Consider the following 487,718-nt stretch of genomic DNA (forward strand, 5'->3'; position numbering starts at 1 on the left):
AGAAAAGAAAGAAAGAATGTTAAATATTATTGGCCTGGATTGGTGCTTGATGAGTCTGGTCATTTGTTGGCCTTGCAGAGAATGGGTTCCAATAAATCAGAGTCCGCCTTTTTAATATCATGGGGCTACTGAAGTTCTTAATTGTTTTAACTTTCAGGCTGGGCGACTTTTTTTCCCGTGACATGAGCAGTGCTCAGAGAAATTGTGAGAGGGAAGGAGATAAGGAGGCACTGTGGAGTGAGAAGGCAAGAGTCACGGTCGCTGGAGGGTGGGAGCTGGAGGGCTGGTGTGGGATTCTCTGTAAAACATGCTCTGTGCTCGCAGGTGATTGCTTTTTGTAGCTCACTAATTCCATGCCAGTATTAGTGAGCTGTAAGATCTTAAGTTAGTACCAGGGCTTTGATGGATAGTGAAAGCTCATTGAGAATTTGCCCGTGAATTAAACCAGCACTGATCTCAGCTTCTTGGTGACCGCAGGGTGTCGCCCTCCGGCCGCCGCTGCCTGCGGCAGACGGGCCCTCTGTGTGCCAGCCCCCTCTGAACGGTAGAGCCCCTGTGTCTCCAGTGTTTGGTGCTCTGCATGTGGGTTTGCATTTTGGCAGCCTTAAAAAAATCATCGCTGCTGCTACCCACCTGCCTTTTCTAATTGCAGGGGCTTTAGTCATCTCCAAAAACTATATTACTGTCTTCTGCAGTATCCCAGGGAAGCAGCTGAAATTACCTTGTTTCAGACATCAAATATTGATAGTAGCTAAAAATATATAGAGTATATAGACAGAATATATAAGAGTATATAGACAGAGGGCAAGAAGGGAACTTTTGTTTCCTTCCCAACGTAAACAACTTGTTTCTCGGTCAGTATGAACACTATGTTGTATCTGGTTTCTACAGAAAGTCCAAGGAGGAAAAAGGCAAATATAGTAGGATCCAGCTGTCAATCTTACATAAATTTTAACAGGACCATATGAGCTCTTATAGAGGTGACACCTCAGATTGAGACTGAACCCATGGGCATCTGGCCAGACACAAAGGGTAGGAAATACCATCTGAATCCCAGAAGCATCTGGCTGCAGATAGCACAAGAGGCTTTGCATGTGTATCAAATCCATTTTCAAAAATCTCTGTGCATTTCAGGACACTATTTATTTTCAAAGATGACCGAGCAGTCAAGATCTCAGCATCCTTTTGACTTGCTGCAGGAATCCAGGATGCTGAGGACTCATGACCCCAGCAATTTGTGGTGATTGGTGTGAGGTAATACTTCCAGCCAGCCCTTGCTCCTCTGCAGAGATTGCATCCCTTGTAGCAGAGAAGGCAATGGTTCAGTTCCTGAGCCCTCAGAGTTCGCAGCTCTGAAATTGCTAATAAGCTGCGGGATAATAATGGACAATTGGCGAGGATTATAAACACTCTCCATCAGTGCCAATGCCTTAAGGGAATCATAGAATCATAGAATGGTTTAGGTTGGAAAGGACCTTGAAGATCATCGAGTTCCAACCCCCCTGCCATAGGCAGGGACACCTCCCACTAGACCAGGTTGCCCAAGGCCATGTCCAGCCCGGCCTTGAACACCTCCAGGGATGGGGCCTCAACAACCTCTCTGGGCAACCTGTTCCAGTGCCTTACCACCCTCAAAGTGAAAAACTTCTTCCTAATGTTTAATCTGAACCTGCCCTCTTCCAGTTTAAAGCCATTCCCCCTCGTCCTATCGCTACATGCCCTAGTAAAAAGTCCTTCCCCAGCTCTCCTGCAGGCCCCCTTTAGGTACTGGAAGGCCACAATAAGATCTCCCTGGAGCCTTCTCTTCTGCAGGCTGAACAGCCCCAACTCTTTCAGCCTCTCCTCATAGGAGAGGTGCTCCAGCCCTCGGATCATCCTCGTGTCCCTCCTCTGGACGTGCTCCCGCAGATCCATGTCCTTCTTATGTTGGAGACTCCAGAGCTGGATGCAGTACTCCAGGTGGGGTCTCACGAGAGTGGAGTAGAGGGGCAGAATCACCTCCTTTGACCTGCTGGCCACGCTTCTTTTGATGCAGCCGAGGATACTGTTTGGCCTTCTGGGCTGTGATCGCACACTGCTGGCTCATGTTGAGCTCCTCGTCAATCAGCACCCTCAGGTCCTTCTCCTCAGGGCTGCTCTCCAGCCATTCCCCGCTGAGCCTGTATTTGTGCTTGGGATTGCTGTGACCCAGATGTAGGACCTTGCACTTGGCCTTGTTGAACTTTATGAGGTTGGCTTGGGCCCACCTCTGCAGCCTGTCCAGGTCCCTCTGGATGGCATCCCTCCCCTCCAGCATGTCTACGTCACCAAAGAGGTTGGTATCATCAGCAAACTTGCTGAGGGTGCACTTGACCCCACTGGCAATGGAATGGAAGCAGTGTCCTCCAAACTCAGCAATGGCCAGAGAAGTGACTATGAGAAAAGAGCTTGTGCCCTACCTGCAGGAAACTGGCACCAGTTTGTTGAGGATTGCAACCCATATGTTTCTCTGGCTTGATAAAATGAGCACGCTGCATAGATAACCCATGCTGTTCTCTGCACCATCAGCCACAGGTCCAGGTTCTCCTCATCTCTGTGTTATCTTTGTGACTTGTGGATGTGAGGGTGGACAAAAGTCAGGTAAAACAGACTGACTGGTCCAGTAGCCATCCTACAGCACTGGTTTCAGTTAAGAAGTAGACACTTTACTAGAAAGGTGTGGAGCAGTGTTTAGCATGTGTCCCAAGATGTTGCCGTGAGGGGAAATCCCAGAGAGAGGGTCAAGATACCAGTGAATTGTCACTACTTCATCTCATCTGGGATTGGGATTCTCTCTGCTCTTGGGTGAAGTAAGATTCTCCTGGGATGGTCATAGTCTCAGAGATGTATGTAAAACTCACTAGAGTTATTTTGGTTGTTTTTTCCTGTGCTCGTTTCCAGTGTGCTCCTCTCAGCCTGCTGCTCAGCCAGGTGTCTTGGAAAGCTTTGGAGGCAAAGCTACAAAAATTCTAGGGGACCTAAGATTAACACTGAACCTAGAACCTAATTCCTGTTGGTCAACACAAATAAGATATAAAAGATGGTCACTTTTTACCACTTTAGTTTACTTTTCCTATAGCTTGTGTATTGATCCCATTGGAAGCAAGACAACAGGATCAGTCATGGCATTTCCATGGCATGAGGTTCAACAATATCAAGTGCAGGGTCCTGCACCTGCATCAGGGCAACACCCAGTACCAATACAGGCTGGGGGATGAAGGGATTGAGAGCAGCTCTGCTGAGAAGGACTTGGGTGTTCTGGTGGATGAAAAGCTGGACATGAGCTGACAGTGTGCACTTGCAGCCTAGAAGGCCAGCCGTATCCTGGGCTGCATCAAAAGCAGCGTGGCCAGCAGGTTGAGGGAGGTGATTCTGACCCTCTACGCTGCTCTGGTGAGACCCTACCTGGAGTACTGTGTCCAGCTCTGGAGCCCTCAGCACAGGAAAGACATGGACCTGTTGGAGTGGGTCCAGAGGAGGCCACCAAAATGATCAGAGGGCTGGAGCACCTCTCCTGTGAGGACATGCTGAGAGAGTTGGGGTTGTTCAGCCTGGAGAAGGGTAGGCTCCGTCGGGACCTTATAGCAGTCTTTCAGTACTTAAAGGGGGGCCTACAGCAAAGATGACGACAATCTTTTTAGCAGGGCCTGTTGTGATAGGACAAGGGGGGGTGGTTTTAAACTAAAAGAGGGTAGATTCAGACTAGATCTAAGGAAGAAATTTGTTACTCTGAGGGTGGTGAAACACTGGCACAGGTTGCCCAGAGAGGTGGTAGATGCCTCATCCCTGGAAGCATTCAAGGTCAGGCTGGATGAGGTTTTGAGCAACCTGATCTAGTTGAAGATGACCCTGCTTATCGCAGGAAGGTTGGATCAGTGGACCTTTAAAGGTCCCTTCCAACCATGCTATGATTCCTACCATTGCCTCATCCACAAGATGGAGCTGGAAGGGAATACTAGGACCAGAATTTGTCACTCCCTAAAGGGAGTTGGTTTGCCACAAAGCAACTGTTAGCATGGTTGAAACAGCAACAGGTCTCGGAGAAGAATTCAGAGACAAGAATCATTGACAGACCAGTAGGCTACCCATGGACCCTGTTTCCTCCTGGCTTTTTACTGAGAGTTTTGTGTTGTGGCAAAAAGCACCACACTGTAATGCGTGCAGCTAGGAGCATCCTGCAGCATCTGATATTGAGTGCCAGAGTATAATGAAGCATTGATCAACTCTTCTGTCCGGCACAACGTGCCCTTACATACTGCCATCCTGAAATTATTGATTAGCCTGGGGTCTGGTTGATCTTGTGCTGAGAGCTATTTTTATGCACAAACATCAGTTCAGAGAGTCTTCTTGCTGTTAGGAAACAAAAGCCACATCATGTCCCTAGTCACTGATTTTTTTTTTTGTACCATCTGCAACAGCCAGGAGCGTGCAAAGCTTTGCTGATCTTGTAGGGTACCTGCATGTGTTGGAAACCAGGATGGCCCCCCATCTCTTTGGAGTAGAATTTTAATTTATTTCCTAAAACCTTCTAAAACAGCAATAATTAAAATGTTCTTGTATTATGCCCCAGCTGTCTTGTACTTTCTTTGTCCCTGTATAATCCTTTGTATTGGAATGATTTACATTGTACATAGTGAAGTTGAAGTGTGGCTTTTTTGCTTCCTTAGCCTACCCTTGCATAATCTCTTTTTAGAGATTACTGTACCTTTCTATACCTGCAAACTTCTGATACATACTGGAGTCAGCTTCACTTGCCTCTGATGTAAGCACAGATCTGAAACATAATATGTATATAAACAATTTTTGTTACTTATGACTTTGGGATTTTGGAACCTGTGGCTGCTGAAGATATACTTTGTTTCTTTTTTCCTATCCCCCAAGCAATAGCTGCAGATTTTTCTGCATTGCATTAAAATGATTCCACCTTTGTTTATTCCTCACCAGGACTTCAGCATAATTCATAGAGACCATGCCCAGAAAACATTACTTGTGTTTGATATGTTGGGACAGGAATTTAGAAATTGTGTTGATACTCATAGAACATGTGATTCAACAAGGGTTCTTCAGTGAAGACAACAGGCTTTGGACTAAGCCAGAGTATGTAATTATTTACATGCTGACACGATGCTTTGATCTAGGTCACTTGGAATTACAATGACCTCCTTGTCTTACCAGTTTGCTACAGATGCCTCAAAACACATCATTCTAAGATACCAGAGGTTCAGGTGTGTCATTTGCTGTGTGAAGCTTGTAGTGCAGTTCAGTTTCTTCAAAGCTAAAAGAACATGTATAGAATTTCAGCAGGAAAAATTTATGCTTGTCTTGCATGACCTCTTGTTTATTTATAGCATTTTACATGTAATTCTATGCATACCTCTGTAGCTTAGTTTTGCACTTTTCATATCTCATCAGACACTTACACAAGTGCTGTTTTAGAAGCATAGAATGAAACATAAAGGGAAAGGAATTATCTCTTAATTTAGAGAGAGATTTATTATGCTAGTCTTTTTATATTAAATTAAATTGCATTATTACTCTCTCTTCTCTATTGATTACCTTCTCAAGTGTGTCTAACATGAGCAATTGCCATTATCTTCCAACTCACTGACATCTGAAAAAAGGGAATTCAAACAGCCTCATTTCAGGCTCTTTTGCTTCAATACATTTAAGGAATTTTTATCCATTTTATCCATTATTCCCCCACCTGCCCCACCCCTGGCTCTTAAGTTAATCTGTCTATATGTAACTATGCCTGCTTGCATTGTATATGATGATAATACTATGCAGTGTGGTTTTCTTCATTGTAGGCAGAAAATGTGCAGCTGACACATGAATTGGTCAGACTTGTGCAAGAAGAACAGACAATTTCTGGATTATTACAGCTTCCAAGAGCTTCACTACAAGCATGTTATCACTTCTTCAAGATTTCTCTACCTATGCAGTTAAACAGATCTTGATAAGGCTTGTCTGTAATTCCACATCTTAATAACTCTAAATAATATTATACCGTGCAATCTCATTATCTATGTGCCATGGTATCCAAAAGTCTTTCTATGCTTATGGAAAGTAAAACAACAGTAATGCCAAGTGTATATGCAGGTCTCGTTTTACTGTTTTTTGTCTCAAGCTTTGAACATTAATGTAGTTCTTAAAATCTGGAAAAGCATGACAAAGAATTTTGCATTCTGCTTTTTGGTGGATTGATGTGTCGCTCTTTATTAATCAAAATGAGTTTATTTACCCCAGTTTTAGTCTGGTAAGTTGGTTATACTTAAGTAAGTCCTCTAATATCATGTCCTTGCAGGTGCAATTTCCTGCAATGGGAGTATTTTGGTTGACTTGGTTGGAGGTTAGGGGATGAAGCGAAGCCCTTGGAGGCGGTCACTAATCTCTAAGCATTCATGTAACAGAGAGTAGTTATAACACATTACACAGGATACATGCATAGGTAGCCTCAGTCACTAAGGGGAGCTATTTTGTAATGGAAGTGAGTTATGAAAAGGAAAAAAATGGAGCTAACACTGATGCTGAGAGAAGAACTGGCTATGAACTAAATTTTATTTTTTCTGGAAATCTGTCTTGCATTGAGGTCCTCTTGGTGTCAGGAAGCCAGCAACCCCTTCACCCTGCAGCAAGGCAACAAGAGCTCACGGGGGCTGCATCTAGCTTGATGCAGGCCACGTCTCCCCTCTGATAATTTCACTTGACTTTGGAAAAGGCTTCTGATCTGTTTCCCTTGTGAATAGTGACATGAGTTCATGTCTGATTTTTTTCTTTGCACCTTGTCTAGACATTTATACCTGTGAACAGGGAGTGTTGAGCTGCCACCAAGAAAAAGGAGAATTCTTATCTGGAAGAATTTCATAGTCAGTTTGTGCACACAGAAAAGAAGACATGAAGACTGGAAAAGGAGAGTCAGACCTAGAGATTGTCTTGAGCTTCATGAAAATAATCAGACAGAACCTTTCCCCATTGTAGAGCACTGCTGGCATGTCATTGGTATATTGTCTGTATTCATCAACTAAAGGGTTAGCCCTAGGCAGCCAAGTAGCACAGGAGGGATATATATGTCTCAACCCTTGCATCTCTGCTAGTTCCCCTCCTTGTCACCCTGAGAATTATATGACATGTCATTTTCTGTCAGCTTCTTTTCTCCTTCGGGAGCACTGAGGCAAATAATTAATTTAGCTTGTTTTAGAAAATGTCATTTTGCTATCTCAATAAATAAGCCTGACTGCTGTATCCCTCTGATCCATTCAGGCTGCTTCACTCATAGCACTCTATGTGCCTTCTGGACTTGGATTTTTTATTATTATTTGTCTGTATGTCTTGCATTATCTTTCATTTATTTTACCTGTTTGCTTTTCTTCTCATTTATTCACAGCTGATAACTTCAGTCTTGCCAGTCATTAGTGCCTGATGTTTTAGTGTCCGTATGCCTCTAGAGCTCTTTATAGCTTTGTATCAGTCTGTATTGTCCTTCTTTTATGCCCAAGGAAAGCTCGCTTAGTGAATCATGTCCGTACCATTGAGCCCAAACCAGTCCCTGCATATAGTTGCGCACCACAGAACCTGCAAGCCGCTTGTCTCTGCCCTGAGAGTCTTGTGCAGTTCTTGTTTCCATCCAATTGATTTAGTTCTCAGTGGCTTGGAAAACTGTTTTCATGTTAGCGATATCAAGAACTTGTATGTCATGAGATCATGATCTCATGTTCAGATTGGCCCACTGACCCCTTAGCATTGCAAAAACGTGGTGTGCAAGTCTTGACATTACTCAAAAGGAAAAAGAGCTAAGTTTTCACATGAAGATCCATGAAAACTTTGTACATTTACTGCTCTCCTACAGCTTTGCTCAATGACTTGGAAGGCAGTTTAGAAGGTGTTACTAGTAAAACAGTAGCCTCCACTGATGGAAGATGACACACAGGATAAAAGGAAGAGGAGACAAAGGAGCAGGCTGAGGAAGAGGTAAACACCAGATATTGAAGCCAGAGGGAATTTTATCTATAGGCAGCTTTTAATATCATCAGCACTGCTTTTGGTAACATCATTGAAAGGGAGGGAAGATGGATGGGATTAGGAGCTAGTCTCAGGGTGAGAGAATCACTGGATGAAACAGAAGGCTTAGGTCCTGTGAACTTAAAGCATGAGGACTTTGGTAAATGCATGACTGTTGTTTGTACTGGATCTGTTCTCTGTGCCTGTGGAATCAGATCCAGTGGCTTTAGTGATGCACTCAATTTGGGTTGGATTTTGACCCTGCTAGTCCTGTGGATGAGGTTAGAGAACAGTGGAGGTTTTTCTGCAGCGAGCTGTTCAAAATGCACACTTCATCCTGCAGAACCTTTTGAGGAAGGCAGGATAACAGCCAAACTCTTGAGCTGGCAGAAACTTTGCCAAGTGTTATTCTCTTCCCCCCACCTCTGTTATGAACTGAACATGTCTGATCTGGAGTCACTCAGAGACAATAAGCATGGTATCTTATGAAAAATTTCAGGAGCCACATTTCAAAGTAGTTCTGCATCTTACTAAACCTGTAAAAGACCAAAGTGTGAGTAAGGGATTGAGAAGACAGAGTGAAGGTGACTATATTCAGGGAGGTGATGGCAGGTGAGGGTTATGTGGGAGGAAGAGAAAGAATTCATATTTAAGGATCTCCCTGACACTTCATGGCCCGATCTATGGTGGGTCTAAGTTTAGAGAACAAAGTTAAGATCTGAGGACAGGGGAAGCAGATACAGGAAGTGTAGCACATAGAGAATGTGCTACCCTGGAGGATTTAACTCAGTAGTAGGGAGTTATGGTGCAGCCAGCAGCTGACAGCTTAAAGCAAGCCAGATAGAGGGATCTGAGTGAACTACCCCCAGAGCAGTAACTCATTAGTGTCACCAGAAAGACAGAACTGTGTAAGTCTGTCTTTCAGGTGAAAGAGATGTTATCTTCCAGCAATGAAGTGTTGTGCTGATGAAGAATTTCTGTTTTAAAAGCTCTGCTACTGACTAAAATTAGCCGCTCTCCAGACTCAGCAATAATAGTCATCTTCTGAGGGCTTGACTACTATTTATACATGTAAGGCAGTCTGTGAGAGCAGGGCCAGCATCAGCCTGATTCTCCTGTTAGCCTGCAGTAAACAAGCAAGCTCTCTCTTGTCCCATTTATGTGCAGAGAATTGTAGACTCTTTTCTCTGGGGGGAGCAGGGACTGTTCTGTCCCTAGGCAGTGGAGATGCAGAAAGCTGTAAAGAGGGCAAGGGGCTGGATCTGTGGCCAACCATCCTGGCGTAACAATAAGGTGCTTGGCTGGGGAGGTACACACAAAAGAAGGTAGGATCACTCCCCTCTAGTATTGCTTCGTCAACCATAGCTGTAGTAGTTTTGATTCTATGTCTTGGAGTAAAAGGACCAGTTGTTTTTTCCAGTTCTTCCTTTCTAAACATTTATCTCCCACAAGAATCACTGTGAACAGCTTAGTTGAGAGTACCTTTCCTCACAGCTTTATTTTTTTGAGGAAAACTAGGGTGTTTTTTACTGTTAACCCAAGGTAAAACTCTAGCAAAAATTAAGGTGTTGCAGTTTTAATGTGAACTGGTGGTCTGGATACATGCCACAGTCTTTAACCTGACTGCCCTAGCTTATGGATTACAGACTATATTAGCAGTCTTGAACAAAGAACTTATCTGTGGTGTAACACAGTAGTTAAAGATTTTGACACAAGATATGAAGAAGGCAGCCACCCGTCAGAGCTCTCTGTTGTTTTCCTGTTTTCCTGTGTTGTCTCCAGAGGCCCTCCAGCTGCTGGGCTGGTAGCAGTTATAGTGGTTGCACATTCAAGGGCAAGGCAAGATCCATCTGTCGACTATATAAAGATGTGCTCGTACACAAGACAATTCTGAGCTTCTCTCAGCACTGAGCATATAACATTTTTCAACTATTTTCTGACGCTATGTTTGGGTATGTTTTGAGTGGGCTATAGAATGGGCCGAAAATTAGAAATTTCGTTTCTCATGTTGTACCTTTTATTACATCTTGCAATTTTGAAGGAAAAAATAGTGATAACAGTGAAAATTCTGTGTAGTCTATGTCACAAATCAAGCACAGACTGGTTAGAAAGAGACAATACAGAAGATTCCTGCTCATCTGTAATCTCTGAATCTGCTTTAGTCAAACAGACTGAAATATCCAGCATAGTAAACTTTCCCTTCAAGGTTCAGGTGAGCAAATAAGGACTCATTTGTGCAGAGTGAAATATACTGCCTGACTATGACTGTGACCAAGCAAAAGACCTAAATTCATGCACTTATTCCTGAGCTGTTCCTCACTAGCTAAATCCACAGTGTCATACGCTCAGAATATATGTGAGTATCTCAGCTTTCAGGGTGCCAAGAATTAAGCCAATATCTGCTTGTTCTTCTGTGTATAAGCACTTGGCACTGAATACATTGCAGTACTCTGAGCTATCCAATGTAATGGGATTTCCATAAATTTTTTTAATGTAGGCTTCAGAAGTACAATGTTTAGCTAGTACATCAAATGGATCTGACTGTTTTCCAAAGTTAAGGGCCTGAGGCTGAGCAAACAGATCATTCTTAGATGCTATAGCATCACACAGGGACAATGTAGCTCCAAGAGCAGTAGCAGAAATATACAAGCAATACTGAAATGAGGTGTGAAGGAACTGAAAAATAACATAAACCCCAATGTGCAAATTCAGACCATTTTCCTCTGATCCTACATGAGAAGTGTTTATACTAGGACTGTGCTTGATGCTTAGTGATGATGAGGCACGGTACGACAGGAGAATTGGGAGCCATGAGAAGATTGGATACACGGCCACTTGTACCTCTGTCAGGGTGTCCTCCCTCAGTTATTGCTGGTGCTGTTAGTATTGTCTCCAGCTTGCTTCATTCCACCTCTTCAGGGAGATAGGGGTGTTTTGCCCAGTGCAGATTGGTAGAATGCACAGGCCAAGTTTCTCAATAGGGGTAAAGTGATATATTTGCTCATCAAACAAAATTGATTAAAATGTTTGAAGAGGTACCCAAACTTTCTGAATAGATTCAGCAATTTGTTGTTGTGGCAGCTTTTATTGACTGGCCTTATTGCAATGTCTTGCCTAACTGGACAGTTGTAGAAATTATTCCATGGAGGTGGTGAGTTATGACTCTTTTTGGGTGAGATGAGGTTTCAAGGATGATTTTTGTTCCATTTGCAAACATTCTAGTGCAGGAACACACACACAGAAGTTTCTCTCCTGATTGTTCATTTTGGAATTACATGGCTTGCTTTGCATTAATGAGGGCTTTCTAATCTCATATAAGCAGTCTTATTTATGGACAAGCTGCGCTTCACAGATCTTCATCTTTCCTCAAAGAATATAGGCAATGAGTGGAACTGGATTAAGTGACTTGCTACAGCATCTTTTTCTGCTTGTTAATAATGGTCTATCAATCATTACTAAACAAAAGCTTATGAGATAGCTGGCTACCTTAATATGAATGTGAAGTCTGCCAGCTCTTTATTACCTGTGTTATGTACATCACAGCAATTTGTTGAGTTATTCAACTGGAGAGAATTTTATGGTAAGCATCACGATAGGGATATTAGAGCCGGGGTGTGTAGGAGCAAGATACAGTTAAGTGTTATGCCAGTATACAAGTCATTAATTTGAGGTTACTTAACACAAAAACACTGAAAATAAACTTCATTTATATGAGAGGGGTTTTTTTGGTGGTGCATTTTTTTTAAGGGAGAAAGGGGAAAGGCGTTTTATTGAAAAGTCAGAATTTGTAAGCAAATATTCAAGGAGCTGTTGGGGAGGCAAATAAAACCTGTTCTCTGATTACGCTATAAAGTGGGAGACTTTTTTGAATATAGATTTTTCATCATAAAGAACTGCTAAGTGTGACATGAATAATACCTGCTGTGACTTTTCCTGGACCTCTTCACTGACTCTATCATAGAAATCCAAGCAGTTGTGGTCAAAACATAGTAAATGAGCAAACCAAAGGTTGGAGATGATTAGGTTTTTTGTTCTGGATTATGGCTGATGTTGTCTCAAGTTGGAGTGAGCTAAGGCTCATAGCAGAAGTGGAGGGACTAGATGGAAAGCAGACTCATTTCTACTCTGTTGAAAACACAAAGAAGTTACAGGAAATAGGGATTATTCTCAAACAAGGACTGAAGTAGGAGACAAAGGAAGCTGTCAGGATGTTATCACTGGAGATGGGAGTCTGAGAGATGAGATGAAAGTAGGTGTAAAATAGCCTTTCCGGAGGTAACTGCTGAGGTAACGTATATTCTGTTTCCTTTTTTATTGACTGGTCATCCTTCCCATAGACAAGTCTCGAGGGAAGGGTAAAATGATCATAAAATCATAGAATGGTTTAGGTTGGAAAGGACCTTGAAGATCATCTAGTCCAACCTCCCTGCCATAGGCAGGGACACCTCCCACTAGACCAGGTTGCCCAAGGCCATGTCCAGCCTGGCCTTGAACACCTCCAGGGATGGGGCCTCAAACAACCTCTCTGGGCAACCTGTTCTAGTGCCTTACCATCCTCAAAGTGAAAAACTTCTTCCTAATGTTTAATCTGAACCTGCCCTCTTCCAGTTTAAAGCCATTCCCCCTCGTCCTATCGCTACATGCCCTAGTAAAAAGTCCTTCCCCAGCTCTCCTGCAGGCCCCCTTTAGGTACTGGAAGGCCACAATAAGATCTCCCTGGAGCCTTCTCTTCTGCAGGCTGAACAGCCCCAACTCTTTCAGCCTCTCCTCATAGGAGAAGTGCTCCAGCCCTCGGATCATCCTCGTGTCCCTCCTCTGGACGTGCTCCAGCAGGTCCATGTCCTTCTTATGTTGGAGACTCCAGAGCTGGATGCAGTACTCCAGGTGGGGTCTCACGAGAGTGGAGTAGAGGGGCAGAATCACCTCCTTTGACCTGCTGGCCACGCTTCTTTTGATGCAGCCGAGGATACTGTTTGGCCTTCTGGGCTGTGATCGCACACTGCTGGCTCATGTTGAGCTCCTCGTCAATCAGCACCCCCAGGTCCTTCTCCTCAGGGCTGCTCTCCAGCCATTCTCCGCCGAGCCTGTATTTGTGCTTGGGATTGCCGCAACCCAGATGTAGGACCTTGCACTTGGCCTTGTTGAACTTTATGAGGTTGGCTTGGGCCCACCTCTGCAGCCTGTCCAGGTCCCTCTGGATGGCATCCCTCCCCTCCAGCATGTCTACGTCACCAAAGAGGTTGGTATCATCAGCAAACTTGCTGAGGGTGCACTCGACCCTTGATGTCGCACTTGATCTTTACCTACAGTGGGCGGTTCTCCATTTTCCCAATCCTTGTCTTTGCATTCTGTGTCATGGGCAGTGCAGCTGCAGTCCTTACCAGTGAAGACCTTGGCAAAAAAGTCATTGAGTACCTCAGCTCTGTCTCTGTTCCGGATGACCAGTTCTTGTGTTTCCTTCTGGAGGGGGCACACATTTTCCCTAGTCTTTCTTTTCTCACTGACATACTTAAAGAAGGATTTTTTTGTTTGTCTTAATATCCCTGGCCAGATTATTTCTCTCTGGGCTTTAGCTTGTCTAACCCGATCCCTGGCTGCTCGAACGATTCCTCTTTATACCTCCCAGGCTACCCGCCCCCGTTTCCACTCCCTATAGGCCTCCTTTTTCCTTTTGGTCATGTCCAGGAGCTCCTTTTTCATCCATGCACGCCTCCTGGCTTTTCTGCCTGGTTTCTTCTTTGTAGGGATGCATTGCTCCTGAGCTTGGAGGAAGTGGTCCTTGAATATGAACCAACTTTCTCGGGGCCCTCTCCCCTCCAGGGCTTCATGCCATGGCACCATACCAAGCAGATCCTTCAAGAGGCCAAATCAGCTCTCCCAAAGTCCAGGGTGGTCAATGATGCTGAAAGTATCATCCCTAAAGAAGGTAACAAAGAGAAGTATAAGCATGGAGTTGGTCCACCCAGTTCACTGTCACTGCTGTCCTCTGTGGCTTTAGGCCATATTATGACAGGACTCAGGAATGGAGGGTTGCCTGACACGTGCAGTGCTTCCCTTCTGCTTGGGTCAGAATATCACAAATAGTCAAAAGCACTTATCTCTGTCATCCCACTGGCTGCCCACTGGGTTGATTAAATTAGTCCTTCTTGAATGGAGGGCTAAACTACCAAGGACCTGAAGACAAGGCCCATAGCTTTAGGTCTCACCTGGATTTTCTGGCAGGTCTTGATGCTCAGCACTTACCTGAGGATGGAACAGTAAGACCTATAGTTGAATTCAAAGAATGGTGCAAGCCCTGTCCCAGTGATGGAGTGTCTCATTTCTTGTCCATGCCTGTCCTGGCTTGGCTGAGGGCAGACTAACTTATTATACTACTATGTCCATCTTGGCAATGGTCTTAATACTTTGAATGTCAGTCCAAACTGAATAGTGGAGGACACTTTTATTTCATTGTGTTTTGTTAATTGACAGGGTCAACAGAAAGGACACAGACACCAAATTAAAAAGATAAGCTTATTTTACTTTAGTTAAAAGCAGCTTAAAGAATAAGCAAGATAATGCACCTAATCATCACCACATGGAGTTAACTATAGTGATTAAGAAAGATACATCACCAATTGCCCTGATACTTTACCGTCGTCTGGATCTGTGCTTCAGCTGGGGAGCCCCTCACAGCAAAGGATCCGAGAACTGCTCCTGGCAATTGGGAAGTCCTATGCAGTGTGTCCACTTGTAGGTGAGGTCTCTGTCTTTGCTGTGAGAGAGTCCTGCTTATATACAGTTTAAGAAACAAACCTGTATGGCAAAATGCACTGAAACATCTGGTGGATTGGCTTGCCTTGCTTGGACAGGTCCCGGATCTGGCAGGATCCCGGACGCATCTGAGGAGTTCCTGTTTCCTGGCTTAGGTTGTTCCCATGGTCGTACTTCATGCTGATATGATGCTGGTCGGGAGGTTCACTCAGAAGTCAACTTCTGGGTTCATTCAGAAGTCAGCTTTGGTTTGAGGCCTATGGTTTAGGCCTTTTTATGTCACATTGAGACCTGGCACCTCTTTTTTTATTTATCTCTTGAGTTTTCTAAATTTTCCTTCTGGGGGACCACTTCTAAGAATATTTAGAGTTTCTTAATCCAGGAAGTTTAAGAAATTCACACAAATATAGGTAGTCTTGGTATAAAGAGGGAAGAAGCGGAAGCCACAATCTAGTTTCCCATAAAATGGAGACAATTCTTCAAATTACAGACCCTCTGGATTTTGGGGGTATTTTTGCCATGAGTCCCAAATTGTTGACCACCTCTGCCGGGCTGTATATGTCTTGAAGATTAAACCATATCTAAAGTAATCATTTATGTTTGGTTATTACTTAATTTCGACGCTCAATTTAAACAACTAAAATTGTGATCTAAACATTAAATTAAAAGCTCGGCATGAATTGGATTGTGTATGTGTCTGCGTGATTGCTTTTATATTAAATGGTTTACATGAATGCTGTTATTTATCTTGAAAGCAGCTTGACATGCATATTAATAAGACCAGGTGTTAACTTCATGTTGTTTCTTTCCAACTAAGAAAATCTTTATATTAACTTAGTGTTCTTTACAAGTATTTCTTGTAATAATTATATGATGGCACTTTGTACATCATAATGTTCCAACATCACAAATCTCTCATTTTATTATGAGTCTCGCTCAATTGTAGATGAATCAAACAGGGACCAACAGCAGACAATGTAAGCTGAATACAATGATATTGAGGAACCTACCAAAATATCAATAAAACCAAGTAAAGCACTGAGAGCTGAATCCCAATACAGTCAGTGCTCTCTAGCCCAAAAGACAATCTTGGTGTATTCCTGGGTCTCCTTGACTACCCAGCTTCATAGCTGTTCAGTCACTAACATGACTTTCCTTATTTTCCCTCGTGCCAGAATATGGTACCAGTTCCTGTGGAGTTGAAAAATGTTGCATTCGGGCTTGTGAGCTTGCAGCATGGATAGTTTTATTTGTGACCTTTTATTTCAAAGACAGATAACACTGTCGATGATTTAGGTATGTTGTTGGAGCAGGCTAGGTAGTACATACAGCTAGTCCTAGGAATGCAGAGACACTATCAGGTTGCAGGACTGCAATTCAACTGTAACTCTTGCAGTGCTGACTTCATCCTTTGCATGCACTTCAGGTCTTTGGAGGCTTCTAAAGCTTTGTTTGCCTCAGCTGGAAAGCAGAATTCATGTGTGTTGAATGAATTCTACAGAATTATGCTCTGTACAGCTCTGGCTTAGCATGGTGAGCTTTTAGTTAGCAAAGGGAACTTGTGAGTGTGTCTCACGCCACTTATGTCTTGCCTGAGGACAGCTACTTGGATATGGAGGGACATAAGAAACAGGAGGAATTTTTCAACATCTGAGCCACACAAAGCAAAGCTAACTTCTGAGGAGCTTACGGAAAAAGGCCTGGATTTGATAAATAGACCTAGACCCTTTAAGAGTTGCTTTGGATTTGGGGTTCTAGTAGAACTCTGCTTGTGATACCTGGTTATTCACACGTCACAGTACTTGCCACAAGAACATAATTTATCTGTGAGAGTTTTATCCTTCAAGATGCTGGATTTCATGTCCCTAATCTGATCAACAACTTTGGTTCTAGTTCTGCAGGGCACTTAGGCATATGCTGAACGTAAGTTCAAGTTGAATAAGAGCCAAAATGCTTCCCATCTTGCAAGTCTATTCCCAGGCCAACTAGTGGCTCATAATGGGCATATTAATCCCTGCTTATGTAAAGTGTTTGGATTGCCCCCCTAGAATAAATATCTTAGTACTTTTACATCCAACAGAGGCTTAATTATAGGTTTTAAAGGATCAGTACAAGAAGTACGGAAATAAATATATCTTTAAAAAGAAAAAAAATCTAATGGTATTAGGCTTATTCAGTTCAATTTATTGCCTATTGCCAAAACACATTGTGTATATAGGAAGTGTATGTACTCAGGTTACAGAAATAAATTGATTTATTAGTGTTGCTAAGCTGAAATGGATGTAAACCAAAAAAGTATTTTAACAGCAAGCCAAGATATAAGCAATGGGTTATGAATTATGTTTTTAAAAACATGTTTGTTTTTCCTTTTAATTTGAAATTATGAGCTCGGTGAGCACTTAACTTTATTTCCAGTGTTAGTTACAGGTACTAATGGCTTCATTTACATTATATTAAATCCTTACATTAAACGCTCACTCAAGCAAATCTTTTCATGGGGAGTCACTAGGAGTTCTTCTTGTGTAAGGGGACAGGATGAGAATTTACAACGTATGGCAGTTGCTATTAAAATGTTAACATCTCTTAATGGGCTGGGGTGTCAGCTGCTCCCTAGAAGACAGGGTTTTTTACTGCAGAATGGGGTGAGTCTACGTAAATGTTTTGATAGAGAAGAGCTGGCTGTGAATGTGGTCAAAGAAAGAGTGGAGAGCAGAAGGGCTTTGTGGAAATAGTTGATGAGTTTTTTCAATGGGGGGGGGAAGTGCTTGTCTATTTTTGTCAATGTTTTGAAAAGTGTCATCAGCTCTCAAGGACTGTCAGCAGGTTTGTGAAGCTGGCACATTGGAGGGTGATAGAAAGAGAGCATTTGGCCTGTTCTTCTCACCTAGAAACCCTGCTCCTCTCGCCAACCCCACGACAGCTGAGATTTCACTTTTTCACAAGTCTGTGAGAAGGGAGGAACAGAACCAGACCTGTAAGGGGCCTGCTAAGGTCTGGCCCCAGGCGTGGGCACAACGTGCAATTGCCTAGGGCAGGAAGGAAGCAGAGCAGACAGCGACCACTCTGCCGGCTCTGTTGCACAGAGCTCCTGGTGGAGCACTGGCCCTTTCGGCCCCACAGTGGCAAGGGGACCCTGGCTTTCCAGAGCCTGTGGTTTGCATTAGAGCACATGCAGCATTTTCATGTAGCATCAGGATGCAGGCATTTCTCTTGCGTAGAGATCCTCTGCAAGCAGAGCAAGCAAAATTTGAGGCCTGACAGACTTACTGACATGCAAGAGCAGAGTAATCGTGCAGCTCGTGTACCACAGGCATAGGGATGCCTGAGCTATGAACGTTCAGATGTGTGGTTACCCTAGAGGGCAAGTTGAGGGCTCCCAAAAGACTGGACTTCATTCTGCAGGGCTTAGTGTGTGGCTCAGTGGCTCTGGTAGGAACGTGTAGATGTGTGGCAGCTGAGCTGGAGATCTTTCTGGGGTTGAAATCCAGACATAAACTACAGCTATTCCTGCTGGAAAGCTGGAATGCGTGATGCCCTGGACAAAAGTGTGTTTAGTATGGAAAGAACACGTTGCTAATTCAACTGGCTGTTCTTGATTTAAGCTGAAGCTCCATGTCAAGACTGGGATTTCCTCTGTGAGTCCAGGCTTTCAGGGAGGTCTGTGCATAACCAGGGAGACTCCAGCAAAATCTGAAGAACAGAATCCTTTTGCTTTGAAGTTATTAAGCTAATGAGACCCAGTAGGATGGCCCAAAGACCCAAGGGACAGAGCAGGAAGGAAGCAAGAAAGCTGATGTAAGCTGTGGCCAAGGCAAAAGGAGCATGATAAATTAGGTGAAAGTACAGTTGTGTTGCCTTGGCTGCTGCAAGCTTGAAAGATTAGCAGATCGATGTATCCCAGCTGGGGAGGATGAGAAACAAATAGACTTGTGAGTGGACTTGTGAGGTTTGGAAGCCAACTGTGTTAGGTACAAAAGCAAGAATTTATCTCTTGGATTTGTAAAGCTCTTACAGCTCTGATTGAGGACTAGATGAGAATTTGAACTTTTAGAAAGACTTGGGGAAAAAAAAAAAGGGGTTTCTGTGAATGCAGTACTGCTACTAGGAGACAGATTTTTCACTGCTGGGGCAGGAAGTCCTCAAGGACACGACTACAGAGCTGGCTGGGTCCATTACCCATGAAATGATTTTTTCCAGCCCAGCTCTGGTGGAGGTTGGGATGTTGATGGGCCCTTTGTAGGCAAGCAAATGGGATCCTAAGCATTGTTAGGCAGAGTATGTTCTCAGGCTCTGTGGAGGTGAATTGTCACTGTCCTGGGCTTGTAATGTCTAACAGAATAAAACCTTCACTACAGACATAAGTAAGTTATCTCTTCCTGGGGGAAGTTTTTGGATGGGATTGCTCATCGGTTGAGTACAAAAAGACCCCACCACTAACTTCCAGAGTTAAACCAGCTGTTCACAAGTATTTTTTATGCCTGGCTCCTGATTAAGGGAGTGAAGTGCTTGTGATACCAATAGTATGGAACTGGCCCCAGATCCATGCTGGGGCTATTGTATGTTGTATATGGTTCTCAAAAAAATCTATTAAACTAAAGCATAGCATCTCTGCCTTATTCCTTGGAAGCCCATCGTGTTCTTCATAAGGTGTTTCCTTGCTATAAATCCCAACCATTGAGATGTCTGTATCTGACACTTGGTTTTGAAAGACAGCAAAGACTGATTAGGCCTTTCTCCAGAAATTATTCATGGTTGAGAATGGGGAGAAAAAACAAATACCACGTGCTGAATGTGGGGGAAACAATATGCAGACCAAGGGATTCACTAGCTGGTGCAAGAACACACACCCAACCAAAAATGCTTTTAGATCTACTGGCAAGTATTATTGCTGCTTTTTACTGTTGCTCAACTTTTGTCACTGTATAACTCTGCTTCTAGTTGCCGGTAACTTTCCCATCCTTTCAAGATTTGGTTGAAATTCCTTCACCTTCATTCCACCTTGTCAGTGCTTGATTCTTCTGGGGTGTTATAAGTGTGTGTAGTTCTGTGAGTTAATCACATACTTCCTGTCACTGTGCTGAAGTAATCAGAAATGACGTTACCCTTTAATTGTGAAGAGGGGTGTGCCTTTTCAATGCTTCATTGGCCCTTGCATTGCTGACATTGAACCTTAAGGCTGTCAGGAATGTCTAATTCAGAATGCCTTGGGGAAAGATTCTGGTTATTTTTATAAATACCCTTCATTTCTCCTACTTTTGAAAGATTTCCTTTTACAAAATATTCCTCCTCTGTAAAAAACCACTAAGTGGGCAGCCAACAAAATTCGCTGCCATCTGCAGATTTTAAGAAGTGGCTGAAAGTGTGGTTAATACATGAGTTCTCAGGGGAGTGTCACAGTGGGTGAGGCTGGTGTGGTAATTGCTGACCATGGGTAAGAATAAGGATGATTGCTTGGAGGAGTAGTAACAAGAGATTGCTGCTTACAGCCATCCAAATTTGCTCTCCTTTGCATCTTGGTAATAAGCAATTAAGGCTTGCAAAGCAGCTTTATTTTTTTGCCCTGTTTCATTCAATGTGCCAGGGTTAGCCTTATCTCCTGCCTTGTTATGGGATCTTGAAGTTTTCAGGTAGTTGCTGCTAGATTTTTGCTGCCTTGGAGGGTTTGGAGAAGCCTGTTAAATCACAGTATGACTGCAGAAGAGCTGGAAGCAGCAGAGTGAGGCAGTCATGAGATCTAGGACAAGGAGACTAACTTTATGGTATCAGTCCTCACTGCAGGGTATAGCTAAACTTCCAGCTGTGCCCAAGGCTACTTTTGGGATGGGCAAGGCCCTGCAAAACAGACTTGTGGTCCTGATTCTAGATCAAGATGGAGATTCCTTTGTTTGTTCTGCGGCAAATCCATGTACAGTGACAGCAGTGGGGACATTTCGTAAGGTTGGGATTTATACGTAGTTATTTTGTGTTAAACCAAGTTAAATTTAACTAAAGGGAATTCTCAAGCTGGGAAGGTCAGATTAGAATTAGGCCCAGTGTTTCAAGCCTGGTGTTTACTATAGCTATGGTAAAATACCTTGGATGGTTCTTGTATGCCATGTGAATGCTTGAACCTCTGAGCTATAAAGTCACCATACACCCTACCTCTAAGAGGTATGTAAATATTTCATAAAGAGAAGAACAGCTACAATAGGAGATTACATATAATCAGGCATATAATGCCTGATTTTTGTTAGAAATGAATGTTGCAGCCTCAAGGAATAATTTCCAGTGTTGATTACAAAGTGGACCAATTTCAACAGAACTGAGTTGGTCCAGAGAGATCTTGGTGCTTAAAAAACTGTCACAATAAACAGATCTGAAACCCTGTTCAGAGCTGGGTAGAAAAAGGATATGTCTCCAGATTTTTCTTTTCTTTCTAGATTTTTCTTTCCCTAGCTGAATTAGCAGATATGATGTCTTGATGGTTTTGTGACAGTGTGCAGCTGGCAACTTCTACTTTTGCTGTTGTTTGAAATACTGCAAAGTGAAAAAAAATAATTTGGGGTTGAAATGAATACTTCAAGCCAAAACAAATGGTTACCATTTATTGAATGTTACATATACATGTTTATATATATGTAAAAATATTTTAAAAATACATGTTTTAAAATGAATTGCTTCAGGTCTACCTAAAGTATTTTTTCTCTCCTCAGCCGAACCACTGATCTAAAAAGATCAGTTATTCACACTTCTCTATTGGTGAGGGATGGTGAGGGCCTTTGTCAGATCATCAGATTTGTAATGAAATTGTAGTATACTGTAATAGCTTCTCTTTGACAATTACCCTTTAGGGCTCCTCTTTACCAGGTGTCTTAGAAACCTGACTTTTTGAATTTAAGGATCCTTTGTTATCAACTTCAACCTGGGCTATAACTTCACCACATAGCTGTTCAGCAAAAACTTGAATTTCAGAAAGTATCTTAAGGCAGCTGCCTTGCTTCCCCTTTAGGCACGTTTGGTTTCTCCTCTGACTCAAATCACAAAGAGTGGGGAAAAATGTCATAACTTCTTCTTCTTTTATAGTAACCTTTTCATCAAACACGAGTAGCTGCATGTCTTTGTACTTCAAATAGTGTTATCCTTAGGCAATGATAAGTAGAAAAATGTGTTTCTGCCTTGAAAATCTTATCACCTTGCTTTCAGATTCCTCACTTTTCTTGTATCTGTCTCTCTGTGTATCCTTTGTGACTGGGCATGTACTATAACAACATTATTTATGTAAAGTACAGGAAAGAGCTGTACATTAAGAATTCAAAGGCAGATTGTAATTCAATAGAGATCAGGTGTTTCTTTGATTGCAGCTGGTTTGAAAAATGAAAGTGAAATGCAAATAATCATCATTTCCTCCCCTCAATTATTTTGAAAGATAGAATAACATTTATGTTTTAGAGATCAACTCTTTTGCTTTTAAATCTTAAAAATATACTTAAATGGACATGGCTATTAGGAAACTTCTTTTCAAACATGTGGCTTCCAGTTAATTTGATATAAAGAGGACACAATCCTGGGTGTATTGCTGCCTCTGCGGGAAAATAACAGGTTAAGAGCTCTTGGGATACCAGAGGCCTCCCCAGTCTTTACTCAGATGCGGCTGGCTGGAGAGTCAGTCAGACTTGAAAGACCTGAATGGAAAAACTATTTATTCTGCTTCTCTAATCTGCACTCTGAAGAGAAGGAGATTTTCTTATACTACTTGGATCTGAGTAAGGGCTCTGTAGGTTCAGACATCTCAGGACACCCAGGGGTGGTGGGGCTGTGGGGATGAGTGGTGCTGTGAAGAGAACAAGGAGGATGGAGTAAGAGGACTGCTGGGCAGTAAGCTGGACTGCTGGAGGAGAGCAGGACCCCCAGTGCTGAGAGGGGAGGAGATGCAGGTGTCATAATAATTTTTTTTTTTTTTTAATCTGAGACAATGGGACATTGATGGGGCTGATTTCAATGGGGGCCATTTTTGATGTGGGATGTTTCGCATTCTAGGTGATGTTAATGGGGCTTGTGTACCTGACTGAGAGGTGATGGGACACCGCAGCTTATTTAGGTTTACCTACCTCCATTAGTGCATCAGCCCCCTCAGGACAAGCCCAGAGAAGAAAGCAAGCATTTCTCCTCTGGGACAGAGCCAGTCCCCGGGAGGTTTCCCTGGCTGTTGCTAGAATAGTGGTAGATCCATCCCGTCTCCTGCACAATCTCTGTACATGATGAGAAGCCCTCATCTCTTGCCATGTTCCATCAGCCCTATGGCTGATGTTGAGAGGCAGTTTGTTCCTTCAAAACATGGGGTAAGACTTCCCCTTGGTAAGCAGGCACTGATCAGGAATCCAAAGCAACATGCAATGCCTCAGTACCTTGTGTCTCACGATTTCAGCATCTTCTGATACATCTTTAACACGATATAGAGGAGGGTGAAAATTAGGTACATTCTGCACCTGGATTGACATCACTCCTTGCCCCAAAACTAAGGGCTTTTGCCTATGAATATCAGAGCAGTAGTGAAATAAGGAATCATTTAGCATTGAGAAACTCCTGCTGCCTGTTTCTTCATTCCTGCACCAAATGATGAGTTGTCCAACTATTGCATGACGGTACCATGAAATATTGAATCGGGGAGGCAGTCCTAATGTTCCACCAGGTACTGTAAGCAGCACAGCAAAATGATTAATGAGACCTGGCCCTAGCTCTGTCAAAGCCAGATCTGTCGGGCTGCAGTTTCTTCTTTTTTGGAATATTCTGCTCCGCAGCACATTGCTGTACAGACTCATCAGCAAATGGGTAGCAGATGGAGCAGTGACACATTTTATCTTGCAGCAGCAGGGACATTGTATGTGCTAGGAGAATTCAGAGAAGTTAGTTTCATGCAAAGTATGTGATGAAAGAAAAGCTGCTGATCATTTTTCTTTCTCTGCAAAATTGCAGATGGACAAACAGAGAGGAAAGTAGTTGTCTCAAGCAAGGCAATAACAAAGAATGAAATGTTCAAGAAGTTAAAATTAAAACTTCTGCTATGGCAAAGGCATACATCTCTGCCTCCTGTGCCCAACTGTTACACTATGGCTTAGTTTTTGTTTCAGATAGTATCCTTTCAATCAGGGCTTTACAAATTGGTAGGTAGAGCTACAGTTCTTTAAAGGCCAGATGCTGCCTGTTATCAGAGAGCAGTTAATCCATATCCTGGGCCTTGTATAAATTGATTCCTCCACCCCTCATAATATATAGCAGATGAGACATCGTAAAGGAAAATCTGAAAATGTATCTGAGCTGAGACTGAGTTTCAGGATTGTTTGGTTCCTGGGCTCTGCACACATATGCCTTTTCCTCCATAATGCACCATAATGTTTACTAGGATACTAGAAATTGCTGATTGTGGAGTTTAAGGCTGAGGCTGGATCCTGAAGCTAACTAGACTGTAAGAAAGAGTAAAGCAGACATTACAAAGCAAGGTCTGTGTTTGTCCAGACAACATCTAACTCTTGAAGATGCAGTCATGGTCCGACGTGCATGTAGGGTTTAACTTGTGGTTTCAGCTAGGACAGAGTTAACTTTCTCACTAGCAACTGGTGTAGTGCTGTGTTTCAGATTTGGAATGCGAATAGTGTTTGTAGTGCACTAATGGGTTTGGTTGTTGCTAAGCTCTCAAGGCTTTTTCTACTCCTCACACCACCCCACCAGTGAAAAGGCTGAGGGTGCACAAGCAGTTGGGAGGAGACACTGCCGGGACAGCTGACCCCAACTAACCAAAGGAATATTCCATGTTATATGATGTCTTTCTCAGCAATAAAAGCTGTGAGAAGAAGGAAGTGGAGGGGGACATTCAGAGTTATGGCATTTGTCTTCCCAAGTAACCGTTATGCATGATGGAGCCCTGCTTTCCTGGATGAATACCTGCCTGCCGATGGGAAGTGGTGAATGAATTTCTTGTTTTGCTTTGCTTGTGCACATGGGTTTTGCTTTACTGTCTTTATCTCAACCCATGAGTTTTTCTCACTTTTACTCTTTCAATTCTCTCCCCCATCCCAACTGGGGGAAGTGGGCGAGCAGCTGTGTGGTCCTAGTTGCCAGCTGGGGCTAAACCATGACACCTGCAATAGTCCTAGCAGTAAGATTTTTTTTTTCTCTATTAGCAGACTGTAGGGGGACACTTTCTGCCTGGATTATGTGGGTAGTGCTTCCCTCTCACTTTCACCCTGATATTCACGCTGCATCCAGGGATTTGGCAACTATTTTTTCCCAATGACTATGTTGATCTATGTGGAGAGAGCACATGCAGTTGGCAGCATGCTGTGTGCCTTGCTGTTTACCAGGTACAAGGCACATCCATAGATGTCAATTTGCCATGGAAGTGCTATGCAGTATTGATGGATTTGGGCCAATGCACCCAAAAAATGGCTCAGCCTGCCCAGAGTCTGATTACTCTTGAAATAGAGCTGGTTCAGATGAAGAAGATGTGACAAGGCACTGGTAGCAGCAGGGAATGGGTCACAGTAACCCAACTGTCCCTTTCAGTCCTTTATCCCAGTCCCTGCTCTGTCTTCTACAATAATTAATATCCTGTTTCAGTGCGTGACATAAGACATAATTCAACAGCCTATTCTCCTCACTTGCCCTATCCTGTGACATCCTGGATGCACAAAGGGCTGTGACTTATAACAATAGACATACTGGGAACCATGTGCTGGTCTGTGAGGTATGTCATGCTATGCAGAGGGGGAGATGCTGGCAGTCAGTCATCTGGTGTGACTGCGCTGCATCACCAGAGTCTGTTTGAAGTCTGCAGTGTGAAATATGGCGACTACCAGCAGAGGACAGAAGGTATCAGGAGTGGACACGCATGTCATCAGCTCTAAAGCTTCTCAGACAGTAAGGATGCCATGGTTGGAATGTGCTTCCCCCTCTCCAGCCCAGAGTCACAAACACTCACCAAACCAAATTCCCAGTCACAAATCTTTTGGGACAGAGGATCTTTAACGATCTACTGCTGATCTTTCTGCTGATTGTGGTCTAGTAAGAAATAGTTGGATTTTTTTTTGTAGTTGAATGCTTTGTTAAAGCATCCAGCTCTGCACACAGACAGCAAAGTAGCCAATGGGCCTACCAGACACACATGCATGAGCTTAGTGACCATGAAACCTAGTAGTTCTGCTACAGCTAGGCAGAGTTTAAATAGATGATTTGCAAAGAACTTCAGGCTAGCTCTTAACAGCAAATAACAAAACATTCCCGAAGAGGGTCTGATCTATGTGCTGGTGATGGAGTTTTGGGTGCTTTTGGAATCAGATTGGTTGTCATATAAAAAGTTGGTGTAGGGGAAGAGACAGCCCTTTTTATCCATGTGAACAAAGTTTAAATGCACTCTGAGATGCACTTGCTGCTCCAAAGCCCAGATCCTCTACTAACTTGTATTCTAGGCAGAGCTGCTGAGATTTCACAGTTGTACTAGTGCAGCAGTTCACCTGGTTACTACTTCCTTCTTCCAGCTCCACTGATGCCAGTGGCCCCTCCACATCGTCTCTATCTGTATTAGTAAATTTAACCCTGCAAGGGAACATTCATGGGACATGGTTGTCTGCAGCGGTATGAAGCATCACTCGTGCATCTTCTTCCCAACACCAATGCAAATGCAGAATACATGACGGTGGTGCACATTATAAAGATTTTCTGAGAATCCACGCAGGTCCGCTGCCTATAAATAATGTGACTCTTCTGAGTGCATACCAGCGAAATACTCATGCTGCCCCATTGTGTGTGCTTTCTTCTCTCTTCTTTTTTGAGATCTGTGTAGATATGGATACAAATCTGCACTTGTACACCAGCAAGTGATCAATATGATGTTCAGATATGGGAGAACTGGAAATGATCACCTGTCAGGGTCATTACCTTGAGGTGTATGAAGGACATTGTTTGAGAGATTTGGGTTAAGAACATGCGTTTTTGTGTGTGTGTATGTGTTCAGTCCCTTAAAGAACAAAAAAATAAGCATTTATTCACACTTAGTGCAGGTTTTGTTTTCTGAATTTCAACTGAAGAGAATAATAGAGCAAATCTGACCTGCTTTTTGGTAACATGCAACAATGGGGCTCTAATGATAAGCACATAAGTCCATATATTTCCTGCTCTCCTCTCTCTTTCCTGAAGATCAAAGACCATCTAATGACAGCCATAATGAGTCTCTCATAGAGATTGAGCTGCAGTTTTTAGTATTTTGCCAATTGAAAACAATCAGACTTTTTACTGCAGGAGATAAAGGGAGGCAGAGTGGAGAAAAAGGCATTCTGACAACAGTCAGCAATTCTGCGATGCTCAGATGATCTGCTGAAATACTGGCCTTGTCACACCTGGCTGGATTGGGCAGAGCTGTAACAAGAGGACTTGTTTTCCCTTTGAAATCTTTCGGGTTTTTTTCTTTGTGAGATGGAATAATGAAGCAATTGTTAGCACATCGAGCTTTTACACCGGAGTAAGGAAGACATGGGGGCAAAAGCTTTAAATTGCCTGTCAATTACCTGGTATATTCTGAGAAGTCATTTCTGAGGCTTGATTCTGAGGCATGCATTCAGTGTGATCAGGGAAGGTCTCACCAGCTAGTCTTTTCCAGGACTTTCTGGTTGGATGATAGATGCAAACAGCCTCACAGAGCATGACAGTGCGAGGAAAAGGGGGTGCTAGAGGCGCACATTGTTGCTCTTATTTATTTGACACCTAGTGGCTGGAGACCTGACTGATGGAGCTGCATCATGCTTTCTTGCTTACAAAGTGGTACCTGTGCTCCTAACACCCTGCCTCTAGGCTCTTCCTCACTGAATGGTATTTTGGACTCAAAATGGAGAGAGCAAGTACCCTGCTCTTCAGGGAGAGTGGCAGCTTCTGGGTGGTATGAAGAGAGATGTGTGTGCCTTTTGGGGAGGATGGTGAGGTTGAGGCTGGTATCTGTCATAAGTGACCGGAGGGATGGGAGTGGGTGTTGTTGGTAAAAGATAAGGATAATTTGACTTCAGGCAGTGATGGCCTGAAATGCACACTTTACTAAAAAAGCAGCAAATCTAAAGCAGCATGAAGTCCCCCCTGTACGATGACCAGGGATGGGGGAGAAGAGCATGGGCTGCATAAGGTTGAGGCAGCCTGAAATCAGTCTGTGAGCCATCAGTGTGGCACTTAACTGCAACTGAAGGCTCCTATGGGGTGCCTAGTGTTTTCATCACTGCTTTGCAATGGTCTTCATACCTACTTTACAGGTAGAGAATTAAAATATCAAAAAGCAAGGTGCTTTGCTTTACCCAGTCACCAGCATAGCCGGGATTACAGCCTTGACCTCCACAGTCCCATGCAATTCCCCATTGGCAGCACTGCTAATAGGTGGTCAGTTCAGTTTTAAGCACATGGGGTCCTCTTCTGTTATCCAGCTTGCAGAATGTGAGGCTCCACGCAACAAATCACAGTTGTCTGAGCAGATGGAGGGGCAGTCTCCTTGCTGCCACCAGGAAGTCTCCAGAGTTAACACAGGTAGAGGCATTGCACTCTCTCATCTCTTGTGAGTTACTGCCTGGAAAGCAAAGCAGTAGAAGCCCTCCTCTGATCATTATGTCACATGTGCAACTCCTTAATCAGGGAAAACTATAACCAGAAGACTTTCTTCCTTCCCTTTCTTAGTGTAGCCTGTCCCACCATCTGCTGGAGGAAGACAATTTGATAAGTGATTTACAAAAGTATGAAGAGATCCCTTTCTACTGTTCATGAGTAACTCTCCTCCAGTGCTGTGGTGTCTGAAATCCTCTGCAAAGCCAACTCCTAACATTGATATTAATGTCTCTGGCATGGTTGGGAGGAATGAAGGATGAGCTTTAGCTGAACATTAATCTCAGATTAGTCTGGTTTAGTAAAAAAAAAAGCCAATTACATAATTTCTGAAAACCAAAGGGAGACAGAAACCTATTCATTTAGATGTAAATCACTTTAAAGTGATGCTCTGGGTTGAAATTTAGTTGATGTTAAATTTGTCAGCTTAAAAATACAGGGGGAAGAGGAGGAGGGAGAGAGAGATTGCAGGACTGCTTTCAGAACTTTTTTATAATCCTGTATATTTAGAATGAAGTGAAATCCTACCTTGTGGTAGTCCTACAGATTTGTCTGAATGAAGAGGAGGGAATATTTGCCTTCCAGTGCTTGCTTTGAACTTCTGAGCTTATTAGAAACCTGAATCAATATTCAGTGCAATTTCATTACTAGTTGAGTGAATTCAGATTTTTCATTCAAAGTGATTATTTCCCTCCCTCTAGCTGTCAGAGAGACTCTTAAATACCCTTTTGCTCCAGACTGATCAAAACATTAGTTGAGCTTTGTGAAGTTTGGACCTGCTACTCAGCACCAGATTCATTAATCTTTTGGGCTTCTGACAGATGCTAACTAAAAGCAGCCGTATGTTAAAACTTCCCTTTAGTGATCAACACATAAAAGTATTAGGAACTGGGAGGAATAACACAGAATATATTATGTGCTGTGAATGTATAACTGAACCAGATAAAATAGCTAGAAAATAAAATATAAAACTGCAGCTTGACATGATTCATTATAATGTTTGAGGAGTATTTAACAGTTTAATTTTCTTAATGATTATAAGTGTTTGTTCTGAATATTTCTAATAGATATTCACAGAGAATATGAAATTTAGCATTTTATATCCAAGGCTGGAATTAATTTCTACAAAATTCCTCCAGCAAAAAATAGATTTCTTTAATACTCCAGGTGCAGATGCTGCCAATTCTTTAGAATTTCCACGGTTACTAAGAAAAATTGTATGTATTATGTGACAAGTCTAATAGATCATAGAGTTAGTCACTTAAACCTGCAGGAAACACATTTATTAGGACTTAATCTGTATTATTAAGCACTCATGGGAAATTCGCTATTAAAGCATAAATCACTGTCACTGATGATCTCTAAAAAGCAATGCATGCTGACTGCGATCTCTCAATCTTCACTGCACAGAGAGCAGGCAAAATATAATTTCTAGATATGCATGGGTTCAAAGTGAAGTCTTTTGCGGGTAGTCTGCATGGTCAGTCCTTGCCCCATCAGAAGTGCTCACTTTTGGGTGAGTTTCTCAGTTTGCAGGAAGGCTTGGCCATAAGGCAGCACGTGGGGCCAGGCTCACAGCCTGTTCAGTGGGGAAAATGTGCTGTGGATCCTGCCTGGGGGCTGCAGTTAATCACGTAGCAGGGTACTCTTACATGGCAGCCAACATATATCTTCCTAAACACTAATGTCCCCTGCTGCATGTGTGATGTGATGCCTAGCCACATAGGGGATGGGCACAACATAGCCCACCTAGAATGTGCCTCCATCAACAACCAAGTGCTGTTGCTCATTATCACTTGATCAGTGTGGCAGTTGGACACGTGAAAGGCAGGCTTTTGGTTGGATATTCTGGGCTGGGGGAAAATGTGCAGTTGTGAACCTTACTAAATACTAAAACACACCTCCCTGGAGCCAGGGACTCACGGTTAGCAACATGTTGGAGCTATTCAGCAGCTCTACAGCTAGGGCACAGCAGAGCCTCCTACAGACAGGAGTTTTTGTGTTTCAGACCTCATTCTGCATTAGAAAGTTGTCATTTCAGTATTTGGAAGGCACCATTCCTGGAAGGCTGGGCCCCATTTCCATGAGATTTTTGGCTATAGATAACCAGTAATTTTTAACCTAGGCGTTAATGAAGTAATGTGTGTCTTAATAAATGTGTGTGTTTGGAGGCATACTGAGCTCTGGTCCCCCTGGACTTCTGTGCGTTAAGGAAGAAGAGATTTAACTTTTGAGTATGAAGAGGGGTTTACAAGAGCAAGTAACTAGGCAGTAAGTGGCAGTGTGAGCTAAGGACAAAATGCTTTGACCAGTGTGTCCTTTTGGACAGCCTTATTGTCAGGAGGTGGCTCCTATTTGACAGCTGTCAAGGACAGCATAACAGGGAAAAGCTTTAAAATTCTGCTTGGCAGCAAGCAGAAATCTTCAAGGGGGGCAATATGGTAAATATTTTGCTGCTGGTCCATCCTGAAGGATGGAGATTAGCATGTATGTCATGGCATTCAAACAGCATCTAGAGTAATGTTTGAGTTCTGTCTGTTAGGCATTTTATGTAAGTCTTTCTTCTGATGGCGGTTTGATTTCATTCTTGTTTGTTTTAATACACTGTGAATGCAATTCTCAATTGCACTAAAGTATTTTCCCCTTCTTTGACAGCATGTCAGAGGCTACAAAGTATGTTCATATTAAGTGCTCTTAGTATTGTCAGAATGACAACCGAGTGTCTTAGGTTGAGTGAGGAGAAGGTCTTTTCTTGGTGCAACTTGGTGCTCAGAAGTCCACAGAAATAAGGTCTGCTGAAGTAAATGTCTCTTTTCAACAGTGTCTGGAAAATAACTATCTAGTGTGATCACCAGACTATGGCTGTAATTCACATTTAATTTTCCCACAAGATCTGGGGAATTGGAGGCAGAGACTGAAAAGACTGTTAGGTTATCTGCAGTCTTTCATCTAGAATCTTTTCATTGACTAATAGTAGGATTAAAATCAGTCTGTTATTCCTCCTCTATGTGCATTTCCTGCAGTCTTATTAAATCTTCTTCTAGATGGCTTTGAAAAGAAAGGATAGAAATTATAATTTTTAAAAAAAGGCTGATTCAGAGTTAGAAAGTATAAGACTATGTAATGTTAAAATAGATGCAGACCCCTGCGTCAGTCTAGTTTCAGATCCAAAGCTGTACTTCTACTCTTGCACCTTTCAGAAGAAACACTTCTTTTAGCCTGGTAGGGATGTAATATATTGACATTAGTGGCAAAAGTATAACTGAAATGAATTTTGATTCCACTCCTCATGCCACTTCTTTCTCCAATCTATATTTCACTTGAGCAACCTGATTTGGTGTCAGACAGAGTTGCATGTGGTAAGGGGTCCTGGCGTTTTATTGCGCCTGCCTAGGTGATATTACTAATGTTTCAAGGAGTGCTGTAAAGCATGAAAGCAAGATATAAATCTCTAAAGGTAGCCTAGCTGGTGTAAAACTATAAAATAAATGCGAACCTTTTGCATTTTCTGCAATGATGTTAGAAAAGAATTTGACTGATTGACTGCTAATTCTACTGATTGAAAATGGGGGACAGGTTCATATTAGCCAGACGAAATCTAACAGGCAAGCTACCCCCTTTTCTTACAGTTGTGTGAGGGAAAAATAGAAGGAAGTAACACATGCCTATTTTTTTTGAGCTGACACTGGGCTATCAGTTAGAGTTGGCCAAAAGGCAGATTTTCCATGTTGTAAAACAACTTTTTTTTTAATTATATTTTGTGTCAGATTGAATCAGACTGCTACCAAATATTTTGACACTTCTGTGAACTGGATGTCCTGGCAAGATATCATTTTGGAAATGCTGAAATATATCATTATAAATTTACTCCCCTTGACCCACACTGCTTTTGGGCAAAATGCATTTCTCTTTTTCAGCATCACAGCTGCTGACAGAAGCCATGAAACAGGCAAGAGTAGTTGGGGGTCTGATCACAGAATCACAGAATGGTCAGAGTTGGAAGAAACCTCTGGAGATCATCTAGTCCCACACCCCTGCCAGAGCAGGGTCACGTACAGTAGGTTGCCCAGGTGGGTTTGGAATGTCTTCAAAGTGGGAGACTCCACAACCTCTTTGGGCAGCCTGTGCCAGTGCTCTGCCACTGATGATGATCTGGGGCTTGTTCTGTGCAGTGTGCTCTGAGCTGTGGGCGTGCAGGCTGCTGGTGTCTGCCAGGCATGTGCCAAGCCAGTGCCAGTGGTGGCTGAGGCTGCCCGTCTCTGCCTCCCCTGCTACCCTTCCTCCCCTTGTTTACTCAGGTCTCTACTCTTGCTGGCTCTGGTCTTGCCTGTTTGTCATTCAGGACCGCTTTTTGTGGTAAGGAGTCCTGGTTTCCTGAATATAGGTCATCCTCTGCATACACACTCAGTGTCACCTTGGCTTGCCATGGCCCTTGGTTTCTGTGGCCCTGACTACACTGAGCAAGTTCCTTGTACCTCTGCACTAAATTGCATCCTAGTTTTAATCACTGGATCTTCTCTTTGGATTGTCCAAAGTCAGTCAAACATGTTTTGAAAAGTGTATTTTGACTTCATTGATAGAGAGTATTTTGGATGAAATTGGTTTGTATGGGAAGTTTCTGTCTACTACATTGTGTGCCATTTCTGGGATTAGTATTAGTATGGCTTTCAAACCTAGTCTACTTGCGGGAAACTTTCTTTCCTGTGGACCTTGTTCCTTGAAATCCCTTCTCATCTCAGTCTCAGGTTTATCTTCTGTGCTTTGTATTATTTACTCAGATGTTTCCACTGACATTTTAGACTCCTTTAAGAATTGAGGGTTGCGGTACACACAGTTCTGCTTTCATTAATGTAGGTGTTGCCCTGACCTTGCTAGGTGACCTGCAAAGTCTGATTTCCATGACATTATCATTTCCACTTGTTCTCATCTGAAATGTGCAGTCTGGCACATGTTGCAGCTGGAGCCAAAGGGAAGAAGGTCAGGAACTGTAGCTCTGTGGTTGAGACTGAAATGTCTGACCAGACAGGTCCTGCACTTCACCTGACTGGTTCAAGGCAGAGATAATAATTCCTTACTTTCCTGGACATGCTTGCACAGATTATTTAAAAACAAAACAAAACAAAAGCAAAACTGAAAGCAACAAAAAAATCCAGAAAACATCCTAATGTGATGCTTAGTTACTTTTGGCTCATGCAATGTTAATTACATTGGCTGGGTGGTTTGGAATCTAAAAATTATGATCTTCAATTTTTAATGAGAGACATCCCTGCCAATGACAAAAAGCAGGGAAACTCTTCACAGGTTGGCAGATAATGACAGGTTGACTTAAATTCTCGTAAGTTACTGAAGGATTCCGGTGCCAACCTCAAGTCATGCTCCCTATCCCCAACTGCCACCACGCACCATCAACTGCTGCATCTGCAGTGTATGCCGAAGGCACTAACTCATCACTAAAAAAAAAGATAATCAAAAGGGAGTTATAAAATATTATTTTGCATGTTATTCTGTTTTCTTTTTTCATGTTGTTATTTGTTAGCCGATGTTGCCTGACACATTAGTAATAGTCACTTCACTAATTGTGCAGTCTCTTCCCAGGAGGAGACACTGTAATCTTGACAAGGTGTTTAAAAATCGCTGCTGATGATTTAAGGCATGAAATAAAAATATTTCATTAACTATAATATGACACCTCATATTCTGGAAGTGATGACTTTGTGAGTACTGTGTATGATATGAAATGGGGAATTAATTTTTCCAAATAAAAAGGAGGATTTGTCCATTTATTCCCAAGTTGCTGAAGTTAGTAGTTATGCCACAATTGAAATTACATAAATCATCTTGATCAAAGTAGTGTTTTTCAACAAAAAACCCCTTCCAATAGTTTCAGCACTGAGTATTTCTAGGAAGTTACATAGCTGCACGGAACAGTTTTGAGTCACTAGAAGACTGATTACTTCACCTCTGTTTCCTCTTTGTTTGAACCGGTGCCAGCGGTTGGCAGTGTGCAAGGTGTAAGAGCTAGTTGGCTGGAGCTTCATGTAGATAATCCTGCAATGTAGTTGGGAGGCTGGGGAAAAGACTCGAAATGGCAAGATTTCTCTCTGCCCTGCCATGAAAGATGGACGCTTGCCATAGGACATGACAATTTGCTGTGTTGAGTTGTTGTAGCTCTTGCTAAGCAGGTGTTGCTCGATCTGTGCAGGAGTTTGCAGCCATGTCCCTGGATGTGCTCTTTGCTATCATTTGTGTTTTCATTCATTGGAGATGCTACTGCTGCATTCGCTTTTTGCTCTGTGGCCTAAGTTAGTCCAGAAACTGAAGCCAATGACAGTGTGACATTGCGTTAGTAATGTCATGTTCTAAACACTATAACACTATAGTAGGCATACTTTTGCTGGAGTCAGCCTTAAAAAAATACAACCCCCAAAACAACCAAGAAAACCAACAACCCCCCTCCCCTGGATCTCGTTTTCATTTGAACATGTATGCGCTTTGTTTCTCTTGTGAGGGGGGGTTCTTGAGACACTCAGTGTCTTTGGGCTTGTGCTGATTAGAGCACTGCCTCTTTGCATCCAGGTTCTGAGTTAACATAGGTATCTAACCTGGATTAGTACCTGCATAGGTAACTGCTCCTGGGTTGATGTAACACCAATGGCCCATGAGCGGTGTTTCTTCCCTAGAATTCTCTGGGTGGGATTTAAGGTATTGACGTGTTCTTGTGGCTTATCTACCTCACAAGTTGCTCCCGTCCCTGTGCTATGCTGTTTTAAAAGAGGATGGCCCACTAGAAGGGTTTTTTTTTGATGAACGTCACAATTCTTTGCTCTTAAGTTGGATTGAAAATGTCTCTAGCTTTAAAGTAGGTTTCAAAGCACACGTTTTCCATCAGGTCTTGCAGTTACTTTCTTTATGTATGGTGGGAATATCCTGAGGAAAAATTCTTCCTTTATGTCTGTCTACCTTCTGGAAGGATTTCCTTGTCTCTTTCCGTCAGCTTCCCAGGCGTGGGCTCCAGTCCCAACAGGGACACTGTGTAGGGGGGATGCTTTGCATGCTGCACAGTTAGAGCTACCTGCTGTTTCCTCAGCTTTAGCAATAAAAACACACACAGTACAGATATAAGCATTTAATAGTGAGACTAAATAGTAGCCAAATTTAGCAACAGATATAATCACAGATGAACTTGTTAGAAGTTCCATTATTTTATACACCTGTGTACAGGTATCATGTGATTTGTGATAAGCTTTAAAATGGAAGCACTAGTCTGTGATTAATAAACCACAAAGAAAGTGCATACATTTGTTGTTGTTATTGAAATTAAGGCATGAAATATGCATCTTTTAAAGGAGACACTTGTGTGAAATAAAACTCCGGAATCAGGACTCAGATTATAGCTATGTTTTTATAAGGAGAGAGCTGCTTCTATGGAACAATGTGTAGAGGACATTGTAAAGACGGTGGTATCCAAAATGGTAAAGAAAATGAACATAAAAGAAAATTATAGCAGTGTGAAGTGACATGAAATAGAATGAAAGTATTAGGGTATAAAACTCAATGGCGGTTAACGTTTGGGCAAAGAAGAAATTTTGTTCCTGAACTGATGTTGTCTTTCTCTCTCCTTCTTGGCTAGTCTTATCAAACCTGTTGGCTAACACCAACTAAAGTGTATTCAGCCCTGAGCCCCGAATCTGCTCCACTCTGTGAGCTCTTCTATTCCCTTCCCACTGCATTGTGGCTAACTGTGAAGGAAGCTGAACTACATCGAGGTTGAATTAGTGTTGCTGATAGATTATAGTAAGTGATTAATCAACACAGGATCTGTCTGATTTACATCAAAACTTGTGACATGTTTTCCACCTCTGGGTTTTGGGGATCACAGTTGCCTGTTTGCATGTCTGCTCGTTGGGATGCCAGTTCACAGTGACTGGTCTCCATTTGGTTTCCTTGGGACCGCTATCTGCTTTGTACACCTGGCTCATGCTAGTGAAGCTGTAGTCTGCTACACCAGAAAACAGCATGGCCTGCTGTTCTGCTGGATGTTGTGGCTCACCTTGGGAAGCAGAGGGGAGACAGTGCAGGGTTCTTGCCTTGTTGTGGCTGACACAGGCACTCTGCTCAATGGGAGCTTTTATTTCCTGGAGTTGTCAATTTGTGATATTTTGTGAGCACAAAATCCTCTTTAAAAATCCCAAACAAACAAAAAATTACCCTTAGGACTGAGGCAGAGCCAAACTGCAGAAATAAATTACCCAGAGTTAGACAAGCATAAACATTTTTTAAAATGACACAAATGTTAGAGAAGGGGAAAAAGTGCCTAGTTTTGAAGAAATGAGAATTCATCTTAAGGGTCTCTGATAATAGACTTAGGCTCAGCCAGGCATGGCCCCAGGCAACTTTAGAGATACCGTGTTTACTCCCTGCCTCCAGGCTGCCTCTCTTGCTGTTCTGAATGTGGCTGGGGACTTCTCTTCTTCCTCCCCTGCAGTATTCAGTTTCTTGCTTTGTTTGGTAACTAGGGGAGGGCTTCTTTTGTAGCTCGCTACAGTTGCTGCAAGCAGTCATTTGCTGAAGGCTAGCTACAAAGACCCTTCTCGTTTTTGGGTTGACTGAACTCTAACCAGCTGTGAGTAGTCCCTTAATGGAGAAGGTCACCCCAGGTTGGAGCAAATCGACAATCACTGGCTTGATTCTGTTCTCTTCTGCTGACCTGCCCATCAGTCAGGTGTTGTCCTTTCTGGCATGCGTTGCCCCTTGTGCAGTGAAGGGGTCATTTAATGCAAATGGTATAGACAACGTGTTGGATGTAGAAGGAGATAAGCTCTGCTTTTTCAGGCCACTGTATTCCCAAGGGTACCACTATGAATCTTAACTTCTCTTCGTAAGTTCTGTTTTTGTTTAACTTACCCTACCTGCTACTGATTGCTGTAGTTCTATCTTTAACCATGTGCTCTCTCACTTTGTCCTGCAGGTAAATTTCCCTGGCAAGCTTGGCTGAAGATGTTCAAACCCAGTACAAATTGCTATCATCACAGTCTGCTAGGACATATCTGAACCTTGGCTCAGGTCTGACCTGAAGGTAGGAACAGAAGGCTGCAGAGCTAAGGATGCTTAGGAGCAGATGGATCTAACTTCAGAGTGGCATTTCCAACCAAGATAAGTAAAATTGCTAAGAAAGGAGAACACTTAAGACTGCTGGGCAAGGCTGCCATTAGGTGATAGGATGCAAAGGCCAACAACAGCTATAGTGCTTGTGCTATCTAATGATCTGTACTCAAAATGACACAGAGAAAAGAGGAAGTTAAATTTATTCATCCAAGATAAGACAATCCAGCTGATCGACAACGGCCATGGCCCTGAGCACTGCACCTTGGATGTGGCAGAAAATGAGGTAGGCTGAAGTACTTCAATTAGTGTAAAGTGGGAAGGTATGGGTGGAAAGGGGAGAGGGGACAAGACCTGAAGACAAGGTGTGTCTTTCCAGCTAGAACACTCAAGAGAGAAAAATAGGCAATTCCCGTGTGAGAGGTATGGGTCACTGACACACGTGGCATTTTATATATGAAGATGCAATTTCACACCATTCCATGCTAGATTTGACCTAACCTTTTTTCTTTATTCTTAATACAATATTTTAAATTGGCCTTCTTGGCTTTAATTCAACTATAGCACTTTTATGGTCACATGTAGAGGACTAATATGGATAGAAATATTCCACTGAAAACAATACCTGTGCATGAGGTGATTTGCTGTGTGTGGGGTTGACTATGCATTTTGGGAATCTGGAACATACAGAGTCAAATATAGGCAGGTGTTGAAACGTGTGAGAAGCAGAGCAGTGATTTGGCCTGGCAGGTGATGCACTGGCCTGGGAGCTTTTCAGCAGTGCTGTGCTGTGACTTATGACTTCATTACCCTTTGTGTATTTTTCCCTCTCTCTGATGATTTGGTTTGTCCACGCAGGGAGTGTCAGTCCTTTGGTGCACGGAAGAGCCTTGACTTTCACTGCTATCACTGTACGATCCTACTGGTATAAATAATGCATATAGTTTTTATATAGCCTTACCTACAGCAGTCAGCAGACAGGCACTTTTTTAAAGTCCAAAGCGTGCTAAGATACTTTCCCTTAGATGGGAAGCTTTCTAGAGCAAAAAGTTGATGTGCTACTGGAGTTTGTTGTGCTTAAGTAATAACTGTGGATCCGTCTGAATAATTTCAGAACCATAATAGGACAGTTTAGCTCTGGATTCAAACCCAAGAAGTGCAGCTCAGTGTCAATTTCCATTTAGTGCTGCTTTGAATTGAACTCCAGGGTCATTACATGTGGTTCTGTCATTGAATCTCCATAAAAATGCCATGTAAAGCATTAATTTTAGTAGCAAACCTGTATCATCATTGTTTAACCTCAGTGACTTTCCACAGAGAACTGTTGAAAGGGGGCTGCCAATTTTCTTCATGATTAAAATTAAGGCTAGTAAGAGTGTGAGTCTGTATATGCACACACACCCCTATGTATATACACATATGTATATTAATCCAAGGCAGAAATCTCATGGGTCAAGAAATTCAGAGAACAAAACCCATTGCACTAATGCATCTCAGCTGGCACAATAGTCAATCTGGGTGATCAGCCCTTCTCGCCTAATACTTTCCAGGGGCATCTTTGGCTTTTTTTGCTGTAAACCCTTGTAATCACAGGGAAGGGAAAGGAAAACAATAGCAATTCCATTTTACCCTTTAGTTTTAACAAAGGGTCAAGGACCAGTTTTAGGTTGCCTGCAGCTTCAGGGGCTTCAGGACTTTGTGCTGCAAAACCTAAGCCTGTTCTTTAGAAGCTGGAGATCTAAACATACAGCAATCGAGCATTTAATTTAACTTTGTGGGGCTGCATAACTTTCAGATTCTGAGGCAAATTGGCTGCTATTAAAGGGAAACACTGATGTTTAAATATACATTCATTCCAGAAAAAGGCTGGAGGAACTTTTTAATATTTATGGTGCAATAATTGATCTCTTACCACTGTCAAAAGCTGTTAAAGACTTATCAGCTTGCTATTTCTGCACCATATGCTCTATACAAGTTCCTCACCATGTGTCTTTCCTGCACTTTAGGGGAGGAACATTTGTTAGAATATCAAAACAGAGAATCACTTCTTTAAATGATGATGTCTGTGTAGATGTGTGGGACCATAAACCCTCATTTGTATCCCGACCTCTTGAGTATGGAGAGGTCTACGGGATGTGCGGTTGGGTCTTTGTGTAGTGAAGCATGGTAATAGTATTTTGTGAGAGAAAAATTGTATTTGAATTTGTTTTAACGTTGGCCAGAATAACTTAATGCAGTGCTGCTGTGAAGGTACTGACTGTAGCCTGGGAGTAAAGCAAATGTTCTTTGCACTGGCACATTCACCTCATTCAGCTTATATTGTCATTGTTTAAGTCATAGAATCATAGAATGGTTTAGGTTGGAAAGGACCTTGAAGATCATCGAGTTCCAACCCCCCTGCCATAGGCAGGGACACCTCCCACTAGACCAGGTTGCCCAAGGCCATGTCCAGCCCGGCCTTGAACACCTCCAGGGATGGGGCCTCAACAACCTCTCTGGGCAACCTGTTCCAGTGCCTTACCACCCTCAAAGTGAAAAACTTCTTCCTAATGTTTAATCTGAACCTGCCCTCTTCCAGTTTAAAGCCATTCCCCCTCGTCCTATCGCTACATGCCCTAGTAAAAAGTCCTTCCCCAGCTCTCCTGCAGGCCCCCTTTAGGTACTGGAAGGCCACAATAAGATCTCCCCGGAGCCTTCTCTTCTGCAGGCTGAACAGCCCCAACTCTTTCAGCCTCTCCTCATAGGAGAGGTGCTCCAGCCCTCGGATCATCCTCGTGGCTCTCCTCTGGACATGCTCCAGCAGGTCCATGTCCTTCTTATGTTGGAGACTCCAGAGCTGGATGCAGTACTCCAGGTGGGGTCTCACGAGAGTGGAGTAGAGGGGCAGAATCACCTCCTTTGACCTGCTGGCCACGCTTCTTTTGATGCAGCCCAGGATACGGTTTGGCCTTCTGGGCTGCAGTCGCACATTCCTGGCTCATGTTGAGCTCCTCGTCAATCAGCACCCCCAGGTCCTTCTCCTCAGGGTTGCTCTCCAGCCATTCCCTGCTGAGCCTGTATTTGTGCTTGGGATTGCCGCGACCCAGATGTAGGACCTTGCACTTGGCCTTGTTGAACTTTATGAGGTTGGCTTGGGCCCACCTCTGCAGCCTGTCCAGATCCCTCTGGATGGCATCCCTCCCCTCCAGCGTGTCTACCTAGCCAAAGAAGTTGGTATCATCGGCAAACTTGCTGAGGGTGCACTCGACCCTACTGTCCATGTCGCTGACAAAGACGTTGAACAGTACAGGTCCCAGTACCGACCCCTGAGGAACGCCACTAGTCACTGCTCTCCACTTGGACATCGAGCCGTTGACTGCAACTCTTTGAGTGTGACCGTTCAGCCAGTTCTTTATCCACCGAGTGGTCCATTTGTCGAATCCATGTCTCTCCAATTTAGAGACTAGGATATCGTGTGGGACAGTGTCAAATACTTTGCACAATTACAGGTCGATGACATCAGTTGATCTTCCCTTATCCACTGCTGCTGTAACCCCTTCGTAGAAGGCCACCAAATTTGTCAGGCATGATCTTGCATCTTGTTCCCACTTTTTCTGTAGTCTTACCTCCCTCTTGCCTGTTATAAAGTTTAGTGTGATGGTGGGAGGTCCCTGGGGGCCCACGAGGCAGTAAGAATCAAGGTCTTCATAGACCACTGAATACACCTGAAATAATCCCTTTACTTCTTACCTGAATTGCTGCGTGCAAATTGACACCCAGAGTGAGGCGTAAATGAATGTAATGAAATATTATGTGCCAGATTAAGTCTTCAACCATTTGCTCTTCTGCAGAGCTCAGGCACTGGGGCTTTGTTTGGCCAGTTAGAGGTCTCTTCTGGTAAGGAGAATTCAAGTGGGGCCAAGTCAGTGTAAGTAGTGCCTGTGGCATCTCACCTCCACAAGGCCAGTGGGGAGGGAATTTGTACTCTGCAGGTCTTAGCCTGGGTGTATATGGAGCGTTTAGGTGTCTGCATTGCATTTTTGCATTCTAATGGAGTGCAGAAGAGTCTCAGAGAGCTTCCCTGTCACCTGAGCATGTTTCCATCACAGTCCCTCTCTGCCAGCCTCACCCTCATTTTCTACATCAGAAATGCTTAATTGAAGTAAAAAGGATTGAGAAAAGATTAAGAAAGAAGCAATAGTAGGGTGGTAAGAAGAGTTAATTAAATTTGATTTCTACAGATTTTATTGTATAGCAAATTTCTAGAGAAAGAGGGATGGAATGAGTTTCTGTAGTTCATTAAGATCCTGCTTAAAGGGCCAGCCATTCAGTAGCTAGTGAAGAGAGGAAGAAGATGATCCTTTGGTGAGTCTTGTGTCTGGTCATAAGATAATCAGGGTATTTCTAAAGACACTGAAGTATTGAAGAATTACAGGCCTCCTTCAGTGGTGGCCATGGGCCATACCCTCACCTGGGAGTTTGGGCTGTATCCTTTTCTTGAAGGAATATAATTTTGCAGTCCAAGCTTGCAAAGTCTGGAGCAGCAGAAAAATGCATGCAGATATCAGAGCACCCTCAGCCGCTGCCTCCACCACGAGAGTCCTTGCAGGATTCAGGCCAAGATGCTGTTGGCTGGGGCTCTTCATAGACTAAGGCCAGATGGACCTATTATGGATGGCTAACTGGATTCCTCCCTCAGGGAAAGCTGGGAGGTGTGAGGCACTCAGTTCCCATTGGTTTTTATCTCTGTGATTTGGGCCCCTTCCTCTTTCAACAAGCTCCTGTGAAAAATCCCTGCCATAACATCTCAGAGGGAGGTTACTGTGGCAACCTTAACTCTTGCTTTCTTGGCTGTGTGGCAGATATTGTTGTGCCTTATTATGAGACAATTTTTGAAGGCTGTGAATCTTTTACAAATCTACTCATTTGAGTAGTTCTTAGGAGAGAAGTTCTTATGGGTAGTAGTGTCTGCCCTGGCAGCTCCATCAAATGCAGAGCTCCTCTTTTAGGTGAAATTACAGCCCTCCTTCGTTTTGTTGATCTTTCATCAGGTTTTCTTCCTCTCCCTAACCTCCCAGTGACCTATTCTCTCAGAGAGCATCTAAGAGCATTTATAGACCTCCTGTAACTCAGCGGTGCCTTTGAAGAGTAGGATGTTAAACTGTGATCTTTTTTTTCCTGCTGTTTTCCCTCTTAACCTTCATCTCTGATTTTAGCCCTGTTCTCTGGATGCTAGTTTCCTCTTATGCACAGCTGGCTGTCAGAGGCAAGAGAGACTTTTGGAAGAAGCCTAGAAGTAGAAGTTATGTAGGGTAAGCTTCCTGACAACAGCGGGCTGATGGATTTTTCAAAGCCATGTTTTGCTGTGGGGACTGTTTTGAACCAAATTAAATTATCTGAGTGTGAAACAATCTAGCATGATCCTTGATGGATAGCCCAAGGCTGGGAATGATGGGGGAGGTGTAACGCCCTCCAGAAATGCTATGTGTGTGTTTTTATATTCACCTGTGATTGGATGAGGTTTGTTGATATTCAGTAAAACAAGATGAGGCAAAAGCTCTGAGGAAAGGAGAAAACAGAAAGGTCCCAATGCACCAGTGTTTGTGGACTGCTTTCTAACGAGACTGGCAAGGCAAAAAAAGTAGAGAAATCTGGGAGAAGTTACCGTGGCAGCTTTACTTCATGTTAGTTGAGGTAACACCTGACATGAAGACTGATAGGCTTAAAGCTGCAGCATCTGTGTGCCTGGCGTAGTGATGTGGTGCTGTAAGCATAGGGCTGGGAGCCAAGACACCTGGGTTCTGTATCCAGCTTCTCTACTGCAACCCTAAGGATGTTACTCACCCTGACACTGTTATTTCTCCTCATGGCTCTTGCTTCATGTGCTGAGATTGTTGACTTTCCTCTGCAGATACCGTCTCCTGTATTTGAACAGCACCTGACAAAGTGGGGCTTTGCTTCTTACTGAAAGATTTCTTAGGTTCAGTAATGATAACTGATGCTGAAGAAATGCCACCCTTGAGTCATTTTGATTTGAGGATGAGTCAAGCTCTGTAATATTCCAAGGGGTCACAGCAAAGCAGTTGGTCCCATCCCTGCTTCCAGTGGAAGGAGTTTGGGAATGCAGGATGCAGTCAGGTGACATATTCTGGATCTAATGGCCTGCTTTGGAAAAATGCATAGATCTTAAGATATCTTACAGGCACTTGGTGGGGAAGATTATTCAGGACCACAGCATGATTCTGGAAGAGAGCTAAGTCTAACTCCGAGCAGCTGGTGAATGCTTGGCTGGAAGGTGGCAGGTTCCGATCTGAGTCCCTGCCATGAGAGGACTTCAGGTTTGGTGTTGATCACTGCAAACAAGCATCTTAGATGCTGATCTGTTTTCTGCTTTTCATAGCAAAAGGAAGTAACATGGAACAACCGCTGCATAGGTACATTGTGTGCACAGTGGAAATCATAGAATGGTTTGGTTTGGATGGGACCTTAAAAATCATAGAGTTCCAACCCTCCTGCCATAGGCAGAGACACCTTCCACTAGACCAGGTTACTCAAAGCTCCATCCAGCTTCCCCTTGAACAACTCCAGGGATGGGACATCTACCACCTATCTGGGCGACCTGTTCCAGTGTCTCACCACCTTCAGAGGAAAGAATTTTTTCCTAGTATCTAATCTCAATCTACCCTCTTTCAGTTTCAAACTGTTACCCCTTGTCCTATCACAACAGACCCTGTTAAAAAGCTTGTCCCCATCTTTTCTGTAGGCCCCCTTCAAGTACTGGAAGGCTGCTATAAAATCTCCCAGACCCTTCTCTTCTCCAGGCTGAACAACCGCAACTCTCTCAGCCTGTCCTCATAGGAGAGGGGCTCCAGCCCTCTGGTCATCTTCATGGCCTCCTCTGGACTCCTTCCAACAGGTCCATGTCCTTCTTATGTTGGGGATTCCAGAGCTGGATGCAGTACTCCAGGTGGGGTCTCACGAGAGTGGAGTAGAGGGGCAGAATCACCTCCCTCAACCTGCTAGCCATGCTTCTTTTGATGCAGCCCAGGATACGGGTGGCTTTCTGGGCTGCAGTCGCACATTCCTGGCTCATGTTGAGCTTCTCGTCAATCAGCACCCCAGGTCCTTCTCCTCAGGGCTGCTCTCCAGCCATTCCCCTCCGAGCCTGTATTTGTGCTTGGGATTGCCGCGACCCAGATGTAGGACCTTGCACTTGGCCTTGTTGAACTTCATGAAGTTTGCATGGGCCCACCTCTCAAGCTTGTCAGGATGGCATCCCTCCCCTCCAGTGTGTCGATCGCACCACGCAGCTTGGTGTTGTTGGCAAACTTGCTGAGGGTGCACTCAATCCCACTGTCCATGTTGCCAACAAAAATGTTAAACAGTGCCAGTACCAGCAGTGACCCCTGAGGAACGCCACTCGTCCCTGGTCACCACTTGGACATCGAGCTGTTGACTGCAACTCTTTCCGTGCGACTGTCCAGCCAATTCCTTATCCACCGAGTGGTCCATCCATCAAAACCATGTCTCTCCAATTTAGAGACAAGGATGTCATGCTGGATAGTGTCAAATGCTTTGCACAAGTCCAGGTAGATGTTACTCGCTTGTGGTTCACGGCTGTGATTCCTTCCCACTAGTCTTTAGAAGCATGTTACTCTTTTCTCTTTCAGAGAACAGAAATTGAAGACAAGAAGGACTTGGGAAAACAGATAAGTTATCAGCACAAATAGTCCAGTGATGCTTTTATCACATGACCGTAAGGCTGAACCTATGGTATGGACTCGGTCTCAGTTGTGTATAATGTGACTTGAGATCCCAAAGACAAAGCCAATGCTCCCTTGATCTTGCATTCCTTATGCAGCTCCAGTGCCTTTTAATGTCACAGGGAGATCTGGAAATCTGTCAGAAACGCACGATTGAGCCTTATGTCACCGCAAGTCCTTTCTGCTAATAATTTAAAATGTCAGGCAGCTGCATATTTATGTAGGTAACGTATCAATGTATGTTTCAATAACATAGTAAAATATTTTTCAGCAGTGTGTAGCGAGGGGGACTAGCTCTTTGTGCCCTTTGACTAGCTTTGTTTCTTCATGAGGCTACACATTTTTTACTTTATTTGAGGATTTTTTTTTCCCCGGAAATGGAGGAAGTGTTGACAAATCTGTGAAAGCGCATTGAAATTAAGAAGTGCTACACAACAGTCAGAGATCACAAACCTAATTCATTACTAAGTAACTTGCATTTCAGTTAAACTTAATTGATTCAATGCCTCATTCATTAGGCAGAACAGGAAAAGGTTTCTCCATGGAAGACTCCATTGCAGGCACTGCAGACAAGCCCTTGGGAGGCACTAAGTAAACTCAGCTCCTGTCGAAATCACCAAGATACTTCTTTACATCCCACATGGTCATTGCTATTTGGAATTGCTGACTGAAAGCAATTATGGCTAATTCAAGAACACAACACCACAAAGCAAGGCAGAAGCTGTGCACATTCACCCCATGCATTGCTAGGGACAGAAAAAGGTTCATGACACCATCTTAAGTAAATCATTGTCCTAGACTATAAGCTTGAGAGCATGAATCATCTTTAAACTGCATTTTCTGTATTCTTTACGAGGTGCCAAGATGGATATAGTGAACAAATTTTTGTGTTGGGTTGACTAACTTCTTATCTGAATTACATTAGGCAATAGACATCTGCATAGGACAGCAATAGGAGGGGATTTGCTCTCCAAATGTATTATCTTTTCTTATTAAGTAAAGTTTGTGGCGCTTTCCTTTTTTCTTTGTGTGCCTTAGTATGACTCTGTCTCCTATATGCGTTTACTTTTGCCAGACTTTTAGGAACTTAATATCTTTTTGAACATCTCACTTTTTGCTGAATTTAAATTAAACCGGTCAACAAGCTCAGTAATTCCTGGGTGTGGGTGGGCAGAGGGCACAAACAGTGCCGGCCTCTTCTTAGGAGGTGAGACTAATAAAAAATTTCATCTTTTGTTTCCTGTTCTCAATTAATAATGTTGCTCATAAAAGAAAATCTGCTTTCTTAGAAGTATTGTTTTAGAATTTGGAACACGGTAGCAAGTGTGACTCCCCAAGGCAATTGTTTTCTTCTTATAACTTCTTAAATATATGTTCTTAGGATGATACTAAAATGAAGTAGAGAATTCGCTCTAGACAAGGTATTAGATGATGTACATAACATAATTACTATGGAAATTGCTATAACCAGTACAGCTAAGTATGAAGTATTTTCTTGCCTTTGGTGATTTAGGATTCTTTTTTTTCACTAGATTTTATGATCCTGAATTAGAAGGATTAAATTCAGTTGTAAACAAAATCAAAAAAGAAAATAACTGTGTGCAGTTCTTTTAAAAAAAGGCAATAGAAAAATGATCCTACAGTGTTCCACCTTTTTTTTCCTCAATAAGCTGCGTTACATTTGCTCCATCTTGTAATATTTTTCAAAACTACTGGTCCTGCAGCCTGAGTTTTAAAAAAGATGAAGGTTCTGTACTCCTGTGCCCAGAGCATCATACATAATCAGGAAAACCTAATGGAAGTGGAAAGAAATGGAATTTTGTTTCTATCTCATGCCTCTAGCACTGAAAAGGTCTTTTTTTTTTTTTTTTTTTTTAAATTTTTTCCTCAGAGCCATACTTTTTCTTCTGGACCAAATTCTAGCAATTTGTTTATTTGGAAAATGTGTCCAAGGTTCGGTGCTAGAAACACACAGAGACCTACCTACAGCTGTGGGATGAATCTCAAGAATGACAGGAAGCAAGCTTTTTCCTCACTCTTTTTTCCAGAGTACTATAGTATGTCTGCTTTCATCCAAAATCTCTGAAGCCCATGGGAATGTCACTGTTGTGGTGGGGTGTGAAACCGGCACTTGCATTGTATCAGAAACTCTGCACAATGAACAGATTTGGGGTTTACATCTGGTACTAAATTTCTACCAATTGAAAAATCCAGTGTATTAATTTTCATCTGTTCGACACATAGCCAAAGGCTTTCTTGGAACTGATGGTGAATTTATTAGGACTGGTAGCTGGCCTTTGTTTTTGCATCCGTATTGTCATTCCTAAAAATATTGGCTTTGACTGTTGATTGCAGAAGGGGTTGACTTTGAGGTTTGGGAATTGATAAAATCTGTTGCACAGGAGAGAATAATATTCTTATCGCTGCCTTTGGGGATAATTTGAGCTAAAAGCTGTCTGGTTTCTGTTGGAGGGCAGCAATCAGATCTATGGTATTTCTTTTTGCTCACTGCATCTTTCAGATATCCTAGTAAACCCCTTCTCTGTTTAGACATCGGGCTTCGTCTCATTAACTTGATGTGCCTCGATGCTCCATTCATCCGTTTCTCCCATAAACAGCTCTGTGTCTCGTTCTCCTGCTGCCTCCTTTTCAGAGGATGTATGCTTATCTACAAATTTCTACTCCTTCCTACCTTAAATCTCACCTGAAAATTAATTTAAGACTGCCCACAGTAAGTAAAGCAATAACAGTCTTTGTGTTAGCTCCTCAGCTTGCAGATTTAATCACGGGCTTAAATTTTTTGGACCCTTGAGTTAGGTTTGACTCTGCAAAGGTAAAACTGCTGTGCTGAGGTGCTCTCTCTTACAGTTAGGCCACATCAAGAGCTGGCATAAACAACCTGTTAATTTCCTAGGGATTTTAGATCACTTGTGTCTTTGGTCTGATGAATTTGAAATATACGGCAATTAGAATAAATTCCTTTATTTCCCAAAATTAAAGCTGAATTTTCCCATGTGCTATTCCATAAGGGCAAGATTTTACTGTGAAGATTGCAGGAATCTCTCTCTCACACACAGGTATTGAGGCAGGTCTCTTTCTCTTATAAAACTTGATAAAAAGGACCATTATTATCCTTGCAGTCTTCAATGCATTCTGCACTTTCTTAGTTGGCTCAACTTCTGCTTCTTTAATCCTTTAAAATTCTTCAAGGACAGACTGGGGAAGAATGGACAAGTATCTATTATTGCTGTGGTACTTTATTGTTCTGCATGAAATGAAGCCTTGCTACCTTCAAAGACCTATTCCCTTTCCTTTCCAGGGCAGTGGCTCAAAATATTTTAAGAGGGACATTTTTCTGTTTAACTATATATGTGCTGTGTTGGTAGCATGCAGAGCAGTGAGATTTCTCTTAAAGGTTTGTTGCATATCACATTTGGGACAGGATGTCAGCTCTGCACTGGTCCTCGGTAGCATCTGTAAAAATGCCTGCCACTAAAGTGACAATAATGGCTGACAGGATAGAGCTGGGAGGTAGCAGCAGGAGTTCAGTAGTCTTCTTTGCCTTTTTCCTTCTTTTTTTTTTTTTTTGTTTTGGGCTAGATCCCAAACAAAGGAGGTCCAAACAGGATGGAAATGTTGCTGTGTGGGAGTCAGGAATGAGAGAGAGGGAATGGGGGAGACATTAAAAGACACTGTGGGAGTGCACACACCTGGGCTGTCCCAAGCTGAGAAGCTCCAGGTGATGGTGGCAGAGCTAAGGCTACCTAGGTGGAGTATAGGCACAGGCAGAGACACGCCATCCACTCATCCTCCTGTGGCCTGTCATTGCTCTGAGGCATCAGTGGCTTTGCCCCCAGTGACAATGAATGGGGAGCTGTGAACTGGAGAGTTTGATGAGCTCCTGGGTGTCTTTTGGGCTGGGCTTGAGAAAACTGTTCAGCACCCACTCAGCAAGTACTGTCTGCTGGTTCGTCCACCTCCCACAGGGCCAGCATTAGGCTTCTCAGCGCTATCTCTACAGTGCTCCTGTTGAGACCCTGAGCAGGGCAGTGTTGCACAGGGGACTTTGGAGCACCATCGAGTCTTGCTCCCTGGCTAGAGCTGGTGGTGCATCAGGGGCTCAGGAGCTGAGCTAGCAGCTCTTCCCAAGGACCTGAAATCTAAGTCTATACAAGTCCTTTGGAAATCTTGGTACAAGACCAGCTCTACCACTATGAATGGACTGGAAGTTGAGAAATGTAGTACCAAGCCACTCATCGTGTCCTGGGTTCCTGTTGCCCACTGCTTTGACCCTTCTATGCTGTCACCGACTTCAGAGACGTTACTCAGAGAAAGAAGTCCCTTAAGTTTGCATAGGAGTATCTGTTACTCTAGAGATGAACATTTGTTCTTTTATTCACCTCAGGTTAGGTGCTAGACATAAAGGCTGGTACCCCAAGATCTATCTGTGGTCTCCACAAGACATGCTGTTGTAATGGAGCCCTTTGTGCCAAGTCAAACCTGGAAGTCTCCTCCTTTTTGATTTTTACCGATGTTAAGTAATGCCCAAGGGGGATTCAAATCACATCAAGCAAAGCTCTGGGCTGACTTCTCCCGATGGTCCATCACTGCTAACTGATAAATCTATTACATAAGCAGGAAAGCCACGTGGGACAGAGGATGTTCAGCATAAGTTGTATAGATAATCCATAAACACTGTCCTGCTGGGAGACAGAACAGAAAACGCTGCTGCTTTGGCATTGGAAGATCTGAGGATAACACACCAGATCCTGTAATTAAATGACTTTTAGTGTTCCTAAATGTTATGTTTCATCTAGACTTCCCAAGCAGAATTAATTAGAAGCTAATTAAAAGAGCCTCCTGCTTTCTTTCAAAGTATCTTTCTGGTATTGACTATAGTGAGTTTATCTTTTCACAGAGGACCATGAATCACTCCCTTGTTTCAGAAAAAAAATTGATTGCTGTTCTAATACTTATTGAACACCTATAACAGATGTTTAAATCTCTACAAGCTTGAGATAATTAAAATAATAAATCTATACTCATTTGACAAGACTGTTAGCAGGAATCGAAGATATAAGTCTAGTGGAGCTGTGAGACATTATTCTGCCAAGTGTTATGATCGTGTTCTTATGGAAATTTCAAGCCTGATTCTACAGTCCTTATTTAGTCAATGCTCCCATCAGATGTTGTTGTCAGGAATAAGGCAGTGCTCAGTTAAGGTGCCAGGATCGGGACTCAGGACTGTATAACAGCAAGAACCTCAAGAGCCCAGCCTTCCACCACAGGACTAGTGTCTCAGCAATTAGCTGTCCTTGCCTATATCTTTTAGGACAACTGGACTCAGATGTCCTTTGTCCTTTTATTAGCCAATGTTTGGCTTCAGTGAATTAATTATGTGTAGTAGTATGTGGGCACCTGCAGTTGCACTTTGTAGTGCTTGGCTGTCAAGGTGTGCCTCACAGGCTGGGAAATGTCACCTTATACCTAGCCTAGGGGCAGAGATGTGGTGAAAGGAAACTCAGCTTCCATTTCTCTTCCTTCCTTTGCAGCAACAAACCTACACCTCCTGTTTCATCAGAAGGAGCCCCTGTGGTCTCCAGCCCTCCAGAAGGGAGCTGGCACACCCCAAGCTGGGGTGCTGGCCGGAAGAATTCAGGAGTCACCAGGCCTAAGAAAAAGAGGTTGCGCTCCTAAAGCCTGATAATTGGAGCACTCCTAGGACAGGACTGTGGTATGTCCCTTACCTAAGGCTTTTGTATCATTGGCTGTTTTGTGTCCAATACCTGAATGGTTCTTGAAACAGGGACTGAAAACCATCTCTTGCTTCTTCCAGCTGAGTACCTGAAGGAGACCCCAAACCAAGGAACACTTCTAAGATGCTGAAAGTTCTTGACCATGGTGAGGATGTACCTGTGCCTCCACGATATCCAGTGGTCTGGGAATCTCTTTCTTTCAGCTTCTGAAAGGAGCTGGGTGCCAAGGTCAGCAAAAAAGTACCCATAGGTTAGCCATGGCCTTGGATAAATCATGAGGTGTAACCCTGACGTGGCCTTGCTTGCTTGGCTGGCTATTGGGGTGTTAGCACTGGAGTTGCTCATGTCATGCTTTACTCCGCAGTGCCAGAACCAGAGGGATATTGATCACTTTCATTACACTAACAAAGTTAGTGAATTACCTCTCTGGGCATGAGAATGAAAGCACAGACAAGACAGAACATTGCCCAGGCAGGAAGACAGTGTCTAGCACCTCCGTGTACATGGAGAGAAATTCCCCCAGTGGCTTCTCTACCCAGGGGTTTGAAAGTAGTTGGTTTTAATAATTTTGTGTGAAGCCCATGAAGACACCAGCGTGATATAAATTATTCTCCAATCCACCCAGCCCCTGACCAACAAGCACATCTAACAGAGCTGACGAAGGCCAGGAGAAACCAACATCCATAGGGAAGGTGAACAAATGAAGAGTGATGTTCATCCAAGAGGAACCTCTAACACTGTAACACTTTATAACAGAGCTATGGGACTAGAGGTCTTGATTCACATAGTGAGACTTTTATGACAATAACTAGACAAGAAAACAAAGTATATCTTTAAGAAAGATCAGTGTTTGCTTTCATCTCACCACAGTGGTAGCCCTGTGATTAGTTGTGACGTTCTTCTGGTTTTGGACTAATAAATATCTTAACTGTATTTCATATATAATTTCTGGCACCATGTCAGCTTCTTAAGATCACTTGAAAGGGAGATCAGTGGGAAGAATGCTACAGCAGAGCTTGGAAAATAACTTTGCAAGTCTCTCTCTTATTTTTCCTCTCCTCCAGCCTTCCCACATTGCCACAAGAATCCTGGCTGGCAAAGGAGACACAGCACTGTTAAACTCGAGGCAGTGTCAGCCATGTGCTTTATGAGTGGGTCACAGTTTGTGGTGTGAGGTGCTCACCTCAGTGCTGCAGTTGCACACATCCTTGTTTGGGCCTGCTAAGTCCCTGGCAGCATCTCTGTTGTCCTATGGCTGTTTGCTTTGCTGTGATATTTGTGCTTTCAGGTGCTCTATTTGTGCTGGAACTTTCCCCCCCCCCCCCCTTTTTCTTCCCCTGTAGCTCTGTTAGCAAAAGAAATCTACCAGCACTTCATTCATCACAGTATTTTTTTCTTCCATGGCAAATATATATAAATAAATAAATCTTTGTCAAGGGAACTCTAATGGTATGCTCCTATGTGGGTAATTATTACTTCCTTGTCAGCAAAAGGTTATAAAAATTTTTCTTTTGGGAAAATGCAGTAGAGACTTGTTTCCTGGCAGGCAAATATTGTACAGATGTTCTTCTCTGGATAATACAGCTGAAATGCTCCTTGTAGGATAACCTGACATAAATGCTTCTGTTAGGCTGATTTCTGTGTCACTGAAAGACTGTTGACTGTTTTCCTAGGAGGAAAAAAAAGCCTTTTACGGTTTCCTCCGACTGGGAAAACATTATTCAGGCACCTGGTTCTGTCAGGAAAATACAAATTAAAAATGCTATTTTTTCCCGTTAAATGCATCAGAGTTGATTCAGAAAAGCTGTTAAACACATGCTTAAATATGTCTATATTTACAGGGACAGATTCTTACCTGCTTATCTGTTGGCTAGCTGCACAGCAGGGATTGCTCAGCTAACCAGTTTCTTTAGTGCTGTGAGTACAAGTTTACAAGTCAAGTGGAAGATTTACCAGCTGAGTGGAAGGTTTTGCTGCTAGAACCATGGTTTAGCTGACACTAGCAGCACTTTCGGCTGGCTTGGCTGGATGGGCTTTTATCCTGGAAACAGTTGTCTTGCATTGAATCATCCCAGGCAAGTTATTTGAGGGAAACATCACCTTCTGGGTGCCTGTGATGGGGGAAGACAGAAAGCCAAACCTTGCCATGTCATAAACCTTCCTGTTTTCTGTCCTCAGCTGCAGCTGGATGGTGCTGCAATGCCCAGCTCTAAGCCCCCACACTTAGAAGTGTCTGGAGGAAATTGCAGATGGCAGGTGTCTGATTATTCAGTGGTGCCCTTGTGAAAACACTGTATTTTTGGGTGAGGGGCAATTACCTGTCTTTCTCTATAAACATGAACTGCTGCTGACTTAGTTGCCTTGTGTCATGCATCACAGGAGGCAGGAGGAGAGAGGCCCAGAAGAGCATGGTGGTCCAGGGCAGCGTGCCTGGGCGTTGTGGCTGCTGTCTCCAATGCTTGTTTTTGAGCCTGGTTTTGTTTAAACTTGTAGAAATATATTCAGAAGGTGTTTTTTAAATTATTTTTATTTTTATTTTTTAAATTCTTCTAACCCTTTTTTGCCACTGGTGGTGGGGAATGGAGAGACTGCTTTGGGCATTTCAGATACTTTTGACTATCAGCTATATAATGACAGTGTTTGAGATTAAAGAGTAGGCCTTAATTGCTGACATGAATCAACGTGCTGTGCATGATGTGTGTACAGGAGAAAGAGAGAGCTACTCAAGAAAATTACTGCTTTTCACCCTCTTAATTACTGCTGCTCTGAGGTCTAGGCTGAGGTCTAAGTGCTGTTTCTCAGCTGCTTTGTGTCCAAGACAGGGTAAAATGGTTCTGAGAATTAAGAGGAAATGGAAAATGATTTGTAGTTCAGACAGGTCTAATTTGGTCTCATTCCTTTCTGTCAGTCTGTCCCCTCCTTGTGAACCACCAGCGGAGTCAGGCATGCAGGTGGGTGGTGGCATCTCTGCTTTCACAATGGAGCTGAACAACAGTGGCTGCTCTGGGGAGACTGCTGCAGAGATGGACTGAGCAAATTTGACATTTTTTTTTCTTTTTAGGACAAAGATTTGGGTGTGACTTTGTGAAAACTGCTGTCAGAGGTGCTCTGCCACAGCCATGTGTCCTGGTGCTCAGCAAAAGTAGCTAAAAAGCCCCGAACAGTTAAAAACATGCTGCTTGCTCTCTTCACTGTGGTGAAAGAATAGCGTGAGGAAATTGGGCAAATGTTAAAGACAGTGGAGCTCACCTAAGGCAAAAGTAACACACCTGTTGGATGAGCAATTTCCTGGAAAAGCAGACAAAACAATGGCCTGTTTAAAGGAATTGGACCCACTGCATGGATCTCATAGTGTAACAAAAATATTTCTCTGTCCTCGTATAATTTTTTTGTTAGTTGGTTCAGAGAGGGGGAGGAAGTGCTGGAATGGTGATCTTTGAGCAAAAGCACAAGCAGGGTTGAAGCGCACAGAATTAGGCAGAGGGCATTTGACTGAGCAGAGCAGGCAGGATTCCTGAGGCTGCTGGGCACATGCAGTGAAGTTAATGTTATGCTTGAAAATGAAGTGGAAATTTTAGGGAGAGTGAGGGAGGTTGATGGAGTGATACTGCTTTCATATGAGTACAAGGAAATAAAATCCCCAGAGGCACTGGGCTGCAGAGCCCAGAGGCTGCAGGGACTAAGAGGCTGTTGAAGCAAATGCTTTGGAGGTAAAATACACTGTTGGTGCAAGATATCAGTATGGGTTTGAGAGTGACCATAGCTAAGAGAAAGCACAAGGACACCTGAAGGGCACAAGGACTGGGAAGAGGACATAGGAATTCCAGCTTGTGGACTCTTGCTCCACCCAAAAGCTTTGAATGAATATAAACTTATTCCAGACTCTTATGTCCTCCCCTTGTAAGATGTATTCTCTCTCTGCCTTTCTCATGGGGAATACCTGTCTGCAGACCAGCATGGAGTTTACCTACGAATCTCTGACAATGTAGCATCTTTACTGGATTAATCTCCCCAAATCAGCAGTGACATATGGGAGACTGCCTCATCCCCTCCAACTAATTTGAGTTGTTACAAATGAGTAAAGCTGAACTTGAAGGAGATGGAAAAGTACCTCCTAAATGTTAAGCAAATGGGGAATCCAAAGTAAGAGATTTCCCCATGGTTTAAGCCATTACTCCTTTGATGGGAAGTGTCTGTATGACACAACTAGGAGTTGTTCAGGCACTGAGGGATGTATTTAAAGTACAGCTCTGCACAGTGTAGTGTGAAAGAGGCCTGCTAGCCTTACTATTTCTCTTCCTCTATTAATGAGAGATCATGTTTGCTTACAGGTCAAGAAGAGCACTCTGACTGTCTGGCCTGATACCTGGCCACCAAACTGCAGGGTCGCGCCCTTTTTGCCTGTGTGTGACAACCTCCCTTTTCAGAGCTAGGCTCGCACTTGATATAAACTTCCTAAAGGTAATTGTAATTTATAACTTGCTTTTGGAAGATGCTGTCAGTATTTCCATATTTCTTTCCAGCAGTAGATGGCAGCAATTTTCTTAGTCCTAATCTGATATGATCTGTGTGATAATTACTGTAAATTAATGTATTTTAAGAGGTAAAGGCTTCAGTTGCCCTTTTCAGCAGTCATTATTAACTAAGATGTCATCTCTGCTGTCCTCCAGTCAGTCCAGTGCTGGGCAACAGCAGAGACCAGTGCCTGAGCCTGCTGGTCCTGTGCATGTCTTCTGAAAAGCCCAGCCAGCACCAGGGATGCTCGCTACCTCAGCCTCCATACTGGAGAAGCAATATAGGACCAGCAGCCAGCCAAGCTGGGCCCCCCTGACTCTCAGCCATCGGTGGTGCCGCCAGGCACCAGCAAGAGGTAGACCAGCCTCCAGCTCCTTTGGGGTTATACTCTGGGGATAACACAGGTGTGGGAAAATGTGGGCCCACATCCTCACCTTCAGCTAGGAGGGGAAGTATATAGCTTGGCAAATAATGAAGTACAAAAAACCCCTATGATGAATGACTAGTTAAACAAAGTCTGAAGAAAGAGAAAAGAGCAGAAATGATCCGGCTCAGAAATAATCAATCTGTGTGTATTAAGCTGACTTTTCCCCCTCATACATATTGTACATGTATTTCCAGAAGATGGTCATTAAGAGACTCATTTTTAAATGAAATGTTCATGATCAGTATAAAGGTTTGCAACAGGAGATAGAAAGAGTGAGAAATAAATTAAGCAACATTACTATGTGAATCTAAAATATAATGGCTCCTGTTATGTGCGCATAGAAATAATGATGTTGAAATTAGGGAAGCTTCATCAACTTTAAATGAATAGCAGATCTCCAGTGGACAGAGAGAAAACTGGTTTTAATGATTGTTTTAAACTAACATTTGGTGTGATAAACGTTTAATGCATTTGTTCTAAAACAGAATTAACTGCAGTGCCATGTCTTATTCATGGCACAAGCACTGCTTCTATTCAGCAGTTTCTCTATCCTTTTTCTCTCCCAAAGTCTACAGTAAGTTGGGATTTTTAAAGTCTATGATCCATTTTGGAATATCTGATAAATATACCCCCTACTACTGCTTTTGATGATGTATCTGGTTGATTTGGCTCTGCCATGGGAAATGCAAGTGCAAGGCCAAGAATTAGACAAATTGGGTAATTGTATTAAAACCATATTAAGCTCTGTTCACCCTGAAACATTGCAGGAATTATAACCTGAAGCTTTGCAGTCACCTGTGTTCCATTTCTGGTTGTGTATTAGGAATCCACCTGCTCTTTCACATTTAAAAATATGCCTGTGGTATAATACAGGCAGGTGAAGGAGACTGTCCTGCCCAAAATCAGAAGGAACATCTTTCTAATGTTCTTGATGGGCAGGGGGAGGGAGAAGGATCCTTGAATAACCTGGCCATCACAATCATTGTGGACAGATGACCTATCTAGCAAGGGAAAGAAAACCTTTTCCTTAATCATTAAAGGAAAAATGGTGTAAGATCTGAGCTTGTGGGAACTGGTAAAAATGCTCTTGCCTGCATCTTGGATAAGTGACTAGTTCTAATATTATGCCCTTAATCAAAGAAAAATAATCAAGGGCTGGCTACTGTCCTCTAATGCCTCAAGGATCTCCTCCATCACTGTTTTTGCTTTTACTCTGGCTGCTTTTATGTTTTCTGTGGTGTACTCAAAGGATGAGAGTGCTAGTGGGACTGGTGCTCGTTCACTGGTGAAGCTGTTTGTCTACTTCCAAGTGCTCCTTTTGACCTTGCCCTATTTCCCCTGCTAAAAAGGTTGTGTACACAGTGAGCGTTGTAGAGCCACCTTAATGCCTATATAGCAAACACCTTGCTTTTTCCTGAGGTAACAGGCCATTTCACAGCAAACTATTCCTAGCAAAGAAATGCAGACAAACAAACATGCCTGTCCACTTTCAGGGACTCTTGCAGACTCTCCAGCTTAGAGCAGGGAGGTGACCAGGAGGCAGCCCCTACGGCACAAGGCAAAGGAGCTTGTTTAGGAGGAGGTGGCTGGGAGGATGCAGAGCAGGAACCATCTGCCAGGTAGGAGGAGAGGGCTGAGCTCAGGCACTGGAATGTCTTGTCCTGGCACTCACACACAGCTGGTGTCAGCGGAAAGCAGCAGACATTGTGAGGACCAGGTTGTTGTGTCCAAGTAATTTATGTGCTTTGATTTTTACCTTCTAAGTGAGATTTAGACTTTTTATTTATCTGCTTCTGAAATATTCTCTCCCTGATGACATTACCAATATGTGCACTTGCATTTTCTGGAAACAGGCCGTTTAATACCTAATATATTCTCCCCAGGGCCTGGATTGGAGTGGTTTTGGTCACTGAAGTGTTTCATGCTTTAAAGTGTCTGCCACATGTGAGTGTGGGGTCTGTGCTTGTCTTCTCCATGACTGCTCAGCAGACAGGTTCCTCCCTGGAGTCCTAAGCTTTTCTGCCCCTCCCTACTGCCAGCGCTGTAGTTCTTTGGTACGTGATGGCCTAGTGCTGTTTTTTGACCATGTGCAAACATAGATGCTGTGAAGGGTTTATTTGTAGCTTCGTGGTAAAGGTTGCATGGGGATCTGTGACAGCAGGGACCAGCTCCCTTTGTGGGGGATGAAATGTAAGTGCTCTCATTATCAAACACGCACCACGCTCTCACTGGGCACAGGCTGCATCTGCTGGGAAGTTGAAAGGCAATGAGTTTGTATTAGACAAGTAAACTTACAATATGAATTCTCCCTCTCCGAGATCCCTATATTCCTCATGGTGCAGTCCTTTGAGCAAGGACTGTCATGTACTACGTGGCTGTGTAGCTTATCACAATAGGACTCTGGCTCAGCTGATGCCTCCAGATACCAGCATGAAATAAATATTAATAACATGGGAGCCTCCCTGCTTGCTATATTCCTCTTTCAGGCTTTCTTATTACTGCTCCTTTGCAGCTGGATAAATGGATGCAAAATCATCTTCTCCTTTCAAATAAGGCTAGAGCTGAAAGTGAAAGGGGGCCAAAAAGGGCAGCTGAAATAATTACAAGCATAAGGGGACTTTCATTTGAGACAATATTAGGCAAGATAAACCCCATTTAATTCTAAGAGCAGACTAATAAACAAGAGTGTGACAGAAGGATGTATAGTAATGAATGGCACAGAGAGGGTCAGCAGGGTTATTCCTCACTGTGTGTTTGCAGTGTACAAAAGGGATGCTCCGTGAAACTCAGAGGTGTCAAGCTTGAAATAGATAAATTAATTCTTTTTATACTGTGCAAAATTTAACCTGTAGATCTCAATTCCACAAGATCTTCTGTTGTTATGAGATATACTTAGATGTGTTTCAGAAACAGAAGCAGGCAACTTCCTTCAAAAATCTTATAAAACATAAAGTGAAGACCATACCAACAACAACATTTAGCTTTCAAAATTGTATGTCTTTCCCTTATGCCTGCTAAGAGGTGCTAAGCAGGGTAAAGGTTGATAAGGCATGTTTAAAGGCTCTGAAATGACCACGCAGGCTCAGAAATACTGAATTCACCATTGTTTTTTATGCTTTCTTTGAAGTCAGCTAGCTTGAGAAAGCAAGCTCCCTGTGTTTTTCTGATATAGCATGTGTTTTACTCGTTTTATCAGAGGAGATTGTGCCTATCTAATGGTAAGCATATTTGACTTTGTATTTGGGATACAGAAGATGAAATTCTGATTCCCGAGGCAAAAAAGAACCTGCCTTTCCTCTAGTTCTGCTCACTTGATGGAGTTGCCAGAATTCACCCTTTCCCCTGTTGGAACGGAAACTAACTGTTTCTGTGAAGCTGTGCTGAATGCAAACGTACTGTACTAGGTAGGGGGTTGTGGTGGGTTGACCCTGGCTGGACACCAAGTGCCCACCAAGCTGCTCTATCACTCCCCTCCTCAGCTGGACAGGGGTGAGAAAATATAATGAAAGGCTCGTGGGTTGAGATAAGGACAGAGAGATATCACTGAACAATTACTGTCATGGGCAAACCAGACTTGACTGGGGGAAATTTGTTTAATTTATTACCAATCAAGTCAGAGTAGGTTAATAAGAAGTGAAAACCAAATCTTGAAACACCTTCCCCCCACCCCTTCCTTATTCCTGGGTTTAACTTCACTCCCAATTATCTACCTCCTCCCCACAGTGGCGCAGGGGGATGGGGAATGGGGGTTGCAGTCAGTTCATCACACGTCTCTGCTGCTCCTTCCTCCTTAGTAGGAGGACTCCTCACACTCTTCCCCTGCTCCAGCATGGGGTCCCTCCCACAGGAGACCGTTCTCCACAAACTTCTCCAAAATGGGTACTTTCCACAGGCTGCAGTTCTTCATAAACTGCTCCAGCGTGGGTCCCTTCCACAGGGTGCAGTCCTTCAGGAACAGACTGCTCCAGCATGGGTCCCCCGTGGGGTTACAAGTCCTGTCAGCAAACCTGCTCCAGCGTGGGCTCCTCTCTCCATGGGGCCACAGGTCCTGCCAGAAGCCTGCTTTGGGCACATCCATGTGCTCTGGTGTGGGGTCCTCCATGGGCTGCAGGTGCATATCTGCTCCACCATGGACCTCCATGGGCTGCAGGGGGACAGCCTGCCTCACCATGCATGGTCTTCACCACGGGCTGCAGGGGAATCTCTGCTTTTGTGCCTGGAACACCTCCTCCCCCTCCTTCTTCACTGACCTGGGTGTCTGCAGAGTTGTTCCTCTCACATAGTCTTACTCCTCTCTCCTGGCTGATGTTGCACAGCAGTTTCCTCCCTCCCTCCTTAAATATGTTATCCTGAGGTGCTACCAGGTTGCTGATGGGCTCAGCCTTGGCCAGTGGCAGGTCTGTCTTGGTGCTGGCTGGCATTGGCTCTATCGGACATGGGGAAGGCTTCTGGCATCTTCTCACAAAAGCCACCCCTGCAGCCCCCTGCTACCAAAACCTTACCATGCAAACCCAATACAGGTTTTTTTATTTTGCTGTTGTGATTGCTGTTGCACTGATGTTGCATTGATGTTTATTTTTGCTTTCTAGTACTTGCTAGAAGATTCGCAGCACTGGAACAAAAGTGATGAAAATTGCATGACATTGTTTATCTTTAGATATTAGTGGAAGTAGGAGAAATGACTGCAGATTTTACTTTGTTCTAAAATTGATTACATCTCTTTTGCATGCTTCATATTATCTGGGGTATTTCAGTCACGCATATGATTTAGTTGTCCTATGGCACTGAGTCGTACCTGCGACTCTGGAGCCTGAGAGAATTGCATAGGTTTAGTGCTAACTCGGCAGGGTAAGGATGAATTCCATACAGATAGAGAAAAGTAGGTCGAGCTACTTGATGTAGGTTGCATTGAATCCTGCAAACCCAGGGATAGATTCTGATCTTGGTTACATTAGCACTGACTCTACTCAGTAGTTACCAAGGAAATAGCCAGGGCTACCAGATGTATTCATTGAGGCAGACAAAAACTGTTGCTTCCTTTTGGCCTATTAATTTGGACAATAATTTTGGATGCTTTGGATTATCACATGTTCAGCAATATGGACTACCAGACACAAGACATCCTGGACAGACAGCCACTGTGTATGTAGAGCAACTCTGTAGCTCAGATAACTGCGCTATGTGTATTCCCTATTGGGAACACACCGTTTTGGACTTCCACTGCTGGCAAATCTGGACTACAGTCTGATTCAAAGCCCTCCTATATCAATAGCACTCAGCAATGCAACTGAACTCTGAATCTGGCCATTTCTAAAGGTACCTTTGATGTTTGATAAAGTTCACGGGCAATTCCTCATTGCACTGAAAAGCAGAACTGATGGCTGTCATCTTATACGTGGAGGATCTGATTTGCCAGGAGCATAGGCAGTAGTTCAAGGGAAATGACTGTCCTTTTCTGCTCAGGACTTGTTGGATGGCATTTTGAATACTGTGTCCAGTTTTCGGCCCTCCAGTTTAAAAAAGACATTGATAAATTGCAGTGAGTTTAGCAGAGGGCCCCCAACATGTCTGGGAGCTGGAGTACTTGCCCTGTAGTGGAAGGCTGAGGGAGCCAGGCTTGTTCAACCTGAAAAGAGGTGGCTTTGGGGAGACCAAATAGCTCAGTACATATGAGGAAGCACCAAGGAGACAGAGCCAGGCTCTTCACAGCAGTGTGTGGTAGAAGGATGAGAGACAATGGGCATAACTTCAAATAAGAGTGTATATGAGGGAAGCTATTTTTTCCCCACAAAGACAGTGAAGTTGTGAAACAGGGGCCCGGGGAGGTTGTGTACTTTCTATCCTTGGAGTTTTTCAAGACCCCATGGGATCTTGAAAGCCCTGAGTAAACTGGTCTGATCTCATGGCTGACCCTCCTTTGAGCAGGGGTTGCGGTAGAGACCTCCTGAAGTCACTTCTAGCCTGAATTATCCTATGGTCCTGAGCAATTTACATTCCTGTAGGGTCTGCAAGCCCTGGGGAGTCTGTGTCACAGTGGGCCAGGCAGTGCTTGGTGGAGGGCAGCAATCTGGTCCTGTCCAGAGGATCTTTGGTGTTCGTAGCCTGATGTGAGCTGCTTACGTCTCTCATGTCTCTGGTCTTATATCTGTGGTTGTCACTAAAAAAACAGCTAGTATGTACGAAGAAAGGCTGTACCCCCTGACCATATGTTGCATAAACCTTATTCCTAAATCTTCTTTCTGGGGCGTATCTTGCACTGGGGGTCAGAACCACTAACACATCTGGTGAATTTTTCCCTGGAGTCTTTGGTACTAAATTATTTCCAGTCACGTAACACCTTTGTGGCTGAGAAAATGCAAATAATGATCCAGAGAAATTCACTGTAAGCTAGCAGTTTATTTAGCTTCATCGCGTAAATATAATTAAATCTGAGATGATGGTCACTGATCACTGCACAGCTTCACAGGAATGCCTGAGCGCTTGATAAGGTAAAAAGTTTCTCTTCTCAGATGGGGTTAGGATGGATGCAATAAAACTGGGTCCTGTCTGTCTCTGGAGATTTCTGATGCAATCACTGAAAACCATGTGTAAACCAGTAAAGAACCTGGTCCTCTAGTTCATTTTGAGTGAGGAACTTTGGCTGCATTACTAGTGGAGAGCTTACTTCTAAAGCTATTATAGAGCTAAATTTTGGTCAATGAGACTCCTTCAGTCCCATAGAGACATTTGAACAAAAAGTTATTGTATTTTTTTTTTGTAGCTTTTTTTTTTCTTTTGTAAGGGGGAAATATTCCCAGAGGTGCTTAGGAAAATAAAACAAGAACCAGATGAAGAGGAGGAAGGTGAAATGCCAAATGTCTCAACCAATCCTGCTTAGTACCAAACACAGGCATCTATTGAATACAGAAGACAACAGAAATAACTTTGGTGTTTGTTTTACAATCATCTAGTTTACACAGAGGATCAGCAGCGGAATTCGGTGGGCTGGTGTTGTTGGCCATTTTAATTTTCAAATGCAGCTGAACAATGAATTTTGATCATCAGTCTCACTAACATTCTTAGTAAATACAAATCAAGTCATTCAGAGAACTTGGGTTTGTATCTAATTATTAAAATCGCTGAATTGGAAACCACTTTTCACTCCCAGTTTTGAACCTTTTACTACGCATGAGTCATGTCACCCAGAATAACCATCCCACAGAGTATGCATCTAATCCATCTGGTAATGCAAATAGTTGAGGGACTCAAAATAACAAGAAAATTGTTTACCTTTCTAAATAGGATATGGAATGACTTTCTTGCCTCTTTACAGCAGCTCAAACATTTACACAAACTTGTTAAGCTGCTTAGAGAGAGGGTTGTTTGTCCAGGTAATGTTTTTTTTCAGTAAGTTAAGCTGCAAGGAAAGCAAATGCTTGACTTCATGGAATTTGGGGGATTCTGGAGAAATTGCCTCTGGGAGAAATTTAAATAAATAGTGGAGAGCTTCTGATTTCTTTCCTTCTCTGTCTTTATTTTGAGCAAGTTATTCCCTCTCTATGCAGAGGGATGTGTGCAACACATAAGGAAGTCATTTAATTATGTAAAGCTGCTCCAGGTAAATGTTATTTACAGATGGCTGAAAAAATTTGGATTATACTAATTTGCCAAGAATAACCTCCCTCTTTTCACTTTTGGCAGAGAGGTGTTTTTAGTTGTCAACAAGGTAAGCGGCAGATTGTATACTCCTGTCTGCGTCTTTTTACCCATTTTGACTGTTTTCTTTCTTTGTGATTTTTAAATGGTAACCCTGCAGGCACTGTGCACATAATTGAAGTAAGCAATCTGCTTGTTTATCCCTGTTTTCCATTTATTAGATATGTGCAATCTAAATTTCCTACTGAAAAACACGAGATGACCTGCTAAGGGGCCAAATCTGCTTTCCCTCTCAAGGTTGAACTGCCAGCGTTGGAGGAGATGTCTCCAGAGCAGGGGCACAGCAGTGTTTGTAGCCGTCTCAGCTTGGGCTGGACAGTGAGCAGAGAGAGAACAAGTTGCACTGGAAGGTACTGGAGGAGTAACCGGAGAGGCCCCTACCCTCAGCAGCACCTGGGTGAGCCCTCATGTCCTTCTGGATGCGCTGTAAGGCGGACAGATGTCCAAAAGACACCGTGAAGCTGCAGTGTTGTCCCTGGGCAGTGTGAAGAGGTGCTCCAGGAATTTCACCCCCTGCCTGAGCCGGGCTCACAGCTGCATTGATGTGGCTCCCAGATGCTTTTCTGTAGTCAGATTTCTTTTTTCTTATTTTGTTCACTGCTGACCTAGTGGCTCAAATCTTCACTTTTATAAGTAACCAAGGTGCAACCCCTAACCCAAATAGTTACTTTTGACCAAAGGCAGCGCAGGTAAGGCTAAAAGGTACTGCTGTTTGCTAAGGGATCTCTGTGGTCCACAGAGACAATTTTATTTGGAAATGGCCCAGCTCTGCAGTGACCACATATTTAAAATGGGCTAGTGATCAGCTGTCAGGTTCAGCCAAGAACTGAAGAGTGAACAAGAGAATGTGAAGAGTGAACTTCCTAAGAAGGAATCAAAGAGATCATCACATAACAGGCAAAAGCAAACTGTTTTCAGCCTGCCCACAAATGAGAGGAGAGGGAACAGCCTCAGCTCTAGGTGTGCAGAATGGGAGGTAAGTGGAGAATTTCATAAAGGAATGGGTCAGTGAAAATTGAGCTCTGATGTAAGTCCTGAGGCAATCATAAGTAAAATCTTTGGAGCTAGAAGAAACTAGTGCTGTTTTTTGAGGTTGTTCTGTTGCAGCAAGGACACAAAAACTGGATTAATACCCCCAAGGTATTCTGCTAGCCCTGGAGGTGACAGGAGATACTCAGTCTCTCCTCAGTTTGTGCAGGATCAGGTGCTGTTTTAAGCATCCTGGCTGTTGTAACTCAGTAGCCTGCTCTTGGTCACCGGTGTCTGGGTGAAGAGCCTGTGGGGAAGAGTCTCACCTGTACAGGAGATCTTGCCTCCTGGCAGAGCTGGTAGGCTCAAACACTTTGGTCTGAACCCACCGACAGACAAAGCTGAGCATGTGTCTATGCACTTTGCTTTTTACTGAAAGGGATAAATAAGTGGTTCTTTGAAGCTAATGGCCTCTTTTGTCTGTATATATATATATGCCATAATCCCATTGCAATCCTGTAACAACCTCCCTGATGTCAGACTGGCCTTGTACACCCTCACATTAATGAGCTATCACATACTAACACCCTGCTCAGCCCACACCCTCTTCCCTCTCACCTTCCCTCTGTTGCTCTGAATCATTTTTCTTTGGCTTGCTTGCTGCTTTCCTGCAGTGATGGGTGTGTGCCCTTTTGCTCACTGGGAGTCTGGCAGTAAATCATATGTTTGCTTTTTTTTTTTTCTTTTTACAATCTGGAGCAGCTGCTCTGATTAGTTTGAAGCAGAATAAAAGACCTGTAAATGGGGAGAATCCTGAAGATAAGTACTTTACTGTGGACTTAATGTCAAGGTAGAGTACACATAGTAGCTTTTACAGGAACCATTTAAAAACTGTTATCCACTGTATATTTTAAAGGCAGGACATAATTCAGACACCTGATTGACTGCCCTTGAACGTTGATTCTTGCTCTACAATTTTTATTTTTAATAAACCTTGATCTGAGAACTTTTGAGAACATCGTGTATTGTGTTCATCACCCTTAGTGGATTACTTCTGCTGCCTGAGTTGTGTCAGATTTGTGGTGACAATGAGGCAGAGGAAGAAATGGCAAGCTCTATCAGAGGAGTGGTGGAAAAGTCACTCCTGTAAATTTGAGGACTGCTTAAGAATTGTCTTCCCTTTTCACTGTAGAAAGCGTTATTTCTGATATTTCTCCTTGTTCTGATTACTCTAGGGAGGACGATTCAGTGATCTCAGACCCCTGCAGAGACCACCATACCGTCTTCGTCCATCTCTTAGGAATGGGGAAATGACAGCCACCTCCAGGGTACCCTCAATAAGCAGAGCGTTGCCATTCTGAACCACTGAGTCCAGGGAGTTAACACAAGGATTTAGGAAGAGAGCTGGACTTGAAATGTACTTCAGAGAGCTGTCTATCAATGGTCTGTAGCTTTCAGGTCAGACTGTTGCTCTTGAATGTATTGTTGCAGTAGTCTTTAAACTGAGTCTTCCTTACTGCATCTCTAGTAAAGTTGTGGTGCTTTCTATAACCCTTTTCCTGCCCCTATTCCCGTTTGCCCCTGGACGCACTTTCTGTGTGTTGCCCTTGGTGTTTGCAGAGTTCAGTGTTTGACCAAGTCTGTCTTCATCCCCCCAGAGAAGTGTTGTTGGGCTTGTTGCATGGGGTGGGGTGTTTGAGCAGCTCCTGCAACCTGAGAGGTTTTAATGAGCAACCTCTCTGGGGCTCACCAGAGCTCACCAGATATGCTGATCACCAGAATTCTCCCAAACAGTATGATATTCACCCAATTTTATACCTAATCTGCTTCCACTCCCCCTCTCACCATCATGAGAGGTGCTGACCAGGGTTCTTTCACCAGGATGCATTCTGTGCTCCACTTTGTAGTTGTTTTTATCATATCCCCAACACCCCACCATTTCACACAGCTACTATGACTCCTCCTCATGTTGTTCCCTACCTCAGCAAAGGGCTCCCCGTTTCCCAACCCCTGTTCTTAAGAAATTGAGTCTTGGGATGTGTCGCCCTGTCCTGGTTGCTGGCTGAGGCCAAACCACGACACCCCCTCTCAGAAGGTTTCAGACCATAGGGTTTACGCTGCAAAGGGTGTTCCTGTGGATCTTATGAAGTGCTTGAAGTCCATGCTGTGATTCTGCTACTTGAGCTAAGGCTGTGTCTGATGTTCCAAAGCTGTGGTTATTTAAATTCCAGGACAACTGATGTGTTTGCTCTGCTTAGGCAACTGGTGCTGTACATTGATTTCCAAATAGTGGCTTTTCATTTTGGAAGTACAAGAGATGCCTCTGGCCCTAAGCATTTTGATGGAAGCTGTGTACTGGAGGTTTGATGGAGGTGGGGGCTGGAGAGCATGGACAGTATGTGCCTGCGTGGAGCAGATGTACCTATGCACTTGTCTTCCACCTGTTTTCTGCCAGGTAATATTAATACTCAAAATAGAAATTAAGCAAATAGTTTGCGCATGCATGTTCTGTTTCCTTTAAGACAGCGTATAACTCTAATGTGCTTGATATTTCCAAGTACTGGCATTTTTTACATAGGTAAGAAACCTTCAAGTCTGAAATACACACAGCTTCTTACAGAAATTCAAGCCAATTTTAGAATATTACCGTGTTATCACAAGCCAAAAGCATTGGCACTCAAAGGTGTTTTTGAAGCCGTTAGCTCCAGTTTCACTGACTTGTTTTATTTTTTTGTCTTTGATAACACTCATTGCTTTTGAGGAAATGAACTCACTGACAGCTTGGAGGGCAGGACTGGCTTAGACATAGTGAAAAAGACCCAAAATGCTGTATCGAAAGCCACTGTTCAGTCTTTGAATCTGAGATGATATCATATCCCTTTATTCCCATACATGTTTCTCTTTTCAGATGTACTGGGAGAGGGGAATTCAGTGCCTTAGAATGCATGGACAACAGAGGATGACAAAGCCTGTAAACAAACGTTCTGGAAAGTGTTTATGACCAGGCATTAAAGCAGGTAAGGCTGGAAGAAGTATTTTAGCATATCTTTGCTTTATTGACTGCTGCCAATATGTTTGACTGCTCCCCACCCCCACCCACCCCCACCACCCACCCCCACCACCCACCCCCAGTCTCATTCATAGGATATGGTCACTGATGCTTAAAGAGACCTTGAAATATTGACATCAGAATTGGATCACTGATGTGATAAATTAGAGGACTACTCGAACAGGTCATGCTGGAGCAGCCTGCCAGGTGACCGGGTGGATGTGCAGGCGTGTAAATGTGGAGTAGCTTTTTCTTGCCAAATGTCTTTCCTGTATGTACACCTCAGAAAAACGAAGGAACCTCTTTTCTGCCGAATACTGTGTTGCGTAAAAGCTAGATGATCTTTATGCCTATGTTTGCCCCTCAGGTGAAGCAAGGGCTTGAGAAAGGGTCTTGGCATGCAAGCCTCCTCACTATGCCTCTGGCCTCCGAGGGCTGTGCCCAGAGGAGCCAAGCCAGACCCCTGCAGCTTCCCTCTCCAACCCTCCCCACCTGGAGCGTGGCGTGTGTTACCCCAGCTGGGAGCTGTGCCGCTGCGGCTACACACCATGGGTCATTTAACATGCTTGGCTCTTTCTACGCTCTCTGGCAGGCCCGTCAGCGACTGCAGCCTGTGAGTGTGCCGAGCCAGGGAAGACCCTTGTGCAGACATAAGTGGGAACAGCAAAATTCTCCTTATTTGTACATCAGGCTAGCCTGGTGCTTCTGCTTGAGTTGAAGCCCCCAGTTATCATTTTGGGAAGCTTAAGAATCAGACTCTAGAATTTAACCTTGAACTTTACATTTTAGTAATGGTACTGGGTCAACTTGAAAAAGAGACACTTGTTTACAGTATCATCCAGGTATGTGGCTTTAATACATGATTTATCTATCCGTGAACAAGGATATGAAACAACACTTAAAGTTGATTATTATTATTTTTACCATATTTCTCCCCTGCCCTGAAACTCTATTTCATTTTCATCTGAAACAACATTTTTCTTTTCCTTTTCCTTTTGCCAGCTGACCTGGAAAATCCATTATTCAGCTAAATCTAAGCCAGCCCAAATATGTGTAACTTCTGTCCAGAAAAGTAATTTGCGTTTTTTTACCATCAGTCCAGAGTTTCAGACAATTTGTTGTACCCTTCTCTTCATTGTTATGATTTGCTCTGTTCTGTGGCCTGAAATATGATAATCTGAGCAGAACAGAAATGCAAAATAGGACAATTTTTACAACTGGATTTAAAATTTCTATTGTTTGCTACAAACACAAAGAAGTAAACAAAGTGCTGTATTAATTTCTTCTTTTCTAGAAGCACTAGCAAAAAATGGAGAGGGGAAAAGAAATCTATAATAGAAAAACATAGAAGATCAACATCAGTATTTGTTAATTTCTAGGTTTTATTTCCTTTTACATTTTAAACTAGGTTTTTCAAACCATCCACTTACAGAAATTTGCATTTTATGAGGACAAAGCTACAAAATATGATGATATTGTTTTAGGTAACTTACCTCTTTTTTTCCTCAGCTTGTGGCATCTAAAACTAACCATGCTTGTCATCTTCTCAGTAATTTCTTATCATTGAAGTTAAAATATAATCTAAGTTTGCACCAAATGAGCTGTTCCAAGATGAGTTTGCCAAACTCGGTATTGCAGTGGGATTTCTGCAATTATGATTAGATACTGCCAAACAAAAATGATCTGTGGAATACAAGTGGATCCAACGTTCATTAGCTTCTCTAAATCCCACAAGAGGTTAGAAGAAGCAGAACTTGCATCTAATCTTTTGTCTCTGTGTCTCTGCCAATCACTTTTGCTGGTACATACTGAACAACTGAAAGGGGATGAAGGGAGGAGAAATGAGGGGCCGACGGAGGATTTTTCTATTACTAGGGGCTGATCTGTTTTAGGATGTCGTTGGTGCTCACCAGAGATCTCAGAACTGCCAGACTGATTGTTTGTGTAGCTATGTCCCATCCAAAGGACAGAAATCACCAGTATGAGAGTTTGTGTTTGTGTGTGCTAATTATTTTTACTCCTTCTCCCCTTCCCCTCCTTTTTCTAGCTTATTATTGGTTCTCCCACCAAAAAGTGAAATAAGCAGTAAAAGGCAGCATTTGTCTTAGTCTTGTCTGAGAAATTCCCAATGGGAAATGGAAGCATATTTCCACTATCTGTTAGCGGATTTTACATTCCTGCTCCCCAAACTATTCTGTACATGAAAAAAAGCTCTCCATTTGAGCAGTTTCCCTAACAAGCTTCATAGCTGTTTGCTGGATTAAAGCAAAGTTAGGATTTGTGTCTCATTTTAATTAATCCCAAATGGTGCTTCCATTTCTGCTGTTGGCCAGTCAAGGGAGACAGGTAAATAGTCAATATACTGTATCTTTTTACTCTTTTACAAAAATATAATGCATACTTCATGAAGATGTTACCTCTGCTGTAAGCCTGTTGTGTTATTCTTTGGGGAGGGGAATTCTTATTTTCCAATCCATATACTTATGCAAAGCAGTCACTCCTCTTACACTTTGTACATTCAAGATGCTTAATAATTTTATCTTCAGCTTTCAAGCATAAAAGCGAAAAAGTTACCCTATTCCAAACTTAACTACTTGTGTATGTTGTTGGTATCAAATAAGATTACTGCTTGGAAGATAGTGCATTTATCTTTCACTCGAAATAACCCAGGAGAATGTCAGATGCAAAATGATTTTTGAAATCTTGGCATTTACTGCTGCTTTATACTGTCTGTGTGCAACTTCAGTCAACAGCAGTGACATTATTGTGCGAGTCCCTCCAACTGAAGGGAACTGGCGCCCTATTAAAACTCTCTTTGCAGAGCTGAACTGGAAATATGTTACTATGCAGCTCTGTGTTTATCTCCTGACAAGCGGTGATCAGAATCATGGCTGCTACCAGCCAGGCAGGATTCTCTCCTTGTCAGTGTATTCCTTCCTGTAGCTAATCCTTCATCCGGTGTTATCTGGCCGCTGATGTCCTCCTCATTTCTTTCACAACAGGCTCTCTTTGCTTTGGCTTTTGTCCCGTGTAAACGCAGCCCTGCCAAGTCTCTCTGTGATGAGCTCCCTTCGGTGCTCTGCTGTTGCAGCATCAGCATCTCACATCCTTGTGGATCAGCGCTTCCGCCTCTCTCTGCTCCAGCAATGTGGGTGCTGCTGGCAGAGCAGCCTGTGGAGAGCAAGTGGCCCTGGGCAGTAGGACTCAGTGGGGCTGGAGATGGTGGATGCAGCACAGCAGTGGGTGATGCTCTGCAGCACCTGCAGGTTTGCAGCCCTGCAGGTCTGTCATTGTCACCTGGTCTTAGGGAGGCTGGATGCTTGCACCTAGCTGCAATGGGGTTATCTGACAGCTTTGCAACACTGCTGAAATTAATTGCTAGGAAGGGTTGACGGTGGTTTTGGAGAGATGGACTTAGCTTTCAGCCTTATTTCCTCTTGCTTATGGTGGTCATCGCAGGGTGTCTTCTGAGCAGGAGCATACACACACACACAATTTCCACATGTGGCCATATTTCCCAAAGATCAGACCTGAATCTGTGCTGCTATATACAAAAGACGAGACATAAAGTCAATAAATGGGGCTTTACACAGCTGTAAATTCTCTCATTCTGTCATCTTCCCATCCAGGCAAGAAAGATGTGAGAATCATGTAGATGCAGAAGCAGAGGTTCATGGCAAGTCTGGGATTCTCCTGATCACAGCCACGGATGATGGCCCCTTCTGGAACTGTTAGTGGTAGGTTTTGTTAGGGCAGTTTATGCCCCCCGAATTACCCTATTCATGCTGGAGGCTGCTCACTTTGTACCCCATCTCTGCCAAGCAAGCTGCTCAGCGGGGAGCTCTTTAATTTCTGCCCTTTAAAGTCAAAACAAACCTATCTTATTTGACTGAAGCAGGACAGAGTGCAAGGCACTCAAGTGGCAGATCCATCTATCCTTGGCAGGCGAGAAAAGAGCAGCTGGGAGGACAGTGTCTGCTGGTAGCAGTCAGGAGAGGATGTTTGGCCACAATCTAATTGTAAGGGATGTGGGGAGTCCACGCAGAGATTGATTAAAATTGATTAAGAAAGTGTATCTGGGGACTCTTCCAAAGCTAACTGAAGTCAGAGGAAAAGAGTCTTTTTCACGGAATTCTCCGGCATTGGATTAAAACCCCAGAGTACCCCATCATGGAATAATTTGGTTAGCAGAAAGAATGGAGAGATTTAACAAATCAGAGATTGGAAAACCAAATGGGATTTGAGGTGATGCGTTCAGTTCCTGGCTCTCCACAGATTTACTGCTTGACATTGCCCAAGTTCATCAGTCTCTTTGGACATCCCTTCCTACTATGGACAGGTATGACTGTGAATAATTTCTCTCTCTCCCATTTTTCTTAATGTCAACTGCATTATTCTCTGTTCTTTCTGTGTGCACCTACAACACACAGTGCACCTGGGATGTCTTAGCTGAGGTTCCTAGCCTGCTTTGTCACACATATTAACACAAAAAAAAAAAAGAAGAAAAGAAGGTCAGAAACAAAGGCCAATTACTTCTTTAGTGGTACATCAGAAATTAGTGTAAGGCTTGGTGCATGGCAGGCTGTTCCTACAGTTCCTCTGAAGGTTGACCTCTTCTGCTCTGTATTCAACTCCATTAATACCACATTCTTCTTTTCATTCCTACTGAGCCTTCCTAAAGACTGACAGCTGTATATCATATTATTCTCGTCTGTTTTCCACAATGGGCTTAGATGAGATCAGAATAAGGGAAACGAAATTAGTTTTTAAAAAAATCAGTCAGTGGTATATTTCCCTCTTTTTTATGAATAATGTATACATTCATATAGTGTAGTGTAGTAATTATGGAGTTTGGACTTATTATAAAATGCTGAAGAATGTCTAATGATACTGCTTTATCTAGCTATTTAAAGTTCAAATATAAATCCAAGGTATCATTAAATACAGCTTCACCTAACTGTATATTTCAAAGTCCATGGGATGTTTTGTTTCTAGGCTTTTAATCTTTTAATTCAGCTAAAAAGTGAATTTAGTAAGTGACTTGATAAATAATTTAAAAAATAGCACTTTTACACTGTAATCATGCCAGGAGAAATGAAAGAGACCTGAAGTGTCAGAGGTTATAAATTGCAACAAAGGTATTAGCATCTTGGTGAAGAAGTCTGTGTCACATGGAGAAGCAACGTCTACTGGCAACATGTTGACTCTTTCTAATTAGTTAAAAGATTTATACAGGCAGTAAAAATGGGCTAGTTTATTGATTTTTGTCACATTCCTGCACTACAATAGTTTTGCTCATTTACTGTATGTAAGGATACCTGCGTGTGCCTGAGCCCTCCCCACGGTGGGACTGGGAAAAGTCGCATTCGGCTGTTCTTGACCTCACCTTGCAGAACAAAGCGGCCGTGTGCTGTTCGTCCCCAGCACCTCCTCAAGTCGAAAGAGGTTTTAAAATATAGTTACACTCAGAGAAATGTATAAAAATGCTGCTACTTTTGTTGTCCCTGTGTGACATCTAGTTCAGATTTGCTTTGTTTGTAGGTAACAAGACAATGTTTCTAATTGTCAGTTCTGCATATGCGATAAAGACCTGAAAGCAGAGCCAAGTGTTTTCTTGGCTTTGACATCAATAATTGCTAAGATGCTGACACCAATGTGTAGCTGAGATGGGCTGTGCGTGATGGAGCAGGTTCTGGCCCTTCTCAGCTGCCCCTGCTTGGAGGGGGAAATGCTGAGGGGACACTAACTTCTGTGGAGAGGGTCTCCCGAGGCAGTGGTTTTCCTGTGACTGGCTGGACACTGCTCGCGTGTTCAGGTGACAAGCTTCTGGCCGCTGCATCATTTGGTGTTTGCAGCCTCGCAGGGGTGATGCGCAGGAGCGATGATTGCACACCTTGTGACACAGCACACGTCAGCCCGAGCAATGGCACTGTGAAGTCACGTTGCTGCCGTGAGCGTGAAGTGCACTTCCAGAAATTTGGCCCATGATTTCTCTGCCTGTATTGCAGTTGCCGAACAAAGCGGAGTCCTCCTATGAATCTGAGCAAAACGCAGCAGTAGATTATATTCTGCACGGCTATTCTGAGGTATTTAAAAGCAAATAAAAAGCAGCACAGGAAAACTAAAAATAACACTACCATGCTGTAGAAAGCATGGAGGTGCCGTGTCAGAAGCAGAGTTAGGGAAAAGAAATTTAACCCGGTTCAGTTCAAGGCCGCGAGGTGAAGTTTGTGCTAAGGATGGTGTGAAGGTGCGCAGCCGGTTTGGGAGCGGCTTCTCCCCGTGTAGCGCGAACGCTGTAACCCCTGCCCCGAGCGGCACCTCTCTCCCCTGAAATGCAGCCGATGCCGCGCTGCGCGGGCAGCCCCTGCCCAGAGCGGGGCGGCCGGAGGGCGCCGGGGCCCGGCCGGGCTCCGCGGGGCGCGTCCGGCTGCTCCCCTCTGGTGCCCCGGGCGTGGCGGGCCGACGTGCGCGGCCCCACGGGCCCCTCGCTGGTGCCGACGGTCTGGGCTGTACGGGAGATTAGCGGCGGCATTTTGCCGGTGGGGGCGGGGAGCGTAGCGCGGGGCGGCGGGGGGGAACCAGGGACCGGCGGCGGACAGTGGGAGTGGGACCGGGACCGGGACCGGGGCTGGGGGCGGGCAGCGGCACGGCGCGGCCGCCAGGGGGCGCTGCGGCGTCTCGCTGCGCGGGCGGGCGGGCGCACCTGCCGCGTGCGGGGCCGTCGGCGGCAGCGCAGGGGGTGGTGGTGGGGCAACGCCGTCCCGCTCCGCTCCGCTCCCCGCACCGCGGCTCCGCCGTAACTCGGGGGGGGGGCAGCGCCCGCTCCTCCGCGGCGGCGGGAAGCCGCGCTCCGAGCAGACGGGCGGCCCGCGCCGCCCCCTCAGCGGCACCAACGGCAGGAGCGTCCGCTGCCTCCGGGGCGGGGGTCCGCCCGCAGCCCGCCGGCCTTGGACGGGGCCGTGCCGGCATGGAGACCTAGAGCCACCGAGGAGGTAAGCCCTGTCGCGCAGCGCTTTTCGCGGCAATTTCCTTTTTTTTTTTTTTTTCGTTAAAAAAAAATCAATCTTTCGTCTAAATAAAAGAAAAGTTGGGGTGTAGCGCGTGTCCCCTCAGTGCCGCCGCCGCGCGCGCGGGACGGGGCTGAGGGGCGGCTGCTGCCGTGTCCCTCCCTCAGCCCCGTGGCGGGCGGAGAGAGCCCGGGGGCTCCGTTTGTTCCCGGCAAGGAGCCCCCTCAGTTCCGGCTCGGACCCACCGGCAGCTCCGGCTCTCCCTCCCGGGCGGGCGGGTCGCGCTCCTCCGGCGGCTGCCCGGAGCCGTCCGGGTTGGTGCGGCGGCTCCGCCGTTCCCCGGATCGGGCCCTGCGGCTGTGGAGGCGGCAAAAGTGTTTTCTCTCAAGAAGGGAGGTCTCCGTTAGTACCGGGGGTGCTCTCACTCAGCGCCGCGGACGCGTGTGGGGCTCCCCGGGAAAAGTGTTACTGCTGGGGATTTAAAATAAATACACGCGAGGACTTTTTTTTTCGGGATGTTGCAGCTTGGTGGAGCCTGTTGAAAAGGTGCTGGCTCTTTGGAGGCTTGGCCGCTCTGAGGTACTGCGGTGGTGTCCTGAACGTTGGGCCATTCAGAAATCTCCAGCTGCTTCCGAAAGTTTTGTGGTTATAAGGCTTCTCCAGTTTTGTTTGGGGTCTGATGGAAACCTGCTAAAGAGCATGAAACCTCTCTCAAGTGCTTGATGAAGTGACTGTTTCTAAAGAGTCCAGCCCTGGACTGCTGCCTCTGCTGAGATTCAAAGAATCAAAAGTTTCTGGTGGAAAATGCTGTAAGCTGCAGTTTCTCAAAGTTACGGTAAGGTCTGTGTGCTTTGGGCAACCTCTGCTTCTGTTGGGTTTACACCCAAACTTAGGCTTGTACTGTGAGGAAAAACCCATCCCGGCAGGAATTGACACTTTCTTGTGCTCCTCTGCAGTGCTTACACTCTCTTAATTTTATCCTGATTATTTTTTAAAAATGATATTTTTAGAATGTGAGTGGGAATTGTGGCTATTACAATATTACTGTTAGAATGTTCATAGTTTTGAGTTTTTTCAGAGAACTGTTGGAGGTTGGTCCAAGTTAAGGTGAGCTGCTGCCTGTGCAGGTGTGTGGAAGGGCGGTGGGGAAGGGCTGTTTCAGGGTGCCCAGGCATTGTGTGAGCAGTTGCATTCACGCCTGAAAGAGGCACTTATCCCAAATGTTTGCTGTCAGTGCTTAGAAGGGGACGTTACTTCTTAGCAGGGATAAAACTGTGCTGCTGCCTGGTGGTCTGTGATACCTGTCAGATATCTCAGTTGTAAGAGCAGGTGGCAGCCTACCCTGCTTCTGCGTAGTGCATGGGAAGGGGCTTCCCTCTGGAGGTAGGAGTGGGCCAGCTTTGAGGAGGACATGGTGGCTGAAAAGCTTTGCTCGTGCCAGAGCTGAGGCAGGAGGTAAGTCTGGGGAGGAGGCTGTCTGACAGCGAGTCGAGTTCTTGTTTTGCAATAGACAAGTGGCTGGGAGGAGATGTAGGGATGGGCTGGGATTTGGGGTTTTGGGCTCTGTAAGACAATGGGGTGTAATCCACACACAACGAACATGAGAAGTGAAGACTTATCACAGTTCACCAAGGCACAGGCAGTGCTCTTCAGGATTTGGTGAGTCTATGGCTAAGCAGGGGTTATAATTGGTGATGTGCAGGATGGTTTTCCAAGAAACTACTAAGGATGGCATTCTTCTGCGTGTGTTTCTCTGTGCATAGGAGACCTTTTGCAGTTGGAGGATGGGGGCATGCTCCGACCTCCCTGCAGAGCACTTGTGTTGCTAGGCAGCAGCTTGCACCTCCAGCGTGCTCCAGATCCGAATCTGTGAGGGGAGACCTTCCTCTACTGAACTAAAGCTTTCTAGCTGGTGACCAAGGATGTTGGAAAGTGCATATGCTATGTGCCTGGATGTGCATGCACTGCTGGCCTGCTCCTGGGTACTGGGGAGGGCTGGTCAGTTGGGAACATGTAGGGGTGTTAGCTGATGGCAAGACTTCCTTATACTTACCCCTCTGCTTGGGCTGCATAGGAGAGAGATATGAACCTTTGGTTGTTCTGTTTGTAAGGCTCAAGAGTTCTCTGCAGACCACCCATTTACTTTCACAGTACCCGGAAGCTCATAGGATGTTTGTCTTCAAATTGTTTGGTGATGGGTGTCTTGTCTTAGCAGTAAAATGGGGGGGGGGGGGGGGGGGGAAGAGGGAGGGGAGGAAGATTTGCTTGCACAAGAGGTAAGAGAAAAGACCAGGTGTGCCATATTAATGCACTTAGCCCACTTTAGTCAGTTTTGGTGGATGCCACATAATTGCTGGAGCACCTGTGCATACATGGAGTCAGCCAGCTTTGTCTGAACTGCTTCGTATCTCACAGAGCAGGAGCAATGGAAAGCCTTTTAATCTGCAGGGCTGCCAGTCTAGTGGCTGCACTTTGAAGCAGTGCAGTAGTCAAAGCTGTTGGAAACCAGTGTGGGGGGACTGGCCACTCTCCAAACAGAAGTCAGATCAAAGAAGAGCCTGAGAGGGTCAGGAGGGATTCATAGGCTGGCAGGGAGAAGGTGAGCTTAGCAGGAGGGCTGTTCTCATGGCACAGATCTCTTCTGATCGGGCAGGGACTGACGGTGTGGGAGGGGGAGAAGGTTTCCTGGTTTGATGGAGGCTGGACCTCAGAAGAACCTGGACTTCACAGCCTTAAGCCCAGAGGAGGCTGCAGAGGAGTGAGGAAGCGGAGGCAGGTAGGAGCTCACTTGCTGGGCTCAGGATCTCATGGTGTTGTGCCTTGCCACCATACAATAAGCTTGAGCCATGGAGGGTTTAAAAGCATGTGTGTCTGGAGGTGTTAGGGCAGCTGCTTGCTTCCGTTCCCCATGGAAACAATAGGCAGCTTGTGTATGAAGGCAATGTGTGAGAGGAGCCCAGCAGAGATGCAGGTAGGCTGCTGGAGAGCAAGGGGGGAGGAAACTGGGGCAACCTGTGAGGCCTGTAGCTCTTGGGATGCTCTGCCTGCTTGGAGATGACAGGAGCATCCAGGTGAGGCTCTGTGGTGGAGATAGGTCTGTAAAGGGATTTGAGTTTTTTGCATAGGCAGAACAATTTGTTCCCTGACTGTCTGCAGCTGTTTCCTGGGGAGGGAAGGGCACATGTTACAATTATCCAGTTAAAGCTACAGAGAACAGTATCTTCTGTGTAGCATTTGTCAGAGAGGCTGTTTGGTCCAAATTTTATATGTCCTGGGTTGAGATGCCCTTGTGGGATTGGAGGTGGAGGAAAAGTTCCAAGGAACATGTCTGTGCCCTGTGCAGTCAGTCATTCCTGCTGGCGGAGGTGGGAGGCTGCCAGGAATGGCTGGTGCTGGTGGCATTGACCTGTGCATCTGAGAGAAAGGGCTGAGAATTTGTACTCACAATATGAAGTACAAATAAGGCATTTATAATGTATGGACTTTTCCTGCTCTCCAAAACATTTGGGCTCTGAGTAATCTCTCACTTCAAACTGAGGCTCAAGCTGAAAATATCAAGGGATGCTAAATCGTGAACAACTATTAAACAGCCTTAAAGGGCTGTATGGGAAACCGTGTCTGCTCTCCCTTTCTAAGCCTTCCTCAAACAATGTGAGTCTGAGCTATTTATCATGAGGTCTTTAGTGCTGAAAAGGGAAGTGAATGTTTAAACTGTATCACAAAATAAGGAGACACTTTAAGAGGCCATTTGCTTTTCAGGGTGTCCAACTAAAAATAAATCTTCCTTTAAACAGCCTTGAAGAGAAGACAAAGGGAAGAGATCTTTCCCTTGCTGAAAATAACGAGAACCTTTTTGCTAGCTTTCATGGTCAGGGTTTCCTCCGGCATCTGGAGCTTGATCTAGGTAAGCCCCCCTTGGAATCAGTGGAAGACCAAGGGTTGTGTTATGTTCAGTGACAAAGCTGATGGGAGAGAGACTGAGTTAGAAACTTCTGCAGGGTTTGTTTGGCTAATCTTTTCCTTTCCAGGCAAAAGCACTACAGGAGGAGAGTTCCTTCCACCCCTCTTCACACTGTTTTATGTAGCAGTTAAAAAGGATGTCTATTTCACAGAGCAATTGTAGGGCACATAAAATACATATTTTAATTTGATTTTGGCCCGCATCAGAGCAAAACCCCATTGTTTACAATATTTCCACAAAATATCTGGAAGTAATGTTCTTTAAGCAGTTTCTCATGATTCTCAATTTCTGGGGGGTTGGTTGGTTTGCTTGCTTAATTAATAGTCCTATTTTCACCCAGAAAAAATACATATAGGCTAGCCTCTGGTTATGTAAGGGAAAAAAAATCCTCATCAAGAAGATGTTTGTCACTTTAAGGTACTATGAGATGGTGCCGAGTACAGTGAAAGCAACTTGCCTTTGCTGACAGCAGAGCAATGTGCCCTGTCTCGCTTCTCTGGAACTGTGTTTTCTAAGTGGAAAACTGTGGAAGAGTGTTTTATAAGAAGCTTAACAGCTGGTATGTCATCTTTTTCTGTTAATTCTGTCTTCTTTGAGCATTATATATTAGTTAGGGAAGCATGTGGCCATGAATGAGATCAAGGAATGAAATTCTAAGCACATCGCATGCAGAGTTGAGTTCTCTCGGCGCTTGTTTCATTAATGTGCAAGAGTGAATGTGGACCAGGTTTGCAATGAATAGTGCAAATACTGTTATTGTGTAAATATTGCAGAGGTGTGAATGTGTATAAGAGCAGATATAAAGTCAATACAGCTGACACTTGTTACAACTGCAGTCCATCTTCTATGTGGTCCTGGAAAAAGGACTTTTTTAAGACGCTGTAAAAGCAGTTTCTCTATAAAAGCAGGGAATGTTTCAGCATGCAGATGGCAGCCCAGTCTAAAATCTAGTTCTGTTTTGTGCTGAGCACCTCCGTAATGAGCCTTGAGGAACACAAGGGGAACGAGAGAAGCAATGTGGAGGGGAAGAGGAGGGATGTGCTATCTTTCAGGATTGAGACCTCTCTTTGAACTGTGTCTCTCTCCATTTTTAATAGCTTTTCTACAAAAGCTGCTTGGGGAGCAAGGTTGGTATGAGTAAGAAAAAAGCAAAGCATCTAATCTTTTGGCTTAATAATGCTCTTGCGTAGGCTGCCGTGAATTGGACAGACTTCCTTATTGATGTAAGAGCAGTGAGTTAGTTTTTAAATTGGTGTGGGTGAGAATGGACTTTGCTTATCTCTTTTAATGTGAAATGTCTTCTCCTTTTGTGGCTGAGGCTCTGTAGAGGGGGACCTGTGGTCACTGGCAAGACCATCTAAAGCACTTAGGAGGAAAATGCCTGACCTGAACAGTGGTATTTGCTCTGGGTGTCAGTGACTGAGAGCCGGAGTCAGGTGAAGCCACGGGTTTTCCAGAATTTACAGGGTTTATCAGTGACTCTGAAGCCTATGAGTTCTCATCAGCAACTTGCTTCCCCCCCCGCCCCCGGACAGCTGAAAAGCAGGGTTCAGAGTAATTTTTTTCCTGAGTGGAGCTTCTCCACAGCCAGAAGTCGTCTGCCCTTCTGGGACAGTGCCTGGTGGCCTTGTTAGTGTTGGGAAGCATATTTGGTCATCTGTGGCTGGGGCTCCTCTTTTCCCTCAGGTGGCTGTGATTACTGCTGTGGCTTATTTTGCTTTGGGAACTCTTGCTGTAACTGCATCAGCTGTAGGATTTAGGCTGATTTAAGCTGATTCTTAAAATCACTCCTCTTTCCCCAGTACTAGTGTACATGTTTAGCTTTCCAAGTGTAGGCTGTCTTCAGATTTTCTCCTCTCCCTCAGCTGGCTTTTCTGTAATCTTGTAAGTACTTCTGCAAAGTGGTAAGAGGCTAAGACCCACTCTGTAAACTGGAACTCTGTGTCTGACAGTCTTTACATTGCCTATGGTACTTCGTGTTGCCTGGAGTACTGTATTGATTAAACCACAATCTGCAGAAGTAAATATATGTAGAATATTAATAGCTCCTACTCTAGGGGAAAAAAGTCTGTAAATTAATAGATCCATTATGTTGACCTCAAACCATGAGGGCTTGAAGTACAGCTGTAATCCTCCTCCCACAACACGTATTTCACTTTGAATGTCTATAACAGGCTTGGACTACTCAAATTTAAAAGCTGTGATACTGGACAAGCATATCGATATGTCCTGGAATGTGTAGTTAGAATATTGCAAAGTTAAGGCTGGAACAATAGTTCCCTGTAGAATCCAGTGCTGAATCAGTACATTATTGATGGTGCAGCTGGGCATGAGGCTTAAAAAATAATAGCTAACTTTCCCACTCCTTTGTTGATCTTGTTTCTCCTTACAGTTGCTTTCTGCATTTCCAAGTGCAGGAGTTGCTGCAATAAGGGAGGAGTACGATTCAGGGATTTAAAATCCAATTTGAAGATATAATGAACTTGAATTCTGTGTGAGTTGCTTAGGGAATCGAGGTCAGTATGTGATGTGAGCTGATAGTACTCGATCTGCTAATCAGGGCTGAGTAGCTGTAGTTCTTTTCGTTCACGAGTCTGTTAAGATGGGCTGCTCAGGTTTTTGTCCAATTTTCTTAGTAGAGATTTAGATGGGTGCCTGTATCACATGCTCATCTCTAACCCTTCTGGTTAGCGTTTTGATTCTATATATATTGGAATCTTTATTTGGAATATTTCAGGGGATTTTTCCATTTCCTTTTTTTTTTTTTTTTTTTTTTTGCCATGAATTAGCACTATTTTAGGCAGCTATTGAATTGGAAAGTTCTTGCAGGAAAAGGTTCTTGTGTTAATGCTCTCAAGGTTTTCTCTCTACAGGGCAAACCAGCAGTTTGCTCATAGTGTTGAGTCCCTTTGCCACATTAACATGGCTAAAATCACTTCTACTCTTTGCAGCCAGAAATGTTAACGGGAGAAGTTATTGCATGGAAGCCATCCACAGTATATTTTCTTCTGTTTTGGTGCCTGCTCCTGAAGCCCATTTTTTTGTTTTGGTGTTATATTGTAAGATGTCTTTTGAAGCTTTAAGGTGCTGCTCTTTATGGTTGCCGTTTGGAAGATATTTAGCTTTTTAATGGAAGCATTACAATCTTTCCAGCAAAACCTCAGTGTTAAGGCCTAACACCTGTTTATTTCTTTTGAAATAGCTGATAAGATTTTGAGTTTTCCCCTTTCATGTTACGAAAGATCTGTGAGTTTTACAGTTTGTTCCTCTTCTTTCGCATCCAGACATGCAGCTGTTGTAGGAATCATTACAGATTGGTGTTGTGACCTTGTCAGGTGCTCTGCGTATTTAGTTGTGGTTCCCTTTGCTTTCTCAGGACAATACCATGGTCTTTCCTTGTTGTATTGCTGTCATGCAGCTGATGCACTGTTGAGCCAGTAATAATCCTAGACATTTTAGATGTCTCATTGTTGCTGGTTACTTTCAGTTTGTACAACACAAGCATTGCTAGGTTCCTTCTGTGCTTACCTCAGCTTTAAATTTCTCGTAGAATTTCAGCTGAACAAGGAGAATTAGCCAGATGTGAATTTAGTTAAGGACTTGAGCCCAGTGGAGGCTCAAATCCAGCAAGACAAATGCTGAATGCACACTGCCTTGTAGAATTAATGTTCATTGTGTATTTAGACAACTTAAGTGGCTGGTTATGATGGTAAAGACACACAGTGAATTAGGCAAAATGAAGTATTCTTTGATGCTTATTGAGCAACAGAGCGAAGAATGCTGCATGGCCCATATCAAGTAGAGCTGAAGATATGTTATTTGAGCTAGCATGCATCTCTGATCTTAAATATTTTTTTGTTTGTGTTTGAGGTATCAACAAAAAGAGACTGGTGCCCATTGTGGATTGCTTCCATCCAGCGTATTGTATAGACTGAAAATCTTTCAGTAATAAACAGCTCAAGGTTTTTTGTGTTGGCAAAAGAATAGAAGACCTGAGAGAGGGTTCATATTAAAATTCAAAGCCTTAAAAAGTGGGGTGGGGAAATGGGATGAAAGGAAACGAACAGAAGTCACCACCTAGTACACGGTGAAGACAATGAAAGAATTACTGTTGCCATTTCATCCTTTGTGTCAGGGGTGAAAACTGTAATTTATTTCCCTGAGATTTCCGAACAACAAAACCTGACAATTGGAAACCACTAAAGAGGTAGGCTGCTGTTTTTAATGAGCACCTTCTGCATCAGAGCATCTGTGGAGAAACCAGAACCTACAGAGCCTCATGGTGTGTCAGCAAATCTCAATGTGTGCACAGACGTGTGCCTGAGTGCACACACGTGCCACTTTTCTTCTCTTGTGTTCTCTTAAAAAGGAGCACTGTATAAACAAAGCTCATGGTAGAAATTGGAGCAAAACTAAATTATATTTGAAGCAGGAACTTGGGAATCTCAGTGCTGGGTTTTGTACAGAATATTAATGCTCCAGTTTCCTTCATGTTTCTAAGTGCTTTCTTCTAACCTCGTCACTTGAAATTCTTTTGAGTCTGGGAAGCTATGTGAACTGAAGTGGGTGCTGGAAGGGACAGCAAGCAGTACACAAAGAAAACAGGACACAATTTCCCAAGCCCTGTTTTCTGGGGACTCAGAAGAAAGAACTAAGTTTGTCAATACAGGTGAAGGGCATTAGGCAGCATATGGGAGTCAGAGTTTCTGTTAGAAGAACAGAATTTGTGCTGCATCGCAGCCTGGTCCCCTTGTAGTTGCTGGGTGCTTACAGCAGACTGGGAAAGCTGCCTGAAGTCTGTGGTCTGTAGCATCAAACGGTATGAGAAGGGAAGGGGTGGCCTTGTTAGCAGCGGAATGTTTGAGAATAAAGATGTCACACCTTGCTTCTCCTGCATTTCTCCCTTTGATGGTAGCAGCCCCCCTTTACTTACCTCGATCCAAATGCAGCCTGGCAGGTTGCAGCAAGGGCTGGATTAACTTGTTTAGCAATTCTTTCAGGCTTCTCACCAAGCACTTCATTCTGTGTCTCTCTTCCCTCCTCTCAGTGATCTTGGGCAAGATAGCTGTAATTGGTATTTCTCTATCCTCATTCAGCAAGCCGTCTTCTTCAGTCTTCTGGGAATGGTCCTAAACTTCGTCCCCTACTTGTGAGGTGTATCCAGTAGAGTACTGTGTTCTTGCTACAGCTGTGAACCCCTACTCACAGCTGCTTGGATTTGGCAGCATCAGAATAAGCAGCTCCTCAGGGAAAAGCTGCTCAGTGCCTGTGAGGGGAAAGTTTGTCAAATGACAAAATGAGCCCTGCTTGGAGGAAAATGCCTCGATTATAGAGAAATGATATTGAATGTTAACTCATTTATCCCATCTCATATCTCTTCAAGCTAGCACAGTTTTATTCATGTTACTCATCAGATCATGGATACTCTTCCACTCATTTATTTCCAGAAGTCCTAGTATGTCTAGCACAGGATAGTCTTGAACCTGTAGTCCATCCCGCTGCCTGTGATGTGAGCAAATAGCTCAGAGGAGGGAGTTCTGAGACTGGTCCCATTGGGAGCCGTGATGGGAGTCTTGGCAGGCTCAGTCCCAGAAATCTCCTCCTGAGCAAATTTAGAGACTTTGTCCTGGACACATACAACCTTCCCTCTTCTGGCTGCTTGATATTCTTCTGGGGGAAATATGTACCTTACTTTCTTTGTCAAATTGTATGTTTAAAAAAAATCATCTGTGACATGGCAATTTGAACAGTCTTGTTGTCTATAGCTGTCTGCTGTCTCAGGACAGTAACCAGCTTACCTGCTGGTCACACTGGTGTGACTGATCCTACCTTCTTCTGGTTGGATGTCTAGGATGGTGAAGATGACACTTCAAACTCTGATGTGTATTTCCATGCCAGCTTCAGTGGGGTTGTGTTAGATGTGAGAAGCTGAGGCTCTGGGCTAAGCTGTGAATGACTGGATAGTGGAGTAGTTCCTTGCCCTTTTCCTGCTGTATTTTCCTGATTTTTGCAGGTATGGAGACTGACTACCTTGGTGATCCCAGTGACTCAAAAAGCAAAACTCCTATCAATGCTGACAGGACCAAGAATTCTCCCCTATCTCTAGCATGAATGTTGGCTGGCAGAACTTGCTTTGAATTTTTAAAGTGTATTTAATGCAGCATAGCTCATTTGGGGTGGGGATGGGGGGACCCATGTGAAAAAAGACCTAGGAGTTACATACCTCAGCTGTAGTAACCAAAGGGAGGAAAGTGGAGAAAGTAATTTGCAAAGCTACACTTGAAAATCATTCTAGCATAACATCATCATTACAATTATCTGTCAAAAGATTTAGTTCAATTACTTTTTTTTTAAGCTCTCTTGTCAAGATGGCCTTGCTTGTTTCAGGATTTTGGTACTCCAAGGAGAGGTTAAGGAAGAATGAATACTAATTCTGCCATTAACCACTGTCAGACAGCCTTCAGTGCGTATTATTCCTTGAAAACTCCTTTAGCATTTGTACCGTGGGGAATCAATAGGCATAAAGTGCCCACGGGAACATAGAATTCAGGGGGGAAAAAAAATCCATTGCCTATCTATAGCTTGCAGTACGGTAAGGTGAGAAGGGGAAATCTTCAGTTTTAAGTGGTAATTTTAAAATAATTGAATAGCAGCATAATTGCTATCATGTAAAAGATTATACATGGTTCCTTACATTTTCTTCACACAACAATAAGCTGGTAGTATAATTACAAGGGAAGAATGTTTGATATAATAAACTCAAATTAAACTGAATAATTTTCAGTGAAATGCAGGACATTGGACTCTCTTGCTGGTTTATCATGTTGAGCAAATGTTCAGCGCCGCAAGGGTCTAGGCAGGTCCCAAAGTTGAGGGTGCCTCTGAGCGGGCTGGGCAGGTGGATGTGGTACAGCCCCTAAGGAATGATTCTGTTTCATTGGCCTTTGTTTTGACTACTAACACAGGTAGTTTTGTATATTTCTGTTTAGAAGAAACTGCTATAAAATGTTTGCTGAATCTTTTGGCGCAAATAATCTCATACTGATTTAGATGACTGCCCTCTTTATCTGAGAATAAGGGTCCTGATCTAAAGTCTGTATCTGATATAAAGGTGAATTCCTGGAGTCTAAATATATCAAGCCACTTAAAGGCCTGTGACTTCAAGCTAAGCATATATTTGAGGGCTCTAGCTTATAATTAAGCATTTCCCTCTCTTGCATTTAGAGAGAGAGAGAGAGAGGCTTTGCTGAGTTTAGATTTGTTCTACCTGTTTTTAATTACAGATAAGAGGCCTCAGTTTGCTCTGGCAACGTTTTCTTGAATGACCTCGTACTTGTAAATGAAAACAAAATTAGTTCCAGTAATTATATAAAATTAAAAATACAATTTTATACTGGATTTTTTCTTTTTTTTTCTGTGTACTTAATATAAAGTAGGTAGTAAGGTTCACAGAGAGACTAATTTTATCTTTTTAATAAGAATCCTGAGGCCCACATTCTTTGATTTCTGAATTTTGTTCACCTGTCTTTACTTCATTTTATAGGAGAAATCTCTGGAATAGAATTAATTCATTGCAGGAACTTTTACAAGGTCACCAGTGGGAAAATAAGGTTGCTAAAAAAAATAGCATGAGTATCTTTTCCTGAACAATGTGAATTTTTTTTGAGTGTGTGGCCTGTTTGTATGAGACAAAACTAATCATGACCATCAGTGTCCCCCTTAAACAACATACAAAAATCTGCCAAGTTAGACCCATGCTATTTCAAATAAACAGTTAAGGTTTGTGGGGTTTTTTTTTGAAGCAAAATAATATTTTCAAAGTGTCATTTAAAAAACCCCAACCCTTTTGTGTGATAGTCAGAGATAAATTATTCATGGACAGTTACTTTGAACCATTATGTTTTCCTACCTCTGCATAAAAATAAACCTACAAGTCACTAGATTAAGCCGTTGCCTTGTAATGGTTCTTTGAGAAATGTTTAACTGTAGCTGCTGCTTTGTTGTAGTGAAGAGTTGTGATTCAGACTTCATACTATGTTTGCATTTCAGCTGTCACAGAAAGTGAAAGATGAAGCCTCTTGTTCTCTTGGTTCTTGTGATCTGTACTGTAGTCGGCATGAATTTGAAGCTCGTGTCAAAGAGAAATTCTGGTAAGTCACAGAAAAATATTTTTACTTTTGAATCTAGACCTAGTGCTCATGCAATCAAGCATTTTAGATGGCAGCTTTTTGTTTTGCATATATACTTCTTGTTCTCTTCTGGAAAAAAAAAAAAAAGTCATAACCAATACGGTTTGCTTACCAGATGTTACAGGATGAATTTTCTCACTATAGTGTTCTGTTGATATGACTTCAAGCTATTTGAAATGGTCCTTATGTTTTCCTTTATTTAAAAAAAAAAAAAAAAAGAAAAGGTTGATCTGATTGAAAACCCACAAAGGTAATAATGACTTTGGCATTGTTTTAACATTCAATCTTTTACTCGTTCGAAGGGATTTTCTGAACTGTGGATGTGGTTTGTGGTGGCTTCTAAGTCTGGATTATTTTTTTGTGTGTTAGAAGGGCATCTTCCAAAAAGTTATGCCAGCCATATGTGTGATCCTATATAGGGTTAACTGGGAAGAGCTTTCCTGGGTAGATAATCTCTGATTAGTCTGGCAGTGGAAGAGAGTGGGAGTTGGTTTATGTTTACATCTGCTTTTGAAACCCACTAATAGTAACAGAACACTTCAAAGAAGCATTAGAGTATCTCCTTCAGACAGTTGATCTGGCTGATATTTCATTTATATTAGAGCCTGCAGTGACTTCTAGTCCATGCAGCTTTCCCCCTCAAAGGGAATGATTTCATGAGACTGTTTGCCTTTCTCAAGTAAGCTGCGAGTTTGGAAGGACTTTGGGCAGACAAGCAGGTTAGCTGCAGTGTTGCATACTGTTGTTAGTGTGCTAGAGCCTTGTGTATGTGAGCAGGTAACTGATGCAGGGTAAATGTTGTACTTTTAAACTTACATGTTACACTACTTATTTTTTCCCACTGGTTGTGTGTTATACATAAGAGTGTGAGGGCTTCCATTGATCTTACTGTCCTCAGTCAATGTCTTCAGCCAACACTTTTAGCAATGCTGGTACAAACAGAAATTACTGACTTTAGTTGGTGTGTGGCCAGTTTTAAGTTTAATTTCTGCATTTCTTGAGGACGGAGGAGAAAAGTTATTGGTCCGTCTATTATAAAGAATTAGATGTCACATCCCAGGCTAGGAAGTGTTACTCCACGAACCACCAGATGCTAGGCTGAATTCTTTCTGCTGGGCTAGAAATTATAAATGGATGTTGCTAAATCAAACTAGTCTACAGCCTTTTGTTGTGGTTATTGTGCTCTGAGCCATTTTTTTCCCTGTGAGAGCAGTCATAGATATCAGGATTTGGCTACAGTGGAGCTTGATCTAAACTCTGCTAAGGGTGATGGTGTTCCTGTTTTTCAAAACTGTCATTACTGGCCTGGATGGGAACCCCTGTGAGATCTGTAATCCGTATAATTGAGCAGCCTTGATTCACTGACACCAGGCAACACCACCTGGCTGCAAGGAAAGGCCTTTGCATTTCCTTTATCAGAAGTACGCATCTGTAGAAGTAAAATGCCTGTGGTTATAGCATCACTCAGCTGGTAGTTTACCTTTAATTATATTTTAGTGGTTTTTTTTCAGTCTGCTTCCTTTGACTCTGCAGAATGTCTTGTGTTATTGGCAGCTGTTGACAGTATCAATTCAGGTTCAGTACTGGTGGGAAAAATGCTTTAATACGGTAGACTGCCTATTGCTAAATGTAACCCAGTAGTGAATAGCTGGTTCTTTTTCTTTTGATTTCATTGAGTTGATATACATAGATATATATTGAGATGAAGGGGAAATATGCACGTAAAGTAAAATCGTAGTTTCTTTGCAAGTACATGGTTGTGTAGTTGGTTTTCACCTTCAATATTCGTTCTGTCTTTATGTGCAGATTTTTAGGTTGCTGTGTGGGGCAAGCTATTGATTTTTTTTTTTTCCCCATTTTTCCACTACATTGCATGTGAAATACATTTCCTGTTTCTGTGATTTCAGCACTTGGTGCAAAATTGATAATTTGACTCCCTTTCTGAAAGGGGTCTTTAGGTATGAAGGACTGTTATTTGATTGCTTGGGGCTTCCATAAATGTTGTATGTTGTGAAGGGACAGATGCTCCAGAGCCTTCTGAACTTCAACTGTTTATATTGTTGTTTAATTAGAAGATCAGAGATAGTGGATGGATGCAGCCAGGCAAATGCAAGAAGAAACTATGAGACCATGTTGCTTGATAGAGTGACAGGAGCTGTAGTGTGCTGGTGCTGTAGTTCAGGGTCATTCTTTTTTTTTTTTTACTGGTGTCTTGATAAAGGAGAGTAGGAAGGGGAAAGTAATTTAATGGTTATTTGTGGGTAGCTGCACTGCAGTGTAAACAGCAGGATGTCTGAAAGCAGGAAGACTGTTTTAGCTGCAGATGAAAGCTGGAGGGGAGTGGATGGGGTGCCCAGATGACACCCTGTGGACAGGATCTCTGCAGCAGTGTTCAGATGGATGTTGTAGTCTTGGGTGTTGCTGGCTATTGGTATGGGGACGTCTAAGCTGGTGAACATCCTTAAAAGGGGAAGGGAAATTGTGCAGACAGTTATGTAGAGCTGTGTGAAGCAGTGCACAGAAAGTGCTGACACTGATGATAAAGACAGATCTGGGCTACTAGGGCAATAAACCAGGAAAATCAGGGTATCGGTGTCTTTGCTGACTTATGTAGACTGGCATTTTTCCAAGCAATACGTAGGACTATTGCATGAATGGGCAGAATTGTGATTAGTGTTAAGTACAGGAGCAATTATGAAGTTGACTAGCATGTGTGTAATATCACATAATAGAATATATCTTGTTTAAGGGGTAGGGAGAATCTAAAAAGAGCTGAGTTGAAGAGGACTTGGGGTGGAACAGTGAGAAGGTGCGGTGTTGTCTTCTGGTAATACAAAGGCATCACTAAAACTGAAGCAGTCAAAAGCGGGGCAGAATGTCCAGAAGGGCATTATCAGTGAAATTGAAGTTGTCTTAAAGAGAACAGGGATTTGGCTAGGAAGGCACCTTCAGAGGCTGGTGGGAAAATATTCCTTCGAAGCCAAGGAATGGAAACCCAAGGGGAGAAAGTTGAGGATGAGAACTCCAGACAGCAAATGCAGACGGTACACAGGGGCTGGATGGCAGACAACAGAGTCATTAGAGGAGCCAGGAGTGGAGGATCTAAGATGTCAAACAGAAGGTAATGAAATGGTGCTCCAGTTGCAAGCATAGAATTGAAGTTTGCTAAAGAAACAATCCTCATGGAAGGTGAGAGAAAAAACAACAGTAAAAGCTTTGTCTCATGTCCTTTACTTGCCCTTTGTTATAGATTCAGGTGTCCATATTTTCATTTGGAGAAACAAGCAGGAATGTATGTGAGGGCTACAGAGAGGTTTTAGAGTACCTTGCAATGCTGCAAAAATGACACAGAAACTTGTAGGAAGACAAATTTATTTAGCTGCTTCTCACTTGATATGTGGTGCCAAAATAATTAAAATGGGTGAGCTAATTTAATTATGCTAGTCATATTCTTCGTTACAGGCAGCAACTTCCAGATGCTCCAGAAGAAATCTGTCATGTCTACAGAATAATGATTGCTGTTTATGGCGGGAACAGAACAGTTTGCCTTAAGCATCTGTGTGAATGTAATGTTGACTTAAGTTTCATGAGCATTTCTTAATATTAAGAAGCCTTTTTGAAAGCTGCAGGTCGTCCTTTTTGCCAGCTTTAAGAAGTAAAACTGAGCAAACAGCTGATGCTGGTACTGCAGCCTTAGCAGTACCCTAGAAAGGGTATTTTACAGGTGGAGGTTATACAAATAAACTGAGGATGTGGGAGCTGCTAGGTTCCCAGCTGGTAGGTCATTTCCTTTTAATCTGATTAAGTGACTACTTTTCCCAAGTCCTTTGTATATAGTGTTTTGAAAAATCATAGCAGGGAATATAAAACCAATTAAAAAAATAATTGCATTTTTTTAAGCAAAAGATTTTTCAGATTATAGATTCTGTTTGACTTACTAGACGTAATTCCATTAGTGAATAATTGATGCCATTTATTGTTGCTGTATTTATTTGCTGAGCTGAAATATCCTGTCTCAGCATGCTGGAGCTCCAGAGGGCATGCCAACCTTGTGTGGAGGAGCATGGGCAGACATTCCCAAGGTTTCTATGAGGCTGCTGGGGGCAGAGCTGGTAGTAGTCTTTCTGCAGGTTAACAGAGCTGAATTGGCTCAGGCCTGGAACTGGTATGTCCTCCAAGCTACAGAGCCAGTCTTGTGTCTTCTCCTCTGTAGTATGTCAGATGGATAAGCTCTGGGATTCTGGCCTTCTTTTACCTCTGCTTTGTCTTGGGACCACCCAAAATCAGTCATATACCAGAGGAGCGAGTGCGTCTCTGATCCCTCACCCATGGTGTCACCTGCCACCTGCATCCAACTTTGTCACAAATGGCTTGGGAGAGAGAAGACTTGGCATCATGCCTTGCTGTGTATGGGAATAGCCAAATTGTCTTAAATTCTCTCATTGATGTTTCAGTGGGTGGGACATAGTACTTTATTACATTAATTTGAAACATATTGGTTTGATATTTCGTGCTTTTTAAATGTCATGCAACAACTTACTCTGGTCTGCTATAGATGTTTCAGGAGACCTTCACTTTCCTCCTAGTTGTCAGTGCTCTAGCCTAGGAGTTTGCTCTGCTCCTTTCTATGAAGCTCAATTTTCCTATACTGTTGCCTGATCACTTTGGCAATGAAAACAGTAATGTACATGGAATTGGAGGTGTTTGTACTTCGGAGGTGACTCATGGATTTGTGCCTGGAGTGGGATGTTCTAGGGGAACCTAACTCTTAGAAGTCCATTGCTTCTGCTGGGATGGGCCCCTAGAGGAGCTGCAGGATGAGCACCCACAGATGCCTTTTGCTTTTTGGTTGCAATTGCGTCTGCCTGAAGAGCTGACTTCTGGCACTGATGTAAAATGCATGGCCATGAGCCCTCCCAGTTTCTGAGATATGAGTGATGCAAAAGAGGCTTTTGGCTTTTACTTCCTGCGAATAATGTGCAGACGTAGAGGAAATAGGAGCTTGGCAACACTAATCAGTGCACACCGATCTCTTACTTTTCCCAGAAGATGTTAAATTATTCACAGCTCCAGCAAACAAAAAAAGTCGAGATCACTGTTGTTCTAAGCTGTCATCAGTGCAGGAATGTACAGTCCCTCTTGCATATGGTTGTGTCTGCTCATGGGTTCACGGCTGCTCTCCATCTGTTCAGTTTGGATCAGCAGGAAGCGAGGAGCCAGGCTCCTGCGCTCAGCCAGGTCTCGGGGGGCTACCAGCGAGTAAGCTGTGAAGCACCGGTAGTCTGTGCACCTCGTTATGGGAGTCTCAGCCTTGGTTTCCTCTCCTCTAGACAGAAAGCGGCACTGCAGCTAGACAGACCTATCTGGGAGACAGCTGGCAGCATTTAGACATTCTGTTTGCTTGTGGGGAGGAAGGGAGATGCACAGAGAAGAACAAGAAAGGAAATAATCTACTAGAGGTTTGGGGTTTTTTAGTGACTTCAACATGACAGGGTTTAAATATTGAACTTATTTAAACACTCAAATTTTTAGCTATTACACTTGTTTAAAATGAGTTCATGTATAATTAAAACAATTAAAATATTGAGCTGATACTTAAATGTTAAAGCTAGACTTCTTTCCCAAAAGGGAAACAGCTGTATCTGAATAAAATAAATGACCACAATTAAATTGTTCCAACTGCAGTAAATCACAAAGGTAGGATCTTTAGGGCTAGGGGGAAATAAGCAAAGCATGAAAGAAATGTCATTTCCTCAGGTAAAAATCTATAATCTTTCACTTTTGCAATGGGCATCATGTCAGCTGTTTGGATATCTGTTCTACATCTAGCTGCAACATGTAAGAGTTTGTTAATAATGTCTGGAACTCTAGCAGACATACCGTCATGGTTGAGAAATCTTCCAGCTCTATGCCTTTAACTGGATAATACTTTTCCTCTCCCAAATGGGGCCTTTTAAAATGAAAAAACTAATGTATCAAGGTGTCTTCGCGTTGTTTTCTTTAAGATCCTAAATAGAAATTTTAAGACAGATCTTCATTTTAGTATTTCTAGTATGCTCACTTTGAGGGTGTGTGACCTAGGTTCCTGTCCTTACTCTGAAACTGACTGTCCCAAGATGCAGGGAAAGTGGTTCTGGCATGTTTTGTTCTTCATCTTGTTCATGAAAATATTTTTGGAAGGTCTGTTTACCTAATGTTCAAATATATATAAATAATAGAGCTGCAAACTTACCCAGAACACAGTCTTCAAGCTCATCATGTTCACTAGTCCTAGAGATGAATGTCTGCTCAGTTTGGGACATCTGGTGGTGATGCAGAGGCTTGGAGGTAACTTGGGGCGATATGGACCTAAAGGAGCTATAGGGAATCTGTGATGTAATGCTTTAGCTTTGGGCCAACTCCTGACTGAAACCAGTGCTGGTGTGCTTTGTTTTTTGTAACCTGAATACATGTTTAAGGCAGATTTTACAGACTGCTGTATATATTTGAAGGAACATAAACAAGGCTCCTCAGATTGAGCTAGGTATGAATGTTAATACACATTCTCATATATCTGTCCACTGAATTTAAAGAACTTTTTCTACTTTAGAACCTTGCTTATTGTTTGAAGTGCATTTCAATTTTAAATTGCTACTCCTTGTAACACATTGTATCAGAAACTTTTTACTTGTTTTCGCCATGAATGTAGCTGTGAAAGTGGCAAGCAGTAAAATTGTGAGGTAGGAGATGTTGCGATCACTATGGGAAATAGTGACAGAAAGGAGAATTAAGATGTGTTTTTGGTTATATTTTGGCATTTAAGTTTGGAGAAGGTTTCCCTTTTCAGTAGGTGCAGAGTTAATATTTCAAGTTGTTGACCTGAGAAGAAGGAAGGAATTCTTTTTAGTGCAGTGCGTGTATGTGCAAATGTTAGTGTACAGACCTGCGTGAGATTGTTGTGGTACTGTTATAACTTCCTAAAGTAGAAATGATTGCCTGTCTATGAGTTGAAAGCAAAATTGATCGGAGCTGCAGTGTCACCTCTAGAGGGTACATTTTATCACTTTATTAATCTCTAACCCTTTCAAATCCAATCGATTCTTTCCTACAAGAAGCATGATTAGTACTTATAATACATACTGATATGAAAACATACAGTGCTCTGCCTCTGAAGAGAGAGACTTAGATAAAAGTTAAGCTTCTGACCTGAGCACTTTGCTTTTCCAAGACAGGGTAAGCAGGCTGCCCATAGCTGCCAACCTCTGCCATCAGTTCCTTCTCACTTGCCCTCCCCATGTCGTTCCTTGTTGGAGACAGGAAGGGAGGCAGCCTGAGGGTATTTCTGTTAGCTTGACTTGTTTTAAACCTCCTCCACCTTTGAGATTCACAAAACTAGCTCTGTTGTTGTCTACATATGACCTATGGAAGCTCACTCCCAGTCTTTTTTTTTTTTTTTTTTTTTTATTTTGAGGAGGGTATTTTGACACTTCAATTTAAGACAGGTGCATTTGGTTTGCATCTTTGAGGGATCAGTATTCCTTTAAAAAAAAAGGTATCTACTGAGATTTCTGCATCTGTTATTCCAGATGGAAAATTAAATAATAGTTGAGTAAGTAGGAGACCGTTTGATCCAGGCAGCTGTAAGCATTGATCATGGATTTTTATAAAGAAACTGGAGGCAATAGCAGTACCTGGCACGAGCCTTTTGTATCTGGCTGTCTCATTCCTGTTGCTGCAATGAAGTGGGAAGAATGGGAACCTGCATCAGACCCTGACCGCTAACCTAACCTACCAGCCCCTCTGGAGGCATCAGGGAAAGCAGTACATATCAAGGCAAGCCCCTGAGGGATTCGGCTCCTGTTTTCAGTGGACAAGCCTGAAACAGGGCAAAAGGGAAAGCCTGAAGTTCCCAAATTCCTTTCCAATGTTTTAAGTACAATATTTTGTATGTCATTCTTGCTTGCATCTCTCACATGCTGCTATTTAAACATCCAGTAACCATGTGTACAGTTTAAATGTTTGTTAGGGCTGTGTAGTAGAGGCCTTGCAACATGATTCTATGATTACTTTTTGGACTTTCAGTATTCTAATTGTGCTTTGTTACCTTGACAAGGTCTTTTTTTAAAAGTCTTATGGGACTATTTGGTGTTTTTAGTAAACGTCAGCTACCATGATATGTAATACAAGTGCTTTTGTCGCTAATGTTTGCATCGTAGTTATTCCCATTTTACAGATGGTAGAAAATTATCCAGAGATGAAGTGATGTTCAGGTTGCCCAGCCCACTGAAGGTGATGTGGAGGAATAACACAAATAAAATGTTTCCCTCTGTTCTATTATGTTGCTGATGCCTTAGGCAAGGATGATGAAACCAGTACTATCTCCTAGAGCGGTTTTGAGGCTAAGTAAGCATGTGTGTAGAATGTACTTTTATGTCCTTGGGTACATGTGCTGGGGAAAAGTAAAAGTGTTTGTAATTTCTGTTATTTTTCAGTAGAAGATAGTACGATGTGTCTGCTAGAAATGGAGGAGGAAGTGGAGAGAGATTCTGCTGTACCAGGTTTTGTGTGCTAGTTTTAGGCTGAGCTCTTGCCTTTGAATGTTAGAAGTCTGTGTGTATTGGCTATAAGCTGTCCTCCCAGCATACAGTGAAGGACCCAGGAGGAAAAAAAAAACCACTTAAGACTGTAAATTGGCATATGGAATACCTGAGGGACCATGAGCTTTGGAGGTGCCAATCAAATCTCTTGGGTAATCAAGTTTATAGAAACCTGTGTATATACTTACTTCAGTGACCTAAAGAACGTTTGTTGATGATAAACTGCAGTGCCTCTGCAGTCAGCTGCATTTGAGCCACTCTGGGCTCCATCTGTGCTTACCTAGTAGCTGCCTTTAGATTTTTAGCAATACCAGGAACTGGAGTTCTGTCATCAGATATGTGAATAGCTTAAAACAGCTTTATCCAAGGACACCTCAGTGTATAGTCTAACCAGATGTTCATGTTTGTTTAAAGAAATGCTGGTCCTTTCATCCCAGTATACAAATACATGTAAAAATTTGAGTACAAAGTTGTTTCACGGACTTTTTTTAAAATTTATTTTTTATTATGTGAGAGTTTAATGTATATTGTCTGGTGTGTTGAAAATAGAAGTGACTTAATATTTGTGAAGAATGATGTTCATGCAGCAGATCAGATTTTTCACAAGACAACAGAAATTGTTTGTTCTTGGATTTAAGCATTATGTTTTTGTTTTGCTGATCCACTCTGTGATCCTAAGATTATTTGGATCGATCTGCAGAGCCGCTTCATGCATGCTTTTGCTGACTTACATGTTCAGCAAAACATATATGAGGGTGGGCCTGAAAGAGGAAGAGTAATGTAAGAGAGTCATTCCGGTGTCTTTGAGCTAATGGCAAAATGCAGAAATATAATCACGTATTGCAGAATAGGACTCATCAGAATTTGTTTTTCAGTGACACAGTTTCATTTTGAGCAGTAAATTCCCTGAGATGGATACATTTAATAAGCAGTGGAAAACTGCTGGAACGTGAGTCAAAGGCAGGGTTATTCCCAGGCTCAGTATCTCTGGGGCATTCAGGAGTTGCAGCTGAATGCTAGGACTTCTGAGGTCCTTGATCTGGATGTCAGATGAAGAAGCTGGAAGACTTTGAACACACAGTGGTCAGGACCCTTCTGTTTCTAGGATTCCCTGCTGGGAAGCAGTTGGCCATGTCAAATCTCTCGGGTTGCCTGCAGAAGAGATCTGCAAACTGAGAAAGTGAGAGCATTTTAGTGGAGCCAGGTCATCCCACAGGCTTCCTCAGCTCCCACGTTGATGGTGGGTCTGTGGCCATGAGCACTGCTCTCTGGCAGACCTCCCTGCTGAAGGGAGGCCACCTTCTGGACCTCCCCTTCCTGTCTAGTTGCAGGCTCCTATTGCATAGTATGTTTTGTTGAAAAAATAAACTAATTTTAAAGTAATTCTGAAAATTGTTTGTTCTGGTACTTGTGGCTTAGAAAAACAAACTTGAAACTCAAGCCAAGAAAATAATTATTGTAGATTTGAGCCCTTATATCTATTACTTATTTTTGAGGTGACCTTGAAAATCTTATCCCATTGTATAAAGCCAGAGAGGTGTGAATAATTATGTGATTTTAAACAATCAAAATTTAGCAAAGAAATGAGGGTGTGTTTTACCAATGACATTTTGGATGTAATATTTCCATTCAAAATGACATCTGTAATTTTAGGCAAATTAAGGGACTACAGAGGAAACTGTACTTAGTGGAGTGTCTCAGCTTTATTGGAGCAGATTGAAAGCTGAAGCTTTTTGGCTGACTTCTGATGTAGGTCAACATAATTCTTATTCACCGTGACTTTACATCATATTATTTACAGCATTATGATTCTTTCATCTGGATTGGATGATTAAATTTGCTCTTTACCATTCAGTGTTTATTGCAAATGGTTTTGTTCCAACTGCAAAACATGCCTCTGACTTAGTGCATGATGAAAGATGAAACCTAAATCCAACCACCTGGGATGCCTGGCTGCAACTGTTGTGGGCCTTGCACAGGGAAAGTGTAAAGCTCAACTGATGAAGAAAGGATGTTTGTTAAATCCTGTTTTAGAAATGCCTACGAATGAACTTTTCCATTTGGCATCCTTCATGAAGAGCTGTAATTGATGGCTTTCTCTGAAGGACACAGATCCCATGCGAACAGTTGGTTGTCCAGCATGCTCTAGTGTGAAGTCTCTTGCAGAACGTGTCGTCAGCTTGCTTAATCTTGTAGTGAGGAAGACCCTTGATGTGCTATAGTACTTAGTTGGTGTCTTTTGGAACAATTTCCTTTTTTTTTAAAATTTATTTATTTATTTTTATTTTCCCTGGCAGTGAAATTGTGGGTACCTTGGTCGTGAGGACTTAAATACAAATTCCACAATGTGGTTGTAGAATGGCTTGGTAATGTCAAACCAAATTGAAATGTTACATTCAGTCTCTTATTGGTGTGTAAATATGAGCATCCTCAAGGGAGGCAAGTGTTTTGCTTGCTGAGGGCTGCTGGGTAAAAGCTCTCCTCTATAATAGTTCCACTGCTGTGATTGGAGTTGGCATGTTTTTCAGGTTTGTGCAAAACAAGTGCATCCGTTTCTGCACATAGGGTTGCCCTTTCAAAATCACGATGTGTAATATACTTGTAAAAATCAGACTTCCTTTAATGGTTTTATTGCGCACATGAAAGTTGTGCATTATCAATGTAATTACTGAGATAATTTAGTACTCATTCTATGCTTTACTACAGCGCTTTCCAACAGGGAGCTGTAAAAGGTAATTTTGATCTCCTTAAACTTTGTTTAGGTTATTAAGAAATATTTTTTAATGGCAGAAGAGGGAATTCTTTTTTTGCATAATCTAATAGCCCTTTAAGGCTGTCGTCACCTTTTAAAATCACATCAGTTAGATAAGGGATGAGATGGGAGCAGTCAGTCCATCTTGCTAAGTGTTCAGTGATTCTTGATCATGCAGCATCCACAGCTGGTGATCCTCAGCCATGGAGCCGTGCAGCATTTGGTGATGGTCAGCGTCAGATTTTTCAAAATGTCTGGGAGTGAGAGGGAATAAAACCATCAAAGGTCTTGTATAAGCATGGTACTGGCTCTTCCGGTTCATCCTTTGAGGTGTTTTTAAAGGTATCTTGGGGCCCCAACCACTCTAGAGCGAGAGAGAGAGCCGAGCTACCCCCTTTGCAGGAGGCTGTTCCCTGTCTCAGCTGTGTTGGGAAGCAGCGGTGCAGCCCCTGCTCAGGATGATCCCAGCAGGGATTCCTCAAGCTTGTGTCCCACACTATGGGGTTTGGGCTCTGCTCTAAGGAATTGGTCTGGGCTGTGCTATGTTCCTCTTTTTTATTTTATTATTTGAGGAACTTTCTTTAGAGTAGGGTACACTGTAATACACCAGGAGAACTAACCAGAAGAAGCTGCTATGTAGAGTGAGAGAGGAGCTCATTAATTGCTTAAAAATTAGGCAGTCTCCATCTGAGTAATGGGTGTTGGCTGGCTGGCCTTCCTCAGTCTAAGTAGCAGCTCATTAGTAGAATACACACAGATGGTACTGTGCTGCAAGGTATTTAAAATACGCAGGCAGAGAGCTGTATTAATAAGGCAAACCTGTCCTTAGTCTCTGTGACTGAGTTTGCTACCAGCAGCAGAGGGAACAGTGTCATCTGGTAAATATTATTAGGTAAATGCATTTCCATGAATTTATTTAGTTTTCACATTTTTTTCTGCAGATAACATATTATGATAAAGTAATTTACTGTTTCTGGAAAAATTATATTGCAAGAATGGACTTATGATAACTATTTAATTTGTTCGGTACCTAATTTACCCATATAATTGCCTAGAGGGAGAGATGTATTCAAAGCCTAATTTTTATTTGGAATATATATAGTTTTTTGCTTTTTGTTCTTTCTCATGATGTTCTTCTGTATGCAGTTTGTTAACAGTTTATTCAAAATAAGACTTCTGAATGAGTTGAATTCCTTCTGCAAATGCTAGCGAATAGCAAAATAAGAAATCACCCACCAGGGAGGGTAGGAAGCGCAGAGCCTGGAGCCCCCAGCACTGCTGGGGGAAAGGAGCCACCCTGCAGCCAGTTAGCAGGGGCTGAGGGGGGGGACCGCTGGCTTCCTCGTGAACAAACCTGCCAGCGCAGCTGAGACTGCACAGCTCTGGAGAGGTACTGCCCTGGGTCTCCTCACTTCAAAGCTGTAGGGTCAGTTCAGAGGTGACGATAATCATGGCTTCATTTTCAAATGACAGACTTGCCCTCTGCCCCTCATCCCATGTGTCTCATTGAATGGAGAACTGCTGCATCCCTCCTTCAGGCAGTCTCTTTTTTTGCCTGAGTAGGGTCTGAGCCCATCTTGTAATTACTGTCGTCCATTAGCACTCTTGACTGCGGGCAGTGAGACTCTCTTTCCTCACCCCATCTGTGAATTCATAAGCATATTGGCTTTCCTGTTTAAGAGACTTTTACTGTTCAGACTGGGATGGGGAAGAAACGGGCTCCCTCAGGTAACTGTTCTCCAAACAGGCAGAGTTTCATCTCCTATGTAGTTGTGCTTTGCTTAGAGCTACTTTTCCCATCAGTGCTTGCATGTCTTTGTTGTGAACTGTGATAAACTCTTTGTAATGAAAGAATGTAACGTTGTCCTTGTTGATTCTCTGCAGATTGGGTGCATTTCAGGCCTTCCTTGGAGGTTTTAAACCGAGCTGCTAGTTACAGCTTTCTAGTGCACGTTTTTTTCACCAAGCCCTCAACAGAAACTTTGTTGTATTTTTAGCAGATATAATTTACATTGTTGCTTCACTCTGTTTTTCATTTCTGATAGACTGGATGTCTGTTATTTGAGTATATGCTGTTGTTGAAAAGAATGGTTCCGTTTCAGCTTGATTAATCTTTGTGTTGCTGTTTACGTACAAGTTACAGTGCCACATTCAGTGCCATTTTGGTAGATGTTTTTGAGTTAATGTTTGTTTTTGTGGGGTATGTTTTAAAAATACAGTTTAAGTCCTGCTTTGGGCTCAGGTTCAATCCTTGGTAGCGTGCGTGGTTTCCACAGCCTGCACTGGAGGGAGCAGAACCATCATGAAACAAGGTTTATTTTGTGGAACTCAAATATTTGAACCTGAAAATTTTGAGGAAACAGTGGAATGTACTTACTGCTCTGGGGCAATGGGATTCAATGTTTCTAAGGCCATTTAAGGATGGCTGCAAGTAGAAATGCAACTTAGTGGTGTATCGAGAGATGAGAGGATGGTATAGATGTCACGCAGAGGGAACTGGGAAGGCTTTTTGAAAGGATACATGTAAAAGACTAAACTTTAGAAGAAAACTCTTTAATGTGTTTACTTGATTATAGATTTAGGTTGATGGAGAAGTCGGGAGGGTTTGGAGTTTACAAAGACAGGAAATCACCAAGTGATATATTTTCCAAGGAAATTCCAGGAGCTTGGTGGCAGTGGGGTTCCATAAACTGTTCAAAGGTGGCAGTGTATGCAGTCCTGGAACCAAGGAGGGCTTTTAAGTGAAGGTGTTGAAGAAGGAAGAGCAGTACTTCATTTTAGCTTTCAAATTACAGGGTAATTTGATAAGGTTTACTAGTAACCCTAGGCTGTGTTTTTTTTTCTCCTAATGTAGAGCTATTGAAGTTGGTGGAATTAAACTAGGAATTCACAAACATCACTGTGTAGCAGTGGGACTTTTTCTCCCTTCTGTGTGCCAAGCTTCTGCTTATTTGGTATGATTCTGCAAAAACATCCATTGATTTCAGTTATTCAGGAGCTAATTACCTCGTAACCCCCAGGATCAAGCAGCAGAGCTGCTTATTTAGCCTATAACAACACAATTCTTATTATGGTGCCCAGTTGTGTTGGCACTTGCTGCAGGGAACCTCCCATTGACCCTGCTTGCGAGATGGCTGCAGAGCAGGTCCCCACGCACATATCCTGTCTGTAGACTGTGACTATTGTGCATGCAAATGGACAACAATTATCATTTAAGTAATGAGTACTTAATGGATGTTTGTACTCTGTAAATTTGAAGCATTTTGAAGCTGAAATTTCCCTGCTGATGTAATTTGATGTGTGCCACGAATTGCTGAGGTGAGAACACAAGCAGGAGGAAACCAAGTTATCAGTGAAAGTAGACTCTGAGAGCTCCCTCTCCTGCTTCTACCTCAGGCATTGCAATGGTTAAGTGGAGAGAGAAGTATAAATGTATCACAGTGAATCCCCAGGAAGAATCTTTACCTTTTCTAGGTAGCATCATCATGAAAATTGCACTGCAGTGGATTTTGTAGGGACCTGGCTCTTCATTAAAATAAAAGTCAAGCCTGTCAATATGGTAGGTGTAGCAGCAGAAATTCCCCTAAAATGACACCTTGGCTGTAGTTTGACTAAACAATCGGCAAATAATTTAGTGCAGCCTGAATTCAGACATGCTCTGCAGATTCCTTCAGTGCATCCACTTGAAAAGGCCCTTTAATGCTAATCCATTTGGATACCACAGTATTGTTTCCAAATACAAAATCTGAATTTTAATTGAAGTTTTGTCGCACACAAGAGAAAAGTAATACATTACTACTGTTATTTCAAAGACAAATCCTTTGGGGGGAACTCCCAATTGCAATTCCTCAAGCATCTTTAAGATTCTCAGAAGCAAATCAATATGTTGCTCAACAACGATTATCCTTGGAAGCCATCTCAATTAGAAATGATATAAAGAAGCAAAGCTGTGGTGGTCTCCAGCTGAGCTTTGCATGTGAAACTGCCTTTGCAACTGGAAGGCTAAATGAAATTGTAAAACAGAACTTCACTACATCTATCAGCAGCTATCTTTTGTCAAGTATATGTGGTGGTAAAATTACCTTCAAGGTCACAATTGTTGACTCATTCAAACTGTAAGTTCTCATGGACTGGCATTGTCTCTCTTCTGTATTTGACTGAAGCTCTTGAGTGCTTTGGCTCTGTGAAGCACCAGGAATACTTTAGTAGTGCTAAACAGAGGGCCGTAGCCTGTCGTAAAGTGCTAGTTTGAACTTACAGTGATAATAATAAGATACTAATCTCTCAGAATGTTAATTAAGATTACTTATAGACATAGGGATCACTTTGTACAGAAGAGCAGAAATGCTGCAATTCCTGGCAGGGCTATTTTTTTTTAAATTCAGAAACACAGCTATTTTACTGATACTATTTGTGATTAACTTTTAAGGTACTTATGGTGATTTGAGTGGCTAAAAACTACACCATGGATCAAGATTACTTGATAATTTTTCCACTGTGAGTTTGGTACCATTCTCCAGCACTTGCCTGACTGAACGCACAAATTAACTTCTTTCTGCAAGAAAAGACATGGGATTGCCAGACCATCTGTTTAGTGGCCATCTCAGTCCTGTCCTGTTCAGTTTGCAGCAGCAAATATATATATTTAAAGGTACTTCTTTGAGAGAAACAGTTCGTTGGAATGGAAAGACCCAGTGCTGTGTAATGAGCATTTGCACGTTAGTTGTTGGAGCATTATGGTTGGGTGCTGCTAAAATGGAAGCAACATCTCCATCTCCCGGTATAAGGCAAAAGCAGGAATACTCTTAAGTAGCTAGAAAAAATTCGTTTTGTCTTGAACAAATTCATCGTGCTCAAACACAAGTGTGTGAAGGTTGCCTCTGCCAGAAAAGCTGTTAGCCTGAATTGTTGGAGGGAATAACAGACTGAAGATCTCCATCGTCTCCCATCATCATTGTGGCTCTGAAGGACCAGTGAGGGCCACCAACAGCTCTTTGTCAGGTGTCTTCCTCAGAGCACACACTGAGACTGAGGCTGAAGAACAGTCTCCTGGAATCCAAGTTTGCTCCACCCCAGGTTTAATACCTCGTTCAAGCTGTTTTGTTTGATCTAAATGGAACAGTCATAGGAGCAGAGGGTTTTTAATAGGATGTGGGAAATTCAGGTTCATGCTTTCTGGAATTACAGAAACATAATTTTTCTGTTATTTTCTGTTATAAATTATCTTCCTGCATTTAGTCATCTAGTCTACGTTTGGGTAGAACTTTCACAGTTTGACTCCAAGTCCATGTAGTTTTTGTTGCTAGCTGGCAAAATAAAATGTCTGCCTCCTACAGACAGTAAAGGACCCCAAAATCAGGAAGGATTAATTAAGTCCCTGGGTGAGACTGTAAATTATGACTGCTTTCTGCCATAGTCTTTGATGGCACAGTCACATATTACTACTCTCAAGTGCTATTCCAAAAGCACCACTAACATGCTCCTTTGGGCTGTTAACTTTTATGTCTCTCCATACTGACAACAGTCCATCAAGCCACATTTCTAACCAGAAAAAAAGGGTCAAAAAAAAAAAGTATTGTCGTGGTTTGGCCTCAGCCAGCAACAGAGAACCACGCAGCCGCTCGCACGACTCCCACAGCCGTGGGAAAAATCAGCAAAAAAAGGGCAAAACTCGTGGGTTGAAATATTATAATTTAGCAGAACAGACAAAGGGAAAAAGAAAGAAAGACAAACAATAACACCGGTAAAGGAATACAAGAACGCGATTACAGTACCGCCGCGAAGCGCACCGACCGGACCCGCACCGCCGCGACCCGCCCCCGAGTGGCGACTGACTCCCCCGCCCCGGCTAGCTCCTTTTATAGCGGGCATGGGTCACGTGGTATGGAATACGTGCCTCCCCTGCCGGCTCCTTGGAAATTAACCCCATCCTTGCCGGAACCAGGACATTATCCACCCCTTATTCCATACCATCTATGTCATGCCCAGATCTTTCAGTTCCCATAGTCTATGAGCCATCCCTTAAAAATGTCCATTAAGCTCACGTAGTCCATGACGGTAGGCTCCAGCAGTGAGAACAGTCTCTCAGGGCACATAAGATGATGTGTAGTGCTGAACTGGTGGGTGCTGTATTTGAAGCTCGTGACTGGGGAATGCAATACAGTCCATGCCCATGGTCCACAGGTTGAAGATGTCGATCTCAAGGAAAATTGCTGGGCGCCAGATACTAAGATCAGTTCTTATTACATCATAAAATTATTCACTGGCTATTCTCACCCAAAATCAAATCCCCATAAGGTACACATCGGACCTCCCCATCCTCTCGCATCACCCACCAAGTGCACCCGGGTCCTTGTGCAAAAGCAATCCCACGGATGGGTTTGCCTTTGCCTGAGGCAGGGCTAACCCAGACTGTCTTTCCTAACATATTCTTCATATGCACTACAGGGACTTTATCCCCTTCTACTGTACGTGGAAGTTTTGATTGGGCAGGGCCAGCTCGATTGGCAGATCCCCTAGTGTTAACTAACCAGGTGGCTTTTGCTAAATGAGTATCCCAATGTTTGAAGGTCCCACCCCCCATGGCTCTCAGGGTAGTCTTTAGCAGTCCATTATATCGTTCTATCTTACCCGAGGCTGGTGCGTGATAAGGAATATGATATACCCACTCAATGCCATGCTCTTTGGCCCAGGTGTCTATGAGACTGTTTCGGAAGTGAGTCCCGTTGTCCGACTCAATTCTTTCTGGGGTGCCATGTCGCCATAGGATTTGCTTTTCAAGGCCCAGGATAGTGTTACGGGCGGTGGCATGGGGCACAGGGTATGTTTCCAGCCATCCAGTGGTTGCTTCCACCATTGTGAGCACGTGGCGCTTGCCTTGGCGAGTTTGTGGGAGTGTGATATAATCAATCTGCCAGGCCTCCCCATATTTATATTTTAGCCATCGTCCTCCGTACCAAAGAGGCTTTAACCGCTTGGCTTGCTTAATGGCAGCACACGTTTCACATTCGTGGATAACCTGTGCAATGGTGTCCATGGTCAAGTCCACCCCTCGGTCACGAGCCCATCTATATGTTGCATCTCTTCCTTGATGGCCTGAGGCATCGTGGGCCCACCGAGCTATGAATAGTTCACCCTTACGTTGCCAGTCCAGATCCACCTCAGCCACTTCAATTTTAGCAGCCTGATCTACCTGCTGGTTGTTTTGATGTTCCTCAGTGGCCCGATTCTTGGGGATGTGGGCATCTACATGACGTACTTTCACAACCAGATTCTCAATCCGGGCAGCTATATCTTGCCACAGTTCAGCAGCCCAGATGGGCTTACCTCTGCGCTGCCAGTTGTTCTGCTTCCACTGCTGTAACCACCCCCACAGAGCATTTGCCACCATCCATGAATCAGTATAGAGGTAAAGTACCGGCCATTTCTCTCGCTCAGCAATGTCCAAAGCCAGCTGGATGGCTTTTACCTCTGCAAACTGACTCGACTCACCTTGTCCTTCGGTGGCTTCTGCAACTCGTCGTGTCGGACTCCACACAGCAGCCTTCCACTTTCTATGCTTTCCCACAATTCGGCAGGACCCATCAGTGAACAGGGCATGTTTCTTCTCATTTTCTGGCAGTTCATTATACGGTGGGGCCTCTTCTGCACGCGTCACCTCTTCCTCTGGTGATATTCCGAAATCTTTGCCTTCTGGCCAGTCCATGATCACTTCCAGTATGCCTGGACGACTGGGGTTTCCCATTCGAGTTCGCTGGGTGATCAGTGCAATCCACTTACTCCACGTAGCATCAGTTGCATGATGTGTGGCAGGGACCCTTTCTTTGAACATCCAGCCCAGCACTGGCAGTCGAGGTGCTAAGAGGAGCTGTGCTTCAGTGCCAACCACCTCCGAAGCAGCTCGAACCCCCTCGTATGCTGCCAATATCTCCTTTTCTGTTGGGGTATAGCGGGCTTCGGATCCTCTGTATCCCCGACTCCAGAACCCCAGGGGTCGACCTCGAGTCTCCCCTGGTGCTTTTTGCCAGAGGCTCCAGGTAGGGCCATTCTCCCCGGCTGCAGTGTAGAGCACATTTTTAACGTCTTGTCCTGCCCTGACTGGCCCCAGCGCTACTGCATGAACTATTTCCTGCTTAATTTGTTCGAAAGCTTGTCGTTGCTCAGGACCCCACTTAAAATCATTCTTTTTCCGCGTCACTTGATATAGAGGGCTCACAATCAGACTGTAATTTGGAATATGCATCCTCCAAAAACCCACAACACCTAAGAAAGCTTGTGTTTCCTTTTTACTAGTCGGTGGGGACATAGCTGCTATTTTGTTGATCACATCCATTGGGATCTGACGGCGTCCATCTTGCCACTTTATTCCTAAAAATTGGATCTCCTGTGCAGGTCCCTTAACCTTACTTCGTTTTATGGCAAAGCCAGCTTTCAGAAGGATTTGAACTATTTTATTCCCTTTCTCAAAAACTTCTTCTGCTGTGTCGCCCCATACAATGATGTCATCAATGTACTGCAAATGTTCTGGAGCTTCACCCTGTTCCAGTGTGGTCTGGATCAGTCCATGACAAATGGTGGGGCTGTGTTTCCACCCCTGGGGCAGTCGATTCCAGGTGTACTGGATGCCCTTCCAAGTGAAAGCAAACTGTGGCCTGCACTCTGCCGCCAAAGGGATTGAGAAGAATGCATTGGCGATATCAATCGTTGCATACCACTTGGCTGCCTTCGACTCCAGTTCGTATTGAAGCTCTAGCATGTCTGGCACAGCAGCGCTCAGCGGTGGTGTGACTTCATTCAGGCCACGATAATCCACTGTTAGCCTCCACTCTCCATTAGATTTTCGCACTGGCCATATGGGACTATTAAAGGGTGAGCGAGTCTTGCTAATCACTCCTTGAGTCTCTAGTTGACGAATCAACTTATGGATGGGAATCACAGAGTCTCGGTTAGTACGATATTGCCGTCGATGCACCGTTGTGGTAGCAATCGGCACCTGTTGTTCTTTGACCCTCAACAACCCTACCACAGAGGGGTCCTCTGAGAGACCAGGCAAGGTGGATAACTGTTCAATTTCTTCCGTCTCCAAGGCAGCTATGCCAAAAGCCCACCGGTATCCTTTTGGGTCCTTAAAGTATCCTCTCCTGAGATAGTCTATGCCAAGGATGCATGGAGCCTCTGGGCCAGTCACAATGGGATGCTTTTGCCACTCATTTCCAGTTAGGCTTACTTCAGCTTCCAGTACAGTCAACTCTTGTGATCCCCCTGTTACTCCAGAAATACAAATGGGTTCTGCTCCTCTGTAATTTGATGGTATTAAGGTGCATTGTGCACCAGTGTCCACCAGAGCCTTATACTCCTGTGGCTCAGATGTGCCAGGCCATCGAATCCACACAGTCCAATAAACCCGGTTGTCCCTTTCCCCCACCTGGCTGGAGGCAGGGCCCCTCTAATCCTGATCATAGTATACGTTACTTACCTGTTGCAAAAATGATTTGGAAGTCCCTTCAAGAGGATCGGAGGTTAGATCAGGCCTTCCATTCTGTCTGGGGAACTGTCTGCTGGAAACAGGAGCTGCACTTTTTCTGGAGGGATCCCCTTTTGTGTTTGTTCTTCCTTGCAGCTCACGTACCCGTGTCCGTAGTGCTGAGGTAGGTTGTCCATCCCACCTCCTCATGTCCTCTCCGTGGTCACGCAGGTAAAACCACAGGGTGCCTCGTTGTGTGTACCCCCTGTACTCTTCCTCTTGAGTAGGGAAACGCCTGCTCCTAATAGCTGAGATGCTGGCCTGTACAGGTGGGGAGTAGGACATACTCTCTTCAAGTTGCTGGACCTTCTGGGACAGTTTCTCCACAGCTGAAACGAGGGGGGAAGATAGGCTTTCTTCATATTGACGGAGTCGTCCAGCCACCTCATCCACCGTTGGTCCCTCTTCACCTCTCCATTCCATCACTGCCAAGGAGTTGGCATATGATGATGGTGCGCTCCGTACAAACTTCCGCCATATGGGCCTTGTGCACTGGACTTCATCAGGATCTGTGGGTAACTGCGCATTATCTGGGTCAAAGTAAATCATCTCTCGTACGGCTAATTCCCTTAGGTACTGGATACCTTTTTCCATGGTGGTCCACTTGCTTGGACGACATACAACATCTTCGCTGAAAGGATACCTTTCCCTTACACCTGCCAGGAGTCGTCTCCAGAGGCTGAGGGCTTGTGTCTTTTTCCCAATTGCCTTGTCAATGCCTGCCTCCCTAGACAAGGATCCCAGCTGCTTAGCTTCCCTGCCCTCTAATTCCAAGCTACTGGCCCCGTTATCCCAGCATCGGAGCAGCCAGGTGACAATGTGCTCACCAGGAAGTCGACTGAAATCTTTTCGCATATCTCGCAGCTCACTCAGGGATAGGGATCGGGTTATTACCTCTGGTTCTGTCTCTTCCTCCTGTTCCTTTGATGGCCCTGGTTCATCATCATCCTTTACTATGCGAACTGATTTCTTGGTGTATTTCTTCTTCTGTATAGGAGCAACTGATACTGGCACAGGTTGGTTGTCCAATTCAGCTGCAGTGCCTGCCACTGGGGTTTGAGTGGCTGCATTGCCTGTCACCAGGGTTTGAGTAGCCACAGTGCCTGCCACTGGAGTTAGAGTAGCCTCATTGTCTGCCACCGGAGTTGGAGTAGGCATAGTGCCTATCACTGGAGTTGGAGTAGGCTCCTTGTCTGCCACCGGGGTTGGAGTAGGCTCCTTGTCTGCTGGTCCGGCTTTCCCCTCTTTCCCCTGAGGGTCCTGCATAGTACTGAGCAGTGTTTGGTAGATACTGGCCAGGGCCCAACACAGTGCCGTAAGTTGTGCCTCTCTGGAATAGCCACAGCATTTTCCTTTGAAATATTCTATTACTTTATCAGGGTCCTGTAGTTGTTCAAGGGTGAAGTCCCAAACCATTAGAGGTGAGAAGTTCTCTAGATATCTGCCCATGTTCTCCCACATCCCATGCCACCCCTGACTATCTGGCCTTGGGACAGATTTCTGAGTGGTGGTCTTAAACAGCTTTTTTACCCTAAAAAAGACTTGAAAAACATTCAGGAGACATAGCAATAGGAACACGCTGGTTTGAGCATCCCAAGGATATTCAAAATTCTCAAGAGGTGTTACACCTGGCCCAAAGGAGAAAAAGGAGGCAAAAGAGCTGGGGAAAGTATCTCCCCCTGTTTCTCCCATAGATTGGGTGTGATTATTGATAACTTCTGAGAGACGGGAACCAAGGTATGGACAGGACAGCAATACTACATAGAAACCCCAACAAAGCCACTTGAATAGTGATGTTGCCATATCATAAGCTGATATTGCACAGGACAGCAAAATTATAGTCCTGATCCCTCTCCCTGAGATAACAAACAGCATCACAGGGAGTACATACAGCATATAAGAATTTACATAACACAGCCATGTAAACAAACGAAGCAACATTGTAACCGGCTACTATTTAACTAATAGGAGAAATACATATAAGAAATCCGTTTTAACAAGCTCTGGTCAGATCTGTTGTTATTACAACCCTTCGAGCCCCACGTTGGGCGCCAAAAAAGGACTGTCGTGGTTTGGCCTCAGCCAGCAACAGAGAACCACGCAGCCGCTCGCACGACTCCCACAGCCGTGGGAAAAATCAGCAAAAAAAGGGCAAAACTCGTGGGTTGAAATATTATAATTTAGCAGAACAGACAAAGGGAAAAAGAAAGAAAGACAAACAATAACACCGGTAAAGGAATACAAGAACGCGATTACAGTACCGCCGCGAAGCGCACCGACCGGACCCGCACCGCCGCGACCCGCCCCCGAGTGGCGACTGACTCCCCCGCCCCGGCTAGCTCCTTTTATAGCGGGCATGGGTCACGTGGTATGGAATACGTGCCTCCCCTGCCGGCTCCTTGGAAATTAACCCCATCCTTGCCGGAACCAGGACAAGTATGTATGTTTAATGCAGCTGATTTAAAAATGTCAAAGTTGAATTCTCTGGTGGTGTGCTGTATTGGAAAACTGTGTGAGAAAAACTCTTCTGCAGGGGATCACAGAATGATGATAAAGCATTTGAGGTCTCTTTGGACTTGGTGGGGTCTCTGACCTGTTACACCTTAGGAAGCATCTACTCTGCTGTGTTATCTCAGAAAGGGTTAAAGACTTTCTGGCAGCTTCTGAATACTAGAGCAGTTATTTTCCCTGTGTAACAGTGGAAGAATGACTATGCATAATCTAATTTTAACTTAATTTAGTGTACCTCATAGATTTTCATATATAGAATAATGCCCGAAGAATTTGAAAAAGCTTTTCTCTTACTGAAGCCTGTGTTAAAACTGACATCAACAGAGAAAATATGTTGATTCAAAGAACTTTTAAAAAGGCCCCCCCTTGACTTCTGCATTTGATGATTTAAAAACACATTATCATGATTAATTTGTTGTTCTTGGTAAAATCTTAAGCTCTCTTTTTATAAGATCATGCTGATAGCAAAAATTCGTATGCTGGTATGATTTCCCTGTATGTTAGTTAATAGCTACATAATTAGAAATGTAAAAGTAATTCTCATTGTGTAAACAAATAGACTTCAAAACCTCTTAATGGATAATGCAGTTATACTATTTAATTTCTGCAGTACTGACAAAGAGAGGACTTTATTGTGAGATCTCTCTAGTAGTAATAAGAAAAAGGCCTACTTCTAACTAAACTGATTCTTGAGAGAGGCGATAAATTCCAGTTTTAAAAAGGTAATGTTGGTTCCCCTCTCCTGTGGGAAACTGAAGCAAATGAATGAACATTCCAGAAAAACTTTTTTTTTTTCCCTGTGTTTTGTACGTTTTCCAGAGGCTCCCTGCTGTGTCCGTGTTCCTCTCCAAGGACTTATTTCATTGTATCTTGTCTTCTTAATTTCTGTAATGAAGTGGGGGGTCTCCAGTGTTCCTGTCATCTTTTTCTGAACCAGAAAGCAAAACATTAGGAAGAAAAGTAGAAAAAAAACACAATGTGACTTCTGAGAAGTGCTGAAGGCCTTCGTACCCTTCAAAGAACTGTAGCTTCCCAATTCTTGTTGACTGCAGTACATTTTAAAATACCTACCCTGTAAAAAAATTTGGCCTTGAGTACCTACAACTTGCACTGCAATTGATGAGAGCTGCAGAACCTAAGCACCACTGAAAATCAAACTATCAGTCACGCTCACTGCCTTCCTTTGATGGAAGCAACAATATGCCTTGGGGAGTTTCAGGAGCTTTACTTAAAATTCCAGCATCTAAGTGAAGAGAAGTTTCTGTTCATCTCTTTGCTTCTGGTGGTGTCACCTTCTGAGAGCAGAGCTAGGGCTGTCCCATGAGAGCAGGTACTGAAGGGACACCTGGAAGCCCTTTCATGGTCCCTGAACCCACTTATGCCTCTTCTCCCCCATCCTGTGATGGGACAGGCAGCTTAGAAAGTGAGCACTGTTTATAATGCACTGAGAGCTGCTGCTGGTGGCGAGTTCAGATTTGTTTACTGATTGCTGTAGCTTATTGTGTTAATAACAAGAGGAAGTATTTTCTTTTTTCTCTGGCGAGGAAACAAATATGCTGTTTTTCTGTGCAAGATGAATTACGCAGGATGGAAGATCTTGTCCTCATTAAATTAGCAGGTTGTACCTTATAGAATCATAGAATACCAGGTAAGAAGGGATGTCAAGGTCCAACCTTTCTTGGCAAAAGCATAGTCTAGACAAGATGGCCCAGCTCCCTGTCCTGCTGAATCTTAAGTGTCCAATGTTGGGGAACCCACCACTTCCCTGGGGAGGTTATTCCAATGGGTGATTGTTCTCATTGTGAAAATTTTCCTCTTGTGTCCAATCGAATCTCCTCAGCAATAACTTGTACACCCATTACCCCTCGTCTTTTCCTTGTGACTCTTTGTAAAAAGGGAGTCTCCATCTTCTTTGTAGCCACCCTTTAAATACTGGAACATGGTGACAAGGTCTCCCATAAGCCTTCTTTTCTCAAGGCTGAACAAACCCAGTTCTCTCAGCCTTTCCCCATATGACAGGCTTCCCAGTCCTTTGATCATCTTGGTGGCCTTTCTCTGCATCCTCTCTGGCCTGTCCACATCTTTTTTATAATGCAGGGACCAAAACTGCACACTGTATTCCATGTGTGGCCTGACAAGCACTGAGTAGAGTGGGATAGTGGCTTCTTTGTCTCTGCTGGTGATGCCCTCATTTGCTCATCTGTGTTCATAAGTCTTCAAAAAATAAAATGCACCATAGTGTATAAGGCTTTATTAAACCATTCTAGCTTCTCTATGCTGGAGGATGCTAATACTTGAAGTGTTGCCTTACTGGAGTTAGTAAGTAAAAAAAAAAAGTCAGTATGATGACTTATTTAAAAGAGACAGTGGCATACGTGTGTTCAGAATTAGAGGTTTAAACTTTTAATGAGGTGATTTTCTTCTGTAGTTGGAGTACTAACTGGAAAAAAAAAAAGGGACTAAGTATGCAGTATTACATCCTGATACGTGTGGCATATGTTGAAAGGCTGAAGCTGTAACAAGTGGAATATAAGAGCTTTGTAGGACCTGTGTGCATGCTTAGAGCTGCACCTGGCTCATTCTCAGCCTGCCTCTCTGTGCTGTGAGCCCTTTCTCAGGAAATAGGGTTTTCCTGAGATTTTGCACACACTCGGTGAGTTTTGGTAGTGTAGATTAGCTTCACTGCAACTATTGAAAGGATTAACCAATGCATAGCAAAAAAAATTGGCATGTTATAAACTACATAAAAGAATGGAGCTGAGGTTCTTTGGAAGAGTGTGTTTACATGATGGATGAGGGAAGGAAGGAGGAGGAGAGGAAAGTGAAGAGTTTTGCAAAGCCACTAGCTTTGCCAGCACTCAGAAGGTGGATAGAAGAGTGCTGCTGCTTTTGTGGAGAGTGGGTTGTTCGTTCAGTGTGCTGTTCCTCACAGCCTGGGTTTGAGTCTTTGAGTCTGTGTCCTCATGGTGCCTTGCAAGAGAAGGGGAGCTTGCCTCTGGGAACAGGGGAGCTTTGGCTGAGCACAATGGTTGACCAAGGTAAACGAACAGCTCCCAGTTAGCCTGGAGCCTGGGCTGAGGACCTTCCCCCCCCCCCCCTTTTTTTTTTTTTTTTCTCTTGAAAAACTTTGTGGAGAACTGCAGAACAGGGAAAATAAGTAGAAGTTGGGAATAAAGCTTATATGGCAAAATTGTCAAGCGATGACCAAATTCCTTTGAAACGTACAGAGGCCTTGATGGCTGCAGAGCCCGCCTCTCTTCATCGAGGCACAGCAAACTGAGGCTGCAATAGTTGTCCTCCCACTGTATATGGGGCTCTGGTTTTTACTGGGGGACTCAGGCAGCTTTTGAGGCTTACAGCAGCGCATATAACACCTGGGAACTCCTGTGAAGTAGACCCCAATGGGACTTGTAAAATTTTTGTCTCTACACTGGTGAGAGATGGAGGGAAAAAGCTGGGCTTGGTGGACCAAGGGAGGGGACTTGTGCCAGAGAAATGGGCTCAATGAAGAGCAAAGAGATACTGAGGAGGTTATAAGTGAAAATTTCAAGCAGTCACGCAGAGAAAGCTCTTTTCTAAGTACAAAAAGGGGCTGGGAAAGCAACTGAATTCCTCCTGTGTTTCCAGCCTACATTCAGACCTTCCTCCCCCTCCTCTGCGGAAGCATGGATTTGGCTCAGCGTATTCAAGGGAAAACCTCAGGTTGCAGGCTTTGCAGTGTGCATGTAGGCTGCAGGGGGCATTGAGGCAGAACTTCTTCTCCAATTGAAAGACACTGTAGTGCCTGCAGAGCTTAGGATGCTCCAGAATCCCCACTTACCTTCATGAACAATGTTGTATGGCCCCCTCGAGCTGTCAGCAAACAAAAATAAGGGACAGATTAGAATTAAAAATGCATAGGGTTGTTGTAATGTAGTTAAAGAGGCTCTCTGGGTCGTACTCCTGTCAGCCTGGTGCTAGTGCCAGTTTTGTCTCGGTGAAATGTACTGAATAAGAAAAGCAAAGACCTTTCTGGAGTGCAGCTTTGTTGGGCTTTGCTCTCTGTTGTCTCCAACTTGCCTCAAAGCAGGGCTGAACTCCTGAAATTTGAGTTGGCAGCTCTGGCCTCAGGTCTTTGCCGCCTGCCCTTGAGAGAGGTCATTTTGCTGCTGGCCGGAGATGGGTGTAATGTGCTGCCGGGGGTGTCTGATCATCAACCTGTGCTGGGTACCAGGCAGAGCCCTGGCGGCGCTCTCACGGGCAGCACTGCCAAAGCTGAGGGACTGCTCTCAAGGTAAAGAGGATTTGCATCAGCAAAGCGAGGATGAATGCTGGTTCTTTGCCTCGAGCAAGCTTCCCTCATGTTTGAAGACTTTGAGCCTGATGCTGGGAGGTCATTTGACTGACTTGCACGTTTCTGCAATACCTGAGATGAGTGCTTGCTGAATTTCGTTATATAGCTGCTATTCAAGGCAGAAACCAAAACCAGAGTATAATTAATATATAAAAGCCTCTTTTCTTTGCCTTAGGCTTGTTTCTAGTTTGTTTGTTTCGGTACATCTCAATGTGTATTTCTCTTGGTTCACTGACTCCAAACCAATGCCTGGCATCAATACATAAAGCCTTGAAATTACTTTTGTCTCTTTCATGTGTGACTGCCTCAGAAATGGTGGCTCAGAACACTAGAAATGTCAGCTACAAGCAGTTCTGGGGCCTACAGATCTCCTTGTTAGAGTAGAGCTGTAATAAAGCTTTGGCAGTAGGATGAGTTTGTCCTCCTGAGTGCAGGAGACTGGTGGTGGCTGCAACTATTTTCAAATAAGGTTGTCTCCTGGACTTGATCCTTTAGCTGTCTGTCACTCTGGTTTCTGAAAAAGGGGTGTATATTCCTTGGGTTTTGGGAGTATTTGTATGGAATAAATAGAGGGTTCTTCACACAGCTTTGATTAAAAACATAGATGAGGTTGGCATTGCTTTGAGAACTGCTGAGCAATAGGCTTAACGAAAACTGCTTAAACTGAGGGAGGTCTCAAAATGTTGAGGAGTGAGAGGGATTGCTGATGAACAGAGAGTCTCTGGGGCTATCTCCCCCCCCCCCCCCCCAAGTAATCCTGTTAATAATCCTCTTGAATCATGTGGAGTATTTAGGAGTGGCAGCTGTACAAACTGTTTTGGACCATGGCTTGTTTTATGTGTCAGTGCATTTAAATTAGTGCATGGTCAAAACTTCTATGTTCCAAAATTCTGTAGCTGTCATGATATAGTTGTGTTTTTTTTTTTTTTTTTTTTTTTTTTTTCTTCCTGTCTCTGATGACCTTAAGTCTAGGATGCTGAGGGTTACCAGTAAGGATAGCAGCCTTTCCCCACCTGGTATCATCCTGGTCGAGACCACAGGTTTTCAGAGGTTTGCAAAACCCTGTTGTCTCTTGCCTGAAATAAGTAACCACTGGGCAAAGGCATTATTTATGATTTGTGAAAAGCATAAAATTGTATTCCTGTGCTTTAAGTGAGTCCTCTTACCAGGTTGGCCAAGCAGCCTGTCCCTGTTTTGCACCTCCTTAAAGTTCTGAAATTTTGTGTTTTACAGATACTGTACAGATAATGTGTTGTGATTGTATTAAGTGTGCAATGGCACAACTGCAGTCCCCACGTTTTTCCTTCAAAAGTGCTTCTTTATCGTGGAATACTCATCTAAATGTGGGGTAGCGTCTGAGAGTTTGTGGTTTTATTTTGAGATATTTCACATGAGTTCACACTTGGTTAACTTAAATACATCTGCTCAGTACTTTGAGATATAAAAGGTCAGTGAGGTTCATTCTGATTTTCTTCTTGACTTGGTTAAATACATAACTGCAGCTTAAGGGCATCAATCTTAAATAGAAACTTAGTGAAATAAGATGCTGAGAGTGGATGCAGATAGTGGTGGTTCTGCTTTATGGGAGCTTGTAGGATCCCAGCAGGGCCAGTCACAACTCAGGATTTCTGTTTAACAGGAAACTTTGCACACTTATATTTAGTTTCTATTCCAGTTCAAAACAAACCTCACCTTTACTTAAAACAAATTTTTCAAAGCTTTTAGATATGGGAAATAAGATTTTACATTAAAGGCTAATGTGTTCCTGAAGGATTTCCAAGTGTAGAATTTTCCTTTATTGCTTTTCTTTTGTGTACGTTTTTTTATGTTACATTGAAAAGAGGCCCAACATGCTACAAAATAATCTTTTAAGAAGGGAAACCATAAAACAAAATTCTAAGTTTAATGTGGAAATGAATAATTCTTTTTATGACCCAAAGATTTCCATAAATAAGGGTAACTTGCAAGTATTTGTCTCACTAGAATTAGGAAAACCGTGATGGGTTGACTCCATCAGCAACTTCAACCAAAAACCACGAAAAGAAGCTGTCTGCCTAGCCCTTGAATCGCAATCTGTGCGATGCTGCCATGTTTCAGCGGGGATCAGTGTCAATGCAAGGAAAGGCTCCCGAGTGAAAGAGGAATGTGATATTAAGAATGTCAATATTTCACTTTCTAAATTGAAATTCTTGGTAGTGTTGAGATAATCCATATGTCTTAATCAACTCCTGGTGTTTGAGTGGGAGGAAGCTAACACAGTAACTAGTTGAGGAGGAGGAGCAGTTAGTGAAAATAGCTGCTTTTCTCCCTGAGGACTTTTGGGTTCTGGAAATATTTAACAGATGAAATAGCAAGAGCAGCTGTCCTAAGGGAACTATCAGAGAGGCGTTTGACATTGCGAATCATATAGATTGCTAAATGAATGTTTTGTCTGTAGAGGGCCGGAGGTGTGATAGCGCGGGAGCGGAGTTGGGGGATTTGTCTGGCTGCTGTGATCTCAAACAGCAGTGTGGCAATGGCAGCTCCGATGGTGCAGGCTGTGCCTGCCCACCCAGTGCTCTGGAGAGGGCTTTTGGGGACAGGTATCTGCTGGGGCCCTCGCTGCATTGCCTTTTGAAATTATCCTGAGGTGTGAGTCTCCAGAGACGGGAGGGAGGGATGCTGTCTGCAGTCCAAGGTGGTTGTGCCTCTGGGGGGGCGTTTGCTGCACATCGCTGGGGTAGCAGTAGGGATAAGCGAGGTACCCCATGACTGTCTGCTCTCCGGCCTTGGCCATCCCATCAGGGCCATATCTGGGTGGAAATTCAGATGGCTCCCCAACAGATACGGGGGGCAGGAGGTGCCCCCCATGGCAGCCCATTGCCTTCTTGGGAGAGAGCACCCATGTGTCCCCAGCTCCTTGTGGCACAGGGTCACTGGTCGCTGCTCTCCTGGTGTAGCTCTGCTGCTGGAGTTTTCCCTGCCTGCCTGGGGATGGCCTGCTGCCTCAGAATTAATAATTTAACTGATTATGAAGGCACGTTGGCAGATACCGTAGTACCTGTCAAATCTAACTGCCTGTAAATTTAATTAGTGTGCAAAAACTGGCTTTGGAGTATACCAAAACTTAATTAGTCAGCATCTTAAGGTTGTTAGCGTACTCTCCAGGGTAATAATATCCAAAAAAGGGTACGTGAAGGCTGTGATAAAATAATTAAAAGTATAAGATCCTCATGGCATGTTTTCTTTAGTACTCATCTCTGCTGTGTAGAATCAAGATGCAGGAATAAGAACAGCAGCAGCTTGGAGCTGGGCTCTGATAGTGGATTTCTTCCCTCAGTAGTGGAGGAACAATTAATTAGCAAGTGCGGTGGCTCAGGTCAGCTCAGTCCTATACAGAGGATTGAGCCCATCTTTGGGAGCATCCTGTGTGTTTTGCCATGATGCTTCTACCTGCCGGTGGGGAAAACCCCATTCTTTACAGAAGTAAAGTAGTAGTAATTAAGAATTTGAGATAGAATAGAATAGACTATTTCAGGTGGAAGGGACCTACAATGATCATGTAGTCCAACTGCCTGACCAATTCAGGGCTGACCAAGTTACAGCATGTTGTTAAGAGCATCGTCCAAATGCCTCTTAAACACTGACAGGCTTGGGGCATCGACCACCTCTATAGGAAGCCTGTTCCAGTGTTTGACCACCCTCTCGGTAAAGAAGTACTTCCTAATGTCCAGTCTAACCCTCCCCTGGTGCAGCTTTGAACCATTTCCACGCGTCCTGTCATTGCATGCTAGGGAGAAGATTTGGGGACTGTGGAGTGACTGGGGGGTTTGTAACTGGGCCAATGGGGAAGTCTGTCATGAATGTATTAAGTCTTTCAAATGAGGTAATTTGAGAGAGAAATCAGAAATTCTTCAGGAGTATTATGAGCAGTCTGAGCGGTGATGACTTGTCCTAGGATTGTCTCCATCAGAATGAAGCACTTCAGATGTCAGAGTTGCTTCTGGGTTACTGCAGTGGCTTTGCAGCAAAGGCCGATGGCTTCCCACCCGGAAAGGAAAGCTGGTTTAATGTTTGTCTGCATAGTCCTGCCACATGGTGCTTACATGGAGAGAAGGATGTGTGACTTGTAGCCAGTGTTACTACTGAGAGTTTTTTTACACTGTGATGGGATGGCATAGTGTAGCAGTGACTCACTGCAGGTTGTTTGAAAGGAAGGGAATGGGATTTAGTAACAGTGTTTGTGCCCCATCTGTCACACCCCAGAGATGTACACACTTTTCTTCCTAATGTTCTGCTTCAACCCTAAGCTGCCGCAAGATATTTATCCCAATGACCTGTATATTTGTGGGAATAGCCTCTCCTATGAATGGAGCGTGGACTAAAATGAAAGCAACAAAAATTTCTTAGAGCAGCTCTGGGCCTGACTGCAGTTTGTTGCTAGATGCTTGCCCTCTGAGTGCTCCTTGTCTCTCATTATCCCCATGCATCATGGGGAAAGAAGGAAACAATGAACTTTCTGATCCCTGAAAGAGTATGTAAAAGTCAACTGTGACTAAGGAATGTCTGGAGGCTGAAATCACTTATCCACTTACATTCAAAAATGAAGACATCAATAAAACATACTTGGGCTTCTCGTTATCTTCCCCAGAGGATGGTTTATAATTCCATTCCCTCTCCCATCTACAGCAAGAGAGTGAGTTTGGTTCCTGTGCCCTGCAAACCTGATGGAGGAGGTATTTTGGGGGGACCTGAAACTCTTCCAGCTGCCAGTGCCAAACACAGGTGCTGCAGCCTCCCTAAATACTTGTGCCATGGGTCTCACCTGGCCAGCCTCCCTCCCATACAGTGCAGAACCAGTGTAGCGAATGGATGATCTTCTCTGGTACTGGGAGACGGAAAACACATTGCCCATCAGTACTGGACTGCCTCCCTGGACTGGTGTCTCCAGCATTGCCTGGACAGCCTGTTTCACAGCATGGGACTTGTGGAATTATGTCTTGGGAAGGTGCCTGGTCCATAGCAAAGAGCCTTTCCGGGGCTGGTGTTTCATGGAGCAGGACCATGTTTCACAGTGTAATGAACAGCCCAGTGCAATGTTGTAGAGTTTTCCTCTAATTCTTGTATTATCACTGAGCAGTGTACCCATGTGAGCTGACGTTTGGCATTTGGGGAGCTGGCATAGGGAAAAAATGAGGAAGGGAAGAAAGGCTGGGTGCTGTGTGTGCACGTGCATATGTGCAAACATCTTTTCTCCTGGATTTAATATGCGTCTCTTGAGTTTCGCTTTAGTTTCTAGTGAACCTGAAAGATCAAAGCAGAATTTATCTGCAAAGGCTCTGTATCACATGCACAAGGTTGACTCACAACTCACACTGGACCTGCTGAAAAGATACAAAGATCTGTTGACAATCCTCTGCAGAATTGGGAGCTTGTAATGGTACTGGACCAGAATTGTGCTCTGGGTTTTTGCTGTGCTATCTTATGTAACATCCAGCAAAAGTCCAGCTGCCTTAAAGTCTATGGAAATTTGAGATTGACTTTGGTAAAATAAGTATTTTATGTGGGTTTTCATCACAGGCCTGTGACAAAGTAAAGAATGACTGACGGGATTCAGTAAACTACCAGATTTCTGACAGACAGTCTGCGTACCGCTGAGTGGGCTTAATTTAACAAACTGAGGGATGCCATGTAATCTAACTGCTTATTATGTTAAGAGGCAGCAGATAATCTAATGATCCACGGGTGGCTATTTTGATTTTACTGCGTGAAGTTAAATACATGCTTAACTCTACCAAACCGAGCAATGTTTTCTTTCAGTGCTAGAATTGGTACAGAGCAGTAGATCTCTCTTCACTGGTTACACGCATTTAGTCTTTTGGCCTGACCACGCATGATGTAGGACGACTGGTCTTGAGCCATCACATTAGCTGTGAGGCCCTTCCTGGAGGTGGTGGAACCTGCAGTTTGTCTGGTAGCCCCCTCCCCACATGCAGAAGTGGGGGGTGGCAGTGCTGGGGTGCTGGCAGGAGCCCTCCCAGCTCTTGGCGAGCTGGTGGGGTGCTGTGGGTGCCTGTCAGGATGGGGCAGCCTCAGGCTTCCAGGGATCTTCGTTTTTGTGACCAAGAGCTCCCTGCTTTAGCAAAAGTGATGGTGAGGATGTGCCCATTTTTCTTACTGAGAATGAGCAAATGGGATTTTTATTTTTTATTAAGAACACCTGGTAATTTCCTGCCTTCATTTGCATGTATAGGTGCTCTGATCAGCTGGAGAAGTGCACGTGTCATTTGTTATTTATTTTTGTGGAATGCTTATGTATATAAAAAAGTACCTGTTCACAGCCTGTAATCAGGCTGTAATCATGGCCTGTAATCACAATCAATAAATTAAGAGTAATTAATAAATTAACATCAATGAAATATGATTTTCTATTGATTGTATGCCTGATTATTGATTTTGGTGCCTGGAAATGCCAGAGGCATCATTGGGGGTATCTTTGAAGGAGCAAGCTGAATTTTAATGCTATTTGTGTCTGGCACTTAAGAACACTGCTCTTCTGGTGTGTGCCCTGCTCCCCTTTCTGGCAGTGTTAGTGTTATTGATATAAACTGGTTCCAATCTTTTAATTGGTTTTGGTTCTATTCAATCTAACTGTAATAATTTAATTTTTTGGTTTAAAATTTCACTCATGCTTACCATATGGTGAGTATCATTTATACATAAAAGCTACTTGCTGTTTTACCTTTGGAAATCGTTAGGGCCTTCACAGTAAGAGCTTCCTAACCATCTGCTAACCTTGCAAACCTCATGTTAATGCAGACATCTGCAGTTGTGACTCCAGGGTTATTAAACAGCGAAGTCCAGTCGAATGCCCTTGTGCCTGGCTTTCCAAAAATCAGCACTGCAGAAAGTGATTACTTTAGCCATAACAAAAGCCATGAAATTTGCACATGAGTTGGACATACATGTGCCCCTCCACACACCCTCCTGTAGGTCCTGCCATGCAGACAGAACAAGTGGATTTGGCTGAGGGGACACAGCCATCCCAATTAGCTATGAGTGCAGATTGATGTCCTGTAATCCTTTAATGCTAGAGAGGCTCCAGCATTAGACCCCATGCTAATCCATTTTTAGAATGTGCATAGTGCACAAAGAAGATTATGCCATTTTAAAATGAGCTAATTGTTTGTAGTTAATCAGAGTATCCCTCAAATTACAGAAGAAAATGCCGTAGGTTGAAATTGTGGCCTCGATTAAGTCAACAGCAAAACTCTCCCTGGCTTCGGTAGTGCAAGGTTGGAGAGCTGGAGCACGCTTACCTTGTAACAGCTCTGGCTGCCTCAGCATACTTTGTATTCTGGCGTTTGGGGCATTTTGGTTTTCATTTTGCTTTTTTTCTGTCAAATTTTTGTATGCAAATGTTTGTCAGTGAGGAGGAAGAGGTGGCTCCTGGTAACCTCGGATCATGCGGTAGCTGAAAACAATGAAGCCAATTACAAAATGTAAATGTCTAATGTTTCCAGTGTTTAGAGACTTAACACTCTTCATCTGAGTGCTGTGTAAATTGCAGGTGAAGACAAACGGATAATTTGAAAGCCATACCCTTATTAAAAAAAGAAAAGGAAAAGCAAATTTCATTGTGTGGTTAATAAATGTCCTTTTAATGATTTTTTTTTAAAATAAATATTACTTACTAGAGCTGTTAAAGTTGTTTATATGTATTTTTGGCATTTTATTCAACCACAATAATGAAAATTAGACTTAATGCATTCGTGTGAATACTGGTCTGTTTTCCCTAAAGCAGAATGCTTTTAAACATGTGCAATAATTTTGCTATTGAATAACAGTGTGATGATCAGTAAAAATGTTTAATCTTGGTAAATGATTCAGGTAATATGTTGGTCTGAAACTGATCCTTATCCGTGTTAGTTCTTTTCAATAATGCAGCAAGAAAACTGTTGTAAAATGTAGTAGAGATTAATGGATTAAGTATAGCATTTAAATGCTGGGATTTCTGATAAAAGTTATCTGTTGTTAATGGCCCAGCAGCATGTAATAAATCTTGATGAACTGGTAAGAACTTGGAGGAAGAAACCGTAACCTGGGATGGCAGGTACAGCTGCTTCACTGTTGCGTTTCCCCAGGCTGTCCACAGCCCGTGGACAGGGTGGAGCATCTGACCCACAGAAAAATAACTACGTTTGTGTTATTCAGTGGTGGTGATGTAGAGCTTCTCTCCTTTTTTTTTTTTTTTTTTTTTTTTTAATTAAATATCCAGTCACATGGCTTTGTTATCCGAAATAGATTATTTTCTGTGATGAAAGTGAGAAAAGTTGTTCACTCTCTGGCGCTGGATAAGACAGTCACTGTGTACAGATGGGCAAATGACCAATTTAGGTTACCAATGTGTCTGTTCAAGTCTACAGAGAGTAAAAAGTGCATGCATTCTCTGAAAAGAGATCAGTGAAGTATCTAAAATGCTTTTTTTTTTTTTTTTTTTTTTTTTAAATTTTTGACCAAATTCCATAAATGTTTTGCTGTAAAGTATTTGGGTTTTGGTTACCTCAATGTATGGTTTTTTTAGGAAATTGGTCGTAATGTTTGTGTTTCTTGGGAGGATGTGGGTAGGAGGGTGGTGGCAGATGGGAAAGTCAGGAGAGGGTTATGATATACTTTTAAAAGGAAATGTAAATAGAAATCTAATCAAAAAATAAAAATGAGAGAAAAAATAGCATTTCTGGAAGGATCTCTTGAAGCAGGATGGCTGTGCTGTTGAGACAAGGGTTGAGGTGCAGTTTTGGCTTCCATTGTGGGTCCAGAGCCTTCCTTGCCGGAGAGGAATGAGTTTTGATTTCAGCCTGGCAGAAGCACGGATGTGAGCTATTTGTGCTTTTCTTCAGCCTGGTGTAACTCCCTCATCCTGGCTGTGGCTAAGCGGTTCGTTAAGGAGTGTAATTGACCTTGAAATGTGCTGTGAGTGCGGAGGACAAACTCTCACACTTTGGGGAACTTGTTTATTGCCAGTTACTGCTTGTTCCTAAGCCTTAATTTAAGTCCTTTCAAATTCCTCCTTTCAAAATCCTGTAAACAAATTCATGTGGAACAAGAAGAAATGGCAATTAAGGAGTTACAGTGGTGGGCGCTTGCCTGCGGGGAGGGGTACAGAGGAGGAGGGAGCCCTGTGAGCAGGGATGTCTGCAGTGCTTTGCTCCTACAGGAAGCCCCATGGCCTTGGTGCTGCTGCTGCGGGTGACTGGGTCTGCGGGGACCTCCTTTCCTTTCATGGAAAGGAGATACTAGTAGTGGAGCTGAATGGAAAGTGTACTTGCGTGTTAATTTTGCTGTAGTTATTTTACTTAAGCATCTCTCTTGCTGATTTGAACTTGAAATAGGGTGCAGCCACTCTGCCTCGCTCTTTGTGCTGCATAATAGGAGAGGAGCAGAGCATGCTTCCAAGGTGGCAGCATGCTCATAAAATTTTTGTGGGTTTGAAAATGAGATCGGTGCACAATGTTCTGTTACGTGGTGAGGCAGATGTTAAAATGATCTGCATGTGATACATTACCTATCTCTGTTCGAGCCTTTGTTGCTTCTGCCGCAGCTATTCAGGTGAATGCACTACCATTCCTTTACTCCAGCCCCATGGTAATTTCCACAGATTTTGCAGATCCAAATACCTGTGTTCCTTTAGCTCCTGCGATGAGGAAAGATAGATTTCCATAAGGCTGTGAGGTGGCTGGGCATGATAGCTGGGGATAGGATGGGTGAGTGGAGTGCCTTGTCCCCTCTGGGGCTCCTCAGGTGCTTCCTCAGCCACTGGCTGTCGCTGTGTGGAGGGGTGGACTCTGGAAGTGATCAAGCTTTCTGTTCAAGTTTAGGTCTAAATTCACTTAGCGCAAATTTTTAACTGCTAGTGTCCATTATTACTTTCTCACTGTTGCCCTCAGTGCTGTTTGAGCTGGGGCTGTACCCATCAGCTGCTCTGAAGTCTGTGCTGGCTGAAGGATGAGGGCATGGACAGGAGCACACATGAGGGAGTAGATGGATTATAAGTCATCTGGACACTGTTGCCTACTTGAGGATGACATTTTCAAGTGTTTGTGTCTTTTACATTTTGTTTTAAAAAAATCAGCTTTGTCTCCACCAGCAGACTTGTTTCTGGACTAGATCCTGCCAATTGTACTAAGAAGTCATGCCAGTTTGTGCGTATTTATTTAATTGTAGAGTCTCTTTTAAAATGGTGTAATACAATTTCAGCAGTGGAAGGTGGGCACGTTGTCTTGTTACTTCCAGAGTAAACTGCTTAATATTACCTACCACTGTGTAATGTGACTGCTGGCAGTTTAATTAAATGAACCGTTTTTCTGCCTGAGGTTCAGCTCCTCTCGTTGCAGCTACTTACCATAGAAGCAAAGATGTGGTGCTTGTTACACAGCCAGAAAATTCAGGTGTAGAGAAGCAGAGACTTGTCCATTTCCATACTGGAGGAGGGATTTCGATCACAGACTACCAAGTCTCAATTGACTTATAAGGCTTACGTGAGGAGCTCTGTAGAAGCTGCTTCTGGGTCCATCCTGTGGTGGAAACCTTGACTTAATCTTTCTGCAGAAAGTAACACTGGCATTTTGGATGTGGCTGATCCTGATCAGGCTTTGACCATGAGGCTGGAGAGGCCTGTGCTTGGTAGCCTTACTGGGTGGTAAATATTCCTGGTTCCCAGGGATCCCTGCCCGAGTGCACCTTTGTGCACAGTTGCTCATTTTTCATTAGGCAGTGATTTGATTAGATAAAAATAAAAGTTGCTTGAGCATTCAGTTTTGCAGTGATGCATAACAAATTTATGCAGATTCGAATAGGACTAATCTGCATGCAAAATATAAAAATGTGATTACTAACCCATATGCACCTGTACTGAAGTTTAATCGGGTACAAATAAGAACAGGAAGAAAGAAGCTTAACAAAACGCACAGCCTTGAATTTGAGTATGAATTAATGCAAAGAGATCCTTATAGTGTTAATGATGGATGCATCAGGTGTTTCCGGAGTAGATTAAATCTTTCAGTAATTTAAGAACACTGTTATTCTTTAATTAACTTTGACTTTATTAAAAAAAGAATCCTACTTTCTGCAGGCTTTTCTCTGTTGACATCCTTTAGCTATCCTATTCTAATAGCATTCGGTTCATGTCCAGGATCACCCTGAAAACACAGATGATGGATTCTGATCATGTGTGAATCAGTTTACAATGGATGCAGTTTCTTTCACATAAAGGAAACTTTATCAACGATAATAGTGCACTTAAAGTGCACTTTTAGGACTTAAAGTCAGGAGAGCTTTAAAGAACATGTTATTATTACTCATTTTCATAATAATTTTGGTGGTGTTCAGTGATTCGTTCATCTAACTCTGCAGCTTGTGTCCAAGTTCAGTACTAGAGCATATCACTTGGCTGTGAAGGTTTTCTTGGTCCAGGGAAGCTGGATGTCAGTGGGAGTGCATTTTACCTGATGTTTCTTGCTTCCAGGATGCTCTGAGAAGGCTGTTAATGTTCCATGGTTGAGCAGAGGAGAGAGAATTCAGGTTGTAGAAATGAATGAGTAATGAGAAGAAGAGCTGGAAGTCAGTTACCATCACTTGCTTCTCATCCTTAGGGCATGTATCTGAGGGGAGACTCCAGCCCTTGTAGTACCCATCTTCACAAAAAAAAAAAAAAAAAAGTGTCATTTTTGTGATGAATCAAGTGAATAGAAAATATTGCTGCCTGGTACCGTTACTGTACTGAAAAGCTGGCAATGCTTGAGTGAGGTTTTGTCACGCACTGAAGCGAAGTATTTTCCCTGTAAAGGGTACAGTGCTGGGAAAGTAAACCCTCCGCCTTGCGGAGGAGGCCTGGGCAGCCAGCACCATGGCCAGCTCACCTGCCTTGTGCACCGTGCGAGCAGCCTGGTCATTGGAAACGCTTCCATATAAAAGCTATCCAGAATGGGTTTCTGGAGGACCAGACTTGTTCCAGTGGGAATGATGCTGTGATGAGGACAGCTATTCTTGAAAAACCTACCAAGTAAACATTGCATGTTATGACCACCAGCAGTTGCAGCTGGGTCCTGCTAACCCCTTTGGTTTAAGAATGGTTCTTACTAAGAGATTTCTGACACATTTTGATGGAAAGCAAATGCAAGTAGTGGGAATGCTTTAAGTAAACCGAGCTGACATCAAATAATCAAAACCACTTAACACTGTGACACAAAGTGACAGCATCACAGAATTTCAAAACTAAAGTTGACGCTCTGTCCTGTGCATTAGTAGATACAAGAACGACCTGCACCATGGCGTGGGTTAATCACTGAGCATCAGGATTTCCTCTGAGTGGCTTCGACGCTGTGAGGCTGGTCCATAACCCCAGTGTTGTTTCAAACAGAGGGGTGGTTTTGTATTTAAATGAGCAAGCCCTTGAAAAGGTAAACTGTTTAAAAAGTGTCTTGTACAGAAGGCTCAAAGTGGAGTGTTGTGTGGGAGGAGTGGCTAGGGTTATTTGCTGTAATAACTGCCATGCTTGTTGAATGCTGTGTGTGCTGAGAGAGGGTTTGTGATTGGAGCCTTGCTAGGCAGAGCCTACCCTTGTTTAATAAGAATATCCCCAAATGACTGTAAGAGGACCCTTAAGTTCAGATTCCCATTGAAGGTACTCATCTGAGACCTCTCCGTTTATACACATTTCTCGGAGCAAATAGTCCATATTATTTCCTTTAAGCAGTTACACAGGATATATGCTACTCGCAACAGCTGTTGCTTGCAAGAACCTTCGTTTTGCTAACGTTACCTTTGCCAGAAAATATTCAAAACTGAAAATAAAGTATCTGTAGTGATGTGTTCTACTCAGCAGGAAGCTGCATTGGTGCCAAGGTGGAAGGAGACAGAATAACAGAATTCTGTAGCAAATAAGGTATTAATCTTTAATGTGCAAAAAGAGGGGGCGTAGGAAGAAGGGATGGCCTGATTTGGCAATGATCACAAGCACCTGTGAAGGCTTTGTGAGTCTTGGGGCTGTACTGACTTTCCAAGAAATATCTGCATGTTCAAGGCCCTTAAGAAAATAATAGTCAGTGAAGGAACCACCTAACCTGTTCATACACCAGCATGCATGGTGCTGGCTTTACCAATGCCACGGTAAATCTTGGTTGTTAACTGACTGATCAGGCAGATGGGAAAGGGTTTTATCCTGCACTACCATCCACGAGGTCTAAGAGCTAATAGAGAGCTAAAGACAAGGATAACTTGTTCCACAAGCCCTGGAAGATCTGATAATTGCTTATCAACAAATGACTAAATGACCTGAAAGCAGACAAATGAGGATGTGCAAGCATTGTAGGTGAATAGACTTCTGAGAGGTCAATGTTCTGGGAGTGTTTGTGGGGTCTCAGGTTGCTCTGACAGCACCGACCCTTTCAGAAGGCATTTGCTAGTGTCAGAATGCTATTTTAGAGAGGTTAATGAGCCCTTGAGGAGGTTGGAGGATTTCTTAATAGAAAAGGAGGAGAGGGTATACTGAAGAAAAAACAGAAGGGAAAAGGCAGTGAGGAAAACTTGTCTTTTTTGTAGTTATTCCATATTTAGGTGGACTCTGTGCTCTAGTATCTGCAAAGAGCCTATGAGTATAAATGCTCTGGGAGAAGGCTGTATTTCAATACAGAATACTCTGATATTCCAGGCTCAAATGAGCTCATGGTGTATATATAGCAAAAGATAGCTTTGGCTGTGTCACTGCCACTGATTGGATGACGTGGCATCATTCGGCATTGCCCTAGAACATGTTCAGGCCATGGAGGTGTGATGCGTGGGTATTCAGCAAATGCGTATGTAGAGCTTGACTTTACATTTGGGTATAGAAAAACTGAGTTTTCCATTTTGGTTTACCTAGGGTTTGGGATTGCAGGGTGGTGTGGGAGTACCCTGAGCAGTTAGGAAAGGGAATCCAATGAAGTGCTAGAAAGTCACCATAGAAACATCCATGTGTTGAGAGTATGATAGAATTCTTTCTGTAGATACTTCCTGAGGCTTTAAAGGCTGATACTTTTCAGAAATAGTGGAGTGCCACCAATTAATTGAAATGGGGAGATTCAGAGTATTAGACACTTGGATGCCTGGGTGTGTGGAGGGATGCGGGTGCTTTTGGATCAAGTTCTCTGCTGTAGTGGGCAAGCATGTCACATAACTCCCCTTAATTTTATCAAGATGTATTGTGAAAGCAGTTGAATCCAGGATCCCAGTATTGCTGCTCCCTCAGAACCACTGGGCTCTGATGACTGGAGACCTGTTTCTCATTCCCACCCCAAAGGTACCCGTGGTTACTTGGGGCTGTGTAAATAGCTTTTCTGCCTCCCTGGTGCTTCCCCCGGTGTACTTAGGAGTAAATTATTTTGCTACCTTCATCTTGTAAAATTGAATCTCAGTTTACCTAGTCTCCTATGTTATCCTTCTCGGCACACCTTTCAATGTGAATTTCTCTGTCATGGGTGATTGGAACGGTGCAGTTCTGTGGAGCCTTCCTCTCATCAGTTTGTCATGTCCCACAGATGCGTGAAGACTTGCAGTGGATATGTCCAGGGGCCAAGGATAGATTTCCCTTTAGCAAAAGCTTCAAGGTGGTTTGTATTTGAGTTTGTTGTAAAATGATCATGGTGTTGGACGCTGAATTGTCCTCTACAAGAGGTCAGAATAGTTATTAGTTCACATCCCCAATGCTGCGAGGGAATATTAAGTACTAATTAACCGTTAAATCTGTTTAAAATTCACATGCCAGTTTTTACTTGCACAACAAATAACCTCTTGCTCACTGGCGGTTTCTCTAGTTAAATGATACTTTGCCTCTGTCTGTCTTCATCTTGTTTCAGCAGAGTGAGGAACTAAAAGAAAGAGCCCGCGGATGTCATTCACACATGACAACTACTTTGTGTGTGCTGTTGGCACTGCTGTGTGTGGTTGGCTCACTGGGACATCTGGAAGCTCTGGTAGCTGCTTGGAGCACAGATGAGGAGCTCAAAGCTTTCGGAAGTTCTTTGCTGTGCCGCAGTCTGACAGAGCAATGGGCCTTCCTGAGGCTTCTGCTTTCGCTTATTATAATGTTGCAGGTAGAAATGAAATGGAGTAGTATGGCAGTAACCATTGATTGGCCTTTCTGTTGGATAATCTGTGGAGACAAAGAAGCTTTGTACCCAATTCATAAGCACATTTCATCAGTGCTGTTCTTTTAATCTCTGACTGTATGTATTTGTAACAGCACACTTCTGAAGTTCTGTTGACAGAAGTGGGTCATCAGGTTCCTGTTTTTTATCCAGAATTCTCGAGCATTCAGAAAAACCTTTTTGGAAACCATAGGGTAGAAAGAATGGTCCTCAGGTGAGCTGATGAACAGGTATTACTTGGACCAGTTCTAACAGAAGGTAATCCAGTTTATTCTTAAAAAAATTAAGAACAAATTCATTGGTTTTAGATGACCTGTACTGCTCTGATGTTTCAGTGTCATTGCAGAGGGATTTCTGATGTTGAATGTCAGTCACGTGTGCTGCAAAATAATGTGGTGAAGATGAGGTTGGCTGCTTGGTTTTAGGTCTGCTTTCTGGCACTGCAATATTTTAAGTTTTAAGTGTTCATTTTTCCTTTTGAAAACGGGACAAAAGTGAGGCCATGTGTATAAGAAATGTGCAAGTGTGCTGTCATAACAAATGGATGACCCAGACTAGACTGAAGGCTTATGGTGTTTGGTTTTTGGTATGTCTGCTAAAATGTTTCCTACTTCACACAGCTTTACAGAGAAATCAAGGAAGAATAAGAGCTAATGGGAGAAAGGACATATTTTCTTAACTCCTGCAATGAGTGGAAGAGTGACGATGCAGAAATGGTGGCCAATGTCAAATTAGGAAATGGAATCAATTTGTCACGAATTTCTGTCCATATCCCATAGAGGATGACCTTAATGGTGCTATGACTCAGAACTAGTCCTTAGCAGGACACTTGGCTGAGGAAACTGGAAACATCTGACTGGACAGTTGGTGAGAACTGGGCTAGAGTGGAGGCTCTGACTTCAGAGGCATTGAGATTTCATCCTTTTCTTTTTTTTTTTTTTTTTTAACCTGGTCAAGGTAGGACTTTAAGGTGTGTTAATTGCTCATCTCAGTGGCCCTATGTTTGATGGAGCTGGTCATCCTCCAGGAATTTGTTATATTATTTCACAATAAAATATTTAAGACACCATTTTCATAAAAACTTTCTCCAATAAGCTGCTTTTTGTCTTGGACAATCACTCTAAATTATCAACCGGGCTCCCCGTTCTTTTCAGAATTAATGACTTGACCCAGTTACACAATTCATTCCTCATTCATTTTTCTTAGTATCTTGGATAGTCGTTTATTTCCCATCTCATTGTATATCAGAATGACCTGTCCTATATTTTTCTAGTTATTTAGCTCCCGTTGGGTAATGAGCGTTTGTAGAGGTTTGACTTTCAGTACCGAACAGGCATGTTCTAGTCTTTTTAGTAACTTCTCACAGGAGCTGTTTGGTATTGTGCAGGGACTGGTGCTACATGATGCTGCACAGTTAGAAAAGTGAAGCAATCTTCGTCGAATGCCTTGGTTTTGAGCAATCTATGAACAACATTCTGAAATTTGCTTACAATGTTTTTTTTCTTCCCCATCCCCAAATATTGCTAAACTAATAAGTTTATAACTAAATATATTTTTTTTCTTAAAAAATGTCACATTGAGAATTTTCAGTTGGAGTGTCATGTTCTCTCATTGCTAATACTCACTGTAGATTGTGTTTTTCCTTACCGGTGCTTTTCCAAACTGGAAATAGGTGGTTTTCTCTGTGCACTGTTAAATTGAATCAGGTGAAGTGAATGGTAGCGGGCTCCCACTCTGCATGCCATCCTGGTTGTGAATTTTGAAACAGCATGCATGGTTCTAATACAAATTTTGTCTATGCTGTTATTTTAGTGCTATTTTTTAATATAACATTTACAAAAACATTGGCAATCAAAGAACTTGTTACCATTTGTGCTAATTTCAGGAGATGATCACAGGACTATATAATTAGCATTGATTAAACAAGGAGCTGAATGGAGAGAGGCTACTTATGAGATGGGAGAGCAGGACATTTTCACTGCTAGACAAGGAACACTTAACAGTATGTTAATGAATCAAGACAGCTGGAGAATTCATAAAGGGCAAATCAGATGTGATTGCTTCTGTTACAAGGCAATAGGTAGGTCACTGGGCATTATGAGATACTTAGGGTAGTATCCAGTTGTACTATGGGGAAAGTAAGAGATTTATGTAATGGAAATCCTCTTTCACAGCTCTAATAAGCTTGTTAATAACAATTCAGTGTGTCATGGCATTTAGTAAGGATTTTGGATTCCATCATGTAGAATGAGGAGAAAGATTCAAGTGGAAAAGGAAGAAAGGCTTTGCAGTGAATGTTTTTTTTTGTTTTTGTTTTTGTTTTTTTTATTTTGTACAGCAGTGTAGGCTAACAACACCCTTGGAGAGGCTTGCAGGGACTGCAATTCAAAATCCAGTGCACAGTGCGAAGAAAGGGTGGTTCCACTTGTGTTGTCTCTGTGCCACCTGCCTGTCTGCCTTTAAAATGGGGCTACATTTGCAGAGAATTTGGTGGGGGGAATTAGGCAGGGCCAGTTTGCTTTGTCAGTACAACAGGCTGTTGTTGCATGAAATGACATGTGCTGAAGGCTTTCAGAGCTCTCATGTGAAACCCATTGTGCAAACAGCTCACAAAAGCTTGTGTTCATTTCCCATTTTGCAAACAGGGCACTGTGGGCGAGAATTGATAGGTGCAGGCTGTGTTTCTCACCTTGGCATTCACCCACCTGCATGAGCAAAGCAGATTGATGCTACCACCTGGAAAAGGGGCAGAAATTTAGGGTGCTGAAATCTAGGAAAAATCATGGAGTTTTCAGAGTTGGAAGGGACCTCTAGAGATCATCTAGTCCAACTCCCCGGCTAAAGCAGGATTGCCCAGAGCACATTACTCAGGACTGCATCCAGGCGGGTCTTGAAAATCTCCAGAGAAGGGGACTCCACAGCCTCCCTGGGCAGCCTGTGCCAGTGCTCTGTCACCCTCACTGGAAAGAAGTTTTTCCGTGTATTTGAACGGAACTTCCTGTGTTCTAACTTGTGCCCATTGCCCCTCGTCCTGTCACTTGGAACCATTGAAAAGAGCCTGGCTCCATCCTCCTTCAGCCCACCCTTTAGATACTTGTACGCCATAATAAGGTCTCTAATAATAATAATAATAATAAGCCTTCTCTTCTCCAGGCTAAAGAGTCCCAGCTCTCTCAGCCTTTCCTCATACGGCAGATGCTCCAAGCCCTTAATCATCTTAGTTGCTCCAGCAGTTCCCTGTCCCTCTTGAACTGGGGAGCCCAAAACTGGACACAGTATTCCAGTTGTGGCCTCACCAGTGCCGAGCAGAGGGGGAGAATGACCTCCCTCGACCTACTGGCCACACTCTTCCCTATGCAGCCCAGGATTCCATTGGCCTTTTTGGCAACAAGGGCACATTGCTGGGTCATGGATAATTTACTGTCTACTAGGACCCCCAGATCCTTCTCCTCCAAGCTACTTCCCAGCAGGTCCGCCCCTAACTGGTGCTTTACATTCTTCCTCCCCAGGTGCAGGACCTTGCACTTGCTTTTGTTGAACCTCATTAGGTTCTTCTCTGCCCAGCTCTCCAGCCTGTCCAGGTCACGCTGGATGGCAGCACGGCCCTCTGGGGTGTCAGCCACCCCACCCAGTTTGGTATCATCGGCAAACTTGCTGAGGATACGCTCTGTCCCCTCATCCAGGTCATTAATGAATATATTGAACAAAATTGGACCAAGTATTGACCCCTGGGGGACACCGCTGATTACAGGCCTCCAACTAGACTCTGTGCCGCTGTTCACAACCCTCTGAGTTCTGTCCCGCAGCCAACTCTCAATCCACCTCGCTGTCACCTCATCTAGCCCATACTTCCTCAGCTTCCTAATGAGGATGTCATGGGAGACAGTGTCAAAAGCCTTGCTAAAGTCAAGGTAGATGACATCTACGACTCTCCCCTCATCCAGCCAACCAGTTATAACATCATAGAAAGCCATCAGATTGGTCAAGCATGATTTACCCTTGGTAAATCCATGTTGACCGCTTCCAATAACTTCCCGTTCCTCAACGTGTTTGGAGATGACATCCAGAATGAGTTGCTCCTTTACCTTCCTGGGGACAGAGGTGAGACTAACCGGTCTGTAGTTCCCTGGGTCCTCCTTCTTGCCTTTTTTGAAGATAGGAGTGATGTCAGCCTTCCTCCAGTCCTCAGGCACCTCTCCTGTTCTCCATGACCGTTCAAAGATGATGGAGAGTGGTCTAGCAATAACATTCGCCAGCTCTCTCAGCACTCATGGGTGCATCCCGTCAGGGCCCATGGACTTATGAATGTCCAGCTTGGCCAAGTGGTCTCTGACCTGGTCCTCCTCAACTGAGGGAAAATCTTCCTCTCTCCAGACCTTCCCTCTTGCCTCCAGAGTGTGGGATTCGTGAGGGACAGCTTTAGCAGTGAAGACCAAAGAAAAGAAGGCATTCAGCAACTCTGCCTTCTCTGTGTCTTCCACCACTAGGGCACCTGTCTCATTCACCAGTGGGCCTACATTTTCCCTAGTCTTCCTTTTTCTATTGATATACTGAAAGAATCTCTTCTTATTGTCCTTAACTGAATGAGTTTAGTGAATTCTGTATCCCCTTGCAGTGGAGTTTATGCTATGCAATGGTGTAGGTACCTCATTCATGCAGTAGGTTTGGATGCCTGGGGGGGTTACCATTTGGGTGAATCTACCCTGGATGTAGTGATCTTGGAACCATTTGAAGAACTTTAGTTTATCACCCAAATGAGCAGAGTACTTAGATCATGCCGTTTCTTGTCTAATCCTCTTCAGGCTTGACTGCCATGTAATTCCTTGGAAGGGCCATTCAAATTCCCTACTCTGTCTTTCTCCTCAGCCTCAAAATCCCAATGTCAGGCAACCCTCAAAGTCTGTTTTCTTTTCTGTATTTGACATCAGAAGAACTTGTCCCTGAGGCTGGGTCTTTCTAATGGATATTGCTTCCGAAACTGACCATTTGTATATTCTACACCAGTGTGAAGGTCTTAGGTCATTACTATTTGACATTGTCACAAGACACAACAGCACCTGTATGAATTTGCGCAAAACCCAACTACAGAAGTTGCTTTTATTTTGCCTCTTCACTCAAAAAAGCCCATTTTGATTCATGTACATAACCACAATTCTGTCCATTTCAATGCTGGTTCAACAGTTCAGTGGTGGTTCCAGTTTTTGATTTATTGGTCTGTCTGGGATATGATGCGACATCTGTGAAACATGCATCCTATAAGAACTGGAGAGCAGCCTGAAGCAAAACCCTGCACGTCTGAACACTTCCACAGCTTGAGAAGATGGGAGAGAATGCAAGTTTCTTTGATCTAGATTTTCTGTGGCTGATTTCTTTCTCATGACTAACCCAGCTCTTTGAATCTCAGCACCAATTTTATGTGACTGAAACCCCTTTCTAGACTTGCCTGCAGAGGGCAAGGGTGGTGTTTTTTGTTACAACCTGACTTCAGTGGTATAATACAGAATGTGTTTACTCTTAATTCCACATCATCTGCTCATTTGTAGACTGTACAATGTATTGATATGGGTGAGCACATATAAGCTTATTCCAGATTGCTTGCTCATAGTTGCGCTGCGGTTTCTGCCTTGGATTCAGTTAAAGGAGGAAGTCTTGGAGCTGTGGAGGTAGAACTTTTTTTTTGTCCATTGCCAGTTCCAAGTAAGGTCTTTTCTCTAGGAAAAGTCATGCTGGTAATAGATACTGACTGTCAGCTTCACTTTTTTTTCTTTCTTAATTTCTTCTTTATTTTTTATTCTCTCCTTCTTGAAGGAGGATGATCAGGCTAATTTGGGCCGTTCCCTAATTGCAGTAGAAGCATGGGTGGAGGTATACATTAAGGCATAAAAAAACAGGAATTGCTAGATAAACATTTAATTTCTGCCTACTTACTTCAATTTTAAGTCCCGGAGGACCAACTTTCTATTATCACTGAACCTCATTATAGTTTTATCTCTGGTCTTATAATAAAATCAAAAGCATTAAGTAACTAGAGCTGTCCTAGGCTATTTATGATTGATTCAGGTAACCACTAATTGCAGTTTGCCTCCCAAATGCTGTGGAAGTTGAGTCTTTTGCTATATGTGTGGTCAGATGTCTTCTGAGATATTGCATGAAGAAAAGTTAATAGCGACCAGGGTTATTTAATATCCTAAATAAGGATACAGAGGAGGAAGTGGAAGGCAATCTGGGAATGTCTGCTATAGCTGCTGGCATGGTTTTGTTACAAATTAACTGTATCAGAGCAAATTAGAAAGGGAAAAAAGAGTTGCAAATGTTCATGTGATTTGGAAAGTGAATTTAGATTTGCTTGTATATGTGACTATTTTCTTGTTTTTCATGGAACTCGTTCATGTGGTTCCAATTATTCACTTAAATCCCATATTATTATTTTCAGTTTCCTGAGTGCATGATTTATGTAACTAAGAATATTAAAGCCAAATGCGCAAATTGAAATTCACTGCACATTGATTAAATTGGCTGTATGCATTACTTAAGTTAAATAAATTACATATGTTAAAAAATAAACGGCAAACTATGACTATAATAGTTACAATTTGCAATTCGGATGACCTATAAACCAAGAATTATTTGCTGACAAAATGTTTGAATAATATTGAATAATGAATACATTAGAGAATTTCATGATGTGTTCATCACGATTAATGAATAAGGAAAAAATACTCATCAAATATTATGCAAGTATTTGTTCAGTGGAAAATCAAATTCACAACAGGTTATTTGGAAAGTCCAGATGAATGTAAAGGATGCAGGAACGTGTAAGGTGTGATGAGACTTGTAAGGGGCAGTTTCAGAAGCAGGGTCATTGTCCCACGTACCTTAATGGTTGTTGGATAATCTTAAGAAAGGCACGTATGAGGAACTCATGGTCACCTTTGTAGCAGCCACTGGTGGTGTTGCACCTAATATTGTTTTAAGAAGGTTGGCTTTCCACACATATGCATCTACTTTTTGTGAAGAAAGAGAAAAATATAAGACTGTGGTGATGCTATATCCGTGGAAGGTCAGAATGGGGTGGTTAAAGTGCTCACAGCTCTTTTGCTCCAGAATTTGAACACAATCCAGACTGAATCTTGCCTTAATGGTGTTCCCCTCTTCTCTACAGACATGTTCATGTTCTTCCTATGTTTATCTGTCCCAGTGTTGGCAGGGCCTGGAACTGCTTCTCTCACCAGTGGGAATGCAGCTCTTCTGGGAGGGGGAAACTTTTGGCTTGAAGCTTTTTAAAAGTAGCTGATAGCTAAGGGCTCACAAGGGCTTGGGCTCATTTTTTTCTGAAAGTCGTTCTCTGTTGAGATGTTTCAAGTTCAGGATCTGCAGTCAAAGTGAAGTATTGGAATGCCTGGGCAAATGCATAGGTCTAACTTCATAAAGCTCTTCCTTCATCGTTTGCTCTAGTCCTGTTGAAATCAAAATAGTACCCTTAAAACCTGTGGGTTGTTGAGCTCTTAGTCTGATAGAAAAATTATACAACAGACAAAACCAAACAAACAAGCACAGACTGCCCCCCCTCCAATCTAAGCTATTTTTTTCAAATACCAGCTTCCAAATGCCACCAATCCATCAATTTACAAAACCCTTTCTAGCCTTCTACTAGAGGAACCCATTGTGTTTTATAAAGCTTGCTAACAGTTCATGTGTATAGTGATAACACTAATGAAAGGTGTAGAATTTTATTTTAATGTGTAGACAAAGCAGGTCTATAGCAAAAGCTTTAACTGTAGGACATTTAAAATAGGATACATTAAGAGATGAAGTGCTTAGAAGAATTAACAAGAGACTGTACGGGGAACTTGAAAGGTCACACCAGTAATGATTGCATTAAGGGAAAAAGGGCATGTTAGTGAGGAATGGGCAAGTATGGATGTTAAATCTTGGATGGTAAATTATTTCATCTTGGCCTGGTAGAGAAATCTCCGTGCATTAAGGAAGATATGGTGTTCCTCATCACCTTCCATCAGTCCTCATTAATTTCTGGGGAAGATGCAAAAGGCAAGGTTAGTTCCAGTTGGTTGAGGGGTGGTGCTTTCCACATTTCTTTCCTACTTAATGCACATTCATCTTGAAATTTATTCATTCACAGTGGGGAGACAGACAAGTACGTTATGCCATGCTAGCTGAGTTTATGGTGGTTTTTTTTTTTTTTGTTACTTCTTACTTTCTAATAATGTCCAGACTGCTTTCTTAATATTTAAAAAATCCTTCCCTGTATGTTGTTCTTATGTTCTCCCACCTGGGTGGGGGCGGAGAGAGGCAGGATGGAGATTCTGGGTTGTTGCAGTCTTGGATTTTGGGTAGTGCTGGAGGATTGCCTATAGCAGCCTGGGCCTGCACAGCAGTGCAGGAGCAAAATATACCATGGTTGCATATCCCCCTACTCTTTTCTGCACTCCTAACATCCTATATTCTATCCCTGTCACAGCCTCTACAAAAAGCATTGTGGCAGGTCTAAAACCAGTTTGGTTGTTGTGCTTGGAAATATTACTGAGCTCTGAGCTTAAAGAAGATCAGAGATGTGCATATGGAGAGTACTAACTGAAATACGTAGTGCAGTACATTATGGGTAATATTTTTATTTTCCATTTATTTCCATTATTTCCCTCAAGTAAAACTCCTTGGGGGGGGTAGTGAGTTAAGTGCTCATTTTTAAAGTTTTCTTTAGAACTGAAGTTTTGCTGACTCTGCAAATTGGGCATTTTTAAATGCTATTGCAGTCCTCTTATAGTGAGGTGAATTGTATTCTTATCCTGTGAAGTACCACATTCCTGGCTCTATTTGTTATCTTTCACCTTCATGAAAGTGCATTTGAATAACAGAATCTGCAAATACAGGTTAGGAAGAAGAGAACAATATATGAATATGAACAGTTCTGAAAAAGCCCTTGTAAAATAAATAGGCAGTACTATTCTTACCGTAAAGAAACCAGCAGCCTGATATTATCTGATGTTGAGCACCCTGTGCATCGGTGGCAGTCAGCTCCTCTGAATTTCAAGCCATAAAATGACTTGCCAGTCAGCAGCTGGTCTGTGATGGGACTGCCAAAGGACCTTGTTCCCACTATTATATTCAAACTGTGCTACCCCGTCAGTAATGGCACGTTGTGAAGAATAAGCAGGCTCAACATTTGAATTTGAAATTAATTTTATTTGTTACATTGAATTAACTATTATAATTTATAAAATGTACTGTGTAAAACACACAAAATGAAAACAAATTACTATCTGGCAATTTAGCATCTTTTCTGTGATAAAAAAAAAATAAATGGAAGAGGCAGCTTTATCTTGAAAAATTACCCTTGAGGTAAAACCTAATCCTCCAAATCTGGCTGCCTGATAGGAAAGTGTAAATCTTTCACGTTTGTGTCCTACCCAGGGCTCTTTCTCTAATGTGGAACTGGTTTTACTCTTCTTAAGAGAAACCTATTAATTTTGATGAAACTTCTTGTATTGCGGAGTAACAAAAGATGCTTGTGCTGACAAGTACTAACTGGTTGCAAAGGTAGTCTCTGTCGGAGCCTATTGGACTCAGTGGAGAAGCCTCTCTGGTGTTTTTATTTTGCTTAGACCATATTCTGATAAGCATTTAAAATGTGGAAGTGTCTGAGTTAACAGAGGACAGCAGATGCATGCTCAGGGTGACTCTCGTTCCAGGTAGTTGTAGCACTGATAGGAATCCAGAAGGCGCTCATTAGAGAGAAAACTATTGCTGTGTTATTTCTGATCATAAACCGGGTGATGGGATCCATCGTAGCAGAAAAAGATGTAGCTTATGCTTGTGCTTGTTGTACTAATTTTATAGCAAATGTTTTGCTTTATGTAACAAAGCTTCAGGTACTGCAGGTTTTAAGATGGTCTCCAGCCAGATACTGAATTGCTCACCTCTAGGAAGGTGAGAGAGAAAAGTCTGGACTCTACAAGAGGGGGGTGAATTGGGAGTAAAACATCAAGACCAGATCTCCCTGCTGGCAAGGGTGCCAGGAACCATGCTGAGGCTGAGCCAGTAAGTCCTGCCTAGATGAGCTCTGCACCTGCTCTGTTGGGTAACCTCTTGTGTGGTAGGGTTAGGCACTGCCAGCCAGCCTCGGGACTTACTTGGCTAACTGATATGAAACCTGTTGAAACGAGCCTTTTCATTACTGACAGTGGGCTGCCTCTCATGTTTTTATATGTTCTGGAGGTGTTATAATCTTTTAAGCCCTGTATCAGATTTAAGGGTAAGGGTAAAGAATGTTTATGTCCATAGGCTTCTATAAAATACAATTTTACTTCAGCCAGTCAGCTAATCTAATTTGCTTGAGACTGCTAAGTCGTCATGTGGTTGGAAAGAGCAGGTAGTTCAAATCTCCGAAAGAACAAAACCCAACTTGACATGGAAGTTACAGAATTCATTGCACGGTCCAAACATGGCACAGTAGTAGTGAAAAATTGCTTTGTGTGCTGATGCTTTCTAAGCACATCTGCTCAGCAAGTGTCTCTCGGGGATGACAGATTTAAAAAAAAAAAAAGTGCTTTGCCTTTGGAGGATTTTCTAAGTGGGTGGAATATGTTGAGATCTACCCCCGTGAACAAAGCATAATGGTGCTGGCACCTTGACTGGGCTGTCGCATCCATTAGGTAGCGTGTAAGCAGAGCAGTACATGAGTCTCGGGAAACTTTAGCTTGAGAAAAACATTAACGTTAATGTCAGCAGGACCAAATCTGCCCGCCTATTAACTTGCCTGAACTCAGAGACACTGGTGCTGGAGCTGAATTTAGCTTGAAGTCTAGGTGCATGTAGTTGTCTGCAGGAGTGGAACGTCCCTTTCTTTGTACTCCACAACCTTGCCTCTGGCCGGGCTTGTGATGTGTGCCCAAGGGGTGCGTGTCCTGTCAGGCCAGGGCAGCTTTGCATCCCTTTCCTTCCTCCTGTGGGTATGTTTTCGGAAATTGTAATTGCTGGTTTGCATAGAGACTAATTCTGTTGTGCTTGGTTCTTCATATGATTATTTCTACATCTTCTTCCCTTTGCCAGCTCTCGTAGATTTGTGTTTGGTCATCACCAGCAAGATCTTTTGTTTCTTTAGTGTAAAAAAAATACATATAGGTATTCAAGTCATTGGAATAAATTAAAAGCAAATGGACTGCAATGCTTCTCATAAAGTACATGATTGGTTCAAAAGCATGCTGGACACTTCATTTGCCTCATCAAAATTAACTGTATTTCTTGACTTAAAGAGCTGGCTGTAATGTTTTAAGCTCCTACTCATAACAGATCCAGTTTCTGACTGCTTTGCTTGCACTGTATTCATAGCAATTATTTCTCATTTTTTAGGAAGGCTAATAAAATACCTTTGAGACCGTTTTAACCTTAGAAGAGAGATCCTCTTGTTTTCTCTTCCAGTGTGGAGAGGCACCTCCTGTGCCTCTCTTGAGTTGTGCTGGTTTTCACAGGTTTATTAGATTGGGGTGTGAAAACAAGAGCAGCTCTAGGCAAAGCAGAAGGGTGCTCAGGCAGGGGCAGCCCCGGCAGCTGCTGCTCTGCTGCCTCCTTGTTGGTGCCAGAGCCCTGGAGAGTGAGGCTGGGGTCTAAGGGATGGGGCAAGGCGCACGTGGGATGGGAGAGATGGCTTGGTCCCAGCACCAGCTGTTGTTGGCTGTCTCTCTGCTATCCCATCCCTTCTAGCAGGAACAGCAAGTCTGACTCCTCATGTGTCTCCCACCAGCTGGAGCAACCCAGGCTTGATCCATGGGCAGCAAAATTCAATTTTGCCTGCACGACTGGAGACCTTGAGCAGGGGCGATGTGGCAGCTGCTACCTGTGCAGGCTGGAGAAGGAGGTGCTCTGCAAGTGCTGCCTAATTGCTACGTCTTGTGAAGCACAACCATTTTCAAAAGGGACTTCACTAGAATCTGTGCAAGACTGCAATCCTTTGTCCCCGCTTTTGTGGGAAAGTATGCTGTTCCTCCCTTTTAATTTTTCTAGACACTTTCAGGAGACAAGTTGGGCTGAATACCAGGTGGCCAAATGGAAATGAAAGTGCAGTCAGCCATTGAAGCCTGTGAAAAACCTAATTCTCTCTTCTGGCTCCACTTAATTGTGATTGCTCTGGGTGCCTTTGCTCTGGGAAAGCGCACATTCAGGCCATGACTCAGAGAAGTCCTTGAATGGGTTTGCGGTCTGCAGGGATGGGGCGTAGCTCAGGAAGAGACAACTTTCTTTTTCCTCTTGTGTATTTATTTAAAATAATAATAATTTCCTATCCTCAGCTGCATTGTACAATGAACTCTGGTTGAAATGCCAGCTGTATTCACTTGTGTTTTCCCTCCTGTGCTGTCTCTTCAAACAAACTTTTTTCAACTGCTGATTGCACGAAGCCAACAGACATAAGCTGATGTGCTGCCGGAGCTGTTGCCTTATGCTGATGGGTATTTTGGTGCTGTAGCCTGTTGAGTGTATGTGATAATTGGCTTCCCTTTTGGTCTTTGAGGACAGAAGATGCAATTAGCGTGTCCAGCATATTTTCTTTTACACATTCTCAAAATTACAATTCTTTCAGGAACACCGAGGAGTCATTAAATTGGGACTTGGTTCTTATATTGTAAAATACCTTTGCTTTCTGAGCATCAGAAGAAATTGCTTGCCCTAGCTGCTGCTCTGTTGGTATATTTGATTTCAGTTGTGGTGTCACAAGTGCAAGTACAAAATCCTATTGAAGTACACCAAAAACATTAAAGGTACCTCTGCAAAGCTCTTGAGACTTGGAGCTTATACCAGAGGACAGGTGTCAGCCCTCAATTTGTCTTTCAGGCAAGGCTTGAGAAGCTTGTAGGTAGATGATGGGGAATATTTACATGTGAAACTTTAGGTAGGATTTCATAGTGTACTGAAAACAACTTGCGTTGCTCTTTAAAGTTTACCAACATTTGATTTCTAGCACCTTGCCACTTCTGAATAACAACACAGCCAGCCTACACTGCAATCTGGCTACCTGGATGGAAGGCTGCATCCGAGGAGAAAAGAACAAAATGTGAGGGGCATACAGTTTCAGGTTTGCATATGTCTGTGTATACAGGTCTACAGGAATATACTGAGACAGTTTTCCATACTAGAGATGACTGGAGACTTTCCTGGGATGCTGGAGAGCAGCTGGGAAGTGGTAAGATCAAAGGCTGTATGTCCTTTTCTCACATGCCCTATATCAGTTGTCTTGTCTGCTGGCTCATGCTCATATGCGGATGTACGCTTATTCCTTGCTGGGACAGAAAACCAGTGTATTTCTTTTTGTTCTGATGAGAAATGGTAGCACACTGAAACTTCAAGATTTTGTAGGCTAAGAAATATGTCTGCTGATGAGGATTTATTAGGATATTCCAATCTTGGAATAAATGACCAGAAAAGGAGAAAGGATGGAGCAGGATAAAAAGCATTATTCCTGACTTTGCTCATCTGTGAATGCTGCTGAGGAAATATGTGACCAACTGCCAACTTCTGCAAGAAAAGAGAAATGTCTTCATTTGGCTCTGTGGGATTCCTTTGCAAAAAAGTAACTTAAATGGGTAAATAATCTTTTGGCAAAATTTGCCTTGTGTAAACAATACAAATAAAAATCTGGTTGTGATTGTGAATCAGTTAACTGATTCACATTTCTATTTCACTGATTTCCTATTCCTTTAAAAAACAAAACAAAACAAACACAAATACCAAAAAAAAGGGCACAAAACCCAATCAGAAAAATCCCCAAGAGGCAAGACTTGACAACAGTGTTCTGGTTTTGAACAGACCTGGGAGGACAGCCTCAAACCTTGCTCTTCCAGACCTTGGTCTCTTCAGTAACCTGCCTTTAAAATGCCACTGTTTACCAACAGCCACTTCAGGTTTACAGCAGTTATTGTCCTAATTACAGACAGAAAGTGTTGTCTGAGAGAGAACTGTATGGAAACTGTCAAATGCTGACATTTAATGGCAACCATGGGAGCTGGAGATCTGTTGTTTTGGAGAGAGTTCTAAAAATACTCCATAAAAGTAAGTTTAAGATCTGTTACTGCTATGTTTTAAAAATCTTCCCCATCACTGAATTGCATATTTCATTAGAAACTAAATATCCTTACAATAAACTAAATAAGAGAAGTAAAAATCTGCAGTAGGAATAAATATGACATTTGCATTCATTTGGCTGTTTCTTTAGGGTTATTACTAGCAAAACAAATTTGGAGCAAACCCTGTTAGGTTTTCTATTCCTGTCTGTAGAGCCCAAGGCCTGGCATATAGCCGTTAATTTACCTATTTTGAAAGAATTTTTATCTAATAAAAAGAGAGGTGAGTAAGAGCCAGCACTTCATTGCAGACACAAAGGTACAGTTTTGACAACATTATCCCAGCCCCTGTGATACAGCTTTGACATTCAGTGGAGAGGAACAGGCGTGCAGAGCTCTGCTCACTGGGCATCACCGTGAGCCTGCTCTGCCATACCGGGGAGAGGGGTGGCTGGAGAGCTTCAGTGGGGCAGTGCCGGCTGGAAGGTTTATGTGCACAACTGCTGGCTAGGCTAATGAGGGCTAAGATCTGCCAGCAGTTAGCTAAGATGGGACTAAGTGGGCTCAGGGGACTGTGGGTTGCCTCTGAGGGATGCCGGAGTTACTGGGAGGGCTTTGCATTGCACAGGTCGCAGCAAGCAGAGCCTGTGCAAATCCTGGAGAAGTGACATGGTCGGACCCAGGAGGAGGATGATGGTGATGCTCTGTATAGGCTGCCTATTTGGACACTATCTCTGCTTGTTGCTTCTATTTTCAGTTAGTTTGGCTTGGAAACGGGATTTTAAGAAAGGCAGGCACTGAGTGTCAAACTGTGCCATGGAGTTATGTGGTGGTACGAGCATGGTAGTCTGGGATTGCCGTGATCCAAGAGGGGAGAGGATGGATCCCATTAGGTGCCAGAGCCAAGGTGCACGTTGGGGAGCAGCAAGTATTGTGTCTGAGGTGGTGGCTGGGAGAATCTTCCTCTGTCATGGAAGATGTTGACATGGTCAGGAAGCAGAAAACTCAGGGCTGGGGGGTGGATTTAATCCAATTTCCTCTACTTGGGGAGAGCAATGTTATTAAATGGAAGAGATGGGTATGGTAGGACAAATTGTGTCAGAAGAGGGACTGGGGCTGCTGTTGTGTCCTGCCTTTTGTGACTGATCTCAGCTTAGTATAGGTCAGATGCCGGGGAAGAGTCTCACCCCCACTGGGCACACTGTGGGTCATGTTTGTCAGCTGGTCCGTGGTCAGGCTACTCTGGTGGTGTAGATGCAACACGTGTTTTTCACCTGTGACAAAGAGCATGCATGTCCGTGCTGGACCATTTGTAAGAGGAGGAGGTAACTTTTGTGTATTTTTTAACCTTCCGGAGGCAGTGGAGTTGTCTAATAACCGTGCGCAAGGTGTATGCAGGTGCTTGGTGTTTGATGGCCGCACTCAAGTGTTAGCATTTTTGAATAATTTCTTCTTGTCTTAATGGACTGTTGAAAGGTCATGCAAAGGAGAGGATTGGGTTCTGCCATTTGTAACATCAGTGTTATTGTTCTGAACTGTGCTGCCCTTCCTTGCAAAGTGGTTATCGTGGTATCTTCTTCCCATATCACAGATACAAAAAATGGATCACCCCTCAGTTTAGTTGGCAGAGGATCAGAGTTGTAGCTGAAGGGCTGGAGAGGGAAAGGTGGTTTGGGGAAACCAGCTTCGTGATGAAAAGTGTGGCAGTGACTGTCTGCTGGTGCCAGTCTAGCAAATGCTCAAGATGCATAAAATAGGTTAAGGATGAGAGGCAGATAAAGGCATCTTGAAATCTCCCTTCAAAATTTGCCAGCTCTTAGCATGGTGGGATTAGCATACCAGTTCTTTCCTAATAGGAAAGGATTGGGATTATTTAGCTTTCATCAAGATTATGGCATTGTTTAGACTTTCCCCCCCCACACACACTTTTTTATGCCTTTACAAAAATCTAGCTGTGTGGGCTGGAATAGCTCTGAAATGCAGCCAACTGGCAGGCTGTAAACTAACTTAAAGCAATAATTTTATAAAGCTAAAATAATAGAAATCCTAGGAAAAGCAGCATTTTGCATGCACATCTTGAGATCTGTGGAGTGTGTGTGTGTGCGTGTGCTCATGCTTGTGGTGGGGGAGGTATTTGTCAGAGTACACCTGCCTGTCTTCTAAATTAGCTAACCGAGGGCTTGGTTTCCAGCGAGATCTATCTGTCCATCCGGCAGGCCCCACGGTTGCCAATTACTACCTCCGCGAATGCTGTCAAGCCACTGCCACGGCTGGCAGTGCTGTGCTGTTGCTGATGCCTCGGCAATCATTGTTTTTTGTGGCTTTTTCAGCCAGTATCGAGGCATGCCAGGGACGGTGCCTTGTCGTCAGAGGTTGGCCCGACCAGCTGAGTCGGCTTCTGCCTCTGTTCCGGCATTGTGCGGATGGTCAGTCTGCCGGTGAGGGCCTGGTGCTCCCTTCTTTCCTGGCTGATCCCTTCCTCTTGGTGAGACCCTTGGCATTTTCTCCTGCCATTTCAAACGTTGTTGGAAAACATCTTACCTTGTTTATGCTTGAGATGCATCTGAAGATCCTGCCACTTACATATTTTCCATAAATTTTCTTGTTCTGATGAGAGTGTGACCTTTTAAGATGCAGAACATTCTTGCCTTTATTGGAAAGCATCTTTTTCTTTCTTTTCTCCAGTGTTTCTGAAGTTTTCTATTTGTACTAATGACTTTACATCCAAACAGGTCAATACTTTGCTGATTTGTTCTGATATTTGTATTTAGTAGGAACCATCTTTCCCTAGAAAAGAGCTTTGGGGGGAGGAAATCCTACTCTTCTTCAGAGGAGTCTTGGCAGGCGTAATCACAGGATTTGTGATTCATGTCCAATACATGTGAGAAGAGCTGACATCTTAGGGCAAGTTGCAGATATTAAGGGGCTAAGTAAAATGTGTACTTGATGTTTGTGGGTTTCTGTCTGCTAGATCAAAAGTGAAGTTGTTAATTCAGTTGATCAAACCTTCAGTCCCTTTTTGCACTACAGTTACTGGGTTAAATGCTGTCTTAATCAACTCAAATCTCTCCTTTTACTTCTGCAAGGCACTGCAAAAGTTAGACCTGTAACATTAGCCTGTTTTAATAAACCTGCAGCTAATGCTGAATAAGACCGGACTGCTAAAGGACCTTTAAAAATTGAGGTAGTAATTATACACAGTCACATCATATTTAATGATGTAACCTGGCTGTAGGTTTTTATATGTGGAGGGTTTTGAGGTCTGGACTACTGGTGCTCTGAAATTGTAGCCTCTTCCTGTATTAGCATGTTGTATTTTCTGTCTAGTTTCTTCTCTTTTGATTTTCTCAGCATGTCCATGCTGAATATTTTTTGCTTGAATTTGGAAGGAGCTGCAGCACTGGGTCTGGTTCTGTGTTACCGTGCTTTGTGCTGGGGTTAGTCTCTTCATTTCCGTTTCTCTGACTTGTCTGAGCTTAGAAATCATTGGTACCATAAAGAAGTACCGAGGGAAGGGTTCTGGAGTCCATCTGCATTGCTGAAATTCACATCCCCATGGGGCTCATTTCTTAGCAATGTAAAACTTGCCTAAATAGTAACAGGAGTTTTGCCTGCATTTAAGATTGCAGGATCTGGCCCTAAACATCAGCTGCAGAGGTAGCACAAGGTCGAAGAGGAGGGAAAACCTTTTGATGTTGTGGAAATACACAGCAGCTGCTCAAATGCAGGGGCCTGTTACTTTTTGGAGGTTTCAGCTTTGGGGACAGGCCAGCTATTTTGGTAGACGAAATGGAGTGAGCGCCCCTGATGACGTGGTGATTCCAGAGTGGGTTAAGAGGGCTAAAGGAGAGGGGATGTGCAGAACAGTCTTGGAGGCTTTTCCAGAGAGAAAAGGCGTAAAGCCCCAAATCCTGCTCCTGGGATGTTTTTGCAGACTCACTGAAGCAAAAGAAAAACCTTGAAAAATTTAGGATTCAAGCAGTTACTGCGTCTCGTCCAGCAGCAGCTGCAGCATGTCGCAATTCACAGATGCAGGGCTGGGCGCTGCAAAAACCCTCTGTACAGTGAGCGCGTGGTCTTTGCCGGCGTGGCAGCGGCAGGAGCTGTTCCCTGCACATACCAGTGCAACTGCCGAGGCAATGGGCTTGTGTGCCAGAGTGGGGCCGGGCATTGGCTGAGAGTGTTAATTACACATTAGAATTTTAAAACAAATTGTTTATAGTGTGCTTTTAAAGAAGGAACAGATAATACATACTGATGCCTTTTTAATATAAAGCTTAAAGTAGTCTGTGATATGACCAGTTTTTATTTTATTTTGGTTTAATTAATTTTTTTTAAACTTTAATGCTGTCAGATGATGCATTATCCATACCTAGATGCCTACTGTTCACTGTGCAGCTTATCTCCACTATGACAGCTCTGTAACTTCAATGTCAGAGACACTGCTCTTGAGTCAGAGTAGATTTACAGATTCTATTATACTTCTATTGAACAGCTCTTAATCTGGGCAGGGGAAAACATGCTGCAACCAGCACGTTTTATCCCTTGCCTTTAGTGTTAGAACCCTTTATGGCAGGGTTGGACATTGTGTTGCAAATAGTCCAACACCAGCTCAGTCTCTAACACTAAAAACCCACATAACCCTGTAAATGCTGGAGGTAGTGGTTTCTGTTGCTCCCAGGCGTACCTCAGTCTGGCTGAAAACTAGCACTGGCATTAATTGAAGGTCTTTGTCTCTGTAACCTGGGTATAGTACACAGGCCAGTGTTGCTTTCTGCTCTTGTGCTGCATTCCTGTATTACAACCTTCATGTAAAACAAGACAGTCAAGTCTGAATATAAAAGCTGTCTTCAGCCCTTTATTGTTTTGGCAGCTTTATTTTTGACATCACAGTTTCTTTAATAATTGAAGATTATATGCGTGAAGAAATGTAACTGCTCTGTGCATGAAAAATGACATTTGTTTTGCTTGTATGATTTTGCAAACAGAGTTACTGCATTATTTAGCCTCTTTTGAGCAGCATAACACACGATGCTGCCCTTGACCTGTAAGGAATAGCAATGGCAGTGCTCTGTGTATGTAGCACCTTGTTATAATTAGCAGTGTTTCTTTCCTTTTTTAGTTGTAAGCAGGATAATATAAATTAGCAGTAGGTAGGTAGAAGCATACCAAATACTTGAGGAATGCTATGAATGTGAATAGTCCCTGGTGGGATTTTTCTTTTTTTTTTTTTCTCTCCCCCTCTATTGCTCAGCTTTCTCCCACCAGCTGCTCTGACCTTGTATCTACCTTGAGATTCACACTCCTTACTACCTTTTTTTCAATTGATTCCTGCTGTTAGTGCTTTGAATGCCATTGACTCAACACTGTGGTTACTCCTATAGCTCAGCAGTTCCACCTTGTTTCAGCTGCTGAAGTCTATCTCTCATCTTTCTCCCCTTTTTGTTCATTAAAGAGAAAGGAAGGAAGAGAGTTGGAATCCATCACTGGGAAGTATACAAGTTGATTTTTTTTTTCTGTTTGAGGAGGGGGAAGACCATGGCTCTTATGTGCTGATGTAGGTCATGAAAATGTATAATCAGCTTACACTTGTATCCACACGCTGCCAGGAAGTAATCCTGGTTAGCATCACTTTATGGGGTTTGGAGTCTTTCTGAACCTTCTAATCCCTGGTGATATTTAAATAACATGTTGTGATCACCGTTTGGCTTAATTCATGTAGAAAGGATGGATTATACAGATGTATCAGCATGGAAATATGTGTGTGCCTAGACACGCACACACACACATTGAATGTATGTATTCAACATGCAGAATAATTTTCATTTGCAGACTATGGGCTAAACCCTGGAACATGCTGGGGCAGCTCTCTAGACAGGTGCTCTGGGATGGCTGTGCGTCTGAGAAAGCAGAGGTACTACAGTGGTGATTTGCCATGCTGTTTTTAGATAGAAATTTTGTTTTAAAACTAGAAGAACTTCCATGATTGTCCCATTTCTGCAAGTAAAGCTCAGAGAGCATTTGCTACTTCAACACTCAGGATGAGACAGGTGTGTTTTCCCCCCAGTTAACTGGGTTGTTAGCCAAAGGGGGTCTGCCCTGCAGATTTATGATTTGGAAATAGCTCTGAAGAGCTGCCTGGTGAGTCCTGTGCAGAAGGCAACAGAAATTTCTCAGTATACGGCATCCAGCACCTAAACAACCTACTCCTGCCTCCTGCATGCAGACACCTTTTCTGCAAAGCATTGAACCCTGAGGAGGTCTAGAAGTCCTGCAGGCACCACTGGCCAGGGCTGTGCTTGGCCTTTTTCTAGGAGAGGAGCTATTTGTGAAGCTTCACCAGAGTCAAAGGGAGTGGTGTTGGCCAGAGTTTCTTCCTTGTTTCCCATCTCCAGTGGTGGAACTGTGAATACAAATGTTCCTTCTCCAGCTCCCCTGTGTTTTGGGCAACCATCTGTATTTCCCCCATCAGCTGTGGTGTGGATATAGGACATACCACTCTGTACCTTCAGCTAAATACTTCCTGAAGAATTTACCTAGCACATATTCCAAGCATGGGTCCAAAGCGTAGCAGTTACTGTTCTAAATTAAGCTGTAGTCCTGTCCTTGGCTTGGTCCAGTGGTCAGTCACATATCAGCAGGTGAAAACAGTGTGCACAGGAGGTGCCAGTACTGACTTTGTGGGACTGGCTGATAGTGTGTTATACACATATATTACCTGTAGCCCTGCGTTTGTCTTTAATGTAAACTCACAGAAAATGTGTGATTTCCATTGCCGGAGAGATGGAATTTGATCTAGCAAAGCACATAAATGAGTAAATTGATCCATCTCTTAATAGAACAAATGAAAGTGCTTAAACTTCAGCCCTTGCACTTGTGTATCGCTAGCTCTGATGGCAGCGTGCAGTTAGCTCTACTGGTTGCTTTTGGTAGAAATGTCAGAAACAGGAACAGTATCCACAGTAGGAAGCCAGGTTGTGATTCACGAACACCAGTTTCAGACGTACAGCATGCTTTCCAGATTAGAATCAGGTCCACACAATGGTGTCATTGTGAATTTATATTAAAGTCCTTTCCACTGGCAGGAGAAATTGCTATTGCAATAAAACTCATTTGGTTGTTAATAATAATTGAAATGCTTCAAATAAGAGAATACTAGCTGATATTTAAACTACTTATTATCAAATCAAAGTTCCTTAGATAAAATCACTTAATTAAGCTGCATTCTATTTGCTAAACATCTAGATCAGTATTCAGTAGAGGTAAATAATGCTCCCTATGATTTCTAATACCAGCTAGCATATTAATTTCTTGAAGCATTACTACAATAACGAGCATTTTTGGAAAGCTGTTTTGTGTAGCCAGAAACTGATCTGCTGTGTAGTTGAAAAAGGATTAATAATTTAAAGCAAATGTACTGTTACACACAGAAAGTCTTTGAAAGCCGCCAAATATTGTTTTGTGAATCAAGGTTTCCCTTGTCTTCTGAAGTTGTTATTTTTTTATTGCGCTGGATATTGGTAGTTGGAAGCTCAGATGGTTTCTTTGACACAGCCAAGCAAGTAATTACTGCGAATTACAGACATTTCTCCTCCCCCCCCCCCCTTTTTTTTTTGTAAGACTCTTGTGACTCTTGTCCTGCTTTGCACTGAGAACTATTTAAAGAGGTAACTCATGTCACCACGATAAGCACTCTGCAGCCTCCTTCATTTTTCATTGCTGCCTGAAGGACATTTGAGGAGGGAGATGCTGTTAACCTGCAGAATTTTTATCCTGAGGAAGTGCGATGATTCAGTGGGTCACCTTATTGAACTGTAATTCAGTCATAAATACAAAGAAATGCTGTTTAAAAGATGTTAAATCTCTGACACGCATTGATGAAAGAAAAGTTGGTGCTGATGACTAGGAGTTGATCCTAGAAATCCTTGATCCTCCAGGTAGACTAGCAGATTGTGATCTGAGAGTAAAGAATTGTTCTCTTTCTCAGCCCTGCAGTGCGATGTGCATGGTTTGATTTCTGCATCTGCCCAGAAATTCACTGTAGTATTTGGACTTGCTGAAATCTGGAATGTATTTCAGGTTATTAACTTGTATCCTGTACATATGGAGAGAGGAAAACAAGCTTTGGCCCAAGTGCAAGAGGGATTTGTTGGGATGATTGCAGTGTTCTCTGTGGTATCCCAATAATTAAAAAAAATAATAATTATATGAATCTCATTTTGAAAAGAGAGTTAGGTTTCAAGTGTTTAAATCCCATTGATTTCCTCTGGAATGTAGTCTCATAAATCACTGAAGGAGTTTTTGATATTTTACCCTGTCACCTTTTCTACGCAGAACTCGCTAATGGATTCCAGGACATATGTTGTCACTAGCTTTTAAAACTGATAATTAGGTCCAGTTCAAAAACAAACACATTTTTATTAGATTATGATCTTCTAGCAAATAATTATTTAAGAAAGCATAACAAATGCAACCATTTATTAAAAGAGCACTGTTGACAGTATGAGCACTTAGTCTGAGTACAGAATCGCTTATTTTAGTACTTGTTGAGCATCTGTCATGAGGTACCTACTCCTGGTAATGCTTTGTTGGCTTGCAATTTTAATTACTGTAAACTACTATTGAGATTGGTGAATATGGGGGGGGAAGTAATTTACATCAAATATTTCTTGTTCTACAGTATTTTGAGGCTATTTTACTCTGCAGTTGTGTACATATGTGTTTTGATAGAACTGATATAATTGGTATATTAGAGAGTTTCTACAGAAGGTGCTTCTAATTTTCAACTTTTAAAGAAGATGCTTAAATGATCAAACTGGTAAATTTCATGCTAATGAAACTTTCAGCTAGCTAATTAGCAACAAAATATAATTCATTGTTAGAATAATTGTTCAGCATCCTTCAATATCAAGTCTTGCAATTTGCAAAACAGCAAAGAAGTTTAAAGGATTAAATTACAGTTTCAGTACGCGAATTGGCAGAGTATAACACTTCCTGAAGGAGAAGCTGTGCTTTCTAATGAAAATAATTTCTGATTTATCTGGCCTCCTGTGATTTTTCTGCCATTACTCCTAGACCTGGATCAGAACAGAATCCTGTGATCCAAATGCTGAAAATTTGACAGAATTTGGACAGTGATAACTATTTCGCAGCTGGTTCACTCTGCTTATGAATGAGCTCTGCTAGGAAATCTGGCTCCCACAATTAAGTGATTTAGAGACCTAATTGCAAGGCAAAGGGGAATTGTAAGCTCCTATTTTTGTGGCAACCAAGGTAACTTTAGATCCTGAATCCAAATAGTGGAATGTATGGAAATTATGGATCCAGACTTGGACTTACAATGAGCTTTGTGCAACAAAACCCCCCAAACCAGCGGTGGAGAGAAGCTCATCCACAAGAATGGAGAATGGCTGAAATGATGGTCACTGGTATTAATGCTGTGGAAGACACTGTGCAACCACAGAAGAGAAGTTGTAGAAATGAAAGGGAGCTAGGAGCAACAGTATCACTTAATTTTATGTTGTTCTTCATGGCTGTCCTAAGTAATTATTTATTAGGTTAGTAGCCACAGGCTGCAGCTGAGATTGACTCTTGTTTCCTAGAGTTTGCAGTCTTAATAAAAAAGATGAAAGGGTGAAGGAGCATGGAAGATGTAACAAAGTGAAGTCACTTGTTTGAGGTTGTGCAGCGCATCGGTAATTGACTGTGGTTGGGAGCCAGCTTGGCTCAGCTACTGCAGCCGGCGGGATGGAGGACAGCCGCAGCAGAGCCGGGGAGAGGACAGGAGTGGGGTGCCATGCTTGAGTCTTCAGAGTTGCAGCTCAGCTATTCCGGTCATGAGAATAAGTTATTTATGGCTCTGGAGGGTGAATGGTAATTTGGATGGGGAACAAAGGTATGAGGAAGGAGGGGAAGAAGGCAGATGTGTGTTGGGGTTCTCCTGCGTCACGTGCTGAGGAGCAAACAACCTGTATGGGGCAGAGATGGGAGACCAAGGTGCATACTCAACCTCACTGGTAATTCTGTACTTGGCCACTTGTTAATTCTGTTGATTTTCTTTCACTGTACAGTTGTGTAACACTTCAGGGAGCAGAAGGCGCTGAAGGGTGTGTAGGAGCAGAACAGCTCCTGCCAGGAGCACAGATGGTTGGAGAACAAGCCACCCTCAGCAGCCATGCTGGGGTTTTTGTGTTGGGTTTTTTTGGTGTTTTTTTTTTTTTTTCTCCCCCCCCCCCCCCCTTTCAAACTACAGTTTTAAATTGGGAATAGTTTAAACAGAAATAATCTGATCCGATCACTCCCACTCCTTCCTGGGGTCTGCATGTGTGTGCGCTCTCTGGGCACGCAGTGTGATGGCAGCAAAGCCAAGCGGTGTTTTGCCAAAGGAGGGAAGCTCTGGTTTTTCCCTTTATCCAGAGAACAGGAAGCAGCTCTGGCGTTGTCCGTGTAGTTGTGGACGTTGTTCTAGCTGCTTTTTGTTGTTGTCATAATTAATAGAATCCCATGCAAGTATAAAAATGTGGAGACCAATTTAATCTTTCCAGACACTGCATAGACCCTCTCTCTTTCCCCAAATATTGTTGTCATGGCACAAGGCTTTGAACTGTCATAGGACAGCATTAAAAAAGACATAGCTCAGACTCTTTCCACCTGATGAGAACTAGTAGAGCAGATTTGTGAGGGCAAAACCTGTGTTAGTGCATGGAAAGAAATGGGAGGGAACAATGAGAACCAGTGACCGTGTGTTGCTTTGCCAGTGAAGTGAGGAACAGGTATGGATGCACATGTGTTTGGACACTTTACTGTGTCAAGTGTAGACCTACACAGAGAGTCTAGTGGAAGAGGGTTGTACATGTTCATGGAAAGCCAAATGCAATGTTGTTATTGCCTCAAGAGATAACGTTTTTTCCTGCCCTTTGACAGATGTATTTCTGCAGGTTATTTTTCCATTAGCGCTTAGGTATGGAGGCAGCAATACCCTGCAGGTTTCCTCATGGAGGTGTCGGTGCACAGCTGCTATGTACATAAAATAACTTGGAATAAGTATGATATATCGTTGAGTTAAGATGAAATGTGCTTATGTAAAATATACAGTTAAACATGTTATTTTTGTAGAGTAAACTGTATGTGCACATATGTGCATATGTATATAAAGTTGTAAAGATGTTTTTATTTTTTTGGTGGTGAATGTTTCCACATTGCATTTATGTTACTACACTGAGTAATTAGAAGGTTTAATAAGGAGCTGAGATTCCTGATTTTCTCTCTCTTTTTTTTTTTTTTTAATAGCTGTATTCCTGATTTCCAGCACTCTTTTTGCCTCGCACCTGAGGATGTTTGTGCTCTGCCCAGGAGCAGCGTGCTGAGCGAGGCTTTCGGGCTCCTCCTCTGCAGAGCAACCCTCTTGGAGAGCTTGGGAAGGGCTTTGCCTTTGGTTGTTTTCCTGCAGTGAGCTGCTTATGGGATTGTTTCCATTTGTGAGTTTGGATGCCTGTAGATGGGCAGTATCATGTCCTGAAGGGTGCAAGCAGGCTGTGACTGCTGTCCTGTCTGGTGCCAGGGAAGGCAGAGGCTGCAGGGGCCATGGGCCACCCTCTGGTTTATCTTTCCTGCACTGAATCCTCTTATGTGATCGTGGGGAACCATTAGAGCCACTGTGTGTGTCCCACATTGAGTCTGGGCCACCTGTAAGTGTGCGCACGAGCTCTGCCCTTCCCCTCAGCCCTCTGGGAAGGTAACCAGTGGATGCTGACTTGAGCAGCAGCTGCAGGTACTGGGGGCGAGGTCTGGAGTAGCCCCAGCGTGACGGTAACTCTGTTCCTCTCAGCATGACTTTGTGATTACGCAGTGACTCATGAGAATAATTATGTGTTTCTGGAGGGAGAATTGAAAGTAGAAAGTGCACTGCTCCTTCAGAGGGGGCAGAGTAGGGCCAGACAGTCCACTTATTGACTCCAGCCATGATGTGCCCATATTGGATGGGAGGATACGGACCAGGGAGGAAGGGAGGGAATTTGCCAACAAATATGCAGACAGAAGGACACTGTGGCTGGGCTTACAAATTAGTTCTGCATAGCATTCATTCCAGTGCTCTGTGACTTAATTTTAAAAAAAGAAAGCCTTGCTGACCTTGGTCGTGGGGTACGGAGTTCACATCCAGCCCCAGGGCTGGAACTGGGCACAATAGCAACATTGCTGCACTGCGCTCAGAAAATCTTGCCATTCTTACAGGCTAGAGGAACTATTTGCAAATAATTTGGGGTTGGCTTTGCAGTTGCACCCTGGAAATGTTCAAGGCCAGGTTGGATGGGGCTTTGAGCAACCTTATCTAGTGGAAGGTGTCCCTGCCTATGGCAGGGAGGTTGGAACTAGATGATCTTTAAAGGTCCCTTCCAACCCAACCCATTCTGTGATTCTCTCCTGGTGTTATGGAATTGAACGAGCACATTTTGAGGTTACAAGAGGAGGAAATTCCCAGGAAATTCCCTTCTAGGAAACTAGAGGTGATATAGGATATATCCATGCTCTTTCCTTAGTGTGGCATGGAGTCCCTTATTTCAGCTCCCAGACACTTTGTCATTCTGCCAGAAGTCCTTCCTGAGCTCTAGGAAGAGATGGAGGGGCATACTGCAGTGGGAATATCTGAACTTGCATTGGCAGAGGCAAAACATCTAAATATAAAACGTTCCCCTCTTCCTACCCAATGTTAGGAGGTTTCCATTTCAGGAAGGAAGTGTGGGTCTGTTCTGTCATACCTGGGGGTGGGAGAGCCTGGTGGCTTCATTAACGCTACACGCCTCTGCTTCACAGTTGTAGACTGTAAACAGAGCTGATCAAATGATGGTGTGGGAGAGGAATTGTTTAAAATAAATTTTAATAAATTATAAATAATGTATGACTTGCTTCTGTTTAACCAACTCTAGCTAGCCAGCCAGTATTTCCAAGCTTATGAAACACAGCGTCATGTCAGTAACACTCATGTGAGTAACTACATCGGTTGTTGAACATATCTCATCCATGTTGAATTAAACTTTAGTGTACTATAATAAGACCTAAAGTCCCAGTCAAAGATAAGGGTTTTATTGCTCTTGGCACTCAATAGAGGATGGCTCTTATCTAGCTGTATTGGGCATTCTTCAAACCCAAAATTCAATGGCCTTTCTGCTCTTTGGAAGGGAGGGAAGGGGAAGATGTTAGGTCCTACTTTTAACTGCTTTGTTGGTCAGAGGTTTGGGGAATAAAGGAAACTAGTTTAGACAGGGGCTCTATTGCTCTGTCCGAATTAGCAGTGCATATAGTATGGTTTGCTCCATGCAGATTCACAAATGGACCATAAAATAAGAAGACATTAGGAGGAGTGAGGGAACCAAAAGCCGTTTTGATGAAGCCAGCTCTGCTGGGACTCATTGTGCTCCCTCCCTTGGCTGTCCCAGAATGGTGCTGATTAAAGAACCGTGGAGTTTGGGGCCATGGCAGAAAGGGCTGGTGTGAGCATAGCTGGGATTGCATTAGATTCTGCACTGAAGTTATGACACTGATTCATTACCGAACTTAGGAATTCTGTTCACAGGTGCGTAGGTGTTGCTTTCCATTTGTTGTCAAAGAGCATAAATAGTAACGTTGTGCTGTTGGCTAAGGTCTTGGGATAGCTGGATTCAGAAAAAAAATGGTATGTCATTTAGCTGTTATGGAAAGGAGCTAAATAGTATGAACCAGAAATTTGACTTTAGTGGAGGTTAGACATCTGAAAATCTTTGTGTTTCAGCCTTATGCCTCCACATTTCCTTCCAGCAGGAAAAACAGCACTTCCCTATCCCCAGGGCTGTTGTGAGGATAAGTACATAGTACAGTGGAAGCTGTTTAGATAAGCAGGCTGATTCAGTGGGGATTTCTTTCTTGTTCTTTTATCCTAACAAAATCCGTATCCGACGGAATACAGTACAACTCACTAAAGATGGGAAAGCCAACAAATACCTTTTTCATTCTTGTAGACAACTGAACCCCTGCTTATTTTGCTTTATTTAAGAGGTATTGAGGAAGCAAAACAAAGCTCTGCTATCACCTCCCAGCAAGTGACCTAAACCATTTAAGCTGAAACATATGACTCGGAGGAAGTATTTTGCAAAAACAGATGCACAGAAAGTCAATTTCCTATTCATATTTTGTTGTGGCAATTGGTACTTTAAAGAGATGGCAGACTTAAATTAGCTGGAAAAGTGACATCTTTAATTAGGAAAGCCTCTCTGCCAGCACATTGAACAGTTGCCAGTTTCTCAGCATTTAGGGACCATTGATTGCCAACAATGGCAGTTAAACCGCTTCTGGGTAGAAACTAATTGAATTTTCGCAAGTTAAAACGAGAATCTGAAGTTAAAGCAAGACAAACTCCTTTGCTTGCTCTCATTTTACTTACCGCTGTGATTTTCTCAGCAGTCCAAGGGCTCTGCTGCATGTTGGCGAATGGTGCTGCCTGGGGCATGGCTGTACAAATCCCTCCAGCCTCAATTGTCCTGGGACTCTGCTGTTGCCATTCACGATATAGGTCCACGTCTGCCCTGTTGGCCTTCCCATACCATTTTGGTGGTCATGTTCTGGACAGACTCTCTTCCTCGGTCAGGTTGCTTTTATTTAGACTGGTGCTGTCATGATGGGAGCTGGTGGAGCCAACCTGAGGAGCTGGCCTATATCCCATTACCTGAACAGCCTGGACAAGCCAGTGTCACCTACTCCAGGCCGAAGCCTTGCCTAATGTCAGTTCTGCTCCCATCCCATCCTCCTCTGTTACTATGACATGGTGTGAGGGAGCAGTGCCATTATCATTCTTGAGCTTCACTATAAATGCTGCCCAAACCTTTGGCTGCATGGAGATCCTGAGGGGGAGCGCTGCTGCCATGGGGTTGGCTTTCTTCTTCTTTCCCTCTCCTGCCGCCCTGACTTTTTTTTTTTTTTTTTTTGCCAATGCTAAATCTGAAAACTTTAGGATTAGCTGCCTAACTTGTGCGGAAGCTACAAATGCTTTGCCTGAACTGTCTGCCTCAGGTCTACGCTTAGAAGAGGAACTCAGACATAATTATGGATTTCCCAGAGGGCAACTCAGTTTCTTATTTTGCTCTTTACCTTCATCTTGATTTATCTCCGTTTGCCCCCCCTTTCCCTTAGCGGGGGTTTTGGAGGATGGTCTCTGCTTGCTTCCTTCACAGTTTGAAATATAACACTAGCTCAAGTTAAAATATGAGGCTGGTCTCAGGGGAAGAAGCCTGCTGGAAGATGATCTTGTTTTAAACATACACGATGTGTGTTTATTAAAGCTGTTCAGCTCTGGTAGACTCTCTTAGTGCTGTAAGAAAATTATTGGGTTTTTGGTCTATCTCCCAATGTAGGATCTAGGAAAAACTTAAACTTTGTGTTTTTTTGATCAAAATGGAAGTTTTTTTTTTCAACCAACCTATTTTACCCCCAGGCATCTCAAGGACTTTGTTTTCCTGTTAAAACATTCAGGAAAATTTTGAGGAAGGGCAGCTCTTGCCTTACTGTGTAGCCTTTCCTCCCTGGCAGAAGACAAGCAGCGGAAAAAAGGAAAGGCTCCTCAGCAGCAGCTCCAGGGGAAGGCTTTATTCAGTGTACTCAAGAAAGGCAACTTTATGTGAAGCATCAGCTGAGTCTCCGGTGGGCAATGGCTTCCAGCTGCTATTTGCTTTAGAAATGTGTGCTTCTGGCCTAGAGGTGTTGGGTTCTTCATCAACCCAGCCCTGTCTTACAGCTCTTTATTAAAAAAAATAAAAGAAGCTTGTCCAGTGTGTCTCATCATGAATTATCTATCTTTGCTGTCTGCAAAAGTCATCTTATTAAAAGAAAAAAAAAAAAAAGCTGTTGGGATGGACTTGAAACAGATTTGAAGATTGAGCAGGAGAAAGAATTCAGTTAAATCTTTTGTTATAAAACATCCTTTTTTTTTTGAGCAGCTGAGGGTAAATTATTAATCTTCCCCTGTTACCCTCTGGTGTTAATCCAGAGCAGAAATATTTTGCTTATGAAATGTACATTCTGCTTTCAGGTACTTTACAAGTGTTTTATTCCTATTATGAATACAGTGAAAGGAAAAAAGATCCTTGCGCATTTTATAGGTCCACTGTCAGGGAGCCACTCTTCTTGCCTCTCTTTCTGGTGGTAGGTGGGAAATGTAGGGAGACTTCCGAAAGGGTATTATCTCTGGAGATATTAAAGAAGATTTTCTCATCACTGTGTAAAATGACAGCAAACATGTTGCCTAGATTGGAAGAAAAGGTTAAAAGTAGAGAAGGCAAAGGTGTGGTGAAGATAGGTTGTTCGCTTAAGAGAAATGTTCTGGGAATAATCCGCATGGAAAGCGAAAGGGACAAATTGCTGGGGAGTGTATGAGGGTTTTAAATGAAGGCTGTGAAAAGTCTACTTGGCTGTTACTAGGGAATAGCAGGGACAGACAAGTGCCTTGAGGAAATTGATATTTCCTGTGTTTCTGTCAGCCCAGACACCAGGATGTGGAAGGCCATAAGAAGTTAATGCCACATGTCCTGCAGTTGCACTGAGGATGGAGGAGAGGATGGACAAACAGGTGGCTGCTGACATGGGGGGTCAGACCTAGCTGACATTGAAGGGAGAGAAACAAATACTAGCAAAATGCTGTGAGGAAGAAATCCTGGGGAATGTGTGAAGTGTTTTCTCAGGGGAGTAGAGAGGTCCTGGAGCAGAAGACAGTGAGACTCAAAAAATCCCTGTGATAAACAAAGCTGTGTGAGTGTTGCAAGAGGCGGAAGCCCTGACCTGCCATGTGGGTCTGAGGAGCTTCTCAGTGAGCAGCAGGGTCTAGACTTTTGATTTAATTTGAGATTTTTCCTGTTAAAAGAGCAGCTATCTTAAGTGCTATAAAGCAGACTTCCAGTAGTCAAAGCAAGAAAAGTGGCTGAAGTTTCTTAATAAAACTGCAAAGACCGGGGAGATCAGAGTTTAGCTGAGAAAAGGGGGTGCTTTCTCCCTCCGATAAGACCAGAGGTTTGTTCAAAGGAGCTGTAAAAACCAGCAATAGTATCAAAAAGCCTGTGGTGCTGCCCGTGAAGCCTGCCCTCCTCCCACTGTGGGCATGTACGGCCATTCTCACTTCCTGATTTTTTAGTCTTCTGCTTACTTCACTTGGTGTGTGTGGCGTGATTCGGATTTCCACAAAGCAACAAAGTGATTTGGTGTAGTCAAAGGCAGAGGCCTTGGAAATAACCCAGGGTATGGAAGAAGTGGTAATAAGGGATAAATGTTTCGCTGTGCTGTGAAACTTCTGAAGTTCATTGTGTAGCCCCAGTGGGAAGGAAAAAAATCTCAAAAAACCTAAATATTGAATAAAATATGGACAGAGACTTTAATGTCAAGAAACTGAGGAGGCACTTGGGGCTTTGTGGCCAAACAACTGTTGAAGTTGGCTGGTGATGAGACAAAAAGAGAGCTCTTGCTAGTGTTTGCAGTCAAAGGTGTTTTTCCACAATGCTGTTGAAGATTTACCCACTTCTTTTACCCATTGAGTATTGCTATTTGAACATGTTAGGATTGCTACAGGCTTTTAAGAAACTTGCTCAGATTTGAGATAGGTAGTGCAAAGACGTCACTTGTATGGACAGTCCTGGGCCCGTGTAGCCCCTGCATCTGCTTCTGGAAGGAGTGTCCTGTCCAGCAGGTCTCTACTCATGTCCATCTCTGGTCATTGTAGGAGAAGCTGAGCTTTGGCGTCACATTAAGCCTCCCTGTAGCTTGTATCCAGCCTGGGAGCAATCCTTTTATCATGGGGACAAGGCTGTTTGGACTGTTTCCTCCTTTCCTGCACATCTTGTGCATGACATAGAGATGGGTAGTACTGCAAAATTACCTGCAAGGGTGCAGTTTTCCATCATCCTGGCCAATTTGATGTTTCCGTTGGGAACACAGCCTTGTGAATGACTCTGTGCCTCCTGAGATTTGCTGCTAAGTATGACACTTTGAGAGAAGGTTTGCCTCTAAGACATACAAGAACCAGATCCTGTTTCAGCATTAGGTGTAAAGGCTTTCGGTCTTACTAATCTTTTTCCTTGGAAAACTGCTGATTTGTATTGCAAATGTGTTTGTATGCTTCTTTAAACTTTGCTTATTTTTCTCCACCAAATGGTATTCTTAAAGTAAAAATGCATTTACCTCATCAAGAGAAGTTTAGCCATAGAAAGTCAAAGAACTTTCAATCAAGAATAGATTTTAATAAGGTCCCAAGATCCCCAATTAATTCTCCTTTATTATTTTTTTATATACTCATCAATTCTGGGCCACCAATTGCATTGAGTGTCCTTTAAAAATAATTAATACTGCAATCCCTTAGGTACTTTCAAGGTAAATAAGTTTTAAAGTTGAACCACAGTAATGGTAAAGAGAAACTGCTATTTTCTGTATTTGTCATATATAACTATAGGCCCATATAGCTAATCAAACATATCTAGGCAGATCTGGATTGATTTAGAGATTACAGCTGAAGCAGGGGTTGAATTGCAGCTGGATGTTGTTGAACTTGTACAAGCTCTCTTCTTGACATTTTTTTATATTACAGCTTCCTCTCGCTCTTTTCCTCTTCCCTATGAAATCTGGTATTATCTGCAGGTTTTGAAGACTTTTTTTCTAATCTGGGTTGCTTTTTTTGTTTTGTTCCTTAAATAGAGATTGAGAAAATGTGAGAGTAGTAATTGACAACAAAATTACGTTGGAGAGAAGCGAGTTTTCTTTCTTGTGTGGAGCTGGATCAGCTGGTCTTCTGGCAAAGTACGATTCAAGAGGAAAGAGTAAAAAATGCTTTATATTTAAGTTTATGGGGAAATACTGAACGTGGCCTGGTTGTTATAGTGAAGTAATCTTTAGAAACTAGTGTTTAATAGAAACACATTCTTTCTGTCAGCATTTTTAGTTTGGGTCAGGAGTGTGTTTTAAGTGAATCTTGTGTGTCCCTGCTTGCCGCGCTTGGTCTTCACTGCAGGATGGTCTCACAGTGCATGGGCTGAATTCCTTTCCAATGAGGATAAACGTGAAGATGAGCTCCCATTGCTTGCCTGATGCACACTAACTGCTGGCGGGCATTCATTTGGCATGACCAGATTAATGCTGATCTGAACGATAATCGTCGGAATGCATAAACTGTGGGAGTTCGGTCCTCAGCACCCGCTGTTTCACTCCGCAGGCCTGCCCTCTCGTGCTGCACTGCTTGGTAATGAAGACCCAGCTGCAGATGGGTAATTTTTTCCATTGAAGTCATGGACTTTGGTTTACCACTGGGAGAAGTAGAGAACCAATGTTTCACGGTCTTCTGGAAACCCCGTCACAGATGTAGAGCGCACTCTGCTGAGAAGAGTCTTTTAACCACTTGCAGCATTCTACATGTTTTGATAAGTAGGAGTCTGGCTGTTAAAAGCAGCTGTTATGAATGTTTAAGAAGGTACCTTGTGCAAAACCAATGTGTGCTGTCAATGTTTAACATTTGAATTACTTGTGGAATTAATTTGTTGTTTTTCCTGTGAAGTCCAGCTTTTTCCTTCTCTGAAACTTTGGTCTTGCTCTGGGAAAGTCTTGTTACTTCTATGTACGCTGTGACCTAGAAATGCGCATGTTAGAAATTCATCTATAGATGAGAAGACTGGTTTTCTGTGTTCTGCAGAACTAATCAAAGCTCATTTAAATAATGTGATTTGTCTTAAGTTTTCAACCGGGTCTAAACCTTTAGACTTTTCAATCTGCCTTCCAGTCATTATAGACAGATTTCTGTATGAATAATGTATAATTTTGCTTTAAAAATCAGTCTACACAAACCCACTTAATGTTCATTTTTTATTGATTTCAGCCTTGGTGGCTTGCATACATCAGAGATTTCACGACTTGAAATGTGCCTATCCCTACAAACGAGTCATTGATCAAAAAAGGTTAATTTGACTCTCTTGAATTTTTCACTGTCTTCCTTTTTTGTTTGTATCTAACTAGTAAAAACAATTTCCATTTAGAAATTTCAATTTCCAAAAGGTTAGGGATTCAGTTTCTCTGCTGAGTACGTGTGCGTATGGTGTACTCCTTTAAGGAACCAGTTCAAAAAAATTTGAACCGATCACAGTAATTTATTATTGTAAGAATGTTTAGGTTATGCTTTCCTCACAAACAGATTCATCCATTGTTAACTGCTAATATTTTATTCATGATAAAGTTCAAGTACAGCAGAGTTCAATGTTTTTTGAAATGGTGAAGAAAATATTTTTGACCTCTACATTTGCAATGAAATGCTGGTATGTCAGCCAAAAAAAGAAGGTCAAAGAAAATGTACCCCCCCTGATGAGCAAGACTGAAAAACTGGTAACAACGGATGAAGAGAAGGCTGAGGTACTCAACAACTTTTTTTGCCTCCATCTTCACTAGCAGCCTCTCTCCCCACACCTCTTGAGTGGATGGGCCGTAAGGCAGGGACGGGGGAAGCAAAGTCCCTCCCACTGTAAGAGAAGATCAGGTTCATGACCACCTGAGGAACCTGAACATACAGAAGCCTATGGGACCTGAGGAGATGCATCCTAGAGTCCTGAGAGAATTGGCTGATGTAGTTGTCAAATATTGAAATTGGCTTGCTAAGTCATGGCAGTCAGATGAAGTCCCCGGTGACTGGAAAAAAGGAAACATTGCACCCATTTTTAAAAAGGGTAGAAAGGAGGACTCTGGAAACTACTGACCTGTCAGCCTCACCTCTGTGCCTGGGTAGGTCATGGAACAGATCCTTCTAAGAAGCTATGTTAAGGCACGTGGAGGACAGGGAGGTGATTAGAGATGGCCAGCATGGCTTCACCAAGGGCAAACCTTGCCTGATCGACCTAGTGGCCTTCTATGATGGAGTGTCTACATCAGCTCACAAGGGAAGAGCTACGGATGTCGTCTGCCTGGATTTCTCTAAGGCCCCCACAGCATCCTTCTCTCTACATTGGAGAGAGATGGATTTGATGGGTGGACTGTTCAGTGGATGAGGAATTGGTTGGACAGTCACATTCAGAGAGTAGTGGTCAATGGCTCAATGTCCAGATGGAGATGGGTAACAAATGGTGTCCCTCAGGGGACCGGTACTGTTTAATACCTTCATCAATGACATAGCGGGGTTGAGTACACCCTCAGCAAGTTTGCAGATAACTCCAAGCTCAGTGGTGTGGTTTTCACACCTGAGGGATCGGATGCCATCCCGAGGGACCTGGACAGGCTTGAGAAGTGGGCCCATGTGACCCTCATGAGGTTCAACAAGGCAAACTGAAAGTCCTGCATGTCGGTTGAGGCAACCCACAATATCAATACAGGCTGGGAGATGAAGGGGTTGAAGCAGCCGTGCAGAGAAGGATGTGGGGGTACTGGTGGATGAAAAGCTGGACATGAGCTGGCAAAGTGCGGTCACAGCCCAGAAGACCAACTGTATCCTGGACTGCATCAAAAGCAGCATGGCCAGCAGGGCGAGGGAGGGGATTCTGCCCCTCTGCTCTGGTGAGACCCCACCATCCAGCTCTGGAGCCCTCAGCACATGAAAGACATGAACCTGTTGGAGTGGGTTCAGAGGAGGGCCACCAAAATGATCAGAGGGCCGGAGCACCTCTCCTGTGAAGACAGGCTGAGAGAGTTGGGGTTGTCCAGCCTGCAGAAGAGAAGGCTCTGGGGAGACAAACCTTAGGTCAGCCTTTCGGTACTTAAAGGGGGCCTACAGGAAAGATGGGGACACACTTTTTAGCAGGGGCTGTTGCAATAGGACAAGGGGTAATGGTTTTAAATTTACCCTCTTTCAGTTTAGTCTAGATCTAAGGAAGAAATTTGTTACTCTGAGGGTGGTAAAACCCTGGCCCAGGTTGCCCAGAGAGGTGGTAGATGCCCCATCCCTGGAAACTTTCAAGGTCAGGTTTGACGGGGCTTTGAGCAACCTGGTCTAGGTGAAGATGTGCCTGCTCATTGCAGGGGGGTTGGACTAGATGACCTTGAAAGGTCCCTTCCAATCCAAACTATTCTATGATTCCATGAAATTGCGAGCAATAACCTTTTTTCCCCTTTTTATCCACTTGCCTTGATCTAATTTCTTTTCCCTCTTGAATATCCTCAGTGCTTTTCTTCCCTGTCCCCAGGCTCTCTGTCATCTCACGTCTTAATTTCTTTTTTTCTTTCTCAGTTGGATGTAGAAGGAACCCAAAACCTGACTTGGAGTTAACAGTGGGGAAAGCCTTGTGTGCTCCGGGCAGCTGTGGCTGAGCCCCGTGGGCTGGGGTCTGGTGGGCTGTGAATTCCCTCCTGCAGAACTGGACGCTGCCTCTGTCCTAGTAGCCTGCGATGGTGCAGACAGGGCTGCTCCTGGGTCTTCACTAACCTGCTGCAGTCGTTCGTGGCAATTAAGGTGTAGTCTTGAATCAGTGGTTTATGATTGTATGAATTAATAATTTTAAAACAGAATAAACAGCTCAGCTTACATGAGGAAGAGATCTCTCTTTCACATTGGCAACAGCCACTTCAGACCACGTTTTCCCACTCACAGGAAGGTGACTGACAAAATCCGCAGAGGAGCTTTGCTGGAGGGATCACAGATTTGGGTGCAAGATGCTCTTCAGAGTCCTCAGTAGGAGGTGAAGGAGAATTTATATCGTTCTTTTAGGAAAGGCGATTTCAGCATGGAGTTTGAAGATCTTAACACGGAGCACACACAGCTTTACAGAGCATGTGGCAAAACTTGCTTGTGCAGTAGCAGCCCCTTCCGCAGGGTGGCAGGGACTGTCTCGGAGCAGTACAGATGCTGCTGTGAGTAGGTGCTAATGTCCCTTTGCTGCTGCCAATAGCTTTCACCCATGTTGGCATAGACACTTTTTTGATCACATCTGAATTATTTGCTGTCTCAGAGGTTTTATTGTACAAAACCTGTTGGTTTTTGTTTTTTTTTTTTCTTCTAAACCCAGCCACTGCACAGCTTTGTTTTCTGTGCTCTATTTCATACTGTTGTAATGTGAAGGGCAAAAGCCTGTAGGGAATCACATACTGCCAAGCTGCTTTTCTGCACCGCCAAACCTCTTGAGGCAAAGTGCCTTAAAAGCAAGACTGTCAATATTAAGCTGTTAGCCGAGTGACAGAAGTGCTGTGCTGACCACTTGTTAGATGCTTCCTTAGTTGTGGAATGCCAAGTGCTTTTTATCCACACCTGTAACTCCCCTGACTTAAACATGTGCATCAGGACTCTGGTTCTCACAAGGTAGCTTTAATTCATATACAGATTCTTTCATTAACATCAGGGGACTGAGCAACATCAAGGAAAGCTCAGGCAGTATGAGAGGAGCCCACTGGAGTGGGGAAAAGGTGATGTGGTATGCAAGTGCTCGAGGTAACTTTCCCATTTCAGTCTTGATCCATCTGGGGCTGTTACGATTAGTTCCCAGCACGCCTGCAAGTGACAGTTGTATGATTAAAACCTGTTTTCTGTGTGCCAGGTTTTGTTTTCCTTATAGAAGAAGTGCTGCTGCTTGCATGTGACTCCCTGGCTGCCTCACGCACGTCCCCATGTATGTGCTGATACGCGGTGAGGGGCCAAGAACCTGCTTCCCTGTGGCCGCCCAACACATGCACCCCGGGCATTTCCTTTTCTTTTACTTTCTCTCTCATTCTGCTTGACACCTGCGTGAGCTGGTGCTTAAATATTCTCCATCCAGCCTGGGGCACTTGTGCCACTGATGAAGTTGGAGATTCAAACAAAAATAGAAATCGTTCCTGTCCTTCCTGTGGCAGTTTCAGCCTTTCTTCTGTAGTTTCCTTAGCAGGTTGGCGGGTTCTTTGGAAACCACTGCCTGAGCCAGCTCAGTAGCCAGCTCTGCACTGAAGCGATGGGACAAGCGACCCCGCATCCCAGTAAATCATGTCTGCTTTGAAATGCTCTCAGCCACCACAGCCGCGGGGCACCGATCTCCTGCCCGCATCTGCGGCGAGCTGCCTGGCTGGCACACTGCCTGCTAGCGTGTCCTAGCAGTGCTGGTTTTCCCTGCTCCAGAATTTTATATCCTTCCTATGAAACTGAAATAGCTGCAAGGATGTATTTATTCAAAGCATTGACGGAAGGGGCCTTTAGCGGTCTGGCTGGCTGTGTGACATTTACCTTCTCGTGTCTGTCAGGAATTTCATTGCTAAAATGAGGCTTGCAAACTGCTCCTTTCAAGACCACTTCTTCAGCAGGGGCAGAAGCCGTTAGGGATGCCAGATAATAACCAACTGCCTTCATTTTATGTAATGAGGCAGTGTCCCAGCTCTTTGGGAAACTTCTGTGACTTGTCTGTCATCATTCTTCTTCGCATGTTCTTTGGTCTTGTGAGACTGATGAAAGAATCACTTAAGCATCTGATTACACGTACCGTTTTTTAAGACAACATTTGACTGATAAGTTGATATTTATATTTACGCCCAAAAAAGGATTTTTTCCCTGAACTGGACTTTATGAGCTGGATGTAACTGTGCACAGACTTCAAAAGACAAAGATGTCCCATCTCAGTAACTGGGTGAATTATTTGTTCTGACAAGGTCGAAAAGATGAAAATACAGGGCTGCAGTTAAAACTTATTGTCATAAGCAGGAAGACATGCATTGCTTCAGTGGACTCAGTCTATTGAGAATGCTGGGCTTTGGGCTCCCTTAATGGGCCCTCCTGCCTGTCCCCCATGTAGGCTGACCAGGGGAGGCAGGTGAGACAGAGAAGAGATGGAGCTGCAGCAATGAGGAGTTTTGTCCCAGCTGAAGATGCTGCTGTTGTGAAGCAAGAGAGATTTGGTGAGGCATGGGCAAGGCTGTGGTTTGGAAATGGTGAAATCCCACAAAGGTCGCTGCCTAACATTTGTTTAATTTGAGTGCGTTGGTGGTGAGCACAATGACAGTGAAAATAGCTGCCAGGACAGAATGACGAGGAGGATTTTTTTTTTTTTTTTTTTTTTTTTTAATTAACGTGTGGGAGATTGCTGTGCTGGTTTTGTTTTGCTTTTTTGTTCTGGTACCAGTATTAATCTGAATCTCGAGACTTCAGTGCCTTAGAGATGTGATAAACAGCTGCCAGACATTTCATTCTCTTTCTGCTTTTCTACAGTCTACCTGAATGTGCAACGTGCTACTTTTCTTTCTCGAGGTGTGGTTATAGTAGGATTTATTATGGTTTTTCCCTATGTATTGTCCCAAGCATTGGAGAGGATTCCTAAATTGAAAAAGACCTTTTAAAAATGAATGTGGCAAAAGAATTAAAAACAAGGAATAAAGCTTAACACGTAGGTTTGAGGTAATTCTTCTAAAAACTTAATTATTTTCCTTATGCACTAGCAAGTTTGTTTTACACAGAGAAGGGAAACACCGCTAACATTTTATTAGCACCTTTGTTAGTTAACCTGGCCTTTTCAATCTAACAGCAAAGAGTAGCTTGGGGGAGGGTGTTACAGCTTGTTTTCTACTCTTTTGACATCTTGTCCAAATTAATGACAAAGCCCCATGTAATGTGCAAAGTGAAAATGAGTTTTTTGCTGGTGCTTGCAAACCCTACGCTAAAACTCAAAAATGAAAATTCTCTTTTCTTGAGCCCAGTGACCTAACCTCCTCCTGTGAGCAACCCGGGGGAGGGTGGTAGAAGAAAAAAGGGAAACAGGGAAAGAGGAATGAATTTTAAGTTTTTCTGGGTTTGTGATTCATTATCCCTTAGCTCTCTGGTGTCATGGTTTAGGCTGAATCGGCCACTGGGGATGTGGCGCACCCCAGATGGGACTGACAGATGCTCCTCCCCACCTCTCTTCAAAGAGAGAGGCAGAGGAGGGAAAAAGAGACTTACGAGTTTAGAAGGAACTAAACTACTTTAATGAAATATTAATAATAAGATAAATGGAAAATAATGAAATATATACAAAACCATATCAAGCTCCCAGGATGACAATCGCGTCACTGGCTGGCACTGGGGAAGTCCCAGACTGGATTCAGTGATGGACGGGAAGTGGATTCCAGATCTGCATTCAGGATCGGGATCACAGGCAGGCGAACAGAGTCCTCCTCGGAAACCGGCCATTGAAGAAAGAGGGCCGACCCTTTGATCCCTCAGCTTTTATACTGAGCATGAGGCAGATGGGATGGAATATCCCGTTGGTCAGTTTTGGGCCACCTGTCCTGTCCGCTCCTCCCCGCAGGTGGGACCCCACTATGCTTTTCCGCTTCCGACCCTCCACCGGGGCAAGCACCAGAGTTGGCTGCCCGTGGGGGTTATAGCAATGAGTATGAGCAGAGCCTCTCTGCATAGCGTGCCTGGGCATCCGCTATAGACATGGGTCTGATCACTCTGAGCATGAAGAGTGTCTGCACAATATGCTGTTAATTTCCGTAGTTAGAAGAGGCCCAGCTAAGAAGCAAAGTGACTGAAGAAAATTGGTCCTATTTTACCTCAAACCAGGACATCTGGAATGCCACAAGACTTTTTTAAGCATCCGCTATTCGTTGCTTGGCAGAAAGAGGCTGATAGCTTGAGACACGAATTGTCATTTTATGCACAACACACTGACAGATCAGTGCAAAAACAAACCTACCAGAAATTACATTTTAAAAATGTATAAAGACACCAAATTAACTAACAGAGAGCTCGCAGACAGTATTCTTAATTCTGTGATAAAAGACAGGAAAGAGGGAGCTGCTGGCATTGTGCCTCTTGTATTTGCACTGATTTTATGTACCTGGTGCTATTGCTTTCTAGTTGTTCTCTTTTTGAAGGGAGTGGGCTTTTCCTAACCTCAGGTGTAAAGGGGGGGAACCTGTTTTTTAGCTCTTTGGAGGCAGAACAGAGAATCCAACTACGCGGGGAACTGCTTGAAAACAGAGGGGGATCTCCCTCGTTGAGCAAGGCGTCGTGTCAATAATTTGCCATCAATATGTGTCTAAATGTGAATATGAACTTACTTTTGGGCGTGCCAGCACTTTTTCTAGTCTGTGTCCACACACAGTTGAAGTATTAGTTTTTGATTGCGTAAATGGTAGCTTGGATGTCTGGACACTAAGAAACTGTTTTCAAAGTGATCCTTTCCTAACAGGGATCAGCCAAAGTATATTAGCACAGAAGGAAGAAAGGTTTCGTCAAATCCCGATAGTCAAAGCAGACGTTGCAATGTGCGGCAAGATAAGGAAGGGTTTCACTCAACCTTTTCTTTGTCCACCATTTCTGTGATAGTGTCAAAATGTTAATTTTCATTTCTGTAGTCCACCTGTGTATTTTATTTTAGCCCACTATTACAAGGAGCAATACTTTGTTCTCTATCTCTCCATGAAGTATTCTAAGCTTTTTTTCTCCTACTTACTACTGCAGTTGTTTGCTCTGTAATTCTCAAAAGTTTTTGTGCTTGCTCTGAACAACTTTTGCAATGGTCTGACTGCTTGGGAGTTGAACGCTCCCATGCAAGTACTCAATCCACCAAATCTCAAACTGGAGCTGTGCTTTGGTGGCAGTTAATTGGGAGTTATTTCTGTTTTTCTACAGTCAATAGGTACTATTACTGTTTTTCTTGGAGTAGCGCTTAAAGGCTTCAGTTAGAGATCAGGTCCCTCCTACACTAAATGACATCTAGACGTATTGAAAAAGAGGGTTCCTGTTCCATAGACTTTGAAGCTAAATTACACTTTTACAGTGAAAAAGAAGTCTTGAGAAAACTAGTACAGAACACCCATTTCAGAGGAGCCAGGGAGAAAATTACTGACCATTCCAATGACTTCTGGATAATGCATTGCCTCGAATTTGAGGGAGAAGGGCTTACCTGGCCCTGTTGTCAAGGGTGCACCAAATTGAGCATTAAGGAAGTGATGCTTTGAAGTTAAGCTGCGGGTACGCAGTAGTGGGCCATATACACTGACTTGACATTTTGACCCTGGCTGTTGCAGGTCCCGTGGTAACCCTCGGAATATATATGCATGTATATGAGAGGACTGAGCAGAGCTCTTAAATTTCAAGAAGAGAAATCACTGTATCACTGCTTTCTCTCTGACCTTGAAAGGTCTTGAATTATTAAAGAGTCTCTTAAAAGTGCAACCTAGTTTCCCAGCTCTGTAACTTTTAAATGGCATAACCATTGTGAAATTTAGTTCTGGAATAATTTAGGCAATTTTTTTCTGCATTACTTTAATTACAAAAATTGGATGTTTCTCTTGCTTCAGAATGTTTTATCATCTTAATTAAAAATAATAATTTTATGTACACTGCAGTGCTGTGAATTCAGGATAACAAAAGTTTGAACAATTCATAATACTCTTGCAAAAGTATCTTGAGTAGCTGAAGTACTGGGGGAGTTTCTGGTAGCTGAGCAACATCTGACTTAGTACGTACTTAAGTTATATCAGGATCTAGGTAGCTTTCAAAAACCACTGGGGTACGGAAGAATTGCTTATCCTGCCTGTGAGCAGAAAGCAGACATCACTGTGAGAACTGGAGGTGGACCAAGCTTTGAACTGCTTAACAAAAACACCTATATTGGGGCAGCTTGGGCTATGAATGAGATGATTTTGAAATAATGATATAAAGATGACATCCTGTCCTTTTCCTTGGGTTAGAAGTATTCATACAAGAAGTCTTTCATGTTCGTATATGGTGCGGGTGGTGATGGTATTCAGTCTTTGCCCCAGACCTGCCCTTGACACAATGAGGCAGAATCAGGATTACAGCTGTTAACAGCTTTTTATTTTTATATTTCATTTATTAACATCAAAGTGGCATGTCTCCCTGATTCCTGGGTCTGGGTTATTTTATGTTCTCTTCTGCATAAGTGAGCTTTGTATACTGCAGGAGAAACTTGCAATGGAAAATTCATCCAGCCCTCCCTCCTCCCAGACATGAACACATGCCCGTGTTTCAGCTGGTACCAGTACACGGTTCTGCTGCAGGAGCACTTGCAGGCTGTGGTTGAAGCTGAAGCCTTGGCTGTGGGACAGCTTCAGGTCTTGCGGATCACTTTGAGCTCCATCTAACAGTGAGGCCTTTGAATTCTTGGTTATCATCAATGTTTACAGCAGTGTGAGTGGAAGCAATTAGTGACTTGTGCTTTGTATGTGCTGTATGTGCTGTAATAACAGAGATGCTGTTTTCCCACTTTGCTAAATTGCCACAAGGCAAGCCAACCTCCTCCTGGCTCTGAGGGGGGAGCCTGTAGTGAAAGATGAAGTCCCCTCTGCATCCAATCCTATCCTCTTGCTGCTGGGCAGGGGTAGCTCAGGAAAGCAGGCGTGGGAACGTACAAGTGTGTGCTGAGAGGAGGAGCAGGGCAGGTTTTTCCAGTATAGATGTGGGCCAGGGGCTGTCACTGCACATTCATTGTGGTTCCACTGGAATAACAGTACGATGCAGTATTTTGATGGCTGTTGTCAGCCGTGTGCTAATATAGATGCACTTCCTGACGTATAATTTGTGTCTGTGCACAGCTGCTTCAGTAAAGGTTGGGGGAAAAGGGGAGGGGTGGAGAAGAGCAATTAATTTTGTCTCTTCAGAAAAGCAGTGTCCTGTGGGTTCTGATGTGATCACATCCATTTTTTATGGTCACGCATTTGTCACAGATCAAGCCCTGCTACCTCTACCTTTAAATGTAATTTCTTTAAAAGAGGCAGTGTCCAATTCCAGGCTCCTGCACTGTGCCAGAGCTGCGCAAAAGTCCTGCGGGAATTGGTCCTCCATTGCTCAGGTACAGAAATGCTACAGAGAAGCATGACCCATCCTTTTTGTTTACTCTGCCATAATAAAATAGAGACACCCATCAGAAGTAATTTGGTGGCCTCCAAGGGCTGAAACCTCCCATGGACAATCAAACGCACTTTTGGATGTTTATGATGTGATTTGCAATGTGTTTAAAATCTCCTTGCAAAGCAACAGACAGCTTGCAGACCCCTCTCTCTTTCTCTGAATTTGTAGACTGAAAACAGTGTGGGTTTTAATTAGGAGATAAAGTTAAAGCTGTTCAGAGACGAAAAATTAAACAGAACTGCTTGCAATATGCACATGCGTTCCTTTTTCTTAAACGTGCTCGTGAGCACACGTGCTCACAGTGAGCAGGAGCTGCAGCGCCGGCGCTCTCTGTGGGGCCGGGGCTTGGCAGAGCCGTGGAGCCTCAGCACTGAGGGCTTGGGTTAGGAGTGGCCAAGGGTGCAGGATCCTTCCACTGAAGGATCCCCCCGCATCTCTGCCCATGATGGGGACTGGAACTGGCTGTCTCTTGTTGGCGGAGATGTAGTTGGGGTAGGCAACTCCGTCCCTGCGGTCTGAGGAAAATTGCGGAGCCAAAGGCCATGGCACACGTGAGCCCTTCTGGTGGGGAAGTGCTGTTCCCTTGGGGCTGCGAAGTTTTCCCGGCACTGTGTGGGCACATGCACAGCAGCCAAAAGGTTGGAGGGTGCCCGAGCCATGGGAGATGGAAGGAAATGCACATGGCTCTGAACCCATCTCTCGTAAAACTCGCGCAGTGAGGGTAAATAGTAACAGTTGGTTTCCATTCTGTGAGAGGAATTAAGCATAATAATGTGTTAGCCTAGACTGCTACCTGCCAGAGTTAGACAGACTCAAGACTGGGATAAAAAAAGATTGTCATCTGATTTTTCCATCTGGATGAGACTGCTCAGTTTGCCTGCACACTCTGTCTCCGGGGGCCGAAGAGGAGCAACTGCTGCCGCACTCCCTGCCTCGCAGGAGGAGGTATGACCACCAATAAGGGGTCCTGTGGGAATACAGATGCCCTTCTGCAGTGAACCGAGATGTAGATCCAAACAAGCCAATGGAAAACATCCTGAAAATATGCACATTGACCAATTGATGTCTCTCGCCCAACTTGCTGCTCACAGAACTAAAGTGATTTTAGATGCTGGACAGATTTATATGAAACGCTTTTATCCTGCTTGTCACCAGTTTAAAAATATATTAGCAAAGAAATGAAGTGATGGTTGTAAAGTATCCAGCATATTAATGCTAAAATGATATGACCAGCATCCCATAAAAATAGGATTTCTATTTCATATCTAGAAATTAAACTGTATGCAATTATGATGAGACTATTCATCCTTTGTCCAGTCTAGCTGTCCCTACCTGTTCAGTCAAGCTTCCCTGAACAAATTAGTTTTATAGCAAAACCACAAATGGTAATTAGCATAGAAACAGTATTTATTCTAATTATCCTCCAGTGGCTAGACTACTGCAACAGTTAAGCCTCATTTGCATCTCTCTGCAAACAGATGTGGATATACAGAGAGCTGTCGTATCACAGATAGGAAGGCTAATGTGTAGGGTGTGTGATATGTCAGCTTGCTGGTCTGCCTGGTTAGACGTACAATGTCCTGCCAGTTTATAACGGCTTCTGGTTATTTCATTCTAAAGGGAAGGCAGCACTTTGGGGGCTTAGGCAGCAAGGGAATTGACTTACCTGAATGTCCTTCCTCTGGACGTGATTTGTTCATTTTAGATTTAAAGACTACGCCGGTCTTTTATCTATCTGCTTAAGCCTATAGTTTGCTTTCTTGTATGTTTTATTTTTAAGTGCAAGGTTTTACATCCATATTAATAAGTCATCCAAGAAGTATAGTAGTGCTGAATGACCTGCCTTTTCCCAGTGAAATAATTGTCACAGTTTGCACAAATAGAACTGTCTGGTTTGCTGCAAGTGACACAAACGTAATGGAGCATAGTCCAATGATAGAGACAGTCTTCAGAATAGGTTTTCAAGGATCTGTTATTGCTTTGCAATGCATTTTTTTGTGAAATAGGCAACTGGGCTATAGTTCAACTTACAGACTAACCTGCTGGTCATTATTTAAAATCGTCAAGTAATTTTTAATCTCCGTCTTTGTCTTCATGAGTGGATTTTTGGATGGACAGCGTGTCAGCTGCTAACTAAATTTCATATTTTAGGAAGGCCTTTAGTCATATAACTCAGGATGATAAAAATCCTATTTAATGGGGAAGACTCCTTTGCCATGGGCTTGATCAATAAATTAAATAGATTAATTAAGTTGAGCTGTCAGGACCAAGGACTGTCATGAAATCAGGCCAGCAGAGTTGGCCATTTATCAGAGGCAAAAATTTGTTGAGAAAAGGCAGTCTTTAATGGGTAATTCTGGGGTGCATGCAAATGAGCAAGTACATAAAAAGTCTAGCAAGGAGTGAGTGCCTCTCATCTGATCACACGTGGTGTAAAAGGAGATGGATATGTCTGTGCAAAGTCATTAAATTTGCTTATCAAACTCCTTCCCGTGAATTTTTGAACTTCAAGTTCTGAGGAGATGAACTGGCTTGTGATCTGGGCATATAGTCTTAGGAACTTCCATTTTTTAATCTTCACTGAGGAATTCAATTGGTTTTATGTTTTGAGATATATATACACACAGAGACATATCCATATATATGTATGAAGTGATTTAAAATGCAAACTTATTAAAAAATAGGAAAGGTTTTATTGCTTTCAGAGCACTGGGAGAAATTGAGCTCTGTGGGTGGGATCCAGTGCAGACCAAAGCATTCCTGTTGTTTCTGTGCAGGAAACTTCTAGTGCCGTTTAGGCCTGGTCCCATTATCTGCTCACAGGAGAGTCCTGTTGGTCCTGGTCTGGGGCCGTCTCACAGCTGGGTGCCGTGGGCATCTGCACAGGTGACCTGATGACTGAACCAGGGTCTCCTCCTTCTCCCCAGTGACCCAGTGTTCGAGTGGGATGGTCGGCAGAGTTTCAGTGCTCACTTACTGAGGTTCAGGAGACAGAAAGTCATAGGGGCTCCATACCTTTAATTTTGCCCTGTGTTCCTTAGGTTGCTGAAAGGAGGTGATAGTATTTTTCTGCCAGTTCTGGGTGCGCTGGCTGAGGGAGCTGCGTTAAGATTGTGCCGCCTGAGGAGCCCCACGAGGCCGGCGCGGTGCGAGCCGCAGAGCAGCACTAGCTCCTGGCTCTCAGAGGCAGAGGAGCTTCTTTGCCATGGACCTCTTTGCTACCACGTGTTTCTCTGCGGATGCAGTGGGAGTGAGATGGTGTGTGCTTCCCAATGTAGAAAGTGAAGCAGTGCATATCATTGCAGGAAAGTTGCATCTCTGTTTTGGTACTTCCAGTTTAGCTGTAAAGCCCTGACCATATGGATGTACTCCTACAGCCGCTCTGGAGGCAAGCTGAGAATAAAATGAGCTGTGTGCAAGTGCTGCAAGCCTGTGTAAATGAAACCTGCCTGACAAACCAGAAACATGCCTTTTTGGTGTATAATAAAAATAAAATTCTCTCCAGGCGTAGAACCTTACGTATATTCAATTCCTGTTGATTAAATAGCTCTTGAGCTCAAAACAGCAAGGGAGTGAGCCGGGGGTGCTGGTGCCAGGTTAGTGATCTTCCAGGAGGAATGTGGAAGAAAACTGTGCTAGAAAAATGTGCCCGACCATGCAGGAGTGGCCGGGGTCTTCGTTGTGGTTTGAGAGAAGACCCTATTTGCCACAACAAGAAGGTGCAAGGAGGAGTAAGGACGTGCTTGCCCTTCTCTGGAGGCTGTTCAGAAAGGCAGAGCTGCAGAACGAGAGTATGCCTGACTTCGACCCGCTGAAGTGCAGCTGGGATGGAAGAGGATGAAGATGAGACAGTGTGACTGGTGGTACCTTCTGGATTGCTTCCCCGCCCTGCTCAATGAGGTGATGAGAATCGCTGCCTCTTGCTGTAGTCCAGGGTTTTGTCCTGGGGACTTGGGAGCATTTTTAAATTTTCTCCAAAGTGGCAGAAGCACCTTAGTCATACTGTGAGCTGAGCTCCTCAGAGGGTAATTTGTTTGTGATGCTGGTCTGTAGGCTCTTGATGAGCATTTTAAAAATGGCCCTGGTACTTCAGCTGTAGGAAAGCCAGACTTTCTTTACTTTTTTTTTTTTCTTATACTATTATCAGCAGCTGTGAAGAGTGATGCAATCCATATGCCGTATGGAGCACCTATATATAAAAATCTGACATATGGATGTTGTGAAGTTCTCGGAAGATTCCACACACTTGAGATCACCCACGTTTTAAAAACATTCTGTTTGGGAATTAGTTATTGAGATGTTATGTTGAACTCCCCAAAGTGAAACCAGGCAAATTGTGCTGGGAATGTTTGTAGCATGGAGTCAGGTCTGAATTATTCTTTTTAGTGCAGCAAGAATTATTCTTTTTGATGGAGCACTGCAGGCGTTGGGAAGGATGCGTTTGGACTGAATGTTTTAGATCTGTCTGTCTGCGTGACTTTTACTGGCTCTGTTAACCTAGTGGATCTGAGCCGTTTCTACCTTGCAATTCTTCACTGTTGTCTGCTGCCCCTCACCTAGTTGGAGCCTCTATCTCCGTTGGCAGCGTGGGAGGGGAGGATGAGGAACAATATCATTGAACACCTGGTTTCTCAATTAAGTCCTTAGGACTCTTGCTGCTCAAAAGTGTTGTTTTGCTGCATAGAAATTAAGACAGCCTGCTGGCTGCTGTTTATGTGGACCTGAAGAAGGTAGGGCATTCAGATGGAACCAGAAGTTAGTAAAGCATACAGTTTGCAAGACGTTGCTGCCTTTGCTGTCATTGACTTGCCATGCTGCTGTAGCTTATCATGTCAAAATGTTTATCTGGAAGTTCTCTATAGCTAATTAGCATGAGTTGGCCAGACTTTTTTTTTTTTTTTTGCTTTTTTGATCGTTTTTTTATCCACTGAGCTGGGAGTCCATCATTCTACTGCTGATTTGGCTGATGCAGCAATGCTGGCTGCCATAGCCTCCCTGGGGAATTCGCCGTTGGAGCATGTGAGCGAGTGGCAAGGTGGGCATAAGGCATGGTGGGCATGTTGGCTCCACGCAGATGGAGACTGAACAAAATCAAGGATTGCGTGAGCAAATGGTAAGGAGGAAGGTACATATAAACGGAAAGACTTTTCAGTTTTGCTCGCTGTTTAAGAAGCACATAGCAAGCGCTATAAAAATACAGATGAATAATATGTAGTTGGTTGATCCTCCCCTGGCCTCAGCAAAGGCAAATGGAAATAGGTCCGTCTTATCTGCCGATTTTGGGGCTTGTTTGGAGTGAGTGTGAATGGAAACTCTGCCTGTACATGAGGATCATGAGGGCTTTGCTCCTGAGATACCATCCTTCCCCCAGCACCTGTAGAGCTCAGTGTTTCCATGCCACCCTTTTTTCAGGGAAGGCACACGAGGGATGTGCTGTGCCCTCAGATGGTTGTACCAGTGCCTCAAGTTTTCATGAAAGGCATCTCAAATTGCTGCTGTCCTCTCTGTCAATTTTGTTCTTGTGGGATGGCAGGGGATTGACAGTGATTTGAATTCTGCTTTCGGAAATGCTTAGTCTGGGGCTTCAGTGATGTGGAGTAGCAGCAAGCAGCACAGTCTAGAGCTTGGTTATTTAGGAGCTCAGGTTATAGATGTACGTAAACCCCTTCCTCCCCAAAGACCTGTCAAAGTGAAGTTAATTCCACTACCGATAAATGTTTGTTGTAATCTGTGAAGCAATAGCAGGAGAGCGCGGCTACAGCAGGTGTCTGTACATCACTTTCATCTGTAATCAACCTGTTATGATTTCTAGTTCATAGCTATGTCTTAGTTATTTGCATGTGCTGTGCTACAATGGATCCTGCTTGCTTAAAATCCTTTGCAGGGAAGAAATATTTTTCTGGATTTTATTTGAAATGAAAGATGTTCCCTAGAGTCATGTCAGCTGCAGAATCCAGACCCCAGCACAAGTGTCTGCGTTAAAACCTGGGCTTTGGGCTCCATTAAAATACTGTGACTGCACATGTCACAAACAGAGGAAGGCATCGCAGCAGCACAGGCACTTAAAAGATTGCATCCCGGCTTTGAAACTGAGGGGCTTTTGAAACTGAGGGGCTGCAACCAGGGGAAAAGAAACAATTATCTCCTCTCTTCGCCTCTTCCAGCCCCCTACTTCCAGCCCCTGTCAGCTCCTGGCTTTAAACTTTGTTTGAAATTATATGCTTGTCTCTTGGTAGTCTTCCCCTGTATTTTAATTGGGGGTGGCAGGTAAGGCATAAAGTCAAAGAACTGGAAACAACCTGTAAAACTAAAACAATGGAGCCAAAAAGACAGCCCTTCAGTTAAAGGTGGTGATGGTAACTGCCAAATTTTTGGGAGTGTTTGCAAACTCATGATTAGATCATGCAAAATTGTATAAAACTTTTAAGGCCTTTGAATATGAAAAGGGCTGGAGGAGTCTGAGAAGAGAATGGCAGGGCTCCAGTAAGAGAGATGTGTATCATGACAGTTTACTACACACTGTGTAGGCAACAAGCCATGCTGATGGGTTAATACATCTTTTTCGCATTTAAGAGGAAAAGTACATGTCGTCTTACTCTTTGGACAAGATGTTGCTTGTGGTTATATGTGTATGTATGCATGTCCTTAAAATAAATATGCAGTGTGTGTGCCATTCATCGTCCCTAAGACAAGTGTCTAGGTTTTATAGACGGCTCATTGCCATGATGTAGGAGTGCCTTTTATTTCTGCAGCAAGCACTATGGCATCTCCCCATTTTATATTAGTCTGTTTTCCCTTGATTCCTTCTGGAGGAGGAGGGTTGCAGCAGCGTGTTTCGGTTGGCTTTGCTGCTCTGTTTTGGTGTGGCAGCATCAGTGCAGGTGTATCTGCTATTAGAGAAGGCTGGATCCAAGGAGACTTTGAAATGGAAGGGATTAGGGTTTATGGTAAGGTCACAGTTCCTGGGGGAGTTCATTCCTCAGATCAGCGGAAGAGAAATGCCCTAGCGGGTAAATGTATGCTTTGCTTTTAGGCGTGTGAGTAGTCCATATTGAACCTGGATTATAAACTGAGAATGCTTTTGACAATGTCAAAATGAACTAAAGAGCAATAATAAACCCCAAAGAAGAGATTTGGACTGAAAAAACTGAAGACTCTCATCTCACACATCCTCTACTCTTGTTCTACTCTGTTTGACTATGGAGCTGAAGCATAAAGAGGAAAGTGCTCAAGGCTATTCAGATTTTCAGTGTAAAGGACTAATGTTTTGGTGAGACGAGCAGGAAGTAATGGCCAGAGACTTGCAGAAGAGCATTGGAATTTGCATTGATCTTGAATCCCTGCTTAGCGCTGCAGAAGTTCTACAATCTGAACTGTAACAAAGGGGATGTCAGAGGTGGGGAGGAGTAGAGAAGCAGAGATCCCATAGATGCAAAGTGCACTAATCTGGATGTAACAAGCAGTTTATGGGTGTTATGGATTCTTATTGTTTGGTGTGGGGTTGTGCATGCTCTTCAGTGTGTGCACTTAGGCAGAATTAACAATTTTCTCAAAGATATTCCAATGTGTTAATCCCGGTAACTGGGGTAATGCCGCGTTAGGTGGCGATTTACTTCTCCTTAGCTCTTTGGCAGCCAGAGAAAACTCTACTGCAATTCTTGTCTTCCCATCCTAATGGGGAAAGCAGATGCAGGGGAGGTTGAGTCCCAAAGTTTCTGTTGTTACAGTCCTGCATCCAGCGCTGACAGGATCATTGGAGATGGCAGAGGGGCCCTGTGGCCGCAAATGGAGCTTTTGCATTAGGAACACCCAGAAGGTGAGTGGGTGTCTGTGAATGTCTTGGTTTGAGGATCTTAAATAGTGTCATGAAGAAACCCAGGGGCAAGGAAAAGAATAGAAGGCAGCTCTCCCGGGCTGTGCCCAGCTGCCTGCATCGCTGAGAGGGTGAGCCGCTCACTTGCTCTGGTTCCCTGCTTCGGCACCAGACTTTGTATTTTCTTCCAGCCCCTGCAGGAAGTGAAGTAGGGCTCATGCAAACAGCTTTTTGGTATCTAGACCAACTGTGGGAGCAGAGAAGGTGTATTCTGTAAGGAAATGTCCTTCTGGGAGTAAATAGTACATGTTGAGGGACAGCACAAGCAATTCAGACAGCAGTCTGGATTTGGACTTTCTGAGAGGCTACATCCCTGTCTCAGTTCAGGACACTTCATTTCCAAAAGCGTTAAGAATTTCCATGCAGCTTTAGTCTGTCTCCAGATTCCCACCCACTCAATCTCTAATTAAATGAAAGAATTTCCACTTCATGATTAATCCTTGTTTTCAGGGCAAGCCGCAAAACAGTTGAAAAAGTAAGACTTATCTGTCTGCTGCTTTCCTTCCGCCTTTTTAGTTTGCAAATGAATGTAGGGTCATCTTATATCATTTGTCTTCTTAGAACTTTTGCCAGTTTTAATTCAGTAAAACACAGTAGTCATTCCTCATGCTTATCTGTAAATTGCATTGAATCTTGTTGCAGTCATATTAGGTGGTAATGATTTATATTCCTTCTAATAATTTATTTGATTATGCCAGCTATGTTCCATTTTTAAAGAATTATCAAATTAATGCTCTTGTGTAGGGAACAAAGAGAAATATTTTCCATAGTTCTTACTTTGGCTTTCTGTAGTTTGGTACAGTGCTGCATGTTTTGTTCATTAATATAGTGGTATGTAAGGATCAGGCTGACAATTTATTACAGGTATTTAATATTGTTAGACTTCAGGTTGCACAGAAGCTGGGTATCCAAGGCGGTTTAAACGTGGTGCGTGTGTGTCAGTGTTTAGATGGTTCTGCCATGTGTAGGTCCCCGGATTCTGCAAGTCTATGGCGGGAGTATCTGCTGGGCACAGAAGGGGCCGGTGGCTCTGCACTCGGCACAGGGGGTGGTGTGAATGGGAAGGACGAGCGACACTGTCAAAAATCTCAGTAGCAAACTACATTGGTTCCTCCTCTTTTTTTTTTTTTTTTTTTTATGCCGCAGCAATTTTTCCATGTCAAGAGTAAGGAACCCTCTGGCCCCCCTTATCGGCAAAAGGCTGACTTCAGAGAAGTAGGTATGCGAAGGTTTAACTTTAGGATTAGAATTACTCCCACTGATTTCTGAGGCAATTGTTCTCTCAAAACTAAACAAATATGAAATGGGTCTGCTGAGGAGGGGCAGGGAGACAAACAGCAGGACTAAAGGAAAGTGATTCTTCTATCTGGTGTGTCTCATACATTTGAAACTTTAAGTATCTCCTTTCTTGATGGACTGTCTACCCTGTCTGTTTTCTCTCCCTTTTGGAAATGTGTGCCTAACTCCTGGATAATATGCCTCCCACGCCAGCTGACAAAACACAAAGAAGTAGGAAGAAGCTTCAGCTCTAGGAGGAAAACTCTTCTCTTCCTGAAAAAATGATTTAGCTTTTCTTTTCCTTGACTTGCATATTTAGAGAGGCACAGGATGGAAAAAAGTCATTGCACAAGTACAAATAACCTCCAACCTTTTTTTTTTTTTTCCTAAAATTCCTCTTTGAAAAAGTGATTTTTCTTTCTGAATATGTTGGCATAAAATGTCAAATTTTGGCATTGTTTGAAGGCTGCTTTTTTGCCATTGAAAAATAGTATTATGCTGCTGAGACATTGGACTTTTGACCAGGATGAAATATAGTTACTTCTGAAGGAAATTGTGATTACTCCAGAAGCACAGAGTTCGTGTACTGGTTGGTACTGTGCGAGCATGAGAGGAGAGATAGTGCAACCCAAAGAGACAGAAACGATGGGTGAAAAAACAACAAGATATTTTACCCAGTGTACAAGCACCTGGAAACATGCAGAAAATCAAACAAGAAATGAATTCCTAGCAAGAAATTAAAGCATCCAAGCAATGAAGTGAATAATCAGACAGACATATGATATCCTCTCCCTTTAAACCAGGGTTTTTATTTTTTTACTCCTGAAGCAGTTGAATTTTTAGAGAAGAATTTGAGTCTTGGCCCTGTAAACTGTTCAGCTCTGCTCTTGAGTTACCCAGCCCCTCCGATCCATTGAAACTGGGGAGCCAGACCCACAGCCTGGGTCACTGCATCTGCCCCCCTCGTTGCAAAAATACACTCCGTGTCTCCTCATGTCACATCTTTGGTTTTTCTTTTCTTTACCCCTTCTTATTCACTTTGCTGTTGTTGGGTTTATTCTGCCATGGAATGTCACTGTATTTGGGAATAGGCCTCCTTAATGTCTCTATCTGTGTGCTTTTCAACATCATTTGCTTTTTGATGTTATTGAAGACAGCTGTGTGCGCACAGTAACATCTGGGGACCTGCTGAACTGTGAAACCTCCTGACATCAACGTGTAATTTACACTGACGTATTTTCACTTTTACATGATACCTGTTTGCAGTCTCGCATGTCTTTTGGCGCTTTACTGTTTTACAGATGACGAGTAGCAGAGAGCTGAAACCGAGCAATACCCTTGGTTTTCTGCAGAGCTGTGGTGTGCGAATATGGGGCTGCTCCCAAAACTTCTGGTGGCTGCTGAGGAGTGTTGGCGTTTAAACAGTCGCTCGTTATTTGCTGAGACTCTATTTTTAAATGTTATTGTTTTGTAATGGTCATTTGCACTTGTACAGCCTCCTTGTCATGAGGGTGCCTGGTAGTTTGCTTAGAGGCTGATTTCAACCCAGTCGTTTCACAGACGTGGTTATTAGGGAATGCAGCAATCTTCTGCCAGAATTTCTACTCTATTGAGCAGCCATATCACCTCCGTGAATAAAAGTGTGTGCTTACATAGGAGTTGGAGTTGGCATGTTGAAGCCATTTGGGCTTTTACAGTTGTGTTGAAACACAGCTGATCCTGCACGTGCCAGTGCTCTGGGGATCCCTAGCTCTTTTTCGGTGCAGACCCAAAAGTACCGTGTCTGGAAAGTCTTGTTCCTTCTTCGCTCCTGGGGCAGCCCTATTACATAGACACGTTAATACATGTAAGGCAACATGCATCTCGCGGCCTTCTCTGTGTGATCTGCGCAAGTGAGGAGGTGGGCATGGCTGGTCCCCTGGCTGGCCAGCTAAGGGCGCTGCTTTGGGCCCTTCCAAAGGGGACTTCTCTTTTGCCCACAGCTTCCGGCAGAACCACGGCATTCGCTCGTTGACCAAATCCTTCTTATTCCCTTGCATCTGTAGTGACCCTTTAATGAGGTTAGGCCTGCTTTTTTTTCCAGAGATGTGAAATATTTGTCCCCTGCACACACTGGCCTTTTGCTTATTCTTGCAAATGCGACGTAGAGAATTGCATCGCTGTCTGTTTCTGTTCTGTTGTTGATTAATCTGTTTTTCCACTAGGGTTCTGTTATGAGAGAAGATTAATATTACAGGGAAGATACTTGTTTGTTTCAAATATTTTGTTTCCTTTCTCTATTGGGAATACTAGTATAAACACCAGGCAATCTGAATTTAAATAGCTAAAGTATTAGTCTTGCTATTCCAATTGCTCGTCATTACACTTGAGGATATGGTTACAGCCGATTATACAAAAATACCTGAGCCATACATTTTACATTCTCAATCAGCATATTATAGATGAACTGTGAAAATTGGAGATAGCTTTTTATGATAATTGGGAGATATTTTCCTTGAAGTATGCAAGACTCGAGAGAAGTTGAATTGCTTGTCTGTAATTCTGTTATAAGCTTTACTGGTATTTATTTAACATGGAGTTTATTGCTACTGAATATTTTTCTTATGGCTTTCTGTCAAAGGCTGCATATTCAGAAGGTTGCTCTCGCTTTTGATATCCTCTGCACAGCAGCTTGTTCGTTAGGCCAATTCTGAAGCATCCCCCACAAGCCTGACTCGCGCGTGAGGCAGCAGTGCACTTGTGTGGAGAAAATGCAAATTGTTACTGCCTGAGCGGCCCCTTCAGTTACCCCGTGACATGCGAGGGAAATCAACCAGCCTGAGGCCAGAAATACAAACTGGCTTAGAGTCCTCCAGCCCTTGAACTGGTCCTGTTGGGACCACCCCAGACCCAAACTGCTAATTGCAGCAGACCCCCGGTTCTTGGCTTCTGAGGCGTGAGGTTGGGAGCTGGTCCTCGAGCTGCTCCTGCAGGGCTGGGCTGTCCTGGCCCCCATGCCAGCAGCGTGGGCAACTTGGATTAACCTGCTCCTGGCTTGGGGGTCTCAGTACCTTACAGGTGTCCTCCTATAAAGCTGTGTGGGGCAGCCCCATGGTGTTCCTTGGTTGTAGAAAACATGCAGTTTTGGCAGCTAAAATGCTTTTTAAAGGGATGAGGGAATTTCACACACTGGGACCGTGCAAGCAAAGGCCAAACTGGATGTTACATCTGACCAGGAAGCTGCTCTCCCATCACATCGCTGCTTCTGGCCCTTCAGCTGGGAAACTGGCCGAAACCACAGCTTTTTCTGCTGCCAGGACACTCACCTGTGCTGGGTGTGGGGGCTGATGCAAGCGCACAGGGCAGTGAGGTGGTTGTCTGGAGACCCAGCTCCCAAGGAGGACCTGGCCCTGGCCTCCTTCATCTGCAGAAGCTGGACTTGACCAGGAAGGCTGCTAGACACTTGCAGTCCATTGCAGGTCTTCCCGTTCAGCCCTCCCTTGCAATTATTGCAAATAAAAGTGAAGAGAAGCATGCCAATTGCCTTGTTGAGATTCAGGTTAAATTCAGTTTTTAAAAACATCAATTAAACGTTATGTTCTTCCTTTAAATGAAGCACTAATGCAGCAAGCTGGAATTTGTGAGATTTTGCTACGGAGGGTTCATCTTGTCCCTGGGCAGACCGGGTGCAGACTGGAATCCCAGGCAAGAAACAAACGGCTTTCTGCCTGGATTTATGGCAATACATGTAAAGTTACAAGTCTCGCTTTTCTTTGTTGGCACATGTGAACAAGGTTACTTTATGCTTGGCTGTGTTTGCTGGTCTTGGCTCACAGGAGTTAGTTTCTCTGTGGCTTTAGAGTACGCTCTCATTTTCATTAGCATGGGAGATCGCTGCTGCTTCTGTCCCTCCCATCGGCATTTTAGTAGAGGTTTTCTGTAGCTGGCGGGTGGGGGGCAGCATGGAGGGACGCCTTCGTAAAGGGGGCATTGTAGGTGACACTGGGGCGGTGGGGCAGAGCTCATGCCTCAGCTTACACACAAGGATACGGAGGTCGGAGTGCCCAATGGAGAGCTGGTGTAAAGCTCTTAACTCTGGTTTGATTGGAGTTATGTTCAGCACAGTGTGTCTGGATTCAGCCCATTCAGCCGTGCTATCTGTTTGTTTTAGTGTTTACAGGGTCGACCTCTGGGGCATTAACTCCAGAGGAGATTTTTGTCTGTTTACCAAAATGGAAATTGCCTAGTTCAGGAGTGGGCTGCAATCCCTTCAGAAAACTCATCTTTAATATATTTCCTGTAATCACAGCTTAAAAACAAACCCATGTTTCCAAAATGTTCTTCAATTTTTCACCCTGCTATTTCTTGCACAGACATTAATCATCCACTTCTCCATTTAAGTACAGAGCAGAGTATTGCAGCTAAGAACTGACTTCTCATGCCCGGTAAGAAAAAATAGGTGGTTTTACAGTGAGATCCTATTGCTTTGGGGAGCGGTGATAGTGCCGAAAAAATGTGCATTGACCTGTGTGACACAGGTGCCGTGTGTGTGAGGATTTTGGCAGAGTTAACCCCTGATAATTCACTTGTAGAACATGCTATCTTACACTGCAGAGGTACAGTGCCGGATTTTGGGTTGTTTAGACCTAGCCCGGCTTGGTAATCGTTAGATTATTGAGTGTGTGGCTCAGGTTGTGCAGGGCATGACACACTGGAAGTGTGGGGTGCCCATTTTTACCTGCTCTAGTTTGGTGAAGACAGTGAGGTTTTATCCCAGTGAGCCCCTAGCACTGGGTATGTTCAGTGTAACTTATGGTTATGAAAACGCACGTGTTCCCGCAGCATCGGCTTAGGGTTGAGTGACAAAGAAATGTCTAAATCGTTATTTCCCTCCCTCTGTAGGGTTTGGATGGGGAGTTCAGCAGGGCGGGAGCAGCGTGCCCAGGCAGTGCACCAGTGCCTGCTCCATCAGCCCTGTGGCTCGCTCTTAACCCGCTTCCCCAGGCCCCTTCTTCCACCACGATCTCCCTTTCTGACCTGAGCGCTGCTCAGCCCCGGGTCTCTCGGGCCCACACGGTGAGCCTGTGAGCAGCAGCAGCAAGCTGAACCTGAGCTTTGACTTTCTGTGCAGCCCTGGGCTCAGGCACAAGGGCTTGGTAAGGAAAAGCAGTTCCTGGTAGGGATGACCGGTCTGGCTCATGAGGCTGTGGCGGCAAGGTCAGAAATCCTCAGAAGGCTGGAGCAGGATTTGGGTTTTGTACCTGCACGTGTTGCCACAAGTAACCTCCGTGTGCCGTCAAGCAAGAGCAGTTCTTTTCTGTGTTTGGATTTTAAACTGCGCTGGTCAGCTCTCACAGCAGAGGGGTCAAACACAGCACACAGTCGTCTTTGGCTGCTGGAGCATTTTTGCGCTCCTGGGCAAGTTCCAGCTGGAAACTTCATATGGAAATGGTCAGGCCTGCTGAACCCTGTCCCCTTCTGTGTCTGTGCCCACTGGGCTCGTGTGCGTGGGAGAACAGCGTTCGCAGGCGGGTCATACCCAGACCAGGAGTGGGATCTGGGCTGAGCGTGGGGTCTGGGGCCTCAGCTCACAAAACACCGCTCGCAGCCCCGGAGCTGCCGTCCAGCAGCGCGGGTGGTGCCACCGGGGCACGCAGCCAGCTTGTGCAGCCTGCCTCTGCCTCCTGCGCAGCGCACCTCGACTCCCCGCGCCTCCGTGCAAGTCCCCTGCCCGTGTCCCTCGCACAACCTGAAAAGAGGCTCTCGGCAATGGAACAGCCAAGGAAACCACCCCAGTGATTTAAAAATGTGTTGCTCTGTAATTTACTGTGTAGTCTTACATTGTTCTGCAGGAACCCAACAAACCAGCGCCTGCCAGAGACCCTGCTTGTAGGTGATGCCTATTCTTCAACACAAACATTGCTAAGTAGGAATTTCAGTTTTGCAGCGGTGGGGAGGAAGGTAGAAGTGGATGCTGTGGACTTAAATTTGCAAAAATCTTTGACTGCAGTAAAGTAAAGCAGTAAAGCTGTGGACTAGGATGTTTAAAAATTTAGCGTGAAAACAACAGGCTGGCAGCCTGCAATACTGAAGACTTTTAAAAATTAAAATGCCACCATGTTTAATGGAGTCACCAAAAGTAATGATGAAAATGTAATTGCTTCTGATGAGACAAATATTCTATTAAGTAAAGAATACCATAAATCCCAATGGGTTTGGGTAACCTAGGTAATTTAAAATGAGTTATATTTCTTAGAGCTCAATATGCAAGTGAACTGGAGTTAATATTTGCAGGATAAACAGCCAGTAATTTAAGTTGATTATGAACAAACCCAAATCCTCTGGGTGGTCACGGCCATGCTCCCATTTGAGTCCCGTTTAACTCAGGTTTGACATTGAGACCTCAGTTCCAAAAAGCACTTAACTGTTAGGTGACTGGGGCTTAATTGTATATGCAGTTTGTTTTCAGTAGCTCTTCTGTGGCCTGAATGCATTCGCGCTTTGATTCCACAGGTACGCGAGTGCAGTAGGAACAGTTTGTTTTTCAGGTTTAATACAATTTAATTGCTGCAATAGTAAAGACCGTATTTTTCTACTGAATTTCAGACTGTTAAAATTGAGAAGACAAACATCTTTCAAAGCTACCAGAAGCAGCTTGTTTGTAAAATAGAAGCAACATTACCAAATGAGCAGTCAGCTGCCACAATGGGAAACAAAGTAGTGAACAATCCTCCATAATTGGTTTGGGTTTAGAGTGCACAGTTTCTTCAGACTTTTCTCATCTATATGCATGGTTTTAAAAAAAATAAAAGTAAGCATGCAACACTTATTTTGGCAGATCTTTTTGAAAATAAAGAGAAGTTTGATGTGAGGTAAAGCAGGATCAGACATGCTATGCCAATTTCAATCAACAGATGCAACTGGTATTGAATTCACTGAAGCTGTGTCTGTTCAGACCAGAAATGAACTTGGCCAGATGATTACACTCCATTTAATAGGAGATAATGAATATTGATTAATATTGTCGCAGGTGTTTCTGCAGCTTGAAGCAGTAGCCAGAGGAGCTGGAGCTACAATGGGGTATGTAGCGGGTGGTCCTGCCTTCCTGCTATATTGGTCAAGAATCACTGGTGGCTCGTGGTGCTGCTCTGTCCCGGGCCTCCCTGCAGCTCCGGGTGGTAGAAATGGGTGGATTAACGTTTGAGCTGTCTGTATAAATTTGAAGAAATACCTTATGGAAAGCCTAGAGTGCTTATAGTTTGGTAACTCTTCGGCATCCTCACAGAGATTGGCTTGCTAATGGCCTTGGGCATTAGTGAAGAGGGATCTGTACGTTTCTGCCATGGAAATGCTGAGCACGGAGTATTTCTGTACTATTGTTAGCCAAGCTATAATCAGAGCTATAGAGAGTTTAAAAATAGTATGGCCTGCTGGGAGGAAACATAAGGTAATAGTATGAATTAATACATTGTATTTATACCCACGGCATGCTTTTCTTTAGGCACGTGAGTTTTAATTATAGTATATTACACCCATGGCGCAGATTTCGGAGATACCTGCCTGGGACTGGGAACGAAGGGACAGAGTCCCACAGCTGTGGAGATGCTTGGGAAGGTGTGGGAAGGCTGGAGGTGGCTGTAGGCAGAGAAGGGGCAGCGGGTCCGTGCAAGGCCAACATCGCTCGCGCTATAACGCAGCAGCGTTTAAATTTAGAACTCTTATGTGACCCAGTGTCAAGTCAGAAATGTGTTGTTGAAAGTGTATAATCAGCTTCAAGTGCCTGCCTTGTAAATCTCAGGAGTGGAAACTGGCCTGAGGCTAGCAGCCGTCTCTGCCGCATCTTTGCTTGAGTGAACTTTAATTTGACTCTTTATCAAGAAAACCAGTGAGAGAAAGAGGGGAATAAAGAACACGGAGCGACTTGCACAAAATAGGCTTTGTATGGATAAAGGTGATTTTGCCAGAGATGTTGCTGAGACTTCTGTGCGCTCTCAGAGAAAAGCAAAGTTCTGTTACAAAGTGCAACAAAGAGGAAGGGGCAAGAGAAGCTCAGAGAAATGCTCTCTTTCTGACTTTGAAAGCTTCTTTTGACTTTACTAGGTTGAAAGTGTGCACAGTGCTTCCAAAAATGAAGTGATTTCAAATTGGACTGTTAAAATCTGGGGCCAGTGTGAAAAGCTGGCCATACTTTTTGTGTGCCTTCGTTTGCTTAAGCTGCTGACAATAAAGAAATGAGCATCTCTGTGAGCATCCGCAGTGGCGTTAATCAGTGTGCTGTTTGTGCGCAGAGGTGTTCAGTGAGGGAATCGGGGGTTTAAACGCTGTCTGAAATTTTGAGCAGCTCCTGGCTAGGGAGTTTTTCGGTGACATTATAATGTGAAGTCTACATTATGAAAAGAGATTATCGATGTTGTGAAACTCAGCAAACCTCATCATGTCTTCCTTGATTATATGTGGGTATATTGTAATCTGCCATGCTGGAGACTGGGGAAATATTTTGAGCCAGCAGTTTTTCACAAGTCTCAGACAATGTAAAATAAAGAAAATATTAGTGTCAAATGGAAGTTTAATCTCAGGCCAGTTTATAGTCCTGGGAACAACGTATTTTGGAGCAACCTGTTCTTGAGTTTTGGGGGAGATGCTTCATTTTGTGGAAGCTAAGCATAGACTGATTCAAAGGATCTGGTTCGCAGAGTCTGTGGACCGACCAGGACCCAAAAATCAATTTTTTCTTAAATGAGTCAAGTCACTTTTCAAAGCTGTGGTCTAAAAATTTAGCCTTTTCCCATCTTCATGGGTGAAATATTTGATATTTAGCAAACTACAAATTTTACATGTGTCCATATGTTGACAGCAAACATAAACATTTATATGAAGTAACACTGAATATCTGTATTCTTCACACATTGGAAGGGTGTCTGAGTCCATTCTATTTTCCCTGAAGGAATATCAAAATAATTTTATAAAAGGAAATTGGTTATAAAAATAATGCTTAGTACTGAGTATTCTAAATATATAAATCTACTAGAAAAAAAAAGTTATTTTCCTTTTTCCAGGAAAACAAGGGTGACATAATCTCACTCTGTGCATACATACAAAGCACATGGCCTAAAAATCAATCATGGGAGTAAGCAGTCAGAAATTCAAGTAGCTCAGTCTGTTCAGCTTATTAAAGAGAACATAACTTGTAATTCCCGTCCAAAGAATTGCAATCTGATCAATGCTATAATCTTCCCTTGGATTTTTTTTCTTACACAGCGTATCATCGTCTTTTCCTCAAACCCACTGAAGTGGTTTAAAAGGTAGAACGTATTGAGACTTTCTAAAAAGTAGAATTACTTTGTCTGCTTGCTTTGCCTGGTGGTTTCAGTTGAGCCATGGCATGACCAGTCGTGGTGGGCCTGCAGTGGAGAATCCTCCATACTTCAATCTGTACGCCGTACTTCAGTACTTCAAACTCAAAGAAGCTTACATGTAGCTGCATCATACCTTTGCTGCCCTCCTCATTGATTCATTCGGTGTCTGTAAGTTCAAATCTGGGCATATTCAGATTTTCACACTCTAGAACAGTAAAGCAAACTGGCACAAACCCAACCATAAACTGTGAAACCCCAAAATATCAGGAAGGAAGAAGCATGAGTTATTTTTGAAGCATCTGCTACCACCTCTTTTGTTAGGGGAAAAATAGTTGTGAGCTTCTGAGAGGTGCTCTGCTGCTGAAGCCTGTCATAAAGCTCTCTGTTCAAAAAGAAATCTTAACTAATGTAAACTGTTTGAAGAAGTGTTTACCAATAAACTTAAAAATAGCTTTAGCTGCCTTCTGATTTTAGAGGCCTCCCTTTTCCTCCAACCCTGGCTATTTACAAAATTTTCTTGTCTTGAAACTAGGTGAATGGTTACAAAAAGCTGTTTTTCGCCTTTGACATCCAGAAAATGATGTTAAATCCCCTTTAGCTTAAAGCTAATTAGAGCTAGTAATGAAGTCTTTGTTCTTGTATGCTGTTTCTCTCATAACTATGATAATTACATAAGGGTTGCGGCGTCTGTCTGGGAGATTGGCAGGCTGAGGGGCTTGAGCATAAAGCTGAGCTCTGGTTGAGCCGTGGATGAAGTTGGGTCTGTGCGGCTCCAGTGCCAGGGCCAAACTCTCCCATGGCTCCTGTCTTACACACAGGCAGGGTCCGGTGCCCGTGGGAGGACACCAGCACGGTCAGTCTATCCAAAATCATCATCTGCCTCTGTGTGTTGCCTCTGTGTAGCCTTCTTAATTTTCAGCTCAAGTGTAAACATTGGAATAAAGAGTTTGCTGATGTGGTGAAAAGAGGTGAAAAAGTCTTGCAATATATAGCGCTTCGGGGCTTTTCACTCATTTAGTTGCATGGGGCTGCCTGAAGGTAGCTGCCCCTGAGCTCTTGGTGGGGAGTGGGTGAAGGAAAAAAAAAAAGGGTGTAGTGGGGTGAAGGTGTGTAGACCATGTATGTGCAACTGTAACAGACCACCAGGCTTTGATCTTTTGAGTCTGAGTTCAATGTTTATGAAGGAAGGTAATGGATCTGAGAACCTGCTCCCACATACTTCTTTGACTCAGTCAATGGGAAATGAAATGGGAAATGAAACTGCCACTTCGAGCGAGTTATTTTAAAGCTGAAAGCTTTGAAGGTCAGCCCCACTGGAGTGACATTTTAGCCAAGGGGAGCAAAGAAGAGATCATTCCGTGAGTGAAGCAGAGATAGTTGTGACCTTAATGGAGGTGTAAAAGCAGAACCAAGACACTGTGGAAGCGAGTTCTGAAATCCAAGGAAGGGTTTTATATTAAATCAGGAAAAAAACAAGCAGTGAAGAAAGAAGTTTAAATGCGCCCCTCTTTTTCGTCAAAATGAAAAGCACAGTTTTGCAATTGGCTTCTTTTTTTCAAAAATAGTTCCTGTTTGGTAACAGTCATTAAAATAAGCCTTAACTTAAGGTACTCCTGTACGTGAACAAAATTATCTCTTATCCCTGAGGATGTTCTGTTCTCATCTAATTATTTTCTTTGTAGAGGTAATTCAGTTGTTTGTAAAGGACTAATCGGAAATCTGTAAAGTTCTGGAGAGATTGACAACATATTAAAGTTTGTTCAATGCAAGATTTTCGGAATGTTTAAAAATCTGAATTTTGTACTTGAATTTCATGCTTTCCAGTAGGGCTGCTATGCAATTTGTTGATGACCAGCAAAGCCTAGTAATGGATCCTACCATCTTGTCTGATTTTGGCTGCTTCAAGCGTGCTGAAACTTCTCTGGGGAAAGGCAGTGAGGTAATTCACCGTTAAAACAGTGCAACAAGAAGAGCAATGCTCCGACAGCCAGCATCTCCAAATTGAGATGTCTACTTTTAAAGACGTTTTAAATCAAGCATGAATTAATAGATGTGATGTAGGAACTGCAGAGCACTGCTCATGTTGAGTGCTCTGGAAATGCAAACAGCACACAGAAGGGATACCATCCCCGGGTGAAACTAGATTGCGTGTGCTTAGAAACATCTTGGTCACTTGGGCACGAGTAGGATCCCCCTTAATCCCTCCTGCTTTACTGTAGTAAAATTTATTTAGTGTATCTTGCTTTCAATTTCTTTCTTATTAAGAAGATTGAAAAGATTTCTCAACTCTTACCGTGTTTAATTTTTGCTTCCAGCTGAAATGTGAGTTGTTCAGACACATGGCTTAGCGCTTCCAAAACATAAGTGATGATTTTTTCAGGCTTTTAAAAAAATCCTGAATGATGAATGTTGGTTGTATTTCAATTCTTTTGTCCCCACCACTTGATAGTAACACCCAGGGCCACGAGGATGTGAGAAACACAGATTATGATGAAAGAATTAACCTGTTTCCCTAATAGAGACCAATGCACCAGCTATCATAACACACTTACTGTCTACAAAAGGAAGCAGAATGACTTCAGTAGACTGACCAACCCTCTTAATTCGGCTTAACCTCTATTCCTTGTTCCCTATGCCACATTTCTCTCACAAGCACTACTTGCTTTCAAGGCTCTGCCCCTGAGCCCGTTACCTCTCTGTGTAGCATAGTTACTGAATTGCGTTTTCTCTCTGTGGAAATGGGGCCTTCTAACAAAGCAAGCAAAACCAGCATTATATAATATCTGTGCTTGAAACTGTGACAAACCACCTTCAAGGTAACAGGCACGACTTGACTGGCTTTCCATGTTACCAGTAGCCCTCTTTCTTTGGCTGTGATTGCTGCTTGGAGAGGACTGTACTGATTTGTAGATCTAATTATCTTAAAACAAAGCAAAATACATTATTGGAACAAGAATACAGAATGCTGTGCTGCGGAGAAGAGAGATCAACGCTTTGTCTCTACTACCACTGGGTAGTGGCCGGTTGCAGGGGTCTGGAGAGGAGGTCAGACGTGAGAGCTGGGGGCGTCTTCACTCCAGTGGTGTGGGATGTGCTTGGAGGTGACTGAAGAAGTTCGCTGTTCGCAGGCTGGACTCTGAGAACAGCAGCGCCTTCCTACCTGTGTCCACCAAAGTCTGCTTGAACACCGTCTCCTCTGCATAGCTGAAACGCTTGTATTTGCTGCTGCTGTCTCTTGGTGTAGCTGGTCATAGAACACGCCGTTTGAAATCATGTAGTTCTTGGAAAGTACTTGCTTGTGATTTCTTCGTCATTTAAGGAAAAGGACCCCTGTCCCTTGTGATAGTCAGGGCATTTGAATGTGAAAAATGTACCTTCAGTAGTCTGCTTGTTCTGTTCTTAATAGTTCTTTAACCTTTGCTTCTTGTAGGATTAATTAGTAAAACTCACTTCATGCTCCTGACTCCAGTTAATGCAAGCTATTGCCTTTGTGTTTCACCCAGCGGCTGGGCAGGTCCTCGTGCTTCGTATGCTGCTATAAGTTGAAAGCAGCCCGTTTCAGGGCGTTTTGGACAGAGGGAGATAGCTGCACGCTGCTATGTGTTCCTTCCTTGCTGGCTGCTGAGACTAATTGCTTTCAGGGCTATACAAAAGCCTGATTTCACATATTCTGCTCCGGGTGCAACTTTACATTGTCTAATAGTAAAGCAAAGACAGCACGCGAGATTGTTATATGGTGAGAAGGAGAAAAATCAATTTTAATCGCTGGAGTAGAGGGCTAGGGGGGTAGAAGGTCATTGAAGATTAGCAATTGTGCTACAGCACTGAACCTGGCACGGAGTTCCTGGGAAAACAGAAAACCACGAGCTGTGGAACAAAACCTTTGGGTGTTTCGGTGTTGTGGCATATTGTTAAGGGAAAGATCACTCACAAAACCAGTTGGATTATGTAGAGCTTGAGTTTCAGAGGGAAGGGGAATTTGTTTTGGACAGCATTTACTAATTACCTGTAAAATAAGGAGAGAGTGGGGATTTGAGATAAAAACAGTCAGATCCTGCCATAGTGTGACTGAAGCACAGCATTTCACTCTTTACACACACACATATCCTCAGTCGTGTAAGCAGCTCTGTGAGAATCTCACTGGGAATTGTATGTTTGCAAATCTCCTGCTGGAATTGAGAATGGTCGTGTTAGCTGATGTATGTGGGGGATTTTGAAAATATATAGGAGGTGATGCCCCCTCTGTTAGAACTGCGTGCCTCCCAGATCGGTCTGTTTTGTTCAGGGCTTCCCTCTGCATTGTTCTTTGCTTCGACTGTTTTCCCCTTTGCAAGGAAATGCTCGCGATTAGCAAGCTTTCTCATATGATGTCTGCTTTAGGACATTCGCAGGAGTTTAGAGGTCCCAGTATGTGCTTTGAACAGAGCCAGAAACCCAGTTGCTCACTGTTCACACGTGTAACCTTGCACAAGAAAAGCTCGTGGGTGAAAGTCAAAGAACTTAAAGGGAAATGATATACTGGCTTAGCTTTAGAAGCATTAGACAGCTTTCTTCTTCGTTATCAAAGAGTGATAATCAACTTTCTTCTTTGTGACAGAAGTAGCTGTAAAATAGTTCTCTCTCCCACCCTGCCTTTTTTCTTCTGTGTTTCTTTAAAGTTTATTTTCCTTGTGCATACACACCTACCCCACTATGTGAGTTGATGGAGAGGCTCTTTCATGAAACAACCATTAAAAAAGCCTGTAAAGCTTTTGTTGTCACACACAAAACTGCACTTGCTTACTGATTTAATATTTAGCTGAAATTCTGTTTTTGTTTTGAAAGAGTTCATACAAATAAGATATAGGATAAGGAAACTGAGTGGCAAAAAAATATAATCCTGAGAGAATATTAATTCTTACAAAGAAACAAACTCTAGAGTAATTTTTTTACTGAGTGTGTTGCGAAATGATACCAAGGAGAAAGATACGAGGTGCAGCAGCCTCTTGTCTAGATCAAACATACATCACTTTCTTGGGATGGAGAATCAGCCTATAGATTTCTCTAAACAGAATATGTTTTCCTTAAAGATGCTGTTAGTGTCGGGTTAAGAAAACCAAATGCATTACTTCCTTGATTTCCTTACTTGATTTCTAAGAGCCGAATATGTTGAGAAATCTCTCAGATCTCTTCTGAGAGCTATTTAGGTGTCTAACTCCCATTGAATTTTCAGTTCAATGAAATCGATGGGAATTAGGCACCTGAAGAGCTTTACAAATGTGGCTTTAAATTTACTCTTTCTGCAGGGGAGGGGTCGAGTCCCTCCCTTTCAGTTTTGTTCCTCGCAGGTTCGGGTGGGAGCATAGGTGCGAACCCTGCAGCTGGCTTTGGAGCTCAGGGGTGTGTGTATGTGTTTTAGACGGTTGTTTTCATTTTACTTTTTGTTTTCAAACAAAACTGTTTTTTTGAAAGTCAGCCCATACAGTGGGGCATGCTGGATGAGTCCCTGTGCTTGACCTCCCATACAAGAGGTGGTGTATGGTGCATTTTGTGCTTAACATGGGAACCAGACCCAAATTAAGACACATCTTGGTAGCCGATTTTAATTAAAGTCCAAAAACGCTGTAAGGAAATTATTCTTTTCCAATGGAAACGAGTTCTGCTTTTGGGACTTGACTGCATCAAGCTAATTAGACTATGAGAATGAAAATGTCTCAAGCCTGTGCTTCAGCTCTCAGTACCTCCTTCATTTGTAGTGTATCAAGTGCTTACACCAGAGCTATAGGGTCACAGGCATAAAATAATCTTTATGAATTATGAATTTTTACCATTTCCTTTTTATGAGTAGTAGGGAGACCATTTGACATAATTACTATTGCAACCAAGTAAAGAGCAAGTATGTTACTCATTGATATATGACAGGAGTTAGTTTCTTCTTGGTATGGGTCAAATGGCTTATTATCATCCTGAATATTGACTCCTTTAAGAGTCTGTAACACCCCTTTTATCGCCACTAGTGCTATCTCTGATGACCAGAATGTCAAAACGGATTCATTAAAACACAAGTCCCGTGTGTAAATAGATTTTAAATAAATGAAGCAGATGCACTAGGTGGCCTTTTTTCTGCCCGGTAAGGTCACGCGAAGGAGACAATCAAAGATAAGCGTACATCATAGCCTTTAGCAAGGAAGAATGCAGCAAAACTCAGCTCTTCATTTTCCACAATCCTATCAGCTTTCAGCAAGAAGTACAAGATGATCCCTTCTGTAGTCCTCCACAGGGACACGTCTTTATTTTGCTTATGTGACCTTTTTAGTTTTCCTTTCCATTGCATCTTTCCCTTCAAGGAGAGGGTGTTTTGCAGAAGTTGTACCTGAAAAAAAATCTACCTTTAATTTTCTGTTTCTCTTGAAGAGTAAAATGTTTGGGTTGACATCCTGGCTTTCAAAGCAGTCAATAAGGTTTCATCTGTTGACCAGAAAGAGAAATGTTTCAGCCTCTGTATCTGTTTTTGTTTGAGTAGTAACCACAGGGGTTCCTTGTCCCTGATGGTTGGGGGAAATGGGAATTTAAAATCATGCTAAAAGTGGTGGCTGCTTTAAAATACTCCTGTACGTAGTCACAAGTATTTTTGCAGAAACGTAACTTGCATACACATTTTCAGTGTATTATAGTAAGTGATAGGCTGCCATCCGTACTCATTTCTTTTGTTCAGCAGTACTGTCTTGTACCACTCCCTATCCCTATCCCTTTGGTATCTCCCCTGAATTTTGACCATGCAAAGGCCGATTTTGCTGTTATTTACACCCATGTGTCCTCCTTTATCTTAGTGTAATAGCAGACAGAGGGGTCATCTGGGTCTCACACTGTAAACTAGAAATAAAAATTATTTACATCCATTGGTCTGACACGTAGGAGAATAAAACAGTGGCCTTAAAATCGATGTTAGTGGCTTCATCTTCTAGAAGAGGTTGGCAGCGTAGCACTGTTTTACATCTGTGCTCTGTTGTCGAGCTTGTCCCAAACCACCACAGGGCTGCAGTTGACAGCAATCGGTTACAGCTTAGTGGAAGAGGATTCCCCAAAGATTCATGGGTCAGTCTGCCTTTTCATTACCACCTTCGCCAGGAGAAAAGATGTTTGTGGGGTAGCTTCAGTCACATCAGTCAGTTTACTGCATTTTACAGTTTATCATCGCTCTTCCAGTAGTCTAATGTTGAGTGTTCAAAGGGTGCGTGGAGAAATCCTGCTATGGAAATGGTTTTCCTGCAGCCCTGCTTTGAGAGGTGACAGGGGACAAGTTGGGTGTCCTGAGCAGAGCCGGTGCAGTGTGTGTCTATATACCAGTCAATTTTGACTACGGATGTTTTCCCAATCCAAGTATGTTTTTTTGTTCACCACCCAAACACTTTGTATTACTGTTTTTTATTGTTGACAGTGTTTTATCTATGTCTTTATCTGATATGACTCCAGGTAGTTTTGTTTGCTCTGGCACATTAACTGGTGTGGATGTTTGTGCAGCAATTCTTCATCTGTTTTGACATGTGTATCTGTCATTTTTATCAATTTTTGCCAAGACCAGACTGGGAGAATCTTAATCGTAGTATTTGTTCTGAAGTTGTCTGTGCATGAACTCCTTCACATGAATTCTCTTTCTTGGTGGCTGAAGGTGCCTGTGTTTTCTGAAAAGGAAGGTTTCAGTTCCTTATACACTACTTGTCCAATTTATTAAAACGCTGGCATTAGTCAGACACTTGTTAATTGTTTTTATTACATTCCAGTGCAAACACCCCGACTGAGATCGTGAGCTGGGCCACGTGCTGGGCAAACAGAGAGAAGCCCTGCTGCTGCCGTCCTTGCAGGGCAAGTAGAGAAAGAGCAGCCAAGACCCGGAGACCCAGACAGGACCTTTTTTTGCTCATGGTCACATAGGGATACTGTATTGGAACTGGGACTGAAGCGCAGGTCTCTGACTTTCAGCCCACAGTATTGCTTTTGTTCTTTGCTCAACCCTCCTGTTTTCACAGATGCCCCCTCCCTCCCCAGGCATCACTTTGATTTTGGTTAGGAAAGGGTCTATTAATTTTTTTTTAACTGTTCTGGTGTTCTCCGCTGTTAGCTTTTCTGCCTCAGTGAGCCAAAACTTTCCTGCCTTTGTTTCTGTTAGAACTGGCTGAAAAATATGCGTGGATGAGCTGTTAGATGGTACAGCCCCGCCAGATTTGGTAGCAACGGGACTTTTCTTGACTTAATCTTTTTAGTCCATTCAGAGTTGGGTTTTTTTTCTTTATATTCAGCCCCTCCTGGACAACCAATGTCTCTAAATTTTCATATATGGAAGGAATTAATTAGTCTGAGGCTCTGTCTGTCCACCAAATAGAGACAAAGGATAGCGGCTTCCCAAGGTGGGATGCAGGCAAATCGTGTGGGGTATGGGATGATCACCCTTGGACAATATTCTGCTGGGTTTACTGCTGATCGACTGAGAAGGGTATTTTCTGTTTTTTGTAGGTTTATAGAGATACCCATCGGTATAATCTCTGTTAGGTCCTGGGAGTTAATGACTGTAGCCTGATTTGATGAAGCTGGACATTCACTTTACCTTTTTAATTTGCTACCAACAATTGTTGTAACCTGCAGTACTCAATCTTCAGCACTGGGAATAATCAGGCTAATGATCCTGCTGTTTGCTTTGGGCTTCTGCAGATCATTGAAAGGTTTTGTCCCACTAGCAATACTAATGCTGCTGTTCTGCCTGCAAGAAGGTGTCTGTCTACTTCCTTAGATATGCTGCTTCTTGGAAAGGAAGAGGGGTAATGATGTGAGACTTTCTCACCCTCGTACAGCCCGACTGTGCTCCCTGTTCATGCCTCCCTCACCTGCTTCTTTCATCCTTTTGTCTGGAGCTGCTTGAGATTTGTTTCATGTTCATCTTCCTCTGTTGCATTTCCTCTGAAAGGGCACTGAAAGAATAACGGGAGTGTTGGAGAAATAAAAAAGCAAAACTGGGAGCAGGGGCTGGGGGAAAAGGAGAGGTCATAGAATGGAGAGAGGAAATGTAGCAGGACACAGCACAAACAGAATCTGAAAGTTTCTTTTCGGCTTAAATCATTTAAACTCATGATGTTTGCCACAACTCGAGTCTCATTCAAGTACTTCAGTGATTTGGACAAACTATGTGAGTTTGTGTATGAGTCGTCTCTCTCTTTTGTTCTAAGTTATTATTTGGAGAGTCCTAATGAGCCGTGATTGTGCTTTAGGCTAATAGCTATCCAAGTGATTCAAAATTGTGGGGAACAATTATTTGAGTGCATTATTGCTTTATCTTCATTACTGCCAAAATCTGAAGGGTACTATTACTGTAAGCTGACTATAATAAGTTGCGTCTGATTTTCTTTTAATTAGTGAAATGTTACCTCCTGAAATACTGGTTAATGCCAATTAAAAAAGCATTGTGAGATATGTCTGTTGCAGTGCTGTTGGAATTCCTCTGTCTGAATAAAGGGAGGGAAAAAAAAAGAAATGTAAGTTTGTTCTTGATGGTTTTGTCTTCCTTACACACGTCTTCATTTAATAAGTGTCCAGAGTGATTCAAATGCCACAGCTGCTGATGAAGGTTACTCTGGGAGAGCTGTTCCTTAACCCTCAATAATTCTTCCTGTTCAAAAGGCTTAGGAATCGGAGTGCTCTGTTAAGCAAAGTTGTAGGTGATGGGGAACACTGGAGTTTCTACATCAGACCTGATGACAGCAGCCTTCCAAGCCCCAGGAAGGGATGAAGCAAGAAACCGTCACTGGGATTGGCTTCTGATGCTGAAAGAAAAAGACAAGCATTAGTTGTCTTTGAGTGTACTTGGCACGGCTGGTGGGATTTTTTTGATGTTGGACATGATGTTTGTGGTTGATGACCTCTTGGGTCAGTAAATAGGTGGGAAGCAGGGCTTCTGGAGCCAAATACAGTAACTTCAACAGCTTAAAATAAGATGTGTGACCCTAGCAGAGTAATCTTTATGCTTTGGAAACAGCAGGCCTTGTAACGCATCACAGCGGCTTATGTAATAATCAGCGAAAATAGGTGAAATGTACATAAATAAACAAACTGGCGTGCCATTGTCGTTATTTTTACATGCAATTTGAAAGGCAAATTATGTTTCTATAGTAATTTCCTCTATTCTCTGCAGCTTTCATTCCTGGCTGTCAGTAACTGGTTCATTAAGAGCTAATATTATATTCGCTAGTGTATACAAGGAATGGGCCCCTGAGCCACTGATTAAAAAGCAAGGTAGAGAAGGCCAAAGCATTTAATTGGAAGCATGAGTGCCGTTAATCCTTTTATTTTTCTCCAGTCAACAAATTGTTGTTAAAATGAAGGAGGGAGAAGGGCTGTGCTTTTTCAGAACACAAAACGTTTGCGAAGAAATCCTTCAGCTCCTACTGCCTCGGCCCCAGTGAATGGAGGATAATTCACTGGGAGAGGACAGTTGTGACAAACCAGAAGTGCTGCAAGTATTGCAGAGTGTAAATATGGGGGTTTGAAAATGAGCAAATGACAGATAGTGCACACTTGTGACCATGTGCTCGACTCAGCAATGTTTGGTAGTGACATTAATGTTTTGAGAAGCATTTAGCAACTTCTCTTGAAATGCTTTTGTGGACATCTGGCAGCCAGAAAAAATGACGAGATGTTTTTCACGTCTTGATTCAGCCCTCCCTAATGGCATTGTATTTTTGTTGTGCCTTTTAATTCAGAAAGGATTGAAGCACCTTCCCGAGTTAACGTCTGTGCAGGAGGACAGCGCAGTTACTCTGGTTACTCCAGACCCAGCCACCCAGCAGCTTTTGAGCAGTACCTTTGACACGTGCCCTCTGTGGCAAAATGCTCCTGCGAGACTGAGGCTTCCCCCATCCCGTTTCAATTGCAGCATGCTCCATCCTTGACTGTGTCGCGCGTTGTTTACTGTGCCTCTTAAACGTGGTGATCGTGGTTGAGGGTTGAGTTTTCTAATCTGCATAATTTCTGGCAGAATGGTGTCAGCCATAACTGGGTCTTTAAACATTAACTCTGCACCAATGTTAAATACTAATGTGTAGTAGTGTAAGGGATTGAACAAAAAGTTGTCTGGGGAAATGAGGAGAACCTTCTGTCAAGATTTTTAACAAGGGACCCCCCAGGAAACAGAGGGATCATTGAAAGGGCATCCTTAAAACAATGACTGTAATGAATAAGCTGCTCATGCACGGTGTGTAGGGCAAAAAATGAGCCTTGGGCATGGCAGGGAGATCCATTGAATAGTTCATCTCTGCAGACTCTTTTGATTAAAAAAAAAACAAACAGAGAGAGACAACGTATAAATATATAATAGCTATAAATCACTGGGTTATTCAATTATTTATATCCGTACAAAACCCCAGCATTTATTTTAAGAGAAGGAAAACAAAGGGATTATTTCTCCTAGTTGTTTTTTAATATAAGCAATAGAGGAACAGTGGTAAATGATCTTTGTGTTCTTTCACAGAATTTGTCATGTTTGGTTTTAAGTGTTTCACTAGGTCAGTTCATTGGCAAATTTTTTTAAACAATAGCATTGACCTTCCAGCAAATGGCACAGAATAATGGTGGGAAACAAAGTTTACTTGCCAAATTGTGTATTCCTAGTGGACAGAAACATGCTATGTAACCTTGAGGACAGGTCAGAAATTCTCCCATCTTTCTGTGGACACCTCATAGCAGTGCCACAGGTGAGGATTATTAAGTGAATAAATGCAAATAAGAGAGGAATTTGGATCCTGTTAGCATTCATGCTGAAAAATTGAGATTAATTAGATAAATGATTCAGTATGAATTATTTGCTTAGATCCATGTAATGGGACAAAATTTCCTGCTGATGTAGTTTCATTGACCTCAGGGAAGGTGAGTCACTGCAACAGAGAACTTGGCCAGTTATTTCTTTATAATATAGTATTGGCTCTGATTTAGCACCCATTTTTTTTCCCCATTAATCCCAAATTAAATGCCTGGCAATAATGATTATATGGCAATGGATGACTTGCCGAGTTCAAAAGTGTGTACAACACCAGCTGTCTTAGTGCTGAGCTGACCCCTGTGCCCTCAGACGTATGCAGCCTTCAGAAGCAGTGCTGTCTCTGCAGAGAGGAATCTGCTGCTAAACCCGAAGAATTAATTTCTCTCCACCCATAGCAACTCCAGGCTCCCCACAATGTTTAATTGTTAATCACATGGTATTCTCCAGCTGATGTTTCCTTGTTCTTGTTGCTACGAGAGAGCTCCTCTCCTTCTCGTGCTGCTGAAGCAGTTGAGTAATGTCTGCAGTGATGTCCAGGGTGTGCTGGAAATGCGTACCTGTGCCTGCGAGGGGAAGCCAGGACTTGGTACGTACACTGAGCATGCTAGCACCCATTCTGTATGTCTGTGCTTTTGCATAAGCAGGATCTTTAATGCTATTTAATGTAGCTTTCTGTTTATGAATTATGTAGCTCTACATTTCACACACTCTGGTTACAGCATCTGAATTTTAATCAGCCCTTTCTAACTGCTGCTACAGGTCTTGGTGCTGCATCAAATACCTCCAGCTCCTTCTTCTACAAGTAGCATCGGTCTTCATCTAAATCTGGGACATATGTTTTCCACTCTCCGTTTCACTCATTTCAAATAATATTTAATGATCTTTACTAAGAGAACGTGGTGCTGAGCTAAAATATTTTTGGTTTTGAAGTGGCCTCTTGTCAAGAGTTCTTTTCCTGGCTTCCTGGGGAAATAGCCTTTCCCTTTAGCATCCCTTCAGTATGTTTATATGCCTACTTAGAGCTTTATATATTTACTTTTGAGTAATCAATTCTCAACATAAACTGCATCTTTGGCGTGTTGTTAACAGGCACTCAGCGGGGTGATTCAGAAATTTTTGAAGTCAGGTGGACTCTTTCAGTTGATCTCTGTGAGCCTTTGGTAAGACTGATAGAAGTGTGAGCGCACTAAGTAACTCCCTGTCCACATTCCTCTCTGTCTGAACGCTAATTCTCTTTGAATGTGGTTGAAGCCTGGCAAGATTTCTAGGAGAATTTACTGTAATGGCCCCTGCAGCTTGGGAGAAAAAATTCAGAATTTGTAACTAAGTAGTTACTCTGGGAAACCTGCTAGTTCGACCCCTTCCATACAGCTCTTTCCCAATGTCATGAAACTGTCTCCAGTTGATACTTAGCCTGGGTTTCAAACTTTTATTCACAGCTCAGTGCAAATAGCCTAGGGAATTAACATTGGCATTTTCTTCATTTGGTATGTTACTTTGTCTGTTACATTGTTGTTGTACATAAAATGTGTAGAAAACGCTCTCTGAACAGGGACTGACTGCATTGTTGAGCCTCACGGGGTTTAGCTCTGAGAATGTTGAGGAGGAGTTTAAATTTTGAAGATAAGTGAGCAGCAATGCAATCACTAGCCAGGTATGCGCACTTATTCCTGCATGATTTAAGTCTTCAGGCACAACATCAAACAATTTATTGAAGTACAAAAATAAAGCATTGGTAGTACTTTCATGGTGCTGAGCCCATTCTTCAAGACCTGCTTGTTCCTGCCAATGATTGTTTAAGTGTGAGGAATCGTATTTTCTTTCAGATTGAAATGAGGACTTGTCACATGAGTATACAACCACAGCCTAGTGTATCCTGTGAGTTTTCTTCTCCTCTTCTGTGTTGATACAACTAAAAAAAAAAAACATTCCAATACTTATCTCTGTTGACTTCCATCGCTGATCCTGCCTCAGAGAATGCAGGCGATGCTGTTTAATTAGGATAAGGAAGGACTTCTAGACTGCCCCTATCATAGTTACTAAAATTTTCAAAGCTATTTCCACTAAAGTGCTTTGAAGCCTGGTTCTTGACACTCAAGTTAAATATGATGGAATTAATTTTGTAGATGGCCTCATCATAAAAAGCAAGATAACATCAGCTCTATGAAGAGTATTCCAGTTAGTACGTTAATTTTAATTATATGGAAAAAAGATCTGTTTTACCCTGATAAGTTAGTGCTTTTCATTGCTTTAGATTTTCTTGGATGTTCTCCAGAGCAGGTAGAAGGTTAGCTAATTTTAACATGTGAATAGGGAAGAGAGTATTATTAATACCCTCCCCCCAAACAAAACTATTTAACACTGCTTGGAAGAGAAAATTATAGGCTGCGAACAAATGATACTGTTCACACCTAGACTTTACACGGATCTTTGAATACTAAATGGTAACCACTTTTTCTAGTATTCCCATAGCAACAAGAAAATAGTAACTAACACAGACGTAAAGTGATATATCAGTGACATTCCTGCTGTCTTCTCATGTGGACAGACTTTCTCTTCCTCTCTGCTGCCGTCGAGTGTCTTCTCTCCTGTTCAAAGCCTCTCTAGCTCAGAGCTACTGCAGGATAGTCACACATCTCTGTGTGCCTCTGGTTTATGAAGGTGCTTCACCACGACATGGTGTCTGCCGCCTCACTAACCGCACAAGCCGCTGTTTCCAGACCTGAGAGGAGCTCGGTCAATGTGGTGTGTAAGTAGCTGCAGGCTGAGGATGAGTCTTCCTCTGCCACCGTGGGCATGATGCACTTTCTTTTCCTGGTGACATCTGTGCTGAACTCCCCAGTAAACTGAGAAGAGGGGAAGACAGGAAAAATCTACTCTCATACGTTCTTTAAAATTGGTGTGCGCCTTGAAGTGTATTATGTTCAGTTAAGGAATGAGTGAACGCCCCGTATGTTGCTCCTTATGGGTCCCTTCCAACTTGAGATATTCTATGATTCTACGATCTCACAGAGGTGTTGTTAGCTTTGTAATAAAGATGCATTGCCAAGACAGGTGCTGTTAGTATGCACCTTTTTGTTTTCTTGTTTGTGTTTGCAGTTAATTCGTTTGATACTATTTCAGTCTATGTTCTTGGCAATGTGGGTTATTTTTATAGTAAAGACACATTGAAAGTATTGATATTTACAATATTTTGGAAAGGTGCTAGCTGAAAAGGTAAGCTTCACTTCTGAAATTCCAATAGTTATAAATTTACTTACCTCCAATGTAGACCACAAAGATACTTAAAAATTCAGTAGGAGATACAGATATTTCGTTATGGAATTTCTGACACCGGTAAAATCAGAATGTTTTGTTTCAATTTCTGTTGTATTGTGATTTGTGACTGTATAAAAAGTGAAGTGTTTTGGCCACCTGATAAACTGAAAATGAAGTATTCTTGGCACTATTAAAATTAGAGTCCAGGGAATTTCTCTTCTCAAAGACTAAGAAAAGGCTTTCATATAGACAGATCAAAACATTAATTAAAAAAATTTAAAAATGCCATCGCTATCGGAATCAGTGCATGCATAACCCATCTGGGTTTTTTATTCAGCCAGAACCCCTGACATTGATGGTATCACGTACTCTTAAGTTCCACAGATGGCTAAGGCGGTGTGTCAATTTTGCAACTTTCTGATAGTATTGAATATATCCTTGATCTTACATTATGAAAGAGACTGAATGGTATCTTTGCTGTACCTTTTATCATATTGTCATCTTTATTTTCATGTCTCTACCTTTGCTTTTGCTTCTGTGATCTAAGAAGTCCCAACATCTTCAATCTCTACTGATACGGAAGAATCAGCATGACTTTAATCATTTTTATTGCCCATCTTTGAAACTTTTATAATTCTGCTATGTCCTTTTGGAAGTGGTGTGACCCGAATTGAATAGGACACCTCATCCTTTTTAATGTGCTCTCCTCCCCTTTGAAGTACATTTTGAACTTATATTTGTTCTTTCTTTGGTTTCAAGAAAAAGATGCATTCGGGTGGCAGACACAGTATCTGTTTTGAATGGGCAGAATTATTTTTTCTTACAAAGACTTTGGGCATGTCACTTGAAATCAAGTGGAAGGCAGTGCCAGTAGCTTGCAAGTATTGTACCAAATGTGAAAGTACAAGTTCCTTTTGAATAATGTATTATTTATCATGCATTAAGCTATTAATAGAGTGGAGTCTAAGATTGCCTAAGACGAAAGTCAGGAATTTGGTTGGAAGGGAAAATGCTGTTGTTAAGTGAAACTTTTAAAATGCATTTTCTTTGACCCACATTTTTGAGATTCTGTCGTTGTTTTGAAATTTATTTCAGTTATTTTGGGGAGTGAAGGAGGACTGTACATAATTTCTCTTCTCTTTCATATTTCTCTTTAGAGCCTAAATGTCCTTACTGGCCACAGCAGGTGCATACAAGAGGACTGGCAAAAATACTGTTCTAGCTTCTTAATGAAGAAAAGAATAAGTCAGAGTTAGAATTCTCTTGTTTCCTCTGTGGTTTTTGTTTGGAACTAGCCATAGTTTGCACTGACAAAACTTTTTCCCTCCAAAACAAGAACCTCTACCACTCGAGTTAAAAGATTGAGTCTCCTGCAGAGCGCAAACCTTGTTGACTGAACAGTCAATTCCTTGCAAGATCAGTCTTGCAAAACGTACCTGATTTTGCTGTGTTTCTAGTTACTTGTTTGCACTTCGTGTTGAAGTATGTTCTGCAGAGATCCTCAGTTGACCTTTTTTTGAATGCTGGTTGGCATTTGTGGAGGTTTAGCATATCCTTGAAGTTAAGCGGAGGTTTATCATATCACTGAAGTTAATAGAGAAATGTGAAGAAGAGTAGATATTTAGAAAGAATGAAAAAGGTACAGTCTTACTGACACCGGTGACAGTGAGTCTGCCAGCCTAGAACGACTCCGTGTTCAGCAGGGAGGCTTTGTCAAAACGAGACTGAGGAGGAGATGAGGATCCAGCCAAAGTTATGGGACTGATCTCTCAGGAGTATTACAACACCCGGTGTTTACCCTGTGATTTATCTAGTCAAGTTTGAGAGTGCTACAAAGCTGCTTTAATTTTCCCGTGTCATGATAGTGAGAAGGACAAATGATACAGTACAGAAATTTCCTATCCTCCCCGTCTCATGCATTTTTTTTGGGTGCACTTGTTTGTAAATGGAAAAAAGATAAAAATGGAATTTCTCTTTATTTCATTAGGAGCTTTTAAGTATAAAGAATTAATTGTGTATCTTTTGGTCTGCTTGTTTTTTAAATTCCCAATAGCTGGATCCAGCAGCATGACTGATGCAGTCAGTGCATAGTGTCCGACAGCTCCATCGGACATGTTAATCGAGGAACTAGTCTGCACCATTGACTAACCTAATTCTGGGAGTTTTAACTGGTCTGAAAGGACAGGAATGGAACTGTGAAAATAGTCTTGACATTTGGTCATTTCTTTTTGATGCTAATGGGGTTAACGTCCTCCTCTGCCATCATGAATTAAAAATTTTCATCAGTTGGCTTTTAGCCCACAGGCTATTAAATGGAATCATCAAATGCAAATGAAGCACCAGTAAAGTCTCTTGAAGTCTTGAAGTCTCTTTTCTTCTAGTAAAATGATGGTACAAATGTATAAATGAAAATGTAGATCACTGGAAGGTAGCAAAACCAGGAACAGGGTATAGTACGAGTGATTAAAAGCAGTAGTCATGGTAGTTAAACCAGCTGCTTTCTTTAACGGTATCAACATAGTAAGAAACAGAATGCCCCTAGAATGCTTCACTATTTAGGTATCCGATGTCAGTACTATATAGAGTTATCTGCTGTAGCAGCTGCCCTGGGTAGACTCTAGTAGACAAGACGACAGAATGAAGATTTTAAAAAACAACCAAACCAAAGCTGTAGAACCCATGCTGTTCTGGCAATTTGAGCTTGTGATTGGTTTCCTCAGAAGCCTTAACTGGTCTGTGTCACGGATAGCAGTTGAAGGAATTTACACTGGCTTTGGAAGTTGGACTTTTTAGCACCTGCACTTACAATCTAATGATTTCTGACTGAGACTTGGTTAAAACACTAACACGTGCTCATACAGAGTCATAGCATCATTTAGGTTGGAAAAGACCCTTAAGATCATTGAGTCTAACCATAAACCTAACACTGCCGAGTCCACCGCTAAACCATGTCCCTAAGTGCCATATCTGCCTATCTCTTAAATACCTCCAGGGATGGTGACTCCACCGCTTCCCTGGGCAGCCTCTTCCAAGGTTTGATAACCCTTTTGATGAAGAAATTTTTCCTACTATCAATCTAAACATCCTCCGTGCATATACAGACATCCACACACAGATTGTTCAGCTGTACAATGTTAAACGAAGATCAAGAATTTGATGATACAACCCTGGTTTGACAGACTTTGGCTAGTACCCTGGTTGTCTTCTAGTTCCAGTCCTGTTTTATGTTTCTCAGTTGGTATCTTACATGCAATGGAAAAACAAGGTAAAATAAAATACCAGCTCATACTTGACCAAGAAGTTCAAATGTTTAACTCTGCTCGAGTGCTGCTTTCCGGGTACCTCTCACATTTATTAAATAATTCAGTCCGTCTTGCACAGGAATGACTTGGGTTTTTTTTTCTTGAGGAGGGTGTGTGTGTGTTTGTGAGAGACAGTTTATTAACATGTCATGTTGTAGAAACTAATCCTATTACCACCATTCCCCGTAGAAAACAAGCTCAGGCATGTGGTGCTCACATCACTGCAGGGCTTCTTCCAGCACAAAGGCAGCTTCCATTCTCAGTGGCCTGTAGGTAATCTCTCTCCTGTACTTCTGCCCCTAGGGCACTTTTCAACATTTTGAGCTTAATGTTGCAATTTGGTAAATGCTAATTACCACAATAAAGATTGCTCTTGTATGCTGATTAGGATGTCTTTTTATCCCTAACCAAAGTAAGATTACATATCATTGTCAGAGTGGTTAAGCCCGGTGAACTCGACTGATCATTTCAACGTGTCACTTCGTACTGTACAACATTTTAGTACGCTAAAGTTGATGTAGATGACTGTAGAAACATGATGAGTAGGGCTGTATGAATCTTTCATAATGAAGCATGAAATAGGATGGAATTCTCCTGGACTCCAGTCTTGCAGACACTGATTTAATGGAACTATATCCTCTAGTAAAAGAAAATTGAAGCCAGTAATAAGCACTGAAGCTGACTCAAAATTTGTTGTCAACTGTTTTTGTATTACTAAAAAAAAAAAAAAAAGAAGTGGTGTGGACAATATATGTGTGTATATTCAAAACCAGTCATTTTTCTGAGAGAGGAACTTCCTCCTATATTTTGGCTTTTAAAGGGTTCTATTGTGCTTCCCAAGAGTTATCACACGAGGGAAAAAAAATAGCAATTGATAAACACCAAACCAAGTAGGTCCTGCGATCCTAACCTACTAATCAATCACTGGAAAATATGGGCAGATACCACGTGCCTGAAATGGTGGGATTGAAGGTGAAATCCTCTGTTTGTTCACCTCTGGAGTTTGAAGAAGATACGGAGAAAATCTGAAGATCACTCAGAGGCTTTGGAAGGGCTAAGGGAACTTCAAAACATTAAGCAGAGAGAGCAAACAAATTTAGGCGTGATCTGAGAGAGCCCTATAAAATAAGGGATAGTATAGTGTAGGTAATGAGTGCTGTTGCTTGAGTTCTGCAGGTCTGGGAATAAGAGAAGACTCTGTGGGCTGCATGTCAGCAAAGGTAATTCTGGCTGAAGGGAAGCTGGGGTTAATGGAGCAGCCTGAAAAATGTGGAGCTCTCTGTCCTCTAGAGTCTCATGCATGCTGCCGGTTACCAAGTTCAAGAAAGATGCCTTAAAACTCGGAAGACGGAGAGGGGTTACTTGGACAGTCAGGGCAGTGGGAAGCCTTACTACTGAGATGAGACAGAACAGTCATCTTGGCAGCAAAATGAAAGTTGTAAGAATTAATTGCCGTTGATAATACGCAGGGGAGTTAACATCTGGGAGTGAAAGAAATACGTGTTTGGGGGAAAAGCGCAGGGTTACTGTAAGAATAACAGGCTGTAAATTGGTTATACACAAACTAAAAGAAAAATTGTAATTACTTAGGTGGGAGGTTCTGGAGGAGTTTTCTACCAGAAGCAGAGAAAGTGGAAAGCATTTTGTAAGGCTGAGCTTAATCAGCTAATGAAAAAGATTAGCCAGTGCGTTTGTGGGTAGGAGAGGTAAAGGTCTGTTTTTAAAAAGTTGATGCATTTGGTTTTCCCCTTCCCCAGATCAAAAATGTGTTTGACAGACAATTGGAGAATTTCAGCCTTCCCTATTCTCTGTCTGGCACCTAAAAACCCCCCAACTTTTGGTTGTCTGCCCTTTCCCCCGGGTTCGGGGGGCTATTGGGCAGGGCAGGGAGGCAGAGGAGAGACTGAAGTGGAGCAAAAACCTGTGACTAGCAATAAAATTTGGCAACCAGAAATTAACAGTTGTTTTCTCAATGGTTAGTTTTTAACAAAAAAAGAATCAGATTCTAGTAAAAAGTCCAAGTTTCCCAATTTCTTGTTTTCAACCAAATTGGAGTGAAAAGTTGATCACTAAAATTCTCGCAAAAAGAAACCTGAAAACATGTTTTGTTTTAACCTTTCAAAAGAGTGGTATGAAAGTTGTGTGGGTGAAAACAATTGGTGAAAAGGAAACTGAAGTGTCCTTAATAGTATGAGTTTTCTTGAAATTTATATAAATAGTTCAAGAATTTCAAACATAAAAAGACACATTTCAGTTTAATGGTTTGGAAGTAATTCATGGGAAGTATATTCCTCTGAAACTTCTTGATTTTTATCAAGTCAGCATTTTTTTCAGTAGAAAAGTCTGTATGTCAAGCGAGTCAGCTTCTGAACTGTGTGCCAGACTGCATTATTAAGTCAAAAAATGGAAATAATAATTGCAAATGATCTGCAGAATCTGTGGGTATTGTATGCCAGAGTCAGCTTTCTCGATTAGGAAAACATGAAAATAATTGGCGAAGTTAAGAGAAACATGACAGCTGAAGGTACTCGACTTGATGGCAGATCTGGAAGGCTACCTCTTGTGTATCTTCTCAACCATGGATGGGGGGAACCAGTGGCATCGTGGTTTGTATCGCAGTCTATATCCTAGCACTCTCTTGCCCAAGCAGCCCTACCTGGCTCCCGAGCGTCCTGCCTGGCAGTGTGGCACTGACTTTCAGGGCAGCCTTCTCTGGGTTCCTGTGGGGAGGCTGGGAAGGAGCCATGAAGAAGGACCAGGGTGTATTTTCATCTCACCTTCCTTTCTGTGTCCTTCCTATCCTGGCTGAAATATGACCTCTGATATTTATGCAACAGATAAACAAATTTAAGGGAGGAAAACATTCTATTTATTTTTTCCTGCTTGTATATCAGTCCGGTTAGTAAATAGTGCTTCTCTTGTGAAGGGTTTTATTACCATCTATAAACTGCTCAGTCTGTATTTTAAAAAATGACAAAAATCTTGTTATCTTGGTTTTGCTGACCTCCCTCCTAAAACTGGTGTGACTGATGACATAATAGGTAATAGGGAGAGATGGTGTATTAATATTTAATAGGGATAGATAGGTTTATTACTGAAACATGTAAAATGCTCTCACAGCTGTCAGCTGTAATTACTGCCTCTGTCTAAAAGGTACATACACATTTGTGTATTGTAGAATTAAGTTGAGAAAGTTAAGATGATCAAAGTTAAGTGCTTAAATAGCCTGTGTTTGTCGGAGTTAACTATTATGATTGTAGGGTTTTAAAAAAACAGAGCATGTTTCAGTGCATACAGAATTTAGTTTTTAACCCTTATTAATCCATCTTGTTTCATCAGATGGATGGATCTCCCTGCAGCTTTAAGGGTTGGTGTTGATCTTGGAGATGAAGCAAGTTTTATAGGAGAAACAGCAGAGCTGTCTCCAGGTCAGCTGAGTATTGCCGTAGCAAAGCCCACAGTCAGGTGAGCCCACGTTCACCCTGGTCTGTGTCTCCGTGGATTGGTCTTCAGCTGGGCTTCTTATGCCTCTCAGCATCAAGTCCTGCTCGTGCCTTGTTTTCAGGTTCTGGACTTCAAACTCCAGCTGTGTGGGTGGTCTGACACAGCTTGCAGGTAATGCTGCTGTGTTACTTGGCAGGTTCAGAGTATTTGGATCCCCAAAGCAGAAGGGAACTCGTGAAATGTCTGAAACAGAGGAGGCCTAAACCAGATACTATTGCAATTCACAATGGAAAGAGATGGGTTTTTTCTAGTGGCTGATAAAGTTGGTTTTATTTATTTTTATTTGATGTTCAAGTGACAGATTTTATCAGCCTAGAGGTTCTCTTCAACTATTTCCATTCCAACAGGCAAATACTAAAAGCAGTGCTTCCCGAGCTTTCTGTCACTTCTGCTTTCTGTCAACATATACACAATCCAAAATTGTATCCCGTTATTAAATGAGTGAAACAGTGTGCTGGAAGCATGGTTATCCTCACCCAGACAGCAGAGATTTATGAAAAAGTATGTATCTTCACATAACAGTGTTGGTTGGTCGTTTTTCTTTCCCTTGAAATCCCACCGCAATGTTATGAAGTTAATTTAGTTGCTTTTGCTTATAATATGCACATCACGAGAAAGTGTGGTAGGGCTAAAGAAACAGCTTTTCTGTTTTTTAAAGATCAGTTCGGTCTTAAAATAGGAATTGTATTTTGGGAGAAAGAATAGGAATTGTATTTAAGGGGCTTAGAATTTTCCTTGTTTCTTATCAGTGATCAAAAGGACTTCTCAAATCAAATTCAGAGCTGGTACTGAGTTAGCTTTTCAGCGCCATCAGCTCGTGATGTCCACTGCTTGGCTGCTGTATACACTAGGGTGATGAGGACTATTGCTACTTCATCCTTTCTTAGGTTTTCTGCTTAAAGGCAGTGAAGTTTTAATATACGTAACTGTCAGCATTCATTATAACTAGCACATCCCCCGGACTGTGCGAGTATGGCAAGCGGTGCTCAAGCCAGCCCTGTGCAGCACTCAGGCACGCAGCTGTTGAGATGCTCTCACTCAAACAAGTATTGCTGTGGATTCCCAAGGGATTTTTTTTTTTTTTTTTTTTTGAGTATAAAAGGCCTTCAGAAGTGAGAATGACTTGGGCATCTGTTCCCTGGTTCCCACAGGTTTGCAGTCCCCGAGTTTCACATTTAAATGGGTCCCAAAAGAAAGCTCAGTGAAGTTGTGCCTTTTTAAAATTCCCCAATCCCCTGTCTTAGCCCTTGTCATTTGGAATGTAGCACAGACATGCTACAGTGAACTTGAATTTCTCCTAGGTTTAGTTTTTCTTAGGAAATCTTTATTTTCTTTGCCCAGTGCTGGAATATGCTTTAGTAATGTGAAAAAGCAGACCTGAGGAATGCTATCTGGAATGCTACCAGTCTGGAAGGATATGAACTTTGAAGGTGGTCAATTTAAGAGTCAGTCTTTGCTGATATTTTGTATATATAAATAAAATACTTACATATGTTGCCAATGTCTCTCTTAAGACATTGAAAACTCCCAAATACAGAGGAAAATCTGTATCTTCATATGGGTCTCATTTCATCTCAGGTGAATTCGTGTATTCCAGAATAGCTGAAAATACCATGTCTCTCCAGTGCCTGTTAAAGCATTAGAGGAGGAAAACCTCACCCTTGACGAACTCATCACCTTCCCGGGCTCCGTGGTGGATCGGCAGCCGGCGTGCCAGCGGCAGGGGTGTGCTGCGGGGCACCGGCTGCCAGCCCCACAGGCTGCGCCCTCGGCGGCTTCCCCTCCTGCAGCTCAGAGCTGTAGTATTTGTGTAATTGCTGCCTGCGTGCATTAGTGTAGTAATTATGCAATTATGACACTCGTGTGACTGTATTGTCTGCGCGGTATATGGAAATGATACAATAATTATAAAATCATGATGCAGTGTAGCAGCGTGCCTGTAAAATCTAGTGCCTTTCCTGCGCTATTGATAGGTACCCGCACTCTATAAAAGGATGGGCTCTCCCCGGAAGGCTGGTGAAGTTTGTTTGTTTTTATCTGCTACCCTTTGCTGTGAAAAATTTAACCAATTTCCACAATTCAAGCTTTAATGGTTTCCTCTAACTACTGGCCATCTGTTGTAGTGTGGAAAGATTTCCTACAGGGATGCCTGCTTTAACAAATTTTTGCCATTGCTGTCATATCAACTCAGTGTTTTCCTGTCATCTTTCTGTTGTGACAAGTGATTTCTGAATTGACAGCTGTCACAGATGTACTTAGGTAGCAATTGGGAAGATCCACTGATGGACTAAAGCTGAATTCTTTCACTAGGTCATTGCATCTGAAGAATGCAAAAGCAGAGAAAAGGTTTTCTTTGGCGTTTTAAAATGAACCGTAGAATTTAATCTTCTGTAATTTATCAACATTAATATATAGTGAGATTCCTTACCGTCAGAAGTCAGAGAATCAACCTAATGTGCGATCCTACCAGACATGGTCATGCCTAATTTCGCAGACATGGAATTTCATTTATTTCAACAGGGCATCACTTGTGCATAAAACTCAATCTTTCTACAGAAAAAGATTTCAAGATGTATTGTACATGAAAGTTAGTAATGACTTTAGTATTTGCCCATTTCCTGAATTAAGATTTTCTGATGGTTTTACTCAAAAGAAGCTGCTGATGTTTGGAGACTTCCAGAAGTGAGTCCAGAAAGGGAAAAATACAGTCTGGGCTGAAAAGGCATAAGGCTTTAACAGCGGCAGCAATCCTGTATCTAGAAGAGTCTCTCTGGTGTGGGGACTGCCTTGTTAAGGGGGGAAACAAGATGGATGGGCATGGATCTACTGAAGGAAGATTTTATTTCAGCCCCAGTGCAGTTTGGGAATTTAGCAGCTTTGGGGATTGGTGCTGGCAGGTGGGGGCATTACTAGAGGAAGTTCTGGGGAAAAAATGCGTGTGGAACCCCTGCCTGGTTTTGTGTCCTTTTCAGGACATGTCCAGCCAGTGCCGCGGACTGCACGATGGAGGCCCTGCACTAGGGAGGATTGAGTCCCGCGTCACAGCAGCGTTGCTTCCAGGACATTGGCTGTGTGGATGTAGCATCTTAGAGTGCAACCCGTCATGACGTGTCTAAGCAGTCACTATACGGGAGCGAGACTTGGGTCTGTGAAAACATGGGTGCTAGACTCAGTAGCAGGCAGGAAAACAGACAGAAGATTATGGATTATTAGGAGAGAAAAAGGAAACAAACTGGAGAAGCATCGTTGTGTCACCATATAGATCTGTGCTGTTCCAACACCTTGAATATTTCATGTGGCTTTGGTGCCTTTTCATCAGAAAGAATAGAATAGGGAAAACTTATGGAAGGGCCACGAAATGTGGTTGGGGCAGGGGTGGGCTGTCCAGGAGGAGCACAGAGACATTGCCCAGGTGGGCCGAGAGGGAATTAGAAGAACCGAAGCTTGGCTGTAGTTGGACTGGGGGGAAAGGTTTCTTCTTGCTGTTTTGTCTGTACAGCTGTCACGTCCCCCTCCCTCTTTCCCAGCTGCTGCACTGCAAGGACACTTCTGACAGTGCACCGGCTCTTCATAGGAAACCAAGCTGCCATCTCTTCTCCTTTTGTTCTTTCCCTCCCCTTACTGGTTTCTCCTCCACAGCTCCTTTCCTGCCCAACCCCCCCCCTTCTTTCAGCGCTATGTACTTCGAAGTTCTCTCTCTTCACCGTACCCCATGATTTTATTGGGCCTCTCTGGGGAACCCCACTGCAGAGCAGCGCTTCTCGCCAGCTCTGTGCTGCCCCACGGGGTGCCGGGGCTCTGTGCAAACTCACCCAGGGAACACAAAAAAGCAGTGCAGGGCCACATACCGCACGTCTGCCATCAGCCTGCCAATGACAAGAGCAGATCTTTGTTTTCAGACGACATGGGTGGGCTCAGATGTGTTCCCCAGCCACTCTCAGGCAGAATCCCGCCACGCTCTGGGGGTAGAAATCAGACCCCAAGTGGGCAATTTGGCATTTTGCAGTGGTGCATTTTTGCGGATGGTCAAATATACTTTGGAGAAGAAAATGCTTGTGGAGAGCCACATTTTACCCAAGTTTTATAATTGAGTTATTACGGAAGTGTGTAGAAAATGGGGTTTAGAATAGAAGTGCTGACACTAGAACAGCATGAACACAGCTGTTATAATATAGTAAATTTGTAAGAAATTGTATAGCTAACAAAGTAGGTCAACAGCTTCAGAGGAAAAACTGTTTCAGATGGCACGCTACTCTATCTTAGGAGATCTTGATGTTTTTTTCAACATGAGAACAGAGATGTTTTCCCTTCTGTGCTAATTCCTGTCATCTTTGAAAATATTAATGCTAGAAGGTGAGGCTGACCTCCAAATGTGGGTAAATACAAATCCGGCATGTACAGGTACAGCCCAGTGGAGCACAGACCAGAGAATGTAAGGATGACTATACCATGCTGAATCACAGGTCGCACTTGCCCAGTATCCCCCCCGTGACAGTGGCCAGTACTGGATGGACGTGAACGAGGGTGAGAAGGCAGATGGCATGTGTGGCAGTTTTTCCAGAGTAATCTCCTAGACACAAGCAACTTCTGCATTAGAGACTTCTCCAATTGGAAGCGTTGTCTTTGTAGGTAACGGTCCTTATGGGATCTCTTCTTCCATGAATATGTCCAGTCTCTCTGAACTTTTTTTAGACTTTCAGCACAGTCCCGTGGAAAGCAATCCCAGAGTTTAGGAAGGAACATCAGATTTTGGCTTTTCTAATTCCCTCCCTGCCTGCCTGGGCGATGCCTCCGTGCTCCTCCTGCACAGTCCGCCCCTGCCCCGACCGTGCTAATTTTTGCTTTCTGACTCAGTTTGGAGTTCCTGTTCAGCCATGCTGGCTTCTGCACTTTGGGATGGGCTGTGCTTGTGCTCAATGGAGGTAATCCCTGAAGATTTGCCAGCTATTGTACTTCTATTTGCCCTTCAGAGCAGTGTCTGATAAGATCCTGCCTACCAGTTCTTTGAGAGGCTCTTAATGTATTGAGCATTACATGTCATTTAGGCCTCTAAAGTGCAGGTAGTTTGGGCTTCACTCAGGTAGTTTCCTTTAATGTTGCTCCCTAAATATGCCTTTGCCTTTCTTACATCTCCATACAGTCCAGAAGCTCTAGAAAAGACTAGTCCCTCTACTACCTGTAGTTGGGAAGTCTCCAGGTCCCTAATGCCCTCTGAGGGAGCTGTCGCCCAGCTGCAGTGATTAGGAGAGCACAACATTTCCTGATACGCCAGTAGATTAATAAGAAAACTCCTCACTGATTTAAAATTTGGAGAAAATTATTCTTTCTCTGTTTCTCCCTCATTCTTGGAAGGATTTGCATTGCTGTCAGTGAGCTACACAACATTAGATTTTCATTAGCTCATAATTAGTTGAAGACTTGATCATCTTGCTCAAATCCATTTACTGCATCTCTGGTCCCTTCAGGGCCCACCTTAAATCTCTACTTTCCACTTTGCTCTCCCCTCCTGCCTGTTAACCCCTGCATACCCATCTGGTTTACAGCTCGGCATAAGTACTTAGTCTAACCCAGTGGGTTTGGATATGAACATTACCAGCCTGTAAATGACAGTGTCAAACTCCTCTCGTGACAAGGTTAATCCGAATACTAAATACAGCCGTTAGACTTCTGTAAACACTTTCTGCTTCCCTGAACAAATCCTGCAGCTCAAAGGTTGCACTTCTCAGCGTCTCCATCCGTCTCCACCTTGATTCAAATTCCGGTACCTTAATTTTGTCTTTCTTCTCCCATTTTTTTTCCTTTACTCTGCTCCTGGCAAAGAAGTTCAGAGGCTTGCTTCTCTCCCTCTTTCAACCTTCCTGTATATCTCCGTGGGCAGCCAGTTTATTGCTTTGGGGTACACTGCTGCTGTTGAGAAGGTTCAGCAGTGACGCCCACCTGACTCAGAACAATATATTTATAGATACAGTTGTTCTCTAGAACCTCCAGTTCTGAAAACACATAAATACCAGTGGTACTTTGGCTGACAGGCATATTGCTTAATGGCATAGCTTCCATGAGAAAGAAATCTTAAGTGCTGAAGTAACAACAGGACTGGGACCAATGGAAACATTTTCAAGGAAATCTACCTTCCCTTCTCAGAAGTCATCTATTTACTGAGGAGGCAAAATTGAACTGTTTTTTGATGAGTTAAAGATTCAATGTTGAAATCACTCATGACAGTGGCACTTAATTGCTCTGTGGAGCCCAGGATCTTATTTTCAGTACAAGTAACTACCCTGCCCTAAGTTTTGTTCTGGAGCTTTCAACAATATTGATAACCTTCTTCACAGGTTCATCCTAATGGTTTGTGGCTTTTTAAGCAGCTTCCTGTCTCATACTAAAATTTGCTTTTTATATGCATTTAAAAACATTACTATTTTATGACAGAGGAAACAACCATGTTTGTTGTCTTTTCTATACAGGTAGCTTGAGTTTGTCTCATGTCATTTGTGAACAATTTCCTCTCAAAACAAATTTGTCTCCATTTTTTAAAGCTTCATACTGCAGGATTTCCAACTTCTATTTCTTGTGTTGGCTGTCCCTTGACTGCTTTCCTTTCTACATAGTTATATTTTGGACAAACTGTAAGCACTGTAATTTTGTTATGAGCTGCCAAAACTCTATTCTGTGTTGATAATTTTCCTGCTATTTCTTGGATGACACTACGGTCTATCTGAGAGCTAAATATTCCAATGAAATATATCTGTTCTGTGCAGAAGCTAATGCCAATATTTTTTTTTTCCATTTAGTAATAAACATGTATATTTTGCACAGAAACGGACCCAGACGTGACCTGCGGTGCCAGTCTCGAAGTCTGAGTTCTTCCATGTTTCAGTCATTTATTTTCATGCTGACTTGCAGTTAGATGTTCACGCTATTTTTTCCCTGGGTTATATAATCCTTATCTAGGCAGCTGACACTGCAATCTGAGTTGCAGTGGTACTTAGTAAGAAGCGGAAAAATGATTGGAATGATATGTTTTAACATTTCAGAGTCACAGGATGTTCAGCTTATGCTTCATGACTGCCGAGTAGCCTGACTGATAACAAGGGCGTTACTGAAATACTGACCCTCTTTTTAATAATACAGCAACACTGTGCTATTATATGCTACTGTGTTTTACCAGTAGAGAATTGGAAAAATGATTTACTCCTAGGTCTAGTAAATAGGTCCTATCTATTATTCAGAGAAAATCAAATACCAAGAATTGAACCTCTTCCTTGCAATGAAATTAATGTTGCATTATCAGCTGTGTTTCAACTTAATGTTGTTTGCTTTGATTTCACGTTTGCAAAGAAGTTTGTTCACAGAGGATTTAATTTTATCTACATGATGTACAAGAGGTAATGAAAGACCAATATTCAACAAATACAGTAGGTGGATTCATTCTTCAACATGAGCAAGTATTTTGGCCACATATACCTTTTACAGGCAGGCAAGCAGGGGCTGATAAAGAGCTTACTACAAGTCTTACCAAAGTTGCAGGTGATTCAGCAAACTGGGGCCATTCTTACTCAGACCATCTGGGTCAGGGGCTATGAGCAAAATTAAATAGTTGCTTTTGAACTAAACGCTCATTTGCAGTGTGCAGAGTATGTACCCTTTCATGTGTGAAAGCCTTGAGCTCAGCCTTAATCATCCATCACTTTATGCTCCCCAGCTGGAAAGCAGCTTTGCAGAAAAGGACCTGAGGTCCTGGTGGACACCAAGTTGACCATGAGTCAGCAAATGGGCCCTTGCCACAAAGAAAGCCAGTGGTATCCTGGGCTGCATTAGGAGAAGCATTGCAGGTTGAGAGGTGATCCTTTCCCTCTACTCAGCACTGGTCAGGACGTACCTGGAGTACTGTGCCCAGTTCTGGGCTCCTCAGTGCAAGAGAGACATGGACATACTGTAGAGCGTCCAACAAAGTGCTGTAAAAATGTTGAAGGGACTGGAGCATCTCACATGAGGAAAGGCTGAGGGAGCTGGGACTGTTTAGCCCAGAGAAGAGGAGGCTTAGGGAGATCTTGCCAACGTATACAATACCTGAAGGCAGGGTGCAAGAGGGCGGACCCAGGCTCTTTCCAGTGGTGCCCAGTGACAGGACCAGAGGCAATGGGCACAAACTGAAACACAGGAGGTCCCCTCTGAATATCAGGAAATACTTTTTAGTGTGTGGGTGAGTGAGCGACTGAGCACTGGGACAGGCTGCTCAGAGAGGCTGTGGAGTCTCCATCCTTGGAGATATTCAGAAGCCATCTGGACATGGTCCTGGGCAACCTGCTCTAGGTGGCTGTGCTTGAGCCAGGGGGGTTGGACCAGATGACATCCAGAGATCCCTTCCAACCTCGCCCATTCTATGATTCTGTGTCCCTTGTGGGCCTCCACCCTCATGACCTGAATGCCACCCTTGGCCAACGTGGAGCATGGGCATGTGTGCAGGGCTGGGGACTGTGTCCTCTGTTTGCTTTTATTTGCTCTGAATTTTGCCATTGTTTTGTTTTTACATTTTGTAAGTGCTCTTTTGCAGTGGTGTCAGCTCGTTTGGCTGCAGTGAAGCTCCTCGATTACATGGAGTTGTCAGTTCTTGGCCTTGCAGACATTTTGGAAATTGCAAGTTATAGGTGTCCCTGCTGCTAGCTCCAGGGCTTTAAAACTCAAATTAGTTCCAGGAGTCAGAACATACCAGTCACAGCAGAAGGGCAAAGGAAGGGTAAAGAAAGGGTCAAAATGTTTTCAGCCATGAGCCCAGGAACAGGAAAACTGAGGTGCATGTACGGAGAACATAAAGATGGGGTCGGAACTGGCTCACTGCTGTAGAAGGGACAGAACTAAACAGTGGCTGAGAAAGGCTCAAAAATAATTTTGAAATTGTGACTATCGCTGAACAATTTTATGAAACTAAGAAAGCCCAGTTGCTTGAAAAACTTTACGTGTCAAGTTAAAACCTACTTTTGTTGGCGTGGCTGGAGTGTGTGTTAATGCTGCCCTGGGCGATGGGCACTCTGCTCATCTGCTGAATCACAGATACTGTGTACTGAATTGAACTGTAGAGTTTGAGTAGTACTTAATCAGTAATAATCACAATCAAGATTGAATTTTAATGCAGCTTAGGATAATTAGTCATTTATCAAATGGATTTGGTTGGGGGGCAAGCGAAAATCCTGACAGCGCGAAGCTGTATTCTTCTAAGTTTCATTCAAGACCATTTGCCAAATTATTTTAATGAGTAGCTTTTGGCCTGTAGCTCATTTGTAAGTGGGTTTTGTGCAAGTCTGTGATGGGGCATGTGTAGGTTGTGAAGGGTTTATGTTGTCAGTGGCTGATACGTTACAGTCAGAGCTGGAGTTTGAGATGTTCAGTGCTCTGAACTGATAATGTTCTGCAAAACTACTCACACTTTGTTTCACAGAAGTCGTGTCCATGCGATTTACAGCCCTGTGGTGCTGAGAGGAGACGCAACAAAATAAAGGAGACCCACGGAGCATTTTTGAATAATCACTCGGATCTACTAGTTGCTGCTAAAATGAAATTTTGCAAATAATTTTTTGTGGGACAGATGAAGTTGTGAAAATAATTACATGAAATCAAATGAGAGAGTGCCACAAAGGACACAGGTGGGAGTTGGAAAAATGTTCAAAGATGTTTGAACAGATGCCCAAAGGTCACCCATGTTACCCAGCAATAAAAATACTGGGAATTAAAGAAAAAGGGTAGTTTATCTGAACAAGGATATGCAAAAAGTAACCAAGGACAAAAATATGGTTATTTTTAAGGAATAAACATTGAGATTATTGCAGAGTGAGAGCAGCAATGTGAGATAACTGTATGCAAGTTGGACAGTAACGTCTCAGTGTGTTACTGCTCTGGAGTTTCCAGTGTCCGCTGGGGACTGAATCTATTTGCTGGGTGAGATGTTACATGCAGTGCTCTCCACACTCTTTCCGAGAGAAAGTTATGCCACATTTCAAAAGAAAAGGAATGTTTTCTAACAGGCATAAAGTGAAATTGTGGTTTCAGCACCTCAGAAACGCTGGTGATCTCCCTTCTGGTCAGCTGCTACTGAATTTTGGGGGGTTTTCTACACTGGCTGGAAATGTAGCTGAAAACCTGAAGTGAGCATTCACTGCAAACATAAGCCTATGCAATCTTCCTGGGTTGGGGAGAGAGTAGGTAGCACTTCACAGTGCTGTGAAGAAATAGGGGCAGAATGCCTCTGCATGGCCCACAAACCCCATATTACTCTTGAATCAAATACTTGGAAACAATGGTTCCATAAGGCAGGTAGAAGCAATAGCAAGAGAAAAGGAAAATGGGAATCAAGGGGGTGAAATTTGCTAACACAGCTTGAAAAGACATTTTTTCTATTATGGGGGAAATTTTTTTTAAGATTTTAAACTTTTTTTTTGTACCCTGCATAAGATTAAAAACCGGCAAGAACTTTATTTGCTAAATAAAATCTGTTTTTTTTTTCTCTATTGGAATGTTTGATTTGAGTAAACTTTCAGTGTGTTCTTCATATTTTTATTTCTTACATTTTTCTTTTAAAATATTTCATTTATACGTTTAGTGGGTTGAATAATCACGGAATCACGGAGTTTTCAGAGTTTTTCCATGTATTTGAACAGAACTTCCTATGATCTAACTTGTGCCCATTGCCCCTCATCCTGTCACTGGGAACCATTGAAAAGAGCCTGGCTCCATCCTCCTTCAACCCACCCTTTAGATACTTGTACGCCATAATAAGGTCTCCCCTCAGCCTTCTCTTCTCCAGGCTAAAGAGTCCCAGCTCTCTCAGCTTTTCCTCATAAGGGAGATGCTCCAAGCCCTTAATCATCTTAGTTGCCCTTCGCTGGACTCGCTCCAGCAGTTCCCTGTCCCTCTTGAACTGGGAAGCCCAGTATTCCGGTTGCGGCCTCACCAGTGCAGAGTAGAGGGGGAGAATGACCTCCTTAGACCTATTGGCCACACTCTTCCCTATGCAGCCCAGGATTCCATTGGCCTTTTTGGCAACAAGGGCACATTGCTGGGTCATGGATAATTTACTGTCTACTAGGACCCCCAGATCCTTCTCCTCCGAGCTACTTCCCAGCAGGTCCGCCCCTAACCTATACTGGTGCTTTACATTCTTCCTCCCCAGGTGCAGGACCTTGCACTTGGTTTTGTTGAACCTTATTAGGTTCTTCTCTGCCCAGCTCTCCAGCCTGTCCAGGTCACGCTGGATGGCAGCACGGCCCTCTGGGGTGTCAGCCACCCCACCCAGTTTGGTATCATCGGCAAACTTCCTGAGGATACACTCTGTCCCCTCATCCAGCTCATTAATGAATATATTGAACAAAATTGGACCAAGTATTGACCCCTGGGGGACACCGCTGATTACAGGCCTCCAACTAGACTCTGTGCTGCTGATCACAACCCTCTGAGTTCTGTCCCGCAGCCAACTCTCAATCCACCTCGCTGTCACCTCATCTAGCCCATACTTCCTCAGCTTCCTAATGAGGATGTTATGGGAGACAGTGTCAAAAGCCTTGCTAAAGTCAAGGTAGATGACATCTACGACTCTCCCCTCATCCAGCCAACCAGTTATAACATCATAGAAAGCTATCAGATTGGTCAAGCATGATTTACCCTTGGTAAATCCATGTTGACCGCTTCCAATAACTTCCCGTTCCTCAACGTGTTTGGAGATGACATCCAGAATGAGTTGCTCCTTTACCTTCCTGGGGACAGAGGTGAGACTAACCGGTCTATAGTTCCCTGGGTCAATTAATGTCTACTTGAAATGAAAAATTGAAATCTACTGCAGGGAAGTGGTGCTTTGTTTGCATTTTCCAGATATTTTCCATTTTTTGTAAATAAAAATGTGAAAGTGGATGTGATGCTGCAAAAATCACATTGTACATTTGTTAATCTGATGGAAAATGTTACGGTGGAGTGATTTTTGACCTGTTCTGAAGGAGAGGTGTGGAGACAGGCACAGAGGCGGTTTGGAGCGTGCATGTTTCTGAAGCATCTTTCAGAAATGGTTCCAGAGAAGACTGGAGCCTTTCCCAGGGAACCAACTCTTCAGCTGTTCAGCTAGAAAAAACACTGGACTCTTTGATTGTGCGCTTACATGGTGCTTCAAAGGACCATAGAAGACACAGCTGCAAGTTTCTAGGATTTTTTTTTTTTTATTAAATCACGCTCAGTGTAATTCAGTTTGTCTTGCTCTGTCTTTAGAGCCACATAGGCCAAAGGTGGTGATGTGGAGTAAGGCAAGATTAACTTGTCTCTCACTTAAAAGTAGAGATATCAAATGCACAGATGTTTTTAAATCACATTTCAGCATGTTATCTAATTTTTATGGTTAGTCATTACTGTAACTAACTTGATGGAAAGGAAAGAGAAAATTGGTATGGCTTCTAAAATCAATGAGCCATTAAATAGGTGACAATAATCTTCATATCAACTTAGAATATTTAATTGGCACGCAAAATACCTCTAGGGAGCGTTACCATTTCAGGCTGTTCTCTAAATACCAAGTGTTTATACCTTGCCCATGAAGTTCAAGGCAAGCCAGCTCGGATGGGGTCACTGCAGCCTTTCTCCAGCAGTACACAGATTTTGTTTCTTCTCTTTTACATTTTGCATTTGTCTGTATTTGCTTTCATGGTTTTCTGTCTTCAGTTCTGTGTGAACAGATGGGGCCGCAGAGATGGCAGTGCTGCTCTGCCAGTTTATAGCCACTGAGGTATGAGCCCTTTATTTTGTGGAGTGGGATTGATTATTTCATCCACTGCATCTTCGAGTGTGACTCCCATTCTTGTTGGACATAACACAGGTGTCGTGGTTTAACCCCAGCCAGCAACTTGGATCATGCATCTGCTCGCTTACTTTTCCAAGTTGGGATGGGGGAGAGAATCAGAAGAGTAAAAGTGAGAGAAACCTCAAGGGTTGAGATAAAGACAATTTAATAGGTAATGCAAAAGCCAGGCATGCAAGCAAAGCAAAACAAGAAATTTGTTCACCACTTCCCATCGGCAGGCAGGTGTTCAGCCAGGAAAGCAGGGCTCCATCAGCTCCATCAAGCGTAACGGTTACTTTGGAAGACAAAACACCATAATTCGAACATCCCCCCCCCCCCCCTTCTTTTTCCGCCAGCTTTATATACCGAGCATGACGTCATATGGCATGGAATATTCCTTTGGTTAGTTGGGGTCAGCTGTCCCAGCTGTGTCTCCTTCCAACTGCGTGTGCACCCCCAGTCTGTTCGCTGGTGGGGTGGTGTGCGGAGTAGAAAAGGCCTTTAGAGCTTAGCAACAACCAAAACCATTAGCGCATTACCAACACTAGTCACATCCCAAATCCAAAACATAGCACTACACCAGCTGCTAGTAAAAAAGTCAACCCCATCCCAGCTGAAACTGTGGCAGCAGATAACAGCGTCTCCACTGCTGTCTCAGAGAGTGGTCTTTGTACCTTGGCTGTGAGCAATAGCTTGGGTTTGCTTTTGTGGTTGGTTTGCTTTCATTTTTCCCAGTCGATGTTCTTTTTTTGTTCCGAGTGCCATCTGTAGTAATATCTTTTCTTTTTTAGAGTCGGTGTGTTCAGCCATGGACTGGGAACTGCTCAAAGGAGCTGCTGCTCCTTTCTCTTCCCATCTCGGGAAGGGCACTGGAAAGCAGCCATGCCCACAGGGGGTGCTCAGCATCCCTGCTGGCACTGAGCGGGGAGCAGGCAGCTCCTGCACCCTTCCTCGGGCTGAGCGTGGGTCCCTCCTCATGCTCAGCTGAATTGCCTCCCAAGAGGAGGAGAGCCCAAGCTGTGGCTCCACTGCTGTCACCTCTTCCCTCGGTCGAAGGCTTCAGAAATGCAGTTTCATAGAATCATAGAATTGTAGGGTTGGAAGGGACCTCTGGAGATCATCTAGTCCAACCCCCCTGCCAGAGCAGGGCCACCTTAGAACAGGTTGCACAGGAATGCGTCCAGGTGGGTTTTGAATGTCTCCAGAGATGGAGACTCCACCACCTCCTGGGCAGCCTGTGCCAGTGCTCTGCCACCCTCAAGGTAAAGAAGTTCCTCCTCACATTTAGGTGGAACTTCCTATACTCAAGTTTGTGCCTGTTTCTTCGTGTCTGTATCAGCTCTGAATCTTGACCAGCCGTATGGGTGCAGCCCTCATCTCTCTGCCTTTCCCATACCCAGAGCCTAAGGGGGCCCATTCTGCTGCCTGGGGCTGAGCGTCCTCTGTAGTTGCCTATGTCAGGAGATTGCCTAGCCCTCAGGAACTTTGCAGGCTCTTCACCAAATGTCTTACGATTATTTTTTGGTTTATGTTCTAGAATGTGTTTCCACGTTGTGTTTGACGTTGCAGGAAAAATGTCTAGAGAAAGAAAAATATGACAAAGTATTGGGATGGCAAATAGAGGCAGAAAAGCATGGCCTGGCTTGTCCAGGCAGAGCTGATTGAATCGAGCGTTCTTGAATCACTTTACCTGGTGGCCTGGCAAGGTAGGATTTTGCATTGTGTTTGAGAGGAAGTGCCATCTGAGATTGTTTCCTGCTCTTGATTTTTGCATTGTTGTTCCCATTTAATTAAAAATTAGTTTTATATTAATAGTGTTTTTCACATTGTTCTTATTTGTACTATTGTGAATGTATATTACGGTCCTTCTTAGTCGTCTTGTAGGAATGAGACAGGACAACGTAAACAGGACTCACAACTAAAATCACATGCAACTGAGATTGATACTTTCCCCCCAGAAAATAAGAATTTAAACATCTCAAAAATGTTTACATGGAGATAGACAAAAATACGTTATGGAAAAACCAAATCACATAAATGAAACATTATATTTCATTCTCCTCTGATGCTGAATTTTCAAAGTCTTTCCTCCTTGCCCTGAAAGCATTTTCTCATGTGTTTGTTGTGCTCTGTTGTTGAAAATCTACCCTGGGAACATGCAGCACCCCTTTATTAAGTTGCCAAATGATTTTAGCAATCTTATTTTCCACATCTGGTTTTTAAACCTCTTTGAAAAGCAGCCAGGCCTGTGAAAAGAAGTCATGAATTGCAAATGTATGCGTCTCTGAAAGTTACCTCTCATTTTTAAACCTAGCACTGCTGCTCTGGCGCGGTGCAAACAATGACTCCACTGAGTTAGTCTGGCAGCAGCCCGGCGCTGGTGGATGGCTGTGCACGGCTGTAGAGTACTGCGCTGCGGGACCAGAAGTGGCGCAGGTGGGAAAACTCACTGCGAAGGGCGTCTCTGGTTAAGTTGCCCGTCTGCTGGAGGAGCCTTATAGGCTTGTTGCTTTTAGCGTCTGTTTCTCCTCCTTCTATTCTCTCCCTGGTCTTCTCAGGGAAGCTTTTTAGCTGCTTTTTCTTCTGATGCTTCGTTTACAACTGCTAACTGTTTAAAGTAAAGTACCAGCTCAACAGTGTTCTCAAGTATGATTCCTTCATGTCTGACAAACTCCTTTTGCCATGTTGTGAGAAGGTAAGATGATGGCCAGTCAGCCCCAGTAACACAGAAGACATGTATGGTCACAAGCCCTCTCTGCCACCACAGAGCAGCAAAGGAACAAGATGTAGGACCTAAAATACCCAAACTTCAGCCGAAGTGGCATACTGACCACCTCCTACTGCCTGCCCAGAGCTGAGACAAGTGCAAGCCTCCCTCCTTGCAGAGCTGAGCATTGTGCCTGTTTGTATGTTAGGACAAAGAAATTGCTTCTCCACTCACTGTGGTCTGTTGTGTAATATAAAGCTGTGCTGTGGCTGGTAGATGATTCATTAAACTCCAACCATAAGAACCAAACCCCTTAAGGTCTGAAAGAAGCTTTGACCTATTTATTACTGTACAGAGGTTACTAGTACTGTACTACAATTAGTAGTAGCATGTACATTAGCAATTAAGAAGTCAGGGAAGTGTAGACGTGAACAATAGACCATCTGTTTGACAGAAATAACTATTAAGATCAGTATGAATTTAGATACTTCTTTACTACTTCAACTGCTGTAATGACTAATGTTCTTGTGGTGGAATTGCCTCGTTAGCTAATGAAAATTCTTTGGGAAACCCCCAGGAAGAACACTTGTGAAGTACTAGGCAAAAATTAAATATTGATTATTTTTAATGCATCAAATTAAACTTAATCATACTCTAGGAAATACATAATGTTTCCCAGAAATAATTGAAATCCCACTGCTGGTTTCTGTACAAGGTGATTTCATACGGAAATGAGTTGCAGTACAATAGAAGCTACCGCTAACTTATAATTTGTGAAATTCAAAAAGTGTTAGCATATCATTTAGATAATGAAACCTTTATAACCATCTAGATTTGTAAGTACCAACTTGAGCGAAGGAAATGCTATTTCAGTGCTATTATATTAAATTATATACATTTGCTGGGGGGGTTAGATGGCTGTATGTTTAATTTACAAGCTTTTCATTCCAAGCTTTTCATTTATTCTTAGCAATTTAGGAAACCATAGTTTTAAAAACTACTGATAGTACTGTTAAAATCAAGTGCATATTCAAAGGACTGACCAAAGTCTAAATGTAGTAGTAGTCAATCAATATGAATCATCTCCTAGACACTTTTAATAACTATTTTTTCTGAATGTTTTAATTGCACATTCCTCTTACGAACCACCATCACTCTTCTCTCTTCTCCATTTAAAATGGAACCATTTGATTTAGGAGCAGCAGCCAAATGTCGCACTGGAAGTGAAGGGAAGAGGGAGGAGAAAAGCAAACAGCAGTTGCTGGCTGTGGCAGCGCTGGCGAGAGGTGTGCCAGCCCAGCGCCCTACACGTGGTCTTTCATGGAAAGCTAAACTGTTGGTACCACCCAGCTCCACCATCTGTTGAGGGCTTTTTGCTTGTGGGTCACCACAGAGCAGCTTCGCGGTCTGTCTTACCCATCCTGTGCCAGGGTGGGTCCGGGAGGTGCTGCCCAGAGCTTGCAGAGGGGGCTCCTAGAGACAGTGGCAGTGGCGCTGTGGAGCTCACGGCCACCAAGAAGCCTTCATGGGGGGCACGCGTCTCTGGTGCTGCCATCTGCCCCATCCCAGCAGCCAGCCATCTCCCCAACCTGCCATGTGGCCTGAGGCATGGGGTCTCACATGCTTGGTAAATACAGGATTTCTAGGGACAATTGGCACCGTTTCAATCCGTTGTTTTCAGCACGATGGGGTAGTCTTACAGGCAGCTTTGGAAAGGATCTGTGAAAGACACTACATTTCCATATAATGTGTGTGGAAGTCTATGCTTGGAAAGTATTAGGAGTGCAGAACCTTAAAAAAAAAAAATTAAATTGAAAAACACTGTTCTATATTTTAAAGCCTTCATGGTATTTACACTGAGCCGGGAGTGTCTTGTTGCTACCTCCATTTAAGAGTATCCCTTAGCGTAAGTCAGGCTGCAAAAGCTTCATTCCTGGTGTTGGTACATGCAAAGGGAAGAGCTGGAGCTGGGTTTGCAGGAGACATAGTTTGGAAAACCCTCTTTCTGCTGATCACCCGGCAGTCGAGCACAGGCTATGCCAAGTCACTGCCACTAAATATAAAGCACCTCTTTTATAGTGCCTTTTCTGAGAAACACTGTCTGCCTGCAGCAGCTGAGAGCGTGGCCCCGTAGATCTGCTGCTTTGGATCCTGAGGGTTTCCTCCCCTCGTCAGAGAAATCTCTCCCCGGTGACAGTTTTAAAAGACTCTTCTGAGCTGTTCCCATCTGCTTCGTGGGATTTATTAAGATGCATTTTGGGGATGTTTGGTTTTTCCAAGCATTAGCTCTAAAGTTTTCTAGGTTCTAGCTTATTTTTTTAAGGTTTGTGCGTCCCGCTACCTGCGGAACGAGGCGCTTTAATAATGTACTTGTGCAGTTGCTTTTCGCTGCTGGAGGGTCTGCAGTTGTGACCAGCAGAGAAGGGGCTGGTCAAGCACAGCTGTAAGGAAGGGCTGTCCAGATGTGTAAGCTGGAATGAGAGCTTGCAGGAGAGGTGGTATCCCAGGAGCTCACAACTGCATCTCTGTGTTACAGCTGTTTAAAAACGCTTTACCTGAGCTCTTGGGCTGTCAGTTTAGCGCCGCTAAACTGGAGAGAAAGGCCAAACAGAGCCAGCGGGACACAGGAGGGACAGAGCCGCGGCACTGGGTGCTGCTCCGGTCCCGCTCGGTGCCAAGGGCAGCTGAGGCCAGGCAGCTCTCCCTGGGCCAAGCCACCAGCACAGACAGGGCAGGCTTGTCGGACCGGCACTAGTTCTGTAGACTGCAAACTCAGTTTAGTGTCTTAAAATGGGAAAAAAATGGTGACTTTTAAAAGCAAGTCAGGAGGACCTGCTTTAAAGCCACACAGCTCTGCTCTGGGGTGTTGCCCCCTTGTTTTGCAGTGGGGCCGTCCCAGGGGTCTAAGGCAGGTACCAGCAGTCTCCCTGCTTAGCAGCACCACAACATGAGATGTTTTGCACAGCCATTCACGTAGTATCACCTTGCTAGATTTCGTTCCTAGTCCTTGTTATGAAATCTCAGGCAAATTGTTAGTTTTTCTTATCTCGGTTTTCCCTTTTATAACTTGTTGAGTGTTTTCTCTAACTGTTGGATGCTTAAATATCCTGTTGATAGATGCCTAAAGGGAAACAAAGCAAAACGAAGGGTACAGAAGTTACAGTCTGCAGTACTGTTTGTGAAGCGCCGGGCGATTCTCGCACGCAAGTGCAAAACTTTTGCAACAGATTTTGTTTAATTGTAAGCAAGCTGTTTATGGCTGTGTGGATTTTTATGGAGTTGCTGCATTGTTTGGTTGTTGAAAATAGTTTCTGAAAGCAGGGCTGAGGCTTGTAGGGTGGTAGAAAATTTTCAACCTAGGGGAGGAAGGAGGCAAGTTTCAGCAGTGCTCCACCGCCCGACTCCTTTGGCCTTTGAAGTGACCGGTCAGTATTCAGCATCCTGGTGTCAGTGCAGACTGGTGCTAGGAAACATTAAATGTTTTTGAAATTCTTGCCCTAATTTGATGGTGTTTGTGCATGTTGATTATCATTGAATGCGAGTAGTGTTAGCGTGTGTTCCGGCAGAGCGAAGAGTTCATGATTGCCTCCAAATCAAGAAACTCTGAAGAATCAATGCAATAAATCTTCTTGCTGAAATTTTCTTGCAGTTCATGCAGAACTGGATGCCATTCTTATGGCACCTATATTTTGGAGCTGTCTTTGTTTTCCAAGGCCAGTAAGAACCCAGTTTGCAGGTATCACAGCACTTTGGAAGCTGCTTGAGCAGGAAATGGACTAAAAAAAGAAAAGGAGCTACAGATACCATACCTTCCATAAGCCTCGTAAATTGTCAATTAGAGCACAGTTATTTGTGTCATTGTCATAATGTGCTGTCAGCATTTTTTTAAATCATCCTCCCTTCTAAGGAGGGATTTCCTTCTTTATAACTGCTAAAATAATGTTGAAACTTACCACAGAAAATCCACAGCACTTAGTTTGAGACCATTTATTTTTATTTTATTTAGGGGACCATAAGGTGGTCGAAAGATTGAATCATTAAAGCAAATAGAGTGCAGAGATATTTCAAGAAAGGTTTTCCCCTTCCTGTAATTTCATGCTTCCAAGGGAAAAGGAGTGATTTGCAGGGATTTTACACTTGCCTTTTCATACTCAAAGTTAATACATTGCATTATTATACTCAAAGTTAATGCATTACACTATTCCACAATGGGTCATCAGTGCTCACTGTCTCATGGAGAGGGGAAATGTTGGGAAACAAATGTGGAGAGACAAAGTCATTTATCCAAAGATCCACAGTGGTTTTGAGAGTTCTCCTGGTCTGTAACCCAGGCGATGAACTCATGTGTTAGGTTTTATCTGACAGAGTTGCATAGACTCAGCTGTGAGCCCTGGGCTCAGTCCATCCCCTCCTCCTTCTCTTCTTCCTCCACAGCTGCCAGTGACCTCATGCTTGAAGCCAACATCTGGCTGCTGACTCTGCTAGGGCAGTAGAAGAGGGAGCTGGGGACTACTAACTATGGATGGGAAGGGAGAGCGTGGAGATGCCACACGGGCAGACCCACATATGGTTCGTGCCCTCACGGCTGTGGGGCTGGACCATCCCCTGCTATGCAGAAGTGTTTGGGAGGACTTAGCATCTTGATTTCTCTAGTTGTTTTTTGTTTGGGTTTTTTCTGGGAGGTGTGTGTGAGAGAGAATGAATTGGGGAATAGAACTGGCTCTAAAATGAGACTCCTGCAGAGCACCACTGAGTATGTCCAGCCCGTCTGGGCAGGGCATTGTTGATAACTACTCTCAAAGAACGGTATTTCACTTGCTTTTGAACCACCTCTATAGTTGGTCACAAAATTTTTTCGACCTCATGTCAAAAATCCACCTACCGAGCTTCCAGCGCTCTCGGAGCAACGGGCTCTAACAATGGAAGAGGAGGAACTTTAAAAAGGTCTTGAAAGTTTTTTATGAAATGCATTGTGGTGGATCATTTGAAGCTGTCAGTACTGATCTTTAATAGTTACACCCTTTAGAAGCTCCCAAAATCCATTCAGGTTTACAAGACGAGACATGATTTTCAAAAGTCTTTTTTTTCTTCATTTTCGTTGCTGCATTAATGGCCATGGTTCCTGGGGGGAGATGAGCGTTGCTGAGGTCAATAACATGGCTTAAATGTGAACTGTCGGGATAATCATCTGTGCTGAAATTCACCTTGACACAGAGGGAGTGTGCAAAGCCCTCACTTGCCAAGCATGCCTCTGTTAGGGTAATACAGGGCTAATAGCCTAACCTTTGTTAGGGTGATACAATGCAAACACCCTAATCCTCTTCAGGGTGATACAGTGCAAAGGGCCTGGAGGGCGGGGGAGGGATCGCTCCGCTAGGTTAGAGGTAGGTGGGGGACCGACACTTTTGGATAAACTGCAAGATAGTGTTACTGAGAGAACTGATGGTCTCTGCAAATGAGGTGTCTTAGAGCCTTATTGCAGGTTTGAGCTGGGTTTGGCAGGAGAATAAAAGAAGAAATTTGTGTAAGTTTAGGTTCGTTTACTAAAACTTTGTGGGAAAAGAAGTCATCCTTTCTAATATAAACTTTTAAGTATTTTTCCAGTATTAGCTGAAGATTGCTCATTTAGCTTGCCGGTACAAATAGGCGAGTGTGAAGTGGGTTCCCTAAACTCTAGGAAAATTACTGAAAGTCAAATAAATGCTATTTTAAAAATTCATTACAACTTTCATAAGAGACTTAAAAACCCCTTCAATAATCTTAAGCTTTTAACTTCAGCTATTTGACAGACTCGGTTGAGCACGTTTTTAAGCAGGTATTTTGCATGTTTGCCTTATTATCATCATTTGCAAATGAATAGTTGGAATCTGTTTTCTGGTATCAGTGGTTCGTGAAATTTGCAGTACCCTTAGATAGCACAGACAGCTTGTAAGAAGGTGGGATGTGGAACCCATATTGCAAGAGGAAAGCTAATTAGGTTTAATTAAAGGTAGGCACAAATCATGGACTTGAGGTCACAATCTAACAACCTCCCCAGGGCTTATGTGGCTTTTTCATTAAAATTAAGTTTCAGTAAGGCAAAACTGATTCTGCCAAGAAATCTGGTAGTCTTGTCTGTAGTTCCTCAAGCAAAATTCTCATTAGCTTCACTATCATGAGCATGCAGTCTGTAGTTCATACGCTAACAAACTGTAAATATTATTTGCTTTAAATTATTGTCCTAGATCTAGTAGTTTTGACACTAGGAATAACTGACTTGAGAAGGTGACTTAGAGAGTATTTATCATTCCCCATGATACAAAAACTAGAAGGCACTTGATGAGGACTGAGATAACAGATTTAAAATAAATAAAAGCAGTATGTTTTAGATGAGACATGAAATTAAATTGTGTAGCTCATTGCCACTGTGTGTTATGAAGACCGAATGTACAGACGGGTTAAAAATTCATTAGCTAAGTTAATGGAGGATAGGTCAGTCAAAATCTGTTAAACATGGTACTCTGAATCCAGCTCCCATTTTAGGGAGTCCCAGGCTATTTATTTCTGAAATCAAGAAGATCGCATCAATCTCTGTCCGCCCATTTCTGGTCCCTGCCAGAGCCAAGTCTCGAGCAAGGGGGACCTGCGAGTCAGCAGCACGTTGCTCCTGCGGGGTGGCTGAGAACTGCAAAGCTCAATTCACGGGTGCAAAAGTTTACCATGTAACCTCAGATCATGTCTTCACCAGACCTCTTACCCGAGCCAGCGGTGAGCAACTGGCTGGACGCCTGCGGGGGGTTTGCTCGCGGGGCCGGCAGTGTGAACACAGCTCCTCGCTTTGAAGGGATGATTGGGAGGAAGTGTTTCATTTTGGATTGATGTTGTGAAATGATATGTTCAGCTTCAGCTGAGACAGTGGGCATTTTTTAATTTCTACCTGTCCTTACTAATGTTTTTCAAAGGTTTTCACTTACAGAAAATGTTGACATTCTGGGAAAAATGATTTTTGGGCAGTGTATCGCTTAGAATGTGTATTCTGGAATAATTAGCTTATATAGGCGTAGGAACTTCAGCCTCTGTACGGACCCAAATAATCTGATCATTTATTGGCAACGAATAATTTGACAAGCTGTCACAAGGATTTCAGCTTTTTTAGATCTCTTCTATTTTGGTTGCTTCTGTCAAGAGGATTTTTTTTTTTTTAACATGAGAAAGATTCAGTTCAATGGGACAGATTTCCTTCCAGAAGATAATTTTGAATGTTTAGTTAGATGTAGTGGTTTTCCTCCAGCTGTCACTGCTTTCTTGTTCCTACACTCTTGAGAAAAGATTTTAAAATAATTAAGTATGAATGCGTCTGTATCAGCTTTTCCTAGCAAGAGCTTTTGTTCATTTAAATTTGGCAGCTCCTCGTGTTTGTACCACAGGCTCTGCCCTACGTTGTGTCCCACGGGTCACGGAGGGTTATTATTCAGTCCTCACCCTTGGAGCATGTCTTGGAGAGGCAAAGAGGGGGGCTGATAATAGACCACAAAGTCTTCAGTGCTACGTATGGGATTGTCAGATGAATAGTGCAAACCATCTCCTCGGCTCTTTTGGAGATGTAAGTATAAATCCTGACCTGGTGTCCAATTGCAAGACCGTAGGAAAGTCACCCATGGCCCTGATGAAGATCATGGATTTAGGCTGATAATTCACATGTGGAGAATCTGGTCCTTGGGGTAGCTAGTAGCTGTCGAAGCGTCGTATCGCATAACAAAATACCTCTGATGGAGGTATCCACGGGCACAGAGCTGTAAGGCAACAAGGAAGAGGATCTACAGCAGTGAAGCCAGGTGCTTAGCGTTGAGGTGATCTCCTCAGTGTTTCCTGATTTGGAAAACAGAAATCAAAGGGCAAACAATATAGAAATTTCAGTAGCAATGTTGTTAGTTGAGAAGGAGTATTTCTTTTAAATTCTCAGGAACCATTTTATCCACTTCCCTCTCTTTGGTGGGACTTTGCTACTGTTCCCCCCAGAGCTGCAGGGCCTCCCAGGGAGCGCGTGGGTGGTGGCACATCTGCTCTGGCCCCTGTCCTCGAGCAGCCCCCAGCAGAGAGTTGGTCAGCACCAGTGTGAGATGTCACTGCCAACGCTGACCCCTGAGCTGCACTGCAGCTCTGCCACACTTTGGCTTTCCTGGGGCCGTCCACGAGGCTGGACGGAGGTGTTGGACCCCGCTGCTGGGGGCTGGCGCTGCACCTGAGGGTCAGCCTGGCTCCTGGCTGGTTCCTGCACGCCTGCCCCGGGCGCTGCTCACGGGAGCTCTGCCTAACCCCTTCCACTCGAGCTGAGATGTGTGAGCTTAGAGTATTTAAATAATTGACCTCTGCACGTTTTCCTGGCAGAAGGCAGTGGGAGCACCCCTCGCCTTGCTAAATCCCACTGCAATCAAAGCTGGTAAATGCACCGGGGACTTCGCAAGCTGCTCAGAGTCATTCGTGGGTTTTGCCCGCAGCTTGCTGCAGGAATTTGGCTGCCCCTTTCCTTCCCCCCTGTCAGGAAGGAGCTGACCTTTGGGGCAAGGACTGGAAGGAGCAGGGAGGGCGCTGTGCTTGTTGGCATCGCCGTAATGTCTGGGGCGCGTGCAGGTTTTGTACCATGAAAGAACAGAGTGTTTCCCCCATTCAGCAACAGAAGAATATTTTCCTCGTGGTGCTTTTGGCACTGTTTGACTTGGCGTTTGTGAGCCAGTGGCCCGCTGGGCAGAGCGCTTTGGGAATCACACAGGCGTGGACAATTAGTCTTTTAAAAGGTCTGCTGCTTGGCCATGTGCCAGTGAAGCCAGTGTAGCCCCACTACATAATATCAATTTTTAATGATGATAACTTTGCTAAATTCAGCGCTTGATAAATCTTGGAGTTGGGTTTTCAAAGTTTAAAATCAAACATAACCCAATTACTTCAGTATTTGATTAAACTGAACTGCCGCTTTGGCAAAGTGTTTAAATAAATCAGTATTAATATACTTTTCTACGGTAAATAAAGTTACGTCTGTATACTTCAAATATCAATATTCACATGGAGCTCTTGGAAATGAAGCACTGGCAATCTGCACAGAAAATGTATTAACTTAAGGAAATAAATATTTTATTGATCTTTAGAGGCTGAGAATATGATCTTAGTGGTGGTGATTGAAAACACTATTTTTAGAATGGTGAAACAAATATTTGTAAATACGTTGTAGGAAGGCCATTATATTTTATTCTGTTAACTCTGAAGACCACCTGCTGTAAACACTCAAGGGCTGACAGACGTTGGAAGGTGATGTCAAATGGGCTTTCTGGAGGCTGCAGCGCTCATGGACACGCGCTCCACTGGCATTAGCTGCCGGTGGCACCGCCAGGAGACACCTGCCTTTGAAGTCCGTTTGCAAATGCAGAAGAGCTCTTCTCTTGGTGAGACTGCCCGGCTTTAGCGCTTGCAGCGCTCTTCCCTGCTTCTGTGCAAAGATGCCCCTTCTCCCGCGGGGCCACATCCAGAGCCCTCTTACCCCAGCGGGAACCTGCTCACTGGCTGGGACAGCTTTGAAATGCATCTTTCTAAGAGAACCCTGAGCACCAGGGCCTTAATACGCGGTTGAGCATGCTCTTGCACATTGAAATAGTTTTAAGGTGTGAGAATTAGGGGCTGCTGAGTCCCTCTTAGCCCCCTGTGCAGTACTGGAGATTTGCTCTGCCAGGAGCCCTTGCCAGCTAGAGATGGCCCAAGGCCCGTGCAGTTTGGCAGTTTGACCGTCGCTACCTGTGGACCATAAAAGGGTACAACCAGCTGAGTTCTGCGTAATGATTTCTGTACATGCTTCTCTCCAGATGCCCATTGAAGGGCCATCTTTATCCCAGGATGCCACTGGAATATTCTTTGAAAAGAGACCAAAATTGGAGAATATCAAGAGAGATACTCTTTGAGCCCACTAATTAGAGTTGACAAATAAAATTTACAACTAGGTGAAAATTTACACACACAAAAAAAGAGGATGTTTCTCTCATTACCTTTTTTTCACAGGGTGAAAAAAGCATTTCTGAGAGTGGGAGTTCGAGTGACTAATGTGTTGTTACATTCAGTTAAATCAACTCAAGAGTGAAAACTTCTTGTTGCTTTTCAGAACATTCAATATTTTAACATTAATTTATGGTGAAAGACCATGCCCAGACAGTCTCAGCTCTTTTCTTATGTAGGCTTTTATGCTTAATGCCTGGTTTTAAGGCATTTTTCCCCCTACTGGTTTATACTATTTCCTTTACTTCCTTGGGCCGTTGGGGTAGTCATGCCGGGTGAGTTTTCTTACCCAGCCTCCTATGCCATGGGCAAGCAGCCATACGGACAAGAAGCTTTTTACCCTAAAAACCTACTCACTCCTGCTATTAACATTGCAGGAGGGAGCAAAAAGACCCAGAAGACTAGAGCGTGGGACTGCTTGGTTCCCAGATGTGTCATTGAAAGGTTCTCCTGAAGAACTATGTAACGGCTTTTTGTGGTTAATTTAGGAAAGTTCAGCATCTGAAGTTTCTTTAAGACTTCCCTTATCTAGTAGCAGGGGACCTGGAGACATCTCTCATTTGGAGGCTCGTGAGATCACCTGTATTGGCTGCTTTCCTATCTTAGTTAATTCTCTGCACCTCTTCTTTTTCTTTCCCCCGTCATCACATATGCCTATCCTGAGGGTCTCTACGATAGGTTTAAATCTCATCCTGCTAGAGGAACATGGTTATGCATCAAGGTTCCCAGCTGTGTAGCATCTAGCACAGCTGGGCTGTGCTTGTGTGGCACATCTGTGTGCTCTCATAATAAAAATAGTAGTTCTGTTTTGCTGGCTGCCTGATCAGTCAGTCATCTGAAGCTCCTGTTGATCTTCTACCATGGCTCACAATCAGTTACATTGATGGAAGAATTTTTAAATGGCATACGCAGCCCTACAAGGCCAAGGTGTGGAGGGAAATGTGAAGATGTGAAGTCTCTGTCCGTCAGGGGAGAAAGTACATGGTAGAATCAATTCAGATGAAGGGATTGATGTGAGGAAGTAAGTTTCAGTATAAGACCGACCATGGTGGGTGATGGCCTGTAGGATTTTAGAATGGAAACAACATACATATATATATATATATAAAGAGGACTGTGTGGACAGTGTATTTGGCTAATTACTGCAAATACTTCAAAATACAGTCCTGGCCGTGCTGTCTGCACGGGGGAGTCTGGTGAATACAAGGAAAGATCTTTCTCTGCTGTCAGGCAGAGATTTATAGATTTCATAAGTAAACACAACAGATGTATGATTTTGTTCCCTGAAGAGCAACGCAAACGTGGTTGTGATGCGCAGCTTTCCTAATAAATGTATTATCAAGGCATTGTTCATTTTCATCTGTGGCAGAAATCAGTAGTATCTTTTCAAAAGGAGCTCGTTAGTGTTTATACCAACGAGTAGATCTCTCCGCAGCACTGAGACATACATCGGCTTTAGCAGTTGAACTTGAGATTTAGAATCTGACTTTAATGTTATATGTACAGATATAACAGTTCTTTGTGTTTCTTTTGTTGTGGGCTAAAGCAGATCAACACAGGATTTGAGCCAAAGCTCATTACAGTCAATGTAAGTTTTGTCCAGTTGATTTCTAAACAATGATTCTGTTCATGCAGCAAGGGCTGTATTCAGGAAAAAAAGTAATCAAATAACATTCTGTATTCTGCAGAAGTGGAGGGACTTGTTACTTTAGTAACATTAATCCCGTTGCTAATTAGTATTTGCTGTCTTCCCAGGCTGCGAACAAGTTATGAGAATAACCAGTACTGGGTGGTGTTTTTCTGTTTCTCTTCTATGGCATAAAAAAAAAAAAGGAAGAGGAAGGATATTGGTATTATGATCATGCTTTTTATCTACATAAGATATCGATGCCAGATAATTGCTTTGATAGTGTTAGGAATATGAAGCATTGCATATTTTTGTTTATTAATCTGGTGCTTGTATGCTCCCAGGATTAATAATGTAACATCAATACCTTCACAAGTGATCCTGCTCTGATGAAACCACATTGAAATACTGAAGCCTTGCTTCAGTGTATTCACTAAATTAAATGTAATGTGACGTCTTTGCCGATGTGATGTCCTGCATGAAGGATTCTTTGCTGTGGTTAATTTGCAAAGTTCAAATTAAAAGTTCTTTTGAATATATTCTATAGATTAATGGACGACTGTGTTTCAGATCACAAGGTATGTGACATGATTTAGAGATGAAAAAAAGTACTAATGCTTTGCTTTTCTCCAAATGGACCAAGAGTTAATGGGGAGTAACAATCAGCTGGGATATTCTGCAGGGATCTGTGCTTGTCCTACCACTCTCTAGTTTTTCAGTGAAAGTAAAATAAAAAATTCTTCTGATTAAATTTGTAGAAGGACTGGCTGTTGGCAACGTGGAAAATAATGATTGCTGCGAGGTCAGTCAACATACTAAACTGGATTCATTTCTTTTAAACTGGTTTGGAGATCAGGCGACACATGTAGGAGTAAGAACGTAGCTTGTGGCTTAACTGGATGGAGAGCCGTGTCCGGAGGGGAGCGGCCCTGAACAGGGTGTAGCGCTCACGTTGGAGAACCTATAAAACATGATCCCAAGATGTAGAGCCGTGGTTGAGAGGAATAGCATGTATATGTAAGCACTGAAATACCAAGCAGGGAGAGGCCGGTTGTTCGCTACAGACAGTACTAGCAATTACTGCAATACGTCCCATTCTGGTGGTTGAAAATAACTGGGAAGAATTATGAAAACAATTTCAAATGAATGAAGCTGCCTCATAAAGGGTTATTAAAGGAACTTGATGTATTTATCTGGCACAAGAAGAAACCCTGAAAACTAGAGGTGTCTTGATCAGGGTATGTATTCATTTATTTGAAGAGATATTATCTGATTAATTGAAAATTACTAGTAGACCTGAATCTGGTCTACTAGAAGGCACTTTGCTCTTTTACCACGTCAACAATTTTCTACCCATCCCATCACATAAGGATCATATTGAATTAGTGTTAGTTGTCACCAGTAGGGTATGAAAGACTGATCATATTAAAGACTGTCACACCGTATTAGCCAAAATGAATACTGAAAGAATATGATAAAAAAAGGATCAGTGTTTCAAATGCTGTATCTCATTAGCACGGGAAGCTTTCTCCTTGTAAAGCCAGTGTTTTCTCTCTCAGTCCTGCTCGTTGATGTGAGATGAAATGCCATGCTCCATTTACACAGAATGCCAACGCTCTGCAGAAAGCACTTTACCAGAGGAGCTCAAGTGACAGTAGGCTTTGGAGCCTGGTCAGGGTTTGGACCGCTGTTCACCTTAACTTTATAATGTGCAAGGTAGGAATGTAGTTATCATTTACAGCTCCAGACATGTCAGTTTACACCCTGACATGTTAATGTTGGGCAGCATCAATTTTTTTCATACTGTAGCAGACTGTAGTTTGCAGAAGTTCAGCAAGCGTCACATGGGGGCTGAGGCAGAGCAGGGGGGACAGCTGGGAATAACAAAACCCTTTATCTATCCTGGGGTAATATAAGCCAGAGCTGAATTGCACTCAGAAAAATGGTTATGGTTATGTAGCGTGCCTGGGCTTTCACCCCACGTTTTTAAAAGCATGACCTGCTTGTAGAAGGGGAAGCACAACTTCAAATGAAGTTGCCACCACCTGGCAGCCTGGAGATGGCAGCCCCTGCCTGGCACTTGGCAATGCGAGTCAGTGTTCCTGGGTATTTTAGACACAGAAATCTCTTGCCTCTGTGGATGAAATTAATTAGTTTTTTCCTATAAACTCGAATTAGATTTTGTGGTAATGACATGGCATTATGCTGTATTAGCTGCATAGCAAAATACCCTGTCCTGTACCTGATGCACAGTTATTGTTTTAAAGCTATCAATGTTAATGCAGTGACCTGAAATCTTGTTCATTTTTAGCTCAGAAGTTCTTTTCTCTGAGATGCTTTGCATTAATGAAACACATTTCAAAGCTGGACAAAAAGCTAAAAAGAAAAGTTTGAAATTAAGGGGGGGAGGGGGAGGGGGGGAGAAGCCCTTAAAACACAAGGCAGAAACATTTCTAGGCAAAAACCGGTTTCAGGCAAAGTAGGAGGGAATTTGCAAACTGTTTAATCTGCTGCGTGGAAGCTCCTGTGAGCTGAATGCTGAGATTGGGGCTGGGATCTTCGTTTGCCCCCACTGGGGAACCAATAGCTCCCCCACTTCCCTCAGCTGCCCCGCATGGCTCTGTGAGCCGAGCCCTGGGCTGGTCCTGCTCCTGCCCCTGCCCCTGCCCCTGCCCCTGCCCCTGCCCCTGCCCCTGCTCCTGCCCCTGCCCCTGCCCTTGCCCCTGCCCCTGCCCCTGCCCCTGCTCCTGCCCCTGCTCCTGCCCCTGCCCCTGCTCCTGCCCCTGCCCCTGCCCCTGCCCCTGCCCCTGCCCCTGCTCCTGCCCCTGCCCCTGCCCCTGCTCCTGCCCCTGCCCCTGCTCCAGCTCTGCCTCTGGTGTTAGAGGAAAATTGTTATCACAGGTTTTTTTTTTTTGTTTTGTTTTGCTTTTTCCTGGAGGTAATGGCGATTTCTTTTGGAATGCCATGGTGAGGAAAGCACCCCACCAGCTCTTGCTTCTTCCCCCATCAGCTGTGCCGTGGTACCCACAGTGAGTGTGTGGCAAGGAGTATGGAGGGATCCTTTTAACCTTATGCTCTTAACCCGCGGGCATGCAGCGCTGCGGTGAGGGGATGCACTTGTCTGAAGTGAGGATCTGGAAAGAGACTTGAAAAAAATACTGTTTCCAGGAGCTTTCTAAATTGTTTCTTAGTACACATCTTGATATAGTTCATTTGAGGTGAGGGCGTATGTCAGAGACCAGGAGCTCTTTCTGGTCTGTGGTGCGTTTGTCTTTCAATTCAGCTGGTTTCCAAGAGCTGCAGAGAGGATTCATGGTGTGCCTCATCAGAGGGGGACAGGCGGCTGCGTTGCTCACTGCCATTGGAAGTGAGTGGCTCTGAACTGTGCTAAAAAGGGATCAGACAGAAAAAGAGGTGTTAGTGCATCTTGTAAGGGGAGAACAAGTTAAGTGCAAAAAAACATAATTCCTGTAGACATCACAAGAGCTCTGTTGCCTGCTTCTTACCTTTGACTCGTCAAAATCAAACAGTGAAGGGAGTTGGATTTCTGTGCCCTATTTTGAGTAGAGTGGTGATACTGTAGGAGTCTGACAGCAACAACACCCAATTAAGATGAATAAAGGTATTCCACAACCTAATTCAGCATTTTTGTGGCTGGGCCTCTGCAGGCTCTTGAATATGCTTGAACTGCAATTTGTATTGAATGTCTGATTAAAGTTTACTTCTCGTAACGCTTTGGTCACTGATAAAATAAGTACCTAGGTAAATTCAATGTATTAGATATATCAGCCTTCCATGCAAGCATCTACCTACTGGACTGACTGCCTCCTCTGCTTAAACCATTACGGACTGAGGCCAGATCCTGTGTTTGTGCAGCCCTACCTATGTAGGTAAGGTGATGTGGAGCCAGTATGGTTTAAAAGAATCATACCTGCTACGTGCAGGCCTTGTTGGATCTTTCAAAATGTAACGTGACGTGAAAGTTGACGGCTGTTTTATGATTGTGTAACTGCTGAGGCTTGTGCGTGGATTATCACAGGGACTGCGTGTTACCCTGTAATGCATCATGCATCTGTGGCAAGCACACCAAAACAGATTCCCATCAGCTCACAAACATGCACCGTTTCATTTTTAGGATGTGCATGTCTGTGCTGAGGATCAGAAAAGAGAATAAAATGCTGGAGCTGATCTTCAGCAGCTGCAGCACACGTAAGCAGATTATGCAAAAAGGTTAATTTTTTATTATTAAATCCCACTTTAGGGAGAAGCAGCTCTTAATACTCTGGCTAAAGACTCTAGTCACACCAGATTAGCATTGTTGTACATTAATAATAAAAATAGTTGGGTCTAATTAGTGTCAGTTAAAGTTTTCTGAATGAGAGATATAACTTTGAATTAAACTGCTTGAATAGCAGCTAAGGATTCCTGAGGAACAATTTGTATTAAAAAGTTAAGACCTTCACTACTTTTCTAAAGGAAAATCAATCACCGGTGTAAGAATTGCATACCATTCACGTAGCAACATGAAAAGAAAGGAACTTCACAGACCATAAAGTGTAATAAAGGAAGATCTAAAATTGATTTTCATTTAAGTAGATTACTTATGTTTTCTTCTAGAACAGGGAAAGCACACTCTAATCTTCACTTTTCACAAGTAGACCTACTGGTTTGATCCAGATATTCATCGTTAACTGTACTGAGCCACTCTCTACAAGTACATGCTTCCCTGAAACCTGCATCTTTGCATCTGAGGGCGTTATGTCCAAAATAATTTAAAAGAAAAAGGAGACAGGGCTCCTTAGTTATTCCCATCTTGATGATTGATTTATAAGTTAATTTGGGGTAACTGATTTAATTCTTCTGTCCCAGATGATCTGTTTGTGGGAGGGATTTGGGGTAATGTGCCGTTCCCAGGCTCATAGCAGGTAAACAGTTAAGCTGTTGTAGGTTCTTCGTGGGAGCTCAGCACAGCACTGAGAGCTCCTCAGGCACCTGCGGCGGTATTTGCATTGGTTCATCATGAGGTTGAGTGGTGTCCAGTGCATGGGTGACTTCCCTGTGGTCCGAGTGGTTTGGACCCAGAGTGCATCTGTATTTTTCACTTTTTGGGAGGTTCTTGCTGAGGGCTTTGGGGTTGAAAAACTTGTGCTCTCCATCAGTGTTTCAAGTGAGATATCTTGACTTTGGGGGGGTAGGGGGTGGGGTGTAGGCTTGGTTTTCTGCCCCTGCCACTGTGCAGAATGCCTCAGCTACAAAGTCTGAGCTCATATATTTTCAGTTTGTTTTTTTTTCTGATCATTTTTAGCCTGCTTGCTTAAGGAAATGAGGATAACATGATCACCTTGAGTGTGTTTGCACACACACTCGCTGCGCTGTCTTTCCCTGTTCCCAATCCATTACGAAGCATTGCCCCAGTTTGACAAGGGAGGTGTTATAGGCAGTTTTATGAAAATAAGTACCATGTATAGGTATGAATGGCCGGTATGGAGGAGGCTGAAGGAGAAGTTTGTTTATTGGGCTTCTGGGAATCAGAAGGAGAGAGATTACGGATGCACCAGCCATATGGAAAGCTTTGATTCAAGCTTGCTCCTTCTGGAACACAAAGGAATCCAACCACAAGAAATAAATCCAGGAGAAAGCAGAATTTATTAAATGTGCGGGTCCTAGAACATTTTCCTACTGCTGCTTTTTTTGACAAAAGAAAGCTATTTTTTAATTGCGCACATTACAAATGCCATTGTGTCAGTGTCAGAGATAGAGCTGTAAATAACTGTCAGTGTCCTCAGCACAGCGGTGTATGTTCTGTAAGCCTTAAACAGTAATGTTGCCTCAACAAGCCAGTCTGTTTAAGTGAGCAATTCAAAGAGGAACATCCTTCCTGTAGCAGGCAGCTATGCAACGTCACAGACAATAAGGTTGTCAAGGTAACTTTTGAGGCAAGTTGTTGCAAAAATTGCTAGAAGAATTTGCATATGTCTGTACTTATTCATTTGTACAGAGTAAGCCTGTTGCCTTTCACATGTATCCATAGTTTTATTGTAGCTCAAAGGCCTCAACGTGTTTGTAAATTGGTCAAATTCTCCAATTTTTCCCAGAGTTCACAACTCATTCAGGAAAGATACGCTTGCAGCTCAAATTGAAGCAGAGATAAGTGCATTTGGACTTTATTCCGTATTTTTGGTCGTTATTATCATCATTTATTTCAGAGGCTACCTTGGCACCTTTTGGCATTGTCCCTTTCAGGAGCGTGTGACATTGAGGTGTTGACCCTGGGTCCTCGCTGCGGGTGCGCAGGGCTGCGGGGGATCTGCTTCCCTCAGGGATGCTGAAATGGGGCAACTCCTCGCTGTGTTTCTGTGCTTGCCCAAACAGCTGTTAGTTATCTCACAAAAAAGTCTGCTTTTACAAGATTTACAGAGCTGCTGCTGCTGGACAAGGAAGACAAACTGTGGTGGAGTCTGAGGTACTCACAAGGCAAGAAGCCCCTTTAGCTGAAGATTCTACGGCAGCACTTGCATCGTGCACACTCACCATTAGTCGAGTCTCAACCTCCCTGGTCTCACTGGCTCTGAGCACAGGGTTCGCACTCAGCGCGGGGGCTGTGGCTGGTCCTCACTGTGACATACAGCTGGGAGGGGAAATACGAGCCAAGAGGACATCATCAGAGCTGGCTGAAAGGAGATTGCAAATTCAGAATAGTGCTGGAGCCCAGACAGTGTTCTTAATAGGAACACTGGGAACCTCTTGTCTAATGTTCTAAAGTTCTCCTTGTTAAACTGGAAAGGGTCTTATTTTGACACCATTTGAGCTCTTCCTATGAGCTATGCAGAATGTGGCCCATCACAGGATCGCCCAGCCTGTGACTTTGGACAAACCTGGTAGGCTCTGCCCAGACACTGGCTCTCCTGTCCCTGAGGGGAATCTGGAGCATCTGGAGGGAAATATGGCATGGCATGGGGCGCTGGCAGTTTTGAAGGGATGATGAGGGACCAGGGGCTGATTTTAGGTTCTGTTAATGTTTTGTTGAATTGAAGCTGAACCCAGCAAGCAGTTGCATGCTCAAAGCTACGCAACTTTGTAAGTGCTTTTGCTGGCTCACTCATGCTTGGTTTTAGACTACAAAATTAGGCCTTTTCATATGCTAGCCCCTTTCTGAGGTTGTTCACGCTTCCTCTTTGACAGATCTTTCACTAGACACAAACATCTTCAGAGGCTGCTTTTATCACTGTAATGATGACGATTGCACTGCCTGTGCGAAGAGCTGGAAATGAGACCATAGCTATTTCCCTGTGCACAAGCAAACAAGATGATGTCCATAAGAATCTTCCTTGATCACTGCGACACATCTGCTGCAGGCACGTCTTAAGAACAGGCAGTTTCTCTGTGATCGTGCATTGGAAACCAGTTTGTTACCCAATCAAAACACAACAAAGGAGACTAAAACCTTTGCAGTGAGGACCCAGAACATACCAAAGAAAATTAACAACTTAAATGGCATGTGTTCATACTCTTTTAGAGATAAGAAGTAAATGGTTTTTACTGGGTTGTTGTAGTGGCAGGATATTCTGGGGATGATGATGCTTGGACCTCCTAATATTACCAATTCTCAGTTCAAGAACAGCTGCAAATGTTTATTTGATGTGAAAGAGCTAATTGTACAAATCATTACCTCCAGCCTGACATGCCTCTGCTGTTTATTCTGTGGCAGTAATTAATTCTATAATTAGAAAATGTCCTGTTAGGTAACTTCTCTGGGAACTCAGCCTGTTGTCCAATGCAGGAGGCCTTCAAGAAGCTGAAGTGACTCGGGATGACCTTGGCAATTTGACTACTTTTATCAGCAAGGGCCGGTTTGCTTCACTGGGAGATCATTACTGAGAAATTTAACCTTTATGAGTGGGACTAGAGATGAGTCTCCTGATGCTGAGATTCAGTGCTGTGGATGGATGGATTTTTCCCTGGCCCTGCCTCTGTGCAGAAGGGGAGACCTGACCTATCCTTGCGTTTGCATCTGCTTTTGATCCGCCATCGTCTTCTCATTCTATGAGAAGTTTGCGTGAAATGAGTGTACTTCATAAGGTATCAGAGTAAACATGAGAAAATCAATAAGCAATCTGTGTGATAATTAATCAGCATGCCAGGATGAATTACTGTTTCTTCCCCTCCTGATTTGGGTCACAGTCACATCTGATTTGGGAAGTTGTCAGTTTTTCAATTATAGCTTAGTCTTTGTTGTTGGTATGTTTTTTGCTTTTTTTTATTTGATGTGACCAGAGTGAAGGACTGGCAGTTAGAAAATCACACCGTACAAACTTGCTTGTCATGGGAAGGAGACAATATTGAGCTCGGCACTCAGCAGAGCCTGTTGACAAGGAGGTGTACCGTATGCTGGTCTGGTGTAGAAGAAGGGTTATTGCTTATAAATGCGACACAGGCAAGAGGTTGACCGAGCTCTGCAGCTTTGGTGTCCTTTGTGCTCATCTCCCTTTTCCTCTCTGAATGTGGAAGTTAATTATTTACTGTAGCCCTTGAGAAGACTGGCATGGTGCTGTGGGTCTGTGGGGGTGGTGCCACAGGCTGCGATGGGCAGCGGTTCCCCGCTTCCTGCCCCCCCAGCTCGGCAGCAGGGCAGTTCCTTTCTCATGTAGGGGTGGAGGCTCTCTACTCTCTTTCCACTAGTATTGCCCTGTTCATGCTCTGCTTTGGCTGGTGTGGCTCGCTTCTTGTCTGTGTAGCCCCCTAGCACTTGCGCATCTCCATGGCACAGGCTGAAGAAGCTGCCTGGGGGCCAGCAATGCCAGGTCCTTGCTGCTGGAAACCTGCTCTAGTCTGCAGACTCCTGTCTCTTCATTTTTCTTTGGGACTTAGATGTCATTCCTGGGAAACAGAGTCTCTTCAGCCCATACGTTCGTGCATATTTAACCACCACCATCCCAAAGTACACGTGTAGTTTGGCCTGCTTTCAACTAGACTTAACATGGGAGTTATTCCTCAGGGTCACCTCCAGGCGTTTTACTCCCCTCTCTGGGAGGAGGGCTGATATTGTGAGCTTTCCAGGGACTCCTGTGAAGGCAAAGCAACTACTAGCTTATTATCAAGCTTCTGGCATCAATTCCAACCCTTGCTATCCTGTTTCCTTTCTGTAGTCACACAGAAGACTAATGGTACATGATAGATTAATGAACTCATTTTGTAACTACACCAGGTCGTGAGATAGAGGCCTACTTAACTTTCTCAATGAACTTTAAGAGTCTGGATTTCCCTTTTTTCCAACAAATTGGCTTCCATCAACAGAAAAGAGCCTCTCAAAGCATCTCTGCCAGGCCTGTAATGATAACAAATAACTATGCTTTTTACTTTACAAGACAAACGTGCTGAGTGTTTAGTAAGGATCAGAAGTGAACTGGTGATGATCACCTGGAGCTTTATAAATTAGTGTGTGTAATTGAACGATGGGTTTGGGGTGGTTTTTTTTTTTTGTTTGGTTTTTTTTCTTTTTAAACACCCGGTTGTTATGGTGTCCGAAAGGATTCATAGAAAATTAAGGGACTCTGGAATTTTCATAAAGAATTACTTTATTTATGAAAGGCAGTTTTATTTTTGTCCATCCTAACTCCTAAATTTTCAACGATTTTTCAGTTTGCTTTCTCTTAAAACTGGCTTTCTTCCCTTTTCCATTTTGAAACCTTGGAGAATATGCAATTTATTTCCTATTTGTGTCACTATTAGTATATCTTCCAATACAACTTTCAGGGCACTCCAGGAGCTCATCTTTATTAAAGGTCAAATATTGAGAGGTACTGAATATCTGAAATTTATGCCAGGGGCGGTCACTAGTGAGGTGCAATTACTTGAGACCAGTTTTGGTCTGAAACAGTTTGCTTGATGTCTAAGGAGTTAATGATATTGATACAGGAACTTCAAGTGTTTTTATGGAAACATAACCCTAATAAGTAGCTGATGTTATTATTGCCTCTCCTTTAAGTCTATCTGTACTAGTTCGTGATTGCCATCCTTGTGGCATTTCAACCACCTATGCTTTAGGTGGACCAGACATGGTTTCAGAGGTATGACTAGCATGTGTGAGGAAGGGACACCTGTTTTTTCTTTAGAATCCATAGCATCAAAAAGAAAACCTTGTGCATATGATAAATATTCTGAAAGACTTCTCAACACCTTCAGTGCTTTCTGACTGTGTTAAGATAGATTTATAGCACCAAGTTTAAAATCTGCATTTTTTCTTTAGATTGGTCCAAATGCAACTTTTGAAAGAAGCCTAATGGAGGGTTTCCTCCATCAGAAGACCGCAGTTGATGGCTGTCAGAATAATTCTAATGCGGCTATAAGTATGTTCAGGAAGAAAAACCTCCAACCCATTCGTACTCTGTTTCAGAATCACAGTGCCATTACAAGGAAATGGAAGTTTGGCCCTCAGCACATTGTGGAGGCAGCGGCTTCTTACTCAATGTCTGTCTGTTGCGTCTGTCACATTTTCAGGAACTGAAAGCAGAGTCACATGCTGCCTACTCAAACCCAGCTAAACTGCTGCTCCCTTTGTAAGGAGTAATTTGGTTTTAATTAGCAGAACCTTTTGGATAAGTGTATCGATACAGTTGAATGTCTCCTCTGGTTATGTGGAGTCAGGTTGTCTCTGGTTCCTGTGTGAAACGCTTTTTTTCAAGTGCAAAAGTACAAGCTTTATTAATAAAGCAGCTTTTGCCCCACGTTTCTTATCCTACTCCAGCTAGATAGGCTTAGGTTTTTAAGCAAATTGTATTTGGCAGAGGTTGGCTGGAAGGCATCAGCTCAAATGTGATGTAACTTTTATTTTAGAATGAAGCCAAGGAATTTCTCAGTATCTCTATGTTAAGAAACAGGAGGTAAAAGACCTTAATAAGAGTAAAGTGCACAACTGTGGTATAAGGTACTACTGGTGCGCCAGCTTAAGCGATGGGAAAGAAATACTGAAAACCTTCTAGTTTTTCCAGGTAATGATGGACTAATTATCCTCCAGTTGTCAATAATTCAGGGTGAATGAAGGAGTCTATATAGGAGCTGAAAATTGGAAATAGTCCAGAATGACGGAAGTGCGCATCAGTAATGAGCCTCCCTGCCCTGAACTCCGACTGCTGTGGAGAAAAATTATTTTAGCTGTGTTCCCAACACAGTAGTAAAAATAATGGATTTTGGGTAGCTCCTTAACTTCAGAACATGTCCAACAATCAAATTACTCACTTTAAATCATGGTAGTTACTTGTGAGAATGAACCTGGAGTGCTTTGAACTCAGTAGTTCAGGCATAGTTGGTTTTGGACTGCAATGGGGATGCTCTGACTTGGGCTCTCACTTGCAGTCCTGAGAGTCTCCGGAATGGTCCTCTTCCACCTGGGCTTTTGAATCCTTCTGGGCACAAGATTTTGTGCCCACCTGAGATTTTGCTTCTGACATTTCATATCCCACCTTTTACTCATCACCACTGTATCAGCTCACTCTGCCAAAGTGAAGTGCTGGTTTTCTTCTGGGTGAGGGTTTCCAAAAACTTTTTTTTTGCAGAAAGCCACTGAACAGGGTTTTGATGATGAAAAAGCATGTAAAGGCTCTTGCAGAGCTGAGTTCCCGGTCAGACTGGTAGCAGATGAGTAATAGCTGGGAGGTGCAGACCATCCTTCATCCTCGCCAGGCAAATTTTCTGGATGAACTTATGCCGTACAGCTGAACAGTGCAATAGTTTTAGGCAGGTTGGATAAGCATTTGGGTACAAAAACTCAAATTGGAGACTCAAGTAGGAGCATTAGATCTTTTGGAGGATCAAGCAAAAAATCTTACAGGAAGCAGCGCTTATCATCCCCCCTCCCTCCCTCGTCTGTAAACATTACAGACTGCATCAAACCCTGAAACATGAGTGTTATCTCCAATAGTCTTCCTATTAACGTGAGCTATTATAACTTTTGTTACACAATTGTTTTCCTTGTGATCCTTTAATGATAATTAGGCAATTACTGTTAATCTAACATTAATGCTGAGACCCACCCAAGTGAGTCAATTCCTCCAGTTAAAGATACTGGGGGTTTTATTTGGCTGCACTGTGTAATATGAAAACTTTGTGCTCTTGATTAAAAACAGCAGTAAATGACAATATGCATGTAAAGAAAACAGGGATAGAAAATGCTAGATTTTTGTAGAGCAGTACTCTTATCATTGAATCACAGAATCATTTAGGTTGGCAAAGTCCTTTAACATCAAGTCCAATCATAAACCTAGCACTGCCAAGTCCACCACTAAACCGTGTCCCTAAGTGCCACATTTACACATCTTTTAAATACCTCCAGGGATGGTGATACAACCACTTCCCTGGGAAGCCTGTGCCAATGTTTGGGAACCCTTTCAGTGAAGAAATTTTTCCTAATAGCCAATCTAAACCTCCCCTGGTGCAACCTGAGGCTGTTTCCTCTTGTCCTATCGCTTGTTACTCAGGAAAAGAGACTGACCCCCACCTCTCTACAACCTCCTTTCAGGTAGTTGTAAAGACCAATAAGATATCCCCTCAGCCTCCTTTTCTCCAGGCTAAACACTCCCAGTTCCCTCAGATGTTCCTCATAAGCTTTGTGCTTGAGACCCCTCACCAGCTTCGTTGCCCTTCTCTGGACACACTCCAGCACCTCAGTGTCTTTCTTGTAGCGAGGGGCCCAAAACTGAACACAATATTTGAGGTGCAGCCTCACCAGTGCTGGGTACAGTGGGACAATCACTTCCCTAGTCCTGCTGGCCACACTGTTTCTGATACAGGCCAGGATGCTGTTGGCCTTCTTGGCCACCTGGGCACACTGCCGGCTCATATTCGGCCAGCTGTCAACCAACACGCCCAGGTCCTTCTCTAGGCAGCTTTCCAGCCACTCCTCTCCAATCCTGTAGCGCTGCATGGGGTTGTTGTGACCCAAGTTCAGGACCCAGCACTTGGCTGTGTTGAATCTCATACAATTTGCCTTGACCCATTGGTCCAGCCCGTCCAGATCGCTCTGTAGAGCCTTCCTACCCTCAAGCAGATCAACACTCCTGCCCAACTTGGTGTCGTCTGTAAACTTGCTGAGGGTGCACTCGATCCCCTCGTCCAGGTTGTTGATAAAGATTAAAGAAAACAGGCACCAGTACAGAGCCTTGGGGAACACCACTTGCAAATGGCCGCCAACTGCATTTAACGCCATTCATCACCACTCTGTGGGCCTGGTCTTTCAGCCAGTTTTTTACCCAGCGAAGAGTACACCCACCCAACCCACGAGCAGCCACTTTCTCCAGGAGAATGGTGTGGGAAACTGTGTCAAAGGCTTTACTAAAGTCCAGGTAAACAACATCCAGAGCCTTTCGCTCACACACTAAGCAGGTCATCTTGTCATAGAAGGAGATCAGATTAGTCAAGCAGGACCTGCCTTTCATGTACCCGTGCTGACTGGGCCTGATTGCCTGGTTGTCCTGTATGTCCTGTGAGATGGCACTCAAGATGATCTGCTCCATAACCTTCCACAGCACCGAGGTCAGACTGATAGGCCTGTAGTTCCCCGGATCATCCTTCTGGCCCTTCTTGTAGACGGGCATCACATTTGCTAACCTGCTGATCATTTGCCTCTGTGGTTTTTTTTCAGAGACTTTGTGAATGCAATTATATACTCTTTCAAACTGAATTTTGCATTAATATTTTGTTGTTAGATTTTTCTTTTCCATGGTAGGAAGGACCCATGTCCTAAGTGAGAGCAGAAAAAAAACCCTTTTTCCTTGCTTGATCAGGAAAGTTTGAAATACTGTAACTTTAGATCTTCAGTTAAGTAACAAGAGTGGAAGAGTTTTTGACCGGCGATTCAGCCATCCTCAACTGTCCCCATATCTCCAAAGTAATCTGACCAACTTCATCTCTGGATCAAACTAAGATGCAAATTTTCATCCTTCGGTTCATGAGTAATAGGGAGAAGGGAAGATTCACTGGATGATTTAGTATGGACAGAAATCAGATGACATGTAATTTTAATTAGGAGAGGTGTCTAAATTATTATTAATCTTAGGTTATCATGGCTTAAGATTTACATAGACTGTAAATTTCATAATGTAAAAATGGGGACAATCAAATTTATCCAAAAGATTCATGTAATGACAATGTATTTGTGGTGATTTTCTGCTGATAAACTTTTTCCAGCTGCGAGGTTTTTTGCTGATATTGAGCCAATGTCAATAATGTACTTGTCTTCTGCATAACCTACACAGAGTGGAGAGTGTGGGCTGACAACTCTAAATTGTCTCCAACTTGGGCAAGGTCTCGTCTTGGTGGCAATAGCAAGCTCCCCTTGCTTTCAGTGGGAGTAGAGTGGAAAATTCAGTGAGAGAGTTGATGATTGACATTTCAGTTAGTTATCTAGATACTTCTCTTTTTCACTAGGAGGCTTTGACTGTGATCTTTTTCCTAAAGAGCAGCTGGAGAATTTATTAACTATTTGTTCAATGGATGTTGAATGAGGTGAGCTGATGGCAGCTCTGTGTTCACATGCATATAACTTAATCAGGTCAAGTCACTGAGCCTGTATTTGGGATGGGTTTAACATTTGAACTGTTGCTTTAACAGGCAGTAATTTGTTTGTACTGTTTAGATTCTTCCTGTTCCCAATGGAGACTGGACTAAGATACAGAAATTAATTTTTATCCTAACGACTCTTCAAAGGAAACTGCATTCTTTTTTCTGATAAACTTAGTCTAGAAAGGTTTTAATCTCTGTTGAAGAGACGTAAGAAGTTGAGGACAGTTATTTTGTTTATTCATCCTGCTTCTCTGCTTGCTGCTTTCCCAGTTGCATAGGCTACTGGGTAGCCTCTGAGAATATCATGTCATATCTAAAGAGGAGGAGATGGTTTTAGAAAACTGTTTCTGTGTGTTCCCCAGGAGCATGAAGCTCAGTTGCTGCTTCTGATGCTGCTTTGTAGCGTTACAGTGCCTGTGAGCCAGAGTTTATGATGAGAAAGAAATATCTGAAATACAGTTACTATATACATAAACTTTTCTTTATGCGTGATAATGCTGCAGTTACAGAATTCTTTTTGCATTTTCCCTAGGAATTCTGTTACCCTAGGAGTCTGGAGCAGGTTAAATTAGTCTGTTGACAGTATACCTGCAGGAATCTCTGCCTGCAGGAAAACCATTAATTATGTTTAAACTGATTCTATGACAAGTGCTGGAGATGACCAAAGTTTCTTTTCTGTTTTCTGCTCCACCCCAGAGAAGACTCTTTTAAGATGAGGCTATTCACTACACATTTTTTCTCATTAAAAATACACCTTTGGGTTTCACTGAACTGTGTGCGATTTTCTAAGTTGAGGATATTACTTCGGGAATTTGTTACCTGAACAGTGTCTCGTCTGTTATATGTCAATTAAATCCACCTTGCTGCTTTTTTGTTTGTTTATTTATGTATTTACTTTCTAAATAGGCATTGAAAATGTTATAGTTCGAGACTTCAGGAATATTGCATTTAACAATTTAGCGGAGAATTGTGTTATGACTCCTCTGGTTGCATGTTCAGTCATGCCATTGCATGGTCATCTTTCCTCTGTCTTTTTTGCATGATCTTCACCCGTATAGTATCTGAGTTGCAATATCTTTATTCTTGCATCCGTAAGGAAGACGGCCCTTGGACATGAGAGGTTGCTTTTGCCTGGCTACCTCTGTCACTGCTGCCCAGGTCACCCCCATGAGTCAACCCTACAGCAGACTGGGCACTGCTGAGCTCCCCCACAGACCACTGCCAGGGACTACGCTCTGTGCTGCTTCACATACACCAAAGTGGCCTGGTGACCCCAGTTCTTGTGTAAATAGTTCTATTGAGAGATAAGGGTCAATTTTGCCTTTTGTACCAATAACCAAGTTCTTGTAGGACAATTTACTTTAGGCCATACATAAGTAGGTACCAGGACCGAGGACCCGCCTGTAGTAGCAGAGCAGATAACCTCATCATTCATATCCTGTGCAGCACGTCTTCCTTGTTGTGAAGGATGCAGCACAAGCTAAATTCTATATTTTGAAGTGTCAAAGTGGGTTATCTAAAACATCATTTAAAACCTAGGTGGGAATTTTTTTCCTCTACGGTTTTTTATATTTGTCAAGTTGAAACATTCCAATTTTGCCTTGAAAGTTCATTGTAGTGAAAATGCTGTTTGGTTTCTAATCGTAACAGCTAGACATTAGGTACAAGCAATATATTTTTCTTTCTTAAATAGCCCCAAATAAGTTCTATTTTAGGTTATCTAAAAGTCTGTTCTGTGTTCCCAAGGTGAAGGAGGAATTATTTTTTCTTAGGAGATGCACCTACGGGAAAAATTGCCTTTCACCTGTGCTTTTGTGCTGAGATTGTAAAAGCATCTCTTAGGAGACCTCTTTCAAGTTTCCATTTGCCCTTGGGGAGTAATGGGCTGGGGGATCACTTCTGGAAGGGGTGTTTGTAATTTGCGGTGCTTGCAGCTAACTGAAGGTTTACTGCTGTTGTGTTTCTTTAATGTGTGGCTGTCATTTGTCTTTCAGATATGCACTTCATTGTGCAAAGCCATTTGGATAGAAACAGGCTGATTTAAAATTATTCCAAGACAATGTGAATGAGAAACCGTCTAAGTTATGTATATGAAAGTTTGATAACTCTTACATGAACGTTGCATTATTTTTTTTGCCAACGAGCATTACAGAGTAAAGTAATTTAATTATATTAAACACTGGATGTTAAAAATGTAGCTAAAATATGCATGTACTAAGGATGCCGAAATGTATGATCTATTGAGAGTGGAGTGCAGCTCTCTGTATATAGCACTGGATTTTGTAGGCTCAGAATTCCCAATGGCATTTGGCTGCCTAAATCTCTTAAAAAGCCCAGCCATAAATATCTCAATTTCTTCTTCCCCCCTACCCCTGTAACCCTTAACTATGTTAATGTAATTCAAGTAAATCTTAGTGGAAACATAAAAATGGATCAAAGTTACAACACTGAGTAAGCAGTACCTTCAGAAGTTGGGGCATTTTTGGATTTGAGTTTCAATACCAGGTCACAGGTGGCTGGAGTTACAGAGAATTTGTTGCTGTCATGAGATTTGGGGGTTGAGACGGTGGCTAAGATAGGACCAGTCTTGAATCCAAAGGCTACTCCTGCTGAGTGCAGCAAGAATCAAATGAGAGGAGCATCCATAAGTACTCATTGGATTCTTTTTTATTACTCCGCACTCATTCTTTATTTTCTTCCCTGTTTGATATTCTTCTGTCAGTGTTGCTTGATCCTGGTTGCTCTTTGGAGCAGGGCTGTGCATGCTGTGGGTTCAGATCCCATCGCTTGCCACACACTGCCTGGCGTGCACTGGTCCCAGGGGGGAGGTGCACTGAAAACACTGAGAAGGAATGGAGAGCATCTGCAGACAGACTGTGGCACCTCAGAGAGCTTGTACCTCCTTGCCAGTTGGCGAAATAGGGTCTGTTTCTTGCCCAGGAAACAAATGAAGAGCCATTAGCCATCATCCATCTATTTTCACTAAGATTATAAATGTAAGTAGTTAAACTGCAGGTTGATGGTGATCGTTTGTTAATGTGGCAGTGTGAGAAACTGTCCTTTTAAATCAGGCGTTTTAATGGTTTAGGCAGTGAGAATTTTTCAAAACTGTTACATTTTTTGGTGCTATGTTCTTTTCTCTTTTTCTACCCTTATTTTTCAATTTGTGTTGGCTTTGTCTTTAAGTCAGGTGAAGGGAAGAACAAAAGGTGCCAAAGATGTTATGGGGATCCTAAGTCAGCTGTGGAAAGAGGTTCTCAACAGGAGGTTTGGCAGTCTGCTTTGTCAGGGCAAGTTGCTGCATTACGAGTCTTTTGTATTACAGCTAAGAGCTGAGAGGTGATTAAAAATGACATCATGTTGTTTGAAAATTGGTTTTCAGAGGTGACATTTTTACAAGAAAATCTTTGTTTTCTTTTTAATTTCATGATGAAATTTTAAAATGAAGCTTTTTCCCCAAAAGCTCTGTTTAGAAATCGTAGGGACCCAACAGTTTTCTTTGTTATTGTTGTGGGTTTTTTTTCCCTTTTTAATTTCAAACAGCTGCCTCCTTCCATTCCTGCCCAGCAGGAAAAAGCTGAACTGTTTAGACAGAGGGCAGTGGCAATGAACTACTTTCTCTCACAATCTGACAGCCCTGTCCTTTTCCCATTTCCTCCTTTTAGGAAAACAGGTGAAGGGTATTAAAATAATCAAGTAGGAGCTGGGTTTTCCTGCTTGTTGGTTTTGATACATTTTTCAATGATATGAGATTCTGTACAACCCGGTGCTGCAAAGCACTCTCTATGTGATAAAAGACCATGGAGGAATTTTCGTGGTAGTTGCAGTCCGGTTTAAGTATGCGTTTCCGCGATGGCAGGTGCTTCTCTTGTTTTATTGTGTCAGCACCTACGACATACCCTTGCAGTGTTGCAAATGGAGGTGTTGACATAGGTAACTGTTATAAAAACCTACGTAACTGCAGTATGTAGAGGACCAAAGAACAGTTTTCACCTCTGTGAACTGGGAACAGTATTTGGTTTTCATCTTTCCTAAAAAATTTTCAGCAGAAGATCAGTGTAAAGAATTTAAATATCTTGTTGATAGGTGGTTCTTTGCAGATTTGAACACTGCAGTGATTTCTGCCGACCAAGGATATCGAAATGGAGTGGTGCTATGCTATGATGCTAAACCACCTGTGCTTCCAGGTAGTGTGTTGGGGACTTTATCCGTTCTGCTCTTCCTGTTGGACCTATTTTTGCTGTCTTTGCACAGCACGGTGTTGTGGGTGCGTTGTGCATATGGGTAGGCATATGCCATGAGATGATTCTTTGGGGGGTGTTAGTCTATGTAATACAAAGCCTTTTTGTCACTAGACCAGTCTGGCATTGCTTGTGTCTGAGCAATCACGGGATAACTCGAGAGGTCTGACGCAATTATTGCTGAAAACAGTGAATCGGTTTAAATACTGATATTTTGGAAAGGATCTTGTACTTGGTATAGAATTTAAATCTGTGATTCTTTGAAGAATAATGTGGATTTACAGCTCTTGTGCTTGCTATGAATGCTTGACCTAGTAATGCACAGGTAAAAATAATTCAACCGCAGTCAACGTACATACTGAAGATCGAGTAAAAGCAAATGAAGATCACTGAATTTATGAGAAATAAAGTTATTGGATGAAATTCTACAGTACATACCCACTCCATATGCTGTCTTAGTAATGCTATAATTAAGCCAAAGACTCGTGTCAAACTGGCCTTTTCCATCTGCTCTGTGATCTGCTCAGGGAGCAATTGGGAAAGAATGACAGCTGACCTCAAACCCGATGCGTTTGGTTAATGTACGTTCCAATAGAGCCGATACTTAAACAGAGCTCATATACACTTTCATATATGGGTATGAATAGTTTTTCATTTAATTGGAAAAATCAAAATTGGGCTTCCTGTGAAGCAGGCTTGTTCAAAATTTTTGTTTCAGTAAATACCTCTTGGTATTAGCTGAGGCATTTGATGTCTCATAAAAATATTCTTCCATTTTATTTGCAGCTATGTAAACTGCAGTGTGGTGGCACAAGTTTAAAATAGTTCTGTTGGGGTTTTTTGATAATTTTTTTTATAGCTTTTGCCAAAACAAACCTGCTAATAATAAAGTCTCAAAAGTTCAGTATGAATAATTGACATGTGAGACACGTGAAACTCAGCCTGCATTTATAATACTAATTGATTTCATTTATTTTGCATCCCCTGTGAATTTCTCACTGCCATTCTTGCCATTATCTTAATGTTGTTGTTTCCAATAACACTCAAAAAAGTCGTTTCAAAGGCAGGGGGTCTTTCAGCACAGATGCACCAGGTGTAAAGCTTCCTTTCCTCAGAGGTGATCAAATTGGCTAAAGGAAACCCCGTGGAATGGTACAGCTTAAAAACCAGGGTCTGTCCATCTGTTTGAATCTGAGTTACCTTGTGAGAGTCTGCATAATGCTCACTCCCACGGGTGTCTGCACTCAGATAATGCGGGCATGTTTTTTTGTTGTGACAGGGAAGTGCGAAAAATGATAATGCTGGAATCAGTGCAGGATCTGGAAGGTCATAATCGTTCCTACAGAAGGATAGCAAGACCTGCTTGCCAGTGGCAAGCTGCGGTTAGACTTTTTGATTAGGAAAAAATAGTTCCATCTGCATAGTTGGACTGCTGGGAACCTCGAAACCCACCCTGTGCATTAAAGCTGGAGGCAAACATCTGATCTTTGGAGACACTTAGATCCATGTCTGGGCTTCATAGCTGGCAATGCTGCCTTGAGGTGATGGGAATCTACAGGGCTTCCCACGAGCTGCTCGCCCGCCAGTTCTTTAAAGCTAGAGCCATCCACCTTAAAAACGTGGATCTTGCTCTATAGTCAGTGAGTGGCTCCAATTTCTGCCTTCCCATCTGACTTACCAAACTCTTACTTCTTCGCAGTCAGTGAAAACTGATCAAGATAGACAAAGCTAATGTGCCTCCTCGTACGTACTTTCTGCTGGCCTGGAATAAAAAAAGTAGTAGTTGGATACTTTGATGGAAAAATCTAATTTCTGACTGTTTGATAAGCAGAGTAAAAATATAAATGTGGTTGAGAATACTTTCAGTTAACTGTACTGCCTGTCTGGCTGATGGGTTCTGCCTCTGCATCTGGTGGGCAGAGAATCCCAGTAAGTGGCCATTCTCCGAGAAACAGAGTAATCCACAGATTTTTAGCACCTGCCTTAATTCAAATTATTCTTTAAAACAGAAGTTGAATCTTTAATCTGAGCCTTCCTGAAGTGTCCTTCCCTCTACTCCCCTCCCTGCTGCTTTTTAGCATCTCTTTGGCTTTGCCATCAATGCTGTAGCCCAGCCCCGGTAGTTTTGCTGGAGAGAAGAAACGCAGCTGGCTGTAGGGCTGCTGTCCCTGGACAGCCGCGGTGAATCACGCTCTTCCCTGCCCACCGCTGCTGTTGGTGTCTCAGAGAGGAATTTTTCTGAAGTCTTCAGCAGCTCGACATTGGATGTTTCGAGTCACCGCACTCTGCGGGCTTTTACCAAGGGCTTTGTTCAAGCTGAAAGCAGTTCCAAGGTGAAATTCAGGCAATGAAATTTGAATAAAGCATGGTCACTATTTTTTTTTTTTTTTAACTTCTGGTGTAATTTATTGAACAAAACTGTGTTTGGGAAACATTTTTCACTTGTGTTGTCTCTGCTTTTCCTTCCCCCTCTTCTGAAAGGTGAATGAATAGACATTACCCGCTGCATCCCAAAGTGCCTGTGCTCTCCCCGGTGCATAGCGGGGACCTTCTATTTAGCCCAGATGGTCTGGTTCTTTCAGAGGTGACAGTCATTTTCTGTGTGTAAGGAAGTGCTACCTTAGAAATTGGGAAAATTAGAAGGCAGCAAATGAGGACCAGCAAGAAAGTCAGAATTAGGAGTGAGGAATCTTCTGACATGTGCCTTTTTTAAATACCAGACTGGGATAATCCTTTCCACTTGCCTACATGCCAGGCATCGCAGGCTTAAGGGATATGGGTGGTGTGGTGCTCCTGCAGTGATCCGGTGATGGGCAGAGCACGGTATGTGTTTGATGCTGCCTTTTGCTGTGTGCTGAGAGGGAAGAGGGACTTCACCCCAAACAGGGAGCCTTGGAGCCACGGTGTCTTGGAGCCGGTAGCACGGCATTTTCTCATAACACAATTTCCCACCTCTGCTCTTGGAAAAGCCATATTGTGCCTCACAGTGGAAACTGCCTTAGCAGTGCCATCGGTAACGTACACCTTTTGAGTAACTACGTATGAAGCAGCGTGCGTGGGAGGGAGCACGGCTGGGTGACCTGCTGAGGCTTTCTGGGGGAGGCTGCAGGTTTGAGTGGTCGCAGGCTGGTGGTGGCAGGGCAGCAGGCAGCACCTCAGCACCCTGTCTGGCTGCTTTCCTTCAGCCTTGACAGGGGAAGGGACGGGATGGGCATCTCGGCTTCGGGTGGACGTTACAGAGCTTTTAATTCACAGTCTGTTAATTACACTGCAGTGGAGCTTTACCTGTCTGGGGCGGCAGGTTTGCGCTGAAGACTGTTGTCAGGGGTATTACGCAACGGTCTGTTATTTCAATGAAGTATTAAATAAAATTGTTTCCACATCAGGAAACAGGGAGATGACCTGCCACAAAGCCTTAGTTAAACTTTCAAACATGCCTAAACCTACTGACCTTCAAGATACAGTACGAGGCTCATGTTTTCTTCTTCCTTCAGACCTCGGCCAGATGGGCTGGCCGGAGGCACCGTGTCAGCGCGTGGGGGAGGGCCTCCTAATGCTGTCACTGTCTTTTAAATATTGATCGGAGTGTGTGGAGAGACCGTGTGATGGCTGCTGTGAGAGGTTAGTGAGCAGAGTCCCTGGAGGCTTTTCTCCGCTTCGGCGAGCAGGAGCCCACGTAACCACTGGCTGCTCATGGGTCAGTGCCGCTACGCAAGACCAGCCTTGCGCGGCGCTCGACCTGTGAATCATCGAGCCCATGCAAGGAGATTGCTCTGCGTCTGGGGAGGGGGAGCCTCAGCCTTCCCACTTGCTTAGCAGCACCCGTGCTGATGAGGTGTGCGGGGACGCGGTGCAGACGGCGCCGGACCCGCTGCAGCCCAGTGCCTTGGCAGCAGTCCCAGGCTCGGCTCGTCGTAAGCGCAGCATGGGCATTTTGAGCCAGAGCTGCGGCAGGTTTAACAGCTTGCGACACAGATCCGAAACGCGCGTGTGTGCGGTCTGGTGCTCTCTGATAAGGCTCAGTATCTGTACGTTTCCCTTGAGAGCGCTCCTTCCCTCGGGACGTTGCTTGGGGGCATGCAGCCGGCTCGCTGCTGTGCGTGCCCGCAGGCTGCCGGGGCCGTGCAGCGGGACCCGGGTGGCTCTGCTAAGAGGCAGCGGGTGTTTGTAGTGGTGATGCTGCTTTGAGGTCCTGCTGAGTGCCCTCCTACTCATACCTGCACCCTGCTGCTGGAAAGAAGACAATTAAAGAGAGGTTGTCTGCACTGATGTTTCCCTTTGCCAGCACCAGTCCTCTGAAGTGCCTTTGGGGAGACTGGGTCCTCCAATGGAGGGGTTTTGCCCGCAGGGTGCCCTGCTGTGGAGGTAGGCACGTCTTCCCCCCAAACCTGTTGCAAAGGAACTTGCCCAGGGCCCTCTACCCCTTGGCTGTATGTCCTGGGAAGGAATGATCTCCCAGTCGCTGCTCTTAAGTACTTCTTGCAGGAGGTTAAAGAAAAAAAGTGGAAAAAATTGGAGTAAGAGTAAAGATCTTGCCACTTACAGTAATATTCTGGAATCTGGCTTTTATGTGTTCCTTTCCACTGGCTCCTGGCACTGCACGACTGCTGTCTCATACTTCAGCTGAGCCAAGGTGAAAAAAAGGCAGTTAAGCTTTAATCAGGGTCACGAATCACTTCAGGTATACATTTCCTTTTACAAAGTGATTTTTTTAAAAGACTCAGTTTTTTTCCTTGCCTGCTCTGCGGCAGAGGCGAGGGCAGCGCAGGTCGGAGGGGAGGCAAGCCACGGGGGGCAGCGGCAAACCTGTTGGGCATGGCCAGGAACCGCTGACAGCCGAGAGGGGCCACCACTTCATGCTCACTGACGCTGTGCTCTGCTGGGGTAGCGAGAGCAATTGGTGATGCTTATTAGGTTTCCTCCTGCTCTCAAATGCAAGCAAAGTTTTGCAAATAGCTTGCTGTGAAATGCGAGGACCTGGCTTGCAGCCCTTGAACTCCACCATGATAAATGCGGAGATAGAGCAGCCTGTTTGGAAGAAGCCACCCATTCAGTGTGGCCACAAGTAAGATTTTTGGCAACCTTTGCCCTGAACCATAAACTTGACTTGGTGGGATCTATGAACAGTTGTCTGGAGTCCCGTAAGGCGTCCCAGCTCTGTGGAAGGTTTGTGCCACAGCTGGCTCCCGCACTAGCTCCATGAAATATGCAGATGAGTGATTTTCCACTGTAGCATGAAGGATCTTTTATAGCACTTGTAGAAAAACTTCACCTTTTTCGCACTATAACTTCATGGATTCAATGCGCTGCAGGTGCCAGTGGAATCCAGTTACTGTTTTGTAAGGGACAGGCAGCGATGCTTGGCCTTTGATATGATTTGGGGATGAAAGCTTTAAAATACAAATAAAAAACATAGTGTGAAGAAATTTGCCAAATAAGTAAGTTTCTTCTTTCCTACTGAACTGACAGCCTGGAGATTTTAGGGCTCTGTCTGTTCAGAGAATACAAGCAAGTGCCACACTGTCGCCTTAATGAGCATCACTCTTAACGTGATGTGGCCATATGGCACTAAACATTCCTCGCTGGCTCACGCGTGGGTGACAGCACCGTTATCTCTGTACGGGCTGGCTCGCCGCTGAAGCTGCAGTCCAGCCCGCAGCATAGTGTCTCTCCTGGTGATGATGTTACAGACATCTGTCCATTGCAGAATGGTTTGGGGCCACGTATTTGAGTCACATCACTTCCCCATGTGGTCCTCACCTCATGTCCTTAGAAATAGCAATGCTGGAGGTCTCCAAGCAGAGCTGTTGGGGCAGGTATTGTGCAAAAGCTGGGGCTGAGGGGAAAGGAAGTTAGAAGTCAAGAAAGGCAACACCAGGTCTTGCCAGGGAGAAAATAATTTTGTTTTGACTACAGTCAGGGGACAGGCTTTTATAAACGAAAAGGAAAACTAAATTCAGAAATCACAATAGCTGTTAAGGAAATCAGATAGATAAACGGTGCAGAGGTGGTTGGCTATAGCTTCTTGGTTGTTTGTTTTTTTTTTAAAAACAGAGCAGTTTTAAGTCCTCAGCCAACCCCTCTAATCTAAATGCCTCTCTCTTCATCTGTATTTTAAAACCAGTTATAAATAGGCAGACTTGTGTAGCCAGCTGTCTCCAGAAGCAGAGCGGGGTGTTGAAAGTTCAGCTGGAATATTCTTGTTTATAGATTGAAAAGGAAAAACTGTTGTGGAAAAAGTGGGGAGTCAAGATGGGGAAAAAAAACCCAACCCCAACCATTTAAAGGATCATCGCGAGTGCATCACAGGGCGAACCCACAACTTGAGAGAGCTTGAAGGTGGTGTGTGTGGGATGCTGATGGGGAGAGGTGCCCCACAAGCAGAGCCGGGTGCACACAGCTCCTCTGAAGAGGGCTTTAGCAACGAACTCTCCCAATTTGGGGCTCCTTCAGTGCTCAGGGCTTAGCAGAGATGTCTGTGGTGTAAGTCTAAATTGTGGCTTCTGCTCTTGGACTCTGACACCTTCCAAATAATGTGGAAGGCTGATGATTTCAATCCAGGCTTAATTGTGGTTGTTATTTTTTAACCTGGAAACTGAGTAAGCCATGAGCAGGATGCTCATGCAGGGAAAGCTGTGGACTGCAGATTTGTGTTCAGATCCCTTCTCTACCATTGCCTTCATCAGGAGCTGCCTGAACAGTGTGTTTTTTAAAGAGTTACTGGATATGAAAATGTTTTTTTGCCTTGGACCTTCAATATTTCTGTTTTCTTTAGGAAACAGGGATAAGTATCACTACCTTTTCCCTACTTTTCTTATCAAGCCTGTATATTCCTGGGGATAAGCGTATTGTTATCTGTTTGATAAACATCTAGGCATGGCCCGTAATTTCTATTCAGCACCCTAAGTGGTGAATGTGCATAATAATCACAGAGGAGATGACGGAGTGCTGTGTGGCTACACCTTGGTGGCTCTTCAAGTACCAGTGTACTTGCATGCTTGAATTGCGGAATTGAGGCTTTTTGAAAACTCTTGTGCATTTTAAAAATGCTAATTAGGAAAGGATGGCCGTTTTGTCCCCTTTCTAAATGTGGTTCCAGTGTCACAGCAATATATTATTTCTTTAATTGCCAGAGTTCCCCAAGACATTCCCTTTTCAGCTTCCTTCAGGTTTCTAAGCTAAGTCTAGGAATAAGAGGTGCAGCTGCTCGGTGTGCTCCAATGACTGCCAGGCATTTGTGTGAAAGCATGGAAATGTTGCATGCATAGAAATTAACTTTGCAAATGTTTTTTTTCTAGTGTAGCAGTATAATAACCATGTTTAATAAACCAACATTGTGTCAACAAGGCTATTGGCCAGATGGCACATTTAGTCAGGTTTAAAGTGCAGGTGTACTCTATGTAAGTAATAAATGACAATAAATTAGCTCAGTAAAAGTAGTAAAAAAGTAACCTCCCACATACTCACATGGCCAAATATTAGGGGTTGGGAGGGAATCGCCATAGTTCATTGCTAAGTTGCATAAAAGTACAAAACAAGCGGATGGAAAATGTCCTATTAGCATAGTTGTTTTGCGAGTGTTAGTGTTAACAAAGCTCTTTTGACAAAGTCTGTACTAGATCATTTTTTCTGCCAAAAGAAAATCAGAGTTGAAACTGCAACTTTAGTGCCCGAGGTATTCCCTTAGCATATTAATCTTGCCTCTGAACGGTGGGCAGACTTTGTCTCCTCAAGAAGGCTATCCTAAGATAGCCTCCACCATTCCTTGGGATGTAAGACCGGAGAAAGCCTGGCCTTGGCAAAGCTGGAAGAAATGATCTTCAGATACTTTTTGTAGGAGGTCTTCTTTCATTTGCAGCTTGAAGCTTAGAGAGCACAAAGCTTGGTCTCGCCTGGCTAGGAAACTTTTGTCAAAGCTCAAAAGAGACTTGTTAAAGCTGTAGACATAATGAATGGTTGAATGATTCACCCACCTCCTTGTGAACACTGTCTTTTCCATCCCCAAATAAATACCATCTCTCTTGTACATCATTCCACTAGGGAAACTCGGGTGTGTATGGCCGGAATATTTTTAGTTGTTGTCTCCCTGCAATGAAAGTGGCAATCGTCCTGCAGGCAGAAAGGAAAGGGCAAGGTGCTTGTACGAATTCCCACTAGAATGTTTAAAACAGAGCAAATGCTCATCTGAAGGCTCTTGGGGAGGAAGGCAAACTTTAAATGTCCAAGTTTTGAAGGTTTTACTGGTGTACAGAGTGCATATGAACCTAGTTAAACTGTGGGTTGAAGCAATGCAAAACTGGCAACCTTTAGGAGACACAAGGGGGGGAAAGAAAAAGAGAAAGAGAAAGAAAAAAGAAAAAGGAAAAAAGCTTGTGGAAGCCTGTTACTTGTGGAAGGTTTGGAATTCAGAGGTGATGTGCTAAGCTTTCTTCTTTGTTATGTAGGCAGCGGTAATTAAAATTAGAGGAGGTTAACAAGAAGTGCAAAGCTGCATGCTGTCAAAGGAGGCTGAGCTGTGTACAAACTGGTTTGCTGGGAAGCAGGCTTTAAATTGGGGTTTCTTGAGCTGTGGTCCAGAACACATCAGAAGGTGACTTGGGTGTCAGCTATGAAAAGATTGAACAGAAACAGCGTGGTATAAAGTACAGAATCAAATAAAAGCAAGAGAAACATTTTAAAATTTAGGCTTATTGTGATGTGAAAATCACTATGGCAGCAGGGTGAGTAACAGCTGTTTATTGCTTCCCTCAGATCTAGCTTAGGTTATTCTTCAATTTAGGACTGTTTCAACTGCCAGCTGATGCCCTCTGTCCGCTGGTAATTCTTAGTCCCTTCGGCTTAGATCTAAACCTTAGCTGGGGTTACAGAAGTGACCGTTCCCATCCGCACTGCTCTGCTGAGTCAGCACAGTTCTCCCGTGGTGCATCTCGCTGGTGTACGATGTACTTCTGTCACATTTGCGTGGGGTAGAAAGGACTGGCTTATGGTCACAGAATCACCGAATGAGCGGGGTTGGAAGAGACCTCTGGAGGTCATCTGGTCCCGTCACGTCCCATCCCCCCCGCCAGAGCAGGTATGTTGACCTTCAAGGAATTTTATTGAACATTAGTAGGATATATAGTTCAGAGAAACAAGCAATGATAAAGTACATTTTATTAGTTATTTCCCCTAAGATCCATTCAAGGATGGAATTCCTGCAGTTTCAATTTTTTTTGGTCATGCCTTAGGTAATACCACAGTTAAACACAATACTCATGTTTATTAATTTACTTGATAATTAAAGAAAGGAAGACCAATGTACAAAAGCAACGTAGTGTACTTCAATTACAACTTTGTTCTCTCCACCGAAAGTTCTTCCCAAAGATTACGTATTTGAGAGTTGGCTTGCCTCTGGGAGCTCTTCTTGTAATGCATGAAGTCTGAAGCATACCACTTTCAAACTGAATAGAAAGTCCCATTTTAGGGCGCCCTGGGCTAGATCTATGTTAACGCGTAATTTGGTGCAGCAAGAGCAGATCTTTAGAACAAAGGATTAGGGGCAGAAGTGTCCACATCTAAATGGTATGCGGTTTGCGGGGGTTTGCTTCAACCAGATGGAGTGCTGGGGTTCTGCTGGTCCCTGGGGTTGAATGTCTCGCCACCTCCTGTCTGCTTTGGAGCTCCATTGACTTGGAGCTGTTTGTCTCCATCCGGGGAGGGAGCGCTTGTGTGTGTACCTGCAGCAGAGCCTCTGAGGTAATATCCTCCTGATGAAATGTAGCTTCCATACAGCAAAACCCAATTTGTGGATTGCATTGAGAGAGCTAAGGCAGGACAACAGTGGGATTTGATTCAAAGCTGCGTTACTGCTCTGAATTGTAACGATAATGTGGATAAGATGACCAAAATCATGTGAAGGTGGACAACAGCAGGATGTTGAAGGTAGGGGAGGAGGTCTGCCAGGGATCTGTACATCAGCTCACAAATAGGCAGGTGTAATTTTTAGTTCTGTGAAACAGACGGATTAAGTTTTATTGAGTTACTTTAAAGAATCTCTTCAAGGCACAGCCTTGCAGCAGGTGAAATTAATGTGTATGAATGTTTTTTAATAAAAATAAGCGTGTCTCTGCAAATCTATTTCTTTTTGCTTTAACAAAGCAAAAATGAAGTCCAACGGGTTAGACGTGCTTTGGCAAGTATTATCTCCCCTGTGAAATGATGTCTTGGGGAACTCCATTGCAAAAATAGTGCTGTACTGGGATTGCGGTACTTGTTGGTACTGTGTGTGGGACCTTTCCGTGTTCTTTAGTATCTCGGCATACACCAGCTTAGTTTGAGACGTAAGAACCTGTTGCTTGCTTTACTGAGAGAACTGCAGTTACCTTTCCTCCTGGTTTTGCTGTACGTGGGAGAAATTTCATCTTTAGTGTTTGTGAAGTGTTACACTAACTACCTTTTGTCGTCGGTACTACATGAAGGTCAGTCTGCCCACACGTAGCACCAGGACGGCACTTTGAGGTGCTTCTAAGCAGCTCCATGGCTCGAGCAGTGAATCTGAGCAGATACCCACCAGGGTGGGAGCTGGGGAACCAGGCTGGGGGCTCGGCGTTCCCCCAGGCAAGCTTGCTTTCAGCAACTGAGAAAGAGGGAATTCGACCACTTACGGAGTTTAAAGTTTTAGCGCTTTCAGGTATCTCAGCAAATGAACTGAATGTTCCTTTTGTTCTGATGAGTTTTGTCTGGAGCTTTAATTAATTATGAGGTGAGATTCTGTTTGGCTGGGGTCCAGGCATGCTTGCTTTTTGTATAAGTACTTTAGTTTTAAAAGTCATTTGAAACTTGCTTGGAGGGCCTTGGATTTCATCTGTTTTCTTAGGAATTCTCAGAGAAGTGACTGGATTTGGTAAGCTGACGAAATGCAACCAGATAATTACCTGTGCACGGTTACTGGTGTTCCATATTTAAATGTCATAGGATCACAATATTATATTCCTGAACTGTACTGATATGATGATGTGTCTTGCGAGTGTATAAAATTGTGTTTGAATGAAAATATATGAAAAACAGCAGCTTGACAAATTTCCTACCTATTTAAGGAATTTGCAAAAACCGCGTATACATACCCTCTCCCAGCAATACTCATTCTTTGTACTTACTGTGTAAAAACTGAAGAGCTTTCATAGGAGGATAATTTTTCCAATATTATTTACTTGAACTTAAAATAGAAACATTGTTTAATAAAGAATAAAGGGGAATAGTATCCATTTCCATTTTACAAATGAAGAATAGATTGTAAACCCCAGAGTTGTGTAGGTGTTTAACTCTTATAGGGAATGGATACTTAATTATCTTTGATCGCCTGGGCCTTGGAAACTATAATTTCTTTACTACTATAAACAATTCACCCAAAACTGTGATTAAAGGCTTAAGGAATGTGTAGTTAACTCATAAAAATATGTACATAAATTTTGCTGATTCATTGCACTGTAAGGCACATCCTTATTTATTATTATAAATGAATCTCTAATGTAGCGCATGCAAAGTCTAAATGAGTGCCATTCTTTTTCATTAGGTAGCTCTTTAAAATCGATAATGTTTTCTTTAAGGGAAAGCTTTGGCTGTTACTAATTTAAATCTCATTAACTTTTGCCTTTTTTTTCCTAAGGTTCAATTGGAGCTACATTTTTCATTTAGATTTGAAGCTGCAGGCTACATGTAATTCCATTTAAAAACCCAAGGTAGGCAGGAATAATGTTGGGTTAACAGTAATTTAGAGAACCAAAAAATTCAGAATATTTTGCACGCAGCCTACACTTATCATTTCGAAGTAAATGGTCTTCCCAGCACAAAGTTTGGAGATGCATGGGCGTTTGAGAAATCCTTTCCTAATTAATGTAAAGTTTGCAAAAGCAGGTTGAAAGTCACTCTTTCCTGCACCATATTCTTTTGATTTAGGCACATGTATGTGCAGTGAAAGTTTGTGGATATTCTTGAGACTCGGGGTTGTAACCCCAGTCCCCTCTGTCCATGCCTGTGCTTGCATGTCTGTTGGTTTGGGTCTATTGGGACACTGCTGTCATTCCTCCCATCCTTCAAGTGTGTTATCTGTGCTCTGTAGAGTGCAAAGACTATTTTTGAATACATGGAAATAGCAGCAAAGAAGTGCAGCGTCCTTTAAGCCTGCTGAGTAGATTTTTCTGTTCTAACAGGAGGCTACTACGTAGCGCAGCAGTCCAATAGCAACTGGGCTACCAGTGATGCTTTTTGTTATCCCAAGTTTGTAGCTCATTAATGAGGTTGCATTGGTTTATCTTTCTTACTCAGGACACACTGATTAGTCCCAGGGAAGAAGACAAAAATCCAGTTCTCATCATTTTCATGACATACTTTGGAATATTTTGTATTAAACAATAGCAAAAAATTGCATTGTAAAGGTTTATGCAGCCCTGGGCAGTCTGGTGATTGAAAACTTAGCACAGCTTTTCAACATAGTGGTTGGCTGGAAGGGTTCTGGCACCATGTTATTCACTGCACATCAAAATGAACACATTAGAAGCAGCGGTTATTTTCAATTATGTAAAATCAGATGAGTCTTTAGAGAGATTAAAATGAGATTTGTAATCGCTTAGGAGAATTCTTAAAATTGACAACTTGACACAGCATGATTTCAGATTATGTGAAATCTGGCATGAGGATATTTATATTTCTGATTGCAAAGATTCTATTCAAAGTCATCATGATGGAAATATTTACAATGAAGACATAATAATGTCTTTAATATGCAAATCATTCTAATTGCCTTTCTTACACTGTCAACCTCACAGTGAAATATCATTTCTTTCACAAGTGACACATGAAAAAATGTGATGCATTTGTGATACTCTTATTTTTAACAGAAATACAACGGTAAGTGTCTTCATCTTTGAAGAACTTCCCTTAATCAGCAATTCCCTTAATGTAGTTTGTATGATGTCTGCATCTCTTTATTTCTGATTCATACCCCTGGTTCTAACACGCTCTCTCTCTGTTTTACGCTCCTTCCCCTTTCACAAAGAGAGTTTATGGTAGAGATGTGCTCCCAGGAGCATCGGCACCCAATGCTGTAGGGTGCAGGGGTTGTGTAGGGCGCACTGACCTCCATGGGAGTTGAATGCCATCAACACCTCTGAGGCTGGACCGTGTATCTTATGAAAACAAGGCCGATTTGTTGCCATCCCATTCTACTTTAAGCTTGATGAAAGATGATTCAAAGTGCTTTTTTTAATGCCCTGGGAATGCATGTTACACTGTGAGAGACCTCACTTCACTTCCCTGTCTGTGGCCCAAAATGCTTACCCTGAGGTCACGTGCCTCCTGTGTGGTTTTTCCCCTCCAGCTGGGAACAGTCGTTTTCCTCTTCCTTCAGATGTAGATCTGGACAGATGACAGTTCTGTCATCTGAACTGAAAAATCTGTCATCGTGAACTAAAAAAATGATAAAGTCAAAAAAACAGTAAAATACGCTAGGCTGAATTAAATAGAACATTTTTAATTGGGAATGCATCCACTCGCACCACTTTGTTGAAATTAATGCTCCTCCCATCCGCGGCTTCCCCACTGAATGCTGTTTGCTGAATTCAGCTTGTATTTAGCAGGGGCGGTGAGGGAAGAGCTGGGGGTGGGAGAGCCCCAGCCTTGAGCTGGGAGCCAGGAGCCCTCCCCACGCCTGCCAAGAGGAGTGGGGACAGCCCCGAGCAGGGATGGGAGTCCCAAGGGCACTGAGCAGTTGGAGCAGCCAGGCTTGGAAATGAGCGCCCTCTTTGTGATGGATGGAACAAGAAGGTATTCAGCTTCTTATTTCTGTCCTGTCTTCCCTAATCACCGTGAGTTTTTTCTGTTTAAGAATTTAAGTAATGATTTTCCATATTTGAAAACATGCTTTCCTAAGTGGAAAACATACTGGTTTTCTTTGGGCTGATCCCTACAGAAGCCAATGCAGGTGTAGACACCTCAATGCTTTGTTGTGTTAATCGTTTTAAAATACTACTTAAACACTTGTCCTCAAGCTGTTATGGCAGTCAGTTCCCAAGGCTGGGAAAGTAAATGATGCCTGGGGGTTAGGTCAAGTAGCTGGGAGTGAGCAAGAGCATGATAGAAAATGAGGAGTCTCCACGTTGCTAACTGGGTGTTGAGGAACTGGTCAGTACAAGTGGGGAGACACTAATTAAAAAAATTACTCCACTAATGTAATTTTTCTGGTTTATCAGTAGCTTCGCTGGCGGCTTTTATGATGTTGTCTTTTAATGTTGAGCTGTGATGGTTTAATAACAATGAGCTGATGGATGGAGGGGCTGCAGGACGGTGTCCCAGCTGGAGGATGTGGTGATGTCCGAAGAAAGGCTCCGGCTCCCCTACTGCGTCCCGGATCCCCACTCCCATCTTGGCCCGGCCTCAGCCCAGAGCTCAAACACCTCTCCATCTTCCCGTCCCCCTCTTGGGCGCTGCTTGGTGAAACACACGGCAGCTGCGTGTTTTGCAGAGTGAGTTGAGGCCGTTGAGAATGACAGGAGGCCCATGAATAAAACACAGACCTGTTTGTTTTGTGCTGTTCTGAGCAAATGATGTATTAGTAATGAAGTATTTGCAGTTAGTTGCTTTTGCTTACTAATAAATGAAATGTTCCTGCCGCCAGTTTTGTTTCTGGCTCATGAAGTTATGGGGAAGCGTAAGGAAAAGGCTGTAAACTGGGCTGGTTTGGGGTCTGTCTGCTTTATGATGGTTGTGTCAGCTTGAAGCAGTGCCGGTTTCTGTGGGGTTTCAGTCAGCCGTTGGCCCTGGTCTGAGTCTCCTGAGTCAAGACTTGGGAAAATGACTGGGAAGCAGATGAAGTCCCCGGGAACGTGCCCGTGTGGGGAGCTGCAGCCCTGGTGATGACACAGTGGCCCCTCTCCGGAACAGGGGACTGAGAGAGGACCAGGAGGGGTCACGCTGCTGGTGACAGGACCTGCTCAGGGCCACAGCTCACAGATGATCTGGAAGTGTTTTCGGATTTTGGAGGGTCTGGCAGATGGGGGGTCTGCCATCACAGCCCCCATTTCACAGTCTGTGTTTGAGAAATGAAAGTGTGCATGGTCCCACGAAGGTGGCCCTTGTTTTCACTGGAGAAGCATTACTGGGGTGTGTGGAGCTGCCGGTGGATGCAGTGCTGCAGGATGTTGCGACAGGCAGGTTTTAGAAAATGTATATGTAAATGGTAAAGGCGTACCTAAACAAATGTGCAGCGCTGCGTTATGGAGCACAGCACTGCGTTACCGCCTGCTGCTTTAGCTAGAGACACGCGTCTGTAACACAGGTAGCTCTTGTAATGGTTCATTTTTCAATCATCCTTCATTTTTCTTTTTTACATGTAATTGTAATAACTTGCAATAAGGATAACTGTACGTTTGTTTATTTTTAATAGAAACAAAATTCTTAAAAATTTACTGTTTAAAAAATCTCAGTTTGAAAGCACTTCATAATTCATCAGTTACAGACACATTTTAGTCAAATAACCCTCTAACAATTCTATTCATGATTGTCCTATAAAAGCAAATATTGTTTTGATTTGTGACTGTTCATTTTACTGAAATGAAATTCGGTGTGTTCTGCAGTCAGGAGAGTTTCCTATTTAAATTCTGCTGCATACGGGCAGCTAATGAATTAAAATGAGAGGAGGAATTACAACCTAGGTTAGAGCGTGGGTCACGACCTTTTCAAACAGAGGTCCACCTGTCATGCAAGTGGAAATGGTAATTGGCTCACTGCAGCTGAAATTATCTGTGCTAGATAACAGGGGGAATGGCATAGCAATTGTAAAATGGTAAGTATGTCTAGATATCCGAAGGTAAATGTGTAGAGACAAAGCAAATGACCAAAGCTGGTTATTTGTTGCAAGTAAATTCAGATGAACTCGACTTGTTCCTTTCTGTTCATGAGCATGTCCTGATTTAAAGTTGTGCGTTCTCTTTTCTTTTTTTTTTTCTTTTCCACATTGCAATGTGTTCATCACGTAGATTGCAAATGTCCAAGGCCCAAAACATTCATTCTGCCTCATGCGTTTATGATGGGGAACTAGTTTTGTAAAGCATTTGTTTGTCTTCTGATGGACTGCCTGGATCTTTGTAAGCTAGAAAATAAATGATTAATGAGTAGGGTGGAGAACGTGCGCACACCCAGATATGGGCATTCATGCGAAAGGCTCCCTTTAATGTATCTGCAAATTGTGACCATCAAGGGATGTGTTGGTGGTAGGACCAAATCATTGGGGTGAAGTAGGTTGGCAGAAGCCTCTGGAGGCTCTAAGAGTGGGCTCCTGCTCAAAGGCCTTGCATGATGGCACGGTTGGCTGTGCGGGCAAGGCATGCGCATTGGTCAGGCGTGAGTTGCCCATGGTAAATGGTGAATTTGGCCTACCAGAAATGTCCCTGCTGAGTTGTCCAAGTGAATAATTGCTTAAACCTTGCACAAATACTGTGTAGCTCATGCACAGGAATAACTGAGTGCTGCTTTCCTCTTGTGGTGGGGTGTGATACTGTCCCTAGGCTCTTCTGATGGTCCCCCTTGCTCTCTTCTTCTGTCAACCAGTCTTCCTCTGCCACAAGTGAGATGTAGTAAGAGCCCTTACAGCTGACCTGTGTCACTCAGGGATTGCCCTCTGCAGACAGTAGAGGAAATGAGTTTAGTCTGGTGTATTCAGCAGGGAGTCCATCTTCCTAACCTAGTCCAAGCTCAAGAGGACGGTGCCCTCAAAGCACATAATCCAACTCAAACTGTCCACGTACTTGAAAAACAGACGAAAAATAAAATAATCTTGTGCATGTACACCAGTCCCTCTGCTCCACAGGGACCGGAAAGTTAATAGAGTTTCATTCTCTTTAATTTAAAATTCTTATTATTCACAGCTCTTTCCTACAATTCCCTCCTGGGAATAACAAGCAGTGGATATAGAGTTTCCTAATTGTGTGATTACTTGAGACTGCAACTACCTGATGTGAGATCTAGTTTCCATTTACTTTACCTTCAGTAACTTTATTCAAAGGGACTAATGAAAAGACAGTCATCAATTATTGAAATGAATTCAGCTTTGTTCCCAAAGTTTGCGTGGTGCTAAAGACTTGAAAACAGAAGTGTGTGAAAGTCTCCGTGGGTTAATGTGGTTAGCTGGAGCATATTAAAACCATCTCAGAGAGTGTCCTTAAAGAGCTTATGTATAGTCAACACCACTTAAAATATTAATTGCATATACCTTCAGATATGAAGCATATTTCCAGTGTTGCTCTTTACCCGAAATCTTCTTAGGATAAAATTTTTATTTATAAATGCAATGGAATATTTTCAGTCTTTTTTACTCATTACGTAAATCAGTTATTATTCTCCCTTTTCTTGCATACTGATTCTTCTTGGTTTTCGATCTAGTTTGTTTAAAGGTAGTTGTGTGCACCAAATAAGAATGAGATGCTGTGAAATCTCTCTGCTTTTCCATTGTTCATTGACTTCCTCAGGAATCCAAAGAGCAAATAAAACCAGCAATATTCATTGTGGAAGATGTTCCCCCTTTCTGGAGCTTAGAAAGAGGAAGTATTTTTATTTACTAGATTTTGTGGGCATTATGTAAAAAAAAATATTGGTGTTCAGATGGGTTTCAGAGCTGGGTGAACAACTAATCTACAGTCTTTATTGAGTTCATACCTGTGTTTGCACTGAGTTGTTTGTTTATGGAATTTAAAATGTTAGTATTCAAAAGGAAAGTTTTGTTACTTGTTCAGTCCAAGAAGCAGATGCGATGTCACGTAACCGATCAGACCGCTCCAATCTAGAGCATCATACTTTTTGTTTAAAATAATGTTCCCTTGCTCGTGGGATAAAGAAAGAAGAGAGATGTCCGAATTTAATGGAGTTATTTCATGGCTGACTTTGAAGAAATGAGGATTCATTTATAGATCCACAAACAAGAGAAGAGGTTTAATTGTTCAGATAACTTGTTCACTGCAGATCACCCACTTGGCTTTACTTCTGTGGGAGCAAAGACGGAGGCTGGGCAGAGGCAGGAGCTTCGTAAATGAACTTTCCCACAACTGTCCCAAATCTGCCTGGCCCAGTGCGGGAGGGGAGCGGCAGCGGGAAGGGCAGGGGCCAGGCAGTGTGGGAGGGCTGAGAAGGCAGGGCAGGCTGGGGCACGGTCCCTGAATCCATGTCTTGGGACTTCACAAAATATAAGAAAGCATAAAGCCGTGAAGTATGATTTCTTTGTTGTTCACGTCCTGGCTCTACTGCTGTTGATTTTCAAGGTGCCTTTTACATTGTTTTCTAATGTGGTGACAGCCACGGAGAATCAAGGCACTACACTGAATATTTAAAGCCTAACCGCTTTGTAAGTTCCAGTTTCTGTACTGTTTACTTCAACTCTTTAAAAACCCACCAGATACTGAAGTGATTAGGAGATCAAGGTCACCAAACACTCATTTTTAGGGTAAATACGCTGCATGTTAAACAGTTGCTTCAGTGCCCTCCTCTTTCTCTGTGCTCAGCAGAGCAATCCGCTCGAAGTGAAGAGCACAGCTTTGGAAAGGCACTTCAGTTCAGGTCCATCTGTCTCCAGGAACATCTGACTTGGAAGAGAGAGCAAAGAATATGATGAGACCGGAGATTTCCTTTTTATCACAGAATGTGTTTCAGAGCTGCCTGTCTCCAGCAAAATCTAACCTGCCAGCTGTGATTTGTTCTTCGCTCCATCAGCAAACATTCCCGAAAATCCCTGTGATAAGGTGCCACCTGAAAAGCTGGCTCTGACAAGTGCTGCAGGATGAAATGCCCCTGTCCAGTAACTTCCACTGACACTACTTTTGCATTTTTGTTCTTCAAGTATAATTTCTAAGTCTTGACCTCATTAATATGCCATCGCTCCTGGAAGCTGAGAATTTGTTCAGTGTCCAAGCTGGTTTTTTTTCTCCCTAGAGAATTTTACAGATTAGTGATCTACTAGTATGTTCTTTCTTTTGCGTTTTCAGTATAAGACTAAAATGCCTCTGGCTCCATATGCATATTTAAGTCAGGACAGAGTAATCTGTTGTCATTTGCACCTCTGGCGGTATATATTTACAGTTTGTTTGACCTCAAAGGAAATTTTGAGTGCTCGGCTGGAATATTTCATATTTGAGTTGTTTTTTTTAGCTATGGCTCATAAGAAAAGCTGGGCAAAAAGAATGAAGCATATACAACTCTTAAAAACCTTTTAGCCCATCTTACAGAAATTTGAGGCTTTGATCAAAATTTGGAAAAAAATCAGCCAATGTATAAGGATAAGTAAATGCATTTTTCCTTATTTATGAGCCAGATTTGGAGAAATATTTGCATGCTGCTAAATCTAATGAAGTTTTTTTTGCGCTCATGATTATTTGATTTAGAAATTTGGGAACACTTGCACTTTTACATGTCTTGAAAGTCCCAAACATTTTCGCAGTAAGTTTGGTCCAAATCTTGCTAGAAAACATTCAGAAAATGGAGATCGGAGTAGAGAAACTACAAAGTCTGTGAGTGATCCTCTTCTTAGATGTTGTGTTTCTACAGCAAACTAGTCTTGGTTGATAGTTTCTGAATCTAGATGTTACTGATAGAAATGAATTATTTAGTTAAAGTTGTTAGTGGTAGTAGGAGAAATACTGCAAAATTCACCCAGCTTGAATAATGATAAACTTGTTTTTTCTCAAGATTGAAGGTCGTTTTCTAAGTGGTCTTAATCTCTAACAGATACATTTTTTTGATTTACTGTATCCCTCAGGGGACAACTGTTTTATTTTTTTGTAAAATGCAGTTTAAAATACGAGTATAGTCAGAGTAAAAAACTAGTGTTCACTTGACTCAAAGAAGGGCAAAACTGTCACTCATAGAGAAGACATCACTGTCACTTTACCTGAACTTCCTTCTCCTTTCCTCCCTGCTTGCTGTTTGAGGTTGGTTTCCCTGCTGCTGGAGAAGGCCACCGTCCTCTCCCGTCTGAAGTACTGCCAGCGTAGTCTTCTCCTGCCCTGTAGAACTGGGTAACTTGCTCTCCATGTCAGAGATATCAGATCAGATGTCTTTTGGTAAAGTGGATTTTCTTTAATTGTTACGAGAGTGTCATTCAACCATCTGGTTTGGTACATCAGCTAAGCTGAGGGAGCTCTACAAGCAAAGATCTTACCTTGCTTTGGAGGTGACATCCATGATTTTGAAGAGTGCCCAAAGGGGTCAATAGAGTGTTTTGTTTGAAATGTATTCTCTGAAGAATCACAGATAGGGGTCTGTCGGTTTTTAGGCGGCTCAGCTCCCTACTTGGCTTGTGGTGTGAGGAGCAGGGAAGGGCTCTGGGGGGAGAGAGGTGTCAGGGGACCATGTGGCGAGCTCAGCTGATGGACAGGCCTCATATGGTAGTGCCTGGCTGTGATGAGATGCTGGCAGGGGTCTGCAAGCACCATAGCAGAATTAGCATAGCACAGCCAGAGATGTGAAACCAATTATGTATGGTGAGCCTGATCTAACACCCTGACCCTTTGTGAAGATCACGTCCAGCCAAAGCTATCAAGCTGCTGTATTTGCTCAAATGTAGGGTGAGTTGCCTTTTCTCCAGAATCAAAATCTAAAAATACCAGGTTGCCTAAAATTCAAGGGCTGTAACTGATTTCTCCCTTTTAAGAGTCTAAAAAATTTGCATGCCTTTTTGGATTTCCTAAATAGAGGGCATCTATCGTTGCTATGTGTCTGCAAACCCCGAGCGTGATGGATATCAATTCCTGGACTCTACTGTTCTATGGCTAATAAATAAATAAAACTCCTGTATCGGAGGAATTTTGGAGGTTTGGCTGTGGTGTTTTTTTCTGACTATGTATTTACAGTCACAAGCATTGCTTGCTTTGTGGAGCAATAAATTTAATACATTAGCTAGTATATTATTTTTTAATTATTTATGTGTTGATGATTTCAATTTAAAATGAGATTTTCAGGTAACAAGGTAGGCAAACATGTTTAACAATGCCATGATATAAATTGCTGTAGGTGACAGATCTGTACAAAAATTATTACAGGCAGATTCGCAATGCAAAAAATTATTTATATGACAGCAAGCAGAAAGACAAATTACTCAGAGACTATGTACATGCTCTTCTATAATTGCTCATAAATTATTATGGTTCATGTTAAAATGCATCTAGACTCCCTAGACAACTAGATTTATTTAAAAGAAGAATAATGAGAAATTACCAGGAAATGTTGGGGAACAAGATGCAATACACACTTTGGGTGACTGCTAACATAAAAGTGCAGTAACTTATTGTCAGCCAGCTTAATCTGTAATTTGCTTAATAATTTTGAAACCTTCATTTTCGATTCACCATCTCCTCGGGTTGCGTTAGCTTGGATGGATAAGTGGGATGGGCCCAGTGGGGCGCCACCATCATTAGCTGCTGCTCTGTTTCCCTGCCGGTGCGGGACACGCCGGGACTCTCTTCTGCACCCACGTAGGGCTCTTGTGTACCTGAACACTTTCATTTTCTACCAAATAGGCTTGAATTTAGTCAGTTGGATCAGAAGTTATGCTAACTGAGTGGGGGGACTGAGAGAGAGATAGGCAACCCTCTTTTCCTTAGGAAGCTGGGCTGAAAATGGGACAGTGTTTTCCATATCCTCTCAATGCTCCAAATTTTAGAAAATATGTCAAGTAATGGTCTTTATTGAAAGCATCTACAATACATGCACAATAGATAGGATTTAATTTGAATGGGCTTTCAATAAGACACTTACTAAGGATCAGCTGGTTATTGGGTAGCAGAGAAAACATGTATATACATTTATTATATAATAAGCACCTCACTCTAATGCCATTCTTTTTCTCTTCTTACCACCCTGATTATATTACGCATTGAGAGCCAGCCCAACAAAAATGACAGCAAACTTTGTTCTGGATAATGGAGCGCTAAACTCCACCTAAGCAGCTCCAGTCATTTGTAACAACAGCTTGGAGAATACTCCAAACGAATCTAACAGTGCTCACGCTCCAGTGAGTGACAGCGCAGCAAGAGGAAAAATTCCCGCTTCCACGTGAGCGCAGGGAGCCTGACCTAGATTTTAGCCTCTACAGCTTCGTAAGAGGAAACATTCTTTACTGTGTATTTAACAAGAAAAAAAAGAGCAGGGGGAAAAAGTTGTCTCCTGTTTGATTAGTCTTTCTTCAATAATTAAGATTTAGTCAAAGCCCTCTGTGAGACTTCTCCCCTCCGCAGATGTCATCAACCCTATAATGAATGGTTGCTCTGTTCCCTGTGTGCTCTCCTCTCGGTAATTACCACCTCGTGGCATGCTGCGGGGAGCGAGCTGCTGCAGGGGCGCAGTGGTGCGGGCAGGGGCGCTGGGCGGCAGCCTGCCTGCACCTTCCCCCTCCGCTGGCTCGCTGTGTTGGGGTCAGCCTCGCCGCTGGCTGCTGAAATTCTTCCGTCCGGATACTGTTAATGGCAAAAAGGTCTCCTTTTCTTTCCTTCCTTCTTTTGAGGTGCAGGTGCTGGGCTGGGGTCAGGTCACCGTGGCTGGCGGCTCCACTGGAGCGCTGGCAATGGCCGGCAGCGTGCTGGCCCCACAGTCTCGCTCTCTGCTGGGGGCAGCTGGAGATTGGTTTTAGCCACCCTAACGACCTGGCTGTAAATTACCATTCCAATGTCTTTCATCTGTTCCACTGTGCTTATATACTCATCAGTTGTAATTTTGAAAATAAAATAATAGAGAGGTGTACGCTAGAAGGGAGAAGACATTTTCAAATGCAAGTGGAAGATGGGGCAGAGTGAATGACACTGAAGGATGCTCAGTGTTCATTTGAGCTGTGCTTTGACAAGTTGTTTGGTGTGGAGGTGGGAGAAATTTTATTGGAAGCAGAGGCATTTTCAGCTTCCAAAGCTGGATTTCCATATTGGGTCAGTACCTAACTCAGTAACTCTTCCTAATTGTGACTCTGCTCTGTGAAGGAACTGAAAAACTGGCCACTTTCTGCTTGACCCACAGGCTTTCCATGTGTGTCTGAATGACAGTTACTCTTTACTGTGGTTTAACTTTGCTGAACCAGCACAGATTCAAAAGCATTAGATGACATGACAGGATTAGACTGACAGAAGATTGACAGAATTAATTAATTCCAGTTTTGGGCACCCCTATTCATTGCAGCTTGCTTAGACTTTTGTGACTTTGCTAAAGCCCAGGAGGAAGGGTGCCTTTGAGAACGCCTGTATGGCCTGGAGAATGGGGATGAGCCATCTGGAGAGCTCAGCGTTGCCATTCACATCCTTGCTGAGAGAAGACGGCTGTAAGCTCTGCACTGCTCTTTAATTGTAAACTCGCACCAGCCTGAAAAGCAGGGCTTAAAAAAAGCACAGAAGTTTTGTGAGGAAGCTCTGTATGGAGTACATTGATACCCACTGATGTAAAAGCCTTCAAAGCCACCTAAATAAAATAATTTTCTGATGTCAGAACCAGGCTTTAATGCAAAAATTGATTGGATGGGTTTGTAGCACCGGGAGTCTTGGGTTCTTTTTCCAGCTCTGCTCTGTTCGTTTGTTTTGCAAGTAAAGTTTGTTTTAAAACAAGATGTTACGTGGAAGTTTATGTATTAAAAATGTATGAAAGTGGTTAGTGTCAACAGGTTTAAATATGGTTTGGTTGCATGGTTCATGTGGTCACAGTACAATTAAAGCTGACTTACTGCAATGGGGAAATTAAAACCTTCCATTTATCATGGTTAGTGTTGAAGCATTCAAGAGAAGCCTCAAAAAATGGTAGACATAAAGGCAGTAAAAGCCACTAAAAAAAAGTACTAGATCTGATATTCCACCACATGTAAAAAGTTTGGCTAACTATATTTGTTTAGGAAGTAAATAAAAAAATTACTTAATGAGCAAATGCTATTGAAGATGTATATGAAATGGAGGGTGTATGAGAATATCTAACACTTAGAGTTTGAGAATTCATACTGTAAATGCAGAAGAGGCAACTTGAACCTTACTTGGTTGAATTTGCGGTAGCTACATCAGGGGTAAAGATGTTCCACTTACATGTAGCTGGATATGATCAATAAGTTCTAGAAACAACACATTAAGTCTATTAATTTTCGGTAGTGTATTTGCCTATTGATGATCTGCCTTTGCAGTCTTTTTCTTTGGTTATATTCTTGGTTAACTTTCAGATTTACAGTTTTTTCAGCAATAAAAAAGATTGAATTAAAAAGTCTCTGATGTGAGGGGGAGTTAATTGTTGATGTGGATGCATGTTCTAGGATTATACTGTAACTAAGATGATTTAAAATAATGGGAGAAAAAATTGTAGGGAGAAGTAATCTTTTATTAAACTGGCTGACATATGTTAATTTTTAAAGTGAAGTATCAAGAAAACTGTTTCAAAAGTTTTTGCTGAACAAAACATCAAAAGATCCCTTTTCGTATTTGTACAATTCCTGTATTAAGCTTGATTGCATAGGTGGCATGTTGTAATTGTATCTTGTTGTATATAATGCATAACTCTACACTTCGAGTAGACTGTAGGAAAAAAAAAGCACTATGTGGAACTGCCTTGAAAAGAAAATTATGTATGTCACACCTGTTATTTATTTTTTTTACGTAACATAATTAGCAGAGGTGAATGGAAAAGTTTTAAGGGATAAGATTGGGATCAGATGCCAGTGTACTTTTTCCTCCAATAAAAAATTCAAAACTTCAAAACTGGCTTACTGGGGCAAGTATTTCACATAAAGCCACTTCGTTTATTTATTAAAGAATTAACATTTTGGGGATGAAAGTAATGATATTCAAAATAAATGGAATTGAGCTGGCCCAATGTGCTGTATTTATTGCCTGCACATTTGCATTTACTTGTAACTAAAAAAGGTGTATAAGACCCTTTAATTGCCAATAGCTGCTTTGGGTTTTTCACATTGCTATAAACCAGAGGTTCTTTTCTTTTAATTAATTGCATTGCATTTCACAAGCTGCCTTTCACTATCTTGAAAAGATATATCTGTATCTAATATTTCTTTATTATTGTTTTGCTTTCAGTTGATGGTTGCATTGACTGGTCAGTGGATCTCAAGACATACATGGCTTTGGCAGGTGAACCAGTCCGAGTGAAATGTGCCCTTTTCTACAGCTATATCAGAACTAATTATAGCATGGCCCAAAGCACAGGTCTTAGGCTTATGTGGTACAAAAACAAAGGAGATTTAGAAGAACCCATTATATTTTCTGAAGTTAGGATGAGCAAGGATGAAGATTCAATATGGTTTCACTCGGTTGAGTTGCAAGACAGTGGTTTCTACACGTGTGTTCTAAGGTGGGTATTGTGTTAAAGTCTAACTAAGAATGTATAGATTGTCTTGGTTAAAAAAAAAGTTTCAATTCAGCTCTCGGGATTGAGATATTCTTCCAGTTAATGTATACTCATTATTTTTATTCTCATAATTATATGTCACATAATTCTTTGTGTCAAAATTAGTTACCCTAGCAATTATAGTTACCTCTTCCAATAGCTATAATTAAACATGTGCTTTCACTTAATTACTTTTTTTTTTCAGTCCAAAATTTGCAAATTCTCAATTTGCTATAAGCCTTCAGAACTGGATACTTCTTAAATCATGAAGTATTTTGGTTAAGTAACGCTCTTTTTCAAATCCTCTGAGTTACTCAAGAGTTAGACACAGTTTGAATTATTCTGATGGGGTTGGGCCATGGGGAGTTGCAGTTCTGTCTGTTTTTGAAGAAATGTTTATTTTGATATACAGTTATGATTTGTCACAAATTTAAGCTGACCTCATTTGGTAAGGCACTGAAATCCATGTCTCAGAAGTATTTTGGAGCTGTTGGATGAGCCTTAAATTAAGCATGTGCTGGAGCTTGTGATTTCTGTCATGTGGATGTTGATGTCAGCTCTATGCCTAAAATGAGAAGATAAAAGAGGAGGACTCTTTAAGAATGAATGAATAAATATCCCTTAAATGATCCAGTTTTGAATTGAAAGGAATTTACAGATACTTTATGTGATTTGGTTTTAAACTATTTAGTTTCAGAGAGTGAAGCTTGCTTCATCCTTGTCTGCTATTCCATGCTGAAATTATCCACAAGTTTGATGAATTTAATATCAAATATTTGCAGCAAAGTGACAGCACTGTTCAGAGCCCGGAATTTGTTCTCTCACTATCTCTGCTAAGTCTTGCTGCCTTGTCTCAGCTGCCTCAGTCCATTCTGATCCTGAAGAACGCTACTAAAGTCAAAGATTGTGCTGTGGTGCGTGGGGGTTTGTACTGGGGACCAACGTTCAGTTTAAATATGAGATGCATCTGCCAAACTCACTATTAATTCTGTGCTGCAGCCTTTGGAGTTAATTATTCTTTTATTAGCTGCTCTGTCACAGCTTTGGTGTAATGTGAACTCTGAGATTTTGAAATGTTATGGGAAGGTAGTGATTTACACGTTTCAAGGGAGGTATACTTTTTTCAGAAGAAGTTGCTGTTGTAATAATCAAGTTACTAGTTTAATACTCTGAAAATTCTAATGTGAATCCTATGTGAACAACAAAGATTTGATCTTGGATCGAATTCTGGGACATAGGTTTTTTTCCGGCAAATTTCAACACTCTTTGCTCATTTACATGACAAAGTAGTTTTGGTAACAAATGGGGAAGTTCTTAATTCATGCATTCTCCTCATTTTCAGCTAAAAGCTGTATGACATGCTTCTTGGAAGGCATTACACAGCGATAAGATCTTCCTTGTCAGTTATGCAGTTCTCCTGCTTTGGCTAGAACTTTCTTATATAATTACAGATATTTTTGCCTTTTTCAGATTTCTGTCCCAGTGCATAATATTACCTGTAACGCTTCTTTCTTCCTTTACTGAATTAATTTTTCCTTCCAAGAATCTGGCAATGTATCCTTGCTGTTATTGTTTATGAAATCATAGGTGGCCTAAAATAGCTGAGGAAATAGCAATGGTAATTTATTTTAATTTCATTAAAATTGGGCTAGATGTAATGTTCTGAAATATGATCACACTTTTGTGGTAGACTATCCGCGCCATTAGCTGTGTAATTTCAGCTTTATTAATCCATTTTTTTGGAGGGGGATAAGCAGATGTTTGTGTTGTAGTCGTTAACCAGGATCACCTGCTTTGTGAGAATTAAGAGGTCACGAATGAGAGCAGTAATTCTAGAATATGATTTCACTTTCTAGAAATATTAACAATTTCTGTTACAAATGCCTTCTTTTGTAGACTGAGTGAATAGAGACTGGTAGAGAGAGTTCAATGCAGTGGAAATGAAGAGCTGACTGTCCATCAGTGTGCAACACTGGGTTTAGGGTTGCATGCATAGCTGAGTCTTTTGCTTTGGTAGCTGAATGAAAAAAAAATTGGGGAGAAAGATATGCGTAAAACTTTTGAAGTTTTTGTCAACTAAGAAGTTTTCATTTATGTCCTCTAACAGAAAATCAGAAGCAATTAAAATCTAAATTCATGTCTTCCTAGTCACTTACCAAAGGTGTGGGAAGCCCTGGTGCAATTCCCTGTGCTGCCCCAAGGGTGAAAATCCACATTTGCGTGTCCCAGTGGCCAATGCTGCATTCAGCCACTTCAAGTCTCTTGCCTTAGAACACTTCTGTCTGAAATTTGTACTTGTCTATGCAAAAGGTCACAAGGGAGCGAGATGCTTGGATGTGGTGCTAAGGCTAAGTGGGGACAAGGGGTCCCTGTCCCAGAAGTTGTTTATGGCTTGAAAGGAAGGACACTCTCCAGCTGGGAAGATCTTCCCTGACAGAAGGCAGTTGAACACCAAGGGTTTTTAGCAAGTCGTACATGAAGGATGTCACAGACAATAGTGAGAGCTATGCTAATTCACTCTCCCCCAACTTGTTACTTTTTTCCCAGTCAAAATAACATGGCAAATAAGAAATGGGGAAAATGGCAATTGCACATTTCACTGATTTTGCCTATTTGTCAAAAAGGTTCTTCCAATTCTACAAAAACCCCGTTTTTTCAAGAAGCTGCATTTTCTGGTTGCTCATGGGTGTTTGTAGGATCAAGGCATGAGTATCTTTGAAGGAATTGGAAGGAATTTTTCAGAAGCTGCTTGAAAAGAGTGGGTATGAGCAGGGGAAGGATAGGCTGAAATGACAGTGATTTGAAGATAGGTAAAAATTAAATGTGTCAGTGAATTCTTTCTTATACAGAAATGTCACTTCAATAATCATAATGTCTGTTTTGTAAATGAACCCGCAATGCAATGCTGAATAAAATTAAGGAATATTAGAGCAGCACTAATGAAAGAGATTGCTTCTCCAGACTGGAGAGGTCTGATATCATAATTTAAATATTGCCTCTCCTTTATTAACCAATTAGACACTGTTCCATAGACAGGTGTGAGGGTGTTTGTATAATAGGAAATTATTGTTGCATTAAAACTTACTTCCCTCTTTTCACAATACATTTTGACATTCGGACACTCAGATGCTAACCAGTGTGGTATTTTTCTGCAGTATTAAGCATGGCTGTCCTGATTCTGCAGGGACTTTTAAAAGAGCGCAAAGTTGAGCTGTGTTACCTAATCCGTGTGAAATCCATGGATCTGCTTAGTTCTCAGATGCCTTTTCTGTGCCATATCAGGGATATTGCTACAGGAAGATCCAGTGACATCCAGAAGGGATCCTGACTCATGGATAGATGTGTGTTCCATTCAGTTCCCAGATAAATGCTGGGACGTTTGTATCACAGGGCAGTAGCCCAATATGGAAATGCGGTGTTTTGGAGGTCTCTTTGCAGTACAGGTCCTGGATATGCCATTAATCTGCCAGCACCCAGCAATACTACTCTCAGGTAGAGCTGTAACATTTCTGCTACAGAGGTTTGGTGTTCTGGGATTTGCGCATCAGCACTCTGGATCGAAACATCTTCACGGAAGGATTCAGAGATAAGAGCACCAAAACCAAAGATGGAAACTCGAAATGATCTAAATGCATAGGGTGGCCCTAAAGTTCTTAGGGTGTAAGACAGTCATTTGCCAGATTGTGCTGCTTTTGCTCTCTGAACGAATACATTTGTTTTTCTGTGTTAAGTGCCTGTTTTTTAACGAGGGAACAAGTGGGCCTACTTAGATCTTCTTAACCTGATGAAAGAAGAGAAGATGAGCTAGGGAAGAAATCTCGGCAAAGTTTAGCAGCACCTTTGCCCTCAGCAAGGGATTACTCCTGCAGCCCTTTATTCTAACTACGCCCAGCTCCAAAGTAAACTGGACTAGTACTGAATAAGTGCTTTATGAGCAAGATGAGTAAGAGAAATATTAGTGCATATTTGCTGTTGGTTAACTGTTGGTGAAATAAAATAACTCAATTCCCATAAAGTGAATCAGGAGGATAGAAAGTCTGGGCCTCGTAGGGGTGCAGGGAAAGCAGGAGGTGGAGGTTTGTGGTCACCAGACTGGCTGACGGAGCTAAGCCTTGATTTTTGTACAGGATGCAGAATAACAAGGGAGTGAGGGTGTTGAATGCCTGTGAGGAAATAAGCCTACAGATCTTTAATGCTAGCATTTGATGCCAGAGAACTGCCAACAAATCAAGTTAGAAGATCTGCACATCCTTTTTCCCTTACTTTGTCCCTATCTGCACAATTCTTAATGGAGAGCAGCATTGCTATGGACATGCACAGAAGAATCAAGCCTTTGCTGAGCCATTGGTGAAATACTGAGATATTGCTTTCTGAGCAGTAATAAAATAGACTGATAGTAGATTTTAAGCCTTCAGGCTTCTGAATGTCTGTGCGCATGACCAGCAAATCAAAATCAGATTTAGACAGCCTGGAGGGGCTGTCAGTAAAACTTCATTTGTGGCATAACCTTAGCGCTCTTGCTTCACTGGGTGTTAGGAGGAGCTGAAGAACTTGTTTCAGATGCCTACAACCTGGATTGCAGTACGCACCCATCATCCCAGGAAAAGTTGGACCACTTTCTGAACACTGAAAGTCTGGCTTCCAAGCAAAAGGAAAGAGTTTTCTTCAGGTACAGAGACCAAACAGGAAAGTTGCACTAAATTGCAGTGTGAAAAAGTGTAGGGGTAGGGTCACTTTCTCTGCAGCCATCTCTCATGGTTCTTACGATATGTGTTTTAATACAGTTACTCGTTTTGTTGGTGGCAATATCTTCTCATTACAGAATGTTTCACGTTCAGGTGCTTTGGCTTTATTCAGTGCTCAACTGTTCATGACAAAGGTGATTTTGTATCTCAAATCCCTTTGCACACAGTGTTATAATTCCAGTTTAGTCATAGAATACCTCCTTCCATATACTTCACTGGCAAGTGCTTTTTTTTTCCCATAGACTTGCTCTGAAAAGATCCAAAGATGATACTTTCTAGTATGCCAGCATCTTTAATCGTCAGATGTTCAAGAAAGGCACATCTAAATAGATGATGCATTACACATCTCATAGTTACCTCTCAGACTTGCACACTGGTATATGATCAGCTTTCATGGCTGTACTGTCCCAGGCATGTCTGTAGAAGCCAGCTAAATTTCACATTTAGAGCAAGTGCATGGATTCAGCATTGCATAGTCTTCCCGGGCTCTGTATCACACTAACATTAAATGTCATGCATTAAAAGTGTGTGACATTTCCCACACTAAAAGTGACTGATTCTGTATAAACAAAATCCCTTTGATATATGGTATTCAATACTTGAATACAGTGTTAGAGTGGATACAATATAAAGTTAGTATGGTTCATGCTAAAATAAAATTTAACTTACTGAGATATAATGTTTTGGCATTATCAAAATGCAGGGGAAAGTAGAATCAGCATTCTTGTACTTTTCTATCTAAAATTGTGTAAAAACTGATGGTGCTCCTGCAAATCATTTTGATGACATTGTGTTTATTGAGAGAAATCAGTTCTATCTGTTCTTTTGACACTTACACTTGCAGAAAAACAAAGATTTGTTTCTTTTCCCTGGTGATATGTATATTTCCGCTCACTCACCCTCCTTGTCTAAGGCTTTAAAAGAGAAAATACTCATCCTCTGTGTTTTTGAAAGCCAGTGTTCACTGTTGCTGAGAAACTGCAGGAACAGTCAGGGCTTCCAGCAGAAATGCCCCTGTTGCTCCGTGGTGGGAGAGCATGCAGCGACTTCCCTGTTGTAGCAGCATGCACAAGAATGAGAGTATTGTGTATCCTTCAGTTTTCTTAATAGTAAAATCCCAGCTATAGATACCTTTAAAATGACTGCCATTACCTTCTAGTCTCAACAGATTGTTATAGCAAAAGCTCCGTCTGCTGCAGTGCATCAGTAACGTTTCAGCTCACCGTCACTGGTTGCTCACAGAAGTGCCTTCCCTGGTGGGCTTCAAATCTTGCCTGGTGGAGAGAAAGGATGCGAAGTGGAGTGACTGCTTCCTCATGCAGTCACCTTTGCATGCAGGAGACCTATTGCTGGGATGCTGTTCAGGCCTTTGTTCTCCAACATGTCAGGGAGTTTTCATTTCCCTTCTGTTCTCTATATTACAATGGAAGAAAATGTGCTTGCCTGGGTACCACTCCTGTTGAAACCCACATCAAGCCAGCTGTAACTATAACGTGCCAGTAGACAATGTTGTGTGTCCTGTGAGTAGACAGAGAAATAGAAGGTTTCATAGAATCATAGAATGGTTTAGGTTGGAAAGGACCTTGAAGATCATCGAGTTCCAAGCCCCCTGCCATAGGCAGGGACACCTCCCACTAGACCAGGTTGCCCAAGGCCACATCCAGCCTGGCCTTGAACACCTCCAGGGATGGGGCCTCAACGACCTCTCTGGGCAACCTGTTCCAGTGCCTTACCACCCTCAAAGTGAAAAACTTCTTCCTAATGTTTAATCTGAACCTGCCCTCTTCCAGTTCAAAGCCATCCCCCCTCGTCCTATCGCTACATGCCCTAGTAAAAAGTCCTTCCCCAGCTCTCCTGCAGGCCCCCTTTAGGTACTGGAAGGCCGCAATAAGATCTCCCCGGAGCCTTCTCTTCTGCAGGCTGAACAGCCCCAACTCTTTCAGCTTCTCCTCATAGGAGAGGTGCTCCAGCCCTCGGATCATTGTCGTGGCCCTCCTCTGGACGTGCTCCAGCAGGTCCATGTCCTTCTTATGTTGGAGACTCCAGAGCTGGATGCAGTACTCCAGGTGGGGTCTCACGGGAGTGGAGTAGAGGGGCAGAATCACCTCCTTTGACCTGCTGGCCACGCTTCTTTTGATGCAGCCCAGGATACAGTTGGCCTTCTGGGCTGTGATCGCACACTGCCGGCTCATGTTGAGCTCCTTGTCAATCAGCACCCCCAGGTCCTTCTCCTGAGGGCTGCTCTCCAGCCATTCCCCACCGAGGAAATCCGTCATGCCCAAAGAACAAGGTGACAGAACCGTAGGGAGTTAAACTGGTATTTGGTAAGTGATCATGGAGGATAATTTCTTCTTTTCTGGGAGACACTTAAGGGAGGACACAGCCAGGAGGACTCAGCTGCAAGGCTCAAACAGCTCTCCCTGCAAATTGGCATAAGGACACTCACTTCATGATTCTTCATTATAGCATTCCTTGTATACCCTATGAGATAATAACTGATCCACTGGTTTACATGCTCAGTTGCCCGTATACAGACTGAGGGGGGCTTGCCTTTCCTCATTGCATCTACAAATAGGACTTACATGCTTGAAGAAGGATGTGCTCCACAGGTTTTGTTCCCAGAGGCAACAAAATCAGTGAGGTTTACCAATGCTGACAAGTCTGCTGGGTATCCTGAATGCAACTTTTGTTTTACGTGCTAGATGTCTAATAAAAAACAGCACAGAGAAGTAGATACACTAATTCACCCACTGTGTGGGTTGGAAGAAATAAAGGGGAAAGTGTTCAGTGCTCTCAGAAACAGGGTATTGCAAATAGAAAATTATTGGAAGGGGATTTCTTAATACTTTCCTGGGAGCAGTTGTCCCTGTGCTTCAGATTTATGTCATTCGTAATGGGGCTTTTCAGTAAGACAGTATAATTTAACAGTAATATCCAGAGTTCTAATAGAAAATTATTAGGAAATAAATGAAAAGGGCTTAGTCATTTGCAGTAGCAAACTTTAGGGCAACTTGCTGCCTTGTAATTCTTAAGGGCAAGGAAGAAATTTTCCCTGAGAGCAAACCCAGCCAATTATAGGATTTCTTCTACTGGAACGGGATGTGCTGAAGCTGATAGAGACCAGATAGTTCATGAACTTAGGTGTGATATGCTGAGATTACTTGGCGTTCTTTTGGCTTCTGCATTTCTTCTGTATTCTGTTTTATGTTTTCATATATTCATTTCCTATAACTAACATTTTTGAAGACTTAAAAAAAAAAACAACCAAGGAACACTGTTGACCTGTGTGATTCAACTTAAATGCTAGATTTTCCCTCTGTGCCTGAGCAGTCCCTGTTGGAACGACTGACTGCTGATTTGTTTGTTTTTCAATTGCTTCTGTCATGATGCAGAAGCCAGGAGGACCAGTGCATGTGTGTGGGAAGGCAACCAGAAAAGAAATATCTCCTCCTGACCCTTAACCATGTGCAAATCAGGCTGGCTGTCACTTACTATTCTCAGAGAGACTCAAGAAACATGGTACTGGAGATTATCCCTGAAATTTCAAATCACGGCCTTGCTGTTATGGGATGTATCACTGACTATACTAGGCACATCCAGAGATTTTTGTGTCACATTTCCGTCTTAATAAGGATGTTAGCTGAAGTCCAACTTTAAATTAAACCCAGATCTTAGCTTTGGTAAGAAAGACAACTTTGAGAAGCTCTACCCACTGCCAGATCCAAACATCTTTTCTTGTCTGTCCCGGTATGCAGGAAGCCTGAAAATTCCCTATGCAGGGCTAAACTCACAGTGAGGATACAGGTCTTGCTTTTAAGTACCTCTGGTGTGAGAACTATGTTCCTGATGGTTAACTTGAAGAGACATCCCTGGATATCTGTTTTTCAAGCTGTCATTAATGTGAGCCTTTTAAAATTACCTTTCAGTGATTTTGCTCAGAAGTTGTTTCTTTTGAATAGTGATGGTATAGGCTTTCTTCATTGTAAAACATGGGCCTCTGGGACATCTAGTATGTTTTAGTCAAGCTCAAATTGTCATCTTGTTTCTAGTGAGTCTTGAGTAACATTTAAATCTTAGGAGAAAAGAAGTACAGGAAGAATAAAAATTCTTAAAGAGCGATGGGTTAGCTCAGCACAAATGCTTCTTCTTCCTGAAGGGAATGGGGCCTTGAGTGGTACCTCTGTCTGGATCTACATCACAGGTTGTTGGAGGATCCCAGGAAGCAGAGATAATGCAAGAACATTGGATTTGTAACATTGTATTGTTTTAGCACTTCATTTTCTGAGATCATACTTCAATTACGTTGTTTTCTTTTACTGGTAGGATCTTGAAAACCAGCCAGACATTAAAGGAGAGGCAACATGGGATTAGGATTTCTCCTTATCATGTGTAGGAGCGGGTATTAAAATTACAGTTATAACAGCAATGAGCAAGCAAAATACAAGACAGGAATGTTTGGAATTGTGCCAATGCCAGGTACCACACACACAAGCCACAGAATCACTGCATCTCTCAAGCCTGTGGTTCAGGGAGCAACTACAGCAATGCCAGCCATCTGTTGAACGTTCCTCTTCAGGCATTGCTTTCTCACTTGACAAACTGATAAGAAGAAAAAATCCCAAAACTTTGAAGGATCTTTGATTTGTAACCTCTGAGAGTGATTTACACCATAAGTGGGAATTTGATCTTTTCCAGACAATGACCCCAAACAAGTAGCAGTAGTAGTCACTGAGAAATAAGGTGGCACTTGAATGAAACCCTGGAAGAGAAAGTAATAATTCATTTGTTCGTAGGAAAGATGTTACATTTGTGTGATCTGAAAAAAAGCAATGATAATAACTAACTTATTTTTCTTTAAGTGTATCACTAAACCATGGCCTCATTGATCTTAGCAAAACATGCTCAGATACCAGTGAAAGTGCCTGGTAACCATTATGTGAAGTGTGAAATTTAGACAGGAATAAATTTATAAAATTCTCATGAAGAGAGAGGAAAACAATCAAATGCTCAATTAAGTCTGAAAGCTGATAACATAGCACATTCTTGTAGTAGCTGGTAGTGGATCTGGTAGTGCATTAATTGCTCTGGACCTTCAGATGTACAAAGACGGTTGGTGGTGTAGTTATTGCTGTTACTGCTTTAACTCAGAACGAGCGAAGGTGAAGATAAGGCTTGACCTGTACAGTCCCGCAAACAGTATTTCAGTGAGCCAATGAAAATGTCGTTAAAGCAGCCAGAGTGTTTAGGTACATTGGAAGAAATCCAAGTCTGAGTTGTGCTGTTCCCTGATCACTGCTTTGATAAATACACTTCCCAGCTTTTGAATCTACCACCATAGTCTTAGTTCTAAGACCAAAGCCTTGGAATGTCATAAAAACCCCCAAACTTAATGAAAAATGAACCTGGAAGAAAAAAAGTTGCAAATCCTCTTGTATAAATATGCAATTCAAATGTAGGGATTTTTTCATTCTAGTAGTTATAAAATACTCAACCACTTTGCTACCTCCTTTTCTTCATAAGAAAATCGATAAACGGGGAGGGGAAGGTTCCGTGCATACTAGAAACAAAATTGTTTTATTTGACTCTTTTAGCAAACCACCCTCACTTAGCAGAAACACAAATGCCAAAAAGTTTTTTCCAAAGTTGGGAATGTTTCCTTTAATTTGAATTCAGCCGTAGGGCTGATGAATTGTCTTGAATCCAAGACAAGATGAAAAATAATTTAGGGATTGACACTTCAATTTCAAATGTCCTTCTTATCAATTTCCTTATATCCTCCCTTTTTCCCTCTTGTCCTCGCTTCGAAATCAAGCCAAACTCACAATTTTGCTTGCTTTTGTTTTGAGATCTCTTAAACTTCCTTGCTTTTCCCCTATGGTTTTCTATTGGATTCTAAGCTGGCTTCAGTTTGTGGTTCAGAGCCAGTTGCAGGTGGCCTGGGGATTACAAGTGCCTTGCCACCAGAACAAAGGAAACTGCTTTGTGAACTCTGGCAAAGCTAAACCCTTCTTGACATTTCCAGTTGAGAGAGTAGGCCCAGTTTATAACTAGTCCCTTGAAATAGGGAATTGCAAATCTTAGTTTCATTGTGAAAACATAAGACACTTGCATTTTTTTGTTTGTACTAAGGAGTGATTCTTTCTTTTCTTCCCTCTTTCTGTTCACCATATGACCACTGCTACATCCTATAGAAATGCAATCCATTGGAAGTTGACTCCCCTGGAAAATGAATGATTTGGAAACCTTTCAGAAAAGACAAATTATTAAAAGACCCACTTTCAGACTCATGGACTTATTTCCTTTACATGTGGAAAGTGGGCTGTCTGCAGTGTGCCAAGTTCGTTTGGGTTCCAGTATTCTCTACTTATATACAACTCTTCTTACCTGGCCTTACAGGAGTGAGATCACCACCGCAAGCCCTCCAGCATCTTCCTCATCCACCTGGAAGATGGTTCCTTTTTATTCCCTTCAGCCACTGATTCTGACAGCGAAACCTGGGTTACCAGCTTTGCTACTGTTATCTGTTGTTGTTCTTGTGTGCCAGCTTTCCTCATTAAGTATGACCTTTGCTGCCCGTTTGCAGACTGCTGGAAGCATTGACCTCCCCCACCAAGCTCCATGACCATGTCTTGAAATCCTGGATCCTCCTTTTTGTAATTCATAGGCCATCTATTTAGCTTTTACAAGAAGAAAAGCAATAAATGTAGGATTCATGTTAGTCAGTCTCCACACCTTTACAAAAAATAAAAAATTTAAAAAAAAAAAATATTAAAAAATACCCTTAGCATAAACAACTTAAATGCAGCTCATCAAGGAGAGCTCTTCTGGACACAGAGGTCCTGAAAAAGATTGGGAAGGAGCAAGCGCTGGATCCCTTCAAGCACAGCAGCTCTATGGGCTTCCTGAGGGACCTCTATAGGTGAGTTCCCATCACCTCGGTGTCCTGCATGGTGGCCAGCACCACAATACTCCTGTCTGTTTACCGAGGAGGTAAAAACAATGCTGTAGTGACCATCAACTGCTTTGTGCTCCCCTTCCTGAGTTCTCTTTCAAGCTGTCACCTTTGATAGAGCCCCTTTGTGCCCCAGGCCCCACAAGGGAGGGAAGACAGTATGTTCCCACTTGACAGTGAAACCAAATGCGCAGTTTTCTGCAAATTACAGTTCAAACTACAAGGTCTTTTCTGTATAGGAAAACTAACAGGCTCATCTGCTAACTCCCGCATAGAATGAACATGGTCAATTCCATGGCAATCTTCTGGTTAAAACAAAGGGAATGTAACTTTTTTAGGAAGCTCTGTCTCATTGCATCTGAGCTGGCAGAAAAATGGTAGCCATGGGAATCTCCAAGAAAAAGCACAGACCCATCGCCTGCTCAGAGGACTGAGTGATGAAATCCATACCATCCTGGGCAACAGCTTGTCTAGCACAGGGAGGAATAGCTCATGTCTTCTACAAACTTCAGCTCCCAGACTTTTCCCTCAAAATCAAGGAAAACAGTGAGGCTGATCAAACTGCTGTTTCCTTTTGCACACAACTGAAATGTCACTGTTCTCCCGAACTGACTAGATTAAAGGAAGGCTGCTGCTTCGTTCACTGGAATTCCTGCAGAAGTTGCCCTTTTCTGAATTACCAGCTGTAGCACTAACGTGAGTGGCTGGTGAAGAAGCATTCAGCATTCATAAAGCTTTCAAGTCTATTGCTGTTGGCTTAGTGAGGGCTTTCTTCATCATGAGCCTGAATAGATTTATTGTCTCGGTTGTGGAGTGTGAACAAAAGTGATAGTACTCACCAGGCACTTAGTTTTCTCAATTCTAATTGTAACTAATGAAAAGAATACTACATTTTTAGGTTGTGGTTCCAGGAAGCGTTTTAAATAGAAGTAGCCTCCAGCGCTGTTCAAAATGCAATCTAAATAATGCAAGATTGTTAGCAGAAAATACAGTGCTATTAAATAACACCAAGTAATGGACAACTATTCAAAATCCTTATTCTTGATTAGTCTGGATCATTATTACTGAGCGCATGCGACCTTATTTGCACTCAGTAATACTCTTAGTCATTCAGGAAAGCTAAATAATCATTACTGATTAATTACTATCAATTATACTGAGTGATTGTATCTGTATTTTGTGTATTTTCAGTGCTGTATTAGGAAGCATTGAAACTTCCCAAAGATGTTCTGTTTTATTCTACAAAAAAGGTAACCCTTTTCAAAAGCAAGTAGTTTGGGAGAAAGTTGACTAATGTTCCCTCAGTCATATAAGTATTTCTGAAATCCCACCCAAAATTATGCATTTTTCAATCCAGATAACTTTTATTTCAGGGAAAATAATACATTTTGTGCAGTTTGTGTGGATAAGACATTTTTATAGCCTCTTAACTGATACCTATCATGGCAGTGTGCAAAGTGAGCCTTTCCGCTCCTAGAGGAGGGACGGCGAAAATATCCACCGATTTTATTACATAAATGTACAGGTGGCATTTTAAGGGGAGGGAGTAGGAAGGGGGAAGTCAGTGGTTCCGCTGAATATGTAAAACTAACGATAGTGAAAATGGGAGGTTGCTGAAGATTGCCTGTTGATTTGCCTTGCAAATACCCCTTCCTGCAAATACCTGCTCACGGCACACCTGTGACAAGAAGCCATTTGCACAGTGTTTTGTCAGCGCTTGTTTAGCATGAGGCTTAGTGCCGTGATGAGATAGACCTTTTTATTTTCTTCCTAACTACAGGCTCGCTTGACAGGGTGACATGTTGAAACGCTGCATAAGAAAAGGTTTGTAATGGAGCATGTTGGTTATATATATATTCTTTCTTAATTAAAAATATTGTCATAAGGCTAACTGGAGGCAGTAAGCAGCCAGTACCATTAGTGTGGGGACTGATGGATCACTTTCCAGGTGCACAGGGCAGTTTTTGTCTGCTGTGCCGCCCTCTTGCCGCAGCTCAGCCCGTTTGCCACAGCGGCGATGACAAAGCGGCAACATCTCCTGTGAGGGCCCTCCACAAGGGCCTTTGATAGGAGCCACCACCCAGCACATCAGCTTTGCTCCAGGCTCTTTCGGTTGTGGCGCAGTGAGTTAAAATGACAAAATGATGCATGATGGGAGGAAGAGCCTCATTATATTGTCGCTTGTACTTTGTAGTTTGCTTTTAAAGGACTCTGTTTGCCATCACGCCTAATGAAGGGCAGAAGCTGACAGTCTGGGTTGCAGCGATCCTGTGCAAAGTGCAAATACTTCACAGTAACACCACGACAAACACGAGTTTGGGGGTTTTTATTGTGTGTCTGATAGCTCTGTTAAAGACGAAAGTCTGAGGGAATTTAATTTAATCCTGTTTTCATGATTGTGAGGCATGGGAGCTGGGCTGATTGTGTTTATTCTACCCTGATATTAAGAAAAACTAGGTGTAGCTTGCAGTCCGCTCACCTGGATTTAACTCTGTCAGGATTCGTTGGTGACAGAGCTGGCAATGGCTTGAAGTGCTAAGGGATTACATTTTTCAAGATTTTAAGGCGAAAATGTATCTGGATAACCACCAGTCTGACTTCGTACGTACCTGCGCTGGGTGCCGGTGCCCAGGGCTGCAGGGTCCCTCCCCTCTGAGGGGGGCTGAGGGGCCGCCTCACCCGGTGCTGGACAGGGCAGGTTCCGGCCGGTTCCAGTGGCCCCAGGGCAGGGCAGGGTCGAGCCCCTCAGCCGAGCTGGCAGCACCCCAGGGAAAGCGGGTGTGAGAAAGGGCAAAACGCTGCCAGGCCGTGAGGGAAAAAGTGTGGGAGACAGCCCGGGACATGGACGGCTGGGTGGGGGCAGGGAGGAGCTGCTCCGGGCCCCCAGCAGAGACTGCCCTGCGGCCATGGGGGGCCCCCAGGGAGCTGCTTTCCCTGACAGGAACGGCCGCCATGGAGGGCCCCACTGGAGCAGGGGATCGTGTGAGGAGGAAGGGGCGGCAGAGAAGAGCCATTATGGAGGGACCACAACTCCACATACCCACCCTCTGCACTGCTCGGGGCTGGGGGAGGTAGAGGAGTGAAAAAAGGAGGTGAGGGGAATGTGTTTTAGCTTTTTTGTCTTTCTCACCATCCAAACCTATTTTAATTTGCAATTAATTAAAATATTTAGTTCAAGTCAAGTCTGTTTTGTCCCTGACGGTAATTGGTAAGTGATCTCATTGTCTTTATTGTGAGCTTTTTTATCTTATTTTCTTCTTCCCGTCCTGTTGAGGGGTAGTGAGAGGAGAGAGCGGCTGGGTGGGCGGCTGGCAGCCAGTCCGTCCTGCATGACGTGCTTTAACATCCAGCACATAATCCTTCTTCTGAAATGCATAGCACTGCATACTGGAGTGAAATCTCCTGAAAGTGGGAGAGAAAGAGGTAGAGGAGGAGTGTGTGTGACCCACAGGGGAAATGGAACAGTGTATCGTGACCAACATTTGAGATGCCAACAGGTTCCTGTGTTCGTGGCCTTCCAGGCTCAAAAGAGCTGCTGTGCTGGATAAGATCACTTGTCAAGAAAATTTCTACAGGGTTCTTCATAGTAAATCAGAAACGAGCCTTTACGTTTTATAGTAATTCCTCTGTGTTGAGAATGCACGACATGAGAGTCGCTAATTGAATGTGTTGCTGAGGTGATTGTGAAGATGAGAGCTTAACAAAGAAACTTACTGTGCTGAAACAAACGTGGTAAAAAGGAGGTAGGATAAATGAAAAATATTTTCTGTCCCTGCAGAAACTCAACATATTGCATGAAAGTGTCTATGTCCTTGACGGTAGCTCAGAATGAATCTGGGCTTTGCTACAACAGCAAGATTAGATATCTGGAAAAATCAGAAGTCACCAAGAGAAAGACAATCTCCTGTCCTGACATTGAGGATTACAAAACAGCCAGTCAAGAGCCAGATGTGGTGTGGTACAAGGTAACTCTTGCTGTCTTATTGCTATTGTGCTGAAACTATATAGAACTTCCACTGTTTTCAGTCTGAGGCACAGAGATGGCCTTTTCTGAGCCTGCAGTGGTTTGTGACTGGTCTGGAGGACGCTTTCCCAGTATCACAGAAGAAATAATAAAGTACAGACAAAACCACCCGGCGTAGTCATTGTCCAGCAGAAATCAGCATCAATGAGGATGTTCTGTGCAGGAGGTGAGATGATTTCACAAACAGTGATACCACATTCCCAACCGCTGTGCCTCTGTAGCAGTTTCTACCTTGGTGGGATGTCTCCCTACCTGATAATGTAGCAAAACCAAAGGGAGGCAACCTACAATGGAGCCAAAGGTTTATCAGCACCGCCAGCTTCAGTAGTGCTACCCAATTAATTTTTATGAAGGCTGTTGGGTAATTTCACCAAGGCTTGTTAATTTTTACCAAAGTGTGCTGGGTAATTCCACAGGGATGGTTTTACTTTTGCTGAGGTTCATTGAATAATTTTACTGAGGTCTGTTAGATACTTTTACTACTTGGCAGGTAACTCAGCTGGCTGTACCTTCTCCAAGGCCTGTCAAGGATCATACACCCCTTTCAGCAGCAGGTGTATCAGTGATGTGTTTCTGTAGCTCCCCGAGAAAACAGGAGAATGACTAAAATATGGGTTGTCAGGCAGACGGCAGGTACCAAGACCATAGCAAGGTCTGACAAATTTTACCTGTTGTCTGGACTTGGTCTAAAGTCTGATATTTGAAAAGCCCTCAGGTACAAGTTGCTGCAAGAAACAATGGAGGAGAATAAAGAGCTGAGAGTTAGAGGGAACAAGAAATAGTTGGGTAAGAGGAAGAGCTCAGTGGGGTCCGTGGAAAATAGTTTGGATTGTAGTGATAAAGGCAAAATGAGTTTACAGCTAACTTGGTTCAGGTAATGAAGACAAAACCACACAAACTAGTTAAATCCTAAATTTTGAGTGCTTGATTTGCTGACTTTACTAACGTTCTTTTAAGATAGTTATTTTGTGCGAAATAAGTAATATGTGCAGAGCTGAAGATTTTTTCCTTCTTAGCAGGTTGCATCTGAAAAGAGCAATTATAAAAGTTGTCATCTATTTCTATTTTTTACAGAAATCTCACATATTCTATCTTATAGTAACAAAACATGTACCATAACCCACTGTTAGTATAAACAAAGTTTTTCTTTCAGCCATTGAAGCTGTTTCTCTCAGCATATGCGTGGATATCTTCAGTGCTGTTCATACATAAAAGATAAAATATATGTATTCAGTTAAATCTGAAATCTGGGAGCAAAGAGGGTACCAGAGAGAAGCTGTTTCTTGCCCTGTCTACCTAGGTGTAACTGAACACCAGTTCACTGAAGATCTCATGTTTTCGCAAGAGCACACTGGAAAAATAGTCTGGCAGGAATAATCTTCAGCTGTCATGGAGCAGAAATCAGTCTAAGGATGATGCATGTACAACTCCACATCGACGATGCTTTGCGCTGACCAAGAAAGGGAACAGAGGGGTCTTTGTTCCATATACCCACATATATTTTCTGGGTTGCGCACACAGTTTGTGTGACACCAGGCTGGAGTCTGACAGCTGATTGGCAAGTCATGACTGAGGTGAAATTGAACAGAATTGATGTGGTTGGATGATAACAGTGAGACAATCAAAGTCGACAACCTTTAATCTGGCTTGATAATGAAAGGAGACATAGTGGAGTAACCTACTACATATGCCTCCTTATCCCAAATTAATAATAAGGTGCTATCAGTTCAGTTCCTAGTCAACACCTATGTTATATGGACATGAGTCAGGAAGCTCAGTAATGTGAAATGTCGATATTAATGTTATTGCTGTGAGGATTTGTTTTAAAAGTAGTATGAACTTCACTTCTGGCTAGAATTACACTGCATGAAATATTTATTTTAAAGATTTCCACAATTAATGCCATTGATATACACACAGCACTGTTACGCCTCTCAGAACTGTTTTGGCAAGAAGTGTAAGGATTTTTTTGAAATAAATGTGTGTGTCAAGGCATGATTGAATGAATAGGATTTAACAGTCAGAGCAGTTTCATGAAAAATCAACTGCCAGAGGAAAAAGTATATTACATCTAGAATGTGGAGTCTTAATCCATTTCCACCATGTACTTTCTACTACTGGGTTGAAGGAAGGGCTGTGAAAACAATCAAAATATCAGATGAAGGACAGGTAGTTGTTACCTGCCCTACAAAAAATAAAGTTGTTGAGGTGCTGCCACTTAAATTTCAAGGAAGAGAAAAAGAAGCAAACTAGTTCACAAATTAATTATTGGGGGGGAAGAACCACCCAAATATTTAAGATGTCTAAGGAGAATAAATAGACTAGGAAAATAAACTTTCAGGTTCTTCTAGCAGGTAAACATGGTGCAAAAGCAGAAAAGAGCAATTAATTGGTTAAACAAACAACAGTTGTACAATTGAGCATGCACTTTTTTAGAGAAATTATCAAACCCCTGGCAATAGAATCTAGATTTTTCCACAATATGAAGACAAGTTAGATTTTTTTTTTATTGGTTTGTTTCTTGGCCATTTTTGTTGCTGAAAATTCAAATTGTTATGATTTTCCAGCTTCTCCCTTTTTTTGCTTTTAGTTTTGTGGAGCGAACTAGTCTGTGAATAACAAGCAGAATCAAACAGGCATTTCCACCATATATTCAGAAAGCCTGCATAGTCAGTAGAATAAAAATGAATTAGCTAAAATTTGGGAAAGAAAGGGTTATAAATAATTTTTAATATGAAGTATTCTAAGTAGATACAAAAAGAAACAATTAGGAAATTAGTGGTACAGTTCCAACAGAACTGTAAAACCTTACTGTAAAACCACAATAGCACAAACAATGATTGTGCTAAATCATTAATCTCTGTAGTAGTAAAGATGTCTCCTTTCTTACTGTAAACGTCGTATACAAAAATATAAAACATATGAAAATATGACTTTGATCTCTTTGCTCTCACACTTTAAAAAAAAAAGAATATAAAACTGGTAACGTATGATAGAGTCTTTCAGTGCTGCACTGAAAGGGTGCGTATCTGAAATAGGCTTACTTTCTGTATGCTGGGAATTGTATTCCATCTAAATTAGGATTGAATAGAACTGAATCATATTCTTTGCCCTGTGTTCAGATTAAGTTACTCCAAGTAGGTGGTTGATGCTCTTTTAAATAGGACTGAAAAACTGAGTGCAAATCAGAAAGGATCTAATGGCATTTTCCGACTCAGACCTGTGTCCTGTGTGAGTCTCAAGCGATGTCAGTGTAATTTAGTAACAAAAATAAGCTCTGATTCTTCTTGGCACAGCAGATAGGATCTGGATTATAATCATTCTCTGTCACCAGTGTTAACTAAAGTTCACATGCAAGACAAGATTACACTTTCCTTACAACTGTACTTTGGAAACAGATAGATAACCTGAACACTGTGTTACCTGCAGTAGTATTGCACAGTTTCAGAATTCAAATCTGAATTTGGCCTACTAGAGATATGGATAAATGCTTCAGTGCTCCATTTTCAAGTGCAAGCCCAGAAGCTCCCTGTGCCATCTTTTTATTCCTTTATTATTATCCTTTAATTTAGAACCTGGCATTGTGGATTTGGAATATCTATGGAATCCCATGAAAAATATTATGTTTGTGTCATTGTGATCTCTTGCTGTCATGCAGTATATTTGCATGTCAGTGTATCTTCTTGTTTGGTTGTTTTCTTAAGAGAAAGCTTTGCTCTTACTTTGTTTGCTGTATTTCTGAGACTGCTGTTGCAGATGAGCAGAAAATAGGGCATAGGTCTGGGCTATTTACACAAATCTCTGAAGCTGCTGAGCCTGATGTAACTGATGTGAGATTGTTAGCTGCAGTCTGAGAGCCTATTCCATGTTGCCACCTTGAGAGAGGGAATACAGGGTCATTAAGGGTACTTGGGCCCTATGTTGCTTTGTGTTCTCTGGGTACAGAATTAACCAGAGCCTCTAGAACTGCCAGGACTACTGAGTGGTTCAGAGAACTGAGAAAAGCGTGATTTTGTTTACAGGCAAAACAGGCTTGATGTTAAAGTTACTGAGAGACGATAAATATATAGTCTGAAGGTACCATTTTAAAGAGGCGATGATTGGGTTGTGCCTATGCTTTTAGTTAAGAGCATTCCAAGATGTATTCAATCATGAGTACTGTTAGTGTGGAAGGTGACAGATCTGGCTGCAAGCATAGGGTATATTAGGAAGGGGAGCACCTCTTCTTGCACTGTATCACACACTGTACAGAAGGACTCAAATGCTGTTCCAGTAAGACCACAATTCATAGTGATGAATTTAAACCTGCCGAGTAACAGCAAGATATGCCTGGGGAAGTCAGTGAGAGTTGCAGACCATCAATACCACGCGCTCCCTCAGAGGACGCTCATGGGGGTGATGCTACAAAGTGCCCAGTGATAGGTAAAGGCTGAATCAGAGCTCATCAGGTGACAGAGAAGCCAGTGATGAAAAACAAGACCATAAGGAAACCAGGCTTCCTGAATTCTCTTGCTCACAAAACTGTTTTTTTTTTTTTGTTCCTGTTTTCTTCTGTTGGTAAATGGTTCTAGCCTGAGACTGTGTGTAAAGTTTGCCTTCAGGCTAACTCTTAACAGATGTTGCCCTTACCCCTTCAAACAGAGATGCATTTTAATGGTCCATCCTAAAGTAGAGGTCTTGGCAGTTGTTGATCATGAAAAAGAGAAGATACTTAACCATTGCTTCAGGGCACCACGTATTAAACACGGCCCATGTGATACAGTGGGAATTACTGAACCTTAAAAACATTTCTGTTTAATTTCTGTCTTCAAATTAATTCCAGTTTCAGATCTCTGTGCTTTCTGAAATTGTATTTGAATTTGAATTGCAAAATATATTGAGATGGTTGTTTACTTATGTATAATACTGAAAATCTGATCAGGCAACACTGTCTTATGTCATACAAGCTGGGTAATTTTGGCAATGGATTTTTTTCTGCAGGAATGTAAGCCAAAAATGTGGAGAAGCATCGTAATTCAGAAGGGAAATACTCTCTTAATACAAGAGGTCCAGGAAGGAGATGGAGGAAATTATACCTGTGAACTGAAGTTTGAAGGCAAGCTTATACGAAGGACAGTTGAATTGAAGGTTACTGGTAAGAATCTTTTTTCTAAGCCAATATTAAAAATAAATATTTAAAATAATAAGAAAAAGTGGTTTTCACATGTCAGTGAATCTATTTGATAGAAGTAAGTCCAAACCAAATCCCAATAGCCGAGAGTCCCAAACTAGAGGAAATCTATTTAAAGATCTTATAAAATTCCACAGAAGACTACTACTACCTTTTGCCCTGTACAAAACCCGGAAATGCTGGTAGCAAAAGCAAAAGGTAGAGCAGACCTAAGTCCTCCCCATAGCCTGGAGGCAATTCAGTCTCCATTTTTGTCTCAAATGCTAAGCAGAGGAAAGGTTGATTGAAGATGCCAAACGGGTTTTTGGTCAGGTTTGTCCTAGAATAAAACACCGCCAAAAGAGACATCTTGTGTCATTAATATTTTTTTGAGTGATTGTTCCATATGTTTAATTTTTTATTTACTTTATGATGATCAACTTCTCTAGTCTAGGGTTTGTCTTTAGTGAAGAGTGTGGCACAACCTTTTCCAAGAATGAAGTTAGGAACATTGGAATGTTAGTGGGAAAGTAACCTGTTTATCAGGAGGTCATGCATTGTATGTTTCTGAGTCCATGTAGTAATCTACTAGTCGACAGTATTTTTCTGTCTCATTTTATCAGGTACCAGAAATGAATGGGTAGAAAAGTGTTGCCTACCAATATATTCCTGATTGCTTTCCATTCCACTGTGCAGTATGACATCCGTAATTATTATTTTGCCCTCAGTGTCTGTGGAACTTTGCAAGTATCTGAAAACAGTTGAGTTTTTTTCAGCCTTTGAAAGAAAACCATATAAACAAATAGTTAGGTATTTTCCTGTCTGTGTTTCGACATACTGATTAAAATGGGATCCTTAAATCGATGATACGTAGAATTCTGCTTTCTTATATCAAACTGAATTAGTCCATATATTTCTAATATGTTCTTGAAATACAATTCTTCCCTTTATTTTGAATGAAATCCATTTTTCTTTTCTTATCATTATTCCACATTTTAAATGAGTTATTTTCCCTGTGTGCCAGATTCATATATCATATGACTCTTTGTGGTCCATTTTTGACCTTGGACAGATCTCTAAAGTATTGATTTAACCTACCTGACCCCAGACCTGTCAAATGAAGATATAATACCTGCCTTGTGGATAGTTGCTATCCTAGGTAGCATGCTGCTCTTCAACCAGAATATGAACTAAGTTTGACAAAATGAAAATGAGATGCGTCTAATTCAATTCCCCATGATGGATATTCTTTAGCTAACAGATATTCTGTGCTCTCCCTCTGATCATGACCTTGCTAGAACTCATGTGTTCTCTTCATTATTTGAACAGTGTGGTATGTTCATACTTGACAATTTAATGAATTTGTCCTAACCTAACTATAGTATGTATTAAACTTAATTGTTTTATTCCAATGTTTATGACTGGAAATATTAAAAATGTAAATATGGAACATGCAAGTGTTCGCCTTTTTGCAAACTGCTTGAGAAACAGGAAATTGTTCCCCTTGTAATTTTGTGTGAAATTCATATTACATTAAATTTCCTTTAGTTTAGAAAAGCACATATGTTAGTAAACATATGTTGTTTACTAGGTTGTTGAGGCCCCATCAATGGAGGTGTTCAAGGCCAGGCTGGACGTGGCCTTGGGCAACCTGGTCTAGTGGGAATTGTCCCTGCCTATGGCGGGGAGTTGGAACTCGATGATCTTCAAGGTCCTTTCCAACCTAAACCATTCTATGATTCTATGATTCTAAACACATTTTCCAGATTTAAGTGTTTGGGAGATATATCTGATGTATGGGTTTGATGGTTGAATCTCTAAATATCTGGAATAAGCTAGTAAGTTTATGTAGATGACAACCTGAAAATATGGATTAGAACTACAAATGTAATAGATGGAACCATGTAAGCATATTATCTTCTAGCCTGGTTCTTCACCAAGTTTCTTTCTCCTGTTTCTGTTTTGTTTCAGTTTGTGAATTTTATATGCATGTCAGTTTAGATCTTTATGGGGGACAGGTCAAAGAAAACTTGTACAACAAACAGCAGAGGATTACTTGTGTGGAATTAGAGCTATTGGCTGGCCACGTCAGGTGGAGGGTCCTGATGCAGATCAGATCACAGGCTGAGAGTAGGAGGTTGTAGAGAGGTGGGGGTCGACCTCTTCTTGCTAGTAACAAGCGAGGAAATGGCCTCAAGTTACGCCAGGGTAGGTTTAGGATGCATATTAGGAAAAAGTTCTTCACAGAAAGGGTTGTTAAACATTGGAACAGGCTGCCCAGGGAAGTGGTGGAGTTGCTATCTCTGGAGGTATTTAAAAGACAGGTAGACATAGTGCTTAGGGACATGGTTTAGTGGTGGTTTTGGCAGTGTCAGGTTGAGGGTTGAACTTGATCTTCAAGGTCCCTTCCTACCTAGACAATTCTATTATTCTATGACATACTCAGGGACTTCGTTGAAGACTATGTCTCATGGGAGGCAGAAAGAAAACTACATACTGGTGTAGTTGTTGACACACATCCTGAGAGTTTGCTTTCCCTGGGGCTAGTGCAGATCTAGGTTGGAGGCACCTCTGGAGGTCATCCCATCCAATGCCCCAGCTCAAGTGGAATTGACTACAGCAGGCTGCCCAGGGCTGTGCCCAGTCGCATTTTGATTATCTTTGAGAATACAGACTCCACAACCTCTCTGGGCAACGTTCAACCACACTCACGGTAAAAAAGATTTTTTCTCATGTTTAAACAGAATTTCTTTTATTTCAGTTTGTGTGCCCATTGCCTCTTATTCTTTCACTGGGCACCATTGAGAAGAGTTTGGATCCATCTTCTTTACACCTGTTTATACACATGGATAAGGTCCCCATGAGCCTTCTTTTCTCCAAACCAGTCCATCCCAGCTCTCTCAGCCTCTCCTTGTAAGATAGATACTCCAGTCCCTTAATGATCTTTGTGGCGCTTCACAGACTTGTTCCAGTATGCCCACGTCTTTCTTGTAGTGGGATTGGTGTTGCACTGGGCCGCATTATTCACCTGTCTGAAAACTGAGTTCTCATCGGAGTAGCGTACCAGGAGGAGCTAGGGTGGAACCAGGCTCAGACTGCTGAACCCGCTGGTCTTTATAAATCACTGTTAGCAAATACTGCTGAAGGCTTACCAGCAAAGCTGTGGTAGAATTGACTCTGCGAGCCTGCAATGTGGATGCAGAGAAAAGGATCTTGCCTACTCTTTTCTTCTTCAGGAACTTTCTAATGCTGTTTCTAATGCTGTTACTTATTAACATGCCTGAATTGGCATTTATTGGCAAATGCCCGAGTTCCTGGAACAATACAGATTTTGAACTGCAAGACCCTGTTGTCCGCTGCTAGCAGCCGTGGTAACCTGAAATTATTAGAGTAAAGAGTTACTCTGAACGTGAAACAGGCAACTCCACATCTCCCTTGAGCAAGGAGAGCTGCACTGCCGTGGAGAGAGAGGAGTTTGGGTTAGATTCCTTATAGTCTTTCAGGCATTCACTTAAGTACACAATACTTGAAATACCAATTAAGTCAATTAAGTTATTTACTTTATCTCTTGATTGTAAGACAAGGATCTTTCCTTTTTTAAAGTTCCATCAAATCTGGGTTTGAGTCCTTTTTTGGAGATTCTGGTAGTTATGAAAGTAGCAATATGAAATAACTGATATTCGTAGGTAAATGCAGTATGGGCATCTAAACAGTCAAACTTGAAATCAGAATAAATGCAGTGCTGACATAGCAGAAGTTGGAATAATGGAAAGGTTCAGGAAAATTTGAAGGTGCAGGAGCCAGAAGCACCATTTTAACTTGCTGTTGGAAAAGGTAATCAGAAGAGTTAATGATACCCAAGACTAATGCAGCAGCTCTACTGAAGATGTGATCCCACAAGGCAGCCTGATCAAAGTTATTTGCAGACAAGAGAGCAGTGGTGGACTAAGTGAAGAATGTCTGTGTATTTGGTATTAATATTAGTGTTGCTTTGGCATTTATTTCAAGTGTAGTCTGCTAGGTGAGACTTTTAATTAGGGGCAGAGCCCTGCTCTTACTAGTTAGTTATCCAGTGATTATTTAAGCAAACTTCCAGAGATGTCTTTAGAGCTATTGGAAGGTGCTGCCTTAACTTCCTGTGCCAGTGTGTTGGGGCAGTGGCCTGAGTGGCTGTGGCTGTGCAAGGGAGCTGCAAGGACAGCATGTGCCAGTCCTCGGGCATGGCTTTCTTCAGATCCAGTCTGGCCTTCTTACTTTTTCAGACCCAAATGGAAGAACTCAGTGGCTCAGTCAGAGGTAGAAGGGGAGTTCCTATTCCCTTTCTTCTTCCTGTGACATAATATTAGCTACTATGAGACAATTTGTAAGAAAAAATTCTCTGGAGTCTTAGATGGAAATTGAAAGTCATCAATGTAATGCCTGGCCACAGTAAGACAGACAAAGAGATCTGAGTTGTATTAGTAGACGAGCAGAGCACAAAGCAAACAGGTAAAATCGCATTTGTAGAAAGGGGTAGTTGGAGCACGCATGGAGTACTGTATGTGGCTGGCAATGTTATCGTATGGCTACAGTTGTTAAGGTACGGGTGAGTGTGATTAAGATGATAAAAGGCTTCAGAGACTCTAGCTCTTTGGGGTTGTAAGGAAAAGGCTTGCAGCCTAGAATATATTTGAAAAATATTTTGACACAAAGTATTTATAGGGACAAAATCCTGAGCTACAATATAGCGCTAATGAGCAGTGCCTAAATCTTGGTGTTTGGGTGCATTTAACGATAATAGATTGTCAACAAAACAGCTTTTTCATCACTAGTGCTTCATGGGTTTGTTATATTATGCAGACAGATGTGAAACAAGTCTTGTCAGCCTTTTTTGCTGAAGAAACACAGCAACAGCGTTGTCTCTTAGCAAGTAACATGTAACTCTTCAGTCTATGTAGAAAAGAAATAAGTATATGTATATGTTTTCACTTTGCTTCTTGGTAGTTTTGTTGTGGACAAACAAGTGAGATTAGCAACTATGATCCAGGGTTCTGAAGCCGAAAAATGTAACAGAAACTCAGTTTTTAATTAGATAATAGATTACAGTGCACCCACATAGAAAAAATCAACATGCTAATATAAAGTTACAGATACTCAACAATATCAGAATTTATTAGTTTTAATAAAATTACAGATATTCAGGAATATCAGAAATCATAAGCATTTTAATTAGTATTGTTAAATGCCAGTGTTTATTGAAGAACAATTATAAAAGCTAAAAAGAAAAATGCAAACATAAAAAGTCATGTTGTTTTTGAAAGGCAATTTAGGCAACAGCCTGCTTTCCCCAACCCTACCAACCAGTTCACTCTGTCTGATACACAGCAATGTTTAATAGCTTTTGGGAAGAAAAAGTGTAATTGACGAAAATACTTGCTATGTTTACCTGCTGCTCCAGCATTCTTTTTTGGTTTCGGAACACTGGTCTGTAAGGGACCAGGTTTAGAAGAAGATGTAGGCACGTGTACGTTGGAGGTCCGCGAAAGGGCAGCCCCCTGAGAAAGGGGCAAGACCTGCTCTCATGGGGTGGCTCAGGTGTTCCCCGGCAGACGGGGCTATCTTGCAGGGATGTGATTTTCCACAGAAAGCTGTGCTAGTGGGAGAGGTTGCCTTGTTCTTTCTGCTCCCTGTGAAAGGAGGTGATTTGTGAACTTGTACTGGTGAATTATTTTCCAGTTTGACAGCAGAAGGTGGCCATTTGACCAACTTCATAAACTGGTGGTGATGGATTGGAGTGACGTGCAGGAATTACTGGACCACTTTGTCTGGAAGCCCTGTCCTCCAAGTTTCCTTCAACCTCTACCCTGTCATATTCTTCACAGGCTGCTATAATGCCTGACTGTTCCTAAAAGTCATTTATGTAGCAGTATTTGTTTTGACCATCGTAAATGACAAATTATTCCACATGGCTACATGAATTGAGTGATTCTGCCTGAATTCACTCTTTGCTCATAGTTTTTCAATTAAATTCTTTCAAATCTCATTACATTGCTCACTTTTCAAATTACACCTGCTGCTCTTGCTAGATTTTGTTTGTGTGTTTGGGACCTCTTTATTCACAAGTAGTTGATGGTGATTTGCTATTGTTAAGCCAAGGGGGTGAATTGGGTTTAAAAACGCAAATGATTAGTCATACTCTCCAGCAGCTTTAGGGACATACAGAGACAAGCTACCACAGAGTTAGTGAGGGTATGAGCTAAAATTATGTCCACTGTTTGGTGGTAGTTGCTTTCCTACACATTTTTAATCCTCTGTAAACAGAGTATGCTATTGTACATTATTTGTAGTGGAATCTAGTGACACATTGGCAGCAATCAATGGGTGCTGATCAGTACAAATTTACACCTGTAGTAATCTTTAACTGCACTCTAAGCCTTGTGAGTTTACAGTAGATAAAGTATTATCAACAGAATCATACAAATGACATGTTGACTGACAATGTTTTTGGCTGTTGACGGTGTCCAGAACAACCACAGCAAAAAGTGTTAAAATAAATTAAAAGCTTATTTGAACTGAACTGAAACATGTCCTTTGGAATTCAGACTATTATAAGGGATTTACTTTTATAATGTAAAATATAAGAATTTTTATTTGCTTAAAAATCTGAAAACATTTAGTTATGATTTTATCCCAACGGCATTATGTTTTGGCACAAGCAGTTTAGTAATCTCCAATGAATTTATAAAATGCTTCAGTATTGCTTAAGCAGTTACTTATCCACAAAACAGTTTAGCTCTAAAAGGTCACTGAGCTCTGAATATCACTGAGTAGATGGGAATTGGATATACATAAAAACAGGGCCAACATAAGACACAGGTTAAAAAAGTAGGTGGCTAAGGAATAAAAGAGGATGAACTGAATGTATTCAGCAGAGGTTTTTGCAGTGAGAGGTACTATATAAGGGACATGCCTGTTGCACAAACCTCTGGTCTGTAGGGATTCCTAAGTTAATTCTGAAGGAGCTTTTTCAGCAGAGCTAGTTAACATGCTTGCATGGCTTTTGGTACCCAAAGTAACTCTGACATCTCTGCCTGGCATTGCCCTCTGCAGAGGGCAGAGCCTCCGGGTCCTGGTGGAGGCTGGATACACTCTCACCCTCCCATTATTGCTTCATAGTCTAAGCTCCAGAGCCTTTTCTTTGGGGATGGGGTGAAATAGCTATTGTTGCCACCATTTTATCATCAAATAAGGCAGTAACAAGTCAATTAGAGCATTTTGTGGAATTTCAGTTTATGTAATTTTAACATCAAAGATCACATTGTGACATTTTGTATTTCTTATTTTATTTTGTCAAATGACTTCTTTTTTGTGAGCCAAGAGATCTTAATGTTATTTGTGGGTGTATAATTTTTAATAATACATATACCTACTAATATGTATTACCAGAATCTTTCAATATTCCTGAAATTAGGTGTTTTGATAGTGCCTATTAAAATCTTTTCAGAATTGTTATTTTAAAAAAAAAATTAAAAGTAATATTTCACAGGAAATTTCTCATGAAATGCTGGAATTCTCTCCAAATGCAGACTCTAGTTCTTGGCAGCACTAGACATCTCACCTAATCCCTGGGATCTGGGAGTTTCTTGGGGTGCAGGGATATTCTCATTCCTGATTTTGACCAGTGAATCTGGTGAGAGCTGCTAGCTCGCCTCTCTCTTATTTATTTGTATTTTCAAACATAGGTCAGAGTGCCTATTGTCTTAAGTAAAGCAGAAAGCATTTCAAGGAAAGCCTAAAGCAGCTTGTGAATTTTCCTGATGAAATAGACTGAAAAGCACTCCAAGGTAAAATATGGTGATGTGTGTATGGTGGGAGTTAGCGTGTCCTTCAGGGTTTGATCCTCCTCACATGGCCAGTGCTGATGGGGATGGGAAGTGTTTGCTGTATTTGGAGCTGTTTCTCTTTTCCTGGAAATAGCTGGTCCTTCTAGCAAGCTCCTTTTTTATCTCCACATCTCCAAATGAAAAATTTCCCCTACTTGGGGTTCACCTGAATTGTATTGCATGTATGGTGTTGAAGCTGTCAGCAGCTGTTGGACCCAGGAACATGCTTTTGTTTCTTTCCCTTCTTTCCTGGCTTAGCAGCTTTAGCTCTTCTTTCCCTGCCTTGAACAACATTCACTTCACTCTCCGTGCTTGGCAGTCCTCTCCGCTCTTAACATATGGCCTAGGGTGCCTGTCCCCCATCGTATCCCATGTGAGCGCTCTAGCTAAAGCTCACTGTCTTGGCAGGAAATGTACTGTTTCCAGCCGAAGGCCCAACTTCTGCTCTCCGTTACTTCACGGGGAGCTGATGGAGTTCAGTCAGAGAACATTGGCACTTTCTACTTTAGAGCCCAATTTTGTACTTAACAACCTATTTTTATCTGTAAGCCGCAACTCCCTCCCGTACTTAGTAATACAGACGGCAAATCACTGTGCAAAATGCTTCCGGAGCAAGGGGGTGATAGATGTTTGCACCCTGTTTCCTTGACTGATGTGAGGACGTATCTCACGCCTCAGCCTCAGGAGCATATAGGGAGAAGGGGGTTCGTGCTGTGACTTCCCTGACATCTGCCTCTGTGCTGCATTGGGCTTTAAGTATTATTCTCTAATAGTGTCACAAGGTAAGATATAATGATTAACCGACCAGAACTGCTGAGTTAAAAATAAAGTATGTATTTTCAGATTTTCTTCAAATGTAGCATTAGCAGTTAGGGTAAATAATAAACTGGTAAGATTTTCACAGTGACTTATACTTCCTTTTCAATTCATGGTGTTAGTACATGCCGTCGGCCAATGGATTGTATTTATAGTGGCAGAGGCAGCAGGGCCTTCTTTCCTTCTGGAAAACACCTTTAAACGTTTTTTTTAATAGAACCTCTACCAATATTTGAGTCCAAAAGAGAATAAATTAGCAAAATCTAGAGAAATCTACTTGGGGGGGGGGGGGGGATGTTTACAAAAACAAAAGGCAAAGAGAAAAACAGCTTGCTTGTGACTACAATTTTAATAACCGTGAAAAGGAGATACTTTTTTATTTCAAAAGAGAAATATTACAGTGAGCAAGTTAAATCTGCAGAAATTCTATACTTCTGGGAGGGATACTACAGATTGTTTGGGAACAGAAAATCCTTCCTTTCCCCTTCTAATGTTGACATGTTAAAATATATAACATTTATGTCATATCTGAAGTGACATTTTCTTGCTGCTATAATTTACACATTTCCGTACCAAGACTTCATCTCTTCTCTCTGTTTGCAATATCTTGACAGAGTCAGGGAATCACTTTTTCATTAAATGCAAAGGATAGAAAAAATCCTGCCCAAATTAAGTTTCTACTGAGAGTAGAAAAGACCTTTAGTAGGAGATACTCTTAGCATTTCCTCGGCAGCTTTTTCTTATATGTGATGCATTGCATCTTGTAATATTTTGACTTTCTAAAGGAAACCTTTCTTTTTGTGACAGAAACCAAACCAGAAATGGGTTAAGTGCTGACAAATACAGTACTAAAAGACCAGGAAATGACTTTCACAGCTGGGTTCTCAAACTGTTGCTGAAATAGCTGTCTATTTAAAGCTACAGATACGAAATGCCAAAAATTAGTTTTCCTTTGATATATTTTATGTGATTTGTATTATTTTTTATCAGGGTCCTTGTTTTGTAAATATTAGGTTTCTGTTTCTTACAGTAAAGTATTTATCTTAAACGTCTAATTCGGATTCTGCCTTGTTACATGTCTGCCCAGCAGCATCCCATTAACTGCCGTAGACAGCTAAGCATGTTTCTGTGGTCAAAGCACACCTAATAGCTACTAATTTCTATAGTGACTTTAATCTTTCTAGCTACCTCAGGCAAACCCAGTATGATCCAGACAGAGAAATGTGGCCATTTGCTTTTCACCACATTTGGAAAATGGAGCAATTTCTCTGCCTCTTTCAGAGTGTTCCTTGTTCAACCATGCAAAAACCCCAACATAAATCTGCAGGAACTTCTGTGTCTGTGAAGAGTCAACAGGAAAATTCAATCCAGAGCTAAGTATCGGTACAATGCGGGTGCCCATTCACCTGGAAGAAGTGACACAGCCAGTCATGTTCTGTCTCTTAACATCTCCTTTTCACCTGACACCCAGCAAGGTCCTGATAAATTCACCCCATTCTGCTGGTTTCAAAAGCACCTCATCAAAGTCAGTAAGCTGAGGATCTGGACAATATCTGAAGGATGCATGAGACCATTCGTGATTGCTGTGTGAAGTGTGTCACTGTTGAAGTGACAACACGATATATCCACAAGGATAAAAGCTCCTTCATTTTTGGTCCCTCAAATGATCCAGATTGATGACTTTCCCGTTCACCAGAGTGACCTGTTAATACAGGGCTTATGAAAAACGAGTTTGGAAGATAAACATTAAGTATTACCTCCATATTTCCTGGAGAAAGTACAAGTTCTAAGGGCAATGAGAAATGTAGCAATATGCTGCAGTCTATGAATTATATATAGTGTGAGTACTCTTGGCGCTTTACTTACAGCTTCACAAACTGCCTTCCTAGCTCATGAACATGCAAAGTAATTAGAATGGCAAATAGCGTTAGATTTTATTGACCTGTGATGCCCTCTAGTTCTCTGTCATGTTCTTGAACATCATCTAGGTTTTTTCCTTCAACCTTAAATCAGCAGTTTGCAGTTTCTGGCATTGATTATTTGGTATTGTCTAATTTATTGATGTGGACAGCCAAGGCTTCCACGCTTGTTATCGGTTGCTCATTTATCCAATGATCTGTCATTGTGCACAGCAACTGTAGCTTGCTGAATCACTTACTATATACTGTAAATGTCAGATATGAGCTCCCACTTTAAGAATTGCCTTTTATTCTGGGAGCTGCTGAGCCACATTCTCTAAGTGTATTGTGCTTTCAGTATTGGAGGTGATTTAGTATAAATGATAGGATTGCGGGGTTTTTGCCCACAACAGTGAGGTAAAGTGCAGCCACTCAAATAAACCTGTACATTTTCATTTCCTATATAAAAGAGGCTTCCTTCATCATGAAAGTGTAGGCTGGATGCTCGTTCTTCTTTATTAATAATAGATAGGCAGATAGATGCACAGACATGGAGTAACGCTGCCCCTGAAACCATTTTGCTAATGGTAAAATAGATACACATGAATGAGCAGATTGCTTCACCCACTAAAAATGCAGCCTTCCCACCCTCCCAGAGAAACACTGTAAATGTTGACTAATGTTTTGTATCATAAGAAAAGTGTGAGAATAGGAAGCAATGACTATCTATTTCCCTTGAAATGACTGGAGAGATTTTAATAGGTGAACTGTAGTAACTTTACCTGGGAATTAGGGTTATGTTTTCTTGGCACAATATTTATGCCTTTCAGAGCTGCTTTGTGCTGCATAGCACTGGTGGCTGAGTATCTGAGAGAAAAGTTCTGCTGTGGAAGGAATAGTGCTTACTACTGAATTGTCAGCATTATTTCTTGCTGCACTTACGTGATTCTCAAAGGTGCCTTATTCAAGTGCCTGTTTGGCCTGACCCTGTTTAGCTTATGAGATCTGACAGTAGTAGTATTGCTTCAGGCTCTGATGTTACTCTTATGAAGTTCACCAGAAGACTGAAGCTAATAACTTACTGATGTTTGTTCTGTGCCTTGCAATTTTTAAGTTGAAAGGACATACAAAAATACGGTTGGTGTGTTAAGTACCCTGCCTGTCTTTAATACCGTGGAGCAGCATGGAATATATGCTTTTAATTTTTATCAGGACCAACCAAGCTATTTTTTGTCTTTAATAGTATTGATTGACCTCTTGTAAGCAGGAGAAAAATAAGCATTCAACTAAATTTGGATTTAGGTGTTTATGACTCCAGTCTATTTCAAAGGGATAGGTAGCTACTAGGTTACATTAGACTTTCATGTACTGACTTATTTACTGTATGTGTTGAGTGGTTTTTGCTATACAAGCATGTTTCAGTAAATAAAATCAATTTGCAACCAATGGGAAGGGAACAGTAAGTGATTTAACTTTTCATCTTTTTTTTTTTTGGCTTAAAATGAAAAGCTCTCAAAGGTATTGTTTATGACAAGACCTATGGGCTTTATAGTTGTACATTTGTAAAGCAGCTTTGGGTTCTTATCCTCTATTTTTTTCTGGTATAGTTCAGCTGTGGACCTAAAGGACTGTTTCTACTAGTGGCAGTGTGGTCTGTGTGGTCACTGATTTATTTTATCTTGGCTGGTGCCCGTTCTCTTGTGTGGGTACCTGTCTGCCAGGAAGTGGTCTGAGATAATGTTGTAATGGGTTGAGATGATGAAAGGCCTCTGGTTGTATCGAAGCAGACTAGATTTGAGCACCAGATGGCTTTCCATCTTTATAGAGGACTTATCACATTAGCAATCCAGTTGTGGATAGTTGAGTTGCCGATCCTAGGCCATGAGCGGTTATAGTTTCTGGCAGGGAAGGAACCAATTAGCCATAAGCTGTGTATGCCCTTACGACTTCTCTGGAATACACTAACATGTTTCTTTTTCTTCCTAAATGGGAAAGAGGTGCATCTGGAACAAGGGAGCTGTGACCCTGTCAGGGCTCTGACAGATCTGTAACCTCTAAGTGGGCATAGTAACTGTGTTTAGGCAGATGTTTTCAAGGAGAATATTGTTATCTGAATAATCTATGCACATGTGACTGTGCAGTAAAGTGATCTGATTTAGAGATGTCATTTCAATTGTGCTTCTCTTGGGATACATGATGTTGCAGAAATACAGGCAACTTAATTTGTAAACAAACTAGGAAAGAGAGGTACTCAGTAAGTTTTTTCAGCATAGTGTGGATGCCACTATGAGAGGAATGCGCCTCAGAAATACTGTGGGAAGGATTGGGTGGGCAGAGAGGAAGACCTTTGGTACTTGGTTGAATTTTCTGGTATAAAAGTCTGCTGAAAAACCTAACCAAAGCATCAGATTAATGAAGAAATGTGAGTTTTCTGAAAAAATAATCAGTTTTGTCAAAGAGGGATGTTAGCGTTTGCCCCCTTATGAAATACTTTTTTACTTCTATAGCAAAAATTGCATTCTGGGATAAACTGCAGCTTTTCTGTGGTGTTCTCCAGGGGGTGAGAATTCACTGTTTTCATAACTAAAAGATTTTTTCCATCACTTGACAAAGAAGCTGCATTAGAGCTGTGGGCAATTCTGCACTCAGAGGAAATACTGTGATCCAGTCTGAGGGTGGGAAGAAAAGAGGGTATAGAGGCCAGTCTGGAAAGGTGGTGGTGCTCAAGGGTTGGTATTGTGGTGCCTACAACTCCAGCAATGACAAAGCTAGCTTATGCAAAGAAATGTTTCATAACTGACTCATATAATGAAGTTAATTCACTTGGGATTGTTTGTTTTAATCAAACTTATCGAAGAGAAATTTCTCTTCCATGTTAGTGGCTTCCCATAAAGGACAATTCAAGTTCCTGTAGATTATTCCAACATGACTGAAGCAGGATAGTAAAGCATGGAAGTATTTCCAACCATTCCCTCAAGGCTAGTTATCAATGCGTTGACTCCAGAAAAGCAGTCACAGAAGCTGAGCATGTCTAAAATATACATGTTGTATCATCATATTTGTAGGGAAAAATGCCTCTTTGGGGGGTTTTATTTTTGATTTCTGCTTTTTCTCCACCTTCCAAACATGAATAATTCTGTTCCCCACTATCCACTGTTCTGGCATCACAACTGGAATTGTGGTTTTCATAAGCAAATTTTGAGGTTTGTTTCAGCTGGAACTCATGGCATGGGGGAGAGGTTAATGTGACCCACCATACTCTGAAGATAAGGAGTGGGAATTATACGTATTAGTTTAATGTAAAGGGTATCGACTGGAAAGAATTAAAGATGGTTTCTTTTCATTAAGTTGTGGGAGGGTCAAAGCAACGGCTTTCAGCACCTCGAAGATCTCTGGCTATCTGCCACCGTATCTATATTCCCCATCAGCCCAGACTTCATTTTAATATTTAAAATGGTACCTGTTTTCTCTTTCTAGCTCTCGGAAGGGCTTTAATTCTTTTCCTTGTTCTGCCAGTGCTCTAGCTGCTACAGCTGTTGCTGTCACATTTAATAAGGACTTTGTGGAGTTTGAATATTGCATTGCTGTACCAGCTTTTCTTTGGCATAACAGAAGAGCTTTGTTCATTAAGATGAGGTGCTCCTCACTGGCTTTGCTGCTGACACGTGGGTTTCAGCTGAAGGTGGCAGGAATAACTTGCCCTGGAGTGCACATGAAGCTCCCTGCGGTACAAGTGCTGCCTGACACTGTAATGCAGCCATCGATGGAGCTAGGAGCTTGCCGTGCCATGTGATAGACTCCATCCAGCACAGAGCCCTCACTGATTTGTCCTGGGACTATGGTATTCACAAACTTATGTCTTTCAAATAAGAATTTTAAATTGACCACGTTATACTTCCTGACCTGTAGTTGTGTCATTACGCCAACTTTGTGGTTGCATATTTCTCATTTTAAAATCTCCAGTGATACTGTGGTTCCTTTTATGCAGTAAACAGGTAACTTTGCTTTTAGGTGGGAAATAAGGCAGCGATGTGGACAGTAGCTTGACATTTTAAAATGTCAGGGGGAGGAGGAAGTGAGACTAAAACTTGCTGTCCTCATGCCTACAGTAACACAACTGCTTATTGAAATATTCTTCTCCCCAGCCTTGAGCTCTGTATGTGTCAATCCAGCTGAATATAATTGGGGCTGTTTACTTTGACAGACAGTCAAAATTCAAGAAAAACATGGAAGAAAACACTCATCCCCAAATCTGCAGTGTACTGCTCTATACCCTCCTGTGTACATTGTATCTTCTCCCATTCTCCTTCCCCCCAAACTCCTCCATCCTTTTGCACAACGAGGTTAGATATTTACATTCATTCTCAATGTTAAACTGTGCATTAAAAAGTCCTATTTTCTTCCTGAAGCTATTCATCATCTCCCAGGACCTTTGATGACACCCCCTTCCTTTGATTCTGAATCATTCTCATGTTTTCAGTATGACAGAAAGTGATTTTATTTTTTTTCCCCTAGCATTACAAAAAAGACCAACCTCTCTTGTTAGAATTTCTTTTGAAGTATCCAGGGTGAAGAGAGCTAAGCTGCGGGATAGGAAAGTATTGCTAAAACATGACATTTTAAAAAATTGATAATAAACTCTAGGTTAAAAAGAAGTTACTGTCCAATGCATTTATTTTCATCTAAACATTACAGGCTGTTCTTTTGTTTGAATTTTCTGGGCGATGAAGGAAAACAGATGAGTGCTCATTTTGGTAAAAATCCTACATTTCAAGAATATTATCAATTAGATTTGGACATCATGGCACGTTTCTATTCTTTAAATAGGATTCGTTTTGGCTTAGTGTGCTTGTACTGCTTTGATTCTGCTTTAATTCACAGACATTTGCGTTTCTCTGCTTTCACTGCTGGTAACATGCTTGGTGAATAACAGCTTGCTGGGTTCACATTATGAAAATAAGAAAAGGAAATGAAAATGCAGATCCTTATCTTCAAGCAACGATGCCTAAATTAGAGCAAATCTTTTTGTTGTTCTTATGTTTGCTAAATATAAGACGTAGTCAAATCCCAGAAGCTGACATGAGAAACATCTGCAGTATGGAAAGTGGCAATTTGAATTCTCAAATCCATGACATAGCCATGCCCACTAAACCTGAACCAAATAGAAGTTTAACCCAGAGATTATTTCCATGTTTGCATTTGAGGTTCTCCTTCATTCTAATGCATGCTTTCATGTCTAGATGAGAAATTACAACCAGGCTGTGCTATATTGTCATGGAGGGGGTCTCCAAAGGGCAGCTGGAATCAGTGACCCAGCATCAGTAGTCCAAATCGATCCAAACACTTGGTGCAGAGGTGGAAGAAGGCTAAAACAAGTACCTAAAAGCAATCCAGATCCTCAACTGGCACAAATCAGCAGTAAAATTCTAGGAGACACTGCTGCTTTGTACTGACCAAGGGCCTTTATATTTAATTATCAGTTGCTTAGTATGGAGGTGGATTTAAAAAGTTGCTCCTGTTGATTTAGATTCAGCTTGCAGCTTGTCGTGTATGCCAAGGACCTTGCCATCAGAGAGGGCATTGTAAGATAACACAAGAAACAACAAGATCAATTGTCCTCCTCTCATCTGAAGACCTAGTGTACCAATTACTATTTAAAATCATTATTTAAAGTGTTTGTCACAAACCCTTTCATAGCAGGAGCACTTTTGAAATATTAAATGCTGTTTTCCTTTTAGCCAGAGCAAGGACTGGGGGAGAGATGGAGTCACTTGAAAGCATGTGGCTGCAATTTCTTGTATGAAGCTCATTTGTCAACATAACAGATGCACTGCTGCAGTGATGGGGTTGTTGTCGTGTGTGCTGTGTATCACTCCAAGGGTTGTCCTGGAGGGAAGATGCGCATGTAATATAGAGCGGTGGAGGAACGGAGCTATGTTCTGTCTCTTTCAGAGGGCATGATGACTGTCCCAAGGGAAAGGGCAGATGCCACCATGCTGACATGGTGCCATATGCTCGCGGCACTGTGCGGTGGGCTGGCTGGCACAGCTCCTTTGCCTTGGCTGCCTGGGCACCTCTGCGCTGCTAATGCAGGCACTGGTTGCTGAATGCTCTCTGTGCTGCGGTCCATTGCATCATGTAGACACACGTACAGTGTGCTCATTGTCTGAGCAGCTACTAAAATTAAACATATAAGTGCAAGTTGTTTTTTACAGCCTCATTTTGGTTTTCTCAAGGCAGTCATTTGTATTAGAGGCTGGAGGCAGAGACCTGATCTGCCTGGGGGCTGGCTATGGTATCCTTTATACTGGTTTGTGTGAAGAACAAAGTCAATGAAATTGATAGTTACATTGGTGTAAAATTCAGGGAAAAGTGGTGCTAGGCTTTGAATATTTTCGAAGTATTTTTTCTAAATTTCACCTTGGTTTTAAGGTTCTGGACTTCAAAAGAGGAAAAGAGCATCTGAACAGATATTTTCTTGCAACAAAAATGGCAAAAGCAAAATCAACTCCGGCCTCTGATCGAGCCTGAGAAATTTCAGCCTGAAAGGGGAAGATTTGTAAGTCACTGACTTGGCCCTAAAGTGCAACCCTTGCATATGTACTTTTATCTATAGCTGTAACTGTCTTAACAAGGGCTAATGTGTGCTTACCAAAGAAAACTCAAAATAGCAAAACACAACGTGAGAAGTGTAGGAAATAGAAAAGTAACCAAGTGAGTAAATAGTACATGGTTTGCAAGAAATCCATTGCAGCATGAAACTGAAAGAACAGTATATGCCAGCCTCCTGAGATGAAGGTGATTGTGCTCTAGACAGCTAACACTGATAGCAAAACTCTAGGGTGCAAAAGCAAACATGTATATTAAGCTGGTTTTATCTAGGGTAGTCTTTTTGATCTAATAGCAATGAGATGGGTGTGCCATTCCTAGACTCATTCCCTGCATCACTGGAGGGGCAAACTATCTGAAATAAACAGTCTGGCTTCTATTAATGTTAATCAAAGTAACCTGTGTTATACTCAGTGGCCTTCTGCAAGTGCACAGTTGAGCCTTTGGTCCATTGCAGACATACACGGCGATGCTGGGGAACAGCTGTTTGGATGCATAGGCTAAAGAGTTAGAAAAGTAAGAGGGGAGGGGAGCAGGCAAAAAAGACCTTCCATTTCTGTGGAAGAGAGTGAATTTTAAGCGGGTGTTAAGTTTCCTTTGCCATGGAGAGCAAGCTTTTCAAGCCATGCTTTGTTGCCACGTGAAGAGAAACATATGCGGTTCCAGCTGTGAAAATTATCATGCGGTAAACTAGTCTCAAATGACTTTGCTGCTTCATTTCATAGTTATAATTTTGGAAGCATATCACAGCAAAGGCCTTCATCCAGGACTAAGTTCAAATCAAATTTTGAGTTTTGAAATTGAAGTTGATTGTGAAGTCCCAAGCATTTAAAAATGCCCCTGAAGAATTTAACAGATGAAAAATGTATTTTATGTTAAACAATTCATTCAAAAGGTAAACAAAGAGCAGGAGGGAGGAAACAGTTGTTTCTTAACATCAAAATAATTTATTCACTTGATTTTTGGATTGTCTTCTTACCTCTGCAGAAAAACGTGAGGACCTTAAAATAAAGGTAGAGATAGGAGTGCATTGATCCCAGGAGCAGGCATGCACATACGTCCTGCTGTATATCGTGGAAATGATGCTGCATACATGAGTTTACTCAGAGCTCCTCATTCTCTGTCTCCTCATCTTCCTGATGGTTTAGCTGTGTGTGTGGAGAAACACTTTGTGAGCTGCTTGAGCTTTCCGGTCTTGATTCTGACTCTTAAGTCCCTTGCTCAGAAATGTCAGGAGGGTACTCATGGGCCTTAATTGATTCCTGGGGGATCAGGAGCATGCAGCTATTGCCCATCCCTTAACCAATTGTCTGTTGCTGTTCAGCAAAACATAAACAAGTGTGTTATTCTCCTTGAAGTCGATGAGATTTAAGCACAATGCTTAAGGGCAGTCACATAGTATAAGATTTTGGCCGAACAGGAATGGCTTTTCAGAGAAGCGATGCATGTGGAAACCTTTTCGGGGTCCTTCTGTCTCCCATGGCTGCCTCTGTTCACCTCCAGCTTGACTATGTGAGGCTGACATATGTCAGAGCGCAGCTTTTCCAGCTGTGGCAGCACTGCAACTACCATTGTTGTTGTAAAACATCCAGTCCCTTTCTCTAATGCTTTCTAATCCCAAACACTTGAAAGTATATGGGAAACTTATGCTGAATCAATACCTTATGAATAAGGAAGCTTTTCTTTCAGAGCTGATGATAGAAATGAATGTTTGGCTCTTGTATTGAACAAAGTGTACTTGTGCAGCAATTTCATCCCTGAATGGCATTTTTAGCTACAGCTACTAGAAACATAAATGGCAAAACCCATGCTCTGTTATGAAGGCCATGTTGAAAATAAAACTTGTCTTGTACTCATGTACCAAGTAATAATGATTATAAAAAAAACTGTTCAGAAAGTGCTACTACTTGAATTAGGCATGTCTTCGTCTCGTTAAAATAAATGTGTTTATTAAGTATGCATATCTTTATCTCTTATGTAATGAGAAGAACAGAGCCATATCACAGATCTGCAGTGTCTTTTGTGCTCTACAAATTTGGTGCGACAGTCACCAGACAAAAAGTGATTTATACTGTGTCTTGTGATGGGTGGAATAATTAACAGTGGTGGCATCCATCACTTCTACAACATGCTTATCTCAGAACGTTTCCATTGATTCAAGAGAAAAGCAGGAACAAAACACAGGAACAGAACAATAAAAGTCAGTTAGATACTCCACCCTTTAACTTGGTGTGCCTAATTTGGACACCCAATGAATGAATCTCTCCAGTTTGAACGAAGTGTTACTTAATGTGGACACAGTCTGGGTTCAGTTTGTCAGAAGTTAATTCTGCAAGGGTAAGAACAAGGCCCCAAATAAGCCCCACGACTGTCTATGGAATTTGAAGGCTGTCGAGTGAGTTTCAGTTTTGCTTTCTGCTGAGACACCTTCTTCGCTGAGAGCATGTAATAGTTAAAGATTTTGGAAAAGTTTCCTGTCATTGTAAGGCATATGTGATCTTGGATTCGAAGGGAGAGATGATATCTTAAGAAAATAGTGCACAAGTAAATCATTGTTTAGGTCTGGGGTAACTTATTTCTGATTTTCAACACCTGTTCACTTGTTCAAAATTTCAAGGATTTAAAAGTGAGACCAATTGAGAATCTGACTGACCCCATGCACTTCTCTTTCATTCTTCTGGCACAGGCACGCGCTGAGGTTACTGTATTTCTTTTTCTTTTTCTTTTTCTTTTTCTTTTTCTTTTTCTTTTTCTTTTTCTTTTTCTTTTTCTTTTTCTTTTTCTTTTTCTTTTTCTTTTTCTTTTTCTTTTTCTTTTTCTTTTTCTTTTTCTTTTTCTTTTTCTTTTAATAACTTTTGCAAAGCTACTTGCCAAGTGCAGTGCCATCAAACTACATGGAAGTGACAACCCAGTACCCTCTGACAACAATTTGGAAGCAAAGGAATGTTGCATTAGATACAGAGTGTAACCCACACTCCTCCTGTGCATCTTTCCGCAGTTCTTTGATTGTTTTCTGTCATCAATAGCATTCTGTTAAAACATAAAGTTTATTTGCTAGCTTTGTTGGTTTTGGAAAAATAGGGGAGCAATAAGACACTGCATAAGTCTGGACAAGATGTGGAGATAATGGTTCTCAGAAGACAATTGTAAAAATCAAGATCACTGGGATTAATCTTTTTTTCTGTATTTAAATTAAAACACAACACTATGAGTATGGGAGATGTCTGGGAAGTACTAGGCACAAGATTTATGAGAAGCTTAAGTTCAGTATGAAATTGGCTAGTTAAAGATAATAGCAAGGTTAATAAGAGGAGGAAATAATTTTCTGAGTATAAATCACATTTGTAATTATGCAAAGTAAGGTTAAAAGGCCATTTGGATCTTTGACTCCATCACCTGAGATGGTTCCCTTAACACTGATATATCCCTCAGCATTGCATGGTGCTATGCCATTTGGTGTGAAGTGAAGGAGGCAAGCAGAGTTGGCTAGTGTGAGTACCTTAAACCAAAACAGATTGACGGATTTTGGAGATTTTACGCAAGCAGATCTCAGTTTAAGGGTGGGGCAGTTGCACATTTCCTCTCTAGGAAAGGAAGAGTGAGAAGTTTGTTAATTTGCAAGAGTGCCTGTGAGAGCTCAGAGGAGGAAGCGAGGTTATCTCTAAAGCACACCACCAGTTGTGTCCAAAGAATATGTTCAGAAAAGGAGGAGGCAATAGCACAGGTCATCGTAGAAACTATTATAGGTTGATATGAACCAGTAGTGGAGATTTCAATCTGGAAAATCACAGTATCTCTTTGCAAAGGAAGGAAGCTGGGGTTTTGTTCGCTTTTATTAAATTTGGACATTCGTTTGCACAATTTGGGGGTTATTTCCATTATGATCTGAGCAGAACAAAAATTCCTTTCAAACAAGAATCCTTCTGGCTGCTATAAGTCAGCTCACATTCATATGGAAAAGGAAAAAAAAATTTAGTTCTGTCACCTTGAAAAACAATGGCCTTAAAGAGGGACATTTTTAGTGAAATACAAAATAGCTTAACGAAATATAGAACTTTTCTAGCGGTCATTGAAATTCAAAGCACTCTGAGTTCTGGGATTACTGCAGAAAGAAATGTAGTGTAAATGTGTACATACTGTTTGTCATGGCTGCCATGCCATGTTGGTTGTGTTCTTAAAGCACATACAACTTTCTGGGAATTTGCTGACTGCTAAATAATAATGTCTTTTAGTGGGTTCCTCTAACAGCAGACACATAATCAAATGTTCAAAATAATTATGTAAGATTCTGGTTGATCTGAAGAAAGTTGTATAGCTTAACAGCTATACATACTTGCCAGCTTTGCTTTTTCACGTAGAAATTGTGACAGTTGTGTATTTTATTACATTTTTTCTTTGCTGGGAATCTGCGTTCCAAACTCCACAGAAAACTGTGAAGGATTTACACACTTGGTACTGTAAAACAGAACTTGAAAAAAACATATTGAGTTTCTATGCAAGGCCCTGTTTCAGTAACAAAACCTGCACTGCATCTACCTAAATATTCTTTAAATAACTCCAAAAAAAAAAAAAAGAAAAAAAGAAAAAAAAGAATATGATCATTCCCTGAGGATGCAAGTGGTTCTGGTTTCAGTGGACATGGTGGACATGAATCTTCGTCTGTTACTGAGGTGCTTGTGATTAGTACATTAGAACAGATGTTATCCAGACTGGTAGAGAACGAGTCTTTGTCCCCCACTAGTGGTTGACCCAGGATGATAAAAAAATATCTCAGCTGGTTGCAAGCAGCGGTAGTCAGGTGCTGTGGTTAATAGGTGTCTCTGCATGGAGATCTGAAGCTGCCAAAATGTAAACCTTCAGAGTTTCAGCTCTGCTGCTCACCCTATTCAAGTCATGGCTTTGAACAAGTTACTGAATTTGGAGTATGTCCCTTTCCCCTCCCAAGAAAGGCTTGAACATATATACTGTTGGCGCAGAGTGTGGGATAACTGGTGAATTTGTGCTTCCAATATTCTGTAGGTAGAAGGATAGAAGCAAAAATAATAGTTGTTGTTATCTACTGGGGCTGTAACTCCTAATTCTTCCTGCACTTGGCTTTTGCTAAAAGTTTGCACGTTTGGGTAAGTCCTCATGTAAACTCAGAGGGTTTTTTAACTGGGAATGTGGAGGTGATTGTAAGAAAGCCCATGCCTCAGCTAATAACTCTTATATAATTGGTAATATGCGGCAGGACAGCGTTCAACTAGCTTAGATTCACACCAGTCCTAAGAGGTAGAAGCTGGGGAAGAATAGTGGCCATAAACTGCTGTAAAGTGTCACAGTATTTGTCCTGTATCCAAACACTTCTAAGACAGATCATATCAAATTCAGGTCTCTCCTGAGATCAGAAACATGGTGATGGATTCAGAGACATTAAATCAGTCACCTGGGGTGTGGGGAGGATTGGTGCACACCTTCAGGTTTTCCCCTGTCACTTCAGATTCAGAAATGAAGGTTACCATGCTGCAAAGCACTTGATCTCGGGCTCCCCCAGTTTCTCAGCTGGTAACACAAAACCCAGGGCTGTACGCAGTGGTAAATAATGGCAAGGAGTCTATTCCTCATGGTGTCTGTGACATTAGCAGTCTATTTAGAAAGGCAGCTCTATTCAGGTAGTTCCATATTAGCTATTTTCTTCCTAGGGAATAAAAAGATGTAGACGAGAACCATATGATTCAAGCCTGCTCTGAAGTTATCCACCACAACAGGAGTAAAAATTTGCTGGAGAGTTCTACTGGCGTTAAATCTCTGTGCAGACAGTGTCTGGCATCATTTTATTAGCAGACTAGATATGCTGTTAAAAATTATATCTATTATATCCATCCCAGAGGCGTGTGTTCGGAAGAGAGTAATGGAGCTCAGCTGACAAAAGGGATTTGTCCATTTGGACATGCTGAAGGGCCTTAGGATAAGAAATAATTCTCACGTAAGCAGTTCCTGAGTTAAAATATTAATTTATAGGAAATACTTTAAAAATAGGTCTTTTGAGGAGATTTTTATATGGCTCAGGTTTCTCATTTTTAGAAGCTTTAGAGCTTACCTCACCTGGTAAGAGTTTGCAAATCCAATCCCAATGATTTGTGTGTCCACATTCACACTCTTCAAGGCATAATAACTTTCTGAGTAAGGAGTATGTTTTGCTCAGGACATAGCCATGCTATGTTTTTTGGGATTAGCTCAGGGAGCTCTTTCCTCTGGTAGTTTCACTGGACAAACCTTCGCCCTGATGGAGGCTCATTTGCCTTCCCTGAATGGCACAATGGGGATGGATAGGCACGACTGCAGAATCCTGCCCTTTTATTTACTCCCTGAAGCCCTCCCTGCGTGACTGGGTTGCGGGCAGTTCTCTGACAGACTGAGCTGTCATTTTTAAGAATACTTATAGACATAGGAAGTACAAAACCAACACAGAAACCACCCTACTTTTCTCTTCGGAGGAGACCTGCTTCCCTGACGCTGTAAGTCCCACTCCATGCACCCTCTCTGTAAGGGGCTGTTCTTCGTTCTGGCAGGGCACAGAGTTTCTAACTCCTATTTTATGTCCAATTTAGCAGCCAAATTTCAGCTTACAAGCCAGCATGTATTTCTTAGGAGTTTTCTATATATTTTCATAATTAATTTATAAGGTGTGATATCAGGTACTTTGCTAACATCTGAATTTATCACCTGTGTGGCTGCCTACCTTCACTGTTAGAATTCTGCCCATAGAGCAATCAGTTTGTCTGGTGTGGTTTTTCTTCTACTATGCTGCCTACTGCTTTTGTATCCAGTGGGTATGTACAGAGTGGTACTTTGAGCACTGGAGGAGGAGGAGGTGTGGTGGTTATTTTTCTCTTATAGTTTGCTAGAAACACTGAAGACCTGTGAAGGCTACTGTGCTTCTGTTGAGCTCATTCTTTAGTTGGTGTAGATCTTGCCACTCCTCGAAATGAGCTCAGAGATTTTATACTCTAGCTACTAAAAACCCCTGGTCAGCGTGTACAGGAGGGGAATGTATTGGTTTGCCCTTTATCTGTTTTTGTGTTTATTTCTTGTTAACTTCAAGAAGAAATCCGGTTCAAATAATAGAAGACATATTAGGAAAGTAGCTGCTAGGAGAAATTGCCCCTTTTCAAGAACTGCTTTTATATTAGTAGATTTTTAGGCATTTGGATTATCATCTTTTCAATGGAAGAGACAGTGTCAAAGCCCCATTTTTGCCTGCTTGCTTCACATTGCAGATTAAGAGTGCTTTTAAAACTGTGTTTTAAAATGCCGTTTATAAGAAAATGCAAGAAAATCGGACTGTGTAAAAATGAACTTAACCCAATTGTCAGGAGAGAGCTTGGAGACATGCATTGTAGCGGGCATCTCTCTTGATCTTGGTTTTGGGGAACATCTGACGTTAATCTTGATTGCACAAATCTGTGCGGAGTCCCCCTGCCCTGAAGGTTGCTTTTGTATTAATTTCATTTACAGGTATTGAGAATAGTTTCCTTAAAGGTAATCTGTGAAATTAAAGGTTTCTCCTTGCTTTGACACAGTTAAGAGGTCAAAGCTTGTAAGGACTCAATGAAGCACTGAACGAAGTCCAATTTTTTTTCTCTGCTCCTGATGAAAGTGGTATTGCATTTGGTGAGACATTCCCAAGTAATATCTGCTGTTTACTCACTGTTATTTGCTATTGTTCAGGCAGAGTGTGCTTACTTCCCCAACCTGCAACAAATATGAAATTTGCCTCTGGCCCTTTAGATTTTATATTAACCTATTTTTCAGTCTTTAGTGAAGAAAATTCCTTTTCTTGCTGCTCTCTCCTTAGTGCTGGAAGTGGCAGCAGTCTGGTCCTGCCACCTTGCAGCCTCCTCATCAGCACTTCTCTGATTCCTGCGAGATTTTTTTTGTTCTTCACTGTGTAGCTCAACCAGAGGCTCCCTGTCAGCCCTGCCAGCCTGTCCATAATGTGCAAGAAGTTGTTACTCTCTGCAGTGCTGTGTTTTGGGGTGTGCCTGTCTTCCAGTTGTGTGCCCAGAGGTGCTGTTTTCTGTCTGCTTGCAAGGCGTGGTATCATGGGTGCACGCAGGACTAAATCCTAAACCTGATTTTCTTGGGAATAAGACATGGAAGCCTTTCCTTCCTTTGTACACAGGCTGGTCTAGTCGAACAGCCCAGGGAGGCCAGGCCTGGAGATGTGGGTGTTGGTGGCTGGAGCAGTTCACCAGAGCTCCGGCTCGTTTATAGTGCCAGAAATCTTTCTTAGCCTTGGATGATCCTGCCTTATTGTGGCAGTAGCTTTGTCTGCCATCTGCCTAGAGCTGTCACAGAGCTTTCCTGCAGCTGGGAGGGGGATGAGGAACAGGAGAAATACGGAACTAGGAGCAGCAGCAGGTTTTGACAGTAGCTGGAGAAGGCCGGCTTGCCTGCGAATCCCAGCGAGTCTACTTCTAGTTCTGAAGTGAAAACACATGATGAAATCTCAGGCAGGGAGCACTTCACACGGGCTCAAACACAGAGAGGCAAGGCAAAGAGAAAGAGGAGGGCATGTTTTCTTCGATGTCTTTATGAGTGATCTCACCCAATATCATCCACCCATGTTTATTTCCAGGTATTTTTCACAATTCTGGATTTTGTTTTGATTTTTCTGTTTCTGCAGATGTTCTCTGCAATTGTGTGAGCAAGAAGAATAGATGCATAATTTCTTCACATCCCCAGAATTTACTTAAAGGGGAAACTTCACAGAATGATAGCATCATTTTGGTTGGAAAAGACGTTTAAGATCATCGAGTCCAACTGTAAACTTAACATACCAAGTCTACCACTAAACCACATCCCGAAGCACCAGTTCATGTGCGTGTACAGACAGAAACACAGACATAGGTGTGCAAAAACATGATGACTAAATATCACAGGCTCAGAAACGGGCATCGACAGTGGAATTATTTCCACAGATACAAACTGTCACCCAACACATGTTCTGGCACCTGCCTTACTTCACTTAGACAGAATATTTTGTTATTTTCTGTAAGGAATAGAGGCTTTTGAACCCAGGTATAACGCTGTTTAAAATGAGCTCCTGTGTGCAGTGGCACACCAGGAAAGGCTGCTGTGCTCTCATTCTGATCTACAGGTGTTTTAGACTGTAAGTGGCTCTGTGTTCCCATTTGCAGCATGGTACCTTCAGGTGCTTTTTTTCCTGTGAGCTTATTTTAATTACCTTGCATTGGCCGTTGGCTATCTCTGTAGTTACAGAACTACTGAAGTGATCTCTCATTACGCAATTTGGTGTATGCATAATTATGAAATTATAGGGTGTAATTTATTCATTTTGAGACAGGCCTATGATAAAATCCACAGCTGCTTCTTTCTCTAGGAAATCCTTTTTTTAACTTAAAAGGTTGAGTGGGAGGTTCCACAAAGCAGGTGAGGGGCTCTTTGCCTTGCAAGAGTGCACGTCACATCCATGCTGGGGCACCAGAGGCTGGAGCGGGTGGCTCCTGGGCAAAGAGCACGGATGGCACACAGAAACCGGGGCAATTCTTTCTAGCCAGTGGGTGTGATGGCCTGCAGGATGTGCACAGCCAGCGTGCAGCCTTGCCATGCACGGGCACCCTGCACTGCTGCACCCGGATCTGTCGCTGGCCTCATCCTTCCAGCGCTATTGCATCTTTGGTGTGGGCACTGCTGCCCACCCCCTCTGTCCAGCCATGAACAGGACTGGGAACAGCTCTGCTATCCTGTGCAATCAGATAATTTATCTGTCTTAAAAATAGCCCAGATGCATATTACACCAGCAGTGGTTTTGCACTTTCCTAGCAAGCGGCAGCAGGGTTGCCTTCCACACTGCCTCTTTCTGCCACACCAAGATCAGGTAGGGCAAGGAGGAGGGTACAGCAGTGGTCAGCGATCCCTGCATTTTTCTAGCAATCAGGATGGTTTATCTCAGATCTGACATATCTTTCCACACTTGGGTCTTAGTGCAGATTTAGCAAGCAGATTGCTGTAGAATTCATTACAGAAGCCAGGCTGTTACTGCATTCAGATTTTGATAGGGGAATCGAAATGTGAAACATCTTTTTGGTGAAACAAAGGAAGCTGATAAAGTATGTCCTGTGAATTGAATGTTAATGCTATTACAGGGCAAATACTTGAAGGATTGAGATGTTCTGTTGAGAGCAGATCTGATCATAGGCCTTTAAGTGAATACAGCACCTTTTAACTCCCATCTTATTTCCATTTAGAAGTAATTAAATTACTTTCGGATTCAAATGTGAATTATTTTGTGGTGATTTAGATTTTCATACAGACAAGGTATGAAAGTATCCCATTTTTTATTGTATCTACATTTTAACAGAAAATTATAATAAAATCAGAATTTTGTTTTTTATAGAAGCTTTAGGTATTACTCAAAAACTCTATAATTGGGATTGTTTTAGCTCTTAACATAAGCAACTCTGTTTTAACCCAGTCTCATACAATTAGACATAATTAAAAGACAGTTAATTAAAAAAATACGTACTTAATTGACAAGGAAATCTACCAAAATCTTTTAAATAACCCTTTTATTTTTGGTTTGTGTCTCATCAATATGGACCTGCCCATGGAAATGCATGGATATTGGTGGAAACACCAGGGTAATGGCAAAACTGAGTGCATTACAGGATCAGCCAGGGGGCTTGGTTGTTCATGCAGTTGCTTCGGGGAGACTGAAGTTCTCATCTCCAGTTGGCTATTTGCCCTTTCTACCAGACCACTGCTGCTTCTATTCTGGTGTCTCCTATTCTGATATTTATTCAGTGTTTTGGGAAAGAAAGATCAGGATTTGCTTATAGATTAGAAGTAGTTTTGGAAAAAACCAACCTGTTTCCTCCTACTTTCCTGCCAGATTGAATTGCTGTTTTCTGATTATCCCTAAATCATTGCAATTGTAAAGAATGGAAAATGGACATGAGTTATATTTGACCCAAACTCTCAGTCTCAGCATGCACACTGTGCCCACATCAGCCCTTAGGGTATCCCTTGGTGTCATAGCCTAAATAGTTTCAAGGTCTGAGAATCATTCCATTTCATGCCGTTGTCACAGGTGATTAACATCACGAGCATCTTCCCATTGCAGTGTTCATTATCCGCTCTCAGCAGTGGAAGGGGAATTGCTTCGTGCCACCTCTGCTTTGAGTCGGGTGCATCTTCGAGCGCTCTGCACGGTTGAGCTGACTGCTCCCCACACGGTCTGGAGATGTGTGGAAAGGGACACGCGCCTTCTGCTGTGGATTGCAGTACAGCCCTGGGAAGCGACACGGGAGCCTGTTGTCTAGCTTGTGTGTACGGTAGTGCAGGGCAGGTGTTTTATGTCCCCTGGAAAATGAATTAGCAAGTCCCTTACTGGTGTTGGATGACAACAGGACAAAGATTTTACTAGAGTCCAAAAATCTCTGTAACTCAACACAGCTCTCAATTATCAGAGCAAACCTTGCCCTCTCTTCAACACTTTGAGTGAATAATGAATATTTAAAAATGTGAAGCAACCAGTTAATTAGGAAGAAGACTCCTCTATGGCTGGATATTTCTTTTCTTGCAGCATATTTCTCCCTAGTCTTAGGCATTATTTTGTTGTCTTTGATACCTCTTGATTGCATCTTGTTATCATCTTGTCTTGATTGGCTTTGTGGCTCGTTACACAAAAAGGGTGCTAATCTTTGTTAATTAGTTCCTTATTAGAGTCAATTGAGATTTGTAGCACAAGAAGCGAGCTGTATTTCTGATGATAAATAATTGGCTGCCAAGGATTTCTTAGTGTGAAATCATGTCAGTGTAAGTGATGATACTTTAATATTTTATGTGGTTTTGTATGTGTTTACTACAGTACTTCTTGGTTCTTCCAGCTGCTATTCCCAAGACTTCTTTTTTTTGTCCTGTATTTGTGTTACTAGTTTGAACATAGCTTACCTTTCCAAGATATTTCTTTCCGTATTACATTCTATGATTTCATTGCTTCGTTGCTAGAGAGCTATTTTGTTCAGAAAATTGTCTTCTGTAAATGGCAGGAAGTACTTTTATTGCTTTTCACACTTGTCTTTATTCTGTCCTGGTTTTTGCTGTGTCATAGGATTGGTCTTTGGAGAGCATTAACACCCAAAATGTTTTCTGGAGAACTGGTAATAGGAAACGGGATGTAAGGTTGTAGCACTTCTTTAGTGGGGTTGCTCCTGTATTTCACCAAAAATCCAAGTCATTGCTCTGTACCTGGTCCCACTGGTGATGACCAAGGCTGCATGTTATAGGCTCACTCACATCTTGCCTCAAGTGCTGCTCCTGACTTAGGAGGGAGAACCCATGGGAACTGAGTGGAAGGAAGGAGTAACCCTCTCTGTGCTTGCTTAGCTCTGGGACATGCCCCAGAGATGAGGCCGAACCCAAACCAAGCCTTTTGCCTGACTTTCTGGTATGACACAGGGCTTTCCTGGGAGGCAAAAGAACATGTGCTTTACAGCATTAATGCATATCAAAAACCCCCAAACCTTAGGAGACTCAGCATTTTATGAGACCTGTGTTCCCACCCCATTCTGCTAGAGCTCCGATGCATAGCGCTCCTTTCTCCTGTGTAAAATAGGAATATAGACACCCTTGGGAGTATAGTGATGAACTAGACTATAAAAAAAGTTGGGTCTCAGTTTTTCAGCCAGTGCTTGTGGAGAATTGTCTCAGGCCAGAGCCGGCACCTCTGCAGCAGGGCTTCTCTGTCACGGTATGTTTGTATAGAGAAAGGCAACTATCATTGTATGCTCATACACATGTATGTGTAACCTATAACTTAGTTTTTAGTCTGGTATCTATTTTTTTTGATAATATGCAGGGCTCAGTGAGATGCCAGGTGTCCCTGCTGCTGTGTCACAGTCAGCAGGGTTTTGTGGAAGTGTGAGACTTCCCTGTGTTCATCTCCCTGATAGAGCCAGGCACAGCCTCTTGCAGAGCTCTGCCTTGCTGTAGTGCATTCATTTCAGTAGAACTCATAATTATGTAGATTACTGCTTTGTAGAAGGGTTAGGGATGTTCTTGGTATGAGTATCCTTATCTGGGAGATACTCAGATCTTGCTGAGAGCTTTGATTTCACGTGTTTCTTTTCCCAAGAAGAAGCAGAGAGAGCATAGTATGGGTAGTCTTTCATATTAAGGGTGGTTTGCCACATGAAAGAGAAGTGGGGCAAAAAGCCTGAAAAAAGTAAGAGAGAGAAGTCTCAGTTTGAGCTATACTTGGTTAAGAAATCGTTGGGTTATATGTTCCTCTCCAGTATTGTAATGCTTTGCATATAATTTACATACATTTTGCACAGCAGAGCAGAAAAGTCAGTCAATTATTTTAACCCCAATGATAAATTTTGAAGTAGTTTAGGTAGCTTATTGCTTGTTTTCTATTTCCTTACATTATGGATGGAGACTAGAGATGCCCCCCAAATATATACTTCATGATTTGCTTTTTATTGTCCAGCAGTACATTAATATTCTAAAATTACCAGAAAATTTCTTCTGTTCAAATAACACCCATAGAAAAATTATTATTGTGACTCTCCCCGGAATCACATTTATTTTGAAGATTGCTTTGAAATGGTGGAGGGGCATTCTGGACTGGGTTAACTCTATGAAGTTATATATATGGACTTCTTAATTTTGCAGAAAGGTCAGATCTCTCTCTTGCTAAAATCCTATGGGACTTTTACCTTCAAGGGGCTGCAGCTTCAGTCCTGCATATTGCCCCCTAGCTGCTTGTTCTTTAAACAGCAGGATTTATCTAAATAAATCTTGAAATTCAAAGACGGGCATGTAGGAATCATGCTTGGTATCCAGGGGGGGTGCTTGCTTTGGTACAGTTGCTCCATGCCATGCTGAACTCACCAGTTTATCCAGTGCATACCCACATGAGGGAGGACCCTACCAGTCAAATGCTGAGACCCCTGTGCAGGCAAGTGTGTTGGCAGCAGTGCGGGCTGTGCTACAGTTTTGCAATTAGTTCATATGGCAAAGCATTTTTAAAAGCATCCACTGTACCTGCAACTGATATTTACCATATTGTGTACAAATCTGTAGAGCCTTGCGATACAAAATCCATCCTAACTTTAATCATAAAATTATGTTCTTTCACTGCACAGTACATAACCTGGTTTGTTCCAATTTATCAGTCTTTCTTCCTACCTTTCTGTCTCTAATCTCTCCAATATACTGTGTGAACCATGGTCTGGTCACGGAGCTTTACATCACAGTCTGTAAGTTTTACCATTTCTTTCGAGCAATATAATTTCACTACAAACAGATTTTAACAATACAAGAAATTGTACAAGAAAGAATAACAATATGAGAAATCAAATGCTTATAAACAGGCTAACCTCTGGGCATTCCATTTTACTGTGTGGTGGTTGGAAGTAATCTACAAAATAACGCTCTGTTATTTTTCAAGAATACATACCAAAGTCTGAAATAGTTTCGGTATTTGAATTACTGAAGAATCACAGTACATATCAAAACTATTTTTTGCTTTTGAGATGTTGCATGCAGAGTGATGCAGATTTAAATAGTGCATAAGTTATTTTGACAATGAAATATTTTTAAGACATAAACTGAATGTTTGTGAGTTATGAGTTTTATCCTCAGTAGTCAGAATAATGCATTTATTCCCATTAGTGCGAAAGAACTCATAAATCAGAGTGGCAAGATATGATGTTCACAAATGCTCACACGTATGCAGATGTATGTAGTCTTCTTACTTTCAACTGAATAGTTGTATTTAGTTCATTATCTTAAACCATACTGGTGAAAATCAGCGTAGCTCCCATTACAGTCTAGTGAGATAAGCTGCTTAGCTCCAGCTGAGTCTCTAGCCTATAGTGATAAAAAAGTCAGGCATCTTACAGTCTTGAATTTTGTATTAATAGGAAATTTGTGGCAAATTCTCAAAGATTGTTTCTGTGCTACAAGTTGGAAGTCCCTAACTGAATGAAGGTACAACCTCATGTGGGCATAGTGACTCTTTCCAGTGCAGAATATTCCAATTGTGTGTGCTCTAGTGAGTGCTGTCGCTGCTGGAACACAGAATTTCAAGTAAAAAGAAAAGAAAAAAAAAAAAAAGAGAAAATCAGTGTGGGCTAGCCAGTATCTTGGAGAAATGTATACATTACCTGTGCTTTTTAAGCTCTCCTTTGAAGCTTTCTGTGAGACGCCTTCGGTAACCTGGTTTTCAAAGTGAGATAAACCTCTGGCACTGAACAGCTTCAGCCGAACATGGAAAATGCTGTGAAGCCAAACCAGGCAGTGGTTCGAATTGAGTACTGCCTCCGTTCTCTGCATGTTGTTTTTCTGGATCTTGCTGCGTGAGTGTAATTTGCTGCGGTGTTTAACGGAAAATGTCACCAAAAGATCCTCTTAATCCAGGAGTGACTTCTAATTAGTATGTGAACTTGAAGAATGGGCAGGCAGCTGGTCCTCTGTATCCCTTCTGAGTCCCTTTTCTGTTCTGGACATGGAAATATGTGCATAAAATGAACATTATAGTCTAACATTTGAAGCAAAGGTGTCATCAAGGGACAATTCCTGTCAAAGGAAGACTCCTCATCTTAAAAATTGCCTATCTAACAAGTTAAGAACATTTTTACAGTGAAACTAAAGAATTAAGCACAGTGCAGGACAAAGTCAGTGTCTTGTAAAATAATAATAAAAAAAGATTATAAAAGAATACATTATCACCTGTCATTTAAAAAATGATGAATCCTGAAGACTGTCGTGAAAAAGATAAGGATGCAGCCCTCCAAGAAATACTTCAGGGGATTTCTTTTAATCAGACCTGAAAAATATGCCTTGGGCATAAGATCGCAGAACAGAGATTTGAAAGCCTCGAGCCACTTTCTCTTTTGCCATTGTAATTTGACCCAGCTATTGTATTTAATCACTGAATATGAGGTAGCTACAAGTTACCATCCCTCAGATAACTTTTTAGAAGTTCAATAATTGGAAAAGTTTCAGCTATTTCCCATCATGGCTAAATGGTTGGAAAAATATAGTTAAAGCCCTTTCTTGAGCTTTTCTAATGTAGAAAGGCACTTAATTGGGAACCACCCATTCCCAGTTGTTCGTAAGCAGCATGTGAAGGGGAAAGCAGATTTCAGACTATTAAGACATTTCAGTGAGGTGCCTAAGGGAAGGTAGGGAACACTTGACATGCAGTGAACCCAAACTTAGAGGAATACGATACACTTATCTCACTAAAACCTTAGGTAGTTTTGTGCCAGTGGGAGCTGAAAGTGCTTAGCCTTGTGTGAACAATCTCAGAGATTGCAATTTACTCCTGCACAGAGGGCTGCTGGAAAGGGCCTGGTGGTTACAGTGGATGCCAAGTTGAAAATGAGACAACAGTGTGTTCAATTGCAAATAAGGCAAACCACACACTGAGGTACATTGTGAGGGGTAAAGTCGGAAGATAAGGGAAGAAGGCAGTCCATGTCTGCGGAGGGTTGCTCACCAAAGCCACTCTATCACTCCATGGGAGTCCACGGGACAGGGGAGAGAAAATATAATGAAAGGCTCATGGGTGGAGATAAGGATGGGGAGAGATCACCCACCAATTACCGTCACGGGCAAAACAGACTTCACTTGGGGAAATTAGATTAATTTATTAATTTATTACCGTGGTCTTCACCACGGGCTGCAGGGGAATCTCTGCTCTGGCGCCTGGAGCACTTCCTCCCCCTCCTCCTTCACTGACCTGGGTGGCTGCAAGGTTGTTCCTCTCACATAGTCTCACTCCTCTCTCCAGCTGCAATTGCGCATGCTTCTCCCCGCCCCTTCTTAAATATGTTATCCCTGAGGCACTACCACCATCACTGATGGGCTCAGCCTTGGCTAGCGGTGGGTCTGTCCTGGTGCTGGCTGGCACGGGCTGTATCGGACATGGGGGAAGCTTCTGGCATCTTCTCACAGAAGCCACCCCTATACCCCTCCTCACTACCAAAACTTTGCCGCACAAACCCAATACATTGTCCATTCTGACTTTGTTCTTGTTATGGGAGAATCAACGTGGACCTATGGAATTTTCTTTGTTTTGATTAACAATATGTGTATGATCTGATTTTGAGCATGTTTACTTGCATTAGCTCACTTGGAGTACTTTAGTGTGGACTAAATACCTGAGTTCAGTTTGAGAATGCTTGAGCTTTGCTTGGATAAAATGTATGAAGTATTAAAGAATGGGCTTGCAAAGCAAATTTCAGACAGTGACTCCACGTCACCTTGAACATCTTATTGTAATATTGAAGAAAAGGTTGGATCAACACTTGTCAGGAAAGCAGTGGCAGTAGAGGGTTGTTGTAGGTAGAGCTGATCCTCCCTTGTATCAGGGGAGTGGTAAAGATGGTCTCTACAGGTACCTTGCCATTTTCTGTCAAAGAGATTTGATGTCGCTCAGTAAAATGTAGCAACGATAATATATCTAGCTGCTTTTATTTCTCTCTCTGTCGTTAGTTCTGCTCCTGAGACCCTTTCAAATGCTAAAGGTCCCTGAAGCATGAGGACATCTCCACCATATGTGAAGATTTGGCCGGGGGGGGTGTGTATGTGTGTGTGCAATCTGTGATCACATCGATCTCATTTAATTCTTCATAATACTCAGTGTACTGAGTTGTCCAGTTATTTGGCAGTTAGGATTGTGACCAACAGTCGTGCAATTGATTTTAATGTACCTTGTTCTTAGAAATTTGAACATCCTGTTATTGTTTGCAGTGGGATCCTTTGAAAAAGTTGCAGATTAATGTACCTTTTTATTGTAAAAATCTTAGTAACAGGAATAGCATCCAAATGCACAGTTTGTTTGAGAGTTAATAATGTCATTCTCCATGCTGTCCTCAGGCAAGCAAATGACATTTCGAAATATTAGATTTTAAAATGTATGAAAGACCCGGCACCCAAATTATTGCAGAAAATCAAAAACATTGTCTGTTACGTTAATGTCTTGATTCCAGACTCTGTGAAACTATTTTATGAAATTTACAGCTGCAATTCTCCTGCAGACAATCATGATATATTAAAAAGTTCATGGAAACAGACAGGCTCTGTGTGAACCTTCAAAACAAAACCAAAAGGATTATGAGTTCGAGTTTGGCTGGAGAACACATTAATCATCTTTTGGAAGTTATTGTTTAACAGCAGTATGCAGGATAGTCTCTTAGAATTTAAGTCAAACATATTTAAAGAGGGATTTATTTATTTATTTGCAGTTTCACTAGGGGAGGCAACACTTACGGAAGGCAGTTCTCAAATTGTGAAGTTTTTTCGTTTTGAGTTTTGTCCTGTGTCTGTGAGAGTTGGTTGGGGATAGCAGAATGACAACTTCTGGATCTTTTTAGGCTTATGCTGGTTTGTAATGCTGTATTTAAAGGTCACTTCATAAATTGGCATAAAGTTGCACACTATCCCCTATCACAGCTATAATAGGGCAGCTGTTACTGGATAGTATGTTTCTTTAATCTTCCACTTATTGCATCATTCTAAAACAAAACCAATGAGGGAATTCATGTTTGTCTTATGCTTTGAGTTAAAATAGATACATCTGAACAGTATGAGTTTCCTCAGTTCAGTCGGTAACACCTCTCATCTGTGGGGTTGAAGGGCATCTAAGCCAACTACAACTTCTTTTGCATATCATGCTATAATGCTTACTATGGTGTGCCTGAGAGCCCACCAGAAAGGATTGGCTTCACTCCTCAAACTCTGTTTTCATGGGATAGTTTTACTCCCTTAGGTAGCTGCATTCTCTGTTGGTCTGCAGGGAGGTTAGCTCTCATACCGCAATGTGCACTTGAACATTTTAAATGGCTTGAGAGAAGTGCCTCCCTCCTGAGTGCTTGTGTTTGTGGAGTCTCAGAATAACAGCGAGGAACTGTGAGAAACCAAGATGAAGAGACAGCCTTTCACATAGCAGTTGTACAAAAATGAGAAGAAAAGCAGAATATGCACTTTAGTTTTTCAATTTCATAGCCTTCATATTGACAATACGCCAGTTTTTCTCCCTCCTGCATGTGGAATACTTTGAACTCGGCGAGATGCGTTGCATCTTTATAAGGACACCCCTCTGTAGAAAATACTTGCTCAGCACTGGACTCAGTTGTTTGCTTTCTAAGATTTGAACGGGTCCTGGTTATCTCGCCCACTTTTTTGGTAGATCCTTGAAATAAAAACTTCCTTATGGTTCAGGCTCATATAATTCTGGTGTAGATCAATGCATTTTGTCTTCCAACATGAGAAAACTTTTGCCATTTGGACTACTCAGACTAGAGTTAACATCAGTGTATGGAGATACCTCCCTTTCTGGAAGGACATAGAAAACAGTGAAAATACTGAATACAGTCCTCAGAAGAAATCCTTTCTCCACTCATTTTGTTAGTCTCCGAATAAAAGCTAGGTTCTAAATGGGACCTCAATGTAAAATGGGAATGAACTTAGGCCACACTACTAGCAGGTTTCAGATTTTGTGTAAATCTAAGCATGTTGGAGGCTGATGGCTGGACTTTGCTTAAAAAAACAAGTTTTCACATAGCTTTGATGCAATTGCTCATGAAAGGAAAATGGACACCACTGCCTACTGACGGGTATGGATGCACAGTTCAGGGCTGTGCAGTGGAAATTTGTTGGGGCTAAGACGTTTCCTCCTTTCACCTTTACCTTCTTCTATCCCTTGACTGTATTCTGGTCTGAAATTCTGATTTAATTTGGAATGTTGGAGCAGCTCATGTCCACTGTGTAATTAGTGATTCTGAACTCCATGGCCTGACACTTATTATATTGCATGCAGTGTTTTTTGTCAAAAGAGCAAGAAGGGGCATATGATCAATATGGATGAAGCTATCTGTATGAAAGGAGCTTCTAAGTCTGTATCTGCATCAGTGAAGGATAAGGCCGTTTGATAGTCACAGATGAGTTTTGGCTAAGTCGAAATGTTCACTTGCCTGCATGTTCCCCGCATGCTGGTGAACAAACATCAGCATAATCAAGCATGAAATAAGAGCCCTGGTTCTCAGATGAAAGAGTGAAGGCAGATTTGCATTCATCACCTGCACAGGCATATCATTATGGAGTTTGATCCTTATCTCTGAGATACCGCGAAATATGTAGAAAAGCTTCTGCAAACTGTTGTGCTGCCAATTGCTGCACAGACCTTAAGGACTTATTCTCTTGTGTGCTCACGTACATCAGCACAGGGACTGTGCAGTGCTCTCTTTACAGCACGGGGATAGGTGAGTGACATGTTTTAGTAAATTCTACAGTATCCGAAAGGCAAGGCTACCATGTGATACACTTCCACTCAGGAGGCATTAGTTTTTGCCACAGAATTTGTGTTTCCTAAAAGAAAACATTGATCCATGGCTGTGTCACATAAGGAAATGCAGGTATTAGAATTGCTCCCCACTTTCTTGTGGTTTTTTTTCCTGTTTGAGTGAGTTTTCTTTCTCAGCAGAAATCCCATTTAGCTTAAACTTTTTTTTTTCCAAAGTATAACCTCAAGCTAAACTCTTTTGCTTATGCTGCTTTTTTTTTTTTTTTGCAATGGTTTAAGCTGAAGTCAACCTTCCTATTAGCATTTTAATGGAAAAAGAGATTCTACCACTTAGCAAGAAGTTTAGTCTGCTTTCAAATGGCAACATGGTAAAGGTATGAAATGCTGCTTTCCAGTGTTTTCAGATTCCTTCTTTTCCTACAGCAAGACTTTTTTTTATTGATATAAACAAGAACAGCATTTGGCAGGGACTTCCCAGGTCATCTGTTTCAGTTGTTTCCTTTATAACCACATCAAATATTTCACGTTAAAGCTAGTCAGCCTTGCTTTAAATGAAAGTGTGGGTTTTTTGCCCCTTTCTTTACTCAAAGCCTATTCTAAATGCTCACTTTTTTTTTTTCCTGCTACCACTTCATAGCTTAAGTGAATTCGTGGTCAATTATAGTCACGTGTTTCAGTGCTAATAATGACCTTTAGCTGAAACATTGGTCTTTTAAGTGAAGATGACTTTCCAAATAGGATTTTATTGCCATAGTCCTTTGTAAGAGTCGATCAGAAGACTGGTATTGTCTCAACATTGTCATCAGTGACTAGACCCCAAAACCTGGACTAACATCTTGACATGAGTTTGCAGTGGCTCACTGAGCTGGCTCTTATCAGACATGGAAACTTTGGACAAGGGACTGAGGTATGAACAGTGTCATTACCCTGGTACGAGGGTACCAACAGTGTCGTTACCTGGTACAGTTTGTTTTACTGAAGCAGCAAAGCGAAGAAAACCACATAACTGCTGTTGAAGAAGATAGATCGCACTTGCTGAGCCAGCACCGATGAAGAAATCTTGAACCTGAGTTGAACTTTCCTCATTATAACGCCATTATAATATAAAAAACACACCTCCTGGTAAGAAGTCACCCACCTCCAAAGCTAACCATGCCTCAGACACTCCTCTCTGGGCACACGTGGAAGCCTTCCTCCAGACAGGCGGAGATTGGCACATTGCCACGAGACAGAGGTGGAGTGGAGGTGGGTCCAAGGAGGAGCAAGGTGTGCTGCCTAGCATAAAAGATGGTTCCTTAGTAACTGAATGTTGAAGATCTTCCGCACCAAGAGATCACAACGATTGAAGAAGAAGCAGCGGAACACCTTCTAGATTCAGGACCATAGGGATGCCTGTGGACCTGTGGTGTTAGCTATTATCCTCTTCCCCCCCCTTTTTTACCTCATCTTTCCTATTATTCTTCCTTTCTATCACGCGCCGCTTTATGGGCAGAACCAATAAAGTAACTGTGTGTTGAAAGCATAACTCCCTGGGCTTGATGCCATTTCTTTTTGCACTTCGGGATCACAGTTGAAACGAACCATCATGCACTGAGGAGTGGACCGTGACGTCCTTCCTTAGAAATGTGCACATTGTGTGACGCTGTATGGGCAGCCCTTTCCTTAGTGAGGATCTAAAAGTGGGTCAGGTCATTGTATGCCTAAGTAAATAATATTACATGTACTGTCAGCTTTCCAAAGGTACTGCAGGGTCTTTCTAACACCCTCCCAAAATAGCAGAGGATAAGCCATGTGAAAATCAGAGGGCAAGCAGTAGATTTGCTATACAGGCAAGAATTATTTATTAAAAATTCCCAAGACAATAAGGACTTTAAAGCAAGGGTTATAATAGTAGCTTTGCTCCTGCCTTGCTAGGGTTTCCATTAGACATTAATTCTATTATTAAAAATTAAATTTGTTTTATTTATTATCCTGTTTTCTTAGAAGACACTTATTGATCAAAACAGGCCTTGCCTTATTAAAAATTAAGAGCATTATCTAGATCAGTTGTCAAGCTGGATGTATTAAACCAGACTATGTTTTCACTAGCAAGTACCAAGTGATGCGCCTCAGCAACAAGGGGAGTCAGGCACACCTACAAAGTGTATCCCAAATACCTGAAGCACCCTCAGGGGGCCAGGGGTGAGAGCAGGTTGTGGCACTGTGCTGATGGAGCCACAGTGGTTACTTGGTGTGTGACCAGGGCAGTTGTTGGCAGGAAAAGGCTGGTGATAAGAGCCAGTCAAAAGGGCTTAAAATTGAAAGAATTTAATCTCTCTACCAATAAAAGTACTGGGAAGGTGCCTTTCTGATGGTCTATTTGGTGCTTTCACATAGAAGGGCTCACTAACGGTCACTGAAAAAGACAAAACAGAAGCTAGAAGGTGCCAAGTGAAGCCAGACAGGTTCATAGAGGACACAGTAGGGAGTTGCTAACACCGGAGCAAAGTGTCCATGTGACAGTGATGGTGCTGTCTCCATCCCCTGGCCTCTTGTGGCTGGAGGGGGAGGATGAGCATCAGAACATGCCAGCCCCTGGGCTATGGCAAGCGGTGGCACCTGCAATGTGCACTTACATGCAGATAGGATGAGCGTGTTGGCTTTTTACTAGGCTGTCTGGAATAACAGTTGATAGAAAGCTACTTTTTTCTTGTAAATTGGTTGAATAACGGTGTATTTGGGGAAGATGTTGGATCTTGCATACAGGTATCTGATGGGGCTATGTTAAAAGACAGAAACCTCCATCTGCTGTATGAGGGCAGTTCAGCGTGAGTGTCAGAACAGCGGGTCATCGGGGCTTATGTGGCTTAACTGTGCCCAGTGTTATCTATATTCTCTTATTGAGAGCAAGGTCTGCAAAGCTGCTGTCCTGAAGAATCAGAAATTTGAATACAGGAAGATTTCCAACCAAAGGATGAATATTGGAGCAGTGAATTAAATTTAGCTATAAGAGGATAAATATACATTGTCAGGCACTACACCTCTTCCTATGCCTGCTGTTTCGGGGTTGGGGGGTTGCTGATGGTGCATTACATTAACATAAAAGTCTTTTGTGAGGCAGGGTGACTGTACCTGAGATTATCCACTCTTACAGAGGAGAAAGTAGCTGTTAATGTAATGTATTTTCTGGTTTGGATAAACCGCTTTGGACAGACAGATTGCAGATTTTCTAAATCGCCTTTCCTCCCTTTTAAACAAAAAATCAGGAGAACAAAACCACCAAGACTGTACGTTAGGTCTTGAGATCAACCTTACTGCAAAGTTAAATGGTTTGAGTTGTAGTATAAAAATAACAATAATAATAATTATTATTATTATTATTTGGAGTTACACCATATTTAATATTCATAAAACGAATTTCAGAAAATTGTGGTATCTTTCCCCATTCTGCTATTCAATGGTATCAATTTTGTCCAATTTTCAAAACTATACATTTTAAAGAAGGCATTTACAGGGTGTTGGTTTTTTTATGTTTTGTGAAAGGATTGTAACCATAGGCAGGTGCCCCAAATTCCCACATACAAAACTGTCATTTTCATTTGAAGTAGCTCAAAAGTACCATCTCAACCACTCGATTCAACCCAAGTTTGTCTTAATTGGGGTCAGGATTTTGACCTACAAAGCCGGCAGTTGTATCCTAAGTTGTACTTTCTCGATTTGTTTGCATTCAGGAAGCAAAATTAGAGGCATGTAACATGACTTCATTGCAGATCATTTACACAAGAGGAATGTTGTTAGTATACGGGTGCGAAGTAACTGGTGTTTGCCAGCTGCTGCTCTTTGACTCTGCTGCGCTAACAGACTGTTGACTTTGTGTATATGTAATGATTTTTTCAAAGAATCGGTGATCACTGAGGCAGCAATAATTGGCACCAGGGAAACCTTTCAGCAAGCCTTCCCTAGCAGTTAGCAACGTGTTGATTTTCACTGTTTTTTGAATAGCTAGAAAGCATGCTAATTTTCAGTTGTGTAGTAACACTTAATTAAAAATGCTATAGAGACTTGGAAGGGTGGGCTTAATGTTGGGCAAGATCTTTACAAGTGGGCAGTGTGTACTGATGAGACTGAGGATGAACTATTGTCTCAGACTAACTGGGAAGTGGAAGAATAGGAGGTCTTGTTTGTAAAGAAAAAGCAGCAGGAGGAGGAAATTCACAGCAAAAATCATGGTAATGAACTGAGAATGGAAGTACGTAATGCAAACTGGCCAACTTCGATTATTTAAGAGCCAAGCATCCTACCGTGCTGTTCAACAAGAAGCGCTGGGCTTCAAAATGAAGATCCACTAGCTCCAAAGCCCAGGCTTGGGATGTTACCAGCTTAAGGGCATGTTGGTTTCTGTGAATGCATGACATACAAGGGACATCTGAAAATGTTTCATCTGACTGTGGGATTATGTTTACTTATCACTTGCGAGCCTGTCCATCATCATTATTTACCACTTAGGGCATCACAGCCCCCAGGCACAGAAGCCAATAATTACCGCTGATTGCACTGAAAATATTCCTCAACAGCTTGCAGTAGTTCAGTGTCTGGGATGACTCTGGAGAGCTGCTGACTGGAGCCCTTAGTAGGGAGAACATTTATGCAGTTTTCATCAGAGTAAATGGACTGAGCTGTGCGGGTCCAGTACCTGCCTGCCACCTTTTCTAGCACCCAGACTGAATACCGCTTCTCAGGAAGCATTCGAACCAGTGCAGGTTGGAGGTGACAGGCACCCTGATGAATTTTGGATCCCTCTTTCAAGACCCACGTGGAATAGGATTCTACAGATGTGTCCTTTTAGGAAATAGGCATAGACATTTAAATAAAATGCTGAGCTCCCTTTCCTAGTGACGGTGAACATGATTTGGACCATCAAATGAGATGGTGAGAGAGGGACAGATGGTTTATGACATGCTCATAGATTATAAGTAACACAACCTGACATTTCATACTGCTTCTGCTCATTCTGTTTGGTTCACAGAGGCATCAGGAAGCAGAACATAATAGCTTACATTGGGGAGAGAGTGTGGATCGTTTTGGATGACCCTGTCTTGTGTGTTCCTACTCGTCACCCAGATTTGCAGCAGAGCCAGGATGGGTTAATTTCCTACCTGTCCCCAGATCCTCTGACAGAGCATTGTAGCATTGTTGGGCCTAGTTCTGTTCAAAGTAATGGCCTCCTTTACCCTATAGAAATAGGCCGTATACTTTCTGTGTGATCTCATAAGGGATATAACACTAATGAAGAGAATGGCGAGTCTGTTTTTCTGTAGTCATGCTAGTAGAGGTAGTATGCCATTCTAGTGTCAGAGACGAAGTCCTGCCACATATTGGTTTATTATAAATGTGCCACTTAGAATAGCTTGACCTGGGATTTGGCACACGCATATTTTAGCCTGGGAGTAGTCATTTACTTGCCCACATGTTGGAGGCCGACGATTTGTAAATTTCAAATGTACAAAAGAATTAAAGAAAAATAAGAGAGTCGCCATTTGTGTGCTCCACACATTTCAGCTGTACATGAAGTGTGTGTCCAGCCCAGCAAGGTCTTTGCAGAACAGAGAACTGATTTACACTCATGCTAAATGTCAATCATATGTAATGGCTGCAGGTCTTTGAGCTAAGGCTCAACCAAAGACTAGGCTTGGGATTTGGATAGGGTTAAGACAGAGACAAAGTTTACTGCTCTAGCTGGAGTGGGGCTGAGGAGGGGCCGCCAAAGGAAAACAGACCATTCTTCTGGAGCTTCCATCAGAAGCTTTCTTGCCAGAGCTGGAGCTTTGTCCTTCAGCATGTGCTGATGACTCCTTTCTTACAGAGGCCGTGTTCTGCACAATGCTACATGGCAGGCAGTCTTGGCTGACATTGGCTCGCAAGCTGTTTTTGTTGTTTATTTTCTATACCAAGTCCATGGAGGCTGCAGTTGCAGCTGTAATTTCATTTGAGCTGGTATGAGTGTGGAGCAACACTGTGCCATGGCACTCAGCAGCAGAAATTGTCTGTCAAGGGGTGTCATTAAGTAGAGAAGTATTCCCCCTTGTTCCATTCTCAAAATACTAATGCAGTTGTCTTACTCCTGCTTTCCCTGGCCATAGCTTTAACGCGTAGTAGATTAACTTCACCCATTTACCTTAAATGTTGGTATAAAACAGGTTGTACACTTGGATAAGTGAACAGGGAACTCTCAGACTGCATCTCTACATTTTTTTACATCTTCTCTTTCAGTTCAGGCAATACCTCATCTATTTGTCTGTTGTATAGGTTTGGATTTCAGCATAGGGTTTTCCTGAGCCTCATTCACATATGTGTCATACCTCACAAGACATCCCGTCCTGAATGGCTCTTGTCTTAGAGGCCTTAGTCTGCCAACCCAAAGGAAGCCTACTTGTGCAGGAACAGACAGTTTACATAAGAAAGAATACCTACAGCTGAGTTCTACAAGGGATGGGATATTCCTCCTTTGAAAGCTGCGACATGGGAGATACAGATAGTTTGTTTTTCTCCAGATTCCTCCAGAATTTGTTTTTTTTAAAAAAAAAAAAAAAAAACAAAAAAAAGCAAAAGTTAAGGCTCTAGCTGCTGCAGCTGTGAAAGAAACTTTCAAACCTAATGTGAGTTTAAATTAGGAAGTTTTATCTGCCTGAATCTGAAGCTTGAAAATGTAAGAGTCATTTTAGTCAATTCAGTTGCTTAATGAAATAATGAAAGCATCTTATGAAATTATGCAAAACCGGGGAAATTCAATATCCTGAAACCCCACACCTAGATTAATCAAATTAATGGCAAGGTATAAAAGGACCTGTGTAGCGTTTTAAGAGCCTTGGAAAGGGAAGATGAGTCTCTGCTAAGTGCTGTATGGCAAGTTTTCTCAGTACAGTAGTTAAACATAATATTTTGAGGTAAAGAAGTGATGTGATTTTTTTTTCTTTTGGTTTTTTTTTCCCTAAAAACCTCCTCAACACATTTGTTTTAGGTTGGAGGAAGTTAAATGTGCTTCAAATATATTGTCTTAATTTTCTGAAGAAAAATATATAACTGTGTTTCTTATAGGACAAATGTCACACCGAGGTGTTCCTATTTGGGGAGAAGAGGTATATTACTCTTCTTTCTCTTCCTTTCTTTTTTTTTTTCATCTAAAACTGAATTTGACCTTAATTTACAGACAATTTCAGGCAACCAATAACACATTTCTTTTCCTTCATAAACCATTTGTCTGAAAAAATTAACTGGGCTCCTACCTTGAATATTTGGGAATCACTTAACATTCAAGCAGTGTGAAAATATAATTGGAATCTCCTACTTTCTGTTTCTTCCCACTATCATATTTTAAATAGAACAAACAATATGTAAAAGTGAAAAAGGAAAGAAATTAAAACCTGAGAGGGGTGAAATCTGGGAAAGGATGTAATACGCCCCAAACTTACAATGAAATTAATGAATTAAAAAATGTATTTGCCAAGAGTACCCGCAAAAACATGAACAGTAAGAATCGGATACCTTACTGCCAAACTGTTACCCCCTAAATTAGGTAAGTTGGATTTCAGGTGGCAAATTTACTCTCCTCTGTGACAGGCTGCTGTGCCAGCACTCAGAGTCATCCCGCTCACACCACAGAAAGTGAAAACAGTCTAAAACCATAAAGGATCAAGATAAATAGCAGCATGATGATAATCAGCCCAAAGCTTCTGCTTGCCCTGAATGTGCTCTTGTGAGACTGCAGCCTCATCTCTCAAAGGAAACATCTCCAGATGAAATTTACTTTGCTAGAGGGATTCAGACTGGAAGTTTCCTGATCTGAGGGTTTTTCCCTGCTCTTAAAACCGTGCTCCCCCTGCAGCAGTCCAAAAAACACTGATTAATATGAGACTAGGCCTTTACCTAGGGCACGAGGCAAGCACTGCTTCATTGGTGGTGGAAAGCTTGCTCCCATAAGGGCGCGTTGTCAAAGCCAACATTTCACATCTCAGTTTCCTGTACAGAGAGTCCCTCAAGGAAATGCTCCATCCTGAAATCTGTATGCTTATTTCAGTGCATCTCTGACAATCCCCGTGGCTTGTACTTGCACTGTATGTACGTCTCCTGTTCCCATGTAGGATCCCTCAGACTTGTTTCCCAAAGGAGACTTTTCAGTGTGTGATATTGGTAAATCACCTTTCTAAGAGGCGGAGGAAAATGGAAAGGAGGAGGAAGGGGGCTTGCGTGCCATTAGAGGGATGGAAGCAGTACACTCCATTGTGCTCTTTGCTCCCACAGTAGTGCAGATTTGGAGATTTTGAGCATTCCCCGGTAGATGCCACTTGCCCTGATCCAGATTTTCCAAATATACTGACACAGCAGAGAAGAACACCAGAGAGAAACACGTGCTTCTCTGAAAACACTTCATCAAAGCCTGTTTGTTATGACTGTCATCAACAGTGATCAGTGTACAAAAGAGACAGTGACATCTCTTGACTTAAGATAATATGCGGAAAGAGAGAGAATGAGCAAGTTTTCTCACGTGCAGCCTAAGCTTCTACCAAGCCAGTTTGCCTGCCCTGGCCAGCTTGGCTTGGTCATGGTAAACAGCATCTGCCTCAGCCACTGTGGTCAAGGCGAGCACAGAGACTCTGACCCCAAGCTGCCTGCTTCCCTCGTGACTCCTATCAGACTCTGTTAAGTCAGGCTCTTTAACCTAAAAAATACGGCTGCAGAATAATCCTTGTTGGTTCGCTTCTGTTTCAAGTGAGCATAAATCCTACTGCTGAGTCCCCTGTCCTAGTGCTGTGAGCATTACTCTGCTGGGGGCTGGGCCTCGAGGAGAACTCTGATTGCCTCAGAGGTAGTTCACATATTATTAAAGGAAGTGTCAGATTGCCAGCCAAAGAGGGAGACACGGTAGTTTTTGATAGACGTGTTTGTAAAATCGGTGAGGAAAATATTGGGGAGGAAGATGGGGGGAGAGAATTTGCTGTTAGACATCTGTGTATTGGAAGTGACAACATTTAATATTACTAGCAGGAAAATGTATCATGTTTTAAATTAATGTACTGTATTATGGGGTGCTTTTATACAGCAATTTGGCACTCCTGGTGAAATTTTGTATTGAGAAGTAATAAAGAAAATTCTAGTGTAAAATATGCTACCTTCAACATTCATAAAACATCCCATACTTTAAAGGACCCAATCCTGTACATATCCACAGAAATGGAAGCTTTGCCATTGACTTCTGCGTAAGCAAGGTCAGCTACAAAATGATCAATTAAATAGGATTTCAAGAATGATTTATTGTCCCCATGATATTCATTTTCACCCCATTAGTGTTCCTTTTCGTTAGTGTGACCTTCAGTCTTGCATACTGAAATGCTCATTGCTCCAAACCATGACATAACATGACGAGAATACAACTGGTAAGGCAATGATCTGAATCAAAGAAGATAGTACCAGTGGGCAGGAACGTTTTGTACAGTACAGTGAACTCCTGGCCCACACCTTATATTGGTTTTGGCCACCTTGACAGAATAAAATCTGTATAATTCTAATAAATCGGTTAATGTGTAAGTTTCAGAAGTCAAAATATCTTTTATAAGATCCATGTGATTGCAGATCATTTTAAAGTGCTTCAATGACTAAACTGTAGCATCCAGACATATATTTTCTTGAGAAGGAAATCAATGTTGGTTTGCTTTTCCAAATAAAAATATCTAGCTTTGGATCTGTCACACAAATGGAAAACTAACAAAGGGCTAATCCTAGTGGAACAGGAATTCAGTTATGAACCACCTGTATCACAGACCTTGACTTGCAGTTTCCATTGAAAAATAGAGATGTTTGGTGCAGTGACAGATGATATACTATACTGTATTTTCTTTTCCTATTGCTGTTGGAATTGTATATTTAGTGAATTAGTTGTGATTGATGGTAGTGTTCTAAGGACTTGCTAGTTCTTCCTGGGAAAAGATGGCATATTTTAACTATATTAATGGCTTGAGACTTAAGGATAGCACCATATATTTTTGTAATCTTTCAGCAGCAAAGCCACAATTTATACAAATGGATTCACTCTGTCTTTAGCTCAAGCAACTCTGACAAAAGATGTCATTTGAAGTAATGTTGTTCATCATTCATAGATGCAAAAGCTTAAGGCTCCATTGCTTTGATATGAAATTGTGTTGGAGTTTTCAACTCCTTGCAAGATCAGTATATGGTGTTAATGATAATTTAACTGTTTTATGCAGCTCCAGATTAGATTACTTTTGAATATAAAGGTGCTTATTTATCAACAGAAAGAGATATACTAACGAGAGTATGTAGGAGGAGAAAAGCATCATTCCAGCAACAACTCAGAATTCCCTAAATGTCAGCTCTGGAACAGTTAAAAAATAGTGCTACCATGTGTTCAGCCAAAATTGCCTATTTAAAGTTCAGTGTATTAGATCCCTTTACAGCATCTTGGTAAGGAAGCACATAATTGCAGAATAACATCAAGGGCTGGGAGAGGTCTCTGACTTTTACTTTGGTGTATTAGCCAAAATGGAGCCCCATCCTGAAGTTGCATTTGAATACTCCCTTTTGTTGTGATATCAGTAATGCATGTATAGGGACCCATCCCTGGATGGGTAATAGTCAACAAAAGCATGGTACAAAAAGTAGTCTTTAGACACAATCTGAGAATAATAACAGATTAAGACAGACGTTCTGCCTTAAAAGCCTATCTAACATTACTGCTGCACTGTGGTTTTGCTTCTGTGATCCAATGCTTTTACGATGCTGCTATGCTTTTGCTACTAAAAAAAACCCCAAGCAACAATCAAACAACCCCCCGCCCTTCCTTTCTCTATTTAATCCACTTCTTCTGTAAAAAGCAACGATATCATATAGTTTGTAGATAAGTGGTAGATCTTTATATAGTGCCTACTTTACAAGTGTGCTGACACACAAAGATCTTCTTTAAATATTAATTAAAATCTGGGAGAGAAAGTGATAATATTTCCCACCTGTAATCCTGTATTTAGATTATCTCCCTCTTACCCAGTTGAAATACTTTGTTCTGTATTTATTAATCCAAATATTGTTCACCTCCTGAGAAACTGTCGTGCTATTTAGCTACGCATCTCGCGTCTTTCAGTTTAAAATGTTGCCTTACATTTCTAGAAAACAGACCTTAGAATTGAAGTAAAAGACTTGATGAACTCGACATAATATTTTTTCCTCTAATAAATAAAACATGATTGATAACTATTGTGCATCGGGAGTTGATGGACATGGACATGTTGATTAGAGAGAACTGAAAGTGGTGCATAATGCGTTTTAAAAGCAGACAACAAAACAGAGAAAAATTTTCAAATGGGGGTAGGTGGTAGGTAAAACAATCACACGTTCCCGGGGCAGCTTATCACACTCACTGTATGATGAACATGACAAGTAATGCAAGCTTCACTGTTTCCTACACTGTCACTGCTGAGTTTGTGCTCATCTCCGTCAGCCAGTCATTCCATCCTTTGGGACTGAAGTATTATAGATAGTCAGAAATTTATATTTTTTATTTGGGAGGAAATTTGTGGGGTTGTTTCTCAGACTTTGCTTTCATTTTACGTTGGAATAAAAGCCAATTCTCAAAATTCCCCTTGTAAAGACACATCTGAAGAATGCCCCTTGAGAATACAGTTTCAGAAAGAAACTGAGGTTTCAGGGTGGCATTATTGGAAAATTTTGGGGGGAATCTTCTTTAAATTACTTTCGTTGTTGCTTGAACGTCGTTCCATGAGCTGGGGCAGTAGTACTACATAATCATAGATATGATATAAAATGGCAGTCAAAATAGTATGTTGAGTTTCATTTGAATGATGTAGTTTAAATGTAATGGCAGTTACTATCTAGAACAGATTGAATCGTCATCTTCTCTTGTTGAAAATGTCAAAGCAAAATCTTAAATTGCTTCAACACATGACAAACAGAAGACACTTTCAATAGGGAAGTGAAGTGTCAAGCAGGTTCGTTACAACAAGCTGACACAATTTCATGAAAAATTTCTCAGAAATTACATTCCTGGTGCAAAACTTATATCTGACTGCTGGAAAAAAGCAGCAGAAAACCTAAAAGCTGGGTAATGAATGGTCCTCTGAGAACAGCAGGGAAATGTAGAAGCTGAGGAAAGTGATCTCTGTTTTGAGCTGCTTCGCCAACGGTGTCCTGGTGGCTGAGGGGTAGGAGCAGTGCTGGTTTCTGTCCTTGCAGTTGGGTGGAGAAATTGCAGAACAGACAACCCCTCTCAGGACCCGGTGTATGCACAAGTAGTTCAGGCAGAGGCAGGTGGAGTGTCTGGGTATTTGGGCAGCCCATCGGTATCGTGTCCATGTACCATTCACAGAGAGCTTGTACTGTCTTGTCCACCAAGGCTGGGGGGAATGAGTTCCCATTCCAGTGCGACTTGTTAATGAAAACAGCTTGTCTTCTTTCCTGTCCTGTCCTGTCCTGTCCTGTCCTGTCCTGTCCTCTCCTCTCCTCTCCTCTCCTCTTCTCTCCTCTCCTCTCCTCTCCTCTCCTCTCCTCTCCTCTCCTCTCCTCTCCTCTCCTCTCCTCTCCTCTCCTCTCCGGCTCTTTCCATTGTTTTTTTTTTTTTTTCAATTTTTTTTTCTTGATTTAAAAATTATCTTCATCTTTTAATAAAGGATGGAGAAAATCTACTGAAGGATTAAATCCTTATCTGCAGCCATTTGAAGTGCCTGTGGGACTGTTTAATCTCACGTTTCAGGGGAATTGGAAGGTAGACCCTCCTGCAGTTTCTGCTGCATACAATATAACCCGTGCCCAAATTGAGCTGTGGGACAGGTGCAATCCATTGCTTACTTTGCTGTCAAGTTTATTTTATGCTCCTCTGATATAAACGTCTGGTGTGTTGACAGCCTGCTTAGCAATGGTCACATAGTTTTGAAACAAGTATAGTCCCAAAGACATTTTTTTTTGGCCGTGACTTCACTCTTTTCTATTGCTCTTAGTATTGCCACAAGGCTTTTGAATTGTTTCACTGGGAAGTTAATTTGTTCCTCTCAACTGTGCTGCATGTCACTGGGCTTGTTAATGGGGCTGCACAGAAATGCACCAGTGGGCACTGGAATGACATTTGTCCTCGTGCTTTTTGTACGTATAGCTCTCTATGCAGCCTTTAGTCACGTTCCCCTTGGAGGTTTGCTTGCCATTCTTTGCATCTCCACTGACCATTAAACATTTTCAAGTAATATGTTAGTCTTAAAATATTACAAGTTTATTGTTGAGTAGTTGCCTCCTGTAAACCTGCTGCACGGCGGTGAGAGTGTGCCCACTGACTTAGGATGTGAATCATTTCTCTGGAACTTGTTTTATCAAAGCTATGAAGTTTCCCATAACATCTTTCTTTGAGGCAGTGCTTTGCGCATCTTTGGTGTATTTTTGTGCAAAAGAAATTGTGATCTCAGATCAGAAAACTGCCCTGTGTTTGACAGTAGCTGATACTGAAAGGCTCAGGTTCCACACTGATCACCAGGAAGCTATTCTGCTTCCCATCACCTGGTATAGACTGATGAAAGTGGTGAAAGGCAGCAGTGCTGACTGAAAATGGGTCGTCCCAACAGAGGTTTCTATGGATGCTGCTTTTTTTGTTAATTCTTTTAAATCCTTTGCCTCAGATAAAATGACGCATTTTGTGGGATAACTATCTCCTTCATTTCTTAAAGCATTGTCTTTCACGAGAAGATTTACATTTTCTTGATCTTCAGTCATAAAGCAGGGTAAACAGTAGCGAGTGTATCTATGATTTCTTTACGTGCCCATATTATGCCTGCTTTTATTCGTTTTCCTGTTCATCCAACCAATAATGACATGATTTTGGCCAATTTTTTCTTAACGATGCTACATGGGCTTACTGAATAATACAATTCAAAACTTCTTCAGTGGTGAAATGAAAAACATAATAGCAATACCTGGTGGAATATATTTTGCAGCTTTTAAGGACAAATTAGAGACAAAGAACCTACATAAATATTGTATAAACATTTTATGAAAAGGTGTTCCTTGTCAAGTATAGTAACATTTTTCATCATTGTACCAAGCTTTCAAAGCCAGGGTGCTAATCCAAAGAATGCATCAGAATTAATAGGCTGGATGGGGCAGGGTGAAACCTACTCATTAAACCCCTACAGAGTGCAATCAATTGGCAAGAGATGACTTAACAGAAGCGTCCACGTTTCTTACTTGTGAATGTCGTTAATCTAAAAATTTACAATTGAAATTCCATCTAAAAATTGTTTTCGGTATGGCTGCTTTGAAATTGTAATAGTCCTGCTGAACATCAAAGCAGGCTGAGCTGTTACATTGTGCAACATCTAATCATGTCAAAAGTACAGGTTTTAAATGGTCTCCACTGCCTTTGAGACTTCAAGTGAAATACATTTTAATGTTGATCTTCAGTAGCTCTATCCTCTTTGGAAAACACAGAAATGTTTGGTCTGTAACAAAGGTTTTGGCTCAGGGCTATCTCAGGGCACAGGTAAGCCTTGCAGTTGCCTGAAACAGCAGACTAACAGAGGTGGCAAAATGGCACCAGGTCCTTCTTCACCAGACTGTGGTGTGCACTAACTGGAGGCTGCTATTGAGCTTGGAGATGGCTTTTCCCAGTCCCCAAAAGAGCAACCATTGTTTTGTCTAAATATAGTACCATAGGGGCTTAATACTCAGTTCAGCTGGCATTCGTCATCCACAGTAATTCTCTTTTGATACGCTATCCATATTTAAAACAAGGTTTTTACTTCCAGGAAATAATAGATTGCTTTGATTTTTATTAAAACAACACATACAATCCACTCCATGATAATTCACGTTGCTGGGGTTGTGCTGCGGTGCAGTAGTTCCCTGTGCACAAGTGGTCAAATTGATCATGGAATATTAATTGGTTGTGAACTGCAGGCTTTTGGTACTCTGGCGTCAGGTTGACAAGAATGATGGCTTTCATTTGCATGCAAAGTCTCCAGCTGTCCCTTCAAGATGGATGATGGGATCTGGCTTCATCTGTCATCACTTTACTTTTTTATAAGACAGAAAGAAAAAAGAATTAAAAAAACAAAGATAAAATGTCATAAAATGTTCTTTGCAGATCTCCTTGAAATAGAGGGTAATTTCAAACATCATTTCTGCTCCAAGTCCAAGAGAAACATTTTGAGTGCAGATGAAATTATGTGTCCTTTGTGTTAAATCCACTCCGTTCATTAAATAAAGCACACTCCATTTGAGATTTTCATGAATTATATTGCAGGGAAATGTAATCTACATTTAGTAACAATTTATTACACTTTTTTCTCTACTTCAAAGGAAACTCATGCTTGCTTCATAAAAGAAAGCTGCATGATCCACATTTAAGAAAGGAAAAAAATGATCTTGCACAATGTAATCCAATCTGTGACATTTAGAAATGCAGTGAAAAGAAAGGTGTGTTGGCAACCGTAGCAGTAAGGAAACTTGATAGCATCAGTATAGTGAGAGCCCTGCTAACACGGAATTCTTCTACTTTCCAGCACCCACCTTGCAATGACTCTGGTGACAGCACTGATAGTAACCCATACCATCAGCCTCACTGAATGTTTCACATCAGGAGATGCATAACAATCAGCTGCTACTGGCATTTAGCATGTATATTGCAGTAGTGTTAAGTGTTCAGCCCTGTTGTAATTACTTTGTGATGGGTACCTTGTGGGATTTTGCCATCTGTGCTTCAGTAATGTGCGATCTCTGCTATCGTTTCTATTGCACTTCAACAGAGTCCTCCCAAGTCATATTCTGTTGCACAAGTCCCACCAGAGTCTCACCATTTCATTTTCTACAGCCCTACATGACTGGATTGCCTTATAAGAAGGGGGAAGAAGGTCCTCCACAAATCTGAAAACTAGAAGATCCCAAACCCAAAATCCAGTTCATTTCTACTTTTCTTAACATTTCCATGCATTCAACAGAGTTCATCTAGTACATGATGCTCCTGCTCTTCTCTCCAAAGCAGTTTGGCTACCTCCATGCATTCTGATAGCACCCTGTGTGCAGTAGCTAAAGACATCTTCGGTGAGAAGTCTGGCAGCAAGACTTCTTGTTCAGACATGGTTTCACACCTGAAACTGGCAGCTGCTGTTACTGGTTTTAAACAGTTACCATGGGCTGCAAGGTGATGCCTGCAGCAGAAGCTGTTGGAGCAGCTGGCAGGAACAGGATAGACGCAGCTACTTGTTTAGGATTTTGTCTGCTCTCAAAGTCAAGGGGGCTACAGTCACGGCCAGCTTCTTCTTGGTGCCAGTAGTATGACCTGTCAAACATGGGTTTGTTCCAAGTCATTGAGGACTTAATGGGTTACAATCAAAATCACCAGTAGTGATCCAAGAGCATTTGAGTGCCTCAAAATTCATTTCCCTTGCGAGCTGCATTTTAGCATGGACACAGCATCTTCCTTAGAACTGTTGTGTTGTCCTTCTTTCTATGTCATAAAAAGAATTCATGTGATGAATTCCAGTTATTTACTGCTAATATAAAAATGCTAAACTCCTTGCAGAAAATTGTCCCACAGTGGCAGACCAAACAGTGCATTAAGGCACTCTTGATCCTAGGTAGAGTTTACAAAAAGTGATATTCATGGTGATGGTAGCAAGGGGGGGGGCATCCAGTTGCTGTATCATTTCACCCCATTTTCCCAAAAGATGCATTTCCTACTCGAATAGTAATAAATAGAGAAAAACTCTTTGTCCCTGGTTAATGACTCCTGGCTTCCACACAAGTTCTGAGTTTATTGAGTTTGAGTTTATTGAGAATAAGTGTTCAGTGTTTATTTTGAAAGGTGGAGACATTTATCCTTTGACAGCATTTTGTTGCAATGGCTTTATTTCAGTTACAGCAAATGACGGATGGAGGTGCAATCATTTTGTCAGCTTGATACTGTGGTGAAGGAAAGGCGGCACAATAACTGAATGCTGAAAAAGTGTGTTTTGACTGGCTGGTAGAACACACTACAGTACAGCTAATCAGGAATCAGTGTCCCCATATAAACACGGCCTCACAAAGTTGCATTTTTATGAATGAGTTGCTTCATGTGGTTTTCCACTACTTTTCACCTTGCGCGGTAATTTACTGCTGCGCAAAGAAAACGAAAAGTGTTCGTTCTGATCAGATAGTGGGAGTTGCTGGTGAACGTGTGTTAGAGGCTCAGTCCACAGAGACTACTTATTACAAGTCCGGGTGGGAACCCTTGGCTCTTTAGACAAGCTTTTAACTCTGCAAGTGCACAGTTCAGTCCCTGGCAGCCAAGATGTCCTGGTTCCGGCAAGGATGGGGTTAATTTCCCCAAGGAGCCGGCAGGGGAGGCAGTATTCCATCCCACGTGACCCATGCCCGCCCGGCTATGAGAGGCGCTCGCCGGGGCGAGCGGGGCAGTCGCCACTCGGGGGCGGCTGCGGCGGTGCGGCTCCGGTCGGCGCGCTGCGCGGCGGTACGGTAATCGTGTTCTTGTATTCCTTTATCGGTGTTATTGTTTTTCTTTCTTCTTCCCTGTGTCTGTTCTGTTAAATTACACCATTTCAACCCACGAGTTTTGCCCTTTTCTGCCGATTTTTCCCACGGCTGTGGGAGTCGAGCGAGCGGCTGTGCGGTTCTTAGTTGCTGGCTGAGGCCAAACGGCGCCACAAGACTATAGCTGTCACATTCACATTTACATCTGCACAATTGGCTAACACATTTGCTTAGGCGTAAGCAGCAACGTAAAAGATAAAGCAGTAGCAGGTCAGGCCTGAAGCCTTTCACTGTCAGCTGTTGGGAAAGCTGTTGGCACAAGCCGGGATTCCAGATGAGCCAAAGGGAGTTAGGTACGTATTTTTTAAAAAGCGTAATGCTGAGCTCCTCTTAGCAACATGTGCCCTCTGGTTAACAGACTGATTTAGCGTTTTGCACGCAGTTAGTTCCATCTTCATCTATGGTGTGAAAGTTGCAATGTCACTGCCAAGATTTTTAGATGCCAAAGTAGATCTAAGCCATGCCTGGAAGCATGTGTATTTGAACTAGGAGTGAACAAAAGCTTAACTTCGGGTATGAGCTAGTTTCAGATTAAGGATTTGGCATACTGTTATTTGCCCCGGAGGATGCTATTCAAACAGATCGGTTCTGCTGTCAAAAGGTTAGCCAGATTCTTAATTGAATGATACTAGAGGCTCTGTGTTAATTAATGGTGGGAAAATGCCAGATCCTTTGATTGAAGGAAGTAGGTTGGCATGTAATTGTCTCATAGAAGATTTGAAACAGTTTTGTTAGATGCCCTGCATTCTGCTTCATATTTGGATAATTGTTCCTTTCATCATTGCAAATTACATGAACAAATGTCCAGGAGGTACATCAATAGCAAAATTATAGAACAGCAAATGTACTTTGAGTGCTTATCACGAGAAGAGGAAAAGTATTTATTCACCCTGAGGAAGAACAAGAAGACCCCTCCCCAGCATTTGATCAGTTCTTAGCCACCTGCGCATTAACATTTTTAGCCTTCTGCCTTCATCTCCCTTAGAAGAGTTACCTAGTCTGGAAAACACTCCAGCTGTGCTGAGTCACAAGAAAGAGGCCCTTCAAATCATAAGCAGCTGGATTTCAGTGCATGACTGTGATGCTGACGGGCTTCACACTGGTAGCAATTTAGGTCCTTGGAGCACAGTGGTGCCTATTGGCTTAGAGCATGCCTTTACGTGGCACAGGGAGAAGGTGATCTGTGTTGAGGTCAGGAGTTGAGTTTAGCTGAGCCGCTCAAAAATTGCAGTAAGAGACGTGTGTTCATTGTAGTAACAGCTTGGGCTGTCTGTCTCTCACTGTGGTTGAGTAGAAGTATGACTGGGGTGGGGAGAGTACTGTGATGCTGCTGCAGAGGGAAGGTAGGAGATAGTGCAGGGGAGCAGAGATGTGTCAGATAAACTGGGAAGGAACTGGTGCTTGCTTAGGTGCTTGGTAGTTTTTCTAGCTGGTTATTATTGCTTATCCCTAAGTAATGGTATCCTAAGGCTATTTGTTTTCAACTGCTTTTTCAGGAGAATACATTAGTCTGTCAGATATATGTTTGCATATGGAATGAGAGATTTTTGAAAAAGTAAGGCTGTGGTGGGAAAAAATTATCTTCTAGGCTCTTACACTGCGCTGGCACTTAAAAGCAGGAGCTGCTCCTTCAAGGCTGTTGTCGTCTTCGGTTTGTCCTGTGGGTAGCTAGACATTACCCTGTGCAGCGAGTTATGCTCTCCCTTGTCTGCTAAAGATCACTGTGTAGCTACTTGAGGAGACCAAATCTTTCGCAGGTCTCTTCTCTGCTTTTCTGAGGCACTTCTTCTGGGACAGCATATTCCTTGTGCCTATGAAAAAAAAGAGAGAATAAAAGTATCGTGTGTTCTGGGAAAGAAAATGCACCTGGATGAACGGTTTCAGAGGATCAGATCAGCAACTTGATTATTGTTTTAAAGTTTGTGTATTACTTTCTAATGGGGTGAATATAAGCACAGGAGGAAACAGCACTCTAAGCAGTCTCCTAGTAGTGTGGCTGCTGAACAGCCTCTGGCAATGTCCACCATGCTCTTAAGGGAGGCACATGTGTTGCCAGGTGCCTCTGGGTAAAGAAATGTCTTTCCAGCTTGGCATCCAGCACTTGTGACTTTCAGCGATGCCCCAGGTAGCGTGCCTGCAGTTATCCTGGGTCAAAGCGCGGAAGCCCTGTGTGAGCTCTTCTCTCAGCCCTAATTCAGTAGCGTACTGTATCAGCTGATACTTGCATAAACAAATGCAGCCAAAGCTGTCCCAGCCTGTTCCTGGGGTGAAATCCTAGAACAGCCAGTAAAGGCAAAGAAACCCCTTAGTGTGCTGCATTGTCAGACCTAGTATCTTGCGAAGGTAGGTCTGTCTGTGTGACTGTGGGGATTGTTGCTTTGGGGAACTAATGTCAACCTTGTCCTAGGTTCTTCACCGTGTTAAGTACTGCTGCTCAGAGCAGCCCAGGGGCCTGGCATGTTCCAAGGGATCTGAAAAAAAAAAATGGACAGCTCTATCCCAGCTCTTCCTGTGATAGTTAATGATGTATATTCATATTTCTCTGCAGAATTAACTGCTGTACCTTTAATAATAGGAAGAGTGTTTGCAGTGCATTTAGTTGTTTTAAATTAAAGTGGTTTTGTGGGAGGTGAAGTAAGAGTTAGATGAGAACACTTAATACTGTTAGCTTTAATAAAGACATGTTGGTACAGTAACAGCATTAACTCTTTGTTCTGCTTCCCCTTCTAGCAAGGCTGGAAGTCAGAGTGCTGCACATCTATAGAATTGTTCTGAGAATTAAAGAAACTTCTCTTAGAGGAATGAGCATTTGAATAAAGGGGTTTGGGGGCCTTCTGTAAAGTACAGAGATCATGAAAGATTAGAATCCCTTGTAGCTGAGTATCTTTTACTGCCTTACTGTTTAAGATGGGCCAAAAGTGAATTTCATAAGGTGAATAAGTGATTTGATGTCTGACCTCTAAAATAAGAATGACTTTTCTTTTCTGTAAACACATATGACATTGAAGATCCAGCCGTTCATTGCCTTCTAGACTCAAAATCCCTTTGGGCCATTTCAGTTCCTACATAAAGAGCTCTGGCAGGCTGCCAGTTCATTGTAATGATTACTGTCCAAGAACGATATGGCAAAATATAACCATTTAAAACATGGCATGCAGGAGCATGTTTAGAAAACATCTGAAGACTCAGAGTAAAGCTAAGGCAGACGGGGGAAGCCCTGGTCAGATTGTGTTGCAAGGGGTGAGGGTGGGAAAGAGGTATGAAAAGAACATTAAGCAAGGAAAGCCTGAGCACACTGGCGCAGCATAGATGCAGCTACCCCAGCAAGTTTTCTCCACATCCTACGGTGCTCACCAGAGTACACTTTAGTACCAGAGATGAAAAATAATAATACAAGAAAAGCCTAAAGGTAGCACCAAAAGCCTGAAAACCTAAGAAAAAAAGCTAAGAAAACAGTGTTGGTAATATACCTGAAAGTGAAATTCTGTTGAGACTTCACAAAGTACAAGGGACCACACTCAACTGGGATGCAAGGTTTTGGTGGGGTTGGGCTTTTTTGTCCCCCTCCCCTCCCTGTCAGTTTTCCACCCAAAAGAAAATTTGCCTGGTATATCAAGTGGTTTAGAACTGCATTCTCAAGCTGATCTCTTTCTCCATTTCAGCCTTTGCTCATTAGGTCTTTTGTGTGTGCTGAGCTTTAAACCCATTCTAATGTCTCCTGAAGGAGTCCTGTAAAGGGTTGGCGAGAATGTTGCTTGTTCTGGACAAAGGGCTTGATTCTGTTAGTGTTGGGGTTAAACCCCAAAGCCCCTTTGCAGCCACTGTGACCTTTCCACTCCCTCTGGCACATGTTTCGCAGCAGAACGGTGGGGAAGCTGCGGCAAAGAGCTGCATGCCTCTGGCACTAGTCGTTCTCTTCTCTCAGCGCTGAGCATCTGGGGTACTCCTGCATTAAGATACAGGCCAACGTGTTACCTGCCTAAGTCCGATTTGTGCACTTCCTAGGCCAAAATGCATTTTCTAGACATTTTTGGCTCATTGTTTTAAATAGTTACTGATCTCAGTTGCACAGAGGCAGTTAAGAACACTTAAATTTTAATACTTTTGTAGTACTTCCTTTTCAGCAGGTGGTCTGAGGAAGTCTGCCTAGACAGTATGAAAACCAATAAAGAAACCAAACCAAAATTGCAGAACAGCAATATTCTCAGGTTGTGACTTGAGTGATGACGTTCCCCCTCAGCAGATGCCAGGGCCAGACAACATGACCTCTAACTTTCTGTGATGAGCTGAGAGAAAATGGCAAGCAATACCTGTGAAGAAATCCTTCTTATGGCTGGCAGTGGGTTACAGTTCAACTAATGTAATTCCAGTCCAGTGACTCTTGCTTGTTGCTAACTTATTATTTATTGACAGGGGTTTTTCACGTGAGGATTTAGAGTATAAGAAAAGCAGAGCTTTTATACATGTTGAACAGAAAAACGTCAGTACTGAAAATGTAATCTCTCTTTCGTGTTCCTCTTTACCAAATGTTCTGGCTATCAGCATATTGGGACTTCCTGGAGAGTGTGCTTTTTTCCTGCAGTGTTGGGAATGAGCGTTGCTCTAAGCAGGTGCAACCTTCAAGTGAGAAACTTCTTGTTTGCACTAGGATGGGATTTGTGGAGAAGCTAGAGAAATAGTTACCCGTCTCCCCTTGGATGCAATGGGATTTTATGAGGAAGAGCATCTCAGAAGCTTTTAGCAATTTAAAAGCATCCGTTGCTTAAAAAATCATCAGTGGAATGTGTTCCAAAGTCCCTTGGGTTTGATGCCCAAAACTCCTACTTAGAAGTTTTCAGCTTTGGTTAGGATTCTAATGCCTTAAAAAGCAAACTGTTAAACTGTACTTACACGTGTAAGTTTGGCAGTACTTTCTTCTTATTCTCTAATGACATTCAGATGACTTAGGTGTATTAGCACAGCAAATTAATTATTTGTTTCTGCCAGAAATTTTCTACTCACAGACTAATCCCCAAATAATGCGATTGTACAGGTAGCCTTGATGTTGCTTCTGGGTCAATCTTATGACTTTGCATTGGATGAGCATTTTTGAACTGCTGAATTCTCGTTAACAGAATTTCCCATTTATCTTCCATTCTGAGCTCTGCTTGTAGTTTTAGTCCTAATAACATGCTGTTTAAATCACTTTGGAGATTCCTGTGTTGCCCTTGTGGATAAACTGTACACAGTTCTTCTTACAAATACATGATTTTGATCTGCAATGTTGGCTGCTGACTTGTTACCGAAATGCCTATTTTGTGATAAGCCAAGCATAGCTGTACCATCAGTGGAAGGAGCTCCATTTTAATTTAAATGGAAGTGGGGAAATGGATTGTGCTGACAATCACTTCTTAAGGAGTTTAAAATAATAGTGTCAACTGTAAAGCAAAGTACAACAGGTATTTCTTTAACACAGTTTGTCATTTTCTGTAGATGTGGATGTAAAAATGTTTTGCATGTTGACGATTATTTTTTTTTGGTAGTAGAATAATTCAGCTACCTCCAATTTTACGCAGTTGTCATTTGATAGCCGATTATCAGAGCCACATTAGTGAAACGTGTGACTGCTGCACCTCTGCTTCAGCTGCTCAGCGATCTTGTGTTAAAGCCCTAGGGGAGGTGTGTTGAACCATTGACTCCTGTTGGACTATTGGCTCCTGCTGAAGCTGACTCGGGGAGAGATGTCCTCCCAGCCTGCCAGTGGCTCAGGCTGGACTGGGAGCATAGGTCAGGAGCTTGCAGAACTCCAGCTGCCTCTGTTTGGTTCAGGGAGATCTGCAGCCCCAGCCATGGGCAACTTTCAGCTTAAGCTACAAAACCACTGTGTAGACTTGTTTCCTATCAACTCAGTAAGTGCTAAGGCTTCTGAGGAGATCTGGTAATTTTGCCTTAGTCTTTTATTGAAAAATGCAAATTCATTTTACAAACTCAGATCAAATAATTTCAGGTGATGAATTTCAACTGGAAAAGCACCGAAGTAATTTTGAAATGTTTAATTTCATGTGGTGTAAGATGCTGTATTTTATTAAAAACAGTTCTCCTCATCTCCAGGAATACTCAGACACTTCTTTCAAGCTAGCCCCATCTTACAAAACGCATTTGCATAGTCTGGCACTAAGCTCTCAAACCCGTTCATGAAGCCTATGTCTGTAGCTGTACTTTTCAGTAGTAATATTATCTGTGGCTGTCTGTCCTAGTGGCTGGAGCGGTCACCTGGTAGGACCAGGCTGGGGTAATGTTTCCTGCTCTCAGGTGGAGATACTTCTGTATAGCAGAAGGCAGGGTCCCCGCTTGGGCTTTGAGAAGAGGGTCCAAGTCCCCCACCCAGTTCAGTGGGAGTGTAAGCTGGGTGTGAAGCTGCTGGGGTTCATCAGGCAAAATTACGTGGAAGTTTTCTTTGAGCATCTAAATACTGCTTTGGGCAAGCATAAAGACATGTTGGGACTGGTCACACTGAAACAGATTTGGTTAGCATTTCAAATTAAGTGTGTTAACTTTGCAAGGTGAGGATTTAAAATGCTGAATCTAGTTATTATATGTAGATTGAAAGTCAGAAATTGAGTTTGTTTTGCTGCTTTGTAATAAAAATATAATTCTTGGAATAGCTCATTTCCATTGAATCAGTGGCCCCGCAGCCGCTAGGAAAGCAGTAACACATTGGCAGTGTAACAGCTCTATTATGTAATAAATGTTTACATGCCATCAAGTGTACAAACATTTGATTGCTTACATGACAGAGCTTTTCTTTTGCAGTCATCGGTCTCAATTTTTCCATTACATTTTCTCATTTTCTTTTCTAGCTTTACTTACAGACAAACCTCCAAAGCCATTGTTCCCCATGGAGAACCAGCCAACTGTTATAGATGTCCAGCTGGGTAAGTCCCCTTCTGGGAATAATAGATCCTAAACTTCCACTCTGATAGCAGATGGGAAAAATTGAAAGTGGTAAGAAAAGTTCAGTGGTACTGTTATTACATGCAAATCAATTTGCAGCTTCTCATTTATAACTGTAGAATTTACTGCTATGGCAATTTAAGGGAACGAACTTGTGTAACATCAGGGGATGGCAGTACTAATTGGTTACGTTGGGTATTAAACATAAAGCGCTGATGCTCTTTTTAAAATATGATTGATAGAGTAATATATACCTACATTGGTGCGGTATTGATCAGTTGATGTTCACCCTAAGACAAATATTCTCATAAATGAAGTGCCGATTCCTTTACAAGTTAACATAAAACAGTGCGTTTTCAGGTTGATCTGAATGCTTACCAGAAAGGGCTTTTGACTAAAATGCTTGTATGCTTTTCTCACTCCTGTTATATATTCTTCTGTGAATGCACATCTCCAAATCTCAGCTGGCAGCCTGTATTTTCTCTCACGTTGAGAAACTTCAATGTTAGAGAGTTCTGCTAACTTTGGGGAACTGTGGGGCATCTTGGTGCTGAAACAATGGCTTGGCTTTGAAGTTCCACCATTTTTTTCAGTGACTTGAAAATAGATTTCTAATTTTGAGAGGTAAAATTGGAGTTGCTGTTGAGGATTATGGTGTCATGAGCTTAAATTACAAGATGTGTTGCAGATGTGGATTATTCACTCTGCGGAAGCTGTGGCATCTTCCTTCTGGAGCTTGACTCTCTTCTTCCTTTTATACCAAAGCTGGCTAGGATTCAGTAGTGGAATGTTGTTTAAAGGCAAGCAGGGTCAGAATGAAACATTTGAAGTGGGCTGATAGCATTGTGATAAAGCTGTTTGTTTGTTTTTGTGACACCCTGCAGGGTCCTACTTGAGCTGAGTATAAAGGCACATCCTTGTCCTTAAACCAGGTGCCTGACAATTTCAGTGAAGCCCTTAAGATGCTATAAAGTATTTTAAAATGGGGCTTGAATACTTCAATGTGGTTGTTGAATCACGGTGAGAATATGAATCATTTGTGACCTTAAAATTAGCTTTCTCTCACATACCTGAATTGACTGAGGAGTCTGTAAGGGCTTGCACAGGGGAGAGAGCAGTGGATTTGGGAAGCAGCCAGTGCCAGATGAATTCTGCAGACAGGCGCATATGTGCATGTTCAGGTTCCCCTCCACAGGAGTCGCATGTCTGTAGCTGAGCAGAAATTGGCCCTAAAAGGGGACAACGCAAAATGGGTCTGAAGCCATAGTCAAAAGCCCACCAGAATTAATAGCAAAACACAGGCATTGAAGTTTGGATCAGTCCAAAAGGCTGAATTCAGTCTCCTGGTCCAGCTTCTAAAAGTCATCTTTCTAATGATTTCCTTTGGGAGCAAACTGTCCCTGCATACATCTGTGTAATAAAGGCACTCAAAGAGTACACGTCTTTGTTTCCTGCATTTTTATTCCATCTTCATTTTCTCTTCCAAGTTCTCCTGTTCCATCAGGACTCTGTTGTTTTTGCATTGAATTTCTTCCTTTCCTGCATGAAAACATTTTGTTCTGACTAATTAGAAAGAGGTTTGATTAAAAAAAAAAAAATAAAACAAACAAACACACCCCCTCCTCAGAGATATGGCTCAGTAATAGGGTTTTGGAATATCTCTAGAGGGAAATATAAATCTTGCATCTTTATATGCTGGAATGTAATCTATTGGTTGTCCCCGAAGATCAGGGAATTTACATATGGCGCTTTTTTTCTGATATGTTAATGTGTTTGGTTATTGCTGCTAAAACGTATTCATATTATATGTGAAAGATTCATGCTTATGAAAGAACCTGAACTTATTTCTTTAACATACAATGAAGTTCATTGATTTCCCTCTTGATTTTAAATGGCAAATAGATAGAGCTAGCAAATTCTCAGGGAGCACCTTCATCTTGTGGAGGCCACCTGCAGCTTTGGGCTGGGAGGCTGTGCTGAACTCTGCAATATGCTGCAGACCCTCACGATGTAGTAGAGCTTTGCAGGAAAGCGAATCATTTGATTGCAGCAGAGTAACGGAGGAGAAAGTTGCATGTAAGGTCATCTGCTGGAATACTTTTCTGAAATCTTGTTAAGCTCCTAGGAGTTTTGAACAAGCGACATTCTTCAGTATTTTATTAGAAATCAAAGTTTCTGTGTGTTTTACAGGGCCTTTAGCCTGTTGGAGTCAAATCACCCAATATGCCTGCTTTTTCAGTGGTTGTGCAAGTAAAAACATGCCACTAAACTATAAAAGAAATTGAGTTTAATCCATGTACTTGTTCTGCAGAGATTATTTTAGATTTCTATTGGAAAACTAATCTTTAAAGAAATAGCTGTCTTTGCTCTATAAGCAGAGGAGATTAATAATTATTTACTGTCTTTATCCTTAGTGATTAGCACAATGCAATGCAAAATCTTCCTAGAACTCTAGACAGTGGCCTAACTATTTAGCAGCTTATGTGACCTGATTGCAGACTTCAGTATTCACCTTTTTGCTTTCAACTTTTATAAGAAGATTCAAATGAAAATAGGTATGCACAATTCTTATTGACAGTGGATGAAAGAATTCCTTCAGGCTTCAAACATGGCCCAGAGCCTGCCTTGTTCTTCTTAAGGAGCACGAATGTACTTCTTGCTTTTTCTGTTTTCCTATGGAATGAGACAGAGATCAAAACCAACCCCTTCAAGGTTAGAGAGAAGCAGAAACTGGAATTTGTTTCTGTCTTGTTTTCTGTGTTTGCTTGTGCTGGAGAAACAGAGCCAGAGAGGAGGGTTGACAGGAGGACAAAAGAGCGTCCCAGAGGACTAGAGAAATAGTCCAAAACAATTTCACTGTCTCAGATGCTTTACCAGGTCAGATAATCACTTTGTCTCTGGGCCTGCCTAGAAAATAATGACAGAAATTTGGTTTTATTGTTAATTTCCTGCTTCCTTTTCATAAAAACAAAACTAAAACCCCCTTTTTATGTGAGGTTTTTCTAGCTCTTTGTATTGGGGTCAGCATAGTAATTGGTCCTGATTGTGTAGTATGCAACACTTGATCTTCTTATATCTTGGTTTTAACAAATAATGTTTATTCATACTATATAGTATAGGCTTTTGCAAATATATGACATTAATCTGATAATATCGTGTTCTTCCTGAAAAAAGATATCCCTGAGTTGTCTTCATGACACTAAAATCCAATTTGATAGTATGAGCCAAAAGACACATAGGTCTTCTGCCCAGGAGATGGTGGGCCTTTAGTAAAAGGCCCTTAAGATTGCATTCAAAGAGGTTTGTGCCATAACTCTGTACTCTGACAAACTCTGCTTTTAAAATGTGACTGTCTAGCATGTAAAGCTCTGAATGTGAATTTATTCAAGCTTATGCCAGTGTGATTCAAAATAGTTGTTCAAAGGTCCTGTTTTTTAGAGCAGGAACTTGCTGTTGCTTTGATTGAACGTATAAACCTAAGCATGTATATGTAACCTCTCTGAGGTCAGAGAAGTCCTTATGCGATTTAGAAAAGTAAAGATTGAAACCCCAGTCAGAAGTCTTGAGGCTACGGTGCAGTAAGTTTTAAAGATCTATTATCTATTTTCACACGCAGCTGTTCAGACAGTAAGTGGAGCATGCTGTGCTGTAAGTCTTAAGATGACATGTTGGTACATCACTCCGCTGATTTCTTAATTTATGTTTTAAATTCCTTACCAGCTTTGTTCATTCTTAGTGCTTTGAGAACACGGAAAGAAAGATAGCCAGTCCTTTTTGTTTTGATTACGTGATTACACAGTAGGTTTCTCTGAGCTAGCTCCTTTGCACAATTCTGGTAGCACCAAGGAGCCAAAATCTGACTGATACACAGGTAGCTGTGAGTTATTGCACTGCCAGCTTTCCACGGGTGTAAAAGCAGAATGACCGCGGCATAAGCATTTGTGGAAGGAAGCACAGTTGTGCTATGCTGATTCTTGGCTGGACAAGAATCTGTAAGGTTCTTGGAGGAGCTGTGCCTAGCTAGTCTATGTATAAGCAGCACCCAGAGTCATCTAGCTTGCACCATGGCTGCTATTTCACACTTGTGTATTCCACAGAGTATCAAAAAAGCCAAAAATACAGTATCAAAATAAAAGCTAAGGCTGTCTGTTAATTCTGTGCTATGTATTACAGGGACTGCAATGTTAAGCTAGTCTTTTCCTTTTGAATGAGCTAGCTTGCATGTTTGAATATATTATTTATGTATCAGTTGCTTTTCAACTATGTACTGGTTTTGTTTCCAGGTATTTACTTAAGAAATGTAGCAGGAGTCTTAGAAAACAAAACAAGAAAACACCTATGTTAATTCATGTACTGAACAGGGAAAATGTCAAGGGGTTTAACTCACTTTTGTCATGGTAGTTTCTCTGCTTCTAAAGATGCTGAGGAGTGAGAACGCATAGTTATAAACATTCTAATTTTTCCTAATAGCTGACCTGTTCAGAGAGATTTTGTTTCTAGGAGATTTAACAGTGCGGTTCCTTGGGACTAGTTATTAAGCAGATCAATAGAGCTACTGTAAAACAAGTGCAAGGGAGTATACAAAGCTACATCTGTTGACAGGTATGGGAATAGAATAAAAATAGGTTTTTTTAAAACAAAGGTCCTTTTTGTTTGAAGCACTGGCTGGAGGGAGTCATTTGGGAAGTGAAAATCCATGAATTTGCTGACATTTTTAAGATAAATACATTCACTGTCCACAGTCTTCATTTTCATTGAGACCCCACTTCTCCTCTTAAAAATAAATGATAATGATTAAAAAAAAAGTCCAAGGTCTTTCAGAGATATCAATTTCATAATAAACCTGTCTGTTCAAGACAATCCAGCAGTGTCTATCATTGCTGGTTTGCTGATTAAACCATGCTTTCTTCTTATTTAAAGATATAGGTCTTTGATAAACATCTTAGTTGAATATGGTGGTGATCTTGGACAAAAAAGCAGTAGAGAAATTTTGAACTGTAAAGGAATTCAAACAGAGCAAGTGATTTGAAAGCAAACTTGGGAAGAAATTAGTGGTTTTGCAGAGTGAAAAGAGCATGGATACTCTTCCACGGTCAGGCCTCCGAGTGCTGTGTGCGTGCCCTTTGATTTGCTCTTTAATTAAATGATCACATGTGATAACTGCTTAGGAATGTAGCAGGTATGTATGAAAACCAGGTCTCTTAGATGTCAGTAGCTACATGCTACCCTTTCGCCTTTCTTTCCCTCTGCTCTCCCCAGGCATTCTCAAGCCTAGAGCTTAGCAGAGGCTCTCAAATGGAGGTCTGGGTTTCTGTGAGCCGGGCAGAGCTTTGCACTTCTGAGGGTGGCAGCCCTTTCTCCCTGTGCTGCTCCTGCTCCATCTGCTCAGCTGGGGCAGCACAGAACAGACAGACCTTGAGGAACCAGAGGTGACCTGACCCAAATAGGCCCTCAGTGAGTGAAGAGGCTGAATTGGGAGAAAGATGGCGCTGAGACCAAGAAGGGATGTCTGCGGAGGATAAAATTAAAGCTAGGAGGGCAAGGAGGAGACAGGGCTGCAGATTTTATTTTCTTTTATTTTTTCTCCCTGTTTTTTCTGTTGAGATTTGGAGTTCTGTGTGAAATGTGGTGGCAGCCCAAATACACATTTGCAAGGAGTTCTCAGAGTGGGAATGAGATGTGGCATGGAAGTGTGCTGGGCTTTCACAGCTGATGCCCGAGTCACCACAGAACATGTTCAGACTGATTCTTCTGAAAGCTAATAGCCTGATTAGACTCTGGAGGATTTTCCTGGGAATGTCTTGTGTAGAGACTGTTGGCCATCAAATAGGTCATCTCTTCTCTTAGGGTGAAAAGAAGGGGGCAGAAGGAAGGAAACTTCTTTTTTCCCCATTCTCTTCACCCATTCTGTGAGAATGCCTGATGTTTTTGACGTAGATCCCTCTCCCTTCCTGTCTTCCAAAATTAAAATGCTCTAATTAAGATAATTAATATCTCAGCTTTGATTCACATAACGGATCAAACAGTACAAAATCATAAGCAAATGAAACCAGAGCCTTATAAAGAACAGTCTTGATAGGAGATGATATTATGTATATGTACACTGTATTTGTTCTGGTTGGGAAATACAGTAGCAATCAGCAATAGATTTTGTTTTTTCCTGTTTAATCCAACTTTTCAAGATGCAACTCCTTTCCCTGTCAGAACAGTCTGTAAATATTACTCCTGTAATAGTCTGTAAATATTATTAAAAGTGATGTTACTTTAAGTGGAGTAGTGGCTTATCGTGCCCCATCCAAGTGGTTAAACTGTGGACTGAGTGCCCTACAGAGAGGTGACTGAAAGTTGTCCCAGTTGCTCTTTCCTTGTGCAAGGCCTGAGTGTGGGGTGGCAATCTTGCCCCCAATTGTATCCTACTGCCTTATTCTGCCTGGGTGGAATAACCCCTACCCCCATACCAGGGATCTAGGCGTGTGTGCGCTGAATGGCAGAGCAGAAGGGAGGTGGGACTAAAAGCAGAGAAGGCATGTGGTTAGCATCCCCTCCACCCCAACACCAGCAAAATTTTGTTCCCTTCCATCCCCAGTTCTCCCCACCCTGCACCTTCATCTCGCAGCCATATCCCCCATGCACTGTTGCTGTCTGGAGGAGCAAACTGGTACCCTCACTGTTGTCTCCTCTGCATCTTCTTCCAGCCATCCAGGGCTCTCCACTGCACCCACCTCCTCCCACAGATAAGCTGGGAGATCCCTTTTCTTCCCACAGGAGACCAAACCCCGTACACTCTTCCCCTCCCTTCAAGAGGTTATAGACTCACTGCGTAAATGACCCCAGACTCGGTGCTGGAAAATCATTTCCTCCCAGCAGGGCAGACTGTAATACCAAAAGCTTCATGTTCCTGCACAGAAATATGTGAAGGAACAATTTTCACTAGGAAATGAAGAGAAACTGGGGGTATATTCTTTAGGACCTGCCTTCCTCTGCAGTGAAAGGGATACAGCTCCACAGCTATTTCAGCCATACGTGCCTGTACGAAAGGAGGCAGGATTTGCATCTATTACAGTCATTTTGTACTAATCTGCAGGGAATATTACAGACAAATTGTCTGACATTTAGGTTTAGAAGTAGTTCCCTAAATACCCTAAGTGTATTACCGCTAATGCTTTGATGCTAATTTGGTATGTTGTTAATATCCCTGCTTCTCTCAGGGATAATGGTGAAATGCTGTACTTCAGAGACTTGAGGCTGGGATCTGTTGTTTAGCTCGTGCAAATCCACATTTATTTTGCCTTTTGTATGATTAATCCAGATTTACGTCTGTGAAGCAGAGAACAGTTTATTCGCATGGTTCTTTCTTTTCTTTTAATGGACCTGGAAAGATAAGGCCAAATTCTGGATACTGATCCATGGTTTTTACATCCATTGGAATCCATGGGATTGGCACAGATATGTCAGAAAGGAAGATTTGGCACTTTCCAAATTTTTCTTTTGTAATTCTATAAACTATTTATTGCTTATGTTGATTTCAGTGGTCGTCAGATCAATCTTATATATACTCTGAGGACAAAATGACAGCGTTTATAGAAAAAATTGATGAATTGATGTCAGATAGATACCCTTGCAGTTAAGTTTGAAACAGCAATACTTTAGATAAATTTGTTGTATTCTTTTTATTACAAGAAAGTAGTAAAGAAGAAACACTCCAGTATGTCCTGTCTTACAGTTGTGTTACGGCATTAATCCAAGGGCATTAGCTAATTTACAATGGTTGAGGAAAGTCTCAAATTGTCTTGCACCAGTAAAAATGGTGACCGTTGTGTGGGGATGTCCGGGGCATGCGTCTTTCCTGCTTCACTAGGACTAAGCTGTCATTAGCAAATACAGCCATCACTTCAACCGCCAGAGACACGCAGCTGTACTGACGTTGGCTGAAGGATCTCTGGTTTGGTTTCTAGACTTACTGCATTTGACTTGTATCTGAGAAATGGGCACAGGTTTGTTTCCATAAAAAGGAAGTTCAGCCCATGGGACAGAAAGTGGAAAAGATGGTCTTAGTGGAGAGCAGGGGAATGGGGCTGTTGATAAGAGCTGTGGGTTTTTCTGCTTTGTTGTAGTTCTCCTGACCTTGGCCAGGAGTCTGTGTCCTCCCTTAAAGTAAGGATAGTACTTCTCTAGTTTCCAGGAATGTTTTGACAATAAGATCACTTGGTATCGGGGAAATGCCCTGAGAAGGGCAAGAAGGAGTATGGACAGGGAAAGCTTTGACCAGGATTTTTTCCTCAGGGGCCTTGCCTTTTGGGTTCTGAGCCTGACTGCAAACACAAAGACATTTGACTGCACAGTCCACAGACACATGCTATTGTGCATTGAAAGTCAGGCAATATTAATGTTCCAGAAAAGAGAACCACAGGGCAAAGTTCGCACCATTTTCCGTGCTTGTTAGAAACACTGTCACTGGAAGGAATTCATGTTCTGCCATTTTACATTCTCTCTACAGTGTTTGTCATATGAATGAGTTATTAGGCTGTGAATGCCTCATATATTCTGTAAATTACAGAGTAGAAACATTCGGCACCACTATTTTGACCTTTTCAGCATTCTGTGATTTGCTGGGCATGCCATTCCACATCTCTTGTTTACGGCCTTGCTGAAATGTAGGGATGGAGCAGAGTGGGCAACCAGTCAAAATATACTGGGCTGCGAAAGGTCGGGGTCATGCATCACAGTGCCGCTGTTCAGTGGGCAGTGAAGATTAAAATCTAGACTAACCATTCCCATGATTTTTCCTTCTTCAATGAAAAATAATAGAAGATTGTACTTTGTAATCTGTTCCAAAGGCAACAGTGGAGAAAATGAAGAGTGATGGTATAATTTTTATTTCTTAGAATTTCAATATCGTAATGTCATGATCTTAGAGGGTGTGAAAATCAAAGCTGTCATAGTCCTTCATAAGAAATGAGATGGAATTCTACTCACCAGATCTTTGCTTCATTTAATCCATGTTTGATAAATGTTGCTCTTCGTCGATACCCTTGCTTTGTCTCTATCCTACAGAAACAAATAGCTTGTATTAGGGAATTGAACTTTGACCATTAAAAGTAGGTTGATTTACTGTACTCATGTTAGACATTTCAGTCCAATGAAGACCAAATGAAAGAGAATCGAAGCAAGATTTCTCTTAAAATGAAGAGATACCTTTATTACTTACTGAAGCTACACGTTACATGACTTGTCAGTACCCCAATCAGCTGGAAAGTAAAGATATAGAAAGCAGTAATTTGTGGAAAGGCAGCAGAGGCACGCTGTTTTCTACCACACATGTTCAGTTTCACAAACCAGTCTCACAGTAAATGATGACCGTAACTTTCTAGTACTGAGTATGTTTTTGTTATCTGCTTATACTATAGAGGAAGCTTATTAATTTCAACAGGCTTGGCCCTTGTCCCGTGCACAAATGAATATGATTAGTCATGAAAACATCCACCGAGATTTCTTTGGTGCACAGTAAGGAGTGTAGTTACTTCAGGTCAGAGGAGCATAGGATTAAAAACTTAATTTTTTGAGCAATGGTTTATATTGCTCACATACAAATTTCAGTGATGGTCTTGCACACTGTATTAATTAAAATGCATAAGTAAATTTCATTTTATATCTAGCGGAGTCTAATATGTAAGTGAACTGCGTATGCCACTGCTGCAATCTCAGTGCTGAAGTTTGCAAATGGTGCTACATGCTTTACTGGTCAAACGTTGCATAATTTTTTGCAAACTCAAAATGTTTTCCACATTTCTGATCAAACTCAGTGGTTTGAGTTGAGAATTTAAATACTTAAGATGCAGTAATTTATTTACAAAAAAAAAAATACCGAACAAAAAACCAACTGGTGTGTTAAGCGTGCTTTTTCACTGCTAGTCAGCTGAGTAAATAATAGCAAATAATGTATTCTGTGAATTTTGTCCCTTTTTATGAAGGGAAAGATTGTCCATGTGGATCTTTCCTCAGATACATTCTCTAAACGCTTCTGGACTTGACACACTATTTTGAATAGTTTGTTGCTAAGCCCTGAATACGCAGGATTTGAAAAGTAAAGCTGCTTTGATTGGGCAGGCTGATCAAATCAAGCTTTCTGTTTCCTGATTACATTACTGTTAACTGGTTTTAATGATTTCCTGATCTGCATTGATGAATTTGGAATCAAATTTATAGATAATATTCTGCAACCTATCATTCAAATTCTTGATATTAATTAACATTGCAGGCAGAAAACTGCTTTGCTGGGCAATCGAGCACTTGCCCCAATGAGGTGAATGCATATAGAGTGAGCAGAGGGTTTCACTTGTAAGTGCAGTGGATATTTGTGGTTTAATTTCACATCAATTCATCTGCCTTTCATGCTTTACTCACTTTGAAAACTAAGTTGTAGAGACTGCACTGTATGCAGTAAGAAATCTGCTTTCTTAAAGATCATTGACCAAGTGGTTCTGTTTAGGATTGCGGGTCTCTCTTTTCTAAAGATCATCTGGCAAAGCGAGTGGTGTGAAGATAGGAAATTGTTATTCACACTGTGGGCACAATTCCTGTGAGAAAAGGGATCTGTTGCATGTGAGCAGTTATTCAGATGCAGGCAAGCATGCTACTTCTCTCAGTTTCAGGATTTCAAACCCCAGCATCTCACAATCCAGCACATCCCTGCACAGCCTGACTTCTTTTATGAAACGCCTCTTCAGTCAGAAGACTCTTAAACAAACTTGTGATTTCAAACACCTTAATTTTCAGCAAGTATTTGGGGGTTATGAGCCTTTTTTTTTGCCTGCAAAAAAAAAAAACAGGGAATCCACAGGCAAATTACAAAATGTAGTGTATAATAATAGGCACGGTTGTCTTAGATTATTTTAAGAATAGCTATTTAAGAAGAGACATCAATAAGTCCTGCATGGGAATTTGCAAGCATCTTGTTTTCTGTGCTAATTTTGTATCAGGGCCTTGGTTCACACCTGTCTCGTACAATATTCTGTGCTAATTGTGTAGTGGGGTGTTTTACTAATGTTTTTGCAAAACTGACCTTGCAGATTCTTTTTTTTTTCCCCCTCTGTGATGTAAGGCTCCTCTATAACTAACTTGTAAATATGGGTGTATATCATTGTCTTGTTTCCTGTTCCACAGTTATTTATCTTGCAGTCTCAAGCACTGAAATCCCCTTCAGAGTTTCCATTCATCTTGTTTCTAAGACCACATTAATTAAAATTACAAAAATCTCATGATTGAGAGAACTTTGGGGAGCAGTTAGTATTTTTGAATTGAGATGTTGTGATCGTACATAACCATCTCAAAAGTGCATCATATTCAGAAAAATCACTTTAAATGTTTAGGGAGCTCTGTTGTCAGAAGTTTGATGTATGTCGACTTTTGGTGTAGCAAAGATTAAGTGACAAATAGGAGTAGCTGAGGGTCTAAATTATGATCGGAGATGCTAAAACAGCATTGAGATACCCAGGCCCAGTCTTGTTCACAGTGTTGGTTTAAGACAAGCCAAGGCTACTTCTGACTAGAGAAGGTGTGTTTGGTCACGTGAAGAAGCACCCATTATTAATGTTTAAAAAAAATGTAGAATAATAGTTGTCTTTTGTGCAAAAAATGACATGACCTGACATATTTAAGAAGATGGGTAGATGTGGTGCTTAGGGACGTGGTTTAGTGGTGGTTTTGGCAGTGTTAGGTTGATGGTTGGACTCGATGATCTTAAAGGCCCCTTCCAACCTAGACAATTCTATGATTCTATGTTTGGCATGGTGTTATATACACTACTGCCTCTCTGGCATGTCTTTTAACTAACTAAATAATGCAATGATGTAAACTTCCAAAATGAAGGTGTGGTGTTTTTGTTTTTTTTTTTGACTAATTTGGGGTAGAAGCAGGTCAGGAAAAGGGGATGGCATCTTCTTGTCACTGGAAGCTTGAGAATTTTTTCACTTTGACTCAAATTTTGTTAGAAAACAATTTTCAGAACATAGTATCTGATCAACCTAGCCTGCTGCCAATGTCATCAAAATGATGAAAACTTTAAACAGACCTATCAATAAGTGTGATGTCTCCTGTAGGAAAGGATGCGTGGTCTCGTAGTGACAACGCAGTGTTCCTGCTCTGACACAAGCTAAATTTCAGTCTGTCGAGCCATTGCTCCCCTTGTGTTCCTGTTTCTGATGGTATGATGGTATGAATAGGGTATATTTTGTCTAGATCTTTGGGAATTCTGGAAGGGGGGGGGGTGGGGGGGGGGTTGTTGTTGTTTTAATGGAAGCCAGAGAAACTTTTTTAAACAGTTTTGTCTTTTTTTTAACCAGACAATAATGAATGATTATGAGATCAAAAGTGGGCAACAGAACAGCTGGCATGAGTAAAAACTTGTATTTTCTTGCTATATCCCTGATTGAAATCACCAGTTTTCAAAGCCGATGCTGACTCTGTTGAATCTAATTTAGTTCCTGCATCAAGTCAGTTGAAGCGTAAGTGTAACTGGGAAGGAAACTGCTGTTGTCCAATGCGATCTCTCAGCAGAACGCCACATCTGCAGTGTCAGACACGTGAGTCCCCACAAACACCTGTTTTAATAAACAGCCAATTTGCTAATGCTCAGTTATGCCCACAGATAGCATCTGTTTCTGGCCAGTTGTCTACCTGAATATAGCATCCTTCTTAATCGGTGAAAGCCTCTATTGCATAACTAGTCCGACTCATTTTCCACCCAGAGATGGGAATTACCCGCTCTGCTCTCTACTTGAGGGAATTGGTGGAAAATAGAAAGTCTGCTGGAACAGTTCCGCCCTCCCTTCCAAGCAAATAAAGCAGTCAGGGCTTTGATATGTACATAAAAATAAATACATGTTTAGAGCTGGGTGTTATTAAAATACCACATAGGGTGAATGGTAGCGCTCAGGGCACTCCCATGGTGGATATCACTTTACTGTTGGCTCCAGAAAAGTGCCCAAACTTTTTTAGTGGGATTACATGCTGGTGAGAGAGAAACACAAACAACTTCCTGACACCTGGCAGTAAGAACCACCTTGTCAGCTAAAAGGAGCCCGGACAGCTGATCCATGCAAACCTTGCATCACACATTTCCAGCGTACTAAGTACGTGCCTTGCACTGTTTGCCTGTGGGCTTTGAAGAGAGCCAGCCGTATGGGCAACGGTAAAGACTTACTGCGCTCGCTGCTCTTCCTCAGGAAAATTTTGTATCTTTAGATTGAAATTCCAGATCTAGTAATAAATTCTGTGTATTAAGCCTTGTTGCTGTGTGTACAGCCTTACGGTGCCAATAAAGGAGTAAATAAAACTATTACAGTATGTAATCTCTAAGTAATATCCTGCCTTCTCCTTTGAAGGAAACAGCCTACTGGGAAAAATAGTGGTGATAGGGCTAATCCTTTCTTCTTCCTTCCATGCCCCACTACTAACTATAGAGATGCAGTAGAAGTGGATTCAGTTATTAAACTTTTTTTATTGCTTTTCTTATTAAACATTCCTAATGGGGTTACAACTAGAGGCCGTTGTACTTAGACAAGAATAAAGCAACTTCTTCTGACCTCTGCCTACACGTGCAATAAGTAACATATTGTCTGCTATGCAGTTATTACAAGTAATAATAAATTGATGATACAAACAAGCAGGCAGGAGTGAGGGACTGAAGAGACAAAGCAATAAAATAGCAAGATTTTTGCAACTTTAACCTTTCAGGAGCAGTAAAGCAGCTGACCATCTACCCAGTCCAATAACCTGAAACAGCATAATAATATAGCCAGGGAGAAGCAAATCTCTAACCCAGCAAAAGTGAAGCCGTGACAAACCTTGACGTAAATTTTTGTAAGCCAGCCTGTGCTGCTTGTTAACAAGATACAATTCCCAATTGTTTCATCCTCCATGGTAATTCTGCCCAGCAGATCGTATTTGATGGTAAGTTAGATCAGTGGAAGCCAATCCAAACTGCTTGTGGTTTAATTTTGTGTTTTATATAAATCAACCTACTCAAAATGGTAGGAAAACAATGTAGTTCTGTGGCCCCTGATTAAAAAATGTGATGGAGCTGATTATTCACCACTTATGCATTCTTACATTACATTCTTAAAAAGAAGTATTCATACAGTGCAAACTCCGTCTGCTTAGTGAGAATTGAAGCAACCAGACCCTTAAGCCTCTTCTGTAACTGAGCAACCAGCAGTGGTAGATGGTTGTTTTGAGTCCATAATGCACCATGACAAGGGAAGTCACTGGATAGAGGTAGGCAAAAATAAAATTAAAATTGAATAAAACCAACTGAAGCCCTGGGACAAATTTGCAATGTTCTATTTTTATTTTTGAGACATCTGGGCTCACTGGGATTTTCTGAATGTCTCTCACCAAAGTTGCATATTAAGTACCTTGAAAGCAAGTGATGCAGCACAGAAGGGAGTTGGCTACTCGCTGTGCACTGAGCAGAGATTTTTCATTTCATTCATCATTCACAACATGCTGCAGTACTTTCAGAATTTACTGAACTTATCTAATGTAGGGTGGAACAAGACCAAGAGCTCCATTTGCAATGTACGCTCTGTTATCACTCTACCTCTGAACTGAATGTGATAAGGTGGTTTGTAATTGCTGGTTTTAGTAGCATGGTTAATCCTATAGAATATCGTGTGGGTGTGCACACTGCTTTTTAGGAGACACAGAATTATGAGCTTTCAGAAGTCATGAATGGGGTATTTATAAATCACAAGACTGAGTTACATATCGGATTCAAGGGAGGGTTGCCTTTTGTTTCTTGTAACTGTAGATTGCACTCTACCTGTAAGTACATCATTAGAACTGCACTTTGAAAAATAATATCCAGCTTCTGCATTTCTCACAGTATATCCCATAGTGCCCAGGTTAATGGATTTTTGGCTTTGCAGGTCATCCCACCTCTCACTCTTCACACAATAAAGAACAGACCGTATAATCATTTACTCAGAGTGGCAGCAGAAAAATGGAGCTGGGTGTTGCTATCTTACTAATAGCTGGCCAGCCTTGGGAGCTAGGGATGGATGAGGTGATCTCTCAAGACCTTTCCCGGTTCAGTATCCATTGTGTTATGATTTAAGAAGCTGGAGATTTTAAAAAGATTGAGACTCATGGTAAAATCTGAAGACACTGATGAATTTGGCAGTGTACGTAATCTTCGCCGTATTTTCTGTAGACCATTTAATTGCAGTTAATTTAAATGCCATAATCAAATTATTAAAATGGCTTTCGTTTGCTTCTTAAGTGCGCTTCTGATCTTTGTTAGCACGTGTGGTCAGAGAGATGTAATCACCCGTAGTGCGCAAAATTATTGAAGCTTTTATGATTTCCATCCTTAGGTCCCTGTTCGTCTCAGACTGTTTCTGGCGTGCTTTTCGGAGCTCCTGCATTACAGAGCATTTCTTCTTGTCATACTGCAAGAAGGCAGGGGAAGGGCAGCTCCTAGGAGCAGAAGCAGCTCACTTAAACAAGCTTCCGTTTGTTTCAGTCTTCTTTGAACATCGCTTTTTCCTTCTTTGCTTGCCACTTTTTGGAAAAGTCACTGAGTTGTAGACCTTGCCCGCAGAGGGAAAGGTGAGGATTTGCACAGCCACTTGGCACTCTCAGTGCCTGCTCTGCCCTGACCAAGCACCTGAATCACTGCAGTCATCATGTTGTTGCTGCAGAGAATGAGGAAATTACCATTTTGTCCCACGTCTTCCAGAGTCACTTCCAGGCCGTGCTCAGGTACATTCTTGCAGCCATGGCAGGTGCTTACAGCTGAAGTAATGATATCAGTCTCTGTAATCTGCTCTCAGTCACCATGTGCCCAGTGTCTGGGCTATCTAAATTACTGATAGACGGAACTAACTTCAACTTATTCAGTGGTAAAGTTTAGGAAAGAATCTACGAATTGAGATTTTTTTTATTTTTTTTTTTTTTTGTGGAGGACTAGGGTCACTTCATTTCTCTGCTTGCTGTTCCCATGCCTTGTGAGATTAAAGGCAAACTTAAAAGAATCATTTTCCAAAATAGAAAGCAAACAATGATTTAGCAAGTCCATACTCCATCATTCACCATTCAGACTTTGGACAATGGCAGCATTATGTCAGTGTCTCAACAGTGAATGTTCCTCTAAATTTGTACGTTCTAAGGATGGAAAGTGAAGCGGCTCTTTTTCTGATAAGAGAAAGGCTGGTTGTCTTTGATATCATAGATAAATGCTTGGATAGTTACTTTTTAATTGCTTTATTGCCAGAAGTTTTCAATGAAGTCATAAAAGAGGAAAAAAATGATCAGCCTAATTGCCTCAAGATGGATATGTAATGCATAAATCTCTTGCTTAATGGATCTAGTAATAGACCACCTGTTTCAGTTGCCTTTTCCTATTCAGAATATGAATGAATGCTTCTCTCAGATGTTCACAAAGAGAAGACACAATTGCACCATCAAAAACTCAGTGATTTTTCTTTTTACTTATTTCCTTGACGCTCATTCATTCCTGTTCTGTCTCAGCCAATCTTAGCACGTTTAACCTTGGGAAAATAAAAGGGTTTGGTGTGATGCCTAGAGCCTCATGTGCTTTTGTTGTCCAGTTGTTGTTTTAAATGAGAATAAACAAAAGACAAACACGTTAATAAAACATTGAGCAGTGGCCAGAGAGTCAGGCCGGAGTTGCAAGTATTCCTTCATGATGTAGTCCCTGTATGTTCCCCAGTCTGGATCTGTGCCCCCCCTCCCTGTTTTGTGTCTTCTAGTATTACTTGGCTCTAGCAGGTTTCAGTGTGGCGAGGGTGTTTGGACTCCACAGCCTGTCTTGTGATTCCATATGTTTTAAAAACAAAACAAAACAACAACAAAAAAGGGCTGCACAACTTTGTGGGTTTGGCCTTTTGACAAAAGTGATGTGGCAAATGAGTTTGTAGGACATAAAAATTGTGGCGAAGAACTGGGAAAAGTTAGAGAACACTTTAGTAAAACCCTCAGAAGCCAATAGTGAAGGCGGCTTTGCTCCGGAGTTACCACTGAAACGGAGACGGTGTATTACTTAGTAACATGGATGAACCAGACAACAGGCATTTCAGTACAGCTAAATTAGCCATGCCCATGAGAGTACAGGCCATAGGAAGGATAAGGGAGTCTGCTTGGGAAGCGCTTTGGGAGCGCTACTGTGACCAGAAGGACTAATACGATCCCCAGGGAGTACACTCGTGTACGACTGGAGAAATGGTATTTCCGTATCTGGCATCTTGATGGGATCCTTACAGCAGTGCAGTTTCCAGGTTGCTGTTAGCACTTCAGGGAAGCTGAGTACATGGAGAGCAATCAAGGGAGACCCATAAGAAAGGCTAAAGAACTTTCTAGGTCTAGGAACTATGTCTGCTGTGTTCAACACAGTGCCAAATAGCTTAGTCTGTGAGTTACGTATAGAGAGAATTGAAAATTGGTGATGGAGAGCTCTTGTATCTATTAAGCTGAAGTGTATAACAAGATCTGATGACTGTGTGTTGACAGTAGATGCGTGTGTGCTAGACTTATAGCACATGCTTTTGCCAGGGAAGGTAATAAAGCAGTACAGCAATTTCATCAGCCTGTGGCTCTTCATCAGTGTTCTTAAGTCAAGAACTGGGCTTTGCCTGTTTCAAGATATGCTGCAGTCTGAACTCATCTTTTGGCCTGTTTAATGAGAGAGTTCAAAGTGGGAGATCAGTGGGCCCTTCTGCCTCTGTCGTCTCCAAAGAAGCTGGATGCCCAGTGTTAAGCTCTTGAGCCTGAAGTTATATAAGGGGCTTGATTTTCAAAATGTTTTGAGCATCTACAGCCCTTTCAAAGTCAACAGGATCTGGGCCTCGGTACATAGCCAGAGTGAAAATCCTAGTCTAAAATTGTTAATTCTGTGGGAATGCTCTATTATTTACAAGTACACTCTGTAGAGGAACAGTACATGAGAGAAAATAGCCTAATTCAGGCTAAAATGTCCTGTTTCTACTAACGGGTCAAACCAGAGTATGTTTAAGATGTAGACTCCGGAGGCTGAGTGATTGTCTTAGTCCAGAACAAAACAGGGCTCATATACCATAGGACTCCCACCCCAAAACATCTCCCAGACCTCCAGTTTTGTTTGCTGCAAGCTAAGTTGTAATAGCTGGAAATCTGGGAGATGCACCTGCATGGCAAAGGAGTGATTTAATAAGATATTTTTTTTTAATGGAAATAGTTATGCCAGTGCACTCCCTGCTATATAGTTGTGCTAATATAAAGGTATCTTATATTCCAGGATAGTTTCTTTTTCTTAGCGTTGGTTGTCTGTGCTTGTACATGAAGATTCTGAGGTAACATATAGTTTTAATAACCCCCTTTGATGGTCTGTGTTTACACAAAACAAATATCAGATTATGCTTGCTTTTTATGTGCTGACTCTATTTCTGTTTTTATTTCTCTATAAATAAAGAGCTAAGCTCTAGTTACATATGCCTAAATGCCTGCAAAGGGGGATTTGATTCCAGAAGTTCTTGTTGTAATGCAGTTAGGTCTGATTTTCTGCTAGCAAATTCCATTTTGAATCATTTTAATGTAGGAGAGGAAAATAGACTGTGAAAGTTAGCTGTATCTAGTGTTCAGAATAACCTGCTTTTTTTTCCATTCTGTATTTTATGAAGGAAGGAGTCTAAAAAGAAAAAAAAAAATTGAGCTATTTCCAGGGAAATGGAGGTGCATGGTATGATTCTGCCTCTTACAAGAAAAAAGTAATATATAAATCTTGTGGTTTGCCTAGGAGTCTGTAAAGCCTTATCCTGTTTAGTAAATCTCGTTTGGTCTGTATTACCTGAAAGATGTGTTCATAAATTGCTGTACCAGGAATGGATATGTTCATTGTACCCGATGGTTTTACTGTCGTCTGCAACTTCAGGTGCTGAGATACCCTGATAAAATGAGAACAGATGTTGATAGATTTTTACCTGCTTTTTCCTCATTTTGCTCCTTGACTTCTAATTGTTGCATTTTAGGCTGTGGCTTTTTTTAACATATAGTAGTATTACCAGTCTTTCATGTCTCTGGAGGCAATATGCTTTTTCCCTGTTTCTCAGAGGTAAAGAGCCAAATTTTCAAAGGTATGGCAAACTGCCAGGGAAATCATTAAATCTGGACCTGGTAGTTTATCCAGGGCTGTTAATGACCCAATTCCATTGGCTTCAAGTGAACTTTGCGCAAAGTGAGTTGCTGCTTTTCCAAAGTCCTCTACTGCTTCCCAACATTCCCATCTGTTGGAGAAAACGATGAATCATGAAACTCTTCAGCAGAGCCATTGCCTTATTCAAATAGCTTGTCCCTTTGCCTGCAATGTGCTGTCATTGGGTATTAAGATAAAAGGCGTAATTCATTATGACCAAGTTGTCGTTATTAAGAATAAATTAGAGTAATTATGCTGTTATGTAGACCCAGAACATCCTACATCTGTTGCTGTATTGGCCATGAATTGTATGATTTAATGGAATTGTCCCAGCTTGAAAAAGGAAGAAGCAGTGATGAGGAATTAAAGCTTCAGAATTATGTACAATCAAATGTTTAACAGTCTTGAGAGGGATTTCATTTGAATATAACTTGCAGCTCCAACCGTAAAATGGCTAGTCAACCGTTTGTTCTTCAGGGACCTTTGCAACTGTAGTTCTGTTCATTTCTTTTAGAGCCACTCTCTGTTTACCTATATTAGTTGTCAACGTTTCCACATGCTACTTGGAAAACAAGTAGGCTTTGTTTCGCATGAAGAATTCACAATGCTTGCATTAAAACATCTAAACGTCTCAAAAAATCATGATGTTTTAAAAGTTGTGAAGATGATGGTGTTGGGGGATTTTTCCCTTTTCCAGGGACTCCAAGAAGGGCTCTGCGCAGGGTCTCTTGGATATAACTTAACTATTCTGAGATGAACGGCCTATAAAAAGTAGTGAAATGAGAATGAGGTAACAGCAGGAGAGAAAGAAAGTGAGATATGAGAAGACAGAATAAGAAGTGGGGCAGGGGTTGGAGGGAAGGAAGGAAAAAGCTGTCTGGGGGAAAAAGAAAAAATGTCAAAGACAAGAGGAGAGAAATAGAAAGCTACAGAAAGATTCATCACTTATCAGTGAGAAGAGGAGCAAAATGAAAAGGTCCTGGTGGAGAAGAAAGGATCTTTTTTAATTAAAAAAAAAAAAAAGGAAAAGTGAGACAATTAAGAAATGTCTCTACCTAGCATCCAGCCCCAGGAGAGCTGTCCTAAAAATGAGGTACATAAATAGGATACGTCACTTCTCCTGGCCATTTACTCAGATGTATATGTTTTATTAAAGTCTGAATAATATCCTAGAGTTACATTCAAACACTGGCATCCACGCTTGCCGCTCCCTGAAACCTGGCAGAATTACTTTGAAACTCACAGCAGACCCTGACTCTTCTTCTGTTACGTATTTATTGGCAAGAATGTATGACTGCTTCAAATAATCTGTATTGGGTGAACATAAAGGGATGAGTCTATACATACGTGTGTATCTTCAGGAATGCCCAAAGCTGTGCCACAAATCGGGCAGCAAGAGTTTGTATGGTTGGGTTATGTAACTCTCTTCCTAATGAGCACAGATTATGTCTCCGGTTCTGTGCCTTGAATCACACAGTATTATAGTTATCGTTGATTATTGCCTGTGAAGTTGAGCATATGGTCCTAAAAGGGTTCTAAATGATTTTGTTTTCTATTTTATTGTTATCCATCTGATACATACAACCAGCCAGCATAAGGCACTTGATTCTCCTCACCAATCCCTTGTGCACAATATTGGAAGAATTCAAAGCGGTGCATATTTTAGCTGTCCTTTAGAGATGAATTATTGCTGTTTCTGCTTGATGCAGAAGCTTGGAAACAGATTTCTGCATATGTATGATATTTTGCTTGCAAGAAAGTGTTTAAAACTACAGTTACATGAGATTTAAACCGAAATGATACTCCATTTGTTTCAATCTGAGACGAATTTTTGATTAGCTATAAACAATATATCTGAAGTAAATGAGGGAGATACTATGAATTTGGCTTTTTAACCATTTCAAAATAATCTCTTAACTGGAGAAAAAAGTCAAGATTCAGGGTGAGAAATATCGTTCCAAGTGGAGATGCCCACAACCCTGAAAACGTTTTCTATAAGAGTTCATGAAACTCTCTCAGCTGCTATCCTCACCTTGATTTTGCCTGAGAATCCGCTGTTAAAGGTGAAATATTGGCCCTGGAGAAGTTAAGGATAAAGCTGGTACTAAAGGAAACATTTTACTCCACTGTCTGCGTATCCATACGGACAGCTGAGCAACAGAGTTCTGCTTTTGGGCAGCCAGTAAGTCAGCATACGTGGCCTGACCATACCTGATCACTGTCTCACCTGCGTATGTTCATATACATATGCTGTGCCCCTGAAAGGTTCTGCGTCAATATATGGCAGTGAGATTCCCAACCTGTCTTTTTATTTATTTATTTATTTTCCATCCTTTAGTCAAATGCAGACAGTGGTTGAGGAAACTGTATGGATAGATCACAAAAAAAAAAAGAACTTCTGTCCCTCTGCCTTCACAAGGGAAGTCACTGCAAAACCATTTTTTTTCTTATGTACGGTATTGTGTTATCTGCGTCTTTTCCTCACTGTAATCTCTTTTTCTGTGCCACTTATTAAAAATTCTGACTTTCAAACAGCTACATAAATTTTTTTAAACATCTCCTGACTCAGTAAAAAAGGGAGGAAGGGATTAAATTGAACGCTCTAGCTTCATTCCATCGTCTCACTCACAAAAGTGATCAGATAAACTAGGAAATAAATCTTACTGTCCTGTCAGGTCATTTCAATAGCTCTGATATTATTTACACTCTCATCTGTATAATCCTCACTCAGAAGTAGTCGGAAGGTTCCCCTTCATGCTTCCTTCCAGCCAGCTTGCATGAGCTTTAGAAGTGGGAAGTGCAAATGCTTTTACTTAACTCAGATAAGGGACAGGGATCATGCAATAGGAGTGCCTGGTTATTTTCAAATGATCTTAACAGTCAATGAAATGAAAAATTATGGAGATGATTTGCCCCATTTCAGTTCTGTAGTAACAAAGCTGCTGCATGAGCCTTTCTGGAAAAGGATGCTTAAATTTCTTTGTAAATGTAGTGGTGTAGGGAAAAGAGGTCCGTTGGGGATGTCTGGTTACCATTATGACTCGAGCTGTGAGATTTCAAAAGGCTTGGGGAAGGAGGTGTTGGTTTGGTTGGTTTTTGCTCTATGGGTAGGGTTTTTTTTTTTAGGGAGAGGTAATTCCAGAGCAGCTGATAGTCCAGAGGAGAGCATAAGGCAAAGGAGGAGGGGAGCCTCCAAAATATCTTCTGCTTATTTTTGACCTTCAGTGTTGGTGACTCCTAGGCCAGGTTTGGGCTTTAATCAGAGGCCATTGTTTCATTTTAAACCAAAAGGTGTAGTCCTCGCACCCCCAGGGGAAGGTTGCACCAAAATCAGCTCATACACCCCGCGGCCTGCTTTCCCGGTCCCTGCGGGCATCACATCGGAGGCGGAGCTGGGCAGGGACACAACTCTCAGCTGTACAGACAGGGGTTTTTAAAAGTAAATGTCTAGCTATAAAGAAAACCTTGGAAAACTATTGGCATATGATCTGTGCCACAGCACATCAGTATACCGAAGAAAGGAGAGGAATTTGCAAACATCATTGCGCTCTGCTCTGAATGTCCGCTCCTGCCAAGTACGCTTTGAACAGCTCCTGGTGGAAGAAAGTGGTATTGGGTTTATTTTCTTGACAGTCTTTAAATGCTTGTGAGACATGGATGTAGAGAATTGCACTATTACTCCTTAAATTATGCGTGCTAAATAGATTATCTGTATTTCTAAATACAAACCTCTGTTTTTTTCAGTCCCCCGTTACATAACTCAGCATCAGTGAGTTTAATACTGTAGCAGCATGACAAAACCAGTTGTCTTTTAAAATAAGGCTTTGATATAAGTAGTGGTTGGAAAATAGATATGTACTACTGGACTAGTGAATACTTGTACTTACAGCAGATATTCTTCTCCATGCCTAAGAGTAATTATTACAGGTTGCTGCATCAAAGACTTTCTTTGTTTTTAAATGTAGAAGTCTTTCCTGCAAATACTTCGAAAATCGAATCTCATCATATCTGTTTCATGCAGTTTAGAATAGTTAGGCAGCTTTTCTGCAGGTGGTTACTGATTTTTCTGCTTTTGTTTCAGCTGTCCCAGTTTGATTCTATCTGAAAATCTTCTGGTTTGATGTCATCCCATGCATTGTGTTGCTGTCATATTTCTGACTGGCTGAGATGAAACGGTGCCTAACCCTGTTACGCTCCATAAAGGCAGAAGTTAGAATCCCTCAGTATAATCTTAGCCACTAACTCTTTTCTAAGCCCTTTACAAACGGATACAGTATCATTTGTCATGTATATTACACTCTGACAGATCATGAAAGAGAGATATCTCTCGTACCATCATAATTTAGAGTAAACTGCATTTTGAAGTTATTTTTCTGGACAATAATAGAAAGGAAGTGTTGAACACATGGAATTTTGCTTCTGTTTAGTGGATTTGGTAATACACAGATTTATTAGGGTAAATCTTGGGTGTTAGTTATTTGGTGATACCCTAGATTTGCATCATTCTTTTTTAAACAGCCTAGTTCCCTACTTTGCCATGTAGTGAGTCAGATTCTGTCACTATTACTCTGGCAGAATCCCAGAGAGTTATGCTAACAAAGCTCATGCGTATACCAAGAAATGCAGACAGGTTCAGGGAGTAGATGGGTGCAGCATACATGGCTATATGGAAGAGTCTGCCACCTGTTAGCAATTTGTGAGGCACGCTAAGTACCTTGCCTGCTCACACATGATGTATTTCTCACTGGGCACCTCTCTGCTTTGGCCAGTCGGGCCGCTTACTACAGAAAAGACAGTCCCTTTGATATCAGTGGGACCAAGATCAAACCTCAGGTTACTGCATCATGAGTCACAATTTTGCCCTATGAATAAAAAGCTCATTCTTTCTTTCAAAACTAAGTGGAAACTTTGAGTATGCCCAGCTGCCACCCCTCCTTTAACTTCTTCTCTCATTTACTTCACAGTGACTGTTAATTACATAGTTTCTGTTCTCTTCTCTGGCATCTATTTGCCAGTGTTTTGCATGAAAGTCGTAGATAAAATGGTATGTGTGTCTCCTTGGAGATCTGGCACTTCAGAGAGCAGAGTTGTAAAGGGATTTGGTGGTAATCCATAGTATTTTGAATAGTTTGACATTGGGAAAAATAGTTGTTATGCTTTCATAGAAGATTGCTCCAGGTTTCATGCTAGTGTTGAAATTCTAATAGTCCTTTGCAAACGCTAAGGAGTTGTTTTGGGGGAGGGAACAATTGCGTCACGGTTCTGATTATTTTCTTTTTTTATGCTAAATGCATTTTAAGATCACAGAGTAACATTGATGGTATCGGTGTTCGCGAGATGAAGCCACTCTGAAAAAACGAGCTCCAATTTCAGTCAGTTGCAAAACACCTGCAGCTCAGCAGTTGCTCCAGGTTAGCAGAAGATCGCATCCTAATGTGGTGGTTTCCTTCACTTGGACCCACTTGTGATGCCCGTAAGAAGAGGAGGAAACCTTTGGACCCATATTCATAGCCTTTCATTGGAACTAGGTCATAACCACTCCACCTCACCTGTGCCGTTGCCGCCGAGGGAAGTGCGGTAGAGCTGAGATCGCTGCTGAGGACCTGGGCCCAGATCTCTGACTTGGTACAGCCTGATCCACAGACGGTGAAATTCGTTGGGGAGGGGGGATGATAGCTTTCTCAAACTGCCTTTGAATCGTCTGCAATGTCTGACAAAGACTTCTTGGAAAAGGCACAAAAAGACTATATGAATTTAGAAGTGCAGCCAGCCCCCGGGATAATTATGCCTGTGTCTTAGCTGCCATACTTTATTAGCCTGAAGGAACAAAGGAGACGGACGGATGCTGAATAACTTTCAAGGAATCAACTATATCAACCATTAGCTACTGACGACATTGATGTTCCAGCGAGCTGATGTGACAAGTAACAAAAAGTTGGGCTATAATGAGGAAAGACAAACGCAAACTACTGATGTGTCACTTTGATCTCATTTTAACAAGGTGCAAAATGCTTGCAGATTGGACACATTGTAGTGTCTTTAAGTATTTATCTTAATGTGAAATTTATGGAAGTCATCAGTACCATTAGTTGAGAAAGCTAGAGATTGCTGTTTGATTTACTCCAGAAAGAGATTTTGATGTTTTAGGTATTTGAGAACTATATTCAAATTGAGAAAGGCTAAATCCTGACCTTCCTTATAATGAGGGGCTGAGAGAAAGGCGTTCTTTTCCTTTGTACTCTGCCATGCCATCACCCCTGCGTGAAGCCTACAAGTTAAAGTAGCATCCTACACCCAAGAAGTAAAGCCTGGCTACTCTAAACCATGAAAACATATGTGTGTGTGTGTGTGGCTAAGGGGAAGTGCTACTCTTCAAATAACATGAGGCACTGTGGAGCATATAACCACCCGTAGCCTTCATGAGCCATTCTTCTCATGTAAAAACCTCTGCCTTCTCCATAGGAGGGATCCTCCTGCTTCCGTGCTTCTCATGGCCTTGTGGAGTGGGCAGGTTTGGGCTTTGCTTTTCTAGTAATGGCTGTAGCTAGCACACCAAAGACCTAGGATCCAACATCCCAACTTACGAACACATTAGTGGAAATTTATGGGATCTTTTCAGCGTGTGTGGGGTGAGCTCTGGGGCATTGGATCTGCGGCAGATTGTGAGAACTAACGACCTGAGTTTAGAGACTGCCTTAGCCACAGCAGATGCTTGAGTAGGTGTATTGCAACCCGAATGGGTATTACTGATTTATTTTTTTTTTTAAATCCTGGACATAACCACCACATTAAAATGTGTTCAGGATAATTAGAAATATTAATACACTACAGAAAACTGGCATCATATTTCTCTGCATTCCTTGTACCAAAATAGATTCCCTTCAACATTAAAGTGGTAATCTCGGAGGTATTTGTTACTTCCAGAGAATTAATGATCATTTAGTCGGCTAACAGCCCAAGGCAAAGCAGTAGGGTTTAACATTGTGCCAAGTGGTAGCTTCTTGTAGGAATGACTGCTTTCAAAGAATTAGCGTTATGCAAAATGCTTTCAGGATGTGCCAGTCAGCTCAGTGGTTTACAGCACTAATAGTCTGCTTGTTTTTCAAATCATTTACCCTAGTGATTTAGATTGCTGCTAGTTAGATTTACAAATCTAATCACTACTTACGAATGAACCAATAATTATCTGACCAGTAAGTATGTGAGCTTACACTCTCTCAAAAAAACCCCAGAGATGTGTTTGGTTGATGTTGGAAAGCATGCCTAAGGACTGAGCCCTGTACATAAACTGAGCTTCTGGGTAGATTTTTCAGAAAGCTGATCTAACTTGAGATCCACTGAAATCAGTATTTCTGCTTTCACATTGAGCAGAAGTTCCTCTTCTGCATCTCTTGTACTTTATCTTCTGCACCTCTTGTCCTGGGTAGTGCCAGGACTGTTACAGAAAATGTTGGTGTGCTTTACTCATACAGAACTTTTAAAGCTTAAGAACACTTACAAATCCCATTTGGAAACACCTCCGTGCCATTATTTCCATATATTGCAACTTCTCTGGGAACACTATAGCTGAGGAATGTCTTCAGACCTTGAAAGTTTAAGACAAAGACACTGTTCAGAAATACTGAGGCTGCTTGATCTAGAGCCTTACTTTCTGCTCACAGAACACTAGCTCAGTAGATGTTCACCTGAATACAGTGTTATATCACTTATTATCTGCCTTTATCTGAAAACTGCAAATGGAACATAGCTTGTGCTGTCAGGTGACAGTCCAAAACATGACTTACCCTCCTCAAAACTATTTCTTTGTGTGTGCTAAGACCCAGTCTACATGACTCCTACAATCCAATCCAGGTTCAGATTTTGTTAACGGAAATGACAATCACTTTGTAGTTTTCTCTCATGTTCTATGGCTTGGGTTTGTTGTGGGGTTTTTTTTCTGGTATCCGCAAATGTGGTATGGACAGTTGGTGTAAATTGGATGTTATCAACACGTTGGCACCAATAGTGAAGAAAGCTATACATTCAAAGCTGTCTGATTTAAAGTCCACATTTGGCATTTGCAAACCAGGACAAAATCATTACTTTAAATTTGTTAAACTTGTTTACGATCTATGAGGGCAGCACCGCCAGTTTTATCGAACATGGCTCATTTACTCTGCTCTCAGCCTTGGGACCAAGAGTGCATCCTGGCTCATTTGACAGAACAAGGACTGTCCAACATGACCTGACAAAGTGATGAATATCGTCCAAGCCCCCTGCTTCAGAATAAGTGCTCGACTGTTTTCTTTCACATGTGAATGAACAACGTGAAATCTTATATTTTTGTTACTAGTTCTTTCCACCTACAGCATATCGGGCATGCTCCTTGTGGTTGTTCACCTTCACTAAATGGTGCTAAAAAGTGGTAGTAGACTTTCTGCTTTATAAGCAGTGCTCATATTGTTGTCTTAAGATTGCTGGACGCTCTCCCCTATAAAACACTGTTTTCATTTGTCTTCACTTAATTTGGGTAAAATGTAACCTTTGAACTCAAATTTCCCATTCTGGGGGAGTGTACCCTAGACAAACGATTAATTTAAATCCAAGCAACTCAGATGTATCTGGGAGCAAAGCAAAAGAAAAGATTCTGTTGAACTCGGGTTTTGCGCACAAAAACTTGCTAGTTTGGAAAGTCAACATGGATTTCCGGAATGTATCATTTGGCATTCCCTAGAAAATCTGTTCAATTTGACCAGATTATAAGCCTTGACAGTGCAGATGAACATCCAGCCTCTCACAGGTGTTATGTTTGCTGTCATTATTGGGGGCTTGCCTACATGGACAAACACAGTTGGACCCAACCTCTCTGCTCCAGCTGGCCAGGCAGAGACCGGCTGCGGTCTGGGGCACAGACAGCTCTGCTACTCCCGTCCAGAGGTGACTGGTAGAGGAGAACAGGTTTAAACTTTTGCATTCACTCTGTCTATAGAAAAGTACTTCATCCTAGCATCTGACCTGTGAAGAGGATGGAAAACAGCTAGTGCCAGTCGTGATTTCTCTCACCAGTGCATCTGTTGTCTTGGAGCCAAATCAAAATGCCTCTTAAAAAGACCCGATGATCCCAGATAAGGACAAACCTGGGGATGTTGCCTTCTTTGTCAATGTGAATTTGACGAATTCCACTAGTCTCTGTGATGTTTCTGTAGTGCTAAAAAAGTATGTGGAGGGTTCCCACTGGCCACGTAAATTTTCATGTTGAGGAAATGGGCTTGCCTTCATTAAGGGAGAGAGAAATCATCTTAAAAATAGCCTCGAAGTGGAAATGGGCCAAAAGCCAAAAACTGTTTTAAAAGCTGGATTGAGGGCAGACAGCCTTGTATTTACTTGAACAAATTCCACAGCTCCACAGTAGTTGTTAATCCTGAGCTGGATTATCTGGTTTTTCAAAAGCACTCCTTGTGTGGCTGCTGCTCACAGTTGCATCGTGAACCTGGCTGTGCTCCACTGCGGGTATCGCAGCGCCACAGGCTCGGCCGGTTTAGAAACACCTCCCAGGGCGGGAAGGAGACTGTCTGGCAGTGTGGAGCAGAGTGGTCTGTTTTCTCTTCCTGGTAAACACCAATCATTATCCTGGGTCAGAGTTGCCTGTAAACTTCAGGATGATATTTGCTATGCAGTTACACTTCCTCCAGCTTTTTAAACGGAAATCAGTTCCACAGTAGTTAAATATCATTCAGTGGTTTGCATTGGAAATTTCTTTTATTGCTGTGGCAAGAGCCGATGTCTTCATTGTGTTACTAATCTTAGATATTTCCTGCGTACAAATGCATCATTTAATTTAAATGTCTAAGGCTTCACTTAGAACCAGTAAAAATTTAAATGGCATCATTCTTTCCTGCATTTTTACCTTTTAAATATTCGTTGAATCCCATGTCAGCAATTTGTTTCTCATCTTTTTGTTTTCAAGTCAGATAATAATCACCTTTGGGTTTTGTCTTTCGAAAGTGGGTACTTTTCATTTGAACAAAGCTGGGACATCTTGAAAAGACTGTTTATTATCACAACAAACCTATTATGCAGTGATACAGAGTTCTGCCTCCATTGTTGAAGGGAATAACAATAACAGCATGAAGCAGCTCAGCAAAAAGAGAAATGGAAATAAAAAAGAAAATAGCTGTAGACATCCAGGAGCTGATTCAGCTCATGTATCAGAAGTCAGCGATAGTACACTACTCGTCAGGAATTGGTTTTAGCTAATGATAGTAAAAGGAAAGACAGGACTTGTGGAGTGGAAAAAAAAATCAGAGACTGTTATCAGAGAAGCTCACACGCTGAGAGGGATGGGATTTTCAACACAAATCCAATTGCTGTAGAAGTATGAATTTCCCTGATTTTTTCAATGGAAACCAGAGTCTTCAGATTGCATAGGTGCTTTTTGAAAATGCTCTTGTAAGACATTTACATGGGACGCAATAGCATCTTCCCTGCAAAGTGTATTGTGTTGGTCTGTATGTTATCCTGTTCTGACTTTGGGATTCCCCACCCCCACCACCCTGCCTGAGTAAGGAGACTTGGTTTTCAGTTTTCTTCTACCAGGTCTGTTGCAATTTAATAATGTAAGGAAAGGTCCTAGAAAATGTTCTTTGGTCTTACTTAGACATGCAGATTGGTAGTACTAACTGCATTTCACTGGTGCTAAATAAATTTACATTTATAAAACAGGGGGGAGACACTTTGACTTTTCTACTAATTTGTTTTTACAAGTTTAAGGTTCCTTTATTGCAAAATAGGTGTGCTTCTAATCCAAATACAGCTGAAATATATATGATAGTAGTATTACTGCCATGCATACCCCAGTGTACAAGTGGTGAGACAGTAGCTAACATGGCCTAATGCTTTTGGTGACTTACTCAGAGCCTGTTAAAATCATAAGATTGTTCTTTTGACCTCAATGGGTTTTGGACCTGGCCTCTTTGAAAGGTTAATGGTAAAGCCCTATTTATTGAGGCCCCCATGCTTCACTGGAAACACTGAGTTGCCCTGTATGAATTCAGCAGCACTGCTTGCTGAGCATAAATTAAGCACACCTTGTACAAATGAGCGGTTTGGCAGTCTGGGTAGCAGATGCTTTCTGTAGGACCTTATTAGTTCAACTAGGCGTGCATGGGGGATGGTGAGCTGCAAGGAAACATAGGTGCAGAGGGGAAAGAATGGGTCAAGATTAGTTTTCCTCAGTAAGCTTTTGCAAGTTGTTAATAGAAAGCCCAAAATGTGCTGTTTTCAAGGTTCTGTCTCCTCCCCAGCTAATCTAAAAATTGGTCTTCCCTAGGAGTGCCGTAGAAGTGAGCTTCAGAGTGAGATGCAGAACAACTCAACAGAGCTAGAGGTCTGGTCCCATCTCTCCTCCGCCCAACCGAAATGGGGCTCTGGGACCGCAGGACCACAAGGCGGTCTCTTGTGTTGTAGTTCACCATACAGAAGTATGCGTAATACCATAACTGCGGACACCATGCAGAGCAGAGTTATCTCAGCTTTGCGATAGCACCGAACAGTCTGGCAGAGTCATACAAACACCACCTAGAGAAGCGAGGCTCAATTTGGGAAGACGAATTAGCTGAGATATTGAACCATGTGGTGACAGCTGTGCTGCATTCAGTTCTGCTCTACCCACATAGTGCCTCACAGCTCTCTGTATGCTACTGCATTGCACAGAGTACACGTCCCCCCCGTGCACCCAAAATGTTTGCAAGTCAAGACCTTTTTGAATTTTTTGCTACAGATAATCCCAGCGGTGGAGAGCTACAGTTTAATTCTGGTAGTAAGTTGATTTGGGTTTGGTTTAAATGTTGAAAAATATTCGGAGCAAACTTTTTTTTTTCATTCCTCAGCCGACAACTTTTAGTAAGACCTAAGAAATCTCCTAATTATGATATTTGTGCATGTGTATCTAGATTTGTACAGTGGTGACATCTGCTATTGCCTAATCAGCTTCTAAAGAATAGTAACAATAATAATGGAAAATGGATTTAGGAAGTCTGTACTTTAATTATAAGTGTCAAGTTTTGTCATAGTACTTTCACTCACTGGCTGCAAGTTTTGTCTTTGTTCTTACGACAAAATTAATTACAACCTGGGGCAGAATTATACTTTACGTTTGCTTCACTTGGCTCAGAGCTACTGACTCATGAAGCACTTTCATTCTTCTCATAATCAAACTTATTTTTTACTAAGATTCATAAACCTTCCCTTTGGAATCCGCATGCTGCTGTTCGCCCACAGGCTCAGCCACATTATAAAACTCAGGGAAAAACCTAGTGTAAAGCTTTTGAATAGGTATACGTGTTTTCCTTCTGGAGGAAGAATTATGTTACTAGTTTTTTAAAAAAAGGTATTTAAGTGTAAAAGCAGTATTCTTAACTGTTCTACAGTGGAATGGGACCTCTAAGCGCTACCTTAGTGCAAATAATTATTTCAGTGCTTCCAGTGTCCTGAAAGCCTCGTTTGGGACTGGGATGCCAGTGTGCAGGGTATGGCACATACCCATGGATGAGGGCAGAGAAACTGCTGCCCTCTCCATTTTATAGGAGAGGCACAGAATTTTTTGATACAAGGTATAATTGGGCTCTGCATCTGTTCTTCCCAAGCTCCTACCCTTTGGAACAAGGCCTCCCCAGTTCTTGATATAACTGTGCAATGTTGCCTCCTCTATACAGGAGGAAGTTGGGTTTCAAAGCCTGGGTTTTAAAAATAGTTTCTGGGCGGGCCTGACACTGGTGTCACCTAGCTTGTTTGTCCCCAGGCACTAAATCTGTGCAGCGGCCAAAAATAAATAAATAATCTGAGTCTTTCTGAACTATAAATGTAACCAGCAAATAGATAAGAGTTCAGTGTCCTATAATAGGATGTCTTTTCGCTGACTAGCAGAAAGGGAGTGACTCAGCCTGACTGTGTACACACACTGAAATAGACTTTTCAAGTTTGGAGACAAAGGCCTTTACATACATTTATAAAATTGCCTTTAAAGTGCTTGTGAATGAGTTAATCACACAGCCATCTGATTAGACATGAACAACCTCCCTATTTTTTGTGTGATTAGGTCATCTCAAGAGAATCGTAAAGCAAAATAGACTTGGATGTGTCATCGGAGGGTGACTAATAAAATGTAGTTGAAAACAGTGCAATTAGGAAAAGAGTGCAAGTAGGAAATTTTCAAGTAATTTTCACAACTCTTTGTCCTTCACCTGCCCCACCAAAGCCTGCTCTTGTGGAAGTTGATGGAGAAGGCTCCCCTTGGCTTGCACAGGTCTGGACTAGGTCTCTGCTTTCTCCTTGCTCTCCTTTATTCCCCCCTTGGGGCTGTCTCTACCTCTGCAGTAGCATTTTGAGTGTCTGAGCCTCACATAGTCTCTCCACTTTCACATGAAGATTGCACTTTCCCATGAACACGCTGAAGTGGGAACTGCTGCAGTAGGGATTCAGGAGAGATCGGATGTCACTCAAAATCAGAGCTGTAGGACTCTGAAAAACAACAGAAATGGCACAACTACCACTGTCATATGTGTCTCAGTAGCATGAGCGAGCACAGAGCTGTACCCTTTCCATACCCTTGCAGTTCTCCAGAGTGGTTTTGTGCCCACTCTTCAACAGTGACTCCAGTCCTGGCTTGATCTTGCTTCCTCACAGCTCAGCCTCCGCACACCAACTCCTCCAAGTGCCCCATTCTCCTGCCACATTGTCATTCCCCAGCCTGCCCGCAGACTCCCAGCTCCCTTCTCTCTTGGCGTTTCAAGGGGCAGTGAAAAGCAGCCAGTGGTCAGCTTGCTGGGAGGATGCTTCATCAGATTGCCCGGGCTTTGCCACTGTCGTGTTAGTCACAGGCTGGTGCCTGGCACTATTGGATCTCTTTGCCTTGTCCTCCTGATACCTTGTCACCATTTAAAGGGCGAGGACATGGAGAACACACAGCAAACAGGCAAGGTAAGCTCTCAGAGTCGAGGCGCGTGTATGTAGAAGGCACTTAAACATGTTGTAAAGTACAGTAGAAGAGGATCTGAACCTTCTTTATTGCAGGCTTTCATCTTATGCTAAATCCCAACACTATGAAGCTTTTGATAAGCTATCATCATTGTCTACATATTTGCAACCTACTAAATGGGCTTTCAGTTACAAGCTCTGAGAGTGATAGACAGACATCAAGAGAAACATGATCTTTATAGTTTTCCTGCAGCTTTAATTGTGAGTGGCACCTAATCTCTATCAATCAGCTGTCAGATGCAACGCTGGGAAAAGAAAAAGCCTACAGACAGCTGAGAATTAAAAAGAAACATGCAACTCACCTGATTACTAGGGTACATCAGTCTTTGAGGTGTCTTTCTCTTTGCAGTCCAGTTGTTTTACAGCTGTCAGCTTTAAAGAATGAATGTCATCTTTCCTGAGCCTCTTTTTCTAGTGGTGGCAGTTGTCTGGGGAGATAAAAACTACACAGACTGACATAATTGGTGATATGAAGAGGCTTTAGATGGCTCTCTCACCACTGCTGTAATAGAATGAAGAGGTACTGAGTCCAAGATCTCTTGTAGCAAGTTTCTAATATGTAAAAAAGCTGCTCAGTCAGAGGTGCGCTAAGAATTTTGATGGTTAAAAAGATGTTGGTGGAGGAAGAGGTGAAGAAGTGACTGACTGGTTGCTAGATTAAAATATGTTTTTGTACTAGTGGAAGCCCTAAACTAGGTCTCATTATTCTGAAAAGTATCCTTTACTGTTACGGAGTAGCTTATCAGTTCTCTGTTGTTCTAATGTGAAAATACTAGGAACTTTTACTACTGGGCCCTTGCAAATAAAAGTTGCATCTCCGCTAGAAGAATTTGCCATTATATCCTGTTGGCGGGGAAGGACCTCGCCGGCTGTAACCACAAAAGACTGACAGCAGTCACAAACTACTCCCAGGGCAGAGCCCCTCACTAGTTCAGCTCAGGCTCCCAGAAGACAGGACAGCTTGGAGCTAGTGAGGCATCCTTTGTCTCTACTGTCTAGTACAGAATCAGAGGGGAAGGCAACTGGCACCTCATTTCTGGTTTTGGAATACCTTCACATATCAAGCCAGATGCTTAACACAGTATTAGTCATCCTTCTGACACAGTCCATATTTTGGCGATAAGAACATAGGCAATCCCAAATGAGTATGCATTGATATATGAGAACATCATAAAATTGTTATTTTGCCAAAATGCCGTAAACACCCATGACCTCAAATTAACAGTTTCACCTCCGTTGGCATTGCATGTGTGACCTGACTTCCCTCCCCTCCTGTTTTATATGTTCATTCTAATGTATCCAGAGGGATTCCCTGACGCTAAGAGTCAGGAAAGAACTTCCCTGTTCAGCCAAGGTTGTTAGCACGTGTTTAACTTCTCTCCTCAAACAGGTTTAAAATCAGGCACTCTTAGCTGCTTGAATTGAAAGGACTGACTGGGTGCGTGGTGTTTTACTCAGTGTTGGGATGTTAGCCACATGGTGTTTGGCTATATACATTAGTGATTTAGACATCTGTGGGAAAAATCAATGGAACACCAAGTACTAATTCACTCAGATGCTTTAACAAATGTACTCTGGAGTTGTTCAGTATGCCCTGCTTTGTTATGATGAATCTTAGAATTAGGCTGGCCCAAACCTCTATAAGTATTATTAATAGCAGTGCATTAATATCGTGTACTGGGATGTGTGTAATCAGGTGTTGCTTAATTTAAATTCATGTTAGAGTAATGTAAATGAATTGCTACCGTGCTGGCTGGTGGCACTGCATAATTCCAGTTTGTCCATGTAGTGCGTCACTGTTTTGCAAATTAGGGATTCTGGGAGCTTGAGTTTTGATGCTGCTAAAATTTATCTCAAAAGCGTTGAGATGCGCTGTAGTTAAATGAATAAGGAGACTGAAGAGAAAAAAATACATCCTTCCTGGCTTTTTCTTCTTTTCTAACTTATTTTCTACTTTTCAGAAGTCAGATTTAAGTTCTTACTTTACAAAAGGTGACTATGAATTCTTATTCTTGCCAGGAATGTGAAAGTAATGGGTTCAGGTCTAAAACATTTGTTCTCTTGTCAAGAGCAGCTCCTCTGAAATCATTCCCCCTAGAGAAAAAGATGAGTAATCTTAAAGAAGAAATCTGTAGGTGGAGAGAGCTGCTAAATAAGTAGTCCTAAGAAAGAGAAACAGTGAGCTGCAGCCTTCAACAGCTAGAAAAAATATTTCTTATATAGACAGTGGCTATGGTTTGCTATTCAAAGGGCTGGAAGAAGGGAGCTAAGGCTATACAAAAGTCATTTCCTCAGAGACAGAGATTGAGGGATGTAGCCTGTTGCCAGAATTTAAGGGAGAACTGAAAATCTCATGTTTGATTCAGAAGTTGCTGAAAAGAAGAAAAAGAATAGCTTTGGATGTATGGTCTTTTTGAGAACTTGTTTGTTAACATCCTGCCGTTCTTGGGAAACAAGGCACCGACCCCTTCTCGGGATAAGAAAAAGCAGGAAGTGACCCGATGACAGACTACGGTGGGCTTGATCGGATCCTAATGGCAGCTAAAATAAACCCTTTCCCTGCTTTTACATGGTGCAGGACCACATCCTGTAGCCAGAGCGGTTAGTTGTTCTGCGTTCGCTTCCCTCTGCTAGAGTGGAACTCGAATCCAATTTAAATTAATTATTCTGTTGGGCCAGGTTATGCTCTTCTGATGCCTTCGTGTGTGCTCCAGGTCAGAGCGTGCTGGAGAATTGTGTGCCATGCTTATGTGAACAGGGCTGGTGAGGTAAAGTCAGTGGCTGAGCACCAGTAGTACTTCCCCTGCAACAGGCTTCAGGAACAGGAATTCAGGTGCTATTTGTGATCTTCTGCATAAATGTGGTGCTTAGCAGAGGGCAGACCCCTGGGTAATTCCGCTATGTAATTAGAGGTGGTTCAAAAGTGCCTCAGTCCACTAATGACAAATCCTGTAATTGCTGAATTCATCTTCCTGAGCGACCAGTAGGGCAGTTTGAGATGGCACATTACGAGTAACCCAAAAAGACCAGGCTGCAAGAAAAAAACAACTTGCAAAATGCCACAGACAATAAAACCGTTATTTCAGAAGCAAAAAGGGGTTGGGAGTTGATGTGTTCACTTGGAAAGTAAGCCAGTGAGGATTTGCGTGTTCTAATAAAAGTAAATAAAAAATAGCAGAACATTTAAAAGGAGCTTATTTCTATAATAATGTAAAATGTTAAGCACAGATTTACAAGCATAAATAAGAACTCAAGTCACAAAATGGGTAGAGACATTATACCAGCAACATTAAATAGATGAAATAGCAGCAGTCAATCTAATAAATAGTTTTCCTTTGCTACCACTGAAGCCAAAGAAATGATACTGCTTTAGGGACGTGTTTGAAAAGAAGTCAGAGAGATATCTGCTCTGCCTTCCTGCCACTGCCGAAATGGACCATTGAGGTCACAGCACTGAAGCACTTTTCACTATTGCCGGGGCCATTGCACGCATCACAAAATTCAGCTTGTAAAGGGCAGTGAAAATGATGAGGAAAATATGATGGCAGTGACCAGGGAGTTTAATTCTTGTCTTGCTGAAATCAATGGCTGTTTGAATTGTAGTTGCTAAATTTATCTGCCTACTCCAGGAATTTCTGAAACTCACTTTCTTTAGTCCAACTCCTTTTAAACTATATGGGTGCCACCCGAATTCCTCCAGAGGAAAAATAACATCCCGTCACTGCTTGGGAGTAGTGGAAGTACTGGTCATTTTTTAGCTGTGCAGAGACATCTGTTGTTTTATCTGCTCTCTCTGTGAGTTGGTGCCAGTGAAAAAGTCCAGGTCAAATCCTCTTGTTCTGTTCTAGTAAAACCAGCTCGGAATGCTAGTTGTGATTATCACCTATTTTCAAAACCAATCCTTTTTTTTTTTCCCCTTCCCCTCCCCACCCCAAGTACCAGGCACTGATAATTTCCAGTTACCTGGGGATCGCAGGGTTCTGTGGGTTTACACGGAGAGCGTACAGAGCTGAGGAGGGACTGCCAGCGGACTGCTGGTGCTGTGTGTGATGCATTAGGCAACCTGTTAGCTTTTTGCTGTAATGTCAGAGTCAGTAAAACTTGAAATTCTAGGGCTCAGTTCGGCAAAGGTTGTGCTGAAGTCCATTGGTAAATACTTGCGCATATGCTTATATGCCCTGGTAGGCATCAAATCCGGGGCTTCTTTCTGTTGCTACCTGCGCATTTCTGCTTTGCCAAATAGAGATGGAGAGCTAATCTGAGGCCTTAAATACAAAACATGGTCCTGTCCAGCCAGGGCTTTGAGACTCCGTAAGGATTTCACCTACAGCTGCTAATCCTTCAGTGGGCTGTAACAGTTGAGGTCTGGGTGGGGACCAAGAGACGTGTGCACCCACAAGGGAGGGACTTCCTGCAGAAGAGTCTGGCCCTGCAGTCCCGTCTTAACTTTGTGGAAACAAAAGCTCTTTCTGATACAATCAGCCAACAAACCCACAGGTTTTCAGGGCTGCAGCCTTCCCCTGATACAAAAGGAGCATCCGCTGCTTGTGGTTTAACCCACAAAAGATGGAGTAGCTCTTTTCTTGTTGCAGTTTCCCTAATGATTATGTGTTTTCCATTTCCCAATCCTACCATTATGTTACACTGGAGGCTAGTCTGGATGATGATGGTGAAGGCTAGCTACAGCACTTAAAAAGCTACTAATTTATTTCATGAACTGCAGACTAACCTCTTGTTTGGAAACCCATTTGTATAAGAATAAACTTGGCTTGTTTCTAATACAATTTCACTAGAAACCTGTCTTTTTCAATACATAGCCTCAAGCTTTCCAAAAACTCATATGCTGAGGTTTTCTTTGACAGAGAGAGTCTGCAGGTGCCTGTAGTACCTTGTATTAAAGGAGTACCCCTCCACTTAGAGTGGTAGGTCATGTTTGCTGTAGCCTGCTCTTCATCTTCACTGCTCGTCATTCAGCAGTTAAATAAACTATAGCTTTTGCTTCTGTAACAAAAGTCAAATTCTGCTCTGCTTGAGGAGAGAGGAAGAAATGGTAAATTAGTACAGAGCACCATCACTGTGGTCCTTGTCATCTGATTCAGTTGTCCTAGTAGTTAGTTAGTGAGGACCAGGATCACAAGTTTACAGTTCAGGAGCTGCGTGGAGTAGAGGAATTCCTCAGCGCCACTCTCAGGTGCTACAATGACAAGTGTGTTGTGAGACACCAAACCCTGTCAGGTCCTATGGTGGTGTCCTCAGTGACACCCTTCCTATGCACATAAGGTGTGAGGGGTTTCCACCTGGCACATGCTGTTGACCTGCCAGAGCCCACGCAGCACTGAAATGCAGTTTGGGGAGTTGGCGTGGGACAAGTTAAGCTTTGTTCAGGCACTTCACCATGGGGAGTGTAAGCACTCCTCAGGAATTTCATGGCGCAACACATGCGGCAGTAATCCTGGGATGGGGAAGCGTGCCATGCCGCTGTTACCGCAGTGACACGGTACCAGCAGCTGACACGGGCATGGTCGACAGAGGAATGTCTGAGGTATGTTTGAGCAGCTCCCCTCGTCAGGTTTTATACGTAATAATAAGGCAAAATGAGTAAGCGAACTCTCAGCTTGTTATACAGATCTCGCATGCCAGCTTGTTACAATTCTTTGTATCTTTTTTTTTTTTTTCTCCAATGAAGCTAATTCAAGTGAAATCGGTTAACAAGCCTTTGGAGACATGACCAGAGCTGGAACATTACAACATGTGTTGCAGAGACAATGCTGTTTCATTTAATTTCTTTTCTTTTTTTTTGCAGTGCCTCGTTTAAAAACGAGTGGATGTTTCCTATTTCAAGGCCTGTTCCAAAATCTGCCTGAATTTTTCACTCATATAAAATCACCTTTAAGTCCATGAGGGCTTCATTGGAGAAAGTAAAATTGTTGAAGAGAGGTCATTTAGGGAGGTTCCTAATGATTTACAAAAGTAACATGGATACGAGTTAAACAGGTTCCCAACGCAGCGAGGTGCTGCTTAATATATATGCAGCCGCGAGTCTTTCTTTTTGGATCTTTTATAGCATTTGTCACAGGCAGGGTAAGCAAGTAACCTGAAGTACTGAAGCAAGTTTTCCCAATATAATTTGTTGACATTTTAGGCTTGGGATTTCCTTCTTTCTACAGTGGCATGCTGTAGATTTTGTCCACACTTGGCAGTATTGTGTTTGTTGCTGATTGACAATGGACGCAGTCTCTAGTAGTATTGCCGGTCTTCAGTCCTGCTGGCAGGGAACGGAACAGCTCTGGGAAGCCCCTTACGGGCTCCTAAGCAGAACCAGATCCTGTTTGGAGAAGAGCATGAAATTGTCAATGAGATATTGTGGGAAATATTGCCAAGGAGGAACTAATAATACTAAACGAGTTGTCCTTCACCACACAACATTAAAAGTTTACTAATATAACCTGTACCCTCAGCAGGAGTGATTGCAGACCATTTTCATGTCTGGTTATTGTGAAAGGTGTTGCTCCCTGTCAGTACCGAGTTTGTCCCCGCCACTGCATTGCGGTGTTTGATGATTGAAGGAAACTATTGCATCTCTTTGACCATTTTAAAAGGTCTGTGTACATGGATAAATTTATTCACTTTAAGGTCAGAAGAAACCGGAAGATGATTGTATTTGATCCCCTGTATGTGAGCTTACCTGGTACTCTCAGACTGAGCCCAAGAACTCGTGTCTGTGCAATGCTTAGTCTCCAAAGGCATCCTTCAGCTGAAAAGTAAAGAAATGAAGAACTCACTATATTGCTTGGCTCAGCATTCAAAAGTAATGCCTTGTTTCCCAAATGAATTTGTCAGGCTTCAGTTCCCAGCCATTAGTTCTTCTTGTGTAATTTCCCTGCTAGACAAGAGAGACACCGAGTACCCAGTGTTTGTTTTCTCCCTGGTGAAGTGCTTACACTGTATAAACTAGTCACTTGTCAATCTTCTTTTTTATAAACTAAATGTATTGAGATTTCTGTAGTCTCACTAGATGGATTTTTCTCCAGTACTCAAGTTTTTGGGGCTGATACAGATTGTCTCCATTTTTTTCTAAGACAAGACATGAACACACTGTGTGCTGTATACCCTCCCCTACTTCTTCTTGTTGCCCTTCAGTATTCAAATTTAAGGGATAAATTAGCATTTTCATACAGCTAAGATAATACGAGGAGCGGCTGTGTGTGCGTAGATATCTATGTATAGTTCCTCACAATAATGCAGATCCTTTCTGAATTTGCAGAAGCATCCCCCTTCCTGCAAGTCGATTTGTGTTTCTTGCTTCTAAAGGCCTTGCATTTGGTTAAATTAAAATGTACTTAATTTGACTTGGCATGGCTTGCCAATGATCACCATCATTTTCGCTGGCTGGTCCTCTCGCGGTGTATCGCTGAGCCACAATTTGTCACCTGCAAATACATCAGCAAGTGATCTTGTGTTTGCTTCCAGGTCATTGATGAAAACATAGAGCACGAGTAGTCATCTTTGCAACCCCTCCTGTGGAGCACCCACTCTTAAGGCTCAATCCTTCCTGACAAAGCATTTGTGCCCATAGTTGACGTCCCCTTGCCCTGTGATTTGTACAGCTGTGTCTACATGTTTTAAACCAGTCAAGAGTTCTTCAGTATTCAAAGTTTTGCTATTCGCTTTCGCATTTTTCTGAAAGAGAGGAAATAGTCAAAGTCCTGATCTTCAGAGACTCATGAGTTTGTGGCACAAGCTCTCCACAGTGATGTGAACAGACAGACATGTCTTGTGGTTTTTGAAGCCTCCTCATATTCCTGTTGCAGGAGGATGAGCGAATAACGGACAAACCAAAGCAGCTCACCAAACCTGCCAAAACGTAACTGCTCATCTGGCAGAAGTTACAGAATTTAGGAGGCTTTTTTCACAGCTGGACTGTTAATCTCATTATTATATTCACTTGTCAGAGCATGTTAACATAACCAAATGAAAAATGTTCCTAGATACATGCTATCGAGTATTTAAAATGAAGACTTAAGTGTGACTTTCCAAGCATCTATAAGATATGATGCTAAATCATGGTGATCTTTAAGGAAAGGTTTGCTACCCTTTATGTGTTTTGAGAATCCACTTAAACATAAACCAAATAAAGTCAGCTAGAAATCAATTGATTAATGAGAAAATATTATATTTTTCTCTAAACTCTCCATTTTTATTTGTATAGTAATTCTTTTTATTAGTGATATTCATTATGGATTGAAACAGAGTGGGAACTCTACACGTACAAAGCGTAAATTGAAAATTTGGTCAAGGGAACTATGCAGGCAGGAAGAAGAAATTAAGAGATTAAACACTTGGTTGGTTAAGGCCATGCTGAGTTTCTGTGCCGTATCCCTGCAGATTTAAGCCCTGAAGTCAGTAAAAGGTTTGCAGCTACGTTCTGTAAGTGCTTAAACTTTTACTTAGTTAGCACACAAAGGCCTCACTCATCCATGCGATCATTTATTTTTCTCCATAAATATTCTGTTTTAAATCTTTTTAGATAGCAAGAGCCAGGTGTTTAACAACTTCTAAAGTCATCAATAAAACAAAATACCCAAATGTACGTAGGTTCACTGGAGACTAATTTGTTGTAGTCAGTGAATATAGTCCTTGAAAATGACATTCTCTTTGCTTCTAGCTTAGTAACAGCAGGCCAAATCTTGTCTGCTTTATTGATTTCAATGGGACTGCTGGTATGAATAAGCAAGAAGGCTTTGACAGAGTACATTTGGATGTAGTGTATGATACTCAGGTTCTGAGACGCTGAAAAGAGGTTCCTTCCTCCAATATAATAATTCAAACCTATGCATCTCCCCGATGGCATTTGTAGGGCTCAGCAGGAGGAGGTAAATAATAACACATTCATTCCCATTTATCTGTGTGGCAGGGAGGCAGAAGAATGGAGCTGGATCTCTGGTTTGCCTGGGCAGGATACAGTCTCACTGCTTTTGTGCAGCACAGAGCTGAGGCATGTGGTGAGCCAGCCTGGGCTTTTCTGTGCTGCGGTCCTTCAGTGAAGAGCCCGAGGAAGTCTAGGGTGGACACTGAATGCTTCTGCTAGGGGTAGTGCAGATTTTGGGATGGTCCATACAGAGTTAGAGCTAATAAGCCCATCTGGATGTAAATGTATTTGCTCCCCAACTGTCCAGGCTTCAGAAGAGCGTTCTATCTTGGGAGCAGCACCAGATTCAAGCTGATCCTGCGCCTTCTGCTGGGAGCCTTGCAGAGCAGGCAATTCTGCAAGGGCAAGAAAAAGACATCATAGTTCCAGCTCGACACCGGCTGTGCTGGAGATGGGTTGGCTCAGGGCAAATCTGGTCCAGTGTCTCCAGCTCAGAGCTTGATAACAAGGAGCCCAGTACTCTACAGATGGGGAAACTGGCACCCACAGACTTGTCCAAGGACACGCAACAGGCTGGTGGCAGAGCTAGGCGTACGACTTCAACTTCCATTACTCTGTCTTACTTTATCCATTAGGCCATGAGACACATTGGTCATCCTTCTGTGCTTTGCTTATGTCGTTTCTTAAGTGGGAAGAATAATCACTGATGTTCACAGATCGTGAATTCCCAGATAAAGCATACACACACACACATATATTTAGGTGTTTGTATTATTTATGACTACCTTTCACAGGTAGAACCATTCAGATAAATCCTTACCACTAATTTTGTCTACATTTATATATTGGTGGTCCTTTTGGCAATTGGTTGTAACTTCCATGATTGAGTTTCCCTTCCTTCCCCCTGCCCCTTGAGTATCACAGTATATCCGCGCAATCTATTGTGCACCTATTTATGCAGGTATACCAGCACGCTGTAATAGCTGTACAAAATAAAGTTATAAATGAAAGGGAACATCAAATCTTTACTGGAGTTGCATTTTACAGGGAAAAAAAAATGCTGTGAAATTAAATGCTTAATGAGGGATTTCTTAAAATTGGCAAGATGGTCCTGGGAATATTCATTATAACCTCATTGAAAGTCATATGTCCTGCTTCCCTTTTGGGGTCCTCCTTTCATTGCATTTAATGTTTTAAGTAATCGGCCATTAAATAAAATGTCATGGCTTCTCAGAAATAATGAAGCAGTGGTTTGGTCCAGCCACACTGTTGTAGGAAACACGCGAGATGAATCAGCCAACTGTTTGGTTCAGGTCAGCGCCGGCCTGTGCTCGCTTCGTCCCAGCGTGTCGGGGGCAGCTGCCAGCAGCATGTATAATTCAGAGCGCTATAGGACTGCGACAGGGGAGCTTTTCCGGCTGTTGCTTGGACAGATGGTGAGCAGCGTACGGAGCAGAGAGCACACGGTAGATTGGTGCCAAGCCTGGGACTCAGTTGCCAAATCTCATGTGAAGTTGGGCTGTGCAGATGAAATAGAGACATGAATTATAGTTTGTTAATGTTCATTAAAACTTTTGATGCTTATAGTCCTGCTGAGACAAAAAAAATTCCAGAGCAAATAGAAATCCTTAGGAACTCACCATGTTTTCTACAAACATCTCCTTCAGTCTCTGATTTACATTTGCCTTCTTTCCCAAAAATGTTTAATTGCCACATGTTTGATGACTTCAGGCTTCTGACTGTTACGAAATTGAGACTGAGCCTTTAAGTGTAAACAAACCCCTCACTTCAGTAATAAACCTAGAATTATTTCTACTCATTCCACTTCATAGTGCTACAGCAGTTTTTAGTAGGTACGGGGTAGTTTGACAGATTATGATAAAAGTAGTGGTAAATATGTTACTATTTATACTGTAAAACTGACTAGATAAAAAAAAAAAGAGCATTTTCCTAATCTGACTTCCAATATAGAAAGCCTCTCTCCTTTAAGCCTCTTTTTGGGGGATTCTGTCTGGGAACAGAACTCTACTTTTGTAGCGAGATCCTACCGGGGGAAGGGGAGGGCACTGAGGGGTGCGGGGGGGCGTTTGTGACCTGTTGGTTGACAGAGGTGGTATGCTCTCAGGAAGCTGGTACTTAAGGAAATGGAAGAGCCTCAAATATTTATGTTGAAAGAAATTGTTCCCTATTTCTTTTTGCCTTTTAGCTGCACAACCCCAAACACACAGTGTTTTACCTGGAGTGGGATTCCAGCCCTCAGCAGTTTGGGGTGAAATCCAGACAGTGAATTCCTGTAAGCTGAGCTCCTCAGCTTTGAGGTACTTAAAAAAAAAAGGCAATTTGGCCCTGAACATTTAGACCTCAGCGGTGGTCATCTGTCAGTCACGATGCAGATAGATCCATAAGCAGCATAAATAATAATTCTTTGTGGAGTTTGTGCAACTTCGACAAGATATGCCCCGTGGCAGGTCTGTGGTGGCAGAGGGAAAGAATGTGTTTTCATTTTATTGGTATTGCTTCAGGTTACATAACTGCTTTTGGTAAGTAGCGATGGAAAAAGTTACCCAGAGAATAATTCTTCAAAGGTAGCAAAAGTTTTGCAAGTAAAGCACTGCATTTCCTTAAGAAGCGTGACGCATAACCAGGAGGAACAATAATTTCCCAATTTGATTTGGGAGCTCAGCTGCACTGGAGATCATCATCACTGGCAGAGAACATCAGGGCTTATTGTCCATTTTAGTGACTTACAAAACCAGGTAGCCTTTCAAACAACTGAAATGCGACTGGACAAAAGGAGACTGTTTGGTTGTACGCACAAAGGCACTTTGGAAATGTGCACCATGTGTGGTGTCCAGGGATGACTTTAATCCCTTGCTTTTTGTTTATTCGTTATATGTGTTATACCGCAACACGTGTAACTTGAAATTGGCTCTGCCTTTTCATCTTTAAAAGTAACAAGGCTTTCTGGGCTGCCGATGCTGGCGTGGTTGTAGTTTTTTGCAACTTGTACTGAACACATTTCTACAAAGCTTTTCCTGAGAGGTAAAGTGAGTTTTGTTTTTATTTTTGAAATCCACACACTGCCTGCTTTTCTATCGTGCTTATGAGCTTTCTTTGTTCTAACATTTAAGACTCGATTGAATGGGAATACTTCCCACCAAGGCAGTAGAAATGAACAATTATCTCAACTACTCTGAGAAACATTTTACAGAGGCTTGTATGTTCCAAACAGACATTTTAATCCTCATGGAAAACTATCCAGTAGGGCTCCATATTCCAAAAACGTTACCATTTTTATAGAAAACAAGCTATTCTTTTGCTTTGTTGCCCTGCAGAGTGGCTTGGCAGGGAAACCATTCTGTGTTCAGTAGGGATAGTTAAAAATATTACAGATTGGAACTTCAGGCCAGATTTTGAACTGCTTTATGTTTACGTTTCATAGAGAAAATGTGTTGTCTTTGGATTTTGGCAATTTAGTGGAAGACCTCCAGGTAAAAGAGATTGCAGTGAAATTTCCTTAACCGTGAGGCAAAATGAAAGTCCCAATTTGCTGCTTCACATTGTATTAAGTTCAGTAGTGAAGATACGTACAACAGCTGCCTTTTGTTGTGCTAATTCTGCTGGAATTTGTGACTGAGGCATTATTACAAACTGCTCCTGAAAATGCTTTATCAACTCCCTCTCTGCCCATACTAGCCATGAGGAAGAAACCATTGCCCACAGCTAGGTCTGGTAGAAAAAATAAAAAGTGACTGTTTTGGGAACCAAAATTTTCTGTGCTGTGCATCGGTCTTTAATTCTCTACTCCTCTTCTACCAACAGGCATGGTTCAGGGCATGGCTTGCTTCTTGGTTCGTGAGTGACAATTAGAGCTCTGTTTGTCAAATTGTGAGTTTTGGCTGTTGGCGCTGGACGATTGAGGCTCTCCGGGGCTGGAGATAGAGCCCACAGCAAGACGGGACAGAACAGCCCACGCAGTTCACAGCCTGTATTATTAATGTAAAGGGAAACTGGTGGCAAGTGAAAGTTGTGTGTCAGACTGTGAAATGTGATGGAGAATCACAGACGTGCCACCTATTCGGTCATCTCTGTTACAGGGTAGTAAGATCTGCCTGACAGCCAGGCAAACATTTAGGGACTGCAACCTCTTAAACTACCCAGGAGTTGTGGATTTTAGAAGGATACCTATGCTTCTGGCCACAGCAAGATATTAAATGTGTGTACGCAATTATAATTTTGTGCCCTCCTGAAATCAATAGCAAATTTCCTATGGGATTTAATGTGACCCAGAATTTGTCCTGCCAAAGGGAACGGTGGTTAGGCAGTGGACTTCAACGATATTCAAAAGTGGTGTGTCATGCAGGAGGAAAAAGACTGGAAAGAATTTTGTTTTCATCCCCCAAAAAGCAAAGTGTCCCCGTACTAGTGCTTCATTGTTTATGTACTAAGTCAATATTGCTAGTTTCAGAATGTCAAACAGAAACTTCCAGGAGCATTTAAATGTACAAACATTTGCCTATGTGCAAATTGTAAATTGTTTGTTCAAAAGAAGTTACATTTGTCATTACCTTAGGCTAAAACAAATTGCAGAGTAGAGTAATTTATTACAAACATGATATTTTATGGCAGTTAAACCCATTTACCAGCTAATCTGCAAAGTAAAATTCTGTAATTGCGCACGTGTTTTTTTACAAAGGTCTTGGCATAGAAAATAATATTAAAAAGATAACTAGGAAGGGCTGAGTAGTACTTGTTGTGAATCGATATGCGTGGTTAAATAATGGGTGAAGTTAAATTAGTGGAGCCTCTCTAATTTAATCTTATCTTCCAATAGGAGATACATAGCTATAACGTCAACTACCAGAACCAACTATTTCATACTGAGAAAAGACATTTACTACTCATTTAATCTGCATTCAGATGAAAAGACACTTGCCTTATTATTTTTAATTCCTTCATAAATTTGGAATGATATTGCTTTCATGACCTTGTTATAATTAGCAGTAGCTATTTCTTGTTAATGAGCTATTACCTGCAAATCCATATAATTCATCTGACAAGCTGACAGCCTGACTAATTAACAAGGTTTGACCAGTATCTCGAGCCCTCTGCAAAAGATTTTCTCCTCTGACACTAAAAAATGTTCCCTGAGGTACCATATATAAATGTATCAAACACTGTAAATGGTTTCTGCAAAGAGGTTACAAAATACCCTTCTGAGACGTCTGTCTGTAACGTTCATCCAGAATAGCTGTTACCTGAAAATCCTCTTTTGCACCACATTTGTCCTGTGATTAGAACTGTGCTGACACCACTGATATTTATAAATCCCTGGCAATCTACAGCGTCATTTCTAGGTGGCTTGCAAAAAGAAATTTAAAACGGAGAACAGCGGGCCACCTGCATAAAGAAGCCTCTCCACTAGCAGAGAACACACTTTTGAAAAGGGGTTTGCCTGTTTTCAACAAGAACTGCATGGTTAGAGTTTAGGGCTTGCTCAGTCAGTCCTCCGGAGAGTAAGCGTTTCTTGCACTTCAGTGGAATTCAGACCTGGCCCTGGCCCTCCGTGGCTGTGCATTGCTATCTACTCCATCTCCATCAACTTGTCTGTACCCGTGTAACTAACAGGAAATCATTTCTCATTTCCAGAAGGTATCTTTTACATGGCATTAAGGCAGGTTTTTGTGACATGATGTTCAGAAAAATTAAGACATCTTGTACAGTTACAGCTGCTCTGTATGGATTTATTGATACACGTGGCACTTGACCAGGAGAAGGAAAAGTCAATGCCCAAGGCAGTTTTCAATCCAATGTGCAATGATCTTCTGCGTAACGCATGGTATTTTTATGTGGACCAAATTCAGTGCACACCCCCCCTGATTCTCAAAGTGGCTGTGAAAATTAGATTTGTTTTTGTTTGTGAAGACATTAGGAACTAGAGAGATTAACTCTATAGAAAAGATGAGGAGGAAATTAAAAATTCTGTCTTCAGAGCAGTGGTTGAATGATGTGAAGTAAATAAAGCGTGGGACCGCACAATAAACAATGGGGAGAAAACAAAATATTGAATAGCTGCTCTTTACGTGGACAGCATTCATCCTGTGCAATGCGTGAGGCAGCGGCTCTGTGGAAAAAAATCTGCCGCATACATGTAGGTAGGCTGGCTGGTGCTGCAGGTGCACGAGGAGGCTGGATTAAAGTTGCAGATAATTCCTAGCTTTCGGGCACTTGCCTTCACGCCTTTTTTTTCTTGGTGTTCCTTTCTGTGACTGTGTTTAGTATGTGTTGTGGGAGTATCTGGAAGCTCTTCTGTGATGAATCAAGATCCAATTACAAAAGGTGTTGTCCAAATCAAAAGAAGATATTGTCCGCCACAAAGAATTGACCAAATAATTTGTATCCGTTTTCAAGGTTGGTATTCAAAGCAAGAGATAGAAGGAATTAATTTCAGCTCAAATTCAGTGACTGTATTTTTTTAGGTTCGTGAAGGAGGGAAAAGGAAACCCTTAGAAAGCTTTCTTTAACAGGCAGCTATATTAGAGCCTAAATAACAGATCTCATTTTGGACACTAAGATGTTTGTACACAGAGAAGGGAAAGGCACGGTAGACAAGAGTGTCAGAGAAGTGGCAGCGAGGAGGATGTGGGTGCACAGGCATGGCCTCGGTAGTGAAGCATTCAGGATGGGTGGGTGCTGCTTCAGGATCGTGTGTCCATAAAAGGCACCAGAAGCCTCCACGAGCATCCATGGCACTCTCCTGTACTGATTTGCAGGGTGAACGAGGTGCTTCTTCCCCATGTGCATTCCTTGCTGTTTGGCAAAAAGACTTTCTTTTCTCCTACAGAATTCCAATGAAAATAAAGTTTGTTTTATTTAGATTTCAAGTGATGACTCATTGGTAAATTCAGGTGGGTTTCATGAATAGTTTCAGCTTTATTTTTTCCTTGGGGAAAAAGTCATCCATCTCTACCTGCAGTTTAAGGGAAGATTTACTTTCTGATTGGAAGGGAGGAGCTGCCATCTTTCTTACCCTGTGTTCTCTCTTTCTCACTGCTGTTTCACTTTACACCTGTCTGTTATCCTATTGTAATACGGAGAAGATCTGTAAAATTCCCTGCTGATGTAATTTCTTATTTTTTATTTCTGGAGGAGAAACTGTTTGACAGACTTTTGATCATGGCACGTTCCTTCCCTTGTTAAATTGGTGACAGGTATCTTTAGCTACTCAGTCTGCGTCCTCTGGTGTGGGGCATTCTTACCACAAAAAGCAATAATGATATGCTGCAACCCTGCTACCCCTGGGAACTGTCCTCCTGCAGTCCATGCAAAATCCCACCAGAGCTGATGCTTTCTTTTACCTCAATCCAGGTAGGTGTGGTGTAGCCCATTTCCAGAAATGAGGTGACCTCAGTTCGTTGCAGTTGCGTGAGAATTCCTGTACTGGATGACCAGCAGCGTTTACGTTGAAGCAACTGCCCTGACACTGGAGTCTTGATGTAGAGCGAGACCAGTTTTTGCAGTGGACATAGCCCAAGGCCTTTGTTTATGAGTACTTTTAAGCATGCAAGTACTCCATTGATGTTGGCACTTAAATTTACATACTTTTAAGCACTTTGGTGAACAGGGACTTCAGGGGAACCTGTTCTTACATGGACTAGAAATCACATGAAATCCTGAATGGAAGGTATCAGCAAAAGCATTTACAACTTTCACAGCATTTCTGAGTTTTTGATTGCATTTGGCCCTGGGAAGATCTTTGGCAGAGTGTGGGGGCTTTTAGACTGAATAGTGCTCTGACCTTGTGCAAACTGGGTGCTGCCCTTGCTATCTGATGGTGGGAAGTCTTCGTTTTGGGACACTACATAATTTAAGAATTTTAGGTCTAAATGTAGACATAATAAATTGCCTGCATTTCAAGGAAGGAAATGAGGAACAGCACCTGGGACTGTATGGGCTCTCCACAGATGCCACTTTAGCGCAGCAGTGCGTCCTGTGTCAAGAATGCGGAGCTAAACACATAGCAGCTGTCAGCCTGCAGAGAGAGCAGCAGGAGCGTGTTTCTCTGCGGGAACCACTCTGTCCTCGGTCTCTTAGGCTCCGAGTATTGCAAATGACATGCAGATTAACTTGAATGCAAGCAATGGCAGCTCTCTGCTGATGGAGGTAAGCGGCAACAAACCTGTCTTTGGCTGATGATTTCCAATAGGTAGACTGGTTGCTTAAAGTACTACTAGGTTATCGGAATATATTGTGGGATAGATGAACTTCCCCTTACAACAGGGGACAGCATGATGAATGAGAGGCTCACCATTGATGGCTACTAGGACACTTCTTGGATAAATATGTCATTAATCTTCTCACAAAGCGTATATCTATTGTAGAACACCAGCCATATCAGTGTAGGAATACCATCAAAACCCAGGCAGTGAAAGCTCGGAGAGACAGGCAAGATTTGGTGCTAGCATGGCTTCCACCTTCAACTGCACCCACCTACTTGGTGAGTTATTGTTATTGTATTTGTAAGTAACTCTCCGCAGACAATTTACATCTTAACCAATGCAGCACATTTGCTTTGTGACAGCTTTAGTACCCTGATTACGTATAATCTGTTCAGGCTGTAGGGAAGAACTGCTTCTCTTCTTATTCCCTCATCACTCACACGTGCCCCTCCTGTCTCTCACCCTCCTCCGAACAGGCATGCAGGATTCAGGAGGGGAGGCGAGGGTAAGCAGCACGCACTCCCCTCGTCCTTGGCTTGTTAGGGAAGGTGTCCTAGATTCACGGCATGACTTAGAGGAGCCACAGGGCCCACACAGGATAACCTAACCCCGTTTAGTCCCAGGGTTTTGCCCTCAACCAGCTCCTTCCCCTTTGAGGCTGCCTGGGATGCTCCACTCTTCCTCAGTGTGAGGTCAGTGTCCGAGGAGGTACTTTGTGTGGCAGAGCTCCCAGCAAGGAACACTGTGCCCACCCCTCAAGAGAGTATTCCTCAAGAGAGATGTGTTTTTCTAGAGCACGATGGTCTGTTCAGTCAGGACACAACCCTTAACTTTAAGGCTATAGTTACAGAGGATGAAGCCTAAGCAGTTTGTACCTAGCCCCTGGGTTCACACTGAGCCAGAGCTGGCTCAGCACTGCAGGAATTCAGCAGCCCCATCAGTATAACAGTGCTGCCAGTATATCGCCATTTACTCTGTCCAGGAGCGATTAGCTGTATAATAGCCCACAACTCCAGGAGTGCCTGTCCTGCGGAAGGCTTAAGATATCCACTTTACAAAATACAGGAAAAATATGAAGCAAAACTTAGTATTCTTTCAGGCAGCGAAACACATATCAAAGATACCTGGATTTAGGTGCTGGAGAAAGCATGACTCAGTCTCTGTCCAAATAATTAGAGTCTAATAAATTTTAGCACAATTAAATAGATCGTAACAAGGGAGATTAGTATGTAAATAAATTTTAAACCACCAGGAAGAGTTTATTTCTGTCTTGTCAAAAGCCTACTTCTGTGTGTGATGAGATGAGAAATATTTTGGCAATTATTATGCAGTTATAATATAAGCAGGGAGAATGATCATTGTCAAAGCTATTTTCAATTGCATGATAATATATGCTGTTATTGGCATTTATGTGCAATTGATTGGTCAAGATCTCAGATGATAAAATGATTCTGCTCCTAGACACTATTATGAAGAGGCTCAGCATGTCAAAACAGGTTGGGACGGAGGCTGGTAGGAATGACCAGCAGCAGCTGTGAAATGCAATGCAACCTGCAGCTCAGGAAGTCCTTATAATGCTGATTGCTGAAAGGATGAAGTGTATCGCAGAGGAAGGATTGTTGTTTTCCTTTGGCATTCATCCCAGTCACTGTCAGAGAAAAGGCAAGAGGATAGATGAACTTCTGGGCTGATCCAGTATGGCTCTTTTTGTGTTGTGAGGATATTGTTAATTATTCAACAGCAAAGAAGAAAGTCTTTAGAATAGTATGGCATCAGTGAAAAATGGTAATAGACTCGGACAACTGCACAGGTTGTGACTGAGGTGCTGCTGATTTAATAAGCAGTCAAGACCTGATGGAGTTCACTGTCACTCCAAACAGACTTTTAAAGTGTGGCTTTAATTTTGGAATTAGATCTCTCCGGGCTGAGAGCTGTGCGCCATATCATTTGTTAGCAAAGTGCCATGTGTACTAGTAAGTGCATCTGTGAAGAAGTTGATGTGGAAGTGAAAGATGGCAAAGACTTTAAAAGCATTAATGAGTTGGAAACAGGTCAGCAATAGAGTCCTGGCTCGTTAAAAATGTCCTCTTAGTTCAGAATAATTGCCAGTGTTAAGTTGGGCTGACATTCTCAGAGCAGCACAGCAGACTCAGATGAACTGCAGAATTAGAAATGAATCACAAAATGTCTCCTACCTTCTGCTGCTTAGGAGGAGGATGGGGAAATGTCCATTTTTAGCATTACCAGCCAAAATGATGCTTTAATATTTACACAGCCTTTTAAAACGTAACTCTCCCCTTTAAGAATTGGTTTATGTGTGTGAAATCCAGATATGTGAAATTATATTGGGCTAGACCCTCAAATACTGTAAGTCCCAGAGAATTGTCTGTATACAGCGAATGAGAATCTGTCTCATTAATCTTATTGCTTTACTAAGAAAGCAGCCATATCATTCTAGACCTTCCCTCAGGCCGACACTGCCAAGAGAACGCTGAAAAAGGGCCAATTTACAGATAAGCAGGTTTTCATTCAAGCCTGGAGATCGCTTTTGTATTTGTTTGTTTCTCTTCTTAACCTAAAACTAAACTAAGAAATTTCATGGTTTGTATTGTGAATAACTTTTCTTCTGCAGATAAATTGCTAAAATGACCTCTCCCTAAATCCTATTAGTGACTTCTACATTTAAGGGGTAATAGGGTTTCTTCCTATCCGTAAAACAGGAAAAAAATCAATCAATGTGTGCAGAGTCATGAGAAGGAGGATTTATTAGACATGTGAAATTCTAAACATGAAAAATGTGCTGAGATTAGATTTAGACACCAGCACTTCACTAGTCAAGTCTGCAGAAAACAACAAAAAAATCTGAACAACTAAGAAAACATTTGGTGGGGGAAACCCACTAACTTTTTGCTAAAAGTCTTCATAGGTTCCCTGGGCGTTACTGTTTCTCTCTGAGTTAATATACAGGTCATCTTGCATCCTTGAGGTGGAGTATATCCCATAGATGATACCTGTTGGGAGAAGTTTTCACTAGAAATTGACCCAGTCATGCAAATTCTCATTTATTCGGGTATTTTTCATGCAAGTAATCCCATCAGCATTAGTCCATAGACTCACAGAGCTTCAAGAGACAGGATCGTTAGTTCACCTGATTTCATCTTGTGTGCATTATAGGCAATCAAATTTTCAGTTACCCCCTGTCTTGAGCCCAACACAGTGTATTTTAAAAAATCATCTAGATCAGGAAGACAGCTTGCCTTGATCTCAGGGGTTGAGAATTCACTGTTTCCCAGTCGCCTCTTCTGATTGCTGTTTGGATTCACTGTTTCAAATTGGTGTTTTATTTGCAATTAAAACTTTTCTGGCTTCCGCTTTCAATTATTGAAATGCCTTTTCTGCTGTACTAGGAAATCTTCAACTGTCTCGCGTTTCTTCCTAGTGAAATCCTTGTACACTGTGATGTAGGCACTTTTCAGTCCTCTTATTAACAAACTGAACATACTGGTACTTGAATTCTTCCTCTAAGGCCTCTCCCTAGCCCTCCCAGGGGTTCTGCCTGCATCCCTTTCTCAGCTGATGGCAAGACCAACATCTCAAAGACTCAGTGACTGTAACAGTACTAGCTGCATAATTAAGGAAATTTTCACAGAGTTGTGACCAAAGATGGTAAATCAAGGATTTGGCTAAGTAGGTAAAATAGCATTGACTGTGAATTCCTATCGGACATGATTGGAGCTGGACTGTGCCTTTGCACAGGCGTAAAGAGAAGTGTTGTTCAGCACTGGATGCTGCCAAGTAGTTTAGTTAAATTTGCTGCAGTCAGCCAGTCCACATTTGGCATACAAAGAAATTGCACACAACTTGCTGAAATGTAATCACTGAGTCACATCGTTGAGTGCTTAATCTCTAGGAAAGTTAACTTTTTCAGCACAGGGTAGATCACATCAGCAGGATTCTTTCTTATTTATTCCCAGGTGCTGATAATGCCTTCTGCTCCTCTTGCAAGAGAGATCGTGGGCAATGCTATGGGAGTTGCTTTGATGTCACATCACATTGCTTTTACACACACATCAAAAATGCAAAAGCACAGCTTGTTTACTGTAGCTCAACACTGGAGCAAGTACACTTAAATCAAAGAACTTGCCAATACCAACATCTGAGCGTGTAGGTTTCATGATTAGACAGATCTTTGGGAGCTTTAAAACATGGTGCCATCTAACAAAGTCCATAGACACCACAAATGGGGCTATTCCCCTTAGTGTACTTGGCAGGAATCTGTTAAATTAGCAGCTTTTCCTTTGGCAGCTATGCTGGTAGGAGTAAAATGAAAAGGCTGTGCCAGTATTTACTGACCACACAGCTGCATTCACAGGCAGAGTTACAAAGTCATTTCTTGACATTCCTCCTGACAGTCACGCTCCTGCTCAGTGTTCTTAATTTCTTTGATGCCCTCTTCCCAATGTGTGATGTTCCTTTGAAACATCACTATTTATTCATTTGACAGTTGCAATGTCAATGACAAGGAAGGAGAATAAGTGGCTGTAGCTTTGGAAAAATAAGTTGCAAGTCAGAAAGTAAAAGTCCTTGTTGAGTTCTGAATCTTCAGCTCTCTGGTCTGCCACAAGAAGTGTGGGGGTTTCCATCTGAAGATCCCCAAAATGGCTTTGTGTATTTGTGTTGTGTACATTAAAGGAGCATCTTCTATCCTTCAACATTCATGCTCTTCTGACAAATCAGCAAGGACATGGGAAGACTATAGCCTGTAAGGCAACAGTGGTATTTTTGCTTCAGTCACTTGATTTGACATTTGTTTTTCAGACACTCTGTCCAAAAAAGCACCCCTGCTTCTCCCCTTAGCCTCTTTTGACTCCAAGTAGAGCTTCTCACCTGTATTTCTGTTTGCTTTCTTTGATACCTCGAAAGCATCACCCTGGAAGTGAGAATAGGCCTAATGGAGGATTTTCTTGGCTGTGATTCTACTTTGGATCTGAAAGGCAAAAAAGAAGATTTCCTAAATCCCTTCTTTGCTCTGTCACTTCTAACCACTTTCAAGTTAGCGACGCAGAGCACTTGCAATTAAACCCCAGGCAGAATTTCTGATGATCCTCAGTATCCATGGGCGTTCGCTATTCTGCAAACCTCCTTCAGGCTATTCAGATTAAAACTGAAGCCCTTACATGGAAAAAGATGGAGAGGGAATGAGGTGACTGAGCAGGTGTGACTTACACAACTACAAGTAATCATAGGAGGCCTTTTACCTTGTTCCTCGCTCTGGGGACTTGTGGAGTTTTAACAATCAAAATGGAAGCAAGGAGTTCTAAACATAGTTGAAAGGTTTGCGTATCAGGTTTCTGTTCACCTGCAACTGGACGCTCATTATCTGCTTTCAAAACACTGGCAGCTAAGCTAGCTAATGAGTCTCTTTTCTTAAGAGAAGAAAAGGAAATCAAGTTAAATTTTCTACATTCTTAAATCCTGTTGAGGATTCTATTCTTAGAGTAAGAACCTGATGAAATGCAGAATTTTCAAAGTACTGGCACTTTAGAAATAGGAGAGCAGTTGCAATCTAACAAGTAGCCAGATTGGAAGAAAATACAGGTGGACAGCTTTGTGCTTACTCAAACCCTTCCTGACAGGCAGGCAACAGGGATTTAAAATGGCACTTGTAAGCTGTGTGAGGAAAAAAAAAAACCAAAAATTTTCCTGCAGATGGGTGGTGGTAAGGTTCTGATCATAAAGGTCAGTTCTGAAGACACAAACGCAATTGAATGAGTGCTTTATACTTCGGAAGGATTAGTTCGGGACACTGACACAAACATATTGGATATTATTTTGTGTTTTGGAAAAAAAGGAAATTCAGAATTTTTCTTTTGTCCCCTAGTGATTGACTTTATCAATTTTCTTAATAAATTGCCTCCTGAAGCACTTGTTAAGAAAGACAGCTGGTGCTGAGAACTGCTGGTGCATTCCTGTGTATCCCAAGGAGGACATGTACAAGCTTATGATGGTACTGAGATAATAATAGTAATGATGGGTCCAAATCACAGAAGGGATGAGACTCTGCAGCAGCTGTGCAAGTCAGTGCGAGCTTTGTGCATCTGTTGAGGGTACATACAGCCCATAGAAGATAGGTATGTAAACACAGTATGTGTATCTGTGAGTGCATAAATTCCAAGGGAACTGTCAATAAGAGCGTCAGTGCACTCTTACTAATAGCCTGCTAATTGTTTGCTGGTTCCTATTGATCTTTAAATTGCATAAAGTCAAGATCAATTTCCTGAGTAATGCCTCTGACATTTGTAAGCAGTACCCAATATAATAATTGATCTTAGGTCATCTTGTCTGGGACTGACAACATTGTAAATGTCCACTGATCAATATATTCCCAAATAGTGCTTTAGCGATACCTCTTGGAAGAAGCTGAATGTCTCATAAAAGCTATATGCACTGCAGGAGCTTTTCGGAAAGCACAGAAAGAAGGGCCCTCTTTTCCTTCTCTGACCCTCACATGCATCTATCTGGTCCCCGTAGAGTTGTTGCTTTTCCCTGGGCCTGTAAGAAATGCAGCACCTGTATTTAAGAACTAGCATCCTTTGGGAAAACAGCTTGGTGGGAATTCTAATGAACTATGTTCAAAAAAACACACATTCCAGTTTGGATTAGGTAGTAAATTGCATTACACTTCCGTGTGGTCTGCTTGTGGTAATTTTCCCAAGCAACACTGTCTTTGCATGAACCCCCCTAGGACTTCCTTATCCTCAGCCATCCTGTCTGGCAATGAAGAGAGAGGGATCAGTCGCAACTCCTTCCTTAGACCCATTACCCAACCCCAAGCTGAGAGCGTGTGATCTGATTCTCTGCCAATTGTACTTCCTTAAAGGGAGCTGAAACATGTGTTATTCTTTTCTACTATTGCCAGCCCAAAGAGTTAAAAGAAAACAGAAGTCAATCTCCAAGAATACATGAGATAGTTTTAAAATATAGAGAAATGCCAGAATGGTCTTCAGGCATTGTTGGGCACTTCATCATACTTGAATTAGATCGTTGAACTTCAGTTTTCTCTATAGCCATCAGTATAAAGCCTCGCATTCTCCTCCAGATCCCTGCTGCAAGGAGGCAAAGCATTAGAGCACCAGTCCTTGCAAAACCTTATACAGCAGCGTCCCACAGTACAGTTGCAAGAGTGGACAATGGCACTTTTCCATCTTCTGAAGCTTCAGCGTCATCGGCTGCTCAGCAGAGAATATGATTTAAAGCAAAGTTGTTTCTGGCGTTCAGCTTAGGCTTGTCCCCAGCTCCGGCTGGGTTGGAAGGTGGGTGAAGAAGAGGGTGCATGTCTGAGGCTCCCGAGAGACCTAAGGGAGGATCTAGGCATGGTGCTGTCCCAGCCTGCCTCTTCCCCTTGTTCTTTGCTTTGGACGTCATGGTTTGTTTTTCAACTAGTGGAAGAAGTTCAGTAAGATTTGCAAATGCAAAAATTACTCCAGCCAAATATAGTATAAACTAACTATAGTAGAGACTCAATCAGACACTGTTCTTGTAGCAGAAAGCTCTTCTCATTTGAGAGGGAGGCTTTGGGGTGCACTGAGGACAGGACCTTGGCTCTTGGTCTCCACTTGTTTTTTTCTGTCCCCTTTGAAGTTCCTTTGCCCTGTGTCTTTCTTGCAGTAAATATCAAAAGCCAGAGTGGGGTTTGGCTGATATCATTAAAATAAGCAATAGGCAGTTGTATGCTGAGCAGCCTCCTGCTCCCTGCGGTCACAAAGTAACCTTAGCAGCCACCTGCACTTCACTACCGCTGCCCGATTGACTAACTGCTGCTATCCCTTTTAATCCCTTCTGTCATTTGAATAACCTTGCCGAAGCCAACAGATTTAATTGTATCTAGCTTACCTCAGTATACCACTTGCACTTGTCCTCTTGGGGTCAGCACTACGGAGATTTGGGTCTGAAAAGAATCCCATAATATGGAGGTTGAAATGCCCATTATAGGAAATGCCCCCACCAGCCCCCAGGGGGAAGGTCCCTGCTGAGAAAGGTCTGTGTGAAAATTTTGCACCAGCTATGAAGAACATGGTAGCAATGCACTGACTCTCTGCTACCTTCCTGAAGTGGTTAAGTAACAGCCACGTGCTCATAGTAGGGAGGTAAGACTAAAGTGGGTCAAAACCTATTGAAATACCTTTTTTTCCTCAGTCTCATGCAAAGAGGAGGAACTCTCAAAGCAGTGGTGATTTGTACATAGGCCATGTTCTCTCTAAATGAGAATATTTTTTCTGCTTGCCTTTTTATTTTATTTTTTTAAGTCCTAGATGAGGCTGTATGAGGCTCCTGCACATCCCACACGAGCAACCAGTTACAGAATCAGAGCCTGTCATTCTGACTCCTCATTATGAGAAAAGTGTTGCTACCGTACATAACAGAAGGCATGAATGCATCCAGAAAGGCAAAGCTAACTTACTTGGACTTAAAGCCCTATCTCTGGGAAATGCTAGAATGACAGCAATCAGACATACTGCAAAAGCAGTAAGATCCTTTTCTTTTCACCTTTTCTTCTTTCCTTAAAAGCAAATTAGGTTTCAGAAAACAAGGATTGTTATAACTGGTCGCTGGCCTTCAATTTTGACTGAACAACCCGAACTGCTTGAATTGTTAACAAGGGCTCTGACAAACAGGAATAGATAAATACATGGAAAATTCCCCCAACAAGAAGTTAACAGATACTAACGATAACTATGAAAAATAGTATGTCTTCTGCTGACGCGCTATGTGAGGGTTGGTTTCTCATTACTACTAGCCAAGTCATGTAGAACTTGCAGTTTGCCCTTTACCATAATTTATATCCACTAACACTTGAAGCAGATTCACAAAAAATGGCAACCAATCCATATCTATTATGTTTTATGGTTGAGTGAAGAATACGGGTATTACTTTTATTAAGTTTCATGAAATATCTGCTCTTATATTCAAAGTGATAGATGGCTCTGCCAGAACGTTTTTTTAGTTGGCTTAGGGGTAGCGTACATAAGCGGGGGGTGCTAAAGGAGAGAAGAGAAGGATGTTGGGCATGATTTTTATCTTACTGAGGACAAAGAAGCCATAAACCCTCCTTGCCTTGGGGGAAGTACATGCAAGACTTTGTGGCATAGCCAGAGCTATCTATAACAGGGCAATATTTTCTGCAAGGCTTCTTAAACACATTTGCCAAAGTAAATTGATCCTGACTGAAGCCTTGCTGTCACCGCTACGTTCTCTCTTGAGCAGAGCTTGGCAGCTGTGCTGAGATTTGCCGGATTTACAAATCTCTGCTGGGAACTGGACAGGGTCTTTGTGATATTAGATGTCCGAGTATGTAGCTCTACTTCTCTTCCAAAGTACATTTACTATCAAATACAGGGACTGCAGATAGCTTATACCTGCCTAATCACTACTTCAAAAATATAACTTTGTCACAGAATTATTTTCCCCAGGAACCGGTAAAATAAGCTAGAAGGTTTGCATTTGATTACCTCATTAATCTGTCGTTGTCTTTCCTCTTTTAAAAAATTTGGTGTATACATAGCCAGCACTTAAAAAATCTGCAAGCCCTGGAGAGGATGGTACAGATGCATTACCTATAAGCTTCCTAAAATGAGGAGTCATAGGGCTGAAAACAGGGGCTGATCTCTGTAGCAGTGCCGAGGGGTGCACAAGGCTGTCAAACCAGTCCACAGAGGAGGAGGGATAGCTGCTGAGGGCACGCTCTGCTCCCTTTGTGTCTTCAGTTTTACACCACAGCTTTTCTGAGCGGTGGATCAGATTACGGGGTGTTTCCCATTCCCAGTCACGCAGATACTCAGCCTCTTTCCAAATTCAGTCTCACCAAAGCACAAGTTAATGGGCACAGTGTAAGGATCAGTAAGAACACCATTATGAGCAGGGATAGGGAGAGATGGTCTTGATGACCCATTCTGGCCTTAAAAATCTATGACACCTGCAGAAAGCCCAGTGTGGCTAACAGAGGAGCAAACCAGCAGTAGACAAGTGAACTCCTGCTTGTTAGTAAAACAACACAGATTAAATAGCAGGAGAGAGGTTCAATTTTCAGCTTGAATCATATTGGCTTAGAGAGGCAGCATACTATGTGATAGACTCCTGCAGATTTCCAAGACCTCTTTTTTTTTTGAATCAACCTGAGCATCAGTATGCTCCATTCTTGTTCTCTACCCATTGTGTAATTTCACAGACTGCTGCCGTTATTCCAATTTTATACCACAATATGTGGAAAATTCGGGTCAGTGTCCCACAAAGCGCAGCAGTAATAGGGTTGCTGTGTCTGCAGTTGTTTAAGGAAATAAGCAAGGCAACACACAACATCAGTGAGTGTCCTGGCACTGTTGACATTGGGAATGTGCAGAACAGTCCAGTATTTGCACGAATAAAGCTTAAATTTGTGTTTTCTTGCAAAATACAAGGTGAATAAATAAATCACTAAGTGTTTTTTCAAAGTCACAAAGCACTATAGTATCTGGCACCCTAATGTGGTGAATTCGAGTAATCTCCCCAGGGAAGTGGTGGATTCCTCATCATTGGACACTTTTAAGATTCAGCTGGACAGGGTGCTGGGCCATCCTGTCTACACTGTGCTTTTGCCAAGAAAGGTTGTACCAGTTTATCCTTGAGGTCCCTTCCAACCTGGTATTCTATGATTCTATGAAATGCACGTATCTGTACTTTACGTGGTCACTGTTTCAAACTGCTGATGTGTGTTAGCATTTGGAGTACTTGCTTTAAACTGCTAAGGGGAGAGTGCTTGATAATTATTGAGATTGTAATGGGAACATGCATTTTCAGGAGAGCACTTTCTGAATCTTTGGGTCACCTTTATTAATTGCTTGGAATATACATAGTTAATGACAGATGCTCGCTGTGTATTTGGGCCATCCTGCAATATCAAAAGGGTTCCCATTATTGCAGGAGATTTAGCTGTGCCTAGCCCCTGTTCTACAGCCTTGCTGAGGGAAGGCTAGAGTCAAAAGCAAGTCGTCAAGTATGTTCTTCAAGCACCCATACATGTGTTTTTGTGTGTTGAAAGTGTGTGTGTGCGCGTTTAAAAGGTCTGTACAGAATTTACTATAGTAGACTTGGGGCCAAGATAGAGTGGAAAGCCTTGCGAATCTTTGAAGGTAATCTTCAAATCTTCTGAAGCCTGTAGCATCTACTTTATGAGTATCAACTGGATTGAGAATTTTCTCATGTATTTTATCTTTTTTTTTAATAAAAAGATAATTTTCCACAAGGCGTCATTTAAAGAATTGAGGGATTTACTAGCTAAATCTATTAACTCTGTACTGCTCTGGGGTAAAAGCATGAGTTTACATGGGACCAGAAGTAAAGAATGGTGCATTGTTCTGCAAGATGGAGACAGAATTACAAGGCCAGGTCCTCTCACGCTGGATCTCTTGCTCTAAGGAGAGAGTAGATGAGTGCTCCTTTAGAAAGATAATAGTTGCAAAACCTCCGACAATGCTGCAGGAACTTGCTTTTCCTCATTGCTTTTAAAAGCAACTGTTAGAAGCAGTTCATGGACTGACAGAGCTAGGCCATTGCTTCTCCCTTTGAAGCAGAGCTCAGAGCTTTCTACTTCTTTGCTCTCCTGGAAGGATGAAGGGTAAGGAGCAGACTGTGGGACTGCTGATACAGTTGTCCATGCAAGTTCATGCCGGATCCTTTCTTGGGCATCAAGGAATATGACAAGATGAACCAGCAGTGGTGATAATACACTGGCATCTCAGTAGTTTGCTTGATACTTCTCTGGTTTCCAGTAACTTAAAGAGCTGTTTCCACAGGTCTTGAAGTCGCTGTTTTCTGTGGCACCTTGGCCTCCTTTCTTCTTGCTTGATAGAATTGTTAAACAAGAATCACAGAATCACAGAATCACAGAATTATCAGAGTTGGAAGGGACCTCTAGAGATCATCCAGCCCAACTCCCCTGCCAAAGCAGGATTGCCCAGAGCACATTACTCAGGACTGCATCCAGGCGGGTCTTGAAAATCTCCAGGGAAGGGGACTCCACAACCTCCCTGGGCAGCCTGTGCCAGTGCTCTGTCACCGTAAAGAAGTGTTTCCGTGTATTTGAACGGAACTTCCTGTGTTCTAACTTGTGCCCATTGCCCCTCGTCCTGTCACTTGGAACCATTGAAAAGAGCCTGGCTCCATCCTCCTTCAAGCCACCCTTTAGATACTTGTACGCCATAATAAGGTCTCCCCTCAGCCTTCTCTTCTCCAGGCTAAAGAGTCCCAGCTCTCTCAGCCTTTCCTCATACGGCAGGTGCTCCAAGCCCTTAATCATCTTAGTTGCCCTTCGCTGGACTCGCTCCAGCAGTTCCCTGTCCCTCTTGAACTGGGGAGCCCAAAATTGGACACAGAATCATTTATCCTAAGTCTCCTTGTCACCTCTTGGTTTATGGTTAAGACCATTTACCATGTGCTTCCAAGCCTGGATATCTCCTGTCCTTGGAGGCTGGTTCTTTCATAGCTTTGGGGTGCCTCCCTGAACTCCTCTCTGACAATCATTTTCTCAGGCTGTGGCTTCTAAGCAAATCCATGCTTGCCTGCTGAGACATTGTTGGGAACCCTTCCAAAACTTTGCCAACAGTTTGAAGGAGGAAGGTCTCTGGTGAAAAATGAGGAGATGTAGAAACATTAAGTAAAGTAGAGACAGTGTCCCACAAGAAGGCCTGCCTGCTTTTGTCTTCCTTCTCTATCCCATAGCCAAATGGCTGTAGGGATGAATCAGGTGGTGTGTGCTTTGGTGCCCTTGAACACAGGCTATGTCTTTAGACCCACATCCTGAGGTACCATTTTTAACACTTCAAAAAGTTAAATATTAGCAATCAGCACAAAATGGAGTTTTGGCTAGCAACCCTCAATGCAAGAAGGCAGCGGCCTGATTCAGTCTGCCTGGGTCAGGGCTGAGATTCCAAATCCCAGCACTAGTCACTACCTTTTAAGATTTAAGCATCACTTGTACTGAAAAATTGCTTTTTAAAGTGAAAATCTGGTATGAGAGCAGCTTGCTGGAGTTCCAGCAGGAGCAGGGGAAAGAGGTGCATCTTGTGTGCATGTAACAGAAAAAAATTGAGGGGATGATTCATGTCTCCTAATTATTGCTTATTGTAAAACAGATCTTAGGCTACTGGGGGGGTGTGGTGGTGTGCCTGTGTGTATACCCAAGTAAGATCTTGGGGGGAGAACGGTGCTTTTGTTCTTTTCAGAAGGATGCTGGGGGGCTCTTAGGTTGGCATCTGGCCCAATGCTCTTCCTCTCTCTTTGGGAGCAGATTGTTTGGTGGAACAAAATCCAGAGGAAACGAAGAACAGCAGCAGCAGGGGAGTCTGTGTGCTTCTCTAAAGCAGATTCAGGTGTTGAACTTAAAGAATCTGGCCAGCCCTGGGAGAGTGGTTTCCATGGTTAATTTTATCTTCTGTGTTTCTGATTTTTCTTTTCATTATGGTTGAAATTGGGAGTGCTTTGTTCAACATTAGTAGCCAATGGCAATAAGCTGTACAGATGAGACTTTGCAGAGATATAGGGCAAGGGAAAAGAAGAGGTGTGAGAAATTGAAATGACAAGGTCGCATTGGTGACTAGTGATGTGGAAGAAGGAAATTTTTTACTCAGTGTGCTTTGATGAGTAGTTGGAAGAGGAGACCATAGTATGCAGGGAAGTCTTTAGAGGCCACGTTGGCATGTCTGGAGCACATCTGGTGTAAAACAAAAGAAAATCGAATCATTTCTGTTTTAAATGAGTATATTTGGGAGATTATTATTATCTCTTTTTCAAGATGGAGACATCTGAGCATATTTTCATTTGGGAGGGACCCAGTATCAACTGCTGACTGCATCTGTGTGTCTGCGTATGGGAAGTGAACTACTAGCATGATTCACGGCGGTTCCATCTGTCACCTGTGATCACAGCAGGTCTCACTACTCAGGTTTTTATGTAGAGTCGAATCCACCGAAAGTGTGATCATGCTTTTGAGATCTTCCCGTTCAAAGTCTGTTTGCAACCAAAAGCTTTGTTGCCTCAACTGTCCTCATATGGCTTCTCTTCCTCTCTGTTCAGCTGTGGTCCCAAAGTGCAAACAATGTATTTTGCTGTTGGGGAGTAAACATATGTTTTCATTTTATTAAGAAAATACTTTGCTATTATAGAAAACCAGGCTTTTCCAGAAATTCAGCATATTGAAAATGGAAAGATTATGGGGCTGTTGGGGGAGTTAAGATATTTTTGATTGAGCTAAAATGGGTCACATCATGCTCTGGAGTGACTTGTGCTTCTGGCATTTCTCTCACTTACTCCAGCCCCTATTTCATAGTTAGAGGGACTATGTTAGAGGGACTATATTAGAAAAACTGTGCAAAAAGACACCTTCCCTTTTACGCAGGGGTAGCAGAAGAAAGAGACTGAGGGAGAGAGGCTGGGCACGTGTGTATGGGTGAATACACACCATCAGGTGTCTGCGGTACCCGCTGCAGGTGGGTGCAGCTTCGTTGCAGCCCACTGTTGGCAAAGCTGTCAGCCCAGCAGATGAGCCCTGCTTACACCCTGCCACATGCTCAGGTTTCACTACATATGATCAGAGCCTCTGAATCAAGGCCGGTTTGCACAAAAGGCAGGTGACCGTCAGGGTTGGTGAACTCTGTGCAGTAAACAACCCCCCTGAAGCACTTCAGGGTGGCCAGGAACTGAAGGAAAAACACAGACAAAAGCAGGCCAGCAGACTTCTGTGGGACCATTCACACTCCTTTGATTGCTTTTGGGTTTGAGGTTACATAAACCTTGTCTTCATTTAGTCCAAAGTGAAATTCCTTTCTGTGAAATAGCCTTTCCCTAGGCGCTGGTGAAGCTTGTGGCCTCAAATTAGGTGGAAGTGCTACTCTGTGGTTCTGTTTTTTTTTTTTTTTGTCTGCACAGTAGTGCATGTCACCCTGGCTTTTACTTCATTTCCATTTGAGCAAGCAAAAAGCACCATCACATAGGCTCTGAGCAGCTTGCAAATGACTCGACATGACAAAAGCAAAGCACAGGGTGCCAGCAATGAGTAGCTCCCACAAACTGCCTGTCACATTGTCCTCTCCTTCTCATCTAAAGCTAGCCGAAAAAGTGGGCCAGGCAGTATCAGAGCACGAGGCTGGTTGGGACCCCATGGGTCCTGCAGACCCTGTCTCCTGGTGGGGCAGGCCTACTTTAGCAGTGGTTGTGCACAGTAGGGCTGAGCTTTCTTTAACACCCTAAGAAAAGCCACATTAGCTCAAGCACCTGCCAAGCCCGGCAGCAGCACAGGTAGCCTGAGGTCCATGGGTTGGACAGTGGTAGCTGTGAGGACGGGAGGCAGGAGATGGTGGCTGGGCTGAGGACCATCCACCACCCCAGGCTGCTCCGAGCTGGTGGGCAGGATAGACAGGGGTGCCAGCCCCCTGGTGGCAAGCGCACTGCTGCCATTGCATGGCTGATCCTGCCAGGCAGCGACATCTGGGTTCCCCTGACTGTATCTTCCCTTGCAAGCCCAGCCCAGAGAGAGTGCACTGCCAACCATGTGTTGGCAAGCAGGGCAGATTTTACTTCTCTTTTTCCCCTGTGAAACTATACCTTGCTGTCACCTTTCTCTCTGAAGAGAAACCCTCCCCTGCCAGCCTCTCTGGGGAACCCTGGCCTCCGTTAATACAACCCCTTGCACTGCTGAAACTGAACTTGAGGTTATTTTGGTGAAGCACAGGCAGAGATCTCCACTGTGGCAGCCCCACACGCTGGGAAAGGCAATGTTGCTGTTCAGGCACGGCGGGTGTAGCGCGGGGGGTGGCTGTGCTAGGAGCCCTCCCGTCACATCTTTAGGGAGGCCACAACGCGTCACTCGTATTCTCCCGGTTGGGTCTTTCACTGCCCAATGGGCTCATTCCTTGTCCCCTCACGTACCTGTGCCAGACACAAGGGAAACGTCTGCCTACGCTGAGGTTTAATTTCTCCTTTCATTGAAATGCCCTTTTACTACTCTCCCATTTGAAGCCATCTCTGAACAGTATTCTGAAAGGGAGATTGCTCTTTGCCTTCCACAGCTGTCCCCTGTAAGCTGCTACATACACTCTGTGATCTCAGTGAACACAGCACTGTGTGTACTGCTGTCAGGTAACTTCACAGGGCAGTGGCTGGTAACTCTGGAGTGAGGCAGATTGCTCCTCAGGGCTCGGAAAGGGAGTTAGGCTGTACCCTCATGTCGGTGGGGGCAAGGGCTCCCTGGGAAGGTCAGCAGCTCCAACAGAAAATTTGTAGGGGTCAGTAAATCTAAAAAGGCTGAAAAACTAGTGCTACAGGAGTCAGTACAGAAGTATTTCATGTCTTTTCTGTCTGTTGGGAAAATGAGAAAAAATCAGCAATTCACTGGAAGAGAAAGAAAAAAACCCAACTTGTTAGCAAATAGAGCTGTTTCTGTGTGGAGCTGACTTTTAAAGTGAGTTTCATTAGGGGGACTGAAGGGGGATGGGAGTGTCTATGTAGCTAATTTGCATGGCATTTGGGAATTATGAGTATTATTTGGTCTATTTGGCTGATAACTACCCAAGGGATCCTGGTTTTCAGCACACTGTGAGGCACGAAGTACAATGTGCTGCAGGAGTCTGTGCTCGTTCTCTGAGCTGGGCTGTGAGTTTATCCTTAGTGGGAAATGACAAATGACACGGGCATAGGTAGCGCAGAGCACAGGTCTGTCTCAGCCTTCCCAAGGGAGTGCTGCTTTGAGGCTCCCCTCAACAAGCCTTGAGTCAGCCCTGTTCCCCAATGACCAGAGCTGACAGCATCCTTCCTCTACCTGTGAAGATTCAGCCTCTTTCCTTAGTGCCCCAACTCCCCCGTGCTTTAGGCAGCTCTGCCCACAGTTTGAGTTTTGCAACCTGGGAAGGATTTTTCAGGTGCTACATTCAGCGCCGCCTCCCTCCAGGCAGGCTTTCTCTCGGAGACAAGGCCACCTGGCAGAGCTAGGCGCATCTTGCCCATTATCCGCACAACTCAGCAGAGGGAAATGTTGCTGAGAAATACTAAGCTGAAATGCAGCAGCAGCAGCATGTAGGGCAAAATACGAGAGGCCTCCAGTGAAATCCCATGTACTCCGTAAACCACATGCAAGAAAAGAAGCTTTCTATCCATCACCACGTCAGCATAGATGTGGTGGTGGAGATTCGGGCTTTAGGAAGGCTGACTCTGGAGCTGAGAGGAGTTCAGTCAAGATGATTCCTGACAAACTGACCTGATTTAGTGTCTTTTTCTGAGCCCCAGCCCAAGGAAGAATTAGTCAGCTAAGGAAATAGTTACGTTTTTGACAGAGAAATGAAGGACGTCAGTTTAGACACATTGGTTCTCAACAAGGTAGAAGATAATTATCCAAACAGAGGGAAAATTTTACTTGGCCTTTTCTATCTCTAATGCTCAGCAGATTCAGCAGAAAAAGAGAAAAACCTCTCTGAATTCAAAGTGCAACAGTCCCCTCAGAACAGCTAGGAACTCTTCACAGGTATCACTCATCGCTGGGTACCCTCTGCCAGTACTCCTCTGGGTGAAGGAATAGGAAACAACAGCGCTGCCGTGTTCATGTCACCCTGTGTATGGGGCAGCAGTGACTTTCCGGAATTTAAAAATCCATTCTGGAGTACAGCAAGTTTTTTTCTGTTGTATTTGTCTCTGTTTTGTATTGCTGCGTGAGCTTTTGAGAACATATGCAGAATTCCTTTCAATGTCCTTAAAAGAAACATTAACAAGACTTTGGGGACAGGCGTTGCCTCAGCCTGTTATCAGGTGCAGGCACAGCTTTATTTAGCGCACTGTGAGGTAGCAGATGCACATCTCTAAAGGACGGTCCTTTGGTCTTGCTCCCGCGCATCTGTGTGTGATTAGACCATCACACTTCCAGATGATCACAATTACCTGGGTCCTTGCTTCATTTTGGATGGTGGCAGGAGCTTTCTCAAGGGAGGGAAGAGCAAGTCTGTAACCTTCTCTGGTTAATTCAGAGGTGAAGGCCACATAAAGGTTTCTAGTACTAGAAAAAAGCTCAAATAACAATCTTGACACTAAAGTGGCTATGGTTTCACATTAGATCTTGCAGGGAGCAGCTTAATTTCTTTCTGGGCACTAGCACAGCTAAGAAAACAGATAAGCAATAAAGAAGATCAAAGCTTTTCTCTCAGGAGGTTTTTCTTAAGATCTTGCTCTGAGCTCCTAAGATGCTGCCTTATATCCAAACTCTACTGTGAGCAAGACACGAAGGGGATTTTCTGAGGCTCCAGGACTGTATGAAATCAAAGTTGCTTTCAGTGGGAGCCAGCTTTGTGAGCTGAGCGCTCTTGCACAGCCGCTCACAGCGTGCTGGAGTAAAGGGCAGGCTCGAGCTCTTCCCTGGGCCAGCCAGCAGCTCGCTTGTGCTTTGCCTGCTGTGTGTAGCAGGACTGACAGCCCTGCCCACATGGTAGAGGAAAGGCTCCTATTTCCTGATTCCTCTTTATTTTAGAATAGCAGGGCTTTTATTTTTTGTTAAGATCAACGATGTAGGTTCACAGTAAATTCTCAGGAGTTTGCTCTGAATTAACCCATAACATGGCTCTCCCAAATGCGAGGAGTTCTCAGGGAGTTCTCCCCAGCAGGGCAATATAACTTCCCTCTTCTCAGTGTATTTCAGATTCAAATTCATGACATCTTGTAAGTCTTGAGCAGACAAGACATCCCTCTCCCCAAGAGGCGGGTGTGTGTGGAGGGGGTGGAGTTGAAGGTCTTTTATGTATTTATTATTATGGTTTGGGGTTTTTATTCTTTCAAAAAAGTTCTAGCTATATGGAGTCTGTGCCCAAATTTTTGGGGCATAATGTTTTAACCCGCAGATGAACTCCAAGGCCCAGTTCCTTGCCGAAGAAGTGGCTGACTGGTTACCAACCTGTGTCTGGTGGAAATTTGCATTCTTTCTTTTCATTTTAAGGTGGAAGATCTGGTTTCTTGTCCTTGCATTTGCTTTCCGTATCACACTGAGGTCTGAGGATCTCTTGCTCTGAGCTCACTTTCCTCTCACAGTATCGCCATTTGCCTTAGCTATGGGGAATCCACAGCCACCTGGGAAATCCCCAGGGCAATGTGCCCACCTTAGGGTGAACCCGTGCTCCCCTCTTTCCCAGTGTAGTCCCACAGGCACATGAAATGCGGGCTTTGCTGCATCCCATGCTGGTGGCAAGTAGGGTAAAGCTGGTACCATTCAGAGACGTCTGTATATATAGCTTACTCTCATGACAGTTGCCCCCTTTCAAACCTGGAAGAGGAGTCCACAAAAGCTGAGCCCTGCTCCTCTGATGCTGTGAGCTAAAGGCAGTATTACCCTCCTTCAAGTGTGCTCTGCTGTGATCTGGAGAAGGCCAATGTTACTCCTTGCAGAGACATCTTTCCTTCCCTGTTTACCCAGCGGAGTTTTGTGATGATTTCCATCTTCACAAGGAGAACTGAGACTCGGCCCAAAGAAAAGACTTTTAACAGAATCATTGAATCATAGAATTGCTGAGGTTGGAAGGGACCTTTAAGATCATCAAGTCCAACCATTAGCCTACCCTGACAAAACCACTTCTAAACCATGTCCCTAAGTACCACATCTATCCTTTTTTTAAACACCTCCAGGGATGGCGAATCCACCACCTCCCTGAGCAGCCTATTCAAATGGTTAATAACCCTTTCAGTGAAAAAATGTTTCCTAATATCCAATCTAAACCTCCCCTGACATGAACCCCTTTCCTCTCGTCCTATCACTTGTCACCAGGGAGAAGAGGTCAGCCCCCACCTCTCTACAACCTCCTTCCAGGTAGCTGTAGAGAGTGATAAGGTCTCCCCTCAGCCTCCTCTTCTCCAGGCTAAACAACCCCAGTTCCCTCAGTCTTTCCTCATAAGATTTGTCCTCCAGACCCCTCACCAGCTTTGTAGCCCTTCTCTGGACATGCTCCAACACCTCAATGTCCTTCTTGTAGTGAGGGGCCCAAAACGGAACACAGTACTCGAGGTGGGGCCTCACCAGTGCCGAGTAACGGGGGACGATCACTTCCCTAGTCCTGCTCACCACACTATTCCTGATACAGGCCAGGATGCTGTTGGCCTTCTTGGCCACCTGGGCACACTGCTGGCTCATATTCAGCCGGTTGTCCACCAACATCCCCAGGTCCTTTTCTGCCGGGCAGCTTTCAAGCCACTCCACCCCAATCCTGTATGGGGTTGTTGTGACCCATGTGCAGGACCCGACACTTGGCCGTGTTGAACCTCATACCGTTGGCCTTGGCCCATCAGTCCAGCATGTCCAGATCCCTCTGCAGAGCCATCCTACGCTCAAGCGGATCAACACACCCACCTAGCTTAGTGTCATCTGTGAACTTACTGAGGGTGCACTCGATCCCCTCATCCAGATCATTGATAAAGATATTAAAGAGAACGGGCCCCAGCACCGAGCCCTGGGGGACACCACTTGTGACCGGACACCAACTGGGTTTAACTCCATTCACCACCACTCTCTGGGCACAACCATCCAGCCAGTTTTTTACCCAGCGAAGAGTACACCTGTCCAGGCCATGAGCAGCCAGTTTCCCCAGGAGAATGCTGTGGGAAACGGTGTCAAAAGCTTTGCAAAAATCCAGGTAGATAACATGCACAGCTTTTCCCTCATCCGCTAAGTGTGTCACCTTATCATAGAAAGAGATCAGGTTTGTCAGGCATGACCTGCCTTTCCCAAACCCATGCTGACTGGGCCTGATCACCCTCTTCTCCTTCATGTTCCAAGTAATGGCACTGAGGATGATCTGTTCCATGACCTTCCCAGGCACCGAGGTCAGACTGACTGGCCTGTAGTTCCCTGGATCCTCCTTCTGGCCCTTCTTGTGGATGAGTGTCACATTTGCCAACCTCCAGTGAGCTGGGACCTCCTCGGTTATCCAGGACTGCTCATAAATGATACAAAGTAGCCTGGTGAGCGCTTCCACTAGCTCCTTCAGTACCCTTGGGTGGATCCCATCTGGCCCCATAGATTTGTGCACCTCCAGGTGCTGAAGCAGGTCCCTCACCATTTCCCTTTGGATTACAGGAGCTTCATTCTGCTCCCCGTCCTTGTCTTCTAGCTCAGGGGTCTGGGTACTCAGGGAACAACTGGTCCTACTGCTGAAGACTGAGGCAAAGACAGCATTAAGTACCTCATCCTTGGTCGCTATGTTACCGGCCCCATCTACTAGAGGACAGAGATTATCCTTAGTCCTCTTTTTATTGCTAATATATTTATAGAAATTTTTTTTGTTGTCCTTGACGACAGAAGCCAGGTCTGCCAAGACCTGCCAAGTCTTGAAATTCCCACTCTTCTCTGCAAGCATGTGATGTCTCATCACTGTGAATTTGAACACGATAGTTCTCCTTTGCGGTAGTTTCTCCTTGGGCCGGTGAAGTGGGTTTTAAATTTTTTGAGTGGTTTTAATCATCGTCAATCAGCAGTGTTGAGAATGAGGGTGAATTAAGTAGATTTGGGGAAGGTGAAACCATGGGCTGTCTTCACTGTGTTTAAAGATCCAGGGGGGGAAAAAAGTGATGGGGCAGAATTTAGGAGTTCTGAGTTATAGACTTTGTGGTTTGGCACTTGCTTAGGGAAAAATTAAGATTATTAGACTCCTGTGCAACTAAAATTACATTTAATGTGCAATTAATGCGAATGCTATCAGCGGAATGCAAGGCAAGAAGCTTAGGGTAAATTTGAGTCCTCACTGCTAATAGCTTTAGGGCAATTAGTCTATTGACTTCTGTAAATGACATCTGTCAGAGGAAAGAAAACAAGGTCATTTTCAACATGCCGCTTACCTAAGCTGATAGATTATGGCTCAAATTCCTGAGCACAAGGGGATGTCACTGCATCTCTTTAGGAAGGAGGAGTTTTAACTCTGGGAAGTTGTCTGAATTCATAAAATTTCTTATGACCCTTACGCTCTGAAGTGCTTGTTTGCACCCAAGATACAAGTCCCTGCTTTAGGTTTTGTATCTTGGTTAAAAGATTCTTAACCCAAGGTTTTGGGGGGGGGGGGGGGGAGGGGGGAAGAAAACAGAAAAAAAATATGTAAAACAGCGAGAGTTTTCTGTGTGACTGGCTTTTTTTAAAATGCTATCCACCTTAACATTACTTGCTTTTTTTATCATGACTTTTTATTTTAACAATAAGAAGGGCAAATAAAAATGTTTCCTTGAATTTTGACAAATTAGAAGAGATTAAACTTCCCTGTAAATTCCTTATTGGACAACTGATGAATAGTATAGATTCACTCAATAAGCAAAATACTGGTTGTATTTATTGAACTATGTTTTACTCTCTAACTCTCCCTGAATATAATCTCTAAATTTAAGTAAATAATAAATGGGAATTTTTTACTGGAGTTAGCTTGGAGAAAATTCTGCTCTGTGGCTGTCGGTTTTCCTTTTTTGGTCTTTTCTGTAGATACAGTCTTTATTTAAAACTCACTGTTGTCTTTACTCAGTATAGCACTTAAATACGTGGTTCAATTTAATCAACAGGGAACCCTCTCCCTATTTAGCAAAATGTTTGAACATTTGCTGAGTTTTAAGCACATCAGTTAGTTGTAGATTCTCGTTTGAGTACAAACTGATCTCGATAGCTGTGTCCCCGCTGGCTCCTTTGTGCAGGGGAAGTGGGAACTTGGGTCATCTTATTAGGAGTCCAGGCAAGTCCTGTCCCCTGTGGATGAGAGCCCACCTGCATAACTGAGGCAAAGTGAGATGACAGTTGCGGTTACATTCATTATCAGAGGTGACTGATATCTGTCTCTTAATCCCTCTGACTGGGACCCAGCACTGCACTTGATTTGTTTTAGGAAGGCTAGGAAAGCTGGAGAAATACGAAGGTTGCAGCAGTCACTGCCTCTTGCGTCTGGCCCCTTTCCTTAGCCCTCCCATCCCATTCTCCTGTACTGTGTCAGGAGCATGGCAGCAGAAAGAGGCAAGGACTTAGCTAACATCAAAATACATGCGTCAAGGTGATATTCTGGACCTTGTTAACCACACTAACATTTCTGGCCCTATATGCCTGCTGCAGGGCACTGTGGAGATATTAGCAAGCTGTTCGGGGAGAATTAGGTTTTTCATCAACACCTTTGTACAAAACTGATGTCACGGTCCATTTGGATCTTTCAGGTTTACAGGGCAATGTACTCTGTGATTTAAAGTTTATTTCATGAGCTAATTGAGAAATATAATAAAGAAACATGACAAACAGGGGCTCAATCCCCTTCTGCCCAGACTAGTCTGTCACATGAATTCACGTACTACTATTTGAGTCACAGGGTTTCAGAACTTATAACCCATAACTCTTAATATCATGCACTGATGAGCAAAAGAGAAGAATTAATTACCTAGCCAGCAGTAAGAGTGCTCATCCTCCCTCCTCCATCGAGTTGCGGGTGTCCCCTGTGCCACACCAGGCAGCATGAAAGCCTCAGCAGTCCAGCTGCTGTTGGGTCTGCTTCAAAAGCTTTTTGGCTAAACCCATGTTTTACACCCTCTAGCTTGCAGGTTTGGTCTATACCATTTCCATAAGTTAGTGGATTCTGAGGAAACTGCCAGACAAAAGATACTGGCTGCCGGGAACAGAAATTTGCAGGTGATAATGGTGCATAATAGCCCTTTAGCTCTGTCTGTCTGCCTGGCCTGTGTGCAGCGCTTGCTTTGACGTAATGGCGCTGCTCCCGGCATACATCACGACTTAACATGAGCTGCGTTAGCCAAAATCTAAGCAGGAGTTGAGTGAACAGCAACAAACTGAGTGTGAAAATACCTCTTAGATTCAATCATACATTTATTTTGGAGTTTCACTTTGCTTATAGGCTTGACATCCATAGCATGAAGCGTAAGTTCACATTTGCTTTGTCCTTTCTAAGTGAAGAAGAATTATCCATTCTATTGTCATTGTCTTAAGAAGTTCTATCGTTTGTTTAAAAACCAACACAGACGTTGAAAGAGGTTTAGTGTAATTTCTTCAGTCTGTTGCAGCCCGCAGCTGGTTTCCTTAGCAACCTTGAATGTACCCCCTGCGTATTAAATGGGAACTCACTAAGACTTACGACTGGATACCCATTACATGCTCTTGTGAGTAAGGTTCAGAATTTAGCCATATTGATGGTAGCACATCTTGGTTAGGTTGGTCCCTCCGTGCGCTTTCTTCACATGAAGCCATGAACTTGGTAGAAGGAGATGCTGGATTTCATCCTCTTTCTCCCCTGAAAGAAAAGATCAAGATGTACTTGCTCAGGAAACTGAAATGTAAGACATGAATGTCCATAGAAAATTTCATGCAGGGTCAAGTTGGAGAGTTGGAAAGTCCTGAAGCTGGCAAGAAGCAGCAATATGTGGGATAGGACCCTACCTTCCCCTTGAGCCAGCAAATCGCTGGGAGGAGACAGGAGCATCTCTTTGTGGTCCATCTCTTTGTAGCTCAAACAAACAGTTGTCTGTTTCCCCTTCTCACCATGGGACAGTGATCTAAGGAAGCAAGTGTCCCTCTGAATAATTTTTCCCTTTCTGCTCCTCTCTCAGAGCGACACACCTATTTTGGCCATGCTAAAAAGCAATATTGGAACAGAGAGAAATGATTGCTGTGAGAGCATGGGGCCATACCCGTGCTCTGTCCATTTGCGAGATGATTTGTTCCATCTCACTCCCTGCTTAGTTCACCTTAGTCTGGATGTCACTGCTCTATTGCCATCGGGCTGCCCCAGCCCTTGGAACTTGACCACCAAGGGCATGTTTTTTAAGTATCCACAGGACATTTCTCTTAAATAATATTTCTGTGCCTTAAAATGCACAGAAATGAGATTTTCAGAACAACTTCAGCATTGAGCACAGTTAAAGTCAGGACAAGGCAGCTGTCAAGTTGCTTCTGGAAATCCCACTAAGCATCTGTCTTCATTTTAGGTGAATAACTGAAAAGCTAAAATCCTTGACTTTCAGTTACACCTGAGCTCTCAATGACTAAGACTTCAAATTCTGACCCCAAGGCAGTTCTGAAAATGGGATAAAGGATTTTATAGGATTTAGGTGAGGTTTACCTTGGTGGGGGGGTGGGTGTGTTGTTTTTCTGTGTATGTTTTTGGAAGAAAGTTGCTCTAGGAGATTTTGTCTTGATTGATTGATTTTTGGAACATCTGATAAATTTTTATCAGCAATATTTCAGCCTTGTGTGTATTTTAGTTTTCTTTTTCTCTTTTTTTTGAGAGCCCTGGTCAATAACCAAGCCCACAAGCAGCACTTGCAGTGGGTCATGATTGTGTTGTTTAAATGGTTGGGGCTGTATGGAATGACAGCAAAAGCATTGACTTGTGATCTTGGCAACAAACCGTCTAGAGGCTTAGTTGCTTTGTTTCATGTTTGGGGTTTTGCTGCTTGCCGTTAGTGTTATTTTTATGCTACTTTTTATACGTGCCATTTGCTCACTTGAGTGAGACAGAAAAGCACGAATATCTCGTGGCTGTGTGTTTTGTGATGTCTTGGGGCATAAGAAGTAAGAGCAGAGCAAGAAAGAAAGTTGGAATTAAGATCATCAACTACAGAGGACAAAATAGGACCTAAAGATCTTTTGCATTTTTCTTGTCAAAGTTTCTACTGGGCTCTTTCTCATTGCCAGACTTGCCTTAGTCAAAAAGTTCTTATATGAGTGAAGAGCCAACTTAATGTATGTCACATGCCGCTGCCATTTATTTTTCCTACATATCAATACAGTTACCAGAATATTATTTTAGTGGCTAGCATATGCTGCTCATAACACAGGGCCTTACTTGGGGGAAGAGCCCCTCCTTTAGTCTGTTTCTTTGTAGAAACTTGGAGAATAAAATAATCTAGTAAAATATATATACGTATATGTGAGTTTATAAATGCTGTTAAACTCATTAGAAATGTCTGGAGGCTAGTTAGGTTTGATTTCACTATAAATTTATCTCATTAAAGCAATTATTATCACTACCCAAAGCAGGTTTCTTAATTTTATTTAAAATGCTTTCAGTTCAGTAATTCCTAGCTGATCTTTAATTATGCAAATTTTTTGAAGGATCATATCCAGTCATGAATCTACTGGCTGCTGGAATAGAGTTTTGAAACATTATAGGATATCCTGGTGGGTTTTGGGTTGGTTTTTGTTGTTGCTGAACACAGAAGATAAGGGTTTTTTTTAGTATGCTTTGTTTTCACTGAATCCAACAGTGCTCAAACTAGTCATCGAACTCCGTGAGACTTTTACCTAAGTGAGGGTAATATGGTTTAGCACACAGCTAGGCTTGTATTCTGTAGAATAGCCAAGGGAAAGAGGAGGAAAAGAAGCCAAGGTAGAGTAATTAGCACTGACTTTATAAATCTTGTGCTAAACAAAACATTGCTAAAATCTGTGAAGAATTTAAAAAACTTGCTAATAACCCGTGAAAAATTTGAGCGCTTCTTTAGCAGATTATAGGAACAGATGCTGAAGACCCTGATGTTGTGAAGTGGTACTGCAGTCTCTTGATCTGTGCTGAGAGGGGACTGGGAAACACGGGTGATCAGCTGTGCTGGGTGACACGAGCAAGACCCAAGTATATCCTCAGCTGTCTCTGCCAAATACCTCCCAATTTCTTTAGGAGGTCATTGCATTGCGGATGAGCCTAGGCAGAGGGTTAGGGCTCAGCAGCTCAGCCACGGGATTTGGCTCTCAGATTGCAAGAGTGGCCTCAAGTGGGCACCATTTGCTGCCATTGCCATCCTCGCATTCCCGGCAGCAGCTCAGCACCAGCGGGCTGAGCCAAACCCACAGTGTGGCTTGGGCTTCACCACCACAGTGTGCCTCTGAGTTCTGCCCGTTATTGCTGAGCATAGGGGAACAGCTAAGAGGGTGTCCTTGCAAGGGACTTAGAGAAAATTGGCATTCTCTGCAAACTAGATAGAAGCTACCACACACAGAAATTGTTTTTTATGAGTCAAGGTCTGTGCTGCCCCTGGCATTTGTTTTGTGGATAAATTGCAGGCATAAGCTCTGTCTCCCATATCTTCTTATCCAGGATGTCCTTCTGAAGGAAAAGGAAATGTGTTCTTTAGTTCATGGTTGTATACAATCCAGCTTGCCTTGCCAGGGGAATTTAAATCACTCTGCTGCTCTTTGACCAGTTTCTAGCACTTATAAAGCACATTAGAACAATAACGTTCTTATCAGTGACGTGGTGATTTGCCTTGCAAACCTCGCAGCCTGGAAAGTCAGATTCGATCCTGCAGACAGCCTGTAGAGTACGCTTATTGAGATGTGATAAGTAACCTGCCTTTCTTGTCCTCTGTCTCAGCAAACTCAAGAAACAAAGCCTGTGAAGTGGCCACGTAACATCTGCATGTGACAAGAGTGGGATGCTGCTCCTTTGCAAACACTTCTCTCTGTCAGTCTTACGGGGAAGAGACACAGGCACCATTATCAGAGAGGAGCTACATGATGCATAAGCATCGATAAGAGCGACTTGGAGTGCTGGAATGATTTTTTCAGTGGCAGTAGTGCACTTGTCTTCCCTTCTATGTGTATACAGCATCCAGCCCAGGAAGAGATAAAAGCAGTGGTATTAGCACTCAGGTGGAGCTGAAGATGTAAATCCAGCTAGCAAAGTGTGCAGGATTGACTTTTCATGTTGCTTGGTAAAAAAAGGGAGGTCTTCCTTTGGCACTTTCAGTCATTTCTGCCACAAGCTTGGAAGGATCATCTGGTTCAGTTCAGGCTTGTTGACAGTTGTGTTGTACCTGGCACAAAAATGTGAAAAACACTAATGTTTCAAGGCATAGGGACACAGCACCCAACAGATGACTTTGGCTGTTTGTTGGGGTTATCTGTGATGATTTGCTCCAGGAGTGAAAGTCTGATTTGGTGGAAGAACAGAGCACCAGCAGGATGTGGACATCAGAGAATATGAACTCTGCGTTGCACCCTTGAATGGATGCTGGCAAATAAGCCACAAAATATACCTACTTGTGCAAAACAAGTGAAAAATCTGTATTTTCAAAAAAATCGCTGAAAAAATGCTATAACATAAGCCAGACCTATGATCTGTGAGCAGCTTTTGTCTTCCATGCTGGTTTTTAAAAGACTGAATGACTTTTAGGTATCTTAGTCTTCACTTCGTGCTTGGACCATATCTCATTCAAGAGAGACTGTGCTGCAGGATTTGTCATCCTCTTTCAAAGCATGTTGGACCCACAATAATCATATTCAGAATCATGCCTGGCTAAACTGTTTTGCAGACCCTTTTTCCATCCTTAGCCAGTACTCCTACACCAGGCAGCTATTTTGCTTGAATAATTGCGTTTCTGTGGAATTCTCATTTTCAGAAAAAAAAAAAAAAAAGCTAGAATGTGTGGTAGAGTTCACACAGATTTATTGTGAAAATGGTCAGGTGAAAAATGTACAATAAGATTTAGCAATAAAAGTCATTCCTATTGCCAGCGGTTGTGTCTTATCAGCTGGGAGTTTGCAAGAAGCCTGCCTGATTGACAGAGTGGGGAGAAGAGCTAACGCAGAGACTTCTGCTGGAACCTGAGGCTTCACTGTAACAAGGTGACCTCAGCAAAGCAGGAGACTCAGTGATGTCTGCAAGCAGACTTTTCTAATTTCTTCCCTTGTTTCCTAAAACATTCTCTTGAGTGTTGATTCATTGGGAATCTCACTAATCATTTTCTCTGTTTCTCAGCAAATTATTTGATTAATTAAAATTGCAGCTGAAATGTCTATCTGATTTAAACAGAAACCATTTATAAATGGCAAACTTTTAGGATACCATTCATGCTAGGAACTTTGAAGTTGTTAATTAAATTATGCAAGGAGAATTTTTCTAAATAAGAACAGTTATTAGTGGAACTACTTAGTGTCATGCAGAATACCAGTAATGATATGCAAAAGTTTGGGCCTTACACAAGATGAGTTGTTGGAGTTATAAACTGCCTGGTAGTTCCTTCTGCGTGGAACTGACTCGGTGTGATACCACGTGGCTCGAAGCCAGCTGCAGAATCAGGGCCTGCAAAGGGCACTTTCCATTCTCAGTGCCTGTTTCTCCCCGTATTTAAGGGTACATTTAGGAACCAGGGGATTCAGCTGCAGTTTTAAGATCTCTGTACTTGGGGGGAAATGAGACATGCCGTGTTCTTTTCTGTATGGGAATTGGTTGGAGTTCCCTGAAAACCAGTAGTAACAGGTTTGCTGCTGTGGCCGGCTGTGTCTTAACGTAGCAGGAGAGGAGAAACCTCCCTTCCTTTCCTTATGGAGGCTTATTTGAGGGGGTAAAGTGTTTCTGCAAGGAAGACCCAATGTTACCTTTTCTGACTTTGTCCTGCTTCCGGAGTCACAAAGGAGCGATGACAGTTATAAAACAGACGCTGCTTTAGAGATCTACAGAAGAGCGAGATGTCCTCACCAGCTTGAGGAGTAGAAGAACAGCGTGTGAGAATTTGGGTTTGGATGGGACCTTGTTAAGCCCAAGTTCTTTCTACCCCGGGACAGATCAGCTCAGACATGCACAGACATGCATTGTTCTGCTACCGAGATAAAAATTAGTTATTCCATGAGAAACAGTTGCTTATATCTCCCTCTGATCAGTGATGGTTTTGCAGATGAGATGGACTATGGGTTTTTCCAGGTGTGGGCAATCCCAGACTTTAAGCTGAAAATACTAATTCACTCGAAAGTTTGCTGTTGACAGTATTAATTTATTCTGCTGGTTTTACCTGGTGGCAAACAGATCTGCCTGGGCATGTTCAGAGCATGCAGGCTTTCACAGCAAAGGCTACTGATGTTGGGTTTGTTTATTACAGAAGCTGCGTACCAACAGCTAGGGGTTTTTAGGTTTTCCTATTTGTATAGAAAACTTCTTATTTCTTCAGACCAGACGTGTTACCTCAGGATATTTACTCTGCATGTATAGAAATCTTCGACTCACCTTGGAATATTTTCATTTCTTCGGGGTTTGTTTTTTAAGTAAAAATCTGCTGGTTTGAGGAAAAGCATACCCTGTAACATATTTTGTGGGTAACACTTAATGCCCGGCACGGTGTGCAGGAAAAGGGCATATACTGTCAATGCTGATAGGCCATGTCTAGCCCTTTTCTTTTTCACGTTGCTACAATTGTCTTTTTCCATTAAAATCAAACATGGACTGAGCAGCCACACGCTAGGAAATCACTAAGTGCTGCTTAAATAGATGTGTATCATGACTCTGAGGCAAGTGGCACAAAAGCCGTCACACCTGGCATTCAGCACGTTAGGAGAACATGAGATGGATGTAGCCAGAGGCTCCAAGTCTCCCCTCCACCCGTGGAGGGCATGCAGCACCTCGCAGGGCCGGGTGAACGAGTTGGGAGCAGAAGGAAAGAGGCTTCTCCGATATTGTCTTGTAGCAGAATTAAATGTCTGCCCAGAAGTGTTTCTGACTCTTCATTAGTTAATGAAGTTTGGAACTTTCTTATGATGGTGGTCAATGTTGTGGATGTACAGATAGCTGTGAATATCCGCCCCTTCTTATATTTTGGATGTTTGAGCTGGTCGTGTGTAATCTGTCAGCAACAGCATGCGTTCAGTGGCCAGCTGGGGTACCAGAGTTCATAGTGAATATGGAGATAATGAAAGATTTTGTAAAACATTTTTGGATAAACATTTTCCATTTTTGCCTTTTACTATTTGAGAACCAGAGATTGAAGTGCGGTCTTTAAACCTTTTCTTGCTGTATCCTAGTGTTTCAAAAGGACTTGTAATTTTGGGTCTTGACTTGGAAACAATTTAAAGGTGGCTGATTTTCAGTGTCTGGGAGTGCTGCACTTCCTGACTAATCACACTCTTTTGACGTGTCTTAAATTGGGCACTGAAATAATGGATAGACAAGTGCAAGTAGTTGACTTAGGACAGCTCTGTGGGGGTTTAGGCAAAGATGCTTTAACACACAGCTCTGATATGCTCTGAGTATGCACACAGCGAGTTATCACTGCTGAGCAGACAAGAAGGAACTGATTAAGGCACAGTAAGTCAATCATGTGAAATCATTAGCCTATGCTCACCAAGTGATGTACTCCAAATGACTAGCCCTTTTTGAAAAGTGTAGGCCTGTTCTATTTCAGCATCAAAAGAGTCTCCTGCTGGCAGAGAATGGTTGGCAAAATAAAACATTTATTCCAAATATAGTAAAATGCATTACTTGGACTTTCCATGTTTGATCCAAGTCCTGGAAGATTCAGCAGAAGTCTCCATTTACATTAAATGAGGTCTGTACGGCCATGCAAGTTGGTGACTCTACAGCTGCTTTGTAACCTGGACCACCTATGCTGGGTAAAATAGGCAAAGAAAAGTGAGTTCAGCAGCTGTATTTGCATACTAAGGGAATGGGCATGGTTCTCCTGAATTTCCTGGCTTGTTTGGGGTTTTGTTTTGGTTTTTTTTTTTGTCTCCTGCAGGCAGACAACCATCTGTCCTGGCAGTATAAGCACAGTCCTGGACTAGCTAGTACAGCTAAAGCTGTAGCCAAACAAAAACCCATATAAATGCTGAATTCTTGGAGAGAAAAGAAGTCTGATTAGTTTCCAAGTTTTATTTTCTTTCTTTTGGAAGTATTTTTGCAGAGCTGAAAGGGAGAGTTCTTTACTCTCTTGCTTGAGTAATGCTTTGAAGTTTGGTCCTTTGCCAAAAGCCTGTTGACAGTGACATGAGTGTTGGTGGTGCTCACTGGCGTCGTGTATTACTTGGGGATCTTTAAAAGCTCTCTGAACAGCTTACTAAGACTTCATTAACATTTGGTTTCTATCTAAGTGAGGAAGAAATTATTACTGTGTCTTTTTTACGGGTGGATAGGCAGCAGTAAGCAAGTTCAGTGTTTTACCTGCCTCTTAGGGCACGCTCCCCCATCCTGGCAGAGATCCTAGGAGTCTGAGAAAGAAGTCGTCTCTTTCTTTTTAACGACCAATCTGACATCACCTTTGTTGCCAGCATTTCCTTACCTTCTCATTGTTCCTGTAGTGTCTTTCTGGGAAAAATAAAATGATGGTTAACCTCAGAGTTTCATTTCACAGCTATTTCCTGTAGATGCAAATCAACATCACCCTTTTCCCTACAGTTTATAGTTATTCCCTCTTCTTTTTTTTCTTTTTCTCCGATTTTAAATGGGGAGGTTTATCTGAGGTGTTGAGATTTCTCATAATCATTCTCTCACTAGTAGCTATGAAGAAGAGTCTAACTCTCTCTTTTCTTCTTGTCCTCAGGAAACCCACTGACTGTGGCTTGCAAAGCTTTCTTTGGATTCAGTGGAGAATCGGGCCCCATGATCTACTGGATGAAAGGGGAAAAATTCATAGAAGAATTAGAAGGTCACATTAGAGAAGGCGAAGTCAGGTACTTTTTGGAGTATTTACTGTTAAAAACATAGCATAACCCAAAAGCCTGCTGGGTGTTTTTTAAACAGGTTTTTAATTGGAAGTGGAAATAGTTTTCTGTCTAAAGAGTGATGAATGACTTGGAACCAGAGCAGTGTGAGTTGCTCCCTCTCCTGTCTAGCGAATAAACTCTAAAGACATAGTAGCTATCTGTGTGCCTGAAAATCTGATATCAAATTCCCCTGATGGTAGCTGAAGCGTCTGAGTGTTCTGGGGGTTGATTTTAGCCCTGCGTGGAAATGATGCTGTCCACTGCAGCTGCCCCTTGTGGCAGTCCTTGGCAAGATGACATTCATTTCAGCATCAGTGTTAATCTTAAAGATGAATGGTCTCCTGTCAAAGTAACCGTACTCGTACTTTTTTTCTTCTACTGAATGTTTTGTCTGCTTGTGATGTAGCTCTCGGCATGCCTTAACCAGGGCTTTCGAAGCATTTGTTCCTCCATTCTTAACACTTAAGGGAGAGAAGGAAGTCACTGCGTGAGGATGTCCAATATCCAACTTGTGCTTGGCTTGTCCCTGATGCTGGTTATCATTTGCTGTACCAGTTGTAAAGAAAACAAAAACTTGTATGCCCATGAACTTTCTTGGAATTTGCACCTAACAGCATCTTCTTGTCTACCTTGCTTAATAATTACCCCATTAATGGCTCTTTGAGCAAAGACTAAGCTATGGTTGTACTATGGACAAGGTGGTCCCAGCTCCTATAGACACAATGATATAAAGAAAGACAAGGTCTTTGCACCTTCCATGCACATTTTTTGGTCTCGTTTCCGAGGTTTTTGTTTCTTGTAAAAGTGATTTTGAAGAGCAGGCAGAGAGAGAGTTTCCTTTGCTTTATTGCTTGATCAATAATTTGAAGTTCAGCTATTTAACCACTAGTTATTAGATATACTAAAATAACTGACCTAACATTGCACCTTAATTGCATACAGATGGAATTTATCATATATTGATAGAGTGGCTTTAAGTGTACTATCCTTTTTTGGACTTCTGACCACAAAATACAATTATTGGGAACTTATGCCATCTCAAGTATTCAGCATTTAATGACATTGTGTCCTCTCTGGTGTATATATATGAACAGAGTGATTTTGGTCATGTTCTTCCTCTGCATCAGAAGGACAGTTTGAGGTTTGTATTTAAAGAGCTCTCCAGCTCTAGCACAGTTCAAAACTTTTCCTTTATGTGCATTTGTTAGTGAAATTGAGTTTGAAAAAGCTGTATTTGTCCGTCATTGCGCCATCTCATTACACATTCATGTTTCAAATTAATTTTGTGACAGCTCCCTTTTCTCACTCCGTTAAAGTGCTTTGACTCAGTTTACAGACCCATCAAAATTCTGTGCATCTTCTCTTCAACAAAGCTACTTATCGCATGCCTAATCTCCTGTACATCACAGCCATCATGAAAAACATTGCATTTACCAAAACCTACTGCACCGTTACCAGCAGTGCCACGGTCCATCCCTTTTCTCCATTTAGAAGTAGCTATGGCAACTGCAGTAGTAACTTTTTGCAAATGATTTTTTCACAGTAGCAGCTCTTGTTTATGTGTCCCATTACAGGTATGCTGCTTCAGGGTAACTAAGCAGCACTAACTGTTCTGTCAGTGCCCTGAGCCAGCCCACATCTTCCACCCAGTTGTATTTATGATATATTTCAAAAACTGTCATGTATGTTTCAAATTTGATGAGCCATGGTGAACTTGCTGGCTAGATGCTTTTTCCATCAGTTTGCTTCCACATGGTATTATCAGCACGTTTCTGTTAATGTTGAGAAACTACAAGTCGCTGGGAACTGTTGCAACCAGACCAAGATACTCCATGGGTAAAATGCTCCTTTGGCAAATATCTAACATTTTAACTCTGCAGCCCCTATCTTAAATTAGTTCACAAGCTTAGTAGCACTCTGAAATTTTGGTGCTGTCCCTACCCTGGACTATATCCATTCATTGTGTCGCGTGATTTGCTGTATATGATGAGAATTCAGGTTTGCAGATTGATGCAGTGTGGGAGTACAAAACATCCATCCCTTGTTTGCATCATCTAGCATAGTTACCAGTCAATTAGTGTGCGCTTGTGAAAGCACTGAAATAAGGATGCCATGTGACTTGAGCACATGACTTAAACCCATGGAACTGGTTTTTTGGTAAGCAGACTTCACCATGAGTAATACACGTGTAGCTCTGGGGTTCTCATTGTTTATTAGACCTTGTTACAAAGCCACATAATAAAAAGTAACTAATCAGCGTTGAAGGACTCGGAGGCAATGACCTCATCTCTAACCTGCCTCCTTGCCTTCCCTTGAATCAAGATTCCCAAATGTTAGACACGCATAGGGGGGGAAGCAGAAAGAGACTTAGCTTACCAGGTGGGTTTTTCACAGTAGTAATAAAAATGTCATGTAAATTGAACCAGGGCTATTAAAGAAAAGATTAGCCTCTTTAAGCCTGCCTGCAGAGTTCTCAGTTGTACCTAATTATCAAAGGAGCCCACAGCAAATTTCAACACCATCTCTCTGCCATGGCAAAGAAGTATTTTCAGGCATAAATTTTACTCTCCCAGCCACCTATGACTTGCTTCCTTTTCTTCTTCAGGCAACACTGCAGAACAGTTTGCAGGTGCCTCATAATGCTCAACTTGTAGAGCATATTTGCCTTTTTTTTTCTCTCTCTCTTTATTTTCTCTTCTGCATTTTTTAAGTGGAAATAGTGTAACTCATTCTAGAGGCATGAAAAGAAGTGAATGGAGACATTTTGAAGTGCAGCTTTATTTCTTCCTGCTGATTAATTTAACATTCTGCCTTTTCACCTACAGAAGTCAACTGATGGTTGCAAAATGCTCAGACAAGATGAGGATGTTATATTCTGTTAGGAGGGGATGCTGAGGGAGGGAGGCAGAATTACCATAGTTGCCTGGCTAATGTGCTGTGTACTTCGCAGAGAGGTATGGAAATGACAGCCCTCCCTTGAAAAGCTTATACTATTCGAGTAGGCCATTTCTGGGTAGACAATGAGAAACATGATGCAGGAAAGTGAGAGGGAAGACCGATGGGCCATGTTGTTAGTCGAACTACTTTTATTTGGAGAGGTACTTATGCACACACAGATCTGTCCTTTCATCTACAGACCATTGTTACAGACTGGAATGAAGGGACTAGAGCTCATATCCCTGAGTGTAGCTTCAGCTATATAAAGAATAAAAGTTTCCTTTTTTGATAAGTTCCAACTCTCATACAGGTTAGTAAAGGTTTGGAATTAATGCCTTGGTCCTGCAAAGAGACCCAGGTGAAGCTTTCTTATGGCCTTTACATCTGTGATGATACAAAGCCTGAAAATTTAAGGACAAAGTGGTTTCAGAGGAAAAGTATTTTAACTTCAGATTCAACTTAGTGCATAAATGTGTTGGAAAAATATGACAAAAGATTTGAAAGATCCAAAAGGTTGGATATTTTTCAAAGAAAACATTTGGATTCTGAAATTACACTTTTGTTTTTCGTTTATATTTTTTTAACTGAACAATAATCAGTAGACAAACTGGTTTGTTTCAGATCAAATGAAGTGCTTCAGCTTGAACAAAAAGAAAGCACTTTTATTTTTTAGTTCACCCACCTCTTCTCTCTTTTCCTCCATCCTGTTTGTTGTGAGTTGTCAGGCACCATTGATTTACCTCTGTATTAAATGATGTAATTACTCTTACAGTTTGTTCATCAAACCAGAAAAAAGTGCTATTATTTTCTCAACTTGTGGGAGCTGGCATGTGTTGGCAGTCTTGCTGGCAAAGTTCCCCCAACTCAGATAGGAACAAAGCTTCATCTTTTTGGAGTGAAGCAAGTACTGTTGCAGATTAAGGTCTTACTTGTTGATACTGTGTTCCTTTTCTAACCCAAAAATATTGTGCTCAACGTTCTCTGAACCAACTACAAAATGCAATCAATTACAGGCTGCACACATACTAAAAAAATGTAGGGGACGTAGTGTGTATTTCTGTGGCAATAATGAATCATTAGCTGTAAAGTACTGGTTAAAAGAAAAAAAAAGCAGGAATGAAAGGTTTAACACCACCAAGAGCTTTCTACGCTTTGCTACCAGCATGTTTAAGTGTCTGTCAGCATTTTCATGATAGATCCTATTCTAAAGAGTTCTCTTCCTAAAGATTGCAATTAGCATGAAAATAAGTGAAAAAAAATTCTCAGTCCAAATACATACTCTTTTTTATGAAAGATCCTTTTTAGCTGATCGTGAATTATTTAAATTTAGGTTAAGGGTTGATTATTTTATTTTAAATAGATCCAGAATAATAGTTTATCTTAATCGTAATCTGTCTTCATTTTTTTCTGCGTAAAATATGCTGATTATAGTAAACACAAGGCAAGCTGAACATTCACAGAGTGCTCCAGATTAGTATCACAGATATCCTCTCTGTTAATGATTTTATTTGGTCCTTGTGGCACGATTTGTAGGCCAAAATTTGTGGAGCATATTGTTTACCAACAGAGAAGAAAGACTTTCCTGAGTTTAAAATATTTTGCTTTGTATACATATGGAATATTAATAGGTAAATGAGAATTGATGTATTTGACCCCCAATGATTTAGACTGATTTCAGTCTGCAAACAGATTGGGCTTTCTTTGGAAGCTTCTTTTCTGGCCAGATATGATGCAAATTCAGCCTTTTTTGCATTATTTTCAGCCCTTGGACTCAGGGCCAGAATAAAAAGAAATAAAAAATAAACAATAAATGAGAGTGAATTTGCAAAAAAGATGCACTCCAAGTTTCCAAACACAATTTACATGCCTGTTCTTAAACTAATGTTTTTCCACTTGCTTTTTTGCAAGTAACACAGCCATAGTGAAAGAGGCTGAATTACTGTGGGTGCTCTAGTATGTATTCTGAGTTCTGTCAGATCACACAAACCTTTAAGTGGTGGATGAAATCTTTGTGTAAAGATGTGCTTTGTAGCACTCAGGTTTGCATTGTCTGGTGCAATGCCCTCATACTTCACTTCTCATTTGTTTTCAAATTTGGAGTTCCATGTTTATTATATGAAATTATGTACATAAGAAAATATGTGTGAGCATTGGAAACCCCAAAACAACTTTGGTTTATAATAAGAGAAGTTTGGGGTTTGTTGTTGTTGTTACTGAAAAATTTTAAGCTTGCCAGAAGCAGTTTCCATCCAGCACAAACAGTGCTCTGGTTAATTACTTTTTGCCCAATTGCCTCCCTTCAGTCTCCAGAGAAAATACTGCTTTTTTGGTTCTTACTTATACCTCTACCTTTTAGTGCCGTACACTATCTTTTCAGAGGAAAGACTCACTGAAGTACTACATTCAGTGATGGGTTCACAGGCCACTGTGAGGGCATCACACATTTCATGTTTACCCCCTTACACGTTATGCAGCGGCGCACTAACAGGATCAAACGAACCTGGTAGATTTTGCTTGACGTTACATTTCCTTGTTCAAAGGACCAGTAGCTTTTTCTTGAGCAACTGATAAGAAGCCTTTTGAGAGAACAGGGCATTGTATTTTTAGGCTTAATGTCAGCATCAGAAAACACTTGCATTTACTTTGCATTCTTTTTAATGTTCACGTTAAATGGAACAATGACATGAAAAGACTGTACCTCTGGCCTGAAAGTCTGCTAGAACTTTCTATTCCTTTTGTGAGGATTTTGCATGTCTCCTCGGTCCTCTCAAAGGAGCAGAGAGCTCTTGTTCTTGACACTGTTCCCTTTTAAAGCAAGGATCTAGCCCCCCCAAAATAGAGGAAAATTCCACAGAGTAGCAGAGCTCCTTTCATTGGTTTTCGAGACTGCATTAAAATGGATCACAATACCCAGCCTTTAAAATACTGCCTCGTAATTTGCTCAGCGATGGCTTAGTAGTGCATACTTACTTCTCTAGAAAATGAGTATTTATTGCTTCTTTTAAAAGAATCGTTGTTTTTAGCATTTAATTCTGGAGCCAAGGTAAACAAGACACATGCAACCGTTGTACTCGTAGCAACTCTTCCAGCACTTGATTCAGCTCCTTGCTACAGCCATGGTGGGAGAAAAAGGCTTTTGGCTGTCATGACAGATGCCTCGGGGAGGTCTCTTTCAGGCAACTCAAGTGTCCTTCTAAGTCCTTCTCCAGGAGCGAAGGAGGGCAGGAACACTATGTTGTGCTGAGAAATCATGGTTCTTTTGGGAATCTTCCACCCATATTAATTCAGTTAAACGAAGACTGTATCCTTCCTTTCAGACTCCTCAGAGAACATCTTGGAGAAAAAGAAGTTGAATTGACATTGATCTTTGATGCTGTAGAGGAGGCAGACCTGGCTAACTATACATGTCACGTGGAAAACAGAAACGGCCGGAAACATGCCAGTGTTCTTCTGCGCAAGAAAGGTAATTCTCTTTATTTAATTATCTGTACTCTCACCTGCCTCAGTAACAACAGGTCAGCCAGTAGCGAAGGTCCTGCTGACCTCTCTGAGCCAGGCTGGACTCCTACTTGGAGCTGAAGTGTGTTTGTGTTACAGCTTCAGTTTACCATTTGTGAAAAAAAAAAAAAGTCATGAATTATTCGTTAGTCTCTACTGAACCAGCCTTGCAGGTGATGCACTTGCCTGGAATACAGTCACCCATAAAGGACCAATATAATCAGTGGAAGTGTTTTGGTCTAAACAACTTATGAATTTGACCCAGAGTTGACAGACTAGACCAGAGGTAATTGTGTGATGGACTTAAAGCGTGCATTTCTTAGAATAGGTCCCTCAGCAGTGAGGTCGGATGTTCTTGTATTTCTCCACTTCCTTCCTGGCTTTGCTGTTTAAATTGAAAGCTTTAAACAGTTGCCATGAATTTTGATTTCTGACTGCATTAGGAATGAAAACATTGTAATGGGAGCTACAAATCAATGGAGAATTACCCTGTCATGGTTGCTTTGCTTGGTACTGTACTGGAATTGGGAATACCACTACTGACAAGTTATCTGTAGCAGAAAGGAAAACATTTGGGTTTGAATGTTCCAAATTAAAAGCTGCTATTATGCTCTGCTGTTTGTAGAAGTCATTATCATAAAGAGTGTAACAGTATCTCATTACAGTTCTTATGTTGTTTGTTCAATCACCTCTCCTATTCATAAGTAGGGTGACATTTAAATTTGATGGTGATCTCTCTAAGACACACTGTATTAGGTAGTACAAAAGCTATAAGACAGTAACTGTTGGGGAAGCGAAGGAAGGTTACGAGCTCGGGATAAAGACGTAATGTGAAACCACAGAGCCATCAGCACAGGAGATTGACTAAAGAGTTCATACATTGTCCAGATCTCTGCCATTCATCTTGGCTGTAAATTAATTTACCAAAAGAGGAGAAGAAACATTTCCACGAGGCACACCTCCGAGTGCTGTTCCAGTCCTTCGTGTGCCTTCGGACCACTAAGGCAAAGGATGTGCTTCTCAGCAGATTGGGAATTGCAGCGTTCATGTCAGTTAAAAAAGCCAGTGCTCTCCATCATCACACTCGCAGCAAAATCCCACAAGAGTGTCACCATTTGGAGGAGGTTTAAATATACTATTAGTACCTGAGCATGCTGCAAATTGACCTCTGAGCCTAGGGTAAATGTCACCATGGGACAAATGAACTAAGAGCCAGGCGGAAGAGCAGAAAGACCAGGCAAAGCCTCTCTAGATGGGGCGCTGAAGTTCTAGAAAGCATCCATAGTCATCGGTTCACCTAAAGGCACGCTGAATGCTGAGTGCTGTGTTTCATGGCTACGATCTGTATAAAATGAAAGATGAGGGGGAGGGGTGGTATTGGGACAAAAAAGGGCTACTAGGGAAAGGAAACTTTTCAGTCAATGTCCCCTTTCTTTGCTGTTCTTTTATGTGACCCACAGGCTATATATGTGAAAGTACAGTAGGCAATCCTGCCAAAATCAGTTGAATTAAGTCCTGCTTACACAGTTTCCTCTATATGTGAGAGTTTTATGTCCTCCCAGAAAGAAGGGCGTAACACAGGTTATATTTTACGCTAAGTGATAAAGATAGAACACAATACAGAAGGTGCAAACCACTCTGAGAAACAAGGGACCGCAGTTGTGTTGTGGAACACTCATGAATGTATATCCAACATCTAAACTGACAGGACTAAACTGACAACTTTAATTAAGGAATCTGATCATCATGATGAAGGATTAGCCTCTTTAGTGCAAAAAGTGTTCTACCTTTCCATCCACTGAACCTCATAAATATACAACTGATAGTATATCTCTCTTGACACTGTTAAATGTTCAGCTGTGTTGCACGTATTAGAATAACAAGCTAGGTTTATTTATAACAAGAACATGTAGATATTTCAGAGCTCTGCTGAAATTATGGAAGAAGCACTGCTGAATACAGAATTTGGAGGTGGAAAGGATCACTTCTCAGCTACTATTTCATTTCTCGCTGCACTGTGGCTGTAGAAAGCTTATATTCCCCTCAGGCATTCTCAGTAGTTGATTTTCAAGCTATTAAAGTGTCATTTAAAATAACCACAGTATTCAGTTGAATCAAGTCCTGCTTACACTGTGTCCTTTGACTGCCTGTCCCATTGTCCTGTTTGTTATTTATTAAGTTCTTACAAATACTTGACCAAAGTTTTCCATTCTGAAACGTGACATAATTACTTCTCATCCTAGCTTTCTCCAGCTTGGATTTGACCGTAGAGTACTCGAGCCAGGAAATACTACTGTATATACTGAGCTGTGACAAGATTTAGGGCAGGACTGGTAGAAAGCTGTTGACTGGCATCCTTTGTGCATGTCAAAGAAAGGATCGTGGATTCCTATTGTAATGTGCTGCTGGAGCACTCAGCAAAGGCGAAGAGGAAGCATAGGTCTCTCAGCCAGAGAAATCCCCCTCCCCGCAAAGTCTTACCTGCTAAGGGCTGCGTTCTCCCTGTTCAGCGAGAGGTGCTTGTAGCTCCGTTTTGCCTCCAGGTTGTCACAGTGCTGTCGGTTATGTCTGCCCTCTGTTCAAAGGTGTGATTGCAGCACATCAGGTCTACACAGGCAAGCGTAAGTCATGAGTCCTGCTAAACTAGGAAGGCTTGGATGAAAAAACAGGAACAAACCACAAATCCAAGTTACAGCTTTAGTGTGAGAGTTTCTAGAATTAGTTCTTGTTTTGACATCAGGTGGTTACTTTTAAGTACATACTTTGCTTTAAGGAAGAAAGAGGAACTGCTCAAATATTTAAGGTAAAATATGTTGAAGTCTTTTGCTATATTAGCGGTACGGTCCTCACAGTGCTTTCAGAGAATACAGGAGTGCTGTCGGTATAGCACCAGTGTGCTGATAGCCCCAGAGCAGACATCATCATTTAGTTGTTTTTCTCTATTTAACTGAAAAAGAACCAAATCCAGTTTCAAGCACCCAAAGCTACCAATGCAAAGACGGAATCAAGCATCCTCATTCTTCTTTACTGACTTAATTTAAGGCCACGTTGTTATTTGCTTTCAAGTAGTTCAAAAATAAGTGCTGGACAATACTGGGTTTGCTTTTCTTCTTTTCTCCGTGCTGTCCTGGCATGTTTGGTGCTCAAATTACATGGAAACAGAATATACACCCACTTGTCCCTTAGTTGTGGAAATAGTTCAGGGTTCCCTTCAAATGAATTTGAAAACAGTCCAGTATTTTAGTGACTGAAGTCTATAATATAACTGTCCTGGAACATGAATAACTTGGCAGGAACTGCAGAATAAAATCCAGCTGTGCTTTTAGTGGAATGAAGCAGTGAATTTAGACAAAAGCAAATATTATGATATTTGCTCACCATTTATTTCAAGGAGTCTGCCTTCATTCAAGACATTGGGGGGGGTTCTTGTACTGCTGTTGTACTAAATGATGAGGAACCTTCTAAAATATATTTGTCTCTCATTTATTGGGTGTTTATGAGACTTCTAGTATTTTAAAGACCATAATCCTCTGTGATACATTGTGGCTAAGTCCTTCTATGTTATTTTACATTAGAAACTATCAGAATATTATTATTTACTAATTTTCAGGCACTGTTATAGCATAAAGCCCAGATTCAACTCCTTTCCTGATGTTTGGTGTGCTGCCTTCTCTATTGACCTCAGTGAGGACCACTTGAGGTGTAAGGTATTAATCAGAGGCAGAGACTAAGATCTGGAGTAGACAAGAAAACTGAAACTTGTGGGTTTTTTTCCATTGACTTCACCCTGGAATGGAAATACAGAGCCCCAAAGCCTTGGCTTTCTGCCTCTTTATGTCCGGGCTCTAGGAGCATTTATGGGGCAGTAGGACAAATACAGGACATGCAAAAGTGGGTTGATTCTACCTGTTGAGCTGGATTTTGTGGTTTTGCTCGATACCCTGCCATTCCCCCAGCAAGTAGACACAAGTCTGTGCTCCCTTGTGGGCAGCAGGCGGTCAAGGCTCAGCATTTTCTCTCCTTCCAAGCTGGCGGCTTTGCCATCGTCTCACTTTCCTAGCAAAAAAAGATTCCACACAACAAAAATACGTTTTTTCCCTGAAAAGTGATTTTAACCGACTCTGTTCTCCATTTGACCACATTTATCCCCAGAGCATATGGTAACTTTATCATGCAGTGTAATAAAAGTCCCATGAATTCCCTGTGTTCTCAAAGAGATTAAATAGCTATTATAATAGACTTTTTCCATCTATTAGTCCATGACTTCTTAACAGACAGACATCAGAGATACTGTAAACTGGGAATAGCTTGACATCTGATGTTAATTATTGAAATACAAGGCATGGCAAAGCAAGAATAACCCCAAAAGATAAACAACCAATTTGCTTTTTATCTTGAAAATGACACACCAGTATTTTTTTCTGACCTAAGTTCTACAAGCAGAAAGATCACAAAAACTTTGTCTTGCCTGTATTACAGTTCTTACTCTTCGTGTTATATATCACAGCAGCAAATATCTTCATGATGTCTTATCTAAACTAATACAGGTTGTTAGAGGTAGCTGTTGTCAAATTGTCATCTTTTGTCTTACATGGCGAAGTAATACGCCAAGTGGTATTATAAGCAATATTGTGTTCAGACAACATTTCGGGCTAAAGAGCAGTACTGTATATCTATTCTCATGTGCTGCATACAGCATTTGATGCACTCTGCGAATACAGAAGTTTACAACTCCACAAGCTCATTAAAAGTTGATTAATCCCCTGTGTAAAATCACCACGTAATTCCCTTATAGAAGAGTTATGATTATCGCCTCACATGCATTCTGGATGGTGATTTTAGATGGGCAGTAGATGGAGTAAATGGGTAAAGTTAAGTAATAGGTAATGAATAAAAACTTAGTCATCCTTAATGTTACAGTGTTTATAATTGGAAGCTGCACAATTTTATGTGGAATTGTACAGTGGATTAGAGCAAATACGGCTCGGAAAGATTATAACCTTTTTGTCTTTCCTTGCTAATTTTAGATTTGATCTACAAAATAGAGCTTGCTGGAGGACTGGGAGCCATCCTTCTTCTGCTTATTTTGCTTGTGACCATCTATAAGTGCTACAACATAGAGTTAATGCTGTTCTACAGACAGAACTTTGGAGGAGACGAAGCAGCTGATGGTAAGCAGGTGCTCAGGAAACTCAATATATGCAATGGAAATATTTCACAGACCCAAAGTGATGAAACTTGTAGATTGAAATCAATCCCAAAAGATACCTGCTGCCAGTTTAAGTTCAAACTACTAAGCATCCAACAATGTAAAGCCTTAAGACTTTCTCCCAAAGCCCTCTGAAATCAATGAGTCTTTTCATTGACATGTCACTGGGCCGTGCCGTAAGCAAATGGGAGTAAGACGAATTGTTCATAGTCTGTTATAGAGGCTTGAATGTCATTTGTGAACTGATTCCTCAGAACTCTTCACATTCATGTGTCCCAGTGCCACGTACGCCCAGGGTCACTTCTCCCGAGATCCATACTGTATGTGGGCAGCCCTTTCACCAGGTATTTTTCATTAAACATTTCCATTGAATTGTCTTCAGGCTGCTAACTACCTCCAGTAACTAGTGAGAGGCGATTGTTATTGAGGTTAACTAGTTGCCTCAGTTAATTGTGAGACTGTAAACAATGTAGTGGGAATGCACAGCTTGCCCGGAGAGTATGTTTAGGAACAAACCAGGCTATTTTCAGTGTTCTTACCCTTCTCTCTCGCTAGCATGTATTCTGTTTGGTGCCTAAAGCTAAACATGTATTTTCAAATTGAAGCTTTAATTCTCCTGAATATCGAACATTCCTGCTCCTACGAAGCTGGAGTACATCCCGCTAAACTAAATCCAAGCGCTTTAAATCCTATTATTATATTCTTAGCACTTTTATTATAGCATAGTTAATATGTTATTAATAAGCATGTAACTAGTATCTGCAAAAGTTCTGAAGTAGAGTGTTCACAGTACAAAGTACAGGTAATTTTCATAGCCCACCGCAACACTTATGAGTCATGTAGGCAGTCTGGAATGGTATATCTAGAAACAATAATGTATTTGAAAAAAGAGCAGGAAACACATTTCCCCTATTGTGCCAAAACAACGTGCAGTTGCACAGACATGCTGCTTTCTGCAGTTAGCGTTACTGTTATCAAAATAATGAATGTTTCTTTAACACTGAGTAGATACGGTGTGAAAGTGTTTCGCTACAATGAAATCCATAGGAGTTTTGGAGAATGCGTGGAATGACATCCAGGGGATTTTAGAATGTGGAACGATAAATAGCAGGAATAGAGATCAGGAAATTTCCTCTTCCTCAGTCTTCACGTGTGGGTGCGAAAACCTAAGATGCTTTTTTCATACTACACAATACTGCAAAATATTTATGCTGATACCTAGGAGAAAGTGAAGTGTGATATTTTTTGGTTTTGAGTAATTTACCTCTAACACCTTGGGATTATACCAATGTAACATCCCTGGTTCACACCAACAAAAAGTGATCCAAAGTGGTAACTTCCTCCAGATTGCTTTGGTTCATTTATCTTGCGTTTTCAGTGTGAAGCTGCTGCATTTTTATTCATATAACTTCCTTGGTTCGATCACTTTTTAATTTATGAAGCAATATTATTTTCTAGTTGTTAGAGGAAGCCCCATGAGTACGTAGGGGATTCTGTGCGCATGTTAATTCTGAAAACACCTTTTATTTTTCCAGTGCACGGGTTTAGAACTATTGCAGCTTCGTGTCTCATTCTCATACTGCAGGATGAAAGATGGAGGCAGAATATTACTGAAATCATAGCATATAAGGGGATGTTTCTTTCTACTTATGTAGGCTATAGTGGGAACACACAGAGCTTCCATGAGCAGTCAGCTGTATAGATGCAATTGCAGAGTTATCTTCCATTTATACATGTATTTCTTTACAATAGAAGATTCGGAACTCAACAGATTTGCTCTATTCCTGTTTCTAAAAATATCCTGTGTAAACGATGTTGGATGCATTCACTTCCTGTGTTGTGTGTAGCACTGTTTTTAGAGAAAATGATACTGAAGATTAAGGAAAGGCATTTAGAAAATGACTCCAGACAGGGCTGCATCCAAGGCACACGGAGCAAGCTGTGGGCAAGCATGGATAGGTCCTTCTGCTATGTCCTGTGTATGTGAAGCTTGTGAAGAGGGAGTCGAGACCGTAGAGATGTAACACAAGCGTACGGACTCACAAGAGCCCGAGGGATCTGTTTCTGTCTACGTCTTGCTTACTTGGGTTGTGCATAGAGGTGACTGGAGAGGGCAGTTGTACCCACGCGGCTGGAAGGGGCGGGAGGCTCAGGGTCTGCCGGCACACAATCCGTGCGTGGCTTTCACGATGCTTTATAACCAGGTATGTCATGCTCCGGGGCTTGCTCTGCTGCCTTTGCAGAGCTCTCAAATGTTTGCAGGGATGTTTGTCTCCCAGATCGCTTGGTGGCTGGCTTCTCTTAAAGGTTTTGGCAGGCTTCCTTACAGACAGGGTAGCAGGTTTTGGACAGGCCTCCAAAGCTGACTGGCCTTTATTTCTTTGCTAGTTGTTCTTCTGCCATCTTTCCATCAGTAACTACTGTCTTTGTATGCTGTTGATTTCGGAGCAATATCAGCAAGCCAGGTGGAGAGCCGCCCATACAGCTATGGCGACACTAGGCAAAGTGCCTTTTACAAATATATAATTATTCCCATGCTTTGTCTGTAGCTCTGACCCTCATGGGTCGGGCTTTGTGTCAAGAATTATAAGAAAGCTACCATCATTTCAAGGTCATCAAGGAATGTATTGTATTATGATTAACTATTTTTTCTGTTTATCAGGGTATATTGATGATTTTTAACTGCTTTAATTATCTTCCATGTGCACTGTTCTTTACAGATAATTGGTACTCAACAATCCTTCATTCATGCAGTTTTGTCCTCACAACATTAACTATTTGATTTTTCTTTTTCTGTAAATACTGGCAGCTGTGCTTTTCCCTGGAGATTGAATTGCTGAAGGTTGACTTTTTCAATATACTATTTTCCATTACGGCAGAGGAATAGCAAAGAGAAATGTAATGAAGGCAGTCTGATCCCAGCGTGGATCCCAAGCTCGATAGCGGTGCCACTTCTGTTCCTGGCACAGTCACCAGCTTTTAGCTCAGTGTTTCGGATGCAGAGATCTGGAGACAAGCCCCAGTGCTGTGAAGGAGGAGGAGGCGACGTGTTGCCTTTTCTAGCCAAACCACTGTCCTCATGCGGCGTTGCCTGGGTCCCCTCTGTGACCCATGGCTTGCCTCCACTTTTTGATGAAGCTTTGCCTCCACCCCTGAGCTGAAGGCAGAATGGAGGGGCAAGTCTCCCCCTGCGCCCCATTTGCTCTTGGAGTTATTTCTCCCTCTCATACTGTGAGCCCCAAGTATTTAAAATGTCTCTAAAATTATGATATTGGTTTTAAAAACTACAAGATTTTCTGAATAATTGCTTTGGACTCTTTTCTGCATAATTGGTATTCATTTGAGTTAAATCATGTATTTTCTCACAATTGCTTCTGCAAGGAAGTTTTCCTTGCTGAAAACTTTCCAAACTTTCCAGGCTCAAAAACTTTTCCAAGTTCAAAATTTTCACATAATCATAGCACTCTTGAGGCATAGCGGTTGAAAGATTTCCATTAGCGATATGTAAAGGATTAAAATAAAAAGTTCCAGCTTTAGTATTGGTATCAAAAAGTTGCCCATGATCTTTTCAGATGTGAAACGTGTACACTGACCATACGAAGCAGAGTCAGTAACTAGCTCAACATGCAGAAGAAGAAAACTGAAAGGGCATTGTTTGTCTGGATCTGAAAGATTTCTCTGTGGAAGCTGGATTCTGTCTTCCTGTGACAAGTCCCAGTTTTGTTGGGAAATGCTTAATCATGTCAAGGAATAATACGATTTCCTAGTACATTCCTGTATTCTTTATAGCGCTCTTGCAAACAGCTGGCTGAACATGAATTTGTTTTCTTACAGACAACAAGGAATATGATGCATATCTTTCATACACCAAAGTGGATCCTGATGCGTTAGATTGTGATAATAATGAAGAAGAGCAGTTTGCACTTGAAATTCTGCCAGATGTTCTAGAAAAGCACTATGGGTATAAGCTCTTCATTCCGGATAGGGACCTCATCCCTAGTGGAAGTAAGTATTTCTGACCTTTCGGTTTTAATTCTCTCTGATGTGTCATGAAGGCCCGGACAGTGTGATAAGTACTAGATGTTGGAAACCTCTCTTTATGAAGTGGTTGTGAGGATTTGAAAAGTTTCGTCAGTACTGCAAATTTGAGCTCCAGGTTGGAGCTTGTTCTTGCACCACTGAAATCAGGGGGAACTGCCGTTGATTGTAGCGGAGGCAGGAGCTGGACCTTCCTACAGGGAAGGCTACAGCACTGCAAGCAATACTGTAGTCCAAAATTTCTACATCAGACACAGGTAGCTAAGCAGGAAAGTTCCAAAAAAGATTTTGTAGTCTCTATTTTACCATTGAAAATGGGATTATTATTTTTTTTCCAGTAAATATTTGTCTACAGCAGCTTTACAAGTAAAAGTCATCCTTCCTATCGTCTTTTGGTTTTTTCCTAACTTTGAAGTCTCATAAATTGCTACAATAGGTTCCCAGTTAACGGTATAGATGCAATTTCTTCATTAGAGTTTTGAGCAAATGTTGCATTTCTGAGCAGTGTTGTTATTGTGCAAACAATTGGTATTGTGTAAGTAATACTAAGTTTTCAGAGGACTATGTGCAGCCCAGTGATCTGATGCTGTTTTCCATGCTGACGGTGAAATACAGTTGTCCATTTCAAATCATTTTGCTGCCATGTCTGAAGATTCAGCAGCACCTTTGGATGTCTGTACCAACAGTTAATGCCTTCCTAGCTGTAGTTATGGCATCTCTTCTTCCAGATTCATTTTTGGACAAGTCAAAAAAGACTATGAATCATATGCATCATGTTGATGAATTTTGAATGCACAGTATGTTTACTTTAATATCACATTTATTTGAAATGGTACCCTTGTGAAAAATAAGCTTTTACAAATTCTGTCTGCAAATCACTTCCATGAAAAACATAAGAAGACAATATGAGCTTCTGTCTGTATAGGCTACTGTATAGGAAATATGAATAAGAAAACAAAGCAATGGCTGTGCTGGAGCAGATGTCCCCAAACATGAAACAGCTAGAACATGGCCGCATTAGCAACCTGCCTGCCAAAAGACTTGAAACTGCTGCCTTGCTGCTGCCAAAATCCAGCGCCTGCCGTAGAAGCTGGAGCCTACTTCTTCTCTGACATTTGAGGGAGCTGGCAACAGAGCTCTGAATCCTGTACCATTGGGAAAGGGGAGCCAGAGCCTAGTCAGACATCAGGCAAAGTCCCGTGTAGTGGCTTGAATTTCACATGTGCATTTGCAGCTCCTAGATTAGAGCTGCTTCCCCTATCGCTTTTACCCTGCCCATGCAAGGTGTGAATTTTACTCCCTTACTGACATATTCCAGAAAGGGGACTTGGCTCGTAGCCTTCTTATTTCCGACTGTACAAGCAAGTAGTACTGAGTTTATAGATATTATTAAGATAAAATACATCTTTTTGTGTTAAAAATCACAGAACTGTTGTAAATAGTTGTTTCATATCCAACAATATAGCAGAGTTATACATAGCAATTATACAAGTGAATTAAAGAGTTTAAAGCTAGCCCTTCAATGATAACTATACTGAGGCACAGATTAATCTGAAATGAGATTCTTCTTTCCAATTGCTGTACCAGCCAGCATGGTATTTTATTTTTGTCTATTTTTGTCAGTCAGACACTCAGCAAATACTTGTCATCACTTTGGGTATTCATTAAACCTCTCCTGAAAATGTAGGGTACCTGAAAATGTCAGTTCTCATTTATGAACATTCACAGATTTAATACCTCTTTTTTCCTCTCAAACTCACTTCTTCAGTATTATGAAAGGGCCTGATTCTAACACATGGAGCTTCAAGAACGCTTAATCAGAGATAATGACAATGCAGAATAAAATGTGGAACTGAAATGAGTGTGATTTGCATGCTTTAGCTTTGAAAAAGATATGGGAGAAGGCACTTTATTTTGAGGGGCCAAGAGGGAGGGAGAAGTGATGGGAAGGAGGGAAGACTCAGAGTCCTGTATTTGTAAGCTCTCCATGTGCGCTGGAGAAGTGGAACGTGGCTGTGTTCTGCCTAATGCTCACCGGTCTTTCAAGGACTTGCAGTACTTAGTGAAGAGAGCAGGCAGTGTGCCATGGTCTCAACCTGCTAGAAACTTCAGAGGTTTCCAAAAGTGGCAGATATGACAAAATATATAGGTCTTTGGGGTAGATTTCTATAGAAAAATAGGGGTTTGATCACAGTTACCTTTTTTATTTTAGGTAATATCTCTTGTCATATGTACTTCATTTCCTCCTCTTCTGGTGTAAATGGCTTTCAGTGTTACGCAGTGCTTTCCCACTCTCCGTTCTGATGTGTTTCCTTCTATATCTTATGTACTTAAATGTGTACCATTCCGCTAGAACAGCAAATAAGGTGTGTTTTGTAAGGCTGGTTGTTTTATATAATCTCTGCAATTTTAAGGTGCTGCCACAGGAGGGTGTGCATTATTGCGCTTGCTTCCTGGCATGAAGCAATGCGTACAGCTGCTACTTGGATTTGAGAGCAAGCGAAAAATAGATTTGTTAAATAGTATTTCATTAACTTTCTCGCACACTTCTCTGAACAAACTCAAAAGCTGAGTTCAGAAAAATTCAGAGACAAGTTTGATTATGTTTTTGTCCAGACGGTTCATCTCTAACCTCTGGGGAAAAGCTATGGTAGGCTCTGCGTGTCCCTGTGCAGCCGAGAGAGAGATAACAGCCCGATGTGACTTACCTGGGACATGCGCACCCAGCAGCGAGCTCCTCCGCACTGCATATCCGAACTTTGCATTTCGGCTCTGCGCTGAGGGCCATTTGTTTCAGGGGTGCCCAGGGAGTGACTGTTGCTCTCCCTAGGAAGACAGAGGTGATGGCTGTGGGGACTGAGGCCACAACTTCACTGTTGGGAAGCAGATCCCTGGCATCCAGAGGTCAGGTCAGGTGGGGCTGAGTCACGTTTTGCAGTAGGTGTTGGTTTCTGTGCCCCGCTGGGATACCAATGTTATCCCAGTGGAGCGTTTTGTCCTAGTGGGAGAGTCACCGTGAAGGATGCTGAGGGCCTCGGTGGTGCCCACCGCATAGTGGCCAGCAAGGACCTTTGCAGTGACTCTTGGAGCTGCCTGAGAGCAGGACAGATGGACCCGGCTCCCCAAACTTGAGAGGTAGAAATGGCTCCAGCAGCCACTGCTTCTTGCTGCTGCAGAAGCCCTCGTGGCCATGCAGGCTGGAAGATGAGAGGGGCGACACGGTGGGGAGATGTGCCAGTGTGCTGTGTAAGCAGCAAGACCAAGTTTGTAACCTGGGATTTGAGTTGCATGTTAGAGAAAGTACGATAGCAGCTATTCTTAAAGAATATTCTTTGGTCTTAACAGAGTAAGTGTTCTTCACTCTGTCAAAGCTGACAGCACATATACTTTTCTGCCTAGGTAACTAAGGCGTAACGGAACATGTTAGCCTGTATAAGGAGATCGTGATCCCTAAGGTACAGTTGCAGTTGTTACTAAAGTTTCTTAGTAGTTATCATTTTTTTCCACCCTATTAGTGTTCAGGGCTTTTTTAACAAATCCTTTCCCATACCAAGCAGACTCTCAAGCCCTGTGAGCTTTTAAATTCAGTATTAGGAGATCTGAGGAGACTGAATACTTGGGGGGGGAGGAACAGGAATAATTATGTTTTTACCTGAGCCATTTTCTGTCTTACTAAGGATGATATGTCTACAGAGAGAAAGCTCTATTTGCACTCGACTCTTCTAAAATTGGGACTATATCGGAGGGAGATATTTTTCTCACATGGTTTCTGCAAATTATTTTAAACCCTGAAAGTGAAGAGGTCGAAACTGTCAAGTTGGATTTTTAATACCAGCAATACAAATCTATTAGAGCATCATTTAGTTGCTCTCTAAGCATATGTGCGTTTGATCTTGACAGGATTGAAAAAACATCAGCAATTCACTCCAGCTCAGCCCAGGGTAAAGAGATCAGGCACTGAAAAGAATAATGGTGATGGAATAAAAATCTTTGCTTTCACCTGAAAAATGAGAGCTTGTCAGCACAACAGGAGAGCACCTAAGGCACGTGATAGAAAGTACCCAACAGTCAATATTGCAGTTCTGGTACTTTGTGGTTTTGTCTGCCCATCTGTGTGGTTTTTGCCTGGTGCATTCCGGGTTCCTGGATGAAGAAAACCCGGTTGGACTGTGTGCATGGAGTTCCCAAGGAGCCTTAATTAGGTATGGGACACCATTTATGTGGAATGGGAATGGAGTACCCAGCTCCACAAACTCCTTTCAGAAGTCCCTGGTTGTCTACTCTGTATGAAATTTCACACTTAATGCCAGGCATGGGCGGGGGTAGCAGAGACACAGAGGAATGATAGTTGAAAGTGGAAGAAATATGTACAAAAGCCAGAAAGGTTGGCTACCCTGTAACAGCCCACTGAAGGCCTCCAAGGTGGTCAGGGAGCTGGAGCACACAGTACAAGAGGAGAGCCCAAAAGAACTGTGTTTCTTGAAGAAAAGGCCAACAAAGACGAGGCCAAGGAGGAATATTATGGTTGTCTTTCCAGTGGAAAGCACAAAGATGGAGACAGACTCTTCTCCGGGGTGCACAGTTGTTGAACAAGAGGCCACAGGTATGAGTTGCAACACTGGAAATTCCATTTAAACATTTGGAAAATTTTCCTCACCATGAGGGTGGTAAGACACTGGAACAGAACCCAGAGACACTGAGAAGAAACCTTCAACCTTGGAGGTCTACAAAACTGTACTGGACAATGCCCTGAGCGATTTTAGCTGGTCCTGCTTTGGGCGGGGTGTTGACCTGGAGACCTCCAGAGCCCCTTTCTAACCTGTAAGAGTCTTTGATTCTAAATATCCAGAATTTTGGTTCCAACATTTATCGCCAAAACAATTTCACCAAAATCATCCACTTCAGTCTGAAAGGGCACAACCCCAGAGCCACCATCCTTTCCTTCTCCTTAATCCCCACTTGCTTTGCCATGCCAAATAGGGAAAGTCTGACAATGGCTAAGGGAGTGGTACGCTGAGAGGGCAGTGTGTCATGCTGATCTGCACTACTTGTTTCTTTATGTTGAACTCATCAACTGTCCCTTAGCTTATTCTGGGATTGGCCTCTCTTTGGGGAGGGGCCCTCTGTGTTTCAGCAGTTCCGACTGCAGCGCTGTTCTGGTCTGAGCTAACAGAAACAACAGATATTTAATAAACAGGAAAAGCAAGACATGCAATCATTTTTGTTATAATAAAATAATCAGAGTTAGGGTTTGGGAACTACACGGTTAGGAAACCAGGACTGAATTATTCTTCTATAAATAACTTTCTCAAGTGATAGTCACGTTGCCCAACGCAGAACGGCTGGCTATTTTCAGAGTGCCGGGAACCAGCCAGTAGGGGGTCGATGGTAGATACTCTTTGGTTCTTGTGGTTCTGCAGACCATGCTTCCCCAAAATATCCGTAGGACTTTATATGATTTCTGGTGTTCTTTTCCTCTCCCTCAACTGCTTCTGCAAATCATCTGAATGTGGTTAGTTAGTAATTTCTTTGTGTAAGCAACTCTGTGTCTGTGCTCTTCGTTAACTTCCTTGCTCTTAGTCTGCTTGCATATTAGGTTGTCTGGGTTTCCTTCCAGCCTGTGGTTAGTATAGCTTCTTCAAGATTCAGTAGGCAGTTATGCATGATTTAATTGCAAATTGGATGCATGTCTTGGATTTCTCTTCTTCAGTGCTTCAAACTACAGTTCAGCATCGTTACATGTTGACAGTGTTTGGTGAGCACATACTTGCTGTCAGATGATCTGTCTTCATTACTGAAGGGCAACCATGCAAAAACTGCATTTGTTTATGGGTCTAAAAGTTTTTGCTGTCCATACCTTTTGGGGCATTGCATTGGACATGATGCAAGTAAGTTACTGATAGAGCTACTAATAATTCTAAATATTTTGACCTATGGGAAATGCTAACATTTTGAAGACGTTTTTTGTGCCATATAGCAAAATGGTGTTTCAAGGGAGGAAAAAGGGGTCAAAATTTGACGTGTTCTTTGTCAATAAAATCAAGTGGGTTAACTCTAATGCTGAAATTTTATTTTCACGTTCTAGTTTATGATAAAATACAATGTCTGGGAATTAAAAACGAATAATTCCATACTGATTTTGTCAAGACAATTTTTTTTTCTCCCCTCACGATGAAATGTCATTGAAGTTGACACCTCCTGCAGCAAAAGTGAAGTTTCAGCAAAATGATATTTATCTGATGGAAATATATCGGTCTGGAATCTTACAATTGGTGATGTCATTCCTGAAATCTGTGCTCAATTTTTTTCTTGAACGTGAAACAGAGCCAGTGCCTGACAATTACTTCTTAGCTCACGGGAAAGGTGGAAACCACCCTTTCTCCATCCTCCATTGCAATACAGATTGCTTGGATTTAATACCTTCTAATGGACCGAACACTTAAGACAGACAACTCAACCCCGGGTATTTTGGGCAGTCTCAAATTCTGAAGTGAAAGGAGGGTGGGTGATTTAGCAACTCACGGGTTTACGCGGTCAGTCTGCTACCACTGGAAAAAATAAAACTTGAATTTCCACAGACTGGAATATGTCCCCCCATGTGATTTAAGTTGTGCACATTGGACATATTGTAGAGTGCACCCAATCGAACCATGTGCTCCAGGGAAGTTGTCGCCTACCTTTAGTAGTAGTCCCAAGCTGAAGTTATTGGGAATACTAAGTACTTCTGGACCAGATGTCTGGAAAATGTGTTTGCCTTTTCATTTGGGTTTCCAGTTTCCTATAATACGGTGTATTTTATCCTCAGTGCACCAACAGAACCCCTGTACATTTGCCATGTCTATCAGTGAACCAGCTGCAAACTTGGAGCTGAAGGAGCACCTAGTGGTCATTTGTGAAGGTGTCTGTTTAGCCGTCTGTAGAAAGAGCTCTTACTTATTGCGATATCCAGTAAGTAAGGTGGGCATGCCGAAATATGGGAGAGGCACAGAGGGGAGAAGTAACCATCTGAGAAAACAGGGAATTTTTCCTGTCTTCTTCCCACCTCATTCCCTGTTTGACTAAAGCAAAGTCTGGTGAGTTTTTGATTGAGATGGTATGATGGACTATTGCTGGGTTGCTGCTATTGAAATTATTGCCACTGGATATTTGAAGAGATGAAAGTGGAGTAATTTTTTTGTCTGTTTTGTTGGTTTGTTTTGGTTTTTTAATCGGATGCATATAGGATATGTATGGCTGTGCTTAGCCCTAACCTGGATATGTGGTACTGACCGGTATTGTGTCCTGCAGAGAATTGTCTTGTACATAGTCGTGTTCTGAGTTGTTTGAAGGAGGGATGAATATGTCTCAGGAAAGATGCATGATAGTTTGTTGTTTTACTGTATCTTGCAGATTCAACCTCTAATGATGAAGCTTCCCACCTAAATTCTTTCTTTTTGGGAGCAGAAAGAAAGGAAGAAAATGAAGAGTCTGAGCTGTTGATACATTGGGATAATCTCTTTCCATTGTATTGAACATTTCTACCTTTCCTTAAGTTTTGTTTCACCAGTTCTGCTTATCATTTTCTCATTGTTGCTGATTCTCTCCCCTCTCCGCTGCCTCTCCCATGGATTTTAATGTTGAAATTTTTTCATTAATGAGTAACAATTTTACACAGAGCAATGTCGGCGTTTTCCTCATAAAATATTTTAAGGAGAAAAAAAACAAACTGTAAATGCTGCATGATTAAAGAGTCATAAAACATTAACTAAAAGTCAGGATTGTTGCATAGACATTTGTAATGTATGTGTATGTCTTAAATTTTTGTGTGTCTGTGGGATGTTTGCAATTGCCTCTTTTTTCCGTTTGTGAAAGAAATTCTTCTTGCTGCTAAGTGGTGAAGTAAAACATTGGTAAAGGCAGATTTGATGCTAACTATGCCTTCAGTCTCATGAAAATAAGCTATTTTAGAATGTTCCTGTTGGCCTATTTTGTAGCTATTTACTTTACTGGAAGTGGTGTGAATAAGCATGCTGTGGAACGGTGCTTGGGACTATAAAAACGAGTCTTGCAGTAACAGATGTTGATTAATGATGTTCTTTGTAATCGTTGTTCCTGCTAGAGGGCAGTGTGTGTAAGAGAGGCCCTGCCCTGTGCTGAGTAAAGATCTGTTCTGTGCAGCTCTGGTGTCCAAGTCTTCATTTATAACACATGCTTCTCCTCTGTTGTCAGGCGGCACATTCTGAGTAGCATGGTCAAGAGGTTCATGTAGTTTAAAAATAAAATGATACCCCGCCTCTAAGCTCGCAATCACAATGCTATGCAACCAATGAACACTTTTCTGACCTTAGTGGGGTTTTCTGCAAGTGATTTCATTTTTCTGGTCTTGACCCAAAACTCACTGAAATGTCTTGAAGTCTGTTCATTTGAATGGGTTTTGGATCAGGTCTGTAAGTAGATCTCTTTCCCATCCTGTTCCGTGTCAGACCGGTGTAATTGGCTTCCCTTCCCTACCATCCCTGGGACAAGTGAAACTCAGGCATCCAAGTCCAACTTCAAAAATACTTTGTAGTTCAATAAGCTGACATCATGGAGCTAATGATGGGGCTGGCATTTCTGCTTACACTGATCGTTTGCAACTACTTGGCATGCATGAATAAAAGAACAATGCTATTTTCTTTGTCACTGATGTCTCAACAAATAAACACCTCCAACATGTTTAAATTTTCCATTTGTTCCTGTCACTTGTGAAGTTTCTGTTAATACCTTGGGATACATAGAAGCACAGGTTTGTGATGTTAAAACAGAGCGTTGGGCCACAAAGAATGTTATTGTGCTTTTGTGGTCAAAACCTAAAGAAGAAAGAGCTACCGTGATGCTTCTATGCAGTAGCACAAGTTCTGCATGTGATGAGAGTGGATTTCTTTTTGAGCTCTTGCAAGTTACAGTTCATACACCCTGCAGCACCCTCATGTCTTTGCGTCTGAAACACAAGAACTGCTTCCCAAAGCATGCTTCCCTCAATGCGATGTTAATAATAACCAGTGTCAATGTTAAAATTTACACAAACATTATATTGATCTTGACCCATATTTTTGCAGTAAGTGAACTGTGTATTTTTAGTCACTAATGCATCTCCACAGTGAAGATATTATGTAAATGCCATTCTGTTGAGAACAGGGAAAAACCAGTAAAGGATGGAGGGTGTTATTGAGGCGTTTTCTATATGTACTCCATAAATAGAAATACATTGTGATACACAATCCTATTTTTGTTGGAGTATATTGTGAAATGCCCCTTGTCTTAAATGGTGTGGATCAGTAAGCTGTAGGATTTTGTTATACTTGATTGCAAGCCTGATGTTTTGATACAATAGACTTCTTCATTCTTTACTCTTTCTCTCTTTCTATAATTTGTAGCCTACATTGAAGATCTCACAAGATGTGTTGAACAAAGCAGAAGACTCATTATCGTGTTAACTCCAGACTATGTTCTCAGGAGAGGATGGAGTATTTTTGAGATGGAAAACAGACTCCATAACATGCTAGTCAGTGGAGAAATCAAAGTTATTTTGATTGAGTGTACTGAATTAAAAGGGAAAGTGAATTATCACGAAGTGGAATCTTTAAAGCACACCATCAAACTTCTCTCAGTGGTCAAGTGGAAAGGACCAAAAAGCAGCAAACTGAATTCTAAGTTTTGGAAGCGTCTAGTCTTTGAAATGCCAGGGAAGAAAAAGGAGGTGGTGTCTCGGCATCAGGTCCTGGATTCTGCAGAGCAGGGCCTTTTTGGAGACCTCCAGACTGTACCCTCTCTTGCCGTCACAGGCACTTCTGCCACGTTGGTAGAATCGCGGGCTGATTTAACTGATTACCATCAAGCAGATTCTGTGCAAATGAGACATTATTGCAGAGGATACGAATACGATGTGTCAGCAGCAACATTGCCAATAGCTTCCATAAGCAACCATCACACGTACTGTAACATACCTTTGACACTACTAAATGGACAGCTACCTCTTAACAATACCATGAAGGATCCCCAAGAGTTTCACAGGAACAACCCATTGCTACCTTTATCAGCAAAGGAGCTTAGCTTCACCAGTGATATTTGGTAGTGAAGATCAGGACTCTCTTGAGATGCTTCATGACTGCCATGAAGACACGTTTTTAAAGAACTTTGCCCTAGCCCCATGGGGTGAGAAGATGTATTCGAAGCAGCGGCACACTTGTTTGCTTTTCTACTTGAACTTTTTTGTTTACATTTACAAATTATTGACAAAGTGGGCATTCTTTTGTAACTCAGTAATGTCCTTCCTGTCTTTTAATGTACAGTTTTATTGCTTCTTTAAAAAGGAGGGGGGATAGAAAAAACACATCCCATCATTTTACAGCAGGTTTACAATCTGGGATGGATAAAAGGTCACTGTATATGATCTCCAACATCCATACATGTTTAAGTAATAGTATTTGAAAGACATGGAAGTTGTTGGGTTTTTCATATAGACTTCAGTACAGTTTGAAATTCTAATCACGCTACGAAAATGATTATCTCCTGCACAGACCACAAGGGGTGAATCATTCTCACAAGGAAGGAGGAGGAAGCCTTCCCGGTAACATTGGCTTGCAAATACATTTTAGAAGATGACCAGCTGAAACAATGCAGATGAAGCTCTATCAATAAAGTGCATAGTAACAGTTGCTGCAGAATAAATCAACTGCTCACATCAGCATCTCTTCATTTTATTATTGAGGCATGTTGTATTCATAGTCAATGGTTAGCAATGTGGTTTTATTAACTTACTAGACTAGCGGAAGTTGTTTAGGAGGATTTTAAACAATTTTTCTGTCAATTATATATTATTTCACATTTTTTGCAGATTTTTAATGGCTTTTTTAAAACAGTTTAAGTATAAATTTATCTGTCTGTTGGTTAATCCATTAATTTGAAATTTCTTAAGATCTCTTGAGCTCTTTCAAGATTTGTAGTGAAGGCAATGTAATTTTACGTAGGATTTTTTTTTCCCAAATCAGTAGTTACAATTTGAAATTAACCTTTTTGTGAGAACATCAGCAATAGAAAATAATTACTACAGCAATATGCAGCGATCAAGTGCTAAATTATTCAGGTTTACTAGTAGTCTGACTTCAATTGCAGTGATAATCACCTGAGACAGTTCTCTCTCCGTTTATCTACCTGTGAATTTATGTACCTTTTAAATATGGCTGAAGCGGGAATATTTCTGCTCTCTGTGCAACTAGTGAAAAGGGATCTTTTGAAGCAGCTGGTAAGGTCTTGCATTTCTTACTTATGAGAGTGATCCCATCGGCCAGGTACGATACTGTCATTTATCTTTCATGGAAAGCGTTCTTGCTGCTTGTGTATCAGAAGTGTTGTCCAGGCGCTCAGCATCAGGCCTTACTACTCAGCGAGTTGAGTTTTCTTTGGACCAGTATGTTTCATGGAGATTTCCATACTCAGTTGATTAAGAGTTGCAGAGTCAGACCATGGAGACAGCAGTACACAAGGAAAAAGCTCTAAATAATGAAGGCCGAAGCCAGTTTCGCGGTCTTTGGCATGGCTTTAATGAAACACAGTAGACATGGGAGTTTTGTCTCAGTAAGATGTGCTGGAGCAAGTTCCCAAAAATATTTTTATGGCAGGCAGCCTTGCCTGTATTTCAGTATGTTTTTAGCGTTGTTCTCTTTGATTGCATGAATAAAAGTTAGCACTCTGCACTCAGCTGCTTGTGGTTTCATCAGCAAACAAATTCAGTAAATCCTTGACATTTTGCAGTGGTTCCTAAATTGTACCCTACAGTCGAATGGAAACAAACACTGACCTAAGACTTAAAAGTATCCAGAATTGGCCCAAAGGCCATGAGAATGATCTCAAATGTGCAATAATTCATAGAGGTCGGTATTTTTCCATTGCTTCTTTCCCCGGTTCTTTATTCTGTGCCCTCTTACGCCAGTTATTGTCTGTAAGATTTTCATTAGGTTCTAAATAATACATGTTTCTCTTGTTTTTTCGAGCGTTATTATGCATTTGACACTAACACTGAAAATGGAAATCTAGAAAAGATATTAATTTATTACACAGTATAGGACTATAACTTGCTCTTTTGTGAAGTTAAGTTCCGAACGTATAGGTGTTTAATATATGTATTTTTCTACTGAGAAAGAAAGTGATTTTACCTCCATTATAAATATATGTATTTCAACCTCCTCCCAGAAATTTACAAAATTTGCACTGTTTTATAAGTGTTACAGACTGTGTTTACACTGGCTATGTTCTTTAATGCAAAGTGTAATTTAAACAAAGGAAAAAAAAACTAAAAGAAAACCCTGCATGAAGAGAGCTGCATATGTTTAAATGAAAAGCTGTACTTTTCATTATTTTCCTTTCCACGTTCCTCTAGAATCTGGTTAATTCACATAGAATGCTCAGTGAGAGTTTAAACCTACTAGTTCTGTATTAAGCATGCAAACTCCAAAAAAAGAAAAAAGATACATATGCAGGTTGGTCTGCTGGTTTTATTTACGATGACTAAATATGGGTAGCGAATTCCTTTACCTGATGATAGTGTCTCTTAGAGCAGTAGCTATTCAAAAGCAAAATGCAATCATGTTTGCATTGAGGTAACATGAAAAGAACAGTTTTTCTGTCATTTTGCAAAAGCACATTGTGTGTCTGTGTATCGATATCTTTTAGTTATAGATGACAAGTCACAATCTGCTTTAAGATTTCAAAGTGTGTATTGAGTACTACGACAATATATACATGAATCGGAACCGCCTGTACCCCTCTGCTTTCGGTGTGGGGATGGGGACCTGAGCTCAGGAGGCCTCTCATTGACTCCGTTTCGTGTAATACTGGTGTGACGTGCCTAGAGGCCAAGCGTTTCTGTAAGTAGCAGTTAAGGGTCTGGAAAAATACTCTCGAAACAGTGAAGTGCATCCATCGGTGGGACTTTGGTGGCACAGAGACTGGGAGCTTGTCCCACTGTGAAAATCACCTCCATCGCTACCCGCCCGCGGGGTCCCTTGTGGTGGCAGTGACAGCTGGATCAGGGCCATGGTGGCAAAATGTTCTAGCTCGTTCATGTGAACTTCATTAGCTGAACGAGAAGGGCGTAAGGGCGTTTTGCGTTACTCTGTCTCACCAGAGCCGTGGTCTTACTCAGCTGGATTTATCGGGGACGAGGCCGGGGCACTACCCTGACAGCGCTTGGTGCTGCGTCTCGCTTGTGCCGCTGTGCAGCCCTCGGCACCCCCAGCTTGTCAGGCTGTGCCTTGCCCAGCAACAAAATCACCAGCAGCAAACATCCTTCTTGCAACCATGCGGGGCTTCTGATTTGGGGCACATTCATTTTAAAGATGGTTTTTTGTAGGCTTACTTTTGTGTGCGATGTGCTTCAGAAGCAATTATGGTTTGAAGGTTGTATGGAAAATGAGCTAGAAATTGGAAACCTATTCAGTATCTACAGATTTTATGTTCCTAAAGAAAGTGAAGAGAGAAACCAGGGTAATTTTAAATTAAGTAACAAAGTGGAGTGAATATTGACAGTTCTTGGGGGCTGCGGGCTGGACCAGTGTTTCAATAATTAATATTCCTTACTCTGGACAGTGGATGAGAAACCTGTATAAAGATACTGTCATATTCTGCCTGCAGGTCTGCTCCAAACCCCATTCAAGCCAACAGAAGGAGTTCCATCAAATTCAGCAGACTTTGGATAAGGCCATAAACCCTTCGGTTTACTGTGTACAGAGGAATAAAAAAGACAAAAGGGAGAGAAAAAAGGCAAGAGACTAATAAGCATTTGACTATTTAACATGGCTAAAATCAAGCTTATTTTTGTCCCTGTTTGGTGCGGATATGCTCCAGGACTGTCCAGCCTTGGGAAAGGAATTTTGTTCATTCTTTGTTATAAACAAGATAAGGACTTGGGAATAAATAACAGATACTTTGAGGGAAAAAAAAGAAAAAACACACATGATTTTTAAGGGCTTCTACTCTGTTCTCAGTAGTTCTTTGTTTCAACAGGCTTTCTCTGCTCATCCAAATGCATAAGCACATACTTAAATTCATCTTAATTCAGTGAGAAATACTTTACTGAGCAGGGGCCTGGAAGAGTAGTTGAGTGCCAGAAATCGCAGCATTTAGCAGCCTTTAGAGTTGGGCCCTTATGGAGATCCTCAGAGCAGCTTTTCCGATTTCGGTCTCTGAATAGATGTGAGTGTTATGGCAGAACAGCTGTCAGGTCTCACAGTCCTGGTTACAAGAGAGAAAGTCTTCAATGCTTGTTAGCCTGGCAGTGACATCTCCCTCCGAACTCAATGGTACACAGGAGAACAATGACTTTTTTCATTGTGTCCCAGTTGGGCAACTGGGAGCTTACCCCACGGGACGGCTTGGTTAGAAATACCGTCTGCGAGAAACCTCTACCCCCATGCAGCATTTTGTGCATCCTGTCTTGTGCAGCCGCCTTCTTTTGTACACCCTTTGAGGTTCATGCTGGGGATGCAAAGTTACTGGGATACTAAGAAATAAGTGAAGAGTGTGAAGAAGGGAGAGGAAGAAGAGAGCAGTCAGAGTCCGAGGGTTTTCCAGGCAGAAACACTGATTCAGTGTAGCGCAATGACAGCTCTTGCATGAATGCATCATGTTTGTCCACTATTCAATAGATGCTGGGCAAAGTTCCCCAGAAAAATATAATTTCTTGCCAGTTCACTTGCTTCAGAACCCTTGTCTTGATAATTTTAAAATTAAATTTCAGTTTCCTGCTGGATAGGCTACTTTCTCGATTTCTTCCGTAGGAAAAAAAAAAAAAAAAGCTGCTGCTTTACATGTGTGGAGATTCCACACAAGGTAAAAACTCGTGCTTTCTGCTGCTCCTGTGGGTTTGAAACATGCATGTAATGCCAGAAGTGTTACCGATCATCTCTGGTGAGGTGGATGAGGTGACCGGTTTCTACAGTGCAGTGAGTCCCATTACTGGAGAGTACAACTTCTGGCTCTGGCACTTCAGCAAGCCAAACTGCTCCCTTTTGCCATTGCCCCGTTCTACCAGATGTACATTTCCAATAAGCGTGGCTCCGAGCTGGGAGGAAAGTGGGTACCAAACATTACTGTTTAGGACTGTCCCAACAGCAGTGCTGCAGCTCTTACGACATGTAGTTGCTGGGTGCTGTATGGGTGCCCATCGGTCCTGTCCACGGGGGTCTCACTCTTGCAGTCTGCCCAGCAGTGCAATCACAGCCGGAGCCTGTGTTTCCAAAGCAATTAAGCCACACAGGAGTCAGATCTTATCAAAAGTCCATGGGAATGAGTCCTGGTCCTCAGTTCTTGTATTACCAACGTTGGTTAGTTAGGACTGTGAGAAATAACGACTGCTCTGAGCAGCAGAGCTGGAAAAGCCGCACCAAGGCAGCAGTGAGCCAACGGGCCCATCCTCACACAGGGCAGGAGGAAAATGGGTACCTGAACATTACGATGATGTTCGTTTAATGTAATCAACATTGGTCTATTTGCTTATAAAATAATGAAAAAGACCTAAAAATACCTTCCTCCGTGGTCTTGAAAGTATTTAAGGTTTTGAACTTTCATAAGTAATAGTGATTAAACCAGTTCCATTTCAGCACTAGTTAGCACAGCAAATGTTAAAAATACAGGATTTTGGAATACTTCATTACAGGAGGAAAGCAAAATTTGAGAATGGAAAGTAATGGCATGTCCCATTCTTGCAAACACAAAGAACAAAGTTCTGCAATGTATTTTGCTTCTCTAAAGAAATGACATGAAGTGTTTGCCATGTCGAAGGAAGGACAGCTTTGCAACGCGTACCACAGGAAGCCATTTGATCATTTCAATGCCACTGGAGAAATTCAGAGGTTAATAAGGCGGCTCCAAAGAGGTATAAAACAATGTCTAATAAAAGGAAACATAAAGTAAAAGTTACCGACCTTTGCCAGGATGTTTGTCATTTAAATATAAAACAGTAGCACTGCCAATAGCAGCAGAACGTGACCTCTCAGCATTTTCTCTTCATCGCAATATCATTGTACAGCTACAAACCAAGCGGGAAAGCAAATAAATAATAAAAATACAGTTTGTTAAGCTGAGCCAGATTCTCATAGTAGGTATTCTATAAACAACTCCTCTAATTAATTTTGATAAAGCGTAATTGGCTTTACAAGATGTTAAGAGCTTTCCTCTCTTCAGGACAAACTCAAAGACAAAACAATGCATTTTATACTAGACGAGTTTTGCAATTTCTTTAAAGACTGTAAAATAATTCCTTTGTACACAGCAGTGGGTGGTAAATGTTTTCCCGGCTGCGAGTTTCCACTACGGGCGTGCAAAGTGGTGTGCTGCAGGGAGAGCACCAACAGCTACTGCTGAGCCCCTCGGAGCTGGTAGACCAACGGGGCCGCGTTTGAGTGCAGCGGGGCAGCCACCGTGCTCACACGGGGCAGGGTGGGCTCGAGCCTTTGGCTGGGCAACGCCTAGAGAACATGGCACTGGTGCTCACCCTGTATGGAGGGGCTTGCAAAGTCTCCGGTGCCCTCTTTTAATGGACAAATGTAGGCAGGCCAAGGCGGAAATGAAAATTGTCAAAGGAAGAATCGTGCGCCTCATTTCTTTCTAAATCCCAATTATTTGGGATTCAGAGCATGCCCTGGGATTTATGATGTGGAGGAGAGAATTAGTGATTCTCATGCAGAGAGCGCAAGGGGCTTTGCTTTTACTACCAAGACGTGTTTTCATGAGAAATCCACACCCTGATGTGGCCTAGACTTAATGTAAATTAGCCTCTTATGAGGTGACTCAAGAAGAGAAGGCCTAATGAGATGTGAAGAAGCTTTTAAAGTACGATATACTCTAATCAGTGTGTGTATGTGGCTTAAAGGTAACTTCTGCCAGCACCTAAAAGGGAGCATTTAATATTTAGTCCCCAGATAACATTAGAGAGTCCATACTCTGTGTAGACTGCACACAGAAAATTAACATCTTTTCCACAAATTATAACAACCTTTAAAACCCTTAACAGCTCTTTGATTAAAGGATATCAAAGGCTTTATGATCATGAAACAATTAATCTAACACCTAACTCCGCTGGGGAAATGTTTTTATCCTCCCTTTAGCAAATGAAAAACAGGGTTAGGATCCATTTTGCCCAAGATCCTACCAAAAACCAGAGGCAGAGGTGGGGTCGTGCCCCCAGTCTCCCAGTCCGGGGCTCTGACCAGTAGATAATATTCCCTGGACCAGACCGGCAACTTCACAGCGGATTGCCCCGGCCTGGCTCTGTGGCCGCATCGTCTCTCAACCAACAGAAAAAGATTGTTCCAGTCTGTGTGAACAACCTCTGAATGTCCCCTACGTGGGTCACGCCGTGGCTGTTTTGGGGGGGCACGGGAAGGCTCTCCCAGAGCGAATCGTGACACGTCCCTGTGGGATCAGCAGCTCACTGCAGAGAGGCGAAAAGACAGAAGCTAATCATCGGCAGTGAAGTGACTTTGGAAGGACACAGACTGATGAGATGACAGGAAACCTCTGTGCTGTAGCAAATTATTGGCAAAAGGAGACAGCGGGGGAAAAAATTGGACTGACAGATAATTTGTACCTAACAACCAGCCTGAACCCAGATCAGAGCTCTGGCTCTTACACTGCCAAACTCGGGGAAAATCTGAACAAAGTTCAAACTTCATTGCTAACACCCATCAACATAATGAACAGAGTACGATCTGTGACACGACGGTGCCAGTCTGCAAGGAAGGCTCCGATCAAGGAAGGCCAGAAGTTTTCGGTTACCCTTCTGAACAATTCCTCCTTGCAAAATGCCTAGGCCTGTGCAGGTATGGGTATCTCTTAGGGCACAGACGATTCAAAGCAGCCCCTCTATTGTGGAACAAAAGAGAGGAGCCTGAGACAGCAAAATAAAGCAGGACGTTCATGAACTCGGTTGACCTGGCTGGTCCTTGGCAGACTCCCCAGCTGTGAAATACAAGCATGAGCGCCCTGTAAGAAGAGTGGCATGGCAGAGGCAGTCAGGGTGGGTGAGTGTGTCCGAGAGATGCTACAAAGCAGCGATTCGGGGTGCAGAGGGGTAGGAGCCCACCACTGCCTGCCTAGAAGACATGCGTGTGCCAGCAGCTGGTGGGGACGCACAGGGCATGGGCACTGCTTGGACGCAGTGGCTTCAGCATCTCATGGTCACTGCAGCCTGCTCTGAGGTCCGCGAGAGGGCTTCCAAAACTGTTTATGGTAGCCAATTCCTGAGCTCCCCAGGGTCCAAAGAAAGGTAAATCCTATCCAAGCCACTCTGGCCCCAGGAAATGGGCTAAGAAGGGGCTAATAACAGAAACAATAACAGTAGTCATTAATTCAGCAATCTGGTTTAAATCCCTTTCTTAAACCATTAACTATATCTTATAAACTCGTCTTCTTACTTGTCTTTAAGATACTGAAGTCCCTGGAGAGGGTATAGAAATAGCACTGCCTGTGGCAGGGAGTGTTTTATGTGCAGTATAAAGCTGGTCACAGTCATACAGACTCAGTGGGAGAGGAGGCCTTAGGTGGCTGCTTGCAAGGTCTGCACACCGCCGTCCATGCGAGGAGGAGAAGACATGCGTCTGCGGGGCAGCAGTGGAAATCTCCAGCACTGCACTGTGAGCACTGGGATGGAGAGCTGGAGCAGCACAGCCCGGCGGGCAGAGTGCCCCAGCGCCCTGCGGGCAGCCGAGCATGGCGGCGGCGCATCCACAGTCAGCAAAAGAGAGGCAGCCCATGACAAGGGCTTCTCTTGCAAAATACAGCAACGTAACCTTTGAGCTGCTAATCATTTTTCCTTTTTGGCAGCCAAACAAATGTTACGAAAGAGTAATTCTCAGCATCCATTGTACCCTGAGGGTTAACAAACACGTGTAAGAAGGTTTCCAGATAGAGGGCTGGCAGCCTCTGCTGCTCCTTTAGTGTGTGGAGAGCTCTGCTGAGACTTGAGGGATAATGGGAGTTGTCTTGTCTTCTTTTTTTTTTTTTTTTTTGAGAAATAAGGTCACAGAAATTGTCAGAGGACCATGTGGAGCGATTATAGCAAAAGCACAGAAGCCTGTCAGAGAAACTTCCTGATTTTAGAAGCCTGATTCTTGTTATTTTACAGTAAGACTGTGGAGCAGACGGGAGAGCACAAACTCTCCCCAAGAGCGGGGGAAGCGCAGTGGTTTGTGCAGGGCAGTGACAGAAGTTGAGGCCGGAGTGGGCAGAAGAGCAGAAAGCAGCGTGTCCACGTGAGATGGCTGACACTAATCTCACACGGTGCCCTGCGGGGACAGAGCCGGTTGCCTCCGTACAACGGGGAAACGCAGCGCCCATCACCCTGCCACAGGCTGACTGCCCAACGCTGCTGCCATCCCACGGTCACTTCTCTGTGGCACCAGTTGCTGATCTTGGTGCGGTTTCTAGGGGACAGGCTTGGGCCTCTCCTTTGGCAGCCTTTTCCCTTCACTCGGCAAAGAGGCCGAGGCTGGGGTGAGCCCAAACACCGAATTATCATCTGGTGTTGGCAGGGCGGGGTACAGTGTTCAAGGGGTGGCACGGGGACACTTGTCTGGGGCCAGCGTCCAGGGCACAGGGCTCCAAGCACTGTCACTTCCGCAGCAGAAGATGCAACAGCATTTCAATACACGTGTCCACCAGGCCTCGCTGGCCCCAAAACCTCACCAAAGTGTCTGATTTGTTATACTTACTCTCCCTGAGCCAGCAAACACCACAGGAATAGCACTGGTGGCAAAGCTGCGATGTCAGAGCGAGACTGAAGTATCACCAGGTAACCTAGCCTGGACCAGTTTAACTTGTAGCAAGTTATTAGCTTCTTAAATAGTACTTAAAAGTGGTGATGTGGAAGCCGTGTTTTCACAAAGTGGCTGAAGTAGAACAAGCTCAGATAATCATTAGGCTCAGCGTGTCCATACGGCTTTGCCTGGCACCACCGGGGGAACAAACACCCCCCGGGCTTACGCCCCTCACCCCAGCCCCTGTTGCTTTTCCCCGGGTTAACTGTGCCCTGGGGGTGTCACTGCTGACCGGTCGGCCACCCGGCACAATTCTCCTGATGATTTTGTGTTTAACGCATACTTTGCACCGAGCTGAGATGATTCCCTGGCCGTGGGATGGGAAAGGCTCCTTACGGGCAGCTTAAAATGCAGCACTGGGGCAGTGAGGCTCACTGGAACATTTAGAAATCACATTTTATGGTACTTGGGTAATTCTGGAGCTTGCCAGGTAACACCAAGAAAGCAGGCGAAGGCTCTAATGACACCACCATCAGGCCCTGGCCTGCAGCCTGGGCAGCACGCAGAGTAAGATGAATTCAGCGTGTATGTGAGCAGCGAGCCGCTGACGATAGGCTTTGTTAGAACAGAGCAACATTTCTTTAACTTTGCTGTCTTCCCTACAGGCTGTGGAGGAAGTGACTAACTCCTGAGCAGGCAGTCATGGACCTGGTGAGAGATTTCAGGTATGTGTTAGAAGGTAAAAATGTTCTGGTGCCCTGCCTAGTCTTGGTGATACCAGTCAAGCGTAAGTCACGGTACTACACCTAAGAGAGACTTCCCCAGGGAAATCATAGACTGCTAATTTGGAGTGAGGAAGCAGTGGGGATTTTTTACACTAGGTTGGTAAAATAAAGGTCTCCAGCTGAGATATCCATTTGGGGAGATGAATGATAATTTGCCAGAACAGGGGACAGCTGAAATGAATAATAATATTCTGCTGTAATTTGTACTGCTCAAAAGGCAGAGTCAAATCAGTGTAGTTGCTGGGGATCTGTACCTGATTTCTCTGAATGAGAATTTGTTCCATTAATCTGAGTGGCTTAAAAGGAAGATTGTAATAATGCTGAGCGTTTGGCTTCAGTCGATCCAGCAGTTTCTACCGAGGACAAAAAAAAAAAAAAAAACCCAACCTGTGAATTACAGGGTCTGTGTGTTTTGTGACTAGAGTAGTTAATGTGATGTGGCTTGGCAGAACTTGAGGGAGAGCGGAGTTACCAGCCATGTGCTCAGTTTGCCATCTGAGTTACAAACCCGTGCTCCCCCCCTAGTTTTACACGGGTGAGACATCAAGTGCTGCACCAAATTTTGAGAAGCGCGCTGAAACCCCGCTCCCCACTCAAACCAGCCAAACTCTCCCAGAGTCAGCTGTACTGTGAAAGATCACAAAAGTCACAGCTTAAAGCTAACGTT

General features: G+C 42.4%; 1 protein-coding gene across 1 annotated transcript; it reads left to right on the forward strand.

Moving 5' to 3' along the window:
• Positions 1 to 86,668: 86,668 nt before the first annotated feature.
• Positions 86,669 to 476,587, forward strand: IL1RAPL2 (interleukin 1 receptor accessory protein like 2; the record flags this gene model as incomplete). Its single annotated transcript, XM_082488072.1, has 10 exons — positions 86,669 to 86,750; positions 284,849 to 285,122; positions 300,634 to 300,820; positions 305,860 to 306,013; positions 367,950 to 368,024; positions 450,650 to 450,779; positions 457,067 to 457,212; positions 462,275 to 462,418; positions 466,291 to 466,461; positions 475,890 to 476,587. The coding sequence occupies 10 exons, from the start codon at positions 86,669 to 86,671 to the stop codon at positions 476,585 to 476,587; spliced, it is 2,061 nt and encodes a 686-aa protein (XP_082344198.1).
• Between the last annotated feature and the right edge of the window lie 11,131 nt (positions 476,588 to 487,718).

Source organism: Vanellus vanellus (assembly GCF_965231255.1).
Source record: "Vanellus vanellus genome assembly, chromosome: 10".
NCBI classification, from domain to species: Eukaryota; Metazoa; Chordata; class Aves; order Charadriiformes; family Charadriidae; genus Vanellus; species Vanellus vanellus.